At 40.2% G+C, this 576,716-nt stretch overlaps 6 protein-coding genes across 8 annotated transcripts; 2 read left to right on the top strand and 4 right to left on the bottom strand.

Annotated features, from left to right (window-relative positions):
* Nucleotides 1-120,911: 120,911 nt before the first annotated feature.
* LOC308217007 (chloride channel protein C-like) lies at nucleotides 120,912-206,574 on the bottom strand (the record flags this gene model as incomplete). Its single annotated transcript, XM_080609706.1, has 19 exons — nucleotides 120,912-121,644; nucleotides 128,971-129,053; nucleotides 129,497-129,612; nucleotides 130,836-131,046; nucleotides 133,182-133,277; nucleotides 134,276-134,372; nucleotides 147,228-147,407; nucleotides 163,574-163,740; nucleotides 181,222-181,393; nucleotides 183,205-183,376; nucleotides 183,876-183,976; nucleotides 188,293-188,375; nucleotides 192,742-192,936; nucleotides 196,282-196,525; nucleotides 199,220-199,312; nucleotides 201,391-201,566; nucleotides 202,552-202,632; nucleotides 205,290-205,419; nucleotides 206,324-206,574. 19 exons carry the CDS (start codon nucleotides 206,572-206,574, stop codon nucleotides 120,912-120,914), a joined length of 3,381 nt encoding a protein of 1,126 aa, XP_080465832.1.
* Nucleotides 206,575-216,299: 9,725 nt separating this feature from the next.
* On the bottom strand, nucleotides 216,300-242,845 carry UBE2V2 (ubiquitin conjugating enzyme E2 V2). 3 transcript variants are annotated; one of them, XM_080611524.1, is made up of 5 exons: nucleotides 242,742-242,789; nucleotides 228,774-228,836; nucleotides 227,158-227,303; nucleotides 223,859-223,984; nucleotides 216,300-217,255 (listed from the first exon to the last, which is right to left on the bottom strand). In XM_080611524.1, the coding sequence occupies exons 2-5, from the start codon at nucleotides 228,811-228,813 to the stop codon at nucleotides 217,109-217,111; spliced, it is 459 nt and encodes a 152-aa protein (XP_080467650.1). In that variant the 5' UTR covers nucleotides 228,814-228,836; nucleotides 242,742-242,789; the 3' UTR covers nucleotides 216,300-217,108. The 3 variants fall into 3 exon arrangements, with proteins under 3 accessions (XP_080467650.1, XP_080467651.1, XP_080467649.1); XM_080611525.1 differs by lacking the exon at nucleotides 228,774-228,836 and having other exon boundaries at nucleotides 242,742-242,845; XM_080611523.1 differs by lacking the exons at nucleotides 228,774-228,836; nucleotides 242,742-242,789 and having other exon boundaries at nucleotides 227,158-227,914.
* Nucleotides 242,846-261,685: 18,840 nt separating this feature from the next.
* On the bottom strand, nucleotides 261,686-274,093 carry MCM4 (minichromosome maintenance complex component 4). Its single transcript, XM_080610868.1, has 17 exons — nucleotides 274,050-274,093; nucleotides 273,800-273,903; nucleotides 273,461-273,622; nucleotides 272,578-272,741; nucleotides 272,398-272,493; nucleotides 272,145-272,240; nucleotides 271,963-272,058; nucleotides 271,367-271,505; nucleotides 270,352-270,572; nucleotides 269,728-269,848; nucleotides 268,063-268,322; nucleotides 266,309-266,674; nucleotides 265,830-265,957; nucleotides 264,279-264,486; nucleotides 263,355-263,583; nucleotides 263,117-263,250; nucleotides 261,686-262,756 (listed from the first exon to the last, which is right to left on the bottom strand). Exons 2-17 carry the CDS (start codon nucleotides 273,870-273,872, stop codon nucleotides 262,664-262,666), a joined length of 2,586 nt encoding a protein of 861 aa, XP_080466994.1. The 5' UTR covers nucleotides 273,873-273,903; nucleotides 274,050-274,093; the 3' UTR covers nucleotides 261,686-262,663.
* A 656-nt stretch (nucleotides 274,094-274,749) lies between these two features.
* On the top strand, nucleotides 274,750-354,974 carry PRKDC (protein kinase, DNA-activated, catalytic subunit; the record flags this gene model as incomplete). The annotated part of the gene is made up of 86 exons (XM_080611491.1): nucleotides 274,750-274,891; nucleotides 275,459-275,535; nucleotides 275,929-276,021; nucleotides 276,851-276,925; nucleotides 277,834-277,942; nucleotides 279,396-279,508; nucleotides 280,174-280,273; nucleotides 280,767-280,822; nucleotides 280,912-280,942; nucleotides 282,005-282,162; nucleotides 282,381-282,527; nucleotides 284,100-284,264; nucleotides 285,252-285,420; nucleotides 286,494-286,543; nucleotides 287,691-287,825; nucleotides 288,105-288,254; nucleotides 288,705-288,820; nucleotides 289,514-289,673; nucleotides 290,125-290,211; nucleotides 290,573-290,692; nucleotides 291,120-291,279; nucleotides 291,720-291,826; nucleotides 292,828-292,918; nucleotides 293,798-293,961; nucleotides 294,617-294,769; nucleotides 295,032-295,139; nucleotides 295,940-296,166; nucleotides 296,595-296,689; nucleotides 297,615-297,714; nucleotides 298,591-298,724; nucleotides 299,249-299,503; nucleotides 300,307-300,533; nucleotides 301,427-301,635; nucleotides 301,772-301,904; nucleotides 303,260-303,418; nucleotides 303,728-303,931; nucleotides 304,871-305,056; nucleotides 305,973-306,077; nucleotides 307,086-307,253; nucleotides 307,541-307,668; nucleotides 308,662-308,869; nucleotides 309,847-310,025; nucleotides 311,093-311,261; nucleotides 311,813-311,878; nucleotides 312,309-312,381; nucleotides 312,604-312,752; nucleotides 313,338-313,475; nucleotides 313,670-313,789; nucleotides 314,709-314,852; nucleotides 315,059-315,210; nucleotides 315,795-315,926; nucleotides 316,361-316,472; nucleotides 318,010-318,134; nucleotides 318,227-318,376; nucleotides 318,793-318,966; nucleotides 319,981-320,079; nucleotides 320,304-320,514; nucleotides 321,082-321,271; nucleotides 321,598-321,813; nucleotides 323,089-323,201; nucleotides 328,696-328,827; nucleotides 329,367-329,546; nucleotides 332,766-332,974; nucleotides 333,424-333,562; nucleotides 334,120-334,308; nucleotides 334,819-335,043; nucleotides 335,555-335,663; nucleotides 336,364-336,475; nucleotides 337,982-338,171; nucleotides 339,281-339,455; nucleotides 339,543-339,733; nucleotides 341,411-341,591; nucleotides 342,105-342,265; nucleotides 343,798-344,009; nucleotides 345,148-345,235; nucleotides 345,552-345,695; nucleotides 347,296-347,500; nucleotides 348,028-348,095; nucleotides 348,365-348,585; nucleotides 348,890-348,982; nucleotides 350,822-350,911; nucleotides 352,125-352,196; nucleotides 352,279-352,480; nucleotides 352,902-353,090; nucleotides 353,649-353,788; nucleotides 354,770-354,974. 86 exons carry the CDS (start codon nucleotides 274,750-274,752, stop codon nucleotides 354,972-354,974), a joined length of 12,408 nt encoding a protein of 4,135 aa, XP_080467617.1.
* Nucleotides 354,975-363,370: 8,396 nt separating this feature from the next.
* Nucleotides 363,371-364,862, top strand: CEBPD (CCAAT enhancer binding protein delta; the record flags this gene model as incomplete). Its single annotated transcript, XM_080611811.1, has 1 exon — nucleotides 363,371-364,862. One exon carries the CDS (start codon nucleotides 363,371-363,373, stop codon nucleotides 364,397-364,399), a length of 1,029 nt encoding a protein of 342 aa, XP_080467937.1. The 3' UTR covers nucleotides 364,400-364,862.
* Nucleotides 364,863-366,761: 1,899 nt separating this feature from the next.
* Nucleotides 366,762-570,253, bottom strand: SPIDR (scaffold protein involved in DNA repair; the record flags this gene model as incomplete). The annotated part of the gene is made up of 20 exons (XM_080639494.1): nucleotides 366,762-366,893; nucleotides 370,012-370,065; nucleotides 370,577-370,691; nucleotides 372,164-372,257; nucleotides 377,996-378,148; nucleotides 379,189-379,387; nucleotides 382,986-383,045; nucleotides 383,140-383,283; nucleotides 385,442-385,529; nucleotides 394,648-394,806; nucleotides 436,567-436,817; nucleotides 439,360-439,567; nucleotides 493,750-493,969; nucleotides 506,002-506,102; nucleotides 515,832-516,088; nucleotides 556,270-556,436; nucleotides 558,966-559,139; nucleotides 560,584-560,662; nucleotides 562,056-562,211; nucleotides 570,239-570,253. The coding sequence occupies 20 exons, from the start codon at nucleotides 570,251-570,253 to the stop codon at nucleotides 366,762-366,764; spliced, it is 2,826 nt and encodes a 941-aa protein (XP_080495620.1).
* Between the last annotated feature and the right edge of the window lie 6,463 nt (nucleotides 570,254-576,716).

Raw genomic sequence — 576,716 nt, 5'->3', positions numbered from 1 at the left:
TTTGAGAATTTCACAGAGTTGGAGCCACGCTAAAATTTAGGTTTGAGATGAGCCACCTAATCGATCTGTGACCTTGAACAAGGCACTTAATCTGCTGGTGCTTCAATTAGTCATGTCATAAAATGGGGTAAAAAGCAGCACTCCAAAGAAATGCATGTGCTTCTTTAAAAGTAAGGCTATCATCCATAAAAAACACACATAGAGGCATACACACAAAAGGGTCTCACACTTTCTTACCTTGTTTTGGTAGCTGCTTTGCTGAAATGCTGCACCATTTCACATCTGTCCTACTAGTATCAGAATATTAAATTTACACACAAAGGCATATCTGATTCAAAGCTGAAAAGCAGCCCTGATAAAGTTCATCTTTATGCAAAGTGCCACTATAAGCCTTACTGAGCACTCAGCATAAGCCATTGCAAGCAGGACTTAAAGTAGCAGGAAGCCTGAACTTAAGAAATGGCAGTTCTGTAATTGCTCCTTGTTTTAAAATTGATAGGTTTGACCTTTTATATTTATCATCTTCTGTGGTCATTAATCAGTTGTGAGGTGAAAGCTGAAGTTGCAACATGCTATGTCATTTCACTATTCATTTTTACTTAAAATTCTAATCTTGCACTTTGTTTGATATTCCACACTGAGAGTGGGTGAAATGGTCCCCAGGAGCTTGATAATCCATGCATAGCAAACCAAGTGCCAGGCATTCATTGTTAAATTAATTAACAAAAGTGCACACCAAATTATATTGTCTTTTAAGGCTGTAAAGGGATTTCACTCCTACCTACCAGCTACCTCCAGAAAAAGCTTTAGGATTTATGAACACTATTACAGCCACTGTATTCCCTGCAAAATTTCAGACAGAAAACCTCAAAATCCATCTTCATAAATTCTTGAATCATAGACTCTTTGATCAATGTCAACTGTACCATTCAAGGATTTTTGTAAATCCTGAGTGCCTTGGGAAATGCAATGTACATGTAGCCAAAAGGCTACCTCATGGCCATATGGAATGTAGTTTACTTTTGCCCACTTACAAGTAACATAGAAATGCCTGTATGAAATACCTCGGGGGGCCTGGTGCTAGACAGATGAAAATTCAGGAAATGGGCAGAGAAGGGAACAGAGGAGCAGCTTTGAATGTTGAACTGCCATTCGTATCAGCAGGATGTTGAGTCAAAAATGAGGACAGAAATGGATTATCACCTTTCAAAAAGAGCAAAGCTTCTGACATGATTTAAGAGTTGCATCATAGGTACAATCATACCTAAGGTGATGCGTGCCGCTCTATCTGCAGGGCTGCACACGTTAAAAAACTAAGCAAACTTTAGGAACCATAATATTATACAAAGCCCCAATGCATGAGCTTTGTATTTATTTTTGAACCAAAAGCTATCTGAAAGAATGAACTTGAAAAAAGTTTGTTGTTGATTGACCAAATCTGACTGTAATTAAGTTTATGAATAGAGAGAAAAATGCAAAATTTTATTAACTAACTGTGGAAGGGATGTCAGGTCCTTAACTGCCCAGCAAGTTCATGAAGACAAAGGAGATCAGTTTACAAGGGTTAAGTAAACATAATATTTTATATTACAGTTCAAGTGAATCCAATTTCAGCAAGACTGTGTAAGAGTCTAAAAATTGGTTTACCAGATTGAACATTTTTATGAACATTAAAACCCATTACATTGCTCTGAAGTACAGCTACCGAACAGCCAGAACCACATAAAGAAATCATTTGTTTCTAAGCCTGATGAGTGAATTGCTTCTAGCCTCCTTGCTATTCATGTCTGGTGGGTTCCCTGTATTTATTTTTACACGCCTACATGTTGTGTCTTTTGTATTCCTTTAAGTTTCCAAGGCCATATAAAAACAAAATGCATTCCTGAGTGGGTCAGCATAGGAATAGCCACACCAGACATTAACGTAATAACTTGATGCTTACTGCAAATCTGAGAAAAGTAACCAGCTGTTGTGAAACACAAATTTCTGGTAAAGGAAGGAGGCAGTACATGAACACAGTGCTCTGAAAAGTGCTGGTTTAGCAGTAGTTGACCTTAAGGTCCTTTATTTATCTATCGAATAGACACGCATTTATAGCCTCCTCATTCTATTTAACTAACCACTAGCTCTGATGAGGCTGCAAACAAAGCTGCCAATTAGAACTAATTATGATAGCAATATTTCATTCAGATTAACAAGTCTGAACCACTGAACTCCCTTAGAGAGGAAAAGTCCTTTTAAGCACTTTTCAGAAGATTCACATCATCCCAAACAACTAGACCACAGATATTATAAGTGTGTATCTAATGGTGATAGCTCACCATTTGAGGGAAAATAAGCACTAGATAATGGAGATACTGTTATACAGCGTGACACAAACAAAGCAGATCCTGTGTGCCTTCTGTAGATTGCAGTACAATTCCCCCAACAAACCACAACTACCTCTGCATAACACCACTCGTTAGGAGCCACAAAATCCAAACAGCCCTCATCTTGCAACTGATCCCTGCTTTTCTGCACAGCTGTTGCTATTGCAAGCATTATCAGTTGTCGTGGTCTTACTTGGGTCATGTCTGCATTGTGGCCAGCATAAAATAGCTGAGGCAAGCCACTCACTCTGGTGAGAGCCTACGGGCCAAAGGCTGCCCTGACGTATGCACCAGAGGCGAGCCATTGAAGACTATGTCAAGGAAAAAAATTGACCTTGGGCATTCAAAGCTGTAGATTTTTATGGCCAAATTACAGGGTAGATAAAACCTTAATGCACCTCATGAGCAAGGCACACTAGTCCAGGGCTAAGGCTAATGAGTGAAGAAAATCAAGGAAACAAAAAAGTGTGTGTTGTACTGCATGCTGAGCTACACTGGCTCAGGTTCTACTGCCCCAGCAGCAGCACCAAATGTGGCTGTCCAGGGCCATACCTTGTCTAGTACAGGGGTCTGGCACTGTGAGAGAAAATCGAAGTCACCACCAGCAGCTCTGCACACCAGGAAGGAGACGTGTTTTATTGCACCTGAAACACAATGCTTGGCTTCTCAGGATGTGTAAGTAACACATTTGTCAGGTGAGCCAAAAGGGATCCTCCCCTTAGGCACGCCAGCAGAAATGAATGTCAGGCTTGTCTGGTCCAGGACTCACTCTTGCAGCTCTTATGCTGAAAGGATACGTTGTGGGAAGTGAATTAACATACTGGCATCCATATTAGCTACATTAAAACCACCCAGATCATGGACAGGGTTGCATATACCATGTCTCCAGAAAGGGAAATGCATGGTTTTGTTTTGTGATGAGCTGTGGCTCTTCCTTGCTCTCCTCAAGGTTGGTGATGGGCAGGCTGCCTACCTGCACAGCAAGAGAAGGGTTGGGAAAGGGTCCAAAACCCAAAGAGGAGCTAGGGAGTCACCCAGTGAGTGAAGGTCTGGTTTGACCAGGAAAAGTGCAGCCTTCCCAGTAGAGACGACGATGAGTTGCAATAAGAGTGGGTGGGTAGGGTGGGGTGAGAGAAGGCTTGAGAGAATTGAGCCCAAATGACTCCCACACTCCAGAGAGCTGGAGACTGGAAGCTGTTCTTGCTGGAAAGTAGTGTGCTGGGGTGTGTGAGTAGCAGAGAAAGACATTACTCCTCATAGAGTTGGGCGGGAGCTGCACTATTTGGATTCAAGTTTTCAATACCACCAAGTACAGAACGTGTATGGCTCTGAGCATGTGGACCTAACAGGCCCATCTTATTTCGTAACAATCGTAAAGGCAACCTTTTAGCAGCATAGAACACAGAACATGATTTGGAAAGCCTGTGTTGCTGGGGGAGGCAAAAAGGCAAGCCTTAGCCTTCATGGAATAAAATCTGTCTTGGCAAGGGCAGTAATTCATGAGCCAGCGGTCATTTAAGGTGGGCATAAATATTTGCATCTCAGAAACATTTGCCACCTTCTCCACGCTCCCCTTCTCTCCATCTGTTTTTCCCCTTCTCTGCAGCCTCCTCTCTCATGCGCTCTTGTTCTCTCCCCTGCTCTCCCTGCCTGCCTGCCTATCATCTTGCTCTAATTGTTTCCAGATTTGTGTGGGAGGTCAGGGCCCGGGAGTGCTGCTTCATGCCAAGTTTATAAACAGAGCAGTGTTTCCAGATGGCCACTGGCTCCAGCCTGGCTAGCAGGTTGATTGGGACCAGAATAACAACAGGTGGAGAACAGACAATGAATTCCTTGACACTTATTTTACTCCCTCTGCTTTTCCCCCCATTCCCTCCTCCCTGCAGCCACCACGGCTACCACCAGCAGACCTTCAAGCTCTTGAATCAGGGCAGGGAGTCAGGACACGGGGGAGGAAGAGAGGAGGAGGAGGAATGATGAAAGAAAGTGCAAGTGACTTCCTTGACCGAAGAAATGGCAGGGCAGGAAAGGAGACACATGCTGCTACTTCCCTGCCAGCCAATACTGCTGCTGTTAATTAAGGTGTCCCTCAAACCTTCATGGAAGAGACCCTAGGAGAATAAACAAGATTTCTTGGACAAATAGGGAGAACAAGATTGATTTAACAATGCTCCTTAGGCAACTGCATGTTGCAGTTCTTGGCACAGCAGCCTGAGCCACCAAGCCCACTGGCAGCAACGACACATCTGCAGTCACAGGGAGCTCTGTACTCTATTTTCCCAGACAGAACTAGTTTTCCCCCAGGCTCCAGTTTGCTAGCCCCCCCCCCCCCCCCCCCCAGGCTCCTGCCTTTCCCAGTCTCCTTTGCCCCCTCCAAGCTGATGTTTTCTTCCCACTCCCCACACCAAATTCCCACTCTCCTCATCAGAAGTTGTTCATAGAAATGACAGTGGCAGGAAAAAGAGGTTCTGCAAAGTAATAGCAGAGATGCTTTTCTTTCTGTTTCCTTGCTTTTCCCAGTACTTTTGGGGAAAAGTGCATTGCTTGGATGACTGGGTTTAAAGCAGATCAAAAGGTTGCCACAGGTGACACAAATGCAGATGACTGAAGTTTGGGCTTACAGTAACATGAAGGCACACTTCAAGTGCATACACAGAGTTCAGGCAACCCCTACTATCATATTCCTACTTGAAATTCCCAAAAGGAAGGCAGATCGAAGGGGCAAATGGAAGAGCCAGGGTCAGAGGAGTAAAGATAAACTTTAAATGTCTAGGCTGCTTCAAGCTGTGGTAAAACTTCCATGAAAGTACGAATAATAACCCAGCAGGAGGAATTTGCTGCAGTGCATTTTGGTTCTGGTGGCTGTGATTGCCACCTTCTCTGTCCCAAAAGAGGACATCAGGACGCATGAGCTGGATGCGCTCCCAGCTGTATGCTGGGGTGCCAGTGCTGCTCCTTCTCCTCACTGAACGCTGCAGGGATTCATACACCTGGGAGCCCAACTTTAGAAGGAGGAGATGGGGAAAAGGGAGTGAAAGGGGTACTAATGAGAGGAAATGGGGAGAGACAGTCAGTCTTCCAGATTAATTCATTATATATTACTGAACTGCAAATGTTCCTATTTCCCTGCGTGGCCAAGTTCTGCAATCCTTAGGGTAAGACAGCAGAACCGTTAAGAAGCAAAACTGTAAATGATCAAAAACCATTATAATCTCAAGTGAATTAATGAATAATGAGACTAAATTATTAAAACTGCTGGACCTGACTCACCAGGATAGGCTCAACAAACTTGCTATACACAAGAGAAAGAAAAAAGGCTAACATTTTCTCTCCATTTCCCACTTAAGCTTACACTCTCCAGATGGCTAAATTTAAACGAGGATGACTGTCCTAGAAATAAACCCATGGAGAAGTATTAAGACTGCAAAATTAGAAGCTGCTGTCTTGAAAAAAAAAAAGAAGAAAAATTCATTAAAAATGCAATGGCTGCCTTAAACAGAATGTTATCCAAAGTTGGTAATTAACCCAAGACTCCAAAGCTAATTGTTTATTTTCTATTTGCTGCACTCCTCACACATAAATAGAGAAACTCAAAAGGCAGTGAAATGGCATACAGTCTCCTCTGTTCAAGTAAAGTGATTAGTAAACTGACTGAATTGCTCACATGGGTAAAGCAGACAGGATTTGCCACGTTCATTATTAATAGCATATTTTCTTATTTGTAACCTTAGATTCAGATTCTTAATGGTTGACATGTACTCTTGAATTGTCTATAAAAGACCCCAAAAAACATTTTTGGCACAAGTGTCAGCATGAAGGTGAACTGAAATTTAATAGCACTACAGTTTGCTGCTACTCGGAAAGCTCTTATATAAATGGTGTGTGAAAAGCAAGCATGATTTAAAAAGCATTTGCTAATATTTGCAATGCAAAAGACTTCAAATTCTTGCATATGAATACCTGGAAGCAGATTTGGAAGCATTTAGGGGTTTTCATGAATGTCAGCAAATTGTTAACAGGTTTTTATTTTCCTGGAGAAATTTCATGACTGGTCTTAACTGTCAAATTTTATACTGTATAAGTCCTACATCTACAAATAAACACAAAAACATATTAAGCCAGTTAAAAAATCTTTGCACTTCCAAAGCTTCTTATATCTCATGATCTCAAAATACTTTAAGCAAATATTGTGCCTAATCCTAAGGATTGGTTTAAACGAGGTCACTCAGCACCTCTTAAGTAGATGCTTAGGATACTTTGCCAGAGTGAACATATAAGATAGATCGTTTTATGGCAATAGGGTAAGCTCCAACAGTTTGGAGATTCTCACAATTTCAGACTGTAAATTCTCTGGGGCAAAGAATGGCTTTGAACACGTGCTTAGGCATAGAGTCCTGTTTTTCCTGGGAATCCTGAACATGGCTGAGAAGCAGGTCGATTAACAAAGAAAGAGAATAGGAAGTGCCAAAGACAAGATGCTCACTGAGGCAGGATTTGGGTTACATCAAAAATGATGACTCTTATGTTCATATGACGTTCAAAATTCTACTCGTGCACAAAACATTCAATTATTTGTGGAGCATTATTGGGAGTGTAGACCAGTCATTTTTCATGTGCCACTAACACTACTGCTTTTGCCATAGCACTATGTTTTGTATAATTCAGAAACACTAAGCTGTACCTTGCCTTGTCACTGTTCATGTGTTCTACAGAAATCTGTGTACCAGGTTTTTCAAAAAGGAATTCAGTTCGTTGCTTGGTTCATAGATGTTTCTGCTGAACAGATTTATCCAACTCTGACATATCAAATCCAGGACAAGCAAACTCAGGAGTTGACTGTGTACCAAACTCTAAATTTCTGTAGTGAAGGTATTAAACTGATGCTGAGCTAGGGATACTTATCTGCAATCCTGGTTTCTCTTTCAGCAGCTCATCATTAATTGTAATGACTAGAGTCGCTTCTCTCAACAATTCACTTCTCTCTATGGCAAATGATATTTGTATTTTAAACCAACAAAGAACAGCTTTCAATAGGTGGAAAGCTGAAGATAGGCAGGCCTCAGAATTACTAGCCTAAGTGATCCTTTTAAGGTGAAGTTTGTTTGCATAATGCTGATTTGCAGTGTTGATGTCCACATGAATACAGCAGGGTAAGTAGATGTTCTTGTTCTGGATGTGACTCCTTGCACCTTTTCACACTCTAGGCAGCACAGTGGGAAATGCCAGGGAGTCTGGCTTCAGTCACTGGCTCAGATATCAAGTTAAGCTTGAAAGGTCAAGTTCTGGGAGTCCATACTACAGGAGCTTTATATGTAAATGTAAGCAGGAGGATTCATTTCACTTCACTTCTTGAAGTTAAGCATCTGTTGGAAGATGCTTAGATTACAGGTGCTTCTTCTATAATTAGCAGAGACAGACATCTCCACAGGCATCTTCAGTGGAAGGATCTCTCACTTGTACACAGCTGGCTGTAGAAGGACTTCAGAAAACTAAGACAGCTAGACATATAACTTCTTTTAGATGCTAAAATACATTCCGCTCCAAGCATGGCAACAGCTTTTTAGACTTTGTCAAAGATTAAGCTCTTCACACAGACATAGCTTTTGAGACCTACTGGTGCAGCAGCATTTTCAAATGTGAATGTTTCTGAGCATTCCCACTGTAGATAAATGCTTCCTGAAATGTAGCTTATTTAGAAGTGAGGTGCATACCTTAGCTAATGTTCCTGCAAAAAAAATCAGCTAAGCTTCTCCTCACATAACTTTTGAAACACCTCAAACCAGAATGAAGTTATTTTTCCCTTTAAGAAGTTGGCAGGGTAGTGAAAAGACTTGTGTGGAGGAGGTGAGAAATACCATTTCCAAATGCTGAGAAACCCAAGTAAACTGTCCACAGTGACAACCCATATTCAGTGACTGTGGATCATTTATTATGCTAGTCTGAAATGCTACTCCAAACCATTGAAGATGGAAGAACACATGCATATTGTCCATAAATGCTTCCCTAAATATTTTATTAAGTGGAAACTTATGTTTTACAGTTGAAGAGTCCACTCACAAATATTCAGGTAGTTGGGTGCACTGTCCTGAGTGTTCTAAGACAGTGAATTATGGCTCTCTAAGAGGACCACTGCAAGGCCTCTGAACATTTCAACATATACAGACCCCCCATAAAAGTCTTTTTTCAGGAAGCACCTTGCAAATTCAAATAAACACACAAAGTATGAGATAACTGGACTGGGTAAGTTAGCTTCATTTGCTGGTGCCCAGTGGCTGATACTCTGAAGAGCAGGCTACAGCTTTGGGCATTAAAATACAGGATTTCTGAATTTCTGCCAGCCAGAGTCCAAATTCCCTGGGCAAAGAGGCACAGCACAGTCTCAGTGGGATACCACAGTCCATCCCAGGTGATCTGAAAGCTACTCAGTAGGTGTAGCAGGTCTCAGAGATAAGTCTAGCACATGCCCCAATTTGTATGTTTTGCAATGTGCGTAAATGCTATAAACAATTTCACTGCAAGGAATCCTGCTAATGAATACAGAAATAATTAATAACATAAGTTCTTCTGCTATGTTTTCTGTATAGGAACTGAATCAAGTCACCTCAGGCTGTTTTCCTTTGCTACCCTAAAGACAGGATGGCAAAACCAGCAAATATGCTCCACCAAAACAGAGAACATCTTAAATGAAAATCACGTAATGGCAGGAGCTGCTCCATCATAGCAAAAAGCAGGAGAGAGATTATAATTATGATCACTGAACATCGGATGCAGCAAGTACACTTAGTAAAAAAGATGGTAATGAACTTTGGATTGAAGGGAAACTAACTGGTGAAACTCAGATAAAGCTTTTGCTCCACAGGAATTTATTGATTACAAGGTCTGAGCAAAGGGAGAAAATCTGAACCTGGAAGAGTTTTCCTGCACATGTAATGATATGTTAATTGCCAGATTTAATTAAAAATATGTGTGAGGTAAAAATAAAAAAGAAAAAGTGGGGCTTTGTTCACTCTAAATTGTAATATTTATATAAATATTAAGATGACAGAATAATCTGCTCCAACACTTCCATCTGTGTAACTGTTGCAGTGGACTGTTCTTTGGCAGAAGAACACTATAATATGTCTGCAACTACTTGCACATCTCCTACTGCTAGACCTTGTAATGATACAAAACTCCAGGTCAAGGAGTAAGTTTATGGCAATACTTTGCAGTATATAATGTCATAACGGCATATATGGTATGAATACGAATAAAAAATAAAAAAGTAATACAATGAACCTCAGATGTTAATTGTAATCCCCTACTTATTTTCTGATTTAACTGCAAGTATAGTGGTCTGGAAAACGTTGACAAATGCTGACTGTATAATAACTATCACTACGCTGTTCTTGTACGTTTTGCATAGAACAATCATCAATGACATCAATGGAGCTCTACCTAAGAGCTGCTGTGATATCATGGGCTGCACAGTGAAGCCCTAAGAAGAGCCGTTAATGTCTGTAAATAATTATAATAGTAATACTTCATCTAAATCATAGTGCATAAAAGGTCTAATAGATAACACATTCATCTGTCTGCAAGAGGACTGCCCATGTTCTGAAACTTCACAACAATTCAAAGGAGAGCAAATAATAGTGATTAACAAGCAAAGAACAATTTATTACTGCGGTAGAGCTGATCTCTGAAACAAAGCAGAATTTAGCAGCTAAATAAAGAGGAAGCTATTAACTGCATCTTTATTACTATGCAAAGGCAAGTAGCAACTGTGTAATTTAAATAGGGCCATTATGTAACTTTTTTCTCATTATTCCTGATCTGCTAAACTAATCTCTATTTTTTAGGGAGTTTGAAAACGAATTAAAGGGATGAAAAATGCAGCTGAAAGCCAGGCTTATTTAAGGAATGGAGAACAATAGGAAAGCATGACAAGGAAAGATTAGCCATTTGACAATGAAGCAACATCCTGAGCCTGAAGCACAATATTATTGAGTAAGGAGCTGAGAAAATGTTTTATTTCTTCACCCAGGGTGCATTCTCTTTCCTCTTTCTCCTCCCTAGCAGTAGAGTTTGACTTGGTCTTAACCTAGAGAAGTTTAACTTGGGGTTTCCTAGACAGGAGTAAGAACTCCATTTGTTACATAGCTCTGTAATTCCTACATTTACAGTGTAAACTGGAAGTCCCAGTTTCATCCCATTTAAATATGGGCACTGAAAGGAGACAGCTACCCATGGACTGTAAGACCCCTAAATGCCCTTTACAGTCAATGGGGAAAGACACTCCAGCCGCTGACAATTCAACGAATCAAAATATGGCTCACCTTCTGGAGCTCTCTCATCCTCCACTGGTTGTAAAGGAAACTTAAAATAGATACATTCTTAACACAGGTGGCTCAAGTTAGGTGGGATGATTCCCATTCAACTTTGCACAGTCTTGTGCTTTTACAACTACTCCTCCCTACCAAAAGTGAAGGTTCAAAAAGTTCTTCTCTCTACAAAGTTTGCTGTATGGATTTCAAAAGCTGTTCCTACCATAATTTTCCAGGAAGAATGAACGAAGATATTGATCTGGTTACAATGCTAGCTTCCTCCAAAAAATGTCTTGTTACATAGTTATCAGAAAATAAATCTTTGTCTATCCAATTATCATGCTGCAATCATGCAAGCCCTAAAGTTTTTATTTTCCAAAGGCACAATGGTGCCTATCAGGATAGAAGGAATTTTCATGATATAGAAAATACATGTTGCGCTAAGATTGCAACACGTAAGAGTGGTGCAGCACTGTCAGTTCATTTAGTGCAGCATTTCAATAATGAAAGTCTGGGACTTTTGAAGATTTGGAAAATATATTGAAAGGCTATATATTTAAAACTAACACCTTTTCATTTAGGCATGTAAAACCAGTGTTACCCTTTTATCTAATTTCCTGCCCCTTTTACTAGTGATTTGGTTACAGCTCTTTTCTGTTAGAAACTAGCAGTTCAGTAGTTCAGTGGACTAAAAAGTAATGTAATATTTTGCAAGTTTTGTTGGAAAAGTAATATAGTAGTGTTGTTACTAATGAGGAGCATACTCATATTACAACTGGGCTTTACTTTAAAAAATTAATGAAAACTAGCAAGCACAGTTTTACCCATTGCTGCACACATACAATCCTTTGTGATTAGTAAGAGCTGTACTTTTCTTAGCTGGCGTACAACAAAATTAAAGATGGGTCCAGCTTGAAGCCCTAGGCAAAATGCAGGTTCAAAATACAAACCTCATCCTGAACTAGTTAGATTCTCCCTTGCAAAATCAGAGCTTCCAAGTCTCATTTCTTCCTTCAGAAAAATCTGAGAAAGAGAGAATTCTTTAGAAAATTGAATTTTTATTTGTATAATTCAATTTAGAATTTACAGAGGAAAAATTCTGGCCTGACACAATTATTAAATCAACATTTGATAATCACTGAAATCACTGGATTCTTTCTTTAACCTTTTGCACTTAAAACCCTTTTGTTGAGTTTCAGGACACCTGACTTAAATGCAATGACTGTGATCAGAATTTCACCTGTCTGGTAACAACAAATTGTGCTTTTCCAACAATTTCAGGCATAGTTTCCTTTCTCTCTTTCTTAACTTCACCTTTAAGCCTGTTTTTTTTTTTTTTTTACATCTACTATATTACTTAATGCCTGCATTTTTATTCTTGTGGCTTTTCTTTCCACTCCCCCCCCCCCTTTTTTTTTCCTCTACTTCATTCTTTTGCTGTTCTTCATTTTTGCTTAGTCTAACATTTATTGTGGTTTATTTTTAGGATACATATATATTTGGGGTGAAATTATAATCTGAACATTTATATACTGAGAATATGTTTTTGTTGGAAAAACACATAATTGATGACTGTTCTTATTCTTCTGAGAAATGCCAATAATAAATGGCAGGCTCCAGTTGAATGAATCTTTTATTGCTTTAGCAAAACAAAACACTGAAAGCAGGCAAAGGAAGTACAACAGGATAATTTTTTAAAAATACAACAGTTTATCCTGGGGTCAAAAATACTGCAAATGCCGGTGTTTGACTGTTTCATATCTGTCACAATCTTCTGCTGAAATACCATTCAAATGTCAATAATATATTCTGAAAAAAAGCCCATGGAACAGATATACTGTAAATAATCACATTGAGAGGAAATAACACACTTGAAACTGGAAATTCCTTTTTTTACTTCTAGGCAGATTTCTCAATTTATTTAGATGTTAAAGAGATCTATTGCCCTTTAAAGTACAGTATTAATAGCTGGGTTAGTTTAACTGCCCTTTTCCCACACACATATGTTTTTGCAGACTAACACCTCCTGATACAGTTTTCAAACCCTTAAATCTCCTCTGACTCCCAAAGTTCTCTTTGGTCTTTGTTTCTGGGTGATGGTCACAGAGCACAGAGCCTACTAGAATAAACACAGTTTGCGAATGCAAATTCTATAGGTTTCACTTCTGCTTCAGCATGCACGTAGGTCCTAAAGTTGCATTTACTTAAAAAAAAACAAACATTGAGTTAAGGCTTCTTTGAAATTTCATTATTATTTGCCGTAGCCAATCTCTTTTATATCTAATATAACGGGATAAGATTCAAAAGAAGTGTCAGAGAGTCAGTGACTGAGTAAGGATAGGCGTGTGCACATATTTAAATTGAGGCACCCATGTGAGCCAAAGGAACATGCTAACAAGAGAGGCAGGCTCTGATGACATTATTGGCACCACTCAGCTCTAGTAAATTTTTTACTTTTACCTGTGCTACATTAATCCACAGTACTACATATTTTTTCACAACCGGTCTTTTTTTGTTAGATGTAGAACATCTACTATGTAGTAGTAATTTCTAAAAGAGAGGATTGTGGAAGGGGGTAGCTGTTGAATTTTGGAAGGAAGATTGTTTGTGTATTTGTTTTCTTACAACTGGCAAAAGCCCAGCAGATACTCTTCAGAAATTTCACAAGAAACATTCATATGCGCAGGAAATCTACTGGCAAGAAATGGCAGATGAAAGAGTTATGTACTGCTGAATGAGAGTTTTGCACCTGCACGCTGCTTAAGTTGGAGAACATGCTATTGATATAATCATAATAGCATAACCAGTAGGATGCGTATTCATCTACCAAGAAGATTTTATTTCGAGACTTAAGGGACTTTTGGCATTAGTGCAAGACAAGGAGCTGAATCAATTTCAAATATGTGCTAAATGGAAAGGAAAAGAAAAAAAAACCAAACAAACAAAAAAGTTAAACACATACTATCAGGATGTCACATTTAAAATTAAGATAAGAACTGTGTAACTGAGCCCAGACCAGCATACTGAAGATCCAAGGACACCAAGTGGAATGCCAGGCAGGGCTGCCCAGTAAGCAGGGTCAGAGAAATCCTGCTGAAGCAGGACTCATTCACTGGATTCTGTTTTATTTCCATTTTATTTATGGAGAAACCTTTTTTTGTTTGTTTTGTTTCTCCCCTCAGGGTCATTAAACTTAGACTGTAACAGAGCTATTCACGAAACTCCTATGGAACATTTTTTGGGGTCAGGATTTGGTAACTCATTGAAATAAAAAATACATCCAATGCGTATCAAAACATATCAACAAAGTTTCAAAACAAGTGTTGTCCCAGTTTTGAAAACTGGAAGCACTGAGGACTCTAGTTCAAAGGTAGACTACTTGGTGGGCCATCCTGCAATGACAGGCCATCAATCCCCTATCCTGGCTGTCAGAGGGTTGAGCAATGATCTGCCAGCCAGTCAGGGCTCCTCCAGAGGCCTGCAGGCTTCCAGAAGAACTTAGCCAAAATCCAACCACCCCTGCAGAAGGTTTAGACTTCAGTCAGCTGCCAAGGTCTCTCTGAAGTTTGCCAAAACACTTTACTTTTTAGACTGGTTCCATCAGCTTTCCTGCTTTTTTTTTTTTTTTCCAAATCAATCATTTCACCCCAAACAAACCATTTTATCTACCTCAGTAATCACCTAGATCATGCAAAATGATGTACCAGCCCTAGATTTGTCCGAGGACCCATGATGCTGCTTCGGGTTTCAGGCACAGAAAGGTTATTACAGACCTTGGAGATGTGCAGTCTTTCCAAGCTGACCAACAACTTCTGCCATGCAATCAATCAGTCCCCTCCTTACTGAATTTCACCTCGAGTGGTTTTCAAACAGCCATAGGGAGGTGACACCTGGTGCTTCCCTGGTGAGAAGGCTGAGATCTGGCCATGGTGGTTCATGAGGAATTTTTTGGCCCTTTCCCACTGAGATCTGAATTGCCAGGAAAGTAAGAGAAAAATGCTTCTGAAGAAAACAACTAAAACAGTATTCATTAAAAACAGTTAATACAGAAGTATGCAACCTATATTGCTATCTCTTGAATAAGTATTATAGCATATAATAAGGGTCAATTGCTGAGGTGAGTAGCTCAAGAGAGGACGCCTTCAACAATGGAGTGGGGAGCAGCTCAGTGTCCAGGAGCCTCAACTCAGAGCGCCCAGAGCCACCGAGGGAGCCTCAGGTCCTCGACCGGACTTGCCCAGGAGCTGGCAGCTCAGCTGACGCGAGCAGCTGACTCACAGGGGGCGGAGCCAGGAGGGGCGGCACCAGCCCTGACTGGTTAAAAACCTGCCCCAGGGAGCTTGAGTGACTGGGGTGGGTCGAGGCAGTTTCTGCGGGCAGGCAAGCGGGATGGTGAGTACTCGCTGTATGACCAGGACCCGCTCTGGGAGCTCTGCTCTGGCTGCCCCGGCGGTGGCCAGCGTAGGCACCCAGACAGAGCCGATGAGAGGGGAGGCTGCAGTGCAGAGCTCGGAGTGCAGAGAGTGCCTGCACTGGTCTTGTGAGGGTGCCCAATGGGCAGGGCTGCACTCGGTGCTCCCTGGTGGAGGTCCTCCTGCAGCAGGTGGCTGAGCTGCGGGATGCTGTAAATAGGCTGCAAGATGTCAGGGAAGCTGAGAGGAAGCAGGAATGCTTGCTCCAGGCCCAAACTGTGCACGGGCCTCAAGCATTCCCTGCAGCTCATGGAGGAGTGGAGGAGGCTGTCAGCCCAGGAAGCTGGGAAATAGTAACAACAAAAAACAACAAAAAAAAGAGGAAGAAGACAATTAAAAGCGAGGGGCTTCCTCCTAAAGCTGTTGTCCCCACCCAGAACCACTTTGCTGTCCTCCAGGGGTCTAAGAAGGAAGGGCACTTGCACCAGAAACAACCGGCTGGTGCACTGCTAAAGAAGATCACTACTGGTGCTGCCAGGAAAAAGCGGCAGGTCATAGTAGTAGGGGACTCCACTTTGAAAGGGACAGAGGCACTCATCTGTCGGCCTGACCCGGTCTCAAGGGAGGTGTGTTGCCTACCAGGGGCAAGGATCAGGAATGTTGCAGAGAGGCTGCCTGCTCTAGTGAGACCCACAGACTATTACCCACTTCTAGTGATCCATGTGGGTCCTAGCAATGTTGATAGAAGTAGCCTGGAGAACATAAAGAAGGACTACAGAGCCTGGGAGAGGTGGTTAGGGGCTCTGGAGCTCAGACTGTCTTTTCGTCAATTCCCCAGGATACAAAGGAGGACCTTAAAAAAGCTAGGAGGATTGGCCAAGTTAATAAATGGTTAAAAGGGTGGTGCCATAGTCAGGGGTTTGGGTGTTTTGAATACGGGACCCAAGTTTGTAGGCCAGGTCTACCGGGGGCTGGTGGAGCTGGTCTGATAAAGAAGAGGAAGAGAGGTTTTGGTAGGAGGCTTGCCAGGCTGGTCAAGGTTTCTTTAAACTAGATGTGTTGGGGGAGGGGGGCATCGTTCCATCCCATCACATCCAGTCAGTTGCCAGCATCTACAATAAATGCTCAGAGTGATGCAGAGATATTGCAGCCGCTCCAGCCAATGAGCCGGCTTCATTTGGAACTTGGCTCAGATGCCTCTATACAAATGCCCGTAGCATGGGAAACAAACAAGAGGAATTAGAGATGTGTGCACAACTACGGGAGTATGATATAGTAGGCATCACAGAAACATGGTGGGATGGCTCCTACGACTGGAGTGTTGGAATGGGAGGTTACAGGCTCTTTAGAAATGACAGGCCTGGCAGGCGGGGAGGGGGAGCTGCTATTTATGTTAGGGATAGGCTGGAGAGTATGGAAATCTGGGAACAGGTGAGCAGTCGACAGAGAGTTTGTGGGTCAGGGTTAAAGAGAGAACAGCGATGGGGGACATTACTGTGGGGATCTGTTACAGACCGCCTGATCAAGAGGAATCTGAATGAAGTGCTCTATAGGCAGATAGGAACAGCCTCACGCTCACAGGCCCTTGTTCTCATGGGAGACTTCAACCACCCTGACATCTCTTGGAGTGAAGGTACGGCCCAGCACAAACAATCCAGGAGGTTCCTCCATTGTGTGGAAGACAACTTCCTTGTGCAAGTAATAGAGGAGCCAACAAGGAGAGGTGCCGTGATTGACCTCGTGCTCACCAACAGGGAAGGGCTGGTTGGAAATGTGACGTTCCAGGGCAGCCTTGGTTGCAGTGACCACGAGATGGTCGAATTCGAGATCCTCGGGACAGTGAGAAGAGCGTGCAGCAAGCTCAGTGCCCTGGACTTCGAGAGAGCAGACTTTGGCCTCTTTAGGAACCTGCTTAGTAAGGTTCCATGGGATACAGCCCTAGAGGGCAGGGGGGCCCAAGACTCTTGGTTGTTATTCAAGGATCACCTGCTACAAGCTCAGGAATGTTGCATCCCAACTAGAAGGAAGTGCAGCAGGAGGGCCAGGAGACCTCCTTGGATGGATAAGGAGCTGCTCAGGAAAATTCAAAGGAAAAAAGAGGCTTCTAGAAGGTGGAAGCAAGGACAGGCGGCCTGGGAAGAATACAGGGATGTTGTCTGGGAAGCTAGGGACCAGGTGAGGAAGGCTAAGGCCCAGTTAGGATTGAACTTGGCTAGGGATGTTAAGGATAACGGGAAGGGATTCTATAGGTACGTAGCGAGTAGAAGACAGGCTTGGGACAACATAGGCCCCCTCCGGAAGATATCTGGAGAACTGGCTACCCAGGATTTGGAGAAGGCTGAGGTTCTTAATGACTTCTTTGTCTCGGTCTTCACTGGCAAAGGCTCTGACCACACCACCGAGTCTTGGAAGAAGAACGCAGGGACTGTGAGAATGAAGACCCTAGGCCCACTGTAGGAGAGGATCTGGTTCGAGACCACCTTAAAAACTTAAACGTACACAAGTCCATGGGACCTGACAAAATCCATCCGCAGGTCCTGAAGGAGCTGGAGAATGAAGTTGCTAAGCCACTGGCCATCATATTTGAAAAATCATGGCAGTCAGGTGAAGCTGCCGATGACTGGAAAAAGGGAAATATAACCCCCATTTTCAGGAAGGGGAAAATGGATGACCCGGGGAATTACAGACCAGTCAGTCTCACCATTGTGCCTGGCAAAATCTTGGAGCAGATTCTCCTGGAAGGCATGCTAAGGCACATGAAAAACAACAAGGTGGTTGGTGACAGCCAGCATGGCTTCACTAAGGGGAAATCCTGCCTGACCAATTTGGTGGCCTTCTATGATGGGGCTACGGAAGTGATGGACAGGGGCAGAGCAGTTGATGTCACCTACCTGGACTTGTGCAAAGCGTTCGACACTGTCTCACACGACATCCTTGTCTCTAAATTGGAGAGACATCAATTTGATGGGTGGACCACTCGGTGGATAAAGAACTGGCTGGATGGCCACATGCAAAGAGCTGTGGTCAATGGCTCAATGTCTGGCTGGAGACCGGTAACGAGTGGTGTCCCTCAGGGATCGGTGTTGGGAACGGTCTTGTTCAACATCTTTGTCGGTGACATGGACAGTGGGATTGAGTGTGCCCTCAGCAAGTTTGCCGATGACACCAAGCTGTGTGGTTTGGTTGATACGCTGGAGGGAAGGGATGCCATCCAGAGGGACCTGGACACGCTTGTGAGGTGGGCTGATGCCAACCTGATGAAGTTTAACCATGCCAAGTGCAAGGTCCTACACCTGGGTCGGAGCAATCCCAGGCACGGCTACAGGTTGGGCAAAGAAGAGATTCAGAGCAGCCCTGCAGAGAAGGACTTGGGGCTGTTGGTTGATGAGAAAATGAACATGAGTCGGCTTCAGTGTGCGCTCGCAGCCCAGAAAGCCAAACATATCCTGGGCTGCATCAAGAGGAGCATGACCAAAATGGTCAAAGGAGGTGATCCTGCCCCTCTACTCTGCTCTCGTGAGACCTCACTTGGAGTATTGTGTGCAGTTCTGGTGTCCTCAACATAAAAAGGACATGGGACTGTTGGAACAAGTCCAGAGGAGGGCCACGAGGATGATCAGGGGACTGGAGCACCTCCCCTATGAAGATAGGCTGAGAAAGTTGGGGCTGTTCAGCCTGGAGAAGAGAAGGCTGTGTGGAGACCTCCTAGCAGCCTTCCAGTATCTGAAGGGGGCCTACAAGGATGCTGGGGAGGGACTATTCATCAGGGACTGTAGTGACAGGACAAGGGGTAACGGCTTCAAATTTAAACAGGGGAAGTTTAGATGTTTAGATTGGATATAAGGAAGAAATTCTTTACTGTGAGGGTGGTTAGGAACTGGAATGGATTGCCCAGGGAGGTTGTGAATGCTCCATCCTCGGCAGTGTTCAAGGCCAGGTTGGATGAGGATTTGGGTGACATGGTTTAGTGTGAGGTGTCCCTGCCCATGGCAGGGGGGTTGAAACTAGATGATTTTAAGGTCCTTTCCAACCCTAACTATTCTATGATTCTATATCATTTCCGAATATACAACAGCAATCACAAGAGGTCCATGGGGGGATGCACTGCTGAAACTTTGCACTACCATGCTACAAGAGCTGCTGCCCAGCCACACTTGCAGCTCAGGCCAAATTCTTTGTAAGTGATAAATATGCCAGTCTCCATCAAGAGTCATGGGAGAAACCTACTCATCTGGAAGGTCACCGTTTAATCCACCAAACTTGTGAGCTGAGGGGAGACAATGAACCAACATCCCTAGAAATCCATACAGTGATCAAAGATTTTCTAATCCTATAAACAAAAATGTTTTGGGGGCTGACCCACAGTGGTTTATTCATGGAATTACTGAGCAAGATTGATCAACAGTCTCCATACTGGGTAAACCACTGCTTTCATCTGAACGTGAATTTCACCACAGACTTTAAAGACAGCTAAATCAACATAGCAATGCATCAGTATGTTATCAGCAGCAGTGTCTTCTGAGATTTGAGATGTTTTCTCTCCTTTATTCACTGTAAAATCTATTGAGTTACAAGGAGTACTGAGAGGGAAAAGCTATTTTAAATTGCATGTTTATAATTTTAATGTCATTTGAACAACTAAACTATAAACTTTGTCATTTTGCTTTTAGAAAGAAGAAATAAAAGCTATATAAAGCTTGTAAAAAATTGCAGAGTACTCATCCAGATTACTGACAGTCAGTAAATGCCTCAACAATCTCTCCCACTTCTTTACAGAGACTCAAATTCAGCAGTCCAGTGAACTGGGCTATAAAATCAGCATATCTGCCCCAAAAGGACCATGCTTTTTCTTTGCAGTAACACAGCCACAATGCATTTGCGGGACAGCAAACTGGCTCTGGACTGTGAAAGGTATTCGCCATTTTGTAAAACAAAGCAGCCATCCATAATCTTTTTCATTTCCAGATAATAAAAGGAAAGTCTCATTTTGCAACTACAACAAAAACTTAAAGCAGTACAGCTGTAAGCAGAAATCCAGTCCATTTGTGGTTTAAAGAGCTCCACGCCTACTGTATATAAAATAATAGGCTGATATCATTAGCATAGACAACAGCTTGTTTTCAATTTGGCTGTAGATAATGAAATTATCCCCCAAATTAACATAAAGTGGAACAAATAAACACAAAAGCAAACTTTTTCTTTTTTTTCCCCCTTCAGCAGCGCTGGCTTTCAGCTATTTAGAATAAAAGCAAAGCTTCTGTTTTTCCAGAGCTCCAGTTTGACCTCAAGCAGATAAAGAACATGAAATGACAAACACGCAGCAAAGAGTTACTGTGTCCTTCCCCCCTGGCCTCTGTTTATATTAGGAAATGTACCCGGGGAGGAGGGAAGGGGAGGCAGGAGGGCTGCCTTTCAGCGCCGTGCTCAGCTCTGCTGGCTCCGGCTGGAGCTGGCCCCTGTTTCTGAGTAAGCTTACTCCACTCCAGATGTGCCTCGGCTCCAGCGTGGCTGCCATGTACAGTAAATCGGCATCTGAGGGCTCGTCAATCTGTGGGGTAGAGCAATTGCGGTCTCGCCAGGCCGCCCCACTGGCACAAACAGAAATCTGCGCTGCTGAACTGGAAAAGGAGAAGAAGGAGGAGGAGGAGGGAACGGGGCGACAGGGAGGGATGGAGGCAAATAACAGGAGAGCAGTGTGTGAAAGGTGATGGGCTGAAAGGTGTCCACTCCCAGGAGGAGAAGGGGAAGAAATAAACACTAACAGCCAACGGGGGAAATGTTCTTAATGCATTTGTAAATTTACTTGTAAATGTTTTACACTTAGAGAGAAAGGGGAATGCTGCGTATCATTTGGCAATGCTGGCTGTCTATAGGTCCCCATGGATATACTGGCTTAGTACGGCTTGTAACGAGGGCAAGAGAAACATAAAATAGCTGGGAAAACACAGCCAATTAGTCATTACATGTAGATTGTAAAAACAAGTGAGAGAGACAGAGACAGAGAAATAAATACCCTTAGCAAATCGAGCCCCTCTTGTTTATGTCCCTGCAACATGAGTACAGAAAAAGCAGCGGCAATGACGCCTTCTAATCAAAGTGCAACTTGCAAACCAGTCAGTGCTCCCATTCAAAATCCTCCAGGATTTCCTGATGCTCACAAGATTTACCTATTTGCTGTCATTGTAAAATACAAATTGTTTCGCTAATCAGGCAGTTTGCTTTGGATCCCACCCCAGTTGTACAAACTCCAAGTTGGATGCTCATTTCTGATCTCCTGCCGCCTACACAGCCGTTGCTAACTGAGTTTTAATAGGATGAGAAAACAATCTTTTCTTTTATAGTGGGTTCAAATGAGCTACCCAGCTTCAAGCTGACTATAGCTGTGTTTTCCTAATCACCATTTTTTTATAGCAATTCTGAGGATGAAAATGCCTGCTTCCCCCTCCCTTCTCTTCCAGCAGCACCAAGTCTAAGAATGAAAATAAGTGTTAAATTGAAACACAGAACAAAAATTGGTTAGATTCAGTGTAATTGAGTCACAGTTAAATTTAGGCTGCTTTTATTTGCAAATATGCACTTTAACAGCAGCTCTATATAGCATCTCTGTGTAGAATGAGATGCCTCATTTATTTATTATTTTTATTGTGGTTGTGCCTGAAATTCTTAGCAAAGGCTCCCAGTCCCTTTGTGCCGTGCACTGTAAAAGATGAGCAATGCATTTTAAAGAGTCTCCTTTGCCAGAGAGACTATCCTCTGGGTGCCATCTGGGTAAGACGGCAGCACCTTAAGTGGACAGAAATATTGCCAGCTGTTCCAAATCTTTAAAAATTGTGAGTCAAAGCTGAAAAAAGTCATAAGGCTGCAGGAAAAAAAAGTCGTAAGATTTTCCAAAGGGTATATGTAACATCCTTTCTTGTCTCCTAATTTGTGAGCCTTCTAACTTTCCCAATACGTTGTGAGAGTATAAAAGCTACCTTTTTAAAAGAAACGCTCAGATTCCTGCAGTATGCCTTGATTTAAGGAATGAAGGCTTAAAAACATCAAATATCATTACGATCTGAAGTAAAGCCATAAGACTTGGCAATAGAACAAACAGTTGTATATGAGACTTGATTTTCCTTAGCACTCCATTGGCTGAACAGGGTAGTAAGCTCTCTTTCCCCTAGGTTAAATCAATCCTGCAAGGTACAAGGTGCTCTGATTCTGAATACGAAAAACATATGCAATTGCATATGAGTAAACAATTAAAGAAAATGTGATTATTCTTATGCATAAATTTCATACTGGGTTTTCAAACACTGGAAGCACTGGGACCACTACCTTAGATGAAGGGCAATAGAGTAGATCAACAAGCCCCCAGCAAGCAATCAGGCATGCATCCGCCAAAGTGAACAAGGCCATGCACAAGAATATGTGTCGCATTACGAACTCCTCGGCATCATCCAGAAGGAGGCATGCTGCCTCCCACTTCTTCCTCTCACCTCAGCATCCAGCCATGCCCCAGCTAGCCCCAGAAGAGGGTTCTCGCCATTGCTTATGCCTTGCACAGTCATACACAGTAGGATAAAATGTACATAAAACAAGTGTATTGAACCAAGGTGGCAAGATTAGGATAAAAATAACCTCAAGAGCTGTTTAAAATTAGACTGGCCCAAGCACTGGTAAATGTACAATTGGGATTTCCCTTACACTGACAGACATATGAACTGGATGATCAAACAGGTGCTTTCAACGGCCAGCATTTCCATGCAGAAAGGCAACACAGACTGGTCTCATTAGACAGTAGCTGAGTTTAATGAGGAATGTGACTTTTCCCACCCCATGTTGAATGACTGGCCCAGGGGAAACGCGATACTTAGAGGACACCAAGAGCGGCACAGTTCTTAGCTCATCCACCACAATAATGGCACTAATTTGAGAACAAGTGAGCGTAAAGCTGATAATAGTTGTCTGTAAAGAAGCATGTATGATGGTAAGATGATATGAGACAATGCTAAGTGACCGTGGAGGAATGTATCTAGAAGCCAGGACACAAAATGAGTGAAGCATGAAGAGGGTGTTGAAAATGAATCAGTGAGAGAGATTGAACAGCAGAGCAAATAGTGCAGCCCCCCTTCAGAGAAGCCCCTCTCAGTATTATGCTCCTAACTCACAGCAATGCTGTACATCCACTTTAATCTTAGCCATATTTTTACAATGTAAAATCAAGTCCTTGTTTACACGTGTATCATAAGTGCAGCCACTTAACCTCAGATTTATTGTGCATATGGTCAGAAAGGACAATTTCCCTGAAAAAAAGTTAAAAAAAAAAAAACAAAAACAAAATTAATTGATAATCTCAATAAAGTATTAAAACATTTTGTTTCTTTAATGGCTCACCTAACATAATGTTCCATCTTGCAAGAAAGCAGGTACTAACTAAAGAAACTAATTAACTCAAGAAAGATTGCCTGAAAATAAATCATGTTTCCTATTTCCAACTATAACTGCCTTTTAATTGTGCATTAGAATCTTGGATCTACTATTTTCTTTGGGTTTTCCTCTATACACATTCCAATGCACCTGACAACTGAAGGAAGGACAGTACTGTCCAGCCATTGTGTGGGCAGATGTTGTGTAAATTTCCACAAAAAATTCTGCCAAGCCTCCCTTTTACACAGACCTCTGACACCTGCATTATTTGGAAGGATTACTTTCTGTATCAGTGAATGTCCCTCAGGGACTGAGACAAGATGAGCAACTGAGAACATGGCTGCAGAGCAGTCCTGCAGTGTCAATAGGAATGTAATTATCCTTCCCTACTTAAGGACAATGCAGCAGCCCCAGGTTCCATGCTCTCTCCACACATCTCCTAAAAAAAGTGGAGATGAACAAAAGTTAGTTAAGTATCCAGTCTACAGTCATTTTAAAGTAAAATAAAACCTAAAAGGACTGCAAAAATTGGCTGTGTTGTCATTTCATTTGTCTACACATGCACAGACTGCAAACTTGGCATTTCTGTTCATAAAAGAACTATCAGTAAGTCCATCAGGCTTATATTTACCAAATGTTTAACGTCCCAGTAGCATGGTCTTTATGATGCCTTTGACACCTGCACAGAAATTACATCAAATCTGTAGCAGCAGCATTAGGTAGTGCACCAGAGTTCAATGTTCAAAACATCCTGTTCTTTACATAGCCTCTTGTCTTACACAAAAGCAGTTAAAAATAATAGAGCTTGTTCAAGCGCCAGATTTATGAGCTTGTGTTCATAGACTTTGTGAGGGTCATCTTGCAAGGTTGTTTTGTTATACCTGTGGGCTGGGAAAGGGCAGGCAGGAGAAGGCACGAAAGGGAAGAAAGTTTTGTGAATCGATGGCTTCAAGCCTTCAGGAAAAAAATAAATAAATTAATGAAAAAAAAAAAAATCAAATAATGCTTTCATGACAATCAATTTACTTTTCTGAAAAGTAAAATTAGTAAGAAGTGAAATTTATAAGAAGTGAGTAACAGAATAAGTATCCTGTTGCTGGACTGGAGATAGATTAAAGTGATGGAATATTTATATTTGTAGTTTGAGATGTGGAGGCTTGGATCAGCTAATTAGTAAGACAGATGCCATTTGCAAGACTTGGATGTTGATCCTGATGCAAATTTTGAGCTCATCAATCTTTTGGAATGTTTAGAGGAGAGAAAGCTTGGCTCTCCTCTCAAATTTCACACTAGAAGGCTCTGGCTGGCTTCAGTGATGAAAGAAGAAGAAATGTAAGCTTCTACAGCCTTGCTATGTTACATGTACATTGTAATTACCTCAGTGTCGTTGTTACAAAACTATGTGAGTAACAGGCCCTCTTCTCACTGGGATCTGGGGTTCCTGTTGTTGATGAGGGAAATCTGAGCAGAACAATGCCATCCAATGTTCTTGTCACATTCATGAGTCCTATGACTAATCTCTTCGCAATCAGACCCAAAGCTATAATTAATTCCTTTATTCTTATTTTCACAAGACATTAAAAGCCTTGCTAATATTCACTTTGTTTATGAAATGCTCATTTTCACTGGGAAGCCGTGTTGGACTAGGAATAAAGGCACGAGGTTCAGCACATCAGTGAAGTCTGCTACCAACTCCTGGCCTTAGAAACATTTCTTAGGCACAGATTGTATTTACAGTTATCAAGTCTAAAACCTGTAAAGGCTTTCATTACTGCTTAATAAGGTGTTTTGAGATCACAGATGAATTGCAGCAGGAAAAAATACCAGTAATTTGTACAAGTGCTGCAGACTTGAAGCACCAAGCACAAAGCAGCTGAATTTCACATTTCCATTGAAGAGTCTTCAGTTTATACCAGACCAGATTTAAGCCCAGCTATTTTGTCCAAACACCTACATACAGTCTATTTGCAATGTATCCCTCATAAAGCTCTTCCTCTTACTTCCACTGAGTAGGAATATTGCAAAACTGCAGAAAGGAAGTGGAAGTTTAAAAGCTTTGCAGAGACCAGATGGAAAATGTGATAGGAAACTGAAAAACAAACATTTTGTGTTTTCATATATATTAATTACACATAACAAAGGTTAACTTCCACTCATATCTTTCCCTCATTTTTTTTCAGCCAGAACTTTTCATTCTTGTACTAACAGTTATACACTGCAAGGGCTCCTACCAATAACAATAATAAGAGTCTGGTAAATGTTTTGTTATCAAAGGCAGCAAAAAGTCTTATTTTATGTAGAGGAAATAAGCCAGAATCAATAAAGATATAACCTGTTGCTTTTATTAAATCACTAGAACAAGGCCTCTCAATTAATTTTTACCAACATGCTGTTCCCTTTACTGGGATTCTCTGGGTGATTTTTACCAAGTTTTCTCTGCAGGAAATAGTGGACAAACTCCAGATCTCTGAAAGAATGACAAAACGGTATGAAATACAGGGTCTCTCACAATAATCGTAGGGACTTCATCTCTCATGGACCTGGGAAAGACCAAACAAAATTACACATGGCCCAAATCCAGACTCAGGTCTGGCATTTGAATAATCCTGGAGTATTTTCAATCCATCTCAATCTATCTTCTCACTGGTTTAGTTCTAAAAGCAGGTTAATCTCAGAAGAGCTTACTTAGGGCACTGTTATATCAGCTGATTCTCAAATTCTTAGCATCCACCAGCACACCTGAAGATCAGAGTAAGTACTTTGTGTTGTAAAATGTGAAATAAATATTTGAATATTTTAAGCCAATCAACTTATTCTGAATATTTTATCATTTGTAGTTACTGGCCACTAAAGATTGATGTTGCCCTGTAACTCCTTGCTGATGAACACATTCCTCTGGATGCCTAATTTGTGAGAGATTTACACTGTGCAAACATTATTTACAGAGAGCACTCAATTCTCTCTAAATCAATTAGATATGCCTTTTCAAGCACATTTTCCGTTGAAGGCTACCAGAAGAGGGTTTTCTTTTTTACCTGCAATGAGGATTCCAAAACCATATCACCTCTGAGAAGCCACAGAGTGGCTTGGAAATAGAATGGTCCTGCCCATGCAGCCTCCTGTAAAATTGAAATGCAATTTAAGAGATCTTCAGGGGGATTTCTCCAGCTCTGGAGGAGGCCAATCAGCAGTCTGACCTCCAATAAAGACAAGAGAAGGAAGCTCCCTTTGAAAGGTAGTAAGGAAGCCTTCTTCTTTGAAAAGCATTCTTAGGTGCCGTCTGCTGATACAGTGCAGATTTATTTCCTGTAGTCCAGATAAGTCTGTGTTACTGATTATGCCAATATACTTCATGTGGCTCTTACTGCCCTTATCTAAGAATGGGAAAAGTCAAGGAGAGCAAATGAAAAACAAAAGAGAACCCTACCTAACAGAGAGGTTTATCATCAGTTTTCTAAATGCACCCAGAGAAATCTCCCTGCATATATATGAAGTTTAGGAATTTTACCATTTTATTGCTCTCTGGAAACAATGAGGCTGTCAACAAAAAAACCCTAGCAAAATATGCTTATAAACCTGGTGGATACATGTACAAGCAGGTAATTGTATTTGCAATTATGCATCATGTATAGAAAATGAGCATATGTACCTAAAGTTATACATGAGTTCATGATGGTCCACAGAGGCAAATACTAAGTCCTGCATCTGGGATAGTCTAAAGGCCAATTGATTAGAAAGCAGCTTTGCAAAAAGAGCCTGAGACTCCTAGAGGACAATCTGAGCATGAATCAGCAGTGACTTTCCAGCATTAAAAGCCAACCTCATACTGGGCTGTTTTATTAACAAAATAACCAGCAAGTCAAGGAAGTGATTATTCCCCTCTGTTCAGCACTTGTGAGATCACATCTGGAGTACTGCATCCAATTCTGGGACACTGACAAACCAGAGCAAGTAAAGCTGAGGGCCACCAGGGCAGACAAAGGCCTGGAGTATGTGACTTGAGAGGACAGCTGAGTGAGCTGGGTTGGTTTGGCCTGGAAAAGGGAGAACTGAAGGAGAGGGTCTCACCACCACTGTCACAACCTATATTGTTCATTAAGTTTATATTAGTACACAAAAGTTCATCTGTTATGGCTAACCTGTCTTCCATCTCACATCAGAAACTGAGTGAGTTTACAATTTGTGGAACAGTGACCCACTGCTGGGGCAGAGTGAGACTAAAGTCCTAGAGTCAAGCCAATCAGCATGCCTCAAGCAAGCCAGAGCACTGCAATAAACTAACCAAATCCATCCAAACTACAGCAAAAATTCCCATGACTCAGCCGTCTCCATAGCCTGTCAGCTCTACCTCCCACCTCCACAGCCCTATCTAACACTAGAGACCAAGCTGCCAGATACTTCAATCCAAACATTGTGGTTATACAGACCCCCTCCAAGCCTAAGGCCCAGATCCATGAATCCGGCTTTAATCCACTCTTGAGAATGTGTGTATTCTTTGGTCAGAATTTCGGCTGTCTGTATTTGGAAAGTCTCACCCACAGCCTTTAGCTGACTAAAGGAAGCCAAAGAAAATGCAAGAAGTAGTGGTTACCAAAAATGAAATCCTCCCTCAATATGACTGTTAGTTATGTATTTATGCACTGTATATGTGTCTACCAAACCTCTAGGAACTCAGTCTGCTCCTTATTTTGTTTATAAGGAAGGGATGAGAAAGAGTCCGTTTCTACAGAATTCCCCAGATGAAATCTACTGGAGAGTACCTCATTAATAAAGGATTTTTCTATTTATTTGTTTCACCCTGAGCAGCTGGCCACTCATATCTCTCTGGGGCATGTCAACTAATACATATTATTTCATAAGTTGAACATTTCTGAATAATACTGTCTTGTCCCTTCCATTTGTATTACATTACATGGAGCAAGGAAGTATGTTTGCATTGCACTGTAGAAATTTAAGGTGAAAATATATTTCTGAAACACTAGAAAAGGACTGAGCAGAACTGATGATTATTAAATGCTGATAAACCTTTGTTTAAGAGGTTATGTTTCACGAGGAAGCTGAGAATAAATCTGAATCATGCTCATGTGAGGTAGAACTAGTGAATGACAACCAAGGAAAATGTATTAAAAGCAACAATTAGCTTTTTTCCCCAACAGATCTCAAATCACTGAAGTGCCACTGAACTCAATGTGAATCTATTATAGATTTCAGTGAGAAAACCTGGCCCACTAGCCTCATTTTCACAGTTGGAGAAACTGAGACACAAAAATGTTAAATGAGTTGCAGGATATTACCCAGCAAATGGCAGAGCTGGGAATAGTACTCAGCTCCCCTGGAGGCCAGTCCGTGCGTCATCCACTGCACCACTTCCTTATACTAGAAGGCAGCAAAAGAGCACAAATTTCAGGGATTTTGTTTAATGAGAATGGGAGATGGAGAGATCTGGAAGCTCACCTCTAAAGTATAGGAATGCCAGGATTGTCTGACTGTTACATCCAATACACTACTGCTGACACTAAAATATGAAAATGTCTTTGCTCATATGCAGACAATTAAGGAAAAAGAGAATCAGGAATGATCACACAGAGAAAAAGAAATAATTCAATTGATTTTAAAAACAAACACATAGCAAGGCAGATTCTGTATACACAGAGTCAGGAGGCAAGTTTGCAAATCTTAATCAAAAGTGATTTAAACACTGTTCCTGCTAAAGCAGTTGAATCGACTAGTTGACTGATAAAAAAGGAACACAAGAAAGGGATCTTACTTTACACCAGATGCCCACCATCCTGTTTTTTACAGGTTACTTCTCTTCAGCTTGAAACATATCAGGTGCCTGAATAGGAGACATGACTTGTAGCATTATTATTTATGTCTCACCACTGTATGGGTGGCTTATCACTTTACTCCTGAGACAGATGCGCTGACTTTGCAGCTTATTCCTACAAGGATATTTTAATAATTTGAAATGATAAATATGAATCCATTTTCATGGCAAATACTGTTCAACAATCTCCTCTCCCTGTGGTCACTTATGTACATGATTAGCCTCCCATTCCAGGAGGTTCTTCATCCTCTGAAGAATGCACGGGATGGGACATGACTAAAAGGCACCAATTTCTCATTGTCTTGCTGAATGGTTTCACCCATGGACCCAGAATATTTCAGGCTGCCAAAATGCTCATAGTTGAGAAATTGCTCAAACACATGCCAGCCCCAGGTAGGGGTCCCCTTCCTTTAGCCAGCAGCTCATGCCCCTGGTAGGAGTACCCTGATACTGGGAGAAGAGCAGTGGCTGCTGACACTGCTTTGGAGCAGACCCACTGGCTTTAGTGTGGCTTCCTTTTCTGGAAGGTTCCAAATCACTCTACCAAGCTGACTGCTATGCACTATCGTTGCGACAGTTTTGTGCGAAGCACGGTATAAGATATGGCCAAGACTATCTGAGATGGCTGCTAATTTCAAGTGATGTAAATTGAAAGACATTGTACATATTTAACATGCTACCTTAAATGAAGGCAATGTGTGAATGGCTGATCAGCAAAAAGATCACAGGATTCATATCTTACAGTTCAGCAGCCTTTCAGATGGACCATGCCATGACCGAGGAACAGAAAATCCTTGCTCTTCAATTCACTTTTGGCCTTCTGACTTTATTGCCTTAATAGAAACCAGCTACATAATTTAGCTTCATGACTGCTAGTGGGAAATAAATTTTACTGAAGCTTCATTCTTTGAACATTTCAAACTTTTCCTCTGATTTCAGTCATTGAAATCTTGTAAATAAACTTGTAACTTTGACATTACAGTCCTTCAGCAAACACTTTCTTCCTAATGACATTTTACCCATTACACTGTTCCCACCTACAAGGAGCTTCACTTTTGGACTGGGTTTGGCTTTTATTGTTTTGGTTTTTTAAAAAAAATTAAAAAACTACTAGTATGCAGCTGTGTAATGTATGACAATAGGGGGTGATAAATACTACACAGCTGAAGCTGAAAACGAGTTAACAGAATGAAGTGAAGGTGATGACACTTTTTTTTTAACACAGAAAGTCATGAGATATTTTAAACAATACATTTTACACAAATGCAGAAAGAAATCCTCATTTTTCCCTGAAGAGTCTCTGGTGCAAAATTCATTCCCATTGGAGAACACCCACCAAAAAATATAAATCCTAACCTGTATTTAATGACTTCATGAACTCACACAAAGTGAGATAACATTCATGCTTCTAAAATCCAGTTGAAGTGGCAGTCCTCTATTCTGCTGCTAAAATCCTCTTGTTGCTGATGACTGCTAGAAATTAAAGAGTTAAAATGGAGACCACTGAAAAAGAGTAAAGCATATGTTATAAGCAGCATGTTACTTGCTCATTGGACTTCCCATGGGCCAGTGAAGGTTGGGAACCACTTCTGTAAAGGAAATGTACATGGTGTCAAGTTATAGACAGTCCTGTGTGTTAGCTCCATCTCTGCAACTGATTAGCTCCAGAATGACTTTGGCTTCACATAGTTTCTTACAAACATTATATAGTCAGCCTTCAAAACTTAAGTAGCCAACAGTGTTATTCCCCGTTTACAGATGAGTTATAAGTGCAAGGGTTAACAGCTACTGCAAGGGGGCCATTAAATGAGCATCAGAAGCTGGAATAAAATTGTTTCCAACCTTTGCCCACTTAACCATAATGTCCATGGTCAAAAAAAAAAAAAAAAAAGAAAGAAATTAAGCTCCTTCACTGAAACCATGTCCCCTGAAGCCATTTCTGATGCCTAAGTAAGCATTGTAATTTTTAGAACTACTTTGCACCTGCAGCTTCCAAATAGTTTCCAAAGATCACCTACCTATCCTAATTTTTACAAGTCTCAGCTTCTTAAGTCTTTCAAAACATGGAAAGAATAGCTATCTGTCTCACAGTCTTCCTGCCCACTGAGGTCAATGAGAGATTTTTCTTTGACTTCAGTGGCTGTAAGACTTCCCTCCCATAGTCTTTTCCTTCAGTTTGGGAAAGCAATTGTCCCAGGGTGGGTAAATGCTTCAAGAGAAACTGTTGTGTTGAGAATCATTACCACCCATGCACCACACAATACAAACAGTAAAAATGATGAGCAAATGAAACAGCATAAAAATAAAGAATCAGAAAGCAGCATAACCATCCGAACAGCAATGGCTGGAAATTCATCTTGGAACGCTTAACTGTTCCTGTGACACTGAAGCTAGGAGTGATTGTTCTGTGCTGCCACGGCATTGCCCAATAACCCATTCTGTCTAAACTAACAGAGCTGGCTAAATTATCCTGCCCTGTGTTCTCTTTTAATTGATTGTTTAGTTAAACAGGGGATAAAAAGTCTGGCTGGGATCCAGACTCAACTGCCTGCTGCTATGAGAGAAAAAAGTACTGATCAGAATATTTCTCTGCAGAATGAAATGTGTATCTCCCGGGCTTTTAGCAATAGCAGAATAAGTTTACATTTCTGTCTTTAATAAGATTCTTTCCTCTAAGTCATAAACAGCTCATTGATCCCTTCTCTTATTCCTGCCCCCTTAATCTTATTTATTGAAACTTGTAATATAAACAGTATTTCTTCACCTACTGTCTTTTTGAATTGTTGATTGTCTGGAAAATGGCACTAGCACAAGGTTTCAGGGCATTTTCTCTCCGTAGCAGTAGTGTTTCAGTCACATGTGGGTACTGTCAGACACTCGCTGTCATTTAGGGCCATCAGGGGCAACTCAGGGAGCAAGATAGTGGGCCAGCGTAAACAAGCACAGCACAATGTGACCTCAGGAGTATCGGGCAGATTCGCACAAGGCTGAGGATCTGGCCATGTGACTGTTTCCAGCTAAAATCACATTTTTCCCTCACCACACGCTGGAAAATTAGAGACTGCAGATCTTCTAAACATGTTTGTGGATGTAGAAAACCCTTTCATAAGGCAGGAGGGCTGTAGGGGGGAGAGGTTTCTTCTGAAAGGCAGCACAGGACAGGATTGGAAGTGCCACCATTTTTGCCCCCTCATTGTCACATTCCTTTCCCAGGCCCAACCAATGAGGCGGTCTGTGAGCCGCTCTGGCTGGGAAGGATTGCACTGCTGAACGGGGATGGAAAACGGAATGTGGTTTCCTGAAAGGTTTCCAGCAAGTACATGGGAATGGAGCTCTTGAAAGAGACATGGAGCTGAAAGCACTTCCCTTCTGAGAAACACTTCCAATCCACTCCCTGGGCCAAATGTAATAACAGCTCTGACATTATTATTGCAAAGGGGTAAAAAAGTCATTCTTCCAGCTCACTGCTGTGACTTCTCCATTTTGAAGCCACACCTTCTTTGAGACCTGTAAGTCATGTGGTTTAACATGCAAGCCTGCTCACAAGGGATGCTTCTTGGGCACTTCCCTACCAGTACTTATCACAAAGTCTTTTGGAAGTGCCAGGAATGCTTCTGGCAATGAAAAAAACCCCCAAAACTTAGAGATGTGTTTTTGTACTTGGGTCCCTCATTATATCTCTTGAGTTACTTGGAGTATATAGCCACAAATTGCCTGCAATATGCAACAAGGTTTTTCCTACTGTCAGTCATGAGCCAATATCTAGATATGAGGGAAAAGTCTCTCTGTAAACCATTTGTTGTAGCAAATTTTAAGTTTCATGGGATCCTTCTATAGCTGCAAATTCTCTCCCTTTACCCATTTAATACACTACACTGCACAACAAATGAACATAAATTACTTGAAATGTCTCTCTAAACAGCCCATTGGAGATTATACTGACTGGTCCTTACGACTGAACACTAACAGAGTCATGCCAAAAATTCAGACTGTCACTAGAAGAGTTAGGAAATAACGTATGAAGGAAGAAATGAAGAAGCAAAAGCAAGGGACCCAGTTTCTGGTTTACCGTCCAGGAATATGCTGGAATGCACATTTTGTAACAGAAGAGTTACAAAACAAGTGCTGTTGACAGTACAAAGGGGAAAATAAAGCCATTAGAAACAGTATAAATTGTACTGGCATGAATAATGTTTCTCCCCAGACTTCATCTAGAGAAAAGGGGGGTGGCATTAATTCAGTAACCTACGTTTCTAAATAGGTTCAGTTAAATTGGTACAATTTTTGTTTAGATAAGGCCTCAGACTCACTGACTCTCTGGAACCCCTTCTTAGTCTTACCTCTAACCACTTTTTCCAGCCCATGGCAGGGAAAAATGTACCACAGGAGGCAGAGCCAGACACCAGTTATATCGTAAGAGTCTCAACCAAGAGTGTCTCAGCAAACGGAGGGCCAGAATCCGCCCTTGCTCACACTGAGCAATTCATTTGATTGGGAATACTTAGGGAGGCAACTTTTAAGCTGCCAGTTAACTGGCACCTGACAGCCATCAGCCTGCAGTGCCTAAGCTGCTATAAAACATGAGTCAGTCAATGAATTACATGGTTTTCGGAAAATAAGAATCATTTAGAACATTCTATTCACATTTCTGTGTACAGATCATTTGACCTCGTGGGTGTTTTGTTATTCTTTTTTTATGTTAACTAAACATATAAAAGGAATAAAAACACAAAAGTTCTTACTAATATCAGGAAAAAGTAAAAGACCATTTTTTCACAGGGTTATAGCATATTCTAAAGAGCAGGAAGTTCTTTGGACTTTGGAGAAAATACAACCTTAACTATACAACCCAAAACCAACAGCAAACTTTTCTTAAAACTCAAAATACAGGATCTTAAACAGTCGATGGCTCATTTTAGCTGATGTTAGAAGTTCACGTAACAATTGAGAGAGCTGTTTCTGCAGTATTTCTGTGTTTGTACCTAACTCAAATATTCATACACTTCACAGCCTCATTTCTATGGAAATTTTTTTATGAAATAAATATACTATACTTTGGATGAGTGTTTTTTCTTTCAGTTTGATTCTTTCAGTCAAATAGAAACAGCCAAGAGATCAAAGATTCATAATGGGATGTACAAAATACCATTGAAAATATCAAGTTGCAACAAAAGTGTCACCAGATGAAAGAACTCATAAATTGCAATAAGTTCATGCAAAAGGCTGTACAAATATGTCTGAGGACACAGGTTCTTGCAATCAGAGGTAGGTAGATACGAAACACCTAAATCCAAAATGGTGATAAAAACCCCTGCCTAAACTTGATGGCTAAAATCACTGGAACCCTTCTTACTTGACACAGTACCAGGTTGTAGATTGCTTCTGCAAAAGTGCAAGACTGCCAGAATCTGGGTTCATAAAGTCTTTTTCTCCTGAGTACAGTCAGGATTTAGAAACAAAGTGTTTCTCAGTTTGCGTCCTCCAAGAAAACAAATTCAGTGGGTGCTTTCAGGCCAGGCTCAGCATACACTGATAAACTGAGGTCTCCACAAAAAGCCAGTTGTGGATACTGTGTTTCAATGGAAGGAAGACGAATTTGTGCCATTGACATCTTTGCACTTCTCATTCAACACCAGGTTAATAATATACAGACATGGGCCTGGGCGCAGGATTCCTCCCTCCCAACAGAGCGCCCTAGGCACCAAGCAACAGTCACACCACTTTTTGCTCACTCTGGTTCAATGAATCCCAAGGTCCTTGAAAGCAGCTGACAGTGGCACAAACAATAAACTACTCCAGGTCATCTTGTTTCAAACCTGGTAGGACAAATTTTTAGGGGGATATCTTAAGAAGAGGATTTGATTCCTCCTTCCCCCTCCTTACAGGCTAAGGAGAAAACAGAGCCCACATCTACTCCATCCAGACAAGCACTTTAACCTGCAAGTTTGCCCTCTTGTTTCACTGTGAGATAGCAGTTGCCTGCTTGCTTTTGCACACTTCAAAAAGAATGTTAGGATCTGGATCACAGCTAGATAGAGGAATCTTCCTGCAAACCCTGCTGAGGCTTGGCTATGGCTATGACTTCAGGCACATCCTAGCTAAAGTTCAGTGCTCCCTCCTGGCTCGCTCTAGACAGCTGGCTATTCAGTGTGAGGGTTTTCCGACTCATCCTTATGAATCACCACATTTTGGTGTACAGTCTAGTGCACTTAGACTGATGGTTTCCCATCTGGTGAGAAGATTGCTGAGCTCATCAGACACAGCATTAATTAACAACGTGACAGTTACAGCCAAACAAGCACCCCTTCACATTTGCCTTGCTTTCCGACTCTTCTGCTGATGAAAAGGCACTGGAACAGCACGCTATTACCATCCTCTGTTTTATTAGTATGACGGTCCTCATGTACGTCAACAAGAGATTTACATGGCAGGCCAGCATGACACTGACATTCTGAATCGCCAGCAACCCCATCTGGTTTTTGCAGGGTCTCATAAAACCAGCATGTGTGCCCATAAACTCAGAAATGCCATCAGCACCATGGAGGAAGTTGCCACTCAGGCAGGGTTACCTTCATGTGATCTTCAAGGTTGCAGAGCTGAATGTAATTTTCAACAGACCAGGCTCAAAAAATTCTGACAGTGCATCCTGTGCACAAACCAGAGGAAGGGAACCTAGAGGGCGAGCCATCAATAATTATAAAATCCAAGATTAAGTGACCAAGCAGCAACTAATTCAACCAAGTTTAGGAAATTAAGGTCACCCACTTTGATCTTGTATTTGAATATTTCTAGCATACTCTATAGTTCTGCTTCAGCTCTCGTCACGCTTTTCAGCAAATACTCCATAGAGACCTCGCTGTTCTCCATCCCTGAGCTTGACACTGTGCTCCATGGTGAATTAATGTGGTGTCCCTGCTGGGTGTGCTGGGCCTGCCGCTCCAATTAAGAAAAAAGAAGATGAGGGAATGCAGTCACCAGACCTAGCAGAAATGTGGCTGAAATTATTCTGAAATGATCCTACTGTCTACAATGCTCCCTGCCAAATCTCCCCACCCTCTGCTGTCATTTTCTCCTCTCTTTTATAAGAGGAAATGGATCCTAAATCAGCAAGTTAGGCTTGCTCCTTAACATAACAATTGCTAACAACACACCTTTTCCCCTCTGTTATAAATGACTTTAGTGTGTAATTCAGCCAAATGAGAAGACAGGCAACACTTATACACACTGTCTTCATCCTTTTGTGTAGGCCCAGTACTAGCTGCGTTCACCAGCCTATAGATAAGCAAAACAACAGCTTTTTCCTTGCACTCTGACAACATCCACAGCTCTCCTGCTACTACCTCCCTCCATCCCCAGGAAGCCAGGATCCCAGGAAATGAACTGTTGCAGGCAGAGAAGGATGGGAGTTCAGTCATTCAAGATACTGAAGACTAGAGCTTTACCTTCAGTTATTGCACAGATTTATATTTTTTTCCTGTCAGGTTGGCCAAAAAAACCTATTTAGCACTACCTCCTACTTAAACATCAAGCTCTATTTGAGTTACAAGTATAAATGCTTTTGGAGACTGTCCTTGGTTTCTTCAGCTGTACAAAACATGCCCTGCTAGGTCACTGTAGCAACAATGGAGTGTATCATTGCACAAACACCAACAGCACCCTTAGGCATGGCATCAGTCCCACAAAACCTGGTGGCATTCCCCAACAACCTCTTTCTAGGGCTTTGCACGATAGCCATCACATCTGCACCATGCCTACCTCACAACCCTGACATATGGCACTGACTCACATTGCTATTCGATAGCTCTTTAGCACAGGGAGACGAAAGAGGCATGAATTAAAAATGTGAGCCAAGGGAAAGTGTGGGTCAACCACCTTCCAGACTCCCACCCCAACTTAACGATATCCCTAGCAGGCAGTTCACATAGGAGAGAAGAGGCAATATCTGCCTCCATAGGCTTCATGTGCCTTGATGTCTCATGGGAAACAGCTGTCCTGTCCCAAAGACTGTGTATGGGTTACACTGCCTTATAGGTATTTACCTTGTTTCCTTATTGTATTCTCAAAGGCTCTAGGGAGCCTACAGAGCTAGATGGAATCAGGACGACTCACCAACACCCATGCACATGGCAAAGCCCAGATGGAGAGGAAGAGCAATGGAGAACTGCCCCAGTGTATTATGTGCACAGGGGATTGGGAATGAAGACCTTGCCTCTGGAAGTCACACAAAGCACTAGGCAAAGGAAACAGCCTTCCAGCCCACGCCAACCTGCTTTGCAGCCAGGCAGCTTGCAGGGAGTTTAGCTTATGCTACCAAAACCCTGATATGTCAGCTTTGCAAAAGATAGGAAACATCAAGAGAAGTCTCTTTGGCCATAGCTCTGCACAGATATCTTGTCAAATCTCTGTGCCAACAGCATTTGGCTCCAATTCTTGCACAATCCACTCAAGGACACATGTTCTCCATACCTGCTGGGCAACCTCCAAATCAAAAGCAAGGAGTGACCATGCAGACTCTTAGACACATGACCTCTAGGTAATAGTGCAGATGTCCTAAAACCCACCCTCTGATAGAAGAGGAAGAAAAAAAGCATGCCCTACTCTGCCCTGCCTTGTGGGCACTCATTTGTTCCAACACCTTGCACAGAGGAGCCAGGCGGTGACTATGGTGCTGCCTGCAGGACACAGAAGAAACTGCAAAAGGGAATTTGCCCCAAGGCTTGACGCCCATCTCCATCTCCCGCCAGCCCTCTCAGCTGTTTAACTCCAAATCTGATTGTTCAAAACTTGTGGACAGGCTGAAGAGGTGAATTTCACACAGCCTAGGGATACCAAGCGATGCGGATGTGCCAGTACGTGCACAGTTTGCGCCCTGACTGACTCCATGCTAATTACCTATAAGAGCTGAATAACTATCTGTACAAACTAGGAACAGTTGGAGCATAATTACCCACTTGGAATAGAGCGTGAAAACGTGGCTTTCTAAGGACCCAACTCAGGTGAATGTACATACTGAGGACACTGGTGTGTCTCTGGTTTGTTCAGATTTCAGGTCCCATGTTTCCAATTCATTTCAGAATTTAGTCAAATTTAAAGGCAATTGTTATTTCCAGTTCATTTGAGAGAGCAAGCCCGAGGTTCACAGATGTCTGTATTTTCTTTACATGCATACTGCGTAATTTTCACTCCCTGTTGACTTGCTCTGTTGAAGATACTAGTATAAAAAATGTTCATTATTAAGTGATTTATTATCATATTAAACATTAAAGGCCAATTCCACAACTGAAGCGATCAGTGTAGCTGCTCTGAAGTCCATGAATGATCACTAATTTACACGAGTGGGTAGTCTTGTACTTACAGTATCAAGATTAAAAAAAAACCTTTATTTTATTTTATTTTAATTTCTGTCCAGCTGAATTGATGTGGGGAGGGAGCAGTGTCAATGCTCTTCAATAAGACTCTCTCAGCTTCTTATCTGTTCCCACGAAGCTTACACTCAAGTTTTGCAAACTCAGACATTTAGTTACCATGGTTTCAATACAGATCTCAGCCTATAAATGCTCAGCTGAAGAAACCACCAATTCCAATCCTCTGGTAGCTCACCTATCATCACCAGTGTAAACAACCAGCCTTTCCTCCAGCAGCAGCCTAAATTCCTCAAAAAACTGTTTCCAGTCTGCCTGTACAGACACCTGTTACATCTTATCAGATAGCGCAACACCTGTAATTCTGCCTCAGACTCATCCTTCAACTTTGTGAGTCCAACTGCATCTTTCATGTACTCAGTGAACTAAAGCAAACAAACAAGAACTATTTGTATTCCTCTTATTTATGCGGGGGCTTATAATAAGCCCCTTTGGAAACACTTCCGAACAGGTAGCAGCCGGCACACAGGTTTTGCCAAGGTTTTAAACTAGTCTTTACCTGTTGCAGCTGTTGGGAAATTTCTAGCTGTTGCTAGAAGCGTACTTGTACCTGCATGCTGGGATTGGGAGTGTGAGCAGGTGTTTGCAAACCACAGTTATACTGGTAACCATGCTTATTGTCTCAAGACTCATTACACATCATACTAGCAATGTCTGCTACCTGCAGTATCTTGCTACAAAGACTCTCATTCAATTTGTTTTACAACAGTGATCAGACCCGCTGTAAGCTATAAAAGCCTTTCCAGCTAATTTCTGTGTGCAGTGTGATGCTCCTTACCCTGGAGGCCCTTTAAGATTTGACCCCTTTCACTGTTTTCGCTGCTGTCAGCCAGGACAGCAAAAGAAGAGGTGGTATGCAGGCTGAAAAGCCAAGCAGCCTTCAATCAGCCCTTTGTCTTTCATGACCAGCTTTTTATCCAGGGGCAACAGTCTTTTTCCATTACCAGTAAAAATGAACCCCCCAGTAGGGGTGATGAAGAAACAATAAAACTAATCATTAAGCAGGCCTGCTGAGAAGTGAATTCCAGTCCCAGGTCAGATCTAATTGCATTCTGACACTGAAGCAATGGCATGGTCATTTATATTAGTTACATCATGTTTCTTTTTATTTATTTGTCTCCATTCTGCTCTCTGTCCCCATAAAGAAAGAAATATAAACGTGTGGATCGATGAAAAGCTGTATGTAGAGATCAAAATATACATACTACGCTGTGGTGTACTTTGCAAGTTTTTAGAATACTCTATTCTTAGCCAAGATCAATTGTGTAAAACCTTAAAACAAATATAGCATTTTGGAAAATGATGAGCAACTATAAAACGGAGATTTAGTAAAAATTATGGTAGTGTTATGGCCTATTACCAAGTAAAACCATGTACACAGGGAAGGAAAGACAAACTTAATCATGCATATAAGCACACTATATGGAGATGTGATTTTTGAAACTAAGAAGTTTTTAGATACCTGCCTTTGAGTAATTACAACAGAAATACTCTTTTGAGTTCATGTGCAGCTCATGCAGGCACATGGCCTATGCATACATCATGAATATATTCCTGAAAATATAACTATCTTTAGGTCCCTTTCCTCCCTTGCCACCTTCCTTTTACTGCTTTCATCATTAATGATGTTTTGCCCTGGTTTGCATCCTCAGCTTCCTCCCCCACTTTTTTTTGCCCAAACTCCCGACCAGCCTCCCAGCCTGAAACTCTTCCTTCAAGAATCTAAACAAGACGCCTTTGCATCTGACTGAACACAATAGGACTCTCTTCAAAGCCAAGCAACATTTTTCCTATCATTGTTTGCAGGGGAAGAGCCACTGCACTCGCTCAGATATTACGGTCACACAAGCCTTAGTAGCTAACGGGTGGATTTGCTGTCATAAGAGGGTTTGTACAACTAACAAGATTGCTTAATCCTTTCCTAGGTCCCTCAGCATTTGTAACAAGTTTTGTAATTGCTTTTTAAATAAAATGCTCTGACCTTGGAAAATCACTTGCAAGTCAGCTCAGTCCTCTGGCTTTTTTCCCTTCGTGCAGCTTTTATGACCTCTCCTATCTTGATATCAAGCCCTTTCTCAGAATTACCTTAGTCCAATTCTCTTGATGCTATCCAGAGCTAAGAGCCCTCAGCATGTGCTTTGGAACCATTCCCTACCTGGCTGCTGTGCTCAGAGGGGCGTTGATCAAATCTGGTAACAGCAAATCAGGGCCCAGAAAAATGTATTTTTAGAACCTGGAGTTGTTCCACGTAATTGCAAGCAGGCTTTCACAACTCATTTACTGAAGGAAACTTACTTATCAGGTGAGGATGTGAGTAACTTCCACCCAGATTTCATGTTGCGGTTCTTATCAAAAACACTTGGAAAGATTTTTCCTTTATCCATGGAATCTGCTTTCAAAACTTGTTTTATCAAAAGCCCCAACATGGCACGGCGACAGTTTTTCCTAGTATTTGCCATGCACTTCAGGTTCTAGGGCTAGCTGAGCTACACCTGGTGGCACAGGAGCGAAGCAGGCTTGCACAGGTATTCCGCAGTTAGCATAGATATGCCACAGTTAGCTTTTCGTATTAAGCTCCATGTCCCTATGAATACTGCACTACCAGTATCCAAGATAGCTAGTTTGACAACTCCTTTATTCCCAATAGTTGCCAACCCTGTGAACATTAATCATGGTCAGGGCACACACACATTGTCTGTTGCATTTGTGCGCACACACTGTCTTTTTCTAGTTACCTGTGGTGAATCTCTCAAAAGTTACCCATGGATGCCAGGCTGATAACCTCTGTGATGCTGTAGCACGCTCCAGCCCTCTCTGTGCAGACAGGCCATCAGAGACAGGCAGTAACGCCTGGGTTCTGCTTCTGACACTGAACTGCGGGACAAATTTGAATAACTCACGTAACTTGTGCCTACATCTGATCAGCCTTTCATCTAATGTATACAGGGAAGATCTCTACTTCTCTAAGGTATCCTGTAACACTTAGAGGGTGGGCCCAATCAATGTGTAACAAGGTGGAAAGGACTTGGATTTTAATCAAGAACTATTAACCTACCAAGGATCTAAATCACATTAAAAGCTACAGGCATTTCATTCCCAAGAAGGTAAACATCTAAGATGTACCCAAAACATTACAGACATTACTGAAATGTAATTAAATACTAAATGTTATTATAGTAATAACTTAGCACTTCGCTTTCCAAGACTGAAAAAACATTCTGGTAAACTCTAATTAAGACTCAAATCATGAAACACAACCTCTCTGCAGTGGGTAGCAATATATGCGTAATGGTGTGCAGCAACATGACTCAACAGATGAGAGCAGGAAAGCAAGGAGAATACCACATCCAGCCTGCAAGTTCAGAGGGAATTAGGTAAACATAAGGGTCCTGGGATTAGGACAACACGAAGTAAATGAACTCTACTGCAGAGAAACGATTGCAGAACACTTAAGACCAGTAATTGTGAAGAAGCTTTTTAATATCTTTTCTGAAAAACACTACCTACATCAGCAGTGTTCCCTACATCCTATTGAGACATGGGTACTGACTCAAGTGAGGACATGCCACCTACGCAGGAACTGTTGCTCACTGCAGCGTTTGAGGCCTGCACCTACCCCAGTCCCACTCAGACTTCAGAATGGTGCTAGGCAGCGAAAGCCTCTTGCACAAGGCACTTCATAGGATCCTCTCTTTTCTCAGTATCAAGCTGCCTAGGACCTTTTTCTCCCATAGTCCCGCATATCTCAAAACATGAGCAGAGGAATTTAATTGCAAACAGGCTCCATTCCTCTTATATCCACAACTATAAGCTACTAATATATATACCTTGCATAAGTAAACTGTATTCATTTTCACCAATTATTTTCCCTTAAGCTCTATGACTTTCCCTAATCTTGATAAAAAGATTTGAAATTTTAAACCCATTTAATTTTCCAGTATTTGTCGTTAATGCAATGTATTTACTGTTGTTCCTAAAACTGCAAGCTGTACCTTAAACTCCTTTTTCTTCATACTTTTTTATTTTTCTAAAAATAAAAAGTTGTGCAAAAAAAAAAAAATTATTTTATCTAAAAATAAAAATAAAGTTGTGCACCAGAAAATACCTGGTTTAATGCAAAACACACCAGTTAAAACCGTCATGTATTATATATCAGAAATAAATCAAAATTTGCCATTTCATTATTTTTATTAATTACATAACACATCACATATAAATATATGTATGTATGCATGCATGCATGTATGTATGCATATGCAAATGTGCCCAGTACAAAAATTTCAAACACCTCCAAACTCAAGACTACTTTGACACTTCAAGCTAAGTCTGTGAGGTCTTGATTCAAAGCTCCTTGAACCCAGAGAAACTCAATTCATCGACTTTTATTGGGTTCGTTAAACAATCTTGAAAGTAGCATGAGAATATTTGGAGATAGAGCTGAATTTTTAAACCCAGGTAACCTCCAAAGTCTGGGAAAGCCTGAGCTTGGGAATAACAAACCAAAAATTATTAACAGAAATGGTCCCATGTGGACAGAGAAAGCTATCAAATCTTTACATTCTTTCTCCAGATCATCTTACCCCAAAGAAAAATCCATTGGAAAGAGTTTCCATGTGCCATATAAAATCTGTTTCATTCTGGGGACATCTCACAGCATCTCCCATATAGACAGATGTGTCTATATATGCATAGCATATTTTGCCAGTAGCTTTCAGGAAAAAAACTAATTTAGTAATCCCACTGAACAAATGACAAGTCTGATGGTCTCTGGGAGAGGAGTGCAGAAACAAAGAAACCTTGTCACACCATATTTTTAAGGTTGATGTTGTACAACCCCCACACCCTTGACAGCAATTCCTTGTGACTCACGCTCCTCTGAAATGCTGTTATCAATCTTATATTGAGACAATGAAATTTTATTTACTTGGTGGCTGCTTCTGCTCAGTTAGCTTTCACAGAAACTAAAAAACAGTATCTAGATGCATTTATAAATACTGGAATGTAGTAAGAAGATTTGGGGAGAACTTATTATGGATAAATATGATGAATAAACTGAGGACAAAAGTTACTGAGGAACTGAGGTTTCTTCCCATTCTACCTCTTCTGAGGAAACAGCAGAGAAAGAGACTTTTCAGCCTTAGTCAGAGAAAACTCCAGTTTTAGTCTCAGTTACCCCTTAGGATCCACTAGCTCATGTTCCCTAGAATACCAAATGCTCCATCCCCAGCAGCTATGTATTACTCCACTGGGAATACAAACATGGAAAAGCCACAGCCTGTTTTACTCTCCTTACACAAGCTAAGTACTCCAGATGACTTGAAAACCAGCCACTGCAGGTCTACAACCAGAACGGTCAATTTCATAACATGATCTTGCTTGTACTGAAGGCAACAGTAATCTGATTTTGGTGTGAAGGCCATTTGGGAATCACCCTTGCTGAAAGAAAAGCCAGAGGGTAAATGTCACCAGAAGCATATTCCAAAACTGACTTCGAAAGGGATGATGAATAATGAAAAAGTGAGGTCTTTAAGCCTAGGTGCTCTACCAAGATTTACTGGGAAGCAGACAATCTGCTGAAGCATCCCTGTACTCCTTGCCCAGCTCCAAGCTTTCAGCCCTGCTTTGAAAGAGCCAAGTTCCCTCAAGCTCTTTCCACTGCCAGAGGGAGTTCCTGAAAACTCACTGGAGCTTGCTTCCTCTTCTGCAGCACCAGGTTATTAAAGGGCCTGTATTCCTCTGCCTGCCCCCACAAACATAAATCCTCATTTTACATTGCCTTTCCTTTAACACTGAACATAAAAGAATGTACTTTTTATTGGAGTTTTATCTTTGCCTGGGCTTCTAGCAAGCCATACCGAACACTCTGTTATTAAGGCCCCTTCTGGATTTAAACGCATATAAGCTGTTTGTGCTTGGCTGCATACACTGGTATTTTTATGTTCTTACATATCTTTATCTGCGCAGTATCTCTGAATGCACTTACAACTGTTTCAAAAAACCTAAGCCTTCGTTCAAATAAAACTGCAGAGAAGCGATTTGTTACATGCGTATTTCCTCACCACTTGAACTTTCACGTTCAGCAAGGGCTGGAGTGTTTAATTTAGGCCGTTTGTTTTAATTTGGCCATTACAGTTAAAAAGCCATGCCCTAGATTTGGCCCTGTGAAGAGGTGGTTTGCTCCAGTTTAAATGGGTATGAAGCATACCATTTACACATCATAGAAATACTTCTCTCGTCTTTTTTTTTTTTTTCTTTTTCCTAATGCAAATTTTGCAATACTAATTCCCTTCGTAAGAGATGTATGGATAAGTGTGGGTTTACAGTTCGACCTTCCCCGGTACCCATAAATATTTATTGTTTCTTGCCCTTTTTCAAGGCACAGATGAAATTCATCTTCGGGGGGGGGGGGAGAGCAGGAAGGGATGTGGAGGGGCGAACATCATCTTTAAAGTATAAATGTGAAGAAAACGAAAACAGATGCGTGGAGAGGAAAAGAGACGCTGGTGGGAACACGGCAGGACTGGAGCGCATTTTCCCTGGGAGACGGCCGCGCTCTGCTCTTCCTCGGGACTCCCCGCGGGCGGATAGTCCCCGTGAGGACAGCTTCCTGGGAGGAGGGTGGGCGGCCTGAGGGGGGAAAGGCAGAGTGGGAAGCGGCCCCGCTCAGCAGCCAGGCTCCTGGCGACATGAGCGGCGTGTCATGAGCGGCGTGTCCCGTCTGCAGTTCAACCTCAGTTCCTTCCATCCAGGGAGGAAAATGTCTCCCGGGTGGAAAGCAAGATGCCCCCGAGCTGTTCGCTCGCCCAGGGCTCTGCAGCGGTGCGATGTCAGCCTGCCCTAGCAGGCACCACAGCGCGAGGATAACACTTTGCGGGCACCCAGCAACGGGGAGGAAAAGGGGGAGGAGGTGCCGGGAGGGAGACCGGGAAACTGTAACTCATTGTGAATGGGCTGGACTGGCCGGGGTGGCGAGCGCTCGCAGGCCAGCACATCCATCAACCTGCCGAGCGGCCCGACAGGCTGGAGCCGCGGCTGCTCCATCTCTCCTCGTGTCAGCTGTGATCCAGCCCAACTGCGACGAGGCGGCGCGGCACGGATAGGCGAGCTCTGGTCAGCGTGGGCCATCGGCCCAGCAAGCTCTGCCACGGCCAGCTGTGCACCCCGGGTTCCCTGCATGGCCTAAGTGATCAGGAGTCTAATCCCCTCTAAATCCAGACTGATTTAACCCTGTCATGTCCACTCGCATTAAAAGCCCTGTTTGGTCTCACATCACCTTTAAATTGGCCTAACACCACCGGCAGCAGCAACCTGTGTGTGTGCGAAGGAAGGGCCAGGCCCTTGGGCTTCCCCCAGTACTTCAAATGGCGCAAACCAAGTGCGCTGTTTTCTTCCATTTTATGAGGCAATTTGGGTTAAGTTCTCGTATTTATTTTTGCAGTCCTGCTGTAATGATGTTGCTCTCTAGCACAGGACTGTTAAATGCTTTCAGCTCTCTATCAATGACTTGCTTGGCAGGAGTGCTGCAGCCTGCCCCAGGAGCCATGGGGTAGCATACAGCACTCCCGCAGCCGCAGCCTGCACCTCTGCTCTGGGGCACTGGCCTTTCTGATTGCTGCTGAGGCCATCGCCTTATGAGCCATAGAAAGCCAAAATGCTTGGAGACAAGGATGAATCCCCATTTACAGGTTGCCCCCTACCCAGCTAATGAGATGCTGGCGCAGGAATGAAGGCACTGGCTTTGCTGTGGTGCCTGATATGCATCAACTGCAACACCTCCTTGTGTCACAGGGCCTTAGCTCACAGCTCGCACTCTAAACTTCCTGCACTTTGTCTGCTTAAAGCAGAGCCAGAACACTGCTTTATTGATGGGGGTGGTGAGAATGATTTGTCCAATTTCAAAGCTTTTGCTAGAAGGATTTCAGGACTAAGCTGTTTCTTTTTTTAAGAGGCTGATTTAAATAAGCATTTTGAAAATGCATGTAACAGCACTTCCTAAATGTATGCGATTTTCCCAACATGGCAAACCAGATATATATGTTACAAACCCACCTCTGATATGTTTTCCACATAATTTCCAAATTTTCATTGATCTTTTTGTTTTGTTGGAGCTCACATGTCCTAACATGCCCACATAAATTAATGGATTTGTGTATTATTATTAGTTATTATTCAGTACTGCAGCTGTGATTCTAAAGGAGAAGATACAATGGAACATGAACAACAGTTCTTTCATCTCTAAGAATCCTAATGCATTTTGTGAGCTTAGGTCCTGCACTAGAAACACATCAATGCTGAGGAAATCAGTTAACATATTTCAGCTTTAGATATGTCCTGAAGTCAAAGGTACTTAAGCACACAATCAAAATAGGGAAGAGGAGCTTTTCTAAGAATAAACATCAAAATACCAAAAGTGCTTTCCTGCAACCACTGTTCAAAAGGGATTTCTGTCTTAGAATTATTCCACCATCACCAAAATGTAATGTTGGGGTTTTTTTCTGTATTGGGACATGAAGTATATAGTGTATCAGGGGAGAAAGTTAAATGGGATTGTGTTTTCAAATGAAATGACAGGAGGGATTTTAGATGGGCAAATACAATTATTTGAAGACAAGTTTTACCAAGAAAAAAGGAGTAATATCCCTAAAGTTAAAGAAATACACAGTCAAGACCTCAGTACAATATTCACCCAGAATACAGACACTCTAATGATACCATTTTTAGTTCTGCATCCATGCAATGCCAGCTCAGGAGGGCTGGTACAGACATGATGATGAATTCATTTTGATGTATATGTCTTGATATAGCATGACAGTAATAAATATTACCAGGATAGGAGAAAAGGAGGAAGTACAGGAAATATGATAAATTCACCTCTCAAACCTGAGAGATTTGTACTGAAAGCACTTCCTGAAATATTTTAAGTGTTTTCCAGTAAACCTCAGCCTCTAATACCAAGCCAGTCCTGTCTTGTTTGGTGTACTAGATCTCACAGTATAATATAACAGAATGATTCCTATTGCCTCCAATATGAAATACAATATGCGCAATGCAAGAGCTGGCTCTCATGTTTATGAATGAGCATACCTCTGCAGAGTCAGGCTCACCTCCCACACTGATGTTTCTACACTATCAGCCTAGCATTTTTCTGAATGATCCCTCTGTATTCTAAGGACTGGAATTTCTATTCTTATCATTCATACAAGTGGAGAAGCTACAGCTATTAGTATCCAATTAAAAAGTGATCTTCATTGAAGTCAGCAAAGGCAACTATTTCTGCAGCAAAGCAGGTGGAAAACCAATGGCAAAATGAGATTTCAAGTGGTGGTGTTCCAGTTTGTAGTGTAGCTGCTGCATTCTTAAGAAATAACATCAGGCTTTTGCTGGTGTCTGGAAAACATCATCTGCTGTTCAGGTACTCTCTCTGTCAGCTGTTGCAGGACAAAGGACAATAGTGAAAGATTACATATGATGTGTCACGATGAAATACATATGATGTGTCACGATGAAAGACTACTGTTGCATCAAATTTTTACACTTCCAGCACTACGTAATGTCAGAAAACACACTGAAAAAAAGGACACAAAAAACAGCTCGAAAATGTGAAAGCGTAAAGCTATACTCTCATCAATGCAGCATTCTCACCAATGCAGCAAATCTGCTAAAGTTTATAGAAAGACTGAAGAAATATACACCAGATAAATTAATCCTGCTTTACCTCTCAGAGGTGACAATACATGTGACAACTTTGTTAAATCATTTGTTGGTGATAAAAAGAAAGTCAAAAGCCTATTAGAAGAGAAGCACATTTTTCTCAGAAAACCTCTTCATTAACTTGTGAAATTGCTGGCTTAAAGTGAACCTATTAAAGGATGAGTATAGGCAAGTCTTGAAAAATATGTAGGGATTAAAAATGCTTTCCCAAAATGCCAACAGTCACACAGCAGTATTTATGCTAGGTGGCTGCCCTGTATTAAATGATACAGATTAAAAAGGCTTCTGCTAGTCAGATAAAGTCCAAATTGCAATTGAAACCAAGCCAGACTCCTAGATCCAGATACACACTAGCTTAGATATATATGGAAACCAAATCCAAATGTAACATGGTTTCATAGCTAACAAAAGAATAACAAGTAGCTGTTGCTAGTTACTGGACCTGTCATAAATTATTGATTGTGAAGCAGCCTTGCCAACTCTCATGGTTGTCCTGTGCTAGGCTCTTACAGTAATCAGTATTTTCATTGAAGTATTAGTTCCTGAAGCCCTATGAATATATACACATCTCACCTTTTTCTCTTTATTATTTTAGCATGTCCTTATGAATTCTAACAATAATGTACCATATATTTGCTATACAGAAGAGGAAGCTCAGGGCCGTGTCTTACTTCCTTTAAATTCTACAGAGAAACTTCAGGTTTATTTCCATTAAACTTCTGGGACAATACCTGGGCCTGCAATGCAGTGTGTCTTATGTAAGGGTGCACAACCCAAATTGACTGAGATACTGCATCCTGATAAGCTGTTATCTATGGAATAAGTGGTGGTAGCTGGCTGGGGGAATGCTCCTACCATGTCCGAACTGTGAAGTACTTTTGATTTAAAAAGCCTGTTCTGCAGCTCCCCAACCCAGGGACTAGAGGAGATCATAAGCACCACCAGAATTAACAGCAGACTCTGAATCCAACCTGAATTGACACTTTTTAATCTTTAGTAGATAAGTGCTCCTTCGTATAACTGAAGTACACAATAAAGTACACCTGGCTTCTGGCCACATAGAAAAAACCTACAAACATTGGTCCACTGCTTCCACGTCCATTTAGTAAAGCAGAAATGAGCCCATTGTAGCAGGAGATTGCCATAGGATCCATATCTCCAGCTTTGCAAATGAACATGCCTTGATGTTTAATTTTCTGTGAGTTCCACTGCATTTAGGTACCAGCAGGAGACCATTATACTGTGACAGCACTCAGTTCTGATAACATTATCTTAAACTTTTCCCACTTGTCTGTCCTCACCCCTGTTGTGCTGCCATCATCTATTAACATTCCACTGACAACAATGAAAGATGTTGGAGCAGAGCATGTTAATGCAGTAGCCAAGCTAGTGTGCTTTCACCTGGATGTACACAAGCGTTTGGCTGTAGCCACGTAGTTAATTAGCTGGATGACATTGTGCCAGTTCCTCACAAGGCTCCTCTGAAGTGTTTTGCGCTTCTAATTCTTGGATTCATAGATTTTTATGGCCAGAAGAAATCATTAGATCTTCAGGCTTCCCCTTCTCTACTATAAAGGCCATACAATTGCATTCACTTACTCCTGTTGTTAACCCAATTACTTGTGTTTCACTGTCTTCCAAAAAAGACATCCAAAGACTTAAAAGGATGGCAAACCTGCTTCTCCCTTGGAAGTTTATCCCAACAGCTAATCACTCTAAGTATTGCACAACTAATATAGGCTTGGGACTAATAAAGCTTAGTTCCCTATGGATTCGTGTTTCATGGTTGATTGACTTCGATGCCTAACAAGCTGTGAGCTCTGATTAAAGTTTCTTCCCATATACGGAGCATTTTTAAGGTCTTTCCCCAACTCCTTGTGGATCTTCTGTGTCTTACTGATGTGACAACTCACATTATAGCCCTGACAGTACCTCAGATTATTATAGATCTCTGTCAGGACTTTTCTGTGAGAGGTTTCACCTATTTTTGACCACATACTTTCATGAAACCTGCAGAAACATAACTGCTTTTCAGACCTCCCCCCCAGCCAAGAGTGGCTGTAGAGAAACAACTTCAAAAGTTATTGGAGGCACCTGTACATGTACATGCATGCACACATATACACAGCATGGTTACTTGCATCTTTTTTTTTTTTTTCTAACTAATTATGCCTTATTTCCTGTTTATTTGCATTTGTTTCTCTTTTCCTCACTATGTCTTTCTTTTCTTCCTCAGTATGACTTTCATCTCCAAATAGGAGTGCCTCTTAGCACACAGAATTTGCTGCGTACTGGAGACATTAACATACTTAGTATTGGTTTTAATATGATGAACAATTTGAATTACTTCTCTTTCTTACCCTACTGTATTTTTTCTCCAGGTTGGAATAATTTTTATTTCTCTTTTCTGTAGTATTGCCAATTTTTCCTAATGCAGACATCACGACGTGAAGTATGACCAACTGTTTTTCCATATTTTTTCCAAGTACATTATCTGATCCAATTAAAAAAATGCATGCCTTCCTACAAAATCTTCTTGTATCCTTAGACCACCATAGTTACAACAACATTGCTAAGAGACAGGAACAGTATGCAGTATTTTCAGTGTTAATCTCCCCAGTGTCAGATAGAGGCAAAAACACCTCCTTATGCTACTCACAACTCCCCTTCTTATATATCAAAGGACCACATCAGTCTTTTCCCAGAACATCTCACTGGGAACTCATGTTGAGTGACTTGTCTTCTTTGACCTCTAAATCCTTTCCAGAGCTTTCTAAGGCACAGTCTTTCTATTGTTCAGAGAGAAACTGCCAATGTTCCCAAAAATACTATACATATTACACTAGAAGAAAGGTTTGTTGCAAACTATTATTTTGGATGGAAAAAGAGTCTGTAGCCATGTTTCCCAAAAGCAATGTAAGAAATACCCACCAGAAAAAAAATTAAAAATAAGGAGACTGAACATACTATACTAATCTTAATACGTTAAAATTCTGCTTTGATTTTGTTGGAGAGATGGAAAAAGTAGAAATGAGAATTCGCATGCCAACTCTAATGATTTATTTTTTGGAGCGAGGGACAGAAAAAATATGTTGCAAAGTTCTGTAATTTCCCCTCTTATTTCCCATATTTTAGACACGTTTTTTTCAGTAGTGCTGATAATCAAGCTGTATGTGTCTGAAGCTAGTGAACCAAAATTGTGTGAACTGGAAATTAGAGGCCATTTTGGAAACAGCAGTCTTGTCTTGCCTGTACCTTGACTTTGTTTTCGGTAATCATGTTAGTAAAAATGAATTTGCATCTTGTGGAGATGTTGAAAGACAGTCAGATTAGCAGCTTTGACAGTCTTGGAGAAAAGCAGGTCTATAACCACTGAAAACATGTTTAAATACCTTTTTTATTGTTTTGTATATTGCTCTTCACTAAATTATCTATTCCAGAGATCTTTTTGTTAATCAGTTCTGTCCTACCTAATCACTGTCAGTTTTGCTAATTAAGAAATAAAAGTCGTCTGTTTGACGCTATACTCTTTCACATCTATAATGAAATCCAATAAAGACTGAGGAGAAAACTAGTAATTTTCCTGTGGGAACGCAACACTAAGTTTCACTGGGTCATTTAACAAGAAAATAAAACTAAGCAATGCTCATTTTGGTGATCACATACCAGTTCCTGAGACAACTATTCTGCTTGTGGACCAGCTTCTTGAAGGGCTCTCTGTCTCCAGGAAACAACTGAGAATGCTCAGCTCTCCTCAGGTAAGAAGGGACTTGCTATGCCAAATCCTAACTCTGAGGAAACTTTTCAGGGAGAAACTTCTGAGCAGGCATATACATTTAGATGGCTTTTAGAGACAGTCCTGTCTCTTGTACCATACCATTTATCAAAGATGTAGCTAGGTAAAAAGCCAAAATAATAAGATAACAGGTAAGAAAAGTTGTAGAAAGGGGGTGTTGATCAAATAGCCTTTGACTGAAGCTTGCAGATGAGAATAATTTTTAAATTTAATTTTTATTACAGTAGTAGTAATACAGCAGTAGTACTATGCACTAAAGATTTGATTTTCCTTTATACCTTGTCTAAGAATATACAAATGACCATAAAAGAAAATGAGAAGCAAGCCTTTTAATTGAGAGAAATTAATGGGTGCTCTCTGTCCTGATGGTTCTAGCTCAGTTTAATGGCTGTAGAGATCTGACTCTGCAGACACTAATGCATAGAAATTGCTTACGTGCATCAAGTTATTTTCATGATCAGAACCCAATAATGGCTCATTTGTACAGCTGTTAATATTAAACAACAAATCCAATAAAAAATGTTGGAAAAAGCCTTAGCTGAACCTAAGGCAGTACATAAATCTGCTGAGACTTCAAAACCAGCACTCACTGCATCCATGGAGGAAGAAAGCCAACGGAGGCAAACTAGGCTTCTAACTGTGGAAGTTAATTAGCCCTATTTTTAGCTAGAAGGGGATCTCTTTTTCTTTGTAATATTCACCCAGGTTTTAGGTTGCAATGATTTAAAATTACAGACAAAATAAAAATTATGTACTGGAATATTTGGTTTGAGGCCTTAAAGTAAAAAAAAAAAAAGAACAAAAAAGAGTAGATAAAATACTAAGGCAGCCTTAAAGATGCACCCATATGCCCCTTCCAGCCATACTTCAAAAAATATTTCTCATGAGATTATAAACAAAGATGGATTAATTAGTAAGAGATAATTTCTCATGCATTGCACAATGCATTCATCTCCCTCAGCTCAGCACATTTTATTGAATGATAATGTCAACAGCATAGGTTCTTACTGGTCAAAATTACATATGCATGATGCCTCTCAATTTTAAGACTATAATCTTAAGGGGTTTGAATCTGTATCAGGGCATAGGAGACATGATACTTCTAACATAATTTCTAACATGGGTTCATTCCTGATCTGAACACTTTTTAGTTCAAACTATTGATAATGAACATGAGAGGATTTGCTTTTGATTTTTTCAGCTTTGGGCACAAGCCTGTTGGAAATGTCATCACTGAAAGCTGCAGGTGCATATCTGCTCTGAGGACGATAACCTAGAAGAAAAGCTATGACCCGTCTGAAGTCAATATGATGTGAGAATTATAGGAAGGCTTCTTAGCATTAAAGAAGGAAAGTTCTGGTACAATCTTCTGATGGGAAAAGCAAAAATTTTAACATATATTTTAGCTAGATTGGTTCATGAAAATGCTCTGTGGTGTGGTTGTATATGACAGCAGTGGACTGTTGCCCTAGAGCTCTCTTCCAGCCTTATATTCTTGTATTCATTGGAAAACACCTGTTTACGTCATTGTACCTGAGAGCTCTTCATGTGTTCTGAACTTGACTGGAAATCTAGCTCTGCAGATACTGAGGTAACATTTGAAAATACAGCTTCTAACTCTTGTGCTTCTTTAGTCATTAAATAGGTACACCAATTATGTACTACACTAGGTGATAGATTTATATGTACTACACTAGGTGATAGATTTATATGTACATTTGCAAAAAAATCAGTGATATGGATAGAAAAATGCCATCTCACTTAGCAGTGCCTAGACACAGTGACATTTGAACACAAAATAACAGCAAAGGAGGTTTGAGAGGAGACAGTCGTAGCATTGAATAGAAATCACTGGCAATCTTTAGCTGTTATTGTCAGCTCTAAGGAAATCAATGATAAGTATCTTTATCATTAAGCAATAAAGCTTTAAGGCAGAAGAATATGCTTGTGAATACCATCTCTCTAACCATCTCTGATAAATTGTCTTTTCCCACTCCTGTTCTCCACCCGTCCTTTACTTTTTTTAAGTGACTACACCCTTTCACCTGCTTCACCCTCACCTCTTGCCAGCTTCAGTGCTTAGAGCAATTCAGAGAGCCCTGGCAGCAAACCTCCAGCTCTGCTCCACCTCCCATCTGCTGCTCCACGGCCTGTCTGAAGAGACAGGGATTGGCAGGGGGGCAGGTGAAACACTCTGAGAAGACAGAGTGAAGCAGCAGGTTCCCAGCTGGCAACAGACAGAATGGGACTTAACTTTTATCCCACGAGACCTGAGTAACCTATAGCTAGATGGAGTTGCCCTCCAGTCACTATTCATTTCCAGAGAACATCAAAGGTCTAGCATGCTACATTATGCACTGCTTCTTCAAAAAAGTGAGATGCTATTGAAATATCTGGTAAATACACAGCATTTTCATGATATAATTGCCAATGAGGTAGCATTCAATAATAATAACAATAATAATAATATTAATAATAATAATAAAAGAGCTCTGAGGCATTCTGAGAAAAATGTGACTAAGAATCCTTTTGTAATATAATGCAAACCCCTCACTCAATAATATGTTAATGGAATTTATTTAATTAATTAATAGAAGTTAATGAACGTTTAAACATACTGTGCCTTTGGCTACCAAAGGGAAATATTCTGGTCAATGAATGCAATCAAATTACTTAAGAAACTGAAAAGAATTTTTTTAAAGCAAGCATGAAAACTTATTTACAAAAAAAATAATGCCTCAGATATGAAAAATAAGTATCTTGCATGTGTGCTGTTTGTGTCTGAGGTCACCTTCATTTAGAAGCTCACTAGTTCATTGTATTTACAAATGAACATCTTTTCATTAGCACTCATACTTGTGGATGTAAATAATTGCATTGTATAGCTAGAGAGAATTCTGGATCCAGATCAAAACAGGGTACATACAAGACGTCCCTGAGGTGATAGCAACTAAGTACAACACTATACACAACATACAAGATGATAGCAACAACCTTACACAAGATTTCACAGAAAGTCACATTCACCTAAATTTGCTAGTGCACTAAAACACAGCAAGAATTTTTCCCATGATCTTGAATTAGAAATTCACAGATATTTTTTCAGGTTTTATTTTCCAATCAAATTATTAGAAAACAACAACAAGAAGTGACTGTATGTGAAGGAAACCATAGTGACTATGGGTCTCATCGGAAAAGTCTATCAACGGCATCAGTTTTGTTAGAAATTTAAGATAGGGCAAACCTCCTAGCCTTTTGCTTGGAGCAACTAGTCATCCCAGCCAAAATCATAAAACTTTCTGGAATGCCAAGTTACATGAAGAAAAATAAGATAGGAATCATGTTCATTTAACTTTTATTTAAAGATAGCAATAACTTCTTTGCTCTCTTTGGCAGCCTAGGGCTGCTTACAAGTTACACCTGTAACTTCCATTAGGTTAATAAGATTATACCTACTCATTAACCCCCAGCGTATTAACAGCTAATTATGTGTTTTAGTTTTTAAAAGTGGATGTCCCCATGCAGGTTGTGGGGGCTATGGGAGGAGAAGGGATGACCCAATTAGGGAGAAAAAGTTTAAGTGTGTGAAATGAAAAGGTAAGGCTGTATCTACAAAGGGTTCTTGGAGGTTAAATATTTCAGGTTAGGAGGATATTCATTCTAGTGTATTCAGATTAAATGAATGTGCAGGTGGAATAAAGACAAAGCGCTGATATTGTAACATGCAGCAGCCATTCACTTCAAAGATGCTTCTGATACCACAGTGAATTTCTTTAGTGGCTGTTTACTCTTTCCTCTAGAGCACTCATAAGTGCCCTATAGCATATAAAAGCACAAAATAAACAAAAAATGTATTTCCAACTTGCCCTTTAAGACAATATTAAATCCAGGTCATTAGAACAGGAGCTAGGCAAAGTTTGCAGCTACAGCCCATTTTCAGAATGTAAAAATATGCCATATAGTGTGTAGTCATTTTACCCAGTTATTTTGTGTTGGTGATCTTTAAGGTCCCTTCTAACCCTAACCATTCTATGAAAATAAGGATATTTAAAACATTTTACATACCAATGCTATTTAACAATTTAAACATCTTAGCACTGTTTCAGTGTGAAGCATTTTGAAGTATTAAAGAAAACTTTATTTTGAAATTCTCTTGAAGTTATGTTTCAAATAGTAAAAAAAATTCATCAAAAATCTTCTCTGACCCCTTTTTATTTGTGTTTTTGAAACTGCTAGCAAGCCAAATAACCCATCCTTCACAAAGTCCTTTCTCTTAAACACAGAACTTCTCAGACAAGGCTTAGCCTGCTGAACCCCATGTAATCACTACCACCAAAATACAGTTATGGTGTCATGCAAAAGATAATGTCACTGAGTCTCTAGGTATGAGAAAGATGATTTGTTTGACTTGATTTTTTTCCTCATAGCACTGAGAAATCCCTTCAGGCAAAATCTTTTTTTTTTTTTTTCCCTTTTGTTTTAATTTTTCCTTAAGCAAAAAGGAGTGGGACCCATCTGTTAGGCGTGTGAGACTTTGCAGGTCTGGTTTTACAATACACCATTTAGTCTTTGGTGAGGCTTGTTAAACCCTGAAAGGAAAGTCATGCATTGACTGAGTGACGCCACCCTGAGGTTGATTCCCAAGGGAAAATAAAGACTTAGTCCTGCCTTTGAATCGTTAGGGTGACCAAGAACCCCTTCTAGCAAGTGATAGCATACCAAACCTTGGCAAGCTGCATAATAACATTAAACCCAGTGATCTAATTATTCACCTCTAACGTAAAGGGCAGGGTTCCATGGGAAATCAAGAGCAGTGCTGAGAAATACATCGAGTAAATACATTTCACAATACAAATGGAAGCAGTTTGTCAAGACTCTAACCTGGGAAAATTAACTTCTGAAGCTGTCCTATGCATCCACTGTGCCCAACTCAGAATAATTTCACATTTATGCAGGGAGAATCTTTAAAGCTTTAGACACCTTGTTTGAAACACCACTTTAATTTGTTGTGGTTCAGAGGCCTTTAACTTTTTATTAATCATGGAGATACATAATATAAATATACAAATAAATACAGCATAGGAATTTAAACTAAATCCTACTGATCTGTGAACATAAGAGAAAGTCAAAGGTCGAAAAGTAATATCTTATATATGCCAATGAGAAAGTCAGCAGCACTCAAGATGGTATATAAGACCTTTCTCCAAAGTTATACTTCATTTTCATGATTGCTTTTCATTTTTATCCTGTATAACCTAGTGTGTTGCCATGAACTAAATTTTTGCTATGTAAATGTACAAATTTCCAAACATATCCCTAAATATACACTGAAAATATCTGCATGCTCATTCATTTGTACACCTAAAACCTTGGAATTTTTTTGCAAAGTAATAGCTACACATGCCAAAGAAGTGACTGTTTTATACGCTCTGTACACAGAAAAATAGATTTTTCTGCAAGTATATTTCAAACTGTGGAATGTTTGAATTGCAGCCCAAGTAATTACCTGAACAGTCTACTGGGAATGTACATATTAGAACAAGTTGTAAAATAATCTCTTCCAAATAGCTATTAAAAACAAAATTACAGATCCTGGGCCAGATCCTCAGCTGCTACAAATTGGTGGCTCTTGCAAGTGTCTTTGACTTCATGTGTGCAAAGTTTGAGCTCCAAGAGAAATTTTATAGTAAAAGGACAAATTACTTAAAAATGAGGTTCAGAGTAGAAACACAGGTGGTATTCACACCATTTCCTTCAAGTTCCTTTAGGCATTTAGCTTGGCTTCTCTGAATCACGCCTGCCTTCTCTTCATTGGCAGTATGAGGAATCTGGGTTCCTCCAAACCCTACCTCTACAGATGACTGAAGTAGTATCAGCCAGACAATGTAAATGCCCTGAATACTACCAAAAAAAAAAAAAAAATCATATCTTCTGTCAGTATAAGTGAATTGCTAGAGAGACTCTGCAAAAAGTATCAAGCCATTTCATTGCATAAGTTGTAGCTATATGCAAAGGCAAATCAATTGTTGCACCAATTTTCTCCATCACTTTTGAATTTCTCTGGGATTCTCTTAATTAAAAGGTGTTTTGAATGATGCCTTGCTGCCTATAAGAAAGATTTTTATTTTCTTCTAATGATGGCCTAAATGTCGTGTAGTAGCCAACTGACTAACACAGGGAAATCCCAATCTTTCAGCTCCATTGTATAATTTATACAATATGTTCAACACTTTCCCACATAATAAACGTGGGAATCCCTTACAACCAGTCCAAGGTCTGAGGTTTTTTGTATGAATCATGTTCGCTGCATCCTGGCTTTACCACACCCCCAGCTACTTCTGCCGGGAGCCAAAGAGTTACTGCAATCACCACTGCTAGGAGATACCATGTGCAAAGGCATTATCTACAGTGGTGTGCAATGAAGATGAGAGCCAGAGTCTGATAACTTTATCTCAGGGTTACCTGGGAAAGAGTCCTCTAGGTGTATTTAAAAGAGTAACTTTAAATAATGAATATATTAAGAGATATTATCATTCAAATATTACTTCTTGCTATGACAAATCTTTAATGTAACCCTTAGCCAGGTTCTGTTTATTTAAGGTGATGCTCATTTGAATAGTTTGGGAAAGAAGTGCTTTCACTGTACCTGTTATTCAATTTGACAGCTCTTTGCAACACAGTAGAGTCATGTTTGAACTTGTACAGAGAAATGTCATTGTCTTGTCTTTAGAAAAGATATTCAAGATACTTCACATAATGTTCACATGCATTTAGCCTTCCTGACTGGCAAATTTACTGTCTGGCAGAAAGTTTTATGTAGAGCAGGGGCAGATGACAACAGGTTGCCCCACTATTAATGCAAAACTGATAATTTTAATCAGCCCTCAAAAACTAGTGTACTTTTTGAATTATGCTCAGTGCAAGGAATTGAACCAGAAAGTTGCCTGGAACATAGATGTCTCCACTATGTATTTATTCCTGCTGCTTAGAGCCCTCATAGATGGTAAAGCATATCATAGGGATAAACTTACTTTTCTCTGTCATATGTGTTTCACTTCTTCTATTTTGTATTGTCAGGTGAATCCCAGCTCCACTTATTGCAGTCAGGAATCAAGAATTTGTCAAGGTTTGAGGCACTCAGTCATCTCAAATCTGAGCACCTGACTTAGACTTCTGCTCTGAATCATCCTCTAGATACACACCTGTCTGTTGACTCCAGAGGGAACCAAATCAAAAGACTCAGCAGGTTAACCTAGCCACAGAAGTCAGAATCCAGATTCTGAATGTCAAATAAAGCCACACACTGTTATGGATAAATAAAAACATAACAACAAAAAAAAAAAAAATCTAAGAGCACAAAAGGATCTGTGCTACATTTTTAACAGCAAGGTTTTACAGCATTTCCATCTCATTAAAGCTAATTTTTGAAGGGGTAGGAGGAATTCATAAAAGAAATTGCTTTTACACTATTATGCAAAGTTGCAGTAGCCACAATCCAGAGCCACTTGTTCTGTTGAGTACTGGGAGTTTGCACTGGCTGCATTTATTGTAAGAAGCAAGGGGCTCAGAAATACAGATCCTGAGTTTGGTTCTTTTCTGCATCACTGATTCAGTTTGTGATCTTAAGCAAGTCATGTAAGTGGTGTCAGCCAGGCATCCCAGATTTTCCCACATCACAGAAATGCTCTTTGGCTGAATTAATTTATGCTTATGAAGCACTTAAACTTTTTGTAAGAAGTCAGTGTAGTAGTATGAAAAGGAGTTTCTCTCGGGTTCCAGTGGAGCTGGGATCCATAACACTGTGGCAATCAATCAGCGGTATTACAGAGTGAGAGCACTGTGCCTCCCTGAAAGACAAGCATACACAAAAGTTAAGAAATTGTTTATTGCAGCCGTAACAGGAAACTTTTGTATATAATTTCCCTTCTTACTCAGAGGCCCTCTAACATCTGTCAGGCCAGGCCTAGCACTTAGCATACAGATCTGAGGAGAGAAACACATGCCCCATTTCCTGATAGCAGCTCACCCGCCACTGCTGCCAGACTCAGTGACCACGCATGAGACACCAAGCTCAGTTCCACCAGTGTACACTTTGGATCAAATCCAAATCTGCACAGGTGTAAATGTGAGCTACACAATCTGTTCAATGCCTTTAATGAAATTTTAGCTCTGCTTGCATGGCACTCTCTTCATTTTAACCATTCAAGAGGCCATAAGGACTGAAGCCAAAAGCTGGTCACCTTCCATTCTTTGCTTCTTTGAGGCAAACAGTATTTTGATCAGTGGCTCTGAACATCATTCCTCCCCCCTGGCCATTCAGACAGTGCCAGTAAGGTCAAACAGCAGTGACTGCAATATTGAGGATTGTTCAGAGGAAAGGTAATTAAGGGGATCAACACTTTTCTTACAGATTACTGATTTGAGTCAAAATCTGTGCAAGCTCTGCAATAGAAAAACTACTGCATTATCCCCAACACCAACAAACCACTCTTCTTTCTTGTATTTATTCATAGTTCCTGTTCACTGAGTTGTTCTCCTCTCCTGGGTTTATACACCTGTGCTCTTCTCCACTCTTATCCATTAACTCATAACCTTTGGGCATCTGGTAAGTCTAATGCTGCCAAGTTTTCCTGTGAGAGCAAGCAAGCTCAGAATGCAACAGTGACAGTAATCACTGTAACAGACAATTTCAAATATTGTAACTCCCTTTTACACAACAGGGACGCTTTTCCCAGCCTAAAAAATAAAAAAAAATAAAAAATAAAAATAGAACTGAAAAATCTTAGAACTATCTAAAAATATGTATTTTAAGCCAATCAGGAAGGCTATTCAATGTTTTTAGTTTTTATTCTTTACATCTACAGACATCTACTCATGTTCACACATCTATACTTCAGAATGTTTTATCACCTCAGTGATAACTTACAATTTTTAAAGACATGCAATGCAAGATATTGCAACTGATTGCAGTCTATTTCTATCACCCAAAGACTTTGGAAACATAAGCAATGTGGTGTTCCTTATCTGCTGTATTTCCTTCTCTTTCTGTATTACAATACATTTTGCACCCTGACAGAGGATTAATCACCTGATGGGAATACCACAGACTGCAGAGATCTGCTGGGAAATATATTTCTGAATGACTTCACACTAGTCAGAAGTTCATGATGTCTATGATTTATTGTCTCTGGTGAATTTCTCATTGCTGTTGAGAATTTAAACTAGTTCAGCTGCTTCTAGTGATGAGGCACAGAATGCAAATACAAGGCCACAGTAATGTCTGTGAAGCTCAGATTTGGAAAGCAGCTTTTCCAAAATACGCAGGGAAATGATGAATTTAGACCTGAGGAGAAGAGCAGCTTACTTTTCAGCTGTTTCCACATTCCTTTTTGGCTGTGCTGTAGAGCCTTATACATAGCAAAAGGATAGAAGAATTGTGGCCAAAACCTGAAGTCCTCCTTCAATTTTCATCACATTTTTACATTGCAAAATACCTCTCAGCATATTTCCATGTAATAAGATACACACATGGAAGAGCAAAAAAAAAAAGAAAAAAAAAGCAAACCAAGATGTCAGGACTGCGCTTTGGCATATTCAGGAGGTACCAACTGGAACCTGAAAAAGAGAGCAGCTCAGGTGACTGACAGATGGGGTTATTTATACCCAGGAGGGTAGAAAGGCTCAGTTGGATCAGTCAAAAGCAAAGGCAGATGGCAACATGATACAAGTTCTACCTTGAATAAGGATTTCAAAGCCATGATCAGCAGGAGTGAATGTAGTTTGCTGACATCATTCAATGTTTCAACTCATTTTTAAAGCAATTTCTGTTTCTTAATATCTTCCTCATTGTTCAGGTTTGATGTTCAGTGCTATGCTTTTTGGCCTTGTACGTGGTTAATAATTTGTTTGGGATCATGAATCGTTAAAAGCAGTGTTTATTCATACAAAATAAGCACTTAACATTTTGCAATCTCTGTACTTCAGTGAATATACAACATGAGGGGCAAACAGACTTTAAAGGCTGTCTTCACTCAACGATGTTGTAAAAAGACTAAAAATATCCAAGATTCTTGCAGTGTTTTAAGCATTAAAAAGTAAAACACATCTGATCATGCAAATGAGCAAAGGTCTGACTCCTGACTCATTTGCCTTTGTATAAAGGGGCATAAATCCCTAGTACTCTGATGTGAACAATTGCAGATGGCAATGCTAAGCAGAAGTACTGGAAAACTAACGTTATAAGCCAGTCAACCAAGCTAGTGAGTGAAGCAGCCATTTCTTCATAGTCATATTTATACAAATGTGGGAGACTGATAAATCTGAGGGCACAACAAAAGCAAAGAATCAACCTAACACTTGACCTAAGAGAAAAGAAACAAGAAAGGAGAGCACACTGGGAGATTGATAGGATAGGCATTCTCTCCTTTGTCATTCCCTTACAGTCTGGATTTGCCTATCCTCCATTTTGAGAATTTATGTTTTCCTCTGCAATGAAGTAAGGTTTTGTCTCCTTTCAGCTATCACATTCACCTCTTTAAGAAGGCTTGCTTTGCCCACATTCTTTGACAAGGAGTGAGTGAAATCGCAACCCTACTGAAGTCAGTGGGAAATTTGCCATTCACTATAATGGAGCCAGGATTTCACACAAAGTTTATATCTGTAGAAGACCAGACTGAATCTAGTCCAGTGTTTGTGAAGTGCTTTGAAGTAGAGAGTGTTGCAGCTCTGGAAGTATCGCTATTATTGTTATTGCTATTGAGTGCATGACAGAGAAGAAAGGTAGAAACCTCAGAGTGAACTGGAAGGAAATACTGATTCTGCAGATCTTTCTCAGAGGTCAGTATATGGCATTTTTCTAAACAGTTTCCTTTAAAAGTGTCTAGTAAAATTCACTTTCAACCTAAGTACTTTCTTGGCATGTTAATCAGAAGCAGATCTTCCTACCATGTACAGCCATACTGACTGAAAACGTCCTATCTTTTTCTCCTCATACCTTTCCTAGAGTTTTATTATTGCTCTCTAAGGATTAACTGAAATACTCTACAGAGAGCTTAAAATGTTTTCAGAAACACCACAAAAGCTCAAGTGGGAAGGGAGAAACCATGGTTTCCTTTGAGCCTGTCTATTCTTCCTCTGAACTACAGTGTGGCCTTTGCACTTCACTGGCTCATGGAAACAAGAGCCTGGGATTCAGCAAATGTTGGCAAAGATGAGCTTGTGGCTGTCGTGTATGTGTTACCACCAGACAAGACAACAGTTGATCATCAAGGAAAAAAAGCCCTCTCCCATGATCTCATTAACTGGTTTATTCTGCCACAGACTCATTCAAAATTCTTTTCAAGTTACATGGACAACACAGCAGTCAGGAAATGTGTTAGCTGCTACCAAAGGAACTAGCATTAGGGCCTTGGCTGTCATCTCACTCCAGTATCCTCAGATCACAGCCCTTGCAATTCCCCTGAACATCTTGCTCATTAGAAAAGAACGCTCCCCATAGGGTTCAGACACCCAGGGACAGATCTTCAACTGGTGCAAATTGTCAGTGCTCCGTTAACCTCAGGCAACCCAAGTTTTTAGGCTGCAGAGGATTTATCAGCAACTCGGCAGCTGTGAGAAGAGCACAGCGTTAGGTCAGAGAGTGAACAGGCCAGCATCTGTGATTCAGCCATTGGCACACTCAGCTCAGCTGAGAATTCTCAACCACAGCCTACAAAAGGGAGTTGTTACATCTTGATTAATTTCAAATTACACTGTCTTCTTTTAGTCTCTACCTTTTTTGGTTATCTCAGTGCACAGCAATTGTCCCAGTGGTTGAGATCTGCACAGTTGAGTTCTTGACTCTGATCTTAATCATGTGGCCTGTGATGGAAATAGTGACAAATTACTGCTATCCATCAATTACAAATAAAGGAAAAACTTGTATAGTTTCCTAAATTTAATCTAATGTACTATAATGCAAACAAAGACAGTGACATAAAATATGCTATTAAATACTTCACTAAATATTTAGTAGGTATATTTGCCTCTAGAAATGCTATAACCTAGGAATTTTCTAAAAACAGTTTCTCCTCCTTCTGTTCCTGACTTGGGTGTCACTCACAAGCTATTTGCTTCAGTTGGAGATGTTCAGTGGGAGACATGCCAGCATTTTAATTCTCTGGACGCCACACTTAGTTCAGGACTGAGATAGATATCTTTAAATATGTGAGACAAAGCTAGATTCTCCAGTGCAGGTATCTCAATGTAGGTAGGCCTCAATGTTATATGATGACACTTTATACAAGTATTTTCATAACATTATCTCATAACTGAGATAACAAGATATCTGTGTAGGAAAAAATTATGTCTTATTAGCTTCAACTCAGCACTGTGTTGATGTACCTATACAGTTTCTGGAATGGAGTCTGGAATGGATCTGGTTTCTATACGGACAATTTTTGCAGCAGAAGAGATCACATCTATCTGCATGCAATCATGTCAACACCTCACTTGACACTGGTACAGTTATTTTTCAAGAGGTTTCTTAGTCTCTCAGTACTTTGGAAAATAAGACCACTTCTTTGTAAGTTGAAATATGGATTTAAATGCCTGACTTTATATAGATAAATTTTAAAACATTGGCAACAGTGAATAAGTATATTAACAAGAGCAAAAGCAAAAATATTGAAGTATTGCTATTAATATATATCTTTTTTCCCTATCTAAGTTTACCAGTATAAAATGCTAGGTTTGGATGTAGCATTTCAACCAGTAAACACATTCTTAAAGGAAGATATGACATGCTTTTCTACCACTCATCACAATCAAACACAACAGCTGCATGTGTTTAAGACAGTTCTTCTCGCACTTAATTCTTAGTGCTACTTTTCCTGGCATGTGACGTAAAAAAGAAGGTAACTGGGCCCACTCTCCTTTCTTAGGAAGAGACACAACACTGCACAAATCAGTAGTTCCTTCGTGCAGCACTACTCTTAAGCATACATGTGTAACTTCAAGAACACAAAGTGGTTTTTGATTCAAACAGAACAGGCAAGGGGAGAATTTAGAAAAGGAGAAAGAGAAACAGAGGCATGCATCCTTTCTGTGCCCTCAAAACCCACACAAACAGCTTGGGCTAGAGAGAGAAAAAAGGATGGGTGATTTGCAGCCAATAATCTAGTATTTTACTATTGTCTGAAATCAGCAGTAATATCCTTATGGATTTTAGTGAGGCCAGGATTTCACTCACTCTATTTTTTCCTGACAGAGAAAGTCTAATGTTTTTCTAAATTAACTTGTTAATGGGGCCACTTCTCCCTTTTCTGACATTTGGGGCAGCCAAAGACCTAATTCTGCTAACAGTCCTTTGATGTGCCAGCCCTCTACGGCTTCTAGGTCCATCCTGCCTTTGGGGGTCACACCTGTTCGTAGCCCCATGACTGAACATTACCTCTCAACACATCTTCCCTGCCTTCCCTACTGCTGGGAACACACAGGCATCCTCTAAAAATGCATCTCGCCTCCTAAGCAGCTCTGAAGGCCTGCGGTGGGTCGGCTCCAGTGATCAGCTGGAGATTTTGTTTAGAAGGCTTCTTTATGCTGTTTATGTTGCTGTCAAGTCTAGCTCACCACAGACCTAACACTGCCACCTCTTTGTTTACATACCTCCACTCCAGGACGTTATAACCCTCCTGTACTAACACTGCCCAGTGTATGAGGGTGCACACTCTTTTTTATTTTTATAAAGTTTGTTAACCACATTGCTATAAGATGTTCCTTCAAATTCCACCCAGATAGACCTCTTGCTGTCGGCATTTAATTATTCTTGCATTCCTATGTAAATAAGAGTGTTAGCCAAAATAGAGCCTATTATAGAAGATAAGGTCAGGCACATCTTTAGAAGAAAAGGAAGCTTTGGAAGGTTCTGTACTTTTGACAAGAATAACTTTCTGAACGAAGAAAAATATGTTGAAAACTGAGCATGTTCTGCTGGGGATAAATCACACTGTCTTTTTGTATCTTTCTTAGGAAGATTAAGAGGACATATTTAATATGTATACATAAAGTATGTCCTTGTGAGACTACAAAGCCTTTTCAGATTTCCGTTGAAAAATAATGTACACTTAAGATCACTCTTTTTAAAGATTCACAGCTCAGAAAAGATTTCAACCAAGGTTTTCTCCCAAGCTGGGTATCAAATTATTTGACAGTCTTCTTCTCAGTTTGATTCATGTATGTAAACACCTGGAGAAACACTATGTTCTAAGTTTAACCACAGGTTTTATATCATAAGATAAGCATACATTTTACATCCTCATTTAAATCTTAAAATACTGAGATCTCATAAATTCATATGGGTCCCCAGCCTTCCACGTATAAATGTCCATTTCCCTTTCAAATATGTTTAGAAAAATAACATAATCCTTCAAACAAAAATATTACTCTACTGAATTTAGATTGATGGGAATCATAGCAAGCCTTATAGGATTTTTTTTTTACCAAAATGAGTCTTAACTCAGTTGTCAGGTTTTCTATCACCTCCAATCTAGATTCCTGTGAAAGGTCACTCAGATCTAATGCAGTGGCCCAAGTTTTATTGTACCAGGACATTGTAGTTAACTGCAGATTCCCAGCTAGCATTCTCAGTAATCATACTGAGAGGTAGAACTGAAATCACACTGAGCAGCTACAGAGCTATTTCCATTAAAGTAGCTTCTGAAGTTGAACTTGTGCAAGCTTCTGGGTGATAAGAAACTGCATCAGCTATTTCAGCTCTTGTTTTGGTCACATTCTATTCACCTGAACAGGAATTAAGCATCAGTTAACCTGCTGCTGCTCCAAAAATCTATATATAACACAATTCAGTGTACTCAAAATGAGACTTGAAATGTTATTTTCTTGTGGCACATCTGTCTGGACAATACAATCACAATTTATCCAAAGGTTGCTATCTTTGTAGTAGTGTCAGAAGTGTCAGAATAATTTTTGCTGTAATAGTTTATATGGATCACCTCTGTAATAGTTTATATTGGTCACTCAAGTTCTTCTTTCTGAGACAACAGTAGAAAATCAGAGCAGAATTTGCTCACTGTTTTTTACTTGTAGACCTCTGGATACTCTAAAAATGTTTCACAATGAAGATAATAATGAAGCATATGCAATTAACTCATTTTATTGCTGAGTACCGCCCAAGTACTGCAATGTAATTCACGTGCGCTGTTTGACCTAAAGGTAACTTTGGCAGTTGAAGCTGAGATGTATTCTCACAGATCTGCCCTGTTATCTAACATTGCCTACTGCTGCATTAGAGAAGTGTAAAAGTGATTTACATGTAAATATAAAATCAATTTTATACAAAGCAGTTTGAACAAATGTCTTCCACTATATGCTTTAAAAAAAGAGAGAATTTATTTGGCTGGAAATACTTTGATAAACAACAGGTCTCATTGACTGCAACACAGAAATACTCTAATGAATTTTTAATATCTTTAGCTGTTTAACTGGATCTTATTACAAAGAAGCTGATGACACAGAAGCATGATGTTTCCTCCACTGGCACATTTAAGAAATCAGCAGAGGCATGCCAAGAAAATGTTCTGCTTTCAAAACAAGGCTCCAAGACTGAACTCCAGGGAAAAAATAAAAAGTGTTTTGTCATGGTTTCTACAATTAAACTGCTGCTGTTGATTGGAAATCTATATTACCATTTCCTCGAACCGACTGCACTTTGTTCTGTGCTTTACCTCACTGGTGGTACTATCTGTGACTGGCTGGCAGGTGACACAAACTGATCACATTTGAAAACAAATTAAAGGTCAGAGATCTTTGATTGCACAAACAGTAAAAGGGAAATTTTATTATAATACATGTGCCATTTTCCCATGAAGTTAAAACATGATGTTCAAGATGATGCTGTGCTTCACTCATCACTATCATTGCACAAGCCTACCGACTGCAGAGATCCTTCTGTTCAACAACCCCAAACTGATTAACAAGATTGAATTGAGAAAGTTCACCTTGAAAATCTTCCTCACGTCCTTCATTCATTACCAACATCCCCACGTCTTCTGCAGGTTTTAAATCTCATCCTTACTGCAGTCCTGAGCAATAGAAACCAAGGAACATTAAGACAATAAATCATTACAGACTCCTCAAGCGTTCTACTGTTTGTCTGGCAACCAACCCACTGTGCTTTGAGAAGCCTCCCAGCTTGCCTGGAGGCTTTCTTTGCTGGAAAAACCTATGTATTATCATCACCAGCAAAACAATGGAGTTGGCTGCAGGCACAGTGGTAACACAGTGCACAAGCAGAGGGAATAGCCCCATGCAGAGCTCTCAGAGCAGTGATCGTGAGGAGTGTAATACAATGAGGCCTGCAGAGCGCTAATGCACATTGGGGTTTCTGTGCCAGTGATCCACTCAACAGGCTGCATCTCCTGGCAAAGTGACAGGATAGTATTAGTGCTGGTCAGAAAGCCAAGCTACTTGCTCAGTTTCCTCATCTCAGAAGGAGAGGAGTAATACAGCAGGGATAGGAAGAGCTTCAAAGCACGCAAAGACATGAGAATTGTTTCCGCACTAAAAAAAACAGAGCTGCTCCTTCCTGCAAGGCTTTTTCTGAGCACAGTGAAGAAGGTCCCAAAGTTCACCTGCCCATAGATTTCCTTGAATGAGAAATAACATGTAGAAAGCGGGTGTCTTCTTCCCAGAATACACTCCAGAGTGTTTGAGTATGAACCTCATCCTCCCCCACATTTGTTTGTTTTATCCATCTGTTATTGCCCCATATTTGATTATGAATTGAAAGCATTCTCCCAGAGCTGCACTCTGAGCTTTTTAAACTGAAGTGTTTGAATAAGGCTTGTCACTACAGGAAGGATGTAGAGGGCATCACATTCCCCAGCTGCCTCCCATCACCCTTTCCCCCTCCCTGCATCTCAGAGCCAGCAAGCAGCTCGGATGCAAACAGGGAGAGCTCTCAGCAGCTGCCACCACTTCCCTGCTTCTCCTGCTGAGAAGCTTCCATGCAGGAGATGAAGAGTGGCTCTGTTGCTTGCTTTTAAGTGAGTTGAAGGAGCCTGAGGGCAAACAGAATGGTTCATTTGGCTCTGTCTAAGCCTACAGTGGCACATTTGTGAGAGGATGGATTCCCCCATCTTACACTGCTTTTACAAGGAAAAGCAGACAAATATGTGAAAAAGGGGTCATGTAGCTCCCTGATTCTCCCTGCCCCAGTCACAATGCCTGGTTAAAGAAATTGTCCTAATTTTTCCCAGATGAGTATCCCAAGGAACTGTGCACAGTCCTACAATGTATTTCTTCTGGAAGGGTTTGCAGAAGTAGGATGTTTTGGCAATACTCTAAGGTTGGGAAGTCCCCCCTTTCAGAGGACTTTACAGGAAAGTTCAATTGGGGGTGATTTCCACTCATTCTGCACTGGCTGAAATAACCTGTTGAAGTCATGGGCTGAGAAGGACCTTCCCTGCTCCAAGTGTCCTGCAGAACAAGCTGGAACTTTTCTTGGCCTACAGCATATATCTCCACCACTACTGGAGTGTGGCAAAAGCCATCAGGCTGCATGGCAGCCAGCAAAGCTGGGAACATCCGTATGTATTGTGCACTCCTCCTGAGTGAGCAGACTATAAATCTTTTAAATGTATAGCCTATTTCTTAAGAAGCTGTTTGGTTTTTTTCCCTGAATTACTCCAATAAACCATTTGCATTTCATAATTTAACTGATACAGGGGCTATGTCAGGTAGCAAATTTGCTGCTTTGTTCTTCACAACATGAGGAAATTTCACTTTAAAAGCAGGTATTCAACTTCAAAGCTTTATAAGCTGACACAAAACACAACACGCACAAACCATCCATGCTTCACATTGTGGCTGTTTGCAGAGCCCCAGAGTGACGTGGAGCTGGCTGACAGTAAGGGGGGCTGAAGAAAGGTTTCTGTATGAGCTTCTGCTGCAGCCAGATTAGAGGAGGGAATTAGAGGTAGGGTGTGGTTCCCACCTAGAATGCCTCTCCTGCAGTTCACAGACCTTCACACTGTCTTATTAACGTGCACTTCCCTCTCTCCTTCCAAATATGCAAACTGCACCCTCTCCCAGGTCCCTCCTTAGCTTAAGGGTGCTGGCGTGTTCTTTACTGACTTTCTGGAACTCAGGGATTTTCAATTATTTCCACATCCTCCTCCTGTTTCTCTTCTGGCTGTGGTGCCTCTGGCTGCCTGCTTGACTTCCCACTCCACAGGTCTGCAAGGCAAGGGCAGAAAGGCCAAAATTAAGAGAGCAGACTGATATTTGCACAAGGCAGAAGGGAAGAGGAACAAATAGAAATTGCCTGGGGCCAGAACTGCTTATTCTCTCTATCTTGCCCTTCTTTCCAAAAAGGCAGCCTTCATGTCTCCTCAAGTTCTTGTTAAGTTTCCCAGCTGTTTCCCAGCTATCTTTTATTCAGCATCCAGCTCTGTCTGTCTCAGTTCTTAGGAAGAGGGGAGTGTCTTCTTCGCCTTTAGGCACAAAAGGTTGCATCAAGGTGAGGTACAGGCAGCATGTTGTATTAGAACATGTGGCCTAACACGCTGCAGCACTGCCAAGAAGTCTTGAACATATTGCCGCAATGTTTGAAATTCTTGTGTTGTGTGACATTGCCCCCAGATCAAAAGTTGATCCCAATCTTGATCAGCAATTACTGTAGAGCCTGCACCTCAGGTCTATGCATCTAGCAATTCCCTCACCCAGTTATCAGCTTGGCCCAACCATATAGCCCTAACTCACACCCTTGGCTTTCCAATGCTTGTTTAACTACTCTTCTATTTTGCAATGTATCAGAGATACTCCTCACTCCATACCTTCCAGACTAGAAAGCTGGTGGCTGTAGGCAGTCTCCTCCAAGCCCTTCCATAGCCAAGGCTACAAAGGACCTCCACCCTCTTGCTTGCTGCGGGCACAACTACAAACAACCCTCTTCACCCTGTTCCCAGGCCAAGTATTGCAGGGAGGGAAAGGGAAGGAAGGAAAAGGAGATAGCAAACTGACTTATTGTTCACCAGAAGGGTGGGGGAAGCATAGAGAAAAGCTGACCTGAGCTGCAAAGCTCTTTTGGTTTCCTTTTTCTCCAGTAAGGACGATTTCTACTGTTCCCCACCCCACTCCACCACTCTAATCCAACTCCTACTCCTAAAGGAAATGCCTGCCTTTTGCAGAAGTCCTGGCTTGATGCTTTTCTGTAGGAAGCCAGTCAATCAAAGCGGCACTTCCCATTGGCAAAGCTGAGAGTCTCATGAAGGGCTAGGGTCAAGATACTGATAGCACTGTAGGTCTTTATATGTCTATGTATTAGATTGCCAGAATAAGATGGGAACTAAGCCTTTATCTGGTTAATTATTCCTTTCATTTTCTACAGTATTCCCGTTTCAAAATCTGTATGTATACATTTGCAGGCCCTAATAATAGTATGTTTGTGTGATTCCAGCTGACCAAACAACAAAAGTTAGTTATAACTACAGATGACCGGACTCTGCTGTATTTTCGTTTATGTAATTTTCCTTAGATCGTTTATTGGAAAGTGGTCGTACTTTTATGTTTCTCACATGCAGAGGCCCTGTAGGTTAGCACACAGGAGATTAACCTTGGCAGTCTGCACTGCTGGACTGCCTGAAGAGGAATGCTCATTGCAGCTGTTTGAACCAACAACCCACAGAGGCCAGGGGTTAGATGGCTCTTCTCAGTGCCACACCAGGCAGCAGGTGGTTGCAGTGTCAGTACGGATGATTTTCAGATATAAAGCTTTGTAAAACTGGTACTGCTTTGTGGTTTTGGCTTTTTTCTTTCGTGAAGGCTTACTGGCACTGCAGTGGAACAGTCAGTGCCTGAGAAATTGCAAAATGAGTCAGTGGGGTATTGAGAAGTGGCATTAATTAAACAGGATAAAACATTGTAAGGTAAAGTATCTTCCTCTTGAACAGTAAACAGAGCCACAGTATGTCCATCCACGCTAACGGAGCATCATTTCCCATCCACATAAACTGCACTAAATTAAAAAGCAAGTTTAACATTTTCATGTACTTCTCTCTGACCAAGCTTAAATGGGGACAGGCATGAATTTACATGATGACATCTGGGACATCAAAGGCTACCTCTTGGAGCCATTCTTTTCATAACAACCTTTTCTCATTATATGGAAGGCTTACAGTGGATAAAGCACTTTCTGTAGACCCTTCCCTAGATGATGATGCTATCCAAGGTAAATTCACTCAAATAAGCATACTACAACCAAAACAGTCTGCAAAATCCCTTGTTTCTGCCTAGTAAGAAGGGCAATTCTCCACAAGGCTCCTACAAGAAGACTGAAGTTCAGAAGAGACAAAAGACCCAAAGGAAACTGCTATGCCCAAGGTCTCCTCTTAGGATTGTGCATCAAGATTCACAGCAGCCAGATAGAGACAGCAGAATTTTTTACAGTATATGCTGCATGAAATAGGCCTTACAACTAATCCAAGCAGACACATAACCAGCCAGGGCAGATCTACTAAATAAAGCCACAAGGTCTGTTCCTTAAAACAGAGAGTATTAAGGAATTTTGTGATTAAAAGTACACAATAAAACTCATAGCTGGCAGTAAACAGGACCGAAATGATGTCATTGAGGTTACATTCCTTTATCTTAAAGTAGCATAGGCATTCTTATTTGGTCCATCCAAACTACCAGAGAAAAATATATTCAAATATTCAAAGAAAAAGCAGGGATCTTCTTTGTGGCCTTTAAATATTAACCTCCACTGACAAGGCTGTGTCTATACAACTGAATAGTGGTGCTGTTCCCTAGAACAAAACTTTTGCCTACTTCACAAGGGGTTATCTTTTCGTTTTTATGTGCTTTTTTATTTATGGCAAATTAAAGCATTTTCTGAAGAGTTCAGAAAAGGGAAGCCAGCTGGTATTGGGAATTCTGATATCACAGCCATGGAATGCCACACACTTAATAGCCAAGTGTTTCCATCTCTCTGTATACATGAATCTTCCCTCAAGCTAACCATTTTCATAACCTTTTGCCCTTTCCATGGCATCATAGCTATTTAGTAATATTTACTTTTTTTCCCCATCTTGTAAAATGTGTGACCCCTTTGCCTTGCTAGTTCGTGGCTGATCCCCACGTAGATCAACCAAAACTCAGAGTAGTTCACAGAGTTTGTGTTCTTTGACATACTTTCTTCCAAGTGTGTTAGTCAATACCCGCTAATGCTGCCTAAGGAAAAAGACATCCAAGAGATTAGGAAGGAAGAGGAGGTACCGCAGCTTTTTAAAGCTGTTGTCTGGTGCCTTTAGTCTCAGGCACCAGTCTCACAACTGTGTTTTCTGGAAGAGCTTTTCTCTTTTGAAGCCCAGTGCCTTCTGGGCTAATGCTGAGAACATGTACTTGGCACCACATCCAACATAGGGTTGTAATTAGCGCCAGAATAGCACTTCTGTTGACCAAATAACCAGCTGAGTTTGCTGCTAAAGACCTATTTACAATATTATTATTTACTAAAACTAGACATTATTGTAACTGCTGTATGGTCTAGGCCAGGTAAAGTTCTATTCTCTTCTTCATGCCCACTCGTAAGAACCATGAACACCAGCTAAAGTGCCAATATTTGTCAACAAGCTAAAGACTTTCTTTAGAGAAGAGCAGAAAAGATCCAGCTGCAGCTTACCTCAGAAAGAAGACTGAAGATACTTTTATCCTAATCCCCAATGTAGAATGGCATGTGAATATTTTTTTCACCATATATATTAAAATGGATGACTGTCCAAAAGAGTTGAATCAATTAATCAACTTAAGTGGCTACACTTTCAGTAAGAGAAAACAATGTTACCTATTGAATGTTGAGAAATCATGTTGCAGAGAATAATGATGATTTAAAACATATAGTTTGTATTTTTTTGCATCCTGGAAAGTCTGTACTGAAAGGAAAACTGATTTGAAATATGCACACCTAATTTTTACTGAGTGCAGAACTATGTCTGTAACAGTATGTGCAATACAATGATTATTTTGCCGGGAAACTTTCATATTGCAAATCAGAAGTGTCACAGACCTGCCAAAGTTCCACATGGTGCCATCAGGGTACCTCAGAAGCTTTGTGCTTTGCATCATCTCTCCTCAGCATGGAGTTGTCTGCAATCTGCACCCTTGAGAAAGGTCCTTTGCAGCTCCTATGCTTCTAGCAAATTCATAAGGGATCTGAAATACAGAAGCATAGTGTGTGAATAGAGCAAACCAGAGTAAAGCTCCTAATATATCTCTAGTACACTGGATTTTCAAAAGTGTGAAAACTTTCTTAGAAATATTACAGACTAAAAAATGTACAGAATGAAGTGTAATACTGACCCATAGCCCTTCTTTTAACCTTGAGCAGAAAAAGTAAAGAAACAGCCTGGGAAAGCTTACAGAGAGAAATGCATTTCTAGAATGTTTCTAAACAGTCTGAACTTTGAGGAATTTCTGCAGTCCTTGGTAACCTTCTCTTGGTAATGAGAGTCTCTATTTATTTGAAGTCCTATCATGGCAAAGCAATCATTGGATATTAACTGATTATGTAGTGAAATCAATACAAATGCAATAATTTTAATGGGAATGAAAAGAAGAAAATAATAAATGAAAAAATGCTACATCTGGAAGTCTTGTGTGCACATGGAGACACTACAGAGAATATCAGCAGTAGCCAAACAGCAGCAGGAGCACAGACTAATTGTACAGAATTTAACACACACTTCCTTGCCTGTATGGGATCTCAGGTGTCGAGAATGTAATTTTCAATGAGGGCATTGGTGCTGCTGTTGGGATTTGCTTTTAAAATTCAGCCCAGCTTTCACAGACTTCTTTCCTGGAAAGCAGGAAGAGAAAAAGAGGGAAGGAAGCTGTACAGAACAGGACCTGTGTTCTCCACCAGGATGCTCACACTGTATGACACACTGCCCGCAGCATTGCTGCTAGACACATTCCTGAGAAACCTGAAGGAATGCAACAAGTGTCTACTAAAATATGCAAGGATCTCTGCAAGATTCAAGACAAGCACTGCACCTTTTGTTCCTCCATTATTGCTGCCCTTTTGTTAGCTTGCTTGATAACAACTGTTGTCATTCTTCTCTGGAGGGTCAAAGCAGCATAAAGACCATTTAGACTGCCCATCATGTATGGGAAGCCTTGAGTAGGAGGTCTGCACCAGAAGCTGGAGGGGAAACCGTACAAGACAGTGTTACAAACTGCTGAAGTATGGTTGGTCTTGTCTATCCCTCATCCACCACCAACGTTAACACTGCAGATCTGTCCAATTTGGAAATACGAGTTCAAAAGCCTTCCCACTCTCTCTGCTGATTTCCATGCAGCTGCTAATCTTGTGCTTGATATGTCTGTTTATGTTAAGGGTTTGGTGTAATGGGGGCTTATTTTGCATAGCTGTCTGAAAATGTCCCCCCCCCACACACACACACACCCTTTTCAAAAATGGGCAAAAGTCCAAATTTTTTGTGTGAAGCTTTTAAAATCCTATGGTCTACAGAAGACGTTAAACTTTCTAAATCAGAATTGAACATCTTCAGAGATTTCAAAAGCTTTCAGATAATCTGTATCACTAAACTATACTAAAGAGTAGAGAGGATAATTCTGCACAAATTCTGCAGCTTCCAAATGGTTATAGGTTCCTTTAAAGATCTGCCTAACACAGACAACATGGTGTCAATTCTTAGTAGAAGCAAAGATTAGTAACAGCATTGCACACAGCAATGAATTTGTAATGTACCTCATATTTATTTTGGTCTCACATCCATTATGAGAAGGAGCTTGTCATTTCTTGATGAAGTAATTTAGTAAATGGAGAGCAAAGAAAGTAATTTAATTATTGGTTTAAAGAATTTATGTGATGGCCATGCAGTTCTTTTATTCTCTGTTAAACAATGTGTTCTATTTTTTATGTCTAATACTTTAACACAGTGTGTCACATTGCTGAACCCAAGATGTGCGGAAAACCCAGGGTCTCTGTGACAGAGAATCAGACTGAAAATGAATTGATTCCTCTTTGCTGCTTGGAATCAGGACTGGCAGCACAGCTTTTCCCAAGTTTTTTTTCACCCTGAACTACATGAGCGTACTTGGACATTTTCTGTTGGGCAATACAGTATTGCAGCAACCCTTGCACCGGACAGTACTGAAGGACTCCAGAGATAAGGTGGGGAAAGGTTTGACTTGAGTTCACTACAGCACAATGAGAAACTTAACATGAGCCGGCTTCAGTGTGCGCTCGCAGCCCAGAAAGCCAACTGTATCCTGGGCTGCATCAAAAGGAACGTGACCAGCAGGCCGAAGGAGGTGATCCTGCCCCTCTACTCTGCTCTCCTGAGACCTCACTTGGAGTATTGTGTGCAGTTCTGGTGTCCTCAACATAAAAAGGACATGGAACTGTTGGAACAAGTCCAGAGGAGGGCCACGAGGATGATCAGAGGACTGGAGCACCTCCCGTATGGAGACAGGCTGAGAAAGTTGGGGCTGTTCAGCCTGGAGAAGAGAAGGCTGCGTGGAGACCTCCTAGCAGCCTTCCAGTATCTGAAGGGGGCCTACAAGGATGTTGGGGAGGGACTCTTCATCAGGGACTGTAGTGACAGGACAAGGGGTAACGGGTTAAAACTTAAACAAGGGAAGTTTAGATTGGATACAAGGAAGAAATTCTTTACTGAGAGGGTGGTGAGGCACTGGAATGGGTTGCCCAGGGAGGTTGTGAATGCTCCATCCTTGGCGGTGTTCAAGGCCAGGTTGGACAGAGCCTTGGGTGGCATGGTTTAGTGTGAGGTGTCCCTGCCCATGGCAGGGGGGTTGGAACTAGATTATTTTAAGGTCCTTCCCAACCCTAACTATTCTATGATTCTGTGATTAACACTGACATGCCTTTCTCTAGGTAGTTGAAAAGTCTGGTGAAGAGGGGGTCCCATGCAGAGCTCAATCAGACCACCTAAAACACTGCTAGAGCACCTTGAGAGAATGCCACAGGATAATCCAAGGCCACAGGTGTCTGGAATCTCAGTTTGAATCTACCCAATTAACATCATGAAGAATATTCATCTCCAGCATCAGTGAATCTGGCTTTGTTCAGCTCCAAGACCTGCAGACCCCTCTGCAGAAACATTTAATAGCCATTTAGAGATTTCTGGCTCATGGCTATTCTTATCCTGAAGCACAGATTGTATTCAGAAGCTCTTTTTTTTCAGGTGTTGAAAAATCACAGAAGTTTAAAACCAAGGACAATAAGAAATTACCTCTCTTCAAACACTATTTATCTTTAAGGCAGGGAAAAATGAAGCATGAGACATCAGTGAACGAAGCCCCTTTACCTCTCAGAGAAGATTACATGAGAATTTAAAAGTCCTGGTATAATTCTCAGATTCCTGAGCTCACATGAACAGCAGCAAAAGAGGAAAATTGCTCCATATCCTGTAGAGAGGAAATGAAAGGTATCAGGAAAAGAAGAATGTGCTGTGTGGTGCGAAAATGCTGTTTTGATTCCTGATGCTAAACATCTGCCATACTTTTTTTTGTGGAATCACTTGACTTAGTGAGAGAATAGCATCTTCAGGATTGTGCAAAGCCTGTTCCAGACTCGAGCTGTCTGAATTGGCAGCTGTGGGAACACCCACAGGAAGCATGGGACCCTGGAAGAAAAAGTGTAGGAGTGCATCCTGTGGGGATAGATAAAAGTCAGAGCTGGGCTATGGGAACCTCTTCAGAACAAACATGCAAATGCAGTTTCGCAAGTCGAAGTCCCAGTTGTTTGTTTAGGGATTTTTTTTGTTATTTGTTGCTTTTATTTGGCTTTCACGGAACAGAAAGAGAAAAAGAATCTCAAAAAGATAAAAGAAAAGATGAATGAAATCAAAGCTTAGATGTTTTCGTTATTGTTTGGTGTGAGTTCACGTGCTTCATAAGCAGTGCCACAGCTTGCTTCATTTGCCTTATGATAGAAGAGTGCCACAATATACCTGTTTCTGGTCCACTGAGTTTGATAGTCTGTCTCCACGCTCAAGCGATGAGAGTAGAGCTAGAGCAGAGCTGCCTGTAATTTCTGTCATTGCTTCACAGACAAATGTCTCCTCTCATCCATATGAAATCTTACAATTACCAGCTATGAAATTGTTCATGAGGAAGAGTAACAATGGGAAAGAATTTAATCCATTTATTAATTATTAAGTGCTCCCAGTCACTGAAATCAAGTAGAAATCAGTGCCATGTAAACAGATGGCTTCCCCTGAATACCAATAGTTGATCAAGAGACTCTCTGCCATAGGAACACACAATCATAGAATGGTTAGGATCAGAGGGACCTTAAAGATCATCTAATTCCAACTCCCTTGTACTCCCATCATCATGGTAATGTGTTCATCTTTCTTTATACCTCTATGGGCCCTGCTGAATAAAGCTAGATGGATTTATTTTTATCTTACCTGGATGATGTTTTTGTTTAATATTTGTGCCTGATGTTTTTCTCAGTCATTCAGCCAACTTTCTGTTATCCATACAACTGATATCCTCCAAAATCAATGCCCACAGATTTATTACACATTATGTCAATGATTATTTCCTTTTGTGTCTGAATGTTCCTAATTCCTGTATCACTGGGTAGGTTGAAAAGGAGTTGGCTTTCTGCCTACTATATATTATTTCTTGAATGACACATGCTACATGTTCTCTTGTACTTTTTACTTTCCTGAGTGAATAATCCTAATCTGTTTGATTTCTTCCTACAAGGAATATGTAGGAAATCCTGTAGTTCTATGATATTTTTACTACCTGCCTGGAGTTTGTTTCTAGTTCTGTGCCCGTCTTATTTTAGATGGGGTTATTAAAACCAAAATAAGGACACAGAATCTTAGATGCAACATGTAATGATCTCCATGTGACTGTCTACCCACTTCTAACATGCAGTCTAGTAAGTCATTTTTTTCTGTCACACCCAAACCAGACACTCACTGTGTTGTCCAGCAAGAGAAAGAGAGAGAAAGAGAGACAGAAAGAGAGGGAGAAAGAAGGAGAGGAAGAAAGAGAGAGAGAGAAAGAAAGAGAGAGAAAAAGAAAGAGAAGAGAAGAGAAGAGAAGAGAAGAGAAGAGAAGAGAAGAGAAGAGAAGAGAAGAGAAGAGAAGAGAAGAGGAAGGAAGGAAGGAAGGAAGGAAGGAAGGAAGGAAGGAAGGAAGGAAGGAAGGAAGGAAGGAAGGAAGGAAGGAAGGAAGGAAGGAAGGAAGGAAAGAAGGAAAGAAAGAAAGAAAGAAAGAAAGAAAGAAAGAAAGAAAGAAAGAAAGAAAGAAAGAAAGAAAGAAAGAAAGAAAGAAAGAAAGAAAGAAAGAAAGAAAGAAAGAAAAAGAAAAGAAAGAAAAGAAAAGAAAAGAAAAGAAAAGAAAAGAAAAGAAAAGAAAAGAAAAGAAAAGAAAAGAAAAGAAAAGAAAAGAAAAGAAAAGGAAAGGAAAGAAAAGGAAAGAAAAGAAACCACCAGCTCAATAGAGGTTTAAAGAAGTAAACATTTTACAAGTTATCATAGACTGTGGAGAATTGGTGACCATCTCTCAAAGCGCCTTTTGATTCCCCAAATGCTGATGGGAAATATTCTGGAGGCACAAATAGACTGCAGATGTTGGAGAATACATCTTAGAATTCTGCTGAACATATTACCCTACTGGGAGGCTGTTTTGAGTCTCTGGGGACATTCCTTTGAGAGCCCAGCTGATTGTCTCATATTGAAACAACATGTCCGAGATACATTCCAAGTAAAAGAAAATAGAAAAGGGGTACTCTGACCAAATATAAATCATGGGGCTAAAGGGCAGTTTATCTTCCTTCCTTCTACCATTCCTTTTCTCCCCCAGTGAATACTTCCCCCAGGGAAACAGACCACTGGGTAAATGACTGCCAAACATGATGACTCAGACATTAGGCACTGTCCCCAAGTGCTTCACAGATGGTGTCTGGATGGGAAACCCAGAGCTTTCGGCACCATAAGCCTTGCTACTTTTTTTTTGCTCCCTTTTTTTTTAAATTCACTGCAGCATTACTTCTGATCTCACATCAAGCCCTTACAGCACTGGTGCCCCCCACAATGAATGCTGCGCCTGACCTTACAGCGGCCAATGGCATTGGCACACAAAAAAAATAGGAGAGGAACTGTAGCAGACCTAGGGGAGTGGAAAAAACAAAGCTAAAATAAATACATTGCTTAAAAGATTATCTTGCGTCTAATTGGGAAAAAAATAAATTCTAGTATATATTTAAAAGGAAAAGAGTCTGCTGTAAAGACAGGCATACTGCGAAGTACAGTACATTAGGACAATTGCGTAATAGTAGGTACTGTGAAAGAAAATGTTCTCTGTAGTTTTTATTGGTCTGCTTCTTTTCATGGAATCCTGTTTGTTTCAGTAAAATCCTGTTCCTTTCAGTATGCTTTATGTTCCCCAAAGCTAGCACATCTTAGGATGCACATCTGGATATGGGCAAGCCTGAAAGTGGTGGCTTTTCCTGTCTTTCTCCAGTACTGTATGCTCACACTAGACACTGGAGAAGTCCTCTGTGAAAAAAGCCAGCTATTTTTCCTCCCATGAAGAGAAGCCCAAGAAAAGCCCTGCAAAGGCTTGCAGATTATGCACAATGAATCCAGCTATCACTACCCTAAACAAAACATATCATGGGAAATGTGAAATAGCCCTTCCTCTCTCTCTCCCTCTCTCACATACACACGCAAACACACACTCACACATAAACCCAGCTGCAAAGGATAAAAAGAGAGGAATTGCACATTGAGAAGAACCAGGTCCAGCATATATTTTTTTCTTCCTCTTCTTCCTCTCCTTTTGTTTTTAAGGTTTACCATCAGTATCATCCATAAGAAACAAAAGAAGAATGTTGTTTACTCCAACTGGAGAGGAGAAATAACTACATATTTTTGTGGGTTCCAGTATGTTTCAAAGGTTATGTAGCAATTCATTGAACTCTAGTTTACACAAATTCAGCTGAGCAGTAATTCCATTCAAATCAATGGATTTATTTGAGCATTTGTGTAAAAGAGAGAAAATTCAGACATTTTGCCTCCAGATTCAAAGTAAAAGGTCCCAGAATTAAAAGCGGCAACCCTTAGTTCAGCCAATTTCTCTATTATTTAAGAAGGAGCCTCTGACAGAACTTGATAGCACTGTGCAGAGACAATTTCCCTGAGCCCTGGGTTTTGTGAGCTGCATGAACCTTTGCAGCATTGTGCCTAGTGGACCAAGCCAAGGTCACAGGCACTGACCACTGTAGGGTTCCTCACTGCAACACAGTCACTTCAGAGTCATCACACCTGGAAATATGCGGTTCTTATCAGCCAGTTGGTGAACTGCTAAGGAACCAGTGGTGTAAATCAGCAGAAAACCAGCCAAGTCTCTAAAATGTGCCTGGCAGGCAGTTTTCAAGCCCTGCCTGGTTTTGGAAGCAACTTTGTCAAAATTGGACCTTCTCCACAAAGTACTTTGATGTTGATGAATCGGTAAATTCCAACGAAAACTTGTTTAGTCAGAATCTTCTGACCAGCTCTGCTTCCTCCTCCTGCCAAGACTATTTACTAATTCTTAAGCTTTCTGCGTGGCTCCAGGCGAAGGTTTTCTGCCAGGACCATCACAGCTACAGACCCCTGTGCTCAGGAGTCTGCAGGCACAGATGAGCACAGGCACTCGCCTGCCAGGGTCCTTCCCTTTCGTGTCCCCATGGGAGAGCAGCACTACGCAGCAGCACAGCTCACAGCCTCCCTCTCCATCCATAGCACAGCTCCATCCAGGCCTGTGTCATTCCTGTGTAACAGGAGACTTTGTCATGGTAACTATAGTACTCTTTTACAGCCAGAGAATCTGAAGTATAGAGAAACAACCAGTTAGAGAGTGTACAGCAGCATTAAAAGTAGACTTCAACTCTTGGAGTCTGGCCCTATATAGAATCATCAATAGTTTGGGTTGGAAAGGACCTTAAGATCGTCTAGTTCCAACCCCCTGCCATGGGCAGGGTCACCTCACACTAGACCAGGTTGCTCAGGGCCCCGTTCAACCTGGCTTTTTACACTGCCAGGGCTGGAGCATCCACAACTTCCTTGGGTCAAACAGTCAGTAACGTCTATTTACACATTGAAATTCACAGCTACTGCTGTGAACTTGAGTCCAGCATAGATGGGAGTGAGCCTCTGCATAAACTGGGGAGAGAGGCTGGAAGAGAATAGACCAAGATTATATTAAAACATTTCCATCCCAGGCTTCCAAAAGCAATGACTTTGTGCTGAGGTGTTATTGTCTGCTTTTAAGTGTACCCTCCCTTTCAAGTTTTTCTTTCTTAATAAAGTATCTGAGGTCATGCTATTGTCATTAGAGCTTGGCGAGTGCTCAGCAGCTGTCACCGTGGCAGCAGGAGTGTGCCTGGTGCCAGTCCCCTTTGTCACGACAGCCACAGCAATGTAAGGAGAAGGGCCTTGCAGGATGCAGGACAATACTGGGAAGGAAAAGGAGGGAATCCTCGACCTTGGGCTAGGGCCTGGTGGCAGACTATTGAACCCTGCGCATCTCGACAAACCACAAGGAGTAAAAATTCTTGGAAGCTGAAAAGGTTGCAAGTGAAAACAAAAGATTCTATCGTGTAGGAAATTGAACAAAACACAGAGAAATTTGTTTTGTTTTCAGAGATAAAACAAGCAAACAGCACTCTACGAGGGTCAGGAGCACTGTGCCCTGCATTGCAGCACTCACGGCAGGGAGAAGGGCAGGAAAGGTGGAGTGAATGTGGAAGCAGGTTGAAAAGGGCTCTGTAGCTTTCCAAATCTTGTACTGTGGGCAAGGGACCCCCTCATGTAAAAAAAGGACAGTTACACCCTACTAGAATCTAAACCATTAAATCATCTATCCAAACCCATGATGATGCAATGCAACCAAATAATTGTCTTTTGAGCCCACTGCTGAGGCAACTGATAGAAGCAAATGAATCACTGCTACAGAGCTATGCCGGTTGGGCGATCGGAAAAGCCCAGTGTGGGATAAGTAGCATCAATTTCCTTACACTGCAGGTAAAGCAGGACTAAACCCTGCACGCGTAAGTGGCTACAGGAACAGACACTGAGGATGGTGTTATTGGTCCGTGTAGATTGGTCCATGTTAATAGACCTGTCACAGCTGACACACTGGAGTGTTTTGTCCCCTTTTTGTATGTGTTACTATCAGCAACATCCAGAAGGGCGGCCTTGACTAGCAGCTGCTTAGCTGTTTCTTTCCTGCTCACTTCTCATCTGAAGATCCACTCCAGAAATACCAGCAATTGCTAACTCACATGTAGTAATCAGTGCAGCCCCTTTTACACCAGAGATCCCAATGTACTCTGTGTGAACAACTTTCATAACTTTGTGGGTGTTCCTTTAGGACAGGAACTGAAGAAATAAATCACATCCCAGTAGAATCGCCAATGGAGCTTTGGGCTGGTGGGATGCTACCCAGGCTGCAATTTGGCTGGGATGCCTGGGCCAGCACCCCTCTATTTTGAAAAATACCGTGGCATTCTGAATGACCACAAGTGCCAGAACCTCAGCTTCGTTCCTTAGCCAAAAGTAAAATACCTTTCTTGAGCAGAAAAGCCCTGCAGCTGGTGAGCAGGACTCACAGTGCCACCTGCTGAAGCACCAGGGCTGCTAATGGCAGCAGCCAATATCCCCCCCGAGAGGCTGGGGAAGGCCTGGCTCTGTGGCTGTTGCAACTAGCCTGACATTAGCACCAGCTTTTCCTACCCAATTTCCTACCCATAAAAATCTCCCCTTGGACAAAACCAAATGCACCTCAATAGATGGGAGGAGAGCACAGAGTGCTGTGGCAGTGTGGGAAGGCAGCAAGGGATCGCGTTTTGTGACGTGAGAAAGATGCTCGGCTTTCAGCAAAGCTTTGGGTCACAGCAGTCTCTGTGCCAGCAGCTGGGCTGGTTATTACCCTGAGACAATGCAACTTGTTCTTTTTCTTTCTTAGTAATTTCACAGCTTCCAGCCCCTGCTGGAGTCCTTCACTCCCCTCCTCCTAGTCTGTAGATCCATTGAAAAAAGATGCTGGTAAAGCTGCCTCTTACTTAAAAGGGGGCAGTTAATTGCAACAGGCTAAGGACACATCTTTTAGCTGGCTCTTTTTGCCTTTTTCCTGTCCTCTCCCTTGTCAGCAGGGGACTGCAAGTAGGTAAAACCTGAAAAAAAAGAGCATCTGATAGAAGGTTCCCCCCTTCCTGATAGTGTTGTGTAGTCAGTCACTGCCTCCTGGGAGCTAACATCCAGTAACAGCAGTAGGATCGACCCCTATATTCCCTGGCAGCAGGTGCATTATTCCCCTGAGACATTTTCACCATAACAGCCCTCATGTAGGCTGTCCCTATCTAGTATGATACCACTATCTGAAAAGATAGAGAGCTTCCAAAGAAGGGAAGAGTGTCCCTGGTGCATTCAATAACAGAGAGGAATGACGCCGGGATGTGAATAAACAGGGATGGTTTTGTCTATGCTCAGGTATTGGAAGCCCTTCAAGACGGCATGATAAAACCTCAAAAATGAAGCAGGAAGGCAAACATACAGTATCTTCCACATGAGGATAAGCAAATCACATGGATTATCTACAGAATAAACTGGTGCAAGGAAAGAGGGAGTCCAGTTCGTGGGCAGCAGAGACATTGCGCAGTCTGAAATGACTTGAGGAACGTGTGTGGTGTATATATTTCCAGGCACGCCTGGAGCAATGAGATTCACAAATCAGCTGTCCTCTCCCTTGTACCTTGCTTAACCTTATTCATGCTTAACATCTTTTCCACTTTGTTTGACATTACTAGTAAAAAAAAAGAAAAAGAAAATGAGAAAAATCTTCAGATTTTTCAGCTCATAAACTCTTCTACAGCCTTTCTGTGGAGAAGAAACAGAAGCGGGAAGGGACGAGCAAATGTGGCATTGGCTCTGTGACTGTGGTTTTTGTTTCCATAAACCTTAGAGCACAAGAATGCATGAGATATTTACACAAATCTTTCCACAATTCCTGTGGCCTTTGGGAGCATTGCATTTGCATGACTTCACCACTGTGGCTGGTTAGTGCTTTCTCAGCAGCATTGCCTGCAACAGGGAGCAATCCTGGCCATTCCCAGTAGTTCTTCCTCTCCCACCCTCAGATACAATCACACCAGTGCATGTTTCATACAAGCTATGTTAATGTAGGAGTTCCTGTCCTGCTTGTTGTCCAGTTTCCCAGGGATGGTGCAGGAAGTTTCCAAATTCATCTCATAAATACAAAAAAAGAGAAGAATTTTATACTCAGATAAAGGGTTGGTCATTTAGATCTTGAGAGAGAGATCAAGTGATATGAGAGAGGGAGTAGGATGCTTCTGAAAAGTTACTGAAGTGAGGTAGAAGTTGGTCAAACACATTAAAAATGCAAAACATAGCTTTTGCATCAGTAATTCTTGCTTATGCCTATTTGCCGTGCATCCTAGGATGGTGGGAAGTCAAATGCCTTGGAGACAGTGACTCCAAGTTGAACAGGCTACTGAATAAGAACTTGGCTACTGCAGCTCCATCCTCTGCTGCCCTAATCAGAGACTTCCAGCAATCGCTTTGGTCTATCCCTCATTTTCTCAAACCCTTCTAATAAAGGGATATTGCTCAACCTTTGCAAAATACTTTGAGTCAGTGAACAAAAAATGCTGTGTTAGGACCAAGGCATTTTTCTCACTGAATGGGAGTATCGGGTCACTCAACACACACACTATCAGTTGGAGAAACAAAGCCACGACATCTACAAGGCAAAGAGGTCTTGCCCATTCTCACTATTGCAGCTGTGACTATTTAGCTGTGGTAGCCCTAGCTACTCCAGCGCTAGTAGACGTCTATAAAAGGGAGATAGCATCCTAGTGAAGGAGAGCAGACATCACAACGTGTAAGTGTCAGGACTGTTGCGGTGGACTTTACAAGGCAGCCAGGTTGCTGGAAACCGTGTTCAAAGCCATGCCGCATCTCTCTTCCCCATTCTGGCTGAGCCTGCGGGAGATCCAGCCCAGAGGCAGAAGTAATAGCAGATTCATTTGCAGGAGTTTAACACTTGATATCAGAACCAGTGTGCAATGACATAAGGCAGAAGCATAACCACAGACAGCTTGTAAAAAATCAGCAATGTTCCTCACAAGTGAATCCATAATTAAAACTGCAACTATAGTCCATTGTACTTCTCCAGCAGGAGGACTCAGTCCTGCTACCACTTGAGTCAGCAAGTTTCCCTATTTACAGTAATCCATTACTTTGTCTTTCTTGCATTATTATTAAAACAATTTAAAACTCTTTCATGTCAGCCAAATGGTGTTTCAAATTATATTTTCCAGGAAAAAAAAAAGGGGGGGGGGGGAAGAAGCAACAGTTGAGTGTTCAGAAGGGAACACTTAGTTATGTTATAGTTCAGCCTGAGACACTCTGGTGACTCCTAGAAAGTGTTGAAATTACAGGTTCATGACGTACATGGTGTTGAAACACCACGTTACTGCAACACTTGGTCCAACACGAACTGGCAATTTCAACACTTCCTAGGTCTTTTGTAAAGCCCCATAGCTGACCAGAACAAATGTAAATTCCCTCAAAAGTCTAAAGCAATGTGCTGTACAACAGCACAGACTGGAAAACCCATTTAATTTCCAGCACTGCTACCCTTACATAGGATAAGCACTCTCAAAGCATGTTTAATTTGTAAAATAACTGTCATCCAGGATTAGCTACTCTTACAGCAAAATACTGGTCTCTGATCTGGCATGGAAATGGTCACCTGTATTCTTCCAACTTGTTAACTTCTTTGCTGGTGTCACAAAAAAAACAACAGGAAAGTACCTGCCTCAGCCTGAGCAAAGGATATTCATCAGTGACCTCCAAAATGTGCTGTCCTGGAGCTTAGCAGAGACCATACTAACAAAACATTAAACACAGGGATAAAACCTTCCCGACCAAAGGGAAGCTGCAATTTCAAAACACAGCAAAATTTGATATTTAAAAATACACCGTGGCATTATTTCAAAATACCGTTTGTTATACAAGCAGGAGGCAGCAGAGCAGGCAGGATCATGGCTCACACAGTGTTTGTTTTGAAGAAAAGGAGAGCACAGGATTTGTGCTCGACCTCCTCACAGGTTACACTTAGCTCATTCGGTTTCATTTACAAAGGAAAAGATTTTTCACTCAGGGGAGATGCTGAGAAATAGCTTTATGCCCCAGCTCCTGCAAGCAGCTCAGATCAGGAGACTCCTACACCTGAAGCCAGCAGAGATGCAGCCACCTGGAGCGCTTGGCAGGACAAGGACACCTGAGTTCCTGCCCCTGTGAGCAGGCAGGGGACCATCCATGTGTATCATCACTCAGGGACAGGGAAAGAGGTCGAGTAAAACAAACCCTCAGGCTGAGAGTCCACACAAAAGCCAAGTCTCAAGTGGGGGTTAAGTGGGACTGGCAGGGATGTGTGCCTGCGGGAGGACTCCCACCTAGCACATACTCCCTTCAGCACTTATGCAAAGCACCCTCTAATAATGGAGATGAAATGGAAGTTTTAACAATACATTTCCTTTTGTTTATCTGGCTCTGTTCTGAATATTTAATGCTAGTGATAGTACTTGGGCAGTTGGGAAGGGGTAAAACAGAATAAACACGTTGTGAGTACTGGGCTGTAAATGTACAGCCCCTTACATACCAGCTTGGGTTTCTCTGCATCAATCAAACTGGTATAACAGCAGAAACAGCAGTTTCGGTGTTACATACAACTACAGTTCTCATTTATTTTTAGAGAATATAATTTTTTAAGATAGCAGAGAGCTTACTTGGAAAATCATGAAAAATTATAACAGCCTCTCTTCTCCACAGGTTCTTACAGAAGCTGCTTTCCTTTGGACCACTGCAGTGTGCTGCATACTAGGAAGAAGGTACTTACGATAGGATTTACTTGTAGCTGTGAGCCAAAATACATATTGCCTTAGACAAGAGTCAGTATTATCACAAAGAGCCATGCTGGATGGGGTTTAATGAAATTGGACCGGGGTGTCAGATTTGAGCTTGGCGAAATTAGCAGCTGGGATGAATTGGACCAGAAATGTGCTGTGTAACAGGGTTTCACTGGAATCCTCGTGTACAATATAATGCTAAGGTATGTGGACTATGTCATGCTAACAGTTGACAGTGTGGCTGCAACACCAAACATTAAATAAATAAATTCCATACGTAACACAGGCACAGAAAAACTTTTCAGGAAAGCGCCTCGGAGCTGCACAGCCTCGCGTCTATAAATCTCCATTAAATCAGCTTGAGTGGGGAGAGTGTTAGAGACAGAGCTGCCAGAAATAGCTCTTTTCCTGCAAGATGTAGAAGAGATTACAGCTGAGATTGAGACGGCGCGGGGTGGGGAGGGAAAGCAGAGGAGGGGTGGGGGGAAAGACAGGCAAAGGAGTTGAGTTGGAGGAGGCGGGGGAGCCGTGAAAGGCATCTCATAAAAGTCCCATTTGTTGGAAGGCTGCAGGAAGTGGAGGCAGCTTTGGCACACGTGTCCATGGTGCTAAATTAACTGTTAACACAAATAATCAAAGTGCAAGGCCCATCAAGCCGCTGGCGCCAGCAAAATGAGGGAGCGGCCAGGTCAGCGCTGCCTCTCTAGTGAGCCGGCTAGCAGGTGGAGACCAACCAGGGCCTCGACAGGATGGAAGTGCTTACAGAACACACTGACCCACTGACAGAGGAAAACACCGCTGCACTCCTGCTTTCCAGCTATTGTGTGCGGAGCCTCGTCTGTGTGTATTTTTATTTTGCATTTATTTATTATATCTTATGTAACTTTTTTCCTATTTTACTTTATTTGTTTCTTAAAAAACTTTTTTTCTCACTGCAGTGGAGAGTTTAGACACCCCAGGGTGAGTTGTAGTACAGCTCAGCCTTTATTTGGCAGCACTGATGAAGATCTGAGCAGGACAAAAGAGGAGTTATTAGGCACAAAAGCACGAATTGCCCTCCATGCAAAGGCAATACCTTCTTCAGAAATAAATGCTGAAAAGCAATATGGGCAGGGGTTTTTCTACCTGCTTTGTTCTCTTTCCCTTTCAGAGAGTCCAGAGCCCCATTCTGTACTGCAAATATGATGCAGACACTTCGGTAGGTATCATGGCAAAGTAGCTACCCCAGCAGTGAAGCATAGAACCCCACCACAGCCCACACTGCAGTGGAGGCAGATAGCAGGGTGGTATTTGTTCCCAGTAAGTAGGATTAGACTTGTAAGGAAGCAGGACTGCTCCTACGATCAAATTTGGATATGCTGGGGTTCACTGAAAATCTCAAAGGAGCTCATTGTATTGTACTGCAGCTATCACCCTGCTCTGCTCTCCGTGAGACAGCTCAGTGGAAAGGCTGCCTGGGGAGAGGCTTTCACCACATAGAAATAGCAGGAGTCCTGTGCTGGATTCATCAGCTGCTTCACAGCTTCCTGACACAAGGCAGCTGTAAACCCACTTTAACTGCCCAGTAAAGCCAGGTTTACAATTACTTTGCATGACCAAAGCACTGAAAAGCAATCAGTGCAACAGTGAATCAGGCCCTGGAATTACCAAGATCTTTCACCTCCTTGTCCAGGTACAATACATACAGCTAGGTGCTATAATAAACCACATGTATACCATATACATGTGCTATGTGCATACATATTTACATCACACGCTTTGGTTTGGTTTGGCTTTTGTTGGATATACATGTGTTTGCTACAGATACAGATGTGGGAGCATATATTCACCAAAAAACCCCAAAAACCCCACTTGCAGTTATAAGGTGTTACAATAGAAAGCACGCATCATTGTTTAAAATAAAATATGCTCCAGAAGACAAAAGCCAGAAATGAGCACTCATCTTGAATCCAATTACTTATAACTAGAATTACTTATATAAAGAGTAATATGGTACAAAAAAGCATCATTTAAGTGAGGATACACATCTCCAGAGCATCTAAACCTTAATTATGCCTTTAATTCGTAAACAAAAGTATAAAAATCTCATGTATCTTTGAAAAAGCTCATTAAATCTCAGCCAACAGATAGCAAAATTACTAATAAAAATCTTAACATAGGGTATAGTCATTGCTTTTAGTGAAGATTTTTAGTAGAATTACTAATAACTAACATTACAGACAAAATCATCCTTCAGTGTAGCAGTAATATTCACATATCTCAGAGAAAAATGTTTTAGTGAGGTTTAAATTTATAGAAATTATATGTAATCTTCCTTGTATTCCATAGGGTCACTTTGACATCTATCAGATGCGCAGTCAGTGTAGATCCAACAACATATCATAGTTCTAAGAGTGTTTTAGCCCAGAGCCTTTAATATAGGAGATCACCTTTAGCTAACTTTGTAAACTTTAACTGAACCGTGGCCAGCTGCATGATCTGTACAAAGAACATTCAGGAACTTTAGCAGCAGCCATCTGATGTGATCCAAGGAGCAGGTATAAAGATAATTTGCTTATAAGTCAGTTAGATTTGTGCAGACTTTTACAGGACAGGAAAATGTAAGATCTCCCAGGAAAAGAACTGGGGAGAGAGACAGAGACAGAAAAACAGAGATGGAAAGAAACAAAGAGAGAGGAAATAATACTGTCATAGGCCAAAATTACTTATTATTACCCTCTGCCCTTTTCTTGATAAGGGTTAAACCAACTGCACTGGAACCTTCCATGTGTAAAAGTCAACTTAAGACAGAGAGAGATTTTCTACAAGGCGAATGGACAAAGCTACGAGCACTGAGAGCTCTGACTTACACCAGAGGTTAGGTAGCCCTTGGTGTACATGTGCCTTTCAGGGTTATCCCTATGGACACATGACAGCCCCCCTTACAGATAACCACTGTATGTGGGTGGGTGGGTGCATGAGTGTATCAGAGATAGCAAGTGCTATCACAGCTACCAAGTTAATGGAAAAGTTATAATTACTCTGAAAAATGGAAATCAAGCACTTCCTGAGTAGGCAGGAAAAGGGCAATTGCAATTTTTAAAGACCGGAGAATCTTTGTTAATTGAATAAGAAAATTAAAAGAAAAGTCCATTAAACAGAACGTGTATGATTAACAGCCCCTCTTCTGACCCTAAGCCAACTTGGAGAAAGAACGTCATTGTCAGAGTTTGATAAAAACTATTGAAGATACAAAGAAACCAAGTCAGAAAAACAAAGTTCCAGACATATAAAGATGAGATCGCTCCAAACACATCAAGATTGAGTAAGAGCTAACTTGGCTTCTGTCCTACAACCCATAAATCCAGACAAAATTTGTTATTAGAGTTTTCAGAGTATATTATAGTTAGCACTAGCTGTGTAATGTTTAGCATAGCCAGCTAAATGGCTATCCCTTTTCCAATACACCCATTTGTAAAGACCCCACAGACTTAGGTTTGATGTTCCCTGTGGCCAAACCTTGGAGCAGGGCTCTCGAAAGCACTTGTCTCTGTTCTGTGTCTCCTGCTGCTTGTGGAACCTGCTAAAGCATGCCACTGCTTCATTTTGGCCTGGGTTTCCTTCCAAAGAACATTCTGGCATGAGAAGAGCAGTCCAACAAAAATCTGGGACAACAACTGAGCCGAACACCAGTGGGAAAAGATGGGCATGGGGGCAAGGAGATTTTCCATTAAGTGATGCAACACATCTTTCTCTGACCCCAATGCTATTTACACTGGTGTGATATAAGAATGACACCCTCAACCCCCCAACATACTTGTATTTCTGTATTGTTTGTCTTTTCGTCTGTCAGGAAGGAATTTCTCCTCCCCACTGCTCAAAGCAAAGACAACAAGAACAAGACCGACTCTTCTGTGTAAGAGAGGAGGGTCAGATAAAAGGGGAAAGTGAGCCTGCGACCACTTGAAAAGCCTTAGCCTGGGGTTTAGAGGCTTTTTTATTAACTAACTTCTAAACATCAGGAACACCAACATCTGTACATGAAGATCATAAAAATTCTCATTCTCCCCAGTTTTTTCTGTTCTTAGCAACACTCAGAATATCCAGAATAGGAAATATTAATGCAGTGAGACATCCAAAGCTGTAACAAACAAGGAAGAAAGAAGCAGAAAGGGTTTACCAGAGACAAAGAAGTGGTTGGAAAGACACAAAGTATTCTGTGAAGAGGTATGCTGCTGCTACTACCGCTTGTTTGTTTAAATCATTTCTGTGTACCTTTTGCAAGTTCATTTCTTAATTCTCAAGAACCCAGAGTTGTAACTGGAGAACACACAGTGTAACGTGGCCAGTACCTTTGGGAATGACGTGTGACTTGGCCCTTATCTTACCTTATCTAGGTAAAGCATACCTAGTCTGTGCAAAAAGAGTCATCAGTCCCATATGATGCCAACATTGCGTAATGTCCATCCCTAATGAAAGCTGTTCCATATGACCGCTGGCGATCAGGTTCTTGAAGCACAGGGCTGCACAGACTGCAGAACTGGTTAGCACAATTTGGGAGGGAGGCCATCTACCACCACACTCCAGTGCAAACAAAATGCAGTGGGTTTCTGCTGCTTATTTCTGTGTTTAATCTCCTTCAGTCATTTTCCAGACAGCGTCAGTGAAACTTCTTCCTCTACAGGGTACTACAAGACCAGCGGCCTCCCAAAAAACACCTATGATAGAACTAGAAGTTCTCCGACTTATATTAAATCCTTTCACTGAACTCATCTAAACAAATGTCAGTTCAAAAACACACCATCTAACGCAAAGAGATTTCTGGATCTAGTTCCAAGCAAATTTTTGCCACACTAGGTCAAATCCCACCAAGCAGCAGTCATGTTAGTACTGTATGACACCAAAGCAAACTAGCCCTGTGTTCTTCCCCCCACCCCTTTTCAGATCCTGAGCTAGCTCACCTGATGGACGTCTATGCTGCTTTACCTTAGAGATAAGCATTTTCATATCCCTGCCTTTTCTTACAGCCTATAGATGTAAACCTCCTTGGGCACAATCAAATTGTCAGATAATAAATATAAAGAACATCAAGAGGTCTGACAGCAAGCTTCCACCTATACAACTCACATCTATGTGGTAACAGAGTAAGCATGTGTCTCATTTCAGCAAGTGAATATAAAACATCATTTCTCCAGTTTAGTTTTCTCACAGCAAAGATGAAGTGACATTGGCACATCTGTACTGGTTCAGAACGGGAGAAACAGAGCAGTTAGATCCGTCAGCTGATACAGAGGGAGGCAAAAAATAGATTGAGATACTAAAAAGGCAGCTCCTGTCCCAGCACAGAGAGGGATACACCCCAGGGTACACTCAACTAAGCTCTTATTTCCCTCAGGTCCTGCCAGGCTTTGAAATGCATTTCCTACCAAAGATTTGAAAATAGTTTGTCTTTGACCCACAACCTTTAATAAACATGCAGGGAAACATAGCAGAATGGATTTAGGGAAGAAAGCTTTCCCATTGTTCTGAAATGGGTTAACAAACACAGGCTACAGCTTTCGAAGAATTTATAATTCCCAGTTCAACCCCATATCAGTACAAACAATGAAAAGTGAACTTGATTTAACTTTGACTTCTTGTATCTCCAGCAGAAGTCCAAAGAAAAAAAGGTCACTGAGAACAGTCACTTAGACACTATTTTCTAGAGGACTGGGTAACATGGCTGTTTCTATAAGATTTCAGAGAGGCTGACTACAAAACACCATTTACTTGATTTCCATCTTCAAAACAGGCAATCCTCAAACTCCTGACAAGCAAACCCATGAACTCCCTGTTTCATAATGTAGGTGTCCACCTACACTAATCTAATATGGTTTTCTGCCTTTGGTTTCCAGGCTACATGTGATCCTAGACTCGCACAATAGGCAGTATTTAATATTGCCCAAGTGGCCTTAAATAATCCTTTCATTTTCAGTTGCCATTAATCCATGAAAGGAAAGAAGAGGCTGCCTGGACTAGCACTTTCTCAGTTTGTTCTATCATGAACTGGTTTTTCTCAATGGGATTGTGCACACAAGCAGTAAAGATAGCTATGCCAGGAGAGGAGGAGGGAGGAAAGGAAAGAGGCTTTTTACCCCTGAGGGCTTTTCCGCTTTCCTCATCATTTTCTGCATGATATAGCTCCTCTTTTCATTGCCCAGCAGGGAATCCCAGAGGCCAGAGGCAAATTTTCCCTTTGGTCTTAGAGCATTCATGATGGATTCTTGTTTTAAGAAGAGGTTATTAGTTGTTTGCTCTTGAGTATTGTATCATCACCATTACAGCAGAGCTGGTCTCATTCTAAATTTCGTTTATTCTTTGGCACACACAAGATATCTTGGGTTACACAGCTAACATCCCTTTGTGCACCAAAGTCAGTGAAACCCTTTCCATTCGCTCCAATGGTGGCAGATGAAAAGTTGCAAAGGTGCTGAAAAAATTATCTGTCTCCTTTGGGCTTAATTCTGTTTCCACTGGTAAAATTCCCTCTGACTTTGACAGGAGTTGCTTTAAGTCCTCTGATTTAAACAGCTTTTTAGAAACCATGAGACTCTTCCATTATCATACAAGCTTCTGCTTGATAAGGAATGCGCATAAACCTTGAAGTCCGTTTAGGTTGTACCTTGTTAGTAGAAGTTGTCACTTCAAAATATCTTGGCTACTGTTTATATTTTCAGAACTTATACTATAGTCCGTATAAGTTACAGTAGAAATAACAAAAGGTACAATATTTAAAAGAGGTATGTAGTTCAGAACAGTACCTAATTCCATTTTTAAAACATTATAGTGTTTGCAAGTTGCTGATAAATAATGGAATATTGCTGATCCTGATCAGAAATTTCGCCAGTGAGGGCTTGTACCTATATATTACCTTTCACAGCCATTTTCAACTCATTTTTATCTAAGTAAGTTTCACTTCACCTAACCTCATTTCAGTATTTAACTTCCCAAGGCTTATACAGCAAGCAAAAGATTCCTTTGATGCTCTTCCAGTTTTGTAATAACACTGATGTGCAGAAAAAGATCCATTATTTAGAAAGACTCTGTAGTAGCCGTATGCATGGATTAAACATTATTTTTATCATTTCTCTTTTTTTCTCTAAGTCTTTGCTTAGTAAATTAAGACACTTAATCACGCACACAGAAAATCAATCTTCCATATACGAGGGATCTGGTTAGGAGGTGCTTTCTCTTTATTTAGGTTTTTTTTTGTTATTGTCATGCCTGCAGGATTATTTTTCCCCATCCCAAAATAGTTTGTGTTATCATGTATTAACTTCAACAAGGTCAAGAAACTACAACCAGAAAACTCTCAATGTTCAAAGAAGAAAAAAGGCACCTTTTATCTTATCTGTTCCACACATACTTTTAATTCTGAGTCTGACATCATTGCTGGCAAAACCTTCATAGTTACCAGAGAACTAACAAATTCACTACGGTAATGAGCTTCAAAAAGCAAACTTATCAAATCTCTGTTTACAGATGTCAGCATAGAAGAGTTTGAAAACTCAGAGTATTACTTGATATTTCTTGGAATACCGACTTTAACTTTTCCACTCCCCATTGCTCTGTTAGCTCTGGAGATGGAGTGCAAGACCTCCAATACAAACCACCAGGTTTACTTCGAAAAGAGTTTCAGACCTGAATACAGTTCAAACCAGACTAGCTCACTTCAAATTATTTCAGGCTTGCCCTGAATACTTGATAAAATTAACTAACTCTCCCTTCAGTTCTGCTACCACCACCACCCTCTAGGACCAGAGATTCCAATAGTCCGACATTTCAATTCATAGAGCACAACAGAAATGAAATGACATGCAGGTTCTTGAAAACAATTCCATTTTACACAAACATTTCAACAGCTATTTTAAGATGTTTTACACATCTTGAGGTTTGCCACTTGCACCAGAGCAGGATCTAGCTTTGCCACTGAGCTACCTGGATAGACTGTCCATATTTATTAACCAGCTAATTTTTGCAGTGAATGTCAAGGATTGATGCCCGATATTTGGGAATAATTGTCTCCACAGAACAAGTGCCTGCAGTACCATTGAGTTTTCCTTTCAAGGTTAGCAGGATGAGGTCATTAAGGGAAATCTGTGTCCTGTTATGCATCACAGAGCACTCCCATCTGCTTTCTCTGCTTTTGCACGGTATTCCTGTTCTCACACAGGTAATGCATACTCCAGGAGCCAACAGCCAAATGTGCCTTGTGTGTTTATATCCCAAAAACTGTTTGGGCAAAATTCTCAAATGTGAGCACCTGCCACTAGACCAAGAAAATAATCATTTCTGAACACCTACTGAAGTGCTGGGATCATCAGAGGTGCCAGCAAGCAGTCACAAGGGTACATCTTACACTTACCTTTGGGCTGCGAGACAACCCGGTGCTGTCTCCTAACAGGGGGTAAGGCAAAGCAGAAGCACTCACACAAAGGCCTGCAAAGACAGAATTAACAGCAGCCTCCAGGGCAATCAGGACGGCACTGCAAGAGAGCAGCAGGTGTTCAGATTTTCCTCTGTTACCCCACCACAAAAGCTCAGTTTCTGTCTTTATTAATTTTTCTCTGGGTTAGTCGTGCTTCATCTTGAGTTTTTGTTTGTTTGTTTTGAGCAAGAACAAGGCAGCAACAACCTCATCAAGTCTTCAAAACTGCCATTGTATGCCACAAGTGGGAAGGAACTAGTTAGTCTGTTGGAAAGGGAGCCACTCAGGGAGAAGGGGAGGCGAGAGGGGCTGTGGACAGGATGGGAGAAGCAGGATGGCTGCCGCTGGGCCCCTTGAGGCCATCACACAAGTTCTTCTGCTCTCTCTAAGCACCATAACCTTCTCTGTGTATTAAATAGGGTTGTTTTGTTTTCTTCGAGCAAGATGATTCCTGCCACGTATTTGATATTAGAATCTCTCTCTAGTGGTTTGCAAATATTTGATCCCCTAGGGCTTGTGATGCTGGATCCACTAATGATTCACACAATGGCATTAATGTCATTCATGGATTAAACCACATTTCCTTACCCTACAGGGTGAGAGCGAGATGGGAAGACTGTGGCTAACATTAGGAAGGGACTGGGTGGGAAATAAAAATTGAAGTATTCAGGTCAAAAGACGGTGGGTGGCTAAATAAAAATTCGTGATTTCTGATCATCTTGGAGGTGGGTGAACAATAGAGATTTTGCCCTCAAATGCCTGAGAACCCAGCACTAAAAAATATAGACAATAAATGACCCCCCAAGTGAGCAATTTAAAACCATTCTCTTTGAAAACAGTTCTTGAAAACAAGTTGGCAGAACAGTTAAATCTCCCCACAGCAATGCATCATGAGATCACGTACAAGGAAACAGCAGAAGTATCAAAGCATGCTTTACTAGAGCATGCCCTCAGTTGTTCTGCTCTCTGAAGCTAGGCAGCCCAGACTAGTGCCTAACGGCAGAGGCTGTGTGAAGAGCTGGGTAGACATTGCCAGCTAAACAGTGGCTCAATTCCTTCTTGCCTTTGAGTGGTAACTGGGGCTTTTAATTTTTAATGGTTTAAAATAATCACAGCAGACTGAAAGTAGGAACTTACATTTAATTGCTAATGTGCATGTAAATTCTGAAGGAACATTTCACACACTCATTTCCAGGGGAGCTTCGCCAGGAAATGGTATGAGGAAGGTGAGAAATAACACAGGAATGTTGGATACAACAACTTCCAGGAGGACAGAGGGACTGAGCCAGCCAATTTAGGCTGGCATGCAGGAGCACCTTTACCCAAAACAAAACAAAGCAAAAAGGCTGAAACAAAAGCAAAAGGCAAAAACCAGAGGTCGCTGAAGCAGTGCATAAGAATTATGCTACTAGCCTGTAGGGGGATGCCGAGAGCACCAGAGCAGTCAGCTCAGAAGAACATGCCAGAGAAACTTCCAGCAGAAAGGTCTGTTCTAAGGCTGGAACAGACCTAGGTGACTCAGAGGGCCTCCCCAGCTCTGGGGTGGAAGAAATGGAACAGATTTCAAGTTCCCTGCAAGAAGAAGAACAACACTTGAATGAGATACAGCCTAATAATCAAGGTGCACTTGTAATCTGAAAACATCCATACTGAGAAAATACACATTGTTCCCTCATTAACAAAACACAATAACTGGGGCTTGCATCTTGATTTGCAGATCTGGTTTATACACAGGAGAGCCTCAGGTCCAGCTTCAGTTTTGTGGGTGCCAATCCTACCATTTAGAGGTTTGATGTCGGAGACAGCTACTCCTCTGAGCCACGCCACTGACGTAATTTCCCGGTGCAGTCCCTTTACACCCACAAATCAGGTGCTGAAATCCCATTGTGGGGTAGTAAAAATGCTGGCACAACCGGCTGCCAATGTAAAATTATTCCTGAAAATGACAGGAACAGGTCGAAGCCCCTTTAAAGAAAACAAGTCTTGGTGGCTATGCAGAAAAGGATTAGGTTATGCTTAGCTAGTGTGTGGGTGTAGAGAACAAGGGACAGAGACAGTCTTCCTCAGTTCACCCTTCCCGCAGCCCCTTGTGAGGCAGAATATATAGGCAGCATTTCAACCTCAAATCCACAAACAGATTGGGGTACGCTGGAGGAGAAAGAGGCAGATTTCTCATTTTTTAATAAAAGGTAGGATTAGGAAAGACGTAGGTGGGGAAGGTGTAAAACAAGCAGGCAGGCAGTCCTTATTCAGCTTCCCTCCTACATTCACTGCTCTGAAAAGTGGACAAGCCTTAGGAAGAAATAAGACACATGGCTGTGGGTAAAGGGGGGGAGGAATTAGAAACTGTAATTCAATCTAATATTTGAGGCTTGGCAAATGCACCTATGGGATTTCATGAAAACCCCCGAATCTTTTTCATTTCGGAGCAATTAACCAGATCCCAGCATCGCTGGCTCCAGTGAGCCGCTTAGCTCTCTGTTTTATTACCCATTTCCTTTCCCCCTCGCCAGCACTAGCTCCCATCCTCGCACTTGGGAAAAAAAAAGGGGGGGGGGGGGGGGGGAGGAGAAAACCCCCACACTGTTACAATGCCACAAAGGGGCCACCACAAACAAGTGCCAGCCAGTGCATTTCAGAGCAAACACAGAACACACATAAATGAGGCTCACATTTGGATTAAAACACTCTTGTGTTCAGGCATTTATGTGTGGCATAATTAAAAACATCCAGCCGTAATTTAATAGTTCCCACCAAGCACAGACATAAAGTCTAGCAATTTTTTCCCTCTGCATATTTAACCCTTAGAGACAGAAGGAAGAGGAGGCGGGGGGCAAGGGGAGGGAGCAGGAAGCCGGGGAGGGACAGAGGTCCTTTGAACACATTTTTTTCTCCCTTCCTTTGTGTTACTCCAGTTTGCTTTTTACCTTCTCTGATCTTTTGCTCCTACAAAGAGAAAGCAAGTATCCTCTGTAGTTCAACAGCAGTATGGCTTTGTACGGTATCCTCAATTTGCAGAGGATAACATCTGTAGTTGGATGCACTGATTCACAATTTGTGAAGATGCCAGATTTTTCAGGCTTAAAAATCAGCTACTAAAAAGACAGACTAATTTCACCACCATTTCTCACCCTGAGTACAGTCTTTCTATTCAGAGCTGCCCTTCTAAATCAAAGGCAGCAGTGACAGGACTAAGTACAGTGTTAGGACAGGAAGGATAATCCAGCATTTGCAGCACTGGCTAAGCATCCGGGACACCAGGGTGGGTTCAAGTCCCTGCTCTGCCATGTCACTAGTTTTCAGAAAGACTTCCCTAAGGGCATGTTTAAAAATGCCTAGCTACTAGCTATGACAGTGAGTCACCTGAGTAAATTCCCATCTGTACCACTGGAAACCGGCATGGTGTCAAGTTTTTCACCTCCCTCTATGTCAGTTCCCTATAGCAGATTTGGGAAGATAACATTTTCCTCCATCCCAAATTATGTTATAAAGAGAAATGTATTAAAAACTGGGATGTGCTCAAATCCCACAGCAAGGAAGAAAGTTAATAAAGAATAGAAAATCTGCTTGGCCCTATATTTTTAAATGCTGCAGTCTTCATTCAGGCCATAGCCCATTACCTTGACTCATCTGCATAGCAGGACTTTGCTTGAGCAAGGAACACAGATTCCCAGCCTTATTCTGGAAGAGTGAAAACTAAAGGAAAAGCTCTGCATAAATTCCTAATCGTGGTCACCTGTGCCTCAATTTTCCATCAGCTGTGTATATAACAATTAGCCTAGGGCATTAAATCTATTAGTCTCCAGAGAGAGAAGACTACCTATGCATATAAAAACCATATAGTATTTCTATTGCTAGCTGTTTAGCTCTACCCTTTAAACGTGTTCCAACCAACAGAAGATATGTGCAAAAATACAGACAGAAGAAAGGAAAAGGACTTCTTGAGTAGTAATGTAAACCAAGAAACTGGAAAACAAGCTTCTTCTGTGTGAATAGCTTTGAATTTTAAGATCACTCTGTCCTCTCTTCAGCCTTTCTTTGTGACATCCAGGTCAGTATCTACTGGCCCAAAAGCCTGCAAAAAGTATATGTCAATCTTGCCATCCTGAGGAAGAAGAGGAAGCATTCAACCTGTCCACTTGGGATTACAAAAGCTAGCAATGCTGTAAACCTGCTCCAGCCAGGTCAGGAACAAGACCTTGAAAGTTCTGGTACCTAATTGTAAGTCAAGAAGCCTGGTGATTTTCACAGAATGGTTCATAGCCTACATATAGAGAAAAGACCTGTGGAAGGCAGCTTTCTAAAATACCTAAAATAATGCATGTGAGAAAGGTATGATAACCAGCTCATATATATCTTGCTTTTATTATATGTCTGCCAATAAAAGATAATACGTCAACTTTGTCCTGAACCATTTGCTCAGCTGTACCACCAGGAAAGAAACACTGCTGTCGGTGTCAGCTACTGTCGAGGCAGCCAACTAACCACAGCTGTGGGTGAAGGGAAGGGTGGCCCAGTGGCTGCAGCAACAGCTCCGGACTCGTGAAATGTAGTATCACAGGATCATACCTTCATTCAGGTTGGAAAGGACCTCAAGAGGTACATTCAGTTCCTGTGAGGTAAGTCACTCAGGCATATCTACTTCATAATTCAGAGCACCCAAACACTGACAGCTCTGATCCCCCTGGGCACCAGTTTTCTGCACTGCGGGACAGTGTGGTGCAGAGACATGGAGAAGTTCTCATTCAGATATGGTGGCAGGACAGTGCCCTAGCCCCAGCACATCCCTGGCAAATATGGAGTTCTTATTAGGAGGGCCAGTTAATCTGGTATAATGTGGCACTGATGCAAATTTATTGCTCCTGGCTTCAAAGTCATTACTCCTATGCCTGTATGCACATATACCCTTACCCCTCCACACTTCTCCTTCCCAACAATAAACCCTTCCAGGCTGCTGTGAGAAAAAACTAAATTTAAGACTCTGACAGCCTGTAGTACTCCAAAGAGGAGACGCGTGGAGGTGCCTAAGACAGATAGATGTGTGGGAGGGGGTTAGGTAAATAAGTTCCAAATGAAATCCCACAGACTGCAGCTCAGGACTACTGAAGCGTTGTTTTTGATTGCCACTTTATTACTGCCTTTATTGCCTCTCAAATAGATTGCAGAGAGCATGGCATGCCAAGAGAGAATGAGCCCCCCTGTCCTAGTAAAATCATGGGTTTCTTCCAACTAGAAATCCTAACCCTGATCTCTTTTTATATAAATAAAAGTCAGAGCAGGTCTTGCACTGTAGCAATTTCTTACAATGTCATTTTAAAAGTGCTCTGCTGCAAACCTCTCTGCAAATGAAAACAATCCATCTTCCCAAGGCATCTTGTGGAGCGTGTAACTTTTCAGGCAAGGCGGGAGCGGGTGATGTTGAAATGAAGATGGAACAGGGTGACACAGTACACCAGCACTTCATGAGATCTGTTTTCCGCATAGTGACTCTTACTAACGAGAAAAAAGCTCCGCCGTGCCTTAAACATCATGAAATCGCAGACAAGAACAACTAGCTAATGATGTCCGCCAACAGTGCTTCTTTTCTTTCTCTGCCCTCCACACTAAGCAGCGAGTGCTATGCTTCCACAAGTAACATGGTCTAATGACATGAAGGCACACAACTAGGCTAGGAGCAAATCTGCCAACCTGCTGCTTTTGGTGTTCCACTACAGTGATAAAGTCCCAAGCACACGGTGTTTTATGTTGCAAGATGCTACTGTCATAAAGTTTCCCAAGTAAAAAATGCTTGAAAGGCACCAAAAGTGGGGAAGGTCACAGGATGAACAGTTCTTATGCTTGACTGAGGTGGAACTGATGCTGAGGTTCCAGCCAGTCCTAGCAAAAAAAAATCTTTTGTTTTAGTTTTAATAATATGGGCAAACTGGAAAGCTGCCACCTTTCCCATATAGCCATTCTGTTTTACCTTCAACACACTTTCACCATCCACCATCATTTTCATTCAACAGACTGAACCTACATATAGGACTATAAAGGTGCCAAAAATGTTACAAATAAAAAGAAAAAGCAATCTTATCTATGTGTCTTATGTCACTGCAGCACCAAGACATCACTGTGGTGAGAAGCACTTCTATCACACAAGCTGAACCAGCGGGCCCAGCTTACTTATTGATGTCAGTAATGAGGCTTCACTATATAATTCACTTGCTGCTCCAGAGATCTGCATCACCACTAAAACTCAGCCACCTCTGGACTGGAAGTCATCAAGTGACTCACGTCTTGCTGCACAACGGTTGCTGTGGACCATAATTATAGTCAAGAACTCTGCAACAAACCACTACTCTTAGGAAAAAGCATAGCGGTGTCTTTAATGTCCTCACAGAGCAGACAGGGACTGGGAGTCCGGCCCTGCAAGCCTGACTAAGCATATTGGTAAGGCTGTGAGCCACACCATGAAGCTTCCTGGCACGGTGCGGGCAGAAAGTATGACAGTGAGTTGTGAGGAGCTGAATTCACACTTAGAGCATGGCCCGTTGGCACTGTGGGGCCATAGCTACAACTGTAATTCACACACACTTCGAAGGCTCTTTCCCTTTGCCAGACTGGTAACAGGATAAACAGGACTCAGGATCCAGGGCTTGAAAGAATGAACCATTGTTTTTCTTAAGACCATGTTTTAAAAAAAATAATAATAATCCCCCTATGTTTTTCTCCTGTGCTTTGCATGCTAGTCAGAATGCACTTTCCTGGGAAATGCATTACAAAAACAGGCAATGTTTAGCATCACATTTGAAGTGAGCACATCCCAGTGATTAAAATCCAGGCAACAGAAATAAACACATCAGCAGGACATGCTGCACAGTACTGAACTGGGACTTCTTGGGTTTATGACTTTCTTGAACGTTAAATACTGTGTGAGAAAAACATTGCTCAAACTTAACCATCTGTATTTGGTTTCGAGTGCATTACAATCACCAGTAATCAATTTAAGCCTAAAATCAGAAAACCTGCTTGCACTTGTGGGAGACTAATTGCGGCAGTAAAAGGTGGCTTATGTAGCAATAGAATTGTTTTATTCATTTTTCTAAGTGAACTTATTAGAAACTTGTTTTTAAATGGGGCTACTCCATGTTAAAGTGGCACAGTTCATTATGTTAAGCTAAGAGAAACAGTTTCCCTGTAAACAGTTTTCTAGATATCAGTATTGTTTTCCACACTTCAAAGTGGGAGGAAAGGTTTAAATTATTAACATTTTCAAAGCTAAAGACCTAGAACAAAGAAAAAGAAAAAAGAAAAAAGGAAATTGAGTTCAAGGCCAACATTTGGCTTTGACAATTTCAAAACATCTCTTTTCAATGCGACTTCTTAATATGCTAAGTTTAATTTTCAAAACAAAAAGTAAATTTGAATGAGAATGCTATTCTGACAGTTCCAAACCTTTATTTCCATAATAGTTTTCAACTCAAGATATTTGTGAACGCCAACCCTTTCCCACAAACAGTCTCAGTTTCTGTGAATCAGCATGTTCTGTCTTTGAGCACTTTATTACCAGCCCGACACAAAGGGGACCACCTCACAAGACCTCTTCTCCAAGAGCCTGTTGCTCTCGCACTCTCCTGGGAGCTGCCACTGCAGCGAGGGTGCTGGGTTTGGCTTCTGCTCCTCACTGAGCAATGACATCCTGCTGCCACCTGTGGTTCTCAGCAGAAGTCTTCTATCTGTCTCTCCAGCCGAATGCCAGAAGAAAACAGAGGGGAAGAGCACAGACAGGTAACAGAAATGCTGCACCTGCAAGCATCACCTCGTAACTACATCTGGGGTAAAGCTTCAGACCCCTAGAAAGTTCACATGGAGAAGATCAGCATGAAGAAGAAGAAGCTGGCCATGCCATCCACAGCTCCTTGAGATCTCACCACCCCCTGTATGGGAGTGCAGCAGTAGCTATCAAGACACCTGGTGGTGCCACAATTATATTTTAATTGTCCACACTGAAAAGCACTGAAATAGTCTCACTTATCATTCATCTCACCTCACCAATCCATGTAACTCTGGCTTCCAGCTCATTCTCTGGCCATCTCAGGCCAAGTCCATAGTCACAGGGTATCTGTGACCCCAGATATGTCACCTCATGGATCCCCAGCCTTAGCCGCAGCACAGACCCCTCAGCAGTCCTGCTTACAGCATCCCAGGGATCCTCTCATTCTCCCAGTTCCTTATTCCCCATACCAGAGTTAGCAGCTGCTCTCATTGGTCTTGAGCTCTACTCATGGATATCCCATCCCAACCACAGAGGCTGCAAAAAACTGCCTTAATCCAGGGTTAAACTTCCTGCTCCACACATTAGATCTACTTGGGTGCTGATCAAGTGACTAGCTGGTTGGACATGCAAGTGTCATTCTGCAGTTTTAGCAGGTTAACCAGTTGAGGCCATACAAAGCAAAAGGCAAGCAGGAGATAAGACACCTGTGTACCCAAACAGGATAAAATCAAAACTTAGTTTCTAAACTGCATGCAGAAAGACTGCCCACACCATCCCTTCTCTTCCTTTCTCTAGCACTGTCGGCATTATGGGTTTTCTGTGTGACTTGGGTGATGAAAGCCATCCAACCTTTGGCCTTATGCCTTAGAACTCCACCCAAGGCATGTTGTAATTCCCTAGAAATGCACTGTTTGTCCTGTTTTTATTGTTTAATTACACTCTGGCTTTACTTGGATACGTGTCTGTTTCTTGACTAGCTACATGTGAGTTTTTATGCCCCTGAAGGAAAGACTGGAGCACAGATGCCCTGCAGCCATTGCCGTTACCAGAATTGCGGTGCTCAGCACCTGTCCTCTTCTATTTGACAGCTTTGCTAAGGAGAAGGCTAAGGTCCTACCACTAAGGAGAAGCAAGTCCCTACCAATTTGCCAGAGCAAAGTCTACTTTGTTCATACCTCAGACTGGACAACATTAGCACATCACATTGTACAACCCCAGAGTCCCAAGTATGAGTTATTCTTTACAACACCTTGATAATTGCTTAAACAAAAAGAAGTGAACAACGGAAGCAACTGAGCACTTCTTGGAAATGCTATCCTTTTGATGCAAGCAGGGAGTATTTTTCTTCATAGATATTTATTCTAAGAAGTGACATCAGCAGACACCAAAATGAATGAACACATCTAAGATGTTAATCAGAAAAAAAAGGGGAAAAAAAAGACAAAAAAAGATGACTGATTTGGTCAGTCATTCCAGGTCTAGACCTCACTTGGAGTATTGTGTGCAGTTCTGGTGTCCTCAACATAAAAAGGACATGGAACTGTTGGAACAAGTCCAGAGGAGGGCCACGAGGATGATCAGGGGAGTGAGCACCTCCCGTATGGAGACAGGCTGAGAAAGTTGGGGCTGTTCAGCCTGGAGAAGAGAAGGCTGCGTGGAGACCTCATAGCAGCCTTCCAGTATCTGAAGGGGGCCTATAAGGATGCTGGAGAGGGACTCTTCATGAGGGGCTCTTCATTAGGGACTGTTGTGCTAGGACAAGGGGTAACGGGTTCAAACTTAAACAGGGGAAGTTTAGATTGGATATAAGGAAGAAATTCTTTACTGAGAGGGTGGTGAGGCACTGGAATGGGTTGCCCAGGGAAGCTGTGAATGCTCCATCCCTGGTGGTGTTCAAGGCCAGGTTGGATGAGGCCTTGGGTGGCATGGTTTAGTGTGGGGTGTCCCTGCCCATGGGAGGGGTGTTGGAACAAGATGATCTTAAGGTCCTTTCCAACCCTAACTATTCTGTGATTCTATGAAGTTTGCGCTTTACAGTCCTTAGGACAGAGTAAAAGCAGAGCAGCCTCATGTCTCAAGGCTTGGCCTAGCTGAGCACACACAGAAATCTGTGGTGATACCAGACAAGGCTGACAAGGTAGGATCCAGTAGGAGGATAATTATTTCCATATCAAGAATTCCAAGGTCATTATTCATATAAATTTCCGTGGAGATTAGTTGAGCAAAAGTTTGAAGAATTCCCCCCAAAATACGAAAGCATCATAAGGGTATTTACAGTAAATTGCAAAATATAATCAAAGCTGCATGGTATGTTCTAGAATCACCTTCATTCTTACGAGCCATGCTGATCTAATTTTTCTTTGCTCTAGTTTGATCAGTTGCAAGAAATATAAGTCTTACCTAGCTGAGAAATCCTTTCAAATAGGAAACCGCACTTTCAGAAGTGCATAAGGAAGGAGGAATAACAGCAGGCTCTCTCTGCAATCATCCTTTACTTCCTTCTATTTTGCCCTTTCAGAGAAGGGAATTTGCCATTTGGAGCCAGCAAAGTCTTTTTGTTGCCTGATTCTGGGTCCCAGTTGATCAGTATTTCCCAAAACACAGCCCTGCTGTTTGAGAGTTGCATGTTAGGCATCTAGACATTCAACAATAACAGAATTCTGTTTTGGCAGAGCTTGTCTCAGTTTGGAAACTTTCAGCCCGAGTTTGATGTCACTTACAGCAGTCAATGTGCCCATCCAAGAAAAATAATGCTAAGTCAATAGAGTTACTTCAATTTCTGCTAAGGCAACAGACAGGGCTATGTGTTCCCAAAACTTCTGGTAGTCCATGGGTAACAAGCAAGTGATACAGATTTCATTATATCTATCTGCATATATAGATATAATGTACATGCTTATTTAGTTTAACTGATGGCTTCTATTGAGGATTAAATTTGTGTAACAGTCAGATCTCAAGTACTAGGAAGGCCAATTGTCTCATTTCTGCCAGAAGCCTATAGAATCCCTGCTGACATTAAGGAAATAATAATAATAACCTAGTGCTTTTGACTAACAGAAATCCTTCTGAGTGTTAAAATGCCAAACATGAACCAGAATACTTTTGTGAGTGTCCAGAAGGAGAAGCTGAAACAATAACTGCCAGGGTGTCCCTCCTATGTTAATTGTTAACTCAAAGGACTGCCCTAGGACATTGAAAATGCCCGTGCTATTAACTGTTTATTGCACAGGAAGGAGGGGGAGACATGACCTCCTCAGATCCCAGAAAGCATGGATTGCAAAAAGGAAGCTAAGGTAACTCTTAATAAAATCCTGGCTAATACACATGACATTTGCATGACTCTACCCCCCTCACAAGAAAAATGACCAGTTTTTCACCTTGCATCTTCTTTCTCTTTGATCTCTAATAAAAATTAACATTGAAACAGCCTGTCCTTAAATTAATGATTTGCACATGAAGTGTCACTTGCTAGAAATTGATTTTTAGGGTTAGTCTGTAACCTCTAATAGAAAACATTATTAAAAATCACCCCATATCATTGCATGTCAAAAAAACTAAGGATGTTTGCCCATTCAATGATCGCAACTTTGCATGCTAAGAGATATTGAAGTGTCTCCATAAGTACTGCAGGCTGCTCACAAGGCTGTTTTCCTAACAGCCTGTCTTTCTTGCAAGTTCGGTATGACACATCAATCATGACACTTTTAAGTATAGCCAGCTTACGGAATCTGTGAATCCCACAGCTGCAAGGGCTTGGAGAAGCAATTTGCAAAGTCATTTCAAAAAACTTGGGGGGAAAAGTTTCATTTGGACATTTTGATGCTTTTATCACCCTTTGAGCCTGCTTTTTTTAAATTGGATTAGCTTCCTATGAAATCAATCAATATGATTTGTATGTAAATGAACATCTACTTACTTACAAATGGTTACGAACAACAGGAATACTATCCTGTATTTAAACAAAGTCAAGGGTGGTTTCTGTTTAGTTGTCTGTCACCTTCCTATTCATTCCTGAAATTATTTATCTCTTTGACTGGTTGTGAGCCAAAGTTTGCCTAGACCTGCCTGCAGTTATTTCAAGGTCTCTTCCCTGAACAGTAACAGCTAATGAGGAGTCTAGCATTGAACAACATGCAGAGGCAGCTGGTTTTCCTCCCTAAATAGATTATTCTGGGTTTATTAACATAGAATTCCATCTGCCACTTCATCTTTCAGTCATTAAGTGTTATGACCTTTTTCTACTGCCCTGCAAAGGACTTTCCTGCTTGAATAAGCCTACCTTGCCCTTCATCTTCTCATAAATACACCAATATAGGCCCATGTACACAGGCTAGCCTGGTAAGGCTTTAGTGGAAAAATCCTCTTATTCTGCAAACTTAACTTTTTACTTCTCATATCCTTCTCAGAAGGAAACCTTCCCACTTACTGAACAATATCATAATTTTATAAGAGAAGTGGTGATGGCAGTGGGTCATGTTTCTTGGACAGACAGCACACAGTATCCAAACACCCTACGTTGACTTCTTCAGAAAAATCAGTAGAATAGTGGAGGAGGGCTACAAAACCACAGTGGCAATTTTTCATGATCCATATCCCTCTGCCTCCTCCCCTCATCTTCATTATCATAGACTAGAATCATAGAATAGTTAGGGTTGGAAAGGACCTTAAGATTATCTTGTTCCAACCTCCCTGCCATGGGCAGGGACACCTCACATTGACCATGCCACCCAAGGCTCTGTCCAACCTGGCCTTGAACACCACCAGGGATGGAGCACTCACAACTTCCCTGGGCAACCCATTCCAGTGCCTCACCACCCTCTCAGTAAAGAATTCCTTCCTTATATCCAATCTAAACTTCCCCTGTTTAAGTTTGAACCCCTTACCCCTTGTCCTAGCAGAACAGTCTCTAGTGAAAAGTCCCTTTCCAGCATCCTTGTAGTCCCCCTTCAGATACTGGAAGGCTGCTATGAGGTCTCCACGCAGCCTTCTCTTCTCCAGGCTGAACAGCCCCAACTTTCTCAGCCTGTCTTCATACGGGAGGTGCTCCAGTCCCCTGATCATCCTCGTGGCCCTCCTCTGGACTTGTTCCAACAGTTTCATGTCCTTTTTATGTTGAGGACACCAGAACTGCACACAATACTCCAAGTGAGGTCTCACGAGAGCAGAGTAGAGGGGCAGGATCACCTCCTTCGACCTGCTGGTCACGCTCCTCTTGATGCAGCCCAGGATACGGTTGGCTTTCTGGGCCGCGAGCGCACACTGAACCCGGCTCATGTTCATTTTCTCATCAACCAAAACCCCTAAGTCCTTCTCTGCAGGGCTGCTCTGAATCTCTTCTCATTACTTAGCTTCTAACAGCCTGGCTGCCACAAAGTCAAAATCTAGGCTGGCAATACAAACAGCCACTTTGGTTAACAATTTGGCAATTTCTTATTTGTGTCATTTAAATTCATAGGTAAGCAGAATTTGTCCTCAGAATTCCACAAAAATTGTGTAATACTCAGCCTACAACTATTCTGCTTCAATTTTAATGTATTTCCTTGCCCCACCTCCTGCAAAAAAAAAAAAAAATGTTGTAGTAGCTCTACTCTCCTCCGTACGGAATATCAGTTTAATGCTATAACATTTCTTCCATATAACATTTCTTCCATCTTCTAATGTGCTTGAAATAGAAGAGGTAATTTATTTGCTTTTATGTCTTTTGCAATTTTCTTCAAAATCTTTTTGGCGTACCTTACTATGGTTTGACATGCATCTTGTGAAAATGTGCTCTCTTTTGTATATTCCGTGTTTGGAATGACTTCCACATACTAAGGCATGTCTTTTTATTTCTTTTATTCTCTCCTAGTCTGTTTAGAAATTAATTTTCACAGAGAAAATGCACACTACCTATCAAAAAGACCCTAATACCACCTCATATACTTCATGGCACTTTAAGAAATTCAGCATTTTGGTGGGTTTAATTTTCTTTGAAAGGGGCTTCCTCAGTTTTATCTAACAGCTCTATGGCTCTTTCACTACCACAAGAATGCTGAGCTTCAGTATATGGCTATTGCTACTGTAGAGTCTCTTTGATAGTTCTTTTTTAGGCCATGCCTGCAGCAGTAACTTGGACCTAAATCACAAGATGTTGCTCCTCTTATTTGTTCTTTGGCCATGTACTCTAAAATTTTATTCATGGTGTCAAAAAAGAAAAAAGAAAAAAAAAAAAATACCCCACTACACTGTCTGTAAGAAACAAAGTTTTTCATTATTATTGTGATTTTTCACTCTTAGCATATCACATTTATTGTTATTTGCCCAGACACCAAGTGATCAATATTGTAATCACATTATAATATTCCTTCTAATTGGAACCCACAGGTATAGTAGGACACAATTTATTTAGCTTGTTTGAACCTGATTTTTAATGTATCATGCCACTTCTCCACCAGCAAAGCTATTCTGTTATTCCTGTATGTTTTCTAGACTAGTATTATAGCTGCTTTAATTCCTTCTACCTATTGGCATACTTACATTTATATGATTTCTAAGCATGCCCAGAATGAACAGAATGCTTCCAGAGTGCTGAATAAATTTAGGGTACTTCTTCATGGCTGATGAGGGGTGGTGTGCCAGCTCTGCCTACATTCCATAAAACTGAGAGAAGCCAGGTCTAGTCCTGCAGCCATCAGAGCAGCACCAGCTAGGATGATGCCACATCCTTCCCATCTGGAAAGGAACACAATTTCACAAGCAAAATCCCATGCTATCATCACTGATGTCATTCAGCAGATCCATTCCTGCTGCTTCCTGAACTGACAGTGTGAGAGGAGAAAGGATGAAGTCATTGTATTTTGCACAGCACGGCATGCCCCAAATCTGAGGTCAGGACCTGGATGGTTTAGAATCACAGAATTATAGAATCATAGAATAGTTAGGGTTGGAAAGGACCTTAAGATCATCTAGTTCCAACCCCCCTGCTATGGGCAGGGACACATCACACTAAACCATGCCACCCAAGGCCTCATCCAACCTGGCCTTGAACACCGCCAAGGATGGAGCATTCACAACCTCCCTGGGCAACCCATTCCAGTGCCTCACCACTCTCAGTAAAGAATTTCTTCCTTATATCCAATCTAAACTTCCCCTGTTTAAGTTTGAACCCGTTACCCCTTGTCCTGTCACTACAGTCCCTGATGAATAGTCCATCTCAGCATCCTTGTAGTCCCCCTTCAGATACTGGAAGGCTGCTATGAGGTCTCCACGCAGCCTTCTCTTCTCCAGGCTGAACAGCCCCAACTTTCTCAGCCTGTCTTCATACGGGAGGTGCTCCAGTCCCCTCATCATCCTCGTGGCCCTCCTCTGGACTTGTTCCAACAGTTCCATGTCCTTTTTATGTTGAGGACACCAGAACTGCACACAATACTCCAAGTGAGGTCTCACGAGAGCAGAGTAGAGGGGCAGGATCACCTCCTTCGACCTGCTGGTCACACTCCTCTTGATGCAGCCCAGGATACGGTTGGCTTTCTGGGCCGCGAGCGCACACTGAAGCCGGCTCATGTTCATTTTCTCATCAACCAACAGCCCCAAGTCCTTCTCTGCAGGGCTGCTCTGAATCTCTTCTCTGCCCAACCTGTAGCCGTGCCTGGGATTGCTCCGACCCAGGTGTAGGACCTTGCACTTGTCATGGTTAAACTTCATAAGGTTGGCATCAGCCCACCTCACAAGCGTGTCGAGGTCCCTCTGGATGGCATCCCTTCCCTCCAGCGTATCAACCGAACCACACAGCTTGGTGTCATCGGCAAACTTGCTGAGGGCGCACTCAATCCCACTGTCCATGTCACCGACAAAGATGTTGAACAAGACCGGTCCCAACACTGATCCCTGAGGGACACCACTTGTTACCGGTCTCCAACCGGACATCGAGCCATTCACCACAACTCTTTGCGTGTGGCCATCCAGCCAGTTCTTTATCCACCGAGTGGTCCACCCATCAAATTGATGTCTCTCCAATTTAGAGATAAGGATGTCATGTGGGACAGTGTCGAACGCTTTGCACAAGTCCAGGTAGGTGACATCAACTGCTCTGCCCCTGTCCATCAGTTTCGTAGCCCCATCATAGAAGGCCACCAAATTGGTCAGGCAGGATTTCCCCTTAGTGAAGCCATGCTGGCTGTCACCAACCACCTCCTTGTTTTTCATGTGCCTTAGCATGCCTTCCAGGAGAATCTGCTCTGAGATTTTGCCAGGCACAGAGGTGAGACTGACCTCTGTGAAACTGACCTCTGTGAGACTGACCTGTTTAAAGAAAAGAGAGAGAGCTTTCCTCTCCTACCCTACAACCTAAGAAAAACCTCTCAATAGTGCAAACCACCTTATTTTAATAAATAAATAAAACCATGGCTGGTTTTCCTGAAGAGAGCCTACCTTTTCTCTTAAGAGTGAAATACAGTAAAAACCCCATAGAATTTAACATTTATTATTCTTGTGAAGATACAAACCATTTTTAGTAAGACCTACTTGACATGAAAGCCAAGAGCTACTGGTAAATTTAAAAGGAGATCAAGTCCCTTCTTCATTAGTGCGTTTCTGTGGTACAACCCAGAAATTCAACAGAAACCACCACTTCCATTTGGACCAGCCTCCTGATCACACAGGCTGTAACTTCTGGTTGATTTACAGTGCCTATCTTTTAGAAAGATACCCATATTTAAAGACTTCCTTATGGACAGTCCACTATTATACCTTAGCAATTTTCCAGTAATTACCTTCTCTTAACTTATTTTCCATTTGTTCCCAGGTTAAATTCGATTAGCTTTGAATGTCCCATGTTTAGATTTTGTAAACCCTCTTTAAGAAACTTAAGAACCCTTAAGTATCACCTGCTTCTGCTCCCATACGTACTTAAAAAATGAAGATCAAACCATCTCTAGTCTTTTTTTTTTTTTTTTTCTGCACAGATCAAGTTATGATCCTCTCCTGCTGTTGCACTGAGCAAAAGAAGTGAGAAGCTAAAAGAACCAGAGCACAATCAAAGTGGGAATGAAGATGAACAGTGATGACGCCAGAGTTGATTTTCTCTTGCTTCCCTGAGGCAAGTACTGTCCCAGTGTCCTGTGATGCTGTGAGATGTGGAACACAACCAAACCCTCCAGCCACTTCAGTAAGTCCTTCAGGTATTAAAGCCAAAAACAACTCATGGGTGTGTCAACTTTATTAGCAATGATTCAAACGATCACACAATAGAAGCGTTTTGCATGTCTCAGCAAAAGATTATTCGAAGACTTAAATCCAAATCAAAGACATTAACATCTTTGTTTTACTATTAACTGTTTGGCTATTAATAATTGCTTATACGATTCCACAAGTGAATGAAGCACAAATAAAATAAAATAAAATAAAATAAAATAAAATAAAATAAAATAAAATAAAAACAATAGAATAAAATTAAATTAAATTAAATTAAATAGGATAAGATCCATTCTTTAAATTGAAGCATTGTTTTAGCAAAACACCTGCAAAGCAGACATGCTTCTGCATTCAAGTAAACTAGTAAGGAACCAGGCAACTTCACAGAGCAGATTCTGGATATAAAAAAATCCCACAGGATCTCATTTCCCCCAGTCCTACAGCACTTTCACAGGTGAACAGGACACCTCCATTCCACAGTCCCTCTTTTGAATAAAGAAGGCATCTTTCAGCTGCTGAAGCCACACACAAGCCAAGTCAATAGTAGACTTTTTTGAACCTGTCTGTCAAGACATTCAAAAATACAGTCCCATACCTCTTTCTTTTGGCTTTGAAAGGAGAGTAGTGACTTTGCAGTCTCCCCCTGCTGCTCTGATCATTATACAAGTAGCTTGATGAGAATTCATTAATAAAGCAAATTCAAAAGCATATCTGGAAGGCCTGACTGGTGATTTTGGCTTACAATTTCAGATTGTAACTGGACAAACAAGCACAGCGATTTCACCTGCGTTTCTCTAACAGACATCATACATTCAATAGAGCATAACCAGATTCCAAGAGACCATCTGCCGATGTCACTAGGACTTTTCTCAGAAGGACTAGATAGGAACACAAGACTGACCCAAGGAGCAGAAGCTGCATATGAATTTAAACAAAGTAGGAATTGATGACTATAAAATATGTAGACTTGGGGAAAGACAAAAAAAAAAAGGAAAAAAAGAAAGTGGTAGAATATGTTTGGAAGCATAAGCCAAATGACAGAAATGTACCACAATAAATGAAAGCAGCTTAAGCCTGTTCCCAGTAGCAAAATAGAAAGTGTACTTTCTTTTCTATCAATCATGCTATAGCAACCAATAAATCAAAGCAGATAAAATGTCATATAAGATCTGCACTGATTTATTTCTTTGATTTGTTATTTTTTAGAAAATAGCCATCCACAAATAAACCCAAATCAAGTCTGCTATTGCTCTTCATCAGCAGGAGGGCGGAATGTAAGATTGGGAGGTTTTCAGATGTTATTTCCCTGCAATGCCGGTGGTCTTAGGTTCCCGCCCTTTTTAAACTCTTTGCGCAAGCCAGACCAGCATAACAGAGACTGGGAAGAATTAACACCATTACAATAGTAAGAGTCCAGAGCATTATTGGCTACACCTAAAGAAATGGATCATATTTCCAAGTTATATTGAATAATAAGAATATTTCATGGTAATGTGTAGAATCAGTTTAAACAAAAACCACCAGTCACCATAAAGTTGTCTTCAAAAACTACAGACTAGATGAAAATGTAACACATAAGAACATGAAATTTAGCTAAGCAAAAAAGCATAACCAGGGCTTTTGAAAGCCCTCTTTAAGACCAACATTTAATTTACAGAGCACAGAGATACTGCATTTATCTGTTAATTATTTGCTTATGAAAGCTTAATTCTGCTTGACTTCAGCATATGCAATTCCCACCAACAACAATGCAGAGCTGTGAGCATACACTGGAAGAACAGGCAGTATTGTAAATAAAATATTGATAGAAATGTTCAGCTTTCTAATAATTTTCCCCCTCAAGATACTAAGTTTTATGAAATTCTTTAATTGCCTATATTCATTCTTGGATCTATGGCAGGTTTAAGGACTGTAAAAATATAAAACGAAGGAAATCAAACTCTTGAGCATAAACCATGCGTGCCAAGGTTGTAAGAATGATATAAAAGATAACCACTGCGTACCAGTGCCTTACAGTATCACCATAACTTTGGGGCTGTCGCTTGCTTTCTGAGTATGTACTTCTTTCTAACAGCACATGCAAGTTATGCTGAAGCAGCACTGCTTGTTATGTGCACTATGTGACTCTAAAACTGTCATTTTATCCTGATTAAAATGCAACATCAGAAAAATTTGTTTTCACACTCAGCATTCCTAGACCTAAAATGATGTGCACTGAAATATGGACGTGCCTTATTACTGCTGCATGCACTGATGTCTTGGAACAAAGATGAAAGAATATTGAAATTATGTTTCAAGTTCCTGGTATCCTAAACTGTAACTTCCTTCGCCACATTGTACAGGTTTACGTTTTAGGCAGATGGGATTCTGGCTTTTCTATTTCAATTCATGCAAACTGCATATTTTCACAAGATTTATCTTAAGGTATTTGACAAGATTTGATAAAACATCAGTAATTTCATCTCATTAATTATTCGTAAGTATTTTAACGACATCTCATTTAGGTGATTATTGATAGAAACTCATTACCTGACACTTCATTTTAGCAGTAGTACAAAATTAAGCACCAAATCATTAATAATTAATTAATAAAACTTACATCATGCTTATGTTTTCAAAGGCTATTTAGAGGACATTCATATGGCCCCAAAAGATATGTTTGGTTTACTCCCTTTGTTCAGAGAGCATCAGTAATTGACCCAGGTTTGGGGTTAGGCCACTCAGAAATGTACTGGCAAGCCTTCTCAGAAGTTTTCTTCTATCCTTATCTTACACAAACATCCTAATCATGTTATATTACCACTAAAAGCTAGACTATACTGAATTATTTTCTGCCCAACAAGCAAAAATAGGTGACAGACTACTTGTCAGGACGTTCTTAAGTCCTCTCTAAATGTATGCCTGTTCTAAACAGATTTCCATAGTCAAACTGCTGATCATTTTTTATGCCTGTGGAAAGCTTCTGTCAATCCAGTGCATGGAGAGTCCAGACAACCAACATAAAACAGAAAACAGTGAACTCCACTGTGGAAGCTGGGAGAATAAAAATTGCATAAAGCCATATTGAATTGCTATCAGCCTAAAAACATTGCCAAATCTGGACTTGTATGCTACTTGCTCCAAATAAGGTAGTTTCTTCAAAAGGAAGGTTAAGCAGCAAATGCAGAAAGTTGACACAGGAATCCTCTGGTCTTACCACTACATCAGCAGTGCCAGAGAAATGGTTTCACAACTGTCATGTCAGGAATATGAATGAATAATGTCTGTGTAGTCAGTAGAAGTGAGGCAAACCACAAAAGTGCCACATAAGAAGACAGATTCAGTGGAAAGCTTTATTTTCATCATTTTCACCAAAATATTTGGGCTCTTTGGAAGTTTCTTGGGTTTTGTTTCTTTTAAACACATAAAAAATGTGCATGTCTTAGAACTGCCTCTTCCTCTGATAATAAGAAACCTCAGACAACTTCAAATACACTATTCTAGTGATCACCTGCATCTAAGCAGGTATTACAACCTACTAATTAAATAAATATATATATATATACACATATGCATATACATATACATAATGTAATTCTTACCATGTCCTCCCATCACCTTGTCTTCCCCACTGCCTGGTCTCATTATTTCTTGGTCAGATGACTAATACTAGACTCCAGTCCCACAGGGGATGGGACCACCTTTAAGCTTTTCATTTTGTCAGTGTTTACAACACACAAAATGCACTAGAAATAATAGTAACATTTCATTAAAATCATCTTCTATACTCCTAGACCACCCTGAGGGGAAAAATACTACAAATATTGAAATTCAGCATCAGACAAATGACATGTTTGCTTGTTCACATGCAAAGGTTCACTGGCTGTCTAAAGAAACTGCATCTGACAGAGGTCCTAAGCATCAGCAGAATCACCACAAACACACCAGTTTGCCAAAGTCCTCGTAGAAGACAGGGAAGTGAAAAGCTCCCTGTTCTGCTTTCACAGTCTTTCTCCTCCCTGCTCTTCTTGACACCTCAGGCTTGTTTTTTTCTGGATTAGACTTTGTGAGGCACAGCAGATCTTGCTGAGCTGCCCTGCTCATTGCAGCCTCATGATTCCTTGGGGGGCTCTTAAGAGACCTCACCCTGGGTTCGAGGTCTCCCGGGCAGCTCACTCCTGCCAGTTCTCCAGACAGGCTGCTAGGGCAAGGAGGGCAGCCCACACAGGCTGCTGTGAGCACTGCCACAGCAAATGTCGCCACTCTTGGCAGCACACTGGATTCCCACGCCTGGAGAGTTGCTGGTCCCTTTTCATCCTTAGACCCTACCTCTGCTAAAACATTTGTACATAAAGAAGCGCACGCTTAACACACACTGCTATGCTGCGAAACAACACGTTAAAGACTTTTTCAGTCAGAGACTTACTTGAAAGCAGGTTAAAGTTTCAAGCTTTTAAAATTTTTTTGTGGAAAGATTAAAACTCAGAAAACAGAGAAAACATCACAAGGAGAAAAAAAAATCCATAAAAATACACACAAAGACCCATCTCATCCAACCAGAGTATTGCAGTAATTATTTCAATACTGATTTAAATACTTCACTGGACATTGGGAACTGGTGTGAGTAGACAGTTGGTCCAGTAAGCTTGTCCACCTAAATTAAGCTTTAATTGGGAAAAATTTGGCCATTCAGATGCATACCCTAAAAAGCCCTGGTTATACTGCAGGCTCAAAATAAATTAGTTTTAATCTGTCCCAAGTACTCCTTGAACACCTTGGGTGAGCTGAAGGCAAGACTCTTATTTGGTTTTTACTCCTGGCATTTATAAGAGGAGACAAAAATCAAAATACTGATGTTACTTAACAATTTATGGTTTTACTTATCAAAGACTTAAAAGTATCTTATATTTGCTATATGAGGCCTTTCATTCTTATGTATTTGTCTTATCATACACCACACATCATTTCACAGCTACAACAGCACATGGAATCCACAAATATCATAAACCATTTCTCTTTGTCTGCAAACTGGTGTGTGCCAACTACAGTGTATAAGATAATGAAACACTTCACATATTATTGGCAAAGAATATGAGCTGTTAAGTATGGGACCTCACAGTCTTACAGCCAAACACCTGGCAAAGTTCAAATGAATTCCACGGGTTTGGTAAAAGTTCATTTTGCGTCACTTATTCCGTGTCTACTCAAAGACATTTCGGTTGTATAAAAGTCAAATATTTATAGTTCAGTGCCTGGGGAGGAGCATCTTTCCCATCAGCCTCCCCAAATGAAAAGCAACCCGAAAAGCAACGTGTAACATTCTGCCAAAGTAAGCCTTCCTTGGACTCCAAAAAGATTTGGCAAGAACAGCATTCCACCATCAGCATTTTCTCTCCTGTTTTTGCCCATTCACTGAACTTAACCTGGATCAGCAGATTATTGAAAAGGCCTTTCTAAACACCTTCTGTTCAAAGCAAAACAGGAAGCTTTAAGTGAACCTGCTCATCTCTTCCCCTCTTCAGCCTGAGGAGTTCAGGAGACATCCTGGATGGGTCTCAGAGAACTTAAAGATGATGACTTCTGGAATATTCGTCCAAACAAAACCCAAATTTCGAAAGTGTTGAAGCCTAAGCACCTGTATGAGCATTTCTTCAATGAAGCTTTTTCTCTAACTTCAGAATGAATGTTACGAGGCTCCTTCATATAAATGGACAGCCTGCTTTGCAGGAGCAAGTGGTTTGAAATACCCATTTGACTTAAGTCTGGTAAGTGCTCAACACAGGTTTTGTTTGCCAAATGCATACTAACCCTATGTGAAAAGCATTCATTTTCAAACCAAACATTTCCAAGTCCGTGGTATATTTTGCTGCACAGGTATGTTCACTCACAGCCTGCTGTCACCTTGAAAGCAGCACGCATACCCATGCTGACAGGAAAAAATTCTGAGACATCTCAGCTCATCTGCCATTACAGTAGCTTGTAATGCTGTCCTGGGAATCCGCTTTTCATAGTTTTATGATTTTAAGACATAACCTTGTACAGCATAACGCACCCTGTCAATGCTAATATCACAAAATCTCTTAGAGATGGGACACTAATGGTAGGAGATGCACAGAAGAACTGAATGGATCCATAGCGATCCAATGAACTCAATGTTCCTGTCTAATCTACTTGAGCTCTGTAAGAGGATAATATCCAGGACACTCCTGGGGGTTACTTAAAAGCCTAGTGAGAGACTGAAAACATATAGCTGAGAAGGATCCAGTCCAAAACCAGGGAAGTCAAGCAAGAGTAAAAGCATCCAGAACCTCCTGCATCTAGGACATTGGAAAAGACATGTGATAACCAAAGTTATTGCCATCTGACAGCTGTTCGGTAGCCTACACAAAATGAAACAGTGGTTTCAGTGCAGTTGGTAGACAGATGTTTACATTATAGATGGAACTCCGTGGCAAGCTCAGCAGAGAAGCCAAGCCGTTTTGCTAGGCTAACACACAAGCGATAACAGAAGACAGCATCCGATACTGCTCACCCCCACTTGCTGTTCATGGGGTCAGTCCAGGTCGCAGCCAAGAAGCGGTGCAGGAAGTGCTTACACTTCTGCTATCTGCTCTGTTGGCAAATACAGGAGTCCAGACAACACAGTATTTCACAGACACTAAATTAGCAATTGTAAGCAATTTTTAAGTAATACAACCCTCTTTAAAAAAGAAAAAGAAAAAAAAGATCAAACCAAGAAAACAGCTACACATGACAACTGCTTTAGCCCCCCAACAATTTTATATTGCAATCTGGCTTTGAAACATGAACAATCCCAACATCTCAGCGGCCTTGGCCCCCTTAAGAGCCAGTCTTGAAGTGCGGACTGTTCCTGACTTTTCAATGGATGAATGCACACAGACAGCCGGCTGCTACAGCATGGGGCTGTGTTCTTCGGGTGATTTTGTTCCCAAAACCCATGCATGCATCCAGTGCATCCATTCTTTTAAGAAGAATACCCTATGAGGGAAAACTGAAACACGAAAGGTTCAAAAGCGCAACACAGTCAACAACTGCTATTGAAATTCAACATCCAAACCACTTGGCCTAATCCATTTGATGGCCGCTTGCTGTCGATTTGTCTTAAAGAAGGATCATCCGAGAACCTCTCCAAGAAACAGAGCACTTGATATCAGCCACCAGCACCTACCCCTCCATCACCCTAGTGCTGGTAGCTCCGCACTCCCTGAGGAACCTGGTTGAATCCTGGCCAGTGCCAGGTCCCCAGGTCTTTGAATTCAGTAGCCTTGACCAGCCTCACCAGGGGACACTCCCAACCCTACCCATGGCCTTGGAGCCTCATGTCATCACAGCTTGAGCCCCTCAGTATCTGCCACAGCCTCCAGCTCCACCAGTCCGTGGGGCTGGTGGCCCAGCCTCGCCCTCCCGGACCTGTGCCCGACCCCGGTCCCCACCCGCAGGCCCACTCCAGAAGAGGAGTGAAACGTGGCGAGCTGCCCGCCCCGGAGAACAACTCGAGGCCGTTCCCGAGGGGCAGAAACGCGACAAGGCGGGAGACAGCCTCGGCACTAGGGCCGGGGAGGACGCCCGCACAAGGGCTGAGCGGGCTGCCACGGCTTCGCTGAGCCGCCTCCGCCGCCAAGGCGTTGGGCAGGGCGGCATCTAGCGGCCTCTGCCGGCGCCGCCGCTCCCGCAGGCAGGAGGGGGCCCGCCCGGCGCCGCGGCGGGAGGCCCGGCGGCAGCTCCGTGCCGCTGCGGGGGCCGGGGCCGAGGCGCCGGGAGGCGGCGGGCGGGCTGCCGGGATGGAGCAGGTGGCGCCGTCCTGCCCCGTCAGGCAGGAGTCGCTCGGTGGTCTCCCGCCCGGCCCCGGGTGCGGTCCGTCTCCTTTCGGGTCGTAATTCACCGCGAAGCGTGACTTCGTCCTTCTAATGGCAAGAGACACAGGCACGGATGCGGCACTCTGTAAGGTGCCGTCTCCAAGCTGTGGCCTGAATGGCGGCCTGAGGCTTGGGCTGCCGCCCCGATCCCACGAACCCTTCTCATAGGCACCCCTGCAGACACCCGATAACACTATTAACCCCAAAACAAATACCTTTCCTTTTCAAATATTATAGAAAATGACGTGTGTATAACAGGAAATTGCAGCTATTTAGCAACCATGTGGGAAAATTCTGGGTCAACAGCTAGGCAGTGGCCTCATCACAGAGCCTGCAGCACGGGGATGTAAAGCTAAGTACATCCCCACGCGCTGCAGAGAGGGGCAGTTGCAAAACACAGGCAGCCACGCTGGAGACCAGACCAGATGCAGGATCTGAAATCCATGCTGTCAAGCAGAAACGGCACGTAACGCTTAACGACATCAAATGGTCATGACCCAAGTTTGAAACCTCTTCTGAAGGCACAGCATCTCTACTAATCCAGTTCCCACTCTGAGCACACCAGGGCAGTGTTTCAAGGATGACTCGGAGGGAAGGCTGCCATTTCCTGACTCACCATCCCCACTTCCTGTAGCCCAGCCTTTCAAGTCTCCGTCCCGTTACCAGCTCCTGAGGTGAACCCTCTTATCGTGTGAAGTGCGATGAAGTCACAGGCCCCCACAGACTGTGTCTATACATACTCGCCCTCCTCCATGTTTTTGTCTGGAAATTTGTTGCTCATACTGTTCATCTGAACATTTTTCTCACTAAGATCCAAGTAAAATTATTCACAAAATGAATCAGGTTTGCCAGTAACTCTGTGAGAGTTGGTTATTTTGTACCTATGGATGCTCTGGTGCCGTGAAAAGGCTTCCTATTAGGTTTTATTCACAAAAAGCTGAAAACTCACCTGATAGTGCTCCTCCTGTCAAAAATGCAAGTAGAATGAAAGCTGAAGTATTTAGTAAGAAAACCTCCCATTAACAACAGCAGATTTGAGATAGGGATGCTACTCCCAAATGATAAAAAAGTATTCCTCACTATCTCGGTGATACGGTGCATGCTTTATCTACCTCCTCTAAGAAGACCTAAACAAGAACATATACTGAGACATTTCACAGTAAGAGGTCATGGCCTTTAAACTATAATCTTCACCAATTAGCCATGTCTGGTTTAGTCTGTTCAGGCAAACCTAATTAACCACTTCAAAGGGCATTTCGCAAAATGCTAGCCCTAATCTTAAAATGTATAAATCACTAGGGAAAACTGCACATAGCCCCCAGTCTGCTATGTTTATTTCTGCAGAGACCAAGTTCACTCAAATGCACAAAACTCCAGTGGAATAGGTGAAATTCACCTAGGTGACATCTCCCCCCAAGTGGGGCTGTGAGCTTGCCTTGGGTAGCCTTAAGGAGATGTATTCTGAGCTCAGCTGGGCTGTACCTGCACAGTAATTAGCAAACAAATGGGCAGAGAAGGCAGCCATTCTGACCATACGTGCAGTGCCAGGCAATGCAAAGCCAGAACCCTCTGTTTTAAAAGCGAAAACAGGAGCACTCAAGGCCTGGCACAAGTCTGGAAAATTGCTTTGTAACAGGGGAAAACACAGAGAGATCAAAAGTGATTCACTGTCTATGCCAATATCCAGGCTCCAAAGCAAAGCAAGCAAATTTCTGGAATTTCTGCAAATAAAAGGATTCTCGTGCGAATCAATGAGGAAGAGGCACTCAGTAGCAAATACAAGGAAATAATGCAGGAAAGGGAAAGGAAGGGAAGAGGAAGAGGAGGGGGAGGGGAAGAGGAAGAGAAAAGGGAAGGGGAGGGAAGTGAAAGAAAGGGAAAGGAAGGGAAGGGAAAGGAAAGGAAGGGAAGGCAAGGGAAGGGACAGGAAGGCAAGGGAAGGGTAAAGAGAAAAGAAGACACAAGGGGAAAACGGAGAAAGGGAAAATGAATGAAGGAAATGAGGAAGGAGAAAAGGGAAGGAGAAATATCTAGAGAAAATAACACAGTGTGGAAAAGTGCCATTAATGCAACTGCATTGCAAGCAATACAAAACTAATAGGAAATAAAAAGATGCTGCATGAGAAACAGCAGATACCCATAATATCAAAGAGAAAGTGGCCACAAATGAACTATGAATGGATGAGGCATTAAGACGTCTGGCCTGCAGTACCCAAGCATAGTTTTACCTCCCTAGTGTCCATGCATCTATCTTAACAATATTCCAAGTCCATACCACAGGAAACCTTAGTGAGCACCAACTCTACACACAATTTGGTCTCGCAGGAAGGAAATGCAGGCACAGAGGCCAAAAGGAGCCTACAGAGCCCTTCCACCTGGCCTCCATCTACACAGGTAGCTTGCTTTTCAGGGAAAGTGCCTTATTGTATGCAGATGCAGCCATAGGTCTGCTTCTTCTTGAGGAGGTCTCTAAGATTTCTTCTGGCTCTCATGGCTGAGGTCACCCTACTGGAGATCTCCCCACTGCTGCTTGCAGCCTTATTTTCCACCCTACATGCGGGAAGGACCCCATTTTCAACGTTTACTGTGGATATCTTCTTTATTTTCTTTGGTGTCCAGTGCCACCAACATGCAGACAATTTAAGGAGAATTCTTTCTGGCTGAGGGAAACAACATAACGAAGCAGGGAACGATAGATACAAAATGAGTGTGGCTGAGAAGGGTTCCATGTTTGGCATAGAAACAATGGCAAACAAATACAAAATCAATTAACCCATACCAGAGAAACTACCAAGGACTACATGAGAAACAAAATGCAGAGGTACAAAGCTTAGCCTGTCCTGAGAAAAAGGCTGTTGACAAGTAAGTTCATCATTGTGTCCTGCCAGCCTCCTGTAACAGCATCCAACAACCATCAGCCCACCCAAGTCCTACTGTCAAAAGAGCTGTATGTTCTCACTGACAAATATAAAGAGTTGTGGAAAAATATGTTCAAACTCCAAAGCCTCATACAGAGCACCTTACATTTTTGACTGTTATAAAACCACCCTGAGTAATTTCCAAAATCATGGCCAGACTCCAGTGAATAATTTTTTCAAAACAATGTTGTGGCTGTTTCTGTTAACATGTTGAGTGCATGATTTTAATTTCTTCATTTGGAGTTACTCTGTGCTAATAAGCATTATGTTCCTTTCAAGAGACAGCAGAGAACAATGCGGCTGCACTCACTCAGGGGGCATCTTCTGGAAGGAGGAGGAAATGTGCTTTTCCAAGAGCAGTTGAGCAACTTTTGGGGGGAAAGGTTTCTGGAGTGCAGAACAAGTCAAAGTGAAGAAACGCACAAGGAGGAGCCTTGCACAAATTGAGGCAGGAGAGCTCTGAGAGAGGCAGAGGAGACATATACAACCAAGGGCCTGAGCTGATGCAAATACTTCTCCCAGGTTGCTAAGAGGGGATTGAGAAGACTTCCTTACAGTGCAGGAAGCCACTGAAAACTGTGGGCTGAGAAAAAGACCAGAACATAAGCACACATTGCGTAATGGGGGAGAAGGCAGAAATGGGTTAAAAACTTTTCATTTCCATTGTCTCCAGGTTTCTTCTTTTTAAAAAAACATTGTTTAGCATATCTTCTAGTGAAATCATGTTCTCTTTGGCAGCATATATACTGAAGTTTGAATGAGATAGAGAAGATTAGCATAGTACCTGCACCGGTTGGTTTAGGGGTAGTGAGAAGGCTCCACAGTACAGGAAAAATACTGACATACTGAAGCAAGTCCAGCAGCAGGCCACCAGACTAGTCAGGGGTCTGGAGCACTGACCCATAAGAAGAAGCTTAGAGAGATGAGTCCATTCAGCTTGGAGAAGAGGAGGCTCAGGGGAGACTTGACTACTGAAACTATCTGACCTCAAAGTTTAGAGAAGACAGAGCTAGACTCTTCTTGCAGGTGCACAACGATTGGCAATGGACACAAGCTGAAGCATGAGAAGTTCTAATTAAATATGAGAAAAATATTTTACCCTGCAGGTGGTGAAATATTGGAATAGAAGATGTGGGCTCTCCATCTTCAGAGACATCAAGGGCTTGACTGGGCATGGCCCTGAGCTACCTGATCTCGTTAGACCCCCTCTTAGCAGGGTGTTGGACTAGATGACCTCCAGAGGCCCCTTCCAACCTAAATTCTTCTGTGATTCTGTGAAACTTAGCTTTCTAGGTTCAAAGAGCTGATGTTTTTAGATGTACTTCACCTTAAAGACAAGGTGCAAGAAGGATCTCTGTCAGAGATCCAACCCACCCAAGCTGATTAAAGAAATGTCATGGCATTTTTGTGAATAAAGTCTGTGTGTTGTTGGCATTTCAATTACTCCTTATTTATATATCCTGCAAGACACTGCTATCTTGGGCACCTGATTCGGCAATCTATCTTAAATACCTTGTGTCTGTTTTACCTCTGTGCCCTGTTCTCAACCTGTTAATTTGCATCAACACTAATCCCTATCCAATTGCTTACTCCCTGAAGATTCAAAAGGTTTCTATAGGTAATAGTCTATCTGATTGTAGGGTAATGTAGCTCAAGAGATACATAATTTGTTCCCCCTTTCCCATTTTTTTCCCCTCTAAAAGACAATGTACATCCTCATCTAGTGCTTAGCTTGTCTTCTAAATTACAAATGGTAGCTACAAAACTATTAGGTTCCTTACCTGCATATGCACACACACACACACACATACCAGACATATCCAATTGTGGGCATTTATTGTCTCAGCAGGCATTTATTGTCTCAGTTGTGGTCATTTATCCATCTCATGCTTTCACAGAAACTCATGCCTTCTGCACTTGCAATGCAGTGATTCAGCAGTGGTCCCTTCCTTTGCTGTGCTAACCAGCTGTACCCAATGTATATCAGGGAGGCTTTCAAGCTTCATTCTCATTGAGAGCACTTACACAGGACTACAGTGCCTCCTGCCCTGTTGCATGGGTGGCTTTGTTCTGTATGCAGGGGATGGCCTTATCACACTAGAAACACTTCTCTCCTGCATACCAAAGCTGACAAAATGTGAGCAGACATATGAGTCACACAAGTTTCCATACCATCCCTCAGTGCTAGCTTTTGTATCTACTTTACAAGTAAGAGATTACTCTTAAGCAGAAGTCAGGAGTCTGAAGTTCTGGTTTTCGATTTGCCACAGATTCACTTTACAATACTCAGTAGGCTACTCCATATCCACATCTCAGCTCCACCATATACAGGATGGGTCATATAGTAACATCACAGCAGAAGCTGTGGAACTTCACATCTACAGAGCTCTTTGCAAATATAACCTGCACAAACATACAAATTAATTTCTGTAACTCCTTAAAAATAAAATGCGCAGAAACTGGTAATTCCTTTCAGTTTCTCTGCTGGCATGCAGTAAGGAGTGGCCTCGGTGGCAGAATGCCAAGTCTTTGCACACAATCTGTGATCTTAGACAAGCAAGATTCACCAGTTTAATGAGATACTCCAAGTAAGTCAACCATTTCATTGCTTTGGCCACTCAGAAGTGTGCTAGGCATTGATTACTATCACATAGTGTAAGTTATTCTGGTTTGTTCAGTACCTCAAGTAAGCAGCAGTAACTCCTCATGTGTTTGAGCTCTGATACTGGCATTCCCATGCTGTACTGTGTTAAGACATTCAGACAACTGTGCTGATCACATATTTCCTCTTACTTTAATGGGCCCTTCAGGAATGAACAAGCATTCCCTTGTATACCGTGGTTCCCATCACTTGATGGTCACACTTAATTAACCACTAGTTTAGTAGAGAGCTGGTTACACTTCATTTCATTAAGTGATTTCATGATCACCAGAGGTACACTGACAGCTCTGTGAACTGAAGCTGTGTGAAAAGGGACAACAGAGACAACGGTAACATTTTGCAGCACTTCCTCATCAGTGATTTTCCAGGCAGATTTTTTTGCAGAGTACACCTAGTTACATTTCCATTCAGCTTTAGCATTTTGGCTCAAGGCTATCTCAGCTTTGAGGTAAGGTAGATCCTCTTTTTTTACTAGTACCTTTAGCAGTGTTGCTCCCTGCATCCTTAAAGTCATAATTTTTATATAAAGTAGATACTAAGAATTTCTTCATCTGTCTTCCCTCCTTTAGGCTCTTCTGTTCGTGGTCAGGAAACAAATGCGATTATAAGACAACATCCTGTTGTTTCCAGAATCAGCTGGAAAACAAGAAAATGTTAGAAGTTTCCACAGGGTGATAAACCAGGCAGTTTCAAAACACTAGGCAATTAATTCCAAAGTATGCAAGTGTCACATGACAGGAAAAACACCACTAATGTTACATACATTAGTATAAACACATAGACATTACAGGGTACCATACATTAAAGCTGCATACCACAAAAGCCTTCTCACAATAGTTTATGCACATTCACAACAATATGTAACGCACAGATGGCTGAGTGTTTCTAATGTGAAAGCATTTTTTCTAATTGACAGGGGGAATTTTGTGTGGCTGTACTTCAAACCTAGATCTAAAATTCAGTCTGCCTAAGTTTTATGCATATTTCAGTTTAAGAGATAAAGAAGTGTTTGGAAAACACCATCATAAAGGAGGATGGAAGAGGTGCAGATGCAAAGCATAAACCAGAACTAATGCCAGTGACTTGAATTTTGTTGTGAAGTCCTTTGTCACAGAGCTTTGCATTCAGAAGTTGTGAAAATTCATAAGCAAACTGTATACCAAATAAAAATAGCAACTTTGCTCTATCCAGTCTTCAGTTCAAATCATACAAAGAAATAGCAGAACATTTACCATTCACTATAAGCAGACAAGAAGAAAAACAAAAGTATCTTGTGCCAAAGAGTCAAATGATATGACTCCTTTTTTACTGCCATTCCTTGGAGACCTCTTCTACATAAGGATCATGAGAATCACAGATAAATGAAAAGCTTCCTACAAATTTCATCTGGTTTCGCTTTCCTAGACGTATTATGCCATTATGATTTGTGATGAGATGGATTTGTCACTGGATTCCAGAATATAAGGGAGCCACTTGTTTCAGAAAGTCCTGGGAGGAATTCTCTTTTGTGTGTCTTCCCAAACACACAGATATTACAAAACAAACAGAGAACCAACCGACAAGAAAAAACCCCTCATCTAGCAATGGAACTACATAACAATGTATGGAAAAATGCAGCTTGCCTTCCCCCACCCAACTCACAACACGCTTATGAAAAGTTCCATGAAAATTGTGTGAACTTTTCCTTAGAAATTACACTTGTTACTGACAGGGGGCAGGGGAAACCAATCCCACACTGCTTTTTACAACTGGCCTGCACAAAACGTTACGATAAATAGTTTATCTTCCCATAATATCTTTCACATATATACTCTTCACAGTAACTATGGTGGATCCATATCACTGTTCCAACTTTAAAGGTGGAGTAAATGATAATGCCAAGCATTTAAGTGACCTGTTCAAAGTTGTGTAACAAGTTACAGATTTCCTGGCTGTCTCCAGCCCTCGTACTCTGCGAAGTACTCCGCAACTACAGTTTGTAGGGAGTCATTTAGCCACAGATACTGTAAGCAAAAAGAAATTACATTACTCAGGTCTTAGAAGGGTGATACTTTGTGTACTCAATAAATTAAGGAAAAGGAAATCAGCAACGGGCTTTGAACCAAAAATGCAAATTCATGGCAAGGCTATTCAGATTTGGTTATCAAGAGAAGAGATTCGCACTGCCTTAAGGGGAAATCACGTGGGGTTTCTAAATTAGATCTCTTGTTCTTCTAGCACACAAACCGTAATTGCTTCAAGAAAAGCTTCACCTCTTTCAGGTAGGTGAGGCATAGATCAACAGTGGCAATCTTACTAGTGTACTAATGAACAAAAGATTACTAACTCTAACAGGATCTAAATAAACATCCACCTCCGTGTCTCTTGGATGCATGATTTGCAAAGTGTTTCTCACCCTGCATATGACATATTTTAACTGACCATTTAAAGAGCCTTTCTTATGTACCTTCATTAAGATTTTGGCCTGCCACCTTTTTGCATTGACTAGACACATAAGTTTTAAAGTGCTGTGCATTCTCTGTGGTGCTACAAAAGCAGCATTATCGATAATAAAGACAAGATCTAGCAGAGAGAGGAGAAAATCCAACAAATCTTTGATTCACAGAGGACTCAAAGCTGCATGATTTCAAATACCAGAAATTCACTTCCAGGAATTTTGGCAAGTTTTTATAACCAGTATATTATTACTTGTTTTCCTTGGTATTCATTAGAACAACATTAGTGGTGGATTCCTTCATATACATTTGATTTTAATATCCAAATCTGTGGGAATCCCTCTGGCATTTAACAGAACAAAATTAAACATCAATTACAAAATCATAAAAGGGAGTTTAGAAGCTTCTTTATCCAAAAGATTTTTCACATTATTATCAAACACTTTCCAAGGTTTCAAACATTGACTCCAAAATAATGAAGAATTATTTCATTTGTGCTCAGTTTGGAAATATGCTGCTATATAAACAAAAACTACTCCCACAATTTATCATGTTGCTTCTCCATTATTACAATCTCTCCATACTTCACTGCACATGAACTTAACTTAAAATGTTATTGTATCAGGTGGAGGGAGAGAAAGAGAGCGTATTCTAGGAGCTGCAGAAATTGAAAGAAATGTAGGCAACAGAAAACCATGTTAAGTCTCTGTCAATGAGAAGTGTGATGGGAACTTGGCAAGAGCCCCACAGTCAATACCTTTCTCTTATACACAATTCTCTCTTTCAATTTCTAATACAGATAGGCCAATAAGAACAGCAAATCCCTTGTTCCTTTCAGTTGCCAACCCCTGTCGAGGTAGTACTTCCTCTCTCTCAGTTAAACACACATATTTCAACATAAAAAAGCTGATATGTAAAGATTTTCCTTTTAAACAAGCAGATACTCAAAGGTTGAAGATTTAGTTTGCACTAAAAGGCTTTGCCAGTGTAACTGCTGCTAATGATTATGACATTTTTTCATTGGTAGGTACAGACACAGTGTGACAAAATCGTTCTTAACATCCACCCTTCACATCTGATTGTATGTACATCTTTGATAAACATATAAATTCTTATTTTGTGTCACAAGCATTTAAATTAATGAATTTTGCAGTCACCAAACAGCTGAAGAGACATAGCTCTGGGCTAAAATCCTGAATGTCTAGATACAAAAGCCTTTAAGCATCTCTTCTCCAGAAGGGATCAAGTAGAAAAGCTCTGATTATATTTTCCTGTAGAAGAACATGGGCTCAAAAGGAAGTGACAAAGCCTAAGAATACATCCATGGCCTTGAATCCAGGGGCTGCTCACCCGCATCAGGGCTCTGTGGTGCCAGCTGGAGCCTGAGCCTCTCCTCTAGTGGGTAAGGCATCAGGTCCTTCCTCGTGATTACCCCAACCACTTGGTTCTGCGGATCAACAACAGTGAGGTGGCGCAGCCCCAGGGTGCGAAAGATGATGTAGGTGCGTTGCAGCGAGAAATGAGCTTGGACTGACATTGCAGATCTGTTTATGTATGGCTCCTGTAAGGCAAAGAGAGAAGACACAGGGAGAACACAAAAGCATGGGTGCATCCCTGCCACAGGGGTGGGAAGGAGATGCAGAGGAAGGAGGCCAGAGAGAGTGGTTGCATGCTTGAAGGACAGTAAGAACATTAGTTCTTCTCTCCTTGTTCTCCATCCCCAATTATACCTAAACCATCAGGAAATACCATAGTAAAAAAAAATTTCTGAACCATCAGGTTCACTCTAAATGAACTATTGCAACTGGAATGTACCCAAATCTCACAGGCTAGACAAGCAAAGTTGAGTTCCATTGATATGGTCTGAGTTTTTACTTGGAAAATAGTCAGTGACTCCAATGTTTATTAAGTCTAAAGATATTTTATAGCTGCTATCTCATTACACAACCATTTATGACATCCTGTAATATTTTGCAATAAATGCTTATTAAAGTCAATTCACATAGAAACATAGACTGAGAGGAAGAGGACAAAAAAAAACAATCATATGGCTTCTGAGAAGAAGAGTGCCTGCAAGTGCTAAACACTGGTCACTGAAAACTATGAGGGCTATAACTGTTTCTTGAGACAAACAGAGCTAAAGACCATTTTATTGTTAACCAGGCTGGTCTTTATAGCCTATGTAGGTGTTCACTTAGTTTTTACTTTTCACATAATTCCCCAGTACCCTTCTTACATCTTGGTCAGTTCTGTCAAAGAAGGTGTATTATGCTTCCCAAGTATATCCTTCCCCAGACAGAGGAAGAAGGAAACAATGACATGATAAAATAATATAAGTAAGTGCACAGTATAGAGGGACACATCTCTTTTCCCTCTTTCATTTACATGACTGATGAAACATTCAAAGACATAAAAGGGGAAAAACAATAAAGGTAAAAAGGTTTTCTCTTTCTGTACCACATATTATTCTGCTGCAGAGCTCACTGCCACAGGAAATCACTACACCCAAGAACTTCGCAATGGCTCTTTCTGTGTATATCAGAATCAGAGCTTTTATGAGTCATAATAACAAGCTGTTGGAAGGGATGCTAAACTTTTGTACTTCAGGATTCACATCAGGTACTAAAAAGTTAGGTATCAATGTGAAACTTAGTTGAGTGCAATAGGTTTCCCATCACAAAAAAGCTGTGTGGCCCAGTGGCACGAGAACTAGACTGGGTCTCAGCTGAGGGCTTCTACTCCCATATATGACTTCTTGAACTTTGGAAAGCCATGTGTCCTCTCTCCACCTCTGTTTCCCCATCTATTAAAAGGAAACTTTCAAACCACACCAGATAATGGATATCAGGAGCATTGTGGGGTTTATAACTTTTCTCTCCTTCTAGCTATATTCTGGCTATATAAAGCAAAGAATTCAGGCTAGATGGATCTCAAATGCAGTCCCATCTTATTTACACGTAAATAAACAGAGCAAATTTTATATCTTTTTAAATAAAATCCATCTGAATTAAGCTCACTGGCCTGGATTTCCTAGTGTCCCCCTACATCAGTTTCAATGCTGTAGACTGAAAATTCACTGAGGCAGAAACTACATTTATTTTGTTTATAACATATTTATTTTAGGCCCTATTCAGTATACCAAACACATTATTGCTTTTGGACCCAGTATGTTAGTAAAGTATTTAGGAAATAAATGTGGCAATGTCATAGCAGGGATTAAAGGGAAAAAAAAACAAAAAAGGAGGAAAGGGGAAAGAAGTATAGCTTTATTTATAAGTTGATGTATAGGCACTGTACCATAATGGAGCCTAAAATCTCAAAAGTGTTGCTTTATATTTGCTTTATAGGACTATAAGAGCCAAATAATGACATTTAAATGATCTATTCCATTAACATTGTATCATTTTGTCAATCTGGAATGTATTTTAATCAAAAAGCCTCATTGAAATGGTCTCCTTTGTTGTATTTTCTTTTTGGCTCATTTTATCAACATCTGTTATGTTTATACAATATGAATTAAAACTTGGGAATGCTGTTTGTACTCAGCTACTTTTGTTGAGAATGTAACATCCCAGGATTGGCAGTGTTTATGTAAATCAGTGCGGCTGACACAGCCATCATAAACAAATGAGAAAATATAACAAACACATTGTTCATGGAGGAAATGTTTGTTTTTAGAGTTGGCTTCAGTCTTACCAGATTGATGAAGAGTTGCTGATACTGGGGATCTGTAGCATAGCGATTCAGCAGCGTGGTTAAGCGCGACACATTGAGCAGCTTCTCTACTGTTATCTGGAATAGGCAACAATCCATTTCTCTTTCCTTCTGTGCTGCACGTTAGAATGCAAGGTTCAAAAGCTTCCCGGTTTGATTCCTAAGAGAAAGTTTTCTAGCACAGCTACACTGGCACAGCTTGTACAAACTTTATACATTCTTTTACCAATGAGGCTTAAATTAGCAATCTAAAATAAAATACTCTTTACTTACAAAAAGATTTTTTCCCCCTTAGTGTGATTGTATCTCTATTAAGACAATGTAAATTATATTGGCTTAGGGATGAGGTTCTTCACGCTGTGAAGATTCACATGCTAAGTGGTAATTACATGATAACATAGTGCAGAAAAATGCAACAAAACTGGTATCAGCCATCAGCTTGAGCTTCAGCCCTCTTTCATAGCGGTACCTATTTCTGTCCTGGCACCTCATCCCATACATAGTTGCCATCAACATTGTTTTGTCAGCCAGATTCCCATGTGCAGACAAAGCTTCAGTAATATATGATGACTTTCCAGTTGTGCCTATATAAATTGCTCAAAACTACACATTACCAGTCTTGCCTTGGTAACACACGATTTTCTTCTACCACGCTTAATGTTTACTATTCCTAAAAATCATTTAGTCATCTATCAAAGAAAAAAATGCTACATGCTTTTCAAGTTTGAAAGCTTTTATAAACACTCATCATTCAGAGAGGTGCCATGCCATACAGAATTAAATATTATAATGATTCTGCTATCCATAGAGAAGTTGAGAGAGAGAAGATTGGAACAGCCTATCTGAACAAGGGGAACTCTTTGCTTGCAGAACTTCCAGATTCTGAGTGGCATTACAGTTTATGACAGCTGCCCCTGAGAGGTTTCTGGTCATCCTGTATGTAATTTAAAGTGTACCTGACCACTTCTTTATCTCATTCACATATATTATGTTTCTTCATTCATGGAGAATTGATCCTAAATCACCCAATATACATGTTGATTAAACAAGGAAAGAACTGAAAGAAAAAAGGTTACCTTCTCATAGGAGAGAAGATGAGAGGAGGAGAAAGACTCGTCATTTGTCTCTGGTTCAAAGATGTGCTCATTCTCCAGCAACATGCACAGCTCAAACCTAAGGTTAGAGAAGAGGACTACAGTCATTATAAGGGACAAATTTTAAAAAAGCAAGCACAGAATGCTTTAGCATCAGATATATGATGAGACCTCAAGTACTGTGGGCAGTTTTGGGCACCTCAGTATAAGAAGGACATCAAACTATTAGAGTATGACCAGAGAGTGACCAAGATGGTGGAAGAACTCAAGGGCAATACTTATGGGGAGCAGCTGAAGTCACTGGGTTTGTCCAGCTTGGAGAAGAAAAGGCCAAGGGGTGACCTCACTGCAATCTACAACTTCCCAAGGTGGGGAGCAGAGGGGGAGGTGTTGATCTTCTTTCTCTGGTGACCAGCAATAGAAATGAAGCTGCATGAGGGGAAGCTCGGATTGGACACTGGGAAAAACTTCTTCACTGACAAGGCAGTCAGTCACTGGAACAGGCTTCCCAGGAAAAATGGTCATGGCATCAAGCCTGTCAGAGTTCAAGGAGCATCTGGATGGTGCTTTTAGTCATATGGTTTAGTTTTAGATAGTCCTTTGAGGAACAGGGAAATGGACTCTGTGATCTTTATGGTTTCCTTCCAACTTGAGGTGTTCCGTGATTCTAGAGTATTAGTGGGCTGATCACATATCTTACCTTCCTAAATTTCCATCAGCAACAGCAGCATCACACTGTTGTTTTCTGCTTTAAGTTTAGCTAATTAGATTAATGGATATCATCTATCCTACAGGTTGTTCTTGATCTCACTCAACCTGCTTGGAAGTACCAGCTCATGCACTGTCTGGTTTGCACCCAACAAGTTATTAATAATGAGCAAATACAATTATCTGAATATAAGTATATAGCCTGTTGTTCCTTCCCACATCCTTCTTAAGTAACATCTACATTAAAACATAAGATCTGCAAAAAATTCATGTCGTATTTTAAATCATCAGTGAAACCTTCTCTTACAGTACTGCACTCTAGAGTTAAGACAATAAATATCCTTGCTTAGTCATGTGAAAATTGATATTTTAATCAATTATTATATTATTTCAAACCTTTCCTTAGAGTTCTCCCCTTCTACCCTGTACAAAAAGCCTTGACAAGCAATATATTTAAAATTATCATTTATAGCTTAGTGTTTCCTTGATAAATACACACGCACTTCATCCACACTATCCACTCCAACCTTTTAATTTACATTTAGATAACAAACACCTTGGAGACCACCACAAAGCTTTTTGTTTTGCAACATACTTAACATTGTGTTAGCTCTGGTCTGTGATCACAACTAGGAGCTACTACAGTAGTACAAAGATAAGCAACACACTGCTAAATTATGTGCTTGACGGACCCAGAGAAGAGCAGTCACACAATCTTCATTAGGGCATCAGAGAAATACACCTGAGGTACAAAGTGGCCTTTGTGACTGGAACACGAAGTATAAGCTGGGTATTTTTCAAATAAATATTTCTGTATCTGAAAATATTGATTTGTTCAAACCAAAACTTGTTATAGGAATTTACTAGTTTTAACATAATGTTTCCTGAGAAAGATGAGTCTGCTTCAAGGTGGGATTAACACTCCACAGCAGAGAACTTACGCTAAGACAACATGCCTGCCAGATCCAAAAGCTGGTGGTTAGTGCCCTCCCTAGGGACAGGATATGGAAGAACCAGGTTCAAGCCCTTTCTCTACACTCTCCTTCATAACAAGCACATTAGTGGCTACGTATGGCATGACTTAATTTCTCCTGTGGAGGGGTTCCATGCTGAATAAACACAGACCTGTACACCCAGCTCCCTATATTCCCATTTGCTGGCCTAACCAGCAGGCTATTTGCTGTTCTATTGTTTTCTTTCCAAACAGTCTCCCTTTCACTATTCTATACTTCTTTGTCCTGCATTTGATGAAGCTGAGTCAAAACTGTAAAGAGTGCAAAAAAAACAGTAAGCTTATTATGAAATACCATTAAGCCCTCATACACAAAGAGGTAATATTAAACTAGTTTCCAAAGTATTACATTAAACTACAGTTTCACATGTTTGGGGTCTTTTATATAGTCCAACTTTTCTCCAGCTTAGAACCAAGATGCTCTGGGAGCATCAACCTCCACATCTGAGTTCAGATCTGGAACACACAATTGAAGGAAACTATCCTATCACTTCCACCTCTTGTTGGTTAGCATTGTAGAGCAGTCTCCTTTCTCCTGAAACAGTCTTGAAATCTGCATTTTGTTAATGCTGACATGGCTTTGGTCTCCCACCTAAAGTTCTCAAGAGGATTTATAAGTATGCCTTTGGCTGGGATATAGGTATCATCCTTTTACAGGTGAAGACCTGAGCATGAATGTAACTTCAGGGAAAACATCAGTTCTGAAAACAATCAGTGGCACAGCCAGGAATACTAGGAGACTGCCACCTGCTCCCACCTTTAAAGCACATCCCATTCATAAGACAAACAAGGAATTCAGTATCATTCATAACTATTGTCCCAATTTAATTTCTGACAGGCTTCGGTTCTCATAAAATCTCTTTCAGATTACTAAGGAAAGCAAAACACAGCAGCAGAGCTAATGGCTGAGAGAACTCCACTGAGTAAATACTTTGCCCTGGGCTCACATCTTCCCTCCTGGGAAAGTCACTGTCTCACTAAGGCTCACTAAGCCTCTTGCCATGTGCATGCCAGCAGAAGGACACATTGCATAGCCAATTAATGGACTTGGGTTGGAGGACAATGATGAGAACACACCAAGAACAGTATAGCCATGCTACAACATGCAAGATCTATTCTCCTCAGGCTACATCTGGAGGAATGAAAGGGAATAAAACACAATATACTCATAATGTATTCACTGCAGCAGAGGACATAGTGAAGAAATAAATCCAGTCATGCTCTGTGAATTACCTTTGGTGCATTACACACTTTGTTCTGCAGAGCTCTCCAAAAGTTCACATTTTATGGTCCTTTGCAAACAGGTCTGCAATTGTTTTAAGTGAGATATAAATACACAGATCTAAATTCAGCTCCTAGATCATCATGTACAGCTCCAAGAAGTCGACTTCAAGGATGATCACTGGGCCAAGAATACTCTCAAGACTTTAATCCTAACGTGAATATATAGACATCAAGTGTGAAAGTTATAATCCACCCTGATCCTTTGCCAGACTCTGTATTCAGATCCAAAACACTGTACAGCTTGTCCATAGTCCAGACTTAACTATTTTCCACTTGAACATCATGGGCTGGAATTAAAAAGCCAGCAACATTCACCAGGAGCTGAAAGAGCAGAAACATTTGCTCATCACCAATGGTTTGGTGGCCCGTTTTGTCAGCTTGCAATTTGCTCAGCACCACTCTTAACTAAACCCAGCAAGGAGTCACTTAACAGGGCTTTGGGAAGTGTGAGAGAAATTTGGCTGGTCAAAAAAACAAAGCACACACAAACACAATGAAAGAAATCATTGGAACATTTCTGATAAGAATCCAAGCCTATTAAAAACTGCCATATTCAGGAGAAAAATGAATATACATTATTTCACTTGGACTTCCAGAAGTCATGCTTCAGAGGTATAACAACATCACTCTTTGATGTTACATACAACATCCTTCCTATCACATCATCAAGCCTTAGAAAGCAGACGAAACATGTTTCTTGCACTATTTTGTGAGTTTTAACAGGAAGTGCTAGGATTCAGACTTGGACTCTGCAATTGTTCGTTTACTCTTTATTTATTTAAGAAGGAAGAAAACCCTTAAGTAGGGAATATCATTTCAAAGATACCCTGGCAAGGCATTGCAGAAGTTTCATATGCTCTATCTGTTATAAAGCATGCATCATGAAGATACACCTAATTAAGATAACACATTATTATCCCAATATCCACATGTCAGATTTGGCATGGGAGTCAGGAATGAAAAGTATCTGACAGCTGATTGTGTCACTCGTGTTGTCAAGATGGCCAATTATCTGAAGAAACTGCAAATTCTAAATACTGGAGGAGTGACATAAAAGGAACTGCAGCTCCAAAGTAGCTGCAAATGAACAGAAGGAAGATTAAAAGGTGATGTCACTGGCAAAAGCATTCAGGGCAGGACTCTTCCAAACTGAATGGATAAAACAGCTATACAGTGGGCAAGGAAAGGAAGCAGGATTAGAGAACCTGAAGCATCCGCTTTAGCTTGCTTCAGAAAGCTTTAGGCCTATTTCTCCTTCATTAATCCACCAAAAGTACCTGCATTGTTTTTATTCTTGAGCTGATTATATCTGAAATTTTTGCCAAAATCCAACTCAGTCATTTTTCCTGACTTCAAATAGTGCTGTGCCTTTTTTAACTGTAAAAAAGTGTATTCTGCATTTGGTGAGCTAGACAGTAGATAAGGACTAGATCATCACATACCAGGAACTATTTTTTAAAATCCACCAAATCTTCATCTTACACAACAAAACCTCAGGGTTACAGGGTTGCTTCAGGTTAGGCATTACTGTTTGCTTATCACACCAAGAAGAATAAAATTTGCATGAATTTGTGGAATTTTACCTACAAGATGATAAAAAGGTCAGTATGGGACTTTCCCAGAGAAAACATCAAATCCTGTCCATGCCACAGCTTTTCAAAATATGTTGAATAAATATTCAATCTCTAGATCTCCATTTTCAGATTTACAAACCAGGGATTTCTTCTACCTCAGGGCTGTGTTTTGAGGTTGATTCATTACTTAAGTAGCCAGCTGTTTGGCTTCACCATCACTGGGGTGAATGAGCAGACAGTAAGACCACAGACTCAACATGAAAATGCAAAGGCAGCTGCTAATAAATTGTAAATGCAAACTTAGTATTTCAAACCTACACAAAGGCTAGATTTTAGAGAAGGATGAAGTCTTAGGATCAGATTTGTGCTTCCCTACAAGCTGGCTTGTTACCAAGCAGATTTTCAATTTCAGAGGAGCCTACCACACATTTAAACGACAGGACAAGGATGTGATCAGTCTTTCCATTCACACACCAGTTTTTCCCATGCCTATATTTGATTTCAACATTTAACAACACTCTGCACTTGCCTGAAAGCCACCCACATGCGAGGCTGCATACGTTTTTAATTTGGCTTTTTGAGTTAGCACACAGCCTCTGCAACACTCCAGTTTTCCCTCCAAAGGGCTCTGTCACAAAGTCCTACAGCACCTGCACAATTATTTGTGTGGCCAAACAGACGTAATAATTTTAAAAGTATCATACAATGTTGTTCTTTGGAAGGAAGTTTTTGCGCTCTGGATGCAAAATAAAACCACTGCCATGGACTCTATAAACCTTCCTCTGTCTGTGTTATTCATGAGCTGCAGTGCCCCAGAACCCTGACAATACATGGGAGGATCATAACGTCAAGAGCTTTTGTTGAAAGTGCTGGATTCCATTTATTTTAATAGGCAAGATTACTGTATAGTGTATCATTGAAATTAACTGGATCGGCTTTTCAAAAGCAGGAGTCTGGACAGTAAAAACAAACAATGTGCTGACAGATTCTACTCTCTAACATGAAAACCAAGTAATCACAAAAGCACTTTGATATTGCCATCAGCTCCCTGGCCTCCACACCTAAAAATAGTTTTCAAGTCCCTAACGTGCTCTCCCTCCCCATTTTTCTTCTTTGCTGGCTGAATTCAGATGCAGCCTTCAAAACACTGCCAAAGGTATTTCTAGCTTTGATCAGACCTGGTAGAATCACCATTGCGCAGAGCTTAGAGCAAAGCCACAGGGAGGAGGAAGGGGAAAAGCTGCCCGTGATCCTCTAGTAAGAAACAAAACCTCATTTTTATCTCCATTTATTGCACGGACTTTGCAGACTTCTGTGTTTGATTGAGTAACTTTGCATTCCTGTGATCTAAACTCAGCAACCTCTCCACAACAGTGCCATAAGGAACAGGCTCTCCAAGAAGCTTCAAATCTCTGTCAATAATTTCAAGAGTGCCAGCAGCAAGGCTGTCGCAATGTTAAGGTAGATATAGCTAAGCTTGGTAATTAATTTATAAATTAAATGTTCCAGGTCTCAATTCATCTTTAACTTTCCATTTGTCCCTAAGCTGTTGCACTGTATTGCTTACCGAAGGCAAATACTTCTCCTCTTACTAAGAAAAACAAAGGTATTGCCTTATTAAACAAGTGTGTGCGGACTCTGTGCACACGTGCACATGCACACGTCTTGAGAACAGTGTTTCATTAGTCCCAACTGGGAGGGCAGATTAAAGAAAAATCCCAGAAACCATACCTACAGCCTGACATATCTGTGATATGTTGCAATGCTACATCTCCTTTCCCACAGCACATATCAATATGGTATGCTCAGCTTTACTGAAATGCTTGGCAGGAAGCATTCCTTACTCACAACAGTTTCTGTTCACTGGACTGGCCAGAGGCGAGTCATACCTAGCAAAAACTGCGATAAAATACACATACATACACCACTTTGGATCAATAATTTCTCTGCTAAAGGATGTTACTGTGTAATACAGCTTCAAGTTTTCAACTTTGTCATATTTTCTAAACTCTGATCTCTTCAATTTACTTTCAGTTATGTGACATTCCCCTTTAGCAGAGTGAAAGCATGCATTAGCTAAACAATGTGGTTTGGATTTAGTGTTCCCATGCATCATCATGAAAATGTTTGTCTCAGCAATAGTGTCATTATTGTTACTGGGAACAGCTGCTCTACCATGTCTTCTGATTGTGGAAAGCAGAGTATCTTCCTTCCCATACCAGTTTACAAGCAGGGACCATCAAGTAGGAGGTTTATGGGTACACACTGTTCTGTACCTGGCTTCCTACCACAGAGGAAGCAGAAAGTGCAGTACAGCAAGAACAGCAGCAAAATAAATACTGCAAATAGGAATGTAGTTTGGCTCCCTCCACTGGCAGTTCTTCTGACTCTGGATGGGGGACTAACCTGAGGCAGAAAACCTCTCAGGTGCAGTTCTTTGGCAGTTCAGCTCCATTAGACATGACATCCTTTGAGTGAGAGTTTGCTGCTGATGAAGCGGATGTTTAATATGTCTCCTGAGTTTCTGAAGTGGAAAGATGTAACCCTCTGTGTTCTCGCCAGCGCTCCCAGCCTCGCTGAAATGAGTTTGCACATCCAGCTCTGTGTGAGTGACGGAGCCCCACTGTGTTCGCCAGGAGCGTCAGGGCAGCAATGCTGTGCTCTGCAGGCCCATGCAGCATGGCTCTGGCCAGCTGGACAATTTTAAGGAAAGCTCACACAACTTAGAGCTGTTTGCATGATTACACAGGGGAGCAGGCTCTGACTGACCTTTCAGAACAGGATCTTCAGAAGCAATTAGCCTTTATTTTAGGATGCATAAAATCTGTTTTCCAAAATATCAGACCTTTGGAACGTCTGCAGATGGGAAGCCATGCTGTTGGTCACTAGTATTTCTGAAAGCTTGAACTTCAGTAACTTTTCAACTACATGAAGACCACAGCTTTTGAATAGGTTTCTTTTCTGATTTAGAGAACAAAGTTCTATTTTTTGAAAGGATCTTAGATTTCTAGCTTTCTTCCCAAAACAGGGATTTGGCACTCTGAACACTTCACTTGTAGCAAACAAACTTAGTTTGCATAAAGCAATTACAGAGTCAATACACTCCTATGTAGCATATCAAAATGTGTAATAAAACAGTTCGAACAAACATGGCAAACTAAAAGGGGTTTTTGACAACTTTACCTACAATATTTTTATTGAAATTTCTTTTTGGCCCAAAAAAACCAATTTCCATCAACCACAAATGCTGAGGTTTCAGTAAACTTGATGGGTGGGAAGAGACGGGGTTTCCTAGGTGAAAAAAAACCACACAAAAATGCAGGCACGATGCCAGAAGTGTCACTTCCCGTACAGAAGTAGCAGAAAACCAAGTTTTGCCCATTTCTGCTTAGACAGATCTATTTTGCACAGTCTGCTTACACAAGTCAAAGATATTGTGGTTTCTGCATAATTACTTTCTCCCAATCAAATTAAATCAAGTGAAAAAAAAAAAAAAACACCTTCAGCTAAAAGATAGACAAACAAAATGCACAGTAATGTCTAACAGCTGTGTAGGTAAGAGTGCAAAGGCAAAAACACGGAACCCAGCTTTCAGCCTTACAACAGGAGAGCTAAGTATGGTACAGATCTGAGAGGTTCAGGCATGAGCAAGATGGCTTATTTGTTATGGTAAAATTCCCAAACAGGCTGTTCAGTTGTATTCGTCAGCCCAGTAGTTTCTCCAGGAAAATTGTCTCATAGATGTGTTCAAGGAAGAAATTAAGATTGCCGGGCAGCACTCCAGCTCTCTGCACCGCTTCTCCTCAAAGGAAAAGGAGGGGACAGATCCTGGCCTAACAAGACACTAGCATCCACCTGCTTTTCTTCAGTGAATACTGGAGGATTTAACTGCACTACAGAAACCCAGCTCCTTCATTTTCCTTGGCAAAAGTGAAGTAAAGGCAAGAAAAGCCACCAACACCCAGAACAGTTCCTGGGAGGAACATGGTATTCATCAGTCATGAATATACAGGAAACCTACATATAATAAGGGATAAAGAGTATCTCAGAAAAAAGCACACTCTAATCCATTTTGGTGGAAGAAATCAGAGGGTACATGAGCGTCACAACACATGTGGAAGGAAGTGATCACTTGTGGAAGGATGTAGAGTGTGGCAGTAAAGACATTGCTGATGACCATAAGATATCATCGCCCTCCATGTTATATGCCAGGGAGAAGGAATTCATTACCTACAGCTTTTCTCCTCAAATTCTCCATGTCTCCGTTTTTACTGTGGTTTACATTATAAAGTAACCTCTGGCAAAGAAGATGGAGCAGCAAAACACAGGTGATGATGTGTCTAATCTCTTCATCATGTCAAAGAACCAATTCATTGCCCCACAATGGCCCTACACCAGTACATTGTAACACATGTAGAAGTGAAAAATAGATCTTTTTTCAGTTTTGTTCTCACAGAAATTAGGCAGAAGCATAACTCTATCTTTTCCCAATGGAGGAAGATCTGGAGCCACAGGCTGGAGCAGACAAGGCAAGAAAGAGCCAAGGGACCTCCCAACAACTCCTCAATATGCGTTTACAGCCTCCTGCAGTGTCTCTGGCAGAAACCTCCCTGGAAGGCAGGCAGTGGTGCTATCCTGAGGTCTCTCTGAAGAATGAATTCCACCTGGCCAGGAGGGCATGACATTTACGCCATGACATTTACAGCTCTCAGCAGACTCTGGGCTAACACATTAATAGCAACCCAGCTCCCTTTCTGCAGTCCCTGGGGGGAAACAGGGGAGGCATTTCAGCTGCAGTGCAAAATAATAGCTTGTTTTATTTTGATGTGCAAGTATCATCATTACTGTGAGAGAAATGAAGTCCCTCAACTCTCTGCACTGTACACAGTCAGTCAATCTTCCCCATCAATGCCATGCATCAAGTTCACCAGCCACACGTTCCTCAAACTGAACTCTGCGAGGGTTTCCCAGGCATGCACAGAGCTCTGCCTATGGCAAAGTGTCAAATGTATTACTCTAAGGAGATCTTTGTTTTGGAAACTTGCTTCTCAGCTACAATTTGCTTCCTCTTTAACAATTTTAAAGCCAAGGAGTTTCTCTTTAGTAGTTGCTTTTTGGTTTAGACTCTACTGCTTACTTAACTGGGGAAGATAACAGCTTCAGATTTAAGTCACCCATGTAAAAATGTATTTGGTGATCTCATCTTGATCCCTAATGGGTAACCATACACATCACAAAGAATAGAAGAAAAACCTGGCTCCACTAAGCAGATCTGGAAGATGGGAGAGGGAGGAAGGGTTTTGTTGGGGGTTTATGTAATAAAATTGGAATATGTAGGTGTTTGCTACAAGCCAGTACTGAGGTGCATTTGTAGGCCCATGCAAGCTCCAGCCAACATTGCTTGGCCACAATTCTTGCTTTTGTAAGAACTGACACTGACCTTTTTCAAAAGGTCAGAATCATTCGTGTATATTACAAAACATAACAACACTTTGTCCTTGTACAGCAACTCTCATCACTAAAGTTTCCAAGTGTGGGCAGGTACTGAATAGCTTTTACATTTGGTCCAAATTTACAGTGTTTCATCCATGCTTATTTCATGAGAAGAAATGGTGCAGAAAAACACATAAATGAGAAACAGTATGAAAAAATTATGAGCTGCTGCTGCCTTCATGCAAACTTAGCATATTGTTTCTTTCCCTTCATTAGCTTGCTCCCCCCTTCTTTTTAATCTAATAACAACATTTTTTTACAAAAAACGAAAACCAAAAAAGCAAATCCCAACACTTTTGAGAATCAATAATAAATCATGCCCAAGGCAACTCTCAAGAAAAACATCATGGCAATTATTTTTTGCATCTTCCCCAAGCCACCTTCTTTAAAATATGCCAGGCAAGCCATATTTTCTCCACTTTAACATTACTGATGTACAAGAAGGAAAAGTAATTTATCATTTTTCTGCCTGTGGTCATGTCACCTCCATATGGGATTACATTGGATCTCATAGGGTAGGAGGTTGAATAGGACCCTTCTCCTTTAAGGAATTTGCAGTATTTCCCATCTTGGTCTGAAGCTACATGCTGCAAGAGCTGTAATTTTATGAGTAAGATGGAAAACTCAAATCCTAACTGCTTATGGTCATGAATACCCTAATTCCATGACACATCACATTTTTGGAGGCTTGTTTCAGAGGATGGCTGCAGAGCATTCCCTTCCTGGTGGTCGTGAGAACAGCAGAACAGCTAAGTCACCCATGGTTTCCACTGGGGACAAGGCGCTCAGAACTCATCACACAAATACTCAGGCCACTGGGCACACTCTGGGGCAAGAAGGGGTGTTATCAGAGCACTTCAGAATGCAATTCTTGCTCCCAGACAATGTCTCTGTATGGGTTTCACTGGAGCGAGCAACTGAGTAGCCAAAAAAGCCATTTGCCACTTCTTTGTCAACCACTGAAAACATTATCTTGGTTTTACTCAAAGCAGCCTAACCACAGCTCATTTATGCTGAAAGCAACAGGGAAACAAACTCTTTCATTCATCCCTTTTAAAAGGCTCTAACAGAATGTATCCTAAAAGGGCTCTGGGGATTAAGCAAACCACAAGCCTACCAGAATTGTCAGGTACCATCAGCTTTTCTCTAAAGGCGCCTGCCTTTGGAATGTGCTAATGATCAGCCTTCTGTCCCTACTTTTTGCTTGCTCCCACACCACTTTGCTCTGCATTACAAGAACCAGTGGTATTTCTATAAACTCAGCATACTCCTCAACAGCCTGGGACACTCACTGCAAGGAGATTTGATGAATTAATAAGGAAACGATGAGCTTCTAAACTGAATTTAAAAGGAACTTTGGCTCTATCAGTTGTTAGTGTGCTTTCTTGTTTCATTGCCATGGACAGCTGAGACCTAAAAAAATCACACTAGTTTATGCCATACAATACCTTCAGATTGGTGCACGCTGCAGGTTAACAGTCAATTTTATGCTTTACTGCCTTAGCACAATTCTTATTAATATTGGTTATGATAGCATCACCATGAGGGAACAAGTATATGTATCATCTACAAGTACATGATACTGCACTTAGTGATGTCATTACTCATGCTGGCAACTGTGACCCAAACAATTTCCACTGTACAATTGTCACTGCAAGCAGATATTTCTCTTCCTAAAAGGCTCAAACTGTTTCACTTGTCAGTGAAGCAAGTTCATAGTTTTTATTAAATATTCACTCCCTTCCCATCTTCATGCTCAGAAGGGCAGCTGACCACGCTGCTATGGGTTAGCTTCATGTGATCCAGCTGCCCGTAGGTCACCCTTGAAAATTTGTTATAAATCAGGCAAGCAGAGAAGTCCTAACCAAATTTCCACTGATGATGCACGGATAGCATTTTTCCTCATCCAGATCAACAGAAGAAAATACTTTTATCCTTGTTTGCTCACAGATAGCTCCCAACCGCTGCGCAGTTAAACCAGAAGTGGATAAAGAAACCTCTACAAGAAAAGATGCAGAATACCACAGTCATTCAGGACAAAAGACACCATGCAAATGATGAAAGATTATGATACTACAGCACAAGACTGGCCATATGCTTTTATTACAGTTATTAGAAGCATAATTCATAGGGCTTTGCTGTGCGAACTCCTATGCAGTAGGAGTTCAGTATGCATCTTCTCCTTTCCTCTGAGATATTCAAGGTGGAAATTAAGTCACTGCCTCTCCCACTCATGACCCACCACTTGAAGGACAGTGTTAATATCCCTTCCTGAAAGGGTGAATTGATTCTTGTAGTCATATGAAATGCAGTACCATAAATACTTCATTTATCAGGAGATTTTATATGCCTTGGGAGAATCTCCCGTATGGCAACGATTCCTTTAGTCTAATTCTTGTTTACCCTAGCAAGTTACTTCCAGTGACTTTGTTGCTTATCTTGTCTGTGATATTATTTATGTTAACTCATTTCCTATGAAAGCATACACTAATAAAATGAAAAAACTGGGAAGAAAGAATGGGAAAGCTCTGAACTGGCATGGAACATTTCCTGAGTAACTATATTCAAATCCTTTTAAATTACCGTTTCAGTGAACCTTTAAGGCTTTGAAGAGCAATTTCCCTTTTTTTCTACAGTTCACGTAAGATCATTTTTTTGGTGCTGTTTCAATAAATCCCTGATGGAATAACCTTATACTAGAAAGAACCTAGGTCCTTTCTTTAAAGGACACCTGCTTTGTACTAAAGAAAGTAGGGACGAATTTCACATCAATCCCAAATAATCTTCACAAACAGATGCTTAAAATAAAAAACTCATAAATGGCCAGAAACATCACATGACATCAATTTGATAGCTTTTTTACCTTTTAATAGTTCCCTGGAACACCTCTGGATGTTCTGGTTTCGGCCTGCAAACCACTGGGAATCCGCCATGGCTTGTACTTGCAAGAAGCCGAGCCAAGGAGGCAACATTTTCCTTCAGGTGAAGGACTTTGACTCCAGGCTCCATCACATCCCTGGCAGAGAACAATTCCAGGTTCAACCTGAAAGACACAAAGCAGACAGCCAAAGGATTATTTAGTAAACAGGAAATGAGGCATACTGCACCACGTTCGCATTTGACGAGTTTATAATGTGTTAGTAAATTACTTCAAGATGGAAATCAATCTGCTTTATTTGCAAATATAAAAAAAAAATATGTAATTACCCAATAAAAGTGCTTATCAAGCATTGCCTTTCCTTGTGTGAGATACATGATAAATTCAACCATATGCAGGACATGGTCATCCTAGACAGGATGTCATAAGACTCATTTATCTGCATGACTTTTCACATTAAAAAAAAGACTGCTAATCTGAGCTGAAATCCTCTGGAATTTTGGCTGATATCAAATAGTTTCAAGTTGAGCACTCTGGAAAAATTTAGGCTTATGCTTATCATTGCAATAGGGTTTTTTTTTGCAGCAGTAGCAGCTAGAAAGATAGGCCCCTCAAAGACAGCTTATAAATCATATATGGATTTTTTTTCTAAAATTTTCTAACACTTTTCGGGTTCTAGGCGAAGTTTCAGGAAAAAAAGAGTGACGCTTCATCAGGGACTGTAGTGACAGGACAAGGGGTAACGGGTTCAAACTTAAACAGGGGAAGTTTAGATTGGATATAAGGAAGAAATTCTTTACTGAGAGGGTGGTGAGGCACTGGAATGGGTTGCCCAGGGAGGTTGTGAATGCTCCATCCTTGGCAGTGTTCAAGGCCAGGTTGGATGAGGCCTTGGGTGGCATGGTTTAGTGTGGGGTGTCCCTGCCCATGGCAGGGGGGTTGGAACAAGATGATCTTAAGGTCCTTTCCAACCCTAACTATTCTGTGATTCTATGATTCTATAAATATGAACATACAAATCGAAAAATGTGTACTCATTCTTTCTGACGGTAAGGTGAAATGAGAAATAAAGATACTTTCTGCAAAATTCAGAGGTAATTTCCAGTGCAGTTACAGTAGATCAGATTCTTACAACTGAAGTCAATGAAGTGCTCTAGTTTCAAGCTTGTTTTATATTTTCTATTTTCAAAAAAATACATTAACTATTCTGACTGTCATCTGGACACACCATAAACCAGGATCTCCTGTTCAGACACAAGCTGACACAAACCACAGACAGAGACAACTGGAGCATAAATTTGCCCACATCCTGTTTTACCAATGTACCTTTCATCCCTGTGGTAAAAGCAACTCTTTCCATATGCTATTAATTATTGTCGTCCCTCCTGAGAGATACAAGATTGTTTTTTCAAGCCAGTTACTCTGATGGCTTGTGATGTGACCACCAGCCTGAAAGTAACTGAACTAAGAAGACAATGCACTTCATATGTGGCACCTACACAGCTGTGAAACAAGTTTCTTCTTCTAAACTAGGACGGATTTAAACAAATCCTGGAAAAGAACAGTCTTATATGCGTCAAATCATGTCATACCCATCCCCAGTGATATGAAACAGACTGCAGGCAATGAAAATTTGGAACACCATCTCATTATAGATCCACATTTCAAGGGACCAGAACATCAACTTGTGGAAAAATTAACCTCTCTGAATCACATTTTGCTTCTGAGTTAAAATGAGCAGCAGTTTACCTTGCACAACAAAATGGCTTAGTATCAACTAGTGAAAAAAACCCACACCTAAAAATCCCCAAAAAGATGGATGTTTTCATTCTTAATCTCACTGAGTGCTACCAGTTGATGCAGTACAAGAGATGGGACACAGTGGGAACCACAGATGCTGCTCAGGGTGAGTTGCTGTCAGAACTATGCCACCATTGCTGTTTGTTGCATAAAACACTCTACCAGAGGAGAATTTTAGTTTTCCTACATGAGTAGATTCCTGCTCAGCCCCTGCCTCTTTTCTAGCTCCATAGACCAGGTAAAAATCTGTATTTGCCAGCCTTAAGTTTGTCTAGTAATACTATACACTGTATTTATATTAAAAGCACTGTACCTAGCACAGTGGACACAACGCAAAAACATGATTAATGATAATAGCTACTTCCTGAATTACATTAAATATGTGCAAATCCCAAATAACTTTAAATAAGAGCAATGTGAATACTGTTACATTCCAGCAGTTTCGAGAGCATGTTTCTTAATGGTACATAGGTTTTCCATCTTCACAACTTTACAGTTTTGCTCTGTTGCGCAGAAAGCGTTTCCCATTATTGCTGAAGTCCATGAAACATCCTTAGGTTTTGTCAAATCAGTCATTTCTATGAAAGCCAGGGATAGCTCCTTACACGGTTCTGTGATCTTGGCTTTGTCTGGGATTATAAAGTGTCTGTATTGTCTGCATGAACTATACACCTTTCATTCTCATCAGGCAACTTCTTCAGATGTAAGAACACACTAAGTACTCGGGCTGATTTGCTGCTCGCTGTCACTGACATTTCTTTCAATGAAACTTCTATTGCTGTAAATTATAACCTTGCTTTTGTGGTGGTTGAGACAAGCAGGCAAAAGAGTTGTTTTATGAAAGACTGTTATAAGGCCAAGGCATCTTTAAATAGAATTGGCTAAAGAAAGCTTTTACCAATATATTGCTTCTCAGAAAAACAAGTTACTTCATCATCCAGTTGTTCAGCCTCTAAACTGTAACATCCTATCTTGGATACAAAAACATGATGCAAGATAGTGTCAAAAGCCTTGCTAAAGTCAAGGTAAATGACATCCACTGCTCCCCCCCCATCCACAAACCCACTAATTTCTGCATAGAAGGCAATTGGGTCATTCAGGCATTGTTTACCTTTGGTCAATCCATACTGACTGTTCCTGATAACCACCTTCTCCTTCATGTGCCCAGAAATCTGTTCCAAGATGACTCACTTCATGATTTTCCCAAGGGCTGAAGTGGACCTATGGCTGCTGGCACTAAATCATGTTTCCTCCTCCATCTGCTTCCAGAGCACTAAACCTATTTTCCCATTTACAGACCCGAAAATGGAGAAAGAAATGTTTTCTTACTGCCAGAAGTCACAGGTCTACCCTATCATGGCAGTCTACAACCTACCATGGTCTCCTGGCACCCCTCCTTTAGTGCAGCTGGGGGCTCAGGCTGTTATTAAATGGGTGCTTAACACACCTTTACCAGGATCGGCTTTCCCAGCAGCAGCCAAGGTCTAAAGATGGCAAAGAAAACCAACCCCAGGCACCTATATGTGCACTAGCCCATGAATGCTGGTGCCAGCCACCCAGACTGTTCTCACAGCCCTCCAAGTAGTAGTGCTACCCATGGGCTTGTTAGGCAGCAATTGTACACCGTGCCCACGCATCACCTCTGCAGGCAGGGTCTCCACCATTGATGCATCCCTTCTCCTGCACAACTAGGAGCCTGCCCAAATGCCTCCCAAGGAAGCTTTGCTTTAACTGTTAGGTGCCACTCCTGCTGCAACACTTTTTATGCAACAAAGCCTTCGGTTTCACAATGCAATTTCAAGCAAGGACATTCCATTTACCATACTGGAAATGCCTTTTTGTAATGGATTCTATCAAGTAGATCTTTCTTACATGATTAGAATTACCTCAAGGAGAGGCACTGAGCTGCAGCTACACTAGTAAAATAGATCTAGCATGAATTTTTGTTTTATAGGACATGTGAGAACATTTTCTCCCAAAGTGTAATTCACTGTAGTAATGTAATGCGTTAAAGCATTAAAGCTATTTCACCAAAGTTATAATAGCCAAGTTTCAGGGTCCTATAGAGAGAATATAGAGACTAGATACAACATGGAACGAAGACAATCTGCCTTATGACCTAAATAGGACAGCCATTTGGTAGGAAGCCAGTATCCCTGAATAAGAAACTGTCTTGAAATGATTCATGGAAATGTAGTTCAGGCCTTGTTGCTATTAAATTCAATGGAAGTTTTCCCACTGAAATAAATTGTTAAGGATCTAACCATAACAGATCTAATCATAACATGGAGGTTTCCTCAGACAACATGCAGCACAAGAGAACCTTTCTTCAAGTAACAGGTTTTACTCTATATTTTATGCAAGTTTCAAATAATTAAAAGGACTTAAAGGGCAGTGTGAGAGAAGCATAATCCCAACTCAAACACACTCCAAGGACTAAGGTGCACAAGAACATAGGCAGTGCTTCTTGCTTGGATTTATTCACAGATTTTCCCTTGTCTGTTTCAGCTCTTGCTCCCATCCTCTTTCAGCACTGAGAATGTTTACCCATTGACTCAACACAGGCTGGCCTGCCCAAGACAGCCCTATGTTTTATTTGGGCTTCTTGTAAACCATTGTTCTATTGCCCTGGCTGGCCATCGCATCTCATATAAATAGTTCTCAGAAGGTTGGTTTGGGGTTTGCTTGATGCTTTTTTAGTCTGAGCATAGTCAGGATTCACCATCAGGTCAGAGGTCATTAAAATTACTTACCTGTGTTATAAACACCTGCAAGTACTGGAGCTATTCAGTTCTAGTTTCTTCTATTCATGCATTTGCTGAGACTAGGTCGTTCTTTCTTTTTTTCTTCTTAAATACACTTCATTCAGCCAGAAAAACTGAACAAATTGATTTCATAATTTCCATTCTAATACAGAAGCAGCCACACTACTATGGAGACCTGGAGCTGCTACTACATTATAAATACAGTTTATTTACATCATCTTTCTTTCACTCCGTTGTCTTTAAAGAAGCCTCATTGTGAATAAACTCACAGCATTGCAGGAAATTGCTTACATTTAAATACAAACTTCTTTTTTTTCTTAAAAAGTTATAAAAAAAGATCTCTATATACTAGTCACAGGCCCACCAATTTTCTTTTCAACTTTTGGTAGAAGTGCACTATGAAAAGGCTTATCCAAAAATTACATGCCAATATTGATCTCACTATATAACAGAACAGCATAGATGTACTACAGAAATGTTAATCGTGCAGATGACTGAAATCAGTAGTTTTGCAAGTGCATTCTGTGAAAATATAGTTCTTTAAGTATGCTCACAGAATGCAACTGAAATCAATAAAGCAAAACAGAAAGCTCTATAAAACCTCCTTACACTGGAAAAGGACACCACTTAAATTAATTTTAAAATTGATTTGCCTCAGTCAGTGCTAACCGCTGAAATAAAGACATTTAAACTGTTTTAAAGTTAAATTAAACCAATAAAATCACTGTGTGCATTGATATAAGTGCATGCATGCTAATGATGTGCTTTTGTTAAATTAGATCTATTTAAAATCAGTTTTCAGAGGAACTTTGCACAGGAGACAAGGTCTACAACTCCTTGCTCTCCCTGTTTTAGCTGAGCATTAAACTGAGTGAGGAATTGTTCTAGTTAAATCAGCAGCCAGAAGTTTGGCAGAGTTCAGTCTCCGTTCAGTGTATCCACAAATATTTACATTGACTACAAGATGACAAGCTTCCCAGCATTCCCTGGTCCTGGCTCCCTCAATATCCTCAACTGAAGGGACATTTAGCTACTCAGTCTAAAGGCCTTTTGATAGTACAGCGCTTATTGTGAAATGTGTTGTTTGGGTTAGCAGAATGTCTCTGTCACTTATTTCCCAGAGAGGATTTGAAAGCTATATATGTTTAGCAACTACTGTAGGTTAAAGACAAATGGATTTCCACAAGGTCTCATAATCTGCTGGGAAACTGTCTCTCGCTAATGCTTGAAAAATTGCAGAACAAGAAGGAAAGAAAGAAAACTGATAAGAAAGCCTTTGTGTTTTGGAAAAGAGATGGACTGGGGAGGGGGGGGGGGGGGGAAATGCTGAATGTTTTGTGGGGCGACCTGCCAAAAGTTGCTGCTTTTCTGCTCCTTTATCCCTAATGAAGTTTTTCCCACCGGCACTGTCAGTATAAAATACTATTACAAAAATAGCAGCTCCTATCCACTTTGCATAGATATAGCTGCTTATGCAAGGGCATTTAACTTTAAAAAATTAATTAGGTTGTGCAGGAGACCTTGGGATAGGCAGGAAAAGGATTATGTGGATGGATCCACACATCCTGGAATTACTCAAACAGCAGCTTAAACACAGTGCCCTCAGCTCACAATATGCAAGACCATAGGTAAAAAATTAAAGGTCATTGTTCTTGACTTAGTTTTCACAGTGCGAGTCCAAAAATAAGTTTACAAATTGTAAGTAGCAGCCTACTTTAGCCATGTCAGTATTAAGGGGAGTACAGGCACCCAAATATTCAGAGCTATTGACAGTGCCTGCTCGTTACTTTCACTCAAACCTTAAGGCATCTAAACTCATTTGATGTTTCTGTTCAGAACTGTGTGTTTCCCCACATGATTAGCAGCATGTGTGGAAATGTCTCAGTCCAAACAAGCAACAGCCTGGCATGCACCTTCTCTCAGCCCTTACAGGCATTCCAGCAGCACTGTAGGTCCAACACAAGGCACTGCACCATGGCCATTGAAGAGTGGCATCCAACAGACATGACCTGTAGAAGGCTACATTTGGTGGCAACAGCAGAGATCCAGAATGGGTTCTCATCTCAACTGTGAAGAATCTGAGCCCTCACGTGAGGACTCCAAGACACAGGGGATGCTGTAGCACCCATTACGACAGTCCCTGCTCAATCAAGAGGATGTCACCACCACCATATACACAAGGTGTACTGCCAATCAGACTGCAGCTGTGACACCTCTCCTTACACCTACACAAAAGTTTCAAGTAACTGTCCTTGCACCATGATTAGCAAAAACAAAACTTCTGAAAGGAAGGGGAAATGTCAGACAGTGCCAAGAAATAAAAACACAAGGAAGGAGAAGGTAGGATGAAGTTTTCTTGAGATTTCTCCTCCTTCCCTATAACCCAAGATATCATCCATACCACCTTAACTTGTCACAGCCTATCCCTTAATCTGAGTCCTTGCTTTAGAGATCAGTTTGTCCCCGACAGCTTCAATGCTGATCAGGGCAGTAAGACAGAATACACGTGTGAGGCTGCTGTGCCATACTCTATAGAAAGAAAGGTTTTGCAAAAGAAGCAACTGTGTTCAAAGAAAAACATAAAATCTGTTTGAAAGACAAGCTCAATGCAATAGCTGAGGTACAAGTGTCACTTATGAGAGTAAGTACTACTCTTCCTACAAGATTTGCTGCTGCAGTCATTCACAATGTATACTGCAAGAATGTGAGACTTACCCAATTTATCAGCTGTCCTTGCCTTTTCCAAAATATCTGAGCCTGCAGAAATCTTTTTTGTTTTTTCAGAAAGAGTTGAGCTTGTGTTAAATCCACCTGCCCTGCCATTATAACCAAGGAGAGGCAAAGAAAGCAATTTCTCAAAATGACATGAGTACAAGCTATTTAAATTCAAAGAAACATTTCAAACAAACTTCCACAGGAATAAAGCAAGAGAAGCAAGTAAATTGAGAGCTAAATAAATACCTCATGACCTCGCTTATAACCAAACAAACATGGAAATGCATATTCTTTGGATAGATCACTGATGAGCAATTTCCAAGGGAAATTCACAAAATACTAAGTTGGCTGTTGCAGTTTGAATGCAATGATACGATGAGTTTCTTGCAAACATATGCCAAAGAAACTAATCCAAACTGGAAAGAAGAGAGGAAAGCTCCTATGAGACAGTTTTCATAAAGGCTCCATTCAGGGCCTCCACCCTCATGTACTGTACCAGCTACCTTAGCTTTTCCACTCTGCCTGCTCCAAGAAAGCACCAACTAGTATATTAAAAATGCAGGCTTTAAAATGCTTGGGAATGGACAGTGACAGCAGTGTATGTTTTAATAATCAGACACAGATTGTCAGATGACCTCTTAGTCAAAATGAGGTAGAGATTTAGGTCTAACAGACTACAAAAAGAGTAAACTAAAGTAATAAGGATGGGAGAAGAATATGAAAAAGATTTTAAATTGTTCAGTCCCTCCAAGAATCAGGCACTTTCTGGAATAGTGTAGTCAGGTCATTAAAACACAGCGTTGGATATCTGGAGATACAGAATGTAGCTTGTTCCCAGTGCAGTAAATATGAGTTTTGACACTTATAACCCGGATTTCAAGCAAAAGCAGTTCTCCTTCCAGTTTTACAGTCGGCAGGGAAAGGCATTTAACCCCTCAAAATTCAGCATTCCCATTACTTACATCCCAGTTGAAAATAAGATCACAAATGCTGGTATTATTTATCTGCTTTTCCAGAAAATGAGTGGTGATCTCTCTGAACCTAACAGTGTACTTATACTGGTCGATGTATGTACCCAAAATTCTGGGAAGAGATTTTGTGCGTCTGACTTGCTTTCTCTTTCTCCTTCCTTATCCCAAACACCAGGACTCAAGCTTCCTCCGGCTTTTTCCATCTGCTGTCACTTTCATCTCCCACTCACCTACTGTCACAACTCCATGTATTGAATGGCAGCAGCTAATAAAACTATATTCATGGCTTTATGGCTTTTCATAAAACTACTCCATTCTATGCCTCTTTTTTTTTTGCCTTACTTCTGGTGTGGCTCTGTGTACACTCAGTGTACTGAAGAATTCCCTTGTGATTGTGTGAAATAGCAGTTAAAGGCTTTGCAAAACTGGTAAAAAAAAAAAAAAGTGTATTTCATTTCTCAAACATGCTGAAATTCATTAAAGTATTTTGTGCCATCTGTTTCCTCTTTGTAAATAAACAACTCTTTCCATCATGGCAACCACTGTGAGAAGCTGCTAATATTTATGAAGATGTAGCAATGCTCACAGAACAGAAAAAGTGACACATGTGAACAGCAAAGAGAATCCATTTCTGCTTAAGGTGACCTTAGAAGCAGCCCTCAGCACCAGAATAAAGATGATATCCCTATGTGTAACTTGGAAACACTGAGGTATGACTCTTATATAAATGGATGTCTGTGTTCCCATTTGCAGCAAACACCCATATCCAGCAAAGACAGGGGATTTCAGACCCACCATTCCTTGAATAAGTTCAAGCAGTTGTTCATGTCACCTTCATGAGATCAGCTGCCCTGCCGGCACAGCTGGCCTTCCGGTGATGTTGGCTGGCTTTAAGGGGAAACTGTCAGTATCTGCCAAGTGGTGGCCAGACACCAGAGCAGACTTTCCAATTAGTGGGATACCCCATCCAATGGCTTGATTTGATTTCTGTGTGTGTATGTGCACACTCCACCTGCGTGCTACCACATCTGAAGGCTGCGGTGGTACCCATACAGGCAGCTTGTCCTCCCAGGTGAGCCAAAAGGGAGTCAGCCTCCTTCTTGCCAGGCCAGCAGAAGCTGTTTCAAGTTTCCCCACAGCTAAAAGTCACTGTGTGCGTGTTTTACCTAAGGGCTTGTAGGAGCCAGTGCGGCTCGCTCACTGCCCACCAGTGAGCTGTGAAACACAGGTGATTAGTTCCAGATGCTGCTTCAGCGCCTTCCCTTCTGCGGAAAGTGTGCAGAAGTCACTTCTTTCAGTTTCACGGGACTCCCCAGAAATGGAAAACACACAAAAGTCAGTGCAGATTTGTTATCCCTCCCTCAACATCAGGCAGGCTGCAGCAGTAACTAAAACATCTGTGGAAAGACTTCTCCATGAGCCGAAGGGATCTGCGTTACACTTGCTATGGATCTTGCAGTGATTCATGATGGACCTTACAGCAAGAACCAGAACCTTATAATAAGTTCCCATCTGTTGTCTTGGCATGCCCAATCCTTGCAGCTGGTTTGCCAATCCCATGACAGTCCTATTCACACTCTAACAGGGACCTTGCTTGTAACATAAACCACAGGAACAGGATAGCTGCCTCAAAATTTACTATATTTGATCTGCCTATTCATGATGCCAAACTTTGTTCCTAAGGTTTTGACCAACTCACCAGACCAGTCTTTCAAACTTCTTATAAGTTTGTTTCTCTTAAAAATCTCAGTACAGGAAAGTAATCTTTCTCACCACTTCTGAACTATAATAAAAGCAGATCATTTAGCGGCATCTATCTGATAATTTACAGCATAACAGTCACTTTTAAGTTCAAAATGTTTTCTTCTTAGCACACTGTGACCACAATCAGTATATAATCTTGGCAGAACTTGCCATTTACACTTTGCATATTCAGGGGGCAAGGGAGAATCCGGATTTAATTGTTCTTTAGAAAAGGAGAGCGATAGAGAAGCTTAGCCTGCAGTTTTCAGACATATCAGAAAATACAATTTCTTAGTGCCTGAAAACATTCCAGTGTAAAACATTTTGGGCTCATGGAAAGGCAATTGTGCAAATATACAAGCCCTGTGTAAACATAAAAGTATTTACAAGGTCCTCCAAGGATTTCCATCAGACAGATTGTTGGCTCGTCTTCACTATCCTTGTCATTATATTTTTCAGTATTCGTGCTTCTATTGTATATACTTGGTTATGAGGGCTGCAGTAACCACCAATACACTTTCAAGTGCAGTAGGTCAGCAATGAGCTCAGTCTCCAGCCCTTTCTATCAAAGGAGGTTTGCTGCTGGCCAGACCTCCTCAAGCCCTCCTCTAAGTCTCCTCTATTGCTCTGTGTAAGCCTGCAGCTCCTAACCTTGAAGGCACAGTGCCAGCTCCTATCCTGGACATTTTAGGAAAGAGAACAGGCAAGGGTGGGAAAGGTTTATTTTAGGTTGAAGGAAGGGTTGTGTCTGCTGGTATTTATTGTAGCGTGGGAAGAGTAATTTGTTTTATTTGTTCAGACTCCGCTCTAAAAATAAACAGTAATGCAACAGAATCTTGGGCATCTTTATATGGCTTTACCAATCTCAATAAAGTCATTTTGAGTCATGTAGTACCTTTAGGTAGTAGCTTAATTAAATAGTCAAAATCAGAGGAGATCAAAAATCGTCCCCTAGAGTTCACGAGTTTTGCCTTTACATAAGGCCCTTTGTTTAAGAACTTGACAATACTTGGCAAAGACAACAGATGCTGAAAGCCACATGAGGTATATAGGCACCATTTTCCCTTCTGTAACTGAGAATGGAAAAATAAATCAGTTTGGCTAAAGCAATATTAGGAAATGGGACACAATCCCAAACAGTCACTCCCCCTCAGCCTCCTGCTTCCCTCCACATAGCCTTTCTCTTCCTGTCTCAAATGAATATTCATATTAATACAACTACACTGTTTGCATGTGATTTTTTTCCCTAAGAGAAAAAAACTATTCAGCTTTGGACACTGAAATCAGTTCATGCTAAATTTGAAATTTTAGGTGAAATTTAATGGTAAAAAAAAATCTGAGAAATGTGGTCTCTGATCACCAAAGACTAAGGCTGAAAAGTCCCAATAGGTCATTTTTGTAGGTCAGTCAGTGTCACTGAGTCTTGTTTTCTACCAAAATCCTATAGAGAGATAGTCAGATCTCCTGAAAACTACAAAGCTAAGTGCCTTGTTTATCACCACCTGTCACAGAGCAAAAAAATGCATCAATAACGGAAGTATTGGTGTTAATGTACAGCAGTAACTCTGCTCAGCTGGATGTTCACCTTCCATTCCAGTTCAGATTAAGACAACCTTCTTCACACAGAGGCATGTGTACTAAGCCTTCACCTTTTTTTTTGTAGGAGCAGTTCTGGATAATTTGGAGCAAGTGAAGCAAGCTAGTATCAGCCTTTTGCCAGGTTAAAAGGATTGCAAAGGCAGACAGGCTGGACTTTCCCACAGTGATCTGCAGGGAGCTGGTGCAGAGGCAGGAGGAAGCCATAAGTCCTTTCACCCATCCCACATTTGCACCACCAACCCCATGTTGACACCAAGGCAAGGCTGCGCTGCTGTTCTTCCACGCACATAGAGTGACCTCTGGCTCTGACATAGTATTTTTGTCAAGGGGTCAATACTGCTATTTATGGCTTGTACAGTTGCTTCTTAAGTAATGGGATCACACTAAACTCAAAAACCAACACAGCATAGGCAAAAAAAAGGGACTAAAAATGGTTCTTTGCCATGTTTGCTTAAGCCTGACATAGAGGCAACTTAAAGCCCAAATGCAATTTTAATAAATCTCACCCACATCTCAACACCTTCCCTCCATCTTTTCTGTAGCAGCCAGGGTTCTCCCCAGACAAAGTGTGGCCTTGTTACAACAGCTCCCTTTTTCCTTTGTGCAGCCAGAACAGGATCCAGCTTTCACCACAAACACTCTACAAAAGATGGGCTGGATGCCCTCTAATGCAAAAACATTGCCAAGTCCACCCCCTTATGATGTCTCTCAGGATGAAAGTGCCAAACAGCCATGAAACACACTGGCTTCTCAAAGAGGCAGGATGGGATGCACCACATGCGTCTGGGTGAGTTGTCTTTGAAGGAACTCTTGTGTCAGGAAGATGAGTAGGGAATCCTTTAGTGTAGTAGTTGCTAGTCTAGGCTCAACCAACAGTACCTCCCTTTCTCCCCAATGTCCTGTGATTTTCAAAATCCAAAGCCTCATCTAAAAAGTTTGCTAATTACCCCAAATTTTATAACAGGCCAAACCAGCACCTTGGATCCCAAATAACCCTCAACCTTGGGTTGGCTTAAATTCTGGATCCAGTGTCTGCAGTGTGGGCTTAGGCAAATGTAGAAGGGAGAAACACAAAAAAAAGGTAAAAACTCAGCCTTGCTCCATGGATCTTTAAGATAGGGCCACCTCTGATACACTTAAAAAAAAAAATATAATGAGACCACTATAATATATATTCCAGCCAAAATTCTTGGCTCCCCAAAACAGCTTTATACGGTATGCAATACAGAAACACCCAGGAGACGCTGTAAGAACTTCGACAAGGCTAATATTAAGCTAGAACAAAACAGAACTACTGGCACCAGCTCCACTCAGCTCTTAAGTAAACTTGTCCCATTAAAAAGTAGCCTCTAAGATATTTTCTCTCTGAAGTGTATAGTAGCTTATAAAAAGCAGGAAGGGTTGCCAAGTCATAGATGTGTTCAAGTACTCCTTACCCTCATTAAAGAACATTCCCTGGCAGCCAGCAGCTTTGACTGTTCCAGTGAAACAGATTTTATAAGAGGGGTGTTTACAGTGGTGTGCGATGTAGCTGGAAATCACTGTGCACCGTAGCAGCCCCGTACGAGATAGAGCTCTGTTTGGAGCCTTATCACCCAGGCAAAGGAATACAGTAGGCAGAGTGATCAATGAGGTTCCAAAAAAATAATGAATATTAAGAAAACAAATTTTAAGCTCTGCTCCACAGGAAAAAAAGCATCCAGAGATGCCAGTGCCTAAATAAAAATTAGGTAGTGAAATACCACTTAAGGTCTAGGTCTCGCTTCCACCAGTTTCGTGTGTCTTCATAGTAAGCATGTACCTAAATTAGCCTCTTTCTTATTGTACCCACTGATTTCCACATCAGCTAGGAGTTAAACTGTTTTGTGGATTTGGACCTTAATGCCACCCCTCACGCTGTTCATGTAAAGGCTATTTTCTCTTCTCAGTTCAGTGTCTAACACATCTTCTGCCTGGGAATGTTATCCATCCCTGTGAAAGGAATCAACAAATGATGAAATACAGAAGGTCTTCTCATCCTGATGAAGATGAAGAACTAGGGAAGAAAAGATCTGCACTTTCTCTCTAACAATATGAGTACTGAGGACATAAAAACATGCATTCTCTTGTGCTTCTCCTTTTTCCTCCCTGCTACCAACCAGGCACTGTTTTCCAAAGGCTTTTCAAGTTTCAGTTGAAGAAGGATTCCAATTTACATGGCATTTCTATGGTGTTTAAGCAAGCTGTTAGTTATCCAAATCTTTCACTCTGCATACACAAATACAATTTATCACCTGTTTATAAACACATGCTAGCTACCAGTTCTGACACAGCTGACCCCTGTCCCTGTTATGATTTGGGGAATCCAACAATGCACAGTTTATATATTTTGTGATCTCACAGAATAATTAATATTGAGCAAAGAGGATGTAGAACCTGCCACACACGTAACCATGTCAGCTGCGGTTTCCCAGAGCAGCAACGTGGTTGCAAACCTTCAACCAAGCTGACACAACCAAAGAGGTTAGCTTATGCAAAATGATATCTGGGTGTAAGCACTTGAAGATAAAAATACTCCAGAAGTGTAGAAATAAGTGGAACTTAAAAAGAGCAGAGCCTCGCATACTCTGGGTGGTCACTCCGAGATAAAAAAAGACTACAGAAGCAGATAGGCAGGCTCCCACAGCATCTTGGTAGCTGCAGGACCAGTCAGAGATAAAACAAATGAGAAATCTTGGTCCGCAGGGAAAATACATGGAAAGAAAAGTCATGGCCAGGCACCCTGTTGCAGAATTCTGACTCAAGTTTCAAGGATGCTCAGAAATGATGAGGAAACAGAGATAAGGAAACATGTACAGAGACTACTTGTTTGGGGTTTTTTAACTGTCTTGTCTCAAACTGTGTATTTTCATGCTAGGTAAATTAATAAGATCTTTGGGTTTGGAATTCTTACAAAGACTGCACGTTAGGCTGAAGCCTTCCAAATGCCTCAACATAGCTTCCAGCGCAATCTGTTCCATGATCTTTCTGGCACAAAGGTGAGGGTCACTGGGTGGTAGTTCCTGGGGTCCTTCTTTTCATCCTGTTTATAAATTGGTGTGAAGTTTCCCTTTATCCAGTCACTGAGGAATTCATCAGACTGCCAAGACTTTTCAGATATGATGGAGAGTGTCTTAGCAACTACATCAGCCAGTTCAGATGTGTATCAGCCTATTCAGACTAGGTCTAAGAGGATTTAGACTAAATTTTGGCAGCCTGTAAATTGTCTAGCTATAAAAATCTTTACCAAGTTGTGACACCATGTATTTTGCTTTAGAGTATCAGTATATTTGATGACCAAGTTATCCAGGAACTTTCCTTAATGTTACTGGAGAGGAAAGAGAAAGGAGTGGGAGGGAAATGATATTTTATATATATATCAATATATATATAATTGCCCTTCAAGTGAATAGGACCTCATTTTGAGCTAGGAAGGCAGCTATAATTCTTTTCCTGGACTTGTCATCTAATTGGAATACCATGGGAAACTTTATGGCTTCTTCCCCTCTGTTTTATCTGCCATGGTACATATAGAAGCCATCCATAATGTCACAGATTGTTTTTATTTCCTCCTACCACATTGCTGGCTCATTTTCCTCTCATGTCAAATACAGTTAGATTATACCCAGCATTCAATATGCCTGCTAAAAACTTTCAGATATGGCTACGTTTGGAGAAAGTTATAAAGTGTGGACAGAATGGGTTACCAATATTTTATTCATCTAAAGGGTCACTTGAAAGTAAGAGGTTGCCCAGTAGACCTCAATACTGGGAGAAATGACAGCTAAACTGTCCTGCAAGCAGCTTTGGCTGTGGGTATCTACCACCCAAATATGCCTTGAGGAAAACAATAAGTCTTTCTATGATAAATAACTGAATTAATTTTTCCTTCTATTTCTTCACCACACTACCTAGCTCATTCCCAGAGAATACCATTACGAATCAGCATTTTTGCTAATTATTCTGTAGAAGACATTAGTACAGAGTTTTCATTACCTACAGATAAATGTAGACCCAACACCTACATTTAAGAGAGGAAATGGTTCTTATTACTGGTTATGAATGCCCATGAACAGACTCAGGTTTTGGATACACACTAGAAGATACACAGGACAGGTTGGATTAGTATAAGTTAAAAAAATAAAAACTGTATTTTTTTTCCCAAGCTGTTCATTTAGTTTATAGTCAGTGGAGCTACTTCCAGAAGACACCCTATGTGCCTTAGATTGCTACCATTGGATGGTAGCAATAGCTGTCTGAAAATGTACATCTTACAATACTAAACACACAGGAAACCCAGACTAGTCATCCAGAAGTTGAGTAAGGCAAACTTCACCATCAGGGACTCTAGGCACTCTGCTGTTGTTACTGTGTTTCTTGTGAGCAGATGCAATATTGCTGACTCGTAACTGTGAAAACGTCTACTAGATTCTCCATTGGACCAACTGTGCTTCTAATAAACAGCATCCAACTGAGCATTACAGAGCACTTACTGCTCTCAAGGCTCTGGTAACGTTGGTAATTCAGATCCTACCGTAATCTTGAAGAGAAAGGGAGTCTCTTTTGTTCTATTTGTACAGCTCATCACACTGTGGGGACATTGTTCAGGATCAGGGTCTGCTTCCTCCAGCCCTCCAAACTCCAGGTCTCAGAGAAACCACAGTCTCTGTGCAGAACATGACACAGGAAACTTACAGATCAGCAACATAAGAAACCTCACCATTTTCTCCTGTGATGAACAAAAGGTTCCACATCCAAGTAGGGAATGCACTTCAGCTTTAGGAGAGAGCTGTACAGAGATGCGTTGAACAAATCACCAACCATCTTGGCCACCATGACAGCCAGCATTATCAGTAGCAAGGACTGGACATCATTTGTGATCTCTACCTAAGGAGAAAACAGAACAAAGGACTTTCCATTTTTCATATACCTAGAGATGATAATAACGGTTGCACAGGACTACCTACTTCTTTCAAGACGGAATGGGAAGCGATTCACTCTGCTAAAAGCGGAAGGGCACTCCCCCTCCTTTCCCAGGGGTAAAGTAAGCAATCAACACTTCCACTAGAGGGGCTTGGCTGATGCAGTGACAGCTCCCCCTCCCGTTCCTATCAGCCTGAAGCACTGCACTTACATTAAAACTCACATCTGATTCCCATATTTCAGGTGGCCTGTGATAATTTTGAAGTATCAGAGGAGGGTAAGTAGAGATGGAGTAGCCAGATTGCTTAAAATAGCTTGGCATTGTGACAAATATTAAAAAATGCAAACAGATCCAAATATTTTTTTCTTTCTTGCTGAGCTCAGGAGATACAAAATTGCTTTCCCATACTGCTGCTTCCTGACAGAACAAGCTCTTTGTACAAACATTGTCTTGAAGGATGCCAGAAAAGGGAACAAGAAGCTTTCAGCAGAAGTCCAGCTCTAGAGATCAAGCAGCAGGAACATCACACAGCTACCATGCTGAACAACATTCAGCAGTAATGCAAGGCATGGTGCAGGCATTCCTGTCTGCATGATCACAAATCTATGAATGTGGCCTTGCAATGCTGGTTGTAGAGAAACGTGTGCACAAATTATAGTATCTCACCTAAACCATCTTTCCTAAGTACACTTGCACTTTATCCCCATGTAGTGAGGGTACAGTCAGGCAAGCGGCAAAGAATGTAGCATGTTTTAATACTTTATCCCCCTTTAGCTGTTTGGTTTTGCCTCCGTGGTTGAGCACAGCCACCATAACAGTACTATCAGCTCAATGCTGCACAAAGGCAGACTGAGTTCACATGACTTACTACTACAAATGTCTAATGACTGTGGCAGCAGCGACTTACTTAACAAAGCACATCAATACAACTGCCCTTGAATAAAGGATTCAGAGCGAATCCTGTACACAAAGGAGTAATGTGAATGCACTTAATACTGTTTATGCTCAACTCACAATAATGTCAAATATTTTTCAAAGTGAAAATGAATGCATGGAAATACTCTCTTCATGCTACCTTAACAAGAAGTTTTAGTAAAAACTGCTACCGCCTTTCAATCCCCACTATTTTCCCTACCATTACATCCTATTAAAAAGGGATATTATCCTGAGATTAAATAAGCAAACTTTCTTCATAACACTAAGAGGCTTTTGCCCAGAAACTTCTCTCCAATTCAAAGTGAATTGCAGCACATTGCCATTTAATAGACGTCATTAGCTAGGGATTGTTAAGTACTCCAAGAATCTACATTCAAAAAATGTCAATAAACACATTTCTGTCTGATAAGCTGTAGCAAATTTATCTGGCTCATACTTTCACCCTCCTCCTGTCTGTGTTCTGGGTTTGGAGAGATAACATCCAGGATGATTTACATATATCCCAACAAGGGATTCAGATGGCACGGTAAGCCATGTATGACAGAGTCATGCAACTGTCCTTTCTGCCTGGACATAGCCATGGATTTTTAATAACACCACAGCATTCTTTGAATGTCCCTTTAAACCTAGGAGTCAACTGTTTTATTTTAAAACACCAGGAACATGTCAGTTGAAAGGAAAAGAGTAACTGTGGGATTTTAAGAATTGCTTCATCATATCTGCTGCAACTCATTCACACAGATGGAGACTCCTTTATTGTGGATTCCTTTTAGGGTTTTTTTAAAGTATCTGGCTATGAGGAACTCTTCTGGAATACAATCAGCATTAAAAATTAATATTAAAACACTCTAAAAAGCTATAAAAGCATGCTAAATTTAAAAACTCTTGAGACTCAAACTCTGAAAAACACTCTCAAGTGGTTGCTTTAACCTATACAGAATATCTCCAGAACAGCAAAAACCAAAGCCCAGCTTTCCAGGCTCCCATCCTTGGTTTTCATCCCATTTTATCCCTTCCTCCTACCCTCTTGTCCTCTAATGGGAACAGTCAAGCTGGCCTGGCCCAGGCTCTCATCCTTTATTGTGGCAAACATTCAGCAGCATTTTACATCTCCTGCTGAGAAACTGCGAGGTTTGTGCTGATTTTCTCCAGCCCTGCAGCACTTCTGAGTGCTGGGATCTTGTGGGGGGTGGGATTGCTCCTTTTTACAGCAGCACACTGAAAACTTGGAGCAAGTGTCTCTGGGTTCACATTGGACTTCACTACCTCCAAGAGTTAACTCCTGCCGAGCAGAAATGCTGTTTATCTTTGGCAGGCTGCTATGGCTGAGGTCATTAAGGAATGACATGTTAAAAGCATTTTGAGCAATATCTTTTGTATGTAAGTGAATTTAAACTTTGGCTGAAATAGAGCTGATAGAGCTGTCCTGAACTCTCACTGCAGATGGAAACAGGAGAAGCAATTTTTGTGATATGAAATTTTTCCTGGAAACAGGCAATACTAGAGCAAAAACAAAGAAAATCTGCAGATGACTTAGAAAGCAATGATATATTTGAAGCATGAGCATGAAAATCAGATAAAATAATTTATAATTTTATAAATTATATTTTTAGATATTAAAAAATATATACATATTTTTATATCAAGAACACTTCACATAATATTTAACCCATTATGTGGCCTCCAGGTGTAGCTGCCCCATCCCTGGCAGTATTCAAGGCCAGGTAGAATAGGCCTTTGAGCAACCTGGCTTAGTGGAAGGTGCCCTGCCCATGGCAAGGCAGGTGGAACTAGATTATCTTTAAGGTCCCTTCCACTGCAAACCATTCTATGATTCTGTGATTCCAAGACAGGGTGAACCTGTACACTAATTACAGATCAAGCTATTTCTGAAGCCCAGGCTAAAGCAAAAGTTTTATTTAAAAACTGTCTTTAATTCACATCCAAGTGTTTGGAAAACAAGAGAAAAACTTATTTCCTTCTTATTGGGGGTTCTCAAGTTTTGGAAGAATATTTATTAGCTATAAAAGCATATGAAATACAAGAAGAAACTCCAGAGATCAAATAAGAAATGCTGGGAAAGGCAATCTCAGCAAAGAGAGATTCAAACACAAAGATGCAGTCACTCATGTAAGAAAATGTATGTCACTCTTGCTGCCAAAGAAAAAGGAAGAATTAATCAAAACCTGTTGCTAAAACCCAAGTCCATTAATGAGAAGGATGATGGCAAAGCAGCAGCAAAGTTCTCATTAGGATATCTTGATAAAAACCTAGGAAGCACAACTTAATCCAGGAACTGTGACATATTCAAGTCATCTTATGCAAACATACGGACACACACAAACCGACACACAAGTATATGTGCTCTTCATCAGGCTATATTAGTATTCCCTGTTTAGAGAAGGGCCATCTGCTCCCTATTGAGAGAGACAAAGTGCAGAGCCTGGGGACTCAGCTGTACAAGGAAGTTAGTGCTCGGTGAGCTTGGGTGTGAATTCACTGCATATTAGCTACTTTGCACTAACTGCCTGCTTGGGTACCTTTGGTGCTTGAGAAGTGAAAAACAACATACTCCACCTTCAAAAAGGAGCCCACCTAACTCACAAGAAAGCACTCTTAAAGCTAACCTGTACAAAAGCACTCTTAGTAGGTACTAGAAGCATCCACCCAGGGAATTAGTGCCAAGTAACTAGCAGGCTGTAAATTCACGCTGGAGCTCCCCGCATACTAATTCTCTCAGCAGACAGGCCCTCATAAGCCCAGAACAGCAGCCAAGCAAGCACAGTCACAGCTCAGCACCATTAGGATACCCATGTGGTCCAGGCTGGAAGGTTATGCAGCCTCTCCTTTAAAAACACCCATCTGTACAAACCAGTTCCTAAAGAATCCAAGAAAGGAACAAATTATACACAGTATTGCAGAGGGAGAGATAAAATAAAGGTGACAAAAACAGAGAAAGGAAGAGAGGAAGCTGGGGGCAGCCACCAAATGCCTGCAACTCTTCAGCCATTAAATGTGATGTTTCATTTATTGATATTCATTCCAAGCCTACATTTTAGGGGCTGCTCTTTAGGATGCAATTTACTTTCTGTGCATATTGCCAGATTATTTTTTTTTTTCCCTTTTGATCCTATGGGCACAGCAGGCTGTGCCAAAAATGTCTTTGCCTAGGGCACCCGTCTATGCAAAGCCAGCAGCGCTAATAGGCGCTGGAAGCACTCGGCGCTGACACTTCATACATCAGCAGCCTAGTAAATTGCACCTATATTTTTTTTCAATATTCTCTCTATATACAGAATCTTGAAAAATGTTTACACACACAGAAACCACAATTAATTTATTAGCACAGTTATTCAAACCTCTTTAAATATCTTCTTTGTCACCGGAGGCACTTTTCAACAACCCCCATCGTCCTGAGTTTCTCAGGCCTCCACATCATTATAATCTATTAGGCACCTTCATGTTAGCCCTGTTTTATTATATAACACATAATTATGCATTTCGTTAACAGCATCACCAGGCACAGTACATCAAAGGGAGAAAGGCAGCTGCCCAGGAAATTCAAAAACATGCAGTTTACTTAAAGCTCACTGTTAAAAACCCTCCCCCACTTTTCAATCAAACTGTGGCTAACATGTTTCAAAGGTTTTACTCCAGCTCAGAGAACAGAGTACAAACGGCCTCATTAGACGCAAGGCTGCTGATACAGCGAATGTTCCCTGAACCCTTGATATTGCCAATAATGTAAAAGAAGACATCATCAGCCAGCTACATAGTGCAAATTGGTTTTCTATATTCCACTGAAAACCCAGTTAGCAAGAGAGCACTCTTGCTCTTGCAGCCCCCAGTGACACATGCAGAAGAGAGGGCCCACCGAAAAGAAAAATAAAAATATTTATTTATTTTGTAGTCTAATTCATCTTTCAAAATTTGTTCAAACAGAAGAGCTGCCTGGCAAACTGAACAAACAAAAGACAAAATTTCCTTCCTTCCCGTGATTTAAAGATCATCCTCCTTGGTAGAAGCAAACTTTGGGAAAACATTTGGGAAAAAACAAGCAGCTGATGAACAAAGTTACAAGACAATATATCTGAGAGTTTAAAAAGGGAATGGGTGGGAAGGAACATGAAGTTTTGGTACTACCAGCCAAATCCAATAGTTCTTGGAGTTGAGGCTGCAGCTGGCACAAAACACCAGCTCTGGGCAGTTTCCTAGTCTCCACGCCACCAGATCTTGTGGAAGAGTACACAGTCCCCAAGGAAAACACCTTTCATTTCTCTCACAAGCAGAACATCTCTCATTGGAAATTTTTTTACTATTGATTAAAGACACCAAGAAAAAACAACTTGTTCACAATCAACAGAACATTTCCAAAGGGTGGGGGGCTTGCGGCCAGCAGAAAGCTTTTGATCATTTTTTTCTTGGAGCAAATGCCAACAAGGTTGCAAGCTGATTGCTTGATGTAAAGAAGGGAAAAAGAGAACAATTCCCTATTCACAGCAGTAAGAGAGCTGTTTATACAGCTTTCTTGAGGATAGAAGTTTGTAGAAATAATGTTTCCAGGATTTAGTGATTCGTATTGTCACAGCCATTTCATAAACAATGCAGATCTGCTTTTCCATTATCTTAATCTCTGGATTATGATCTGCTGGCCCTTATCAACCTGTGCATTGAACACTTGAGTCACTTTACTTCCCACTTGATAATGTCCTGACAAACTATGAAGTGAAATGCCTTTATCATGGTCCACTATTTTCATCTGGGATCATGCCAAAAGAGGCACCTTCTTCACGTATCGATCCAGCTGAACACTCCCCCTCTGAACTTCCATTAATCTCTCTCTTTAAAACTAAGTAAAACATATTCCTTTCCTGTGCACTTCACCTTTAAAGAAATCCTTTATTGCCCTAGGACTACATCCATTAACTAAACTCCCTTTACTGTATCTCCTTATCACTCATCACCATCACTGCTGGAAATTTTTGGAGAAGTGGGATGCTGCAATACAGTAAACATAAATCTCCTAAAAAGACACAATTGTAATGCTGGCCCTGAAAAAATATGCATTCAAGTTCCCTCACACTGCTGAAAGTGATTATTTCTTGCAGCCTCAGGCACACGAAGCTGTGCATCACACTCTACAAAGGGAGGCACACCCAGCGTAGGTTCACTGTGAGGACGTCCTGCCAAACCCCAGTGCCAGGAGGATTGCACAATTAGTGGGATTCTTCCTCTTCCAGAGCTCAACCCCATTAACTATTCCAGGCCATTACAAGGAGTAGGCAGCCTCTAACACCCTAAAGTTTAATTACTGCCAAGACAGAGCATGAAAAAATATCTCAGCACTGGGTGTGTACTTATTCTCTTTAAGCAAAGAAGTTCTAATTAATCACACGCACACACTGATTCTTCATTTACCCTAATTCATAATGTTCAGTGAAATCTCGTCCCAGTTTTCTCTGATGTGGATTTAAATATTCGTGCCAGTTTCTCTGAAGCCAACTAGCATTTTGTTGACAATTTCCTTGTTAATAGAGAGAACAATTTTTTCTAATTCCAAGATGTAGTACAGCAGCAGCAGATTGCTAAAGAGAACATGGAAATACCCAGCACAGCTAAGTAACCCCTGGAAACATATCAAAATACTTTGAGCCTCAGCCCTTGGGAACTTGGATGGAAGATGTTATGTAAATGCTTGATTGCTTGTTTCAGTCCCTCCAGGCCTATAAATACACCTGTTTTGACAGGTTAAGGCAATGGATGCAAGTGATATCGGAAACGGTATGGGTGATAGCAGCGACTCTCGCCAAGATCCCCTGGAAAGATATCTATCAGTGATTTTCTGGTAATCCATCTCTTTATCTCACAAGCATAGTAGACACAAAACCCCAAAAGGAGGTTTCAAAGCCATCTAAATCTGTGTCTCAGGATAATAACACTGGCGCATATTGTGTCAAGTGATCCTTCTATTAACAAAAGTAGCAGCAGCATCTAAGTGCACTGCTGAATATGCCTAAACATTCAGCAGGCTCACGTATTAAATCTTTCCAAAACAAATACTGTACTGTATAATAACCCAGCTAAGCAACCTTGCACTTTTTTAAGCCACGCTTTTGCAGAATTCTCTAAGTAATTATTCATGAGTATTTTTTAAATAAGATAGACAACTGCAATGACTCTCTGTCATATTTAAGCAGTGCTAAAACCAGTGCATTTATAGAATGCTATTACTCTCACAGCCCCAGCTCCTGAGGTCTAGAAAAGGCTGGAGAAGAAAGAGCCCCATAACTACAGACAACTTCAGACTGGACAGTGGGTTTATGGAGGCTATTTGATAAATGCTCTATGCCACGGGATGCAAACCTCATTTCACCTTTAACTTCAGTAGGAGGTTAGACCTCAAATTTCAGAACAGAAAACTTACAAAAGCTTGTTGTTCTCAAAAAGAGCATAGGTTTGCTTGTTCTTTCACTGAGCTTCCAGATTCTTAAAGAAGTGTATTACAAAACCTGAGGCTCTGAAACTGCTCACCAACCCCTTTCTCCACGAGAGTAGAATTTCACTTATTTCATTTTCCAGACATGCTATTGCCAAAAAACACAGGGTGCTCTTCCCCTAGTTGGAACAAATTCAACAGAAAATAGCAGGACTTCATCTATTTAAAGTTTACTAATTATGCATTGTTACAATTACTGATTATGCATTGTCACAATTACTGATTACGCATTGTTACTCCAATTATTTTGGGATTTATTTGAGTAAAACTAGGGTCAGTACAACACTACTCAGCATCTACCCTTCCTTGTAAAAAGGTGACAATCCTTGCAATCAGGTTCTGAAATAATGTTAGATATACCATTAAACACAAAGGGCTCCTCCTTACAGGCCATGTAAGCAGAGTGAAGGCTTACCCTGTTAGTAATAACTGTAGGCTTGGAGATTTTGGGAAACTGTTTTGACTAATGTTTAAACTCTTCATTCGAAAAAAATGAGGCAGCTTAGTAATAGAAAATTAGGCCCTGTCAAAACAATTTCTGTTAACCATCTCAGGTGTAATCACAAACATTAAGTGAGCCCTGAAGTACTTACACGTGACGGGCTGATGTACTGAACAGCCTAGCACTGGAAAGAAGCTGCTAAATGAGTTTCCAAATAATTAAGTGTTTCCTCTGCCCTCTTTCAAGGAAACATGATGTGAAAATTCTTGAATACTACATATTCGCCACAGCTTCTGCAAAAGAGTTTCCTTTCCCCACCAAAATCACGTGGAAAATCAGCCATGTGGCATTCGCTCCTGTGGAGTTAAAATGAAGACTGTGGCCATGCGGAGAATCCTTACCAAAGCTAGGTTCAGTATATTGAGCAACCCTGATGGAGTAACTGTACTGAACTGGTTTTAAGCATTTAAGGAAAAAGGAACTTAAACCTGACTGTTGAGTGGGCACATACACCTTGCTGCCTCTCTAGTCAGGCCTCCATAGTACATGCCTTATTAACCAGCAGCACAAAAAAGTGCTCCCTCATCCAGAACACATACATGTGTACTCATTCTAAAGCAAGGGTCAAAATCATCTCTCAAAACTTTCTCTCAAAACCTTCTCTACAGCAGCGCAGCACGACAGATGCTGATATGACCTGTCATGAGCTGTATTATTTTCTTACGTAGGAATGCCTCTCCCAGCAGGCAGCTGTGTGCTCCTTACAATTTTCTCTCCAGAGCACCAGGCTATGTTTCCTCTATGAGCCCAATGTCCCTTTCACACACTTCCATCTTGAACAAGTAAGAGGAAGGCACAATCACAGATCTCCCAAGGCCTGTGCTGCAAAAGTGCACTGTGAAGATGTATTGAATTTTACAGTCCATCTTTGCCTGTTCCCTCCCAAGCACTGCACACACTCTGCTAAACACAGAGGAGAAAGGGAAAAGCACAACTTGAGCCTTCCAAATAAATTTCTTTTCTTTGAACAAGGGTCAGGCTGAGGAACAGTGTGAGACGGGAGCAGTATAACCAGAGTAACCCGAGGCCAGTCTTCATGCTGTATGATCCAAAGCACCAGACAACTCCACTCCAGCTATCTCAATAGCTGTGCAACTTTGTCTTTTCTAAAGCCAGGCACTGCTGCTTCACAAGGTGTACCAGCAACTGCAAAGTCACCAACTGCTGCACAACTCACCATGGACAAGCACCTGTGCATCACTGCCAGTTTGGGGTGTTGTGTTTAGGGTGTTTCCTTTAGAGATGCAGGAAAGCAGCTCAGGTCTGGCTCTGCAAGCTTGCTGAGACACAGCCACCAGGCACCAAAGAGATTTTTCCATCATTGCTCTCGTGAGACCTCACTTGGAGTATTGTGTGCAGTTCTGGTGTCCTCAACATAAAAAGGACATGGAACTGTTGGAACAAGTCCAGAGGAGGGCCACGAGGATGATCAGGGGACTGGAGCACCTCCCGTATGAAGATAGACTGAGAAAGTTAGGGCTGTTCAGCCTGAAGAAGAGAAGGCTGCGTGGAGACCTCATAGCAGCCTTCCAGTATCTGAAGGGGAGCTATAGGGATGCTGGGGAGGGACTCTTCATCAGGAACTGTAGTGATAGGACAAGGGGTAATGGGTTAAAACTTAAACAGGGGAAGTTTAGATTGGATATCAGGAGGAAGTTCTTTCCTGTGAGGGTGGTGAGGCACTGGAATGGGTTGCCCAGGGAAGCTGTGAATGCTCCAACCCTGGTGGTGCTCAAGGCCAGATTGGACAGAGCCTTGGGTGGCATGGTTTAGTGTGAGGTGTCCCTGCCCATGGCAGGGGGGTTGGAACAAGATGATCTTAAGGTCCTTTCCAACCCTGACTATTCTATGATTCTATTACTCTTTCATATTTCAAAATGAGGCAAGAGCCAGCATTAGGACAGGACTTACCGGCTACCATTTATGCTCCTCCTTTCTGCAATGCTAATATTTTCCACATGCTTTCATGGCTTTCCTTCCGCGCCCATCTCCATTCAGTCTTGCTCACAACAGCACAACACCTTTCACCAGCATTCCCACCACCACCATGTGCATCCTGGACCCAGTCTTATTCTTTTTCAAGAGAACCAGGGAAAACATTGAAACTGCAATAACAAAACACGTTGTTCTGCTCATCCTGAGCAGAGGGGAGGTTGTGCTCCTTCTCAGGGATTTGCCTCTCTCAGGACCTACAGAAGGAGCTTCCTTCCCACCAACAGCCCATGTCCAGCCCAGCAGCTGCTGGGTTGTGTAACCACTTGCTCCTGTTTCAGCTGGGTCCTATAATCAAACAGGGATTCCTGGCCCTGAGCCCCCATTCATTAGAGCACCCGGTTACATGGGGCTTTTAATTCAAGATGATAATAAACCCCTCAGGCTGGAGACAAAAGAGATAGGCCTATTGTGGTAGCTATTGTCCCGGAGATAAATCATGTTCTAAAATTTTTGGGAGGGGAAAAAAAAATGCTTTTGGCAACATTGTGAAGGATTTAAAGTTAAAAATATAACACAACTTAATGGTTTCTGATGCTTTTCATGACAATGTAACCGAAAAATGTTTCTAATTTGGAGACAAATTAAATTTGGCAAAGAATTAGTACATAAGACAGCCCAATTGCATTCTGTAATTAAAAAAAATTAAAACCAGATAAGATACTGTGAACTAAAAATAACTTCTTCACATTAAATTCTCATGAACTTTCATTAAGGTTTGTATTACACGTCCCAAATGTACAATAGCATGCTGTAATACACTAGATGGCTTTACTTACAAAGTACCTTTAAAGCTACTGAAAGCTAGAGCCAGAAAAATGACTATATAAAAATGTTATCTTCTCACATTACAACTTCATTTCCAATGTGTGTATTTAAAACAGAGATGCAGTCTCAATTGCAATATTTCAGATGCACAACTGAACTTTCTGAAAGTTCAATGCCAATTGAATCCATGTACAATTCAGTCATGTCTGTTTGTTTTACAGATAAAACCCTGATGCCAAAGCTGAAACAGCTATATTGGAGATAAAGCTGGATTCTCTTCTAATTTGTGAATTACCTACAGACTAACCAACTGTCCCATAGTTGCAGCTCTTCTTTACAGATGATGAATGAATGAATCAGAGGAGACTTGCTCTGACTTTCTTGGGCTGGGTTCACAAGGCTACCGTCCAGAAGGAAAAAGGGATTTATTTTGGTTTTCCCTACAAGCATGTATTTTTTATGGAATGTCTCAGTTGACTTGACAAATTGTTTATCATCCCTGTACACCAGTATTTTTTTTAGGTTAAGACCCAGAAAGCTTCCATTTGGAATGCTATTTTGACATCTCTAGAGAATTTTAAGCTTGGATTCAGTTTGGTCTGTCAGATTAAACTACGTCTCCCACGATGCACCATGTATTGCCCTCTCCCTCCTCAAACATACAAAGAAAGTCTCTGGTGTTTCATGAGAAATATTTCACTCCTTACAGAAAAATGCTAACATGAAACAACAAAGCTTATAGCAAGACATTTTAAATGTTTTTTGCTTTATTTCAGTTTTTCAGATGTTCAGGTTTTCAATGAAATGTCCAAGGATATTGTAAAACCAAATCTGGAGGCCTCATTTTCAGTCAAAAATAGAGCAGAAGGGAACTTTTTGAAACCATTCTAACTAAGGTGGTGCTGAAAAAAACAAGCTACTCCAGATTTCCATGCTTTTGTCACTCCCACCACAAAGCTAGGCACTGCAGGACATTTTGCTGTATTGACCATAAGATCATACTGATCTTATTTGACCATAAGATTGTTTATGTAAACAGAAATTTGTGTATTTCAAATTAGCCTGTTCTCCTGCTTGCTGGTACACCAAAAGCATACTCAGCACTCAGAGACATTTTCCCCTCACAAGTCAGCAAACTATGATCGTCATCCAGGAAAGGATCACACTTTGGATGTCATTACGAGTTTGGAAGGAAACTTCCTTCTTTTCAAATAATCAGATGTTGCACCACATTTTATGTGCCAAAAAACAAGACTGGTTTCTTTTAAGACCAGAAGGACTGATTAAATCATTTAGTTTGAGTCTTGCAAAGTACCCTGCTTCCTTATGCTGTAAGAGCTGCCCTGAATAGCTGTCATGAACCAAAATCCAGTAGCCTCCATGTTCTTCAGCACACAGCAGAAGAGTGCCGCAGCTCTTGAGCCTTGTTGCTTTGCGGTCAGCTGCTCTTCCATTCAGGAAGAACAGAAGGGCACCAGTACAAAAGCCCAGTTTTGTGCAAGTGCTCATTTTGTCCATGTAGTAACCTACCAAAAAAAGTAAAGCAACCTAGGTGTAAACTATGCCTTACAGAAAGGCACCTGCACTTCAGTTGTGTTCTAAAGTCAGCTGTTTAAAGGGTATTTTTATTGTTGCCTTCTCTTACTAGAGCAAGATCTAAGAAGACTGCAAGTACACAAACAAGTCCCACACAGGGCACAGGCTGCACTGAAGACCCTTTGCACTTCTAAGTCCTGTCAGCTCTGCAGGAGCACCTCCTTCAATAACACCCTTATTTTGCAGACTGTCCTCCCTGCCTAAGTAACAGTCCTGGGCACTCATAAAACAGAGGGAGACAGCCCTTAGAGAATGGCCAAGCACCACAACCATTTCATACCATGAGCTGCTTATGTCCTTATGGTCCTGCTCAAGGAGCAAAAGGGAAGAGGGAAAAGCAAAAAAGTCCACCCACTGGAGGTGAAGGCTGCCCAAGGCAAATGGACACTGCTGTTTCACAGGAGGGGAAGCACATGCACCACCAGAGCCATCCTTCCTCCCTTCTCAGGGACACCTTGCCTTGCAAGCAGCCAAATGAAACAGTGACAGGTAACAGGAGGCAGCAGGCAGGCTGGAACTGAAAACTGAGCAAAGGTTATTCATGTTCTGACAGATGTGCAAACATCACAGGAAAAGCAGTTCAATGGCAACTGAGCATTTCTACTAAAACACTCTCTGCTTCTTAACTTTAAAGATCTCGGGAAAAAAAAAAAAAAAAGAAATAAAAAGCAGCATGGAAGTTAATTATATGCCCCCCCCAAATCACTCAAAAGAGTACAATACTAATATTTTGCAGAGGTGAGCATGGAAATTCACAGAAATGCTTGAAGCTATAACTGGGTATCCACCAAGACCCAAATATGTCTCCTGGCCTCCAGTCCATGGCTTTCCAACACCACAGCAGAGGAAGCTGAAGTGGAAAATAACACTATTCAGCTACACCCAGCATGTTGAAAGGCACAGCTGTACAGACTTACTTGCATCCATTAAACAAAAAGAAATCATAGAAGTTACACCCATTAACATTTACATTTAATCCATGCCCAGTGAATAACAAATTGTTGTCCAGTTAATGTGGTTTATCCAACTTTGCCTGTAGAACAGAACTGCCACCCATTAGATCAAGCCTCACTCAGGAGAAATTTGATTTAAATCTATGAGAATTCCTGGCCCCCTGATGGTCTCTTCAGCTGCAACACAGACAAGCAATGCCATGAGCAGCCAGGATCGTTTCCGCTGTTTGGCCTTCAAGCACCAGCTATGCAATATTATCTGACACCTCCACTCAACAAGGAAAGTTTCAGAATTTATATTTGATTTTCAAAATCACTCTTCCTGCTTGCATCATCATTACTGCAAATGGTTTGGAAATGCAGCATCTTGCATCCTACAACCACTGAGCAACACAGCTCTCTTGTGGAAAACTTGCACTGGACACCCAGCAGATTTTACATGCATTCTAGAAGTCTTGAGCTTATTTTCCTAACTTCATATGTCACCATTCTGCTGTTTTTATAACTTCTCTCTAGTTAGTCAGATTGGATTGTTGCCTGTGCTGTATTCTCACATAATGTCTGTAAAACAAGATGTCTGCCATGCCTACAGTAAGCGCCCACAGCCAATACTCTACTTAAGCTTCATATGAATGAGGAAGTGAGAAGGGCAGCCACACAATTTGCAGCAATACATCCTGCCTGTAATTTAAGGTAAGCACATTTTGTCTTTTTAGACATTTAGAAGTACTGATTTAGACAATTAGAAGTACTGAAGAAATACAGAAAGAGGAGAGAGGTTGGGGTTTCACTGTTACTACCTGCCAATACAGTTATTTTATTGCATTTATTCAGATGATCTCCAACTCTGCTGTGAAGCGTGTCAGAAGCATACATTACAACTGAGATGTCCAAACTATGCAAAAAATAAATGTTCATTTTCATTTCTTAAAGCAATGTGTATAACAGATACACCAAATTCCCTAACAGTAGGACAGTGGTCACGTAGAGCAGTGTAGTTGATTACATACAGTGCTCTGACAGTGTGCCTGTCTTGTTGTAGGCATCAGAGAGCAGAACGCACAATCCTGCTCCCTGAGCCTTCAATACTGCCTTATGAACCAGATGATTTTACATACAGCTTGTTATTTCTGCTGCATTGCAGACTTGGACAGACATCAACAAGCAACTTTTCATAACGCTCTGAACCACCATCATATGGTCATTTTCTTTCAGTACCAACATCATGCCCATTAGCACAAGCCACTCACTCACAGCAGCCACACCCGCCATTAGCAAGAGACTGAAGGACAGACCTTAGGCTATTTAGCCCTCTACAGACATTTCCATTTGGTTTATATAATGACATTGCATTTCCCCTTCCAAATCCTGAGGAATATTCTGTTTTCTCCTTCAGTCTGCATCTGTCAAAAGCCTGATGTTTCAGTGTTTCACACTCAGAGGAGGGTTTTGAGTCTTAACCTTTTTAGAATTAATTGCATTCCCCATATCCATCAGAGGAGATTTCTTGGAGAAATTAATTAGGCCAATAAACTGCTTTAATTCTGTTTGAACAGAGCAAGCAAGAAAGGGGGGAAACTCACGGCTATTTTCTGTCACATGTACAAGAAAGACAGACAACTCCAGGGACAAATGATCCAAATAAGTATATATCAAGTTTCTTTCAGCTTGCACACAGAGGCATCACCAATACTGGACAAGAACACTAATCCTAGGCTAGCCCAGTGCCACCTTTCCTCTTTAACCCTTGCAAGGCAGTGTTATTGAGAGGTAAAAATACAAAAGGAACTATAAAAATACAGACAGACCCAGAGACAACACACACTGTAGAAGATGCTATTCCTCTTCCCACATCTAGAGCACCCTGAGGCCAGCAAGCTCAGGACACATGACACGGGAAGGCAAGTCATAAGGCTGGTCCTTGTACTTGCCAAGGAAAATATCCCCACATCTACTGTTTGCCACAAAGAGCTGAGGATGAAGGTCGAGTGTCAGCATGGGGGGTAGAAAGAGGCAGCCAAAACAGAAAAGGTGGGCAGATGCCTGTGGGGTCTGCCATGAGAAAAAAAGGAAAGCATCTTACAAACCTGTTCACTACAAGTCCCACATTCATAACTGCTTCCAAATGGAAGGCTGTGTGAAAAGCCAAAGCAAACATTCTCAATTCTTTTTTGAACCCATCAGACAATATAGGAAAAATATGTGCATTTTATGGTTTGAGGGCACAACCTTTTAATTATGTGTTTGTATTGTCATGTCCAAGACCTTTTTTCTCCTCAAAAATTAATATTTCCTCAAGCAATGCAGCTATTTATTTTGGAGGAACATGAATTAAAACACAGGCTGCCTCTGCAGAAAGAGGCACAGAAGAGTAATAACATGACACCTAGGGGAATTCAGAACACATTGCAATGCAATCCTCATCATTTTTCTAGGGCTTTTCAACTGAGTTTCTTACAGCTCTCTTAACAGTTTCCAGCTATTGTTTTGTGTATGCTGTACATGCATGCTCACAGAGGCACTTGAAAGAAAAGGACAAGCGCAGGTAAGGGGGAAGGTAGAGAGAAACTGAAGCAGATAAAATGTAGGCTTTTTCTCTCTCCTTGAAGGCGAATGAAACATAACTCTGTCATCCAAGACCAGCAAGTGTTCTGGCACATAATCACCTCTCACTTCCCTGCAACGAAGGACAGCCTCATGAGCGCAAAGCTAAGGAAGATGTCAATCATCTGCTTTTGCCACTAAGGACTTTTTGTCCACAGCAAGACCATAAAGTAATGGTTTACAAATGATACTTAAAATGTATTGAGCCACTGCAAGAAAATTCAGGCTTACTTTGGAAAAGGACATTACATTTTAGTGGTAATTGGGGCTCTCAAAAAACTTATACCTAGTGTTCAGGCACCAACTTTCCCCCCTTCCAGTCTTACAGACTTAGTAGCTGGCCAACAAAGCATACAGTAACTTCCAAAAGATGCATAACCAATAATAGAAGCAAAAATATGAGTGCACTTGTACTTAATAGATGAGCAAGTCCTAAAGTTCAAAAAGGAAACTGAAAGAGGAGTGTTCCCATAATCAATCTTATTGTTACTTCACAATAGAGAAGTTTTCCTATACATCAAGTTAAAACATCAGAAAAATGCTTCTTACCCAATTTACACAATGTATTACTAAAACTCAATTCAGGGCAAGTGCCTCTAAACAGCTACTTATCAAACACTGTGCAACAGCCTAATAGGAGGGAAAATCCTGGCTTGGTCACTCCAGCTGAATTCTGACATCTGCAAAGATTCTAACGAGGTTCTTTCGGGCAAAACCAGATGGACAGCCAAGACTGGGTTTAGTCATGGGTGAAATGTCCACACACAGTAACACTCACTGGTCTTGAATGTCCTGCCATGGAAGGGTGAAAGCTTCCTCCTTGTGACCTCAACATCACTTCTCTGTTGACTAAGCTGAATTCCAACTGCGCCTTACAATTCACTGTTCCCAGGTGTTGCAACTGGGGAGAGCAAAGAACATCCTGTCTAATTATGAGTATTATTTGCAAATCCTTTAGCTTTCAGAGGTTTGCCTGGAAAGCATTGTAGTGCTGACTCAAAAAGTTCTGTTATAAAAGGGGAGGGGAGGAGGGGGGCAGGAAACAGAAATATGAAATGTGTTCCAAGTAAATCTGTAAATCTCAAAATTTTGAAGTCTATAAGGCACAAATTTACCAGAGAAACCTGGGAGGCTTCCCATTGCATTGCTTGCCTATACTGCTGGAAATCCTTCACTTACTCCATCCAGAAGGCCATATTCAGCCCCAACATAAAAAAGGTGCCTTGCACCACGCTCTCAGCCACCACAGAAGTCAATTCACGTTTTTTGTAATCCAAGAAATGAAAGATAGTATATTCTGTTTTCTTGTTTGTAAATCACTGATGCCATTACCATTTCTGTAACCCCCAAAATTAAAAAAAATAAAATAGGAAAACAAATAGTTACATTTCTTCAAGTGTTATTTCCAAACTTACACTTCCCAAATAAAAGATCCCAGAAAAAAAAAAACAAGCCTCATCAGACAAGCTAGAAATAGCCAGGCCAATAATTTATTCCTTTGTGGGTCAACATGCATGGGACACCTGTGGTTCATTCAGCTGCAGCAGCAAAAGCTAAATTCAACCTTGGCCACAAAAATACCTGAGAACATACTCACCATTATCACAGTGAGGGAGATGGTTAGTCGTGACACACCACTGAAAAAGGAGGCAGCTCCAATGGCAGCAAAGAGACCTGGATCAATCCATGCTCCATATTCATTCGTTTGAACACCAAAAATGGAAACAAGGATCAAACCTATTATCCTTCCATATAAAGCTCCTGTGTACCTGTAGCAAGAAGAAATAGAGCAGTCTTATTGCCAGCAATAGTGTTTTCTAAAAATGTTTCTAATATTCTGTTGATCCCAGATTTTGTTATTTTCTGTAGTGACTCCTTTCCCAAAGAAAGTTCTAGCATCCTCCGTTTGTATGAGCATTTACTTATTGCCAGTCAGTAGCATTAAACTGCCAGATTTACCATACCTTGAAGAAAAAGGACTACCAGCGTGTTTTTAATGCCCTTCAAAGCCAAATGAGAATGAATTTTACAGGAATACAGTCAAACGTGTAGGTCACAGATACACACATTTGGATATTTCAGATAAAAAGCCTTCTAGAGCTCCAGCCTTATATAATTTCTTAAAATGAAGTCTAACTGTGCCCCGTAAACCTGGCAAGTAAAATATTACAACCACATAACAAATGGGCAAATGGAGTAATAGGTATCAATGACCTGCCCAAAGCTAACCAGGAATGAAGCTGTGAAGAGAACCCAGGCATCTTCAAACCAGCCATATAGAATCATAGAATAGTTAGGGTTGGAAAGGACCTTAAGACCATCTAGTTCCAACCCCCCTGGTATGGACAGGGACACCTCACACTAAACCATGCCACCCAAGACTCCATCCAACCTGGCCCTGAACACTGCTGGCGATGGAGCATTCACAGCTTCCTTGGGCAACCCATTTGCCTCACCACCCTCACAGTAAGGAACTTCTTCCTTGTATCTAGCATGAACTTCCCCTGTTTAAGTTTGAAACCATATGCTACACTGAAAAGCAAACCCAAAATTTAGGCATGTAATTGCTGGCATTGTACATAGCATTTTATTCCATATGAAAGGAACTAAATGTACAGATTCAAGTGTCAGCCAGTGAACTGTATTTGTACAGACATTCACCTTCCAGAAATGGTGATTCATTATTATTTATACAATAGCCAATATATGGTATACATAATCTGATTTGAGGAGCATCATCTTGCACCATTACACAACTTTTTTCCCATTTATTCATGCAATTGGTTAATTTTATTGACAGATGGAGTTCTAGTAATTCTAGAATGGTTATAAAAAATGAGGTTATCTGGTCAGAAACGTGGGTTCTGGCTGACAAACTTGCCTATCAGCCAAGTATGCCATGTTTCAGCAAACAATGAATATTACAAACTGATTTAGACAACAGTCTGGGTAGGGCAGAGGTGAGTACTCAGGGATAGGGCAAAGGCAGAAGGTTGCACATACAACTATTTATTTTACGATTTTTTTCTTGTATTTGAATGGCATTAAACTGGATACCCACTCTCCAGCCACAACTCCTTGCTTGCTGAACATTAAACCTCTCAGCATTACTGTAAGGACTTTGCCCCAGTCTACCACAGCTTTCTAAAAGGTACAACAAAAGATCTAACTGCAGTTTTCTCCAAAGTCTAGGGTGTTGATGTCCAAGATTAAGATTCAGGCTATTATGTGTGTAAGAAACAGATAAAAGTCTGGATCTGAACCTGTTTTTTTACAGTCACAGATGGAGCCAGCAGCCGAGACTCTCTCTGGGTCCTCAAAGGATTCAAATGACCTGTGTTTGGAAGGCTCACAGTTTTGGCTATCATCCTTCCACAGCTACTCTCACATGATTTTTCTTCATTCTCTTCCATAATTTTAACATCTCTTTCCAAGCAAACCATCCTGTTCCACCTATATAACCTCCTCCAAGCAATTACAGTTTTGATATTGCCAAGCTTTCAGATTTACAATTCAGGTTGCTGCTACTCAACACAGACATTGCATAAAGAAAGCTCAAACGAAGACGGATGAAGCTTACAGCATAGGAATAACCACGCCACTGGCAACAGCAGAACCTGCAGTCCAACAGCTGAGGATGAAATAAAATGCCAAAGCACTGCAGAGGGATGAGTATCCAAATTCTTCATGAGTCCCACGTTTAAAAAGATACGTGATCCCTTGCTTCCCATTTTCAACTAGAAGCGCAGCAGCTGTAACATAGAGGAAGAGATGTGGAGAGATACAAAACGTTAAAAGGATCCCTTACAAAAATACAGTTTGTGGTAGTTGTCATTGGCCTAAACCTGACAAAAACATCAGCAAAGTACATAGAGCAGCTAACTGGAGTTTACATGACAGCTTCAGCACCTGGGGCACTTTCAGGAAAAGAAGGAACATTTGTTCTTTCCAGTCTGGTCTGTGTGATGTTAATGTTGATCTAAACAAGGAGAAATGGCAGCCATTTAAGACAAAGAAATACAACCATACTACATCAGCAGGGCTTCTTCCCCATTCCTTTCAGAGATAACAACTTAGCAACTTCCCAGCATATTTTGCTCAAATAAAGAATTTAGTTCTGATATATCCCTCAGAACAGAGCACAACGTTACTTCGAAGGAAACCTACATTATGAGTAAACATACTTGGAGATCACCTCAAGTTGCACAAATTCCATTTGTTCCCAGGTATCAATCACTTAGCTCCCCTTACCTTGATTGAACGTTTGATTAGAATATCTGATTCCATCTGGACCAATCCATGTGCTTGATGAACACCTATATTCTGAAATTTCCCTCTTGAACTGATTTATGCTTAAATATTAAAAACAAAACAAAAAATATTAAATGCATGAATATGACTTACCATAATGCCTGTACAGAATGTGTCTATTAGACATAAATTTTACATAAAAAGCCTACTCTTCCTTACATCTCCCAATTAAGTGGCTTTATTAACTAATAAATCTAGTTTACTAGATCAGTTTATTAATTATTCTCCAAACTAATAAATCTGGTTTATTAATGCTCATATTTTTTAACATCTGTTTAACATCTTTGCTGGTGACATGGACAGAGGGATCGCGTGTGCCCTCAGCAAGTTCACCAACACCACCAAGCTGTGTGGTGTGGTTGACACGCTGGAGGGAAGAGGTGCCATCCAGAGGGACCTTGACAGGTTTGAAAGGTGGGTCAGTGCAAACCTTGTGAAGTGGTCTGGCTTTCTGATAGTCTGTGCCAGCACTTTCTGAGAGTAAGTCTCTTGTAAAGGCTTTATTTTGGCCACCCAAAATAATTCTTAACACTTAAATGTTTGAGAAGTTTGGCCCTACAGGTTTGATGAACAACACGGAGTGTCAACATTTTGTGTTTTGCATTATAGGCCTGGGAATGGAAAAGTTACATAAATCAACTCTCCTTTCTTGCTTCAGCTCTACCTTGTAAAAAGCTTCTACTGTGATATTCGAAAACCAGAACAATTCACTTGTTCCCCTCATGGTGCTTAGCAAACAAAAGGTTTGAGAGGTGGGCCCATGTGAACCTTGTGAAGTTCAACAAGGCAAAGTGCAAGGTCCTGCTCATGGGTTGGGGCAATCCCCAGCACAAATAAAGATTCAGTGAAGAATGGATAGAGAGCATTCCTGAGGAGAAGGACATGGGGATGTTGTTGACGAAAAGCTTAACAGGACTCAGCAATATGCACTCACAGCCCAGAAAGCCAACTGTGTTCTGGGCTGCATCAAAAGTAGCATGGCTAGCAGGTCAAGGAAGATGATTCTCCTCACTGCTCTCATAAGACCCCACCTGCAGTACTGCATCCAGTTCTGGGGTCTCAACACAAGAGGGATTGTGGATATGTTGGAGTGAGTCCAGAGGAGGGCCACGAAGATGAGCAGAGGGCTGGAGCACCTCTCCTATGAATAGAGGCTGGGAGGGCTGGGCTTGCTCGGCCTGGAGAAGAGAAGGCTCCAGGGAGACCTCAGAGCAGCTTCCAGTGCCTAAAGGGGGCCTACAAGAGATCTAGAAAGGGGCTTCTCACAAGGACAGGTAGTGACAGAACAAAGAGAAATGGCTTCAAACTGAAAGAAAGTAGAGTTAAAGGAAGAGATTTTTTACTGTGAGAGTACTGTCTCACTTTACTGTGAGACATTGGAACAGGCCATTCAGAGAAGCTGTGGCTGCTCCATCCCAAGTGGGAGCAACCTGAGCTGAAAAGACTTAAAGACTGAAAGATTTCCTCTTCCACAGCAACACAGGCTATATCCAAACGACACCTAAAAAAATGTTTGTCCAACACATTCTTAAAGCTCTCTTTCGGCAAATACTGTCACCAGCTATTTCAACATCTTGCGGCTTAGCGCACCGGTTATCATACTGACCATGACCAGCCTTTCTGTATAGCACCACTATTCCTGGACACTTTCTCAATCTCTGTAGCAATTGCACTCTCCAAACAGCAGAACTGACTTCCTTCTTCCAGTCTGGAAAGCATCCAGAATAGTCTGGATGTCACCACAACCTAAACTGTAACAATATGAACGCTGTTTCTGGAACAAAGAGCAGGAGCTCTGTGGTATTTGACCCACCTGATCCCCACTCAGAACTACAAGGAAAATTAAAATGCAGCCAACATCTAGTGCAAGAAAATTTCTTCCAGACCCCCAATTGGCAACCAAAGGAACACAAGATACTTCCTAATCTTGTATTTGCTTTTTACATTAATCCAACCACTCAAACAGGAATATATTCCAAATTCATAATGGTCAATAAAAATTAAAAAACTTACTTGCTCCATCCTGCTATAGAAGTCATATGAGTGTGTAACCCACTTAGAGCAAAGCTTCAAGTTCTATACAAATGTCTTTACTACCAGTAAAAGTGTGCACACACAAAAAAATAGCACATCTGAGAGGCAATTTGAAGCTTGCAGCAATGCCAAAATAGCAGAGAGAGAAACAACAAAGGAAAGGCGGTTTTTACAATTAAAAGGCATGGTTGAGCAAGAAGAACAAAGCAGAGAATGGAGATGTAGGACTTGTTTGCATACAGGGTTTTGTACCACTAACTTTCTGTTTGAAATCAGTTTATTTGAGACAGATTTCTCCTTGGTGCCAATGGAAGGACCGCACTGCCTCACTCCATGATGCAGGAACACATGTACTGTAATGAGACCTGCTAATGGAAGAAACCCATCTCTTCTGTACCTCCTTCTCCTGCCTCCCCATGATCTCCTATTCCTCCTTTTTCTAGGACTATCAAGGCCTGCTGGAAATGCTACAAAACACTACTGAAAGCACTGTTCCAACGCAAATTTAAGAGGATAAGCTATGCTAGAAGGAAGCACTGTCACACTGTTACAGCCACATACAGCCCCACCCGGAGCTGCAGCCCTGCTACTGTCAGGGTTTAAAAGAAGAAACGTACACTTCACCAAGCTGGATCAGTGCAAAAGCCAAAATTAAAACATCTTGAAATTTTTTTGTAATGTAATTCTTACTGGATATTTGAAAGTAATGATGCACCTATTACTAACCTGCTGAATCTCCAGAGGTTAATGATATATACCTGCCTCTGGAGCAATGAGCAAGAATCTCAGATTACTCTGAAATGAACCAAATCTAAATGATCTTAACTAAAATCTTACAACTGCAATCATAGTTCCCTTTCAAATTTCTAAGAACAGGAGAACAGTGAACAAGCTTCTTTTCCACATTTATTCTTGTATATTATTACAAGCTTACTAAAGACGCAATCACCACCTTCAACATCTGCATAGCCTTGCAAAGTCCAGGACAATTTGGTGCTTAATTCTCTTCAGATCTCTTTAGATCTATTTTCAACAGGATGTACTCTTTATGACTTGTAGCCACACCAAATAAAAAATTGGCACTAAGGCCATTTAGCCTCTAGGCTGGATCAGACTGACTATTTTTGATTCATACGCAGACAAAAAAAGCCATGAAATTATCATGGGTTCAGATGTTTTTCCTTTAAAGCAAAAATAGTTTTGTTTTGAAAAATAACATTTTGCAATAATTTAGTCCCTAAAATGAAAAAGGATGTCAGGATGAGGAAAAAGGATTTTTCTGTGGCAATCCAAATGGCCATAGTTTGGATTGGTACTAAGTGACAAAGTTTGCTTTTATAAAGAATATTGCAAATACATATTATAGGAAACAATACTGAAGCAGGTATTGCATTTTGAATGACAGTCCGGAACTGGTGACAAGAATGGGAAAGTGTGTCTGATTTCCAAGTACTTAAATAAGCTGTTCAGAGTCCAGTCACCAATGGCAAGTTACTCAGTATTTACAGCTCATATTATGCAATATATATGACACTGCTCACTTGGAAGGAGGAATTCATACACTATACAAATTTGTGAATTAGTAAATCTAAGAGTTGGTAGCAACCGTTTGCAATTCTGTTTTGATTCCTCATAGATGTTTCTTGAGAAAGATATTTGGACTGCAAACCCCATATCAAATTCAAGGAACATTTCCACTGTGTCACCCATAATAACCCCAGACACTCGGACACGTATTCCTTTCCTGCTTATTAACCCAAAATTTGTCAGTTTAAGTACCTGGATTATAGTTTGTGCTGTAGTGACATAGTGTGTTACTTAATTGGTGTTCTGATATAAAGGACTGATCAAAGCATGTACTTCAGACAACAGTAGCTGACTGAAGCTGAGAATAACAGGTTTTTCATCACTTTCCCGTTCCAGTTTCTAGTTAAAGCACAGTCTGTCTCTAGGTTTATATACATATCTACAGGCCTACACACATTTTAAAACAAAATTAGGATTTTAAGCTGAAAAAGTGTTTGTGTGATACATACAGCCATGTTTCGGGCTCTCTTCATTTTTTAACTCCCTTTAGATTCTTACTTTTCCCTTTTATTTTCTTTAACTTGACATGATGGCAAATGCCTCTCACTGGAAAAGCTTAATTGAATTTCATTGATTAAAAGATTGTGATTCTTGTCTCTACATGAATTCATTTTAAACATTCAGCTCTGATGCACCTTTGAATATTTCCATCCTAAAGCCTTGTAGCAACTAACTGTGAGAAATGGTTAATAACTGTATTTACATAGACATGCTTTTGATGACTCTCCCCACTTACATTTCAGAGTTGTTTCTCATGCTTGTGACTGGAGTGCATGGAAAGAAATACGGTAAGTATACTGTAACAGTTGTCGTACATACCTGCAGGCATTAAAATAGGTAAACAGACTACTGTGAGATGTAGAAACAAACAAAAACAGAAAGAAAAGTGCCTAAAAACACTAGTGCCAGCAGTTACCACAAGGAAATTGTCCTTCTGTCTTGCCCACGTTTCCCAGGAGATCAGCATTTGCTCATAAGCAATGAATAAGGCTCAGATTCATCCCATTTAACTTCAGGGATTTGACTGTTGCAACTAGATAACTGGCCTCCAACTTACGGAGGATGTTATGAAAGGACTAGCATGCAGTTAATCAACAGAAAGAAGTTCCTAGGCATCCCAGCCATACTAGACAGCTATAATGCCTAAAGCAGATTACATGCCATACAGTAGAGACACAAATACTGCAAACCAAATGGATGAAGATATTTTGTCAGGTCCTTCTACTAGTTTTCCATATACCCATTTTGAAGTAAATATTGATAAAATCAAAACTGTTGCATGTAGAGCAAAGCAGAAGGTGTTTTCACTGGCTGCTTTGCATTCACCAAAAGCAAAGTAAGTTTTTACATGAGATGACTATATTTCAATTATGCATCTTTTTCAACATAACATAGTTAAATATAACAGTTATATTTCATTCAAAACTAATGTTATTTAGCTTAATTGAGATCAACTTATATTTCTAAACAAATGAAGATACACTTAAAAAAAAGGTTTAGAAAGGATTTCAGGAGGCATCTGGAGAAAAATTACTGGAACACACAACTATAATCATAATACATTTTCCAAGCAGAAGGTTTCATGCACTCTGTGGATTGTTATAAAACAGCTCAGATAGCACATTTATAGAAACCCTCAAGCTGAGATTGAGCTGTGTGCAGTTGTGACGATTTGTCAGACAATTGTATCTTAAGCCTTTGTTTCCCTGCTTGTCAAAGATTATAAGCTTATGGGCAGAGCAAGAGACAGATGAAACTGGGAGTAGTTCAGTCTTCACAGAGCTTAGGTCAGATTTTGTTTCTGAAAACTTCACTTTGGGACAGTTCAAACCCAGGTTGAGTTTTTGCCAGAGGCCCAAAGTCCATGGGGAGCTGGAAGGACAGCTAGCCTGGAGCCAGTGGCTACACATTTAAAGCAGTAGCCTATCTTCAGGGGAAAAAAAACCCTCTCAAGCAACCTTCTAAAGTTTTGACAGCTCAATACACAAGTATATACCCTTAAATTGTCCACCCTCCCCATTGAAACACTGAGCTGTTGGAACAGAAGCATTAGTCAGTGTGATTAAAAACATAGAAAAAGAAAGATAGCTCTGCCAGATTCTTGGCAAAACATTATCTACATTGTGATTTCGTCACAGAGAGAAAGGTGATGAATTGAAGAGAAGCAAACGCAGGCCAAGGGGCAGGAGGGCACTTACGAAGACGGCTTCACCTGATCTATGGATTGAAGATTAGATACTCAATTCCAGCCAAAGGAATGGTACTCCGGGTTATGTTGTGGGTGTGGAAGATACAGAGATGGGTTCCTTCCAAATTTAAATGCAAACTGGTTCATACAAGATTATTTTTGGTTAAAGTCACTGTGACACAGTTTCTTTCAGTTGCCTGATTATGTGAGTTTATATAACAAATAAAACAAAAACCACAAAGAATTGTATGGGTTTCTGTCAGATCAAACAGTTTCTTTCCTGCTGCCTGTTTGCCAAGTTATAATAAAATAAGGACTATGACCTGAGCAGGATCTTCCAGAGCTAATAAAAAGGAAAAAGAGCCTGAATACGAGTTCATGCTACAAAGCTAATGCAAAAACACAGGTTGGTTTTTTTAAAAATTACAGGATTAGGGCAAAAATATATCAACATAAAAGTTCTTGTAAGCACCACAGCCCTATAAAACACATGCTGTTCTCCTAGTTTCAGGTATGATCTGGCAAGGTGTTAACCGCGCCATGAACTTGTGGAGTCAGTAAGGCACCACTCCTAAACAGCATAAAATAACTCTAAGGAGGCCATTTTCTTTATGTCTGACACTAAATCTTTGCTAGCTGTTCTTAAATTTAATCCTATGCATCTCCTAACATACTGGGTCTTGCTGACTGATGTTGTGGCTTGTTTGGGGAAGGGGGGGGGTGTTGGCATTCTGAAAAGTCATAAGGAACTGTTTGGGGTTTATGTGTTTAAGTAGTTTTTGTAATGCACTAAGAGAAAGACAAGCCTTTCCCAATAGCAGGGGAAGCGGCTATCAAACACACAGCACAGGCTCCAAATTGTTAGAGCAATAATTGTTACAAAGCTGACCTCTCACAAACAGAGGTCCTTTGGAAAGCATGGAGTTTACACAGGACACACGTGGGGCTCTACTCCTCATCCTGCTGGTCTGAAGACCGGATTTTTGCTAGGATGTCTCATTGCAGCGCTCATTAGCCCAAAGACCTGAATCCATTGCAAGACCTTGAAGCAAACTTTTAGCACAACAAAAGAAGGCTGGGCAGCAGCAAGACACTCCCTAGATCTAAGAAAACCTGCTTTCTCTACCTAACCGTACCCACTTCTTCAAACGCGGCAGCAGAAAGCTGCAAGTGAGCCTCCTCATGGTGTCTCTTCCCTCAGCAAGCTGCTGAACAGGCACGGCTGCAAGCTGAAAAGCCAACATCCTGCCGCTAAGAGGAGCCCAAATGCAGTTGTCATCGATGGCATGGACCAGCTCCAGCACAACCCCTTCAACGTGGATCCCTCCTCCTTCTCCTGCCCTTTTTTCTCCACCCGGAGGTCAGATTTCACCTCTGATGTGCCAGCAGAGAACCCAACAAGCAGATTGCTGCTCCAAGCAATGAGCAGGACTAGGCAGAGGAGGAGCTGGACTGCCACAGCATACATAGCTTTCAAGGACCAAATGAAATGCACTCCTTCTGATCCTATGGAGAGGAAAATAGTGCAACCTATGGGAAACATACACATATCTGGACCAATTTGTGGAGAGTTTGCAGAGACTTGACCATGTCCCTCGACCTATGGCTATTCACACTTTCAGCTCCAAAAGTTTCCCTTGTCATATTTAAAATACTAATTGTTTTCCACCTAGTATCATTCAGGTCACTGATGCAAACCCTGACTCTTTTTCCTGAAGCTTATGTATTTCTGATGGCTCAGAGTAGAGGATGCTGAAGGCATGTCTGGGCTGATGGGCAGTGAGCATCTACATGGCCACCCAGTGGTCTACAACTGAGTAACCCTCTCTCCAGGGGGGAGGGAAGAGAAAGCAAACAATAGTATATATAAAAAACATATATGGCATACAGAAAACATACTGGCAAGCCTGCCTAAAAGAGGGCAGAAGAAAGGGGCTTCAGCACATAACAATTTCCCTAAAGAAAGGTCATCTCAACACTTAAAATGTCTGACGGAACCCAGAAACACTTCCTCAAAAATGGTGAGAAAAAAAGGAAAATTATGATAAGCAGGTATTCACCAGAGAAACTTTCAGAGAAACCAAAATTTGCAGTAGAAAAGCTTTGAAGGTTTATTTTTCCACATTTAACAACATACTTAAGTTATAACCAAAGCATAATATTGAAAATTGTGAAAATGTGCAAAATACAAGAGCCTTTTGTGTATACCCTTCATTCCAATGGCATGACTCTTCCCAAAGTCATACAATGCCAAATGGAGACTCCAAAGCCATTATGTCTTATCCTATCAGGACATCTGAGGCTCCAGGCTGACCTCCATCAGTAACAGTTAGGGATAACTGACTCCAGAAAGTTTTCTGTACCTATCCTTAACTTTTAAACCCTATATAACACTTATTCTTTATGCATCTGTTCTTCTTAAAACAAAGATATCCTGTGTGGTCTTCAGGCAAAAATGCATATAGTTATGGTAATGGTTTCCTAATTGTTCTTTCCAATGTAACTGCTGAAACAGTGCCCAGGTACAGAGGTATCTGCCTGGTTCTGCTACATGAGCAAGCTGCATGGGGTGATAAGAGGATCAGTCACTAGCCAGGATGAGTGAAACAGGAGAAAAATGGATGAAATCTACATGTGACAGCCCTCCATAGACTGCAAGTAAATGAAAAAGCACACCAATGTAACTGCTACATGTCACTAAGCTGATGTAATATCATCAGAGTAGAGCAGCAGTCGGAGAGCACCTCTACAAATAAAATACTTCAAGCATTAAAACACAAAACAAAACACGAAACCAAAACATGTCTTCCCATTCTTTTATACTCACCAACATTGAATACCTATATGTACTTTGGAAATTCATATGTTTGCTGTAATCTGTTGCACGTTATCAAGTACCAGCAGGTCAGATTCACTTTTCTATCCAGTCAATTTATGACCTGCCTTCATTAGCCACTGTAAGTGCTATATAATCAAGAGAAACATAGTTTTACTTACAAGGATGAGCACAGTTTCCAACAGCTTGCTTGTTTTTCTAAGGGATAATTTTGGAATTGAATTAAAGAACTGCATACGTAATTTATTAATCTTTATATTCAGGGAAACAAAGAGGGCTCCCAGAAGACCTCCAAGCATTCCAAGGAGGATGGTCGGAATGAAGGCCAAGACATTCAAGTCCAGCAAGTTCTTAACCTGAGTCAAAGAAATGAGAAAAAATGTTCTGAGCATCCTGCCAGACATGAAACATCGCACCCTCTCTTACAAAACCTGATACCACAAAGTAATTCCCATACAGGAAATAAATCTTTTCTTGTGGTTTAGGGAGCTCAGCTAATTAATTTAAAGCTGATCTCATGATGGTGTATTCTTCTCACACACCTCACAGGAGTGGAACCTGCAGGTAGACACTAGTGTTGGCACACATACAGAAGCATTTATGATGCACTGTGTTACCACTAGCACTCAGCTCTTCAGATTACATGCAAATAACTTGACATAATGGCCTTAATGAACACTGAAAAAAACTGCTGAACCAGAGCTTTGCTCACCCTTCATTTATTAAGTGTCAACCTGCATCCATGTGCGTTTAGATCATTTATAAGTAAATTTACTTAAGTAAAACTGTGAAAATTGATGCTGATCTGGAACAACTCGCACCAACAAATCACAAATGCAGAATATAACCTGGCAGCTGGAATAGTAATTGAATTTTCTGCTTGATTCCTTAACAGGCAGCGAGGATGAGAGCAATATCATGTTTTAATTTTATCTTCCAGCCAACATGAAAGGGTCAACAGATTGGTGGCACTCTATTAAAAGCTGTGAGAATATTATTTCCTTAGCCCAGGATTAAGAAATACACAGCTTTTTGACAAGATTAGGATCTGGACAGAGTAAGAGATCACAAAATGCTCAAAAAGCTATCTGGCAAGAACATGTAAAGGGTTGCCTGCAAAAAAAACTGGTATAATCTTGGGCATAGTGGATAGGAGAAACTGTTAGCCTTCCTTACATTGTCTGAGCAAGTGTACAGGCCTTCTTATTGTTTGCACTCTTTTTTCTTCCTCCTCATCTTCTTCTTAACCCTAAATTTTATTCTTGTTCTTGCTACAGCTAGCCTAGACTTTAACAAATCCACCAGGTGGCTGTACTAAACACTCATGGTATTTCCTGAGATGAGGAATGCCAGGGTCAAAAGCCAGACAGGCTTGAAAAGTTGGTCCATAGGGTGCTGCAGACTGATAAACCAGGTCTGGAAGAGGAAGAATCCTAGAAGCTATTCCCAGGCACAAAAAGCCCAACACCTGCAGGGTACACTCACAGGAAGTAGGTAGAGAATTAAGGTGTATCATGCCTTACAATTAGGACTACAACCATCACATATGTAGGTACTCAAAGTATTAAACAAAACTTTAATAATGCTATTTTTACCAACAGCTGCAACAAAATTCATCTTTTTCCAAAGGCTTTAGACAGATCCAATGTTTAGGAAGTTGAAATTCATAGAGAAGTAGCTTAATTTGAAGTAGTAAAAGTCTATTCAAGGCAAGACTCAAATATCTTGCATTATATTCTACTTAATTCCAATCCATTAAAACTAAAAAGGGATATACATGGGTTTATTGTTTTCTCTCCCTAACTCCACTTTTCCTAAGGGAAAGATATACTGAGATGTTTGTTTTAAATTGACACACGCACATGGCACTGCATGTGTGTGGCAATGGAGGTAAAGTTGAGTGAGGGCTCTACATGGTGGAAATGAAAGGTGGCACAGTGTACTGTTTGGCTTTGTGGTAGTATCAACCACAGGGTTTGGCCAGCCATCAAGAAAAATCTGTTACGTACAGAGCAAGTTTCACCTTTACAATTAATCCAATGGTCTATGTATGAATAAAGTGAACCTTCCTGAAAACCTCATGCTCTGGAGTATCATAAATTCCCCTTGTAACATTATGCCAGGTAGAAGGAAACTAAAGAAAACAAATAGTTTTCTTAAGAAATATAACCCACAAGCTTTCAGCTCAGAGTTGAAAGTAAACTGTATTGGTTTACACCACAAAAAAATCAAAGCAAAATTTCCCCTGAGAAAAACGTTCAGTGAAATGGAAATGTTTCTAGTTATCTGTACCACATTGAGAGCCAAAAAACTATTGAACCCTGCCAGAAGTCATGTTGATAATAATTTTAGCTAGTTTTCCCCTCTAACGACACTAAGAGAAGATAGAACGAAACAGAATACACTGCTGTTTTCAGAAAACATCCTGAAAGGAGTGTTAAAAGAGCAACGCTTATTGTAATACAACAATTGACGTGAATCCACTCTCCCCTGTGCATGCAGCTGTGCATTACACAATACTTTGGCTTCAGCAACAAATCTAGCTTCAGAAGGCCTGAACTCTTCCCTGTCCATTCAGTCTCACCTTTCTGCCACAAAATTTTATCTTCTTGGTTGTCTCACTGCAGCTTTGGGGGACTGGACTAAACTATCAGTTGGTCCACAAAAAGGTTTTGTGTTGAAAAGCAATGACTTCCCCACCTGCCCCAGCTAAACTCATAGTAAAGCAAATATACCCCAAATACTTTCGCATAGGGTATGCAAAATCATTTTATCAGCATGCACACACACACACACACGAAAGTTATCTATTTTCCCAACCAAGGTATGCCTACATGTGAAAAATTCCATAATCTCTGGTTTCTGCATTGCTAGAGAGATACAAGCCAGAAGAAATGCAGAGATCAGTGACAGTGATCAGGGAATTACCTTAGGAAAAATTTACTTAGTTGCAAAAAGTAGAATGGAATTCAGAAGATCAGAGGTTTTTTTCTAGCTCTTTAATTGATCTTCAAGTCAAATATCAAGAAGGATATTTAAGCAAGAAGTGAACATCATGATGCTTGCAAATCACTAGTGAATCATCTTGCAATAAAAATGAGTGAAAGACACTCAAGTGTAAGAGCAAGTACTTGTAGTGGACGCACGATAAAAATCCAAAGATCAAGGTTGCACTGTGCTGGAAGGAATAAAGGTAGCTGAGGCTGAAGGTCACCTCTGTTGTGCAACCAGGAACAAACAGTGATTATACATTTTTGAATGTTTAATCTGTAAGCACCAAGGACCAGGGGGACAGCACAGCACAGCACAGCAATGCCTGCAGCAGCACAGAGCTCAAGCCAGCTACAGAAGGAGAGGACACCTATTTAAAAGCTCTTTGGCTTTTTCTTTACTTTGAAGGATCCCTCCCCTACCCAGCACCAATACAGAAAGTTAACTTTGTAACTTATATGACTAGCTAACAAGCAAACAGTAGATGTTATGTCTACTTGTTATTTAGGACAAAACAACTTCATGTTGTATCTAAGTGACTACCACATGTAAAGTGTGAAGGCTTCCATATCCACTGATTTGACAATTGTACAAATACCACCCCTTCTCCTTCTCAGTCCCCCTTCCCTGCTACTCTCCCAGCTATAATGAGGAGAGAAACACGCCTAAAACCCTGCATTTACTTCCTCCCACATCCACACAGTACATACCCAAAATATAATTCTTTTCTCTGCTTCAAAAAATCCAAAGTGACCTCTGTAAATGAACCCATAGAGAGAAGAGGACAGTAAATCTGTGGTGAAGGTAGCCATCAAGCAGCAGAAGAAGGTTTGCCAGGCCAGCCTGATGTCCCAGAACGAAGACACTTCTTCAAATGTGAACAAGAGCCCACCGATGGGGGCACGAAATACCGAAGCTATGCCTGCTCCTGCACCAGCCGTAATGAAACTGCGCCTGCAACAGGCAGAAGAATCAATGTTTAGGTAATGGGGGGGGAAAATCAGAAATGAAAACCTCCATAAGCATTGTTTCCTATTAAAGCTGGGTTCATGGGACTGAATTTAAAGACATGCTGGTTTATTTGGGGGTTATTATAGTGCCTTGCATCTCTAGATTTTGAGTTCAGACCTGTCCATCCTGACATCTGGCCTTGACAAAACTTTCCATCCTGTAACATCACGGGGTGTCCCTGCCCATGGCAGGGGGGTTGGAACTAGATGATCTTAAGGTCCTTTCCAACCCTAACTATTCTATGATTCTGTGATTCTATGGGGACCACCACTCCATGCCAGCAAGCAGCTGATCCAGCACTGACCAGCCTAATGCCAGGCAAACATGACACTTCACACCCTGGAAGCAGTGCAGTCATGGACGAAATACTGCAGGTGAATAAAGGTAATGAATTTTGGGATCCACTAAAGAATGAGAGTACTGCCCTGGAGCCTGTAGGCTCAACTTGCTGCCTCAGTCTGCAAATGTCTGAGAAATCCACAGGGAACATATGTGCCTTTTCTCCATCCCTATAAGAGCCAACATACACCTCAAAGGGCAACAGAATTCTGTAGCTGCAAACTGCACTAGTCGCTCAAATGGCAGAGATCTGCACCGTTAGACAGTTCTAGTAAAGAGGAAAAGAAAAAAAGAAGGAAAAAAATAATTATAATGTGGTAAAGAAAGGCATGAATGGACAGTCTTCCTTTATGCATTTATTATTAGTCCTTTTCTCACACATAACATAATTCCTTTTCTAAAGCACCCATTTTATTATATGAAAACAACATCTTGCATCAAACAAATGTTACATTTGTTCCTTTTTAAGGAAGGCCACAGTATGCAAAGCAGAAGGGAGGATATCGGAAAAGGAAATAAATTATGCTGGAATTCTGCCTTGGAAAATTAGATTCAAGTCCAACCTCTGCTGGACTGGGGCACACAAGGGTGATGCTGATACATATAATGCACTAATCACTAGTGCTCACCAGCTTACAAAACTTATATCCTCTGGGTATGCTACCTGAGACCTCAGAGATAATTTGCAGAAATGCTGAGTATTCAGTAGTAGCTAAAGTCAAGAAGTGTACGAAATATTAGTATTTTTAATATTAAGGAATGCCAAGTTCAAAGATAGGTGGCAGTGAGAATAATGGACGGAAAATAAAAGATTAGAGTGTTTATGTGTCAAAGCCCTTAACAAAGCCCTCTATACAAGGCAGCTTTATGTCTGGTATTTCCCAACTCACAACTGCTGAGCTAGACACTCTTGTGGATGGATTTTTGCTTACACATTGTACCTTCACAGGGAACTGTGTATCAGTTGCATCTGCAGCAGGGAACTCAAAAGGTGCTGCACCCCACAGTAAAAGCTGGGCAAGCTCTGCTTGGACATCTCCAACTGCTTGCTCCAGTCAGTTGTACATGTCCCACCAGTAGTATCAACAATGAAACTGGACCAGTCCTATGCCTCCATTACAGTGATGGGGGGATGCCTTAAGATCCCTCAGCATTCCAACACTTGCTGAGTTACTGCTCTGCTTGTGACTGTACTTGAAGAGGGTACATCTCCTGAGCCTACCTAACTCCAAAAGATACTGGGAAGCAGGAGTCTTTCATCCTGGTCTTTGTAGAGAAGCAAGGTCTTGCTTAGACTGAAATTTATCTCTGTTATTCCCCAACAACCCTCTCTTGTGAAGGGTAGTTCCACTCAATCCGTCTCTGCCAGGATGGCTCCTGACTGCAAGCTAACACTTCTTTCTAATTATACTATAGCTGGATCCTGCAGAGAAAAACAAGAGTTCTCACTGCTTCACTTACCACAATCACTGATTTCTTCCATGACTTCCATTTTGCTTAACCAGCATGCCTCAGATTTATTTAAATAACTGATCTTAAAAGGCTAAAGGCAAAAGAGATCCCGTATCTTCCCTTCAGTGCTTTTTAATTTTCTTTCAAGCTACAAATAGCTCACAGTGGCTGTTTGTTTGAATTCTCTGTATTTATTTAGGAAATTAACACATGGGAATCATTATTTTTTTTCCTTGTTTTGGAAAAACAAAAGGTACTGTATAGGGTTTGGTATGTCAACATGACAATAGATACCATCCAGAAGACATAAACTGGCTTTTTGATTTCTTTTTCCTGGAAACTTAATGTCATTAATTTCAGCAGAACTGTTCACGAGAGGGAGCTTACCAGAGTTATCTCACAGACACGCATGAGCAGAGAAGAGCCAGATTTACAAAGTGTCACAAACAAGTTGTGCAATCCCCATTGTCTCTTTTTTCCCGGGCCAGCAACATTAATTGGAGGACAAAGCTCATGTGTAAAAATCCTTCATTTTTCTCCTCCTTATACAACCCAGAAAGCAATGGGAACAGGTCTTCAGCATTAATGCATTATTCCACAGGCATTCAATAAAACAACCTGCAAACTTTCTTTTAATTAAAGAACTTTAAAGCTGTTTAATTAAACGACTTTCTTTTAATTAGAGTGGGTGGCTTTATCCCCATACCAAAGTGACGAACAGCAGGAAGGCTGAAAGACTGCTGGAGCAGCATCTTCGTTTCCCTTCCAGATGCAACAGGCTCACCAGCAGCTTTCTGGACACCCGCAGGGTCCCCTCAGAGCCCCACAACTCTGACCATCACTTACTTATCAGCTGAATTCCGAAACCTGGTGAAGATCGGGAGGTACACGCCAAGGGTGTCTGACTGCAGCTGGCTCAGGCCACAACCCAGGAGAGCACTAAAAGTGATGTTGTATAATTGAGAGCACTCTTCAGTGAATTATTTATAAGTCAGCCATAGCTAAAGGCAGGGGAGGACAGAGCCTTAGCTGGCATGCAACAGCAAAGCTAGATTGACTTCAACAGATTTAAACATGGAAAATGTTGAACACAGCTTTTAAATATGCAAAGTCCTGTTGACATAAAGAAGGAGGCTACTAAAGACTTTCAGATTCTTGATTCGGAGACTTAAATGTCTCTTTTGCAAGGACGTGTTGTGATGATAGGCCATGAAACGCCTTTTGAAGAACTGCATGTTAACATCTGCCCAAGTGTGCTGACACATCAGACTATATAGCCCATCATTTCAAGCACGTGTTCCCAGGTTAATGACCATGGCAGCCAGAACAGCCCTACTTCTAACAGAGGATGTGTAATGATTTAAATTATTACAGTGTGTTCCCAGGCAGCACTTCAAACTACATTTAAATGGGGGAAAAAATTATCCAAACCCTTAGAGAAATGAAAAATCTATTCATTGTATAATCTTGGAAGATTTTTCTACAAGACTTAAATTAGGAGCCTTAACGAATCTCTCAGAGGCTTTTAGCAACTTCCGTGTGTTTATGTTTAATAAAAATGGTGGAGGGTTCCAGCTAAATTAAATTAAGCTAGCTCTTAATTCCCATGTTTTGAAAAGGCATCATGTTAATACCGTGCTGACTTTCTTCATGGAAATACGATTCAATCCTTTGGCTCTCACATAGCTGTTACCAACACAGCACAAAGGGAGAAAAGAAAATATCACAGCTGCAGTCTCTGAGCTCCTGGAGACAAATGTCTGAAAGCAAACAAAAGAAACCTAAAGGGAGAGCTAAAGCTTGGCAATCGCTGTCTAGAAGGTTTGTGACTGCCTCCAACCATGCACTCCCATGGTTAGAGTCATCCATGAATCATCCCCTAGGGTGCTGCACCTCTGTGTAAATAAATAAATAAAAAGATAGATAAAGATAAACCCACAGAGTAACAGAAAACGTGAAAGGGTGCTGGGGAGGAGGATCCGTCTGGTCAGGGCCGTGAAGAGGAGAGAACAAAACTGAAGGATACATACTTTCCAAACCCAAGAAGGATCAGAAACAAAGCAGCAAACCAGCCAAATGATCACTATCGTATTAGCAGAGACCTGTTTTACCATCTCTACTCAAGATACAGTGCAATAACGGTCATAAAGCAGGATTCTCCTCTAAACAGTGGGAAAAGGAAATTATGTGACTTAACAAAATAGGAAAGCCCAAAATCTGGCCTGCAGTTGCAAAATCTGGCTGTATTGCAACATAGTAAATTTTAAGAACAGCTCTGACCCATAAAGTAGGACCAGGCAACCCTCCTCTCTTTCTCACAGGGCCTCAAGACCACCATAGGATGATGGGGATTCTCTTTCTTTGTATACAGCAGGGGGGTATAAAACATTATCCTTCCATAAAGTCAAGCTTTCCCTACCAGAAACATAGTATTCCACTACTGCACGAACAACAAGCGGCTCTAACCTGACTCGCAATCCACTATCTGCAGAGCTTGCAAAACAGAGCCTGGTTTCTGTGGTCACCCTTAGCTGGCACCATGCTTGTAACCTGGAAACATGGACCCCAAGGTCCCAGCTGTTCACCACCGTGTGCCTTGTACCACCATGTACAACACGTCTGCAGGTGGATGCAAAATTGCTGCCCCTTTTGTGCACAGCCACCTGAGACTGGCTTTATTTCTATACAGACTTTGCACAGGTAAAAGCAGATATGAGACGCAAAGCAGCCCCAAAGAGACAACCGCAGGATAAGCTGCATTTCAGAAACAAGTTGTCCAGCTAACTGCTTGCTGAGCCTCACAATGAATTGTACTAGGGAACCAATCCAGTACTTAAAACATGCAGCATAAAAATGTTTTTCTTCAGGAATAGTTGTGCTAATGCAAAGGAGGGGACAGCACAGGCAAAAAGAGCTCCCAGCGCAGGGTTTTTTAAAACCAGCACTGCCACAAATACAGACATTCCAAGCCCACACTCTCAGTCTGATAGCTTTAACTTTTGCCTGCTATTTCTTACCCCAAATGGATCATGGGACCTTCTGGTCCACAGAAGAGCCCAGAGGCTACAGCCAGCACACATGAGACAAATGTTCCTAAAAAGGTCTTAATGTTAAAAAGATGTTGAATAGAAGTGCCGTTCAAATACCCAATGATTTCTGGCAAGCCAAATGGTGAACCTGCTGGGCAAAAGAACTGCAAAGGAAAAAAAAAAAAAAAAAAAGAAAAAGAAGTGAAATAGAGTCAATAATCATCAGACTTTGATGTGTTAGATGCATCTTATGGACACAGTTTTTAACTCCAGCCATCACCTTGCTCTGTTCACGAGCAAACATTCTCAGAAGTAACAGATGACATAGATACACATAGAACTTCTGGCTACACACAAGAATTCAAGCTGTTGCTTGAATGTTGCTGCATGGGTTACCATATGCCTACTGGGGGTAATGAGAGAAGAAAATGACTGAGGGGGACCCTGTCCCATCCCCCAGCTGCACTGCCATCCCCCCAGTACCTGAAGCCCACCAGCCTCTGGCCTTTGCACAGGCTGTCTGTGGGGCAGGTCATACTTGTGAACCTGCATAATCTGTCCTGTCAGTTTTGACTTAAAATGGTTTAAAACTGGTTGGTTATTACCTGTATAACAGCAAGCTCCCTCTTCCTACTATTGCTGGATTTTGGGGTAAGTTCAGTAAAACACTCACTTTTTCTCTCACCTATGTTGTTAATTGCCTGTCTATACTTAAATTGAGCACAGCAGGACAGTAAACGACAGAAAGGCTCAATGGTTGAGCACTGCTGCCTCGTAGAAGCACTGATATGGGCCACAAGTGATACCCACATAGCACAGCTAAATGATGAATCTAAAACCAGCAGTAACTTTTATGTGGACTGATAGTCTTTGGCTTAGGCCCCTTCCAAACACCAAGTTTTCATAAGTTACACCAGCTGCCACTTGTATTTATTTTATAAACACCACATGCTAAGTGTAAATTGCATGGCCACCACCACTGATTTTACCCCAGACACTTTTATACAAGTTACGGGTGGTGGAATCCAACTTCAGGCTGGAGGCCAAGAAAGACCTCTCCAATTGGGTTGTATAATAGACGGGGTTGGGGGAAGAGATGTGGTTTATCACAGCTTTATAGGCTTGTTGCACAGGAGGTGTAATACTTACCAGCACTGAGCCTGAAGAAAAAACCACCATGGCCAGCCCAGACGCGAGCACACACAGCCAGGTCATGTGGATGTTGCCATCCTGTCCGGTTGACAAATAGATTACTACATCAGCACCCACAGACCAGGTCCTGCTTTTCAATGATCCCACAGATTTCTGCAGGCAGAAGGCGTACCATAGGGAAAAACCAAAACAAGCAGTGCAGGCTCTATAGGAGGACAGGGGTTGAGTAGCAGTAAGGTCAACAATGACTCTCAGAGTCAAGTAATGCATGTTTTCCAGGACTTGTTGCCAATCTCTAAAAATACTATAAAGGATATGTTCTTACTCATCAAGGCCCTTTTCACGTCAGAAGCAGAGTTAAAAGACCATAAGAATATGCACAAGAAAGCACTAAACGAAAAACAAAACACAAGAACACACTAAAACTTCAGGAGACATTTTGCTTAAGTGAAGGCTTCAGTCTTACACCAGTGACCACCTTTATGAATTTGCAGCCATTTTTAGTAGACAGAATATATGTGAGCAAGCTCTTTCCTGCTTCATTTTAACCAAAAGGACATCTCTCAGACCAGGGCTTCTCACATTTGAAAAATACATTTCAGCCTCTCTTGTTTTGGGGTTGGTTTGTGCTTGGGCTGACTGCAGCCATGCTGTCTCCAGAACTTCTCAGCTCCCACACCCTCTGCCACCTTCTGCAGTGCTCAGCTGTGACTCATTGTGTATGCAGGTCAAACACATCTCTCTTGCATTTGAGGTCAGGGCATTACAGCTGGCCACCACAGCCTTCCTGGCAGCATGTCCCGTCAAGACTTTTGTAAGTGCGTTATGCAGTGCAGCCAAACAGCAAAGCAAAGTGCATGAAAATGAGTTTTGCTCATCTGCAGCTGAAGGAGGTATTTAGATGGGAAGGCATTCCAAGGCAGGAATTACATGTTTGCACTGATATCAGAGCCTGTGAACTTACCTCCTGTTCCTCTGTATTAGTTTATTACAACGGAGCAAATTTTGTAATACAACAGGACCAACAATGTGTAATGGCTGCTGCGATATCCGGGAGTCAAACTGTGGCTCCTTTCTAGATATTTTTTTATTTATACTTTGCTGTGTGTATATATACTTACATGCATGTATATACATACAAATCATATATACAAGTATGCATGTATATTCCACCACTGTTTATCTATTTTATAAACATACGCATAGTTCACATATAAGAAACCTCAGAGAAATAATATTGCAAGAGCATTATATATGTTTTCCTCATGGAAAACCTAAACTTGTTCTTGGATATTCCCTTTGATATAGTCAGCTTCCATCTGTTCCACAGAATAAGTATTCCCTTACATTTCTGTGAAGTGATTGAGATCTGTCCTTCAGCAGCTGGCAGCATTTATTCCATTATCTTGATTTTACAGCATAGTGAGGACACATCCATGTCTCTCTTGTACTAGAAAGCCCAGAAATGGACTGCATACTCCAGATGTGGCCTCACCAGTGCTGAACACAGAGGAAGGATCACCTCCCTCGACCTGCTGACAACACTTCTCTTAAGACAGCCCTGCTGGCACCAGTCATCTGGTCTATCAAGCTCAGATTCCTTCCAGTTCTGCTTTTGTCTGCAAGTTTACTGAGGGTGCGCTCTGTCCCATCATTACATCCACATCATTACTGAAGTTATCCAACAGAGTCTGACCCCAGTATTGACCCCTGGAGTATACCTGTGGTGACCAACCTCCAGCTGGACTTTGTGCCACTGATCATAATGCTTTTAGCCCAGTACTTCTGCCAGCTTAAAATCCATCTCACTGTCCACTTCTGAAACCCATTCCTCATCAGTTTGTCTATGAAGATGTTACAGGAGACGGTGATGAAAGCCTTGCTAAAGTTGAAATAAAGAACACCCACTGCTTCAGTCATCTCACTGGAGAAGATTGTTAGCCACTATAAATACATGCTGACTACTCTCAATCACTTTTTTGTCTTTCATACAGTTAGAAATGGTTTCTAGAATTACTGGCTCTATCACCTTTTATTAGCCTGTCAGGATGCCCAGCCTTCCCTGATCAGGATTCAGCTGGAACAAAAGCTCAAAACCCCATTCTCACAAGCTCCTCTTCAATACTCATACTATCTACCATAGACATCACAAACCAGGTGTAACTTTCACCACCTGCTTCTCTCTACAGGTGAGAAAAGCAAGCAGTCAGGGTCAGAAATACCTTAGCATTTACACTGGTTTTAGCCATTCGGTGATTTTTACCAAAACCATCCCAATTATCAGAGATCATGATACCCATCAAGGACAAATTAATAATTCCATAATAAACTATTATAGCATTAGCAAAAGATAGCTACCCCAGAAACAGAAAGAGCTAACTTATCTGACATCAGGTCCACATTCCCTAAGTACCCTAAAAGAAACTTAATCCTTTTCCTTGAACATCAACAATACCTAAAGCAGCACATGCCCTTTATGTACAAGGCGGAAGAGGAAGACCACGATATTTTAAAGACTGCCTTCATCAATCTCATGATATGAACACCATCAGATATTATACTATACTGTAAGCTAAGTTGTAGCAAAGGACAGCAAAGCATGCCTACACAAAGCACCACAGGATATCTGATTTCCACTCACACTGAGACAGGTAGCACCTCTAGTCAGTTCAAACTTTACAGGATTTCCTAATAAACAAACATGGAAGAGAGCTCCCTGACTTTCTCTTGCTCACCTGCAGGTATTTTTCCACCAGGTCCCATTTCAGTTTGATGAGATAGTCAATTATCTGATGAACCAAAAACCCCAGCATCCCAACTGCTGTACCAATTAGGCCCATCAGCAGCCATCGATCCCACTCTTTTCTAGAAATAGGAAAACACAGTTATTTCTCAGCCTATAGCACAGGACTATTTGCCATGCTTCCTCTCACAAACATGCATGTTCCATTTTTAGAGCACTTTGATTATTAACTGTGACTGCATGAGCAAGAGGCTGGTTTTGCCAACATCTCTTTAGAAACATGCACTCAACAAAACTCTACCTTCAGATGAACGCCATTTCCATTAGGGTAATAAACATGGTTGAATTTTTGGGGGTTGTTTTTGGATTTGTTTTTTTAATCTATATGTAGCAGTGCAACCTGCTTTCAGATGCTGGATTGTTTGATGCCATCTCAAAATTCAATTATGTGACTCAGTTATTAAGCATTCAGTAGAGCACTCAGAACTCGTTTCTAAGTAATTCCTATTTTCTTCTACTGCAACTAATGCACTGAGCACCTCTCATATAAATGTGCAAGTCCTCACCTCTAGTTTCTGTCTTTCTAAAATTTGTAGTAATTATGCACCAACAATAATTACTGACTTATTTCTAGTGTCATCTAGGACTAGAGCACCCCTCTTCTGAGATGTAAACACAACATTTCCTGCATATTACACTAAGAGGCAATGAATTTCAAGAGAAGCCTCAGTAAGAGAACATTCCCCCAAACAAAATCTCTTAAGTTGCATACATTGAGTAGTTAATAAATTTCTTTTTGCATATTCAATACTTTGTCAAGAGCAAGTGCATAAGCATGTTCAAAAAATGTTTGTAACCAAAGTTCCTTGCTGCCTGCTCACCTTCTACATCCTATTGAAGTATTTTCCTATCTACAGAAACAATAAATAACGTTTTCTTAATTCCTTCTGGTAGCAGGCGTCTCACTGGATTGTCCATATTACCCACAGCTTAAAGGTAATTTAACAGCATTTAAGGTAAGTTTACCTGTATGTTTTCTCTTGCAGCCACTTCTTATAAACTTTACTGTGTGAAGGCAAATAATCCAAACTCTCGTGGTCTATCATATGTTCTCTCTCCTGCTCCTCACAGTGATAATATGCTGAACTGCTTCTGCTGATGCTGCACTGTCTCCTAAGATCCTGAGAATTAATCAAATCAGGCCCACAGTCTTCTGCCATTAACATTGCCTCTTCAGCATTTCCCATGTTCGTCCTATGGGAAAAAAGTGATGACATTACAGCGACCCCCAAGAACCTTTGGGGTGCCAACAAGAACAACCTGAGCCCAAGATCAGTCTCCTTGAGGCTAAAAGAGGGAGGAGTGAAAAAAAAAAACCATGAGGACAGAGCAGCTGGAGATTGGCTGGTTTGTGTTTGGCCTTGGTTTGTGATGGCTGCATGGACCCAGGACAGTCAAAGCAACAAAAACTTGTCTTAGCCAGAGCTGTCTGGTGAAGAAGTCACTCCAAGAACAGACCAACTGTTGCAGCAAGATTGTCGCACCAGCTTCCTGCTGACTGTTCAGAGGACAGGGATGTTTAAGCCGTAGGGGCTTTGCCTGTTTTGAAGTGATGATCACTTAGCCCAAAGCACAGCAAGTTTAACTATTCTATGATTCTATGATTCTGTCTGATGACCTTGATCCACTAATCTAATTACACAATTTAATTAAATAAAACAAAATCCACGTTGCAGTGACATTCAGTTAAGCCCTGAATTCTCAGCATTATATAGGCACCCTAAAAAAGCATATTCTCCAACACAATTTTCTTAGATAAAAACCATATGCTAGATTACTACCTTCAGTACAGCCTGGATACTTTACCCAAAGTAGTTTGCAAGTTGGCAGTCCAGTCAAAGCAGAAAGAGACTTGATGCATGTCAAATATTTACTGTAAAGAGAAATCAGTTACATGCTGTGTTTCCTACCTCCAAGGTGTATTGGTTTTGGTTACCAAAAACAGAGGAGAGAAAGATTCTGCTGCTTTCCACTTACCAGCATGTGAACCAATTTGGAAAGGTCTCATCTCAAATAATGAGAAAACAATAAATAGCTCCTGGTTGACAGTTAGTGAGTACTAAATGGCAAGAGAGGAAAAACAATTATCTTTACACAAGCCACTTGCAAATTATATGACACCAAACCTTTCAGACCTATGGCTTTGCACTTGTGGACCACTACTCACACTTCTCAAAGGTAATTAAACACATTGTCAAGGCCATGGTGCCCAGGGCAGTGGGCCACCTTCAGATCAGCATATAGCAACAGCCTAAATCCAATTTCTTATACCATGACTGTTTTTTTGCCAGCTCAATCTGGCACTTCATTCCAGAGACATCAAAAGTTCTATGCAAATTCCAGACCTGGCAACAATCTGAGGAAAAAAATAAAGGAAAAAAAAAACAAAAAAAGGAATTAAAGAAGAGAAATAGAAAAAAAAAACTTTAGAAAATAATTGTTGCTAGAAACTGTGTGGACGGCTACAAGCAACAGTAAATGCATTAGAAAAGTTAATGCTACTTTCCTTACTGATGTAGGGAAATAAAATTATCTTTGCCACTAATATATCCATAGAGAAGTTATTTCACTGTAAACACGTGTGATCATTTAAATCACTCCAGTCAAGGGTGAATTGAGGATTGACCAGGTTCTGACTCTGATTTTGACTTTCCTTGTCTAAAAAGCAGTAAGTGCTTTATCACTTAAAACTTAACAGGAACTATTTATGTTTTCTCATTATTTGAGATGAGACCTTTCCAAATTGGTCCACACGCTGGTAAGTGGAAATCACTTAAACACAATAGCTCAGACCTTAACTCTGAGTTTAAGCACAAAAATGTTTCAAGATTAGGCTTTCAATTTCTGCTTGTACAAAAGCTGGGTTTAACTAGTCCTATTCCAAGTTCAAATGAGCAAGGGAGAGCACAGCCCAGACAAGAAAAGCTGATTAGAGCTCATGGCTGGGAATCTGCTGCTGCTTTGTGCAAAGATGCTCAGCCTGGCTACTGCAAGGGCTCCATTTGGATCATTTCTATACTTCTCGAACATGGGAATTTGTATGATGCCAATTTCTACTTGTGCTAGATCAAAGAGGTATAGGTGAATAGATCTGGGTATTACAGAGATTGCAGCACAAACAGAAATACAAAATCCACTGAACAATACAAAAATAGTACACACACACAAAAAAAAAAAAAGGAACTAAAGCTACCTTTCTAGGGGAAAGGGATGAGGCTAAGTAACACTGCTCACAGACAACACAGACATACCTCATTCCACATCACGATGCCTTGTTATGCAAACAGGATGACTGTTTTTCCTCAAACAGGAATACCATTACCATCCACCAGAGCATACCTGAGCATTTGCCTTTGCTGTCCCTAATTGACCAAAGCCAACAACTCCTCTTCCACCAGACATGAATCCAGAACAGTCTCTGTGGCAGCAGCTCAGCTGTACTGCAAATTCTCACAGGCACCCACTCACGCATTCGAATTTAAAATAACAAAATGAGTAAGAGTGGGTTTTCAATCTCCGGCCCCTAATTATTGTTATTCCACAGATTCCACTATAGTTAACTTAAACCCACCAGTATGCTTCCTCATCTGAAATACATTTCACGAACCTCTAAGAAGCATTGAGCAAATGGCCAGGTTTCAACAGGCAAAAAGTTGAAAGATATTTGAGATCACAGGGGGGCACAGCTGCTTCCCGGAGATGCAGGAGTTGGACAAGTTCAGAGCAGACAGACAAGGCCTTACAAAGTATGTACACACACAGGATGTTCGTTCACTATTTCACAATGAAACCTGAAGACAGTTTCCCTCCTTAACAGAAAAAGTTATTCCCAGCATACTTAGACGAAGGTGGCACATGCACACTAGGGTTGTTAAAGCACTCTGTAGCAGAAATTCCTCTGCTAGAAATACATATTGCTTAATTCAGGTACCAGAATTTGACCTAAACCTATGCATTTTGGCTCTCATCATTAAATATGTTCCCATACACACACCTCCCAGTGCTGATCATGAGTTTTCATTTCTAATCTACGAAGCATTTTGGAGGATGAATTATCACTACTGTAAAGCCTGTATAAGGATTGTCCTGCTTTCTGCAGCAAGTTTCATCTCCAAACATCATACAAGGATATCTGTTTATCCGAGAGCTTCCATAACTCAATTTGGCCATGAATAAAGACAACCAGAGGCAATGATCAAAGAATACCCTGTTCCCAGGTTTTCCACTTATTTCTGACTTTGATACCTGCTTCTGCAAGGCTTTCAAACTTACTTATAACTGTTCTTACCTTGGAGGGATCACAGCCTAATTGGGAATTGCTGCTTTGGAGACAAGGAGAGAAAAGAGAAGCCTATATTCAGTGTTCATCAGCAGAGAAAGCTAGTAGCTACATACTGCTTTGAGTAAATGCTTTAGGATTCAAGAGACAAATTGCACTTTACTCATTCGGGGGAGAGTTACAAAATACCAATGTGGGGGAAAGCATGTGCTCAAGCTGCCAAGACCCTGTTAGGGAGCCACAAAGCTCCTTGATCCATTTCCAAGCAGCTTCCATGCAAACTACGGGACTCCTTGCATCTGGGTCAGCAGACACTGGGACAGTGCTCTCCTCCACAGTAAGCATAAACAAGCTGAGCTAGGCTGCCTCCAGTTAGTAACTGGAAATTAAAAATATCAGCAAAGGACTGGACCACTACTTGGTGATCTGGGTTACAGGTGAAGTGTGGTGAACAGAAGAAATGCACCTACCAGGATTGTCTGTAGCTGGCCATTTCAACGCAAAGTTTTGAGCTACAGCATCTAATTCCTCTCCCATATAAGTGGGGAGAGTGAGCAACACAATTCTGTTTGCCTAAGTGTGAGAGTATGGGCATGCATGCACATGCATGTGTTCTGTATCCGTCAGAAGACCTGGGTGGAATAATCACTACCAATACTGTGAAAATACAGAAGTATTGCTAACTTACAACCCACAGCAAATAATAACCACTCACCAAACAGCATTGGTGACGCAGCATGAATTTAATACCAAAACATTTTGCCACTTCTATCTGAATACTACAGACATAAATCAGATTCCAGCTATTACACATAAAACCACCTACAACACAATTCTAATTCTTGCTATGGTCCTACTAAACCACTCCTATGTGGGCACAAATTAACTGTCACCTGTATATCTAGGTGGCTATATAGTGTAGTTTCAGCTGCGCATTAGCAGGCATGTAAAACCCAAGCAAATACTTATATGGCACCTCCATTTTATGTACACAGAGAACAACATATTTTTTAATAATATCAGCAATTGTATACACTTAAATTATATTAATTCTTTCCCTCTCTGCTGCCCCCTTGTCTTCAGCTACAGGCTTTTTAGTGCAGCATATGAGATTTGTGCATCTGTCAAGTAAAGTAGCACCCTATTTTTGCTGGCTTCTGTTTTAATGCTAATTATCATACAGATAGTATAGAATCATAAAAATCACAAAAATAGAGTAAAGCATCAGATTGAGAGTTAGGAGTTGTTACACTGAATAACATGGCAATTCCAAACAAATCTGAAGGTAAAAGTGAAGAGTATTTTAAATGCAAGGAAAAATGGTTACTACTCTAAGGAACATGAGCAACTCGGGATATTTTTTAACTGCGCAGAGTAGTAGAATGAAGAGCTTCCAAGGACAGCATCCCACTCTGAAGATCACAAGCATTATACTAGAGGCAACACTCAAAAGATTTTAAATAATGAGTGTTTCATACGCAAACTGAGTAACATTTCAAGAAAGCAAATAATTATCATAGTGATTGAAAAGTGATATAAAAATTTTCATTTCACATTATTTCATTATTTCAAAGTTACAGTGGAAGTATAGTACTAACTCGGCAAAATTTTACTATAAATGCAGTGACTTGTACATTTGATGGTGACTGCAAGGACATAGATGTTTGAAACATTTTCTGATAAGGCTGTACAAATCTAACATAACATTAGAGGTTAGTAGTACCATATGAGATCATAAATTTAATCTGTGAATCTTCATACAGAAAAAAATACGTACATATGACAGGAAATGGTTTTCAGAAAACACAAACCAAGATGACTATGACTGTCTCCACAGATCCTGAAACTGCGATGTTGTGGCAAGGAGTTATTTTAGAGATGTCTCAGAAGCAGACGGTCCTGTAGTTCAAAGTTCAGCACTCAGAGATGAGAAATAATGCTCTTTCCTGAAACTGCAGTCCAGCAAAGAACAAGCAGTGGAAAAATGTTAGCCAGAAAAGGCAGGGATCAGGGCTGCTGGCAATTCGCCAGATACCATCAAAAAGCATTTAGCATAGATTTTTTTCCTCATTAGTAGTATTGAGTTTATTAACTACATACACATATCTAAACTTCAAATCACCATCACTTAGATTAACCTGAGAACTAAAGAGCTAGCTGTCAGCATCCCACACTTCCATGCTTTTGGTTTACACAGCTCCTCATGGTGGCAAGTTTTGCATAGCAAAACCTAAAAGAAATGGAGTTATCTCAGCCTGCTGTACTTCACCATAATGTTTAATGAATAAGGAATATTCTCTCCAAAAAAAAGTGAGAGATTTATACAACTGAGTTAAGTGCTGTCAGGCTAAATTTAAGGAGCTCCAAGTGCTAGTTCATCTCTAAAAGTCATGCTGTGAGGCTCAACCCTCTCTCCCATATGAACCTAACTTCCACAACACTGCAAAGATCTTTTAGAAACACTCTCCCTCATATCTTTATGATAACTTCACAGCTTTACTGTTGAGCTGCTCTCATCTTAATTGTAACAGCTTTTATTCCTGTGACAACTGGAAAAAATAGCCAATTTTTCATTACCTATTCTCAAGTCAGGAACAGATGTGTTTACCTCTACCGGATTTCTTCTTGATAATTTTTCATCAGTAGAAATAGTAAACAGAAATCAAACCCTTCCCCCCCTTTCTCATTCCTGTATGCTTAAAATTATAATAGCAATATAACAATTAAAAATGAAAACATCTGATGTGTTAAAAATGAGCATACCTACACGACTATAATAGTCACCAGGGAGCAGATTGTGCACAACGCAGCTGATGAAAATCTTCCCTGTTCACTTCTGCATAGCCATCCCTTCAGTATTTCCAAGTTAAGAAATATACAGTTTGTTGGGTTTTTTTAAACCCAAACTGCATAGTTTACACATTATAAACCCATGTTTACATTTTATCCATATTGCATATATTAAAAGCAGAAGGTTGGGATGCTTCCATCAAGAAATGGTGGAAAGTCATAAATGAGTACAGAAAACACACATGACATCAAGAGATCCCAAGCACTAGTTATTTGTGCAATATCCCAACATCATCCATTAAGTTATCCATTTAAATTGTTTGGCACTAGTATAAATGATAAAAGGCCATTTATATTTACCGCTATTTTAAAATGGTAAGGACTGAAAAACTTCATGGAATGCTTTGAATATGAGAATGCTACTTGAGAGCTAGTATATAACATGTATTTTATAGAATGAAATTCACTGTACGTTCACTTACAACTTTATCAATTCACCTCAAGATACACATCCATTTAAAAAAAAAGTTACAAACCACATTAACACTAAGGCAATGTAAAAAGCTGATATTTTAACCACTGAATGGAATACTTATTCCTATGGAATTTGAGATCAGCTAGTGAAATGTGTCCTTTTGGGTTTTGGGGTATTTTTTTTTAAGCATCATAAGTAAGCTACTTTCGTACTTCCAGCATTACAGGGAATAAATACATCCTTCATATTATTCTAGCCCATGATCAGTTGGGTCTGCAACAGAAAATGTGTAATACACCATTTTAGGAAATAACACAATCGTCAGAACAGGAAAGAAGAAACCCCTTTCCCACAGTTGTTCCATTATGTAGAGTTCACACAGATGCATTAAAATTTTTAAATTATTATTTTATTATTATTGAAGAAAACAGGCATTCAACACGCTCCTCCAACACCTTTCCAACTCAGAAATCTTCATAGGCATCACAAGAGTTCTGAACACATCACTTAAAGTTTGAGAAATATATTTTGTCCCACTGTTCCACTTCTACCTGGAATTTCATAGGAAACCACTAGTAGTTTTAAGTCACCTTTTTTTGCTACAGTAATACATATTCAGACTTGCTTAATACCAGTTTATTCCTCCTCATCTAGCAGCTGAGATTTGCCACACCAGGGGCAACCAGGCTGTTTTCAAAAACTAGAGATCAGACTAAAAACAGTAGTAGTCAGACATCCTGCCTTTCTCATATGATTACCAGGTGTAACAGAGAAGCCTTCTGCATCAAAAAGGAGTGTAAGAGAAGTGTAATAAATATCTCTAAGCCCAGGATTGTTGTCCTGAAAGCTAGTGAATAGGAAATAAATTTCTACAAATTCACCATGTGCACAAGCACGTAAAACACAAACACTTGCCTAAACTACACAGTTTAATACTATTATTATTAGTGTTGATCAATTGTCACTAAAATTTTAATTCAGTATCCCCTATACAGTAAAAACCATTTAGGAGGGATGTGCATTATGGATTTATTTTGTAGTAGTTGAGGGATTGATTCCTGACTGTCTTGCTGCATGTGAAGTATTCTCAACTTGCTTTCAGGCGATGAGCACCATCAAGGCAGGTGGTAGGTGCACACCTTGCAACATTTTATGGACTTTATTATCAATGAGTAAGGCACAGTTTTGGTAACATGGGTATTTCCACAGGCATGCTCATTCTATCTTAAGGTGTACAAAGCATGAATCATACCATCTTTGGGGTTGGTTTTTTTCATTGCTTCATCCCTCAACCAACTAAAACACAAGAACTTTGGCAATGCTTCAGAGCACAGTTAGTTTAAATCCCAGTTGATGTCCCCCAACACGATACAAATTTTCAAATGCAATTTGATAAAAACATTATATTTAGAACTTTTGCACTTTGCCCCTCACACAACCAGCTTAAAATGGTGCTTTACTTTGCAAGATGTACAAATGCAGTTTTGAGAAGAAAACCCCCCATATTTGCTAACAATAGCAAATCCAAATCTTGCAGAAAGAACATAACATAAACTAAATACTCTTAAGAGGAAAATTAAAATTCTGGCATCTAAGTAGGTTACCTAAGAGAAACCACAAGAACATGAGAAAACAAATTACTAAGTAAACACGGATCAGCCATGGACACCTGTAAAACAATGTAAGCTTTCTGGAGGAGAGCAAGCTGCAGTGCTTTAAAAACTTCTTCAGGTAATGAGAGAGTTTTCGAAGAGGCTCTCGACTTTATGCAGTAGTCATTTTAAAATTTCGAAATTAATTACACTTAGTCTTGTTCCAGCATGAGCAAAATGTGAAAGCAATTAATATTTAAAATCACTGCAGGAATATTTTTATAGTTATCCTTTCTATTACATGCCCTGGTGTCAAAACATCAGGTCAGCTCCCTTCACCACCTTTTTCCCCCCCTCCTACAAAAGGATATGTAGATTTTCTTACAGCTGGATATGCAGATTTTCACAAGATACAAATGGTGAAAGAATGGACAAGGAGAAATAACTATTGTGGGCTCAACTTGCACCACATACAACCAAGTGAACAACCAGCCCTTTTTCATGCTCTGTGAATAAGTCAGTTTCTTACATTATGTTACCAACCACTTAATAGTCTATGAGTTATTTCTCATTCTCTCAGTAGTTAATGCTGAAATGTTCCCAAAAATTCACATCTCAGAACTGCACAGTTCCATTATTTTAATTGATTAAATATATTTGCAGTATTAGTGTAAGAAAAAAAATTTAATGGCATCAAAATCCTTCAAATTAAATGAAGTAAGAAAATGCTGCTATGCACTTCAGCCAAACCATCACAAATGATATGTTATATAAATACAGACACGAGGTAGCTGGCAGCTACAAATCCACCAATTCTGGAAGTGTCAAATCTGTCTAAAAACCATAAACTGACAAATACTAATTAAACCTTTCCATTCAAAAAAAAGAACACCTAGTTTATTGCTTTCAAAGATTTGTTCCTTACATCAGACATAGGCAAAGGCATATCAATGAAAGTTACCTGGCTGTTGATGGCTTTTGATTATATTCACTTTTCCAAAAGAAACACTAAATAAAAATTTGAATTCAAATATTTGACTCGCTCCCCATGTTACATGTTCTCACCAAAATGAACAAAGGCTTGTATTTTCCAAGGGGGAAAGAAGGACAGGAAAAGGTATCATTTCCAAATGGATAGTATTAACTACTTTCTTATGAGAAATCAGTAAGAGAACTAAAATCACTGTTTGCACCAGACAGACCACATTGAGAAAAACAGACCAACCATTGCAGGAGAGAGAGAAAGCATTCTAGCCACAAAGACAGTAGTGTTATGGCATATAATACATGGAATACAGATGGACATATGACGATCTGTACCACAGGTGTAATTTTTACTAAAGCTTCCTGAATTTTTTTACGGGTTTCAGAAAATGCAAAAGTGGAACAGACAAGGAAGGAAAATAAAGACAAGAAACATAAAAGAGGAAAAGATGCAAGAAAGCAAGAATCAAGGCAGTAACTGCAAAAACAAGACAGAGGGCTAAGAAGACAGACTTTAACAATGTGGTCTGAAAACTGCCCAGAGGTCAAGTATGCAAAATGAAAGTTATGTTCATTTCTCAAAAGAATCTGGAGGGGATGTGGATAGGCAAGGGTTTCCTGGTTTTATTTTGGGGTCGTTGGTTTGGTTTTTTTTCAAATATATATATATATATATATGTACACACACATAGAGTGCGAGCTTGTCTAAAGAAGTGATACTATAGATGAAAGAACTTACTCCCTGCAACAAATAGAATACCTTGACCTCTCAAGTAAACTAAGCATACAAAAGTGGTAAAAATAAAAGGTGCATGTAAAACCAGCAGCAATATTATGTTTGGCTTTCCACTACTTCTGCAAGTTACTGTACATATATTACATCACTATTATAGAAATGGCACAGCCTCAGACACTTTCCACATTTTATTTACATTTTAAGACTAACTTTAATCTCAATCACATATCCATACATTTCCTTTGTTTCACTAAAACTTAAATGCATGGTTTATTAGAACAAAGACTGTAAACAAATATTTACCATGTCCGATACATGTAACACACAGGAGCTGCTTAACAGAAATTAATCCCCCCCATTTTATAAATACAGGTATCAAAACAATCCTGAACATACTTTGTGACACTACTAGTAGTCGGCACCCACACCCTTGCAAAATTAAACCGGATGAGCATCGGTATTCACTGTACCTGCTACTTTAAAACAAATTTAACTGCAGCTCTTTTACTAAGCAAGATGGATAAAGCATGCCATTTATATTTTGCCTTCTCAAGAGATTATTTTCAGAAACATGTATTATTCCACAGCAACCTGACACTTTCTGCCATGCTTTCATCTTGTAAAACCTGAATTCCAATTTTAGGCTACTTCAGGCTTATGCTTAAATGCAGTGCCTCAGTAAGAGAAAAAAATAATTGTGCTGCCGCCTTCTCCCATAGTGCCTGAAAACATATTGGGCATACATATATTATATATATTCTTACAAATGTCCAGGTCATGTATACCAGCTGAAATTCTTTTAATGTGTGGGTGTTTGCATTGTGAGATTTAATCAAGACATTAACATGAGTAGAAGGTTGTTGTTTTAAGACAGAAGTTTCAGAATCAGCTAAAATTAATTGTTGTAAGTTTGTCCCTCTGGAGGTTGTGGAAGCTTCATATTTTCTTTGGACATCATTAGACGTCTTAGCTCTTGAAGTACAACTTTAATGCTATAAGAATTTTGCCATTTTGCTAACACTGGTATGCTCCGTGCATCCACCTGGAAAAAGAAGAGAGAGTTGTAAGTTATGATGAAATGAAACATCTCTACATAAATAACTGCTATTGAGTTAATTGTTCTAAGAAAGGGTCTAAGTATTCCCTGACACTTTTTCTGTGGCACAAAGTCCCTGTGTTCATAATACAGTTTAAGGAAAACAATCATATACTTACACACAGATATAGATTCTGTAATAAAATCCATGCAGGTGGACCCTTCCATCTGTGCTGATACTAATATTAGTGAGAAGGAAAGGGGTGGGGGAAGAGGAAGAGATCAGCCAACTTTTCACCGCAAAACTGGAGCCGTATCTTGTAAAATACATTAATTTGTTTCAAATTGTCCCCCAAAAAAGAAAAAAGTAATCACCTTCATTATGCCAATACATACACTTGGGTTTTCCTCAGTTCTTTAAAAGAACCTATCACACAGGAGTCCATAGAATACCTTTCTAAAGGAAAACTTCCCTTGTTTTTCCTTTGCTATAAGTACCATCAGTGATTTATTTCACATCAATATTACATAATGCTTCTGATACATTAAGAGTGACTACATACACTAAGAAATGGCTTGAAATACTGGGATAACTGATTCATAATGTTTGGACATTTCTTAGTTCTTTGCATCCTTCTTACAGTAAGTCATCTTACGGAGCTGTGAAGATTACTGTACATCACTTACCAATTTGAATATGAACTGAAAGGAAAGGACATGGGCCTTCTCCTATGCGTTTATAAAACCTGTGGGACAATTTACATAATTATATTATAACAGGGAGTTTTCCATAGAAAAATTAGCAATTGAAAGTCAGCTTGGGAATTGTTTTTGGCAGCAGGTAACTCCTGGCCACCCAGCCCCTGCAAGGAGGAACTTAAAAAGACAAAGGGGGCTACGGCTGTACAACTGCAAAGAAGGCCCATGGGCAGGAACAGGCCTATTGCACGCTACTAAACTCACTGGCAGAGTAGCACAAGCAGCCCACACGGCTATAAAAGTGCTGGAAACCACTGCTTTATGATTTAGTCAGCACAAAACATGAAGAAGTTTCTTATCCCATCTTATTTAGGGCAAACAAAGAAAAAACAACACTGGAACCAGAAACAAGAACGTTAACACAGATGGTTTATTTCTAGATTGTTTGAAGTGAGGCTGTCTATTTTCAGAACAACAAATGAGACTAAACCTTTTTGTAGGAGGAAACAGGCCAAGGTTTAACAACATGCTGGCTTGGGCAGCAATACTAACCCAAGAGACTTCTGCTCTCTCTCACTAGGCACTTGTTCCTTTAACAGCCCTACTGCTTATCAGCTCAGGTGAACCATGAAATCTATGTGGAGCTACTTCCTGACCTGAACTGATAGAACTCACCAAGTTTAAAACCCAAAACCAGAAACAAGAACACCTCAGAAAGAAGTCCCTAAGCAGGATCCTTCATCCAATTCACAGCTCAGCACTTAAGCATTTCTCTTAAACAAATAACGTTCTGCTCAGAGTTGGGAGCCCCTTAAAGTCAGTAGAGCTGCCAAAGACTGCATAACATCAAAGCACAGTACAAAAGGCAGTCAGATTATTTAATAATTACTGCAAACATTAATAAATTAGGAAGAAAAAAAGCATCAGAAAGAAAGTTCCATTATGAAGCAAGATTGTGGCAGTTTAAAATATGTATGAGTGTATGAGCCAATACAGAAAGGTTTTGAAAGTAACACTAATCAGACCATCACGCTAATTCTTGCACTGCTACTGCTATTTTAGAGGTATTTGGTTTAATGTGGTAGATAAGAGGTAATGTCAGAGAAGACAAATTTTTGCAACTGGAAAACAGGTTCTCTTCTTAAAAAGCAGACTATTAGATAAAACCACCAGTGAGTAAAAGGTAAATTCTGATAAAAGATCACCCATGTTATCAAGTAGCAGCTTCAGTAATGCATCATTTAGCCTGAATCTTTGTTCTGAGGTACCAAGCTCTTAAAGAACTCTTCCTCTCCAATCCTTCTAGATAAGGTTAAAGAACACTCCAGCATTTCTATCCAACAAACCGGACCTAGCAAACTAAGGAAAACATTAATCCTTTTCATAAGTTACAATAGTAAATATCACAGTACTCAGAATTGTCTTCCACATAGAAAATGCCAAGAGACATGTAGAGACAACCATTTTCCCTCATGGGATTCCACAGAAAGAAGAAAAACTTCATGGTGGTTAAGTATCATGATAACAGAAGATACAAGGGTTCAGTTCTTATGTTCACTTAGCACAGAGCTGCAGATGTTTAAGAGCTTATTTTCTCCCCTCTCACACAGAGAAACACTTATTAACATTTGTTACTACTTCTCTGCAGCTAACCTGACATCCTCTTCAATTTGGCAAAATGGAACAAAATGTGAGAGTACTCCCTGAATGCTTTGGTAAATGTTCTTTGGCAGACCAACAGTTTAGAAAATTTCCATGTTAATCAATCACAATACTTTCTGCTAAAGTAGCTGAGGAGAGATCACACCATGTGTCACTGACCTGCCTAAACAAAACAAAAAAATCAATAGTCTCCCTGAAAAAAACAGGGGGGAAAGAAGCCACAGTAAACGACTATGAAGGACAGAAGATTCCCAGCCAGGAAAGATGTGCACTTGGGGGTGGAAGCCTACATGATAATAAACTGGTTTAGAAGACCACTGGTAAGCCAACATGGGTAAGAAGAAAAAAGTAGTTTTAGACTTCAGTAGGTTTGAGAAAGAAAACTAACAGTTATCTGTTCAGACAAAGGCTGCGTTAGTAAAAATCATCTGGAAAGGCAGTTGCTCTGGGACTCTTCCTTCTCCTCAACTTTGCCTTTGCAGGCTCTCTTAAGTTTGTAGATCTACCTCATTTACAGCACATAGCAGTCAGTCACAAGTGCTGTTCAAACAATGCAATTCTACATATACCAGCTGTACTGGGATGTGAGACCTGATCACTTAAAAGTAAGCTCCTCCAGCTTTTCTTTCTTAGCTGGGAATTTTTAGCAAATGCACAGACTGTAAACTCTGCTTTAAGTGTTACGAATGTTTTCTGAATACAGACTGCTGCAACATGACATTTTCGTTGCTGTTTATCTCAAGTCTCTTTTCTGCAAGTCACCGACTTTTTTCATGACATCTTGCAGCAGCAAAGATTTTGGCTCAGGTTCTGTTTTGCGTGCAGAATTTATTTCCAAGTTAGTGCACAATAAATTCACTTTCTGCAGAACAACGACAAAATATTTGGAAGAATGACACAAACTATTTTCAAATCAAAAGCATCTGGTAAGATTAAAGTACACATTCTGGAACAATGGGAGAAATTTCAAGGCCATATAAAACCTAATTAAGCTGAAAACTGCAACCTGTAGACTATTTTATTCTGGGGGTGCACCACTGTAAATCCTTAAAAATAGCAAGAGAAGCAACAGGTATAATTGCTATTTTTTTCTAAACAATTGAAATTATTTAATTTTACACAATGATGAAAAGTATTAAGTGTTCATAACATTCCCAATATCTTCACTTCAAGAAGTAGCAAACTGCTTAGTCTACGATAAGCATACTCAAGGCAATAACTGAACAACAGTATACAGGTTTATAGCTGACAGACTCAAGTGAGTTAAAGGAAACAAGTATTTTTCCAGCTGTAAATGGTACCTAAATGTACAGAAGTGATTGCAAATCCTGAAAGACAGACTACAGAAGAGCCCGCAAATGCAAAAATCAGACATGCTCAAAAGACCACAGGAAAATAAACAGCGTGTCAGAATGCAACCTGTGTTTTATCAATACAGGATACACAAGCCTCCAAAAGGAAAGACCTCGCAGCACTAAGAATGATACACTTTCACAACACCAGTCCCATTAGCACATAAAGGCATTTTGTCCCACACTGTGTAAGTGCTTGGACTGGAGGTACTCTAATTCTGTATACACATTAACTCCATAGGCAAATTGAAGAGCAGAAAACCACAAAAACTGACTTGCAGATAAGAAAAGGAAGACAATTTAACAGGGTGACTCAGAGCACCTAAGTAGTCTTTTGAGATAAAAAACTGCTGAAGTAGCCCTCTCCTTTCCTGCACTAAATTTATCGAACAGTGATCTCTGGAATCCCTGACACATGCTGCTGATGGAAATGTTACTTACAAGCAAAACTGCGCTCTCAGAATAATCAAAGAGTCAATCAACTTACAAGCATGAGTATCAATAAATTCATTGCACATGTGCAATTTCCATGCAAAGCATAAAGGGACTTGTAAGTCAAGAAGACTGAGAACCACTGCCAACAGGACAGTGTAAGACCAGCTTCCTCAGGACCCCTTGTAACTCTAGCATATATCCATCTCCCCCCTCCACTATTTATAATCCAACTCAACAGAAATTATCACCCCCTAAACTAACACACATCTCCTGTAAAGTGTACCTTAACAATGTTACAGATGTTTTGAGCAGTATAATAATATTGCTATGACATATGATTTTGGCTGCTGTTTATCTCAGGACTCTCTTCTGCAAGCCACCAACCTTCTCATGACATCTATAATCAACGTAATCAAAAGCTGGCCATATGTCAAAAAACAAGGTTCATGCAGAAGCATGGGTAGTAAAGCTTGCCTGAGAATTAAACATTATCATTCATTCAAAGAATGCAGCAAACCACTTGTGATCTATTAAATGAAAGGTGAACAGAGAATGGGAGAGCAACTTGGAAGAAATAAGAAGGAATTAAAACAGGAAGCAGCAACATGAACTATTCCAAAATGCTGAACGTGTCCCCAGTTCATCTGACAGATTCTAGTGAGCACAATAGTGCTCACTAAATAAGCTAAAATGCAAGACACCGGGACAATGGGCACACTAAAAATTGCATAATAAGTGTGTTTAAAATTCAATAGTTATGAAAACTGCTTTCATTAAATATATTATCTAGTCCTATTTAAACCCATTTACAAAATAAGCTATGCCTTTGCATAGAAAATCCTTCACAAAACATTAGTTTATAGAACTGTTGGGGAAAAATTGAATGAAGGTTTTGCATGAGCTTATAATCTTTTTAAAATCAAATCTTCCTGTAGCAATGATTGGATTTTAACACTGCTTTTAAAAACACCAGGTCGATTTCCTGTCACAGTATTCACCCTGTTCCTCAGCAAACTGAGGGAGTGTACACTTCTCCAAACAGAGATAAAGCCAACTGGCTTGGTAAACATGAGCCTACAAGGCTCTGAGGTTCTGCTTCTGGAAGCCAAAACCTATGCTCTCAGACATGCATAGATGAAGCAACAAGAGCATACTTCTTTACTGATTCAGGATCATCTGACTCACCTCTAAGTATTACCTTAATTCAATTACTTTGCGTTCAGTAAAGACAAACGTACATTCAGACAAGTGTAATATATTGCTGTATTTCCTGCTAGTATACACATATAGCACTGTAAATGCAAAACAGCTCATGCCTCTTCACTGAGCCATTTAGTACCTCAGACTTACTCACAGGATTTGCACCTCTCCTATGAGAACAGGCTGAGAGTCAGGGCTGTTCAGCCTGAAGAAGAGAAGGCTCTGGAGAGACCTTAGAGCAGCTTCCAGTGCCTAAAGGGGGACTGACAATAAATAAGAGAGGGACTTCTTGCAAAAGCATGTAGGGATAGGACAAGTGGGAATGACTTTAAGCTGAAAGAGGGGAGAATTAGATTAGATATTAGGAAGAATTTCTTTACTGTGAGGGTAGTGAGACACTGGAACAGGCTGCCCAGAGATGCTGTGGCTCCTCCATCCCTGGCAGTGTTCAAGGCCAGATTGGATAGGGCTTTGAACAGATCTACTGGAACTTGTCCCTGCTCATGGCAGGGGTGATAGAACTAGATGAGCTTTAAGGTCCCTTCCAACCCAAACCATTCTATGATTCCATGATTAAAGTACCTAGTGAATAATGGCATAACAAACTTGCTTGAGCTGCTGCCATTGCTCATGTATGTGAACTCATCACACCGTAAGTGTGGAATCAATGAAAGTAACTTAGTGCAAATTGATATTTAAAATAAAAGTGATTACCATCTGTATCAAAAGATTTTAATGTTGAAGGTCAGAGTCACCTTGGATTTGAATAAACCCAGTACAAAGAAAATAAGAGTTTAAATCCATTGGTTCATTACAGATAAATTACTACATCCTGAGTGAGACTCATTATAAATAACCTCCATTTTGAACTAACAGAAACATCAGATAAAGTCTGTAATAATCCCATTACAGTATGAACCTAATCCCCTTTTATGAGTGTATTACAAGGGAAATACCTACACACAACTTAAACCATTTTTTTTTCCTGTTCAAAACTAAAATTTTCAGCTTCATTTAAAAGAAACTGGTTTAATGCTATAAATAATGTTTGTCCCACTCATAAGCCACTAAGGACCACTAATATACTGTAAATAAAGATGTGAAGTAGTAGGCAACCCATTTTTTTTAATCGATGCCAGTACTTATACTGTAAAATTTAAATATGAAAGCTCTGTCCAACAAGCATATTCCTCATTTGGGTTTTTCACAGAAATATATAACACAGATTAATAACATGGTTGATCTTACCATTTCAACTTACCATTCCATTGGAATTATTTATTCCATTCATATTAATTTTAGTTACAAATCTAACTGTAGGAGGTGCTTCTGGATATTTAGGTCCACACTCTACTTTCAGACTGTATATTCTGTTTTCATAGTTTGTCTAGAAAGCAAAAAGACAGACTAATGCATCTTACTATTAGATATTAGATAAATTACATATTAGCTGAATAAATATTAAAAAACCCATAAACAAATTAAAGACAAGAGGAATAAAGATTAAGAAATATGAAATAATTATAAATCTGTTAATATTATGTACCAATTGATGGTCTTGGATTACTGATCGATATTCCACTGGTTTGGTTATATTGATTACTTGATGAGCATGTATAAGCTACATTACTTATTGACTATACCATATGAAAGTTTGAGTATAATACAATTCTTTTTTCCATTCACATTAACTCTTACCCTTTCCAGCCACCTGCATTCCCAAAACAACTTTGGGACAGCAGGGAGCCGAAAGAAATTCAATAATCTTTAGGAAAATTACTGCCTTACCCTGTAAAAAAAAAATACGTAACACTGCAAAGAATTGGAAATGGAGAAACACAAGGATGCTAATAACCCAAAAGTTAAGACACAACCAAGAACAAGAGGAAAATGGCATTTGCAAAAAACATGTTCTAGAAGCAGTTAACACTCCAGAAGGCATCGAAGACTTCCATAGCTGAGGATTGCTTGGTTTATTAAAGGATTTATGAACTTTGGACAGTGAAGTGATAACTAGTTTGCCCAGAGTGACCATGGAAGAGATCATTCTAAGTATAAATACATTTTGAGAAAGTCTAATTAGAAATGAATACAGTTCTATCTTCTTTTAATCTTTTCAAGCAGGCCATCCACAACAAAAAGTATCAATGGCTTTGCTGGTCATTGCCTCTCCATTCCAAAAAGAAGATAAACCCAGTTTCTACACCTGTCTTTCAACTGGCACAACAGATACAGCTAATGCGAACCAACAGTAGTAATATGCCTGTAACTTTCCAGAAGCACTATTTCTAAGCTGTTCTGCATCAGCCAGCTGTCATTTCTCCAAGCAGAAGTATCAATCATACAGTCAAGTTATCAAATGACAGTCCACTCTGTGGTCAATTTAAAAGGCGGAGTGGAAATCAGACTACTGAAGCATTCTGTGTCCTACAATTTCAAGAACCCACACAGACTGAGCAGCAAGTGGGTCAGAAAGAAACAAGGCAACGCAGGACATCCTTTGTTAGAAAAATGGTTTTCTATTATTCTTTCCCATTAAAAGCTGAAGGCCCAGTATAAGTAATCTTGTCCTGCTACAGGTAACATAGCTGCTACTACAACAAGAAAACACAATAACAAAAATTCTCGTTATTCACTCAGATAAAACCATTTACTTGCACACAGAGGGATGCTGTCAGTTACAATGGAAATAGGCCAAAATGCATATACACTGCTCACAACTTTGAAAAATCCTAAAGAACAGCACTCCTTCTCACCCCCTCATTTCCTACCCGGGTGTCTTCTCAATTTTGCTCAGTTTTTCAAGTCACTGTTTTACTGCCAGCCAACCCTCCCAGGCCAATTCCCCCAAAAACCCACTTCTGGGGTACAAGGAAGAGGGTGGGTATGAAAGATTTTTCCTTTAATCCAAAACAGGTCTTCCCTTCCTCCCTCCACACTGGTTCACCTTTCAATGAAGCAAGAGAAAAAAACTGATAGGGAACTTTCAGACAGCTCTAAAGAAGCCATGTATGCAAAGAACTTCATGCTGTGGACAGTATTAGCGATTTTCCCTGTGTTCCGCCTAGCTGCACGCCGCCTACATAACTCAGCCAATTCCAAAACCACACATCTTCTACAAACCCTGAAACTGGATATGCAATTCTTCTCAAGGTGCCATTACTGGCTTTGGAGCAGGTGGCCTTAACTTTATACAATGACCACATATTGCAACACATTTTATTAGCAAGACTGCAAGTCTCTGAAATGACCCCAAATACTATTTGCATGCACTCTTTCATATAAAGCTAATAAAACGACAGCAATATAAATACGCTAGAATTAAAAGTATCCCAGGTTGGTTGAGGTTTTCTAAAAATGTATGGGATGCTACATGATGATCACACCCTTCAAAGACATATTAGGCATCTAACTTAGGCTGAACCGAAAACCAGTCACAGGCAGTTCTAAAGGCTTTTTGGAGAGTCAAGGAGACACTACCTGGGTCACATTTGAAAATCCTTTTCAAACCCCATAAGACCACAAAGCATTATGCTTACATTTGAAATTGGTTCTCTCTCAAATGCACCCAAATTTTAGGAGCTCAGCACAGTTATGCAGATGTTCAAAACAATCTGCTGCCAGCTGCAACTAACTCTGACTTCCACAAGGAGCTTGAATTACACTGAACCTAGAACTCCCTTATTCTGAAAGACATTATCTGATGCTAAGGTCTGATCTCGGTTCTTGTCTTGGATAGTTCTTTAAATATGCCTTGCAGCACTGAAGGACACACAGGACAGAAACCTCACATCAGCAGTGAAAGACATAAGCTAATTTAGAGCTACTTAAAGCATATTCATTTAAAGTTCTCACTTAAAGAGTGATCTTTTGTATCACATATTGTAACTCATGACAAAGTGTACACAAAAGTTAAGTGTACATTCATCTCTGATGAGGCTGATACTCAAGACACAAGAGATGATCACTTCTCTTGCAGGTTTTATCAGTCTAGGTAACATCCTACAGAACTTAAAAGGTCAGAAGGGTATGAACTTTCTGTGCATATTTCATCTCATTAGAGGCAATTAAAAACTGCTTGGTCTTTAGGCATGATTCAACTGAAATATGAAAACTGCTAGACTGAAAGACTATTTGATAAAACTTGTGAAAGTTGAAAATATATTGCCAGTTTACTACAGAACTGAAATTACTAGGCACATATGATAAACTGGAAAGACAGTTACCCTGTTTACTGTACTATCATTGTACACTTACGTTAAATAATGGTAAGAACACAGACTGAATATATTCTTAACTCAGTTAAGAAGTCTCAAATCACAACTGGTTCATACATACAGCTGCAGAAATGTGCTACTGAAGGCTAGACTGAAAACACTAACACGCCAGGAAACGATGAATTCTAACATGAATATACAGTGTTTCTACAACTTCATAAATTGAATTTTAACCGATTTCTTTACACTGTATAAAAAGTGACTTCTTTTTTTTTTTTTTTTTTTTTTTTTTGGATTTTGTATTTCCTACAAACTTAAACATAGTTTGATTCACGACACTCACCCTTGGTGGCCCAATAATCATTCCTGTCCATCTGGTGAGTGTCATATCTTCATCATCTTCAAGGCCCCAGCTTACTGTACCATCACCTACTCCTTTCTGCCCTTCTTCAAGTTCTTCCAACAAGCGAAAATTACGAGGTACTTTAACTATAGAAAAGGGAAGAATGTAATTAATACTGCTCACATTAAGGAAAAATAAAGCCATTTCAATGCTTTTATATGTTATGCACTAGCAAACGTTAAAAATACTTTCAAAGCTAAACAAATACTTCCTGCTAATTTATGTAGCACTCAAATTGTTTTGAGGCAACTAACCACTCCACCAGAAGCTAGTTACTACCAAGTGATAGCAATACAAACTATAAAAGAGAAAACAAGAAAGCCCTCCTTAGTTTGAGATAGCTTAATTCAGATTCTCTTTCCCAAGCTCAGTGCTGTTTAAAGTCAGTACATTTCAAAGTCAATACGCTGTCTGTCTAGTTCTCCTCAACTAAAATCCACATAAAATTGATATAGCAAATTGCCTCCAAAAGTGAGGAATGCAACATTTAGCACAAATTATCTTAATAAATGTAAACTGTAAGAGAAAGATTGAAAAATTTTCACTTGATTTCACTTGATTTAAAAAAAAAAACAACCTTTAATATATGAAAACAAATTAAAAATCAAGTCTTTTTAAACTAGCGATTATTATTCCCACTAAACAGAGAAAAAAAATAGGCACAGAAACACTGATTAAGTTGTAAAAAGAGATAACGACATTCACAACAGGATGCGAAGATGCACTGCCTCTAATGAGAGCCAAGTAATATTCACTTACTGAACTTTAATTACTGGATTTTGATTATTATACATGAAAACAGGCAGATATTGACAGGTACTAAACAAGTGGATGTTAACTGCTTTGTAGCACAGAAGCTAAAATGGTATTTCAGCACTGATGGGGGGAACAAAGCTAATAAACGCTTCTACATGCCATCATGGCATGTGTTTATTTTCAAATAAAATACGCACAATGATGTAGTAACAATATCACAATACAATAAAACTTCCACCTTCTTACAGCTGCTGAGAGCTATAGTGTTTTCCATTATTTTTACTAGAGATTCTTTCTCATACAGGTAGTCTAGAAAACTAAAACTCTAAGACTGGGTACATACAAAGTTGTTAGCAAGGAATATACACTATGCAAGTTTAAAATGATATGGGGTTAGGGTGTCAAAGAAAAACATTTTTCTTAACAGTTACTTAGTCACTGGGATTTCATTCATAGTCACTTGGGTACTACATTAACCCTAGTCTGCATTCCAAGCTGTCTCTATGCAAAAAAATTAAGTCCAATATTATACAATATGATTATTTAGTGAATAGATATGCATATAGACCAGCATAAACATACCCTTCAGCAACTACTCAAATAGCCTATCTTGCATAACTACGGTTTCTCTGTGCTCAAAACTATTAATTTATTTTTTTTTAAATAACACAGACTAGGGAGAGGCTTCTAAAAACTGCAGAAGCAAATGTCCCCAAGTTCTCCATATTCCCAGAGAAAAGCATTAAGAGTATAGAATTAGGACAGCACAAGGAAATTAAATCAGTCATTTATGGTCTCACCTTCCTTCTGGCTTTGGTGCTGCAACTCATCTGAGCCCATAATGAGCTATTTCAGGTTGCTAACTGAGCAGAAAATTATACATTTTAGTTAGTCTCCTGACAGCTTAACAAACTAGCCCAGCTCACAGGGAAATCTGACAAGTACTAGCATGAAAGTGCAACCATGGCAGCAAAAATTCAGACAACTTCAATGTAAAAATACAATGTTTTTGTGGAGTTAAACTACTCAGGAAGCTTATTTTCACAGGTAAGAGTTCACATACGACTGATTGAAAGTACTAGCACAGTACAAAAATGAGCAGGTAACTTCTCAATACTTCAGCATAGATCCTTCTGAAAAATTTCATTGAAATTCATTTGCTCATTCTTCTGGTCCCATCCTGACTTATTATTAACATTGTATCTGTACATTTACGTATCTATGTATACCAGGAAAAGGGTAATGCTAATCTTTAAAACAAACAAAAATTTAAACCAGCAGGATAAACTTCTACTAAATGTTGTTTAGCATTATATGACTGATTGGTACCTGGAGCCTTAAACAAAATAAATCCACAAGCAACTCCCACCCCCAAAATCCCATGTACTTTAGCATCCAAATATTATGTTAAGACTTTTCCAGTGGCCTAAAGCCACAGCTGCTCACCACCTACCAACTGATACCCAGCCCAACCTGAGCAGTGATCTGGGCCTTCCGGGTAACTCCTCCCAGTTTATATACTGGGCATGATGTGCTGTGGTATGTAATATCCTTTCGGCTAGTTTTGGTCAGGTGTCCTGTCTCTGCTCCCTCCCAGCTTCTCATGCCCCTCCTCACTGGCAGAGCATGAGACTGAAAAGCCCTTGATCAGAATAAGCAGTGCTCAGTAACAACTAAAACATGCGTGTATTATCAGCACTGCCCGCAGACTAAAGCCAAAGCACAGCACTGCACCAGCTACTAGGAAGAAAATTAACTCTATCCCAGCTGAAACCAGGACAAAACCAAACCCAATCAAACCAAAAAAAACCCTTATCTTTATAATTTGAGTCTTAGAAGCTATCAGCAAAATGAACTGGAATTAAATGCTAATGCTGTCCTGAATGCCCACTTGGGCACATTACTGCACTCCACATGTTTGCTTTGGTCATGCCATAACCTTTACATAATACCTATCTAACTAGCTTGAAGAATAGAATACAGTACAACATTGCACCTTCTTTCCAGTAAAACAACAGCAAGCACTTCTATGTAGAAGATCTGATAACGGTCGTCTCGCTCTTCTGGAAATTAAGTCTGCTTCTAGTATAAGGTAAAGAACTCTTGATCTTCTCACTATTCCACATATTCCAGAAGGCACCGTCTAAATTGTGTGTTACTGGTGTGTATACACAACTTGCAGTTTTGTCTTTAATCCAGGCAACAAAATTCATCAAATATTTGCTAAAAACTCAGAAATATTCCTCAACAGAATCTGAGAAAGAATTAGTATTTCATTCGCAGTATTTGGACAATGAAACAACATCCTTCTGTTTTAGTTTGCAGCTCATAAGCAACAGGAGATAACAGAAACCACCACCACTCTTCAGCTGACTACCAGATCTCAGGTGTACCTTCTGGAACATGTAGTGGCAATTGAAGAGAGAAAAGCCTCTAGAATTTCACCACCACGGCCTGACAAATATTGTTCTACCCAGTTCCACTTGATGATGAGACCACTAACCAGCTTCAGACAGGTGCAGAGAGGTTGCTTTTACTGCTTGTAGCAGGCACCCCCCAGCTAATACCTCTCTTTCAAGTGAACGGGATTAAAGCAGTCATTTGACTTTATCATTGGCAGAGCCATAGGAGTGGCAAGCTCCATGCAACAGGCTGCGATTAACAGCTAGGTACAACACTGCATTCACCACAGCTATTCGCAACAATGGACTAAGGCTCTCCATGTGAAAATATAGCTGGGTTGATCTAGATTTTAAAACAAACAAACAAACAAACAAAAAAAAAAACACCCCAACAACCCACAACAAACCACAAAACAAACAAACAACAAAACCACAAAAATATGCAACCTCCGCCAAAACCTCTTTTTAATTTATCTGCAAAGCTTACTTCACTATGGATTTTACTGACAAATACCTCCTGATCCTCCAAAACCATACACAGGAACTGTCAAACAGCATTTACTGATTTTTCACAAAAAGCTGAAGTAAACATATTTGACTTAAACAAACAGCACTCACTCATGCTAACATATAGTAGTAGTTTCTAATTTAGAAGTTTAATTATTAAACTGGACTACAGAAGCTGGTACCTATTAGAAATATGCAAAATTAACAGTGAACTTAATACCTTATTGGAACAATAAGAATAAAAGCAGAATCAGTAAAGACTTAAATTAAGCAGGAGGGTTTACTTTCATACACATGGAGCTACTTCAGACATCACATTCTAAACCACTGAATTAATAGAAACAAGCAGTACACTGTCCCACAGGACACATTAGAAGTTACGGTTATGCTTTTATCCAGAATCTGCGTTAACTTGAAAAAACATTAGAGAAAGAAAAGGAATCTTCAGTATCCTTTAGCAGGCCCAACAACTTTCACTGAAGCAATAAAGGGGAATTGCCTGGATGGACCTGCTCTTGCTAGTACATCAAGACACAGTTCCACAGTTGGCAATGCCAGATCACTCACTAGCACAGAGATTCCATCAGCATCAAGACACACCTACACTTATGTCAAATTTAACAGAGCACACTGACTATACTAAATCACATTTTTAAACAATTCACATGGACACAATCCTTCAAATACAGTTGAGAGTCCAAGCTTCCCACACATGAAACAATTATTTGCAATCTAATAGGAGTGGGATAACCTACCCTCTTCTCCCTGCCAATTATAAAAGGCAGCCATAACTCTAATTTGTCATAGATTGGCTCAGACCCTGAAGTGTGAGGCTGTTATATTATAAAAAATAGTTTTAGACAACTGTCTATTACAATATCCATACCAACATTCAGTCTCTTAAAATCTTTCTTAGCTCTTGGCTTGAATCATTCCTGCAAGTTACATCCATACAAGAAGCCCCATACTGCCAGCACAAACCCCAACACAGCTATAAAACCAAATTTTACTATGGACCCAAGAACAAATTATATCAGCAAATTATACATTAACACGGCTAAGATACTGTCAGGGATGCTATTCTTCTTGATTAAGATAGCTATGTCACGAAAAGTCTGCAGTATAAACTATTGGGAATGTATGATTTACCTTTTGCCCACTGACTTCCAGCTAACAGAAACAACAGCTTGGTGTGGTGGTTTATTCCCAGTCAGCACTAAAAACTTAACCCTATCCCAGCCAAAACCACTACACTTGGTAACAAAATGAAAAGCTCTCAAACCAAATTTAACAGCTTCAGGCTAGCAGAAGTGTTTTTAATTACAAGGAAGGGGGAAAGGATGTCAGCTTTGCAAATTCTAAGCCATAATACAATTTCTTCTGGGCCAAGGAGGGAAAGAAATAAATCCAAAGAGAAACACATAGAAAATAACAGGTGCCTTTCCACCTACAATTCAGAAATTACCTTGCTCTGAACAAAATAAAGCGAAAAATTGAAGTAGCGTACTAATAACGCCACCACACACCCACAAAACGCATGAACCAACCAAAGCCTTGAATAGGCCTTGAAATGGGCAATACACAAAAAAAGAGGAAAGAGGACTGCAGCATGTGAAATTATTCTATTCTGGCTGAAAAAAAAAAAAAAAAAAATTCCTGTGGGATTAAATTTGTGGAAGACACTCTTCCCTGGGGAAAAAAAAGAAACAAAACAAACCCTAATGTTTAAAAAAACCCATGGTCTATATTTTTGTTTCCCAGTTACTCTGCTCACATCACATACTCTTTTGCCTAGTAAAATACTCTGTGAATACACACAAAAACAGTGGCTGGCTTACTACCTAGAACCTAGTATCAAGATGTATTGCTAGGTTCACTGCAATTACATTTAATTATCTGAGGTTGATCACAGTAACCTGGCTCAAAAAAACCCAGAAGTATTTCTAGTATCTTGGCTATTAATGAAACTGGACATTGGAGTTTTGACTACAAAAGAACTCCATTGCTATCAGTAATAGTGGGATGCAGCAATTCAATAGTGAACTTTTTTGTTTGTTTTAAATCAAAAATGTTATTACACATATAGTAAAACCACCGTTTCCAACAACAAAGAGAACAACATGATTCTTGTTTAAAGCAAGTAGACATTTTGCATGAAAAACAATCTAATATTTCCAGTAACTACAAAAGCAGCCAGTTGTTGCTGCGGAACTCTATCAGTCAGCCTGCACTGAGAAAGCTGTACCTTCATTAAATGGGTTTAATACCTATTCCTGTTAATTGAAACTTCTGCTTTCTCAGAATTACAGGTACATTCCACTACTTTGAACTGCCTTCCAACAGCATTTTAATATACTTCAGAAAAATTCAAATTTACAGTTCTGTATACCAGTAGTATTCATACACCTACATTTACGCTATTTTTCTCTACTTTTCTTCAGCCAGTATGTGCCAAAACAATGAAATCCAGGCAATAGAATATTTTCCTTTAACAGTTTTGAGTTTAAATTGGGAAAGTACTATGTAATCTTCAATGGCGAAATTAAGCTATTTAGCAGCAGTATGTGGCCTGTACACATTGATCAGGATGGTGAACAGGTACTAAGCAATTCTAGCATGTAGGAAGCAAACATCCATATAATGCAAGTATAGTATTTTCCACAGGAACATTCCCATCATCACTGATTTTTTCACATAACACCAAAGAGATGCATTTCTATAAATGGTAACAGAATACAAAAGAACATTATTAAAACCACTTGGTACAGAGAGATAACATAAAAAGACAACAGACAGAGACCCCAGAGCACTCTGTGCTTCCAAAATTAACCATGGGGAACTCCTCAAAACCAACAGTGATCTTGAATGCTTTCCTCTCCACTTTTCTAGTGCCTGAAGTATGCATTGTGTCAGACCAATTAAACAGTGCCTTGACATTACTGTCCACAACTGGCAAAGATGCAGGCAACAGCAGTTTAGATCTGCAGACTCATGAAGACTTAACCTAACTAAGCTAATCTGCAGAAAATTTCTAGGAACAGAAGTTCAAGACGAAAACAAGTCTGACATAATCAGGTAAAAATACATTTCCACATGACATTGCTCAACTCATAAGAAAGAAACAAATCACCAAGATTACTTTTTGAATTAATAAGAAAAGAGCAGAAAGTAAGTTTTTATAGCTCAAGCAAATAGACGTATACCAATGAACAGATACAGAACAGCCATTTATTCAATGTGTTCAATGTTTATCATAATTTAGAGCCAGTTTTGATATAATCCTAAACATTAGAAAGCTGCCATCTTGCAAGAATTAAAGAAATCACCCCTACTCAACAAAACTGGTAAGAACGGAATTTATTGGCAGGACTATAAATATACATACACATACATACATATATACTGATATATTTGACTATGTAGGAATTCTGTAACTGGTTAATTTCATTTCCCTTTTACAGTATTAAAAAAATTGAAAGCACACAGGTTGGAAGACTTCAAGGAGAAGGTGCAATTCTAGGAACTACACTGAAGTTAAAGTATTTGGTTTTTTGAAGATATGTCACTTGCCAAGGAACATTTCCCAGCAGGAGCCAAAAAACAGTCAAAGCAATGTGAAATTTAAACACCTCCATGTTAAAACCTGCTTTTTGGTTAAAGTTAACTAAAGTAATATTCCTTTTCAGAATTACACTGGTAATAATTTCTATTTATTTCACTTACGTGAAAGTAAAGTTTGTTGGTTTCTTAATAGATGCAGTTCAGAACTAAAGTTAGGCTGCATGAGAACAACTTCCATAGGAGTTTCCTTTATATTCAAGTCTAGTGACGACCATAAACGTTCTATATATAGCTTATATTAAGAAGGCAGCTAATGAGAAACTATGGTAATACAGCAGAAGCCACAGACATTTATTGCAACCCGGCATGCACATTTTGACTGAAGGGAAATGGTCAGGATGGGTGTAGGAATATAAGTATTTTTAAGGGCACAAATACTAGTATTTAAGAAAAACCCAGTAATTTCATTGAAGACAGAACATTGATTTACAGAAGCAGATGTTTCCCCCCCTTACTTGCAATTTCATCATGCATATTCAAAACATTAAGATAGTTATTTACTTGCAATAATAAATGAAAATTATAAATTCTAAACAGAATGATACTTGCATATCAACCTGTTGTTTCAGTAGTAGTTCTAGCTGCATTGTGTTAAAATATGCATTTAATACAACTTAAGCTGCTCCATCTCACACTTTGAGTTCAGCTGCCAAATGAAGTATAACAGGTCTTCAAAGAAAACCAGAACTTTATACTTGCATACTGAGAGGCAGGCAGACTTCTAACTCTGAAAGGCAAGGCCATAAGCGGAAGAACAGCCCACTACCTGTCAGCTCCCACTTTCAAGGCTTATCCCACCTCAGAAGAATTTGGTGGTATCCAACTCTCTCATTTACCTTTCACATCCACCTTACCAGCTGCACTTACAAAACAGAGAACATAGTATACAGTGATGGACAGCCTCACAAGGAAGGAGAGGTGGTAATACCAGTTTGCCTTACAAGACCCAAGCTTACATTTAATTTGAAAAAAAAAAAAAAAAAATTTAGACATAATGAAACTTTAAATTTATGAACAATATTAAAGTTTATTTAGTTTGGGGAGGTGGGAAGGGAGATTTCTACAGATCTAGGCATTAGTAGTTGGGATGTCATGAATGCGTATCTGACTTACACATTAAAATGGCTTAAACCACATGATGCTGGAGTAACAGACCTCAGCATATCAAAACTGCAAAAGCAGTATCAGTTTACTCAACGTGTTTCAGTTGCTGTTTCACACTAAGAATAAAGACACCCCAAACCTGACTGCTCCAGCAGATGATCAACCATTCCAAACGTGTAACTTCATAGGCAAGTCTGTGCAATTTTAGTTGTTATTAATTACATTTTTAAGTGTGAGAAATTACTACCAGAACAAACGGCTTCATTATCAAGGCATCTTAACCCAAGTCCTCCTTTTATTACTTTCTCAATTTTGTACAAAACAATGTAACACAGGAAGCCAGTACAGAGGGTTTAGAAAAGATATCTGTCACTTCAAAAAACACCAGCAATATTAACCGTGATTTATAAGTCTAAGGAATCAAGATTTCATCAGATGAAGAAATCTTTCCAGTTTCTCTCAGAACCTAAAATAAATAAATAAATAAATAAATAACTTAAAAGAAAAAAAAACAAACCGCAAAATAAAATGAAACCTCAAACATCCGAACTTGTTCAGTTAAATTAACTCCACTACTAAAATAACAAAGCTACATAAAGGCAAAAAAGGCTAAAGGAAAGATATAATGGCAGAAGACAGGATCAATTTTTGAAAATTTCATTATAAACCTGATACTGTTTGACAGAGAGGAAAAAGGATTTCAAATACATATTTCTTAAGCTCTCTTTTAAAGTATGATCATACAAAGAAACTTGGTTTAGATGAAGTGACAGAGGAGTGGGAGAACAGAGGAACTCAGCAGAAGCTAGTATCTCCTGTCATGAAATGGCTTTCACAGGGATCACTTTAAAAGTAAGAACGTGTGACCCAGATAAGAGTAGCATCAAGGATTTAGTTTAGCAAAGCTGTAAAGCTGTCTAAACGGGTTACAAGTCATTGATTACCAAATAGTTGTTCTAAGATTTGCATGAAGGTCCTTTCCAACATGACTCAGCACACACCCACAGTCCAAAGAATCAAGATCCTTTATCTATGCAAAACAACTAATGTGATCCGTTGTTGTTCTTTCAGTTATACACATAAGCAAACGGATTTAACCAATGAAGGTACTAGTCACCAAGTATTTAATAACAAGAACTGCCATTATTTTCCTACATTATTTTTGTGATGGTCATATTTCAGCCTGCCACATTCTATATGCCATGGCACTCAAAAGTCCAAATTATTTAATATTTACATGATTACATAGTCCATTTCAGTGAGAAGAAAGCAAGCTTAGAATTTCTTGTATGAAACAAAAGTTCCAAGTTATAGGAATATAGCGGGACAGTTTACTGAATCTATATTGCTATCCTAAGTAAAGAACACGACTTTTACATGTATTGGGAAAATGGTTTTGATTTACTCAAGCAAATTGCAAACGCACTTAACCAGATATGAACAGTCACAAATTAAATGAAAGAATGTGATTTTTTTTAATTTGTGCAGTTTAACTATGTACAATGAATGGAACATTTTTTACAAGAGGTATACTGAGTCTATCTAGATGCTAGATGTCATTTTCCTAACAAACGTTCTTTTAACTCTAGTTGAAGCATCTCATCTTTCTGAAAAAAGAATTAGAGCTCTGAAGTTCTAAGTGTTGAAGGTTCCATTTGTTCCAAAATGCTAACTAGAAATGATTTAGAGTCACATACTTGAAGCACCACACATTTTTCAAAAGGCTGTAGAACAGAAGCTCATGTTATTCAGAACCAGTCTGGCAGCTTCACAGTCATAAGTTTTTGCACTGATCTCATTCAAAATATTGTTTGAATTGTTTCTCATTAGTGTCTTCCAAATGACAAATACAAAGAAAAACAATGCTTTGGGCAGGATAGCATACAGCAAAACCCTTCAGACTACAGCTTAAATCAGGACTATTTTGAATGCTTTCCCTATAGCACCTTCTTGTCTTTCCACAATCTATGCTGAGGCTCACACAGACTGAGTAGCTGAAGATCATTTAGTACATTACATAAAGTTTTGGTTAGGATGAAGTACAAGCTATAGCCTAGGAAAAAAGAAAAGATGTGTAAGAGTAGCAAGAGAAAGGTGGAAGGGTCTGTCCACAAAATGAGGCTGGACAGTTTCAGAGCATGTACTCAACACTGTCTTTGGAAAAATCTTCCATAAGGCAAAACACACTAACAAGATATGTACGTAATTCAGCTCCATCACCTACTCATAAGACTTGGAAATCTAATTCTCACACATGAGAAGCCTTCTCATCTGTGCTTAGATTTATATTATGGGCCATCTTCCTTCAACTGCTGAAAGATGCATCTTCCTGAAACTGTGTGTTATGCTATCTTCAGGCTAAAATTTTCCAGGTCTGTACAGAACAGTTTAGATGATGGGCTGTAATAATATGCCTGGCAACATCCTTGCATCTGAAACAAATTCTTAAACAAATAGAATATTACAAAGTAGGCCACTTTTGCATCTCAGAAGGTGTTTAACCCTGCAAGCAAAATCTTATGTAGCTATTGTGGCAGAAAGACTTAAGTTGGGGCTTGTATTTAGAGACAGTTGTAAAATACCACCAACAAAACAGTGTGGGCAAAACTCTGCGAAGAAATAAGAGTATCTTGCCTATATATGCCACAAAGTTAGAAAGAATTGATGGTCTATATATAGTCTAAAAGTCATCTGCAAGCTAGATTGTTCTCAACCCAGCTGAAGCACCTCTAAATTATTTGTGGCTTGCCAAGATGTTTTTAAGCAAGTAGAACAATCATGGTTGCAATTCCTTGTGCATAGGACAGGAAGGAAAAATGACCCATACAGAGTGCTCACTGCCTCACAGAATACAGTATTTTACTTCTTTTGTTTTGGCTGATTACTTGCAGTGAGAAGTCTGTGCTTAGAGAGCTAACATTAAATACACAAACTAAACTGAACTAAAACTGAAAGGACTGTAACATTCTAAACAGCTTTTAAACTGACTTCTTGTACAGGCTCTGGATGACTGAACAAGATGATGGAGACATAACAGAGAAAAGTAGGGGAAGTAACAAATTCTTGAAGGTAAAACATACTATTTAAGAAATAGATAACTGTTTCCTCTACAAGGGTAAAATGAGGGAGGAAACAGACATCCAACAGGTCAGAGGAAAAGGGAAGCCTACCTGTGCAGAGTTTAACATTCAAGATTTCTAGATACAAAGCTTAAATTATGCCATCTCCTATATGGAAAAAAATAAGTCTTCAGAACATTACTTCTACATCCCACTTATGAATAAACTCCTTTATTACTCCTCTAAATGGCTCTTAATATCTAAGAGTCTCCACACAGGGTATAGTGATCCATCAATTCCTGTCCCATCAAGCACAGGCTGGACATTGGCTTGATTTGAAATGGAGAAGAGTTCAAAGGCTTTAAGGGAAAGGATTATAAAACCCCATCTCAAATCAGAAAATCTTTTTCAATTTAGTATTTTGGAGGTGTAAAGCTTTGAAAACAAAACCAAACCCCCAATCACTGGGAAAGTTATGATCAGTCCTTGCTTCACAGCTCAAGGAGTTAGGCTGAATGCACTCAAGGCCACTTACAGACCTTCATTTTTAATATCAGCTTCCTTACAGCTGCAGTCACACACACTTAGAACTGCTTTCACCACCACTGTTTGCAAAGAGAAGTAAAAAAAACAAAATTAAGAAAACAAGGCACTGACATTGAGCATTTCGCCACTTCTCTAACAAAAAATCAATCATATATAAGTTTAAAGGGAAAGATATTTTTGCATAGGAAACGTAAGTCACACAAAGAAGCCAATTCATCCTAAAAATTAGAATATCTGCAAATGAGAAGTATGGATTTTACAGGGGAAAAAAATACTTCTTTTGGATCCAGCTGTGCTCCTTCAAAGATATGAAGCACACTTTCATAAAAGGTTGCTTGTGATTACATACTAGAAGTAAATCAGAAATCTCACACGTAATTACTGACTGTAGATTGATGTTTTTTCCCCAAGTGCAGAGTCAAAACAAGGGGAATTTTCATTAACTTAGCCCTATTCACCCTCTCCCAAGCCACTGAAGCCCTCAGTTGAAGAAACAGGAGACAAAAGCTTTAGCAGCCTGTAGTTAGAGAACAGTATTAGATACTGCTACCATCTTTTCACACGTAAGTTCTAACCACTGAGTGACATGATCCCTGCTTTTAGGCAGATATATCTATACCCTATACATAGAAGGTAATTTTAAGTAAAATCCAAATTATGGAAATGCTGAAATTAACTCCTGAATTAATTCATTTTAATCTGTTTCTTTTTCTTGTTACACAGGATATTTTAAATTATATGCTTTGGTAAATTATTTCTTTTAACCCAAAACTATGTTCAATTACATCTTCTGCTCTGTATTTTCTAAGAGATCAACAGAATGAAAGTCCACCTAACCAATAAGACATTGGCTGATTATATCAACAGCAGCCCTTCTCTTCTTTAAAAAATTTACTTCTTTTTCCCCAGACCCTCAGCAGTATCCACATAAACAACCTAGGTCCAGCTTCAAGGAGTTGCAATATCACAAGGTCAATCCAACTGCAGCTTACAAATGTTCATTTCTTGGACATGCAATATCTACATGTAAAATAAGTCAATATAGGTGATTTTAGAAAGCAGGTAAGACACTCTACAGCAATGTAATGTTGACAGTTTCTTTAGCACACATTAGAGAACAGCTATTTTCAAACTAAATTATCTGTTGTTAAAGGCAAGTATTTTCTTACATGATTGTTCAAAGAACTAGTGAGCCTAGGAAAGCAATTTCTGGTATAAAACTAAGACAGTTGATCTTAGTAAGAGTTTTGCTTAGACTTCCTTGGGGCTAAAATTTAATTCTTGAACCTTATGCAACCAAAACATTCATTTCATTCATTTTTTCTGAAATAAATAAAGATCAAGTTAAACTTCATAGCAAGAGCAGATTAAATTTGCAGAGTTTGGTAGAGTTAAATCTTATGTCTATAGCAAATCATTCCCTTCCCTCCTCCACAAATGAGTATAACACAGCTTCCTGGCAAGAGCAATTCTTCTGGGTGAAGTCCTAGAAAGCAAATTCCTGTGTACTATGTGGAAAGAACAAACATACTACCCCCACCCCCAATCTATGCATATATACTAATAGAAGGCCAACAGTACTTTCTCCACAGGAATTAAGTCTTTTGCTTTAGAAGCTCTGAGTAATTTTCCCAGCAATGCTGCTGATGATTCTAACTGCTCATTCCATTTTACTGGAACAATCTTATTCCTTGAACAATGTATGCATGCAGTATTAGCACTTTACACTTTCTGGAGCAGATACATGTATAGTTTTCTACGTCTCTCACTTTTTTCGAACTTTAAGCATGGCTATATTTCTGATACAAAAACCACTACACCGGGTAAGTGTATACATGAGATTTTAAAACATGACATGAAAAACTGATAAAAGCATTTATATGAGTAAAACTAAGTAAGTTTAGTAAAAATATATTTCTTCTTATAGAGCTGAATGCTCTGTAAAAAGGAAATAGCTTTTTTTTGCTACACAAATTTTTAGTAACTGATATTCTACACTAGCCGGACTGAATGAACTGTGATGCCAAACAACAATATTCAGTACACATGACCTAAACTAACTGTACTTCCTGTATTACGCAAAAACCCTGGCTGGAGCCAGATAAAAGCTGAAGTCTTTGCAAATTACTTAATAATAAAACTACTAGGAAATGAGAAACAAATTTTAACAAAATACACAGCTGAGCAAATACTTCAGTGTATCAATTCTAGCTCAGTTTATCATCAGCAATAACATATATTTTTGGATTGCTCTTTCACAGAGTTGCAAGAGGTGCTCTATACCCCAATTTGTTGTAACCTTATCAATTCCACTCTGCAAATCCCGCATCCCCAAAGTCACATTACCAAGTGTGGAAAGGACTCTCCTACCCCAAAAAAATCTGCACAAGCTCTCCTCACAGAATCAACACTAAGGTATCAAGATAAGTTTCAATACACAGACATTTGTTCTGTTTTGTTATAGTCTCAATCCCTCAATGATCCAGTGGATTAGAAGCAGAAATAAACTAGTGGTCAATGCTCACCCTAGACTGACCACTGAGGTCAATTCATTCCTCTGTCCCGAGCTCTCTCAATCCCACTTAGAAAGTCTCAGACATAAGAGATGACATGAGGCCCTGAAGACTTCAGATTTTTGTACTGGGGAATGGTCTTCTTATGTATCAAGCTGCTTATGAAACAAAACTGAGTATAGCTGTGCTTCTTAAATTTCTGTATTTATTAGATGAAGCAATATTCTTGTCTCTTTGCCACCAACTTCCACAGTATCTGCCATACAAATGCTCAACACATGCTCTACTGGTTACTGATATGGGATTCCCAGGATGACTTGCAAACCTTTGCCCTTCATTTGCCTATAAGAGAGACCCTTTGGTTCCAACGGCTGTCTAAGAGAGCAAGACGCTTCACTCCTCCTCCCCGCCATGCGGCAGTCACCACCAAGCTGAAGTACGTTTGCCTGAAAACACAACGCAGGCCTGACCCCTTGTCCCCTGAATCAAGAGAGGAAAGGGACAATTTTTTAATTCAGATACTGCTATAGCACGACTTCTACACTCACCAAATAGTACAAATCTTTAATACAAATATTTCTTCTCCAACATTTTCACCAGGCTAGTGACATCTCCTCCCATCCCTATATACACACACATCTCCACATTCCTGCCTCTCAGTAGATAAACTCCTGTTCCCCAGCTCCCCTCTATGTTCACTGCAGACACCGGGGACCTTTCAGCCACCACTCCTCCTTTAGACCAGGCTCTCACGGGGATGGAGGGGGGCAGGAGGGTCTCTGCTTTACAGACGGGAGGTATTGTGCCCGGACCATAACTTGGCCGGGCGCTCCTGTTCTTCCCTTTTCCCCTGTCAGAAGGTAACTCCTCCCCACTCCGGTCACTCCCGTCAGGGGCAGATCACCCTCCCCCAAAAGCAGACTCCTCCGGCCCTTGCGGAGGGGCCCTCCCCAGCCCAAGCCCGACGCCCACCTCCCCGCACCGGCCGCAGGCCCACCGAGCCCCCCCTCACAGACCTGTGGATCCAGCCATCTTGTCCAGACCCCCCCCCACCGGCCAGGGCCTGCAAGCTATGCGCGTCACTTCCCCATGACGCAGCGCGTCACTTCCCACAGGGAAAACGCGGCTCTACAGCGCGGGAAAGACACGGGGCGGAGAAGCGCGCCAGCGTCGGGGGCGGGGCCAGGGCCGGAGGTGCCGGGCACTTTCCCGGGAGCCGCCGCAGAGTGGGGTTGCGGGTGTCGTGCTGCTGCGTCCCGCGAAGCCTGGAGCGCTGCAGTAGAAGGTGTCTGCTGCCGGAAGCGCCTTATGCCTCCTACACGGGAACCACAACGGCAGGCTGGCATTGGGCCTAGTGGCAGATCGGAAAAGGCGGATTTCTCCCTTGCAGGCAGCGGGCTCGGCAACAAGGGGCTCGGCAGGAGCGGCATCCGCTTGGTACCCGTCACCGTTCACACGAATGCGAAGCAGACGGTCACCAACGGTGCCAGAAGACATAGGGGTCTATGGAGCTTTCTGTTGCCACAAGTTGACTGAGCCCAGAAAGGGCTCCTGAGAACTGTAACACTTTTCTCTCAGGCTTCATTTTAACAAGCATTTAGCAGCCTTAGAGCCACCACGCCTCCTTGTCTTCAGTACATGGAGAATACAAGATAATACAAGAGAAACTAGCAAATTAAATTTGAGTCCCATCCTTCCAGAAGTTAACTCCTTTCATGTCATGCCGTGGAAGGATCTCCAAGCTCCCTGACTTTCTCCACAGGCACTACCTGCACATCCATGCAGCACAGTATCTCCTAATCCCTTAACTTGAAATCCAACTCGCAATTTTTGTTTCCCGGTTTTCTATTTGCTTTAGTGTGTACTCCCAAGATCCTGACTGCACAACTTCACTGTATATACAGGAAGTACATTTTGCTCGTTTCCTCATGCTATTTCAACCTGGAAGTATAAGCAGTTAGATACCTGAATCAGCAAGTGAGAAAATCCAATCAGAAAAAAAAAATAAATATATATATATCTTCTGAAGACTTAAAATGTGCAAGTACAGATTTACAGAGAACATTTCCATGATACTTCACAGATGTGAAAATTCAGGGGCAAAGGACACAATCTTGCTATCAAGAGTAACAGAATTATACAAAATTCCAGGCCCATTTCCAATAGCCTACAAAACCCAACTTGGAACAAAAATAATTATTATTGCTCACAGCAGAAATACAAAATTCTGTTCATTATACACTAAGCTGTAATATCAAGTATAAATTTAACAACTGAATGAAAGCATAAAACAAAGATTTAAGGGCACATTAAGAGAAATAATTCGGTTTTCTCTATAAATTTATTCATGTCTGTTATATTAAAATGTCAGTAAGTTTTGTTATTTCATGCAAAGATTTTTTTTTTCTTCTGTATACAAAATAACATAACTTTGAAAAGGAAAAAATATTTAAAACAATGTGTTAGGGGTTTTCATATTAAAATTCTTTCCCATTTCTTTATACCGACATAAGAAAACATTAAGCGTAAATAGCAAATATTCTCAAATGCTGCTGTTTCGTTTGTAACAATGCATGTGAAAACGAACACTGGAGAATGCGGGCATCGATCCCGCTACCTCTCGCATGCTAAGCGAGCGCTCTACCATTTGAGCTAATTCCCCACCTGGAAAAAAAAAACTCTGAAACTTAGAGTTACTCACTTTAGACCTACTGAAAACTGCAACACCACTCTATTTGGTGATAAATTCATTGTTTGTTGCCGAGTCACTCTTTCCACACACCGGCAACCGACTGCAACTCACAGCTGGAATCATGTGATATATGTTTCAGCATATACACTACCGGAATCATCTTATTCATCTCTTTTATAACACAAGTACTTGTTATTTAGCTGTTCTCATACAAGAAGCTTTCCAAAAGATTTAGTTATTTACAAGATATTAAATGTTATTTAAAAAAAAACAAACACCAAAACCACAACAAGCAAAAAAACCTAAACAAACCCCAAATCCACAACTTCAATTGAACAAGGAAACCCATGTTCTCTCTAATTTTCAAGGTATATACATGAAAAACCTGATTAAGGAAATGCTTAATGAGTGAAAAAATATATGCTTGGTTGAAACAGTTTTACAGTCAAATGATTTAACCCAAAATGCAGCTCTAGAGCGCTAGCTATTACTCCTACTGGCGCAACCGGTATACTTGGAAAAAGCTTCTGATTGCACAAGTCCTCTTTCCGGTATCTGTCGGAAAGCTGGAAGAACTGCACCAGCTCAACCACCGCGCCAACCTATCGCGCCACACAGACTGTCACAGCCGGCTTGGGCAGTCACCTGGCGCATGCGCAGCGCTCTCGCACCAGCCAGCGGCTATGCCCCGCTTCCCTCGGGCGTCGGGTTTCGCCGCGGTCTTCGGCAGTCCCTGCGGCAGCCGTGCTTCCACCGGGGAACCTGTCTAGGGCCTCGCCTCCTGCCGCTTTGCGCCTACATTTGCTTCCCCGGTTCCTTCGAACAGCCCTCTCCCCTTCCACAAAGCCTGGTCCTGGGATTACTGACGCACCTGCCACCCGCCCCCTCACTGCCAACTCTTTTCCTGAAGCCAGCAGGCAACCTGAATGGATTACAGGAGGGGTGCGATCAGAGTTCAGGAGAGGGATTGGAAAACTCTTCTCAAACAGCCTCAAACTTGAGCTCAACCATGATGTGAAGAAGCACGCATCAACTTGCACATAGACATAGTGGATCAATCCGGATTTCTTCAGCTCAACCAAACCCAGGCTGAGTTCCACTTTGTATCTTCCCCCAACATATTTACAACAGAAGCCTCTTGGGTATCTCTCCAAAACATAAGCTTGCTACCATGCACAAAGTGACATACCCAGCAAGAGAATCAGGACTCTGGGTCTCTGGAAAGTGAGCAGTTTTACAAACTGCCTGATCTGACATGGCCCTGTGCACTTGGGCTTTTCTCCATAAACTCTGTACAGTGTTCCACATACAGCCAAACCATATAGCCCATAATCTACCCCATGGACATTTCAACTGTTGCTTTAACATTTTCATTTACAGAGTTGTCCTGGGTTCAGCAGCAACAGTCAGTTTTCTCCTTCTTAGTAGCTGGTGCAGTGCTGTGGTTTTGACTTTTGGCCTGGGAATAATACTGATAAAGCTGATGTTTTCAGTTGCTGGTCAGAATGTTTACCCTGACCAAGGACTTTGTGAGTCTCATGCTCTGCCAGCGGAGGAGGAAAAGCCGGCAGGAAGCAGGGACAGGACACCTGACCCAAATTAACCAAAGAGGTATTCCATACCAGAGCGCGTCATGCCCAGGATGTAGAACAGAGAGTCCCCGGAAGGGCTGGATCACTGCGGGGTGGGGGGCGAGGTACCGGTCAGTGAGCGGTTGTATTCTCTTCACTTGTTATTTCCTTTATCATTATTATTGGTGGTAGCAGTAGTGGTTTGTGTTATACCTTAGTTATTAAACTGTTCTTATCTCAACCCGTGGGAGTTGCATTCTCTTGATTCTCCTCCCCATCCCTCCAGGAGTGGAGGGAAGAAAGGGGGGGGGGGAAGTAGACTGCGTGGTTCTGATTTATGGCCTGGGCTTAAACCACGACAAGAGTAGATTGTTCTTGTGCTGCGTCGGCACTACATCAGATACTGACTCTTTGCAAAGGTAAGCCATATTCCTCACTCCACAGAAGAACAGATGTTACTCATCACATTCAAATCAGATTAAGGGGAAGTCAAACCAGAGCAGGTGAGGAGGTAAGATTATGACCTGACTGGTTTCTAACCAGCCTGGCTTGTTCTTCATGTCATCTCACTGGCTTCTGGTGACACAAGATCTATTAGCCTTGATGTGATGGATTGCTTTGAGCTACAGTACATACAGACTGAGTCGTTCCCAGAGCTAGAGTCTTTGGCAAGTGATATCACAAAGCAGGAATAACTACAAGTAACCCACTGTCTCTACTCTGCATGGCAGTATTTACCCAGCGCTTGACAAGCTTCAGCATTGGTTTGCTACAGATTTTCTGATGGTGCCAACCACAAAAAAATAGGAAGGGGAAGAAAGAGTGGTATTTGGTAAAAAAAAACCCATAGTTGTCAGCTCCAAGAGCATGAATTGTGCAAGCAGAAGTAAATATCAGAAATAAAGCTGCTGTGGATTTATGTCCATCTGTAAGTTTAAGCCATGTTAGTGCCTTTTTTTTTAACACCAAAGCTAGTCTTCCCAGAGCTAAAAAAACAAGGAATATTTTGGGTGGAGTGAATGAACGTGTATAGTCTTTCAGTGTTTGTAGAATGTTCCAAAGATTAAAACCAGCATGAAATTGATGTATTTATAACACTGGTGATATCTTTGGCATATAAATAATTCAGTTTTCTATGGCAGCTGCTAGAACATGCACAGATGCTTCAGCCTGTTCTCTGTGTTGAAAACACTAGGTGGAAATCATTATAGCTTTCTGGGTCTCAAAAGCTCCCTGTTCTTTCAGACAGTTAATTAAAACAATTGATCAACTACTGGAAACAAAGCTTAAGGAGACCCTTGAAAGGCATTGTCAGCTGCACAGATCTGTCTCCAGACTTAAAAAATTCAACCCAGAAGTGAAGTCTTTGAATAATTAATGCAGAAAGCTACAAATGCTGCAACTGTATTACTCACTTGGGATAGATTTCTTACCACAATCATTTTGTTTGTAGAAGAAACTATAATATAAAATCCAGCTGAAGTAAGGAACATTTTTCATGTGATGTTATTTGTAGATCATCAACCACACCATCAGACTCTCCTCTGTGCATGATGCACCTGGTTCATCTGTGGGAGTTTACAGTGAGGTAGCTAACCAACACTAATTATCTCATGGTAAAAGCCAATGGTTTGGGTTGGAAGTGACCTTAAAGCTCATCCGGTTCCATCCCTCCTGGCATGGGCAGGGACACCTTCCACTAGACCAGGCTGCCCCAAGCCCCATCCAACCTGGCCTTGAACACTGCCGGGGATGGGGCAGCCACAACTTCTTTGGACAACCTATGCCAGTGTCTCATCACCCTTGCAATGAAGTGCTTCTTCCTAGTATCTGATTTAAATCTTCAGTAACTTCTTGGTTTGATATTGTCACTCTAAAATTAAAGGGGTTAATAAAAAAAAAACCCAAAACCAAACAAACAACCCCCCCCCACCCCCAAACCTAAGAAACAACCCACAGCTTATTTTTAATTTCAGAAAAGGTTAACATTTCCTCAAAGTTTTTCAGAGACGGCAGCTATCTATTCAAACGCTGCTATAATCTTAAAGTACTGGTAAACAATTCAAAGTCCCCACTGATCTTACTCCAGGTTGTCTCATACCATTAACCTTTTTTTAATATCCTTTTATTCATTTCAGAACTGTTGAAGTACCTGTAATTTCTCTGACAATATTTAGCAAAAGGGGCACTCATGAGCTACAGAAAGGCTTTTGCCATCAGAAAATTAGCTCAGCTGTTACTGTAATGGATTTCTGAATACACGTTTTTCCTTCTCTTACTTTTTTTTTTTTTTTCCAGGAAAAATATCTATAATACACAAAGATAACAAGGTTACAAATGGATAGGAGATGTGTTATTGCCAAAACTTCAGAGACTCCAAGGAACCAAGAAGGAAGGGTGCAAGTTGGAGGAGCCTAACCTACATTATAACTTCACCAAGCCTGCTAGCAGGATAAATCAAAGGTGAGTTTTCCCGTCTTCTAATAAAAAAGCCTTTTCTTGCCAGCAGTTAACCTGATCCAAAGGTTCAGAAGCCAGGATTTTTTTGTAAGACAGGGGAAGCTTTTACAGCTGCACACAAGCCTGAAGTTTTAAAGCCTTTTTTGTATAAGAAGTAACAGAGAAAGATACATTACATAGTCAAGTCATTTAAAAGCCAGGCTCTCAAGTGCTAGAAACTTGAGAAACCTTAAGCACAGATCAACATACGGTTTTTTTAACTAGTTTTTTCCAGCCTCCACCCTCAGAGTAATGCCTAGGAAATGCATGAGCATAAGCCTAATTACAGAACTCAATTATGGATTTGCATTCTGGAAAAAAACAAAAGTTTATTTAAAGGCACACATACTCAGCTATTATTTGTGCAGTTTATGGCCATCATATCTGGGATATGTGAGACGAAATCTGTTCTTTCCAACGTTACTTTCTCCCTCTGCAATGGTACAGAAGGTAACTTTAGCATAGGGCAGCTCAGGAGGGACCCCCAGAGCCGGCCACCAGGCAGCTCAACACATGGGTAACAGTTTTCTTTTGAAGGCTTACCTGCCATCCGTACCACGGCTAAAGGACTAGGAGGAGACCCAACTACAGCATGACAAGCCTCCAGCACGGTCTGATCACCACGCCATCTACATTTAAGGACGGAAAGTTGGAGCAGGGAGCCGATCTAGTACAGCTGCCCATGAGGAAAGCGGTGGACAGGGCGTGTGTGAGCACACCCTGTCACAGAAGGCTCTCGCACCGGGCAGGCGGGGTGGCCCTGAGGCAGAAGGCGGGAAGAGGCATGGGAACGGTGGGGATGGTGTTGTCAGGCTGGGTGAGTGCTCGCTGAGGACGTCGAAAGACAAAGCTGGAGGAGGAGGTTGGTTTAGCAGTCTCTTATTAAGGGTTTTTCTGGTCGTGAAGCAGTTTCCAATATTGATTCTTTGATTAATTTACAGAATTTTCCATTTCCCAGATGGACTGCCCCAATATTACCTTCCTCAAACAAGGTAATAGTAGTGGCAAATACTACTAAATGTAGCAAATGTTTCTAGTTTGGTGTTTGGTTTTTTAGGGTTTTTTTGGATTATTTTTTTGTTTGGTTGGTTTTGGGGAGGGGGGGTTAGTTGGGTTTTTTGTTTGGGTTTTTTTTGGTGGTTGAGGTCTTTTTAGCATGTTTTTGTCTTGTGGGTTGGGTACAAAATGATGAAAAATAGTAAAATGGAGGCAAAAATTGTGAGCAAACAATAAAATCTTCATCAACAAATCAAGTTTTATTGTGGTCATGAAAAGCAGAAATAGACCTGGAATTCTGAGAGGAGGCTGCTTCTAGCTCGTGACATGTCTGCTGTATGGCTTTTTATGTGATTTATGCTATGTTTGGGGTGGGGCAGGGAAGCCGTTGTTTTTTTTTCTTGGGGTGTCTTTAGCTGCCTTTTTTTACTCCAAAGGATGGTGTTGATTTTATTGTGTTTTGATACTGCTTCTCAGTAAAAGTATTTCTGAGATTCAGAGCACATTTCCTTCAATGTTTTGAATAGAGATTTGGGTACAGAACTGGAGGCATATTTATTTAATGCTAAATCTATAAACTTGATAATTAAGCTATTTCAAAGAATGAATTGAACCTACTGTAGCTGTCCTTAGGTTATTTTGCACTGCTTAATTCATATAGTTAGTTCTGGGGGTTGTGTAAGTAATTTTTCCCCTACTTGCTGTGTTAAAGCCTTAAGAGTACTAGTGCTACATAGCAAATTGAAGTTTCATAGGCAGCAAAACTTGCCTGTTTGTATGCAGCTGTTAGCCTGCTTGGGGCTTCCCTTAATTAAGCATGTAGGTGTGTTTTACCAGTCAAAACCTGGCGTGATGAAACCCTCTTCCTGCCTGTGCTGTGTTCATACAAACCTAATACAAATACTATCAGAAGGGTTCTGTTTGTTTCTTTGTTTTGCAACATAGGTGGTTTTAAGACTTTATGTGGAAGGAATACCAAAAAAATAGAAAACCACCCAAACACAAATGAAAATCTGCAAGGGTTACAGTTGTTGAGGTTTGGTTTGGTTTGTTTGGGTTTTGTGTTTTGTTTGTTTGTTTATTAATTGTTTTTGATTACTTTGAAACAGTTACTGCAAAGGTTAGAATTGCTTATTTCTGTTTGGAGGAAAATCATGGTTTTAGTGAGTGAATTTAGGTCACCTATTTTTTTCAGTCATACACAGAGCAGAAGGCATTATAACTAAAACAAGGTAAAATATTAAAGTGGAATTTTTAGTAATCAAGCCAACTCGTTTAGCTAGTAGCTAGGTTGTTTTTTGTAGTGTACCAAAATGATAGTGCCATAACTGACATAACTCTGGGTCACTTATGAAAATAGGATTTAGTCACTCTGCTGCTCTGGAATGTTTTTATTATAACTGAGTGCTGTGTTTCTAGTTACAGTATGACTAAGCAAAGGAACTTCTGGGTATTTCAGAACTCTGGGTGTAAAAATCCAACTGGTCATGTGGAAACATCCCAGAGTAGGAGCAACAAACTTGCTTACTTTGCCATAGTGACTAATGGGGTTTTACAGTCAGGCAGTTGCTTAAATATCTGTGGTATCTGCAGAATAATTCCAGCCATAAGAACTTAATTATTGTCTACAGATTAATTTCAGATGCTTCTTTCCACACTGATTAGGTTTTAATAAGAGAGGAAGAACCATTTTTTCCCAAAGCCGGCTCTTTCAATGGGAATAAGGGAGCAGGTAACAGGATACTGGAGCTTAACAGGAGAGTGTGTACAGGACTTCTGGTACTGGGATTTGGCGTTAGACCAGTGGTCCTCATAATTTAGTGAGGGAATTGGCATCTTGGATGCTGCAGCAGCATTTGACAGTTTCAGAATTAGCATTAGTGATATATAACTAATGGGAGTGCTAGCTTGGGAATTCTCTATCTTCTTTCTCTGGTCAGTGGTACTTAGTGTTTTGCTTGTCCTTCACCTCTTTGATTCTCCTGCCTTTTCTAGAAGATTCTGTTTTCTATTATTTTTGTTATGATAATTGGTTTACTATTCCTACAATAATAATGTTCCCAGAGTACCTTTGGATAAAAGAAGTGCTGGATTTGTCTTAAACTGCTGCTGCTGTTGTATTTTTAAAGTAAACTTGCAACTGCAGGCCTGTTTGGGCTTTGCTTAGTTAAGCTGTTTAGAGGTTTTCTGTGGTGACTTTTGAAGTACTGCATATTTTGAGCCACATTGTGCTGTGAGGTTCCTAAAATCTGTTGTCAGCCTTTAGGAATTCCGTGCACTTGGTGTTCAGAAATTATAGATACCATGGTGGACAAAGGAAAAAGAAGAAAAGGACTTGTATTACTAAAGGATAATGTAGGCTGCTCAGACAAGAAAAGATCTAAGTTGGAAGAGCATAATGGCAAGGAGCTTGATTTGCAAGGTTGAACAGGTGAGGAAGTCTGGAGGCAATGCCATATGAATAGTTTTTTTCTGTGTTAAAGTTAGGGTGGTCAAATATTTTTAAAGAATGATTACATAGAGGTTGACTTTGAGAGATTTGATGCTGTTTCATAAACCTCCACTATCTTTGAATATGTAACTTTTGATTACAGCTAAATGCTGAGGTTTTGACTACAGAGAACTTGACTGTTGAACACAGGCATGATTCTTGAGTTATATATGGCATGGCAAGAGCTGTATATGCAGAGGATGACTTAGGATATATTCTTTAAATACTTGGTTTAGCAAAAATCTCTAAAATTTGATACTTTGGTTTATTTCATGGACACATATAGAATCCCAGTTATAAAACCCCCTCAAATATGTATTATTTGGGTATTAACCTGAATGTCCTGCAAAGACTGGACTTTGGTTATTATACTTTCTGAAATCACTGAGTCCTTACAGAGGAGCACATTGAAAGATCTTTATATGTTAGTACGATTCATGTGTCTTAAGGGACCTTAGGCAAATCAAGAAATAAACTGTAAGAGAGTTGTTTCTAGAGTTAATTATGAAATGTAATTTCCTTTTTTTTTTTTTTTTCCCTTTTCCTGGAAAGTCAGAGATGTACTACATTTGCAATATTAAATAAAAGTTCACAATTCTCTCTTGCCTTTTTTTTTTTTTTTCTTAGAGTCAAAGCAAAAGAATGTCCCATACTATTAGGAGACTTCTGAAGGGCTCGCTCAAATCCCCCTTCCTCTTTTTACGGGAAAAAGAAACATGATTCCCAAAAGTTCCTTATCTTAGGGTTTTAATAAAGTCAGTTGTGTGTCTTTCCATTACAGCCTGTTATTTCTTCATTTTATGCATTTCAGTGTTATTTTCTGACTAATCAGCAATTAGTTTGATTAATAGTGTACACAAATTACAGTTGTTTCCAGCAGTCTGAATCAGCAGCTATTTGTGCAAATCTAAATATGCTAGGTATGGCTTCAATCCTCCCAAGTTCGATGACAATATATAGAGGTTGAGGAAGTAAGCTGAAACGTATGAAGTGTGTGTTAATGTGGTTGCCATGAGGTCAGTCACATTATGTCAACAAATCTACATGTTTCAGTTCTAGCAAAGTAGATCTATTTTGCTTGCTTTATTTCTATTTTGTGATAGAGTGAAATCATCAACAGTTGCTGCTTTTTGTGTGTGTCCCCCTCTAAATGCCATTTTCAAAGGGTGAAGACTCTAGTATATTAACAGGAAACATTGGAGACCTTAACTTCCTTTGTATTTTCTGACTGATCTTGCAGTGCTGAAACCAAGCCACTGAACAGAATTTTCACTCCTGTTTTATTATAGCCATGATTTTTTTAACATTTTAATTATGCATTCTTGATTTTTATATGTATGTGTGAGTGTGCATGTCTGTCTGGTGATACAGCCATACCTTAAAAATACCTGACAGATTGTCAGGTATTATTCAATAATGTGAACTATTACTTTGTTTCCCAGTATTCCATTTGCCTTGGTGCTGCCTTTTTTTCCTCTTTTTAAAACTTTGTCCCAGATTCCATTGCTAGAAGAACAACTAGTAGAACTCTACCTATTCAGTCACATCTATTACATTGTAAAATGTGGAAATGGGTAAAGTCATTGAGCTGATTCTTTTCTACCTAGGGATTACAAAAAGGAAAAATCTATTAAAAAAATACAATCTTTAAATATATCCAGATTTCTCTTGACAGTCATAATTGTTTGGTGTGAACGTCCATCTGCAATTGCTTGGAAGCATAGACCTTCTGTTATCCAGATGTAGCTCAACTGAATAAAATGCATCCTGTTAGATCAAGGAATCCAGATTTCATGTTAGGTCAAATTCCCACTGAGGCTGTCAAAAGTAGTGTGCTTTAAGGCAGACCTAGTTGTTTCTTCATTTCAGTGGGAAGTTGTGTTTTGTTACTGCTTACCAGTAACTTCGGTAGGAGATTAGAACTGGAGCAGTGGGCGCTGACTGCTCAGCTACTGTGATTTTCGGGAGAAAGTTTTGTTTGTGTTTGAGACAGCAGATCAAGTTTCAGCGTAGCCTGAAGGAAGTTAGTCGGTCACTGAAACAGATGGAAGTGGGAAGCGACAGAAAGGAGGGCGTGGTTGTAGCGCGGGGAATTAGCTCAAATGGTAGAGCGCTCGCTTAGCATGCGAGAGGTAGCGGGATCGATGCCCGCATTCTCCAGTGTTCTTTTGAGACACATACTGAGAAGATATGTGTCGCTTAGAAGCGTTGTTACTTTTTATAGCTACTGTGAACAATACTTATTTTTTTCAGTTACCAGTTGTATTTTTTTCTGCTGGTTTTCGGGGGAAAAAAAAAGGCGGCAAACCACAAACAAACAAAAACTTTTCTTTTTTTTTTTTTTTTTTTTTTTTTTTTTGTAAAATGAGTGTAACTACCTGTGCAAAAAAATAGTGAATACCTGCTAATGGGTTTTAAAGAGTGAAACAAAACCAGACAGCTACCACTGTTTCTTCTGGTTTTTGTTGGTGATACAATTTTAGTTCCCTGTTTATACTACCTTGTATTGTGGGGCTACTTTAAATTTAGATGCATCTGTAGCAGTTTTGTAAGGATTAAAAGTATTCAATTTTAAGAAGCATATGCACACCGTGAATGATTTAATTTGTAAATGTTGATCAAAGATGAGCATTAATTTTTAAAGTGCATATTATTTTCTTATAATGGGTTAAGGAAGAAATTCAGTAAAATTGGAGAGATCGTAAATCACTCAAAACTCAGGATAGGAACAAGTGTGTCAAGCCCATCCTAGCTACAACAGGTAGCAGCAGCAAGGTAGCTGGAGAGGCAATAATTCTGTGGTGAGCTGATTATTATATAGATAACTATATACTTTTAAAACAATTAAAGACTAACTTTTCATATAATAAAAATACTCATATTAAAAGCCTTTGTAAGGGACAAGTGAATTTTATTTACTGTACTACAGAATATGAACATTAGTATTAAATGCTTTTGTGAAGAAATTATCAGTTCACAAGTGTAGTCTGCTGATTGAGCCTTCTGTTTTATTTGCTGTATGAAATTGTATATTTGTATACAAATTGTATATTTGCTATATGAAATGGTATATATTACTAGCTATTTATTTTCTTTCACAAACTTGACCAATTTATGGAAGAAAATCTTTTCTGTAGATATGTATTCAGTGTCTCAAAACACTGGAGAATGCGGGCATCGATCCCGCTACCTCTCGCATGCTAAGCGAGCGCTCTACCATTTGAGCTAATTCCCCTTGCTTTTGGGGTGTACGGGTGGAGTTACTTGTGCTGAATCACAGCTTGGCTGCTTCAGCTATATTACTTTGTTGAGGCAGTCTGTTGAGTTGAGCCATGTCTGTTTCATAACACTGAATCATCATTCTGTTTATTTGAAAATCCTGATATTCTAGAAGTCAGAATACTCAACATACAAGAAGCATGCTGATCCATTTTCTGCTGTGTTACGTTGATAAAACAATACTTACTTTCATAAACAAAGCCTCCTCTAGTGTTTATTCAGGAAGGAGAGAACTATTTTTGTTTTAATCTCTGTTACTATGCAGATCTTAAAAGACTTGCAGATCTAGGAACTATACTATTAGAAGTCACTGAAGGGCAAAGAGATTTTCCTTCTTGATTTTCAGTTATTTTTGTTTTCTTTTCCAGCTTTATTTTTAATTAGCTGTATGCAAATGATAAATACAGTGATTTCAAAGTTCATGTTTATCACCATTTGTGGAGAGAAAATATTCATTTATATCTTCCTAAGTTAAACTCTAGGTATGTCTACCTTTTTGTGTTGATTCACTTAAAATAGTATTGTGTCTTAATTATATGGGGTTACTAAAAACATTTCACAAATTCAAAAATTCAAGTATAGTCACACTGACTGACTTTGCAGTAAGAAGCACATTGGCAAAGCTCTATTCCCAGATTATTAAATCAAGGAATGTTTTCTGGATTCAAAGAATGAAAATACGGTTTACAGTGGGAATGGTTACACTGAAAATTATAAAATGAAAGATTTCTCACTTTCTGTTTCAATACAGAAGAGAACATTCTGCCAGTAAAGGAGAATGTGTGCAGTAATACAGTAATACATGTTTTGGTGTTTAATGGATTTAACTTGCTGGATGACAGCATCCAGCCAAAAGAATATAAATTACAAAATTAAGCATCAGATACTTACGACTAAGGTAGTACTTCAAATTCATTACAATCCAGATCAAGACCAAGATGTGGAACTAAAAGCACAGTATCACTGTGAACATTCTCTTAGAATTTAAATATTCTCCTCAGTCTCTACACAACAGTAAATAAAAATTTGTTCTTACAATTTCATGCACAATATTGTAACTGACTTTACCTCACTGAAGTTAACTTGAGAGAGAAAACAAGTATACGAAAGTGGTTTCAGTCCTGCTCACAGGCAGACATCATAGGCTCTTAATGGCCCGCTGCATGTCTGCAGCTGGGATCTTTTTCCATATCATATTTCACAAGGTTCAGCTCTATGTAAAGTTTTCTTTATCTAGCCTAGGCAGTCAGTCACTATCAAAACAGCTGATAACCTCTCCCTGTTTTTCACCCTGAAGTCTCACTTTGCTGCACTGAGAAGGCCTAAAGCTTGGATAATTCAACTCGCAGACAAACAATTAATTTGACATTAAAGTCAGATAAGGGTGAGGAAAGACCTCTGCAATAGTTCTATTTTCAGTAATTAAAATGTGTATTTCATAAAATTGACAGCTCATTGTTTTGTGCCCTTGAATTTGTTGCAAGTTTTCATGTAAGATGACGAGTATAACTTTTTAATTTCCCCACCTGGTTGTGAAAATTTCCTTATCTACATGGCTGAAAATAATTCTGAATTCCAGGTTTTCGCTTCTCTTGGGTTTTTCAGCTGTGAACAGTTTGTGTCCACATACTTTCATTTAACACACATCACTTCGATGCGTCTCATTGGTAACATCAATATGAACTGATGTATGGTAATTTAATCAGGTTTGATTTTTGCTTTCTTAGGGTATGTCAGAGCAAAGGTGAGTTCTGTATTCTCTTCATGCTGCTCCACTGCATTGCCTGTGATGTGATTTCCCTCAATGTAGAAGAAGCGACAGTCCTCTTCAGAGAAGGATAAATCTAGTATGAGTTGCATGGCACTAAAAGGCTTCAGATGGTGAGTTTATCGTGCAAGTTAGCATGAAGTGCCTTATCGTGTTACTTGGCAGTTTGTCCTCTTGGACACGTAATAGACAAACTCAAGGTCAAATGGTACTAAGTGCTTTGAATGACTGCCCTGGGGCTACTGACTGTGATAAAGAAGCAGGCAGTAAAACGGAGGTAGTTTTTATTTGTGGTTGTCACAATCTATAGTTACAGGCCAAAGAGGGTTCCTGAGGGGGGGAATTAGCTCAAATGGTAGAGCGCTCGCTTAGCATGCGAGAGGTAGCGGGATCGATGCCCGCATTCTCCACCGTCATGTTTTTCTAGTGGTGGGATTAAAAACAGGTTACTATAAAAGATGTTTGTGTGTATTAAACTGGAATTCTGGAGTAAAATAAGCTTATTTCTTATATACATGATATATTTCTTAAATGCTGCCATATATTTGACTAAAATAAAATAACTCATATTAAAAAACCAAAACTGACTTTGGGCAGGTTGTTTTTTTTGAAAAAACAAATGCTGGAACATATTCCCTCTCATGAATTGCAAGTAATAAAGTTTTACACTATTTATTTTATTCACCTGGAAAACATGTCTTTTCTGGTTTGTCTTGTTTCTTACTACGTAATTTGGAAATGTTAAATAAAATACTACGAATTCATTATTTAACACCTGTTTTGGAATAGAGTTGAATGTACTGTCATTTCTGAATAGACAAGAGCAAGAGAAAAAAATTTATGTGTGGAACTGTGTATGTGTGGAACTGTGTATGTGTGGAACTGCAGAGTTCTGTGATCCCTGCTGAGAAAAAGGGGAGGGGAATTAGCTCAAATGGTAGAGCGCTCGCTTAGCATGCGAGAGGTAGCGGGATCGATGCCCGCATTCTCCAGTGTTTTGTTAAACAGGAGTTGTTACACCTAGAAGTATTTCTTCTAAACAGGAATTCCTAAGCAGGAATTGTTACACCTAGAAGTAGAAAACAAAATATGTAACTTTTTCGGTAAAATGTTGGTTTTGCTTATATGAGAGTAAAACTGATTTTGTCCTTTTCTTCCTCAGTGTGTTTTACTACCAAAACCAGGATTTTGTAACTGTGTATGTTAATCCTCTGTCACAACTGTTGGCTCTTCGTGGCCTGTTTAAGGCAATATAATTAGTAGGGCTTCTGCTCAGATTTTATCAACTACTGTTTTTCATGGTAGCAAATACAGTGCTCTTGTTTCCCTATCAATTTGGAGTCCAAAGATGCCAGTCACAAGGGGAGTCTGGTTGTGCTTATTGCATAGACAAGCTGCACTTCTGAAACCTTACAGCCCACAATTAACTAACTTTTTTATCTTTTCAAGCATTAAATTATTCAAGCTGGTGCCAGGCTGTCTGTAAACTTTATTGTAAGGTGGCCATGCAAACTGAGAACTGGATGACAGCCTCCATATTGACTGTCAGTTTACTTCAGATGATGAAACCCATGCATTTTAAGTAAACTACACATGTATTTTTACAGAAGTACATGTGGTCTTGTAGATGTCAGAAAAAATGCAAAATGCTTACTTTCTGCAGCCCATATTGCTGCATCCAGACAGCAAGTTACATAGCAGCTCTAATTATGAAGTCAGATACAGTGCAAAAGTGGGACTGAATCACTTCCCTGACAAGCTATTTGACATGCAGTCTTCAGCGCACTTTCTTCTTTTCCTGAGATAATCCTGAAGACCTACGGCCTTCAAGGAAGATAAAATTGCAATTCCATAGTGACTGCCAAAAATAAAGACTGAAGTTTGATGAGGCCAACTGGAACTTCTCAAGGAGTGTATGATCTCAGTTATGGTAGGCATAGGATTATCTTGATAGGTGTTTCTTAGAAGTTTACATCTGTTCCTACTGAAGCACCTAACAAAACTGGGGATGACTAGATTGAGTCACTTCTCAGTCAAATCTCTGCTTGCAGAGAAATGAAGTACCAGCTGTGAAACGAGTAACGGTAGCAAATGACATTTTTTGGTCTGTCTTGTACTGATTCCCCCACCCACCCTGAGCAGCCAGTGATTCTATTTTGTGCTAGGAAAACACAAGAGTACCATTCTATTTCACTTCACCAGCAGATTCTCTTTAAAACAAGATAGCAGATAATTTCAACTATGGTCTCTCTCAAAGTGACTTACTACAAATAGTTTTGCCAGTAGGCCTGTAACTTCTTTGTATGCCTTTTGTCAAATATGTAGAAGACTTTAATGCTGCTTTTCTATGTTGCTTCTGATGTCAAGAATATGAAGTTTCTGGCAGGAGTGCTTTCCCCTGGTTGCATATCCCAGTCTTTGACTTGAGTTTTTTTTAAATGAGCTCTTATAAATGGTAACAATATAGTGTAAATACAGCAGTAAATTATGATACAGAGTTTGAGACTATTGCACAGGGTAAGGAAAATATTCCTCGTTTATTACTTCAATCTTTTCCTTTGTGTACAGTTCAGATTAGTGTATGGATGGTGAAGATCTTTTACTCTGCTTTTTTTAACAAAAATACTGTTTATAAGCATTTCCATTCTATCTACCTAATGATATAGTGGCACTTGCAGTTGTTTCTTATAAAAAACGAAAGATCACTATCAACTACTACATACAGGCGTTAAGAGCCACCTAGTGGTGTTATTCTGCATATAACCCTGTAATCACTAAACACAGTAATAAGCATTTCCATTTTACTTTAAAAACCAATCAAAGAACTAGAAGATACAAAGAATCATCTTAAATTGAAAGGGAACTGAAACCCATTTTACACACAAAAACTTTCTTCTATTTCCTAGAACACTTGATTTTTGTGGCTGCATGATTCAATAGGCACTTGAATTTGCAAGTAGATGAACAGCCCAATTTGTTTAACAGTAATAGTTTCCATACCGACAGGCAATTTTAATTTGAGGAATTTTGCTGATGTAGCCAGATAGATCACTTTCCCCCCTCCCCCCCAATAAATCAAATTTCAAACACATATGTAAGTAACTTTCTTGGTGCTATTTTGTCTGACAAGAGGAGGTACCAAGCAGTTAGGAAGGATAGTCTTCTTGTAGCTGCGAGAGTGGAAAAACAGGGGAGAAAAACGTTTATGAACTGAGGTAGTGCTTCAGATACCAAGCAGTATGAATTAAAGTATGTAAGTGATACTTTTCAAGAAGCAAAAAGTAACTGAAATAAAGATATGTTACATTTGGGGAGGAAAGAGGAGGAAGTCATGAGATGGTTGTTTTCTAAGCAAAATACATAACTAATAATATGGCAGCAAGAAAAATGAGATTGTATAAGACAAGAGCCATAGAGAATCTATGATTCTGCTATTTAAGGGAGTTTAGAATTTTATTTTAAAGGTGTTTTAAGAGAGGCATCAAGCTTCCAGGATCTTAGCTTACCGACTTACCTATATCTAACTTTTAAGCCTTGAGTAAGGGACCCTAGACTTCTATAGAGAAGCATGAAATGAACTACATCCAGTCCATGAAAGCCAAGAAGATGAGGTAATAGTGACTTGTTTAGTAATCAACAAGACTGGGGAGAGAGGGTTGTATCTTAACCTCATCCTTCTGATATATGCTGTATTTTTAACTCCAGGATAGACTGAGTTCCTTCCTTGTACTAAGAAGCAAATCACTGAAATTTCAACTACAAGCAAACAGTATCTTGCTCATACAATGAGCCAGTAGTAAGAAAAATTAGGTTTTAAGGCGCTCCCCTTTCACATGGAGGAGATTTTGTTCCCTTCTGTTGGAGGCAGTGGCACAGAAGTATTTACTTCAGCTTAAAAGGGCTAAGTGAGCTATCTATACCTCTGAGTGGGACGCCTCTCAGAGCTGGTGAACTCTCGAGTTTGTGAACTGTGGAGGACTGTCACTGAAAAACTGACAACAGGGCCTGGGCTGAAGATTGCGCATTCCTCAAGGCTCAACCTTTGCTTGTTAAAAAATTCTGAGATGTTTGAAGTGAGTATTTCACTGAACTCCAGGGAAATTTTTAACAGGTATACTTTTATACATATGTGTCTTTTTGTGCATGTGTGTAGATTAATTTAGATACCCTGTAACAAGTATAGCATGAATGTGCTCACCTCAGACTTGTAATTAAGTCTCTGCTGCTAGGTCTTGTGATCCACCTTAAAACTGCAAATAACCTTAGTCAGCTGTTAAATATCAGCTTCAAACTGCACAATGCTGGTAGGTCACAAGCCATATAAAAATCCCATCTGTGGTAAATTGGTACTTCTACAACATCATCACTTTTTGCTGATATCTTGGGATAGCGATTCTTTAGGCAATCCTAATTGATTACACATGTAACCCTTAGGACATAAGCCATTGTCCTAGTCTGAGGCTAGGACTGGACCACCTAGTTAGTTGCACCTAAGCTCCATAAGGCATTCAGAAAGCAATGGGAGTCCACTGTGAACCTTGTGACTCAACAGGAGGGTCTCCCTTACCCTTTTGCATCTTCAGTCTATGTACATCATTCTAAAATTGATTCTAACTTTATTTTCCTTTGTATGTTTAACCCATGTAGTACCTTGCCCTTGCACTTTGCAAAGTTGCACTTTATCAAATCCATATTAAAACTACTTTTGCTGGTATCTTTGGTGATTCTTTAAGTGAGCCAAAACCACTTATTTGCGACACTGTATCAAAGTGAATTAGGGAACTGTTCTGCTAGCTTGGCTGTAAGAACAATAGCAGCCATTGACATGCAATGCCCAAGAACATCTACCCCAGCTAGAATGTGGGAAGATTCTCCAGTCATGCGCTACTGGACCTTGTTCTTTCAAGACAAATTATATGACATTATACCCATGACGGCTATCTCAATTTATCCTATTATGCTTAAAATTGCTGTAAGAAAACCTGGTTTCAAGTAGAATCTATCTGCATTTTTCACATTGAAGATACTACTCAAGTCAGACAATGAACAAAAAAAAAAAAAAAAGCCAAGCTCCTTTCACCCTCCCACAAAGAACTTCCTAGAAATCACAGAATTCTAGATGTAAAAGTGCTCATTTTCACTTTAAAAGGCTCTTTAGCATTCATTTCAAGGACAACAACTTTATTTCAGATTACAGCAATACTAATAGTGAAATTGCATTTACTAAAAAGTTATTTAAGACGAATTTTTACAATTCAACTTGAAATATAATCTTGTTCGCATGTTCTACAAAACCTCATAAAAACACATAGCACTCGACACATGTAGTAATTACATGTAGCTAAAATGTAAACAGCATTATTCATCTGAGGGCTTTTTAGGTCTTCCTTATGCTAGGTATCTTGTGCTGACAGAAGTGTCCCATAATCATTGTTGCACATGTCATAGCAAGTGATAGCCCTAAATCTTAAAAATCTTGCAGACTGGCAATATTGTAAGGCAAAGTAAAGCCATGACAGCTGGCTGGCAAGGAAAAGCTGTGCTTGTCATAGCAAATGATAGTCCCACATCTCAAAGATCTTACAGACTGACACCATCTTAAGCAAAAGCTGTGACAAGTCAGCGCACAAGGAAAAGCTAACTTAAAGCAGTCTAACAGTCTTCCCAGTCACAGTCAAGAAGTCATCATCAGCCAAGGCACGAAGTGCTTCTTCAAACATCTCCTTCGTGACAGCCTTAAAGAAAAGTAAATCAAGTAAAGATGGGATCTAGGCAGGGGAGGAAACACTTCAAAGACAAATAGAAATGCCTTAATTCCTACCAATTTTCTTATCATTGTTTTTAAGGTTTAGCTTCTTTTTGCAATTTGAAATCTGGCTAGGAATCCTGAAGCTGATTTTGCAATTTCAGAAGCCAGAATAAACTACGATACAGCAAAGATTCAACTCATTTATCTGCAGTAGAACTGGCTTTCTCATAATGTCAGCTGAAAAACTTAATGTCTCTCTCCCTCCATAGTGTGGTTTTAAGACAAAAATACTGATTTGGAAGAACACCATGCTTTTAGAAATTAATGTAAAAATGAAGAAACTTACTGTTTCAGACTGTGCTCGGAGATCATCAAAAAGCTGTTGGTACTTCAAAGCTGGTGTTTTACCCTTTGACTGGATAAGCTTCCTTAAGGCTTGAGCCAACTCCTCTCTCCGCTTACGAGCTGTTGCGCTCATTCCTGAGAAAAGGAAAGAAAATACCTTTCAGAAAACAACTTAGGAGGACAGGTTAAGTTACAAATGCCCAAGAGCACCCCAGATTTAACACTATGACATCACAAACCTGTAGTGAGAATGGATATGTCCACAATTCCGGTCCTTGGATCAGTAGCAGATTGTTTCAGTGCTTCCCGATGGAGCCGTTTTGCTTCTTCTACATCAACTGTTTCAACTTTCTCAGAAAAGCGCACTTTAGCATGCGCTTCTGCCAGTCGGATCAGAGACTCAAGTTGTCGAGGATATGCAGAAACCATTCCCCTGCCACTCCCAATCTTCCTCATGTCCACATATGCCTGAAGAGGAGTCATTAAATATTTCAGGAAATCCAGTTATAGTCATTATTTTCAGACTCCCCTTCATCCCCCACCTCTGATTTCAGAATATAAGCAGTTCCAGCTAGCCATTCTAGATATTGTATCTTGCTCAAATACCGTCACAAGTCATAGAATCATAGAATAAAATCAAAGAATAGTTAGGGTTGGAAAGGACCTTAAGATAATCAGGTTCCAACCCCCCTGCCCAAGGGCAGGGACACCTCACACTAAACCATGTCACCCAAGGCTCTTGTCCAACCTGGCCTTGAACACCGCCAGGGATGAAGCATTCACAAAGGATGGATGACTGTATCACATATACTACTTTCCATTATAAAGCAATTAAGCCATGATGAATCATCAAGTTTTGAATCATTTTAAAAATGTAGGACTTGTCATTACAGACACATGTGAGACGTACGTATTTTGTTCAGTAGAACTTTGTTTTTTATGTGATGGAACCAAACCAACATATTGGAAAGCTAAAGGTTAGAGTGCAGAATGACTTGTATACCAATCCCTCTATTCTTTTAAATGCTGGCAATTTTTAGAGATTTTTTTGAAGGATCTTACAGGAAAGTTGTATGTAGACAGAAAGTGTACATACTAGGGGATTTTGCCATTTTTGACAACTTGGGAAAGACTGTGAACATTCTTAAGAGCAGTTCCTTTACCTCAATAAGGGTTTGGCCTGCTTCTTCACTTAACCTGGGATTTACATAGCTACGAGCATATGCAATGTAATCCCTCAATACTGCCATATCCATGTATTCCTCCTCTATCTTTTCTTCAGTTTGGTAGTACAGTGAAATCAAATGGCGAGCAAGACGTCTGTCATAAGCTTCATCACGTGGATCCAACATCAAAAAGATCAAGTCAAATCTGAACAGGATAGGAATCCAGTATTAGTGTGTCTACTTCCTTGCCATTGAAAATAGTTTGTCTGGGGGGTCTTGACTTAACTACAGGTAGGAGTTACTTGACTATTAATTCCTACTCTCAAGTAGGAGTTGCTCTATTAAACTGAAAGGATATTTTTTCTAGAACTCTGAAAGTGCAGAATACCACAGCGGATTTGCTTTCATCCTATGGACTTGAAACATTGAAAGCGAGATGTTCTGCAAAATTCAGATCCCGTGTTCAAGGCTGACAGCTTTTGTTAAAAAAAAAGAAAAAAAATCAACAAAAACCAACCAACCACACACACACACACACAGAAAACCCACACAAAAACCCCTACACACATATCAAATACAGAGAACAAACTTGCTGCTAAAGCAACTACCCTGAAAGGTAGCAACAGCAGACAGGGCACATACCTATACAGTTATTTCATTGATCTAAAAACCAAAAGTAAATAAAAGCATAAATAAAAAAAATACTTCCTGAAGTGGTTCTTCCAAAATCCTGAAGAAAATGGTTTATAACTTTACAAACAACATGCTCAACTATAGTGAACTATAGGCAGGCACAAATAATAGATTTTTAGCCAGTCAATCACGTATTTTCATAAGCTTAAATCCAATAAATGGTAGAATCCAGATGCTAACTAAGCCTAGCTTCATTCAGTACACCTGCACCAAAGTACTGTTTGTCACTAGGTAGCTAAATTAAGAAGCTCTTCATTGAGGTCTAAGCTGCAAGTAGAGTATTCAGTATACCACTGTACTTCAGATTTCCAGTTAGTGTGGGAATTCTTCTCAAAATGTAACTGCAGCACATCATTTAATCTTCTATCACCAGGCACTAAATGTTGCTCTAACAGCTATTGCCTGCCACCTCCCCAACTGAATTTAACAGAGCATAAAGCAGACACAGATCTTCAAATTCTATCACCTCTGCTGCAAATTCCCCACTGTCAGTGTTTCACTTCAAAAGCTCCATGGAGCCAAGGAAAACATCCTGAGTTTTTTTGAAGTTAACAGTACTGTAAGTTTCAGAACAACTCTTCTAGGAGATTATTAGGAATCAACAGAAAACCAATACCACAGAAATAAACAGAGATCCTATAGATCTCATCATAGCTTTTCTTCAATGTGTAAATACCAAAAGGCAGTTCTCTGCTTACACAGAAACTGTATGAAAAGCATTTAAAGTAAGTGCTATAGAAGATTTCCGCTACACTACAAAGAACACAATTGTTCTGTTCTATTATACTTAATAATTTTCAGAAGAGGACGTATAACATCTCATAAAAATGGGACATGCAAGCAGGAGCTCAGTACCTTGACAGCAGTGTATGAGGAAGCTGAATGTTTTCAATAGTAGTCTTTTTTGGATTCCACTGTGATTCTATAGGGTTAGCTGCTGCTAGGATAGATGTACGAGCATTCAGTTGGCAAATAATTCCAGCCTGTCAAAACGAAAAACATTTCTGAAACCAGCTGCAACTGTGTGCCACCAAAACATTTCCCCCTCCAATTTCTTAAGATCGCCAATATTATTAAATGGGTTTTGTAGTAAAAAAACTGCATTGCAAAAGCCTTTTCGAGTAAAGCAAGGACAAAAACATCTGGAAATACTACAGTTTGCTATGAAAGCTGTACTCTTTTGTAAATGAGTTTTTACATAATCTAAGACTGATCCACTGACAGCAACAGACAAGTATAATCCTTTGTTCTTCCGGTAACTTTTCAGTTTCAGCTGCATAGCATGTACCACACACTACATGCTTTGTAGAAAGAGCATGGAATTAAACACTTACCTTTGCAATGGAGAGAGTCTGTTGTTCCATTACTTCATGCAGTACTGATCTTGTGCTTTCATTCATTTTATCAAACTCATCAATGCAGCAAATGCCATTGTCACTGAGTACTAGAGCCCCTGTCTGAAGAACCAGTTGCCGTGTTTCTGGATCCTTCATCACGTATGCAGTAAGACCAACAGCGCTTGAGCCTCTGCCAGATGTATACTGACCTCGAGGAACCAGGTTATACACATACTGGAGCAGCTGTGATTTGCTAGTACCAGGATCACCACAGAGAAGAATGTTGATCTCTGCACGAAAATTGCCTCTTCCTGTTTGAGTGAAATCCTTTCTTGATCCCCCAAAAAGCTGAAGAAGAATGCCCTATAAAAATACTCTCTTTAAAAATCAGAACATCACCTCTTGTATAGCTAACAGAGCAAATCCAACTGTGAACCAGAACATCTAATCAACTGGAACACTGGGAAAATTAACACAACTCAAACATGAAAGAAAACACTTGAAACTGTAGAAGTCTTTAAAAGGGTTTGTTCTTTATACATATATCTTCGTTTCCAGTTAATTACAAACATACAGTTAAACTGCTATGTCCTACAAACTCAGCTTTTAATTAAAGTTTGAAATCAGATTCCTTCCAAATCTATTCCAAAAGTTCTATAATCAGAATAGACTTGCTTTTCCTAAGGCTATATTAATCTAGGACCAAAGTACTATTACCTCTTTTTTACCATTAGGTGCCATTTTTATCAGCTTCTTAGCCAAGGCTAATTAAGTATAATTTTCTTTTCAGAAGAACTGTTTTGCTGCATTCACAATGTTATTTAAATAAAAGTTCCTTACTTGCCCATAAACAGGAAGCTTAAGGTGTTTTATTTCATTGAAGTTTACTAACACTTCCTTCTTTATATTTCCTAAAGAAAGTATATGCTTGCAATGTTAGTAAAGACATAAAAGTACTAACTTGCAGTATTTTGAAAGTACTGGAATTATTACTGTAAACATATGCTTGTAATTTTATCAGCCAGAGTTATCAGGGAGGATTTTTTTCCCCCCTTTTCAAATTCACTGCATTAAAAAATCATTATTTCCCAGTATTTCCATTTCAGCAGGAAATCATTGTATGGTTTTGAATTCAATTACTAGCCATTTTAGAAACCTGTGAAGCAGGATAATGTATAAATCTATAAAGAAAAAACAAAGGAATATACTTGAAGAGGATTGTTTGGTGTCTGACATAACCTTGAGACTGACCACAGAATGTAGTTTTTGCAATGACAGAGTTGTAGTACCTCAGTTGAACATATTGAAACAGTCCCTTCTTGGATATATCTAAATAATTGTTTTACCATTCTGGAAGTTGGGGTCAACCAAATGTCATTTTAAAGCTATTGTTCTCTTGTGGATGCCTTTTTTCAGCAGTCACTTACTATGTGCTTATTATAGTACTTATTCTTTGATCACCACCAATCTGAACATTCAAGAAACATCCAAGATGCATCCTGCAACTAAGTTTTCCCAGTTCTGCTGCTTTCCTACCTTTTTGTTACCTTCCCTCTAATTAACACTTCTTAATACTGTGAAAAAAGTTATGATACACTTATAACTCCATCCTGACACGACCATGCCATTTTAAGACTGCTCAAGATAGTTTTCTGAATTTTGAAGGCTCAAGTCATTTTTATAACAAGTAGTAATTACAAATGTACTTGCATATACATACAAATCTTACAAGAGAAATACAGAATTTTCACCTTTTTGATATCTTCATGCTCGTAGATACTTGGAGCCAGTGCTGAAGAAAGTCTGTCATATATGTCTATTTTTTTAGAAAGCTCTTTTAGCATTGCCACACGTTCCTCTGTAAATATTTTTTGCTCTGCTTCCTCATCAACACCATGCAGGCGTTTTGAATCCGTTTTGCGATAGTGTATGACATCAATGTGTGTCTTATAGACAGATTTTACGCTGCTGACCCTTGGATTAACTCGAATTGGGACTGCCCTGTAGATACCTAAATTCAAATTTTAATCACAGCATTAGATATGAAGATCACGGTAATTCCAAAATCTGAGAATTTTACATGTTCCCTTGAGAAGTAAAGCTTTTCAAAATAGCCTAAATACTTTATTTATTGTATTTATTTTATAATTTATTTCCCAGTACAAATAAGTCATGTAGAAACCAATGGAACATATTTAAGTCATCTAGGCGCTATTTTTGCAGGTACATGCAACACTCTTATCACAAGTATTCTCAACAAGGAAAATTCTTAAGCATTTTTGAAAAAAATTAAGGCTTGATGCTTTTGAAAGTCCTGCTCTGATATTTAAAGACAGCATTCCCCCAATTCTAAGTGCCAAGTTTAATAATAGTTTTCTAATGCATCTCTAATAGCTAGTAGTACAGCAGCTGTTTAAAACCAAAATGGTTTATAAAACATGGTTGTAGTATCACTAGACTTACTCTGTTACCACTTTTCTGACAGCAGACACCATTTCAGATACTGCCTCTTCCTCACCTACATTCTCAGAATGACTGAAGCATCAAGGTCAGACAATTCACTCCAGTATGTTCATGTCTCCCTTGTACCAAAGGAGCCCAGAACTGGACTGCATACTCCAGATGTGGCCTCACCAGTGCTGAACACAGAGGAAGGATCACCTCCCTCGACCTGCTGACAACACATCTCTTAAGACAGCCCAGGAAGCTGCTGGCACCAGTCATCTGGTCTATCAAGCTCAGATTCCTTCCAGTTCTGCTTTTGTCTGCAAGTTTACTGAGGGTGCGCTCTGTCCCATCATTACATCCACATCATTACTGAAGTTATCCAACAGAGTCTGACCCCAGTATTGACACCTGGAGTATACCTGTGGTGACCAACCTCCAGCTGGACTTTGTGCCACTGATCATAATGCTTTTAGCCCAGTACTTCTGCCAGCTTAAAATCCATCTCACTGTCCACTTCTGAAACCCATTCCTCATCAGTTTGTCTATGAAGATGTTACAGGAGATGGTGATGGAAGCCTTGCTAAAGTTGAAATAAAGAACACCCAGTGCTTCAGTCATCTCACTGGAGAAGATTGTTAGCCACTGTAAATACATGCTGACTACTCCCAATCACTTTTTTGTCCTTCATGCAGTTAGAAGCGGTTTCTAGGATTATTGGCTCTATCACCTTCCTGAGGTCAAGATCAGGTTGACTGGTCTGTAGCTCCCCAGGTCTCCTCCTTGCTATAGGAGTGACACCGGCTGTCTTCCAGTATCTTAGCCAGTTACCATGACTTCAAAGATAACTGAGTGGCATTACAAAGACAGTGGCCAGCTCCCTCAGCACTTGCAGGTGCATCCTATCAAATCCCTTTACAGACAAGTTAAGATCAGAGAAAGAGGATGGAAATACTCAAACCAAACTTTACCTGTGACATTAACTCTGTCACCTGGCTGAACTTTATCAACCAGGTCATTGTGAGCGAATAGGACAACTGTATGTGGGGTCTGTCCTGCTGGCATATCTTCAGGGGACTCCTGCAGTTTGACCTAGCAAAAAACACCATTTAAGTTTCAAGAAATAAAAGCTTTTCCACAAAGCATGCAACAGAATCTTGTTTAGCACAGTCCCCAGAATAATTCTGAATCTGGAACATCACTCAAGAACAAAATACCCCCATCCAAACAGCAAAACTGATTACTAATGAAAAGATATGATGAAAATGAGAATTCTGCTAATTGCTACTGGTATGGCTAAAATGCTGTTACAGACAATGCTTATTAGTCCAGGTACAAGTGAACATACTATATATAAAGGGGCTTCCATATGGAAACATCCAGATGTTCATGTCATTGTTTTAGGGCATTTCTTCTCCAGAGTATACTGATATTTCCACTAAGCTGTTTCAACCATTTTCATGTTCCAAATCACTCTTCCCATTTCAAAACATTCAGTCTTAAAGATACGTATGTTAATGCTATTGATGATACAGAGGGGTGGGGGAGCAAAAACCAGAAACTTTCTTTTTAGTCACTACCTAAGCACAACATACCATCTGTTTGTCAGAGAACATGGATCGATTGTGGATGAGCGCCATACTGTGCACTGTGTTACAGTTCTTGCATACTGATGGTTCAGCAATTCTGCCACGATCGATTTCTACTCTGGTGGTGAAAGCGCAAACCTGGCATTTAAAGAATGCTTCCTGCATCTCAGGAATTAACTGGGAGCTTCTGATGACCATACCACTGATGGTGATAAGCTGATCGATATCTACAAAACATTGAGACTTGTGTCATGACTTCATACCTTTAAAATTTAAAGTAACTTTCAAAATTATATGTTGCATTAACTTTAGGTGGCAGGTAGACATTCAGTTAGGTACTAGTATTTTGTCTAAGACAAAGCAAAAAGAATTATAAATGGGTAGTACATATATTTTAATTTACAGGAATATTTATACAAACGAAAGAATCCTTCACACTCACAGAACTAAGAACATGAGTAGAAGGCTCCGGGGATACCTTATAGCAGCTTCCTAGTACATAAAGAAGCCTACAAGAAATCTGGGGAGGAACTTTTTACAAGGGCATGGAGTAACAGGATAAGGGGCAATGGCTTTAAACTGGAAGAGGTAGACTTAGATTAGATATTAGGAAGAAATTCTTCAGTATGAGAGTGGTGAGACACTGGAACAGGTTACCCAGAGTTGTGGATGCCCCATCCCTGGCAGTGTTCAAGGCCAGGTTGGATGGGCCTTTAAGCAACCTGTTCTAGTGGAAAGTGTCCCTGCCTATGGCAGGGGGGTTGCAACTGGATGATCTTTAAGGTCCTTTCCAACCCAAACCATTCTATGATGCCAGGAAAGATTTCCTTTACAGATTGATTATTCTGTGTGTGGGCTCTAAAACATTTGTTTCTGAAACAGACTTACATAAACACAAGACGCTGGTCTGGATGGACTACAAGTACAGTTTTATACAGTCTTCATGTAATTCTCTGTTAACACTCAATAAGTCTATACAAACCCTTAAGATTATTTTCTAATACAGTAATTAAGAGTTTACCTTCAGGGTTTAGATTTCTCATATTCGTAGTCTTCAGTGCATTATATGGCCTTACTTGAATCTGATGTTCTAATATTGAATCGGGGTAACGATCAAAAAAGATCTCATTGGCAGCCATGTCAAATGTTGGGATAACTTCCTGTGTGAAATGGTTAGAAACAGGTAAGCTTAACAAATTTTTAAAAAGTAAATAAATCATAGAATTAAATAATTTGCATAAGGTACTTTACATGCTGATGATCAGCCCGGAATGACTAAAAGTTATCCCCGCTGAGCATCTTCCTATGTAACAAAAGACTTGCTGTTTAGATCGGGTTTATTTATTTGAGTATTGCAAAGAGAGGAAAAAAAATAAAAGACAAGACTCTGAACATTGTAGCACTGTAGTTTACCAGCTAATTTTGCATGCATGAGGTGCCTACTACAGTATCTATGATCAACCATTAGGAAACAAGACATTTTACATTAAGTAAAATGAAGAAGCTACAGAGATAACACTGAACACACAAAGTACACACTGCATCCAAACAAACAGATCACAAGCCAGAAATACAAAAAGGCCACTTAAAAGCCAGAAAACAAGCATGCTGCTTCACCTGAGGGTAGCGGATGAGTTGCCTGTAAAGGTTTTCATCAAACGATCTTAGATGGTCACAATTTACATTCAGGAATGGTTCCCCAATCATATTAATCTGAAAGATAGTTGAAAAGAAATCTTTAGCTCAATGGTACACAAGACTAAAAAATGAAAAGTTAGATTTCACTGTGTTACAAATACCTCTTCAAGTCGTTGCATATAACGGGGCTCATTGAGATCCAAGCCAATGTCTTCATCATCTTTACCTACTGGATCGATGAAGCGCTGAAGAAATCTCTGAACGTCAGAGGTAATAAGGAGACAGATAGGGAACATGAGCAGAATTTAGTAATATGAACACTGACTTTGCATCAGATTCAACTAATATTTGCTGAAGTCAAACTAGCTTATCATTTAAAAAGAGGAAAAAAAAACCCCAGAGTTGTTAACCTACCTGGAATTTTTCTTTGCATGAGGCTACATTAACATCTGTTCCCCAAATGACAAGCTTTTGTCCAAGAGATTGGTCGGTTGCTATATCCTCAGCCGGCTGCGTGGAAACAAAATAAGCATACACAACTGTAGTTGTTTATAAAGAAATTGTCAGATACAAAATCCTAAGACATTTACTTACCCCATCTGAGTGTAAATCGACTTGTCTGGCTTTACGGACAGACCCGAGATCTGGCCTCTGCCTAACCGGAGTTCCTCGGACACCACTTCGTGGAGTACCCTCCACCCTGGAGCTGGGTGTGCCATATGTCAGAGGTGAACTGATATCAAAGTCAAGTGGAATAGCTATTAGAAAAAGAAAAAAGTGTGATTATCAAGACATTTTGCATTTAGAGCAGACAAAAATTCAGCCTCTGCATTTGTCTCATCATTCTTTTAACTCTACTGTCATAAAACAAGTAGCATCAATCGATTCCAGAGTCTTGTTAAAGCAGAAACAGTAAAAATGTTGCAAGTCTACCTAGAACTTTTCTTTGCATTAACATCTCTTCTGAGACACCCCAAGCTCGAGGAAAGCTTTGCTACAGAACTTTAAAGTGGTGCAGCATTTTACAACTACACTGGTGTTCAAGCATAAGAAGTGAAACTGCAGCATTTTAGATGAAATGCATTCTTCAGTATTTTGGGGCTGCAAAACAAATGTCGTAACAGTTACCAGCTACTGCAACGAAAACCAATCCTGTTTATAGAAACAAGAAAGGCATTTTAAGGCAACCAGTCAAATTATTTCTGCATTCATAATTTGACTGATTTATTGTATTCTAGAAACACATGAAAACATAAGGCATAACCCCTGATACATGCTCCCCAAGATGGCTGGAAGCTGCAGCAGCAGATCTGCACCCCTACGTTCCTGTTATGTTCGCTATGGCAAATTCAAATTGAAAACTTGAGACAAAACTATTTTTCCCACTCCCTCCCTCTTCCACCCGACTATTTTTCGTTCTCCGCACCGGCTCGCTAGGCATAAGCAGCGGAGCTGCCGGAGCCCCGGCGTACCGTACCGGAGTGCTGGAACCGCGGAGGGCTGGAAAAGAGCGCATCGGGGCCGCCGGGGCTTTGCAGGTCGGCGGGCGGGGAGGTGGGCATGGGCTGCAGCTCTCCGGTGGAGGTGGAGTCGTCGGTCCTGCGCTTCTGCGAAGGAGGAGACCGAGCATCCTGCGCTGCTAGACACAAAGCAGAAACGGAGCCGTCGTTTAGATGGTCGCGCTGCCGCAGAAGGCGGACCGAAGAACGGGCGCGGCGGTGGACGAAAACGCCCTGCAGCCAGCACCCACCCGCTCCCCCGGGCCCGGCCGCCTTACCCCCGCCCCGAGCCGACCCCTTCCCCTTGAAGCACTTACGAGTCGAGGGATTGCTGCCCCGGCCGCGCTTGCTGCCTCGGCGGCGGCTGGGGGTGGAGGCGGGCGACGACATGGCGCTGCTCCGGCTCCCGCGGCGATCCTACCTGTGGGGGTCCGACAAGAGGAACACGGCTGCTGGCGCTCTGCTCACCGACCGAGCCCCGACCAGCGGATTCTCCTCCCTACCCCTTCACGCACAGCGGACGGACGGACGGACAGACAGACGTCTAGGGACACAACCCAACCACACCTGGACAAACCCAGCGACCCTGGCAAACTCCGCGCCAACCGACTCGCGTGCGCGCGCGCTCCCGGGCTTTCTGGCCAATGGCTAGGCGCGATCGCAACGGGAGCGCCCAACAGAGACAGGAAAGGGGGGATGCGGAACGGGGAAGGAAAGGAGGAAGGAGATAAACTTTCCGGCCCCCCGAGGTGAGGGTCGCGCCGTTCTCAACCTGCTACAGTAAGGACAAAAGTATACTTACAGTGTACTCCCTGTGCTACAAGACGGAGGCTGTCCTCAGCAATGGCACTTCACACACCCCCTCCCAGCCCTAAATAGAACCTCCCGCGCCGGAATGGGTTTCGCGGCAAAACTAGGCCCACAGCCGGGCAGGGAGGCGTGGGCATATCGGAGCAACCCATTCTCAGCAGAGGGGAGATGTCTACTAGTGTGTTGCCTGTATTGGGCCGATCGTGCGACGAGACACATAAAGATGTCGCCTGCCACTGCCACTTAGACGATCGTGCTGCCTTTCTCCGCTCGGAATGGTGTGGCTGAGGTCTACCCACTCTTCTCCTTCCTCGGAGTTTACCAGTCATAACGCCACAGCGCGTCGCTCCCCCCCCCGCCCCCGCCAGCTGGCTGTGTTGGATCCGGCAGGGGGCGACCGCTTGGCTCCCGCTTCCGCCTGTTCTTGTTGGGCAGCCCGCGGTCAGGCTGGGGCAGGATGGCGGGTGTGCAGGAGTACCTGCTCCAGCTACACCGCTGCCTGCAGCCCGGCGATACCGCCAGCGCCGCCCTGCACGGATACACCCTGCTCCGCAGCCTGGGCGAGACCTGCCTCACCAGCCTGGCGAGTGGCGCGCAGGGTGCGCTCTCGGGCTCGGGGACGGGCGAGGGGGCAGGGGTGCCTCCGGGGCTTTGAGGGGGGCCCGGGGTGGCCGTACGCTCGGTGTTGGCTTCGAAACAACTGCTCATCTTGGAGAGGGATCGCTAATGGGCGGGGGGGGTACACAATGCATCAGACCCATGGTACTGGGAGATGGCCCTGCCGTCCCTCAGTTCTTCACTCAACATGATATTTGAGGGCTCCTGGCCTGATGTAAAATGGTTCATTTAGGGGGAAGAACAGTGTCTTACCCCAGGTAACCACTTACCTTGGTTCAAAACACTTTAGTGTATGCCCACCTGCCCCCAGGTTGGCTTTCCCCCAGCCCTGGTGTGAGGTCAGAGGCACAGAACCTATACTTACGTCCATGTGGGGTTCAGAAATACCCACGTCCAGATGTGTTTTTTCTGGTCATAAGCATCAGCCCAGTCCAAGGCGTTAAGGCATCCTTCTGCACAAAGTGATGGGCTGAGTGTTGTCGAGCCCTCCAGCTCTGCCTGCCCTAGAAAGGAAACCAACTGCCCATGGTTTGTTTACTTCCCTGCAGCCCTGCACCTGTCCCTGGTGTTTTCTCAAGAGTATGGCTTACTCGTCTTTATATACAGGTCCCTCGGCACCGAGGAGGTAAGTTGGTAAACTTTAATTCATGCAATAAAAAAATCATAGAATCATTCCAAACCATGGTTTGGTTTGGTTTGGAAGGGACCTTAAAGCTAATCTAGTTTCAAGCCACCTGCCATGGGCAGGGACACTTTCCACTAGACCAGATTGCTCCAAGCCCTGTCCAACCTGGTCTTGAACACTGGCAGGGATGGGGCAGCCACACTTCTCGGGGCAGCCTGTGCCAGTGCCTCACCACCCTCACAGTAAAGAATTTCTTCCTAATGTTTAATCTAAATCTACCCTCTTTCAGTTTAAAGCCATTAATTTTTAAAGAAATGTTGAGATAGTGCTTGATGAACAGCAAATTATGTTGTACATATTAGGACTAGATGTTTTTTTTCTTTTAACTTTCAGTTTCGAGATTGCAGGGAAGAAGCACTGAAGTTTCTTTGTGTCTTTATGGAAAAAGTTGGTGACAAGGTTCATCCTTATGCCTGTCATATTAAGGTGGGTAAAAGAAAATTGTTTACTAAAGGTCTTTGCCAAATGGTTGGAACAATTTGATCTCATACTGTAACAGATTCATAACTATCCTTCTCCCCTCCCTGTCTGCTTTATTCATGTCCAGTGTGCTTGCTAGAGCTGGAATAACTTGATGAACATAAAGTATAATTCATACAGTAAAGAAATGTGGAATTGTTTCTTCAACTATAGACTTAATTAACTTCTTTTTATAGAATGTAGTGGGTATTGATTTTGAAAATAAATTCTTTATATTGAAAATAATAGTTATAACTTAATTTATACAAACCAAGCACACTAATTAAAATGTCACGTCTTAATATTTCTATAGGTGATGGTTAATTTTAGATATTGTTTTAAAAAAAATTCCTCTGTAAAGTTGTTACTTTTGCAATATATACAGAAATTGGTGGAAAATACAGTACTTCCAAAACCAACATTCTTTGACTTCAGGTTGCTGAACAATATTGCTCTGTATAGACTTGCTCAGCTGTACCAATGTACTTTATGTTCTCAAGTCAGTAGCTATGTATTGTAAGGAATGATAGTACAGAAGTGGAAAATTTGCTATGTGTGTCTATTATTTCAGAAATTGCACTTTCTTTGCTTGAGCTGGGATTTGCTTTTATGTCAGACAGTGCTGCAGTGTTGTCAGTGAAGCTACTTTTGGGACTGGACATTTTTGTTGTTTTAGTCTTTTTAAAAACCTTAAGCTTGTTAGGAACAGATACTTTAAAGAAGTAGATTAATACACTGTTATCTTTGAATTCTGTTCCCTACTTGTATTATAATCTCTATTTTCTTTGCCGTCTAGCAAACTTGTATTAGTGCTTATACAAAAGAGAGAGCAGCAAAATGTAAAATCCCAGCTCTGGAACTCCTGATTAAGGTAAAGGCATTTTATAAATATCTCTTGCTTCTAGAAAAAAGTAGAAAACCTGTAGTATCAATATAGTTACGCCACATCATGCAGAAAATCTGTAGTCTGGAGTAGGAAGAGAATAGTGGTAGTGTAATATTTAGATGTTAATAAGAGATACGTCTTTACAACAGATTGTCTTCAATATTCCTCCAGTTGGTTGCTTACATCTGAGCATGTCATTCCTTAATCTACTAGAGCAAGACACAGTTATTTTTGGGGCACTTTCAGATCTTCTCTTTCCCAGTTTATTATGTTTAAGAAGAAATTTTGCAGTTCAGTTTTCTTCTTGCTTAAAAATGTAAGTATGTGTATGGTGTGGAGGAGGAGAAGGGCTTTTTTCGGAAGACTTATTACTGTTGCGAGACAGTAATTTCGGAATGTTCTTCCTTAGAATGCATTAGACCATTGTTTTGCAAATGCTTTTGTACCTACTTAGTTTTGTTTATGAAAACCAAAACTCCCTTCTGAGTTATTCTGTGTCAGTTCTTCTGTGACTTGGATTTGCTTTATAGCAGCAGGGAGAGAAATACAATATGATAAAGGCTACTGTAGACTTGCTAAGCCTGTGCTTTCATGGGGTTTTTGTATATAAATATAAAAATCTACTGTCTGTAATTCTCATGTAGATGATCTATATATAATATGTATAATATAATTTAAAACCTATAAAATTAATACATATGTAGGAAGGTAGTTTGTTGTTAAAATAGATTTCATGCCAGTACTCTTTCCTGGACCAGTCACCTTAAATCTGTTTTATTGAATAGCATACTTAGGCTGAAGTTACACATACGAACTGTGGTTTTATTTAGATCAAGTAGGATTGTAGTAGCAATATTAATGATTTTCCTAAATTTTTTTTTCTTTTACCATAGTTACTTCGAAGTTTACAGCATTCCTGTCTGATGGAAGAAATGAAAATTGGGGAGATATTTAATAAATTTTATGGGGAACTTGCCATAAAATATAAAATTTCTGATACAGGTAGGCTTTACTTTTGTACCACTGACCTTTGTTTTATTTGCACTCAGATTTTGTTGCATTATACCCCAGGAAAATGTATAAATGCTATTCCCATGGCAAGTATGCTTAAAAATAGTAGCTGTTGGTTTTCTGGAGCTAATAAAATTCATTAAAGTCTTCTGATCATGATCATGCAGTTAGCTGCTGCTTCGCAGCCCTGTATATATGCGTGAGAAATCTTATAATTGCATTTAGTTGTGGCAGTTCATACTGAATTTAAGCCTAGGTCTGGTTTAGGATTCTTGACATAAGAGAGTATCTGCCACACCATGAATACTTGGTTCAGTTTTGAGCCTCTCGCTACAACAGAGACACTACGGTGCTGGAGTGCATCCAGAGAAAGGCAACAAAGCTGGTGAAGAGCCTGGAGCACAAGTCTGATGAGGAGCAGCTGAGGAAACTGGGGATGTTTTGCCTGGAGAAAAGGAGGCTCAGGGGAGACCCTGTTGCTCTCTGCAGTAGTGAGGTGGGGGTCGGTCTCTTCTTCCAACAAGCCGTGGGACAAGAGGTAACAGCCTCAGGCTGTGCCAAGGAAGGTTTAGATTGGCTATTAGGAAAATTTTCTTCACAGAAAGGGTTGTCAAGCATTGTTAACAGGCTGCCTAGGGCAGTGGTGGAGTCACCATCCCTGGTAGTATTTAGAAGACCCATAGATATGGCCTTAGGGACATGGTTTAGTGGTGGACTTGGCAGTGTTAGGTTGACTGTTGGACTCAATGATCTTAAAGGTCTTTTCCAACCTGAATGATTCAGTGATTCTAAAGCTCTTTGTAATATTATTCCATGCCTGGCCAGTCATGTCCTCAGAGCTGCAGTTTTACTGAGAGGGCTCCTGCATCAGTCGCCCCGAATGTGAGCTCATCAGTTCCTCCCTTGCCTAATCATATTATTTATGATGTTAAGCATACTAATACGAGCTCTAGTTTGATCTTCTTGGCTAGTTGCAGCTGAAATCTTGGCTTGACAGGTTGCAAAACTTGCTGTGCCTGCGTAGAACCCTTTAGTCTGAACTCAAGCCTAAGTTTCTGCCAGCTATTGGCCTTAACTGTGATGGTACTTAAAAGACTCAGCATAACCTTAAGGCCAGGAGCTGGTTTAGTGGTATATGCTTCCTCAGTGGATATGACCTTTAATCAGATTTCTAAGCCTTGTTTGAAAGAAGTACATGTGTTTTAATGTGAGAGGAGAATGCATCTCGCATCATAGGATGTAGATATATATGTATATGTAGATATGTATGTATATATCTGTGTACATCATAAAGAACTGTCTTTCTGCTGTGCTAATCACCAATTAAAATTAAACCAACAGGGATGGTTTTTTCATGGTTGCAAGTTACATAGAAAATGCAATGGAAATGTCAAAGTAATGACTTCAGTAATTAATATTTAATAATATTAAATTACTTTTTTAGTACTGGAGAAGATTTATGAGCTTTTGGGAGTTTTGGGAGAGGTCCAGCCTAGTGAAATGATTAACAACTCTGAAAAACTATTCAGAGCTTATTTGGGAGAGCTTAAAACACAGGTATGATTGGAATTTCTTTTTAGACTCTTGCATTGCTTTGGTTTTTTTTCCTTTGATGTGTGTAGCACTGTATATTGGAATACTATTGTAACTAATACGATTTGTAGGGATCTAACTGAACAGTCATAAATGCTTCTGTTGAAGTTTGTTCTCTGGTTCTGAGAAGCTTTCAAAGTAAAAATTCAAGGCCATCAGTGACAGCAAATTAACCAATTTATTTGGAGAAAAGATGGCACGTGATGTTCATTGTGGTAGTGCCTAAGAAAAGTCATATTGCCATGCACTAGTAGTTCTGATTTGGTTTCTACTAGCTACAGAATATTTGCACTTCAGGGAAATATCACAGTTCTGCTGAACTTTACTGTATTCTGCACTTTTAAGACATTAGTGTGTGCTATCTAAAATTTCCTATGGTTGATCTTGATGGAACATGTTTCATGCTTTACAAAGGATTTCTCATGTGTCTGTAGTTAATCTCTTTCCCAAATGATATGAAACTGAGTAGGAGATATTTCTGTGGACTTGTGTTCATAAAGTTAGGTGTTGACATCACTTTATTAAATTGTAATATGTTATTTTATCTACACTTCTAGGAACTGGGAAGCCTTGGTGTAAATTCATTTTAGCTTCAGAATAATATTTTTTTCAATTCCCTATTTTTTTAGATGACATCAACTACAAGGGGACCCAAGCTACCTGTTGTAGCAGGATGTCTGAGGGGACTGGTTTCACTCATGTACAATTTTACCAAATCTGTGGACGAAGGTATGGTCTTACTCTGTGTGAAAGACAGTTACACAATTTGATATATTTTAGTCATTATACTGCCAGCAAGCAGTGCTGTTTCATTCTGTGAACTCAGAATAAAGATTTCCCTACTGGCAGATCATTTATGCAAAAGCAAGGCCTATCGAGCTACATGGTTCTTGTAGTCTGTGTTAGTGTGGAGTGGCTTCATCAGTGCGTTTCTGTACTTAAATGTTGAAGTGCTGTTTTCTAATCAGAGATTGGGCAGCTGATCTGGAATGTGTTAGAAATCCGTGTCTGTTAAAACATGCATATTGAGAAGAATCAGTGCATATACAAATACAATGCAAATTTAAAGTATTCCATAAAAAAGCATCTCTGCCTCTTAGAATGATACATGTAAAGCTTTCCTATATTGCTTCTGCATGCCAAGCTTTGGATAAAAATATCTGTCTTCACTCTACCTCTTGTGTCTCAATAGTGAAATACTCATTATTGGATTGTTTCACAGATCCTCAGACTGCAAAGGAGATTTTTGATTTTGCAGTGAAGGCAATCAACCCACAGGTAAATCTGCCACATGCAAATTGTTCCACATAAATGGATCAGCCCTGATGAAGAATAAATCACATGACAAACCTTTTCTGGTATTACAGGTTGATCAGAAGCGATATGCAGTACATCTGGGTAAGACTGCAAATTAATTCAGTTCATGTTGAGGTGGATACCATATATACAATGGTGTCTTCTGTCGTTTATTCTCTACTGGCTGTCTTCAGGTGGCTCTATTCTTCAATTTTCTAAACTCATCAGGGGGCAAAGCTGGTGTATCTTAAGTTGGAGTCTCAAGAGTTAAACATGTATTTGGTTAAACTAGGCAAGGTCTAGTGAGCCAATGAACTTTATGAAAGTGAGCATTTGTGAACAATGTGAACAATGAAAGTGAGCATTACACTTGATGCCATTTTCCCTTCTGGAGTAGTACAAAATCTTCATATGAGAGGAATCATCGTAGGAGTAGAAATAAGACGGCTATCATACAGCAAATTAGGAGAAAAGAAAAAGATGGGGTTAAAGGAAAAAATAGGAATAGAAGGGTAACTTCACTGAATGGCAAAGGAAATTAGGAGCAAATGAAGCTCATGAAGAAAATGAGAAATTGGCCTGTGAAATGTGAGTGGCTTATGCAGAAATTGCAAAAATGCAACATTTGGATGCTAAGCTCATGGTAACTGTGAAGGCTAAAACCCTCTTTAAAAATGCTCTGCTCTTCCCCAACTAATTAATGAAGGATCTTGAAATTTCATTTATGCTTATATTTGGGGTTGTGAAATGACCTTTATTCTGAATTCTTTATTTGTCTGTATCACAGTTTGGTGGAGGAGGGGACCTGAGCATAATCCTGACCACAAAACCAAATCTTTGTAAATTGTGTGATTATTATTATTTGTAACCAGCAGAATCGCTCCCTTTCTTTTTCACTGTTAATGTAAATTACTTGAGAACACAGCTGTGCTTTCCATAATGGTGTACATTAAAAGCAAGTAGGATTTTGGGGGGTTGTTCTAATGCTCAAGTTTTTAATGTTTGGATACTGATACCATAATGGCTAGAAGAATACATTTTGTACCCTCCAGTCATTGTAGGTATACCTACCTAAAATCCTAAAGTGGACTTTGATAGTCTGGTCTGGTTTTGGAAAGTGGAATATAAGCCTGAGTTTTAATGAGAATTGTTACTAAATTGCAGCTGGTTTACAGTTGTTCAGCTGGCATGCTGCTCAGTTTGGTGCCTTGCTCCTGGACAATTATGTCACCCTCTTTGAAGCAATGTGTAAATGGTGTGGCCATGCAAATCAAGACCTGAAGAAAGCCAGTCATTCCGCACTAGATTCATTCCTCAAGCAGGTACTGTAACTTCACTGGGATCTCTGAGACTAAAGCGAAGTCGAATTTCTTGAAATAGTGGGAATACTTGGTGCTTAGAAGTTCGGTGAATCTGATTAATAAATAATTGTTTGAAGTGCTTCATGTGATGAGCTAGGTATCTTTTAAAACTCACTGTAATTTTTGGTGGCTTTTTTCATGTTTCTGGAAATGCTGAATTTTTTGCTTCTGCTTTACAGATTTCTTTAATAGTAGCTAAGGATGCAGAGCTACACAAGAGCAAGTTGCAGTTCTTCATGGAGCAGTTCTATGCAATCATCAGAAGAATGGATTCAAGCAACAAAGAGTTGTCCATTGCCATTCGCGGATATGGGCTTTTTGCAGCAGTATGTGCAGGAAACTTGTTCTGATAAAGGACCATATTGAATGGATTTAAAGCTAGGATTCATATACCATTCCTTTTACAATCCTACACAGCTTGTTACATAGGGAATGCTTCTGTTTCTGTATTAAGTGTTGAACTTAGTGACACTGTAAAATACATTGTGGTTGAAAATTATTGAAATGCACACTGACTTTAGTGGGAGCACTATTAATGTGTAATAAGGTTATTTAGAGTAGGTTAGGAAATGTGATAATCTAGCTGGTTACTAGCTGAATCTTTTCATTTTGCTGCCTTTAGAGCAGAGTACGTTTGCTTTGTAGAATTCTCAACATGTTTTGCTGAAACCTAGCCGATGTCTTCTATGACATGAGCTAGAAAGGAATTGAGTTAAAGGTATTGTTTCCAGAAAAAAATGAAGTATATCAAATTACTGAATTGAAAAAAACGTGTTAAAAATATCTCATTACAAAACAAAAGAAGTTAATTAAAATTGCATAATATAAATACAGACAATAATACTGCAAATTTTAACAGGAAAAAGTGATCCTTAGGCTCCAATACTTATAAATCTTTAGTATGTTAAGACACACTAATAGTTACTGGCATGTTTAGACCAAATCTTGGCCAAGCATCAGATGCTACGTTGTGAGGCAATGGAGTCTTCCTGCTGCTGCAAGTAGTGGCCTTAAACTAAACACAAGTTCAGTGATTGATACAGTTTCATGACAGAACATTTCTTTTACTTTCTCATCACGGAAATAATTTTAAATTAATACTTACAGTTCTACAAATGATAAATGTATAGTCTTAATTTTGTCAGCATGTTTTTAGACAGGCTAGGTTCAACCTTTAGCCTAACTCTTGTATTCTGTAATTACCTAAATGAATCCATTCTTTTTCCATGGGCATTTCCCTACACTATAGTTCTTGCCTGTGACCCGGTTCCTGGTTTCTTTTCACAAAGATCATTTTTTGTCCTACTTCATGCTAAATACTGTGATTTACAAATCATTCTATAGAAATCTGGAAGCATTATTACATACCCTTTAGTACTGTGTGTGGTGCTTTACACCAGTTCGTTAGTTTAAGAGTAGTCTGTATCATCTATACAGATCCCAGCACAATGAAAGTTCAGAACTTGTGCTGCTGGGTTAAATGTTAAATAGTAGTGGATGATAATTGGTTAATCCACATTAAGATAAGCCACTTTGTACTTTTATTCAGCTAGGTCAAAATATAAGTGAATATTATTATCCATAGTGCCATACATAAGATATTTGCAGCCAAGTTACATGCATTTCAGACTGGATTTGAATCATGAGACTGGAATTTCAAGTACTCTTACAGTAAACTGCACTTCATCAGTCAACTGTTAGTTCATTGCAGGTACCATGTTTCTTATACATGTAGAAAGTAGAATACCTAATTTATTTGGATATATTGAGTTCCTGGAAAAAAATAGATTATTCTTATTATGATTCAGTGAAGACTTGGCTAGGGTTTAGTGCTACAGCATATGTTTGCTTGACTGTACAGAGTTGTGAAATCAGTATTTTATTTTCTCTCCTTTAAGCCCTGTAAAGCTATACATTCTAAGGATGTTGACGATATGTATGTTGAGCTCCTTCAGCGCTGTAAGCAAATGTACCTCACAGAAGCAGAAACAATAGATGACCATCTGTATCAGCTACCAAGTTTCCTTCAATCCATTGCAAGTGTGATATTCCATATAGATACAGTAAGTGGAGTATTTAAAGTACCAGTCATTTTTTCATACAGGTAGAGATGTGTAATGAGGTAGTACCTGTGAACTTACCAGTGACAGAAGGTGATTTTTTTTATCTGAAATACGATGACATTTAGCTGCTAGGGGATGGGAAGCATTATTAGGAGAATGCTTTGTTGGATTTTATTTGAATAAACAAAATGCACAGAATATACTAAATAAAATACTACAGTGCATTGTAATGAAACCCAATTCTGTAATGATAGCCAAATATGAGCAGTTTTCTATTTATTTTGGGTGAAGCTATTTATTTGGACCTAGCCTTACCCTTCTTTTTGTGTCTTTATTCCACAATGTTGCCGCTTTTTCTTTTGGTACTGATACTTAGCGTGTTCTAAGAGGCTGTTACTTTGATTTTCTTCTCATGTAATGCTGTCTGTGTTCTAATGAGGGCTTTCTGGATCCTAGCTGGAGCTGGGAAGCAAGGTTGGGGCAGAGAAGAGACTTTCACTTATATGCTGTATTCAGATTGTTAAGGATTAGCAGATTATACAGCTGTGTTATTGTTGTTTAAGTAAATTGGTGCTTTTCTAAAGAAGCTTAAAACTGGTTCCACTGAATCACTAATCTATCCAGGAGCTACTTTCCATAGTGTGTTCCAGGAAACCTTATTATTCTGTTTGTTTGGTTTGTTGGGGTTGGTTTTTTTTTGTTGTTGTTGTTGTTGGCTGGGATTTTTTGTTGGTTTTGTTTTGTTGGGGTTTTTGGTTGGTTGGTTTGGTTTTGGTTGGTGGTGGTTGGGTTTTTTTTTACATCTAAGATGAATTCACTTGCTAAGTGTTTTATTGTTCTCAGGTCACGATGTAAACTCTTGTAACAAAGAATTGTAGTAAATTTGAAATGGATAAATATGAAATAATATAGCATAATTCTTCATACTGATACTGAATTATAACCATTGGCTTTGCATGATGGGTGTGTTGTTTTTATTTCTTCTAGATTCCTGAAGTATACACTCCAGTTCTTGAACATCTAGTTGTGCTGCAGATCAACAGCTTTCCACAGTACAGTGAAAAAATGCAGGTAGTCTGTTGCAGATCTATAATAAAGATATTTCTCGCCCTCTCAGGAAAAGGTCCAGTTCTCTGGAGTTTTGTTAGCACTGTGGGTGAGTCTGTCACGTTAACTTTGTTGTGGTTTTTGGTGGGGTCGTGGAGTCTTTTTTGTTTGGTTCTTTTTTTTTCTCCTAAAATGTTTAGCTGATTGTAAGGGAGATATGTGGAATAGCCATTTGGGGTCAAAGATGAATCTCTTCCCATCTTCTAATAATGGAGGTTTAGGGTTCTCACGGTTTTTTCCAATATCCATTGTTAAATCACTTAAGTACGATGTTGAACAACTGTTTTGGATGGTGCAGTGGCTGTCACCAGGGGCAACAGAGTATATTTTTGTGGAAATCTGTTTAAACATAAAGACTTATGTTCCTGCTCTGAAGGATCATGGAGAGAAGGGGATTTCACAGAAAAATGTACAAAGCTCTGTTCAATACCATTTCACTTACCCCTACAAAATATCACAGAAATGAGGGTGAGCATTATCTGTGTTAGAAATGCAATCTTTCTGTGCTCTGGAACTTGTACATAGAAAAAGAAAATTCCAAGTGTGTACTTAATGAGATAAAGTCTTGCAAATGTACTAATGTCAACACCCGGGACCTGACAATTCCAGTAGCCTCGAGCATGCTGACATTTTATTATAATGATTTTCAGAAGTTATTTTAATTTTATTTCAATTATTTACTGTGCCTTTTCTCTGTTGTTGTGGCATTTTCATTGTTTTCTATGTTCTTGGTTAGGGATGCAGTGCACTCAACCACCATGCCAGAACAGAGATCCTAAGTCCATGCCTGTGAAAGTTACTGGGAGTTGTTGCCTTTTTGAATATGGGCATTAGGGGCAATGCCTTGGTCATCACTGCTTTCAGAGTCAGGAGAAAATCAAAGCAGTATTGAGAAAAGTAGTAAGAAGCAAGTTCAAAACTGGTTCCCTGTGAAACATCCTAGAATTATGCCTCTGGTTTTGGCTATATTTGTCCTTAAAGGAAAAGTTGTGTCCTTTTTCCTCTCTCTCAGGATATAGGAAACAGAAAACTGCTTTAATTCATTGCTAACATAATGAGTGATACGGATGCTGTGCCATTTTAAGTCTGCTCAGGAAATGTATTTTTGTTTGTTTGTTTTAGTGCATCAGGGATTAATCAGAATCTTCTCCAAGCCAATCACATTTTCAAAGGTAAAATAGCTGTTTAAACATATTTATTTAATCTAATTCCTAGAGAACACATTCCAGTACTTAATGATCTAGCCCAGTAAAAAGGGGAAGGCCCAAAGAAGCAAAAATAGTGCTGTCCAGTTTGAATTGTGGCTCAGTTGTTATTAGTCTCTGGTCCCTACATGTGATCCACATAATGAGGATGTGGCTCTTGTACTGAATGAAAAAAGACAGGAAATAGACTTTTGTTCTCTGCAGTTCTTGTTTGATTGGGTTGTCTGTAACAAAGTAGGTTGTAATTAAGGTCATCCAACTTTCTTACAGGTTAGCAAATTTTGGACAGTTAAAAGTTGTACTGAACGTTAAGGGAGGATGTTAAAGCTTCTTAATCCTAGGCAGCTGGATAACTACAGAGCTTCTCAAATAACCACTAGAAGTAGAAGAGCTTTAGAGATTTTTGAAAGGAGCTAGTTTGTTTGTGTTCTTGTCAGATTGGCTAAATGAGAAAGCTAAACATTTTGTGTTTCTATTGGCAGAAGTAATTTTACATTCTGTTCTAGCTTGGATCAGGTACACACAGAGTCGTATTGGGATTTGGCTGAGATGGAGTTAGTTTTCCCCATAGCAGCCATTATAGTGCTGTGCTTGTATTTGTAGCTGGAAAGGTATTCATAACACACCAGTGTTTTGGCCACTGCTGAACAGTGCTTGCAGAGCATCAAGGCTGCCCTCTCCAACATACCCCCCCCCCCCAACTTGTATCTTGGAAGAGGACGTAGGCAGGACCCAGAACTGACCAAAGGGATACTCCATACCATATGAGGTCTGCTTAGCAATAAAAAGATGGGGGAAAAGAGGAGGAGGAGGGAAGTGGAATCCACTAGTATTGTATTTGTCTTCTGGGGCAACCACTACTATTGAAGCCCTGCTTCCCAGCAGTGGCTGGACATCGCTGATGGGAAGCAGAGAAAAGTCTTTTGTTCTCCCTTGCTTCCGTGCATGGACTTTGCTTTATTAAACTGCATTTATCTCAGCCCACAAGTTCTTTCTATCTTATTTTCAACCCGCATATCCTGCTGAGGAGGGGAGTGATAGGGCGACTTCATGGGCACCTGGCATCCAGACGTGGTCAACCACCACAATTCTTTAAAGAACTCTGTTCTTTCAGGGTTCTTTTGGAAAAGAAACTGGATCAGAAGAATCCCGTGAAGATGGGGAGGTTGGGACAGGGAGATGGAAAGTACCAATGTCTAAGGACTATTTATATCTCTTCAGAAATCTACTGAACTGTGACGCAATGAAGGTAAAAGCATAGTTAACGTGAAAATACTAAAGAAAACATAGTCCTGAGGCTTACCACTGCTTTTCTAACCCTGGATTTTTTCCAAATGTCATGCTGTAGAAGAACTCTTTTCTGGGTTTAGTTGAATTCTGTGGCTGATAAATGAATTAAACAGAGATAAATTTAGGCTTCCATAGCTGAGAAAGCTGGATTCTCTAGATCAATCAAATCTTGGTTTATAAGTACAAGAAATAATTGTCAATGGAGTTTTGAAACATGAACTTTTTTCCTCCTGCAAAGGATTGTGGTTTTGAAGATGAAAACTTTCTTACTGCAAATTCATCACTGCAGTCCCTGAATCGCTTGCTATATGATGAATTTATAAAATCTGTTTTGAAGATTATTGAGAAATTGGACCTGACTGTTCAGAAACTGGATGTTAATGAGCAGGTGAGACCTGAAGGCTTGTCCATTAATTCCTGCTGCTGTAGGGGAACCAAAATCACATTCCCTGTTTTCTTTTCATTATGCTTAGATAGCAACTTGTAGTGTCCTTGAAGTAATATTTGTACTAGACAAGATGTTTTGAGTCATATTCCTGAATGTTTCATTGCAGTGTTAGGAGATGGAAACGTCAGACTTAGTACAAGTTCACAGAATCTATTATTTTAGACTCCCTGCTCTGGCATCTAGTGGTTTTCATCTTTGTACTTGCTTTTTCTTTAGAAACCAGGATCTCTTATGATGTTTTTGAATCATTGATGTGTCATTGTCCTATGTGTCAGACAGCTAGTAGCAGCTAGAAAAAGAAAAGACAGATTGTTTATCTGGGAAAAAAGTGTAAGTGCTTTCTGTGTTGTCACAGATCCAGTGTTCTCATTTCAATATATTTATTTTCAGGATGAAAATGAAAATGGCAGTGCTTTGATTGGGCCTACTTCTGACCCTGCTTCAAACCTTCAGCCAACAAAGCTGACAGACTTTATTGCCTTTATAAATCTAGTGGAATTCTGCAGGTATTAATATGTTTTTATGTAACTTAGAAGTTACAAAATAAACGGAAGAAATTTGAAGTGAGATTTATTTAAGATGCCTGCTTCTGATTTGGGATGTTATTCCGTATTTCAGAATGCACAAGGTGATTAGCAGGGAGACAGTGCTTCAGATACCTGGGTCATAGGTAAAAACATAATAGCTCATCAGCTCAGATTTTTTTGTTTTAGGAGTACAGGAGACAAGTAATTCCCTTTCTTTATTCAAGGGCAGTTGTCTTTCAGTGTGTGTTACATGTTTTGATATCATACTGAGCATATATCCTAAATACGTCAGAAACCAGAAGTATAGTCTCATAAAGTAGTATTTAGGTGTGAAGTGAAAAGTACAGCATTGTTTGCCTGTGGAGGTCCAGTTGATTTCTCCTCACAATACTGCAGTAATGAAGTGTGATATGAGAGTTTATGTGTTTGTATAAATTCAGTAATAAGATACAATGAGGCAGAAATGGCTTTGCACTGTAAAGCAGAAAAAGATATTCTTCTTGTGCTTGCTTTAGAAGGCAGCATGTAATCATTCCCTCACCGTCTCTGGAGCTGTTCTGTTACAGCAATACTTCTCTTTCTTCTACTGATGTGAAAGCTTGAAAAAAAAAATGAAACAGATGTTTTATTGAGTTTCTTCACACTCCACCCCCGGTATGTTTTCCGTTTTAGAGAGATACTTCCAGAGAAGCATGTTGAATACTTTAACCCTTGGGTATATTCCTTTGGTTATGAGCTTATTACACATTCAACGAGACTACCTCTTATTAGTGGATTCTACAAGCTGCTTTCTGTTACAATGAAAATTGCCAAGAAAATAAAATATTTTGAGGTGAGATCTCTTTTCCCTGATGGAGGGGTAGTGTTGTATTGATGATGGTACATTTCTTTATATATGCTCTCTTACTCACTATGGAAAATAACAGCTTTTACCCAGTTGTTTCAAATGTTTATAGCATCCTATGCCTCTAGTTACGAGCACCTAAAAAATAAAAATTTAGACTAGAAGCTCAGTTTCTGAAGAGACAAAATCCGTGTCATATTTTCAGTCATACATGTCTTACTTGAGTAATATTAAGTGTATTCCAAAAAGCGGATCCTCAGTGCACTGTATTAATGTTAGTTTCTAAGTTCTGAGAAAACAGACATACATTTCAAGTTTTCATTGAAGCTAGTGTCATACTGGACAGTGAGGTATGTATTCTGACTTGAACTTGTGCTGCATGTTTGTACTGTGTACTACGGTTTTTTAATGCTCTTGACTTGTGGTTTCTGTTTGGTAGAGTGTCAGTCCAAGGAGTCTCAAAACATGTCCTGAAGACCCAGAAAAGAGGTCTTGCTTTGCACTGTTTGTAAAGTTTGGAAAAGAGGTAAGTTATTTTGCTAGCAAACTTTCTTAGTCAGAATATAAACATACATAATCAAAATTTTGTCTTCTGAGAAATCTTGCATCTATGATAGAAGTATTTCAGCTCCTTGAATTATGCAACATAGTGTGGGTTTAAGATCTTTTTCTGTCTGTTAATGTCAAAGAGGTGTATTGATCACCTATTTATGTACAATTGAGAAATAATTGTATAATTATACATTAAATACTGTCTGGTAACTGTCTGCAGGTGAATGAGATTCCAGTATTGGTTTTGAGTTGTTTATTTTGCATGAATATTTATATAGCTAAATCAAGATCTTAAGTGTTTGTGACAATTCTTGATTTATTTATCTGAATTGTAGGTTGCAGCAAAAATGAAACAGTATAAGGATGAGTTGTTGGCATCCTGTCTGAATTTTCTACTCTCTTTACCACATGAGATCATCATGCTTGATATCAAAGCATATATTCCTGCACTGCAGGTAGGTCAAAGTGATGTACTGCTAATAAACTTTTTTCTAGAACACATACAAAAATTCTGGAGCAAGCTTAGTATCCTGTTGAGCAATTAAAATAAGTATTAAGCTTTGTATGTTTTCCATGAGATAGAATACAAATGATGTTTTTAATAAACAATTAGATTGTCAGAATTTGCTTGTGCACTAAGCTGACTCTGTTAGTGCCTGTGTTGCAATGTAATGTGTATCTCCTGTGCTGATCTTGAGTGAAATGTTAAGTAGACAAAAGTTAATAAGAAAGAAGATTTATGCTGAATGCTTTCAAATATGTGGGTCTTTTTACCTTTAAATAATAGTAATAAAAATGAAAGTAATAAAAGTCTGAAAGTAATAGTAGTAAAAGTAATAGTAATGAAAATGAAAGACTGATTGTTTTACATTTGACACATAGAATGCATTTAAACTGGGCCTTAGCTGTATCCCAATGGCTGATCTGGGACTGGATGCTTTGGAAGACTGGTCAGCTCATATCCCCAGGCATATAATGCAGCCTTACTACAAGGATGTTCTGCCTCTTCTTGACGGTTATTTGAAAAACTCTACATCTACAGGTACAAACAGGCAAAAAGTTGTTAGTCTTAAGGGAGAGGAAAATATTTTTTTTTTTTCATAGTTATGCCCAAAGATATGGACGTGGCATACTTTTTGTCTGTATTGTGGGCTTACTGTGGTTGGAACAATATAACTTCTCTTACACCCCAAAATTTACCTTTGTTTTAAACTAGGATTCATTTGCTGCTGCTGAACAATCATTAATTATAGCCATTTTTATATGCCACTTCTCTGTGATTTGTTCTTTATATCCTTAAGTTAGCTTAGTTTTTGCTAATAGAAACTTATTTTCCTCAATAAAGATTTTAAATGAAAGAATAATTGTCACATCTTAAAACCAAAACCAGGCAAAATCAGGGTGGGTCTTTTCTTAAAGAAACTGAGTAGGTGCATGAGGTGCTGGTACAATAAACTAATATGCGGGTTTTTTGTTCATCAGTTGAATCCCAGAACAACTGGGAAGTGAGGAAACTTTCCCGAGCAGCCCAGAAGGGATTTAATAAGGTTGTGATACAGCGTTTAAGAAAAGCAAAGACTTTTTCATTGGTAAGGTCACTGTTTCTTTTTAGAGTTAAATGTGTGTTAATCACTTCCCACTGTTCCTTTTCTTTCATTGCATGCATACTCTTTTTTTCTGAGGGTTATTTCTACCTTAGATCAGTTCAGTGAATCCTATTCTACAGTGTGGCTTTAAAAGCTGTTGCATCAGCACAGCTGGAAAGATGTCATATTTGAGGGTGAGAATGGAAATGAAGCAGGGAAAGGGACCTGAAGAAATCCTGCAAGTCAGCATCAGTGCTAGACTGATATAATATAGAAACAAAAAATTTAACTTCTACACCTAAAATGAGGTCCAAGCTTAACAGTGGTGCAGTGTGCAAATACCGTTTGTGAATGTGTAACTTTACTTTTTGATGGTTTGGGGTTTTTCTTATTATCTTGAGGATAGGTTTATAGTCTTAGACGTCAAGCATGCATATAATTTTGACCAGTGGCTTCTCAAGTAGCTCAAGAATAAGTGTAGTTTTATATTTCTCAGTGCACAAACTTTGAACAAACCTTCTTTAGGCGTGAAACTAAGTTACTCCTATATATATGTAACTCTTTCCAACCTAATGGTCTTTAAAATGAGTAAATTTTACATCCCATACAGGCTGCTTATGAAAATCAATTGGCTGCTTGCATACAGATGCAGGATCTAAACTTTAAGTTCTGGGATTAAAGCAAGTGAAGAGAGTAATTTTTACTTCAGATTTCTTTCAGTTTTTTAGGCTATTATGTAATTCTGTGGTATGTGTTATCTGCAACGGTAAAATTTTAACCTTTACTTGAGAAATGGCAGTTGAAAGCCCACAAAATGTGATAAAACTGCCTTCCAGTCTTTCCTTCTTTTGCTTATTGAACAAAAACTGTTCTTGTTTGATGCAGTTCTCCTCACATATTCTTCATTTTACCTTTTTCATCCATATGTTAACAAGAGCCATGGAACTTTCATTCAGCATGTAAGTCGAGTTCCTTCATTAATATAAGTGTGTTGAATTATTTAGGATGATAGTCCTTCCTTGGAAGCAGTAAGGATTAGAGTAGCATGCCTTCTTGGATCTTTGGGAGGGCAGATCAACCACAACTTAATTACAGGTGAGTGTGTCAGTGTAAATAAAAATACTTACATGCTCTTCTCTGTTCAGTCTTTGAATAAACATTATAATTTAATTATAAAATATATGAATCTGATTTAAAAAAATGGACAAGTATAGTGAAATTACCTGACCATGAGATTTAAGGGATAAATACGCACAAAATTTAGTCTGTCTGAAAACTGACGCATTTGTATAGAAGTTTTGTTCCTTTCTTTTCATGCCTATATTGTTTTTTTCTGCCTTTACAATCAATTTTGTTTCTGCCAAGTACTTCTCTGTTGCCTATTTAGAAATACTATGGGAAAGTAGCATTTTTCCCTGGAAATCAAATACAAAGTGTGATTGGACTTTCTTAACCAAATTAACAACTGTAGGAATATAGGGAGAAAGGAGAATTGGTACAGCAGTTTTCCTTGGAGGACATAGCCATAAATGTAGTCATTTTCTGTGCAACTGCAGAAGCCTGTGTGTTAGAACTGATCTTCTGTTATAAAAAATTCTTGAAGACAAAAGTAGTATATTGGGTGTCTTAAAGCAGTATTTTAAATCAAGTGTGAATCAGTGTCTTCTGGGTTTATAATTGTCTCCAAACTTACCTGTATTGAAACTGGAGGCTGCCTTGAATGTATGCTGAAGTGTTGGCTGCAATTATTTTTTCCATTTGGTGGCTAAACATCTGTTTGGATCTTCAAATAAAACCAGCCTTCTAACATACTTCTGGTACATGTAACATCCAGTAATTTATAAAACATTAATGTTGTATGGCAATCTAGCTGAAGCTGGAAAATTACCTAATTTTTTTTGCCTGAGCTACAGAAATACTCTATGTGTTACGTAAAGCTCATTTTTTTGTTTTGATCTTCTTCAAATGCATTAGCTACCTCTGCGGAAGAGATGATGAAGAAGTGTGTGTCCTGGGACACGGAGAAGCGTCTGAGCTTTGCTGTACCATTTGCAGATATGAAGCCTGTCATCTACTTGGATTTATTCTTGCCTCGTGTGACTGAACTAGCTCTTTCTGCAAGTGACAGACAAACAAAAGTATTGATATTTTTTATGCATATTTTTCATGCTAGCTGATAAACACTGCACAAAATAATGTCTTCCTTGTTATGAAAAACTTGTTTTAATTAGTTCAAAGGTAGTAGCAATTGTTTCTTTGATGCCCTTTCATGGTGACATTATTCTGAGTGTTTAAAAACTGAAGGGCACAAGTTGCTATGGGACAGCAGTGTGTTTTGAGAATTAGACCTAACATAAAAATGAAAATTTTAAACTAATTAATCTTCAATGTTGTTTGGCCACCTCCTCCTCATGCCTAGCCTATGCACTTGTGGACCCATTCCAGCAGAACACTTAAACAAATATTTTGCTGCTTTGCTGGATTGGGATGTTGATATCCAAAGAGTCCAGAACAGAGCTATCCTTGAAAGTACAATGATGGGTGACTTATCCAGTGATGAATTTTCTCCAGCTAAAAAGTGACTGCCCATGATAGAGACTAAAACACTAGAAGAAAGGCCAGTAAGAATGTGCATAAATGATTTCCATGGACGTGATCTGTTCCCAGAATGGTGATTTAGCATAGATTGGAGTGATTTCTCAAGTATTCTTGTGACTCATTCTCTCCTGCCCATGATTTTGTCTTCTCTGTGAAAGTAATGGATGCAAAAGCAACAGGATTTTTAAATTTCAGGTTGCTGCATGTGAACTGCTACATAGCATAGTCACATACATGTTGGGAAAAGCCTCTCAGATGCCAGAAGGATGTCAGGGTCCCCCACCCATGTATCAGCTACATAAGCGAATATTTCCGGTACTGCTTCGTCTTGCTTGTGACGTAGACCAGGTAAACAGATTCATTCGTAAGCATTTTAGCTTGTTTAAAATACGTTTTTATGTGAGAATTAATTTATAATGGTTCTTCCCTTCATGTTATAGTATGACAGTATTCAGTCAGGTTGGCTTGCAGGTAAAATTGTTGAAATCCAGGAAGTTAGCATAATATATTTTTAAAGAAGCACTGCTTTTTATTCTTACATATTTTGAATAGCAAAATAGCATGGAAATATATTAGTGCTAGAAATATAGTTAATGTTTACTCTTTTCAGGTAACAAGACAGTTGTATGAGCCTTTAGTCATGCAACTCATTCACTGGTTTACCAACAACAAAAAATTTGAGAGTCAAGATACAGTGGCATTCCTGGAAGCTATCTTGGTAGGTCATAAGTCTTTCTCCTCTTTTTCTCTGTTCCATGTGACTTTATTTTTAACTAGCATTTTACTACTGAAAGAACCGGGAACCCATGAACAGATATAATGTCTCCTTACTTGTCTGAAAGAAGGAAAAAAGTTTAACAACTTACTTTTTATGACCATTTAATATTTCTTTACTGAGATGTTGATGATGGATTTCTCTATTTCTTTGGCATTCTTAAAATGTAGGTGTGGCATCTTTAGACTCTTTATAGGATTAATGAAACACTTTTTATCATCAGTGTATAGAAGGAACTACAGAAATACTTTCACACCCCCCCACACTCCCCCAAATGAAAGTTGTTTTGATGTGTACTTAATTTTTCTCTTAAGTTTCTTTAAAGCTTTTGCACCTGGTGAAAGCAAATTTAAAACTGGCTTTGACCTGAAGTGGTTGGAGGCAAGGTAGGTCAGGAGGTTTTGCAGTACTTTTTGTAAATTAAAGTCAGTGTTTTCGCTTCTAAAGCGGAGGAGATTGGCTCGTCAGGAAATGAAGTGACTTAGACAAGATTCCTAAACTGGTAGCTGAGACAGGAATAGAAATCCAGGTGTTTGAGGCCTAATCCAACCCTGTGAAAGCTAGAAGTACTGCCATTCCCTTGGATAATAGTAACTTTGAAGCTTCATTATTTCTAGGACCCTTTGAGTTTTTCAAGTTACAAATAATACTGTCTAAATAAGCTGTCTAATAGTGCACTGAGACAATGGCAGGTTTTGGGGGGATTTTCATTGTTGTAATGAAATACTTTTGTGTGATTGCAGAGTGGCATAGTGGATCCAGTTGACAGCACTTTGAGAGATTTCTGTGGTCAGTGCATACGAGAATTTTTGAAATGGTCTATTAAGCAGACAACACCAAGGCAGCAGGAGAAAAGCCCAGCAAATACTAAGTCTCTTTTTAAACGTTTGTATAGTCTTGCTCTTCATCCCAGTGCCTTCAAGAGACTGGGTGCAGCACTTGCTTTTAACAGCATCTACAGAGAATTTAGGTGAGCAAACAGAGCTTGAAACACTAACTAACTTGGACTAAAGGTTCAAGGAGATAAAACGAATTAAATGTAAAACTCAAATAGTCATCCACTGACACTCATACTATTGACATATATGATAGCTGTAAAATTGAGTTACTCGGCTTATTTACTTTTAATTATAATTTTGTAGTTTGGACTTTCAGGAAGTAGGGAGCATATAAATTTAAATTTCTATTAAGTTTATGGGAAGTAATTTATTCCTTTTAAATATGGTCAGCAAATTTCATTGCTATTTTTTAGAGTGGTTTACATGTATTTGTGCAGACATCTTGTGCAGTTTATTTCTATAGTATTTTAGTTTATTTACATATTTATTAAATTAGAATGTCACACTTAGTGCTTCTTCTGCTCAAGTTTCTTATCAAATTTATTCCTGATTTTTAAAGGGAAGAAAATTCTCTGGTGGAGCAGTTTGTGTTTGAAGCATTGGTTGTATTTCTGGAAAGTCTGGCCTTAACCCATACCGATGAGAAATCGTTAGGTGAGCTGTAATTAATTGACTATGGAATTAAAAAAAAAAAAAAGTAATCCTCTTGAATCTTGGATTAGAAAAGAAAAACTGCTACAACTGCAGGAAAAGTAAATGTGCTTACTTCTGCAACAAAGGAAGGATCACGTTTCATTACTCATAGAGAGGTCATTTGGTACCTAGTTAGGAACTCTTTGAATCAACTTCTTGCAACATAAAAAGGTGGAAGATTCAATGACTCACAGTTTTATAGTAACACTAAAAATGCTAGTGGTGCTTCTGATTTGAGTCCTGGATTAGCAGTTACACAGTGTAAAAATATAAAGTATATTCTTTTATAACAACCAAAATGCTCCAAAAATTGACATTTGTGTATATTCTGTGGAAGATTTCCACTGTTTTGTAATAACCTTTCCTGGCCGACTTGTCATTCTTCTCTACAACAGTTTGTAGCTGTGTGAAGAGTCCATGACCTCTTCCAGTGTACTAATGATTCTTCAGTAAACCTGCTCTTTTATCTCCTTTCTTTTGCCCCCCATGTTCTGACTTTCATCCATTAATGGCAATTAGAACACACACACAAAAAAAAGATGTTACAAAGCTTTATTTCTTTCCAAGAAAACAGTTCAGGATATGATAAAGTGTCCCCAGAAGAAATAGTAAAATGGGAAAATTTTGCAGTTTCTCTGTGCATGATTACAGAAAGCAGAATACACAGTTTTACAGCAGATGTCTGATGTTTGGCTAAGGCCATATTGGCCTGACTGCTATTTTGTAATTTTATTCTGTGGCCTTGAAAAATTGATTGTAGAAACATGGAGCTGATAAACACTATCCTGTAAGTCTCTTGCATCATTTCTGTAGTGCTAATACCTCAATTTGTCTAACCAAGTTACTAGCATTTATTTAATACATGTCAATTCTCTCTTTCTAACAGGTACCACTCAACAATGTTGTGATGCAATTAATCACCTGAAGCGCATAATCAAGCATAAAGCACCTTCTCTGAACAAGGAAGGGAAACGGCGAGTACCACAGTCAGTAATTTTTGGGGGGTTTGTTTGTTTGGGGTTTTTTTAATACTGCATTTTAATTAATGAGGTTTATAGTTCCATTCAACTCTTGGGATTCTGAATGCGGAATTTATCCTGTGGCTGTTCCTGATGCAGATCTCCTGATACGTCTATTGAACCACTGATGGGAAATGCTGGACATGATTTTACAAGACCATGATGGTCGCTTTTTATTCCAGCATTGTGAACTTGCTTTAGTTTGGCAAGGACAGGTGGAAAAGAAAAGCAGATTTCCCTCACAGCAGTGTTCATAATAACATTAGCACTGGTGCTACAAAGCACTTGGAGGAAGCTCCTTTGCAGTCTTTCTTATTGCTTTTAAGTGTTAGCACAAGTAGGACAAACGGCAATAGAGTGTTGGTCAGCAATTAAAGAGGGCTAGTGAAAAAGGTGGAAGAAGCAAGAATAGATTCAGTATCAGGCTGGATGAAGCTGAGTCACCTGGTCTGATCATATAGCTGACCGCTAACCCTGCTTTGAGCAAGAGGTTGGACTAGTGACCTTCTCAGGTCCCTTTTTACCTGAATTATCATGTGATCCTAAAGAAACAGACAAGTGAAGTTTGAGAACAAGCTCAGTGGTATGACATTTAGTAAGTTAGCAGAGTGGATAATTAGGAATGGGGAGAGAAACTGTGGGGGCTTATTTAAGCTTTAATCTTCATTTTTGTTTCTTTGTTAACAAAAAGAAGGGAAGGGACCTGATTCTGATTTTAAAATTGTTGCTACAAAGGCTGTGATCTGAGGATGCAAAGTAGACTAGGAGAAGGGAAAGCACTGGAAGACACTGTTTTTTTGGCAGATACCAAGAGGGTTGTTAATCCCTAATATTTTTGTGCAGAGGATTTCCAGCTACTAAGTCAGTGTGCCTTTTGGACATTGTCATGTGGCTGTTAAAGCAGTGTGGACGACCTCAGACAGAGTGCCGACATAAAGCCATGGAGCTGTTCTATGAATTTGTTCCTTTATTACCAGGTATTTTAAATTATATGCACCATTATCTTTGCTTTCTAAACACTGTGCAGAACTTCCCTCTATGTTTTCTTGTGAAGTATTAATTACAAGAAAAAATATTTTTTAAATAAATGTCTGTTCCCTCAGTGCTATTAAGCAGAAACTGAATAGTTGCTCATATTGGAAATCAAATACTGTGAGAACCTCAGGGTTTGTGGGGTGTTTGTGGGCATAGATGAGAGTTTTATTGTGAACTTACTTCTAGCCAAAAAAGACCTTAGAGGCCCAGAGCTGCTGTTGTATCCAGCTATGAAGGCAGTGTTTGCTGATTGGGAACCAGTAGGAGTGTCTCAAAAATTGGCCGCTTCTTTGTGGGTAATTTAAGTAGTATGACCAAGGCTACACTGGAACCAACACCTTCTGTGCTAGAAGATCCAGTTGAAAACACAAAGTTTGGGCATGTCCATCCATTTGCTCTAATTCCTTCCTAGTTTGAAATGTGTTTTTTCCTAGAGAATTTATATTTCTGTTTTTATTTCTACCAGGAAATAAGTCTCCGTCTTTTTGGCTGGCTGATGTTCTAAAAAACCAAGATGTTTCTTTCCTCATTAACAAATTTGAAGGAGGTGGCAGCGATGCTAAAAGTCCATCTGGGATCCTTTCTCAGCCAACTCTCCGTGGTATGCAGGAGCCCTTCAGTTTACAGACTGTAATGCGGTGGATGGATATGTTCTTAGCAGCACTGGATTGCTACAATACATTCTTTGAGCTGCGAATGATCAAACCTCATGAAATACTGGGTGAGTGAATAACTGTTGCATTAGGTTCTTTCATGTCTGTTACACAAAGCCCATCCAAGATGAGTTCCTAACTAGGACTTTAAGCTTTATTCTTAATGCAGAATTGATGAATTTGACTAACTCTCCCAAAGGCTTCAGTGACAGTTGTTGTACTGGGATGTTTTTTGATGAAGAAGTGCTTTGTTAATAGTGCATCTTAAAATGTTTCCTTTTAGTCTTAGAAATACACCTTTGCATTTCAGTCTGTCAGCATCTACTCACCAGCAACTTCTTTTACTCTCCCATCTTCAAAAATTATTTTGTACAGCTAATTTCCCTTTGGTGAGGAGAGCAGCAGATTATGTATGAATGTGTTTGTTTGTTTATTTCTCCTCTATCCTTCCAAAGCTGTTTACCTACTCTTTATTAATGTCTGGAGAATAAAGTCACCTTTTCACTTCAAGCCCTGTACATTTTCCCTTTCTTCAGTTCCTGATACTTCACCTGCATCAGGTCCAAACTCCTTGTATTTGAATTTTGATTGGGTGCATAGTCATACCTTGTATAGCCATAGGGTCTCTCAAAGAGGTTTTTTTTTAATTATTTGTGCCAGTCTAAACAAAATGCCTTTTCTTTTCTGTTTGTCACTGATAATACACTTGGATAATTATTTTAATGCGAAGTCTTGTACAAGTTCCAAGTCGTCTGTCTGTCAGTGTTGTTTCTTGGTTTAGAACCATACTGTAAGGTCATTGTTAGAGGCAGTTAGCATCCAGTTAGTTGAGAGCTGCTGTATCATTTCAACTTGGTCTGATTCTTCTTAGGTATAAATGCAAGATCCTCATTCTTGGAAGCTGTGCAGTTCTTCCTGGAAACTATTGCTTTGCATGATATCAATGCAGCAGAGCAGTGCTTTGACTGCAGATCAAAAGGCAGCATGTTCAGTCCACAAGAGAGAGACATGTATAATTACAGCAAGTGTACCATTGTAGTCCGAATCATGGAGTTTGTCACCATGATCCTGGAAACGTGCCAGCAGGATTTCTGGAAGGTAGGCACTGACATCTGTAGTGGATAAAGGGTACAAATTTTATGTGTAGTTCAAGATTTGTGTCTTCATTGTGAGATTAGTTCACCGGAGAACATCATCTTTTGTGGTGCTTAGTTGAAATTGATGTGTTGCAAACTGTTATGGTCTTAGCATGTAAGTGGAAAGAATTGTATTGCACAGCTGAATTTCAGGGGGTGATGTAGTTTTGGTTAGAGGATGTAATGTTTCCTGTATATTCCAGTTGTATATTGACTTATCGATTCCTGTATGTTGACTATGAGATTGCTGTTTAGTATGGAGTACTTGCAGCGAATATTTCCTCTATGACTCCTGATGGCCTTAAATGTGTGGAGGTGATAGCTGCTTAAAAGTCAGAAAGGCAGACTGTGGCAATTCTTTCTTGAATTCAATATAGATACTAGGTCTCTCAGTTTGCATAGCTTTGATGTAATATAAACTCTACCTAACTATATATAGTACATATAAGTCTCTTATGAAATTTACACTGCCAAGTTTAGTTCTGAGACTGTGACTGTAGTTTTCAGTAAATCTCTAATAGGGTGCAGAGGTGTACGTCTGGATTTCAAGATGATTACAGGTGTAAAATCAAGACTGAAACAGGCCTATGTGGACTTAGAAGATCTTATGTGCAGTTTGATGAGAGAGCATATATGCTATGTATATTTTTATAGATACTTAATTTCTGTGGATTAGCACAATTGTTTGAAAGTCAGACATTTCATAGAGTAAGAGAATGCCACTAGTGAGAATAGTTACTGTTCCATGTTTGGTTTCATTTTAGGTAGAAGAACTAATGATAAGTTAAGAATATAATAGGGAAATCTAAACTAATTTTTAAATAAAGCTTTTATTAAATGTTTTATTCTTTTTAGCTACTTGAGAAGGAACTGCTAAATGCAAATTTTATAGAGCTTCTCGTGATGACACTGTGTGATCCGTCACATGTGGGCTTTAACACAGCTGATGTACAAGTCATGAAAAATCTCCCAGATATCTCAGTAAGACTTATGAAAGCTTTGATGAAATCTCCCTATAAGGAATCTTTGGAACTGTGCATAAAAAAGAGAATCACACTGCAGAGGTAAGTGAGGATTTTCTGGTAAGCATGAATCAAGAACAAATGCCACCCACCATGAAAAATGGAAAATATATCATGTGTGTGGTTGCACATGGAGCTCCCCACCAACGTAATGTTATTGCTTCTCTTCTCTCATTAGCCTTGAGGACCTTTGTTCTGTTGATCTGTTTAATTCAGAGGCACGTTTTGATCAAGTTAGATTTAGTGCTGTCCTTTCCGCCTGCAAGCAACTCCAAAAATCTGGGCTGCTTCATTCTGTTCTTCACAATCAGGTAACTGTTTATCCAGAAAATGAAGGTGAATATTTTTATACGGTAAAGGGCTTTTCTTGTGTAGGGTGCCAGTATGACAACAGAGAACAGATCAGATGAAGAAGTTAAGTAAATTGAGATCAACAGTGAAGAGCTGGACTTGAATGGGACCAGAAGTAAATGTTTTATGTTTATTCTACAAATCTGAGTAGCACAATACTTGAGGTTTGGAAGATCCACCAGGGACTGTAGTGACAGGACAAGGGGTAACTGGTTAAAACTTAAACAGGGGAAGTTTAGATTGGATATAAGGAAGAAGTTCTTTACTGTTAGGGTGGTGAGGCACTGGAATGGGTTGCCCAGGGAGGTTGTGAGTGCTCCATCCTTGGCGGTGTTCAAGGCCAGGTTGGATGAGGCCTTGGGTGGCATGGTTTAGTGTGAGGTGTCCCTGCCCATGGCAGGGGGGTTGGAACTAGATGATCTTAAGGTCATTTCCAACCCTAACTATTCTATGATTCTATGATTCTATCTTTGTAGTTACGTCTTTCTCCAATTTTGAAGATCTGGAGGCAACCAGAATCTACCTAAAACTTCCTTTTAGTGAGCTTCACAAGACTGAAAGATCGAAAAATCAGGATTCACTGTCCTATAAAGGAGACATTTTTCAATGATTTTTAAACAGAGAACATTCAAAGTGATAAGAGAGATTAGAAAATTAATGCCTTCTGGCTGATCAGAAGCAATATAGTGAGTCTGAGTTGCAGGAAAACAGGATAGAGAGCGGTTGAGGGATGGGGATCTAGGCTATAGTTCTCAAATTCTACTAAGTTTCTGTTTGTAGTAAATCTCTTTTATTTCAGGCTATACAACAGCCACAGATAGAGAATTTCTATATTGGTGAGCAAGGCTGTATGTAACAATTAACAAAATATTTAATTTCTGTGGGGGTGTTTGTCATCCATCCTTTATGTCTAAGCAAAAGTTAGCGCTGTGGTTGTAGGATGGTGATATTGAAGGATCTTCATGGTTTCCCTTTTGTGGCCCATCCGGTTTCACTAAACTATTCATTTTACTTCTGTAGTAATAGCGTTACCTGGAAAAAAAAAAAAGTCTGGGGAAGGATCAGAATCTTTTGAAGATTTTCCAGTTACTGTTAGCTTGTTCTAAACTTTGTACACAACAAGGTTGTCTCATTAAAAGTCTTGTTCCTCAGTTAGAAAGGTGCCTCGTCATGGTATATTTGCATCACTTTATAAGAAGATGACCTGGAGTTCAAGTGATTTCCTTAGCTGTACAAATGGATTGGAAGGCCCTTTTGTTATTTTTTTTTTTCAGCGTATATTAATTATCACTTGTTTGTTTGTTTATTTCCATAGGATGGAGGGCCTCCTTTCTCACTTGGCTCTAAACTTCTTTCAGTTATTTATAAAGGCATTGCACCTGGAGGTGAAAGGGTATCTCTTCCACTGTTAGACATCAGCAATAAGAAACTAGCCGATAGACTTCTGCAGCTAGCATTTGATATTGATGACCAGGTAAGATACAATTCCCTAGTTTAAATACTCAATCATCATTTAGTATTTATCATCAATAGTCTTCTACCCATGTTCTGTGTAGCAGAGACTGATGTTTTATTTAGTATATTGCAGAGGAGCTATAACAATTCTCTGGCTTAATTGAGTGACAGTTGTAGATAACAAGAATTTCAGTTTTCTGTTTATACTTTATTTTTGTGCTTTCTGGTAACATAAAAGAGTTTGGGATGGGAGCTTTAAAAAACTCATGTGAATGAGTGGAATTTAATATGCTTGAGGATAACTGTCTCTCTACCTTAATTTTCCCAGTGTGAGGAGCTAGTAAGTCTGCTCTTGAACACAGTAGTGTTATCTGTGCCGCTATCAGGAACATCCCAGAAGAACCTGCTCAATTTCTGTCATGGACAGTATTTCTACAGCCTGTTCTCAGAAACCATTAATCAACAGCTGCTGAAAAACCTGGATGTGATCATTGTCCAGCTTATGAAATCATCTGTCAGCAACCCCCAAATGGTATTGAACTCCGTCTTTAAAAGGGGAATATTAGAATATTAGGAGTAACACTTTGTTGTTGTTACAGGTAGATGTAACTGAGTGTGTTGTGAGGTATTTGGTTGTACTTTGGACAGCATTGCATTGATAGATTTTTAGATTTGCGTTTTCTTTATCACGGCCTGGTGGCATTATCTTCGTGATCTCTGGCAACCTGACATAGGCTGTCTCATGTCAAACTGAGTGGAAAGTGCTTACGTATTACCTAGTCTGAAATTTTTGAATTTCAGGGTTTCTTTGTATAGGACTTGATATCGAGAATGTCCATTCAAAACAAGTCTGGTAGTCCCCCTTTACTGTGCTTTGATTTTCATTACAGAGTGGTCCCAGAGCATGTAGACTGGATTTGTTTTGGATAAAACTAAACTGGAAAATTAACTTCAACCGATAATGGGCATTTAGTCCATAGGACAAGAGCAGAGCTAGTATTAAAAAAGTATTAAAAAGAGAGATACACATAGACACCTGAAATAAATGCAGGGTAGTTGTCATGTACTCATTCTCAGCACCAGCTGTTTTTCTCAACAGACTTTCTCCTATTGATCTACACTACTTACTCAGTAGTGTAACATATACAGCTCATCTTCAGATCCACAAAGGAGACGTGTTATAATGGAGAAGCCTGCTTTCAGTGCTTCTGGCAAACAGAAGGCTCAGAAAGAAAGATCAAAAGTTAACTTTCCCTTTTGCTTAAAAAGATGCTAAAGAAAGTGGAGAATCCTTTTAAAAATAATTACATCTTTTTTAATCCAAGATATTATGCTTAAAGGTGTTACTTCCAAGGAACATGTTAAAAGACTGGGAGCATACTTTTTTGTAATACCAGGAATTATTTAATTTCATCATAGAGTTGTGTATATGTTTGAAAGGGAATTTCTTGTGATTTGCTTTTCCTTCCAGGTTGGTAGCATTTTGAATGGCATGTTAGATCAGAGTTTTAGGGAGCGTACTGTACGCAAGCAGCAAGGAGTGAAACTGGTCACAGCTGTACTAAGAAACTGGGAGAAACTGGACAGTTGGTGGGCCAAAGGTTCAACTCCTGAGAGCAAAATGGCAGTCTTGACCCTTCTGGCAAAAGTTCTGCAGGTATGCATTGCTTTACAAACTCCAGGTAACTTTTCTGATGCTGTAGGAATTGTGTCTTGTTTTCAAGAAATGCTATTACATACTAATGATTTATATTGGAAAAAAAAAAGTTGGAGAATACCAGAATCTGATTATTTTATTTGCAAACTACAGAAAAATATTTAGACAGGCAGAAATTTCTAGATTTTTCACTACCCATTTCCCCACCCCCTTTTCTTTTTTTATGATTCCTGCTATGTTTTAGCTGCCTCTTTTCCTTTTGGAGAATTGCTTCAAGTGCAGGGACTAAACTTTGAAACTGAGCAGCCTCTGATAATCTTTGTCATGTTGGCATCCAGAAAGTCAGAATGGAGGAGTTCTACCCATATCAGCAGACTGCAGAAAGATCTTCAAAAACCTTTGCTTTCTGTTAAATTGGTGGTTTGGTCTTTTTTTCTTTCTCTATTGTGAAAATGTAATGTATCTACTTATCCTACGGGGGTTTTTAGAAACTTGCAAAAGTAGCTGTATGCAAGTATACACAAAGATCACTTACTGAGGATTGTTTTTTTTATATAATTACTTCTTTTAAACTTGAATTGTTTTAAAGGCATCTGTTAGGACACAGCATGTGAGCTATATTGCTGTATTAGCTGGCAGTGAAGTGACAAGTTGGAAATCTGGCTTTGGGAGGGAGCTTAATGTTTTCTTGATCTGGAAAATACCCAACATTATGATTTTGTTTGTAGTGTTTAGGTGCTTTTAAAATTCTTCTTGGTTTTAAAACCAAAATAATTCTATGTGTGCTTTTCGTCAGGTCAGTGTATTTTTGGAAATAATCCTATAGCTCATGGGGGTTTTATTGTTCATTAATACAATGATCTCTTTGACTAGTGAAAAAAAAAACCTAATTTTCTTGTTTCTTATGTCATTCCAGATAGACTCTTCAGTTTCTTTCAATACCAGTCATGAAGCATTTACAGCTGTTTTTAATACCTATACCAGTCTACTGATTGATCAGAATTTAGGCTTAAATCTTAAGGTAAATTGCTCACTTGAGTGGCTTCCCTGCCCTCCCCAGACTAGAATGTTAGTTCATGAAATTCTCTGTTATTTGGCTTTAATTTTACCTTAGTTTGCACAGTAACATGGACACCGCTTCTTTCTTTTTTTTTTTTTCTTAATGCTCTGTTGAACATCCTAAAATTGTAAATTATCCTTTTCATTCTTCAGACAGAGGGCAGTATCACAGATGTCATGCCTTGGGTTTAGGTGCTCTTTTGTATTCCCGCCCAAATGAAAAGACATGTAATTTTTAGGAAAAACAAAAGTACTGTCAGTTGCAAATTGGTTAGAACTCTATAGTGTTCATTTGAGAAATGACAGCTTAATAAGATTTTAGCAAGGAGCGGCATTTCCTACACATCAAATTACAAATTTGCATGATTTCAATGTCCATGTCTGCAAGTGTGAGACCAGTACTAATGGATTAACTGCTGTATGTGGCTTGGTCAGGAGAGGGAGATAAAGTGCTGCATATTGAATGTGGAAGTTATGAAGGACTGTGGAGCAAAAGGTTGGGACTAGAAGATTAAAAATTTTGTACTCCTGGAACAGCTTTGCATATTTGCTGCTGTGCCAGCCTGACTGTAGCTAGACAGGGTTTTGTACTTTACAATGTATTCAAAATAATAAAGTTGAGGATCTTGGTTTAGCTGCTGTGTAGCACATTAAATCAGTGACTTGTGTGAGAATGGATGCTTGCTTAAAAGAACAATGGGGTCTTATTCATAGCCATGTCAGCCATGAGATATTAATTAGCTTTTAACTCATACTCAGTAGTGACCAAAGCTGTTTTCTGAACTGGCACCTGAAAGGTGAGCAGCTATGTAACGTCTCTTTACCAGTACACCGAACCATTGAATCGGTAACCACAGACACTGCTGCTATATTGTGGTCCTATTTAAATTGCTTCATAGTAAGAGAATAATACAGGTTTTTAGTTTGAAATTACTTGTTTGGTTTTTTTTGGTTTTGTTTTTTTCTTCAGGGCCAAGCAGTGATTATTCTCCCTTTCTTCACTAATTTGACTGGAGAAAAACTTCATGACCTTAAGAATGCTCTTGATCAACTTGTGGCTTTCAATTTTCCTATGAGATCTGATGAGTTTCCCAAAGGAACCTTAAAGCACAATAACTATGTAGACTGCACTAAGAAGGTCAGTATTTCTAACAATTATGTAATTAAAAGTCTAAGTGAACTGTGTCTAGAAACAGTGTTTAACAGGATCTGAAATTATGAGTGGGACTCTCAGTTCACAGAAGAAAATTAGCTTTTTAGTTTCTGAGTTATATCTATCCGGAAGTTTAAGATACAGATGGACATTAAACAAACATATCCTTCTGTGTATCTGCTTCTGCTTAGTATTGAAAGATGATGACATGATTTCATTGAATTTATTTGATCCAGTGTGGCTTCTTTTGTTATTCATTACTTCTTTTTCAGTTTTTAGATGCATTAGAATTGTCTCAGAGCCCAATGTTGTTGCAGTTGATGACAGAAGTCCTCTGTAGGGACCACAAACATTTCATGGAGGACTTATTTCAAGCCAGCTTCAAAAGAATTTCCAGAAGGTCGGTCTATTGGATTGCTCTAGTTCTCACTGAATTTTTGCAGAAGCAGATGTGCTTCCCATATTGTGTTGTTCTTGCAATAGTGACAATTTACAGCAAAATGTTTTACATACTAGTTTTAATTCAGATTTTGCTTTTGTCTTCACATTTCCAAAATATTTCTGAAGTATGAACAAGTAGCACCAATTTCCAAGTGACACTTCCAAAGCCTGGACAAATTTTGTAAAGCTTTCTGTAAATTAGCTTTTCTGGCAGATTTCAGTTGAAGATAGTAATTGTTTGTGATACCTATATTTGCTATCCCTAGAAGTTGGTAGCACTTAAAGTGACAGTGAATTACTTTGTTCAACCCCTTTGAAAATACAATAGCACATTTATTTAATTGAATATTTCCAGGGTGGTAGATTGTAGGCACAGATGTGCTCTGTCCCCGGAAGAGGTCTTCAGTCTGTTCCAAACCAAACGTTTCCAATTCATAATGGGCTAGTAAGTAGTGATTGTTTTGGAGCATGTAGTTTCCTGAATCGGTTCGCTTATCTTATGCCCAAATCTCATGTTTGAAATTTTAGCTTTTATAAAACTATTCATAACAACAACAATTTATCTAGTAGTGTTAGGCTTGATAGGCCATAGCAGTAAAGTCTCCTTGGTTTTTTCCTTCTTGTTTGCTCCATCCTTCATATGCACCAGGTAAACTTACAGGGGTTTTAGGTTGTTCAGTGAAAGGAACTGAGAAAGCTAATGCTTACTTTTGAATTGAACTAACAAAAGATACATAAAAAAGTTTACCATCTGTTGCAGAGTACGAAGCTGACGTTTTCTTTGGAGAGCTCCACAGTAAGTGGTGATTCAGCCTGATCTTTCATGTCTTGTAGGATGATAACCCAAGAGGGTATGAATGCAGGCAATAAAAATTGTAAATGTTGCAGGAGTTTGAGACATAAATGGAGCCTGGTAAAAGAGTTTTAAATTTGAGATTTTCATCTTGTTTAGGAGCACCACTGACAAACAAGTGTTATTGTTGGACACTATTCACAAAATGTTCCAGAGTGAAGAACTACTTTCAAATACTACTCGTCAAGCATTTGTGGATCGTTCTCTCCTCACTCTCTTATGGCACTGCAGCTTGGATGCACTGAAAGAATTCCTTGTCAAAATTATAGTACAGGCTATGGATACACTTAATTCCAGGTTTACAAAGGTATTAATTCTTTCTTTTTTTTTTTTTAGGGTTGGGGCAGGTCTAATAAAATGTTGGTGTTGGTATGTACATTTCACTTAGCTTTGAGTGAAATGTTAATTGCAAGTGTTTGATTTCTAGTTTTCTGTATCTTGGAGCAGAATTTTTGTGCCAGTTACATAGTTCGATCATTATTGAGAAGCTTTTCTTTATTCCTCAACACTTTTCTTTCGAAGTTCATGTATGTTTGCATTATCTACTGTGTATAAAAATTGAAGGTGAAATTATAGACATATATAAATAAAGGGGTCTGAAGTTCTGTCAAAAGCAAAACCCTATTCTGACTTTGAAATATGAAAGCTTTATAGAATTATAACCAGTTATTACATTTTAGGAGAGAGATATTCATCCTCCATAATGAAAGCTCTTAAATTAGGTGCCTCACTTCTAGAGAAATAAATGCACCTTCTCGTCATTGCAAAGATCCTTCAGCAAGGATTTAGGAGCACAGATTTCCTTTCTGTATTTACAGCCTATCCTCCAATTTAGAGTATAGTTAATGCAATGAATTTGTTGTCAGTGGAGGTCTCTGCTCTTGCTGTAGTCCCACCATGTTTCTGTTGCTGTAATTATTGGCACCAAAGGGAGGTGCATAAAGAAACTTATGATACCCAGTATGGTAACAGATATGTATGTTTTGTTTACAGGTGTAATGAGTCTGAGCTGTTACTTGTTCTGCTTATTTTACTCCAATATCACTGTAATGATTTAGGCCAGTTGTAGTTAAGACAGCTCATCTAATAAGGAACAGGTCAACATAGTTTTAATACCTGTATTACACAGAATCTGTCAGTTTTTTATCATCAGCAGCTCTTTTCTCTGTTTTGGAAGGTAAAAGTAAGAAGAAGGCTGTTTAATAGAAACTAAAATAACTGTGGAGTTGCTTAGGAAGGGCACGATCCAGAAGTCTTTCTGAGGGTTTGCTTATTTGTTTCCAGTCTAATGAACATGCTTTTGACACACAAGTCACCAAGAAAATGGGCTATTACAAGCTGCTGGAAGTGACATATGTGCGTCTTTCAAAAGAGGATGTTTACTCCAAGGACTCTAAAATTAACCAAGCTTACCGTGGCTCCATGAATGTAGAAGGAAATGAACTTACCAAGATGCTAGTAAAGTAAGACTATTATTTATTTTATTTCCTTTTGATTTCTAATTAGGTTTTAGGCAGATAGGTTTTTAAGTATGCTGTATAAAGCAGAGGATTGATTTGTGCAGGAGTAAATGTAATCTGTCATGTAGCTTTTGATTTTTAATGGAATACACAGTATTGAATTTGCATTGACAAAATGATCTCTAGCGTAGACTACAATCCTGTGTCAGGATAACTTTTGCCTCCTGCTTTTGCCTTTTTTTTTTTTCTGTTTGTTATGCTTGTGCTTTTATTTTTGCTTTTCAGTATGATTCTTGGCCTTCAATTTGTATTTTTATGATTTTGGTTTCAGTGTACTTCTACTTTTATGTAGAGTATGGTTCTGTGTTGTAAACCGGGTATTATATTGATGAGAAGATGGGATGGGGTTTCATTTACATTTCATAATACAGTGGCACACCCAGTAGGTGTAATTTGGTTTAATCACCACTGCAGAGGAGGACAAAAGATTAATGCTTGAATATATATGCTAATTAATATTGCTTAGTTTGTTTAATAGTCTGGAAAAAAAAGGTCTGAATTGCTGCTCACTTTTTTTTTTGCTTTGGTTTAGTTTTATTTTACAATACTATGTCCTATGAGGACTTTAAAGACTTTCTTGGCTGTGATTTGCAGATCTATGAATGGCTATGGGCAAAAGACCTATAGAAATTGCTTCCAAACTGGTTTTCTCTGGCTAATCTATAGCATAGGTTAGCATGCCTATCCATTCATAATTTCTTGGGAAATTACCATGAGAGAGATTTATGTATATGTTGAAACATATCTGTGTCTTATCTGAAAGTGGCCTATCTTCATATTCCTGACATTAAGGATTTGCTGTGTAAATACTTTGGGAAGCTGTCTTTGCCATTTTGAATGGTTCCATTTTAGCACCATATACCTGTGGAAAACCTGGTTTAATCTGATACTGTTATAATAACAAAGATTTCTTGAAATTCTGTTGATTCACTGGTCTCTGACTGGGGCCTTTCTTGTGCTGCTCAGAAAAAGACTTCTCATGGTGTTTTCTTGCCTGTTTGTATTTTAAGGTCATGCTATGATGCATTTACAGAAAACATGGCAGGAGAGAGTCAGCTGTTGGAGAAGAGGAGACAGTATCACTGTGCAGCATATAATTGTGCTATTGCTGTTATTAGTTGTGTCTTCACTGAAAGTAAATTTTACCAAGGATTTCTTTTTACAGAAAAATCAGAAAAGGTGAGAAGCTGTTATTGCTGTAGAAGGCTTCCAGAACATAAGACACAAAGTGACATTACCTGATTACAATAAATCAAAGAAATGAACCTGTATTATATGCAGTTATATTAACAAACTACCCAGTGAGGCAGTGAAAGGAGTCATAGCTGACTTCTTTGCATTCTTCCTGCAATTTGAATTGATGAGGAAGGTTTTAATGTCTGCTTAGAAATGCGTGAAGTAGTAATACATTTACCCTGTTTTCCCTCCACTCTCAGTTTTCTAAAATATGAGAAAAAAACCTATTGTTTTAAGTTATCCGGTGCTTGGAATATATTTGAATATTTACAGAGGAATATTTACAGAGCACATTGTGCTGTGTATTCTTGAGTAGTTTAATAGCAAAATTTTCTTTAGGGTATTGATCTGGAAGTGAAAACATGCCATATTTTCTATATTGTGTATTGATCTGTTTTGGGGTTTTTAAAAGAAGAGATAAAATACTTTCAGAGCAGTTGCTTTTGTGTGCAAAATTATAATTTTGTTACTTCCAAACATGCTTTGGTTTGCAGAACCTGCTGATTTTTGAAAATTTGATAGACCTGAAGCGTCAGTATACCTTTCCTATAGAAATTGAGGTGAGTGGAATTGCTGGGCTTTAGTGTTCCTAAGTAAAAAATAAGTATGGTTTCAACAGAGTAGTCACTGTAGGCCAGGTCAGTTCTCACATACAGAGGAAGAGGGTTCTGTAGTGAATAAAAAATTAAGTACTCCTCTGATGTTTTAAAATACATTTTTCTGAGAGAAATCCAGACTTGAAATTTAGAACACACCTGCAGTGTAGTTAACTTTAGTATCCAATTTAGCACACTTACTGTTGCGGTGAATGGCTGTAGGAATAAGTAATTTTGCTCTTGATCTGTAGCATTAATTATAACCATGTACAACGTGGGATTTCTCTTTGTATTAAATAGTTCTGATTATTTTTGGCAGTTCTGTAAATAATTGTAAATAAACTGTAAATTAAAAAGCAATAATAATTTTCAAACTTTATTTCTTGCTGTTTAGGTGCCTCTGGAAAGGAAGAAGCGGTACATTGCTATTAGAAAGGAGGCCAGGGATGCAGGGAATAGCGGTCAGGGTATGAAAGTCACTTACGACTATGAAAAAATACCTTCTTACCCTTTCATGCAATGTTCATTGATGTGTTACTAATTGGCTTCTATAGTAGAAGGAACAAATAGAAGCATTCAGTGTGCTTAATCTAAAAACCAATTCCCACCCACCCTCAAGTTTTAATAGTAAATAAAGGCTTGCTTCTTGTAATTGCGTTGATTAATGGTCTATTCTTTTTTCTATTTAGATGAACCCAAGTATTTAGCTTCTGCGTCATACATGATGGATAGCAGTTTGAGTGAGGAAATGAGTCAGTTTGACTTTTCTACTGGAGTCCAAGGTTTTTCTTATAGCTCCCAAGATGCTACAGCTAGCAGTGCTCGTTTCAGGAGAAAGGTAATTTTTTAGTGACTTATGTGCTGTGAGGAAGAAAAGTTTTATAAAAAGTTTTATTTTGTAATAATTACATACATTTGTTGGGGTTAAGAAAGAGAAATTTCTAGTCTTCTGTATTTGTTCTACTTGACTAAGAATGCATCCCTCCAGAAGATGAGGGAGAGGACTTGGAGCTGTGTTGTGTCAGTCATTTTCTTCTTCCCTTCTCTCTGGAGAAAAGCAGTGCCCTGCCTGGGTTTCTGAAGTTGAGTAATGTGAGTGAAGTCCAGCCGGAGTTGTAAAAAGGTACCTGTAAACAGTATACTATGATGGTTGTCTCCTCCCTCTTTCTGGCAGGTAGTAAAGTCAGAGTTAACATGAGCTTGACATCTGTTGGCACGGAAAGTAAGAAGATGTGCACAGCTGGTGCATATCTGTGGGAGGTGCCTGTTTGAACAACACATCTAATGTATTCCTTGTTGCACACACTGAGCATACAGTCGAATCTGGAAACACAGATAAGATCAGAATGACTCATAGCATTATCAGGATTTAAAAAAAAAAATATTGTTACTAATCATAGTAGCACTTTTTTTTTTTTTTCAGGAGCCCACAGAATACATGGTTTTAAATGATGAGATGGAACTCGAAATGGATGAATTCAACCAACATGAATGTATGGCTTCTATGACCACTCTGATTAAACATATGCAGAGGAACCATATCACACCCGTAGTGGAGGAGGCCAGTATTAACCCAGATATTGGCAATTTTTCACTAACTATACCAAGAAAAGGGAATCATGATTGAATCCATTTATTTATTTTCTTAACTGTATTATAATGAGACTTGTGTGCTTGAGCTGGTGGCTTTTTGCCTGGTAATTCTGTTTGATCCATAAAGTGAGATTATTTTTCCTCATTTCTTTTAAATTTCAGGGTACGATTCCAGTAGATCTTCCTCTATGGATGAAATTTCTGCATGGCAAATTAGGAAACCCATCAGTACCACTAAATATTCGCCTCTTCATAGCAAAACTTATTGTTAACACAGAGGATGTGAGTAATTTTTTTGTCATATGTTTTTCTGTTAACAGGTTGTATTATAATATCAACTGTGTAACTCTTGTGGGGTAAAATATTTCAACAGCTGAGACTTTCGAGTCGTTCAGCTTGACTAGTTCAACATTAAAAAAGGGAGTGCTTTCATAGCCCAAAATTCTGGATAGTGCCGGTATTTTGAATGTAATATAGATGCTTTTTCTCCCAAATTCTACTTCTCTAAGTAGAAGGTGTCCACAGTATGTGTCTTGTGTAAACTATAAGTAGTGATTCTTTGGTGCTGAGCAAGGGCTGCTTATATTTGTCATCTTTGCAGGTTTTTTTAATGGTCACAGGTAAGTCTTATGGGAACCCTTTGAGCTAAATGATATTCTTGTTGCGTAAACATACTAAGATAGCATAAGACATCTTTGCTTGAAAAGAAACATTTCCTAACTCTCATTGCGTAAAACATTCTCGTCCTATTTCATACAATGATTTTAAAGTATTATGTTTCTGTCTGGAATATTCCAAATCCGAAAAGACTGAATTTCAGAGTTAATTCAAACAGCTTTATACCCATTTAACACTACTTTTGTAGTAAAGGTATCTGAAGTGGAAGGATAGATAAATAGCATACTCTTGAAAATCCTTCAGGGACAGGTTTTCTGAGTGAGAGCCATATTAAGTGAGCCCTAGTGAAATAATTAACTATATGTGGATACTTGGTACAGGTTTATAAGCAGAAGTGTGGAATGTAGTTATGAATACTTTTTAGTTTAAAGTTATTTTAAAATTTTTGTGATTGTTGCTTCAGAGCTTAAGTGAAGTGATAAGAGGTTGATTTAGCAGTCTTACCTGTAATGATTATTGAGTAACAGGTTAATGAATAGTTGGATAATTTGTGTTTGTACACCTATTCTCCTGTTTTCCATAGGTTTTCCGACCTTATGCAAAGCAGTGGCTTGGTCCATTGCTGCAGCTTGTTGTTTCTGGAAATAATGGAGGCGAAGGGATTCATTATATGGTAGTGGAAATAGTAGTTACTATCCTTTCCTGGAGAAGTGTAGCCACTCCCAAAGTAAGGAAATACGAGATTCATTTTTATTATTGTTGTGACTATTTGGTGAGGAATGAGTGAGTTTGTTATGATGCACTTAGAATAATTTTCTACATCAGTTCACAGTTAACTTCAAGTATAGCTTTATTTACTTGCTTGTTTTCATGAAAGAATAGCTGTCTTCATGTTGGAGTTACTATGTTTATTTTTGCTACTGTTCATTGCAGGGGAGTATTAAGGATGAGATTTTAGCTAACAGATTGCTCGAATTCTTGATGAAAAATGCCTTTCACCCAAAGAGAGCTGTGTTCAGACACAATCTGGAAATCATAAAGACAGTTATAGAGTGTTGGAAGAACTGCCTCTCCATACCTTACAGGTAAGCATTTGGAAAATTGCATTCTTTTATCAGTATTCCAAGAATGTAAGTGAACATTAGCAAATGAGATGAAAAGATAAAATCAGCTGCAATAGTAAACCTTTTGTCCCTAGATTTGACAGTGGAACTTCAGAACTGAACTAGCCAAAGGTTGTCACTTAATTTGCAAAACAATAGGGAGAGGGACAGGGAAAACAGGTAGAGGATTACAACAGCACTAACAGAAACAGAAGTAATCTCTGCAAAGGCTTAAGTTTTATTTGAAATTTTGGGTATTATCACTGAATATTGGTACACTCTTCCTAAGACTTGTGTGATCTACTCCTGAAGTTGTTGCAGAGAATTTGTGTGTGTTTACAATCTCTTTTTTTCTGCGAAGACTTCTTCATTGAAGCCAAATACTTCTTTCTGACTGTATGCTTTCTGCTGGTTTTGGTGGGAATGGATATGCATATATGCATACTTTCTGCTACTTTTGGTGGGGTTGTATATATATGTATTTATATACACAGAATGAGTGATTTTTGGTGTGTATATTTGGGTTTTTTCATGTATATCGTTATCTTTGTGTTTTTATCCAACAGTTTAATATTTGAGAAGTTTTCTAGTAGAGACCCTGATACAAAGGACAATTCAGTGGGAATTCAGCTGCTGGGAATTGTTCTTGCTAACAATTTACCTCCTTTTGACCCAAAATGTGAAATAGATCGTGTCAGGTGAGAAATGCACCATTTGGTGAATGATTTTGATAAAAGCTTAAGGTAAAGAGAGCAAATCTAACTTCTCAGCATGAAGTCTGGGAGCTGGATTGCTTGTTCAGTGGAATTCCATCATCCCTTTACTGTTGTCTGTCAGATGTAGTGCTTTTCTAGCTGCAAACTGCAGACCATATTTATTTTGGAAAAATATCTAGAAGGATGAAAACTTTTGTACAGTGGGTGCCTGGGTTGCAGTTTTGCGGGAATTGGGAGAGTCAGGAATTGTCAAAGCAGGGATTTGAGACACTGCAAGTGGAAAATCCGTGTTATGCTGTATTAAACTCTTCAAAAAGAAGTCACTGTTCCCCTAGGCAGCTCAGGCAGGTTTTTTGTTTCAGTTTAAAACTGAATGCTGGAGTAGTGGCTTACAGTACGTCTACCTTTTGTGTTAGGTATTTTCAGGCTTTGACCAGCAACATGGGCATATTAAAGTATAAAGAAGTGTATGCAGCTGCAGCAGAAGTGTTGGGTCTTGCTCTTCAATACATTGCTGAGAGAGAAAATGTAAGTGAACTGTATTGTGCGTTTGAGCATTCCTGTCTTAATTTTATGTACATCTTTGATATGACTACTCAATTCATCTCCAAAAATGAATGTATTTAAAATTCTGCAGTGTTTTTCCAACAGTTCAAATTAAAAGTTTAAACTATTAAGAGGAAAAGAATTTGAGAGCAGACTAAATGTAGGGGTTTTGCCCTGCTGTTTTGGAGTTACAGTGAATGGCTTTGTTCAGCTTTTGCAGATCAGCAACTCTGATTTGCAAAACCAATCACTGGCATGGTACATTTGAAGTTTGGTTTGTGTTTTTTTTTAATTAAAAATAAAATAAAATTGCAAGTTGGGAGGTTTGGGACTACCTTTAGAATATCTGTATCTGAGGATGTTTAATAATTTGCAAGTTTTGATGTAAAATTAAAAATAATAATAATACAGGTATTGTACTTAATTTTGAATCCAGTTATTTTCTAGGTAGTGAATAAGGTGAATGCAAAACTGTTACTCAGCAAAACTTTCAGTAGTAGAACTAGGGGGTACTGCTTGATGATCTCAGAAGTCAGCTTGGAACAGATGCTAGAAGTACTTCTTTACACTGCAGTTAGTGAACTACTGGAATTTGTTGCCAGAAAGGGTTCTAGGGGTAAGTAGAAGCAGCAGGTTCAAAGAGAAATTAGGCACATTCATGCTCAAAAAAAAAAACCCAAGCCATTAACAGGTTCTAAAAACAGTAGACAATAATGTACACTCTAAGATCCTTAATTTGATGACAGATGCACATTGAGTTGTATGAGATAAAAGGAGGACAAAATGCAGCCAGGCTCATGTGCTCCCCATAAATATCATTCTGCAGCTACTTTTGGACACAAAAATATCAAGATATTGGCTAGGTAGATTATTAGCCTAATCTTTTAGGTTATTCTTACTTCTCTCCTTGCCATTCTTACTTCTTTCCTACTATTTACTTAACTGCATTCTGGTTCTTTCACACTTTGTAGAGCATATTTCATAAGTTGAATTCCTGCAGTCTTCTCTTTTAAAGTCTTCCAAGTTCCATTAAGAGCAGTATTTTGAATAAATGAGCAAAGATGGTGCAAATATCTTTATCCTACAAAAGGTGATATTAAATGAAGGTTACTGAATATTTTCCACCTTTTCACTAAAAATATCTATTTTTTTTACATTCATTAATTGGAAATCTGCCAAACCTAATTAGAAGCCACTTAGGTTTTATTATATATATTTATATATATTATATGTTTTATAATATGTTTTATATAAGCATACTAAACACCTTGTATTTCAAAATAAAGGTGTTGATTTCAAACTGATCAAAGGGACCTCACAAAAGTATTGTTTAAACAGGCAATCGTGTTTCAGCCAGGCACAGCTGTACAGCAGCCATGAAGCACCATAAATGCCAATGTGAGGTAGATGGGTCTTACCTAGCAAAATGTGGTAGAATCGAACAGTGCAGCAGCAGAGCTATGTGTCATTAAGGTGGTTATCATGGCTGTCATTGTCTTACTGTCTTTCTCATTTTCAGGTACTTGAAGATCCAGTTTATGATTGTGTCATAAAACAATTAAAACATCATCAGAACACCCAACAGGATAAGTTTATTCAGTGCCTGAATAAAATTGTTAAGAATTTTCCACCTCTTGCTGACAGGTATGTCATGATTGACATGGTATGTTCATTGTAGATCTAAAGGCATAATAGAAAGTAACTTGATTTTCTTTGTGGGTTCTGGTTATGTTAAGGTTTATGAATGCAGTATTCTTTTTGATACCCAAACTTCATGGTGTGATGAAAACCTACTGTCTGGAAGTAATAATGTGCCGGGCAGAAGAAGTACCTGATCTCCACTTGCAGTTAAAGGGTAAAGACTTTATCCAGATCATGAATCATAGGTGAGTGGTCTTGTGATTACAAATGTGGATGCATAGTCTGAATTTCTTGGTAACACTTTCTGTGCTGGCCACATTTTTAAATACAGAAGCGTTTATAATTCATGTTCACTTTTTTTTCACTGCTCTCCTAATTTGAGCTAGTGGAATCTGGGAGTTAAGTATTAGAATAGTTAGTTCGCTGTGAACGACAAAAAACCCTAAACAGCATTATGGTGAAACAACACTGGGATGAGAATTTCTGTAGTGTGTATTAGTTTAGTTATATTCTTACTCTTATGTTGAACTCAAAAGTACTTACCTAGAGCTGTTTATGCAAAACTAAATATTATTACTAGAATCTAAATGGATCTTCTGCTTCTGTGTGTAGCTGTGAAAAGTGATATAACTATTATTTTTTTCCCCCACTCTCTTTTTAGGGATGATGAAAGACAAAGGGTTTGTTTGGATATAGTGTACAAGATGCTGTCTAAACTGAAACCACTAGAACTTAAAGAACTTCTTCCTGGAGTGACAGGGTTCATTTCCCACCCTTCTGTAATATGTCGACAGCGCATGTATGATATCCTGATGTGGATTTATGATAATTACAGGTGTGTATTCACTGCAGATGTTGTCTTTCAGGCAGAGTGAAAGTGTTTGAAACACTGTCTTCCAACAGCTTTTCCCTGGGGTTCTTCCAGTTCTCAGAAGGATAGAGCCTATGGTTTGCTGAAGTGGCTCTGGCCTTTTGTAGTAATTCTGTCCCTTGCACTAAGGGACAAAGACTTAGACCTGAACTTTAGCCCAGAACTAGGATGTTGCATCACCACAGCATGATGACATAAGAGGTCTTAGCTCTGATGCTCCCACTCTTTTTCTTCTTGCATGAATTTATAACTAGTAAGAACTGTACACTAAAGAAATCTGTTTATAGGTAGAAGGTATATCATAGAATGGTTTGGGTTGGAAGGGACCTTAAAGGTGTTCTACTTCCAACCACCCTGCCATGGGCAGGAACACCTTCCACTAGACCAGGCTGCTCAAAGACCCATCCAGCCTGGCCTTGGAACACTTCCAGGGCTGGAGCATCCAGAAGGCACTTCAGTAAAATCTGAGTCCCTTCAATCTGACTGTATAAAGATGTTCTTTCTGTTTAACCCCTAAGAGTACAAAACAGGCATGTTCTCAGTTTCACAAGCTGGTTGCTGTTAAATCATCTTGGTTGTATTCTGTTACATGTTTTTTCCCAGAGATAACTGTTTGAATGTATAATTATTGTGATGAAAAAGTACAGGCAATTTTAACTCCAGCATCACGTGGGATAAGTTAATTCTCTGCCTTTCAGCTCTAACCTTGTGAACTCAGAATTATTTCTGTTTGGCCTTTGTAACATGTATTACTTAGCTTTCTGATTTTTTCTTTTCTATTTAGCCAAGACACAAGAAATTTTTGGCAATTAAGATCTCATGTTATTAAAACCAAAATAAAATGCACTGTTGTCATGCCAAATTGAGGTTTTTGTAAGAAGGGCATGTTCCTGCTTTTCTGCTGCCATCCTCATCCTTGTATTTTATTATGGATTGTTTGAGAGAAGTCATTAAGAGACATTTTTCTCCTACCATTAGTGATCCAGAAAGCCAAGCAGATGGTGATTCTCAGGAAATACTCAAACTGGCAAAAGAAATGCTGCTTCAAGGACTAATTGATGAGAATGCTGACCTGCAGTGAGTAAGCAGTGGTAAACGGTGTTGTGATGACTGTCTGAAGTCATGAATCCCTAAAGTGCATGCTTTGTTTATGACAGAAGAGTTGGTCCTTAGAGGTTTTACAAGTATTTTAGTGTAAGAGTTAACAGCGAGATAACGTTATTTCCTTTTCTTCCAATAAGTTAATTTATAAAATTGTGTCTGCACATAACTAAGAATAACTTTATTCCTTGCCTTTACAGATTAATTGTTAGGAATTTTTGGAGTAATGAGACAAGGTTACCCACAAATATTCTTGATCGTATGCTGTCATTGCTAGATTCTTTATATTCCGCCAAGATTGAAACACAGTACTTGAGTCTAATCACAAATTTTCTGCTTGAAATGACTAGCAAGAGCCCAGATTATTCCAGAAAAATATTTGAGCATCCGCTGTCTGAATGCAAATTTCAGGTGAGTTGCAATGTGTTACCCTGTGTGCAGCCATATGACAAATTCTATTCCTAATGTAGTTACCACTTGGATAGGAATGGTGTAGTGAAGGAGATTTTTGCAAGTACATTTTGTTCTCCGTAACTTAACAGCTGCAACAGTCATGGGTTATTAATATTATCAGAAGTTTGCTGATTTTGGGGGGATAATAATTTTGCTTTGTTTTAAAAAAAGAAAGAATTAAGGTAATTATATATATATACACACACACATACACCAAGTATGATTTGTAGAGTACTGAAATACCTAAAAAGAGGGTAGTGGAGAGAAACATCATAAGGAGAAAAATTGTGAATGGGGATACTGGTACAAGAGCTGTAAATCAGTCCTCAACTGACAAGTCCAAATTAGTGAGCATTTTTGCTGAGCCTATGGAGGAGTTTAATGTGTTTGGGATTTTTTTAATAGTCAAGTTCTGACCCTGGGATGATGTTTTAAATTCTGTAATTTCTGTTATCCTGTCCCAAGGAAGGAAGGCAAAAAGGCTGCGTTCTTACTGTTCTTATTAAAACGTTTTTGTGTTCATAGGACTTTGTAATTGATTCCAGTTGGCGTTACCGAAGTACTGTGCTCACACCTATGTTTGTGGATACTCAAGCTTCTCATAGTATCCACAGGAATTTATCACAAGAAAGATCCCTTTCTTCTTCTGGGTCAGTCGGTGGTCGTGTGAGGGCTACCCAGCGACAATATGAATTTACACCTACACAGCATACCAGTGAGTCCAGACCAGTGTCTTCTGAAATCTTCTTGTTTGCCGTAGGAATGATTTAATTCCTGTTGTATATGAATTTTTAACTGTAAAAGTGAGAACATCTCTAATATTTTGTTTTCAAGGAGTTTTTTCCTGTTACGAGAAAAAACATCCAGCCACATTTTTGTCTTGTGTATTTTATGTTCTGCCTAAATGTAAAAGAAGTTTGTTTCTTAACTGCTTCAAATCTGTTCTACCCATAAACATATTTCAAGGGGAGAAAAATAGGTCTTTTCACTTGATTTATAAATGTGGATATGTTACAGGTTTTTTTACAATTTTTTTTACAGGTGGTAGAAGTTCTTTTAATTGGCTAACTGGAAGTAGCATTGACACGTTGGCAGAATATACAGTTCCTTCATCCTTTGAATCCATGTCTTCATCCATGCTTTTTGTTAACAAACGGAGTGAAAAATTTAAACAAGCAACATTTAAACCAGTGGGGCCAGATTTTGGGAAAAAAAGCTTGGGTTTGCCTGGAGATGAGGTGGATGGCAAAACTAAAGGTTTGTAAACCTTATGATGCAATTTCTGTACAAATATTACATTTTTATAGACTGTCTTTGTCAGTTTTGGCTGGCGGTCCATTCTAATTGAGGCTCAGTTTGAGAGATTTTGTTTCCAGGCATGTGTGGTAGTACATAACATGTGGCAAAACGTTAGAATTGTGCTAGGAACTACAAAACTATGTTGCTAGATGAAATAACTTGCTGGATAAGAAACTGGCCAGTGTGATGTTTGCATTCCTACCTCTCCCTAAGATAATTGTAACACAAGTATCTGAAAGTTCTGTTCCTTCTGTTTTAAATTTAACTGCTTATCTCTTTAAAGAAGAGATCCCTTTAAACATGTTTTTTCCAAACTATGTCAGCTGTGCTGACACGATCTACAACATATTGCAGTCTGTCATTAGAATTACCTGCTATTTTCTAAGAATGCTGCTTCGTCCACCCAGTCGATAACTGAAAAACATCAATATTGTCCTGGAATGTGTTCTGGAATGGCTTAGGCTCCTTCTCTCCGTTCTTTCCCATTTCACCTTTGCCTACCTTGTCATTAAAATTTTGACTGGAAGGGTGAGAGTAGGAGTAGAGGCAGAGAGCTATAGACTGACCTTTTCAATACCTGAGAGGTGTTCCAGGGTAGTTTTGAATGGACTGTGCTGAACTAGAGAAACAGAGAGGTCAGTCTCTAGGCTTTTACCAGGAAAGTACCAGCTGTAGTGTTTTGGTTTTGTTAGCTCACTTTTCTTTCCTATGAAATGGACTGAAGTGAACAGTCTGTAAAGTGGCCTTTCTCCATAACTGTCCTGATCAAGAATTGATCCAGTGACAGTTCTGTAATAGTAACTTTAAAAATACAGTACTATATTATTATTATTACTCAATCTTTGAATGTATTTAGCACCTCTTTCATGTAGGGAGCTGTATACTTTATGAAATATGGTGGAAATGCCATGCTTGTCTTTGAGCACTTAAAATGAATGTGTCATAGGAGGCAAAGTTGTTCATGATTTTTAGTGCTTTTCCCAGTACAATAGTTTGACCCTTATACCTCATCCACGTGCTAAAATTTTTTCTATAAATGCTTATTACTTCTTGTCCTAAGAACAACTTAATTTGTTTTAATTGAGTTGTTTGATATGAAACTTTGGAGACTAGCTGGTAAGTCACTAGCTGGTGGTCACAAAGGTGACGTTTGTTATTGTATGATTCTCCTGCCTTAAATGTGAAGTTTGCTTGAGAAAAGAAAAGCTGTGGACATGGTTGTGTGTTCCCTAGGTATAGAAGAACGAGCAGAAATTCTAAGACTGCGAAGACGTTTCTTGAAGGACCAAGAGAAACTCAGTTTGATTTATGCTAGAAAAGGTGTGGCTGAGCAGAAAAGAGAAAAGGTGTGTCAATCCAAATAAGTTAAAACCTTAAGTCCCAATGCCATTTGCAGTCTTGTATTTCATCTGTAGAAATAACTTTTTGAAGAAAGGGCAGGTATAAGATACTGCTTGCTGCTTTAGGAGCTTTAGAAGGTTTTATTTGGAAATCATGCTATTTATGGGCTTAAAGCTAAATGATGTTACTTATCATGAGTGAAGAAAGAGCAGGATGGTAAAACTTCCAGTCTGCCACTTAATGTGTATGAAGTAGTTTTATGTGATGGAGTCTCTAACACCTATAGGAAGGTTTTTGCAGTTGTCCTACTGGAAACTAGGAGCCTTGAAACTACAGTATGCTGCTGAAATAGTTGGCGAACATTATCCAGTATCTGAAGTCGAACTCAAAAATGTGGTACAGCTGATGGACTAACCAAAACAGTTGCATAGTTTTAACTTGAAGGACTGCCAGTAATAATCATTTGCTGAGTGTTTTATCAAGACCAGAAACTTGGTCCTACATGGGATTCCTGATCATGTTATGTAACAAGAAGTTTGTGGGTTTAAGCTCTGTAAGCTTTTCATAGGTTAACGTTACTAAAAATAATGTATAATATCATACAAAAATGATAGCAGTTAGACCAAGAGCTCCCAGTTTGAGACAATTATAATTCTTTGCAGCTGCAGACGACTGTGAAAACAGAACTTATGTCTGGAAGAACCACACAAACACCTATTTTAGCCAATTTATATTTACTTGCAGGTTAAAGCTACCGTTTCCTAGAATCACAGAATAGTTAGGGTTGGAAAGGACCTAAAGATCATCTTGTTCCACCCCCCCTGCCATGGACAGGGACACCTCCCACTAAACCATGTTACCCAAGGCTCTGTTCAACCGTGAACACTGCCAGGGATGGAGCATTCACAACTTCCCTGGGCAACCCATTCCAGTGCCTCACCACCCTTACAGTAAAGACCTCCCTCCTTATGTCCAATCTAAATTTCCCCTGGTTTAAGTTACCCCTTGTTCTGTCACTACAGTCCCTAACAAAAAATCCCTCCCCAGCATCCTTGTAGGCCCCCTTCAGATACTGGAAGGCTGCTATGAGGTCTCCATGCAGCCTTCTCTTCTCCAGGCTGAACAGCCCCAACTCCCTCAGCCGATCTTCATACGGGAGGTGCTCCAGTCCCCTGATCATCCTCATGGCCCTCCTCTGGACTTGTTCCAACAGTTCCATGTCCCTTTTATGTTGAGGACACCAGAACTGCACACAATACTCCAAGTGAGGTCTCCCGAGAGCAGAACAGAGGGGCAGGATCACCTCCTTTGACCTGCTGGTCACGCTCCTCTTGATGCAGCCCAGGATACGGTTGGCTTTCTGGGCTGCGAGCACACACTGAAGCCAGCTCATGTTCATTTTCTCATCAACGAACACCCCCAAGTCCTTCTCTGCAGGGCTGCTCTGAATCTCTTCTCTGCCCAACCTGTAGCTGTGCCTGGGATTCCTTTGACCCAGGTGTAGGCCCTTGCACTTGGCATGGTTAAACTTCATCAGGTTGGCATCAGCCCACCTCAGAAGCGGGTCAAGGTCCCTCTGGATGGCATCCCTTCCCTCTGGCGTATCAACCAAACCACACAGCTTGGTGTCATCAGCAAACCTGCTGAGGGTGCACTCAATCCGACTGTCCATGTCACCGACAAAGATGTTGAACAAAACCAGTCCCAACACCGATCCCTGAGGGACACCACTCCTTACTGGTCTCCAGTCGGACATCGAGCCATTGACCACAACTCTTTGCGTGCGGCCATGCAGCCAGTTCTTTATCCACCGAGTGGTCCACCCATCAAATTGATGTCTCTCCAATTTAGAGACAAGGATGTTGTGTGGGACAGTGTCAAACGCTTTGCACAAGTCCAGGTAGATGACGTCAACTGCTCTGCCCCTGTCCATCACTTCCGTAGCCCCATCATAGAAGGCCACCAAATTGGTCAGGCAAGATTTCCCCTTAGTGAAGCCATGCTGGCTGTCACCAACCACCTTGCTGGTTTTCATGTGCCTTAGCATGCCTTCCAGGAGAATCTGCTCCAAGAGTTTGCCAGGCACAGAGGTGAGACTGACTGGTCTGTCATTCCCCGGGTCATCCATTTTCCCCTTCTTGAAAATGGGGGTTATATTTCCCTTTTTCCAGTTGTCGGGAACTTCACCTGACTGCCATGATTTTTCAAATATTGATGGCCAGTGGCTTAGCAACTTCATTCGCCAGCTCCTTCAGGACCCGCGGATGGATTTCATCAGGTCCCATGGACTTGTGCACATTCAGGTTTTTAAGATGGTCTCGAATCAGATCCTCTCCTACAGTGGGCCTAGGGTCTTCATTCTCACAGTCCCTGCTTCCGCCTTCCAAGACTTGGGTGGTGCAGTCAGAGCCTTTGCCAGTGAAGACCGAGGCAAAGAAGTCATTAAGAACCTCAGCCTTCTCCAAATCCTGGGTAGCCAGTTCTCCCGATATCTTCTGAAGGGGGCCTACGTTGTCCCTAGTCTGTTTTTTATTCACAATGTACCTATAGAATCCCTTCCTGTTACCTTTCACATCCCTAGCCAAGTTTAATTCTAACTGGGCCTTATCCTTCCTCACCTGGTCCCTAGCTTCCCGGACAACATCCCTGTATTCTTCCCAGGCCACCTGTCCCTGCTTCCACCTTCTATAAGCCTCTTTTTTCCCTCAAAGTTTCCTGAGCAGCTCCTTATCCATCCAAGGAGGTCTCCTGGCCCTCCTGCTGCACTTCCTTCTAGTTGGGATGCAACACTCCTGAGCTTGGAGCAGGTGATCCTTAAATAACAACCAACAGTCTTGGGCCCCCCTGCCCTCTAGGGCTGTATCCCATGGAACCTTACTAAGCAGGCTCCTGAAGAGGCCAAAGTCTGCTCTCTTGAAGTCCAGGGCACTGAGCTTGCTGCACGCTCTTCTCACTGTCCCGAGGATCTCGAATTTGACCGTCTCGTGGTCACTGCAACCAAGGCTGCCCTGGAGCATCACATTTCCAACCAGCCCTTCCCTGCTGGTGAGCACGAGGTCAATCACGGCACCTCTCCATGTCGGCTCCTCTATTACTTGCAGAAGGAAGTTGTCTTCCACACAATGGAGGAACCTCCTGGATTGCTTGTGCCGGGCCGTACCTTCACTCCAACAGATGTCAGGGTGGCTGAAGTCCCCCATGAGAACAAGGGCCTGTGAGCATGAGGCTGTTCCTATCTGCCTATAGAGCGCTTCATCCACAGATTCCTCTTGATCAGGTGGTCTGTAACAGATCCCCACAGTAATGTCCCCCATCGCTGTTCTCCTTTTAACCCTGACCCACAATCTCTCTGTCGACTGCTAATGAGGAAACACACTCGCACCATGAACAACCGGCTGATGCACAGCTAAGGAAGATCACTACTGATGCTGACAGGAAAAAGCGGCGAGTCATAGTAGCGGAGACTCTACTGTGAAAGGCACAGAGGCACCCATCTGTCAGCCTGACCCAGTCTCAAGGCAGGTGTGTTGCCTACCAGGGGCTTAGATCAGGGATGTTGCAGAGAGGCTGCCTGCTCTAGTAAGTCCCACTGACTATTACCCAATTGTAGTTGTCCATGTGGGTGCTAGCGATACAGACAGCAGTAGCCCGGAGAACATTAAGGACTACAGAGCCCTGGGAGAGGTGATTAGGGGCTCTGAAGCTCAGACTGTCTTTTTGTCAATTCTCCAGGATAAAGGGGAGGACCTTAAAAAGGCTAGGAGGATTGGCCAGGTTAATAAATGGTTAAAAGGGTGGTGCCATAGTCAGGGGCTTGGGTATTTAAAACATGCGAGTCAATTTGGGAGGCCAGGTCTACTGGAAGCTGGTGGAGCTGGTCTGACAACGCAGAGGAAGAGCGGTTTTGGTAGGAGGCTTGCCAGACTGGCAAGCTTTAAAGAAAGCTTTAAACTAGATGTGTTGAGGGAGGGGGGCATCATTCCATCCCATCACACCCAGTCAGTTGCCAGCACCTATAATAAATGCTCAGAGCAATGTAGAGATATTCCAGCCCCTTCCCACCCTGGAAGTGGTTCTGGGTGGGAACATCATATTTAGGAGAAAGCCCCATGCTTTTAATTGTCCTCGTTCTCCTTTTTTTGTGTTTTTTTTTTTTTTTTTTACTAGTTCCCAGCTTTCTGGGTTAATGGTCTTCTTCTTTCCTGCGTGAGCTACGATGGATGCTTGAGGCCTCTGCACAGTTTGGGCCTGGAGCAAGCATTTCTACTTCCTCTCAACTTCCCTGACATCTTTTAGCCTATTGACACTATTTCCTCCCACCCTGCAAGAAAAAACCTGTAAATACATTCTTTATGGCAGTCCAAGATACAACCAAGAAACCCCTCTGTAATATTCCACAATAAAAGACCATAGGAGACTCTGAATTCTCTCAGGACCCCTTAAACTTTTCAAGAGATTTGTCGAACATAAACGCACACAGAACTCAGTGGCTTGCCTTAATACTGTACCTGGTGGGGCAAAACAGGAAAAAGTAGGTCCTAAGCAAGAAAGTATTTGGAAACAACTTTAATAAAGTCTTAATTTCTCCCAGCATTTTTCTCTTGCAAGCTTTTTGAAAATTATTCTTTTGAGGTTATGTAGAAGAAAAATGGGCTTAAACAGCAAAATCACAAAGGGTTTACAGAAGAGGAAGAAATCTTCAAGCTTTCTTCTGTTTCCCTATTTTACCAATCTATATATATATATACACACCCACTGTCTTCTGGATTACTCGCTAATAACAGTAGTTAAAAATAAAATCCCAGCATCTAAACTTGACTGTTGATTTCCTTATAGCATATAAGTGCTATGAGAAGGAAGAAAGGCCAGAGACAGGTTTTTTCTATATCTGGTAGTAGCTCTTGTTTAATTTCAATGTATTTCTGCAAGCCTCAGCAAAAGGCAGGGCAGCTATTTAACAACTGCCATTTACATCAGTTTTACTACGGTTTGGTTGAAGTTCAAGGCATCAGTTCTACCAGGTTCATCCTTCTTCCTTCTCTTCCCCATCCCACTGCGTGAAATAAAACACACTAGCTTTAGGGACCTCATTTTACTTTGCATCAGGGCCAGGCTGAGAACCATCATATGATGGACTGCTGTGGTTCATCTGGCAGGCAGTAACTTATTAAACCAGAGTAGCTCACTAGCTGTCAGTCATAATCATTCTCTTTAAAAGTGACTTAAATACTACCTGTATGGAAGCAGGAACTACAAGGTATTAATATTAAATGTTAATGGCTGAAATAAGTCTATGAACAAGACACTGGAGTTCTTAGTTGCCTAAGTTAATCTGGGTTTAACCATATTACGGCTCTATAGAAAATATATTTGTTTAATTAGCATGGCAAAACTTATAAAACATTTCAGAAATACCTGTACCTATTTTGTCCTATCTAGATACAGGTCTCTCTAAGTAAGGCAATTGTTACTTTTATTAACATGAGCAATGTGTTTCAGGAGATGAAATCTGAGCTGAAGATGAAATATGATGCTCAGGTTACCTTGTACAGAAGTTACCGAGTAGGAGACCTTCCTGACATCCAGATTGAATACTACAGTCTCATTGCCCCTCTGCAGGGCCTTGCCCAGGTCTGTTTGCTTTTCGGAGGTCACCGGTCAAGTTTTCTGTTCTTGTGAGGAAAATGACATTGAAAAAAAAGCCTTTAAATATCAGATGGAACCATCTGTCTGCACAGACAGTCTCATCTCTCTGTGTTAGATGCTTCAGTGTAAGGCCCTCGTCCCCTTGCACTTTGATGTTTTCTGTTTTTTCTTGAAACCCTCTTCACTGGCAGTGGTGTCCCTAAGATGGTATCGGGTGTCTGGTTCCTGTAGTAGAAAATGTGGATATGTGAAAATTGTAGATTTCCTCCTCTTCACCAACACTCTGACCTGAAACCTACATTGTCTTGGAGGTTGTTTATGTAGAAGAATTAAGATGGGGTTTGAATGGGTAGTACAGTAATTTCCAGCATAGGTGGGATGCATGCCAGACTAATTATTCCACTCCCAAAGACTGTCTACATAGGGATTAGGTACAGGGTGGGTCGTATCTCTTAGTTTTATTTATTAGTTTATTGTGTCACAGGAAAATTCAGTGGCCTTATTGCTTTCGTTGTAATTTGCAGAAAGATCCAACATTTGCCAAGCAGCTCTTCAGCAGTTTGTTTTGTGGAATTTTTCATGAGGTAGAAAAATCTAAAACTCCTTCTGAGAAAAAAGCCATCATCCAGAAGCTGCTGAACAACTTCAATAATTTCCTGAGTATGAGCCTGTCTTACTTTCCACCATTCATTGCATGCATCCAGGTAAATCCTGCTATATGGCATGAAAGTAACTGAGTATAATGTCTTTGTCTGAATGTGTGATAAACCCAGTGGTAGTGAAGGTTAAATACTGTTACTGGAATTTAGACAGAGATGGAAAGAGAATTGTTAATCAAATTAATATTTCAAGTGATTCTTGTGAAGGTGAACAAGGTAATGCATGCCTCTGAACTGATTTTTCAAGGCTTCTACAATTTCTGATTTGTAGAGTTTGAGTCACCTTTTAATGTTTTAATTGCATCAGCAACAAGAAGAGACTTGATTTGAAATGAAAGCCACAAGAACAATTGAAAGGGATATGTGGGTGTGGTGCTTATCTCCCTGTTTCTGGGAGGTGCTTACTGATGGAATACTTTGATGTCTTGAGGATATCAGTAGCTGTCAGACTGTTTGCTGTTAGCCTCTTACTTATTTTTGAAACTTAGGCCCCTGAAGTACTTGTCTGCCGGTTTTCAGTAAGGAGGGAAGGATTCACTCCCACCAAAGGGTGAGCGGGTGCACCACAGCCATTTCACTGGAAAGAAAACACAAGCCTTTCTGCTATGGGAACATACTGTGCTAATGAAACAGATTGTGAACTTCATGTTTTACCCCAGTTTTCAGGGTGCTTGTCCAAGCACCTGTTAACATACCCATTTTCACTATGTTTAATGTTTCGCATCAGCCGTGTTGATCTTAATGTTGCACCTGATTTGTAGCTCTCAAAATAATCTTTCTTTGAGTGGCAGGTGATGTCTTTTTTCTGTTACAGAAACCTAAATAGTTTGTGACAGTAGATGTCATTTGTAATACAGGAGGAGTGTCTGGTTTGGACTAGCTTTTTAAACAGTGACTTTGCTTCTTAGTACTTGTATTTACACATCTGAGAAAATATAATTTCTTGTTTACTTTTTTTCTGTGCAGCTGCATGAAAGGTCAAATGCAATGGGGACTTTTCTGGCCTATCTTGGTATTTTTTGAGCCAGCATCTCACAATAGCTATCTGTTAATATTCCCTCTAGACATTCCGTTTGTTGGTTCTCTGTCTTGGTAATGTTATTTGTGTTGAATTATGCTGTCTGTTAAGAGTCTATTAATAACACTGTTGTGTTAGCTACTTTTTTTTTTTCTGGATAAATGTAAAAAAAAAAGACTCAAAAAATAGGTAAGTTACAATTAGTCAGACATGTCATTAGTCAAGAGTGATAAGAGCAACTCATTACCATCCCCATTCAATAACAAAAGAACAGCAGCAAAAAGGCAAGCCTCAGCCTGTGTATTTGAGCATCCTGCATAACAGTGAGAGGAAGTCTTTTCCCCAACAGGGATTAGAGTTTGTGTTGATCAAGGGAGAGGCTGAGGCTTGGCACACAATGCCAAGGCTGTCATTCAGCTCACTAAGGCTGTCCTAATATCTTGGCCATTGGAAATACAGCTTCTGTTTCCTATATACCAACAATATGAGAAATATGGGCTTGTTTCAGAAACACTTCCTGCTTCTGGTTCCTTGGCAGGTTAAAGTCCCATCAGGGAGTAACTTGGTGATAAAAAGAGCTGGTTTTGCCTACAGGTATAATCTTAAAATTTAATATGGGGCTCTGGTATTGGCTTTCAGGACAGATTGAAAACCAGCTGAAATACTGAGAAAGAAGTTACCTCCATCACAGAAGTTTACATAGACTCCATAGAGATACATGGCCTCTGGAAAACATACATTGCCTTATAAATATCATAGCCAGTTTGGATGCCATTCATCCTAATCTTTAAACACATGGTGCAAATAAAGTGCATACAGAGCACGAAACAATCCCTCTGCTTTCAAAAGATAAGTTAATGGTCGCAAAAATGCACTGAATAGGTATCTCCTTTGATGTGGGATGATGTCTGTAAATTGTGAGGGGTTTTTGTGAGTGGACATTCCACTACGTTTGCACAATGCTCACACTTTTTCCTAGGCATCCCTGAGAAAGGGCTTATGATCTTACCTTAGCCAAGCTGTTCTTATGGTTTTAGATTGTGCAATTGGCACTGTGTCCCTGATGTAACTCCTAAAAGTTTGCAGTCAAGGAATGTGTGCCTGTACATAGAAGTGTCTGGTGGACGTGTGCAGTTTCAACTGCTAGTTGAAATTGCTGGAATAGCAGGTGAATCATGTGCTTAACCCTTCATTGGGAACCACCTGCTCTGTAGCTCCGGAAGCTACAAGAAGCTGTTCTTTTTTTTCTTGAGTACAAATTTATTGGTGTGAGAGTCTCAACTATACAGATTGTGTAATGAGTTTGCTTATGCCAGATACCTATTCTGCAGGTTTTGTGGTGGTTGCCATTTATCAAAGAAGTGTAGCTTGGTTATTCTCACAGTCTCTTGTTGCAATTTCCAAATAGCAGGGTTTTTTTCCCCACTTAGTATTTTTGAACATACCATGTTGCAAGAATCAAACTTTAATTTTTATCCTAAAACCTGGTGATGTTTTTTATAATGAAAAAATTTTTACAATATTAGATTTCTATAATGTTAAAAATTTTCTTTTTTTCCTCTCTGTTTGGTTAAGCTATTATTGCAGCTTTCCTTTTGGTTCTTAAGTGGAAAAAAAATCGGCTTTAATAAACTCATCTCCTGCTTTCTTGATATATTTACCTGTATTTTGGATAATTCAACTACTTAAAAGAACCTTCAGGTGAAGAAGAATGTTTATCCCTGAAAATGAGGTTATTCTGTATTTGGACTAATGTTAAATATGGTAAAGATCTGCTAGGAATATTGCCATGCCTTTAAATCAGGCAGAACTAGATGAGCACAATACTAAATGAATCTAAAAGGAAGCAGTGGTATACTAAAACTGGGAAAGTGTGTGGAAAGAAAGCCTCCAGCTCAGAGTAGACATTGTGATTAATCTTGCCTTTTAGCTTATGGCAGAAACGCACCACTCAGTATGTTAAGTGAAATGCGCTCTCCCCCACTGCCCATGTGTTTCTGTTGAGAGAGTTGTCCTGTGCCCTGGGGACAGATGAAGTAGAGGAGTTATTCTCTACTGTTCTCTGTCCAAACAGCAACAGTACAGAAGTAAATTATCCCAGTTTTCCTAGAGTTGGGGACTTCTGGAGATTTAATGGCTTATTTCCAAAGTTTGCACTGTAAGAAAAAGGATACCAAATACATGATCTCTAAAAGTTAACTGTCAGCAAGTAGATGCTTGTTGGTTTGTTTTGTTTTATTTTATAGGAAATAAGTTACCAGCACAGAGAGCTATTAGAACTGGATTCAGCTAACGTGAGCACGAGCTGCCTTGCAAGTTTACAGCAGCCAGTGGGCATCCTTCTTCTGGAGCACGCCCTGATGGCTCTGTCTCCTGTGGAGGAGCCCCCACCCAAGCGGATGCGCGGGAGGACAGAGCTTCCCCCAGATGTGATCAGATGGATTGAACTTGCCAAGTAAATTCTTGTTTGAGACAATTTACTCCCATTTAGGTTTGCTTTGTGAAGACCTGTGCCTTTATGGCTCATGGGATTTCTTTTTTAATCTTTCCCTCTTTGAGAGTTAGGTATGCTTTTAATTTCTTGTCAGCTAATTGCTAGCTGTCAGTTAGAGCAGTTAGACTTAACAGCTGTGCACCCTGATGATGCTATCAGACTACTGAAAAACATCTTGTTCATAGCTTTTCAACTGCAGAAGTTTCCACAGTTCAGGTATTTCCCTACAAGGTGAAGTTTCTCTATTTAAATATATATTTATGATCTTTAATATAAGAGAGATAATTTTTTGTAATTGTAAGCGAGTAGTATTACTGTTTAATGGATTATTATTTCTTTAAATGGCTTATGTATGCATTGATACACTTCTGTTCAACCAATTAAAACATTTCCTTTTTCAATCTTGCTAGGCTTTACCGATCTCTTGGAGATTATGATGTCCTTCGTGGCATTTTCAGTGGTAAGATTGGGACTAAGGAAATCACACAGAAGGCATTGTTGGCAGAAGCAAGGAGTGATTATGCTGAAGCAGCTAAATACTATGATGAGGTAAAAAGACAGCAAGATTGTGTTGTTTCATAAATCTCTCATGACTTAAAACTAGTAAGTCAAAATTAAACATTTTGGGAGCAACATGTTGTTTAGAATGTCCTTGTGTTTTGTTTGATTGGTGGTTCAGTCTTCAAAGGCATGGGAACAGATAAGCAGTCACAACAGAGCAGCAAGCATGATACTACTTACTGTTTGTTACAAATCTTCACATGTGCAATCACCTAGGCAGACAAGTAAAACACCGTGTGCACACTGCCACCCCAAAAGAACAACTGCCATTGTTCATGGCAAAGGAAATCTGAGATACAGTGGGTAAAAATGAAGAAGGATCTCTTTAACCTTCTTTTAAAGTCTTTGCTCTTTAAAAATACAGGTTTAATAAAGATGGCTGTGTGAAATGAATTTCTGTGTAAATACTGATAAGCTTGGATTTTCTGCATTTAATGTTGTTGTCACATTCTGGTAAGTGGGTAGATATTTTTATGAGACTTAGAATTGAAACTAGTGTCAGATTCCAGCTGAGAACCTTCCTCCCCCTCAAATTCATTCCCTAGGCACTCTTTGAAGAAGACTGGCAAGATGGAGAGCCAACAGAAGCGGAAAAGGACTTCTGGGAACTTGCATCTCTGGAATGCTATGACCACCTCACAGACTGGAAGTCTCTGGAGTATTGTGCTACCTTTAATATCGATAGTGGAAAACCCCCAGACCTGAGCAAAACGTGGGATGATCCATTTTTTCAGGTTTTTAGAAATCACTTTGTTGATACGACACTATTTTTATCTCTGCAAGGATGTCCTACAGTAATGTAACTGTGGGTGGAAATCAGTTGGTATTTGGATTACTTTACTGTGGAAACTACTAGACTCTGATATATAAAAATAATTGGTGCAGTAACTTCTGCTGTTTTTACAATGTTTAGTTGTTACCTTGAGTCTATGGCTGATTGTATAGGACCAGCTTTTGTTCTTGCAGTGTTTTTGTTGGTTTTATCACTTCTATTTGTTTCATGTTTTAAGAGTTACCAAACCCCTGGATTTGAAACTGGTAGAATTTGCTAACAACTTCTGGAGCCTATGGGGCAAGGCTGCTGTGATTTGTTGATAAATTGAAATATGTCTAAAGGAACACATTTAAGAAAACTATTCAAATACTTTAATACTTACCTGATCTGTCCCTGATAACATAAAAAAAAAAATTGACTGTCTTAATACTCAATTCCTATAAGTAAAGACAATATTTCTACATTTTAGGAGACGTATCTGCCTTATATAATACGCAGTAAGTTGAAGTTACTGCTCAGTGGGGAAAATGACCAGACTTTGTTAACTTTTATTGATGAGGCAATGAAGACAGAACAGAAGAAAGCCATTATAGAAATGCATTACAGCCAAGAGCTTAGTCTCCTTTACATCCTGCAAGATGATTTTGACAGAGCCAAATATTACATTAGCAATGGCATGCAGATCTTCATGCAGGTAACAGTCTCTGCTATCTCTGATACGATTTTTTTGTATAAACTTCAATTCACTGCTTGCAATGATGAGAGGTGAGCCAGCCAGTGGAGTGTGTCATCCCATTCTACTTTGCTTTATTTTGATGATTTCATCTATTAGACATTTTTCAGAGTAATTGTGCAGATTAGTAGCAGTTTTATTTCATTCCTCTTTTCAGAAGCCTCCTGGCCCCAAGAACGAACTTGAAAAGAGAATATTAAATTCAGAGGTTACAAGTTCCATCCATTACTAAGTTTTTATTAGACTATAGGACTGCCCTAAAACCTAGGATAGGAATTGGAGGTAGAATATACCTCTATGCTTGTCCAAGGCAGAGTTGCTCTCAGATTACAGACTATTAAATTACTTGTAAAAGATTTGGTTGTAGGGCATAATACAGAGCACCATCACATAAATAGCATGTAGAGCACTGAATAGAACCATGCTGTAAATTCTGTATGTGAAATCTTCCATTCTCTCCCTTTCTTTTCAGAGCTATTCCAGTATAGATACTTTGTTATACCAGAGTCGGATGACCAAACTGCAGTCTGTACAAGCTTTGACAGAAATACAGGATTTCATCAATTTTATGACCAGGAGAAGTAAAGATTTGTTTAATTTTTCACCCCTTAATCAACTTTCCTTTTACTGTGTTAAGTAATCATGGTTTCCTGAACTTTGAATGGCTGTTGCCCCACTTGGACTACCAAACTCCTGTTCGAAGGAGCATCAGTCTGGAATTACTTCTTATTGTCTTATTGACAGTAAGAACTACTGCAGTTCTGCAGGCTTAAAGATACTTCTGTGTCCTATTGCAAAGTTTTATTAGCCAAGCTATTATGATAAGAATTAAGTATCTCATTTAAAAGTATAAGTAATAGTTTTAAACTAAGATTTTTTTGTTGATGTCACTTTTGTAGCAAATAGTAGCTAGCAGAGATAAAAGATGGGTGTGGTATATATTTTATAGCTCCTGAGGTAGGCATGAAATACAAACTTATGAGCGTAAACTGAATTATATATTGGATTCAGTTTATATTTCCACTGTATTCCAACATATTCCCATATGGAAAGATACCTACACAGTGGTGATTCCCAGTAACAGTTGACACTGATGTCCTTATTGAATCTCCTGTGCTTCAGCAATAAACAAAAGGCATATGATTACCAAGTAGTGTATTAAATGCAAGTGGGTTGTTTTATTGCAGTTTTCTGATTTGAGTATTAGACTATGTTTGGTTTAGTCATTCTTCACGCTGTTTGGATTTAAATGCATTTAAAGTATTCTTGATTGATTTCTAGGTAACTTAGCTTCACAGGCTTCCCTTAAGAGACTTCTCAGAATTTGGACAAGCAGATATCCAGATGCTAAAATGGACCCTATGAACATCTGGGATGATATCATTACAAATCGGTAAAACTACATTCTTGGGTTAGCTTTAGTTCTGTCTGCCTGTTTTGTTCTGAAAGATGTTTTTTGTAATGCTGCTGCTGTTAATCTAATGTATGACTTTTTTTAACCATTGTAGTAGCTTTATCAGCGTATCTGGTTTTTATATGACTAACTTGTGGTGAGAAGCAAAAGGAGGTTGGGAAGTGGCCAGAGAATAAATCATATTTTGATAGGAAAACATAAATGTTAGTTCAGGGTTTTTCTTATATCAGTGTAGCATCAGTGCACATGCACTGTGCAAGTTAGCCCACTTCAGCAGCTCTTGAAAACACCCACTTGTAATTGAGTACATTAGCCACAGCTCAATGAAACACCACCTAAAAAGGGCAGTGTGTTATGAATAAAGATACTAACCTATTTTGTAGGCAGTTTCAAAGCTGGGGAGTGTACAAAATAAGCCCAGCCCTGTCACTATCAGTGCTTCACGTGTTTATAGGAAAGTTAATGACCAGTGCTGTAATTAGAGATGTCTGCTGTGTGACTGTTGCTAGAAAGAACAAAGGTTCTCCAGAAATTAGCTCCTAAGAAGCTGGAATGCTTTTTTGAATGTGAAGTTTTCTGTCCACCCCATGGTATCTATCATAATCCAAATCCATTCCTAAAATGCAATTCTCCTTTCCTGGGGGACAGCTTCTTCAACAGCTTTGCTGATACTCAGCATACTCTGTAATTTATTTTATTATCTCTTAGTATCAGGGAAGCATGACTACAGAAGAACTTACTGCAATTAAATATTAGGCAAAATACATAGTACGGCTTTCTCCTTTACAAAGTCTCAAAACATTTATGAGTTAAAGGGTTGTCAGTGTCTTAAACACTTATATGTTTTTAGAAAACCTATATCTCATCTTAAATTGTTGCCAAATGATGTTCCAGACCCCACTCCAGATTACAGTGCTATCCTCTGCATTGAATAACAGTCTATGTAATGAAAATGCTATTAAATTAAATAGGACTAATTGTAGAATGAAAAGGATGTAGTATTGGTTCATGGCAATTCCCTTTCAAAAGTTGAGTATAGTCGCTGGTCTTTTCTGCAACACAAATGTCAATGTTTACATGTGTTGGTGTGATACACATTTAAATTGCAGGTTGGCATAAAATACAGCCTGCCACACTATGTAGCTGAGACTCCTGTTTGCACTTCTGACAAGTTATGGCTTGGTGAACTGAGAGGTTGTAGCTATGATTTTAACAGAACTACCTAAGAAAAAATTCCACTCTATTATGGACATTTTCTAATACTTAATCATGCCAATTCAAGATCCTAGGATGCTCTTGGGGTCAACCTGGCTCTGTTATGACTTTCCAGACTCTGAGGACCATGTTTAGCTTTTGCTAAAGGTGATTGCTATAGCTTCCCATTTTTTCTTAGCTTTGTTTACTGTCAGGTAGATCAATTCTTTTGAATGTTCATTCCCTTGGATGCGTACCAGGGTGATTTGTACCCTTGTTGTCATTGTGCAGGTGTTTCTTTCTTGACAAACTGCAGGAGAAACTTCTCTGTGATCAGGCCAATGATAGTATGGAGGTGGATGAAGAATATGGTGCTGGGGAGCAAATGGAAGTGGATCAACAGGGTGAAGATATTTACTCAATGATGAAGAGCTGCAAATTTAACATGAAAATGAAGATGATAGAAAGTGCCAGAAAACAGGTGATTGTACTGTCTGGAAGCTTCCCGTTTTTTGAGAAAATATGTAGAAACTATAGCTGGAAAAGCCTCTTAGGTGGTGTTGGGCACCTTTTTGCCAGAGCAGACCTTGTCTCTCTTTCACCATGCTGCCCAGGACATTTTGAAAACTGAAGAAAGTCAGTTCCACGGTGAAAGGAAAGAAATGGATAAATGTTAGTTACAAACTTGGCAATAATTTGTCATTATGGGAAATATGCCTGAAGACCCCTTTGATCCACAGATGGTTTCGGGCACTCTAAAGGCCAGATAAATAAAGTATTTTAAATGCTTCAGTCTTAATGGAAGGGATGCTTTCAACCAAACATTACACTTGTCATTTACAAATAATCTTTTCTGTACAAGAAAACAAATTCAGATTGAATCAATATAATTTAGTTAGCAATGATGAAGAATTTTATGATAGTATTTTTATATTTTTTATTAATGCTGTTAGTTTAACACATACCTAAAGAACTCAAGCTGAGTGACTTAGGTTTGGATTTGGCTGTTAAAATGACTGAAACATAGCCTTCTTTGATGGTGGGCCTTTGGTGTTTCAAGCTTGAGACAAGATGAATAATATTGAAGTCAAGGTTTCCCTCATCTGAGATGCTGCAGAAATCTGCAGTCATTGACAAGAGTTCATTTTAAGCACTGTAATAACCAAATATAATATTATTGCTGTGTTGACTATACACTCTTAAAGGAGTAAATGAAAAATAAGATTTCCTTTAACGTTACTTACATGAAACTTTTCATCAAAACACAAAGTGATTTGCTTAATGGTATTATAAACCAAGTTACATTCCCAGTATGTGTTTGTACTGCAGAACAGCTAATGCCTGTTTAGTCATGCAGATAGAATTATTTTAATTTCCTCAGTTTGTCCCTCTGTTCTTTTCATTTTCTTCTCAAATTGCTCCATTAGCACAGATCTGATTTTGAATGAGACTCAGCAAGCAGTGGACCTCTCTTCATCTTCTAGCTTTGCTTGTCTCACCTAAATCTTCTCATCCTTGATTTTGTTGCAGAAAGGTTTTATTTCCTCTTCAGGTACATTATGTGAAAATTTTGTCTTAATCTGAATACAGAACAGCTTCTCGGTTGCCAAGAAGCTTCTGAAAGACCTACACAAAGAAGCCAAAACAAGGGAAGACTGGCTGGTGAGGTGGAATTATGCCTTTTGCCGCTTTACACATAGTTGCAGCCGGAACCAGAGTTGTCCTGAACGCGTGCTCTCAGTGTTAAAAACCATCTCCCTGCTTGGTAATGACTTTCTCTTTGCTTCACATTGTTTATTATACAAAGCTAATTCGTTGTCAAATTACCAGCTTTGTTTTTGAATTCCAACAGAAGATACCAAATCGGACTATCTTTGCAAGAACGTAATGGCCTTCCGAAACCAGAATCTTCTTCTGGGTACTACATACCACGTCATGGCAAATGCTCTTAGTCAGGACCCAAGATGCCTGGAGCAAATTGAGAAAGAAAAGGCTGGAAAAATATCAGCCCTGTCAGGGGAAAGTCTTGAGAGTCCTGAAAAGGTAAGTGAGAAGGAAAAAACTTATTAGGTATTTGAGTATTGTAATCACTACTTCAGTAGGTACTGATAGATATGGATAGATACATACTGCTATTAGCAGTGATTTATCCAGGAACACCAGCTAGGGAAAGGGGAGGGGGGGTAACCTGTAATTGCTATTTTGTTTGGATTTTACTCTACTGAAGTTCTGCACCACTGTAGCTTTTTTTTAATTGGTAGACTTCTGTGTTTCTCTGTTCTGCAGTTTGTATGGAGGGGAAAAACCTAGTCATAGCACCTGCATGCAGAGTGGCAAGACAAGGCTTGGCAAGATGATCCTCAAAAAATGCCTTTATTTCAGTTGGGCATTTCTGAGCTTTTTCATGCTGTCAGACTCTTACTAAGATCTTTATAATACTGATAATGATACTGATAAACTAATTTTACCTAAGCAATTTTAGTGATAGAGAGAGATTTTTAAGACAGAGCATATGCAGGTCATCTTTGCCTGTTTTGGGGAGGTGCACATTTGAAGAACACAATGACAGTCTGTGCTGCATCTGAAATCATACATGTTGTGAGTTGTCCCAGCTGTGGCACTGACTTCTTGTCTCTCAAATTAGTTGAGTAAGAATTTGAAATACCACTGCTGACTTATTAATTGCTAAAGCCACAATGAAGACCCTTAGATACAAACCATATGAGTATAAAACGGGAAAAAGTTGTTCTTAATTTGTGTTTTTGTGGTTGTTAAAGAAAAGCAGATGAAGAAGAGGTTCCTGCAAGAAAGATTTTAGGTTTCCAGGTGTAAAGAAACTCAAACAAAAGCTTAAACTTCATTTATTAGCAAATTATTAACAACATTCTTCTTAAGGAAATCTAAAAGATGAGCATAAAAGCTCTTCTGGATCAGATTGGGATACCAGATATTTCTGTAAGATTAAAGACCTTAGCCTTATTTTAGCTTAGTATTAAGCAGTACTCTGACCCTGGTAGTTTCCTTCCTCCTACCTGAAATTCAAACTATTTAATTTTATTTACAGCAGTTTGCAGTTGTTCCAACTTGTTCTGCAGCAATTTTATATATTGTTTAATAACTACAATATCTACAATGTCTGAAGTTGGTAATCTTGTTGGCAATATGAGAACGTATGTACTTGATTTATGAACATTCAGTTGTAAAGGATCTTGTCAAGTCCTTCATTGCATCAGCTGCATTAGAAACATACCATCAGTATGACAATGTTTGCAGTAGGGAAAAAGACATCAGATTTTAAATAGGTTGATGCATGCTTTTTTTTTTTTTAACACAAATCCTAAATATAACTGTTAATGCAGGTGTTGTAGATATAATGTCTTAATAGGAAAAAAATAGCATTTTTTATTATGTTTTCTGTTAACTGTTTGCAAAACCTCTAGTAACTTTTTTTTCAGTTATAAAAATTTCACAAAGCATGTCCAAAGTCTAATGTAAGTTAAAAGTGTGTTTTGTATTTTCCCATTGAAAAGTCTGGAAATCACTGCTTGAAGTAATGTCCTTTTTCTCTTTTTTTCATTTGTATCAGCTGCTCAAAACATTTAATACAATTAAAAGTTTTACCCACTCATGATTTGCAAGCAGGCTCTGGTTTCAGAAAGAATTGTTGAATGCTACTTGCTAACATGTCTTTTTTCTTTCCCTGTTATGGTTGAATTTCAGGTATTGGCAGGCCTGAACAGAAAGGCTTTTCAGTGTTTCAGCAGTGCTGCAAGGAAATCTGAAGAGGAGGTGCAGTCCCACTCCATGGAACATGTAGATGTGATGGGAGTTATTGATGCTTATATGACCTTGGTTGGTTTCTGTGACCAGCATCTGCGTAGGGAAGAAGAAAACTCACTTGGTGAGTCAGGATTTCCCCTAAGCATGTGAGGTGGATTTATCTGTGATACGTGACTTTTTGTGATAGCCAGGAGATGTCCCTGAGCCACACATCTTGAATTTAAATGGAACAGTTTGTCCTCCAGTTCATCAGTATTTATATTCCCTTCCCCCCCCCCCGCCACTATAGCTTTGGTACTAGTGAATCACTTGTAGTCTCCCTCTCACTTGTAAGAAATATATCATATTCCAGCAGATGCTTCCCTTATTCCTTCCCAGACCACAGCAGTGCTGTATTTAAAGCCAGCGAGATCCCAGGAGTGATGCAGCTTCCTGATAAAGATAATCCTTACAGTTCCTAAGTACATGTGTTGCAGATGTGTGCAGTTTAAACAGATGGGAAGGAGAACAAAGTAAAAATACAAAATACACTGAAAAGAAAATTCTGAATTGTAAAGATTAACGTTCCAGATGATCAAAGACATGGAACAAGTGATGGTGTTTCTGATAATTCTTGTTTAATGTCTCTTGGCAGAAATTAACGCTGCAGATCTACAGCTATTCCCAGCTATTGTGGTGGACAAAATGATAAAAGCTTTAAAACTGAACTCCAGGGAAGCCAGGCTGAGATTTCCTAGACTGCTGCAAATAATTGAAAGATATCCAGCAGAGACATTAGGTCTAGTGACACGAGAGGTTAGTTGCTTCCATTTTTCTGGCAGCAAATATTGCTATAAATCAGATTTAAAAGGTGGGGGTGGAGGTTGGATGGATAGAGAGGTTAGACTGGTAAGTTTTGCTTCAGGTGAATCAGATAAATTTTATCCCATCCTTGTTCCTTGTGTTTTCTCTAACTTGCTGAGTCTAATTCATATGGACAGGAACTTTTTTCTTACAAGTTTAACTTTTTATCATTATTCCAATTCCAAACGTTAGTTTGAGAACTGCTGGAGAAAAACTGTGTTGTGCATTTGTTGGGTTTTTTTCCTTCAGAACAGCCTAAGTGGGCTGATAAAGGTGGTTCATGTTAGGGTGTGGAACGTAATCTTATTTCCGTAGGCTGTTTCCTGTATCTAGGAAGGCAGCAGCGTTTCCAGACTTATTTTCCACATCTCCCACCTCTCACTTCAGAAGTCAGTGCAGCTTCTTCCTCCTTTGTATTTCCCACTTCGTGCCTTCCACTGCCCGTTCCTGCCTTGCCATTTGACTGCAGGATACTGTGAGCCATGCTTACCTTACCTGCTGTCATAGGACAGATAAGGTGTGATGTCTGTGACTCATGCCTGTATCTGCCTTAGCCTGCCTGCCTTTTCAAGCCCGTGTCATTGTACTGGTGTTCACAGAGTGCCAGGCACTGTCAGAGGAAGAACACAAGTTATCCCCAGAAACTGAGGAAATAGCAAAAATGGCTGAAGTGCACATGGCGTGGCCACAGTGAAACTCTCATGGTTCAAACACAACCTGACACCTGGTCCAGCTGACAGATCTCACCCCGAAAAAGAGTTCAGCAGGCAGTTCTTTGTCCTCTCCTTCGTCTTTCTGTGAGATAAATACTCACAATCTGATCTTAAACTCTATTAGAAAGGTAGGAAGGGGTAAGACAGGAGGAAACAATTTGTGAGTCTGGCCTCTGGCTATCACAAGAAAATATATTGTAATAGTCCTTTCAAAAGTGATACAGTTTTTGAAGGGGAGTGAGCATGAAATATACTGGGAGGTGTGCTTTACTGAAATTAGTATCTGTCAGCAAACCCAAACCTTTTTAAAGTTGAAGGAAGGACAAAACTGTGGTAGAAATTCCAGTGTTCCCCTGCCTGCCTTTTTTTACTCAAACCAAGACTTCAACCCAATGGTGTTTGAACTATCCCTTCTGATTTTTGAGTTGTTTGTATATGGTGATCAAAAATTGCTATATTGCACCCAGACAGAAAAGCCACAAATTTGAGTGTAAAGCCTCATCTTGAAGAACAAGCTACAAATCTTTATAATGGAAAACCTATTCAGCAGCAGCAGCAGCAGTGAATGGTGATAGTGGTAGTAGTAGTAGTAGTCATAATGAAATCTCTGCTTCACTGGGGGCTGGTTTGTGCAGCTTAGTTGACATTCTCTGTTTCCTTTTCATGTGTTTCTGTCTGACGGGCTAGGCCACAGAGCAATTTTGTTTGCTTGCTATGTTTTGTATTTTCCAGGAGGATCACAGTTGAAAGCAGTGTCTGTTGTTTTTGCAGCTTTCTTCGGTTCCCTGTTGGCAGTTTATTGGTTGGATTAGCCAGATGATGGCACTACTTGACAAAGATGAAGCAGTAGCAGTGCAACATACTGTTGAAGAGATTGCAGATACCTATCCCCAGGCAATCATCTACCCTTTCATGATCAGCAGTGAAAGTTACTGTTTCAAAGATACTGCAACTGGTTGTAAGAACAAGGAATTTGTAGAAAGGTGAATTTGCAATCAGAGGAGCTCTTTTGTATGTTTCTTATTCAGGAGTGAAGAGATTGATTTATTTTTCCTAAACAAACTTTTCTCTAGGGTGGGCATGTGGAACATTAGAGGGTAGTCCCATGCACACTGTGTTTTCATTTAAAGGCTCAGGGAAAAACAATACATAAGTCTTAGTATTAGACATACTCAGGCTGGTGGCCTTAAATACATGCTGAAGTACTGAGTACGTACAGTCCACAGGCTGTGGGAAGTTTTTCCAAGATAAAACAAAAAGACCACAAAGAAGCAGCCCCTTTCTCCTTGTAATTCTGTGGTGGTCAAAGTTTCTTCTTTTTTCTCCTGCTCTGCTGAGGTAGAAGGGAAATCTAATCATGCTTAGGCTCTTTCTGTAGCAGACTTCACAGCAGCGTGAGTCAGTATCCATCAGAGGTGAAGATTAAGCTTGCTTAGGCATTTACGATCTTTCTAATACCAAAAGAAAGCAGAAATGTTTAAATAAGGTGGATGCTCCTACTAAAGAGAGGGCCAGTGAAATGGATGCATGTTACCGTGACTGACAGCTCTTTTGTGTTCTTCTCTGCTTATTCAGTGTGTAGCATGCACCTTCCTCTACAAGCCCTCCCTTGCTCTTTTTGCCATGCGATAAAACCTGAGTTAATCCCAGGCAAAAGTTAACTTTTACCACACAGTGCTGTAGAACCACTAATACAATTTTAGTGGTCTTTCTGCCCTTTTTTTTTTTAAATCTCTCCTACGTTTGCTGAATTTCTTTGCTTCAGATAAGAAGATAAAGTCTTGTGCTTCGCAAAGTATCGCCCTTGAATAACTGCTGTGACAGGATGTATAGTCTAGTTAATGCCGATTTATGTTGCAAGGACACTTTCCACTTCACCACCAAGCTCCAGTTTTCATAGTTGAGCACTTAATTAAGAAATTGGGAGCTGCATGGTAAGGACAGTCAATATATTAACAATCATGCAGTCCCAGAGAGAATTCTTAGGGAGTCCTGGCTACCTATCCCTCAATTATTTTACCAGATTCTTGAATATGGCAGACAATCTGAATCGTTGCTTATCTGCATGCTAAGTGGTGATGGTAGCTCTGTTGCATTGTGATGCGCTTTTTTCTTTTAAAGAATCAGGAATAAATTGGACAGAGGAGGAATAGTTCAAGATTTTGTTTGCTCCCTGGAACAGCTGTCTAATCCCATAATGATTTTTAAGGTAAAGTGTATTTGGCTTTTCCCCCCTCCTTCCCTTCACCTTCATTACCCTTTGGCAGGGTGCTGTCAGCAGCTTTCACTGGTGTAGTCTCCCTCCCTTGTGCCAGCTGGCTATTCTGTGCTAGCCCTTTTCAGCTTTTGCCTTCCAGGGTGAAGGGAAGTATTTCCATAGCCTTTTGATTGCTCTTCTGATTATCAAGACACATTAATTAGCTATTTGTAGATAAGGAAATACAAATACAATCTGAGCAGGTTAACAAAGAGCAAGGGTCAGCAAACTTTTTTCTCAGTACTCATCTGTTTCTTTCTGTTTGCAGGATTGGGTTGAGGATGTCAAAAACGAGTTGGTAAAAGCTCAGAGAAATAAAAATAAGCTTAAGGAAATGTACGAAGGAATGTACAGGAGTTTGGGAAATTTAGTTACTCCTGGCCTTGGATTGCTGAGGAAAAGGTTTATTCAGGTATGTGTGATTACTGAGTCATGTTGGCATCATGTGCTTTTCTAGAAGGCACCTGAAAGTCAAAAGAGGAAGCCAGATTACAGCTTTTACAAGTGCTGCAGGACTTTATGAGACAAGAGATCAAGTGGTTAGTACTGGACTGGGATTTCTTTGCTAGAAGCTATGGACTTACTATAGTTCAACCTCTGACTGCCCTTCAGGACTAAATGTTCCCTCTTAACGCAGCTTCTGCCTTCCCTTTCCTGCACACTGCCAGGTTGTCAGGGCCTAGGCCTCTCTGACCATCCAGAAACATGCACAGGAATCTGGCCCTGGGTTTTTGTTTTCCCTGCTGCCAAGGATATATGAGCATCTTAGGGTGTTTTACTATATTATGCTACTCAATTTTGCTATTTATACTAAGTTATTTAGGGTAAGTTATTCAGAAGAGTTACAACTATAAAGAATTACAGAAAGGACTTTTCAAAATTGAGGTCTAAAATTGTGGAAGTCAGTGTAGAAAAATACGGAAAGCAACCCTAGTTTCGTATATAAATTCTTTGGGTTTGAGCGGACTATTGCAACTCAAGAACAAAATCTTGATTTGTGATAGGTCTGTGAATACTCAAAAGCGGTCAAGAAAAGTGGCTGTTAGTCATCGTTAAGAACAGAGAACAAAACATGGATTTATACATTGACATAGAAGTGTTCTCTGATTCTTTCTTCTTGAACACTGTAGTCCTTGTCCACAGTTCTCAATATAGGTACAATGAAACTGGATGAGGTTCAGAATGGCAAGAATAATTAGAGGTACTGGGTAACCTCTGCACAAAAAGCAACTTTAGCATTCCTCCATTTGGAAAAGACACAATAAGGCCAGGTACAGCTCTTAACATCAGGAGTGCCAAGCATAAAGTCAATATTCTATGGAAGTGGAAGGTTCAAAATAAACAGTGAGAAGTGTTTCCTCGTTCAGTACACATGTGCTGAACTCCTGCTGCAGGTTATTATGGATGCTTTCATGGATTTGATTAGCAAGTAGAAGATAGCACGGAGCTCGGGGAAATGCTTTGGGAGTTTTTACATAGAAATGCACACTTCTGGGTCCAGAAATCTCTGAGCTGCAAATCGCTGGAGGCCAGGAGAGTGATACTCCTGTAGAATGGGGGCTGTATGCTTGTATAGTACGTGCATAGGCCATGACCAGGGCTAGGTGGATCCAAGTCTCTCCCATATGGCCATTCTTATGTCACATTAGCATTAGATAAACTTACCAAGTGTCACTAGGGAGATTCTTTTTCCATGAGCAGGGAAGTTGGAGGATGAGAGTAAGGTGGAGTTGAAAGGAGGTGAGGTGATGGAGCTGCAGAAAGGGCAATTAGAAGTTTAGGGGCATACTAGCTCCTTGAATATGTTGCTGCAAGATAAGCTGGGTCTCTGATGATAATGACTTTACGCTTAAGAGTATGGGAATAAGAATTGGCAGGATGTGCCCCTGTTGGGTGAGGGCAGAAGGAAGGGGAGCAGCTGTAGGTTGAGCCATACAGCAAGGACCTGGCAGGCATGAGAACAAAGGCAGTCTGTGGTGTTAATGCGATTCCTTTCTATAAATGAACCTCAGGCTTTTGCAAAGGACTTTGACCATCATTTTGGAAAAGGTGGCTCAGTACTGTTGGATATGAAGATTAGTGACTTTGATGCAATTACAACATCTCTCCTCTCAAAAATGAGCAAAAACCATAAAGAACCTGGAAACCTGAAAGAATGTTCACCGTGGATGAGTGAATTCAAAGCTGAGTTCTTGAGGAATGAACTGGAAGTTCCTGGTAAGTTCCTCTTCAGTGTCAATGGTGAATTGTCCTTTACAAGAAAGTTGCTACTCGTGAACTCTACTCCATATGTTGGTCATATTGTCCTTCTTTCTGGCCTTACGCAGAGGAAGATTTCACCTGAAATAACTGTTCATTCATCATCTCTTAATTCTGTTCTTAAGCTGTAGTCCTGATTTTTAGAATTGTTTCTAAAATTAATTTCTTGCCTAAGTAGTTTTTAAAGGCCTGACTCAAGGAAAGCTGATATATAAATCTAATGTATGTTTAAATCTGTTTCAGAAAGGATGTGTCCTTTGAAACCATTAACTATGCAATTCTAGCAGTTTCACAAGGAAAGAATATTAGATTAAATCATATGATGTGTATGATGGACTTTTATGCATTTTAAAATATTTTCTTCATAACTATATATCCTACCGATTTGACAAAATATTTGAAAGTGTGTTCTGTTCTTAAACACACTTAAAAAAAGTAAGTCTATATAACCTTTTTTCTTTTACTTTTTTCTACTACCACTTCAGGTCAGTATGATGGAAAAGGGAAGCCAATGCCAGAGTACCATGCAAAAATCTCTGGATTTGATGAAAGGGTATGATTTTGTTTGACTCAAAATCCTTTATGGTATAAATTTGTGTCCATATTCCGTGTGAAGAATTTGACAGTAGCAAGGCTGCTGCTTGTGTACGCATCTTGCAGCACATAAGGGAAGGTCTGCAAGTGTGCGTTTGTTTTTGTAGTAATAACTGAGCAACTTGATTATGCCATCCGGAAGTGACAGATATGCTTAATGTCAGTGATGATCCTGTAAGGCTGAGTCTTCTGTCACAAATATTTTGCTTTTTCCTGTCTTTTTCCAAGATAAGTGTAATGGAATCCTTGAGGAAGCCAAAACGCATAACAATCCGAGGTAGTGATGAGCAGGAGTATCCTTTTCTTGTCAAAGGTGGTGAAGACCTGCGACAAGATCAACGTATTGAGCAGCTGTTTGATGTAATGAACATTATCCTTTCCCAAGATGCTACATGTAGCCAAAGGAATATGCAGTTGAAAACTTACCAGGTCATCCCCATGACAACAAGGTAGGCATTTCTTTTTGAAGGGCCAGAAGTCCTTGTGTTAACTTCTGTTACTTTTGGGATGTTAGAAAGTGGGATTTCTGTGTGCCAGATTCTGGTTCTGGTGTTTTGTGTCTTGGCTTTTTTATTGTTATTTATTTTCCTTTTAAACAACATTGAAGTTGCTTTTTCTGGAAACTTTCAGAGTATATTTTAAGATCAACCTTCTTTTTAGCAGGCAGTAGAATGTGTTACTTCCTATTTGTGGTGTTCCTCTGAAGTTCAACTCTGAGTTACTTGTTCACATCTCTGAATAAATTTTTTCCAGACTGGGGCTCATCAAGTGGCTGGAAAATACTTGTACTTTAAAAGAATTTCTTAAGAATAGCATGTCTGAAGAGGAAAGCATCAACTATAACAGGTAATGCTTGTTTAGCTGTCTTCTCTATTAGAGTCCACTACTAATGGGCTTTTGATACTGACAATCTTGTGGCAGCATTTTATTTTTTAATAAGAATGAAATAAAGCACCTGTAAGCGAGGAGGCAGTTTGTACTTCCTGACCCAAATTAGTAATTAGCAACTGTTTGTTTAATGAGTACCATTGTACCTGGAATATCCTCCACCCAGGTTGTTTAAACAAGAGGCTTATAATTATAATCACACGTGACGTCACTAACATCACAATTTCCTTATCAGCACATTGATTTTACAAGCAAGGGATTTTGATCTCTTGATTTGATCAGGCAGGAAATGGACGTAGGTCAATGAGGTGGGGAGCGGAGCAGAGGGAAGAGGAGTAGAGCAGAGACAGAGCTATTCATGTCCTGCATTCAGCAGTGAGTCAGTGACAGGGGAAATTGTCAGCAGATGCACAAAACACAACTGTAAAAGAGCAGTCTGACTTTATAAAAATGCTGGGTTTGAATAAGTTAGCTTTCTCTTGATTGTAATTGAAGGACTAATAGATATAAAATTGATTTAATTCTATCACTTCAGTCTCTTTCTATGCTGGAATTTAGACATGTAGTTTTATTTACCAATGTTGTTCTTGGTGCATAATCTCTGTTTGGATTTGTTGGAGTGTTGCTGTCGCCATTTATTTTTACGAGTCCTCTTGTTTATGGGGCCGGTTGGAGTAGCCTCCAGCATGGAGGTTCAACTACAGAGAGTCTTTATTTCTATAATTACTGAATTTGTGAACAGTTCAGGAACTGTTACAGTTCCTGCATTCCTGCATCTGCTTCACTTTTGTGAAGAGCAGCGGTATTATGTTAGTCTCAATTCATTGACTGGGAAAGTGGAGGACTCCTCACAGGGAACCACCTCATGAAGGGAGAAAACTTCTAATATACTAAATATAGAAGATGAGCGTCTTTCTAAAAACAGTTGATTATTTACTCCCCTCCAAAATAGCTTTATTTTATTGTTGTATATAGGCTTTAAATACTTACCCATATGTTCTTCAACCAAGTCAATTAAGACACTTTATCTTCAGCTAGGGTTGAATGATAGCACTCACAAAGGAAAATTCTGATTAAATCCTTGCTGGCAGTATTTTTGTAGGGGTGGGGGGCATACCTTCCTGAAGTTTTGACATCCTTTTCTTCATCCCAAAGTGATGGTCTGTGCAGTCTATAAATGATAAATACTTCTTACATGGAAAGGATCTCTGTATCTCAGAACATGCTTTGGAAGAGAGAAGGCAAGTTGCTTTCTCTCTGGAAAAGAAGTTTAATGTCTAGTATATTTAGTTAAGATGGGGAAAAAATGATCAAATTCTTCAACAAGCCCCCATTCCTCCCCTCTAGTATACACTGAGAAGATAACGGACTGCCTTCCTGCATTCCCATGGACAAACAGCAGCATTTGTTACATACCTACTACTGTGGTAGGCTGCATAATGCCTCTCAGATGGGTGCAAGACTGTTGAAAATATCTTTCCCTCCCTGGAGAAATTATTCTGGGTCTTTGTTGTCAACATAGTATCTAATTTTCACAGTGCCTATTGACAAGTTAACACCTTCGAGGATTCTAATCTTCTGACAAACATGACTGAAGTGCTTTCAAAGCTAGGGGGAATGAGATGGATGGATCAGCATATGCACTGATTGCATAAACTTCATTTCCAGAGCAAGGCTAAGATTGATGTAGGCTGCAGATACCTGACTCTTCCTGTGCAGCACACAGCCTGCAGGTGTTCAAGTACAGAGTGGTAGGGTAATATAGGGAAATCATCAGCTTTTCTTTTTTGTCCCTAGCAAAAAGGGACCTCATGCTACCTATTCTGAGTGGCTGTCCAAGATGGGTGGGAAAGCGCAAGGCATCTCTCGATACCAGGTTATGTACAGGTAAGTGTTGAGAACTGCATGTAAAATATAGAAACTAGAGTGTGCACACCTAGAGTTGTAGAAATTCCAGGAAAAATATGATCTGCATTATAATTTGCAGGCTAGATCTGATTTTTGCTCATTTTACCCCTTTGTCTTACCGGAGATGCTCTGCAGGAGGAGTTTAGTACTGCCAAAATCCCCCCGGAGCACGGGAATGCTTCCAGAAGCTTGCTCACTTCTTTAAGAAAGTGCCTAGTTGAAGAAGAGCATCTGCTTCTTTATTTTGTAGGTGTCTTGTTCCTTCCTGCTTACGCAGTTAGGTAGGCTGCCTCAGAGCCAGAGCACCTGATGAAGCTGGACAGAGAAAATCAGTGTGATTCACTGAGAATTTAAGAATATTTGATGGTTTGGGTCCCAACTTGAGTATCCTCTCGTAGGAATTTCCACACCTGCCTAGATCTAGCACTGAAGAGGGGGGAAAAGTGGAGTTTGCAGTGGAGCATGATGAGCTCATAACCTGCTTAAGCAAGCGTCTTGCTTTTTAAAGGAAAACTTTGACTCCTTTGAATTAGTGCATCTGCATTAATACTTGTATTCAGATCCAGAATGTGCTTTGGAATTCCCAGTCACCCCCACTCATCTCATGCTGGCCTCCATTGCAGAGCTGTACCCTAGTACACAGTTTGGCTCCTGGTTTAAAATGCAATTCTCTATATTCACAGAATGGAGAACCTTTAAGGTTCATCTTGGATACTAGCTTGGTAAAGGGTGGGTTTTGTGGAGTGTATTTTATTGCTTCTTTAACTTACCCAAAGCTATAAAAGATTATAAGAGATGCAAAGGTAGAAAGACTATTCAGACGTTCATATTCTGGCCTAGTTCTTAAATCCAGCTGCACCAAGACACTCTTGGAGTCAATATTTCATGAAGAAACTGGTGTCTGGGATCTTGTCTCTTTGGTCCATACTAATATTCGACAGTTCAGTGGTACTGCCCAGTGAAGCTGTGGCTGCCCCATCCCTGGCAGTGTTCAAGGCCAGGCTGGATGGGGCTTTGAACAACCTGGTCTAGTGGAAGGTGTCCCTGCCCATAGCAAGGGGGATAGAACTAAATGATCTTGAGTTTCGCTTCTGACACAAACCTTTCTATGATTTTAAGTACACATCTGAACTTCTAACACCCAGTGGGCTGTTATTTCAATAGCTAACATTATTCCTTCTTTAATTTGCAGAAACGCTAACCGTACAGAAACAGTTAAGTCTTTCAGAAGCAGGGAAAGCAGTGTTCCAGAAGACCTGCTGCGGTAAGTGCACTGTTAATGGCTGCAGGTTGTGAAACAAATATTGATGGTTTATCTGGATGCAACAAGAGATTTCTGTTTTAAGGCGAGCCTTCGTGAAAATGAGTACATCTCCTCAAGCCTTCCTGTCCCTGCGGTCCCATTTTGCCAGCTCTCATGCCCTGATGTGCATCAGCCACTGGATACTTGGTATTGGAGATAGACATCTGTCCAACTTCATGATTAACAAGGAGACAGGTGGCATGGTGGGAATAGACTTTGGATATGCGTTTGGCTCAGCTACACAGGTATTTGCTTTTCTAATTAATTTTTTACAGCTTTTATGTGCGATGACATGTCTGGTCTCAGTGCTAAATTTAATGCTCCTTATTTGCCACTATTCTGATGGAAAATAATGTTTACAAGTTATTTCTAGTTAATAGAAGAAAATCTGTGTTTCCATACATTCTCAGACAAACAAAGAGCAGTAGAGTTTCATGGAGTCTGTGTGGTGTGGTGGTATATAGTTCAGCCATGCTTTTAACCACTATCACTAAATATTCATGACTAGAGCTTTGATGGGCCTGTTCAGCCATGTCACACATTATTTTCAGTTAGGGGACAGAGAGGGTTTCAAAGCTTGAAAAGAAAAAAATATTTATTTCTAATACTTCTGTTCCAAGGCTTCTTAATTCTTGTTTTCTTTTGACTGTCCTTCCCTTCGGCTAGTTTTTGCCAGTGCCAGAGTTGATGCCTTTTCGTCTGACCCGCCAGTTTATTAATCTGATGATGCCAGTGAAAGAGTGGGGTCTCATTTACAGTGTGATGGTACATGCCCTAAGAGCTTATCGTGAGGATCCAGATCTCCTCATCAGCACCATGGATGTATTTGTAAAAGAGCCTTCTTTGGACTGGAAGGTGGGATTTTTCCTCTTTCCTTTTTTTTCATGTGAAAATTCTTGGAACTGTAGTAAGGATAAAACTGATCAGAAAGGGAAGTATTTCCTGATGCTCACTCAGTGTTCCTCTTATCTTTCTTTGTTTTTCTGAGTTCTCAAAGAAACTGAACTTAAAGGATTTTAAATGATCAATGGACAAAGAACAGTAGCATATGTCTGTGTTATCGTTGTACTGTTCTTTATCTGCATGATAATCCTAAAAATGTGGTATCTCTTGATCATGTTAATGTCCTTTACATCACAGCATATATATTTTCATCTTTTTGTATTCAGACTCTTAAATTTATGTAACACTATATGGTTCAAACTAATAATTACAGAGAAAAAATCTGAAACTAGTTGCACTTCAGTAACTCCAGTTGTAAATTAAATTTTGAGTCACTGCCTAGACAGATATCATCACTACTTTGCCCTCTATTGCATTTGCACTTGAGCTTGACTTGCTATGATCGGGCAGCTTAAAGGGCTTTTAAGTATATGATTTATGATAAATAAGGCAGATTTGTTTTCTGTTTAGAACTCTGAACAAAGACAGCTGAAAAAAGGAGGTACATGGATTAAGGAAGTAAACACATCTGAAGTAAACTGGTACCCTTTGCAAAGAGTCAGCTATGTGAAACGAAAGCTTACAGGTGCCAATCCAGCAACGATCACTTGGTAAGATGCTCTCCTTCTGCTTTCATCTGCTTCAAGAGCTTTGGCAGTCTCCTGTGTCAGATTCCACTCCCTTCAGATAGAATGGCAGCTAAGAAAAGAGAAGAAACAGGCCTCCTGTCAGAATCATTTGGTCCACATACAAGCCCTCTGGATCGCCCTGTCAGCCAAACACCAGATAACTCCCCATTAATGTTCCTGCTGCAGCTTATGCCTCTTGAGCAGTTTTACTGTTCCTGGCAGCACACACAACCCCACCCCATAAGCCTGCTTAACTTCTCACTCCTCAGACTGCTGTTCTTTATGTCCGTCTTCACAGCTTCTAGTCTGGGGGTGGTATTTAAATCAATATGCTTCTGCTGGACAGTTGCTTGAAATGGAACCTGAACCAGCTGTATGGGAGGCATGGAGGTATAGCTGTTTCCCAAAACCACCAAATTCAAATCTGATGGCATTCCCAGGTTATTTATGTCAGTCTAGTCAAGTCTGGTTAAAGGCAGAATGTCTTTAAAGTTCAGTTAAAGTACAATTAATCCCTTCCATCCTCTTTTAAAAAGACATTTTGAATTAATCAAGAGGGGGGTTGAAAAGCAAAGAAAAGCCTGTTTTAAAACCATGCAAACACTGAAAAGTGCAGGACTTGGGAGGAGTCCCTTTTGTGGTCAAGGCTGTACTGGAAAAGGCAGCAAAATATTCCTTGCAGACACGAATCAGTAGGGCAGGTAGGGAGATAACAGCTCAGATGTGAACTGCTGCTGTCTTTCATTTAGACATCTTCGAGATTGAAATATTCATGGTAAATATTTATTATAAAGGACACCTGAAATCACCAGTCACCTTCCACAGCTATTGAATGGTCTCCACGTCTTGAAAAATAAAGCTGCAGGACTTGTGTTCAACTAGTGTTTGGTGTTTAAAAATCCATCATAGATGTTTTTGCTTGTTTCTTTTAGTGAGGTCTTATTTTTGTGTTCTCAATTTTAGTGATGAACTGCGCCTTGGCCACGAGAAGTCGCCTTCTTATAATGATCTTGCAGCTGTGGCTCGTGGTAATGCTGATAACAACATCAGAGCCAAGGAGCCAGAGGATGGCCTTTCAGAAGAGACACAAGTGAGATGCCTGATCGATCAAGCGACAGATCCCAACATTCTTGGCAGAGTCTGGGAAGGATGGGAAGCCTGGATGTGAGGGGCTGCTCTCTAAAGCCCAGGCTGCCAGGGGACGTGTACCATAACGCACAGCTGCAGCCAGATCAGAATTTTAAGGCCAAAAAGGAAAACAGCCCAAGCTCTTAAACAATGATGATAAACATGGTTAACTTGGCTAATATAGAAAATAGTATTTTTTGTATTAAAGCTGTATTCAAAAAGTGACCTTTTTTTTTTAACCTTTTCTTGTATGTGGTTCTGTAACAAAGCAGCTTTATTGTCTGTGCTGAAGTCAATGTAGAAAGAACTGGAGGGGCTGTAGTGATTTAAAGACTTACTTGAAAGGCACTGAGATCACTCAGAGGAAAGCACAAATTCATACTCTGTGAACTTGCAGGCATCCTTGTAGTCTGTGCTTTTATCTTTTACAGAGACCTTGGTGACAATCAAATGAAACCACTCTGCAGACATACGTTATTTATAATTGAAACTAGGAGATTGTCATATCAATAGTAACAGTGAAGCACACAGTAAAATTAAACAGAAAATGGCTTTTGGCTCTAGATAACACCTTAAAGTATCTGAATGGTTGTTTCCTTACTGGAGAATGAGATAATAATGATGAGACCATTCCAGCAGATTGTTTTTTAACAATTGGAGGTCATACTGTTGTCTCTGTCCTTCAGAAGTCTACACTCCTCATGTTGTGTTAATTCCAAATTACTTGTTTAGCCAAAGCCAAAAGTAGCCACTGCTGACAGAGCAGAGCACTGTAAGCTTCTTGCCATAACCGTAGCACAGGAATGGCTACTGCACTGTGGTGCTTCTTTATACCAAAGTGCGGAAGTTGTGCCAGATGGCAGCTCTTTCTCTTGGGCAGACAGTTTTCAGTTGTGCGGGTTTTGGCTGGGATAGTGTTAATTTTCTTCTTAGTAGCTGGTATGGGCTATGGTTTGGATTTGTGCTGGAAAGAGTATTGATAACACAGGGATGTTTTTGTTATTGCTGAGCAGTGCTCACACAGAATCAAGGCCTTTTCTGCCCCTCGCACCACCCCATCAGTGAGCAGGCTGGGGTGCACAAGAAGTTGAGAGGGGACACAGCCAGGACAGCTGATCCCAACTGACCACAGGGATATTCCATACCATCTGGTGTCATGCTCAGCATATAAAGCTGGGGGAAGAAGAAGGAAGGGGAGGATGTTTGGAGTGATGGCGTTTGTCTTCCCAAGTAACTGCTGCATGTGATGAACCCCTGCTTTCCTGGAGATGACTGAACACCTGCCTGACCATGGGAAGTGGTGAATGAATTCCTTGTTTTGCTTTGATTGCATGCACAGATTTTGCTTTACATATTAAGCTGCCTTTATCTCAACCCACAAGTTTTCTCACTTTTATCATTCTGATTCTCTGTGTTGGCAGGGATAGAGCCACAACATCAAGTAACCTTGATGGCAAGTGCAGTGCAGCACAGATGGCAAAGGGGAAAAGAGTTCTCTCAAATATTACAGTTGTTTATTACCCAGAGTTCATTGTAGAAGATAGTTTCCATTGGGGCTTTTAATAATTATCATAAAAGGTGCAATAAAAATGAGTCCTTGCCCTTTCACTGCCTACAATCTTTTCCTCCTGCCTCCGTGGTGATGGGGCAGGCCCAGTCTCACTGAGGTCCTCGGGTGATACCGGCACCAGGCATGAATGAATCTCACCTGGAGAGCTGGGAATCTGCCTCCTGGATAGAAGGCCATGAAAAACTCAGGGTGGAGAAGATTTGCTCACTTGGGTCTAATGGATAGCGAGGGAGCTCTTCTGTTTCAAATACTTCCAGCAACAATTACTATTTGTTACTTTCCTGTTAAACAACTGAGCATATTTATTATGTCAACAGTGTTACAAATCAAGACATTCAGAATCTTTTTATCAGATTTTATTAATTTGAAATATTGTTCAGCTGTATTTTTGTACAGGAAATGTCTGTTGACACTTTCAGATGGATACCTCATTTCAAAAGTTAACTTAGGGCTTTGTAATCACAGAACACACCCACACCCACTTATAGAGATGGTAGCTAATGGACGGTGGTTATTTTTTTCATAAGCATGTGTGATACAGTCTATCTACACTTGTATAAGGTGTCTTGGTGCATTTCATTCTCTTAATCGCTGGTATCAGACAAGACAGCAGCAGAATGACTGGTCTTGGTTAGGTGAGGCACCCTGGCTTTCACCTTGCCACTCTACAAGTAAATACAAGACAGTTTAAAGCACAATAAAAAGCTACATGAAAAGGTAAAGGGGACATTTGGAAATCAAGTGGCCAGTTGTAGGACGTGTTAATTTCACTTTTGGCACGTATCTCAGATACTCACTGGGTACTTTGACCTGTGCTGGGGAGGACAAAGTTTGGGTTTATAGTTTAACGAGGCTCTTCTGGAGGCCTTGTGATACCTTCAGCAACAATAGATGTTTGTGTGCAGCAAGACTCCATCCTTGGCCTTTGGGAAAGGAGCTGGAGTGAACCCTGGCCCATGCCCTATTCTCTGTAGCAAAAAGCCATCAGCCCAGGGGTGAAAGAAAGACTTTTGGACAGGCGAAAGTAACCTTGGTGGTGCAAAAGAGCTTAGAGCATGCCCATGACACTTAAAATAGTGAAAAACTCCACTTTGGCACAAAAATAAATGCTGTATGTGGAAGCCTCGACTACATCAGTGCTACTAGGGATGTATTTGTTGAGCTCAAGGGCCAGCTGAGGAGCAAAACACAGAGCTGCTGGGTTTTCACGAGCAGAAACGCACCCTATGCAAAGCAAGTGGAATTGCCCTAATGGAGCTTTCCCCGTGCAGCTGAATGAGCCTGGAACCAACCTTCAACATATGTGAATCACAGCTGCTGTCCCTAATCCTGGCTGAAGGGCGCTGCTCTCAGTAAAACACGGCAGTTGAAAGGAAAGGGCTGAAGCCAGCCTGTGAAGCAGCAAGAAAAGTTCTGATGCAAAGCAAACCTCAAGTCAGTGGGCTCGGTGCTCGATGGGGCGGGCTTGTTTGGCTTCCGGAAAAGAGGAAAATTATCAGGGTTAGAGACTGCTTCAGGTCTGCTGGTGCAAAACAAAACTGAGTAACTCTTCACAAGTACAGCAGACTATTTTCTTCTCAGATTAAACAGCGCGCTGTGCACGTTATCTGAAATTCCCTGGTTGCAGCTAAAAAGCTATGCAAAGAATTAGCATGGGTTCTCAGGAGGTTCTTCTTAGTGTATAGGGTAAATTAATGTTTAAGATAGTGCTTACCACCCCTGTCAGTCTTACAGGTCCCCCCTAACTCAAAGTTACAACCCTGCTGAACACAGAGGAAAGCTCTGCTGCCTGCAGTCTCCTGTCCCAGCTGATAAAGAGGTTCCTGCATGGGGCTTGTCGTAGCATTTTCCCTTAGTCCCCACCGCTGCCCCCCAGTTTAAATGTTATCTCGAGGTGTCTGTGGTTGAGATGTGGCACAGCACCAGCACATCTCTGGGCTCAGGAAGCAGACTATGAGCTCTCCACAAGAACAATTAATGAGGCTTGTCTTCAGCCACGGAATAAGGAGTTCCCTGCAGCTCTCCTGGCTTCATGCTGAAGGGTTTGGCCAGCCACTTCCTCAAGTCAGGTAGGTCAGTGCCTACATTTAGAGACGCTCCTCCCCAAACTTCACGTTGTTCAAAATCAAGGACTTAAAATAAGCATTTATTGCAGTTACTTTAAACCACTTTATCTTTTCCCCTCCCAAGCACTGAGGTTGAGGGTCTGCGGAGTCACTCCGTTACCACCATGCACCTCAGCTGGAAATGACCTGGGGTTTAAAAACGTCATTTTGAAGCTCTGCTGCTTGTGAGAAACAGCACCTGTGCAGAAAGGCCCTGCCTCGTCAGCCACCCACAGCACCGAACAGTGCCTCTGGTCTTGTAGAAGAGCTACCAAAGAGCTACCCGTTACATTAAACCAACAGTGCCCAGAATCCAAGGGGTTTAGGGGTTTTCTTGTTGCAAACAGTTTGGGCAGGAGTGGCCCGAAAGGATGGGAACAGGCTGGGTTACAGTTTCCACTCTGTTTACAGGGGTTTGGTTTCCTTTCTGGCGGGACAGGAGAGGGGAACCCTCGCTCCACCTGTCCGTTAAACCCACCATAAATGACGCTGTGCAAGACTTCACTTAGGCAGAAGATGTAGCTGTGAATTTGAGCTCATGAATCTCATCCCTAATGGAAACTCATGCAAAACCCCTTGATAGGAAAGGTTCAGCGCATCCACCACAGAGCATGAGGAAACAAGGAGCGCAGGGTCTGAGGCATTTCACTGCAGCCTTTCGGGAGCACAGGGTGGAAGATTTAACTCAGCAGCTACAGGTGCCGCTGAACAACCTGCCGGCAGTCAGAGCACAGGTATTAAAAGAGCTAAAAAGAAGAATCCTTCCACTTACCAGCAAGTTCTTCGTTCACTTGGAGCAGCGTGGCCACAGGCTGGATCAGCAGTGCGCTGACCCGAGTGAGTACAAGTGTTGTGATGGGCAAAATACTGTGGCAGAGACTGGAGACAAGGCAAAGGCAGGAGCCTCGGCAGGGCTGGGATGAGGGATAGGGAGGGTCTGTCCAGCAGTCACTGTGCTGGCTAATGAGAGCCGACGCCAGCCTCAAGGAGGTACAGTCCCTCCCTTGGAGCGCGTTGGCAGCTTTTTGACTCTCCCCGCACAATTTGCACCTCCTCATCTGCATGTCCCGTTCCCGGGTCAGCCCCCGAGTGCCGGTCCTGGCTTCCACCTGTTGAATTCAACGAGCATCGCACTCCTGCTTCTCTGCGGGGGGAGGAGAAAACCGGGCAAACCGCCTCTGCACCTTTTCCCCCCATTGTCAGCGTCCTGCCAGCCTTTCCCTGTGAAACCCGGTGCTGGGATTTGGGTAAGGTGTCCCTCCTGCCGCTGCCTTGCCCGAGGCTATGAATCCCCCAGGAGCTAGCTCCCCTCGGCCCTGTAGCACCCCAGGAGCAGTGGAGGGCTCTTTAGGCTCTGCAGGACCAGCCCAGCCTCGACAGGCTCCCAGCCCTGCTGTTCCAAAAAGTCCTGCACGTCTGGCCAGAGGTGAGCATGCAGGAAGGAGGACGGCGGGGATTAAAGCCAGGCTGAAGCGTTGCCCTGATTACTCCCTATCCCTGAGTGGCCTGTCACTTGTTTGGGAGGAAAAAGTAGTCAGAAGTACAGTGTGATTTAATTCCCGTACCTGAAGGACTCGCTCGGGGTCCTGGTGCTGCTCTGGGTTCACTGCCAGCTCTCCAAGTAATGTAAGGTTCTGTCCTTTCTATGCGAAGGTTTCTTTCTAGAGGAAGGGTTCCTGTCCTTTCTTGCCCAGGTTTAGACGCTCCTCTTGACTTCACTTGGAGCAGGAGCCTCAAACAGGTTTTAAAGAAATCATTCTGAAATTCAGATGCTCAGAATGTTTCTCACGCTGTGCGAGCTTACAGGATCCCGGAGGTAAGCCAGAATTCAGTGGGTCCGGTACTCACCAGCATTGGTGAGGGAATCAAGGGCTTGTCTCTGCTTCTCTGCTCATGAAATTACTTGTGCAGATGGGAACAGGTTCAGGTGCTGAAATGCCAGAGAAATCCACCCAGGAAACAGCAAAGCTTGGATATCGTCCTGTCTTCAGCCCAGTGCTTTGGTGAGTGACAAGTATCACCTACTCGCGCACTCCTGGGTGCCTTGCTGCAGGTGTTACACCACCCCAGGGCCTCACACCCTGCGTGGCACGTGGGGAGCCCCTCAAAATGTGCTCCTGAAATCACACATCTCCAGCCCAGCAGCAAACACAACCAACTTCAGCCTTCCAGGGGACAGTCCCACCGCTTGGTTTCGGGGCAGGGATCAGCAGGTCTGACCACGAGCTCTGAACACCCCTCCAGGTGCTGAAGACACTGGAAGCAAAGCTGCACCCACCGAGATAGGCTCAGGTGTGACAGGGGTGGCAGATACCGAGGCTTATGCAGGGTGTCCGTGCCCAGCAGTCGCCGTTCACTGAAGGGTTTTGGGAATCTGGTTGCCGTGCGGCCGGGTGCCCAGCGGGGCCGGGTGACCTGGCTGGGAATTGAGTCTCCTCTGCGGAGTAACACATGATGAGCATTAAACGAGGCTGCCCAGGCTGGCACAGTTGCACGCCAACACTGATGAGCAGCTGCCCTTTGGGGAGAAGGACTTCAGGGAGCTGAAAGCACAACACAGTTCCACATAAACAGCAAAACGAGACGCTGTCCAAGACAAACCATCATTGCATGGCTACAGCAGGTGAGGTGATATCGGACCCTGTCACAGAGCAGGGAGGGAGTCTGCGTGTCAGATTGCCTTCCCTTTCTGAACTACCTTCCCATGCTTTTCCCACCCGCCCTCCTACACTTCATGCAGAGGAAAAAGGTTCAGGAGCACTATGTTCCCTGCAGACAGCCAGGCCAGGAGCAGGTGGCACAGAGTCATGCGACGTGAATATACCCCAGTGCTGAAGGGCAGAAAACAACATGCAAAGCTGGGCTTGGGGGAATGTTATTTATTGAAGATGTGGAAGAGGAAAATTGTTTCCACTTCTTGCATCACTGTCAGTGCTTAATGCTGATGTGGAATGAGGCTGCAGGGTCAAACCCCTGATGAGCAAAGCAAATCAAGTCTGTTTATTTAACAGTGTAATGTCTCTGCGGGGTTACTGCAGCACTAGAGCTCAGAACAAAGCCAAGCCCCTCCACATGAAGCCTTACCTGCCAGATGCGAAACCTCACCTGGCAGGCAGAGAACACTTACCCAGATCCCACAGGCTTCCCACAAGGAGTTCAGAGCCAAAGGGAGGGCGCAGATCAGCCCTGTCCCAGCTATTCCTGTTAAAATACATACCCCTTAGAGAAACAGCTGCGCCGCTGCAACAGCTGCGGGACCGCCGGATGGAGCCCTGCCCAGGGAGATGCCATGAGCCCAGCACGTACCCAGGCTCCCCAGAGAGCCACCACCGAGTGGCACGGCAGAGCTTCATGCTTCAATCTGAGCTCTAGGCTGGGAAGTCAGTGGCTGCACTGGACATAGAAACATGGAATGGTTTGGGTTGGAAGGGGCACTCAAGATCATCTAGTTCCAAACCCCTGGCCATGGGCAGTGGCACCCTCCACTAGATCAGGCTGCTCAAAGCTCCATCCAGGTTGCTCAGGGTCCTGCTGGTGTCACAAAGCTAGCCAGGTCTTCTGGGCAAAAAAAAAAAAATAATAAATTTTAAAATAGAATATTTTAAGGGTTTTTTATGTGTTTTGTTTGCAATTCAGGCAGTGCAGCACCTGCGGGTGATGCCAAGGGGTTGTAAACTGTTAAGTAATTAGAAAACTTAGGTATTTTACACACTTGAACTTAAAATAGTTCCATTTCTCTGATACTTGCCAATTTAATGGTAGTTGTTAACCGGATGAAAGGGAGGGGGTTTATAATTACTAACCATACGTTTTTTAAGAGGTTTAACTTCACGCAGGCACCCTGAAGTAGCTGAAGTTGCCTTAACACCCCTTTTCCCACGGGAGCATCCTGCAAGATGAAGTGCGAGCAGCCACCCTGTCACTGGAGTGGGGTGTTACAGCGCTCTCCTCCAGCGGGAGGAGCGGAGCCTCGGGAGGGCGCTCGGGCGATGCACAGGGACACGCGTGGGGCCGGCAGCATCCTTCCCGGAGCGCTTCATCCAAGCCGCCTCTGGGGAAACGTGTGCGGAGTGGGTGCAGCGTGTGCGGGGGAGCGGTGAAATGAGACTTTTCCGCTGCCCCGTGTGGAAGTAAGACAGGAAAAGGGTAAACTAACGCTCGACCGGAGCGCTGGAAGGGGAATGGGGGGACGGAGTGGTCCGGGGAGGGGGCAGGCGCTCGACGGAGGAAAGGTCCCCGGGAGGAAAAGCCTACCCTTGACCCCCCCCGGAGGGAAGGTCACCCCCTGCCCGCGGCCATCCTCCACCGGGAGGCGGCAGCTCTCCGCGGCGGGAGCCCTGCCTCCGCGGCCGCGCACCCCACCCGCTCCCGCCCCCGGTCCCCGGGGGTGCCGGGAACACTCGAGGTTCCCCGTCATTGGGGCAGGAGGCGGGGCCGGCGCCGTATAAGAAGGGACCGAGCGGGCGTTTCACTCCTAGGTCCAGAGACGCCTTGTCCCATCCCCGCTTCCTATCGCAGAGCGCGGCGTGACCCCAGCCCGGATCGATCCCCGCGGGGAGGAGAGGCGGCGGCGGGACTGCAGCAGGAGCACCGGTACCACCACCGCCAGTACAAGCAGCGACAGCAGCAGCACCAGCAGCAGCCCCGCTCCCCACCTGCCCGTGGCGGAGACTGGAGCTGCGATCACCGCGGAGCGGAGGTTGGTGCCCGCGGTCCGGAGCCCCTCTGCCGCGACCGTGCGGCGCCGCGTCCCGCTGGCCGATGAGCGCCGCCACTCTCTACAGCCTGGACTCCCCGGCATGCTATAAGAGCTGGTGCCTGGAGCCCGCCAACTTCTACGACGCCAAGGTGGGCAGCGGTGGCGGGCCCGGTCCCGCCTGCAAGCCGGGGGGCCGCGGCGGCTGCGGGATGAGCGGCGAGGAGGCAGGGGGCGGCCTGGGGGGCAGCGGCACCAACCTGGCGGAGCTGAGCGCCGCCGCCCCGGCCATGTATGAGGACGAGAGCGCTATCGACTTCAGCTCCTACATTGACTCCATGTCGGCCGTGCCCAACCTGGAGCTCTGCAACGACGAGCTCTTCGCCGACCTCTTCAACAGCAACCACAAGCCCGAGCGGGGCGGGGACTACGGCGAGTACTTGCCGCCGGGCGGCGGCGCCGGCCGCGACCCCGCCAAGGACCTCGGCGCTGCCATGACCACCCTGCTGGGCGCCGAGCCCCGCACCGCCTCCTCGTCCTCCTCCTCTTCCTCCTCCTCCTCCTCTTCCTCCTCCCGCGGCGCGCTGAAGCAGGAGCCGGAGTGGAGCGACAGCGACCTGTCCTCCTCGCTGCTGCCGTCGCAGATCGCCACCTGCGCGCAGACCATCATGAACCTGAGCGGGCAGCCCACGCCGCCCACCTCCCCCGAGCCGCCGGGCAGCAGCTCCCCGTCCAGCTGCAGCACCCGCTCGCCGGGCCCCGCAGCGCCGCTGCCCGGCGCGGGGCAGGGCGTCCCTGCCCCGCCGGCCCCCGGCGGGAAGGAGCGGGGCGGCAAGAAGTGCGTGGACAGGTTTAGCCCCGAGTACCGGCAGCGCCGGGAGCGCAACAACATCGCCGTGCGCAAGAGCCGCGACAAGGCGAAGCGGCGCAACCAGGAGATGCAGCAGAAGCTGCTGGAGTTGTCGGCCGAGAACGAGAAGCTGCACAAGAAGATCGAGCAGCTCACCCGGGACTTGACCAGCCTCCGGCACTTCTTCAAGCAGCTGCCCAGCGCCTCGTTCCTGCAGCCCGGCTCGGGCACCGACTGCCGGTAACCGGGGCGGGGAGCGGGACGGAGAGACGGACTCCGGGAGACTGTGGATGATAAATAAATACCTCAGCGGCCGCGCTGGCCCGAGCGGAACCCGTGCGGAGCCGGGCCGCGGCGTCCCGGGCCGGGCCGGCTCGAGGCAGGAGGCGCGAAGCCGCGGTGAGAGCCGCCGGCCGCTTGCGGAGCGTCGGAGCGACGCGGGGCCGGGCCCGGGTCTTGCACCACGAAACTTGCAAAAAAAAAAAAAAAAAAAAAAGGAAAAGAGGAAAAAAGCTAAATATATATATATATATATTTTCTTCTGTCCCCTTAAATTATTTTTGTAATGGTAGTTTTCATCTTTTCTACATTTTACTCATACCGATGCAGCTATGGTACATCTGTTAAAATGATTCAACCCCCCATGTATTTTAGGCAGTAGGATGAAAACCCAGAAAGACTGAGCATGCTCGACCTTTTATATCAATTTTTACAGCATTTCTAAGAATAAAAGAACAAAAAGCATTTTAAAACAACCCTGCTCTCGTTTGCTCTGTGTGGCGAAGGCAGCGGGGGGGGGAGCGAAGGAAGCGCTCGGGAGGGGCTCCCGCAGGCGAAGCGGGATGGTGAGGACAAGCGGGCGGGCTCGTTTGGTTCTACAGCAGCCTCGGGGAGGTGCAGTGGCTGGCGGGAGCCGCTGAGGCTCTCGCGGGTGGTGGGCACAAAAGTCTGTTTGTCCCGGGAGCTGCGTGTCTGGGTCGAACTGCTGAGTCAGCTGCTGGCGCTGAGCTGCCGGGGCCGAGTAGCGGTGGCACATGGCACAGACCATGCTATGGGGGCTGCCCTGGCGCCGGGACTCCTTCAGAAACAGAGCATTAATAATAACAAAAAGCCTACCTGCACATAGAACACTGTTAGTTGACATTCCTGTTAAGAAACCTCGAGGCGTTTTTCCAAAGCTGCACCTCCACTAATGCGCCTAAACATTACCACTAAGCTTGAACCAGATGTGGGCTCAAGGGAGGTGGTGTTGGGTCCATGCACTTCAGCCCACTATGGGCTACTGGGAGCTGGCCACTTTCACCGATTCCTGCTAGTGAAAGCGAGAGCGGGCAACAACACCGAGTAACTGTTGCAAAGGGTTAGGCAACTTGTCTGAGTTTTATTAGCGCATGCACAAAAGTGACAGCATCTGCAGGGCACTGGCACAAACATGGCCTGGTGGGACCGGCACCCCCACAGCCAGCACTTTCTGAGAGCGGAACCTTCCTGGTTTCCGGGGGGCGACCCTGGTCTTGGACAAGACAGTGTCCTCTATGCGGGAATGGGCTGACATCCCTTTTTCCTTATGGGGAGGTAGGTAAAAGACTGAAACACTCAGACAAGAGGGGAAAAAGTGGGATTCAAAAGCTGGGCAATCATGACTTATGTAAAACTTTCCACTATCAGCCACAGCCGTAGGAATGATCAGTGCAGCAACAGGCTTGCTGTTCCTTTTCTGCTGGGTGATCACATATAGGACCTGTGCAAAACCATGCAAAACCATTCTTTCTTCCTCCTCTGACCTGTAAGGGGGTTTTAAATACTGTGGAAGGGGAAGGGGGGAAAACCTAATCTCTGACTGGACTGTCGCATCTCCAACAATGCACACGTAGGAAGATTTTAGTACTATTTATCTGATCTGTAATCCCTGTCTTTGTACAGTCTGGATGAGGATATATATGTAGCCTATAAAACAGTTTGCTTGTTACTCATAAGAGAAACTATAATGAAACACCCGCTCTGTGGGAAGCTACAGATAACACGGTACTTCTATGCTCAGAGACCAATTAGCTGTAAAACATTAACTTTATATGTGCTCGACACTTCAAAACATAAGCTTCGTTCAAATCTCCATCTTTATAATGTTTACTGCAAGGTGATAACAAACGTTACAACTCAAAACTGGTGCAGCTGGCAGTACATCTGAAATCCACTGATAAAACTCAGACCAATGTTCACTGCCTATAGCAAGGTATTTGTTTCAAAAATATCAGTAAAATATATTCCCTCTACACCTAATAAATACAGTATTATAAAAAGAAAAAATATTCACAACCATTCAAAACTTCCAAATGAGTTGGTTTATACACATCAACAGCAAACACACCAAAGAACTGTATTCTTTAATGCTGAACCGATCCGAAAAAGCAGAGTTCAGAAAGTTGAACAGATTTCTTTTGTATAGGTATTTCTCCACGATTCGCACAATCTGCTTTGTAAATCACAGTTTTAGTAAACTATCTGAATACTTATCGTGCTTGCTTTATATATTATCTGTGGCACTAGTTAACAGATAACCACATTACAAAGTCCACAGATACTATAAGAGCTGACTAGAGTTCAACTCAGTGTCTTGCTGCTGCTTCCAGAAGAACAATTTCCTCCAGTGCAATGCAGTTGGGGTGGCTGGTTACGGAGCGGACGTAGCAGTTCAATAACCCCACCTCCTTTCCCAGCACGCTCTGCACCTCATAACTCTGCAGTGATAAAAGCATGTTGATTAAAACAAACAGTCCTGGACATTCTGTTCCAAGCAGCATTCGGCTGGGAAGATGCAGGGTGTTAAGGTCCTCTTCCAACAGACAATTTTTTTAAGGACTCAGAAAGAAAGGTGCATTAGAACTGACAGAAAGGATTTAATCCATTAGATTCCCAGCAACTAGATCTCCTGCTTCACGTGCTGCTTCCCTACCAGGCTTTTAAACATGAGCTGGTTAAATATAATAATAAAGAAAGCTACTGTGAGTTTGAACTCAGGTTTGTTGAAGCATAACCTACATGTGCTCCCTTTAACCTAGCTTTCTGACACTCACAGAAACGTGCTAGCAATGTGTATGTACAAACTAGGTATCAATTACCTCAGGTAACAGAGCCACTAAAGAAAAAAATATTTTGTAACTCGTTTTACGCACCCCTACACTCACACTTTGTCCTGTACAATCACCAGCACCTACATGGTCCCTGCTGTTTAATGATCTGACTGGCAGTTTACCCACATGAGTAGTGCCTAAGCGGATCTGTAGAGACTGTACTCTGTCTTGGAGGTGAGGGATGGGGTGATTCATCTAAAAGGAGAGAGCATGTTAACAGAAGCACTTGTAACAATGACAGCTGATGCTCGGCTTGAGAGGGTTTCTTAGATTGCAGGTTACATCCATATAAGCCAATCCTGCGCAGGGCTGCATCAAAAGGAGCGTGGCCAGCAGGCTGAAGGAGGTGATTCTCTCCCTCTACTCTCATGACACCCCACCTGTAGTACTGCATCCAGCTCTAGGGCCACCAACAAGAGGGATGTTGGAGCGAGTCCAGAGAAAAGCCATGAAGATGATCGGGGGGCTGGAGTGCCTCTCCTATAGGACAGGCTGAGAGAATTTGGCTTGCTCAGCCTGGAAAAGAGAAGGCTTTGGGGCAACCTTAAGAGCAGCCTTCCAGTACCTAAAGGAGACTACAAATAATCTGGAGAGGGACATTTTACAAGGGCCTGTAGTGACAGGACAAGGAGGAATGGCTTTAAACTGAAAGGGGGGAGATTTAAATTAGATATTAGAAAGAAGTTCTTCACTATGAGGGTGATGAGGCACCAGCACAGGTTGCCCAGACAAGCTGTGGCTGCCCCATCCCTGGCAGTGTTCAAGGTTGGACAGAGCTCTGAGCAACCTGGTGGAAGGCATTCCTGCCCATGGCAGGGGGGTTGGAACCGGATGATCTTTAAGGTCCCTTCCAACCCAAACCATTTTATGATTCTGTGATTTCTTTCCTCAATGGTACTTGCCTAAAACTGGCCTCTCCCCATGCCTCTGCTTTCATCAGGGCTGTGAATTTGTACAGGTATGGGATACCCATGCCTGTTGCCTGGTTCAAGGTATAAACATACCTTTTTTTTCCCCCCAGTTTATTTTTGCCCCAGACTGGTTCTGCAGTTCAATTCACTACACAGCTGCACGAACAGCTATACTGGTGTAACAGATGGGCTGCCACAAGGTAAGGAACAAGTGGCTAGGGCCAGTGACAGCTAAAACCAATCTCCTGCCCAAAAGAAGTGATTACAAAGCTACATCCTTAGAAACTTCAGCAGAAAAATGCCACCTCAAGTGGTATTTCTTGTGATTCATCTTTGTTGAGATGTGCTGCTTTTAAAATGCAGTGGTGATGGAAATGCTTGTGAAAATAAAAAAAAAGGGAAAAAAAATTATTCCTGCATTTCAGCTAGGGGAAAAAATGTTTCCAAGTTGCCAACTTCCAAATGCTAGCATTATAAAAACTGAAACATGAAACAGAGGTTGGTTGAATTCTAATAACTCAAAAAATAACTGTGTTTTGTCAGTCTGTAGCCAAACCAGACATATCCCATACAACTTAACTGCTTATTAAAAGAGCAAGCATAGTTTGGGAATTTCTTGTATACCTTTTCTTAAATGAAATGCACACCCTCCAGCATAAGAAAAATAATTCATGATTTCAGAGCAACGTTCCACTTTAGATATTACCATTATATCCATTAAAAGCACAGAGCATGTAATAGCAGCATGCTAGAAGACTGTGTAAGATGGAAAGCAAAATGACCCCAATGCGTCATCTAACTGAAGACATTTAACTGGGGTGGTTAAACATGACGAGCTGCCCTTTGCTCCCTTCCACATGCAATGGAGAGGGGGGAATCTCAGCATCCTAATTGGACTTAATCACCCTCTGAAGGTGCCACTCCTTCGCTGCTGACCATCCGGCAGCCAATGCCAGCCATGCACCTACCCAGTGCCTCCCTCACCAGTGATAAATCTGGGTCACTGTGCCAAATGTCAGGGTTCTTCTGATATCTCAGATTAAAAGAATGACTACTTAGCGGTTACATAAACTGTACTTTAGCCCACAGATCCCCTGTGGTTTACGTGTTTCATTCATACAGTTATAAAGTATTTTCTTGCATGCATTTTGCAAATTTCTCCACTATTGCACCTGCTAGTAATTGTGCTATTAGACAGTAGTTGTTATACAGAGTTTGGAAGACTAGCCCCAAAAGGTGGGATGCTTGGACTGTATCTTCATTGTCTTTGGATCCTTAGCCAGAAAATGAAGTAGAGCCCAGCACTGCCCACTGCAGCTCTGAATGTCTGGCCATACTGCTGCTTGCAGCATGTATCTGCATCTGCAGATCTTCAGCTGAGCTAAAGTTGTCTACACGGCCCATCTGCAGCATCCCTCTTCTAAAGAGGAGGGTGTCATGTGATAGCAGGTGGGAGGTGGCATTGTCAAAGGGCCCAGGCGGCTCCAATCCCAGCCTGGACGTGAAAAAAATAATTCATTGTTCCTAGAGAAACCTCTTGCCACTCCTACTGCAGTCCTGAAACAAGCTGCCTGCAAAGGCAGAACCTCCGTTCCTGGAGGTTTTCAAGACCCTACCAGCCAAAGTCACAACTGACCAGTGTACACATTGGCAATAGCCCAGTGTGAGTGCTAGGTCAGACAATGACCTCCAGGAATCCCTTTCATTTCTGTGATTACAGTATCTTTCCACCCGGTTCATGCCTCCTGCACTCTGCCTCTACAGTAAGTTATGATGTAGTTTAACTTTCTTTCATCAACATTCATTATACCTACCCCATTCTCACTGGCAGAGGACATCAGGAGGGAAGAGATTGTCTTTTGTAACAGCTGGAATGAGAAAATGAACAGGTTTTGGTCATGAGAAAAAAAAATCTTACATATGCAGAGACATGCTGTTCACAGGTTAAAACAGTCACATTGAACAAAGATTTATCATTTTAATATAGAATGGTTTTGCTTCTCTGGCCAAAAAGGAAAGCAGAGGAGAGGTGACACAGAAGATGTTTAGAATGGGAGTCTAAAAATACACATTCCTGTAGGCTGTGGAGATTGGCCCAACCCAACAAAGCCCTTCAGCTGGACCATAAACCAGTTTGCAAACCTCAGGGTGAACTCAATGACTTTATTATTTGAGTAAGAGCTGGGAACTGGGTTCTTAGTCCAAGGGAACACAAGTTTATTATCAGATTAAATTATGGGATATTCTTACATCTTTTAATTTTTCTTCTGACAGAGCTGTTTAGAGAACTGTGGCTTAAAGTACCTACGTATGTGGCTTTAAGGTCTATGTATCCAGTCTCACCATACTCAATACACCGAAGCTCATTTCATGCCATACCTTCACTTTTACTGTACTTTGAGGTCGGGATGAACAACTCAAGAAGACTTCCAGCTGCATTTTCAAAACTGGTGAAATGACAACTTCAGAGCACTGGCTGCAATACAGCGATCCTCTGAAATACACCAGTGATGACAGAAAAACAGAAATGGAAAAGCTATCAGCTGTAAATCAAAACACACAAAACCCCAGCTAGCTTATTCTCTAAAATACTTTGCTGGTAGACTGCTGGTAGGAAAGTCCTGGTAGAAATGCAGCTGGTAACAGCAAATAGGGCTCTCTGTTGGCAGAGCTACGTAACTGTCTTGGAGAGAGACCTAAACATCTTCTAGCAAAAGGATCTCCCTTTTATATGTTTTGGCAACACGGTGGGAGGTTGCTATTTATAGTCACCTCGCTTAAGCAAATATTAATCCCATAACCTTCTAGAAGTTATGGCAAGAGAGAATGTGTAGTATAGATTTGGCTCAAGTGACTTATTGATTTAGGCTCTTGTTCAGCAAACGTTCAACATTTTCAGCACATGCTTAAGTCATATGCATAAAATAAAGCTCAGCTCTAAGTAGTGCTTGTTGGAATAACTTCTTAAGCAAATATTGATGGTACATTGTTCTCCAAATGAAGCGGAGAGTCCTTCACAGTACAGATACTTTTTTGTTAAACTACACTACTATGTAAACATACATCCTTATTTTTTGCATGATAGTATAATATAGGACAACCTTAGTTTTCAGCCTTTATCCCCCCCACAGGCTATATGTAACAAAGCATAAGAGGTGAAGCTTCTCATATTTAGGAAAATATTATCTATTTCAGTGGAATCAAACACACCAAACTTCTCCTTAGGCTTTTTGTGGGCTTTTCCAGTAGAAAGAACCCCCCTTTCTTACTTTTTACTCTCTCTAATCCTCTCATGCTTTTACTCTGTCAGGTATCTCAGATTCTGCAAGAGCAAGACAGCTAAGCAGCTGAAGGGGAGGCTTTCCAAGAGCATGCAAGTGTGATGGAGGTTTAGCATTTTGGGTGGTAACAGGTCCTCTAGGATCAGTCTTCACATCTGGGACAGTTGTACTCCCAGACCCATCTGACATCCTTTTTAGAAAGGTTATAAATTTAATAGGTCTGAAACACAACACTTTCACACTTCTGTAAATTACAGCAAAGCTCACAGCTCAATATCAAAGTGAGGTGAACCGGTGGTACACAGGGGAACAAGCTACGGTACACAAACACAAATGCGACTTTTAAATGAGCTTAAAATCAGACCTGCCATTTATGGGGATGTTTATTAAAACTAATATTGTAATGCAGTGCGCTATGAAATCTTTATGAGTGATACTTTCAGATTAGTTTGAAAAAAATGTGATAACTGCAAATTCAAACTATTTCATATCTACTTGTATCTTTCTTAATAAATTAATCTAACCTTGCAGGCTTTATCAGTTCATCAGCAATAAAAATACTATGTCTTAGCTCTAGGAAGGAACAAAGTGCAGCCTGTGCCTGCAGGAATCATTGCATCACCTATTGCTCTTATGGCTACATCTGCAAAACACCTGGAGTGCTCTGGAGCATGCTGACTCTCACCTGTCCTGGGGACACAGTTCCAACTTTCCATTGCCACATCTGTTGCAGGTAGGCCAGGAGAAAGCAGTGCTCTCATTAACTCCAACAACAGTACCTGCAGAACATGAAATTCTTACAAAATACTAGGGTTAAGCTAGCAAACACAGTCACTCCTGGCTTCACAGCAGGTTTGATCTTTTCTGACACTCAGCTTAAGACTTGTTGGAGCAAGCATGAGCTCTTCCAACAGTCTCACTCTTTCTCCTTCGTCCCTCCAACAAGGGCTGACAGGACTGAAGAGCGTGTTACATTCGAAAAGTACCAGAAGGCAGATAATTGATAATTAACTTTCCAAACAGGTTCAGCTCTTTTGGTTTGGGCTTTATTGCTTTTCTGATCTGTTTCTGTTTGTTTGTTTTCTTTCTGGTTCTCTGATGTTTCTTTGGCAATAAATAGCTATAAAAAACATCAGGTCAGATAGCTTGATATTGATACTTAGGAAACACAAGCCAGTGAGAAACCCAATCCCTTTCAAAAACAATGATGCAGGTTAAATTCCATTAACAGTGGAGTTACTCTTCATTTTTACTGATTTAAGAGAGATCAGATCTGGCTTACAGACTCAAGTGTGTGCCTAAGCAGGGAATGCCAAAGATACTTTTGACTAATATAAAGGGCCTTGCTAGTTTTGGCAAGACAAAATACATTCAGAGTTTTATGAGAAGCCAATAAAGAGTGTATTATGTTTTATGGTAATGATACGCTGAAATTATGAATATTATTTATGGAGAAAATATTTTCAAATATTTTGAAGCATACAAAGTGAACCACCTGTAAGAATGAAATTAAATTAAATAAACCCTCATTGGTACAACAGAAGGACAGACTAAAAATTCCAGCTCCTATTGAGCAAGAATCTCACAGTTTCATACCACATTCAATAAAATAAACCCCTGGAGACTAAGCAAGCATTTACACAGTCTGGTCTGTAAGACAGGGTATTAATCCCTTGCTTTCCTGGTTCTCTTGGGGCAAGGACTGACAGAAAGAAGGGAGCTACACATAAACAATGAAACTGTAATTTTCTTTGGAAATTCAAAGGACAGCAAGTCTGAATATCATGAAAGGTACTTCTCAAATACAACATTTATGACCCGATTTCTATGCATGCAATGAAACAATGTGGATTTTACTGATGGAATAAGCAATTCTGTCATAAAAGTTACAAGAATAATTTTGATTCTTCAGGTTTTGTGATAATTGGGAGTTTCCACCAGTAGTTGCTGCTAAAAGGTAGGATGCTTTATGCCACAGCATAGGCATGCTTCTCTTTGAATTGAGTGAATGACGAATGGAGTTAAATCCGACTGGCGGCCAGTCACAAGTGGTGTTCCCCTGGGCTCAGTAGTGGGGGTAGTTCTGTTTAATATTTTTATCAACAATGTGGATGAGGGAATCGAACGTACTCTCAGTATATCTGCAGACACCAGGTTGGTGGGAATGTCGATCTGTCTGAGGGTAAAAAGGCTCTACAGAAAGATCTGTAAAAGGTTCAGCAAGGCTCAGGGCCGGGTCCTGCACTTGTGTCACAACAACCCCATGCAATGCTACAGGCTTGGAGAAGAGTGGCTGGAAAGCTGCCTGATGGAAAAGAACCTGGAGATGTTGGTCGACAGCCAGAGGAACGTGAGCCAGCTTGTGCCCAGGCGGCCAAGAAGGCCAATATTATTCTAGCCTGTATCAGAAATAGTGTGGCCAGCAGGACCAGGGAAGTGATCGTCCCCCTGCACTTGGCACTGGTGAGGCTGCAGCTCAAATACTGTGTTCAGTTCTGGGCCCCTCACTACAAGAGAGACACTGAGGTGATGAAGCATATTCAAAGAAGGGCAGCAAAGCTGGTGAAGAGCCTGGAGCACAAGTCTGATGAGGAGCAGCTGAGGGAACTGGGGTTGTTTAGTCTGGAGAAAAGGAGGCTCAGGGGGGACATAATCGCTCTCTACAACTGCCTGAAAGGAGGATGGAGCGAAGTGGGTACTGGTCTTTTCTCCCAGGTAACAAGCAATAGGACAAGAGGTAACAGCCTCAAGTTGTGCCAGGGGAGGTTTAGATTTGATGTTAGGGAAAATTTCTTCACAGACAGGGTTGTCAAGCATTGGAACAGGCTGCCCAGGGCAGTGGTTGAGTCACCATCCCAGGAGGTACTTAAAGGGTGTGTAGATGTGGCACTTAGGGACATGGTTTAGTGATGGACTTGATGATCTTAAAGGTCTTTCCCAACCTAAATGATTCTGATTCTTGCTCATGGAAAAGCTACGAATTAGTTCGCTGAATGTATTTCCTTCTTCATTAAAAATTCATTTTATAAACAAAACAAAATCTCCTTTTCTGACAGATCTGTTTCTTTTTAAGCCTTTTCATTTCCCCCCACTTGTGTGCAACTGCAGGATGCCATTGCACAGGTAATATAAGTACATCTGAAGAAAATTAATCAGGATCATATTGATGAGATTATGTCTAGTGGTTTATTTTGACGACAATGTTCAGTTCCCTTGAGAAAACCAACAGAGATCACTGAAGTCAGAACAACTCAAAGCAGCAACAAGTCTAGTAATCTAGCTTGTCTTGCACACAGTAATCTTGTGTGTCCTGCAAAGGGATTTCTCAAATTTAAGCCGCTGAACTGCTGCATATCTTTGTCAAGACTGTAGATTTTGCTTGGCATTTACAAACTTTTTGGTATGTTCCCAAGATTCTTCTTTTAAATGGAAATGCATGTAGCCAAAATTCAGTTTTACCTCTAGCCCATTTTTATGGGTTATAGCTGACATCATTAAGAGGAGACTGATAATAGAACAACACCTGGAAAAGCAGGCCTGTGCTGAGGAATGCAAAGAAGGGCTGAGGAATAAAAGTAACACTTTTTCAGCACAATGGTTAAAACATTCAACTTTTTCCTTTTTCTTTTTTCCCCCCATCGGTAACCCTGATTAATGGACAGGAAGGGGAAAAGTTAAATCAAAAAGAGAAACCCAGGTAAGCTGATTGACCCCATTTTGTTCACTCTGTTAAGAGGGAAACTGAAAAAAAAACCCCACATCCCTGAATAAGGGCTTAAATATGAAAATATCCAATGTCAAAATTCAACCACTGGTGGTGAGTCATATACTAGGCAAATATCGTTAATCAAGTAATATTCCCACATAACGTGGTATGGACTAACTAGAATTTCCTCTTAAGCATAGTTAAGAGGAAAAACAGTTCTGTGCAGTATGAACTGCACATACATATGCCAACAGTATGTCAAAATTAAGGCATCCTGTCTGCTGCTATATAGCAAAAAGAGTTACACATTATTCTGCAATGCATAGTGAGAAGAAAATAATCTATTAAGCCTGAGCTCACAGGTGAGAACCACAGACTCATCTTTTAAAGAAGTATAAACCTTCCCATAGAAAGCAACCACAGGTTTTCAATCATCTGTTGAAGAGCAACACACTCTATCCCAGGGCTGATATGACTGGACTTCCCTGAAACAAGGATTCCTGACAAACTCAGTGGATCTGCCTGGACTGCAACATTGCCCTTCTTGATGCGGAAGGAACTTCTGAAGTTCACCCAGTTCAAACACCTGCTCAGATCTGGGTCCACTATGGAGTTGTACCAGGTTGCTCAGAGCCCAGCTGGGGGGTTCCTTACAAGCTTACTTATCCCATTTATACTCCTTCCCAAAAATGACTGATCTATCTAAATCTGGGCAGGCAGCATGGTAGTCCTGGCACTCCTGGAGGCTCTGACACTGTGTCCAATAGCTGTATCTGAGGATGGGGATTTGAATGACTACCTGCAGTTTTCACTGGTTAAAAGTAAGATTTTCTAGGGAAGGCTCAGCCTGTCAAATCCCTGGGAGCCAGGAGGAGCAGTCATGACTGCAAAGGAGCAGGAAGGAGCACTACTCCCAAAAGGGGCAGAGTAAAGCCTTTGTAATCTCTTTAAGTGTTAGGTGAAAGGCTGCCCAAGTACAGCATACATAGGTGTCCAAAACTACAGGAATGGAAGGGAGGAACAAAGAAAATAAATGAGGTGAAACTGCTTCTCATTGAAAACCAATTAACATCTCTCTGAGTTAAGAGACAGATGCAATGAGCAAATTTTAGAGATCGTAAACTTTTCTTTATGGATTACTCCATCAAATACGTATTCTCCCACCAGTAAAGTAGCGTTAATGCTATTAGTTTCACTTCTTCAGTAGAAAGGTGTAGACACTAAGTGAAATGGTGGATATATATCTTAAATGCTATTAAATAATTTTATTTACACATAAAAGAGAGAGTTATCATTTGTATATAGCATTAGCATAGGTTTAAAGAAGACACATTATATTCTATGCTGGTACCAAGGTGTGGGAACAAACTGGTAACAGCTACCCTGGACAAACTTCAGATTAAGCAAGACAAACTTGTAGGATTAATTTCTCCTTTTGTCATTCTTCCATCTGTAATACAGAACAGGGAAAGCATGACACCTCCCATGCGGATAAAGTAAGTACTTGTTTACACAGTAGATCACAAACATGTATTTTCTTTTCAAAGGTGGAAAAAGAAAGGACAGAGAAATGTTTGATTTATCCTACTATGTACACTGTCAATAGGACAAAAGCACTTCCCATACTTAGTTACAAAATTAACAGCAGAGAAGTGATTAATAATAGCATAACTATTGGAGAAGTTAAAAAAAAAAAGGCAAGAAAGGATTTCACACCCAGTGACAGAAATATTGTTAAAGTAACTCACAAAATCAATGTGAGATGTACATAACAACCACGGCTTTGAGTGAAGTGCCTCTAGTTTTGCTTGGTTTTCATTATGCAGTGTTAGAGCTTCAGATTTGTCACTGCAAGGTGCTCATTTATTATCACAGAGGCATTGCCAACCTGTGGCTCTACCACAAGAGAAAGTATTTTTAGTAACAACTTCGCGTGGTTTCAGACTAGCTTTGCAGTACATCATGCTACAGCTGGAAGGATTCATTTATAACATTTACTTGCTATTACTTTAAAGCTCATTTCAAATGCTCCAGTGAATACTTGAGAGTGTAAATGTCAAATAGTATCAAGAATTTTCTACAATGGCTACTGGAATCATTAAATTAAAAAAGGAAATTCTCTTTAAAAGCCAAGAATTACTGGGTTTTTAAGGACTTTTCCCTATAGGCACTCTACAACTGGGAGGTTTAAGAAGCTGACTGGACAAAGTATTAGAAAATACACAGCAGGAAATATTTCTGCGCGATTGGGAAATGATAGAAAATACATTGTAAGAAATGTTTCTGCATGGTTAGTGGTAGAACTGAAATGTTAGAAGCTATGATCCAAAGTGGCCAGTGAGCAAAGAGTGGCCAAGTTATGCTTGATGACTATGATGAAATATTAAATTGCCCCACTGCAGCAAAGCTCCAGGGAAATCAGTAACTAACCCACATCATCCAGGATCTGGCTAACTTATCTTATCCATCTGCCTAAAAAATACTGGTATACCTTATTGTTGCCAACATCAACAAGGCTGGTTTGAACAGAAGGCTCCTGAAAGAAGACAGCAAAGGAAGGACTATAATATAACAGATGATGCATTAAACATTTATTTTGGGGTATGAATGAGTGGGAGCAAAGCTTGGCCAGCAAAAGGCAAACAGAGCCCACAAAGAAGTATAAAAACTTAAATACCCTAATGACCCTCAGCAACACCGTGCTTTTTTATCCCTCTGCACTGTTCGTACAAGAAATCAATACAAAGACATGAAAGATTAAAGTGAGCACAAATAATTAACTACATTCATTTCAGGAAAGGCCATACGAACCTCTTACAGCACAAATGGAGTTGGCCTGTGTTGTAGAATCCAGCTCATCGAGTCTGACAGGGCCAGTCAGCTCACTGAGGTCAGCACCGGCAGCCGAGTACAAAAGAGGCTTTTGTAATAAGAGAACAGTACGTTCAACACAAATAATTCTACCTGCCAACAAAGACATTTCAACTCAGTACAGTAACAAGGAAAAAGGTGACCATGATAACTACCATGGCCAATAATGACAATGATATCTGCCAGCTACTAAACAGATGGATAGACTTCATCAGGTTTTCCCAGTGACAAAACATTTTGCTTTCAGTGATACATGCATCATGCTCTCGGTACACTTTGCAACTTCCAGGGCAAAAAAGAGTATGATTTCACCTGCACTGCATCCCACCATACTCCCTGCAAACACAACGTTACCATCTCTTCCCTGGTAATAAGCTTGTGCACCCCTCCAGGTGGTCTTAGTTTGTTTCAAAGATGACAAAGAATAGGTGCATGCAATGTTTTATTCACCAAAGCAGAGAATTTTGCTTCAGGACACACAGCTTGGTACTTCAGTTACTCCATCAAATATTCACTTCCACATTTTGGAAGTGACTGAAGGCATGAGATGTGAACTACCCATGCAGGCGTCATACAGAACCATACCTGAACCTCAAAAAAGAGTGACTAAAAATGAATGTAAAGTGAACTACCATCATTACATGATTTATATGGTGGTAAAGGCTCACAGCTAAGATTGTATATGAGAGTTTATAACATCTGTATCTAGGGATGTGCAAGTCTCTTCTACTTTTAGAAGCAGTTAAGGTCAATAAAACAAGTTTCTGCAAGAATATCAAAACAAATAAAACCAAGTTTCTTAGTATTTTTGAGTCTTCTGTCAGCTAGAAAATTTATGTGACACTGGTCATTAGATTCACCAGTCATCAGGGAAGACTGACAGTAATGCTGGTGGACATAATGGCAAGATCACAGAATTTCTCATTTACTTTGCAGAGCAACCCAAAAACACACACAAAAAAATCTTACTGAAAGCTCTAATTAGTTACAACCCCTTTCAAATTTCTTATGCCAAACTTGTCTCGTCTTCATCTGAGAACAAAAGTCTCTGTAGGTCACGTATTGCAGTGGCAGAGATTAGGAAGCTATTTCAGTTTAATTACAATTGCTTCAAGACCACATGGAAAACTTACCATTTCCCCACAGTGCATCCTTGAAGAAGATGAGCTGTGAGGTAACACTGAGGGCTTCTGTGATTTCTGTACTGAGAACACACGAGGCAGCGACTGACACGGCAACAACTTTTGGAATCATATGAACCACGTTTTGCAATGTCAAGTCAGTCACAAACAAACAAATTTCTCTTTGATTTATAGGAATGCTCTGCTTTGTCTACAATTTCCAAAAAAGAAAAAGAGATACAAAATTGGAATGCAGTTGTTAATTTTCGGTAGAAGGAAAGACTAAAACAACACCCTCATATTTAAATAACTAATAAAACTGGTAGAAACTATTACATTTAGGGCGTGTACAGGATAATGAATCAAAGCTTTATTGGAATTTGACGTTAGTCCTTACTGCAGATACAAACATCTCTACCTTAAATTAACTTTCCGAGGCTGACTGTCTGGAATCTTGGCTTTACCTTTACCAGTTATCACACTTCATTATAACTCATTTGGACTGTATAAGGGATTTGAAAATATATTTTATTTTAAAAATGTATACAGTATCTATACACTATATATTTTACATTTATATTGCATATATGGTATTTATATCATATATATGGTATATATATATAAAAAGTTAATTGTCTGGTTTTATGAGAATAGACTTCCATAATTTTTGCCTTAAAAAAGAAAAAGAAAGGCTATTACTACTACCATTATTATTCCCATGCGAGTGAATTTTCCATGTACTGTTGTCTGCTTCCAATAGGAGCAGTCTTTGGCTAATAGCCACTTCAAATTACAAAGCTGGAGGGTTTTTTTCAGTTGAACAAACATCTCTAAATATTTGAGTGATGCATAGAAATATGGAAATAGATAACTCATAATTAAGAGAGAGAGGAATCCGCAATGACAGTGTCAGTTTTCTGCCTAAGACAGGTATAAAAATATCATGGTGTGACATAAACTAGGGTACATCACAACTACTGATGTCATAACCAAAACATTTTGTCTCAACCTCGAAATCTGAAAATAATGATCAGAAAATCAGCAGTGTTTTTTAGAATTTTCACACTGGGTTGATGAACAAGACAGACTAAACAGAGACTGCACACACATCAGTGCTTATTCCAGGGTCCCTACCAAAATCAGATGGGTTACAGTTTGACCGTTCATGCTCTTCTCTCTCTTGATTTTTTGTTTGTTTGGTTTATTTTTAAACACAGCTTTTATAATATCTGTGTGTGTATGTGAATCTTCCCATGCTTTAGAAAAAATGGGTTTAATAACAAAGCATATTTCACATTCAGCAGTTCAAGCAACTTGTAAATTTTAAGATTCTAATATTTAAAAACATTTAAGTAAGATTAAATTACTTTCTTAATTTAAAAAGATTTTGTTACTATTTTTAATTAGACTGCCAATTAAAAAATCCTACTTGAAACATTTAAATGAAAATGAAATACTACAATGACTGGAGAGACATGTATCATATTAAGTATTTTCTTCTAGAAGATGCATGTCTCTAGCATCAGGTAATGCAATGAGAATCCCAACTTTTTGTCTTCAGTTGAATTCAAACCTTGAAACCATTAATCACACTAAAATCAGCTTTTTGTTCATGCTAGCAGCTCATAGAGCAAATGCAGTAATTGTAAATAATGACTAGGAAAATTCATAACTCAGATATTACGGTTATGCCTTAACACAATATGTGCTGCCCGTAGCATTGACGTTGTTTCATTGCCTAGTAACTACATACCTTTAAGTACCTCCTTTGTGCAGATAGGATTAGGACAGCTTCAAAGAAAGAATTTTTACAGCTGTCCCACGAGAATTACTAACAACATTAAAAGCTGGCTTTCAGAAGAATCATCCAAAAAGTAAATAATAACAGCAAAAATCACAAGTTAGTATAAAATCATCATCATCTTGCTATGTGTGACAATTTGTTCTGAACAGAGAGGACACAACAAATAGCAGCAGGATTGAGTTATAAGGACAGCTCCTTAACCACAGATGGAATATATTTCCTCATATTCCTTCTGTACCACAGTACAGATTCTGAGTAATAATAAAAGCGTATTTCCATTCCTCCTTCACACAAATGAACTATCTCAGAATACTGTGGCTACATGGAATAAATACTATTTTTGAAGTACATTTGAATTAGCTCACATAATGGATTATCTAACAATAATAGATCAGCAAAATAAACCAAATCATAGTCCCTTCCTCACTTATTATGACTGCATGACTTTTCATGCGAAGGATATGTCTTCTTGGCAAAGGCAGCTGCAGTAAGCAAGCTGCTGTTAGTGTCCTTCTGGGAGGAATAGGCAAGCACTACAATAACTGCAGGTAAATACCCTTAGATTCCTACAGCAGTTATCCAGAAGTTAAGCAGAAGAATAGTATCTGCTATTGCTTTTCCAACATTACTCTGAAAAAAAATATGAACACTCATGTTGTTCACTTATGAAAATTCAACGCCTACAGTTCAGCAGTGAATAGCCACTAAAAACCCCAGCTAATAAACCTCCTAGTAGCAAGAAGAAATCATAGACCTTTTTTTTCTGCTAGATAAGTTTCCATTAAAATCACATCTGCTTCTGCATGCTTCATCTTTCCTCCAATTTCATGAATGAAATTCACAAGAATATTGATGACCCACAGCATCTCAGATGTAGACATTCCTGAATACAAAAATGCTTGGTTGGGTTACCACTAGTCTATAATTTTAGTTTATTTTTGAATAGGGCAGGTTTCTTGGAAATAGAAGTTCATGCATGTATGTGTCCATCTTTCTGTTAGCACCCTAAAGATCCCATCAAGCTAGCCCTAATTTCACATTTGCAAATGTTCTGTTAAATTCTCACTTAGCATGGAGAAAACACAAGAGATACCCCCCATCTCGGGAGTTAAAAGTACTCCCTGCCTAAAAATCAAATAATAACTCACTGGCTTTTGAAGCAAAAGGGCAAGACCTAAATTAAATTTATGTCTCACACTGGTGGGAAGCATCTCCTGCTATTTTGCTGGCCATTTGGGAATTTCTTTGTCTTTAGTTCATATACTTTGAATCACACTTTGGTCTTTGTGGAGCTGATGGACAATTGCAAATGATTTTCCACCAGAATTCAGTGCTGGCTATACTGAGGATGCAGTCGCCAGGAAAATATAAATAAAACAGCAACAAAAAATTCCTTTAACTACTGAGAGAGTTAGCAACATTTTGAAAGAGAATTGTAGCATCATTCAGAAACAAATAAATAAACATGATTATAAGCTTTCCCACATGGTATGGATGGCAGATGTATTTACCTAAGAGTTCCTACTTTTTGCTAACTGGACCATAAAAGCCAAATTTGCCTGAGGGGCTTCTATTGAACTCAACAAAAATAGTCCACACACTTGCACGCAAAGAGCAAAACTGTGTTTTTATATAACCACCATTTGTTACATTCTATCCCAAGACACTCAACTGAGAGCTTTCTGCTGTGTATGTAAGGATAGCATTTAGCTATAAATTGAGTCTCAACTAACTTCCTGCAAGCTGTCTTACAAGGGTGCAGTGTTATCTCTGGTTAGATAGCAATTTACTCAGAAACAATTCACTTTCTAGACTGGATGGTACTGCAACTGGAGATTTTGCCCATCCACAAGCATTTTAAATCTGGTGCTAATTCTGTTCAGACAACTCTTGAAGATAATCCAGGAAGGGTTTTGGTTTTCCTGTAAACAAGATAAATGCTGGCTTCTTTATGTAAGCGTTATATAGATTTTATGTTGAATTTATTGCTAAGTGAAAAGATTACCTGCAGCCTTAGATATAGCACTTGTGCCCAAAAGCTACAACGTTCATTACAACCGTCCATCTGAAAATAGCACAAAAACAGGCAATGAGACGAACATGATACCAGAAATCCAGTGGTACAAAGTATTTGTTATCTGACTTGTAAAGCAGATTACCCGAAGAATTTCCTTTAAACCATGAACAGCTGGTGGCTGGTACAAATTAGAAATCTGTTCTTCCTCATCCACTTCCACATGTACATCACCAGACTGAACAGTAAGAATATAACAGAAGCTGGGAGGAGCAAGATTAGTTGTCATCTATGAAAAAGCAAGAAAAAGAAATGTGACCTTAAAAACGGCATTTTAATTTGGCCAGTCAGGTTTTATAACAATAACCAGAACAAACCACACAATTTACATTTTAAGAGGGATGGGGAAACAAAATTATATGGTTAATAACAACGACTTTCCGAAGAAGAGATTGAGTTAATAAACCGACATTCACAAGTTGTAAGTGAAATCAGCTTGAGTGTATCATTCTTTCCATAATCTGACATCGATCCTCATCACAAAAACAGCTCATCATCTGGCACACTTGGCAAACACAGCGACTATTTCAAGGTGCTGCTTGTGGTTTTCGCATTTTTTTTTATTACATGGTAGAGATTGCCCTAATTATTACTATTTTTTTTTTAATATCCATAACTTTCCTGATATTTGGGGACTTTTGCATGTGGGTGGGTTTTTGTGATAGTGAACAGCTGCCAGACTTTTAAAGCTGCCAAATTAAATCCAGGACAGCACAAGGAGATAATGAAGAACAGGAACACAACAGCTACAAGAACTGCTCCCTTTGCGTTATGCCAGATTTTAGTTTGCCGCTTAAAAGGTACCATGATTTGACAACTTTATTAATCACCACTCAGAGAGGTCTCAGGCTAGAAAGGCTTCTTAGGAAAAAAGGGATGATGTTAGAAAATAGTTTTTATTGTGGATATGGTACAATATTATTCTAGCCATGTTTGTTATTAACAAAGCATTTATATTTAACAAAATATATATGAATATCTACTAAAGACAGCTGCTCACCCATTTAAAAAATAGGGAAAAAAAAAAAAGGCAAAAGAAGCTGATACCCAAATCTTGTATCAAGAAAAATCTATCTCAACTGAAAAAACTCCACTCGGTCAAAAATCTGCAGCAGCAAAATGCAAGTTGTGATCCTCCGTGGGATGAATTAGCGTTTCAAACCCATGACAGAAGTGTAAATTGCATGATTAGTGAAAATTCCTCCATTTTTGGTTGCTAATAAAAATAGGGAGAATGAAGAACAAATGAAAGTCAGAACAATGCTAAACAACATTTAAGAGCTTTGCTCCATCCATGGATATCCTTATTCTGTTGTCCACAATATTTTAATGCATTCTTCTGAAACTTCCAAAACGTCTAGATGAAAAGGAGAGTCAAGAACACAGCCATTTCACTCGGTTTCAGTTTTGGTTTTATATATAACCAAGGTCTGAACTTTTACTCTTCAATGTAAACCCCTGCACAATGCAAAGAATGCTATATTTCAGGGAAAAGATTCTTAGACTTTAGAAATAACCAGTAATATCCACCTTTAATGTCCTCTGGTTTTGAAACTTATATATTTCCAGCTTTTCCTTCTTTCATAGAACTTGTGTTCTGATTGACTCCCCTAGGCTCGAACATCAGCTTTTAATACCACAGACAACTTCCCCAAAGAACAGTGTATACAAGAACAGCAAGACAGCGCAAACACTTGGCTACCCAGAAGCTTCTCAATGACCTCGTGTTATCAAAATGACACTTGATATGACAAAATACAAATACAAAAGCTAATTAAAGGAAAATTAAAGATACAATTTTAGATTTGCAAATGTGTAAATAAGTACCTTAAATCCACTTAAGTAGCCCCCCATGCCCTAAAATCACAGAAACATTAATTACTTTTTAGTAGACTATTTTTGTGTTCAGCCTTCAATTGATCTTAATAGAAGAAAGTATCAGTCAAATTCATCCTAACGAGTAAGAGACCTGATTCCAGCAGTCAGTCTGTCTTCATAGAAGTTAATCTTTGAAAAGTGCTTTCGAGTCTAAGGCTGAAAAGTGCTTCAAAAGAATGAATTAATATCCTTGTATATAGATTTCTTAGCTGGCTCCATGCTATCTAACATATCTTTCCTCTTGCAAGGAAAGGAACAATTTGTCTGTACATTCTACCATTCTAGTTCTAGAAGACTAATAAGGGGCTAAGTGCATAATTTTTGAAAGATTCTGCTGATCCAGAGGGCTTCAGATTAGCCTAGGAGGTTGCCAGAACCAGTAAAACAAAACTCTGTAGCAGAAGAGAGGGAGAGAATGTGATTCTCAAAGTAAACGTGAATACAATACCAACAAAAATAATAGCTGTAAGTGGAAAAAAAAAAAGAATTTCCATAATAAGAAGACCTACCGTTTCAGAGTCTTGACTTTGTCCAGGAACTTTTACAGGCACTACCGGAGGCCACAGACTCTCTATCAGACTAAAAAGTCCTAATGCCCTTCAAAAAGACCAATAACATCAGGTTTAAAATGTTTTCCAGTGTTACATATTATATGAAAAAGATTCATTAAGAAAGATAATTGAAACCATTGCATAATTATGAAAACAATTTTCAATCATATTTGTTTTTTGGGAGCTGGTTTTGATTTGCTCTAATTAAAACTCCATCATTTCTGCTGCAGGGTGGAGAGGCAGGCAAGACATGTATCCCATTCAGTGACAAGCAAGTCGTATTTACTCCTTTGTCTCTAACAGCATGCTACCTGATACAATTCAGGGGAACTGGGGTAAATGTCACCTTGGGAAGGACTCAGATAGCATTACAACTTCTTTAAAAATATAGCTTTTAACTATTTTAACTGATAGATTAAAACCCCATGTTTTGCTTCTAACATTTATGATTCTTGTTTTCCTCTTAACAGTTGACTGTAACTGCTTTCAGGAAAACTAGAAATTCTCAGACACATAGAAACAGGCAAGATTTTGTTATCTTACGTATGTGTGCAGAGAACAGTCTCCTGCCTAGAGAAATGCTCATTTAGTTATGATTTGTACTTATTTGTTTTCCAAGTTTCCTACTTTTACTTTGGAAACAAAACAAACAGTTCAGCATATTAAGGTAAAATGCTGCAGACTCTATAAGAAGCAAAGCTATAATTTGCAGCAGTTCAGTGGCTGCCTTGTCAGTGGATATGGCACCCTTGCTGGACGGACAGGCAGGAACATCTGAGGGAGAGGCCAAGAAAACAGCTGAGGGAGAGGAAATAGCTACAGATAACCAACTTGAAGAGGCATGCATTTTTGCGTTAAAGCTCCCAGTCATCTTGTCCTTGTTCTCAGTTCAACGTAGTCGAAACACAGAGATGTGGATTTTAACTCCACACTGCCTCTATGAACAAGTTGTCTGTTCCTCCAATTAAGAAAGCCACTGTTTCCAAAACAGCTCTAAAAAATCAAGTCCTAAACTTGCTAAAAGTAATACTAACTTCTAAACTCAACTGTTTAGAAGGAAACGGCATACATAAGGAAACATATACTCTGGTATAGGGATGCTTCTCTTCAAGGGGTCATGGAAACTTTCCGTTTTAAGTTCTGCTTTTAGCTCACTTCTGCTTAAGCTTGTTTAATTCTGTATTTCCCTAGTCTTTCTCTGGATCCTTAAATGCTTTGACTTCGGGTGTCTATAGGCTGTGAACCTCTTCCCATGTTTTTCATAAAGTGCCAGGTATCATCTATGATTCAGTGTCAGTAGTGATGATGCCTTTGGATCAGCACCATAAGAAGTTTTATGGATATAAATCTCAGAGTGTATTTTGTAGCTTAAAGCTTGTGGTTCACAATTCAGCTAACAAGCAGGGAGATTACAAAGATGATGTTGCTGCCTCTAGCTGTGTTCTCCACACTAATAAAAAGACCAGAAACACAAACAAGCTGCTTTTTCAACAGAAATTAACTTCCTGACTTGTATGGCATCATTGCTGAGTCTGCAAAGGAGAACACTTAGCTCAGAGGCTGGTGTTTCAGGGTTCTTTTTTGTTTTAGGGTTGGTTTTTTTTTGTTTTAACAGAGAGAACATTACAACATAGAAGGCAACTTTTCTTAGGTATTAAAGAGACTTAACAGCAAATTGACCACTGCTTGAATTCTTGATCGGGGCAAGATTTTTTTGCTTGGATCACATTGAACAATATCCTCGCAGGAGGGCTAATGCCCAAAGGAACAAACTAGTCTTGCTAACTGGGACATGAAAAAGGAGAGTTACAAAGAGAGAGCATAGCCTCCTGTACAATTCCGGCAGTTACAGAAGTGACCTTCCTCATATGACACACAGTATGAGGGCGAGGGCAAGGGCAGAACACTGATATGAATGTACCACAGACTCTGTGTGTGTGGGTACAGAGATTGCACTTTTATCAGCTTAGAGCAACTAAGCTATATTGTTGCAGTGCAGATACAATCACAGCTCCACACCAAACTTACATTGATCCCACATCTGTACTTTTCAAGTTTCCACAAGAGACATGAAGTTGTCCCTTCTGCTTTAACTCTCTTCCAGCTTGCTACCCCATATCAGAGTATCTAAGACATACAGTGCATTTTCTCCTATTACTCCTGACCTTTGGAGAAGGTCATTTACTGCTTGAACTAGGAGCACTTAATTATTAGTAAATGACAGCATTTGTTTAGAAATAGCAGAGGAGCAGCTTTGTGTGGAGTGTCTCCTGAACATCTTGGCCCCATCCTTTTCTTTGACAGCCACCTGAAGGATTTGCAAGTTCCGAATCACATCCTGGCAGGATACTTGTCTACCAAAGGGGATGGATGTTCCCTCCTGGAGCTGTCACTGTTATCAGTCAGTATCTCTGGTGAGGAGCTTCCCTCTTGCTGCACTCATTTATACGCCTCCAGGAAAGTTAAGTCTCTCTTTACATTTAGGGTCTTTGACTTAGCAGAAGGGGAAATGAGGTGGGGGCAATGACAGTAGAGAAATGACAAGACATTGTGCCCTCTGTAGAAAATCACTATCCTCATAGAAAGAATAAAATTAATTTTCTTTATTGGCTGAAAAAAAAATATATATATATACACACACACACCCCACTTCAATCTGACTTGAACAATGGGTGTATTTTATCCAGAATGTGTACTCTTCTTCAGCTATAGAGTCAGGACAAGAGATGAACAGCTGGCTTTGTGCCACAGCAAAGGGACATGGTTAGCTCCCATGTGCACAGAGAGCATCTCTGGCTACAGAAGACAAAGTAAGAACTCTGAAATTTTGCTCTGTGAGTGTAATTACCAGTCGTTTAAGAAAAACTAATCACAAAAGGACTTCCAACAAAAAAGTAGAGTAAGAAGTGAGATGAAACAGGCTCAAGGATAAAAAAGGAAACAACCAACATGTAAAGTATTTTGAATAACATTTTTTATATATTTTTTACTTCTGAGACAAGGACTCTACTGTAATATTCCATAACCTTTCTTTAAAAATAGAAAAGAATCAATTGTTGGAGAAGGACAGAAATCACCTATTGGATTCTAAATGACAGACTCAATCCCCTACTTGTCATGCCAGACTGAAATCTATGTTTGGTAAAAACCTTTTTGTCCCATACTAAGCATCTAGATGTCTACTGTTTATCACCAACACAGTAAGACCACCAGTAACTCCAATGGAGTGTTACAACATAGAATTCTGTAGAAGCAGGGACTTGCAACAGGCAGTCCTTTACATACAGGCCCTCTGAAAGTCTAAGGTGGAGGTTCTGCTGACCTTCTTCCTGAAATCTTTAATCTTTAAGGGATCTTAATATTTAAGGTCCCCTCCAACCCAAACCATTCTCTGATTCTATGATTCTGCTTCTAATCTTTCTGGGTTGTTTTATCCTTCACTGCACAGTCAAATAGCATACATTCGTATGTGTACACATGCATATACATGTTAGCTCTACAATTTCTGATAAAACCAGCAAATAGAGAGAAAAGTCATTGTAATTATATTTAAGCATCCAGTAAAGTGATAAAGCAGTATCTACAGTATCAGGACATCTACTCTGATCCTGTGGAAATGTCATTCATTTCATACTACAAGCTATGTGACAAAAATCAAACAACTTCTAATTTTGGTTTTTCGAAACTGTGCTTCACTGACTCTGATCTGACAACTTATTTTGTAACTTAGTAAGATGGCTTTGTTTCTTTCTCTCAGAAGCATGAATGAGAGAAATCTACAGTTCTGGTCTATGAACTTTGTGTGTGACCTGCCTGATTCAACTTTTAATGTTACTACTTATAGTTTGGGGACTTTTCAATTTTATTAACCATACCACAGGTTCAGGGGAATATTACTACAGTGAGAAAATATTACAAATATCAAGAAAAACAGAAGGAAAACAATGCCCATGACTAGGAAAAGAAGAAAGTCTAGGTTTACAGTAGGGGGACAGAAAAAAGATGATAGGATTCTCCTCCAAGGTCTTCCATGGCTTTGCTCTGGGGACTCCAAGACTTCTCTGTTTACTCCTCTCCTACTTTCTTATTTTTAGTCTAAACCAAAACAGTTTTCCTCAGGCAGTATCAGTTTCAATTATTAAGAACTCAAAAATAAAGCAATTTATAGCCCTCAGTGCAATATCTCCTTACTCGCAACTAATAAGAAATTTAGTAATAATCACCTAGACTGCATAAGCTTCAAGTATCAAAAGACAAGCAATCCAAATATAAAGCTAATACAGTAGGCTACCTCTCCTTTTAACTGACCTGTTAAGATCTTGCAGTGCACAACCTGTGCAACACCGTATTTTCTCAGACTCAACAATAAAAGCAACAAAATCATAAAGTAAAAATCTAAGCCTACTAAACCAGCATCTCAGTCAAAATCCAAACAGAAGTTACACATACTATATTAAACCACAGAAATTATAATATAAAAGTACTTTTGATTCAACATGGATAATCCTATGTTATTCTTCAAGGCTGGTAACTAAACAGATTCATGACAGAAGCACTGAAGATACAAGCAGCAGTCCATGCTTGCTAAAGAGAAGAAAACTCATGAAAAATGTTAATTTCTGATCAGCAGTCATCAAAAATCATAAAAAAGTAATGCAAATATTCAAAACTTCAATGTGATTACTGAATATATGCTTTAAATGGAACTCAATTTTAACCACAGCAATTACCAAAGTGTTTCAGGACCTCAAAACCTCAGAGATACGGGTGGCTTTTTCAGATGGCAGTTTTTTTGGAGGAGGGAAAACCAAAGCAAGGAAGTTATGACTTCCTTGCTCTTTGAAGAGTTCTCACTATTATATTCCCTGTGAACGTCTAGCACTTGAAACACTTGTATAGCAGTTAGCAGTCCTCTCTTCTGAGTGTAAAGCAAAAAGAAGAGAAAGTATATGGTGAAGAGCAGAGGAAAAAGGAGAGAGATAAAGGCCAGAGAATATGGGACTTAAAAGAAACAAAAGAAAGAAAGAAAACCTCAGACACAGCAAGTGACCAACACTACAGGCAAATACAGGCAATTTCACATTTCAGTGCCTAAGATTTGAAAGTTTAAAATGACAACAGCAGCCAACTTTATCTGAAAATGCAGAAATTTCTCAGAGAATCACTGGTTGATGAACTCAATATTCAGAGTCTTCTTACTGTAGAGGAAAATACAACAGATAGTACAGTCTGCCATGGATTAAAGATTAGGTCAAGCGCCAAAGCTTATGAGTTGCTGTACTCTTCAAAGTGTTCTACCCTATCCAACGTATGTGTGGATATTAGCACTATCCATGCAACAGTTGCATCTCCCTCTGAAGCTTGTTAAGCATTTTTTCAATTTAGGGACAAAATTCATACTGACACCCTGCATTAGTTATGTATTAACTTAAACCATTTCTTCCTCCCCCCTCCATTTTTAAATTGGTGTCATCCTTCTGTTCTGCTGAGTAGAAGCTCTTCATATTTTTACCATATAAGAAAGCATAAAGAGAAGAAGCAGACAGGTCTGCTATACTGGGCAGGAAAACAACTCAGTCCTTGGCAAATCAGGCGAAAAGACACAAATTGTCAAAATTCAAATTATTATTCTATGTGGAACTCCAGACACAGGTAAAAACATAGACACTGGGGTTTTTTCAGTACAGACAGGTACCTAACTACAAATTTTATCCCAGCTCATTGAAAGTGATTTCTGATAGGAAGCAGCAGGCTATGACAATTTATAGGTTATTTACTCCCGAGGCATTTCAGCGAACGCTGAGTCCCTGCATTTAATTGCATCCATTTAGTTACTGGTTATACCAGACATACCTGAAATATGCCTGGGATCTATTAAAAAAGGGGGATTGCATGTTAGTTGTACTGCATACAGATCCTTAACCAGAATTCCTGCCTCTAGCATTATACCACAAAAACCTCACTTCTTTCTCAAGGGGCTGAATTAATAAGGCTGACATATGAGCAGTGGGAGGACAAGAGAGAGAACATACACCTCTAAGGAGTCAACATCACCAGTGGCAGACCAATGAACATTTTTCAGTCTTCTCTCTTTAAACCACCATATCTTTCTTTTTGGCTGATACTAAGTATGCAGTTCAGGGAACAGTTGTAGAAAGGCTAAGAGACAATTATGAATGACAAAGTGAAGAGAAAAGGTGTCAAGAAACAGATAGTGAATATGGTGTTAATTCTGCTGCTACAATACTGGTTCCTACCTTATTCAACAGCCTCATGAACAGACTAGAAGAACTGCTAGAAATAAAGACACTGAACAAACCATGAAAACTTTGACGTGAGTCAGCCATGCCCATCTATCTTATAGGACTGACAGAAACGGGACAGCAAAGGGAAACACCACTTCCTCTGCTGGACTACAAAGGGAAGAATTTCTTGCAGAGATGGTTTTGGGGAGTATGTTTCATGTGGAGTATGGGACTTCTTCTGAAACCCACCTTCAAATGACCTAGTACAAGACCCTGGTACTTGTTAAAAGATATTGATATTGAAAAGCAATATTCAACATTAACAGTGTTTCCCTCAATGTAAGACTACCAAAAATGTAATCTTCACAGGGTTGATCATGGTCAAGACAGGACTTGTTATGTAAGTTCTTATCCCACTTTTGGGTTTTTTTGGAACTCAGTGTATTCTTACCAGGAGAAGAAAAGGGTTTAGTTTCTTTAGCACATCCTACAGTACAGGTTCATTCCAAAGATCAAGTCAGATTTATAACCAAGTTTTCATCTGGATGTAAAATACCTTTTCTTACAGGTTTTTAGTCCTTGAAAAGTAATTTCAGCTCATAACAGTGATTTATAAATGCGTTTACTGGAATGATGTTAAAAAGTACTTTACATTAAGTACTTGATAATGAGGATGGATGATGGACTGGAAATTTTGTTGAATAACAGGGGTCCACTGATGCAAAAAGCTTGAGAACCTCTAGTATCTGTTAAATGCAAATCTCCTCTGTCTCATGGAGGGACTGAGGAAGCACTTCGTTGGTATAAAAAGAGGTTACAATCCAAGTGACTGTGGGACAACATGCATATAGGAGATTAGGAGATCTTATTAGCCATTCCTGGCTTTCTCCAGATCATGTACTTCAAAGGCAAAAATAAAACAACAAGTCATTACTTTTCCCTCATACTTCCTAATATTTTATTCCCTTTTATCCTTTTTAAAAGCCACTGTCAGACTCCAGAAAACAGTTTCAAAGCCGTCTCCTTCCAAAAAGTAACTGGCATTCTCAAAAGAGAAAAAAAAGGCTGCTGTCTTTCTTGCAAGGCAGACCACATAGTTCTTATTTGCTCATGTGCTGCAAGCCAAGGTTGGGCACTCACAGGCATATCCCATCATGTGCTCAGATATACCACTGGCTCTGGAAACCCATTTACCCAGTGGCAATGAGCTCTACAGTCTAATTATGCTCTGTTGGAATAAGTACTCCCTTATATTAATTTCAGCTATGGCTTTATTGTGGTTTCCATCACACCTAGAATGACACAAAATGCACCCCAACACTTAATAAGAAGTTATAAAGCAGAACTTGCACTTAAACAATTGAGAAAAAAATGAATCCCTGAACAACTCCCCCACCCACCCATCTTATACAATGAAATCACGTTTTAACCACTACACTATCCTTGAAGCTACACTAGCCTTTTTCTTTTAGTGTTTCCTAGCAGGGTTACCACCAGCACAGCTCCAGCTGAGCCACAGGCATTTTCAGCAGTGTGTCTTCTAATCGTCCTCAGAATAGCCAGAAGTAAGTTACTGCTGCTTTGAAACAGAATTTACACTAGAAAAAGTCTATCTCTTATTAGCTAGGCAGAGTACTGGAAACACCAGCAGCCAGTTGTAAAACTTCATTTGTATCCAGAATTCCAAAACCATTATTTAATTTGTTTGGAAAAAATGTAACTTGGAAAAAAACCCAACAAAATAATTAAATAAGAAGACGTGTTTGTTATTAAAGATCCATAAAAATGCAAATAGGCTTGAAATCCAAAGGATCTGAAAATTAACACTGCAAGTACATAAAAAGAAAAGCATACTGAATAGAGCTGGCTGGAAAACAGCAATTCCATTTTGCTAAACATTTCAAAGCTTTGAAATTTGTTTTTGTTCCAACATGAAACAAAAATGAGACTTTCTGAAAGTTTTCATGAAATGAGAACGAGAGAGAGAAAATTCACTCCTTCTGGACCTGAAAAAAATCTTCCCAACAAAATTGTCTCCAAAATAGATAATGTTTCCAAGAAACATTCTGGTTTTGATGAAACAGCATTTTTCACCAGGAAAAAAAAGTGTCAGCAGAAATATTATAGCCATTCTAATAGCAAAGGCTTATCTAGATCGGATGCTTTTACGAGAAAATTATGTTGAGAATAGAGCCAATCTAATTATATTGATATAGGTCCCTATGTGAACAACGTGTCACTTTCCTTAGAAAGACACTCTGTAAGATACATGATCTATTTGATTTTTTCCTTGATTGAAGATATTTTATTTTATTCAAAGAATGTAAAAGGAATCACAGAATAAGCAAAATGCGAGATATACCATAAGTCAATTTGTTACTTATCTGGGTGGATTTTCTATAAACCTGTGGACATTCTTATTCCAAAATAAGAATGACTTTAGGATTTACAAGATTTTTTTTTTAAGAAGCTTAAACTGTGCTTCCAAACCCATATAGAATTAACTGAATTAAGCTCTCGAACACTAAGGGAAAGTCTGTGCTTGAAACTTCAACCCATACTGGGTAGGACTGTAGAAAATCTTACTGTAGCAAACGTTCTGCAATGAAAGAGAGGTAAACTAGTGTTTTTAAGTATTTGAATCTACTGAAGAGGAAGAAAACATTCACATTTTATGAAATATTGCATATGGTCATTCTTCACTATTCCTTTCTCTGCTAAGTGTGTATTTGTGTGCTAGCTTATTTACGCTCACTTTGGAGTAGGATTGGCTCAAGTACTATTGATGCCCCCCAAATGGCAATGAGGACTTTTAATCGAACAAAGCCAGATTCAGTTGTTCCAAAGAATATTGATCACAGAAATAAATAAAAAGGCAGATCACAGCATGCAGTATGTTCTCCCATGAATTGTTCTCACCTTCCTCTTGTAGTTCTTTGCAAAACTTTCATTCCAGCTAAGCAGCAGAATTTTCCTTCCCATCTCCTGCAATACTGCTCAACATCATCCACAGAATTCAGGGGCTGCAACTGCACTTCACTGAACATACCATAGGCATCCTGGACAAGGAGGCACAACCTGCAAAACATTCCTCTGTTACTCACTGTCAGCAGATTTCTGAGAATTATATTACAAGCTTCGGGCCAGGGCTTATCCTCCACAATATCTGGACTGGAGAATTCCTACCAAGTAACATATCAATAAACAAATCCAGCATCATTAAAGGTTTTCTCATGTATATTTTCAGGAGGTAACAGGCTCATGAAATAGAGAAGCATGACTGAAAAAAAGCCTAAAGAGCTTGCACTGGGGACTACATAAATTAACTGCTATGCACTATGTGGTTTGTGTAGTTGCAAAGAAAGAAGGTTGAGTTTTCGCCTTACTTGAGGTGAATTCTGCAATGCAGAAGGAGCAATGATGCAAACATCTATTTGTGTGTATAAATATAAGAATTCTGCTTAGAAGTAAACAAAGAAGAGTCTTTCACAATAATCACCAACACTGAAACTGGTAAAGCAAGCATTACATTTTCCATAACCTGTTTAAGAGAGTCCTGAGAATGCAAAAAAAAGAAAGAGTGAAATGTCATTTCTTCTTGAGAAAAAAATCCCAAACAAACAACATGAAACTGCAGATTAGCGTATTCAATATTGGGCATGAAGAAGCCCAGAGGAACTATTTTAAGGTGGTAATTAAAAAACTTGCTAAACAAATAATTTGATTTAAGTAATCTATGGAAGTAGGAGCTGTAGGGCTGGGAAGTATTGCTTAACCAACTTGCTGGCATTTTGAGAAGATATTACTGTCACAGCAGATAAGGCAAAATCAGTGCATGTCATACATTTAGATAGTCAAAAATGCATTTCACAAGATTCTGCACCTCAGATGAGCAGCCACGATAGCATGAGTCACGCAGAAGAAGGAGGCTGCTGTCTACGAGATTGATTTAATTGCCCCAGAAAGAGACAGTTAAGCATGGAAACTTTTCAAAGGGAGACAAAAATTACCTTAGAGGGTAGCACATGCATCTTTACTTCTAAATAAAACTCAGAGGAGCACTAGGCAGCAGAATTCAGTTCACTGAAAACTACCTTTCCCAGAGCAACATGATTGTTCTTAGCAAGCCAACTCCAACTGCTTTTGGAGCACATCATGTAACATATATGCATCCTGAAAGCATTCAACAGTTGACATTTTAAATGAAATGAGCTCCTACATTTCTCTGGAAGAACATGTACTTTCTTTGCAGGATGCTTAGGTACATGGAAGACCATTAATCACAGTTTCCTTGTTCACTATGAACTGTCTAACTCTGGCTTACACCCTTAAGAGGGCTGTATTCAACATAGGATATAACCCCAAAGGCTTTTGGACATCAGCTGCTGTGCAAGCACCAGCTTACAGTCTTCATTTTCAGATTCTGGTGCCGTTTTAAGGAGCTGGGAGTGGTAGGACTGAACACGAAGGCTCTCTGTATCTCTAGCTACAAGGATCCCGCACAGAGCCTTCACCAGGCAAAAAAAGCCCAGGCACAATTCCTCTGCAGCCTGCCAAGGTTAAGAAGTCCTTCAGAGCCATGAAACACTGCTTCTATCCTGAGCAATGACAAATAAGAGGAATCCAAACACTATTGTGATATGTAGGCTGGAAGGATACATACCCTCATCTTTGGGATGAGTGGTATTCCCAGCCTAGGAAGCGTGACTATCCTAACAATACAAACCCATGTCTTCAACAGCTCTATAACTCTTCCTTTTCTGTGTAAAACAACCTGTGTGATGCCTTCTGGATTCATACCACAATATCATCTCCAACTCAACAGATGAAAGACTGATGTGCTATAAAAAAAGACAGCCTAGAAGCAGATGGTTGCCTGCCACTTTCCATGTTAGGACCTTGCAATTAGTCTCTTAGGACCTAACTCTTTCCAAGTTAGGACCTTGCCATTAAGAACTCTCCCAAGTTTTAACTTATGTGACTGAAACTAAACTCATGCTTTTGCTTTGTTTGGAAAAACAGAGCTAATGTGCTCTGGATATTTCTGCAAATCAGATCGAGGGGACCAGGAAAAGCAAAGCAAACAGTTTTGCCTATGTTAACAAAACATTCAGTGACTGTGATTTGTGAAAAATTAGGCCTTCGTATCTTGCAGCAAGCAAGGGCCAACTAAGTTAGTGTTTCAGATCTGATCAGCTCAGTAGTCTCTTAACTAACTGATCACTGGCATTTCTCATATCTTTAGTGAGACATAACTGAACACAAGTAAGTCTCAGACTAGTTGGCACCAGGCTCATATTAAGTCCTCTGGGACATGTTAGTTGCCCAAATAAAATTAGCTTGGTTGGTGCTGAAGACATCAGTCACTAAAAGGGCATGTTCCCAGTCCTTTTAAGTCAAGCAAATAGCTGTCTGCTGTCAGACACAGGAGTTTCAACTCCCCACATCCCTGGCTGCATAGTTCCATCTCTTTGTGGTGGCAGCATAAATGGCTAGGACAGGAAACTGATCTGACCAAAAAAATACTGTAGCCAAATAATTATCATCATCAGGATCAGATCCTTAAAAATTAACACTGTAGAAGTAAACTCTGTTTGCATGGAATACTACTTCTAGACAAAGATGTATTTTCCAGGCAGGATTAGGAGCCTGAAGCTCCCAATCCAGCTGTCCTGTGTATGTAACACAACATCCCAGGTCACACGATGAGAGAGTGGTCATCTTGTGACCAAGCTTGATAACCAGAAGTAAAGGAAGAACGTGGGTCTTACATCGCTAATGTTCCCATTCACACTAGTAGTGCATTTGCCATCATGAAGAAATGCACAGCAGCAGAACCTGTTGCATCAGACTCCAAGTACTTCTGCTGTTACGAGCACACACCTGACATCCCCTGTACCATGCTTCTTCTAACGGTACCCAAAAGGTAGTCACGATTTCTGAGCAACGTGAATTTAAAATGAAATACATATATATTCACCTACTTGGAAGACAGAATTTCACTAATAACCTTTGGATGCCCAATTTCAAATGTCCCAAACTAAACCTATGAAGAGAACTTCGAACATATGTTCCCTGCTTTAGCACACTTTTAAAACAGTATGAATGAATGACGACAAAACCTTACTCAGCTGAATCCCACAACAAACTCAGCGATGTGTTAGAAAACTGTTCTCATGTTCTCTGAAACCAGTTCTGTTCCTATGGATTTTGCACACACTGTTAGCATCACTAACAGTAGCAGCTCAGCTGCTTTCAGAGACTGTTGATTCATGGCCTTAACTTCCTTCCCAGCACTGGATTTTTCCTTGATTTCACTCTATTCCCAGAAAAGTGTATTTGTATTATTTTCCCATGTTACAGTGTTGCTCTCATATTTCAGTAAATGTTCTCGCAAATAAAGTTTTAGCGGCAAGTCTAACTGTGATTAAAGCAACAGCTTGTCCCATGATTTTTCCCTGCTTTGAAGCTCACTACCAGGATGAAAACCCAAATCTAAATTACGAGACAAGCTGCAAATCTACAATGAGCATCTGCCCCCAGGAATTCAGCATTTATGTTTTGTGCACATCTATCACAAGTACTTTTTTTCTTGTTCCATAAAATGTGGTACTTGTACTGAATCAGTTCATCAGCTTAAACATACCTTGTCAGTATGCATAGTAATGAACTGCTGGGAAAAGAAAAAGGGCAACATCTCCATTTTTTATCAGTGGTGCTTGTGCAGGGAGGAAATAAAGGCCATCTTTACTCTTGGGACAACAGGATATAACCTTGTGTAAGACCTGAATTTAAAATATGGGTTTGGAAAACGAAATTTCTCATGCAAAGGAGCAGAGAATTCACTGCAGGAGCGAGGGGTGGCAGGAAAGCCCGTAGAGGAGCGCATGTGGGAGAAGCAGACTAAGGGAAAGGTGAAGTATGACTCACTGGTAATAACAAAGGGGGCGAAGCTAGGGAATGATAAGAAGTGAGGCAGAGATTAGCCTTTTTTTTTTCCTTCTTTAAATAATGACACAGTAAGTCTCAGGCAGAAGCTTGGGAAGATTTTGTTAATTTGCTAATAGCCAGGAGCAAGGATGGGGGCTGGGGGAAGATGAGACTGATTACTCTGCATTATTTGTATGACTGTGCTGATCTTTAGGACAAAATGTCTCCCAGTAGAAATCTGGAGAGGATTACAGGATTACTCTGCCATGCCCTTCTCCTACTTAGTCACTCCTCATGGGTAAAGGGTAAAGCCTTCTTTTACTATTACTTTTTTACGCATGAAAAATCATCTCTCTCCATACTGCTGGCTCATAGCTGGCAGCTGACATTCTGGAGAGGTAAGGATGACAAAAATCTCCTTCAGTTTTGGTCACTTCCAGCCTCCCCTGTGGCAAGCTGAAAAGAATAAGAAGTTCTGCCTGCAGAGACGAGAGCGTACAAGGCCAGAACCGGCTGATGACACAGGGATTACCTTTACTGAGTCTTGTGAAAACAAGCAGCAGAAATTTGTCATTAACAGATCTTCATTAACAAATAATTGTTTTACCCTTGGGTAGGTAGAAGGACAACCATGTGTCCCACAGCAGCTCTTTTGCATGAGGAGGTAAGCTGTGCAGTACAGCATGAGAAGCCAGAGAGCCAGGCAAATGCCACTACCCTCACAGTGCTTGGCAGGGACTTCATTAGTTACTCTTTCTTTGGGAGGGAGGGAAAGGGGAGAATGGGGAAATGCCTTAAAACTAATTGAATTGTATTAGCGCTGCTATTGGCTCATTCTCTATCTTAACCATTCAAGAGACAGCTGGTGCTGCTTTGTTTGTCAGAAGGACGTCTTATCTCTTTGAGGTGCGGTCCTAGCAGAGGCATAATGCACATGTACATAAACACACGTAAACAAAAACCCCCTCTCCCTTAATCACCAGAGGCACAACACTACCTACACAACTCTAATTCAGCAACTTGTCTGGTCAAGTCTCAAGGTGGAGCTGATTAACTCCTGCTAATATGGCTCAGATTCAAATTGTAACCTGCAGGACACCACCCTACTGGGATTTAATTTATCCCTACCTTATGCACTCCTTGCATTCACCATACCCATATTATCTCTGAAAAATCAAAGCTCAGGGCACAGGCCTAAACACACAGGGCTAACCATCCATCTCTCCCACCCCCTCATAACACTAGCAGTATTTTCCTATTAAAAGCACTGTATCCACCACATCATGCAGTGCTTCAAGTTCCCTTTTGAAAAGTAGGTACCTGCTGTAGCGTTCTTTAGCGAGCAAGATTCAGAGCCACCTGCTTGACATCCACAGTATTTGCTGCCACTAAATAGTGAGTGAAGCTCTACAGAGTATAACTATGGACTGAATAATATAAGTAAAAAATAATGATGATGATGATAACTAGCCCCTTCTAAGCATAGGTTGCAGAGGTACGCAGGTACAGAGGAAAACACAAGCACAGCTGCTTCCAGTTTATAAAGGGAATGCCAAGCTCAAAGAAGAGTTCTGGTCATAACTCCCTCCAAGTATGGATATTTCTAGGACCCTGTCTGGTGCTCTGGTTTGAAGCACTGAGACGACCAAAATAGCAATCATTTGCGTTGAAAACTGGAGGTTAAAAATCACTGAAAGGCTGAGTTTGTGATCATACATGTTTTCATTCTGCAATTGTGGAAGGACCTAGAAGGAAAGAAGAAGGCAGTTCTGGAGTGCTGGACATGGCACGCATGGAAACAGTGCGCACAGTTAACACCAGACACTTCAGTTCCATCCAGCGAAAGACAGGCTGTCCTTGCAGAAGTATTGGTGGAAACCGCATGTGACAGGAGTATCACCAGGGGAATGAGCAGTCTTATTTCGGCATCTTAAGCAGAAAATGTGTAGCAGAGGCCTCCCCAGTCTCAGGAAAGGAATCCTTTTTTTTGCAGGCACTTGTTAGTATGTGTGTAACAAATTATGTAACATACTTTGCAAATAACTCACTACAGTAACTATACCAAACCCACCATTTTTATATATATGTTAAAAAAAAAGTGATTAAGAGGACAGAGGTCATAAAATAACTGCTGCTTATTTTTATTCACTTCCTCGAATAAACACTTACTTCAATACAAACTAGAAAATCAAATACAACTGCCACAAAGTCTTTCATGAATCCCCACCTGCTGATCGCTTTTTCCGTTTCTTCATTCAGGTTAATCCTCCCACCTACTATTTTCTGCCTGTGAGCTGAAAAAGCAGCACTCCTGTGGGAAACGGCTTTTATGTGTAGGAGGAGACCTGTATGAGCCAAACATATCAGCAGGGCTGCCTTTTTTTAATGCAGAACATGCATGTAGAGAATGGAGCTCCACAGCACTGTAAATGTTCCCACCCAAAACACAGACCACCACCTGCCTGGTGGGAACCCCATACAACTCCTCAGGAATGGGAGTAGCACAAAGCCCAGAGAGCTTTTCGTACTTGCCATAACAACCATGGTTTCATGCATGACAATTTTTTCAGCATAGACCATTTCTTCTATGAAGTTTTCATGGCCCACCAAATAAACTTTTTTAACTCTCCATCTGACGCTGTCTCTAAGTGCGCTTTCAAATTAAACTGCTGATGGGTGTGTTTGATTTGAATTTTACTCAAAAGTAAACAAAGCATTTAAACCCATAAAAAGACATTCCTGACATCCACTCAAACACAGTGTGGAGCTATAATTTCAAGCAGTTAGAGTTGCATTTGAGAAATATTTTCAGTACCATCCAATAGCTTCACTTATCTCAGATTCATAAATGAATATCGAAGTTGCTCTATATTGATAGTTTAAATCCAAAGTAATTATGCCATGTAAATAAAAATCTATCGTGATGACTTGCAAGACACAGAAAGTTAAGAAAGAAATAATTTCCTAAGTGCTGCCTAGAAGTTTGTATAAAGGTTGAGCAGCAGAAGAAGACCAGAAAGGCCTTCCTCCCTCCAAGATCCCCCAGACAAACCTCCACACTAAACTGCACGTAATCTATGGTCCTTCTTGCTAAGATCCATTCCACACAGCTTGTTACATAAATAAAAACAGTTTTGGGTGGTAACAAAAAAGCAAGCACATCAGATCATCCCAGCCTGTTTTGGACTCGCTATGCTGTTAATTGTAGTTGGTAAAAAAAGTAATGATGCACACGCTCCTCAGGTTCTCAGTGTACCATTACTTCAGCATAGAATTCCATTACAATCCCTTGGTTATTTCAGTATACTATTCACAGAAAATACTATTTTCGTCTATGTCATGATTTACTAATCCAGAGTAAAAATCTACATTTAAGAAACTTACAGTCTCAGCTGAAAACTGCAAGTTTTTCTAATGGATGATCTCCAACAGAAAATTCATGTTCCAAACATAAGGTGTAATTACCACCCAGCCATTTACAGTACTTATCTATGAATCTGAGGAGGGGTTTTTTGTTTATTTTTTTAATCTCAAGACTTGTAATTATTGTTTTGGCATTCAAGAATTCCAACAGTCGGCAAAGTGCTGCCAAATGATCTTCTCTTGCAAGGTGTTCAGCATCCTCCTTTCCAAGGAAAACAGCATTTGGTTGCTATTTCTGGCAGCATTTCATATCATCTTTGCTGCGCTATCTTTTCTCCACACCTCAGTTCCTTGTATGTAAAAATCAGAATAAAAGTCCTGTCTTCACAGGGTGATCTGAAAGCAACAACTGAATAATATGATTGCATCTAGAAGGGCAAGTCCATAAAGTCTATTCTTCGTGTTAGATCTATGAGATCTTGAGTTGGAGGAGGAGGCTATATATATGTATGCATACATACACATATATAGAGAGGGCTTCCTTGCAGCATCAACCCATTTCTTCCATGCTACAAGGCTTAGAGAATTCTCAACTGCCCTTGCAAAACCCACAGCAAGGGCTTTGCAGCATCTGGAATGAAGCAAGAACACAGTAGCAGCAGTACTGGGGTCCCTTATCTTTCAAGACCATATTATTTGTGGATTCTCCAGATTTACTTCTGAACCACACAGACCGTGAATGGTTTACTAGAAGGTTTTACTTAAAACAACACGAATTCAGTATTAAAAAGAAGAATAACTGCTCATTTCAGCAGGCACAGAACATCCTAAAACGCATTCTTGGTAGCGTAGCATTGCACATATGCTTCCCCAGTGCATGTGAAAGGTAAATGAAATATAATAACACTGCGGTATTTCTTACAGCACTGTGTCTGTATTCAATAAGACATTCCGCTGTTTCAATGCCACATCACCCCACTGAACTAATACAAAAATATAATATTCATCAAAATAAAGGGCAGAACAAAGAGCAAAGCAGAAAAGCAGACATGAAATCTTGCTGGGGCTCCTTCCCCAGCAGAAAGGCAATTTGCCACTCTTTCTCACAGGATCTGCTGCTGTTTCTGTTTTCCACTCACGCTAGTTTTCTTTACTCTGCTTTGGTGGCTGCCTTTCTTCCCTAGGTGTGTTTCTAAATGAGGGAGAGGGAGCGTGTTTGTGTGTGCACGTTGTGTGTTTACAAGAGTTATGGTAGCAGTTCTCAGCAGTCCACTGAGAGTTCTAGGAAACGGCCCCTGTTATTTTATTCTGGGTCAATGTCAGCTCATGTCAGGCAGTAAAGATCACACAGGACAGCTCGCTCCATCGCGCAGTCCTGGCCGGAGGCCTCAATGGGAGAGGGAAAGGGAGCGAGCTGCGAGTGGGCGGAGAGCCTTCCCAGCACTCTACCAACCACCGCAGGAGGAATTATGATAAACACCACTCTGGAAACCAGATACAACAGTACATTGTGTTCTTCTTCAGAAAAACAACCAGACTTCGGCTCACTTAAAGTAAACAGTTAATCCTGTTTATCTTTTTCTACTTTTTTTCCCTTTCTTGATGAGTTGTTAACAGAACAATCTCTTCTGCAAAGCAAATAAAAGATCCTCCCCTTAAAACTCCGGCTCATTTTCTCTTCCTTCAAGAAAAAAAAAGATCAATTCGATATGTAAACTTTCTACTATCGGCAAACAGTGTGGAATAACAATCTTTCTTGGCTTAAACTGACTTAACAAAGTGATGCCAAAACTGAATGAAACCTTTCCCTCACTTACATATTTCATTTTGGAAAACTGAAGTCCCAAACAGAGTGTTCTATTCATCCCTTTTAACTATTCCTTTTCTGACAAGAACAACCGAAACTGGTTAAAACAAACAAAATCAGGATGTGTGGTGTCCTTGCAGGTGCCTGGGGAGCACAGATTAGCTACTGAGCAAGGGGGGGTGGCTATTCCCAGGTTTTCTCTGGGAGGTGGGAAGAGAGGAGTCAGGGTGATTGCAACTGAAGTAACAAACTGTTACCCTCCTTTGCAAAATAAATGCTTACTGTGCAAATTCTTGATGTCCCCAACTTTCAATATTAAGGGTGATTAATTAGAAAAGCAGATGGAATTGATTATCTTGTTTTGCTGGAGTCACCAGCCTACCTATTAACTGCTTCTTACTGGGGACTCCAAGCCAGCCCACTGAAAGCTATGAGTTTTTCCAAAGGGAATTATAATTTTTAGCACTTGGGAGTTGAAATAGTTCCAAAAGTCAATAACAAAAGTGTGCTTAATATCCCCAGTCAGTAAAAGTTTGTTGATTTAGCTATTTATAATCATAAAAATACATGATCTGCAAAACTGAAAGAGGGGAAGGAAAATATTTCCCTCTTTTATTTTTACTCGTTTTGGAACCCCCAAGATTCCGGGTTTTCTATGCAATCGATGTCATCAAGTGCAAAAATATAAACTCAAGTCTGCAAGTGAATGTCTGATTTGCAGATATTTTAAAAAAAATACTTGACATGTAAAACTTTCCTGGTTTTCCTGTTTCGTTTTCCCTTGAGATTTTGATTTATTTTGCATTTGTTTTAAAATCTTTTGCTGCAGTTGCTGAATTTACATTGCTCTGATGAGCTCTGCTGTGACAGAGCAGGACAAAGCAGTGCTATTTCCCATTGCAGAAGCCAGGCTGGGGACGCAGTTATCAGTGGGCCAGAACCCCAGAGGAGCAGCCTCAGGACTATTGCCCCCCTGTCCACCACTTAGCCCACCGTGGCCTCCAGCCAAGACTGGAATAGCCAGTATTGGTAGGGCAGGACTGCTTCGTTGAACACTTCAGTCTTGCTCCAAGTGCACCTTGTCATTTAACCCCCTCCCTTCCAGTGCTGCAATTGCACAAAACCCGCATGGTTCCTCTCTTATGACTGTGAGTTTGGCCTGCTAAATTTGTCTCCAAATTGATGGACAGTCCACAGCATTATCTGCGAAGGACCTGACTTACGCTGAGGTGCTGCAGCTCTGAGCAGGGAGGTTATGAGCTGTAGTAATGCAAGGAAGAAGCAACATTTTTTGGTAAAACCTCTGTCCTGGGAAGCCAGAGGAGAATGTGGCAGTCCTACGGTCTCTGCTTGTTGGAGGAACTCCTGAGTATAGGAGAAGAAAGAAATAAACTTAAATGCTTAGGGTGTAGTTATAATCCATGTACAAAAGAGGACTCCCTTTGGCTCCCCAAGTTTTGACCCTATGGTGGCTAGCCACTATCACACCCTACTTCAGGAGGAAATGTGTCAGCCAAGAGGAATGCAGACAAGAGGTGAATTAATGGGAGATCATTAGGAGATGAGGCAACAGCAGGTGGAAAAAGTGGAAGGTGAAGGAAACAAAGATCAGGAGAAAATGTTCATTGATATTACCTCTTTTCCACTTCCTTTCTTACACCTTGCTGTTCTCCATGTCTGGTAGTCACAGATTAGAGGGGGAAATGCTGGTCTGTGGCAACACTAGTATAATCCCAAGGATGATCTACAAGCATTCCAGACACTTTCAGATTTTTTACATCAGAAATTATGGACACAATCAGTGCTGCTGAAAGGCTGGGGCAGATGGCAGTAGCTTTCCAATTTGAAAATAAAAAATTAAGTTTTGCTACCATTTTAAGCTTCCATTTGAACTTTTCAAAATGAGAAATCCCATTTTCCATTACAGGTCAAGCAAAGCTTTATAAATTACATTTAAATAAGCAGTAGGTTTTGGCCATTATCCAAACCTCACTCAAAGGAACATCTTTGCATTGATTTCAGTGAGCTTCATGTCACACCATATAGCAGGCAGAGACAATACCTGGGCAGTAACATTCCTCCACCTTGATTTCATTCAATCATAAATACAAATTCCATGTTCCTCTTTTAAAACTACCTAAACTGATCACCATCAAGGATCAAACACTGAAGTAATTTTATAAACATCACACAATTTTCTGTCATTTCAAGGAATCACTTTTAGCACTTGGAACACATAAAAAAGAATCTTAAATCTGCCATATTTTGGTGTTTTGTTTTGTTTTCCTTTTTTTTTGCATTTAATTGGGTAACCTTAAAAAATGCATAGAGAAGCTCTTACTTCTTTCATCACTTTATTTATCTTTGGATGCATATGTATGCTAGTGGGAAAGTGTCCTAAAAGAAACAGTCTCTACTACAGCATGGTAATCACAATTACCCCACACAGATTACAGTCTTTATTTTGTATCTCATGCATGTGGAATACTATTTTATTGTAATGACATAATCAGTCATTACACTGGATTTCATATAATAACCCATGTCAAATACTGAGAAACTCTGTATGTGATATACTTGGTTCTGATTTTCCTTTCCCCTGTAAAAAGAAAACAGTCCTGAAAGTAAGAATCTGTTCAAATATCAGTACAGCGTAGTTTGTTCTCATTATTTATATTCTGAGAAGAAAAAGGAGGACCCAATTAATCAAAAATACAGGAAGAGTTTAGAGAGACAAAAGATAATCATGTAAATTAGAACTGGATTAGGGCCCTTAGTAAACCTATCTATTCATGCCAAAAGCGGTGATTTAATATTCTGTGGTTAAGATTCTGGTTTTGTGTCTTATCCAAAAGAGCATCAACAATAGCACATTGTTCTCCTACCACCATGCTGGTGTTACAGCCTCTGATATGATTCAGCACAGATTTGAAGAGAGAGGCACTGCTAAAGTTTGGATTTTCCTGAGCACTGCAGGCCAGCAGGAGATGTAACATCACAGCCAAGATAACAAGACACCTTTTGTCTTTAAAACACGCAGTTTCCTGTTGATAGTATTCTGTACTGTCACACTTGTCTCATCCTCTTTTTCCTGACGGACCTTCCTTAATCGAGACTTCACCACACCGTACTGAGGGAACATTAGGACAGGGGTGACTTCTACATGCCTGTAGAGCAACTAAGACGGTACAATCCCTGATCCTAACTGGAGCATCAGTGTCATAAAATCACATCAAAGCTTTGGCATGGCTGTTTAAACATCATTTGCTGCTGCTTATTCTTCTTAACCACAGGCAATAGGGCTACTACTTGTATTTTCAGAGTACTGTCTGCATCTTAGCAGTTGCATTTTTCCCTCTGAGGCTCTCCACTACGTAAGATCTCTCTGCATTGAAGGTTTCAAGCCAGATTGCTAGGCTGATCCGCCAGCCTGGCTTCATCCTCATCCCCAGAAAAAAGCACTCAGGAACCGTCAGCAGGAGGCTTGCACATAGCGCTTCAAGGCAGTCCTACTGGACATGTGATACAAGATGCAGAAAACCACCAGCATGTAAAAATGATGACATTTTGTACCAATATGGGCCTCATTCTTATGCTTGTGACACACTGTGATGTTATCTTCACTGCCAGGTAATGTCAGACATCCCTGATCTTAGATCATGTGACACTATGCAACTCACATGCTCCTAAGGTGAAGCATAAAAAAAGCTTAAATTTAAAACATGGGAATACACTAAAACAAAATGGACAAAGCCTCCAAATTATATTTACAAGGATACAAAATGTCAACATTTTTAATAAATGTGCTTTCTGACCAGTCATTTTTCAAACATGTTTCCCAACTTCCATCACTGCAAGAAGTGAAAATATCAACAAGACAAAATTGCAGTCAATGAAAACACGGTAAGTGAATCCCATCTAGATCAACCTAAACATTTTGGTTTACTAATTTAAAAAAACCTTAACTTAAAAAAATCAGAACCGAAATGGACTTTCTAAGGCAGTGGTTTCAGAGTAGGAAAATGGCATAGCTTCAAATCACAGCTTTTCAGCAATTTCACAATTTTTCAATTGCTTGTACAAGCTTTTCATAGGAAGGTCTCTTCTTTTTTTTTTTTTTTTTTTTACAAGAGGATCTGACAGAAAATTATTTCTTAGAAAAATTCCCAACCATTTTTCCTAGAAATATTTTTCAGAACTGTCATACAGTAACTCATCATTAATTTTCAAGGCTTTGTTTTGACAAAACATAATTATGCAGCATACTGAAGAATAATTATCCAGTATGCCTGAAAGTGGAAGCAGTGCTGAACAGTGAGAGGTGGAAATGCAGTACACGGATTTCCCACCTGCCTCCTTCTCTCACAATAGCTGTGGAAACACATTTGAACGTAAGTGCAGGTTTTGGCTAGGATAGATTTCATTTTCTTCTCTATTAAGAAGAGGTAGCTGGTATGGGCTATGTTCTGAATTTGTGCTGGAAAGAGTGTCTATAATTCAGGAATGTTTTTGTTATTGCTGATCAGTGCTTACACGGAGTCAAGGCCTTTTCTGCCCCTCGCACCACCCCATCAGTGAGCAGGCAAGGGGTGCGCAAGAAGTTGAGAGGGCACACAGCCAGGACGGCTGATCCCAACTGACCACAGGGATATTCCATACCATCTGGTGTCATGCTCAGCATATAAAGCTGGGGGAAGAAGAAGGAAGGGGAGGATGTTTGGAGTTATGGTATTTTTTTTTCACATATAACTGTTACTTATGATGGAGCCTTGCTTTCCTGGAGATGGCTGAACACCTGCCTGACCATGGGAAGTGGTGAATGGATTCCTTGCTTTGCTTTGTGTGCACAGATTTTGCTTTACCTATTAAACTGTCTATTTCAACCCACGGATTTTCTCACTTTTACCCTTATGATTCACTCCCCCATCCCACTTGGGGGGCATGAGTGAGCAGCTGAGTGGGGCTTAGTTGCCAGCTGGGGTTATACCATGACAGTCCTTTCTGGCCTCAAAGTGGGGCTCAAAGGGCTTAAGATAACGACAGGTTTGACTGGAATCTGCTATTGCTGTTTAGCTATTGACAGGCTGCTCTGCTTGCCATGGGGCTTGCTTGCCTCACTGTATTTTAGACTCCAGTGCTTGTTAGTGGCCACTTTCTGCTTTTAGTGCTTTGCTGCACTGCTGTACTGCTTATTATCTTACTCTGCTGTGCCAGGGAACATTTGGTAACAGCAGTGGTGACATGCCTGGGCTGGCAGGTGGCCAGGGCGTTGCTGCTGTTTCTGTGCTGCTGTACTGGACAGGCTGGAACTCCAGAGTGAACTCGAGTCAAGAGGGTCTGTGAACTGCGATGAGTCCACACAGGAGCAGGTACATCTCAAAGCGTCTGTGGCCATGATGATGTCTGTGCTGCAGCAGGTATACCTCCAAAGGGATTGTGGCCAAAGGATAAGTCTGCGCTGCAGCAGGTAAACCTTGAAGCATCTGTGGCTATGGATAAGTTCGTGCTGCAGCAGGTACAACTTGAAGCACCAGTGTCTGTGCATGAGGTCATGCTGGAGTATCTCAAAGCATGTGGCCATGGGTAAACCCATGACAGAGCAGGTATGCCCCTGAAGGGACTGCAGGCATGGGTTAGGCCATGTTGGAGCAGGTTTACTTCTGAAGGGACTGTGGCTGTGGGTAAGGCCAAGCTGGAGCAGGTATATCTCTGAAGGCATTGTGGCCCATGGATAAGGCCACACTGGAATGGGTGCACCTCAAAGGGACTATGGCTGTGGATAAATTAATGCCACAGCAGGGAAAACTACAAGAAAACCTCTCTTGTGTGCAGATTTTCAGTTACAGAACTTTTGTTTAGAAAGGCTAATGCTTTCCCAGTTGCCAGCCAGATCAATGCTGCAGATCACACACCGCATATTAAATTGTTATACTCCATTAACTACAGACAAAATTTGTATTCTTGTAAACAAATGTAACAGCTGATTTGGTGTCCTGGGTTCAGCAGGTAAACCACAGCATTTGGGATGAGCCACCAAGAGAACATTTAATTTCATCCTACAGTTGTTTAATTTAGAATCGTAGAATCATAGAATAGTTAGGGTTGGAAAGGACCTTAAGATCATCTTGTTCCAACCTCCCTGGCATGGGCAGGGACACCTCACACTAAACCATGCCACCCAAGGCTCTGTCCAACCTGGCCTTGAACACCGCCAGGGATGGAGCATTCACAACCTCCCTGGGCAACCCATTCCAGTGCCTCACCACCCTCACAGGAAAGAATTTCTTCCTTATATCCAATCTAAACTTCCCCTGTTTAACTTTGAACCCATTACCCCTTGTCCTGTCACTACAGTCCCTGATGAATAGTCCCTCCCCAGCATCCTTGTAGGCCCCCTTCAGATACTGGAAGGCTGCTATGAGGTCTCCACACAGCCTTCTCTTCTCCAGGCTGAACAGCCCCAACTTTCTCAGCCTGTCTTCATACGGGAGGTGCTCCAGTCCCCTGATCATCCTCGTGGCCCTCCTCTGGACTTGTTCCAACAGTTCCATGTCCTTTTTATGTTGAGGACACCAGAACTGCACACAGTACTCCAAGTGAGGTCTCACGAGAGCAGAGTAGAGGGGCAGGATCACCTCCTTTGACCTGCTGGTCACGCTCCTCTTGATGCAGCCCAGGGTATGGCTGGCTTTCTGGGCTGCGAGCGTACACTGAAGCCAGCTCATGTTAAGTTTCTCATTGAATTTGAATTTATAACTCCGTCTTTCCCCATCTATTTCCTTTTTCTTCCCAATCTTCCACGCTACATATGTTTTTCACTGCTGCATGTACTGACCTTTGTATACAAACTAGCCCCAAATTTCAATATTAGCTATCAATGAAGGATTCCCAGTATTCCTCATTTTTTCATTCCACACTGCGGACACATTAGGATTAGTTTTAATTCTAATGCTGGGATGTTAATGCATTACAGCTTTTATATAAACAGTATGTTCTTTGTATATTTTATATTACAATTTCTAATTATTAAGTTGTTATAAAGTGGTAGGTGCTGGGTCAAATCTATTATGTAAATACAGCTATAAGAGCAACATTCAATTGATGAAGTGGCAAGATGTTTTGCAGAAGTCAGTTAGTATTTCCCCAGTGGACAATGTTGTTTTCTAGCTAAAATACCACTTAACAAAAGATTATTTGGTGAGCAGGGTAGGAAAAGAACTCAAAAGTGAACAGAAATTATTTCTTGTTTACATGCACAAGTCAGCAACAGAGGAACAGAAATCTTAAAGCATCAACACAGATCTGTCCTGGGACTCTGGTTAACTTCTCCAGCATCAGTGCTTATAAACCTTGGTTAGAAAGCAAGCGGCAAACACTGTCACAGTTATTCCAAAAGGAGGTTGTAGGAGCAGCTTATCACTTCTGAACTTTAACATCTAGGCAGACGGTGCTGATGCTGGCCTGGAAGGACATACACTTGGGGAAAGCACTGTCCTCACCACCTGTATTTTGCCTGCCTGAAGAGCAACAAAGACAATTCATCTACCTCAACAATGCTTATAAGGTGATACTTATTCGGGTTTAGAAGCACACAAATGGAAACTACTGTTATAAATGTTAAATTATGACAATTACCACACTGATCTTGCTCTGCTGACTCAGCTTATTGAAGCTGCCAGAGAAGATTGCCTAACCCTGACCACTGCGTTAAGAGTTATGAAGTGGTTTAAACTTTGGGTATTTGCAGTTGTGGAATAGGTTGCATGATTTCAGTATCACAGTGGGTGAAATGAAATATGGGGGAAAGGAACCTCTGAATTTTATATTCTTTCTAGTTTCCTTACCTGCAGGTTAACTTGACTAACATTGCATAACAAACAATTTAATTTGTCCTGTCCACTGTGCAAAAAGGGACCAGGCAGCACAATTTGGGAGGAATAATTAGTATTAAAATACACTCCAGAATTCATCACACCAAACTTCATGCTTTCTTTACTTTGTATGTTGGTATACAGGTAAAGAGGTTGTTCCACTATAGAAACCTCCTCAAACTCTCATGTAACTTACATCATGTAAATGGAGATTTCAGAACAATTTATCTGAAGCCTACACTGGGCAGAGATACAAGTACCATATATTAACACATAACACAAAAATGACCTAGAATCTTATCAAAGCTGCTTACAAAGTGACTCTCCCAGAAAGTAAGAATATTATCTTTCAGCACTGCAGCAGCATTTTAGTGTGCAGTAAGAAACTTCCACACAGCTTTTTTGTACTTCAACAGGTTTTAGTCAGAAGTTTTCCCGAGATACAACCATGCCAGGAGGAGAAGGCAAGGAATGCCTTCCCATTGTCTTTCTAAGTCCTTTCCAAAACCTCTATAATCAGATCAAAATACAATGATCTGTGACAAAGCCCAGTTTGCAGTTTGTGGGTAAGACACAGAAGAACGCCATGTGAAAAAAAAATAAGGACATCAACTGCCTCTGATGACATAAGGCTGTATTAATCTAAGTAAAACTCAAAGAAAGCAGAAATCAGAATTTGCAATGCTCAGAGTCAGAATACTTGGTCTGCCTAGAAACAGACAAGATTACTTTCCATGTTCAACTTGCTTTGTGTAAGATTTGTGACATTAAAAGTGGTTTTGGACTGAAATTTACCATAGGCAATTTCAGGACACAGCAAACTTTTTACATTGTTTTCAAATTCTAGTTGAGTAATAAAAGAAGTATTAACATCTCCACCTACACTTCCCCACAAACTAAACTTTTTAATGACCAGATTCTGCTAGGAAAATGTCCAGCTTCTCAAGACATGCATTAGAGTGCTCTAGATTTCAAGATAATTTTTGTTTTCTGTAGCATATCTTCGTAACTATGACTTGAAATCATGTCCACTGAAGGATTTTTGTCAAATCATAAAATTCTGCATGTTTTGTTCTCTCCAAGAGCAGCAAAATTTTAAACTAAACATTTTTTCCATATGTAAATATATATATATACACATATACACACATATATATATCCATATCAAGTCTGCAGACTGAAAATACTGTGTCAGGCAGTATCAACATTTAGCATCCACAAACTAAAACCCACTTTCATGTCTGGAAATACTTGGTGGAGATACCAAAGGAATGTGTATCAGCCCGATGCAATCAATTCCCCACTCCTAAGCCGTAGCACACTGCCCCCCCCCTCCCCCCCAATAACTGATGGCAAAACAGGTTGAGGCAGCATGAGAAATCAGATCAGGGAACTGACTGGGCTTTAACAAACAAACCTCAGATATAAAAATAATGTTATTTACTTGGAGTACTACATCCAGCTCTGGAGTCCTCCCTACAGGAAAGACATGGACCTGTTGGAGCAGGTCAAGAGGAGAGTCACAAAAATGATCAGAGGGCTGGAGCACCTCTCCTATAAAGAAAGGCTGAGAGAGCTGGGATTGTTCAAACTGGAGAAGAGAAGGCTCCAGGGAGACCTTATCACAGCCTTTCAATACTTAAAGGGGGTTTATGAGAAAGATGGGGACATACTTTTTAAAAGGGTGATAGGACGGGGGGTAATGGTTTTATACTAGAAGTGGGGAGATTCAGACAAATATAAGGAAGAATTTTTTTTATTATGAAGGTGGTGAAACACTGGCACAGATTGCCCAGAGAGGCGGTAGATGCCCCATCCCCAGAAACATTCAAGGCCAGGTTGGGCAGGGCTCCGAGCAACCTGATCTAGTTGAAGATGTTCCTGCTCATTGCAGGGAGGTTGGACTAGATGACCTTCAAAGGTCCCTTCCAACCCAAACCATTCTGTGATTCTATTTTTCTTTTGCATCTGTTTGCTGACTTAGCATCACAAACAGCTGTTCCAGCTCAACTGAACGGACACCCTGGCATGTAGTTGTGACAAGACAGCTCACCCGGGTGAGGAGACGTGGGGAGATGGATGTGGAGTCAGACTAATTTTAAGCCACTTCAGAGGGATAGAGAATAATTTATCACAGGCTTCCTTGAAGAGAGATCACAGCTTTGGTCACACTCGAGATGAAGCAGAAAAACAAATGGGCCTTTTGCCCCTGGTGGAAGGTCCATCACTACCCTCCTGCCTGAAGTGTTTGTTCGTGGGCTTGGTTTTGATGGAAACATTGGTCTGAATCCCCTACCTTGCAAGAATGACTCTCTTGTAAGAATAATTTTTACACAAAATATTTACATAAACGATAGCATACAATGTTAACATCAGAAACAATATCACATTTTACTTTCATAGCTGCAGAAGAGACAGACCAATTTAAAAATGTAAACTACCTAATAGGAACAGCAGGAACACTTCAAAACCAATGAAAGCCAGTGTAATGGAAAACATGTTTAAAACCCTACAAAAAGTTTACCTTTATACATTTTTATACAAAAAGTTTACCTTTTTGCATATTTGAAACTTCATTTAGTCTTTTCAGTGTGCCAGTGTGTATTTACAGCTATACCCTACAAAACCACACAAACATATCACCTAGTTTCCCCTAAAAGAATTAGTTCACTAACAATCAATATTTAAAACACAGTCTTCAAACTGAAATCCAGGCTTTCAATCCAAATGCTAGCCACTATCTCATATTTCTTCTGAAGTATCTTCTGTATAGCTCACTGAATTTGTTCAACTTACCTGCAACTTCAAATGGGGATGCTGTGCAATGGTCTGCTTGACTTACTTTCTGTTCTATTTATTGAAAAATATTAAAAATTTGTTTAAAAATATCCTCTAGTGATATCTGCAATTATTGAAATACACTAGAGTGAAAAACTGTGTTTAAATTAAGATACTAACTTTAGCATTTCCTTTTCTCAGGCTGAGGCAGATCAGCTGGTAAACGAGACTGCTGCAAACACCATTTCTCTTAGTTTATCACTTTGTACTTGCAAGAATTACGGACAGTTACATTTTTATTATATTTTTTCATAATAAGCAAAATGAACATTTTACAATCAGGAGGCAGTGACAAAACCAGCAATATCTTTCTCGCTGATGTAAAGTGGGGGGGGGGGAAATGAAAGAAACCATGTTTGCACTTTTTAAAGAACTAAATGGATATAAATTGTCAGGCTCTGGGTCATCACTAAGCATAGGCCAGATCATTGGCACGAATGACTGTGTTGTGAAGCCTACAAGCTTTATTTGGTTTTTAGTTCACATTCCTGTAGAGTGAGACATTCTTAATTCGGGAGAGCTACGGGTAAACATTTATGGGAAAAAATTATTAAATATTTCCGTTCACAAAGGTAGCAGGCAAAATAAAAACATAAACACCTCCTGCACACAATACTAAAGGTGCTTTTTAAGGTAAAATCCATCAAGGCAAATGAGGTATCCATGCTCCTTTCTGACAGGCACTTGGAGCTTTTATTATTGGGAGACTACTCTTCTCTCCACCATTTATCCTTCATGAACTCACACTATGTTTATTTTCAGATAGCTACAACATTATCCATATGTGAATATGCATATCAAATGGGCTGCTCCATCATTTGGAGATAATAGTAATTATTTGGGTCCTACGTACACTTGCACTTAAATTTAGCATTACAGAGGAAGTGATAATACTTACAAGGGTAATGATACTTGTTACAACACCTGATGTAATACATAACTACTGGTCACTTCCCAAACTTCTCGCTGAACTCCAGTAGCCTTTGAGAGCTGTTTATTGCAATTCAGTTTATGACACAACGCTTAAATGTTCTTACTTCAAAAGGCTCTTGAAAGATGAAGCCCATCTGAAGATTTTCTCTCTAAATATGAAACATATTCTGCTTGCAGGATGTTTCAGAATTTTAAACAAATAAAAAACACAGTTTATTCACCACGGTGAAAGAAGTCATTCTGTAGATGGGTCTGAAGCTTGAGAAGACAATATGCATACTTGTAACGAAAAGCAGAATACAGGTTTTTCTCCTGGCTTTAGCCCTCAGCACTACAGCTCATTCTTCTACGTTTAAGAAATCTACAGGAACACCTAAGAACATATATCAGATGTGTTTTGATCCATGTGCACAGAAAGCAGAATCTAACTCTACAAGCATGAACATGTTGGCCTGACTGTATGTGGGACGTTAAAGCTCTCTTCCTCATCTGGCCAAAGTAAGGTACAAACTTTCCCTGCAGAAAATTCAAACATACCCACACCACCCCTGCTGCACTTGAAAAAGTATGTGATTTTTAGCTATTAAAAAAAATCAGAAGCTAACATCCTTCTCTTCCTTATAGCTACAAAACATGCATGCCAAATGGCTCCTGAGCTAGGAGACTGAATGCCATGTCCCACTTTGCTGGGCAGGCAGATGGATTCCATTATGACTAAATTAATGGCTTTCACATTATTATTCCAGGATTAAACCTGCACCATTTACACTTCTTGACTTCAACAACTGCAGGGTAAGACTGCCATGAAACGAACGGACCTATTCCAAACACACAGTTAACCCAGGAGCAGTTCCTGAATGTAGAGCACATGGTATACCACAGAGCATATTGCTTTCCCCAGCAAGTAATTTCCAAAGCTGCTCTTCCCTGGCTCCTTAGGAAGAGTGCTCCTCTCCTGATCCCTTTCTGCCTGTCAAGACTAAAGTCAAAAGGGTTTGCACTAAATGGGCAAATCTCCAAGAGCAACCTGGCAGCTTCTTCCAGTCAGGCTGTAAAGACAAGGCAGCTTTTCCAAATTTCATCATGATCATGGTACTATTAGGGTTTATTAGTTTTATTAGTACTTCTAGTACTTCTAGTACTAATAAATACTAATAAATCCAGTACTTCCAGTATTTTATTAGTATTTCCAGTATTTGATACAACTGCCCGCAAACTGCCCAGTGTAGCTCAGAAAGAATTCTGGGGCATTCTGCAGGATAGCAAACCCAGGGCATATGTTTTCCTGAAATGTCAGGTAAACATCTACAAGGTTTTCCTTTGTGGTACCATCTGGTACCACAATGGTGTCACACCTGAAAAGTCAGTAACAATAAAGCAAATTTTGCTCCTCAGATGTCCAATGGCACAATATTCCAAAGATTTAACCTTCCCAAACTATACAAAAGAAATATATGGCAGTATTAGTTTCACAGCACTCTGTGCCACCACAGCTATGCATGAAAATGTCATACAGCTTGGCCTTTGAGAAGAACACAAAATAATTCAAAACCAGAACTGACAGGAGGAAAATAAACTCCTTTTCCTGGGAACTGAGCTATGCTACATAACTGATCCTTCTCAAAAAGCCACAAGTACCATACTTATTTGACTGTTTCCCTAGACAAACTCCTGCCTGTTTCTCAGGGGAACCAGGAGTTTTTATTAGCTGGTATTATTAGTCATATGTGTTCAAACATCAACCATATCTGTTAAAAATGTTGGTGCAATAATTGCAGCTTCTTACTGATGAATGATAAAATGCTGCATTCTACTTCAGCTTACTGGAGATTTCAGAACTCAGGTAACTGTTGCCTAACATAGCTAAAATATAGCCAAAATGAAGGGTTTTTTTGTTTTGTTTTGTTTTAAGGGAAAAACTTCTTTGTATGTGGCTTCCTATATTTCTTCTAGGAAACAATAAAATGGAAAAATGCTCTAACAAAACATCAAGCTATTATGACACAGAGAAACATTATCCTACCTGATTGCCACACCTTTTAAAATTATGTATAAGGAGCCCTTTGTTCCCTGGTTTTTGGAATGTCAAGCAACTTATAAATGATAATCTGGACCTAAATAAATGTATGCTGGTTGAAAATTCCTTATTTATTTAAAGCATGAAGTGACTCACTACTTCAAGTATCCGAAGAGCAACATCTTTCCCCAGTTTCTTACCTAACTTCTTTTCTAAACAGCCAACCTATGACTATACCAACACACTAATGACAAGATGAATTTTTCTTAACTTGTTTAAAACATTCACTAGGCTGTTTTAAATATAATCAGAAATGCTTAATATTACTATCATGATGCTACTTTAAAGCAAGAAGGTAGCTTTAAGTCTTCATGGTGGGAAAAACTGAATTATAAGGATTTAGCTTTTTTAGTATTCCCTTAATACAGTTACCTCAGTTCTTGTATTTTGTCACTCAGTAACATCAAGAATAGCTAGGAGAATGACAAGAAGTGGAAAAATGAAGAAAGGAGAACGACTCTGACAATCTCGTCAAGACTTAAAAAGCCCAGCATGATGAAATTTGTTGGTTGGTTGTTTTTTAATGAGAGGAAAGTATCCTCACATCAGGGTCACTTCACCTTTCCTTCCTCTTTTCTCATAGCACAGCTGTATAAGCTTACAAACATTATTTGATTCAAAAGACGGTTTCTTCAGTTACTCATAAAGAATTACTCACTCTTGGCCAGTGGTTTGTATCAACTTAAGAAAGTAACACAGAGAGATGTGTTTTTAAAGTGGGGAAATCCCAGCAACCCGCAGACATGAGCAATGAAGATGCACACAACTTCTCAGAGAGTAGATGAAGGGACAAAAAGGAAGGAAGGTCAAATCTCAGGTCAATCCACCACAAAAAATGTCTAAATTGGGGTTTGAAGAATTCCTTGACAAACAAATCAAAACTGCAATGTCCAGTAGCCCCCTCCCTCCAGCCCCTCTGAGTAATAGGTTGTTGCTCTTAACCAAAACTACGCTTGTTTAAACACAGTTTCACCTACCTCCCCTCATTATCTGGTCAGAATTAATGATTATCTGATTAATAAATTATTACTCAATTACCACTTAATCCAATCCCCATCCTCCTCGCACACCTTTCAAACCACAGTAAAAATAATGAATGTTCATCTCATCATCTTTTCCCACATCTGCTTCCCCTCCTCTCCTTCTCACTGTCCCCGGATTAACACATTCTGGGATTTATTTTCCTGTATCAGGTCCAAGAACTAGAGTGTCCTCCATACCTTTTTGATACAGGGTGAATAGGAGATGCTGGACCTTAAGCCTACCCTCTGCACAGCGTATTCTGCTCTCAGCTTCTGAAGAGTGTCAGACTGCTGCAGTATTTCCAGTTCCAGCAGAACTCCTCAAACAGTGGCCCCACATTGCCTAACATCCCTCAATCCTCCTTACTCCTCCAATGCTACTTTTTGGGGTTCTTTTTAATCTCACTTCCTTTCAGAGAAGCAGCTCCATAGCCCAGCTCAGTTCATTTGTTTAGAGAAAACTTTCGTGCATCCTGAGTAAACCAACTGCTTTAAAGCAGATCACAAGAAATACAAACTCCTGAACAAAATTCTGATCACTGTACTGCCCTATTCCACATGCTCTGTAAGCGGCATATATTGTGTGCCATATGCCAAAAGTGATTTGTATATTGTCTTGACATTCTTTACGTTCCCTACCCTGTTTGGAATGCCACACTACACAGGGTGCAAGAAGATCATTTATGTAAGCAAAATATGACCTAACAAGCGTGTAAATCCCTTGTTTGCATATGCAAGAGAAAGAGCTGTGAGCACTAATACTATTTGTATGTGCAATTCTATGCTTTACATGCCACATCTGTTCTGCAAACAAACAGTAACTATTTAGCAATACTCACCTCTTTCTATTGTATAACAGTGAACTGGGGAGAGAAAGAGAAAGGCACGACTTTAATGTCCATTGATAAATAGCATACTGACTGCAAACTAAATAGTGTAGAAATCTCAGGCTTGTGCTGTAAGAACAGTAATCCATGGCTGACAAAACAGCAGAAAACGGAAAGAGCAGCCTGATCAAAAAATCAGAACTGCAAGCGGCTGTGCTGTTCTGGGAGAAAACATGGGTCTAGAAAGAATAAACACATAGGTTTCTATGTACCCTTCACACATATAAATGTACACATAAACCCCATACATTCTAAGTTGTTTGGTGGGGTTTTTAATCCATGAAGCAAATATAAATAAAACTTACTAAACCTTCCTGTGTTTGAATCTGAAGGTGGTAAGGTTAAGTACTCTGAAATCAACAGATGACACATTAAGTCTTTAGTTTCTATATTCTGCACTCTAGGATATCTGGTACTACATCTTTTTTGAGTATTTTGCACCTGAGCTTCTCAACATATGGTTAAAGAATATCTACTTGTATTAGCATGATCTGCAGCTTGAACAGTCTTAACATTTGAATTAGGGGACATCAGAGTCCCAGTGCTGCGTGACAGGAAAGCTGTCAGCCCTGGCACTTGGGTACATGCCACCTAAACTGCTGCTTCGCACTTATGGGAAGAGTCATGAGATGCCCCGACAGAGGTAGCTGGACCAGTGTCATCTATGCCCTAATTGTCAGGATGGTTTGGGGACAGCTTTACTTCGGCTGTCTCTCATCTTGAAATATTTCCTGCCTCTGGTGGCATGAACCTCTTGGGCTGGAGGAGGAAAGTCTACCTCTTATCTCTTTCCCCCTTCTCTCTTTCCAACCCCAAATGTTTCCATGGTAGAGACAGCTATAGCTGCTGCCAAAGAAAACAAGGCATTTTCCCACCTTGAGGGCATTCCCCTTTGAACATCAAAAGTCTATAGCAAACAATGGAGTTGAAACAGCTTTGCAAATAAAAGGTCACAAGAATTTTTCATAATGGAAAATATCAGACTACCTACGGGCAGGGGTTGCTTCCAGCTCACAAACACTACACATGCTTGCAAATACACTTCATTTTCGGCTGAACTAGTCTTTGCTGAGATATTACATGGCCCAGCGATGTAACTTGAATTCATTCTCCCTCTAGCTATTTTGTAATCACCTTAATTGTCAGGTCTTAAAAATAGAAGATTTTTAGTTCTTTAGGAAGAGAATGACTTACATACGGTAAGAAGCTAAGCAAACTGTGGGGTGTTCTGAAACAGCAGTTCACAAATTAAGCAGTGCAGAAAGTAGGGGAAAGGAGAAAGGGCATGTGCTACTGGAGGGCTTCAGAAGGAGAACAGAGCATGTGACAAGATGCTGATGGAGCTGTGCTTTGCAAGCTCTAGCCAAAGGACAAATGAGCAATGCAAAGAGCCTGTGGCTGCCAGGAGCTACTGAACCCATACTAGAGGCCTCCATGGAGACTTGGCAGGATGGGATTCAGCAACAGCAGGAGCCATATGCGTTCTGGGCTTTTGCTCTCTGCTTGTGCATACGCCCAGCCCTGCAAGCACAGCAGACTCCTATGGGGTCGTGTTCTCCCATGGCCATCCTGGCCTCTGCCACTCAAACATCCCGTCCATTCCACTCTCCTATGTCATCAGCATCTCCTGCCTCCTCCATAAGCACACTCCAGTGGTCTTCCCTCTTTCCTGCCTCTCAGAAGTGGAGAGGTTAGCAGGAAATCTGTGATACCCAGTTTAAGTGCTGCTGCTATGAAGATGAACAGAGAACACCTAGTCCCTAGACCAAGAGCAGAAGACAGAAGGTGACTCAAGAAGCATTTAGTGTGAAGAATACTCGACAAGCTATAGCTGAATGACTTTCTGGCACGAACCCTTATCTAGACTAAATTCCTTCAGATGTGCATAACAAAATAATTTTACTGGGGGACATTAACAGGGTTTACATGTACACCTCAGATATTTGGCATGCATCTCCCTGTGAATTCTGCATATAGGTAAGCCTGCAGCAAAAAGGGAAACTATGATTATCTGCATTTTTTTTGCAGTGCTGGGGCAGTAGAGGAAGGGAGTAGGGGGCACAGGTTGAAGGCTCTGAATTTTTAAGGCAACTCATTAGGCTGAAACCCAAAATTATCATAATTTCATAATAAAAAGAGCTTGCTTTGGATTTGTTTTTCATTATCCCACTCTCCCATAAGCCAAAAGAGCTGGTGACTGGAAGCATAGTTGAGCACTTGCTCATTAAAAGAATTAACCTTACTACGTGTTTCACATATCACCATCCTGCCAACTCCCATGGTAAGACTCTCAACAAGACCATCACTCTCACATCCTGCAGCTTCTCCCAAGATTTCAACACCTTTCTGTACATTCATCCTTGACCTAAAGTGCCCAGTACGGAAACACCCCTCCAATCTTACCTTCCCTTCTCCTTGCCCACTTAGAAAAGCGTGGTCGGCCAATGCTTTCTTCACAACAGAATAAAGAAAACCTGTGGGTTTGACTAATTACAAGAACACACCCAAATACATTAGAAGAGGTACTACTGAGAACAAAACATCTGAGTTTTTAGATTTTTAGTGTGGGGAATTGAGAAAATAGGACTTGACTGGTAGAGGAAACTGGTACTTAAAGGTCACTGATAACTGGGGGAAGAAAGGAGTAATTAAGATATTGTCAAAGTCACTGGTATATAAAGACTGTTTCCATTTGATAGTTTTCATTGCTCCACATGAAGTGCCAACTGGTTTATAGACTCTATAACTTACATTTTCGCAGAGATCGTCAATTTAGATTAGTCTGGAAGCTTAATTCAGTTCAGGGCTTCCAAATAGAAAGAGAAATGAAAAGCTGTTATTGGTAAATGGCACCATATGTGTAATAGTACAGATTCTTCTTTTTTCTTTCACTCTTCTGCACCAAGGTACACGTGCCAATCATCATAGACTGTCTAGAAACCTTAATCAGGTTCATGCCCCATCAGACTAGGCACATGAGACGAAGCAGTTTGTTTAGACTGCTCACACGCTTTAGCAGATTTTAATAGAAGGACAAAACAAATGTGTTTGTGTGTGCAGAACAACAGGCCACATAAATAATCTACAGAAATCAGTGCTATTTTTTAGTGTTGTCTCTTATCTTTATCAACGTTGCAATGTGTATGGATGGCCTTGCCAACCACATCAACAAGGTCTCCAATTCCAGTATCTCCTTAAAGCTCCCTCTTATTCAGCATTCATTCCTTTTGTACATCTGTACCCCAAGACAAATGTCTCCCTTTTTTTTTTGTTTAAGCAGGCAACATGCCTATTTCTGAGATCAGAAATATATTAAGATAATACATATATATACAGAGAGAGAAAGAATGCATTAAGCAATTTTGGAAAGGGGCCAAAAGAAGGGAGTTTTCTGGCAATTATACAGTGTAAAGAGTGAGGTATATGGTGAACAGATTAGATAAAATTAGTAGTTGTCATCCCATACTGCCTGATGACAGAAATTGCAGCTTTATCTCTCTCCTATCCATGCCTCCCACATATCATGTGCCTCATTAAGATGCTATGGACAGAACACACAAGAAAAAGACCATCCTCAAGCAATCACAAAAAGACATCAAAAATATCTGGGAAAACTCCTGCCAGATTTGGTCAAAAAGATTTCACTTGTTTGCAGGGTTTAGTTATGTACTACCTTTTCTCTATCACAGCATTTGAGGAATGGGAAAATCCACGCTGTAACCAGCTGTCCTGCCAGGGTCAAAAATGCCTCTTTAACAGAGAACACATGTTCTTTGTGTGTTGGAAAAACTTGCAAGACCCATAGATCAAATAAAATAGACAACTGACTCAGAGAAAGGATCGGTCGGTCAAGATCTGGCTATGTTAAATTTGTCTGCATTAAAATTAGATGTTACGGAAGTACAGACTGTGAGAAAACACTAAAAAACACCTTTGCCAAATATTGGAAGAGAAAGACATTGTGTTTTAGGCTACATGGTCCTGTAATACAGTATCTGATACACTGATCTATGTCCACAATATCCAAAGCTAGCAGCACAATGCTGATTCTCCCAGCCATAATTGTGGGAAAATTCTGTTAGATGAAACTGTTTTTCCCAATTCTCCACATTCCTTCAGCTAAGTTCTTGCACAGAGGTTTTAGTTTCAGTCACCAGGGCATGAGGAACAAATGAGAAAAGACCCTGAATAGCAGAACAGTCAATTCAAAACAAGCCCAAGGGCCAGCATGTGATGACACTGCATAGGTCATTTCCATAACAAAAACCACTTATGAAGCACTTAGGAGAGTAGTAAATATGAACAAAAATGTTTTCTATCAGATCACAACGAACAAGTTTCCAGCAGATTTACCGAATCATTGTACAAAACATTCCAGCACAATTTTGCTGGTTTGCATTAAAAGGAAAAATGTGAGCACATCAAAGCTTGACTTTGCCTAAGAAATTATTCTTCTAGCCCTCAAAAGACTAGCTGACTTCGAAATTGGAATGAACTTAGCCTTGACTCACATTTGTAAAGGTAATACAGAGCCAAATCACAGAACATGCTCTGCAGGGAAGCCTAGATACTGTTGATATAAGGTTTTCCACCTGTATTTGGAGGGTACAGCTGTAAGCACTGTAAGTTAGGCACTGCTTCCAGTGTCTCACAGGGCTTTCAAGAGCTTGTCACATTCTTTTCAAGTGGATCATTAAGGGTGGTGTACCTAAATGGATGGGTGGAGGAAATGTATCTGAACAGAAGATTAGAAGTGATTCAATTTTGGGAGATAACCCGACTCTTTGTCTTGGTAAGACTATAGTTCAACCATGTGAGTTGACATTGGCAACTGGGGCTACTCAGCAGTTTCACATACAGATACTTTTGTGCAGATGAAAAAGAATAGCATTATAAAGCTTCTCTTTGTGAACCTAAAGGCATAATTCTGACATGATGATGGCTGATTTAATCAACGTTTTCATGAGGAGGCTACGCTTAACAAGGCAAACTAAAGCTCTTTACAATGAACTTCTTGAATTCCCCTCTACTTGAAGAGTTCAGCACTGACAACTGGGACAAAGATAAGAGAAATGGAAATCCATTCTAAAACTGGTTTACAATGGCTCAGAAATCTTCTCTAGTCTCTGTCAAGCACACTGCAAGTAGAGATAGAAGACCTGGGAAGAAGAGAAATAGCAATGATGGTCTTCAGTGCAATCTACCTTCCTCAGGAGAAGGAAACTTGAGAGAGAAGCCAGTCCTGAAACTTCCCATTCCAAAGCTTTAACTATTAAAATGACTAAATTAGCTGTGAGAAAGCAATAAGCTCATTCCACACCTCCTACAGAAATGCAAAGCAGAGGACAGACAAAATTTCCTACTTCTTCTTTTTAGTTGCCTCTATTGTTGCCTGGATGAGTGGAGCTGCCAGAATTGCCTGGGGAACACTGACTGACCAGGAAAGGAAAGTGTCATATTGACGCAAATTCCAGAGACCATGGTGCCTGTTACACTGGAGCTCTGAAAACAGCACTCCTTGTGCCTTCCTCATTCTCTGTTTTGCAGTTGCTTTTGTTATTTATTTTTAAATACCCTTCTGACTAACTATCTTCCAGAAGAGGGAAAAAAAAAGAAAAAGCAAGAACTGGGAGAAACCAGAGAAGGATAGCTGAGCCATCAATTCCTATGGGCCAAACCCTTAGGTCCAATTCATCCTGTGCTACTGCCAGCCACTTACATCACTCATAGCAAAAAAAATGCGCAGTCTAAACTGGCGTGTTCAAGCCTTGCAGGAAGACTGCTTATTCCCGACTCATCCTAAAAGCTAAACAAAACCCACTTTTTGTACCTGCTTAGCTGCAAAGCATTATTTTGAAAGAATAGCTCTTAAACAAGCAATACGCCATTTAAAGATGCAAATCTCATTATTTGCTCCACTGACAGATTTTACACAAAATCCTCTTGAATTCCGGAGAATTAGTTCATTAAAAAGGTGCATGCTGTTCTAATATATATCCTATGTCAGCACAAACAGCCTTCATGTAAACACACAGCCATGAGTACCATGAGTAACAACTCTGTTTCCATCAGAAGCCCTTTATCCTGCGTAAGAGGTCTGCACGCTAATAGATGTCCTAGGCTAATGCTAACTAGCTACAGCTGGCTCACTGCTATAAAAAGCATTAATGAAAACATAAATACTAACTTCTCCGCTTCCCTCAGCCCTACGTCAAGGCTGCGCAAAGGCATCACTTTCCAAGTGGTCTGTGTGAATGAACTGGCTGCTCTGAACCAGCTTGCTCTGGTTCTCCACAGTTTGTTTACTGAACAGCGTGTGCAGAGACACACTGAGCATGGGGGACGCAGGGGGAGCGACAAACCACGTGCCTGCCTCGCTCGCCCAGCGAATCCTCCCGCAACCCGGAGCCCTGTGCTTCTCCCGACGGCTCGCAGAAAGGAAGGAAATATCTATTAACCAAGGGGCTGACCTATGGGCATAAAAATGTCAGTCCACCCCGAAGCTGACAGAACACAGCCCAGCTCTTACTACTGTGTTTTGCTGTAATGTTATTTTGCTTTGCTCTAGTACTGTTACAAATTCGGTTGTAATAAATAATACACGCAGCGACATACCCAGAGCAGAGAAATGACACTTTATGCTTCAGAGTTCTGTGCGCTCTCAAAACTTACTACAGAGTTTATACTTTTATTGCGCCAAATAGAAAACAAAATTGCAGAAAAATGAAAGAGGCTCAGATTTATCCAGTGCATACTCAGAAAAGGGAAAAACAGCTATTTCTGCTCAGTGGAAAAAAGGATACATGCGACTCTAGGGTTGCAAATTCAGACCAAAACATCAGGAAACTGAAGTGCTAAGACTCTATGATTTTTATTCAACCATGCTGTGTGCACATACATTCTTCACTACTTTTTGATTATTGGACTGTTTCTCTGCTATTATAAAAGAGTTGTGTTTATCCTAAAAGGTGATTTCAGACAGAGACAAACCCTTCAGGTCTTTGCTGGGAGGCCAGACACATGCTCTGTTACACTCATCCCAACTCCTTCCAGTCCTGTTTGCTGCTTCCTAAGAACTGTCACAATCCAACACTGTATGAACATTAGCCCACCTTAAAGGAAAAAGGGGAGCCTTCCTTTAGAAGCACACAAAGCATGTAACAGTGCTGCCTGTTTTCAGATGTATTTTCCATCTCAAAGTTCTGAATGTGTACTTTAAAACCTCAGCTGCTGAAGTCCAACCAATAAGTAAGAATCATACCTAGCTTTCTGCCTTTTTTTTTTTTATAACGGAAATCCATTTACACAGGAGGCTGAACAGGAAATTTTGGGTTCTTCACCCAAAAAGCTTAGAAACACTCAAAAATATGGTGGGTTTTTTTTTTTTTTTTAATATCTTATTTATAACTATCACGAGTCTTCATTCTGATGATTTTGCTCAATGCATGACTTATAAAATTTCCTCCGATTTGTATTTCCCAAACAGCAACTCAACCTGGTGGGTCACCCCCAAATCCAGCTTCTATATATTTAATGGGGGTGAAACGAAGGTTTCATCCCAGAATAGAATCTATTGTATTTCATCTAGAATAGAATCTACTTGTCTATGCAGGAGTTTCCTAATTCTAACATACAGATGTTACCAAACACGGTGCAACCCTCTGCAAGCATTTAAAAATAAATTATCCATTTGCAGTTTGTTGGTTTACTGAAGTTCCAACCTCTAAATCAGACATGGCACCTCCTATTGCTTTGACTTATCCCCCTTCTGCTCCGTGTGTATAACCTGAGTTCCAACTCAATTCTTACAAATCCATGACCTCAGCAGAGTCCCTTCTCACTTACACCGCTGAAATGCAAACAGTCTGAGAGCCACTGATTTTCCTGACTGTCAAGTCACTCACTTCAAATACCTGTTTTCTCAGGATGTTATTGCTACAATGCTCCCCTAAACCCTAGCAGTCTAAATATAGATGATGACCCAGATAAACAGAAGCACCAAGGTATAGATGAGCTCCTATCATAGCTGTTTTTAAGCATGACTAAACAGCTGAAGAAAGTTTTGGCAGTTTTCAGCTCCTTTGCAAAGGAAGTAGGCACTTACAATTAAATAGAAATAAAAAATTAAAAACATTTTTGCAAAGATTAAGCACTGAATGTTTTTGCTGACAAGCTGTTCCACTTCCCATTTACATTATATATATGGTCGGTTATAGCTCTGTATTGAAGATACGACATGACTTGTTCCAATCCAAGTAATTTCCTTTCCCATTTTTTCTCATGTCAAATAGAATTTACAAATTTTGGCATTTGTTCAGAGGCAGGGGAAAATGCATAATCCCATCGTGATAGGACAAAGACAAGAGCATCTGTAGCTCTCATAACTAGTTCATATTTGAATTCAATAGTGGGGAAAGCTGCTGCCTCAGGGAAGAAACGCATAGCAGGAACTTCATAGGCTCAAGGGAAATAAATGGGCAGACAGAAAAATAACTCACACAAAATGGTATTTTAATACCCTACGATGACTTTCATATTCCTCATATGAGGACCTCAGCTCCACTCGTTACTTCCTTCTTCCATGACCAACACACTCCCACGCCTGGGACTCTCCTTCCATAATCTTAACTACACTTGCCACTTCTGTGAAGCTGGGACTCTAGTGTAATCTGTTATCCCACACCACTAATGGTGTGCTCTTTGTACTTTCCCTGTTCACTTGCTCAGAAAGAGAAGCGCACATCTCCTTTCCAGTGGAGTTTCTGCAGCATGTGCTGAAATGGGACCACAACTGCACAGCTGTGGAAGGGACTGTACCCCCCCTGCCAAGCAGGCACTCCTAAGTATGTGGCTGCCCTTGGTCTAGAATAGTTGAGGAGCTACTGAGAAATATGCAATAATTTTATATTTTTATAATATAAAAATATATAGCTTCCTTAAAGCCGTTTTCCTAGGTAAGGATAATGATGCTGTACAGCGGAAAACAAGAAAGGACCATGCAGTGACAGCACAAGTTCCAAGTGTCATATGGCAGCACAAACGCACAGGGAGTAGAAACAGGGTAGAGACTTCACTGCACCCTACATGAAACTTTGCTCCTATCTGCTATCTACATTCGTGTGTATGTAGAAGACAGCGGACAACAATGTCCTGGGCAGAGTATCCTGCACAAAGAGAAGCTACCTTCTGCCTTCACTTCCATCTTTGCATTCTTCTTTCCACTGCTGCAGACACAAGAAAGGCAACTGGGGGCAACCAATACCTTCACCCCACTCTCAGGTGGCCATATGAAGTCAGCTTTCAGATGTAGCCCTTGCACATCTAGTTGCACAGATCAGCAAGTGCCTCTGAGCTGGAAGAACAGCTGCACAAAGGCATTTATGGTTGGGTGGTGGTAACTGCCTGATGGCTCAGATTAGCACCTCCAACAGGGCAGGACCTGGAGCTGCTTCTGCAAGATCTACCTCAATGACTGGCATACCACCAAAAGTAAGAGTGCCAGAGTTGGGAAACCACATGTATATAAAATCCTGTTATCTTCTGATATTGAATAAAATACAGCCCACAACACAAACGTGTCAAGTACACTCTGCAACTTCGTGACATCATTCTTGGTCCATTTAAACATGCAACCTCTCTGAAATACATTTTTCATTCAGTCCTAGCCTTAAGCACTTATAAAGCAGGTTGTCCAGAGGAGCCCACACTGCAATCAAACACAGTTTTCAAATCAAGTATCAAGATTCAGTGAGTTACAAAACCATTTTGAACATATATCAGGCAGTATGTATTAGGTGAATAACCTCAATTTTCTTACTATAGAGCTAAAATTACAAAAATAATCAAGTGTCTCTTAACTACCATTCCACTTGAGTCCTTACACTGTGAAGTGTAATACATGGTAAGTTTATCCCAGGCTTTTGATCATCACTTTTCTCACTTGAGGAGTATGCTCTTCTCCAAACCCTGTGAAGCCCCCTTTAGCCAGATAAAGGGTTAAGGCATTAACCAAAATGAGTTTGAGGATTTCAGCACAGCCTGTAGCAGATCCCTCATCAGTATGTTGTTGCTGACTGCCTTTGGCTGTGAGAAATGGAACAAAACCAGGAGTCACTGCAGCCAGTCAGGACTGGCACGTGAGCATAAGATAACTTTAAGTGCAATCGTAAGTTACATACCAATTTTAAACCACAATGCTTACTGAAAGAACTAATCATGACTGTCTTCTCTGAGGAACTTTATATTTTATTCATATTGTTTGCTGTATCTTAAACTTTTGTATTCTATAAAAGAAAGTATATAAAAGCTTAAGATACAGGTATACAGGCCAATATCCCAGCAATATGGTCCCTTCCACAGTCTTGTCTTGGCCTAACTACTGGAGTGTGCCCATCGTTTTAAAACCCGATAGGACAATGTATTCTTGACTCTGTACTCTTTGGGACAAAATACCTCCTTCTTCCCAAAAGAGTAGGTTCGTAACACCTTTCCAAGGAGTATTGATGTGTTACATCTAAACAGAACCTTTTACAAAGCTGATGACAAAAAGTTACTTTGAAGAATCTTCCTTTTTGGAAACTTGCCTTTGTACTAAATCGGTGCTGATGTTTCTTTGCATGTTCACTGACCTATGCAGATACTTGAGACTATGTGTACAAAGACTGTTTACCTGCCCAAGGTGCCCAGAAATTACGTGCAATACTTGGGTGGTTAGATTTCTCTCCTAGCTGCTAGCTCAGCCTGTGTCCATCCAGGCATTTATAATACTTATCACTGCTCACAGTCCTTGCCTTCTGTCCCATGATACCAGGAAAACAAATTCCAGAGACAAAATCTGGCTTTTATAAAAATTTTGGAGAGCTTTAGCACAACTTGTAACAATTCCTCCAGGTCAGGACTGAAGTCGTGTAGACAGTGAAGGGTAGAGGAGTAAAATATACATGAAGGATTCCTGCTCTTATACAAAAACTCAAGGGAAAAAAAGGTCAAAACCAAGGTAAAGATTCCATAACTTTTACATAGGCCGTCTTAGGATAATTCTCGACAAATAACAGGTGCTGGAAAATTACTATTCCTGGTTTAAAACAATGTACAACAGCACATACCTTGATTGTGGGTCTAGGGCTGGAAAATTACCTTTTCAGATTGCTTTCTACTGCCTAGTCTGGTCTCCACTATAGGATAACATACAGGGGACCACTTTGCTCTTCCATTCCCCTCATTTACACATTCTCTTGAAAGTAACCAGTTGGGTGCATACAGCCTTAAAACAGACAGCAGTGGGAAACAAGGTGTTCAGGTGCAATAAACCTTCCCCAGATTTCTAAAGCCACATCATCAAATGTGGGAGGTGTGAAAATGTTACAAGGTAAGTGGTGGTGAATACACAACTACATCATGATGTTTCCAAACCATTTATGTCTCTGTTATTTATGTATCTCTGCAATTTCTCTATCATAGGGTAGAGCTATTGGTAAGTAGAGCTATTCCTCCTTCTTGACCAATAAAAGGCTTGGGGGTGTGTGACTATCTTCTGTGAACATATGGGCACCTTACTGATCAGTTTAAGCACTTGAATACGGAGGAAACATGAGCTAGCAATCAGTGTCTTGTCTTTGGTGAACGCACACACAGTGTTAGTGTTGGCCATCTGATGGCTGGTTTCTGTTCCTGCCCACTTGCTTTCCAAAAAGACTGAATCTCTGCCACACTTGTGGTCTATGCTGGCTGCTGTCTTCTGGAGACTCTTTTCTGTATCAGCAGCTTTTACCACTGCCCTGACATTTTAGAACAATGGCAAATTGTTTAATTGCCTATTCCCAGTGCAGGCCCAAAACCTGGTGCTGTTATGTTGAGGGGTCCTTTTTCTCCTTCGTACAGAGTATATCAGATAACAGTGCTTTCACCTTGCCCTTGGACAGAATAAGATTATGTAAATATTTAGCACTGAAAAATAAACGGCAACGTCAAATTAACAAATTGTTGTACTACAGTGGCACTGGAAGAAGCCCAAGTTCCATCTATCCGTCTGCACCACTGGCAGCAGGGAAAACAGACTTTCAGGGCTATCTGGGCAACAGCATGGGGAAACTACAGTGTTAAATATATAATACACTTTATAGTCTCAGCCAGACAACATGATACCAAAGCAATTTTTCCAACAGCCTTTTGTCCTTATTCTCTGTTTTGGTGGCTCCAGTTTGAGAATTAAAAATAGAGCAGGGTGGAGGCAAAAGGGAATAACCCAAGTGTCAGAGAGTCTTAACTGTGAAGAAAAAAAAAGGAAAAGAAAAAAGCAGAGAGACTTCAAAGCAGAAACAGGTTACTAGACCTTGAACCACAGCTGTTAGGAGAACTATTACAGGTCTGCCAAGGAGCAATTAGACTACTTTGCAAGAATATCAAAAGCACGTATCTTCTCTTCTGAGAGGGATCTGAAAAGGGGAAATCAGAGAAGCTTATGCAGTATTCTCTACTGCACTTCAGTTACCTATTTCCTGTTTATTTCCCACTTGAAAAATCACATCCCAGAAACATAATGTAATTTTAAAAAACTTGCATTTATGACCATTCCATTTAAAATGTTTTGTTGAACAAAAACACAAAAAACAAATGGAATGCTGTAAACAGATTTAAGTCAGCCACAAAAAACATTCTGACAGATGTTAGCATCTGTGAACATGGATCTTTCACGACACTCCTTTCCAATCTGGGCTCTTTTCAGATAAGAAGACCTCCAGATTTTTTTTTTTTGTTGTTGTTTATTTCAGTATGCTTTATAAAATGTAAGCTAAGTTTTCCGTACCAGAAGGGTGACTTTTCGTTATATGAGTCCACCTACTTGGAATGTTAGTTGCAGCACCTGACATTCAACTTTTAGTTCTGCATGCTGCCAGACAGGTTAACCCATTGACTAGATTTGTTTTAAGATAAACAGCAAAGATCATTAGACAAAGAAAAAGAGGGAAAACGGAAATCCAACTTTGAAATTAATTAACTTTACAGAATTACTATTTGCAAAAAACCTGTTTTATACAGAATTACATATGAGCAGACTACTCAGAAACTTGCAACAACTTGCTAGAGCATAATGAATCCCAGCAGCTATCATGTTTCTGAGGGCCTGCTCAGAAAGAGAAATGTGACTTTCCCCAAACTTCTATTTCTTCCAGCCACTCAAACAAATCCTTGGCTTTTCTAAATATTTTGCTCCCCAAGGGTCCTGCTTGCATGGCAGCAGGCCTTTCCACTGCTCTGAGATCTGGCAACTGGCAAACAAAATAAAGAGCAAAACCAAAAGAACTATTGATGACTACTGCATAGAGGCTGAGAACATTATGTTTTAAAGTAAATGTACTGCCTTTCCTTTGTTCTTGGAATAGATACTTACAGCAGGCTAGAGTGCTAACTTTCAGGTAGGAAGTAGGACAAATCATATGCCAAGAGAAGCAACTGGAAAATTTCTCTAGTCACTCACAAAGATTTTAAAATGTGGATTCATAGCTATAGCTAGCATTGTTTTATATTAGCAGTGGTTAGCTTTTCCTTCTTAATAGACAACACCCTTTTCTCTCCAGCCTCCTCACCTAAATCTCTGACTGGTTTAACTGCCTAGTCCTAAAAATGCATCTATTTTAGTTTCACAAACAACCAGCCATGTTCTTTAGGGCATAAAACTGACCAGCTCTATTTTTTACTGAACTCACGTGGCCCACTCAAAACAAACAGATACTGGCAAGAGCACAATCCAAATTATACACTGCTTTATCCCAGGAACACAAAGTACAAGGCCGACGCAGTGAGTCAGACACCTCAGCACCAGTGAGCTCCTCAGGTTGACAGGAGTCTCTTTGGGATCTCTGTACATGTGAGCCAGGCCTTTTTTAAAAAGAGTCAAAATAATCAGGTTTACACAAACATGTCATTAGCAAAAGTATCTCTCTCATCAGAGGGGAAAAGGCAGTAAAAAGTATGGTAGGAATGCTGGAAATGAGCAGACAGTCACGGCGAGTCATATTTTCTTCTCTCCCCCCCTCTCCATGAAACTTCTTCAGCATGAAAAGTCCATTTGCAAGAGCAGTTAATTATGGGGGGAAAGGCAAATAATTCAACAATAATTCAGGGAACGTGGGACCAATTTCTGTACAACAGAAGCCAGAGAACTTCTCAGTCTCTGTAATGATTTCTCAGTGTCCTCAGAAAATGCTTTAAATACTTCAGCTAAACAGACTTAAACCCATCAGACATATCCATTTGTCTATCAGTAAAAGGCCATAGTCTACATATGTGTATTTATGAACAATAAAAGCTAGATGCATATAGGCATTTCTGTGATTTTTATCTTTTACCAATTTTTATGTTTTTAACCAATTAAATGAATCCATTTCCTTACAATGAAAATAGCAGTTTCTCCCACTATCTGCCATTCTCTTCCTAGAAACTGGATGTCTTGCACAAAATGCATCACTTCTCATCTTCCACATTTAATTTCATGCCTTTTTTCAGCTTACTGTGTTTTTTATGCCTCCCTGTGTCAGCAACATCTAGGTTATTGTGGAGTGCTACAAAAGAAGATACACAATAAAACAGCCTGTCCAAAATACAAACCAAGTGACTATTCATCTACCTTGATATCTAATTACAAACTTCTGTTCATGAAAGAATGTATTAGCTAACTCATCTTGCCTCATAAAATACAAACCTTCGTGGCAGTTTTACTTCACAAAAAGAAGTTCACAAAGGAAAAAAAAAAGTTTGTTTTTTTTTTTTTTTTTAAACACAAAAGAATGAGCCATCAGTTGGTTCAAAGGACTGCCAGAAGGCATTGGACCCTTTTGCTCGCTATCAGGTGACAGACACAAGCATTTTTGATAGAGAAGAAAAGTCTCATGTGGATGCTATCAGCTATGGAAATAGCAGCTGATAAAGCAGTACGAGGTGTTTTCCATTTCTCAGTCTTAGAAGGGTTTGTTCTCTTCTTTGCAGAAGAGAAAGTGGGTTGTTTTTGCTCTTCAGGATCCAAGAGACAGTCTGATAGCTGCAAACAATGACAACCAAGCTCTTTTCTGGGCTGGGATATCTATAAAATGTGAGGAACTCGGAAGAGGCCAGTTTAACAACTGCACGTGAGAATACCCAGCTACAGTATGTACTCAGAAGCAATGGACTCATTTTTTATTTTATTTCATTTCTATTTCAAGTTTGACATAAGGACTGCAATCTGATATTTCTGTTTTCTTTCACCCCATTCCTGTGAAGGGCGTGGGCTCAGGCAGGTTAACTACCTCAAATGGTGTGACTGCAAGTTAGGTATACTTTTGGTTAAAAGTTGGAAAGGAAATACAGAGACAGTATTGTCATTTGAACTCTGCTAGAACTGATGCTGCTAAAAATCAGATTGAATAATAGACTGCCAGCTGCCTTGACTTGATCAAATGTAGCCCTCTGGAAGAAAAATCTAGACAGAGGAATGCTCACCTCAAAAATCACATATTGATGTGAGGCTGGAAAAATACTTTTCCTCTCACTTTAAAAAATGATAAATATTACAGCAAGAACAAATTAAATATAAAGCAATGAGTTCACACGACAAGATGTACCAATTGCTTTTAAAAAAATTACGCAAGTTGAGGTTAATATAACTATTATATGTAAAGGAGCTTCTTAAAAAATACCGGGGACACAGCTGTTGATAATTACTTTCCTGTGAGGGATGATCGAGCTTGCATTTTAGGAAAGAACAATCTTCCTGAATTCTTCCTGGAAGAATTTCATTTATCAACGAGTGCTGTAAATTATCCAGTCGCTTATAAGGTAGTGAGAATTGGGAGAATTCCAGTATTTCAAAAGCTCAGGAAGAAGGACCTGTGAGCATGCTACTATACACCAGTAGGGTAGCTTATTGGAACTCAAATTCTTCAAACCTTGAAGAATCCCTTCAAAGCCTATTGCAAATTACATCTGGAGAGCTCTCAATGGGACCTTTTAAACTAATTGCACATTACTTTCAGGTCCTAAACTCTGCGGGAAGAGAGATCTTCTAATGTCCTGACAGGCTGAACTTAGAAGTTTTATACAATCTCTGCCACTGTAGCTTTCCTTAATGAGCTTCCTGAGTGAAAACAAAATTGAGTGTATCTTACATTTCAGATTTTTAAGCCATCATGAACCAAACGTTAGTGCAAAACCAAAGGAAGGAAAATCAGTAATAGACACAGTGATCTCAGATCGAGAATTGCTGAGAAAGACTCTGAAATCATTATTTGGTCTGAAACCTTGGGGATCATAACAGGAGAAGGAAAGGATTCAGCAGTTCAGTACTGATCAGAAGGGAAAACTGTGTTTTGCATAGCTTTTGTACTTAAGAAAACGAGGTCCCATTCTTGATTCCCTACACAGGAAACAGATCATTATCAGGATGCAAACACTAAACCAGAAGAGGCTAAAACCACTGGTCTGAAGCTGTATGCTCCACAGGTTTTGCCTATAACATTTCTTCGTTATTGTTAATGTTTTGACACCAGATCACTTCTTACTGTAGAGAAGCTGAACTGCTGTGACCTCCAGTTTTCCAGAACGCAACAGGAGCCTTTTCCAGTGGCTTCACAATGGAGGTTTGCACGTCTATGCCTATGTTTCTGTAATGGAATCTAAGCAAAATCCCCATTTTTCAACTCTATCTCTCTACATATTTCTCTTTTGCTTCAAAAGACCACTCTATGAGCATAACTTGCTAGCAGAGCATACTGGAGACTGAAATAGGTAAATGGTAAATAACAGTTATTTTGTTAAATGCAACGAACAGTATAAGATGTTGAAGATCATCATGGGTTTTAAATTAAATTCCCATTAATTTGTTTTCAATCTTCCTGTCATCTGGTGATGACACGAACTATAGACAAATCCTTCCCTCCTTTGGGCAGGACTACTTCTGTGTCACACCATACCAACTAAATAACTACACCACTTCCATCAAGAGCTCCACACTTTGCTGAGCATGCTTATTCCCTGCAAGCTGGCGATTAAGAATGACATTTCCAAACTCCCTCCTCTTTAGCTTCTCCTATATCACAGCCTCAACAGAAAAATTCCCATGCATCTTACTACTCACCTAACATTTGGTGGATCTGAATTTATGATAGGTGTCGCACAAAGAGGCTTGTTTCCTTGAATGTGGCTTCCATAACCTTCTCTTGCAGGCAAACAGTACACCCTTTGGATAACGACTCGTACATGTGCTTCTCTCCAACCCACTGCTCCCTGGCTTTCCACCATTTCAAGCAGAGAATCATTAACAGCACTCTGTGCTAAGGGATGCTTTTTCGAATCACAGTTGTTATGGATTTGCGGAGCACAAGCAACCTGGTGAAGGAAAACCCATTAATAGAAACATTTCAGGGGACCTTGAAACTATGCAGTGCTAGAGAGTAAAACTTCAGCATGAAAAATCACTGAAAAAAGCGCAAAATCAGTTTCAAAATACTTACTGCACCTAAACTAACTTACAGACTAGTGGCCAGTATTTATTATTGATTTTTAATAAACTCTCAAGAGAGCTGAGCACACTGTGCTCCTCTGTATTTAACTCATGCTCTGCACTGAGCTAACTTGGTCCATGAGAGATGAGGGTGACACCAGCAGGAAAACAGAATTGATATCAGTATTTATGATTCTTCCCTTTGAACTGAGTTTCATTTTTAGTTTGTTGATGTTTCGTTCCTTCCTCTTCTAAAATGGGTCAACTCCAACTTGAATGCTTCTGGACTTTAAGTTGAAAATGAACAGGTGTCTATTTTTAGAGAACAGTAAGCTAGTCCTAAGACTTGCACATTTCAATGTAAAATGTTTCAATGTAAAAGAATTAGATGATTACTGAAAAGTATAGAACTTTAAAATTCCAATCCTACTTCCAAAAGTAGGTTCCAAAGCACTTCGTTAATACTAAAACATATTTTATAAATAAAATCTTCTGAACTTTCAAAATAAATTATATGAATAAAATTCTGCTACACTGTGCCTTAATCTAAATGAGTAATTTCATTAATTTTAAAATAAATCAGTAAAAATTGTAGGCAAGTATAGACTAACATGGTCGATATATATAGGCTCCTTCCCAGCATGAGCGAGATTTCACAATGAGACTTGCTTTTATAAAAAAACAGGTGCCAAGAAAGGTTTTCAGAGTGTTACAGACCGTGCCATAAGTATTATCCACAAGTAGAGAAGGAGAATTTGGAGCATTTAAAAGAAAACAACACCACCCTTTGTCTACAAAGGGGTTGCAATAAAACCTGTCTTCTGAGTTTTAAATGAAGTGGCTTTAGAATCACAGAACAGTTTGGGTTGGGAAGGACCTTAAAGGTCATTTAATTCCATCCCCCTGCCATGGGCAGGGACATCTTCCACTAGACCAGGCTACTCCAAGCCCCATCCAACATGGCCTTGGACACTGTCAGGGATGGGGCAGCCACAGCTTCTCTGTGCAACCTCTGCCAGTGTCTCACCACCCTCACATAAAAAACTTCTTCCTAATATCTAACTTAAATCTGCCTTTCAGTTAAACCTGTTCCCCCTTGTCCTATCCCTACAGGCCCCTGGAAAAAGTCCCTCTGCAGCTTTCTTGAAGGCCTCCCTTTAGGCACTGGAAGCTGCTCCAAGTTCTCCCTGGAGCCTTCTCTTCTCCAGGCTGAACAAGCCCAACTCTCAGCCTGTCTTCACAGGGAGGTGATCCAGCCGTCTGGTCATCTTTGTGGCCTCCTCTGGACCCTCTCCAACAGGTCTCTCTTTCCTGTACTGAGGACTCCAGACTGGACACAGTACTGCAGGTGGGGTCTCATGAAAATGGAGGAGAGGGGGAGAATCACCCCCTCGACCTGCTGGCCATGCTCCTTTTGATGCAGCCCAGGACATGGTTGGTTTCTGAGCTGCAAGCACACACTGCTGGGTCCTGCTGAGCTTCTTGTCAACCAATACCCCCAAGTCCTTCTCCTCAGGAATGCTCTCTATCCATTCTTCACTGAATCTTTATTTGTGCTGGGGATTGCCCCAACCCATGAGGAGGACCTTGCACTTTGCCTTGTTGAACTTCACAAGGTTCACATGGGCCCACCTCTCAAACCTTTTGTTTGCTAAGCACCATGAGGGGAACAAGTGAATTGTTCTGGTTTTTGAATATCACAGTAGAAGCTTTTTACAAGGTAGAGCTGAAGCAAGAAAGGAGAGTTGATTTATGTAACTTTTCCATTCCAAGGCCTATAATGGGAATTACATATAAAGCAAACACAAAATGTTGACACTAAGTGTTGTTCATCAAACCTGTAGGGCCAAACTTCTTAAATACTAACTATTAAGAATTATTTTGGGTGGCCAAAATAAAGCCTTTACAAGAGAAAGTGCTAGCACGGACTATCAGAAAACCAGATCTCTTAGAATACCTCAGCTTGTAGAACCACAGGTGCAGGAAAGGGTGGTGGTGTTATTACCAATTGGTGCTTTAAAGAAAGAATAGGATTGCTTAGGAAATGAGTTAAGAAATAGTGTGAAAAAGGAATGTTTATTTAAAATAATATCTTTAGTGAGTGAGCAGAAAACTGACTTTATTTCAAATAAAGCTTAGCTATTCAACCATAAGGAATAAGGGAGAAATGAATGAAAACTCAAGCTACTATTACTATTTAGCGCAGTAGTGAGACTTCAGCAGAATAACCTCACAGCAGTTCAGCATTTGGATGGGCCAAAAGCCTCTGCTAAGAAAATATTATTAAAATAAACACTGCATATTATTCAGCCTTGGCTCAATGCAAGGGGAAACTAAATAGGTCAGTAATTTAGAATTTTGGTTTTGTTATGATTTCCAACACCAACCTCTTACCAGGTACTGAACTGTGACCCAAATGAACCTTACCTGATTATCTGAAGTTTGCTGGTGTAACCCATCATCGTCATCTAGCCTGAACGTCTCTGCCAAAGATATAATATTCTTCTTAATGAGCATCTTTGTAAGACCGTACGTCTTCTTTCTTGTTTCTGAATGTTCACTGGGTAGCACCTTCTCACTAAAATATGTATTCATGATAACAGGAACATCTGCATTTCTGAGAATCAGTTTTTGCCTGGAAAAAAAAAATAATTTCAGTGGCATCAAATCCATTACAAGTTAAACTACCAATAAGCACTATTTTAAAATGTGTTTTGTGTTGTATTTCTCTCCCTCTTCTTCTATAGTTACTACTAAAACACTCCAAGGTGTGTTATCCAAATTGCAAATAACCCACCCCATAGATATATTCAGCACGACTAGCTCAGACATAGTCCTGGGTGAGTGGAGCTCCACTGCACTCAGGGACAACTTACAGCTGGAAGCCATCTGAACTGACAAGACCCGTGAACCACATCTGGCTTCACACAAACCCTACTTGGTGTCTCCGCATTGTCACTGCAGAACCAAGAACACCAGGAACCCTGGCATACAATTACTGAGGTAAAAGCCATGAATGAAAGATTATTAATGCTGCTCTGTGTTAATTCAGAGCACTGGCTCTGCTGGACCTAGCCCGGCCCTTGTAGACCAGGACATCCCTCTCTGGTGAGTGCTTCCCACTGACTCACATTCATTCTCACTGCAGCCAGCAGCAAGCTGTTCCCTCTGCTCTTTCTCCTCTCTTTTTCTAAGAGCAAAATCTTATGCCTTTCCTATTATTGCAATATATTATTTTGCCTGTGTGTTTGCTGCTGTCATGAATGTGCTCTCCGAGACCCAGTTTTGGTTTCTAGTGCCAATGTAAATTTCCAAACAGTTTCACATGCAGCAATTTCTTGCCTAGTAGGTTAAGGTAATGGTTGCAGAATCTCTAAACACACAATAATTTAATGCCAGAGCACATCTCGATAGTGGATTTTTTCATATGCTAGTACTGCAATCACACATTTAGAAATACTCTTTCTATATTCACAGGATACAAACCTAATGAAGTCAGCTAACAAAAACAATCAGCAATCTCATTTTCTAGAGACCATCAAAACAGAAACAAGACTCACTGAGTGACTTTATTGCAGGCTGTGTTTTTCTACTGTTAGATTTTTATTGCTTGGTAGTAAAACAAGGCCTCCTGCCTTGGCAGCAAAGTTGAGCTGACCTGAGTTCAGAAGTAACCTCAGGACTTCAGTCTTTAGACTGCTCAACAGTCTTATTATGAAGATGAAGCAAGTTTTCACATCTATGACACTGCTTGTGAAAATACAACCATACAAAGCCAAAAGGCAAACGAAAATGAAACAAAAAATCCCACTCAAAAATACTTATTTCTGATCTCAGTCCATAAAAGATTTTGACCATGGGCTGTTTTATAACAGATTCTTTCACCCACTTGAGTGTGGATATGTAAATGGAAGTGAATGCTTTTGTATTTTCAAAGGCATAGAAAGAGTTGCATCAAGTTATTAAATATAATCCCCATTTTTTTCATAATTAGGAAAATAATGCAAGAGGAAGATGACCTCTGCTTTTTAGAAAAAAAATATACATTTAAAACTAAGCTTTCAACTTGAAACTATGAATCATACACATAAGTTATAAAAAAGATGTATTGCTTCTATCTGTGAACACCCACAGAAATTATGATTTGAAACAGAAAATTCATGAAGAGTTACAGCATGAAACTAAGTACTGAGCTTCACCATGATGCCTTATTGCCATTTGTGGGCTCTTCAGATCTAAATGAGCCATGGTTCATCCCTAAAGGACACCGAGTCCCTTGATTCCAGGTGAATTTGCTAGCAAAGGTCCCAGTTAAGAGCATGACAGTAGCTCACGTGACTGCCAAACTAACACTGCCAGATAATTTTCTGCATTACAGGATTAAAACTGAGGAATTAGCTTGGTCAGCAAACCAAGAAACCTCTGATTTTCTGATTTTTGAAACCTGAGATTTTTCAGCTGTCACTACCCCCTTTCTTCTAAAGAACAAAAATGTATATAAAGTTTGCTACAGATGTCAGAACAGTTTGGGCTGTCTTTATATGCAGATGTGGAATGAAAATTTTAGCACCTACTTTCTTGAGACGTCTGTGCTGAGACCCAAAGTAAACAGGAAATCTCTCTGAACACAAGACTGTTACATCACTAATGTCAGAAGAATGTTTGCTTGATCTAAATCATCTCATTCTCTAAAAAAATACTGACGTTAGTAGCAAATCATTCGCAGGAACTCTGAGGTTTATGGGTTTATTTTTATTTTCCTGTGCAGATATGTGAACAGCTTTTTTTCTTCTTTTTTTTTTTTTTTTAAGGCAGGTAGGTTTTACTGATACCCAAATTACATGTACCACGGTTTTGCTATGCCTACGCCTTCCATGCCTCGAGTACTTTTACAACCACCTAGAGCTTTCTCAGGTCAGTGTTCACATCTTTACATGAGTAATGCATAAATCAATGGCTACTTAGCATTTCCACAAAGCAAAAAGTAAACATATATAACTTTCAGGAAAAGACCCCCATTTCTTTACTGCAGTCACTGTCCTTGAGGAATTATTTGGTTTAGGCCTGCACAAGCATCCACAGACTTTGCAGTACCTCTTCAGCTAGGTCAGACGAATAATCACAGTAGTCTACCTATATCTTCCCTATTTCTCAAAGGACAGACTCTTCCCAATAGGAAAGGAAAAGGATCAACAATATATAGTAATAATAACCAACTGAAATGAAAGAAATAAAAGTTTGCAATAAACTCACTATTTTGTGTATAGGTGGATAGCTAAATTGAAATATTTTATGTTTATATATACATATAAATATAGATAATACCTTTAAAATAATTTATATTAAATATAATAAAGATGTATAATATATAACATTATATTGTATCATATCATACGTATTATTCTCAAGTTATGTGTGTATATAATTTCTTCAATATGAAGAGCAGAATTATTTATATAATATGAATTAATGGAATGAAAATTCTGTCCTTTTCCAGAAGTTCTTCCTAGTATTGCTTAGCTCAAGCAAGCTCTATAGGATGGGAATTTTTTTTCATCATCATGGCAGAAAACTCTCCATTGCCACTATGTATTGTTCAAACTCTTTGCAACAAAAGCAACCATGTTAGAAACACACACACACACATGCCTTAATTCTTTTTTTTCTGGTTGAAAGGCACAGACTAGGGCAAAGAAAGCCTGCCGAGCTGCAACAGTTGGGAAAATAAACAGAAAATCAGTTCCCCAAGCAACCCCTGGGGTCCTGAGCTGTATGCATTGTCCCTGTGCCTGAGACACCATACTGCACCTCAGCCTTCTGCATCTGTATCTGAAGATCCTCTATGGCCAGAAGTAGCCCTACTCTGCAGGATACACTCTGCAGCATTCTCTTAACAGATAAGGTGTTAAATGGTCATTTCAGGCCTTCTGTGACCTCTCTTACATTTCTTCTTTTCTATCTGCTTCATTATATTTAAAAGGTTGTTTTCAAAGAATGAGAGACATCATCTCATTTAGCAAATCACACAGACAATGGAAAGAAAAGAAAGCACACTGCAGGCTTAAAAAAAAGAACAACCCTTTCTTATACTCTATGATTTTCTTCTTGTTCAGCAAAGCATATTTAAATGTTGGATTAGTTGTGGACTTCCTTAATAACTGCCTTTAGAGGAAAGGTCATTTGTAATGACCTGAAGTAGAGACTGTGAACTTTTTATACTACAGGGCATTTTTTTTCCTGGTATGTAGACAATCAGCAGTTGCCGTAACTGGTCACATGCTGAAGGAACATGAGGCAATAATGTTATTTTTTATCTTTTCCAGCAGCATCGTGCTTCTCTGTCCAGGACGTAGCTTGCTTTTTCTCTTCCTCCCTCCTGTGATGAAATGCCTATCTGGCAGAGTAGAAGCAAGAGATGTCCTTGCCTACTTCTGCGTTAATTGTGGTCTATCACCATTTGAGACATGGAACACTACAGAAACTTACAGCACGACACACTGTAAAGCAGCTGAAGTTTGAACCTGAGGCTGGGCCTTAATCCTGTAGTGGAACAGTTGTCAGGTTTGCACTGTGATCTGCCCTGCACAGCCCATCCCCAGGCTCAGCCAGCACGAAGCCGTGACTCTACAGCAGCAGCTAGCTCACAAACCACACGCTTCCGCTCAGTTCTGCTGACATCAAACGGCAGTGCTGGTTCATGAACTCCAGAAGACTCTGGATCACTTTAAACTACAGAACATATTTTTCTGTTCACTCTCCGTGGGTATTTTATTGGGCTTTTTTTCTTTCACCAAGTGTAAAATGCCTCAGGCATTTCTCTTTCTTTAAGAGTACATTGCATTAACTGAACACTTTTAACATTTCAGTGACCTACAACATGCACTGTAGTTATGAAACAGGCTAATTTCAAGCCTCAGAACAATGATTTCTGCGTAAAGGAGGTTTAACACCCACCAAGCAGAACAGTAGTAGTACGTGCAGGATCAGAGCATGCCAGAGCCTTACACTGCTGCCCAGAAGCATGAGGAATCACCCCCCACAGGAACACTGTACAGGGCCCATCCCTAACTTCTAGGAATTGCTTCATATTTTGCCCAATATGGAGGAAGTTGCTCATGCTGCCTCTCACTTGGGTTTGAGTGCCATTTGAAATGCTGCACCTGTGAAAAATTGTAACAGGTCCAAGAAGTCCCTGAGCACTGAAATAATGATAATGATTTAAACCCCCCAAATTTCCCAAGTCTAAGCAGATCTCTGCCCACCTTCCACTCAAGGATGGTAGCTATCTTCCCAATATGCAACCCAAATTCAAAAGTCATGTGGAACAGACCACAGAATTTTTATATACGAGACAGAAACCTCACCGCTCACGTGTGAGCCTGCATCAGCATCATTTACCATTGCTTGAATGATCTGTATGTGTTTGCGAGCTCACACTTTCACCATGCAAAACTTCTTCCCCTGTCCCAACCTCAAAGACAGAAAGCAAAAATCAGCTGGTAATCTTTCCTTGAAATTACCTTATTTAAAGCAACAGATTCTTGTGGAACAACTTTGCAAGCTCAATTCTTTTCCCCATGACAAAACAGTGTTAACCAATGTCCAGAGTCATAGATGTTGAATACATAATTCTCAACTGTGTCAGGTTTCCAAAGAAATGTCGCTTTAGCACCCCAGAATAGCAGCTCTGCAGAGGACGGAACAATTAAAACCTACTCAAGCTGTGTCTAAAATGTCCACTTTTAGAGGATGATACATTTTATTTGTGAATAGCTAGATATTTGTTTTGTTCCCCTACTGGAAAAATATTTTGCGTGAGGACTCATTCCATGAATACAACACACAAAGTAAAGAATACATAGCTATTAAATTTATATATTGCTATAATCCAATCTGTTTCCATTTGTTACTCTACCTTAAGTAAAAAACAAACTCCAAGGAAATTTGTAAAACAATACAGGTAATGAAAAAAAAAAGGAATCTTCTCTATTGCAGCATAAGCTCTTTCTGCAAAATAATATTCTACTTTTCAACAAAATTACTTGCAAACCTAAGAAATCACTCCAGAAAGAAATGACCGTATTCAAAGCCAACATTTTTATCTCTGTATCATTCTGCTAATTTCAAAGTAATCATATAAACTAACCACCGGTTTGCCATAGTACTGCCTTTTGAAATGTGACACCCTGTAGCACAAAAATAAGTTGTATGGAAATTTTCACACTTAAGAGCTCTGCTATAAAAAGCTTGTGGTTAACATTATGCACCACTGTAACACACACCCAGTGCTCTCAGCTCTGCGGGGAGGCGTACCGTGTGCTAACTGAAGAAGACGTACAGGTCTTCTGATGTAGGAAAGCACAGATGGATATCAAAGCAAATCTCATCTACCTCCAGGAAATTACTGTCAGATCAGGTTTTACCAAGACTGGAAAGCAGGGAAGTTTCTCAGAGCTCTTCAGCCACTTGCTTCAGCTATGAAGAAATCACCTGAGATTTCTAGCATTCTGGACCATAATTTATCACGACGCTGCTTAACCTTTGTGTTTAGCACTACCAAACACAAAATTCCACTCACGGGCTATGCTTATGTATAAACTGGCACAAAAACAGTCTCTTGAGCTCATGGGGTTTATACTTTTGAGAGAATTTGCTAAAAATCTACACCAACTGTGATGCTGAGATTTTTCTCAATACCTAACACGTAAGTCAGGTACAAAGCAACTTTTAAAAGATGTAAACTTTATTATTAAAAAGCCTGCATGCAGTAAAGCATTAAATGAGAAAGTCTGCTTTAAAACCAAACCAAAACAAAAACACTCCCCCACACACAGTATGAGTGGGTTACAAGTAACTAGGGAGATATAAATATCATGGTTATCTTTTCATAATCAAGATGTTATGAAAGAATTCCAATCTGTGTGTTTACCCCATATATCAACTTGTGTCTGAGTAGCCACGAGCTCATTATTCAGACAACTTCTCTCTGCTCTCAGTGCTAAACTGCACGTAGGGTTTGAGGCAGCTGAGGGGAGATGGCTGGAGCCACCAGAAAGTCCAGGGATATGTCAGAGGGATTCTGAAAGGGGGAAAAAGGGAAGTAAGGAAACTGCAATGCGACATTGTATTAAAACTTGTCGTGAATGTTAGAGACAACAAAAATTGCTGTACTGATGTGAGATCAGAGGCCCATCTACCCCATACTCCAGCTTACAGCAGGAAACAGCAAATGTTTGAGAAAGACTATGAAAATGAAAGCAAGCACCTAGTGAAAGTTCTCCAGAACACTCTCTAATAACTTCTAAAAACTTTCATCTTAGGGACTTCCTAAGGCAGAAGTAATACCTTTGTAGTAGGCTTTTCTTCCAAGAACTTATGTGCCTACTTTCTGACCATTTGTACATTTACAGCATCCACAACATCCTGCAGCATCCACAGTGCTCTACAGTCTACCTTACACACATGTGAGAAACCACTTCCTTCTGTTTGTTTTGATCTGTCACCTAGTGGTTACACTGCTGCCCTCCACTTCTTGCTTTCAAGAGGCAGTGAACAATCATTCTTCTCCATGCACTTCCTAATACAGACCTTTATCACATCCTCTCCCTGCCACCGCTTTTTCAAGGTGAAGAGCCCTAGTGATCTTAGTCATTTCTCATTTCCATATCTCTCTCCTTGTCACTCTTCTCTGACAATTTTCCACTTCTGCTACGTACTTTTTGATTTGGGAGACCGAGATTCCAACCTAAAAACGTGCCATGAATTTCTACAGTGACATCATGATGTTTCTGATTCCATTTCTAGTAAGTCTTACCATTCTATGCATTTTTCTGCTCATTAGAGAAAAACTAAGTTGGCATTTTAATGAAGCTATCAGAACACTAAAAACACATTCCTGGATACTAATAATCCAGAGGCCATGATTTTATATATGCACTTTTTGCATTTACCTACAATTTCCTAGTAAGAGAGGTCAAATCCTTCCTCCAGCACTAGTTCTAGAGCACTCTATAGGAGGATGAATATATTCCCTTGTCCATAGGTTTGTGAGGAGTGTGCCATTGAAGAAGAAGGAAACCTGTGTAGTATTGTGTTGTACAGAAGATGTCTTCTAATTCTTTTATTTCCTCCGTAGGCACCGTGACACAATGGAGATTTGAGGCAACAGGTTACACCAGCAACTCCTCTTCCTGTGGTAGAAAGGTAAGAGGTGTGCCCACTCTGCCACTGTTACACATCATTACCACCCCTGAGGTAAGAGAAGCTGCTTCTCAGACTGGAAGAGCTCTGCAGTATCCACTCAAGCAGCCAAGGGCTATTAGTGAAGAACCTGAGCTCAGAATTTCTGACCAGGGTATGGGGAGCCAAGGTACTTGGCTGGTTGGCTCAAGTTTGGAGGATTACTGGAGAAACTTTAACAAATAAATTCAATTTTAAACCACATTGTTCAATGTTCTGTTCACAATGTTCACAGATTATTAAGAACATTAGCCTTTTCTCCCATAAAGGTTTGGCATTTGCTATTGGCAAAGACTGTTTACGAGTCCATGCTTGCATACATGCTCACAAGTGCTTTCACATGCACAGTAGGTAGAACAAATACCTATCCCTGAGTAAACTCTAGTATTCAGAAAGACAGCTCAATATATCCATATGCTTGATTTTATTTAAGTATTTTATTATTCAATCTGATATCAAAAAAAACAAAACAAAAAACCCCACAACACAACTACAAAACAACCAAAAACTCCCATCAGACTTGTTCGTGTACTCCTGTTCTGGTACTCATTTCTGTGCATTTCCTATTGTTTCTTGGCCAGAACACGGAGCAAGACTGAATTCTGGTCTGGTCTGTGAAGTCATGTCTTATACAGGCAAATCCCGCGCTATCAGCATGTTCGTAGAGAGAGAGTAGCTAAAAGTAGCAGTAGTTCTGGGAACACAAAGGTGGTCACAAAAGGTAGCGAGAGCTTGTTCAGTGCCACAGAGCACAACAGCAAAGCAGAAGAATCCCTCTAAGGTGGTCAAACTGCTTCAGCAAGAAACAGTGCTTTTAGATCTCCAGGCAGGGTCTACAGGAAGAGTGCCAGGCAAAGGGAACTAGCTGGACCCAGGCCACAGACAGCTGTCATGCAGAGCTCCAGAGGCCCTTAGGGAGGTTGTAGACCAAGTTTACCTGCACTGGGGTCCACTTCAGCTTCACTGAGCTGAGAAAAATCAATTTTTTTTACTTTATTTGGTGCTACCATTGATAAATGTGTAACAAAGGTAAAGGCCATGTGGCAAATCAGGTACCACAGAAATCTGTTTCAGGCAAAGTCCTGTCTGCAGTAATCCACCCACCACAGTTACCAGTGAAAGACAGCAACGTTAGAGGCCAGACTGGGAACTTCCTTTACTGAAACATCCTGCTGTAGACGCAGCCTGAGTGAAACTTCCCGTGCAAGGGAAGCCCAGCGGCTCCGCTGGCCAGACTGCTCTTCTGTGATAAACAAAACACCTTTCTTCTTTTCAGGGTGGAAAACAGCCCTTAACAGTGAATGTACTTTAAATTATTCACAGCAATTACTTTCAGAGCTTCATTTTGCTTCTATGTGATAGTATATATCTTCTCCATTAAACTGCAAGAGATGGATTCTGAGGCATTGTTCTTCCACAGTGGAAACAAGGAAAATTCCTTTGACAAGTAACATTTAAAATCAACATTTTCTTTAATGTTGTCTTTTTTTTTTTCCTTTTTTGAATCTCAATATTCCTGCATTACTTCAAAGATATAATTGTACAGAACAAGCAAATACAGAATCATAGAATCACAGAATAGTTAGGGTTGGAAAGGACCTTAAGATCATCTAGTTCCAACCCCCCTGCCATGGGCAGGGACACCTCACACTAAACCATGCCACCCAAGGCCTCATCCAACCTGGCCTTGAACACCAACAAGGATGGAGCATTCACAACCTCCCTGGGCAACCCATTCCAGTGCCTCACCACCCTCACAGGAAAGAATTTCTTCCTTAGATCCAATCTAAACTTCCCTGTTTAAGTTTGAACCCGTTACCCCTTGTCCTGTCACTACAGTCCCTGATGAATAGTCCATCCCCAGCATCCTTGTAGGCCCCCTTCAGATACTGGAAGGCTGCTATGAGGTCTCCACGCAGCCTTCTCTTCTCCAGGCTGAACAGCCCCAACTCCCTCAGCCTATCTTCATACGGGAGGTGCTCCTCTCTAATACTGAAATCTTATACTGATGGTCTTCATGTCATTGCTTAACAATGACAATCAGCCACCAGATCATGTCTGGGAGAATTTTCATACTGTATCACACTACACTTACATAAGTTACTTCAATATCTACCAACCCAAGGTGCCAAGTTTATCTACCACAATTCTGTGTTGCACACTCGTGCTAATACAGCTTCTTGAAACTAATTAGAAGCCAAGTTAAAAGAAGGGGGAAAATACCAGACAAAACCTAAGAACAGCTTTTTCAGAACAATAATAAGATCTGTATTTTCCTAGAGGACCTAAGAAAACAGAATTGCAACCTCAGTCACTGCTTGAAGCATAAACATAGTAAAACTTCCACAAGCTTAATAACCTTTGAAAACTAGGAAGAGTCTTGGCAGAAATGAGGTTGTAACATATGGTCACGCATGAAGGGCTGGTTCTTGGACAACTCACTTCAGCTACACAACTCTGCAGAAGAAACACACTTCCAAAGGAAAGGAGTGCTTTGGAGTATGGGCATCTCTATTGCATCCAGCCTTTCTCTGCCAAAGAGCAGAAACAAAGCCTCTGAAGTTGTGGGAAAACACCTGTGAAAACATACAGATTTTGGAGAAAAATGGTGAGAGAGGCAGAAGGAAGGTGTGCCATCATGGAAATCCTGGCCCTAGCAAAGCAAAAACCCCTGAAGTTTATAGTGCGAATGATAAGAACAAAAGCAAAATTAGCCAGTACAAATAAATGTTTATACAATAAAGGGTGAAACAACTCCCCTACACACACATTTCCCAAGCAAACAATTGTAAGTTAATCAGGGGCTTAAATATATCCCATACGGTTTAACGAAGGATAGCATCTCTATTCTCAGGCCTGAAGGTGCATACCAAGTTTCAGAAGTGGGGATTTTGCAGCCAAATTTGAAACCCTGAGGAATATGAACCTAAAGAAGAACTGCTGGCTGACTGCTGATAAAGGAATCAGCATGCATTTTGTTTTTCTTCTTTATACTTTTCATTCTGTAAATGCCTTCACTAAAATAACAGCAAGTACAGTATCACTGTACAATATGCCAAGCTTTACACTACATACACAAGATCAAACTAGTCCCTGCTTTTGGGCCAAGTCATGTGCTATCACAGGCAAAACCAAGAGAAAAAAATCTTTGACAAAAGGATCAGGCTGCAGCAAAACTACCTGCCTTTCATGCTGACTAGTCCCACTACAACTGAAGTACCATTGCTAAGAAACTACTTTCTACCTTCAACAGAAATATGTTTGTGCCAGCTGATACTCACCCCTATGTAAGCTGAAATTCTTAGTGTTTTCCCACTCTGGTGGCAAGAACCCCCCCTTTTTCTTATTTATTTATCTTTTATTTAAAAGACTGTCCTATTCTTGTTCAGCTAGGCCAAGGCTGCCTTCTCTTAGATTCCCTTCCCAAGGAGCACACCTTGGTCTGCAGCCACCCTGGTAGACCTTTCTCATGCTGCTCCTCCTGGTGCTGCTGCTCTGCAAAGGAGGAGAGAGCTTCATGCTCATGTTCACGTGCAGATCAAGATGGACCTAAATACAACTTATTCTCTTAGTCAACCACATCACTAAACAGGATGTGGAAAAACATAAATGCAAGAGAACTACTGCATTCTTGCTTTAAGTTGTGCCAGCAAATATATTTAGGATACTGCATTTTAACACATATTTATACATCTATTTTAAAGCAAAGTTACTTGTGTGCCATGTTTTCCTCTTCATCAGTGGCTTAAATAAAGCATACCTGAAGCCAGAGCAAAACTGTCTAGTACAAATACTGTTCAAAGAGGAGTCTTTGGGTTGATTTCCTGTATGTAAATGTGCTCAGCAGAAAAAATGTCCGGGGCACGATTCCCAGACTACGATACAGGAAAAAAGAGGAGTTCCCTGGCTTAGTTAACATCAGAGGGAAGACACAGGGGACTCATCAAGGGAAAAGAGGCCATTCTGTGACTGTAGCATGTGCGTGCAGATACACACAAAACTGCATGCACGTGTGTGTGCTCCCTTCCCTTCCTTGCCCCTGCCCGGGTGGGGTGGGTGAGCTGGCGCAGCATCCACCCAAGGGAAGAGCTCTTCCAAGATCTGATACAGTGTTTTTACACTCAACCGACTGCATACAGCATTCCTTTAAAAAAAAATGTTATCTGTTTGCTTGCTTAGAGCGTCACAAAGATAATATTCACGTCTGTGACCCTGACTGTCTCTGGTCAAGAGGCAAAGAGACTGTGCAGACTGCGCTGCTTTCCAGCACCCCTGGGATGCCCGCCAGAAAACAGAGCTGCTGTCTCAGAGGGGAGGGTCAGATCCTTTGGCCTTCGGCTAATGCTGTTAGCAGTCCTTCTGGCTAACTCCTGAGAAGGTGAATGGCATGCACAAGAGACTTGCCTTCCACAGCCTTACACCTGTGATAGAGATGTACGCAGTAAAAACACACAGGGGTTTTTTTCTTCTAAATGTGGGGAGAGAATATTATTTTTTTCTTTAGATAACCTTATCCCCAGATCACTTGTCTCCCCATTTCTTCTTTATCATTGCTATCCGTCAAATTCCTACACCACCACCCTCTTTAAGTATCTACCAAAACATTCGTATCTGTTCTCTACATTGTGGTTAAATGCATACATAGGCTGAAAATCTTATAAAGAATCTTATTTCAACACGGCTTCACTGTTCACATATTGCTTGAACAACTAGCTATACACGGCCAAACAGCATCACCGAATCTCATTTCAAGGCCTGATTCAACTACAGGAGCACTCATTTTAAAGTGAATCTAACTTACTGTCCTTCCCATAAACACTTGCCTAAGTGCATTTTTAAGAGAAATGTTGCCAAGTGCAGAAATGCAACCTCTGCCCTTGGAAGTCCTTGAACTAAAGTTTGCTGAAGGCTGGCAGGTTAATCCAGGGAAAAATCCGTTTGTGTTTGCCCAGTCCTTCTCTTCTCCCACCACTCCTGGAGATAGGGTACCCAGACAGGCAGAACTACTATCTCATCTGATAGGGCTGGTCTGTTCATCACACCACGTTTCACCTCCATGCCAATAAATCATAGCCTAACAGAAAAGCAGAACATGAAAAGCAGTTAAGCATTATGTGCATTTTTAGTATGTCTCAAGCTCATTCTGTCATGACAGCGTCCAGTATAATACCTTCAGCTGCCACAGACCATGACCACAACCAATGATGTAATGACAGTAATGTACATATGTTTGCATGGCTATGTAGAGTATACAAATCCCTCATTTCATTAACTTTGCACAGAATGCATGAAAAGCTTGAGATGCAAGCAGATTTCACTCTATTTTATTCTAAGGTTTTTCTGGGACTGCCTTTTTTAATATAAGTTTAGTCTGTAGAGGTTAAAATTAATTAATTTTTAAAGAATTCACGGCCCTAATAAACAAACCCACGAGTGCCTGTCCACAACAGCTCTCTGTAAGTGTAAACCCTCCCAAACCAAATCCTCCCCCTTTCACTTCAGAAAGCAGGTGGCCTTTACAGGATGCCCTGAATGCTTGGCTATGACTGATCAGGAGAGCACACCTTAGCTCAGAAAGCCTCTTGAATTCACCAGAAAGTTTCCCTTCCATGCTGTCAGAGGGTACCTGGCTTAAGGACACACACTAAACACAAGTGTAGCAGCTTAGCAGTCATTTGTGCAGACTTTTCCATGCTACCTTTTTTTATGTTCTTAAATCACCAAAACCCAGGCCTAACAGCTTTCAAACAATTTTTAAAATGAGGTAAAATCACACGTCCATTACAAAATATATGCTTATGTGCAAGGTCAGCTTACTTCTGCTTAGATAATACAGCTGCATAGAGATTGCTGTAGCATTTCAGTAACACTGCAAAGGTTACAAGGTCCACATGAAGGGCAAAACCAGTTGCAACTTTTTGAGTAGGCACAGACAGAGAAAAAGGCTGTGCTAGACCAGAAAACATAGCAAAAGAATACTGAAAATCAGCAATTCATGCAGCAGAATGAATGGCTGGTAAAAATTTAAGCAAACACTTTGCCTCTGTGCTCACTTGTATCACCTTCTCTGAGGTTCAGCCTTTACCACGCTTCCATCCTACCTAAGCTTGAACTTTATCAAGTGTGCTGCACTTTCTGAAAGGCTAGTATCATCTTTTCTTCACCATAATAGATTCAGGCACACAAAGAACACTGCAGGTGTGGAGATAAAAAAAAAAATACATCTAAACACAAACTCCATATTCAATGCTATTGAATGCTTCTTATCTTGTTCTTGCTTTTACTCTTTCTTCCCAGAAAGATTCTTGCCAGCTGTTTTGCAGCATCTCAGTATTCCAACAAGGAGCAAATATCACACTGTGGTGCCAGATCTCAAAGGCAAAGTTATGACCAACAGCTTTATGACTAAGCACCAGCTGAACAGGCACAGCCACAAATCCAGACTCTGTGGCTGAGAGCTCAGGGTCGCACTCAGGATGCCCATGAAGTGCTGAAATCTTCATACTCTTCCTCTCTGAGCCAGGGAAAGGGGTGGCACTTCCAGAGACAACAGAATGCATAGTCACCCTTGGGTGACAAAAAGGGTTTTGACATTGAGACAGACCTATGAGCACTGACCAGTTCCTCAGCAAAGGACACAACTCAGCTCTACCCTGACACATGCACAGAGAACCTGGGTATGGGAAATGCAGGTCAGATGGAGAGTTGCAGAACAAGCACCACAGGTATGCATAGCCATGGTATCTCATCCTGAATACAGAAAATATTCCAGAGGCTGGCACATTCTTCCAAATGTATTTTGAAGTAATTATTACCATAAAGATAATTTACCATAAGTAAATAAATAAATTCCCTTGCTATGTCCCTTAACCTCTCTTACTTACTCTGAGAATCAGTTCAGTTAGTTTTACTTTCACTGCTCCTTGCTGCCAAATTAAGTTTGCTACGGGGCACACATTATTTGATAAAAGCAATTTTATCTACTTGTGTATACACACGTGTTTGGTTTATGCCATCGAAATATCTCTATGCTTTTCACAGAAACCAGGTTATAAAAGTTACGCATGGAAAAAACAGTAACTGTGGATGCCTTTCTCCCAAACTGTAAACATAGCCAGAGACTTCTAATGTTTGTTTGAAAACACTTGCCCTAAGTGATAATCCTGATGGAAAAAAAGAAGTAATTTTGCTTACTCTATGCCTTCAGGTGGCTCATTAAAACACAAAAGAAGAGGATATGAGTCTCTCCTGAGAACTTTTTGCTTAGGCTAACCATCTTTGAGGAAGGATCCTGGCAGCAAGAGAGTCTAAACTCAATTTCTTAGTTTAATTTAGAATTTAATTTGTCAGCAAAACCAAAGTTCATAAAGAAGGCAAATTTTGACAAATTGCAACTGCCATGAGCTCTGCTAAGAGCAGGATGTAACATGAATGTAATTCTTCAAGAGAACAAATTATAATCATTGCATCCAAACAAAAAATGCTTACGTTAATAAGTTTATTCTACAGTTTGCCAACTCTTCAGGCTGGGTGCTAAGGAGAATTTGCCAACCTTCCTTTCACATGATAAAGTGATCTGCAGCACATCTACTGCATGTCAGCAGTACAAGGTGACAGTTGTCCTATCGGGTTTTTGTATTACAGTTAGCCATTTCTTTCTGTATACTATAGTGCCCTAACTCTGGGCACATCCGCAAACAGAAGGAGGTAATATAAACAGAGCAGCAGAGTCTTTGCAAATGCAGTCTTAGAAGCCTTGCTCACCCAAGTAATTGGTGCCAAGAAAGAAAACGATTGCATATAAAAATAGTAATTTATTTGTATATCTAAAATAAAATATAGCACGAGTTTGCTGCTTGTTACAGTATACTCATAAGATGAAACAATTAAAATACACTATGTCCCATGGATGGGTAGAGTGGCACAGTCTGCAGGGAAATGTGAAATATTACATTAGACGCTAAGATACCAGTAAATAACTGGTGACATTCCAAGCCTAAAATGTTTATTTGACTTTTAAGAGTAGGGTTCATCTAGCTAACTTTATCAATCCATCCCCTAGACTCTCTTTACAGCTGATGAGCAGAAATGAACAACCTCATAATGAGGTTCATCTGATGTCCTTAGGAGGAGGGGAGATAAACTCCAGAAATGCCAGTTTCTTTCTCCCTGTTTCCTAGAGAAGGATTAGGAAGGATACTCACACAGCCATATGTGCCTTGAGTTGTGTGCTGCCTGCCATGCTGCTCAGGCAGGGCCGGCACAGCATAGAGGCAATCTGTAACCTGGCAATCTCCTTGCCAAAGCATCAGAGGTCTACAGAGGTTCTCATCGCATGAGCTGCTCTCAGCATTGCAAGCTCCATCATGGCATCATGGGAGGCTTCAATGGGTTGAGAAAAATCATAATGAAACCTTACTCCAAACTGCTCCCTGCCTCCTGTAATTAAATGTACCTCTTGCCCAAGAGGGAGATTTTCTGCATCTCTCTTCTTGATGCTGGGAAGAGGGAGGTCTTCTCATCACCTACTTTTGTAGATAGAGAGATACAGCTAGGAGAAGAGATCTCCATTCTTACTTCTGCTTTCTTTTACTTTTCAACCATGAGAACACTGTAGTAGAATTGCACGACAATTGAACTAATCACAGAGAAACCACACAGGTTTGTTTATTTTCATGTCCCTGAAAGCCAAATCAGGTGTCACAGAACAAGGAAAACACCCACTGAAAAACCAGCATGGTGTATCACACAGACGAATTACACTCCACGCTCTCCTACATATCACCAAACTGTAGAAGCTAAACTGACAAGCGGTTGCACAAATGGGAATAACACTGGTGCTCAACACAGCTCCACACAGAAAAAGCACAAGTAACTCTGAACAAGTGAACAGCACAGCAGATATAGTGAGATTATAGTCATTGCCACACAGCCAAGAACTGTGATACATCCATGAGCTCACAGCGTGCTGTAACCAGTTCATTCTCGTCTAGATCTAGCTGCAGTGGTTGAACAGGATACATGCCTCTCACAGCTGTTCAGGACCAAGTACCACCGGGGCTTCCCATTCCTATTGCAGAGCTCTAATCCTTTCAGTGCACAGCCAGCCAGATTAGCAGGAACTGGTTTAAATCACCAGTTTCCACGCAGCTCTCAGCTTCACACTAATCTACACAAAGGACTTTCACACATTCACCTCCACTATCTGCTGGCATGGGGCACTGATCTGCATCAAGACAGGAGGCATGAGCAGGCATCTGCTACCCAAGAGTAAGCAGCTGTGCGCGATGATCCACACCACAGACAGTCTTGCTGAAGCTGAAATTGGTCTCCTTGCTTCTTTCCTGTCTCTCTGCTAATGTAGGATATGCTTGATCCTGCTGAGCCAGTTTAATGCAGTAGAACAATAAAAAGTCATAATCTCCCCCCCATCCTATTTTAAATTTATTTTCTGATTAGTTTCCTCCAGGTTTAGTGATGTGCATCACACGCACACAAGCCTTGCAAGACGATGCAATGCTGCAAGCATATGTAATGGCTAAACTTTACGCTGTATAAATACTTTGCATAAGTCATAGAGATGTAAATTATGCTGGAAAGGGATAAAAAAAGATTATTGTGCATTTGCTCAGGATGAGAAATTCATTTTTTCCACTGTCAATCCACATCAGAGTGGCAACTTTATATGCAGCTCGCAGCATGTTCTGAACACTTTGAGCAGACACGATTCCTATTGTGCTTCTGAGTTATGGCTTATTATCTTGGTTTTTTTCTGCTTGATGCAGTTATTTCTTTGACAGGGCAAAACAGAGTGAATGGGGATAAACCAGAGAAATAAACAGGAGCCCAAACCCCTCACCATCTATAACAAAAACACGTCACTAGCAACCACAAAGGATATTAAAATCAACAGATAAACGTCAGATAAAGCACGAGATAAGGCAGTGCGCACATTAATATCTCAAAGATGCTATTACAAGGTTAATCAGTTATGCTGGCAAGATTTAGGTTTGAGTTACCTGGTGCCTAAGAAACAAAATTAAAATAATTTATTTCTACTTTATAAACAAAATGTAAATCAGCCACAAAATTGCTACTTTAACGAACACAATTAATATAATGCAATAAAATCTAAGTCTTAGAGGCATGCTTCCCCTAGGATTTTTACATTACTATGGCTATACACAGCATAAGTAAGGTTGCTTTGCCTTAATTCAGCCTTAGGCTCCATCACTGCATTGCCTTTTTTACAACCACAGAAGTCAAACAGGGAGGTTACACCGGAGTTTAGCTGCTCCAATGCAAAAAAGAAACCCAAATTTTCAACACACATACGCCCCATTCTGGCTGATGGCAAGCAGAAGACTGCTTGGTTTATTAGATTTTTGCCATCATTTAGTTACCTAGAATAGGGTCTTTCTTTGTCTGCTTTTGGGATGGCTACCGAATACTGTGAACTAGAGATTTCTTCTTCATCTAACAAAAATCAGAAGTTCAGGACTTGTATGTTGACTGTTTCTGCAATTTCTTTTCAATTGTGATCCTACTATATTTGTATGACTGAAACATAAAGTCGTGAAGAAAATTAACAGCTGCCTGTTTCACCTAGGAGTTGGCTCCACATCTCACTGACTGGCACAGTGACAGTCACACACAAGGGTAGTTGATTCTTGAACTGAGGGGGGATTATTTAGGTTCATGTGGACAGGCTGGAAAAGGCTCAGAGAAGGGCCACAAAGATGATCAGAGGACTGTGAAGCCTGCTGTATGAGGAAAGGCTGAGAGAATTGGGTCTGTTCAGCCTTGAGAAAAGAAGGCTCAGGGGAGACCTTATCACCATGTTCCAGCATTTAAAGGGTGGCTACAAAGAAGGTGGAGACTCTTTTTACAAGAAGTCACATGGAAAAGATACAGGGTGATGGGCCCAAGTTAGTCATGGGGAGATTCCAACTGGACACAAGAGGAATGTTTTTCACAATGAGGACAATCAGCCATCGGAATAATCTCTCCAGGGAAGTGGTGGATTCCCCAACACTGGACACTTGTAAAATTCAGCTGGATCGGGTGCTGGGACATCTAGTCTTGGTTGTGCTTTGCCAAGAAAGGTTGGATCAGATGATTCTTGAGGTTCCTTCCAACCTCGTATGCTATGATTCTGTGATTCAGTATTCATTCATACAATCTTATTTTTGAAATAGCAGCTTTCACAGAAGCGTTGAGAAAGATATGCAGGCACCAACCAAACCACAATGCTTTTCCCATGGCCTGCCTGTGCTCTTGGCAGTGTTTGCTCTTCAGTCTGCTCAACTCAGTGAGGAGATAAGTCATAAAGACGGGGTTAAGTCTAAATCAAACGGCAAGTTACCATAAGTCATCTTTTAACATCTAAGAGCCCAGTATACAGCTTAAGGAGAATTTTAACTCCACCTTTATCAAAATATTACCTCTGCCACACAACACTCATACAGCAAGAGTCTCAATCAACCAGACACTGTGCCAACTCTTCTCCTCATTGAAACCAACCACATATTTAAAATGCCAATTCTCAACATAACTCTACTGAAACACACACTGGAGATATTAGTTACCAAATGTTATGCATAATGTTTCCCATTTCACTAATTACATATTTATACGGCTCTATGAGGCTGTTAGTATTGGTGTGCTTTAGCAATGTTGATGGCTTCCTTCCCAGCCGTCAAGAGAAACACCTTCCTCAGTTCATCGTTTGGTTGGTTGGCTGCAGACATGCGTGAGTGTATCGGCTTCTATCAGACAAAGAAAGTGCATAAGGAAACTGAGGTAAAGCTAAAGTGAAATACTTTCACATTTAGGGCTGAAAACACTTATTAATCCCAACACTTTCACTTAACTTGCTGTAATAAAAAAATGCTGCAGGGCAGCTAAGGAACTGCATTTCCGAAGTGCAATAATCTTGTATTGCAGCCTAGCACTTTGCAGCTATGTTTTAAGAAGGTCATGGATAGTTTAACTCCAAAATACTTGTATCACATGCTATTAAACAATATTTTTTTTTGTTCACTGGGGAACAAAAACATATATATCAGCTATATATGTAGCTGATACAGAACAGAAAATCAGAGAACAAGGGGTTGTTTTAAGCTAGTCCTGAAGATTTTAAGAGGGCAATCATGCTTAGTGTAGATTCAAAACAGAGAGAACATCATCAGTGACTTCTCTGAACCTCTGCTAAACAAACAGATTTGTTGAACCATGAATGTTTTTCTAAGGATGTAGGTTCAGTCCTCAGAACAAGAATGAGCTACTGGCACAATGACTGGAAACCCAGCATGGGTAGCTCTGTGTCTAAGAGCGCAGGAGAGGCTCCTCTACTGAAAATGGCATTTTATAAAATTAAAATTGTTACTGCATCAACTTCTAAAGATGCAGGTGCTAAGTCAGCTGCAATAACACGTAGTTCTTTCACAGTACCTTTTCCCTGAAGATTTATAGAAATGCACAAAAATTAAAAAGCTTATGCAACAGTTTTAATATACACGTGTCTTGTAATACCTGCTTTAATTAAAGTATTTCTCCCTTTACTTTATGAAATGAGAAATGAAGAGAGAGAGGTGCTAGCTTGTCTAAAGCATCTGAGAAAAGAAAGCTCTGGCTTCACAATACCTTCACACTGTGGTCCTCCCCCCCCCCCATTTAGTATGACATGCCTTGGGTTATGCTGCAAACCAGATCAAGAATTCATCCAACCTGAAAAACAATGTGAATGAAAACTCTTGCCTCCAAAAAAAGAAAATCTTATAGCTGGAGCAGTCCCCTTGGTCAGATCTTGGTCACAGCAGAGCCCCATAATTGTTCCACTGGCAGAAAACAAGGTGTGCTATAGTGCAGGAGCAGGAACAAGCAGGAACAATTAGAGGAGGCCAGAACAGCCGAAGCAAAGGTATACCATTGGTCTTGGCCTCAGGTGTCAGAGCACCAGGCTCATAGTGAAATCCTCTGACATATCATCCTCTACCTCATACTCTTTAGTGCCTTAACAACTGCCCCCCCCTCCCCAACACATTCAAAAGCCAACTTCCAAAGGAAACATGCTCTTCAATGCTTATGCTAATTGTGACTTGCTCCTTTGCAGTTGTGGTGGACACAGGTTGTGTGTGCGATAGCTGCTTCCATCATTATTCTTGTACTGTGACCTAGTTCCCTTCAAAACTGAAGCATCAAACAGTCCCAATCCTAAGATAGAAAAAGTCAATTAGAAGTAAGGTAGCACAAATACTAAAACTGCAATCTAAATACTTTTCCCTAACTGTTCCGCCTAATCTCATGTCAATACAATTCATTCACAATTTATGCAGATGTATTTTCAGTCTTCTTACAGCAAGGATTTACACTCACTCTTCTTTAAAACACAGTTAGCTATAAGGAAGTTCATCGTTACACCCAGCAGTACTCCGAACCTTCCAGCAACTCCTTTCAAGTGCACTGTGACTGACAGAGAAGCTGTAGGTATTTATTCTATGGTAAAATGTGAGCAATCATGGCAAGAGCTCAACGGCAGATCATGTTGAGGGTCTTTGATTTAAAACAAAAAAGGGTGGGAGGGGTAACAGAAACCTCTGCCACAAAATTGGCATAATTTCTGATATGGTGTTTTGACACCAGCCTAGCACACGTAAGCAAATCACTACTATTTGATCTAATCATCACAACTTCTTGCAAGTAGCTACCGCAGAATTAGCCAGTTACAGACCTGTGAGGTATAATATAAATAACCGGTCCCAATCACAATATGGAGCATAGACCACAAACACAGAGGAAGAAAGAAGAAAAATAATGTACATCAAACCACAAAAGAATAAAGTAGGTGAAATGTTCCACTGCTAATGAGTTATAAAAGTGTAAGGGGATGGTGCTGTCCAGAGAAATGCTTCCCGACTCCTCTTCCATATGAGATGCAGGCAAAACTGCTCACAAGAAATCTAGAAACAGAGATGCTAAATTTGAAATAGTAAACTAGTATAAAATTGAAACTGGCAGGACTTGCACAGAAATGTACTTTTCATTGAGATGTTCCTTTAAATCACCTACAGAACAGACTACACACACATGCACAAAGTTTGTTACCTCAATGGCTAACAGAATCCCATTTACTCTTTTGTTTTAAAAATTATTCTTTTACTTTAATTTGTGAAACAAAAAAAAAAAAAAAAAACCAAACCCAAATGCAAGGATACCAGCTGAGCTTATAGACAGGAAATTACCTTCCCCTCTTCCCCAAACAGCTTTTATGATGGTCCTTTACCCAGAACTACCTCTACTACAGATCTGCTAAGGGTAGAGATAGAAGAAAAATGGGTGCTAAGGCTTTTAAACATTTTTTTTTCTGAATAAAAGCTGAATCCTCTTCCTATTATATCCTTTACTACTGCTAATGCAAAAAGAGCTGAATTACCAGTTAATGGTAAATCCTAAATTGTCCAAGTAGAGATGAAACATCCTTTCATTATGGGAAGCGAGAAATGGTTAGAAATTAGTGTGGACTGACAATGTGTATTATCTGGATCACAAGGGCATGAAGTTCTTCATATCAACTAAAACCTAAGCATTGTGGGGGATACTTATCTTTGGCATACACATCTCTGAGTCAGCAAATTGCCTTCATTTGATTTTCAAAAAACCTGTCAGGGTTTATCTGCTGAAGAATTCCCTTTATTATTTAACACAAGGAATTAAGAAGTAATTACATTATGTTTACACATTAATAAACGAGGGGTTGCCTTTTGTTAAGGGTACTGGATCCCTTAATCCTTCCTCAATCTAATCAAACAAGTCAGCAATAAATAAAGCACAAAGGGATGTGGCAGCCCAAAGGAGAAGTTGAAAGGAAAACAAAGCAAGCTTCAGATTGCTCCTCAAACATACAATCAGGCCAAAGGCAATCCATCACTCAGCTCCAGTGGAAACAGAGGAGTAAAGGGCGCAAGACAAATACTGACACTTTATATTCAAAGTTGCAATAATATAACTTACATTGTCGTCATGAAGTCTATATATAGTGATCACTGTATATTTGAGGATAGATATATACATATTTCCACTAGTTACCCCACATACAAGTATGGTCATTTATCCTTCTAAGCTTTCAGTCACAGGTTTAACATGATAATTCATGATAACACAATGACTCAAGATCCAGTATCTGGCAGTGAGACACCTACAAAATATTTGCATTTAAAAATACCTTACTTTTGGGGTTTTTTTAAAGGTCTGAGAGCACATAGTTATCACTAGAACCAATCTTACGCCTCTAGTAGCATTTGGTGTCCTTTTGGATCAGGGGTAAAAACCAAATCCCTCCCTCACTAATATGAGAAAAAAAGACAGAACATTGAAATCATTCAAGTAGCTTCATATTGCAAATGTTTCAGTTTAGGCTATTGACAGTTCATTACACAAAACTTTTCATCAGCTTCCTAGCAGAAGAATTTACTAACTGTAAAGATGCTTTAAGCCTTGGAGAAAAGATACATGGACAGCTTTTTCTCAAGCAGTCTTTGAGGTGGAAGAACAAATGAAGCATTGCACACGTCACAAGCAACACAGCATGCCTCTATTACAGAGTCCAGGTTTTCAAGGGAGAGTAGGAAAGTGTTTGTTGCAAGAGGGGTTTCTGTTCTGGAAATGAAGAGCCTGGCTTCCCAAAACTGTCTGCCAGAAGCATCAGGCCTGGGCAAACCCCCACCTATCTCTGAGCAAGCACTCTTGACGCTGCTGAGGTTGGCACATACTAGCCCTGGATTAGGGATTGCTAAAGCTGGTGAAGCTTTCAGTTTCTTTTTTTCCCCTCACCAGAAAGCTTATTTGCCGTGCCAAAACCACACATAGCCAAAGCGAGCTTTGACAGCTGTTGTTTCTGACCTTTTTTACGTAAAAGCAAGCTGAGCATTTACTTCACATCTTATTTTTTTCAGACAAAACTCCTCAGAGAGCAGACCAAGCTATAATGCAACACTTTGTAAATCAGAAAGGTTTATCTTTACTTGGAATTGGGTCAACTACAATAGTTTAAAGCTATTTCTTCATTTCACTGTCATCCAGCCACCAGCTTTGAACTTCTTAGTTGAAAACAAAGATCTTAAGGAAAGGAGCTCCTTTGACAGTAATGGTGAAAAATCCAGCAAGAACAAAAATTGCTAGGCATGTGCTTGGTTGGTAGCAGGCAACAGGGACTTCAATCATATAACAGATAAGCAATCACTTTTAAAAATTTCAATGAAAAACTAATATAAACATGGTCTCAGTGTTATAATCCTTGATCATGCAAGATTCCCAGAAATGTGAGGATGTTTTGCTTTAATGGTAACCATAAAACAAACAAAAATTCCAAGATTCTGTGATCAGCCTACACAGACCCTTTTTTTTTAAAACTCTATTTTACTATTTTGTGATTAAACCTTTCCCTCTAAGTCTTGATCTTAGCAATATGCTTTTACTTCTACTTAAACTCAGATACCATTTCCCAAACAAGATAAAAATTCAGCTTTCCAACAACCAGAAACAAAATCAATCGGTTGGAATACAATCTCCTAAATCACTTATTTAGAAGTATACGGCCACAAGGAAAAACAAGCGGTGACTAAATTCCTTTCTTCTTTACTTAGTTGTTGCAAAGTGGAGAAATTTATAATTCCTTCACTGAAATTTTAACACTTTGGCAGAAAACAAGCAATTCCTTGTGCAAAAGGAACACACCGCTTCTAAATTAAGAAATGGTGGTGAAAATTATTTACAGTCCCCATTTTACCTAGACTGTAGTAACTACAGTGCTGAGTCATAAATTAAACTGGTGCCCTGCCCTTTAAGAAACACTGACATCATAAAAAACACATCTCATATTTTCAGTTGAGTCCAAGGAGAGAGAAGTCTCACAGCTCTTTGAAAAGTCCCAGGAGATACATGTGTAAAATCAATCAGCCTTCAAGGTAACTAAAAACATGTGAAGAAGAGAATAGACTTCATTTACTTTGAATTTTCACTCCTTCTGCCTCTTACGTATGCTCCAAATTGGAAAAGAACTGATACTGAAAATTAACTGTGCATATAGAGAACCCCCAAAAACACGTGAACAAACAGAGAGTAGAGTACACCAGACAGTAAAATGGTTATATGCAGCCATGCAAGTCCTGGATATTAATTTTTGTTCAGGAAGCTAGCAAGAATTCTTACCCAGAAACAATCACTTCATTGATGTATGTCCCCTGAAGGTATCCTTCAACATAAAAAATTATGAGGACAGAAAAGTTAGGAACTACCTCACTTCACCACACTTGCTTATGGAAACGTTTTCCCATCATGTGTCATACTGCTGCTTTTCCCCCCTCAGCTCCATCGTCCATCAACCCAAACAAAACTCATGTCTTTCTCCTGAAGTGCCTCAAACCCACTATGGACTTTCTGAGATCTGAGTGCATGAACAAGTGCTAGACTGTATTGAGGTTCAATATACCTGTATAACAGCCTGTATTCATGCATGACTTTCAATCAGTCAACATGAACTTGCACTTCTTTGCCTTTACCAGTTCAGTTACCAATGTTGTATTTAACTATACAGACAGTTATATCGATTTTCTTACGGTGTACTACAAGTCTTCATATGTCTACTATACTACTAAACAACGTATTTTATAACAAGGCCTTCTTTTTTGGCTGGGGCGATGTTAAGCCAGGTTAAGATGCTAGTCCTCCGCCTACTGTGTGTCACCAAGTTGTAAAAGGTTACAGTCAACTTTCAGTCAAAAGCACGTAAGTAAATTTAGAAAAGAAGATACAAATGTTTTCTTGAACCCCTTCTGCACCCAGAAAAAACTTCTAAGTGTAGACAAAAGCATAAAGCTAGATGATTCAACGAACCGTATCTAAGGGCTGGTTAACCCTAAAAAGCAGAGCAAGGGCCCAGACTTGTTTCCCACTTGTGAGCTGGTTCAGTTCACCAACCCAGGAAAACACTGGTGCAAAGCTGGTGAGTGGAAACTGCTCCCAGAAGGGTGTGATGTGTGCTGAAGACAACACAGGCAAAATGGCAAGAACACATATCCCACCTCCTGGCAGCAGCCAGGGCTCTTGCTCAGGAATGGAGTTAAACAGGACCATAAGAGAATCCAGTTTCAAAGGGAAAAAAAAGTGTCTAGGCAGATGTCATAGCACAAAATGAACATCAATGCGGATCATTTTAGGTGTTTCTCATTGCCAATTCCATGCAGCTAAGACATCAAATAGACTGTAAGACATTTAAGAAAGGAACGGTAGCAAGTATCAAATACTTCAAGCATTAATAGTAATAACAAGAACAGGAACAAAACAATAGGCATCAAATACTGTCATAGCTCTCTCTTTAACACAAAACGTTATAATTTATGTTATGTAATTAAGTTACAAGGCACTTTCACTCTTCCTTGTGAATAAGAACTTGCAATCTTGGATCTCTGCAGTTCAAAATGCCTCTCAATGGCTTTACAAGTTCACCAAAAAGGTTCCCTGTTGCATCACGTGTTGAACCATGTGCTGGCCCTAGCACCGTATGTAAATGAACTCACTCACCTCCTTGGGTTTTCCCCTTTCTTTTCCCTGATCTTTAATAAGGATATCGAGCTCACAGGGAGTAGCAGGCAGGAGTTTGCTCTGTACTTTCACAGTGGGAAAGAAGCCAAGATACAGACACAATGACTGGATTCAGCTTTTTGAGGCAAACACAGCTGAACAGCATACATCCTCCTCCGGGAAGAACATTTTCCACCACCACTTTAACAGGAAACCTAGCTCAAAACCAAGGGTTGGCTATCCCCTTATTCACTTTTCACACCTGGCTATTAAAACTATTCTCCCACAAGAGAAGTTTTCTTGATAGAGAAGGTTCAAAAATTGCTTAAGTGCTATTTGTTTTGGTTTGGTTTATGATGACTTTATGTGCTAATATTCTGAATATTACATGGTCTTAAATATTTGGCTTTTACGTTGAAGACTTCGCTAAAAACATGGTTAATGGTACATACTCAGAAAATAATAAAGAAAATGAATGCAGCATTAGACAGGAAAACATATATTTATACATGAAAATGTCTCAAAGTTCACAATGTATTCATTTTCTGCTTTAAAATGTACCCCATTTGACACAGACCGTACATACTACATTTCAAATTTCTGGATGTTCCACCTGCTCTTCCCTTAATTACTCTTTCTTTAGCTGCTTACAACACAGACAAATTACTTGGTCTGAGCAGAAGTTCTCCTCTTTCCTCTCAAATTCAAAGTGAATTTCTCTGGCTAATTGTCAGTAAATAATTTTAGGTACATTTATAATACATCTAATAATATTTACATATTGTCACATTCCATATGAACAAATACATCCTAAAGGCGAGTGTGCACATGCCTCTAAAGAGAAGCACAAGATTCAGAGCTCATAAAGAGGTAGCCAGGCAGCATCTTTAAGTCTCTCTTAATGCATTGCTGCTCCTGGGAACTACAGCAGCCAATGGCATCACTCATCCAAACTCCCTAAGAAAAGGGAGTCCCTCTCCCTCTTCACTTTTCTGGCCCTCTCTCAAACCCAGTAGGCCAGCATTTCAGTAACACTAACTTTATTTACCAATAATGCAGTGAAACTGAGAAGCACTGTTATTTTCATTTTTTATATGTGAAATCAAGGCTCACAAAAAATAACTTGCTGGAGGTTTTAAGAGAAGCCTGTGGCATAAGCCAAATGAAATCTGGAATGTAAAGAGTATTTTGAATTCACAGTCTGGTTTTCCTTATCTAGTATTCTTTGATTATGCTCCTTCCTTGTACTACAAGACATTCAAGTGTGTGTCAGGTCAAGAGCCAGCAGAGAAGGGGATGAAATTCTGACCATGTGACTGGCATATGTCCAGCTGTATGACACAGACTACCATGACAAGGTGACAGCATTTGATCACGGCATATGATCCTCCTCTGTCCCTGGACAAACTGTGAGCTCGGGAGGGCTTTGGCACAGTTGAGGTTACATGCACTCTCTTAAATTTAGGTTTGCTTTAGGAGAAAACTCTAACCCCGTGCTGGCACAGTTAGGTTTCCAGCCTAACTGGCATCCTCTTTCTTGACTTCAAAATCGGGTTTACAGTATCTTAAAGATTTTTGCATATATTTGCTGAACCATGGAATTGCCCATTTGCAATGTTATGTTGTCAAGAAATTTGAGATTATTGCCCCAAACCTTTGCTCCAGGCCACTTTCTTATCTGTTCAGATAGGTTACAGAACAAGTGCATCAATTCAGACAGCAATTCCTTCCAAGCAGATTAAGACAACACAAAACAAGCATGTTTAAGACAAAAGGGACATTCTTCCTCACAGAAACTAGTAGACCTTAGCTGGAAAACAATAAACTTGCCTTTTATTACTTTTCCTCAAAAACAGGGAGAGGGAAAGAGGAGATGTACAACAGAGAGAGGATTAATCAAGATAATAATTGCTGATGTTTATATTCTGAAACAAAGGGAATAAAAAAAAAGGAAAAGATATGACTATCTAAAAGATCATGACTAAGATAGCAAGTAACTTGCTACACTGCAGAATTACTGGAGCCACATCCCAGCTGTAAGAGACATAGATACAAACACAGAGATGATTTCAGATAAGGTCACTAGCGTTTCACTGCTAGGGAAACAGGGGAAGCTAAGAAGGAAGGAAAACTAAAAACATTGTTTGTTTTGAAGACACTGTATTTTGACCAGTCTTAGTGAATGCTGTCAAAAGAGGAAAGTTGTATATCCTGACTATAATTGACTCCATGAATATCCCTGGCGGATGAGCAGATGCTGATCATGTTTGCTTTTATATGAGGCAAAAACTAATTTGCTGCTCCTATTGCCCTAGTTTGAAGTTGCTTCTATAAAAACAAATATGACACAATGAAAAACTGCTAAAAGATTCACCGAGCTACGGAATGTCCTTCCTGCTCACCCTGGCTCACTTTTCACTTCGAAACGTAAAAGGAATGTCACGCATTTCTAAACTATGTCTGGGAGCAAAGCCTCAAGTATCATGAATAAAGATACTCAAGTTCTTCACTATACCAATAAAAATGCTACGTGACTTGTATTCAAGCGCAAGCTCAGATGTTTCTAAATACAGATGGTATCCATCACATGAAGGAAGAACATTAATTACTGTATTTGACATCTTTCTCGGGAACTGCACCCCTCCTCACTGAGCAGAACAAAGTCTCTGGCACAGTAGAAGTTGCCAGGATTTTCTGTTTCTCTGTCCTCAATGCAATGCGTATTCTCTGTGGAAAGAGGAAAACAGGAAAAGGAAAAATTCATAAAGCAACTATCCCTTCCGTATGGTACACCGACTGTTTTCTCAGTTTTTTCCCAGTTTTTATTACCAGCGCTTACTGCAATCCTGTCTCCAGGCAATTATATATTGACGTACATATTGGCTGCTCAGTTTTTCACTTCTATGCAATAAATGTTATAAAAACCTGCTACTGCAAGTTCACCATTTGCAGCTTCTATTCGGAAGAGCAAGTTGTAACAGTGTGCTAAGCTGTTAAAAGATGCCCAAAACTGACTGGGTCTGAGAGACCCATTGCTCTGGAGGGCTTATACTTCCCACTTCTAACCTACTCTGTAGAGAAACAAAGCAGAAGTCCACATGAGTCTGCTTACCTCTGCCGGAAGGAAACCTCAGCAACTGAGCTGAATGATGGGGAGATCAACAGTCTGCAATTGCTGTGGTGTGTGCACATTATTCTAGCTAGGTGATATCTCTATTCTATCACTTTTAACAAAATTAAGCCTGGAAGAATCAGAAATTCTTTATTTACATTAACAGTGTAAAGGACTACCATCTTACATTCTTTAGCTAACATACACAAGTTTCTTATAGGTGTCCATGTTGTGCTAAGCTCTGAACTTGTTCCTTCGTAAGAAGTTCAGTATTTAAGACTGGTTTCCCCAATTTCAAGTATCTGTTTGCTGTACTATCAAGTATGTGCTGCAGCACATGTTGTCAAAGATTTCCAAGGTAACCACGAGAATGAAAACTTAACTCTTTTCAAGTTAATACATACCAGCTACAAAAGAACAATATTAGTATCTTAGCACAGTTTTAGAGACTCCAAGAGAGAAAGGATGCACTGGGACAAGTGCCAGAAATTTTTCAGTTGCAACGATGGCTTACACAGCCACCATCACACGACTGAACAACACCCAGGTATTAAAAGCAGAACATAATTTTTTTTCTTTTCCTTTGCCCTTCTTCTTCTTAGTGTTAAAATATCAGCTTGTTGTCTGGGTTTTATCTGTTTACAACTAAGCATCTGTGTATATGTATGACAATAGGAATTCTCAGAGCAAGCCAAAGCGAGAAAGATGGATTGGTCTGATGTCTGGTCATTCCTGGGTGTGTCCACATCAGTCCTGCAGTTCAGATCAGTGGTGTGCTTCTGAATCTTCCCTGTGCTTCAGTTTGGACTGTGGGACCGCCTTCTGAGCTCACAAAATGGATTCTTTCTGGATGGAACTAAATCTGAAGATGCACTCCAACTGTTACAAGGCATTTAGCCCACCATGACCAACCAGCAGCCTGTTTCGAGTAAAACTTCACAATGCATATAGCAGGACCAAATCTCCCGCATCAACTTTTACTTCACAGAGCTGCTCCTACCACATCACATCACTTGCTAGTACAGACATGTCTGTGTCAAAACCACATTCGTGTTCCTTGGCAAGTTTGTCTTCTATACACACGATCCCACCTGCATCCTTTGACAGCTTCATTATTTCAGAAGGATGTATTACTGTGGAAGACAGAAAGACAAATTTTCCCTGCTATAGGGCAGCACAGGCATTTTGAAATACACTCTGGAGTCAATGGCACAAGAAGGAAATCACCAAACTATGATGTTAACAGTACCCAGTAGTGCCAGGCACGCGGATGATCAGATTTTGGTATGCACTGAAGACTCCATGGTCCACAAGATTCTCAGTGTGAATATGTGTTAATAATGAATGCTTACCAGTCTACGATCAGCAATGTTAGCACGAGTCTTCTCAACAGCTGTAAATGTATTCATTTTTTGACATACTGATTACTGGGGCCACAACAGATACATGGGAATCCTGAAGAAGACTGACATCACGTTCGACTCAGAAGAGGCAAACCTTGATTTAGTTTAAGTTTTAAATGATAGTTGGTGATCCAGCTTCTAACCTTTATGACACCATGGAATCATGAAGGTAATCAAAAGAAAATTAAGGAAAAAGATTAAAACTGAAAGGGAAGACTTAAAAACGAGGGAACTGAAAAGATGACTGAAGAGGCTTACTAGAATTGAGATAAGGCTGAGAGACCCTCATAAAATAATGGTAAGCTACTTTTTTCCTTAATCACCTGTTCCATCTTTTTATCTTAGTCTCTCTGGATTATTTATTGGTTTAAACAAAATGTGACTTATTTCTATTCATGGCTTCAAACTGTTTATAAGTATCAGCCTACATTCTTGAAATTTATCATTCATATATCCAGTCACACACATACATGTGCCTACTGTGCATAATCTTTAAAATTGCTCACAAAAGATTCCTCTAACCTTTACTAAACAATTGGATTGGCTTAACTGCACTACTTAGGATACTCAAATTCTGACTACTAATTTTTAAAATGTCTTATTTTTTTACCACCATAATCTCATCTTTACATAGAAATCAATGTATGATCCCCTATTCCCAGCAGAGCATGAAGTAATAGGCAATGCAGTTTTTCAACTGAGTTGTTTTGAAAACCAGCAAGACTGCTATGGACAAACAGAGCAATAGACAATTAATGATAACACTATCATGTAAGTGATGATAATGATAAAGCAGCTGACGACTCAGTTTACCATTAATTACCATTAAAGGTTTTCCATTAATCTGGATTTATTGTTCTTTTTGGGTACAAAGAAATAGGCTGTCATGATGACCTTAAGCGAAAGTACAAGAAGGGTGTGGGAAATTCCTCAAAATCAAAAGTAAAAATTATTTAAGACAATGACACGATAACAGAAAGTAGTATGACAACTGAAGCATCAACATGAACTGCTGAGATTTCACACAGCTACCAAGACTGTAGTGCAGCTAGCAACAAAGCATATTAAATAGTGGAGAGATCAGAAAGCTATGCAAGAACAGATAGCACGAGGAGACCAAGATATCTGAGAAGGCACAAGCTTATACTAGCACAAGCAGAAAGCTCTTTGCAGGGTATGTCTGTATTAAACACAGGAACCAGACTGTGAAGTATGATATTACTAGAAAGGACTGCTGGATCCTACTAGGGCAGATTCAATTACAAAAAAGCTGACCGTAAAATGAGTAGATGTTCTGACTACACTGATACATGTCGTACCAACATGTTTCCTGGAAAGCTGGACAACATTCATGCATGATTTTATTTCTTTTCAGAAGCTGGGGACAGAATCTTCGCAAAAAAAGTATGTTCTGTGCCTCATCCAAACTAGAAAAGGGTCAAGCAGCAGCGGATTGCAGAAGGGATTATCCGGAGTCAGGCAGTCCAGTTGAGGCATGTCCACCCAGGTCGGATGACACATCTATCTAAAGGTGACATTAGTTCATGGCTCTTGTCCTGAATTTACTGACAGGTGGCTAGAAATAATGTAAGGCCTAAATAACTTTTCCTGGTATAGTTTTGGGTGCCAGGACACAACCAAAGAAAAGATGCTTATGCAACTCTTAAAAGACATTATGCAGCTGCTGTAAAATCTTGGAGGGAACTGACAGATACGGGTAGAACAGCTTTCTCTTGGAGATGAATAGCTGGCAAGGTTCGAGTCATTAGTAAAAGCAGATTTGATGGGGAAATTGTGATAGACATGCGGCCCACAATTATTTCTGCCTGCAAAAATCAGCAGCAGCAGCTCACATGCAAGGACTATATTCCTTCAAATAACTAAGACTGGGACTTCTTCACAGGGGTGAACTAATAAATGAGCTCACTGCACATCATGGAAACACGCTCCTGCACTTCCTGCACAGAATTATCGTTTTTCTCTTTCCTGTTGTCGAATGAGGACCCTGCTGGACATTAACATCAACTCAGTCCCAAGGCAAAAACTGAGGAGAGCAGTTAAACATGATCCACCAACAAGAGGGAAACGTACTTTGTCAGGGAAGCTGCGCACCAGTTATTCTCAAGCCAGATGCTGCAGGGTTGCTATAACAGGTGTGAGTTTTGGGTTTGATTGTTGTTTTGCTTTGGTGGTGGTGGTGGGGTTGTATGCAAAATGTGCTAGTTTATGCTACAGGTTAAAAAAATAATGGCATTTTGTGGTTAGTAGTCTGCAGATCATTCATTGTTACACTGTCCACCAGTAAGATGTCAAAAAGGGCTTCAAACAGCTCTATATACAGAGATACAGAGCTGTGAATGAAGAAGAGCTGATGGCAAATTTTAGAACTTAGAAGTAAAAGAGTTTTTACAAATTTGTGTTCCATTTATGATACCCTGTGGGACAGCGCATACTTGGGAGGGCAGCCTCAAATACTCAGTGCTTGTTGAACAGAAGAAAACCCACAGACATACATGGCTACATTAAAAAAAATGTACTGAATGTAAAGCAAAGCAACAAAAAAAACCCTTTGCCCTTACAACCTGATCACCGAAACTATATTTTGAGAGGTGGCATAGCTTGAAATGACTCCTTCCTCCCTCTAGTTTCTGGCTAACACTAGCAGAAAACACCATAGAGCATTTCCTGTTCAGAAAGAAAAATGCACAGCCAATTACTCGAGAAGTGACTGCTAAAAACAAGGGAGGATGAAACCCAAGCACCCAGCTTTTACAATGATCTCGTAATAGCAGCTATCAAATACCTGGCTACATTTCAGCTCCAACAATTGCAGCTGCAGTCCCACCTCAGCAGAACTGAGAAATACCGCGCAAGTAGGTGCCAACTGAGTTTCAATCTCAAATACTTTAGCATCTCCTCCCCTGAAGGACATTTTGACCTGCAGGGGCGGTAAAAGCCTTCCTGCATGAACTCCTTAAGGCTCCTTTACAACAACCCATTTAGTGGGGAAACAGAGAAGCGTCTGTATTTTAGCAAAACAACCTGTTTTCCAAGTTCTAAAAATAGAAAAGGAAAGAAAAAACCCTTAAAAGTGCCTGTCATTTTGAAACCACTCGCAAGCTACTCACCCTGAGCAACACAGCCTCCCCCTGCTAAAAATAAAACAGTACATTACAGCAACATTTTTTGCTGGCTTCAGCCAAGGACGTGAAAACCTCCCCTCAGCCCAGACAGGCCGTAAGCTGTGAGTCAGCACTTCTCAGCATTTCTGGAAATTCCTCAGCAAAGCATCCACCCTGTAGCAGGAAGCCGCCTGTCCACTTCAGCCGGTACCCGGAAACAGGCGGGTGGTCACAGGCCTCACCTGAGCTGGGGACACTGCTCAAGAGAACAGCACCCAAACTGCCCAGTGCTCCCTGTCTGCCAGCTTCCATAGAACACTGCCCAGGGAACAGGCTCAGCTAACCCCAAGTGCCTGCAGTGACAATCAATAGGAACATGTAAGATTAATTTAATTGAATTAAAAAAAAAATCAAACCAAACAACACACTGGGCTAGGCACCGGTGAGTCTCTATGGCACAGTTTAAATCATACAGGCTGTCGCAGCCCAAATCAAGAGAGAGCTCTGCTCCATCAGCTCCTGGCAGGACCTGTGCCCTGCCTGAAGATACCTGAACCCACCAGGTAAGGAGAGGATACAAAGAAAGTGATTGCTTTCCCCTCTGAAGTTCATGAAGAAGCTACGGGTTTAAGGCATCACCATGCCTGGGAGTGGAAGGGAGATGTGATGCCAGTTCCCTCTCTCCCTCCAGCAGTCCTTGCTTTACACAGAAAATCTTACAACCTGCAAACCACAGAGCCTAGTGGTCGGAGAAGGACACAAAGATGTCTTGAAGATGCCCCAAATCTGCCTGCATCTGTACAGGTTATGGTGCTGTCAGGTATCTCATCCCCACTGAGGCACAAACCTTCATGGAAGTTCTCAATGCTTGAGACTCCCAAATGTGTACAAGCACCAAAGTGGACAAACTGCTTTGGAAACTGAGGTATAACATGCACTCGGGTCTGTTTCTAGATATAAAACAGTTATTGCACAGATCGTGCCTGTGGTGAATGCAGTTGCTACATCACTCACCTCAGACTCAGCATCTACTCTTGGTTTGCTTTAAACACACACTTTGACAGGGCATTAAGGAGAGAGAGTAAGGGAATAGGAAGTACTTTGCGAACAAGAGTAATTGCATGTTCTGACCTCTTTGGCTTACATCACATGCATTATCCAACAACCACAAATCAAGAAGGAAACTGAATATAAAGACATTAATTTTCAGCATAAAACATATGTTAAAACTAAAAGAACAAGACCAATGTTAACTGTTTCCCTGCTTGTTTCTTGCTCTTGTATATGTGGCTCTTCCCCCCGAAAAATATTCCTTCCTTTTTTCTCACTTTTTAATTAACATTCATATAAAGGAAGCTGCCTAAAGTCGGGCACAAAGAAAAAAAAACCTATGTTTTTCTCAACTGTTTTTAAATACGGAGCACTGAGATTAAAGCGAGGCAGATAGCCAAATACCTCAGCCATCACAGTCATTAATAAACGCATTTAACATTCGTGCAGCTTTCGAATGCAGAACATCTGGTTCCAATTCCCAATCTGGCTTTTAATAAAAGTGCCTCCCCCACAATACTTTTATTATAAAGTGTTCTTTTCCGCCCCGCGCCCCCCCCCCCTTTTTTTTTTTTCTCTCATTTTAGGGTTTTTTTCCATTTGGAAGCGGCTGTTCCTTCCTTCTTGCTGGAAGCCACCTGACCACTGCCAGGAAGAGGAATGCAAAACATTCCCAGGAGCAGCTCCTGACGTCAGGGAGGCAGCATTCCTCCTCCTCCTCCCCGCCACGGCCCACCGCCACCGCCCCGGCACACAGAGTCCAGGCCCTGGCCCAGCGGCGCGGTGCCGCCGGCAGCTGCCGCCTGCCGCCTGCCCTGAGTCACCCTGCGAGCTCCTCACCATTTAAAGCTAGAGACGGCAACAGCAGCCATCAAGGTCTTGGTCCTGCAGAAATGGTGTTTATCTAAGAGATTGTCTATCGCTCCTACTGTTTACTTGCTTTCCCCACGCATACAGAGCTTAAATAAACTTAGGAACCGGCGATGGTGCCCCAGCCAGGCATTGTTACGTGGGCTCAAGCCACTCCATGCTCCCCTTCTTCTTGCCCTTAAATAGGAGTTTCTGCTTTGGATAAACTTCAGGTCCCTGGTAGGTTTAAGTCAGCTTAGACACTGACTTTCATGATTCGTTCATTTTACTTCTCGTTTATTCACTTGAAGGCTCACGGCCAAAGGGTGCCAAGGAAAACAGTGACGCGCTGTTGTGGGGTGGTTTGCTTTTTCACTTTTAAGACATTCCCAAGAGATCATGACGTGATAAGGATACCTAGGCAGGCAGCCTTCGTCAAACACAGCACTGGAACGGCGATCTCAGGGCTTTTCATACAGTATCTACCTTCTAATGCATAACAAGATGAAACAGGGTGGGATCTCAACTCTGAACATGTCTCTAATTTCATTTATCAGAACACATTAACAATACATGGCATCATTTCATTCTAAACTAGCTGTTAGTTAAAATTATGAGAGTTTCCTGGTTGAGTTTCAGTCGGTGAGTTTACTCCTTTCAATATATCTAGTCTGGTTTGATATTTTGGGGACATAAAGTTTTAAAATTCTATAAAATATTCTGCCCAGGAAGAAAAAAAAAAACCAACCCAGACCTCTGCATATTTTAATAAACAACTGTATCAAAGACAGTGAAGAGTAAAAAGAAGCAGTAGTTATTACCAGAACTGTGATGAAGCTAAAGAAGAGTTCCCCATTTCTACCACACGAAGGGAGCAGGAAGGTAGGTTAGGGAAAAGGAAAACAAATATAATATGGAAAACTCTCAATTTCTAGAGGATGTGAAAACAGAGCTCTTCAAGAAACACTTTTCCATTTCATGTGTCTCTAATCATATAACAAGAAGTTTGAAATATATAATTTCATCACTCCAAAACCAACAAAACCCTAACATATGAATGTTAGTTTAATCATTGTTTCCCAGGGAATACAAAGGAAGCCAAAACTCATCCTGAATAGCTAGAGAGTCTGACTGGTGGTAGTAGAGTGTTCACATATATCACTTTTCCCCAAAATATTGACATAATAAATGTAAATTTCTTAATGTTGACTGACCACACTTTAAAAACCAAAGCGAGACAGTACATCATTTTCAGTATTAATCGTAATTAATCAGCTATGTGCTGTTAAGTTTACACTATTTGTTCAGCTGCAGTCCTACGCATCAAGATCCAGATGGCTCCAAAACCTGCAGGACGTCTGTTGGACCCAGTTTGCTAGCTTCTCACTCCATTCGTGGCAATTTAAGAAATAAAAAATGCTGGGGTTTTCTCCTAATGCAAGGACTTGTTACTAACAGGTCAAACAAATGTCTGCTCTCTGACCAACCTCATGCCACCCACAACTTTTTTAAGGAAACCAGCTCTCTGAAGAACCGCATGGCAAGCAAACACATTGCTTTCCTGGTGAGAAGCCTGCAAACGCTGGTTACACCAGCTGCCCACATCTGACCAGCCAGAAAACCCCAAACCACCTTTTTTGCCTTCTTCTCTAGAGGTCACTAATATTCAAATGATGTTCCCTATAAAGAAATTGGCATTGCTGGACAACGTGACAAAAAGAAGACTCAAAAATTTTATTTTGTAGAAGTTGATGGGGAGCTGGAAAAACACTTGTAGCTTCCTGCAGACACTGCAGCCAGTGGCTACTGGAAAAAAACACCAACCGGCTGATCTCGGCTTTTATGTATACTTACATAAACTTAACTGAAGTTCATTGATGTTAACAGACAGCCATCAGTATACATGACTGTTAAAAATAGTAATTTTTTTTTTTTTAGGTTTTGCAACAAAATGAGAGAAAATGAAACTGCATGAAGTTTCTATCACTGAAAAACAGAAGAAATATAAGAAAAATATTCTATTACCTAAATAGAATAAAAGTAGTAGCTCAGTAGAACTGGTTGATTTTCTAAACTAAAAACAAAGAAAGTGAAATATGTCCTCAGTAATTTCTAAAATTATGCACAAGCTCAGGTAGCCTGCAGTCACTGAAGAATAGAATCACAGAATGGTTTGGGTTGGAAAGGACCTTAAGATCATCTAGTTCCACCCCCCTGCCACGGGCCGGGACACCTCACACTAGACCATGTCACCCAAGGCTCTGTCCAACCCAGCCTTCAACACTGCCAGGGATGGAGCATTTACCACTTCTTTGGACTACCCGTTCCAGTGCCTCACCACCCTCACAGGAAAGAACTTCTTCCTTATACCTAATCTGAACTTCCCCTGTTTAAGTTTAAGCCCATTACCCCTTGTCCTATCACTACACTACTGTGCACTTTTTTGTTCTTGACATTTTTCTGCCATTTTCTATCTTTTATACTACATTCAGAGATAGATATACACAGGCTTTTTTCAACTGTATATTAGGGATTTAAAATTTCTCCCTTTTTTCTTCAGAAATTATTTTTCTTTTAAAATAAACTTGAAACTTACCAACATGTAAACATATGCAAATCAAAACAGATCATTTCTGAAAAGCTGACTTTAGAAGTTCTGAATGATGAACATTTAAAAATGTTTGACTATTTAATCCCTAGTATTGAAGTCTGGATGGGGATTAGAATAGGCACAGCATACAGAAGTGATGAGAAGTGGGGTGTGTTCTCAGCTTTTCCAAAGCTTAAATTCATGCTTCTCTCCTGTGTTTTAGCTGCTTATTCATTCTATTATTTTTCATCACCAGGAATAACGTTTGGATGCCAAAAGCATGAATGAAGTCACAGTGAGTACTTCCTTCTATGTGTGGTACACAGAATTAAGCTTCAGGTGTGTTTCAGGAGGCCGCCTCGAGAACCTGTGACTCATGAGCTTTGTATCAAGCACGCACTGCCATTCAGTCATGGACAACTTTCTCCTGGCAAAACTTGGCAAGTGATGAGATCTCCATCAATTGATCGCCACAGATGAAGTGGACACTAGATTGGAAATTCAGCCTCAGAAGACTACAAATACTTTAATGAAATTATTCTTTTTCACCAAAAGAGTAACACACAGTGCTACATATTTGTTACCAATTGGCAGAGCCACAGCAGTTTACTTGACTTCTAGAGGGAAAAGCATCTTTCTTTTCTTGAACTTACAGAAAAGGGACTTAAACATAGAATCACAGAATAGTTAGGGTTGGAAAGGACCTTGAGATCATCTAGTCCCAACCCCCCTGCCATGGGCAGGGACACCCCACACTAAACCATGTCACCCAAGGCCTCATCCAACCTGGCCTTGAACACCGCCAAGGATGGAGCATTCACAACCTCCCGGGGCAACCCATTCCAGTGCCTCACCACCCTCTCAGTAAAGAATTTCTTCCTTATATCCAATGAGTAACAGTTTAGAAAACAATGGGTGTAGAGAAAAAGAGATCACAAAATTGAGTAATACCCAGAAATCAGTAAGAAAAATATGCTGATTTTTCCATACCTTTCTTGCTTACACTGCCATTTGAGTGGGTAACTCTTCTCTTCCAAGACTAAAAGTTCAGTTGATAATAGTGTGCCCTGTAACACCTGAAATACTTTTAACTGCAAAGGATCAGAAGCAGGGGAAAAAAAACCTAGAGCAACAAAGAGCTTAATCTCATATGTTCACTATTACATCTGGTAACCAAAACAGCCCAGACACCAGCTGCTAATGTTGCACAGACCTCTGTTCACACGAGGCTAAAAGCAAAGCCCCCTGAGAACCAAACACCCCCTGAGGTTTTGGAAGGCTGTACTGGGAGGAAGTGGCAATTCCTTCACAGCTCCTCACCTTCACACATAACCTACACAAACTCTGTTTTGAAGCATGCCCGTACTTTTTCTGAAGCATGCTCTCTCCTCTTTCTTTTCCATGCATCTCTGTTTTCTGTTGCTGGCTGGATCTGGCAGTGGAAGTGCTGAACAAGAGGAGTGGGTCCAGCCCTGTTGCTGACTCAGATTTGAGAGCCTGGGCTCATCAGATTTCACCGCTGCATGCTAGATTTTGGTACCCAAAAAAATTCAGATAGTTATCTAAACCGAACTTCCTGAGGGTGAACTATCCCTAGCACTAGACACTTTGAGGGCTGATACACCAGGCTTGAGCAAGAGCCCATCAGCATACAGAAGACAGCATGCCAACTGTGCTTAAAGCAGTAGCTACTGAAAGAAGTTCAACTCCATCACTGGGTAAATTACCGAGTTAATTGCCTTGGTATTCATACATACATGCAAAAAAACCAGCAGATCTGAGGACAAATTATTACACTGTTCCTTTAAAACCTTTGTTTTAGGCAAATGGACTTCAGAAAACTTCTTCTGTAATGTAAAATGGAACCATCTGTACATAAATTTTGGGAGTTATTTTGATGTTAGGTTTATTGATATAATTATGTTGTTACTAAGCTGTTTACTGTTCCAGGCTCCTAATAGCTACGAGGGCTTGTTAACAATACTCTGAAATCACAGGGAAGCCTTTTCTTTCCCTTTGGTTTGGAAAGAGAAAACAAAAATTCTAAACGTGTTTATTTCCACATTTTATACTTGCACATAGCATCTACTTCCTTTAATGTGAAAATTTTATGATCACAAAGCTTTCGCCTCAATTTGTTTAGCTTTACTGCTTGGGCAGCCATATTATTATTATCACAACAATATGAGACTGCATTACTTAGCTTGCTTTAAAGAAAGAGAAGTCCCAAGGTGAAGTATTTCTTCATACTCACTTTAGTCTTAATGCAATAAGAAGACTGACACTGCAATTACTGTGAAAAGAAATAGTTACAAAAATTATGGACGTAATAACCACCGTACCTTAAATTGTTTCCTCTTTGGAGCTGGGGATTATTGGTTTTCCAGTTCCAATTTTGAAAAGGAAAAGTCTCCCACATAGCTCAGCAAAACAGATTTTTCAAAAGAAAGCTTTCACTGGCTTGTTGTTTGATTTGGAGAGACAGGATACAGCAGGTTCTGTAAGACAGACTGCTCAAACCTCCAGCTGGCTTCTGAAAGTCTATCTTTAACTTTTTTGTAATACTGAGGAGCCATCATCCAGGGTTCCAGGAGACAACTGCTGGACCATTTGCACAATAGAGTGAAAAGCCATCTTGTTAAACAATCTTTGTCTAACAGAGACCAAAGCAGTAATAGAAGCTTTCGGTGTATATTTGATGCAGTGAGTAGGATTCTCGAGAAATAGACTGGTCAAGAAGAGGACACACACACAACTTTACAGATTGATTATTTAAACTTCTAGAAATTGTACCGCATTAGGCACCTAAACTCTGTTTTTCCTCCATATGAAAAACTACAAGTAACTAGGTAAGAAGTCCAACAAAAATTGTCATCTGTGTTGCAAATGAAGTCAAGTAGGAAGGTGGAGGATTACAACATCATCCTATTTGCTCTCTGCTTACTGTAAAGTACATCAAGAATTTGTATTTTTTTGCCCCACTCGACCTCCTGAATGGATGAAATCCATTACATCTTGTCAGAGAGGCTTGGTAAGGAACACGGAGCGAGAGGTGAATCAAGTAATTAAATATTTTGAAAGGTTCCATGACAATTTAAAATCAATGATGGATTTACCACAGCAGAATCAATAGATGAGAAAGGAATGGAAGCCAAGAGCTTGTGTACTTTCCCTAGAGGGTGGAGAACAGTGTTAGACAGAACAAAATGTTAAAAAATCACAAGACACAGAAGTTTTAGAGAGGATCATTTGAAGTAGTTAAAAAGATTCAAGGAGTTTCCTAAATTATGAAAAGGAGAACATCCCCACCAAACCCAGGAATAGGTCTGTTAGGCTTTCAACAGGTTAAAAGCCTGTCATAGCCAGGAGGTAGCTCTTAACAAAACTCATGGCATGCAAGGAAGTTCTTAGTTTTTCCCCTGGCAAGCTCACTTCAAAGCAAAGTTTGTAAACATCTTGGGGAGACAAGGGGGGCAGAAAATTACAGTGGGTTTCAGAAACATTTACAAGTGTTTTGCAGAAATGAAACTTCAGTTAAGGAGATCAGTTTCACTCTCTGAGGAGGAATGGTTTGTCTGTAAGCAAAGGTCAACAACAACCAGTACAGTGAAGTCTTTAAAAGCATTAAACGAAAAGGCACACGGCCTCCTTCAGCGTTATGGAAAAGAATATTGTGTATACAGTGTGGTGACTGTCTCATGCAGACCCCTCCATTCAGAACAGATAATGTACTGAGTTACTAAAAGCTGTGCATAAGTAATGGACAAAACCCTAAACAAATCCCCCTTTTGCAGACTGTTAAGTTCACAGACACAAAACTGAAGCCAGAAGGCTTTCTGGACAAATAAGCGCTGAGGCTATCTGAGAGACATCAGTCGCCCAGGACCAGTTTTACCTGGGTTTCTGCTGACAACACTGCTGCCTCCTGCAGTCAGCGGCAAGGGCAGGGGCCTACCTCCAGGAGGGCTCAGCCAGCCTCCCACCACCCCTGGGAGTTACTCTGCAAACGCTAGCTGGAAAAGGGGTTCCCACCACTGCACTGTGTAAAATGATTCCTGTTGGCAGAGATTTCTCTTCCCTGCCTGTTTTTATATAATGCTCACAGTGCTACCAGAAACGCTCTCAACCCTGCGAAGCTCAGCCCTGGCCCATGCCCAGCCTCCTGCCAGTTCAGCTGGGTCTTTGGTGCTACCACAAGACCACACTGTAAACCATGCTGCTCAACAAACCTAACTTAAAATCTGCTAAAGCAAATTATTTAATTGATTTGATGTACAGCACAGTCCCAGCAACAACTGGTCTGGTACAACTGAGGGACAGCAAGCACGGCACGCCAAAGGAAAATACAATAAAAGGAAAATCGTTCTTCACCACATAGTACAATTAAAATAGTACTGAATGCATCATCAATGTGACTGCTTGTAAAGTAGCTTAGGAAGCTAAGGAAAAACACAGTAGGAGTTAAGGGGAGGAGAGTACCATGCTCTCGATGCCCAGACTTGAGAGCCTCTCATTCCAGACTCCAGCCCTAATGCATTTGATTATGATCATGCCCAGTTTCGGTCAAGAGCAATAACAAACCACGTGTGCTACCCAGGCTTCCATGTTTTCATAATGTAGGATTTACACACGTTAATATATACATTTTATGCAAGTTTTAACATCTGATGAGGTTATACAGTAAAGGCTGTGTCATGGTTTTGTCTTGCTAGCTTAACAGGGAGTATTTTCCTCTGAATTGTGCACAATATATGTATACTTAATAAAGCAGTAGCAAGTTGATAGCAGTTAAATAAACAAACTACAACTAGTAATAAATTTAATATGTATAGACTATATATATTTAGTCCACATTCTGGATGGAGAATGGCTTTACCTAGACATAGCTGAAGCACATTAACACCGCTGATAATGTGGGATAGAAAATTACTTTTCAAGAAAAGCTTAAAAGAAAAAAAATCAACACTGCAACCAGGTAATACCTATATTAAGTTAGAAAATGGGTGTTGAGAATTTAATCTAAATAGACATAGGGGGGCTTTACATGTAAGATTATATACAATATACAATATTTATATATATACAATATACATATGTATATATATTAATATATATAATAGTATATATAATTATATATATTTATATATATAAATATATATATTTATATATATAATATATATATTATATTTATATATATATAATTAATATATATATAATAGTATTATATAATAATACATATTGTATATACAATATATACAATATACAATATACATATGTCCAAATACCAGACCTCTTCCATAAAGGCAAACTTCACTGTGTAGGTTTTGCCTAAGAACAAGATTTGTGATCATAGGTAAGAATCCTGACCAATTAACAACTGCAAGACACAGGAAGAGAATGCTTTTACATGTAGTCCAATCTAAAAAATAAACAGATCTAAAAGTTGCTTTATCCTCCCCTCCCCCCAAAGGTGTCATTTAAGTTTAAGTTGTGGAAATAATTCCCCCCCACCCTTGTTTTCTCCTCTAAGATGAGCTGGTGCTAAGGGCAAATTCAGGGTAACCAGTAAACCTAATGGGATTCCATTCCTTCCTGAGCAGCAGTCCTCAAAAATCAGGAAATTACAGCTATATCTGAAGTGACCAGCAACCCAAGGCAATTCTCAAGGCTTACATGGACTGTTTCAGAAGTTGATAATGTGGTATGTTGATGTTTGTTTTTAAAATGGGTTTGGTTTTGAGTATAGCTACCAGATGGCTTCCTGCTATAGAGCATGATTGAAAGCTGAACACCTAGAGTCAAATATTTCCCAGCAAAATTAAACAATCACTTCATGCAGAACTCCTCAAACTGCAAGTCATGAGTGCCAGCCAAAGGAGGCTGCAAAAAGACAAAGAAAATACTGGACAGCTTATTTATTTTTGTGAGAGAATGGAAGGTAAGAAATATTTCAAAAGATAATAAAGAACTATCCTGTTCTATATAAGAAGTTTTCAAATAATCTGAAGAAAACTATGATGTACATATACTGTAAAACTGGACTCCTTTAAGCCTACAAGCCCTGTAAGTTCCAGCATCAGCCCATATCAATAAAAATTATCTCTTCCTCAATCTGTACATTCACAATGCATAAAATAGTACCAACCCTATTAAATTAATATTTATGACAAGCTCAAGGAACCATTAGACAAGCAGTACTTGCTAAGGCACAAATGCAACGTACAAGTCTCACATAGTTGCCTTGCCCATGTTTCTCAAAAATGAACCTCAACTCAGAGGAGTGATTTGTTTCTGAAAACACAAAGGGCAGACAAGCTGTGCCATGGTGGGAAGACAAATGAAAACACAAATATAAACAATGCAGTTTATAGCTTTATACTGAATCCAAACTGTTCTCAAGTTTAGGGCTTTCAGTGCGTTGTAGCATGCAGCATTCTAGTAAATATTCTCCCAGGGTTTTTCAGAGTAGTTATGATCTATGTTGTCTGTCCCAACAATACCTCAGAGATGGCAAAAGGGAGTATTTTAAATTATGAGGTATTAGTTGAAGATGCTGACAGACTTGGGTTTGCACTAACAGATGTGCTGCGAACAGCAGCAGCAACTTCAAGGTGGACATGCAGTCCTCTCTTTTATGCCAGCCAAAGATGATGAAGACTGACTATGGATAATGATTCTAGAGAAGACTGTGCAAAGCCCATCATCATGATCTGCTCTAGAACAAATATGCACCACTTATTAAAAACATAAGAATCCTATACTTAAGAAAGTGGGAGATAACCCTGAAAATCAGAAACATCCACAGAAATATTCATTATGGTTTTAGACTTTGATCAAGGAGAAAGACAACATATACCATTTCAGGAATCCAAAGAGGTTAAAGAGAGGGAAAACAAAACAAAACAAAACACATACACACGCAAAATCCTTCCCACATACTGCCAAATATTTTTTTGGAGCCACGTCAGTGATTTGGCTTTCAAAATACACAGTGAATCTCAAAGGTAAAATTAAAGCTTGTGCACCACTTCTAACATCATGAATACTGTTCTGATACTTCTGCTGTGAGAAACCTGGTCTGCCAGACAGCCATCCCAGGACAGTAACAAGAGAAATACTTTTTCAAGACATCTCAGGAAGTTGTCAAAGGAGCCTGCTACTCAGGGAGAAGTAATACATTGCAATCTGCATGGTTAATGTTGACTTGGAAGACTGGTAGGAAGAGAAACTTCATCAAACACACAAAAGGCTGCACTGAATATTTCACAGCTGAACTGCTTTATATACCAAAGTATGTTATTGCTGCCAAAAATATGTAAAACCACGGGCATTTCTTCCATGAGCTTTTACAGAAGCGACACAATCTGCCTTGTAGAAGTAACAGCAAAATTTGTTCTCCTCCTTGCCTCTGTGTCCCTGCCCACTAGGATAGCAGAGATGTTTTAAATACTGCACTTGGTAGCAACGTTCCAAATTTTTCAAATATTTGAAAGCAACATTCCCCTTTTGAAATACTTGGGGTTTTAATAACTATTTCTGCTAAGAGCATAGCAATTAACTTTTGCTTACCTACACTTAAATATGACATTCAGGAGGAGGAGTCTGAGAAAGCATACCTTCATGTTGAAGGGAATTGCCAGAAGTGACAATTTTATAAACTCACACTTCATCCCCCTCGTTGCCCATCCAAAATTGCACGAGGACACCAGCATGCTTAGCGTGAAACCCACTGTGGTCTAAAACATCCATCATATTCAAAGCCCAATGCAACTGCATATAGGACCGCATATAAAATATCTTACTGTAACCACACACCTACAATTACAGTATCAAATCACACCTGCCTAAGAGAATGACACTTGACTTAAAAATTGTTTCTCCATGATGAGCTCTGGAATACGCTGTATTTCCCAAAGTGAAATGCTGACCAGCAACCCAGCAAGAAGAAATCATCATTTTTCAAAATGTAAGTTGAAAGAAAAAACAAAAAAAGATTAGCTGATTACTGATAATCTTAAACATTTAAACAAACCCATTCAACACAGTCAAAACTTGCTCCTTAGTGGTTAAACTACTGCAGGAATTTTGGCACATAGTCTTTTTACAAATTAAGTATTGTTTTACACGTCCCAAATGTGTTAGTCATAAACATTAGCAGAGGAATACAAATCACAACTTTTTAATAACCGTGCAGTAATTCTGAACTTGTTCATCTGATCTTATTTAGCTTGTTTTTCCTTCATGACTGGATAAAGCAGACTGCAGGATTTTGTGCAGTGCCAGGTCTTGGCTCCATCAGTTGCTCATTAAACAAGATCTGGAATTTAGCATTGGATTGAATGCACATGGGAACTCATGTGAAGCTGCTCGTATATCATTGATAGCCCCGTTGCTAACACAGAGAGTTTATCCAAGACGGTACATTTTTCGTTGACTTGAACAAAGCTGTTCGCCATCCTCTGTTTTTGACGTCAGTGGACAACTACCCACTAACAGTATCTGTCACTACAAAATGCTTGGAATTTCCTCACTTATAAAATCTGGAAAGTTTCAAGTACAGACCTTTCATTAAAAAAAAAGTACACATGATTAGATTTTCAGGATGAGAATATTTTGTGACTATTAGGATAGGACATTTTCATTCTCACTGAATATTTTTTCCAGTGACTTAAGAATTCAGACATAAACAGCATCACTGTAAGGACTGGATGTTTAAAAATATAATTTTCCCCTTTTGTTCCTAAAACCCATGGACTCAAATGCACGCTAATTCCTCAGCATGTAAGCATCACAGTGATTGAAACCTTTCCCACTAACTGGACACTACAACCATTCCAGTAGGATCCATGTAGGACTCTATCTAGTGTTTAGAAAAATGTAGAAAACCACCCCCCAGCATAAACCAGGCTATTTACATTCACTGCCTCTTTTCTACGCTTCCTTTGTTCTTACATGTGAAATGGCCTGTATCAAAGAAAGTCATCCTGGTGGAGGCTCCCTCCAGAGCCCAGAATTACCTCCTGAGAACACCACACAATGTTGCTTCTAGGCAAGCTCTGGGTAGCCCTTGTTGCTTGTGTGAGCCAGGAGCGTAACAACTGATTACATGTACCTAATTCAGACATCCATCTGGACTGAGAGACATTCTATCCCTCCTGGAGGTTTCTGCGCTGACAACAATGAATTTCAACCTTGATGTAAAAACCATGCTGCTGCTTCACAAACACACCACTCACTTCTGGCCCCTCTATTTGGCTCAAAGCAAACAAACGTATCAACAAAACCCAGCATTTCACTGGCACAATAGAGTGGAAATTCCCCTTTTTCAGCATGTCAAGATACCATCAGCTATTAGTTCAGAGACAGTCAGACATGTTTTAAAATTCAGTTTTAATCTTCTACAGAACTCTGGACCTACTATCTTGAGGCTCCCATCTTCCCCAAATGTGTTTCCATTCTTTTCCCCATGGGAAACCCCTTTCATAGAGAGCAGTTCTTTCATCTTTGTTTTTCAGGGTACTAAAATTTATGTATGACATTCAGATAATACATCTATTTATGCCACAGTTATAAAAATAAACAAGTCTATCTCACAGTAAAAGTGGCATCATGTTCCTATGTTTATTAGACATAACCCACATCCGAAATACCAGGTATCTGTTGGCGTCGGTTGTGACAAATCAGAGAAGTGGCATGAATGACTTGTTCTCCTCTCAGAATCAAAACTTTATAATTTTTCCAATTATGTCATCCACCTATGAAGGAACAGAATTATTCATTGATCTGATTACTAAAAGATCAGGTTGTTTTGATTTTCTACATGCAAGGTGAACAAATATACTAACGGCTTGATCTCTTTAGTTCTAGAGATATAAAACAGAATATAACTGAGCAGCTCTACTGATAAAACTTTCTCCCTTACATGACATGATGGACAAAACCCCAAATTTATTAATAAATAAAAAGGAAAATCCTATGGACTACGCTGTCAAAATGGATAAAACAACATAAGTATTTAAGAAATTATATTAAAAGCTTGTCAGAGGCAACTTCCAGTTCACAAAAAGTATACGCATTCCTATTCTCAAAAGACAACTCATGTTTTTTGAGTTGAGTACGAAAGGTATAACCTAACAAAAGAACCCACATAAATACTTGCAAGAAATACACAGCTGTTCCTTTTCTTCTGAAAGGAACTTCAGTTTTCACAACTGCATGATGTCTGAGAAGCAATTCCAAACAGATGATATGATCTGATCTTTGGCTCCAAGGCCATTCCTATATGTACTTTAGAAATAGTGCCCACACTGGCTTTACAGCTCTTAAGTTTTGTAGAATTTTATCTTCTGAGTGAGCCCCATCCCTCTTATCAGGGTTCTCCCACTCTGCTATTATAACATCTTCAAAGAAAGAATGCAAAGGCAGAGCTAACATCTTTCCAATGGGAGGGATCTGACTGGTGATCTTTTTTCCCCCCTTTCTCATCTGTCTGAATATCTGTATCTGTATACCTTCCTTCAAAGGAAGATGGTGAACACAGATAAGTTTTGTCCAACTGATCAATCAAGCACTCAAAGAAACTGCCTCTCTGTGGAGTAAGGAAAGAAACTGAATTTATGCGAAGGAGGTTCCATACCTTGTCTTTAATTTGTATTTGTATTTTACCTTTATGGAATGAGAAAATTTAAAGGTTATAGATACTTTCCTTCTTACAGAGCAGCAGTAGGCCATTTCTGCATTTTATTAGTATATGAAGCCCAAGATCGTATTTTCACATGATCTTTATTGTGATAGGCTGGTATTGTGTAACAATGTTCTTAAGTGCTTCCCTTGATCAGTCAGTGAGAGCAACCGTGACAAAAAGTCTCTATCTTCACCAAATGGAAGGCAAACCCTCTTTAACACCAGTCACATTAGTTCCAAACACCTATTTCATGTTAGCTCCCTGTGTTGGCACTCGTATTTCTCACCAAGGTTATGTAAAACCATGCAATGTAAGGCTATGTATTAAGTAAGACAATGCAAAAATCACACTAAATATCCATTTATCTTAAGTCCTGTTGTTGAGTCAACAAAACAGCCTACGGCATATCCAGGATAATTCTAAAGTAGAAGAATACTTAAGTCCACAAAGCTAGATTGCTTCCCGTATATAAACTTGTTCAGAGCTTGCTTGCGTGTTTCTACAGCAACTTTCATCATTGGTCCCACCTTAAAGGACTTAACATACAAGGTTTCATCATTGTACATCAGCTGATCTGCAGCAGTGTTTTGTATGAGCAATTCTTGGCAGCAAATAATTCAAACTCTTCTAAATCTCTTACACTGGGGAGAGAACAAATCTAGTGTAATGCGAGCAGAAGTTAGAAGTCCACATTAAACACTTTCACCAGGCACTGGAACACTTTAAAAGCTGAGTAATTATGGTTCCCTGTGGTTTCATAGGTTAAGAGAAACCAAAGAACAACTTTGAAGTTGCTTGTTGATGTCACAGAATTAAGTGTTTTATATACTTACCATACTGAGTTCCTAAAATAAACTCTCTCTTCTTTTTTGTTGTTGTTGTTAAGCACAGAGAAGTTGCACAGGGAATAGCAGCTCTCCAGCCAAGGATCTTGTCCTCTGCAGTGCTTGATAGCCAAAGTTTACAGGCTACGTAAGAACAAAATGCAGTCTCCTTCCCATCATCCCAGTCCTCCAGTTATCAGCAGTATGTGAACCTTCTGAACTAGACAGAGGTTTCATACCAGACCATCACATTCAAGAGGTATGGATCAATCTTTGACCCTATCCAAATTGAACATGATCTGTAGTTTATAGCGATATTGCCAACAACTGTACTGATATCAACATGCTTCTAGCAGTTTAATTTCAGAAATACATGAAAAACATTGCAAAGTTGTTAAATTTAAGGAAAAGCATTCTAATCTGGACCATTTTCTTCAGGTTAATTTATCCTGAATGCTCAACAGTAGGCATATCTATGAGCAGGAGGCAGAAGTATCTGAAGGAGACTGTCTATCCTCAAGCCCTGCTGTCAGCAGAAAAATGAGTCCTGAAGTCTCTAAAAATACCAACTCATCACTTTCTGTTAGGTATGGTAAATGACTTCTATCATTTTTACAGTTAAACAAGCAAAACCCCTCAGGTAAGTTGAAGCCATAAAAACACTACCAGTAGAACCAGGAAGCTTTTGTTCCCATTCTCTCACATGTTTGCAGTATCAAGCAGTCTTCGCTTTTTGTCAGGTATGTATTTCTGTGAAGTGAATAACAACTTAGTAATCAATTTAATTACACTCAGTAATAAGCTTTTCCTTTTCCAGCTGTTAAAAAACACTTAATGATTCAGATTCAATTTGCAAAAAATTATGAGTGTTCACTTAAATTTTAATCTAAGAAATTGTTCAGGTACTGCAAAGACAACCAAAGGCAAGCCTTTACAGGCAGGGGCAGGCAGGACTGAGTTCTTTTGCCTGTTGTGTTCCCAACTGGCCAGACACAAACCAGCTCCAGCCCAAAACATGCAGTTGCTGTCATGCGATGTGTCCAAATTAATAGGCATTATTTAGATAAAACACTGCAGTAATACTTCTATATAGCCTCAAGATCAGAGTACCCTCCCATCAGATGGCTCAGAGACCAAGCAGCTGAGCTCTATCCTCCACCAGACACTGGTTTGAAAACGTTAATGAGCCTATTGGGGTTGCTTTCCCTATAGTAAGTGACAATTCTCACATGAAGTCCCCTTCATCCAAGACTGTAAATATGTACCTTAAGACACTAGACCCAAAGAACCCCATATCCAGTTTTAAATAAATCAGGGCTCAGTCCTGCAAATTTTCACTCTGACACAAAGCTCTTCTGAAAGTCAGTGGGACCACTCTCATGAGTAATTGTCCGGGTTGGTAAGAGTCTTATAACCAGCCTTCTGTCAGTATTTTATTTTTTAAATTAAATTGCTTGTGTTCTAGTGCTGAAGTATCATGGGATTCTGCATGCAAACAAATACCAACAAATATATCAACAAATCTCTAAACACTGCTTCCCAAGTATTTATGCAAGTCTACTGCCAGAGACATTTCACATACTGAGCTGTGCACTCAGTTCATAACACATACAAACAGTTACAAAAGCAAAGCCTAATTTTACAAAGGCTCTGAAATGAGGCATTCAGATTTTGCTCACAAATAATTATATACAGAAGCCAGCAACCTGCACGTCTGCATCTTACCTACTCACTCAGCTGCCTCATCAGAAAGCAAAAGGTAACGTCAGAACATAATTCTAGGGTGTTATGTTAAAGATATCAGGAAATTCTACTTTCAGGATGTTATTTTAAAGCACGCCACTTATAAATCACCCCATCTCATCCCATTCTGCCTTACCATGCAAGTATCTGAAAATACAGGATGACAATGCACAGTGTGCTGTGTGTCCCAGCTACACAGAGGTCCTTAAAGGACTGCTCCCCTTACTCTTGCTTCTTTTTTTTTGTTCCCTTTTGCTTCTAATTGGTGATATCAATAAGATACCTAAATATGCTTATTTCCTCATGTCAGGATTAGATTTAGGTGATTTGATTTTACACTACTTACATATTTGAACCATCAAAAAAGCATTTTAACACAAACAGTATCTGTTTTTAATGTCAGAAGTGCAAATTCAATGCAGAGCAACAGAAACTACATTTCAGCACTCAAGAGCTCTCAATTAAGAGTTGGAAATGTGATAGAGGAAACTTCCATTAAGTGTACAAGTCCAATTTCCAAATAATGTAAACTAAAAGTGCCAAATAATAATCTAAAACAAAAACATGCCTCATCCTCCCCCCTTCCTGCCTCCAGTACATTTAGTTTAACAGTATCCAGCCCAACTTCTTTTGACTTCTGGTTGAGTAAACAAAAAGACAACTGACATTAATTCCAAACTGATTGAAAATAGGACTAGAGATGAGATATAATGCAGTTTTGCCACTACTGACTAATGTCTTTATGTAGCGCCTTGAGATGCACATGGGTAGGGAAAGCAATCCTGTCAAAGCAGACATATCCCCTGCCCAAACATTCTATTTTACAAAATAACTGCTTGATTACATGAAAAGTGCATCCTGCAAAAAATAAATTTGCAAAAGCAAATAAAATGTGGTATTTCAGGGAAGACAGCTCTGAAGTTTTCTCAAAAAATCTCAAAAAATCCTATATTATATGTAATATAGGAATTAGTTTTGTCCAGAACATCATAGCATTTAAACAAATGAGAAGAATACACTACTGCAGTTACAGACACTTGTAGTCTGGAAAGGATCGTAGCAGTGCAGAGTTACATCTTCCCAGAGCAGCCATAGAACAAGCTGGAGCAGAATGGGACTTACACATGCTAAGCATTGTTACTGGCAGTTACCATTCAAGAAAAGAAAAAAAAGAAGGAAAAAATAAAGAAAGTTGAATCATACCCTGACTAAAACAGTTCTGTTGGTACAAATATCCTTGTGTAGGTTAAGGTCTCTACAGAAAAATACAGCACCATAAATGCAGTGGCTCACATTTTAAAAACAGAGTAAAAGTGAAGATAAAAAAGGAACTAAGAAGTTTGTAGGACAAAGAAGAAGAAAATAGGGAAACAAAAATGTAAAGCATGAAAAGAAGCTTGTTGAAGGAAAAAGGTAAATGAGAACCACCATTAGTATCTTAGGGATGAGAGGAAATGAAAAACCAGTGATGTATGTCATATCAACCAGGACTTAATATTCAACTATATTTCCCTTAGCTACCAATCTATTTACATCTAAATTATCAATAGCTGCATCTGTAGCTATAATAAACCTCAGATTAAGTATCTTCCCTTAATTTTTGAGTTGCCTCCAAAAACAGTTAAACAACATTTTAGTAGTGAAAGATTACAAACTGGGGAACCCCAAGATTTTCAGCTATCAATGAAGATAAAAACCAGATATGGACCTTTGCCAAACAGGAAGAAGTATTTTGCAAAAGGATAAGATCAAACACTAGAGGCAGGATTCTGCTGCAGCTGGATGCTAAAACTCAGACAATGAATGCTGAAATACAGAATAAATATATTTCCTCTTTTATAATTTGGGTGGAGAAGAGTGAAAATAGGAGTAGTACTGCCACTTCAAAGTTTTCTTCAATCTTTATGAAGAGTTGGACCTTCCAACCTACAGCCACCAACAACCAGCTGCTTTACTAGAAATCTCATCACTTTATGCTACCCCTTAAAAAGTAATCCAATTCAGAAAAAACCCACAAATGCAGACCAAACATTTTGAAGAACTCCAGAAAGGGTTGTGCTGAAGAGGGATTTGAGGAACTGAAGACAGTGAGAGCAGCAGCAACAATATGGAACTACCAAAATGGTGTCTACCGATTCCTTAAGAGTAGAGTGAATCCAATTTTTCTGTTGTATCCCCATAATTTTTTAGCTGCATGTTGTTTTTGCTGAATAATATACAGTTAATACAGACTTTTCCACTGAAATATTATACCCATACTCACAGCAACAGCTGAGCATTCCTAAACTACTTTGCTACCAGAAAGTATGCACTTTATTGGCCTCACTATTGATAAGACATTGCTCAGGCCTTTCTACTGCTTTAAACATGAAAATATTAAGTAAAAACAAAACCAAAGCCCTGAGCAACACTAGAGGCATTATGATACACATTTAGTTGTTATCTGAGCTGTCTTTAAGGTATCTGTCATGTCTCTCCAGTTGCCAGAGACAGATGACCACAAAGAGAGCCCTGCTTACCTCTCACCCCCGAGGTCTTTCTCACAACAGTGCAGCCAGGATTCTTCCAACCCTGCTTTGTTCTGCAGTGCTACAGCAAGCATGGCCAGTTCTCCCTACTCACCACGGAGGGTAAATGTGGATGATATCCTGTGGCCTGCTCTTCAGGTGAGCTGCTGTTTCTCTCGCAAAGAGGACTTTGAGTATTGGTTCTCCTGCATTGATGGCAGCATCCTTGGATGAAACGGTAGCAGGAGACTGTTCCAGCTGCTGGCAGATGGCAACTTGTATTGTACACTCCTCAAACATTTCTAATATCTTCACGATTAAGACACCAGATTTATCTGGAAAGTAAATTAAAAAGAAAAATAAAAATGTAAAGTCTGGATGAGGAAAAAGAAATTGCACTCTGAAGATGTGCATCCCTCTGCTCTCTGCAGAGCTGACAATGAAAAATACACATATGAGTAAAAAAATACACATTGCCCCACCGAAAGACTTATGTTAAGGTTTTGTGGTTTTCTTTTCTTTATAGATGCTATTAATAAAAGCCTACCTGAACTTCTCCCAAACACCAAAGAATCATAGAATCACAGAATAGTTAGGGTTGGAAAGAACCTTAAGATCATCTAGTTCCAACCCCCCTGCCATGGGCAGGGAAATCACAAACTTTACAAGAAGCCCTCTCCCACCATATTTGAACTTTTTAATCTTGCACCTCACTCACTTTGTTCAGGTTTTTTTTATTAGATACTGCAAAAAGTAGATTTATTTGGAAACTGAATAATCACATTGTGTTAAAAGTGAAGCTGTGTTCGTCCTCCTTGACCTTTTTCAAAGCAACAGCTATCAAGGACCAAGTTAGAATAGTACCTGCTAGGTAGAAAGTTTCTAAAAGCTGATAATTCACATTTAGAGATGAATGTGGAGAAACAGGAAGTAAGATAGATGCACTGCCTAAAAATTGTCACAAAACTGATCTTTTTATCAGTAAACAATCAGGATATAAAAGGCTTTATTGTTTTAAAGCATGAACAGATACCAGTATTCCCAGTTTGATTCTAAGCATTTTCATCTCCGCTGAGCAAGAAAGAACTTTGAGATGAAATGAAATTACTTCTAGCTCCTCTGCAGTCTGCACAGGGCAGGGGCTCCTCAGACAATCATGGGTCTATACTGTAAGATTACATAAGAGTGATTCTCCTCCTCACTTAGTCCTGCTCAGATTTACACTCTGGTCACAGAGGGGAGGACTGTTATCTACCTGTGAAATGCTATGAAGAGTTAGCAGGAAAAGACAGAGTGCCAGAGGACAGGGACAGCAAAGCCCCAATTCTACCCACTTTGATCTACATATTGTGCTGGGAAAAGCACAGCATCCCAAGAAAAACAGCTGATATAAATTATTGTCTTCCCACAGCAAAGAAGAAACAGGGGAGGAACTGTGAACGTGATACTGGAACTTAATGGCAGAGCTGTACTAGTTATTTGTTTGTTTATTTTAAGGCCAATTTCACAATTGTGAATGCCTTTCCTTTGGAAAATAAATAAAAATATGTGAGTTTTAGTTTATGAGAAATGTGGAGGAAAAAAAAAAGAAGTAACAACCCAACCCTTAAGAAACCCAAACCAAAGAAACTGGGCCCCAAAACCTTTCAGGTTGGTTTAATAAAGTTGAATTCTAAAAAGAGTAAAGAAAAAAACAACAGAAAGAAATATATATATTAAAAAGAAGAAACTATTTTGTCCCTATTTTGTATTCCCCAGTCTTTATTACATTTTATACTGAAACTGAAATAAAGCAATTTTGAAATACAAACCTGAAATGTTCTTGAAACCATTTTTATGTGAACCAAATTTTCATCACATGCAACATGCTTCTTTAAAGCATTCTGTTTCCCATGAACCAGTATTTTCCAGCAGGATAAAGGGTTCCAACCGAAAGTCCCCCATGTGATGTACATCAGCCATTTCTGTCCAAGCCATTAAAGTTGGACCTCCTTTTCCAGATCTGAGAAGCAAGAGCAGAAGTGGTCCTTTCTGCCACGTTTTTTGAGACTGGGTGATGACGAGAGATGGTTACCACTGCTGTTACTCCTCACCCCATCACCGTCTCACGGAAAGCTGTAACACTGCAGTGCTACTCCAAATGCTGCACTGCATTAAGGTCTGCTTATGTGCAAACTTAGCAGAAGCACTTCTGCTAAGTGTGAGCGTGGGCTAGTTTTCTATGCCTAAAGGCAAGGACTTAGAATATTCACACTTGAATTCTGTTTTGCCTGACTAGCTGCAGTTGTGGTCCTCTGTCAACCCCAAGTCATCTGGCATGCATAAACAAATTCTCCCAACCACAAAAATTCTCAGCCTTCAAAGTAACTGAGCAGTTACCTCTCCCCTCTAGACATACTGCACAATGTGCATTTCCATTCGCTTTAAAAACAAAGCCACAAAAAAAAAAAAAACTTCAATTTTGAAACACATCAACATTTATTAAAAAAAAAAAAAAAAGTATTAAGACAGCTCGTGAGAGACTGTTCATAACTTCCAAACTATGCTTTTTGTATGTGCAGAAGTTGATGACAATTCTTACTGGTCAGCAGTGTATGTGTTACTCAGCTGATAAAGCAGATTGAAGACAATGAATGACAACCTAGTGACATTTTTCTTTTAAATACCTCTGACTATAAACCAATTTAAAATACTGGGTAAATTAAAAACTGTACCTTTATTAAAGCTTCTAAAAGACATTGGAGGAAAAAACCCTATCAAGGTACCAGAGTTTCTTGCAAGCCAGTCTTAAAAGTTGTTTCAAACACTTGGACCTGATACTAGATGAAGATGAATGCTTCTACATTAAAAGCAGCTCAATTTCAACAACTAGCCAATTCTCACACTTGGCACACATGCACATTCTACAGAACCACAATCTATTTGTTTATTTAGATGCACAGAGATAGTTTAATTTAATTACTTCAAAATTATTATTACTGCTGATGATAGAATCCTCTCTCAAACAACATGGCAAAGCACTCTGGATTCCTGGCACATGATGAAACACCAAAGTTCAGAATGTAGCTTCATTTTTAATTCATTTGGCTCTTGTATTGTTATGTCAATCAAAAATAAATCAAACATATGTGGCGGCACATTGAAGGGAGAATTTGTGGGTGAGGAGATGGGCTGGATCACTGCAATTTCTGGTTTCCAGAAAAGTTTACTTGTTTGTTCATCCATGTGAAAAGCTCACTTTAAGCTGTCGCAGTGTTCTCTTTCACCTTGGATAATTCACAGAAGTTCTCACTTGCTAAAGTCCTCATGCATTTAATTTTACTTGCAAAGCAGAATCACAGCCCAAGAAATTCAAGCCTGCAGAGGTGCAGGTTTCATGGCAAGACCTAGTAATTTTAAACAAGGAAGAATACAATATGTATTAAAAAAGGTGCAAGCAATAACTGTGCTGCAATCCTGCCCATTCCTACACTGCATATTCTTTTATTTCCTATTCTGCTGTCTAGATGACTCATTAATTTCTTTCTTCTGGGTTTGTTTTTAACAAAATCCATTAGCTAATCCAGCTAACTGTAAGGCCACCAAAGCACATGAGCAGATACTAGGGAGAAGAAGGAAGAAGTGATGGAAAGAGGGGAGGTAGGGCAGGAAGTGACTGAGGGAAGATGGTTCTTTTCAGTGACAGCCCAACCAGGCTGGATTAAGCCAGTTTCAAACACTATCCAGTTACTTCTTTTCTTCTACCATGCTCAGGCTGGACTGTCCTTTGAAGCTCCTTCAGCATGCAGGAAGGACACGCAAGATGAAGTCACTGAACAGATACCGGCTGTTCAAGATGCATGGTCCACAGGCACATTTGATACCATCGATGTACATGTTTTACAACTCTTGGCCAGATTCTTTCATCTTTTTTGATCTTCAGTGTCCATAATGGATAAACACCACACAACAGTAATGAAAACATGAGTCACAGCATACCTAGTGTTATCTTTCAACCACTGTCTCTAGGCACAATGCAATACAGTGCAGGGACCCTGAGAAAGAGTATGAAATGCAGTTACCTATGGAATGCTCATTTTAAAAAACCTTCAGTTTACTTACTTGAAGATAATCTTTCTTCTCCCACTGAAAGACAAGTCCACATGCACACTCACAGTAGGCATACAGCTGCCTGGATGTGTTCAGCAATATTCCACTCAAACAGCAATTTGAGGACTACTCTTCTTTGGTGCCAGATGCCTTTGCAGCAGTGCTTGAGAGAGAGAAAGATGGAAATCCAGATAGCTGCCTGGTGAGTGTCAGACATAGGTGCATTTCTCAGCAAAGCCTGGGCACTCTGAGCTTCTGGTGACAGAAGGGCTCTGTGGTCCTGGAACACAACCTAGCATGGACAGCTGCCCCTTCCAGCACCTTCACACAGAGTCAGCTGGGAAGTTAAGAGAAAACATCCACTGACACAGGCACAAGGACCATTTGAAAGATCTGGCCTCATGAACACAGAGAGCTTATTCAACCCAGGGGCATCAATCCCTGATGCATGAGGCTCGAAGTGCCACAGAGAGAGACAGAAAGGCTCTGATAAATATGGTCGAGTATGAATTTTGAAGACATACTTGGGATGTACAACATGCCTCCTCTAAAGTGCACCATTTAAAAGAAGGGGAAATTAGCCACCAGGGCCTGTTATGCTCCCTCACTTCTAACAGAATTTTATGTAAGAAGAAAAAGCCTTCACACAGCAACATGCTGGCTACTAGCGATTCAAAATATCGATTACAGAAGAGATGAAGTACAAGAAAAATCACATACCCGTGATGAGCTGGGTTAGTTTCCACCCATAAAAGGTCACATTAACCCTTTGCAGAACACTGCTGTGGTAAATGCCACCCCCTGGAAGGCATCAGACAGAAATCATTGCTAGGTGGACTGTGATCAAAGAAATTAGTTCCTCCAGAACTCACAAGCAGTCCAGAATGAGGGAAAGAAGGAGGGAATACTGACTGGTGGGAAGAACAAGCCATTTAAGCAGGAAAGTATCTCTGGTGAAGCCTCTTTATGATTGACAAGAAACAAACTCTGTCAAAAGCCATCCACAGCAGCCCTGCCATAAGGAGGCTAGACAGGCAGATTCAGCATCACCCCACCAGCATACACAGAAGCCGTATCTTCAGGCTTCTGAGAGGTAGAGGAAGAAATCCTGATTCAAACCTAGGCAAATGAGACATCATCCTCTCACTGCTACTTTTAGCAGAAACTTTGAAAGCACAGGGAAAGGTCTGTTTGGCAGTGGCAGTAATGGAACAAACCTGGCAAAGACCTTGGGCATAATTTCCAAAAAAGCCTGATGCTTTATAATTGTGAGATCAAAACAGTTCTATAGGGTATGGGTTCAGTAAAACAACCAGTAAGTAGAAGGAAAAAAATTATTCAGAAGTTCTACGAACACAGACACTAGTTCTGGTTCAGAAAGTCCCTGAGTCAGGGACAGTCAGGAGAGTTTGGAGAATATTTTAGTGAAATATCATCAAGTGTTAACACTGCTAGAATTTTTCCTAGGCACTTTGGTAGCTTTTGCTGCTTCCAGAAACAGGATTCTACGCTAGAGGAAACTTTGGGTTGACCACCTAAGTAGATCTGCTCTTACATCACAGTTGACTATTTACTTCCAGGTGACCTCTGGGCTGTCGGTCTCTCACTCCAGTTTGCAACCCGGACATGAAGTAGCTCAATTAAGCTACAAGATATTTCAAGCACACAGGAGATGAACAAACAAATATCACACTGAATGCATTTTCCTGGTTAGTTCCTTTCATTTCTGCTTATTATTTCAGTACATAGGGTGATGCTGGCCTTCAGTCATACACCATTTTGTACACCATGACATCAAAACATGCTTTGACGCAGTACTTTGCAGATGTTCTGCATTACTTTGAACTCCAGGAGAGTTAAAAATTAAAAGAAAAGAAAACCAAAGGAGTTCCCCATTCCTTTGGAGGTCATGGATCCTGAGATCTTGAACCTACAGTCTCTGGCAGAGTGACGGCTCTTAATCTTCAGAGCAAACAAAGCAGCTTCACAACAGATGCATATATTTAAGCCACATCAACACTGAATGTACACGGTCACAGATGACGCACTGGCCATGCCAAGGACATCTCTAGAGGGAAGCTAAGAAGAAAGCCAGTCTGCTTTGACTCTTAACAAGCAAAAAGCAGCCAGGAGAGAAGAAAAGGAAAAACATTGAGGGGCACAATTTAAAAAAACAAATGTTCAGACATTCTGGCTTCAGTGCCTGAAATACAACTTTAAAGTTTGTTTTAATAACTTCATAACTACCAATAAGGAAGACAAATGAGGAGAAAAATATAGAAATTATGATCTCTTGGGGACTGCATATTTTATGTTTCTCTTGCTACATAGTGACAGGAAGCTGAACACACTGGAAGGAGAGGGTCCATGGAACTTATGTATGGAAAAGCATCAGATGTCGACATCAGTAAGACTACATGCAGTTTCACCTCACTCAAGTGAATTTTGTTAAAATGTTACTGCTCAAGTGTTCCAGAAACGCTGTAGCCTTGAACAGAAATATCTCAAATGAAGCAAACTCTCTTTAGAGTCAGATAATGGAACTCCAGCAGTCAGTCCCTATGAGGCCTACAGGAGGAAGAAAGGTGCTTCAGGACAGCAAACTTGTGTACATGACTCCCAGATTGTGAACAGGTAGCCAGGGCAGAGGGTAATTTTACCACGCTGTGCATGATCTGAATGTGTTAGCTGGGGTAGCCAGTGCACCTCCATGCAGATCAGCTCAGCAGATCTGCATGCTCAAGTAGACCCTTGCAATCCACTGTCAATCCCCAGGTAGAGATTCCAAATTTTTCACAGCCTGTACGAACACATCTGGTTGCTATTCTGATCTATACATGTCATTATTCTTCCTGAGCTGGTAACTTCTGAAGACATTCAAAAAGATTTTTTTCCTCAAAACCACACCAAGTCTCGCAAGCATGATGGCTTTTTTGCCACATCTATATTCATGTTAAAAAGGCTGCTGAATTTGGCTGTGCTTTAAACATTACACATTCTTTATAGGAACATATGTAAGCTACTTGAAGTGTGCATGCCATTATTGTTTCTTTTAAGAAAACAAGAACAATACAAAGAATTCTTGTTTTAAAAAGACAAGTTTACATTTGTTTTTTTTCTTTCTTTCCCAATGCTGCAACAAGTTCAGACAGTTGGCTAGCAAAAAAAAAAAAACCCCAAAAATACAGATTTGTTGACTTGCCATCTCTCTAATTTACAGCATTAACTTTAAAGCAATAAACTATCAAGAGTAAGAAAATAAGCAACAACTGGCACGGCTCAGGTTTTTGTGTTTTTAGAAGAATTTTGCATGGTAAAATGAAACCCTGTGAAGGACTACCCTTGTTTTCTTCATCCACAGAGATAATTCTTTGTGCAAGTCTCATGGCATTGAAGCTGCTAAAATCCTTTCTTCCCATCACCTCAACTAGTCACTGAAACTGGAAGTGAGGGAAGTCACTATTTATGTCCTCTTCTGTAAGCCTTTCAGCCTTCCTAAAAATGTGGTGTTGCGTGTGAAGCCCTGCGCTCATCTCCAGGGCTTCACCCTCCTCCCCTCGTGTGTGTTCCACTTGCCTCAGCAAACTGAAGAACTATTCCCTCTTGAAGGTCACTTTCCCCTAAGAGGAAGGAGTATTTTGGAAGGAAACATCAATGGTTTGGGTTTATTATCAGTTTATCACTCAAATTCACTTGCAATCCAATCTCAAATCTTAATCTCAGGTCAACAAATCTCGAATATTCTTGTATAACATTACAAATCCTACAGAATAATATGCTTCTGCATTTTAGGTAAAGAACTGCAAGGAAAAGATAAACAATGGAAGAGGTATTGAAAGCAAAATTTCAGAAGTTACAGAGGGAATCCATATGAACTTGCTTCAAATACTGTTAGTGTCCTCTCGTATCGACAGGAAAGTTGCCTGAATGGAACTCAGAAAAGCACTATTTTTCACACAATCCTCATACAACCAGCAGATGTTGATAGGAAAAGGTTTGGGTTTTCATTTTTCCCCCCCACCCTTCTCTCTCTCTCTCAACTATCCAGATCTCCTCTTTGCCCAAACAGGAAACTTCACGGGGAAGCTGCAGCACTACATATGGAAAAAAAGCTTGCAAATGGCCTAAAAGCCCTTGCATATAGTAGTTTCACATCATCAGCTTGACTGACTGGAGACTTGCTGTTATGGTGCCTGCACACCTCTCAGCCTCCTTTTTACATCTTGTGAAGAAAAGAAAAAATTCTCGATTTGTGGCAAAGAGCCCGACATCCATCTCCATTAGAACTAAGTCACAGCAACCAACACTGTGTAGCATGCACAAGCTTTGGTCTTCTCTCTTTTCAGGCCCATTTGATATGTTTAGCTTGATTACAGAAGTGGAATTACCCATCACCTTGCAAAAACACACATCCTTACTGACTGCCTATCCCAACACAGGGTCAGGCTGCCAACAGGAATTTTAACTCAAAATTGTCAAGATGGACAAAGCACAAAGCTCTCTTCTACCCTGTGGAGTAAATCAGCCAAAAGTGAGACCCCCATGCACTGTATAAACTCCAGAAAGTGCGTGCTGAAAGGAGGTGCTCTTTTCTGGGGTAGTGATTCATCCCAGGGACCAAGAGGCAGCCAAACCACAATGGTTACTTACAGAAAGGGGTCACAGGAGCAATCAGAGAGGAATTTTTAAAAAACAAAGCCAAAGCAAGGGGGTTTTGGATAACATGGCTGTTGAGACAACAAAAAGTAAACAACAGCACAACAAAGGCATAAAATTCTGTAACACAAAATGCCTAAAGGGGCAACAACCCACATTTCTGCCAACATTTTCTCTTAAATCTCAAATGGAAGAAGGACTTCAAACTGATCTTATTTGAAATTGCTCCCCTTTGCTGTGGCAATGAACTTATGGTCTGCACGTCTACAGGATATCCACAATGGTGTGACAGCTCTCCCGGCAACTAAGTTACTTCAATGTTCCACATCAATCTTCAGGCTCCTTTGATAATTCGTTTAAGTTTGTCATTTGAGAAGTTCTTTCCTTTACTTCTTTTGCCCAATCAGAAACAGACCTGGAAACAATATGGTTAGAAATTTTACTGGGCAAAGCAGAGGGGAAACAAAATCCAAGAAGAATCTCAGATTAGTGGGACACCCTTAGGATGGATCTAACAAGATAAAAGCTGGAAGTGGTATGTATTTGCTGTGCTGACGCTTCAAATTTCAGACTAGAAGCAATAAGAAGGTTATTTCAACCATTCTGTCACTTTCCAAACCAAACACCAATTTTATTTTGGTGACATGAAAGAGTATGGCCATTCTAAGAACAATAGTATCAAAAATAAATTTTACCCTAGGGGAAAAAATATCTGCCAAATATTATCACAATTACTTTAATAATTATTTTATCATCTTCACGTTTTGGAATAAGGCTTGGGAATTGGAAGTGAAATTTAGGCTGTGAAGTTGAAGTGTATTCCTAAATTATGGCATGTTCAGCATCTTTCAGATATTTCAGCAAATGCTCACAGGGTAAATGAAACAGTAGTTTGTGTTAAAAGACTTCTGACTTGCTCAAGTTCTTGTAGATTTTCACCCTGATGACAAAAGGCATATCCCAGAAATGGTTCATCTTCTGCCAAAACTAAATCATCTTGAAGAGACTCATCAGAATTTTTTAAATGTATTTTGGAATAGAGCAAGGTATTTTCCCATAGCCTTTTTTCTCATAAAATGCTAACGAATTCTGACTCATTTTCTGAAAGAAGAATAATCAAAGGAAGGAATTCAGCCAGGGGCAGATGTTTAGCATGGAATATTTCAGCCTAGGAGTTTAAGTCTAACAAAATGGTGAGTAGCCAAGCACAAGGTGTTGTAATGACACGTGTGGCTAAGACAGAAAGAATATTAGCGTATTAGCAATGTTGCAGGTCCACTACTATAGAAAATACTAAAAATTTTCATTTTGTTAAAAAGACTGACCTATTCAGCATCAATTCGTGTTCCGTATTTCAGAAGAAGCAAGAGGATGCTCTCATACCACGTAAGAATGATAAAGTACCCTCGTAATCGTTAGTAACTCAGGTGGAGGATAAGCAGCATACAGAAGGCTTGACTGGTTTTAAGTCAGCATTCCTGTATAATTTACAACATAGCGGTTCTGAAAAGACTTGGCTAAAGACATTTCTGGTTCCCTGATGTTACTTTCTAGTAAGTCTTCAAGTACTGGCAAAATTCCAGAAGACTAAAAGGATGATGATATACTGCTACTATTCAGGAAGGGCAAGCAAGTGACCTACAATAACTGAAGAACATCTAGCTTGACATCAGATCTAGGCAAAGTGACTGGAAAAATAAGTAAGGAATTAAGGTCAGAAATATAATGTGCTGTTCCACATGGGTGGCATTTTGAATATGTAAGCACGCAAGTGGCCACAGGATGTAAGCCCTCTAAAGCTCCAGTGAGAGACTGTGAGACTAGCTTTAGCCACAGTTTGGATGTGACTTAAAATCATACAACCTTCTTATGAAAATACAACCATCTTCACTATCAGTAACAAACCCTTTCAAGCAGAATGCAAAAAGAAATTATGTATTTTATTTTCAGAGAACTTTGTGAATTACAGTTAGAGCCTTTTACCAGTGGACAATCATAACTGAGCGAGAGCAGTTCCAGCAGGATTTAAAAGTAAACACTCATGTTATTAAATGGTTTCATCAATGACATAAAAACCAAGTTAAAAACACAATAAGAAACTGTGTGGATACCACAGTTTCAAGCAAATCTGTGACTAAAGGAGGACAGGCTTGACATACACGATGATCTGAACTGCATGGTTAGCTGGGCATACTCAAATGAAGCATATCTGGATATAGCACAAATACTTCCTTGTGTTTAGGTACAAGAAACACAAAGAGTAGCTGCAGAGTGGAAACTGGATCTCAGAAAACAACAGCGACAGAAGTTATGAAATCATATTGGACAATCAATTCAATGTGAAGTCCCAGCATAGCACTGTGACTAAAGCACAACCAGACTCAAACACTTATTAGAGGTCTTGAGCATACAGGAGGCAGAATAGTGAACTGGACCTGGCCAATGGTTTTGATGAGACTAAAACCAGAATACATACAGAGTAACCATTCTTGTTCTTATGCCCATGCTGAAAAGTTTGAGAGGGTGCAGTAAAAAGCCATGCAGATCACTCAAAGACTGGTAAAAATGCTTTAGAGAGCATTAAAGAGCTCAGGCTGTTTAGTTTATGAAAGTTGTGAGGCAGCATGATTTTGCTATGCAAGTGCCAGAGAAGGAAAATGCCACATACTGAAGATCTCTTTAATGTAATGGAGAAAGGCTATACAAGAAACAAAAGAGGGGAACTGAAGCCAGACAAACTCAGATTTGGAAGAAAGCCCACTTTTAAAAATTTGGGAGTGGAATTAAGGACACTCTCAAGGCAAGTGATAGATTCCCTCATCCGCATGTTTTCAAATTAATACCAGAGGACTTTCTGAAAAATAAATGGAAGTTAGTATGTGCTCAGAAACAAGTAGTTGGCTTAATGCAGAATAAATGCCTGAAATTGTGTAGCCTACAGTTACACATACATAAATTGATAAAAAACCCTAACTGTTTCTTTACACTTTAAATCCATGAATCCATTATCTCTCAAGAAATACTACTGAAAGTGACTGGTGCTATCAGTCACTTGTAACTACTTCACAAAACTCCCACCATTTCTTTTTTAGTGAGGTGTCTACTGTAGTTATGCTTCACACTCATTTCATGGATGTGTTCTATTTGTCCCTGTTTGCTGTCATTCACAATTTCAGCACTTATCCATGGATATGGCTGACTTCAAAGATAACAAGGAAAGAGGAAAAAGGTGGTTATAAAGAAAAAGGTTAACAAGTTAGCAAGAACAAAAAAACCATCTGCACACCCATAAATTAAACCTTGAATTGCCTTACAATCTGCTGAAAACACCATTTCCTTAGGTGATGCTAGAAATCGAGGAGTTGTGAAGAATCTGCATGGAAGATACTTAAACCAAGTTCTTTGACATTTACATTCAAACACTTTGATAACTGAGACATTATAAACCACCATATTTAGCCAAAATGTAATACTGGCTTAGAAGACAAACAACAGATTATTAAACTCAGGTCAGAGAAACCCCACAAAGAATACAAGCTTCAGTTGTGCCCCTATGCAGGCCATGTATACATCCATGTTAGTATATACTTTCACACAGAAGTATATGTATAATGCTTCTTACCTGAGGGGATTTTAGCATCTGAAATACACTGATGCCTCCAAAAGCTAATGGCAGATCTTTCTCTGTTCTGCAGTCGACATAACCTCTCAGCTAGCCCGCCCCTACAAAGAATAAAGGAATACTCAGTTTTGCCAGGAATCAGTATTCAGTTTTGCCAAGTGACAAGCTGTAGGACAGATGGAATATGTATGCTTTGACTCTTAGAGACAGAAACATGCAGTAAAACTACATTTTGCAGATTAGTTCTCCTACTTTTGATTTTCCAATGGATATATTCCCAATAAAACACACTTAGCATCAATACACACATTAAAACATTTTCACTATCTTGGTGTTCAAAATCTTCACATTCTCAGTCCTGTCTACAGCACAAGGACTGTAATGAAAGGTTCCCAACTTTTCCTTGCACTTATGCATGTATCCTAATAGATCCTACAGTCAATTGTGAATTCAGAACAAACCAGTGTAACCACCAGTTATAACAGGTTGGGTTTTTTTCCCTCCCAGATTTGTTTGCCTGTTGGCAAGGAGTGATCACAAAAATATTCTTTTACCCATACTTGACCCTATGATTCATTTCACAAGCTGGGTCAAGTGTGCAGTTTCAGTGGTCTGAACACTCTCCAAGATGAAATTAATTTAGCATTCCCAAGGTGAGGAACAGAGGAGTGGCATCTAGCACAAATACATTTAAGGTAACACTAAAGCAATTCCTATCCCTGGAATCAAAGCCAGAAGACATAATTTCTCACTTGAAGAACAAAAAGACTAATGTGTTGGAAGTTGTCTCTGAGCTACTACAAAATTGCTCTGGACTACGATAGGAGTATTTGAACATTTCAGTTTGTCTTCAAAGAAGTTATTTGCATAAAAGCCTACTTCATTCTTTCCTTATAGTGCAAGTTTTTCCACAACAAGTACTATCCAGTGTATCAATAAATATTTCTATGAAGGTGAAATGTGTCCTTGGGTTAAACCAGTTTAGGAGTCAACAGAGATAACATACAGCCACCTTATGGAAATTTGTGCACATTCTTAGAAAGTTTTGATTTTTTAAAAAAGCCAAAAAAAGCCAAAGAGCTCGGTAAAGCTCATAGTGCAAACATGGAACTGGAAGGATTCACACCTGTGGAAACCAAGAAGGAGCTAAGGAGGCTAAGCAGCATTTCAGGTAGGCTACATAAAAATCTCTTCTTGGTTAACAGACCTGCACACAAGCCAACAGGTTGTATGAAAAATAGCTAGCAGTCTCAGCTGAATTTCTAATGAACAGCTATATATTTGGCAAAATCATAACTATCGCAAGAATTATTAGATGGCATGGCTAAACATCTTAGGAGTAAAGATCACTGAATAAGCACTCTGAAATACAAGAGTCACATTTGACACAGAATGATCCATATAAGTTTTGTAGTTTACATTACTGCATCTCTTCCATGGCTAGTGAGGTTCAGGCAGGGAAAAGAGAAACTCCGACTCTTTCAGAAGAGGAAAAAAATCACTAACCGCCCCCAAGAAAGAGCCCACACTTAAGCTACAAAATCTGCTATATCATGGAGAAAACAAAAAATATTTACGAAACCTTGGGCTCCAGTGAACCTCCAGGTAAGCTTAAGAATCTTGCTTAAACCTGCTTTTAATATGGACTTTAAGACATGGGGCAACTAATACAGGTTAAGTGCAATGGAAGCTTTGGTACCAAGAGCAGCACAGTCAAGCACTGAACTTCATACAGGACAGCTTACTGTGCTGGTAACACTCTGCCCAGCCACATTTTCCCCAAAACTTAAGCACTCAAGCATTACTGCATTGCAACACTTGGGAGCAAGACAGTTCTATAAACTCTAGCAAACTGCCCACCCAGTTTCTCTGCTTGCCAGGGAACCATTCCCAGATGCACTCATAATTCAGCTTGGCTGCATGGTCTACATGTGCCATGCTGGGACAGGTAGATGCCAGTTCAGCTAGGCTTAGAAATGCAGCAGTTAAGCCCATTTTAAGTCTTGCCTGCATGAGTCTGCCATTGAACTGTGTGGTTGGACTACAGCAATACATAGTACAGCTAGTAGCTCAAAAATTTGATCTGGTGAAAGAAAACTGTTCAGCAGAAGTGTTCTAAAACCCTACTACATTCCTTCCACAGACAACAGTTAAAGAAACGTACGCTTTTGTCCAAATAATGCTAGAAAGCCTTAAGGTACCTGCACAAGACAGCACCTATTACTGGCTCACAGCCGAATTTCTTCCCCCTTTCCCTGAAACAGGGCTACAGTTGTGCCCAGTCAATCAGCTTCTACTCTTCTGTAAGCCCACTACTGTTGCACCTATGGCAGGATCACCCTGTAGCACAAAGGAAAGCAAGTTCCTGGTTTCGTGGCTATTGCACGCAACAGTAATACACTATTCTTGCTTCAGGTCTGATATGCCTACCAGGTAGGGTCTCACTGACACTTACAGCTTCATTACAAATTTGCTAACCATGCTTGTATTAGGATAACAGTTACTACAAAGGTCCATGAAAAGTAAAACTGCCTTTCGTTAGCAGCCGTTTGTGCTAATAAAATTCATTTATGTTTGTTAATAACAATTCTTCCATTCACTTTCCAAATGCAGTTAAAAATAGTTTACACTGAAAACAACATAAAGCATTTTGCACTTCTTGACTGCAGAATATAAAATTTGAACAAAATGCACTTATGAGCAGTTCTTAGCTGCTTATTGGAAATGTGGTTTTTTAATAATGTCTGTTTGATACATTGTGAAATTGCAAAATACAATTCAAGAACATGCCATGCACAAAAGGAATTTGATGGCAAGAGAGCTGGCAGTTTATGGTTTGCTTCTTTTGAAAGGTAGAAACAAAGAAATGTAAATAGCACTCCAAACCCAGTAGCCTCAAACACGTAAAACAAAGAAAAGGGTGCTTTCTGTTACATATGCTAACAGGTTGATGATAATGGCATTTGAAAACTACTAGTTCCTCATACAGTACAGGTGCCCACACTGTTGCAAACACTTTTGTATGTGCTGTGAGACACTAAACTCACAGTCAGAAGCTTTCCCGGCTGTGCAGATTAAAGATAAGACAGTTACACAGAGCTTATGCAAAGCTTAAGCAGGTGCCAGCTTCAGTGTAAGAATGAACTCCATGTTTTGGTAAAAAGCAAATGGTTAAAATTACTATTATTTTATTCCAAATTGCATGTCTGTGGATTGTTCAATACCTAATGCGCTTTCAGCTTTGGTAGCTAGCTGGGTTTACTGGGACAAAAAGTCATTTTTTGGCATAGATTCTAGCACATGGAAGTAACTTATTTCGGCAATACAAGGTGAATAGAAGGAGATGAATAATATTCACTTTTCACTGCACATACATTGTCTCTCTGAAATATCCCCTACCTTTCCTAGCTTTTCAGCTATTCAGGCTGCAGAAACTGTTTGGGTTAATTTTGTCAGATCTAAGACCTTTGTTGCCATCAAGGGTGGAGGCTGGATTCTACAGTACCAACTCTTGGTTAATCTGCAGTCTGTATTTATTTGTACATCTAGCTGCTTCAAGGAGTTTAAGAAAAGTTATTCAGTTCCCACATCTAGCCCTTATGATATATTTAATTGTCTTCCATGACAAACCCAACATCCAGTGTGTGCTTGTATATGTGTGTTTATATATAGCAAATATATTGTGATTACTAATGGACAATTTCTGTAATCAAGGGAGCTGACAAACTGTATTTAAGTAACAAAAACTGTAATTTGAGATGCATATTTTACTGACCTGCACTTCAAACTTGCCCTCAGAATATTTTAATATGAGCAAATTGAACACATTTGGCAAATTGCTAATGCAAAGGCTGTTTAGTGAAGCCAAACTGCTCAGATACAATCTCCACTGCCCACAACCTTTTTATTTTTAATCACAAAACTTTCAGCACAACTATTTTGTTCCTTTAAATCCCTGAAGGGGGACAGATTTAACAAGCAGAAATCCATATCCTATTTCTGTACTAAATCTGAGCTTGTTGAAATACTGTATTTAAACCAACATGTTGCCATTGCTGTCGATGTCCAACAGTATCCACATGAAAGACAGCTTTGATGACTGTAAGAAAGCTCAGCACCTAGTACAAAAGCTCTGTTTCTGGTGGCTGCCTCTTTCCACAAATTTCAACAGCAAGACTGAAGAATTTTGTGCCACTATGTGACAAGTATCACCAAAAGGTAACACTGAGCCTGATCAGTGACTCTGAGGCTGGTGGTCCCTACTTTCCAACTCCAAAGAGGCTAACAGAAAAAAAAACAACAACAACAAAAGCGCATTAGTGAGTAGGTTGTGTTTTGAAAAGCCATTTTCAATCTTTCTGAAGTGCTGGAGATCTGTGTTTATTTATTATTAAGGTTTTCATTCAGCAAGGCACTTACCAAAAATAACCCTACGTTCATCCAAGCCTACTCCTTTCCAGACTTCATCTGAATCTAAAAACAGTGACCGCTTAAGCATCTCATTATCGAGTCATCTCTTCATATACACTATACTTCAGGACTCCTTGTATTTCAAAACACTATAGGTTACACAAATATATAATCCCATCTCAGGAGTGGGCAATAACCCTCCCTCTTTTCAAAGCAAGGACAGAACTCCTCTCATATTTCCAAGTTAATTGGTGAAGTAACTGGCTTCTGCAACACTCACCTGACCATTTTGACTCCATGAGGAGCTTGCTAAAGAAGAATAAAGGGCCCCTAAGCCTGCTGGCACTTGATTTGTGAACACTGCAAACTCATCAGCTATTATCAACTAGCTTACAATGCTCTCTGATCTATTGTACCCATCCAGAGAGGGTTTGTTTACACTAGCCAAATCAAAAAGGTAGACATACTGAAAGCCTCTTCTAGAGTCCTAAAGATTCAAGGATTTGGAGCTTCTCTAAAGAGTTCAATAAGCCAGAAGTCTTTCTGAGTCCATGTAGTCACTCACCATCTTTTTTCAATTGTTCCACAAAAGAGGTCACCTCTACAAAACGTATGTGGAACAAAGACACCATTTTTCGTGACTCCTTGTAGCCCAGTGAAAGCAAGCAACTGCATCAGCCAGAAGTGACCATCTAGAGAATTTACAATGTCTTCACCTGTAAATTCCCAATTGTAAAATATTCTAGAGACATCCTCAATACCACCTTTAACAATTAGACTGTAGCAAGTAGTACATGGACACTATAACGAATTACTCCTGCAAATCAAGAATAGTTCTTTGCCAGAGAAACCAAAGCTTTATCATTTCTGTGTAGTGAGATTTATTTTCCAGGTAATAGCTGCCTCTGACAGTGTGGAGGAAGAGATGTAAGGAGGATTACAGTTCTAACTGCCAAGAACAGGGTGAGTGACCACTTTCTACATCCCTTATGGCCTCCCATGAGAGATTTTCAGTGAAACTTTCTAGGCGGTTGATTTTCCCATGCCTCTACTTAGCCAAATGCTCTCACAGAAACTATCTGAAATAATTTAGGAACATCTTTGGAAATAGGAAAGCTTTTGGCACCCGCTCCTGTCACAGTTTTCAAAACATTGATCGCTCCCCTTCTTATGAGCCACTGAAAAATAGCCCAAAACCACAGCTGAAAAGTTGACTATAGTTCTCTGGCTCTTCAGAATCCCTACCAAAAAAAGTTACTCCATATTGTCTTACAGAAGAGGCCTTCAGCTGAACCAAGACAATTCAATAAGGAGAGGCTTCCCAGAAATCAGTTATCCCTTTTCTGGCTGGTATTAACAAAAGTAAGTAAATAAAAATCAAATGCCAGATTCACATGCACTTTTTCTTACAGAAGAGAGTAATGAAGTCAAAAGGAAGACTCTGCAGGAACCCATGAGGTAAAGGAACAGCCTTCCCTTCAGTTCTGAAGGTTCTGGCTTGCCTGAGCAGAGATCTTGCATAGAAAAGCAAGCTCCATGGTTAAACAAACCAAAGGCATCAAAATTACTTATTTCTGATGGGGAACAACTGTACCCTGCTAAACCATTCCAATCGGTAATGTACATTACACATTAAATTGGAGAATTCTGTTATTTTAAGGAAAAAGGTGGGGTTTTTTTCCTGTTAATACCAAACATCTGGCCCCGTGAAACCATCCACACTTTATAAAAAAGAAAGATGCTTTAACTTTCAGTAAGTGCAAAATAACTTGCACATGTACATTGCCAGTGATTACTAGTGCAGCCATTATATGCTTCAGTTATAATCTCCTACTCCAACAAGAAATTCACTAGCAAGGAAAACTTAATTCAATAGTTCAAATCAGCATAAGAACAGGAGGGTCAAAAGGGCTAGTGTGTTGCTGTTACACCCTCATGCTACTAGTGGACATGTGTAAGAAAGAACAGACCCTATTTTAGAGTAAAAGCCTGCTTTATTTGTGCCAGCTCCTTCCTCCCTTGGCAATTTCCTTTATTTTCAGGACCTCAGTTGGTCTCATGTGACAACCGGGTTTCATTTTACTGCACACAGTACCAGGACATTCTGTAATTTTCTCCCCTTTTGATATCAGAGGTTAATTTTAGCAGATCAGATCTCTATGTGGTCTGCATACAAGTACATATACGATAATTAAACAGAATTTCCCAAGATTTTATTTTACTATCAAACTAAAAATGGCCACTCAAACATTAAAACCAACAAACAAAAAGCAGCTGTTCTTCACAACTACAAGCTCTTGCAACATGACAGATTTAGAACTAGGGATAACATTATATAACTTAAGATATCTGTTTCCTGCACTGAAACTTGGACTGGTTTGTTTTATTTTTTTTCCCTGATGGAAATAGAATCTTAGTAGAAAAAGCAAACAATCTAAAACACCTTTAAGGAAGGTTTACTTGTAGACAAGAAGAGCTGGATGCATCCATGCATTTTGAGTTTTCTTCTTTCTTCTTTATAAATAAAGAACTCAGTTACTTGTTTAACCTCTGTAACAAACATTGAGACTCTCACTACTCTTCATTACTCCCTTCTTTCACAAGGGAGCTTTGAAAGACTTGGAAATAGTGCAGTTTAGACATTTCACTCTGTAGCATTTACATGAATTACAAATCTAAAAAGAAGTTCCTGAAAACTTCTATTTGCAGTGTATACGCTCTCTCATCAGGTGTGCAAATCACTTCCATTATTTTCCCATGCAGTGTTGACTCAAGCTGAGAAACTGAATCTTTATGGTGGAATAAAAGGAATATCCAAACCAAACAGCTGTTGACCTGATCACCAAGGCAACTCACCTCAGGACTAAATACCACTTCTTTATCAACTCTCTTAGTAGCTCATGGGTGTAGTAAAATGCCATTTATCTGTCAGCATACCTGAAAAACTATGCCACTCCTACTCCATCCGTCACCAATTTTGCTTAAATAAGGGTGGTGAGACAAGATGGCATGTAAAACCAATGTTTAAGGTGAAGATGTCCAGAATCAGAGATATGGCTGTGAATCCAAGAGATGATACTTCCTGACTACATGACAAACTGGCACCTCCTGCAGCACTGCCCTGCAGGTTACTTCAGAACCTGCCTGGGATGACCAACAGCCCTGAAGGACAAACACCCCCATACAGACTACCTGCTCTCCCCTGTGGACTGTGGCAGAAAGAACAATCTTTACTTACAACAACTTTGGGACCAAATACTAACATTACAGGGGATACACGAACACAGACAAGAGTTTGGCAAATGCGCACAGAACAGTTCAGTCCATAGGCATGGTGGGGGAGCAATTGCTTCTGTCATGACTTTCTTGTCTGCAAATGCTAATCACTTTCCAAAACTCCACTTAACTCCTAAAGAAGAAGACTGCAACATGCACCTTCAAATTTCACTCATCATCAGCAACACTGTATATTGTGCATGTTCTTTTGGGGACCTAGATAGGTTTCTCATTTTCTTTCCATTCAAAGTTGTTGAATTTACACTAGATTTTCTAACACTAGGACCAGCAGAATTTATTTTAACCATCCACAACCAGCTTACTTCCGAAGTTTTCTCTTGGCTCGGTTACATCTTGATTTTTGTAGTGTATGACAAACCTTTCCCCAAACTGGTCTTCAATCCACAGCACTGAAAACCTGAGCTTTCCTATTCACTGTTAGCAGATCAATGAAAATGTTCTCCATCAACAGTAAAAGGAAAGATGGCAGAGACACGCACAAAATTAATGCCCTGAACAGGAAAAGTGAAAAGATGACTATTACCTGGACAAACAAAATAACTAGATAAACAAAACCCATAACTGAGGAATTTCCTGCCTGCTTCCCTGTTCCCAACGGAACCGAAGGTGGAACCACAGGATGGAAGAGTGAAAAATCCTGCAAGCTCTGCTCCTCTGGCCACTCCCAACAGATTACATTCTGTATCATTGTGGTTGGCTTGGGTTGGTTGGTTTGGTTTTAGAGCTATTTCTCCTCTTACACACTTGTTTCATAGTATCTTTCCTGTAAAAGATATTTTTGCACTAACATTGTTGATAGTACAGGTCATCAAGTGAAGCTGGTAGCTGCAGATACAAATCATGTGTAAGATACAGAACTCCTAACTAACCCTGAAATGTTACTGCAGCGGCCGAACGTTTTTATGGCCTCAGAAGACTACTGGGCAAACTCATGAAAAGACAAACCCACTGAGTGTAGCAAACAGCTCTTAAGCAGTAACCTGCTGAAAGCTGGAAGTGCATCTGGGCAAAATACTGCTATACACTTGTCCTGTTCTTATTCCTTTCACACATACTTGCTTTGGCCACTAACAGGCATTTCTGGAGGTTACAGCTTTGGTCTGACATAGTACAGTAGTGTCATTATATTTCTAAAGTAACAACAAATAAAGCTTGAATGCACAAGCAAAACACTTCTGAGCATAGAGATCCTCAGTAATCAGGACCTTCAAATCTGTTCCCTCAGGCAGCATTTTGAAATAACCACAAACATTTTTAGAGAAAAATATGGTCTGGCTATTTCACCAAAGGGAAGATTCATTTTTAAGGAACTGATTGCTTGATTACTGTACATAGAATCACCTGTGAAAAAAGTAAGAAGGAATCACAGTGTTGAAAATATTTGTAGTTGTAGTCTCCACTACAGGATACAGGCATACCTTCATATACACCATTTATGTTCAAGCAACTTTCATTAACTCAATATAGGAAGTGATCACTTCTGTACTGCGATTAGCTAGAGAAATAGTGAATTATGAATATCAAACTTCCACTGCTCAGGCTGTTTTCTTTGAGCAGTTAGATACCATTATTATTTAATGCATGTATTTCACGTATTTAACATTTTTAATTTAGTCATAGAGATTTAAATTTCAGATTAATAAATACATCCCACCTTTGCTTAAATATCACTTTGTCCTGCACTATTCAGATACTGCTCATCCACTCCTTTCCTACAGGATTTTGGATACTATTGCCCTGACAAATCTGGAGAGGACCAAAAAAAGAAAAAATCAGAGGTACAGCAATTTTGCAGACTATCTGGAGAGGCACAAAGCAAGCAAACTAAAACAGTAGTGTGTCCACTCACACATGTGTAAGGCACCGTAAAGCATTATTAGAAGTGCAAAACCCATATGGATTTGTACACAGGAGTTCAAAAGCTTTCACCACAGATTTAAAATCTGAACTGAGTTCTTTCTTGCCCTGTTTGCTTGTTTACAGATAAATGTCATTCGTTCAGTTTTTGGAATTTGCATCTCTAAAATGTTAACCCTGTAAATGCATTCCTACTGTTCTGTAAGTATTCTTTTATTTACAATTAAGAAAAAATAAGAATGCCTTAAGGCAGACAGTGCATTTACCTCAGCAGCTTCCTCTTCTTCACGGACTCAGCAAGGGCTTGGGAGGCTTTGCCCACCTGCTTCCCAGGGGTGCTGAGAAGGGCCTCTGCAGACCTCAGCCACTCGCTGGCTGGCCGTGCTGTAACATCCCCGGTGTCCGCTCCTGCCCTCGACTGTAAGCTCTTAGTGGATCCTGGGGTAGTGGTCGCCAGGCCCGTCCCTCCTTCTCCCACGCTGTCATTATCAGATGAATACTCAGAAATTTCTGTCAAAGCTGTCTAAACAAATAAAAATATAAAGCTATTTAAACAGAATGCTAATGAGACAGTACACGCTTTTGTAGGCAGTTATTTATGTTCTTTACCAATTCATAAATTGAAGGCAAATTTATTAATATAGCTTGGACAACTTCATTGTAAATGCACATTAATCTTTCATAAGTCAACATGAACTCCTGAATAATGACTATCTCTTGGGGGACAACTGGACAAACAACAGAATTTATCAAAACAGTAAGCCAATGCTTATCTCTATCAGAAGTTTCCAGGCAAGTGTTAGGATTAAAGCAAGTTTTCAGGAAAGCAGAAAGAGGCTAATGAGCGACTGGCAGGAAAGCTGAGAGAAAGGGAGCTTTCACATCAGGATTCAAGTAGGAAGGCTGCCTTCATAGTCAGAATGCAGGGAACACATGCCTCTCTTGAGAGCTCGTAGCTGGCAGAAAGTATGTGATCTTTGGTTAAAACAAGATTTTGACCACTAAAGCTGGCCTTCATTTCTGTCCAATAGGCCTATAGATTCCCAGGAAGGTTTCAGAAGTTGAGCATAAGCTATCAGGCTGCATCCAGGTAGCTCCAGGGAGGATTGATCACTGGTCAGCAGCCAGGGCTGGAGTTCAGACTCATAAAACCTCGGTGGAGCTCTTTCTCCTATATACTCAAAGGACACACTGAACTCATCCCACTGAAGGAGGCATGAGAGCAGAGGATGCGAAGGCCCCAAGTGTGCAAAGAGACATGGAAGGCTGAGGGGAGGGCTGGTAACAAAAATTCACTGGTTCTGGCTCAGCTTGTTCTACTGCTCCTACCTGGCTCCTGCACAGCAAGGGCAAGGCAGCTGCGTTGGCACTCTAAGGTGAGCTCTGCACAGTTGTTATGTACATTATGCCCTCTTGACATAGTATTTCTTAAAGTACCAAGTATTAAGCAAAAACACTTGGAAAGCAGCGTTTTGCCTAGTACAGAACAAAATGATCTAAAACTCTGAAATAGCCAGAAGACTAAGAAACATGAGCTGGGCTCAGTCCTGCTGGAGCTAGCTGAGGAAAAAACCAAACCAAAACAACAAACCACACTCTCTGCAAGTTCTGGTGGGGTAAGCATAGTACTAGTCCCATCACTGGGACCACCAGCACTAACCCAGCTCAGGGAGGTTTGCACAAAACTGTTCTGTAGAAAAGTTAAATAATTCAGCCTGATCCTTATAAGAACCAAAACCCAGAGCAAAACATTAGCTTCACATTACCAATGGGGAAATGGAAAAACCCAAAGACTGCTGCTCCAGTCCTGAAAAAAGAATTAGTCTATTCCTCTGGTCTAATGTAGTAAGCAGCTCCTCACACAGGTTATCTAACAACTAGCTCAGATAAAGACTTTAAAGATAAAAGAGGAAAGGGAAGGAAATCACTGCATTCAATAACGCTGTTGTATGTTCTTAATTAGTGTAATAATCTGAACCCAACATTTCTCTGCTGTGCACAAAAATGAGTTCAGCTCTCACCAGTTCTTTAATACATTCTTCACATAAATGACGAGGCACTGTGCTCATGTTCTGAGAGCTTACCTAAGTATTCTGGAAATTGGAAGGACCTTTTAAAGTTATCCAGAGAAGGAGAATAGCTAAAAGAATGTAATTAATATCAGCCTTTTTTAAACACAACACAGTCAACATTCATCCCTTGGCAACAATATTTCTCTGAAAACAAACTCCTTCCACATTGGAAAAGAGCCAGGAATAAAAGGTTTCAAACAGCATGAAAGCAGTAAGCAAGCACTTAATTCTTAAAACACCATTCCGATGCGCTCTTGTGCTTTAGGAATGCTTTAATTTTGCTTGAATTGCCACGATACCTACTGCACCTAAAAAAAGGATACAAACCTAAGTTCTCTGAGCAAGTAAAAAGCACATGCCAAACCCTGGGGATGTGCTGCGAGCTAAACGCATGTTTTAATCCTACTGGCTGTTGTAAGAGTTAAGAAGCTAAGTAAAGATTGTCTAATAAATCATTTAATTCTTCTGCTAATAGTTATTACTGTATACTTGTTTAGACTTAACTTCCCCAAGGTAACCGTACTTGGGGAGTTTTGGTTTTGGGTTGTTTGCTTGTGAGGGATTTTTTTTTTGGGGGGGGGGGGGGTTGCCAGCTTTTTTACTTTGTGCTTTTTTTTTCTTAATGGGTCAGTTGGAAACTTGTCTTAAAAGAGGAAGCTATAAAAACGGAGAAGAAAAACAAAGAACAAAACCTCAAACTTCCAAGTCTGTGCATTATTTAACTGGAGCCACCATCAAGAATACAGTCTTAAGAGAAAAATATTTTCAAAACATACACACATGATTTTTCAAGTACCCAGTCAATGCACTGGTGTGTCTGCCATTATGGTGGTGGACAGCTGGCAAACAATCATTTAATTTCTTAGGTTCACTTCAAACCAATCATCGATAAATAGTGAAGAAATTGTTTAACAATTATCAGTATCATGAAGCTGAACTTTCCAGAGGTCATTTGGCTTTTTTAAATACCATCTCAAGTAACATCACTAAGAGGCTCTGAAAAGCATCACTGCTAAGCACAGAGAAGTGTCAAATTAAAAGCAGTTGACTACTTATTATTTTTAAAAAAATAGTAAATTTAGGTTATGGTGGTTGAAGGTACAATGTTCCCCACTACACACAGGTTCAGTTTCCCCACCCCAATCCCTTCCTCCAGCACCTGAGCCCAATTTAATTATCCTCATCCCAGGGTTTACCATGTCTGTCTCCCATATATCCCAATCACTCCAAATAGTTGGTAGTAGACTGTTCACTAAGATTTACCTATCATTTCCAATGGTGGCCTTGCCACAACGCTTCTGTATCATGCTGTATCACTTTTCCACATCCAAAGGCTGAGTGGAAAAAAAAAATGCATGAGCTGACCTCAATCACTCTCTCACTAGAACAGTAAACATGGCTCACTTTGTTAACTTTCAGAATAAATCAATTTGCTCTGTGAAAAGTTTAATTTGAAGGATTCTAAATGCTCTCCTTTTATGGCTCTTTCTTTTAAGGGAAAATGACCTGAATATAAATGCACAGAATACTGCTACTGTTTCTGATAAGCTTTGGCTACAGGAAAACAAAGTCAGTGAGTACTGTAGCTGAGCATCCAGGACCTTGTATTTTAAAAACAAGCACATTTAAATCAAAATGCTTCAAAAGACAGTTCTTAAGATTAATTAATTTATAATGTGGTTTTGACAGCATTCACCAGTACTAGCTAATGTAGAGGATGGTACAAACGTAAAAATAGAAACTAGACTGAGAAGCAGTGAATATTCTCCGCCCCTCCTCCACCTCCCCCCGCTAAACAATTAAGATTGCTAAAGAATATATGATTACTTGTGTCAATGTAAAAGAAAAAAAATCACCCAAAAAAATTATCACAGAAATGGTAAAATCCTGGCCCAAATAGTTCAAAGACAAAACTCTTGACTTCAGTGAAATGATGATAGCATTCATAAGCATGCAGATTTTGCATGCAGGCAGCACACAAGACACCTTTCTGTTACTTCTGCAACCAAGTACTCCTTCACGCTCGGGAGATTTGCTTCAGCTGCCTGTTGCTTTGCCTTGAACACTCTGGGAATTCTTTGGGAGTACCTTTGCAATCTGCACAGCATTTACCTCTAAAAGGTCTGAAAAAAATTACCTTTTCACTTCAATAATGATGGAAGCAAGAAATATCTGTATTTGATCACTTTAATAATATTGACATTTCTTATCAGTAAATTAGCAGTAAGTTAATGAGAAGTGTTAAATTCCCATTTGAAGTTTCCAGCTTCAGCACAGAAAGCAGGACTATACAGCACTTCCTGTACAAAAAGGAAGCTAATATATCAATTCTATTGAATAATAAATCTGTATTTTTAAGAAAAGGCTTTCTCATACAGTGAGTGCTAATGAGAGGCAAGGAGATGAGCAGCTGGGAGTTTCGCATCCCCCTTGGCTCTCCTCCCAAGTTACATCACACAGTGTAACCCTTCTTTCTCGGAAATATGTCAGTATATATACACCCTACTTTTGTCCTGGTTAAACATTTTCACTTGTTCAGTCATCGTACATTCAGAAAATGTTGTAAATCTTTCCCAGTTGGTATGAAGACACTTCGCAGATATGATGCTCAAAAAGGCTCACAGATATTCTGAACAAGTTCATCAGCTGAAACTAAGATGCTCCAGCATGCTGCAGTATGGCCAAATCTCCTCTTACTGTCAAAAAATGGCTATGAAGTTCTACATAGACACTGAAAAAACACTTTGCAGATGGAGGTCACTTAGTTTGTCATTTCCTTCCCTAAACCCACTGATTTTTGTCCCTCCTATTACCTTACAATAGCTTAGCTCAAATAGCAGAAGAACTAATCGTGTCTCTCAGATGGCACCCTCAGGGAACCAGGATTTCTCAAGGTCACAAAGCCAACTAATGTCAGAAATGGAAATAACGTTAAGAATTTCAGACTTTGATCAATGTACATACAGAGGAAAGTTAATCTTACGGTATTTTCATTCCTATTTGTTCTTTCATGTATCTTTGCCCCTAACTCCATAACTGTTTTCTGTTATCTCCTGCCTGTTGTCTCATGGACTCTGTTTTTCTCATTTTGGATTCCCTTCCTTTTTTCAGAATTAATCTGCATTTCTCCTAACTGGCTTCTCATGACAGCTGTCAAGATGGGTGGGAGCTGGCTGGCATTAACAAACACACAGAATCAATTTAATGTGACCATCCTACCACCCCTCCTTTTACACAGTCTTCCTCTCTGATAAGCAATGTTACATCTGCACTGTTGTGCACGCAAAGGGATTCAAACGCAACACAGTTCTACCCCAGAGAGTTAGTTACAGGCTACAAGGAGATTTTGATTTCTTGCATGGTACTTTCAAAAAAAACTGAGCAAGCAGAAAAGCCGCTGGATTTGCTACAATGAATATTCACAAGCATAAATCACCAGTGCAGTATGTCAAAGGCCCAGGCTATGCTTATGAATGCTTGAAGCTAACTCCAGCAGAAGCTGGCTTGCAGGATTAAAAGGAGTAGAGTAAAGGTAAAAGAAAAGAGGGTTCCCCTTAATTAATCGACACAAAATTAATTCAAGCATTGTGCACACAGTACAGGATATTATTCAGCTCTATGAAGATAATTAAAGATATAAAGCATCTGAAGCTCACAGCTCTCTTCAAAGCTCTGTGTTTTCTGAAGCTTTAACTGAAACACTGAAGCCTATGCCAAACATTTTCCCTAGTATCTTGAGAAACGGTTTGGTCCTTGGTAAGCTAGCTACTTTCACTCTAGGGCGACAAAATTCAGATTACCTCCACACAAGAAGCTCAACGTTAAGTGCAGAGCTAGGCATGTGCCGCTCTGTGGGTGACACCAAACTTTCTTCTCACGGAATAACCACAGGAACAGCACGCAAATCGCACAAGATTAGGTAGCGCTGCGTGGGCAGAGATAACCGTATGACAAACAAGAACAACAATGAAAGACGTAAATCACCAACAAGGTATTTTTGGACTTGCAAGCCCAAACTGACACAGCAGATTAACTGAAATTTTGTATCTGGAACAACCAGCCAGCCTTATTACAGAGACAGCATGTATTTAACATGGATCTCAGATAATGCCTGGTTGTTTAGCTAAGTATAGCATTCCTCCAGAGAGCACATGCGCTCAGACCATCTGGTCTGTCCTAAATATTTATCAGTGACATTGGTTCAGCGCACTAGGAAACAACATGTCCTGCTCCACACACATTACGCGGCTGCCATTACAGGAAACAGAGACACATGCTCTTTGAGGGCATGAGAACAGCCAGCTCAAACATTTCTGTAGGAATCTACAACTAAGCTGACAAAGCGTTTGCTCCTTTCTCCCTGCTCGACCACCTCTAAACTTCAGCAACATCTCCCTTCACATTGATGTGGTAATGAATTTTTGCTATCTCCAAGATGCTACCGCCCCTAGGCTGGAATGCAGTAGTTATTAGCACCCAAAATCATTTATGCCAAGTAGCAAAGAAGAATGCCATATCTACTTGGAGAAGTGTAGGCAGCAACACTGTAATTATTCAAAGCAGAATTTGGTCACAGACTGCACCCTCATCTCCTCTTAATGGTGCTTTGAGACCTTTAAACAAGTGGTGAGGAATTCTCTTCCATAACTAATTAAAAAGGATTTACTGCATCCAGCAGCGCAGTACTTCCTATCTTAAAGGAAACTGATTCCTGATTATTTCTGGAGGAAGGAGGCCAGCTACTGTACCTTAGGCATCGCTGCTTACACTGCTGGACTTTCCTTTGGAGAACTCCTGCAGAAGTCTTACCCATGTCTAACCCCATTTATTCTGCAAGTTCTGTCAAAAACTACAGCTGCATTAGCTACTGTCTTAAAAGGATCCCCCAAGCATGATTCAATTCCAAGGAAAAATATAAATAACTGTCAGCAAAAGAACAGGCTGAGAAAGTTGGGGCTAGCAGCCTTCCAGCATCTGAAGAAGGCCTACACGTATGTCAGGCGACTATAGCGATAGGACAAGGGGAAATGGGTTTAAAATTAAACAGGGGAAGTTCAGGTTAGATATAAGGAAGAAGTTCTTTACTGTGAGGGTGGTGAGGCACTGGAATGGGTTGCCCAAGGAAGCTGTGAATGCTCCATCCCTGGCGGTGTTCAAGGCCAGGTTGGACAGAGCCTTGGGTGGCATGGTTTAGTGTGGGGTGTCCCTGCCCATGGCAGGGGGGTTGGAACTAGATGATCTTAAGGTCCTTTCCAACCCTAACTATTCTATGATTCTATGACAAGTAAATGGGACAGTTTCAATGATGCTTTCACAGACTGAATGAGCTCAAAAGGCTTTGATTGGATGTAACTCTGCAGAAATGAATAGAGCAATACAGCTGCTGTCAAGTCGAACTGCCACCTACCCTCTGACACTGGGCTTCCTGCATCATTTCTGAAACCAAGAAAAGGCGTGGAGGACAACATGGACAGGAATACCCGCTTGTAAACTTCAAAGAGCCAGGAAGTTGAAGTACAGTAGGCAAGCCCACAAAATGCTGTTTTAAATCACACATGAAATAACAATTAACAAAATAAGTAACTTGTATCATCATTTATCAGCTCCCATATCTTCTGTAGATGACACTGCCTTGAAGTGGAAAATGAGCTGACGATGAGGATTACATACAGTATGTTTGGCTATGCATTCTTTTTTGTGGAGGGAGAGGTGCATGTTTTTCTTTGGTTTGAGCTCTCTCACACATAATCCTGTACTCATACACCACTGGCAGAGGGTACCCTGCACACATTAATCATTTTAAAAAACAAGGATGTAAAAAATAACGTGAAAATAAGATTTTGCACACACACACGAAAAGAAAAACTTTGGGAGAGGAGTGATCTAAATGACAACAAACCAGGCTTTTTACACACTTCATGAAAAGATAGTATTTTACCAACTTTCATTTTTTTCTTTTTTAAGCCAGGTACAGAATACACAAGTGGTAGGGAAGATGAAATCGAAGCCATAACTCATAATCCTGAAGCAGAAACCTCAGCTTCTACAGGGCAAACAGGTTTAGCAGGCTATACCTCTGGAGGTATATCCACAAGCTGTTCCAGCCTGCCTCTCCCAGAACAGGTTGTTCTAAGGCATGGATCAGCCAACCGAAACAGGTGAGGCTGTCTTCTCAGCGCAAGTGCGCTTTAATCCAATATAAGTCAGTAAAGCAACAAGCACTCTGTTTACTTCTAAGTATACTTTTATATGCAGAATTAAACAGGGATGCTGAATGAACAAAATGTGTGCTGGGCACAAGGGCAGAAAAGAACAGTTGGGGACAGTAAGCTATTAAGGTACAAAATGAGCATGAAGCAGTTTACCGAGCAGCAGTGAAGAGATACTGATTTGTACTGAAGGGAACGTATGAAAAACCCTGCTGCAATTTTCCCGCAATCTGTGGCATTTGTGCTGTGCTGCAACTTTACCTCTTAAAAGCATCATTTTAGTAGCTTAATGAAGCTTTATCCTTATGAGGTCAATCTCACACTTCCTAATACTCTGCATTAACACCTATCTTGCCATCAGTCTGTGATGGGGGTAATAGTCAGCTTCTAGGAGAGCCAGCAATACTGAAAAATATCACTACAAACAGCTTATAAATGGGGTGGTTTTTCTCTTTGTCTAAACTTTTTCCATCATACAAGAACATCTTCAGTTTCTCCCAGGAAGAAAGGCAATTGGGGCCAATTTAAACATACTGTTAACCAACACTACACTCATGTGAACTACCATAACCTTTGCTCTCCTTAAAAACTAGGAGGGGAGGGGGGAGACGCCATTTCACGTGTTGCATCTTGCAAACTATTCAGAGACAGAACCAGGTCTCCTCTCATGCAACTGCGTATTATCCCACGCAGTTGAGCTCTCATCTTGATAAGGATCCTCCAGATGAGAGAGACCCAGGTTTTCAAATATAAATGCCTGACTTTGATAGGGCATGCAGATAATTACATCATTTTGCACAGAAGCCTCAACGTTATGCACTGAAGTTGGGCACACAAGAAAACTGCAGTCAGCTTATAATACCACTCAAACAGGGTTTAGTTCTTGACACAGAAATAGTCACTTTCATGTTTCCAAGGAGCTGATGTTATCACATGGTTTGATAACCTACTTTCAGATTTTTTGTTTATAGTTGTTCACTCAGTTTCATTTATTAAAGTTAGTGGATTCAGGCCACAAAACCTCAGTTTTATTGTCTCTATTTTAGGTGATGCTATGGTAATCATCCAGGTTAAAGCTTGGATGTAACAAGAGGACTCAACTGAAAGGCATGATTAAAAGCCAAATTATTATTTATGAGCTAAATCCTAAAGCACCTAGACTAAACACCTGCAGGATTCAGTAGGAACTGTTAAGGGAGGAAATACATTTCCATCCTCAAGCAACTCTTTTGTTTTGTTCCAAGCCTTCAGAGAGAACAAATACTTGTAATGAGAGGTAATATTTTTAACTAGATAAACAGATGTAACTGTGGGAAAACAGACAAGCTTTCAGCTCTAAGCCCTTCTATAGGTCCCAGAAGTCTGTCAAGTTTTTTTTACTCCAAAGAGATCATTCAGTCTAAATAAATTCAATCTTTCCTTATAAGATTATTTCTCTCCTGTATCTTTAGCCTACACAGTTATGAATAACGATCCTACAAGTTTCTTTAAAAAAATTCTTCATGAAAAAGATCCCATGAGAAAATACCTCTACCAATAATGACACAGGGAACAATCAAAGACTTTAAAACATCTTTCATATGGCCTGTTCTCTTTCAAAAAGTAGGTGACAACTGCAAGCTGGTTATTTTTTAGATGAAAGGAAGCAATTCCAGAATAACTAAATGAGAGATTGCACTCAGATACACAGTGAAGTACAAATTATGCGCTCCGACTTCTCATCTCTGGCTGATCTGCCTGCAGTTTCCTGTGAAACCCCTTAGAAAAGCACTATCAAAAAATGCAAAGAGAGAAAAAGAGAGAGAGAGAGAGGCAACACAAGTGGCACAGTGTTGTATAACACACAAATGCAATAGAGGCATCATTTCTGCAGTAATGCTCAGCACCTAGTGGAATATTACTTTCTCTTCATATTTTCCACAGAGGTACAGAGACATCTCGAAATTCAGATCCTGCTTCCAGCTCCAGCAGTGCCGGTGTTCACAGCTACAGTGCTGGCAGCTTCAGGAGACACCAGGCTGCTGGGCAGCACAGCACATTACATTCATTTTCTTCTACTCCCACTCACTCCACATTCTTCTCACTTGACTGTTCTCCCCTTTGCCCCATTTATTGCTTTGCAGCGCCTGCAGTACTGCCCCCAAAGCCTAAAATAGTCACTTCATTTCTTCCCTCCTCTTCATTTCCAATTTCTTCTGACCCTTTCCCTCCTCTCCAGAAATCCTTCCACCTCTTACCTTTTCTAGACCATTTCTTTTTTTTTTTTCCCCACATTTTTGCACCATTAAAACCATCTTAAACTGCAAACATTTCAGGGCAGGAAATGTCTTACCACGTTTGAAATACTGTGTTAGTGATGACAGCATGAGTACGCATACAAAAGCACCACCTTCACACCTAAACTCATTTTTAACAATGATGAGGGTGCCTATATGCATCCTGAAGACACAGAAGACCCATTTAATTGCTTTTCTGAGTAAGGCAAAGAACACCAAATAAGAAAGCTAGTTAAAAAAAACCCCAAAAACAAAACACATAAAATGTACTCTGCTAAAATTAATTCTGTTTGGAGAAAGAACAAAGAAAAGGAGCCCAATACTAAGTTTACAGATTTTCTTTTAGATCATGTGCCTAAACTTTGGAGTAGCAGAAGGAAAATAAAGTAACCATCAACTGGGTAAGGCACTGTAATTGAAAATTGTAATGCTGTTATAAATACACATTTTATAGAGAGATTCAGAGGTGCTAACTGCTGCAATACTGTCTTAAGTTTGACACATTTAGTTACACTGATTGTTCACAGTACATCAGAGATTTCAAAGTGAAGACCAAGTAAAACTCCTTTGAGATCTCAATTAGAATAAAACCACGTATGTGCTGCAATATATGTGCGCTACATGACATACAGTGACACGATTGCCATGATGTGGGTATAGCATACTTTACAGGACACATGGAGACAATCACATATTTAAAACTTTTATTAGTAAATAAGCATACCACATAAACATACCAGGAAAAACACACTTGAAATGTCTCAGTAAGAGGGTAATCAAATACAGTCCTTACACAATTAAACTCAATGGACTGCAAGTCTTTAAAGAACTGGCTAGCAACTGGCACGGAGAAGTTGCAAAGGAAAGAGCCCTGAAATACAAACATCAGTAATTTGTACTAAGCAGTTCCTTATAAGGATTATAAAGCTTGCATAAAGTAGGAAGATTAAAAAGAATTAAGATAATGCTTCTCAATTACAGGCAAAGAGAAAAAGACAGCCTCGGTGTTTGTCTGCACTCTTTAACACACGTTAAAAAGCAATAGTTTATTGGTTTCCACAGCAATCACCAATACTTTTTGGCTTCATGCCTCTATTATTGCAAACAAGATCAAGAGATTGTGATGGTTCAATTTCATTTTCATTCTTATATCAATGCTTGCTTTACTTTGGAGGGGGGGGGGGGGCAGGCAGGAATCACACAGAAATTTGCCTTCCTATTAGGTTAGCACATGTCAACGTGTATTTATATGTGTCGTGGAAAAACCAATCTCTCAGTGGTGTGTGTGTCCCTGTCTAGTTTATTAAAATAGAAGAGTAGCTCAAACCTGACAAGAATATGCTAAAATAATACAAGTTTATTCAGCTTCTAGGAGGAGCATTTAAAAATAAAATGTCTTTCAAGATCTTATTAAACATTCTCTGCTTGTTTTCCTCTCCCTAAATACTCATGTGATATTTGTCCTCTGCAGCTAGCACAATTTTTAGAGTGATGCAAATCTTTTATTTCTTGAACCGTAAGTGACTTATTGACATTCTGATGAAAAAACATACATGCTGTGCATAAAGTGACTAAAAATACTGTGCAAGTTGCAATTTCCTAAAATATGTGGGGCCACAAACCTGGGCCTAAAATTTGTTATAAAAGTAAATGCAAGAAAAAAATTCCTTATTAAACAGCAGTTAACTCTCAAACAGCAGCATCTGGAGGTCTTGCTGTTGCAGCTGTGCTCACAGCACTGAGAAGCTTGGGTAGGGAGAGAGAGAAGAGCCAGTTTGAGAGAATGACAGTAACAGCAGCTTTGAAGAAAGGGCTCGGGCGGTTCTGGGCACCTGGCTACACCATTTTGAGGAAGTGTCTGATACAGGCAGCCTTATTGCCTAAATGCAGAAGTGCAAATGCTGGCATCCACTGTATTTTGTGCTCCTCTTACTGGCAACTATTTTAATCCAATTTTATTTTTTATTTTAGTGGTTAGACAGCAATGTAGCATACATTCATATTACTTCAGTGGCAATGAATGGTCCCAGAATCTATCTACCTAAAACACTGCAACATTTTCTATTCCCCACTTCAAATCACCAGAGATACTTGTGCCTACAGTAACCTAACTACTCCCTGGATGATCTGCATTCCCCAGCTTGCAATGACAGTAATTTTGTTTTGGTCAGAAGGATGGGCAAGACATTGCAGCAGAGTTGTTAAAAAAATTAAACAATTAGTCTTATAAAAATCTAAAGAGTTTCACATGCTTCAAGGGTCATTTTTCTGGGTACAATTATAGGGCAGAACTACAGTGGAGCAAGATCTTGCTTCCTACTCGCCAAAAATCCAATCAGTTTATCTATATGGCTATTCTAATAATTTAAATTCCAACTCATACAGTATTTTCTGTTCAGGATGGCAGGTACCATGGGTTTTTTTGGAGTTAGCAATTTATTAAAAGCAAACTACACGCTAATTATATCTTTAAAATAAAGCAAAAAAATTCAGTCACTTAAGAAAATTCAGATTAACAACAAATGCAGCTGTGTCATATAATGGTACAAGATGATTTAGTCCAGGCATAAAGAGGAATATAGGATTCAGCCAAGAATTTGAATATTCTTGTAAAAAAGATTGTTTTGCTCAGTTTTAAACTCCCCTGTCAAATTAATGTAAAAATACACTCAGAAGTAAACCCTGCTTTCCAAAACGCTGACTTAAGATTTCCACTGGAGCTCTTGCAATTCAGAGCATTAATATAACACATACCAAGACTTCAGGATAAAGATCCTTTTGACATGTTTATTGACATCTACTACAGCCAAATTTATACTTGGAAATCTCAGACATTTTAAATGCATTTTCGCCCCAAGTTGCCAAAAGCAAACGGATTCTGTTATGTACTAATCACTTAGGAAGGAGGAAGGGCTGAGTTTCTAAATCAAAAGCTGATCTAGAAAATTTCTCTCAATTTGCAGGAGTACCATCAAGCAAGTGATTTTTTATTTTTTTTTCTCCCACCCCCTTCCATTTTATTATTAACAAAAGTCCTGGAAAACTGCATCACTACAGCCAAACAGAAGTAGTATTATTCCTGGAATGCACTTACAGAAGGAATGCAAAGGCTACCCTATGCAAAAGAGAAAAAGAACACAATTCCATTTAGACTACCTGATGAGACAACCACTTCTTAAGGAAAAAATTCTTAAGAAATTGAAAGTTCAATTTAACAAATTATCTGCACTCTCAAACACTGCAGTGAAACACACACGTGTACACACATGCACCGCACCACATCCTAAGCACAAGCATTTACATTTATTTGCTTATATTTAAAGAAACCTGTCATTTTCCATTTAGGAAATGTCACATACTTTTCTCCCCAGTTTTAGGTTTATCTTTGTGTATTTTTATATACTTAATGTTAACTTGTTAGCTTGTCCTGTCTGAACTATGAGGACTCTAAGGTGTTCCTAAATTCACCCTGCTTTTTGCAGAATAGCAACTTCAGTTAACTTCACCAACTTCCTCTGTGTAAGGCTGTAATAATTCAACATAATTTTTACTAAACAGAAAAGGAAGAACAGTGTATGTAGAAAGCAGATGCATGCACATCCACTCCTCAGTGCCTCAAAACCGAACTCCGTATTATCCCATAACGCACTACACATACATATGCAATCTAAAAATTGGTTTCAAATATAGAAAAATATATGCAGGAGTTTCATGGCAGGTAACTTAACATTTGGACATACCACACAAAAAGAGGGAGCAAAAGCAGCAATGTTTTCTTATACTCAAAACCTCAAAACCTAAGGCCAATATCCCAAGAGGTTCTACAGTTTCAAGTGATGCCACACTGATAATCTAGGACTTTAACAACATCAATCCATTGCCTTATTCATGTCCTGAACAGCAAGTATGGAACTCCAGGAAAAAGAGGCAGATCAGAAAAGCCCTTCTGTTCCATTCAACAACTGCTTCAAAAGCACAGTGCAAGGAAAGGTCCCAGAAAGGACTGGGTTTTACAGAAAGCAACACTGCTGGATTTATGTGCCTGGGTTTTCTAGATATTTTTCTAGATATTTTCTAGATATCTAGATATTTTTCTAGATATTGCCACATATCATGGCCAAGACTGTGAAGGCTGGGTGCACAAATGTGGTCTCTCTGTTGATACAACCCTAGCAGAAGGAAGCACAGATGATGTCTAAATTAGTTTGACAGACAATATATAAAACCATGTTGGTGGAAGCAGAGGAATGCTATTAGCTCTAGATGGCAACCACCAACAAAAGAGTTTGCTCTTGACTCATGAAGTAAAAAATGGAGCCAGAAGACTTCTAGGTAGAGAGCACAATCCAGAACTTACACACACACAAAAAAGCTCTTGGGAGAAAGCTGGGGAATTCCCTGTTTCAGATACAGAAGAGGAAACCATAGCAGTAATAGAAACCCAAGGATCTACTTCAGAAAGCACATGATGGTTATGAAGTACTGCCTGAACACATGAACCTTCTCAATAAAACATGCTTAGTGGTGTAAGCACAGGACTGATTCAGAAAGCCTGACATTTAAGACTGGATCTACCATCAGCTCCTGTGGTTTGGGGACACACTGTTTAAGACAACATTTTCATAAGACGCCCACCTCTATCTGGCAACTTGACTCTCAAGCTTATTTTGCACAGGTGCTAGACACCAACTCCCACATGAAAGCTCTGTGCACCACTAAGGCTTAATGTCCAAAGGTAAGCGAAGCAGAACTGCAAGGCATCTACATTAGCATAAGCAGGCATTCAAATCTAAAAGACTCTTGAAAGTTTTAAGTCTCTTCAAAACAGGAGACTATTGAGCACTGATAACTTCAGGGAGACTTCAAAAGAGACTATGCATGTAAATACGTAAGGTTATCTTCAGTTATAAAAGCTAAGATTCAGACTCCATGGCATTTAGACATAAAAGTCCAAGAGGTCAGTCACAAAAATCTTTCGTTCTTGTCCTCAAAGCCTCCTGACAAACCCAGTTTTTCCAATATCTAGTATTTCGAGAGCTTTTTAAAGCACTTCTTCTTGACACACCTAGTTGCAATGCAACTCTGCAGGCTCACAGTTTATGTCACTTTTAAGCCTGTGAGTACAAAGTTGGTACTTTTGTACCTAAGCCTTTTCAGGGGCTTGATTCAGTAGGTGTGGGTTTATGCTCTGCAGAGATTTCCACTCACAGCAAGCTGTATGCATTGCTTGCATTGCAAAGCATATCCACAACAGTAAACACGTAAATCTTCTGTAACACTCCCGACATTTCAGCCCAAGCAGCAAGAAACCCAAATTCTTGCAAAAGAGTCTTTAGCTTAAGAGAGTTTAAATCCCTCCCTCTCAGGAAAGCGCTCAACCCACCAAACTAAGCAATGAGGAGGTAATTTCTATCCCACCCTTGAAGGCTGGGCCACTGTGGAAAAAACCCCACAAGATTCAAAGGGTCTTTAAGAGCTCCAGTCCCTGATCCACATCAAACAGGCATTAGATAAAACGCAGGAACAACAGGGAGCTTAAGCGTTCCTTGGTCAGAAAGACAGTAGCTAGGAATCCTGGTATTTAGCACTTAAGCTCTTCTGTTCATTGTATACAGAACACAGGCATCTAAATCTAAGTTTAATGGCTATTTTGCAGGCCAGGACACAGATTCCTGTAGTTCTGGCATGATGATCAGCTGCACCGCAGAGATCAGCCCCTTTCTGCATCTGCCTCCAAATATGCTGCAGCAGTTCTTGGAAATCCACACAACTCCAAAAAAGCAAATCTCCTGAAGACTATGCCGACTACAGCAAACATGTGACAATTCAGTCCCCTTTAGCTGCCTAACCAGATTTCAATTACTGCAGTTTGCAGTTTCACTATGACACTGCACGACCAAGCACAATTGGTTCACATTTTCATTGCTTAGTTAGATGAGCTCCTACCCACTTCTATACTTTTGCAGTTCAGGCAGCGCAGAAATTCAAGCCGTGAAGACACCACCGGATTTTGCAATATATTCAGGACCTCAAAAAAGAATTTCAAATACATCAAAGTGGCCAGATAAGTTCACACTCAATAGGAAGTTGTTTCTCGAAAGGAAATTGCAAATTTCAGTCAAAGAGGAAGATGGAGAGCTAGAATTAACTAACTGTTCCAAAAACTTCAGAAAGCCGGAAGGGTTTGTGACAGTTGCATGAAGAAACTGCATGCAACCCTATAAACAAGTTCAGACTGTGTAAATAGCTTAAGAATATGTCTCCAATTAAAAAAACAAAACCAAAATATCTCCCATCAAGTTGCACATATTTCTGACAGGACATAACAGATTATCTTTGCAGTTGTCACATTTGGACCTATTTAGGTCCAAATTTTAGGTCCTATTTAAATAGGTCACATTAGGACCTATTTATTTACCCGCTGGACAGCTAGATACAGACACTTAAAACTAGATAATACAAAGGCATTTATATTATGTACCTTCTCACTTATAGAATATGTAACAAACATATTTAAAACCAGAACACTTGCTACATTTTGTTGAAGTTTTCCCTATTACTCAAAGCTTCCTAGCATTCAAATATCTAGTATTCATTGAAGATCAGGGATTATTTTAATGCACATTCAGCCAGCAGCAAAGCAACTGGTATGATTTAGCCAATTAATCTGTTTCGCTTAACCTGTGTTTCTGTCCAGTGTCCAAATTGTGGGTTCCTGGCCACAAGCACAAAAGGGGCCATTGGACCGACAGATCTTTGGTCTATCCTATACAGCTATTCTTAGATCAGAAAACGTTCCTCTGCAGCTGGAGAAGAGGTACATGCTTGTAGGGTCATTTAATACAAAAGTCAGATTTAAAAAAAAGGTATTAAGGCCTTTCTCTAGTACGTGGCCAGCAAAAACATCCTACTTCACCTTTCGTGCCCCAAACACCCACTTTAAGCTGCACAGTATTGGTGTACAGTATTGGCAGAAGCCTCTCAATTAACTTTGTTACTCTACCTGAATGTAACTGGGAAGGTGTCAGTTCACAGACAGAGCTTTTGTTGTAATACCACCATAATGTGGGCTTGGCATGGTTACATCATACACATTATCTTGGCAGTCAGGCAGCAGTAGCTCCACCAACTGAGCTCAAGGCCAAGCCATCAACAGTTGTGCTGAATGCAGTTGTCTGCACATTTTTACAAAGGCTTTCCCATTTATGATGTTTGTTTTAATTTGCTGCCCTTAGTGCTGTACCAGCATCCCTATACAATGTTTGTATACCCAGTAAGTTGTAAGAAAACATGCAGTAACAGGCAACAAACTTGTTACCATCATTTAGTAAACCTGATGCTCAAAATTTTTCACTCCTGATCAAGTAAAATACACTATGCACAATTAGCCTGAAATCTGTCAGACACATCTGTCTTGGAACCACAGATCTGCTCACTTCTGAACTCTGGGCCTTTCAGTGTGAGATCAGTTTCTACAACACAACCCAACTCCCTAACCCTTTCAAACAGTATTCTAAGCCATTTTCTGTCCTACTTGCAACAACATTTAGCCTTTTAGCCCCAAACTAGCCTACGTTAGTTTTAGAGATGACAACAAAAATGAACAGTATGTGCCACTTTGTGAAATCCATGCATCTGGCTTTATTTGACAGAATTGCCATTCTGGTGTTTTCCCTTCTTCACTATGTGACATCTGCCCCTTCCTTTCCTCCTCTATTCATCCTCTTTGCACAAGATACAAAATAAACACATCAGGCAAAACATGAAACAGAGCAGAAGTAAATATTGGCAGTAAGTGCATTTCAACTAGAGCAAAAGATTTCTTTTAAAAGTAGCTGCTAGCATAATTAAGGTCTGCAAGAAACAGCACTTACTAGGCTTTATTACAATTATAGGATTAACACTGGGGGTGGAATGTGTAAATTACAAAACTGATGTTAGTTGTAGCAGTACTTTTTTCTTATTTTGGGGAATATTGAATCCCAATATGCCAGAAATTAGAGACCAGCATTTAGCTGCATAAAACAGGAGAGACAGAAGCCAAGCTGGGTCTTTCAGGAGCTGTGAGGACAAGTTCACCTAGTTTACTGTCTAGAGGAAAAGAGGCTTTCTGGAGGCCATGCCTCTGAACTGTGCATTGAACAAGTTGCTTTCAAGACCCATCAGCCTCTCAAAAGCTTCAGTGGCCCAGATGGACTAAAAGCTTCTCCTCACATCTTCAGAACCACATCGACCTTCAAACACAACACAACAGTAGAGGAAATCTATTCAATGTTGGCAAAATGATGATCAGAGATAGTTAAGAAGAGACACAATAGCGTCCTTGCAGATTTACAGGCAGAAAAAGGAATTTACATAAACGCCTCTGTCTTCTCTGCGTTCACCACCACCCCCAAAAGTAAATCATGCAGCCGTGTACACTCCTGCATAGTGGTTTTAATATGCTGAGTGATTAAAGGTGACGATGATGACTACAGGACATACTATGCATCTTTAGAGGGTTTTCAGTTCAACATTGAGGGGCCAAATGGGGCTCCTGTGTATCTAAAATATTTTACTCTGATTAAAGGTGTAATTATATAGTTAGTCATAATAGCTGCCATACTTTAAAAGAAACCCACCTCTCCTTCAGGGGAAGGGAAGGAAATTATGCTACTTTATTCATCCAAACACACTCTCAGTTAAATTCAAATACAGCATGTGGACTAGATAAATACAGTGACACACAGCCACAAACACTTAGTAATCCAAGATAGAACAAGGAGATGAATGTCTTAACCTATAATCTCTGCAAAGGGAAACTAAATCTTATGATTAAGAGTTTTGTCATATCTGTGGAGGTATCAGTGGAGGCTGTATGTTTTCTTCTCAACTGTCATAAGAAATTCATGCTAGTTTTAGGGCCTGAAAGACACTGCACACACAGAGTCTGACACAGAGCTTAAGAGATTTACTTGTTTATATGGTTAGCACATAACTTCAATGGATATCCACATATGTGTTGTAGAAAGGACAAGGCTAGGGCTAAGAGTCTTATTCAGCATAAACAAGACAAAAATCTTTTCCTTCTCACTGTATTTTCAACCCTGTACCAGATTTGCTGCATTGGTACCTTCATCAATCCAGGCCCACAGGAATACTGATTTTTGTGCAGGAAGGGTTTCCTTGCCTCAGGTCACTTTTCACAGAAAAGTAGCTGATCTCAAACAGCCACTGCTATTGATATATCAGAAAAGGTGGGGGAGGTAAATTCTGCATGTAGCTATACCTTTTAAAATAAACAATTCTGGTTACACAGGAGAGAGAGTAAAAAAGAAATGCACAACAGACAAGCTTCAGTTTTTCACCATTTTTTTTTTTTTACTGACATTCAAAGTTCATAGTTAACACCATTAAAAGCCATTTAGAGAACCTGCCCAAGAAAATGATGTCTTGACACCCTTTACAGGGTTCAATTTCCTGAGGAGACAAACTCAGACAGACCACAGACCTAGTTCACTTGAACTTGAAGGAAGGGAGGCAGGGTCTACACAACATCTTGGTTCACAGCAGTCCCAGCTCCCAAACCAAATGGCAGAAGCAAGTTGGGTAAAAGGCACATCACATTTCAAGAGAAAAAGAAAGGGAAAGGGTACGAGGTACAAGAGAAGAAAATGGTCCTACTGCCAATAGTTTCCAGTTATCTGCATGGAATTTGTATACTCTCCTTCTGGAATAAAATATTTAGAGCCCTTGGTATGCATTCAACAGCTCTGAACAAATCCATTGAGTTTTACTGCTTAACCTTCATCCTCTCCCCCCTTTTATTTTTTTAGCATTGACATTAGAATTTTGGAATATTCTATAATTCAACAACTGAATATACATTACCCATACTAATCCCTTGACATGGGAGAAGGCTGACCAGAACCCAGCTGAGGCACCACATTCCGCATAATTTCTTAAATAACAGAATTATAAATCATCGTTATACGTGCATAGTTTTTAATCCCCATCCTCTGCCCAACATAGCTCAGTGGTCAAGTCCCAAGAACAACTTTGAGTCCTGTCATCTGTGTTTTTTTCCAAGCATTTTCTCAAGTGATCCTGTAGTTCCATCACTGCAACTCCCCTAGGCTAGACTTCTGTATCATTTTACAAAGCAATCTGCTACTCTTTAAGCTTTTACACACTTGATAATAGAGGGAAGAGAACATCATTGAAAATATACAAGAAAATTTTATCTTGCATCAACAGAACTATACAATAATAACAAAAATAGAGATCAAGATACACTATAAAGCCATAAAATTACAAAACATCGCATACAGTAGTTTCATGGGAAAGAAGCATGGGAAAAAAAAAATCTTTTCCAGATTTCACACCATTTCCTTACCCCATGCACGCCCAATTTGGGTGAGGTGGGGAAGCAAAAGAGGTTTTTGTTGCTTTTAATTTTGCCCTGAAACATACTTTAAGTAATTGCAAGTGAGTGACACCTAGTGATGAACACAGATCTGATCATCCTCCACTCTCCCTCACAGAGAGGATAAGCCAGCAAGCACCAACAGGTAACTCAGGAGTGGGTGTTGAATCATGAGAACCTAACACTACTATGTTTCTCTCCCTTAAAAAGCCAACATCAAGTGAGCCAAGACCAAGAAACTTGGTGCACAGCTGAAAAGAATGAAGATGAAAACAAAATAGTTAATCTGTCCAAAGAAGAAACTGTAAAAACAGATCTAAATCATGACCTGTAAATTCACTTCTTCATTCTCTTTAATCACCTCTCTGTGGAAACATCAAGTTTTCCCAGAGATCTCATTCTCAATTAAAATATATATCCCAGAAGCAAACGGGAAGAATGGGTTTCTCATCAAATACTAAAATATCAACAGTTGTCTTAGAGACCATTTAGTGATGTCTCTGGCTATAACTGCTATCCTGTTGTAAAGGATTTTACGAGCTTGTCAAAGACTCTTATTTTGCCAGCAGTTCCAAAATTATTGCTCACAGAGCAGTTACTGGAAGTGAAGGGGAGGGGAAGGGATCTAGTGTGATTTCTGGTAGGGTTACAGGAAGGAAAAGTATGCTGCTATGCAAAGTAGGAACAACACAGTCCCCTGAAAGGGAAGCTGGAATAAAGAGACCAAGAAAACTGGTCTGATTTTTCAACACCATGACATGGGACAATCCTGTATATGGAAGCTCACCCTGAAGAAGCAAGGTCTTTACTTAATGCATTTGTATGAGCAGTCCAAAGCTCCAGGGCTAAGACAGCAAAACACAAAATCCTGTAGGAAAGGGAAGTGATTAACCTAGCACAGCCCTTGCTGCTTTCACGGGTCTGTGCCACTTCATCTGTATTTGTCACAAGAGGGATTTTTTTCACTGGAACCTCAGGAGTAGCTCCTGCTTTAAGGACACAAATCATACACCATGGTTACAAGCTATCACAAGGATAGGAGTTAAAAAAGTCAATATAATTAAAAAGTTAGAGGGCAGATAAAGGAACACACTTAAACACATGCTACAACTTGTGGACCTTGTTCTGCTCGGTAAACCCATGGCCATCTCTTTTTCTCACAGATTCATGCGATGTCGGGCTTTGTTTTTTCTTTTTAATTAATCCTTCTATAAACACTAGAGAGAATTGGAAAACCTGTGAAGTTTAAAGCCCTCAAATCCCAGGCTCTTGGGAAAACTAACGCAACAGAGCCACCTACCATGGGAAGGCAGGACTGACAGGGCTCCGGCAGTGAGAGCCGCCACTGAAACTGATTTGAATGAACTTGACCCAGGTTGGCGAGCGGCCAGCACCCTACGTCACCCCGTGACTTAACAGAACACAGTGTTCCTGGCACCCGCACAAAAATGTGTTGAAATCCACACTGAAGAGAGGGAGAAAAGAAGTCAGTGTATGTTTCAAATTAATAAAGGAAAACGATAATGAAAAGGTAATAAAGCACAAAGGCAGCATTAAATACTTTTAAATGCATCTGCTGCGTTTTCCCCCAATTTATTCTTATCATTTGGCACTCCCTCGTGTGCCAGGAGCTCGGCACACAGGCAGCTCTCCCCAGGGCGAGCCCTTCCTTGTCCAAATCCCATCCCACACGCTCTCCCTCTCACCTCCATTCGTGCCCTACCTGGAAAATTCCAATGCAGTGCTCAGCCAGGCAGCCAGCGGCTCCTGTGCCTGGGCTGCCCCTGACTCACCCCCTCACCCAACCCTTGCTCAGAGGCGACAAGGCAGGCATCTCACGCAACACTTCTATAGGGGATGATCAGTTGTACAGTTATGTCATTCACTAATGGATTATGACAACCCTCTGTCATACGATGGAAAGCAAACAAGTAGGAGAAGAACAGGCAAAATAAACTTAATGAACCATGAACTTGATGTACTTCCCCCATATACCATATGGCTATTATTTCCCTTTTCCACACTTCCTCCCTCTGGGACTCCCCCTCTTCCTCTCCAAAGGCCAGCTCAAGTCCATTTTCCTCTTGTCTGTCATATCTTCTGTCTCTGATGTCCTATCTTCCTCTTCAGTGACTGATCAAGGCATTTTACACTCTTAGGTGCAGGATCAAAACCAGTTCATAGATACCTGCTGAGAAGGCTTCCCCCAGTCACCCAGCTGGGCCATACCTGCCACCTGCAACCCCACCAGTGTCCTGGAGTGGAAGCCTCTAGCAATGCCTTCCAGCCACGTCACAACGGCAAGATGGATCCAGTTTCATCTTCATTACCTTTCACACACACAGCCTCAGCCTAGCACACAGTTCCTGCTGTTAGAGGGATATATAGGAGATGGAAAGGCAGAAGTGCTCCCTACCTGTACAGTCCACTGAAGCTGCTTCCACTATTTCAGTGCAAACCTGAAAAGCTGCATCAGTTAATAGCTGATCTAGCGTTCCACCACCCATCATCCATCAGCTGAAAATGACAACATTTTTGTCTAGTTACAGATTTTCTAATGAGACACACAACACATGCATCTAGGAGATGATCTACATCTCCAGTCAGCCCTTCTAACATCAGAAGCCTGTGTTATATGTGAAAGCTGCACTGATTATTTTTCATCTTTACTATTACACACTGCAAGTTACTATTACAACTATAGAAATAAGCTATCTGCTAAAAAGAGACAATAAAATTTGCATAGGAAACAATTCGGCCGTTTTAGTAGTCCCTGTTTTGTATCACAGAAAATCCTTTCAAAATTCCTTTTCTTCCAACTAGAACCCTGCTTATGTCTTTCAAATTAAAACATTATTAGCTCCAGTACTGTAACAGTGGGGAAAATAAGTCTGCCTTACCATCCCCAGGATGAAAAATAAAATAATGAGAAAAGTCATGTGTTTGATGTTTTGTGGATATATTTTGCTCAGAATGCCATTTTCTCAGTATATGCATCCTAAAGTAAAAGAATGTAGGGAGAGAAGAAAAATACAATTCTTATACTGTTTCTTGGTTTTCCTCACTGTGGGATACAACAAGGACACATTCATATATGGGAGAAAAAAACCCCACAACAACCACAAATGTTGATCAGGACAAAGTAGAGAATGGGACTACCTGAAGGATGAATAATTTAAAAGCTCTCTATAAACAATTAACAATCATACAATCATAGAACAGTTAGGGTTGGAAAGGACCTTCAGATCATCTAGTTCCAACCTCCCTGCCATGGGCAGGGACACCCCACAATAAACCATGCCACCCAAGGCTCTGTCCAACCTGGCCTTGAACACTGCCAGGGATGGAGCATTCACAGCCTCCCTGGGCAACCCATTCCAGTGCCTCCCCAACCTTTCAGTTAAGAATTTCTTCCTTATATCCAATCTAAACTTCCCCTATTTAAGTTTTAATCTGTTACCCCTTGTCCTATCACTACAGTCCCTAATGAATAGTCCATCCCCAGCATCCGCATAGGTCCCCTTCAGATACTGGAAGGCTGCTATGAGGTCTCCACGCAGCCTTCTCTTCTCCAGGCTGAACAGCCCCAACTTTCTCAGCCTGTCTCCATATGGGAGGTGCTCCAGTCCCCTGATCATCCTCGTGGCCCTCCTCTGGACTTGTTCCAACAGTTCCATGTCCTTTTTATGTTGAGGACACCAGAACTGCACACAATACTCCAAGTGAGGTTTCACGAGAGCAGAGCAGAATAGAGGGGCAGGATCACCTCCTTAACAACCATTTGACATAATCATGTGTAAGTGAAAACTTTCACAGAGCAAGAGAAACAACAGTGGAGACAATTTCTGATCTCATCTTTCTAGAGTCAGGCTCCAAATCAAAGAGGGCACCTAAATAAGCAGCAGAGATAACGTAAATTCAGAGTTAGTTAAGTTACAGGAAGAAAAGGCATTCAAATAAGAAATACAAAAGATGGCTAATGGCACAGATGACAGGGAATTCGTATCAGGAGACATAAAGTTCCAACAACATGCTTTGACTTGGTAGGTTAACTTTAAAAATCCCTATGGAAGAAGCAGTTCCTATTTAACCAAGATGCACTGGCATTCACACCATATGCACCTAATGTCAAAGCAGTTACCTGTCCATTCCCTTTCAAGCACAGCCAGAAACTACCCCTGCAACAGGCATGGGGGGCAAGAGTTTTCTAGAAGAGGGAAGCTATTGGGTAGTGTTATGTTTACAAAGGAGTTTACTGGGTTGTCAAGGAGGAAAAACCCACAGTGATCCCTATGCAGTATGCTTTGAATACAGACAATTAAATTTGTCACAGTATTACAGATGAGTTGTCCACCGAACTTTGAATGCCTGTCCCAGTACCCTGCCTCTCTTCTAATTGGGCTTGGCAAGGAGCACCAAGATACTGTTAAGTCTGAAAGTTTGCTTGAGAACCAGATCCACAGGTTGGAGAAGTTTTTGAGCCACTCCCAGCTGGCTAGTGGGCAAACCACAGGGAGACTGCCAGAGCCTCCAAGGAGGGCAAAGTTGAGGGCAAGATGTGACACACTTACCACAGTCATGCAAGGCTACTTGTCTTCCTAACATGCAGCATGGTTTGCAGCCTCTAAACAAATGCACAAGGCTATTAGCTCAAACAAGGTGAGATTAATTTCTTTAAAGTATGTATTCAATAAGATTATTTGTTCCTACACCCTTCAAGACTGTGAATGGGATGTTAAATAAAAAAAGAAAGAATTAGTTAGGATCTCTTACAATTAAAAGATAAGGCAATGAGCCTTCATATTTTGTAGCTGAACACAAAAGCCAGCAAGACATGCTCTATTGCCCTTCTCCTAAACCACCTTATCGCTCTGAAAGATGAAGTATTTCAGTTTATTAAGCCCCGGAATGTTTTCATTTGTGGCTTAGAAAATCTCATGTGATTGGATGCAATTAGCTGCACCAGGACCAAAACCACAGTAACGCATTCCCTGACTTTGGTACATATTGTCCATAGAACTTTCAGTTGCAGCACATTATATTTTTATTTAACGTACAAAAGAAAACCCCACCTGTCCACCAATAATTTTAATGGTAAAGCCCCACTTTCAAAGGACAGTTGAATCCTGAGCCATAAATGCATCTCTGACCATCTTCAACTATATACATATGAAAGGACCACAACAGCTTTCATATGTAAAGTGAAAGCTTTACATTTACCAGTTACATACCTGCCGGGGGGGAGTAAAATCGAGGCGAGAGGAATACTTCTATTTTCTTAAATATAACACTGTTTGTCAAGGAAGGAAGAATATACTAGATGGGTCACACTCCTTAAAAACAAGTGTAAACAAGATTCATACTGAAGAACAGCAGCAATACCCTATAGCCCCGCTAACATGTTGAGTTATTAATTTGAGAGCTGGGTCACTTGCTAATAAAGCAAAGAGCACTTACTGTCAGTGATGCTGCAAAACCTGACAGTCTAATGTGCTTGTCTACTTTCTCCTCCCTCATTTTTAAACACAGTTAAAATATCGTTTAGAGAGTCAGAGAAAAGAATCTAGGACAGATCCATAACAGGAGTGAGTCGTAAGCACAGAAGCAACATAAAAACATGACTTCAGAGGAGCAGGAAGTGTAATAGCACGTGAGTGATACAATCACATCCATAGGTGAGTAAAGCCAGGATAATGCCAGAATGAGGTTAGCGTTGCATTTCAGCTTCTGGAATATTCAAAGTCAAAGCATTTTAATTTTATTGCTGTTTTATAACACCTGATCTCTCAGTCTTCATAATGCTTTGGTCTGGAAATTACTTACTATCAGATGAAAAGCAGAGAAAATAAGTGAAGGGAAAAAAAGTTGAGCTACCGATGGGGCAGCATGACAGGATTTACGTGATCTGTGGTTACAGTAAACACAGATAGGCACAATTTGTCTGCTTCTATGCATACAAAACTCAAGACCCTACAGTTTATTAAATATAAGTTATTACTGTTTGCAGTGAAGGAGATGTTCATTGCCAGCTACATATGGGAACACATTCCTAGACACTTGCTTTTATTTTTACCAATTCCAGCTTAGGGTTTAGGGGAGTCTGTGTATGTTCTCATTTTCAAAAGCCAGTGCAGGTTGATGTATTTTTCTAAGAACAAACACACACACTTGTTCTGACCACATTTTAACCACAGTAATGATGTCATACAACCCGTCAAGTTTCAGGATTCTACAGAATTTGGCAATGTTAACACAGATTTGTACTCACACCTTAGTTAACTAAAATTCGAAGTCTGTTTCTTCAGTTTTAATTTCATTCTAATTTTTTGCCAATTCCTTTATAGCTGTAACTATCACCTTCTTCACTTTAGTTTTATGCTTCCATTTCATTATGCACTGGTTTGCCTTAGTTTGTCCTCTGTGTGGTTTTTAAGAGTTATAGCAAGTATTGGTTTTCCACAGTACCATTTCCTCTCTTTACAACACTTAAGCTCATAAAACCAAACAAAAGACTTTGGTTCTAACTTTTCCCAGCATTGTTTGTTTATATGTCTATGCACGCAATTAGTCTAGTTTTATCTAGCAAAATTTAAAACATTATTGTTTGTAGAAACTGAATATACTGAGACTAATGCTGGCCAGAGAGACTGAGGCACCAGGGTCTGAAGTTTCGGTTTCACTGAATAGAAGTAACCTATCAGATTTACTCTGCACTTTAGATGTAAACGGCAAACCAGAACTTCCTTTTGCTTTAATCCCATAAGCACTGGCATAATGCCACATAAGAGAACATGCTAACCACATTCTGAAAGTCAAGGACTTAAATGCACAATAAAGCAGTGACTTAAAAATTGTGGAGATCAAGGAAACAAAGTAAGAACAGCAAGAATAAGTCAGGGCAGAGACTTGTTGCACTCAGCATCTTATCTGGGACAGTGGCCTATGTGAGATGTATAATGCAAAGAAATACAAAGCAAGTAAATACTTCTTCCCTGACATACTCCTCCATAGTGAAGCGATTTGCAACTCCAGAACATCCTAAGGGAGAATCATTTGACTTACTACCTTAATGGATTTTTCTCCAGAAAAAACTGTCCAATTATTAAACCAAACTCTGCAGAAGCCTAGTAATATTGTACAGCTTCTTACTATTTTTAATGTCATCAATGAAAGTAACTGGAAGAGATCACAGGTCGGTCACCAGTCATAGGCTTCCAATCCAGTCATTGTGGTTTGTTATTGCTGCAACACCTAAAGCAGCTTCAGAAGAATTAGAGTGTTATGCTGAGACTTGTACCGAAAAATGCAAAAAAGAAGTGGCGACCTCTGTTCAATGACTTCGTGCCAGCTGAAGAGCCTGAGCAATGAAGTGCGTTTTATAAAAGTCATAGTGGTGGAGTTAAAAATACACTGAAAGATTCTTTTCTTGCAGTCAAACCCTGCAATACTACCAACACTTGGGAATCTCCTTTGAACATTTCACTCCAGTGAATTCCAGTTCATTCCAGTACAGGGAAGCACATAAGCTACATTATGATCTTGTTTCTTCTTTTAAAAGACAGAGCATAGTGCTGCTAACAAGCAGATGGAGAATTTTTATGATCTACTGGCTGCAAATCTCAAAAATTAAATCCATTTGCTGTTCTTCTATTTAAAATATGCATGCTAACAAAGCAACAGAAATTAGCATTCTATGGTCTCTTAAGTCATCCCTCTCTGCTCAAAATGTAAAAATAAACCACCACACATTATATCACCAGTAGTCTTACTTTTTTTGGCTCTGGGATGACGACAAGGATCATGACTGTACAAAGCTCAATGATTACTGTCTACATTATTACTTCTGACTGTTCAGAGTGTCTGGAGCATGCAAGGCAGATAGAAAACTTCCACGACCACTTTCCAAATGCTTACAAATTAATCGATGGCAATTAACTAACAGCTGTGTAGCATCAAAAACCTATGTAATACACATGCAGTGAATATAAAGTTTTGCTTCTTCACAATCAAAAGTTTTGAAGTCATGATCCACAAGCAACTGCTACATTAAACATGCAGAAATGCCAATCTGAGAATGCTCGGGGTACTTGCAAAGATACACAATGAAAAATTATGCGTAGGACTTTATAATCATATGGTACAACTCCCCCCAGTCTCCCTGTCATTCCAGTCTTCAAGAAGTGACTTGCACCATGGAAGTGTGGCATAGAAGTTACATTGCCTTCCAATACTATATAAAATTATGTTCTAATTTTCCTTTCCATCATTTCCCCAATTATTTCTTCTACTTAGCTCCCAGAATGAACTGTTATAATGTTAACTAACTTAAATATTTATACTCAGCATCCACAATATGTGCAATACTTCTCAATTGGACTCATATACAAAAGCGATCAATCAGCTCAGCATCTTCATTATCAGACAGTGATGCATTCACTTTTCTGGTAATTTTCTTCCCTAAACATTGAAGAAACCAAAATAGACATTTTCCTGAACCTACTTTTACCTCTAAGCTTATTAGATTCAAGAAGCCATCAAGTACGTATGGGAACCATTTATCTGAAATTATAAAGCTATATAAGAAAAGAATTCTCTGCCCTGTTCTGATGCCCACTTGACTAGTTTTTCCCTCCACAAGTCCTGTGGTTAGTGCTAAGCTTTTAAAAACTAAATACTCTTACAGAAAAGCTATCACAGAACCTTTAAGTTGTAAGTAATGTAAGCCACAAGTCAAAAATAATGTAAGAAACAAATCCACCTCTAATGTTTGCAGGAGGGGAAAAAATGTGGAAAATAAGACTCAAGTGCATCTAAAGGTTAACAAGTAGATGGGAATAATCACCCTCCTGGTTTTGGGGTTTTTTTTCAGACTTGTTTCTTGTAAAAACATTGACTTTGTGGTTGTTTAAACTGTTAATCTTACCTGTTGTTTGGCTCGTTGCTTTTTAAGCATATGAGAGTGGCAGTTATGCCCTTATTTCTTTGTCCTAAATTTATACCCTGTGAAAAGTCTCCATAACCTGATATTTTTCAATCTAACCTTTTCCCAACAAAGTATACAAAAGAACAATACATGTCTTTCTCTCCTTTCCTCTTTCTCCAATAACTACAGGCTGAGGCTTATGACAAAGTTTCTTAGTGCAAAGAGCTGCCCTGACACTTTCTAAACCAGTAAATAAACACCATACAAAACCTCTTACATCCTCCCAACACACCAGAACTATCTTACATTATAAGGATGATCCTGTTGAGTACTGTAAGAGATTTTAACCAAATCTCACCAATGGTGAAGTTTCCTGGTATACAGCTATATAATCTGGTTTTAAAACCAGCTCTGTAAAACTGTTACATTATTGTCTGTAATATTGTTAGTCCTTCTTTCTGTACATGTCTATAAAGAACAGCATGGAAAATAAGTAAAAATTAAAAAAATGAAAAAAGGAAATATGATGTTTTATGTACAATTGCCACACTAAAAGGTCTTTTTTCTAGTTTTGTCTTAAGCACACATTGCCTTATTAGACTGGGGTATCCATTCCCACCAAATGGCTGGAGACAATGAACTTAAATTGATTCAGAAAGGGACTGAGCTAGCTACTGAAAGATAAAATTCACACTGTCTCAGACTTAATAATCTCAATGCATCTAAACTGCAAAAGAAACCTTCCTTCTCCCACTGTGCAATGTATAAGTATAGTCTCACAGTTTTCTCCCAATACAACTCTAATTCATGACCCCACCTAGATAAACCTTCAACAATCCTGTGTCATCAGTTTATAACACATTATTTATTACTTTAGCATATGCACTAAATAAAGCCCACACCATTATACACTCATGCATTCACATACATACTCCAAAAAGGAGCTGCAATTACCCTGCTTAGCCCAGAAGAAAGTTCAATATTGTGAATTTACAGTATTTATTCTTTTTATACTGCTCGTCATACTGTACTCCCATTCCAAAAGTGAAGTGCTTCGTATCCTAGACAAACTGCTTTATTACTGGAACATACCAGATTCACAATAAAACTCAGCAGCACCACTTTTTTTTCCATTTCATGATGCTTACATGTACTTCAACAAACGCATACATTTAGAAAAAAGAAAACCACGGTGCTTTTTGAATTAGTTATAAAAATGACAGATTGCAATTAAAAAAAGGAAACCAAACAAACGCAAACTTACCTTTGCACTTCTCTCTCACCCAATCAAGTTAAAGAAGCTTAGGCTGTGAAGCCTGTCACCAGCTCACTCCAGGGAAGCTAAATGCTTCTCTAGGCAAGCCTGGCTCCAGCCATCACCCTCTACAAGCTGCCTCAAAGACTCCTCTCCATCCCTGCGTCTGTTCAGAAATCTTTATTAAAAACATGAGGTAAGCACAAACTAGACCATGTGAAAAAACACCCTGCAGAAGCCACACAGAGCAGCAGGTGGTAGAGAGCCAGACCTACAAAGGGTACCCAGAGCACTGCACCAAGTGGAGATCCATTTACAATGTCATGTTTTGGTATGTGACTTGTCAATTGCTCTCAAGGGAAAGCATCAAGGGTCACAACTGAAAGAAGACAAAATTCATACACACTGAAAAGTCCACAGCATGCAAACATGGGAATGGAATAGCTGTAGGGGAATCTACAGGGGAATCATTCTAACCCCTTAGTTTTGTCTCCAACAATGATTAATGTCAGATGTTTAGGGAAGAGTTTAAAACAGGACAAGCATGTGGCAATGCTGCCACAGAACAGTCTCCCTGATTCTAGTTTGTGGCTTCAACTGGAGGCAAGATCTTTGTATTTAATCCTTAACAGATTTGTCTTCCATGAGTTTGTCCAACTAGTTTGGAACCCATGCAATCTTTCAGCATCCATATCACCCTGTGGGAAGGAGCTCTGCAGCTGATATGATGGGATGAATAAAACTCCTTCATGTTGAATCAACCTGCTAGTTTCGCTTGATGTCTCCTAGCTCCATTCAGCACTTAGTCATTTTGGACACTTATTCCTATTATTTGTGACTCATGGGTTCCTTTCATGTCCTCTCCATAGCAGTTTCTTTTTGAAGCTGAAGGCTTCTACTCCATAGAATTTTTCTCATGTAGAAAACATGCCATATAGCTGATCACTGTTACCAACTTGCTCTGAAACTTTCCTAGTTTCACTGCATCTTGTTTATGTGAATGAGAAGACCAAAACTACTATTCAAAAGTACAGTTGATAAGCAAAATTTGTGGTTTGAATTGCAATGTTTTTAGCAGCTTTTCAGAATATTTAAGCCCCAACACAAACCTCAACCTTTCTCATCCATGACTACTTTGTGTCAGGATGAAACTGCTCTGCACATCATGTTTGCCTTCTCAAGCAGACAGTTCCAGTCTGCTTCTCTCAGCTTCAATGGTCCCTTTTCCCTGCACAGGATTATGTCAAGGTGCCTGCAGAGCATCAACAAGTCGTTTCCTCTCAGAAGCATCAAACTTCCCAGTAGTGCCACCAAGGGAGTACAGGGCTTTCTTCCACTGGTGAAACAATGAGAAAAATACACACAGAGAAACAAGAGTTGTTGTGTTGTACAGAACACCTGATATGAGGAGCTGCCACAGCCACCACCTCTAAAGAGCTGCAACTAGATGATAGTATTTGGTGGCATGGAACTAAGTAGTTTCATTAGGTAAGAGAAAACTGGTGAACTGAGACTGAGCAACGACCAGGTGAGGGTGAATGGGGACAAGTGAGTGAAACAGTGACCATGCTGAGAAGAGGAGACAGAGTGGGAGGAGAATGACAAGGACTGAGTCAAAAAGTATGCCACCATGCTGGGACTGAGCAGTGAACCAACAGCAAGGTGTAACAGCTTTGTTGCATATCCAGGAAGTGGGAATAACAAAGATGGGCTGAAGTTGTGAATAGTGCGAGTTATCATATGAAGTAACACTTTATGTTTCAGCATGTTCCCAGAGAGACCGAGGACAGACAGACAAAGCCATCAAGCAGTCAAGGCTGCTGCCCTGGTCTGAAAGCAGGTAACAATACACTAAAGAAGGGAAAAGAAAACCCAATGATCTTAAAACCCTGCTCCCATGGGAGCAGGGCTGTATGCAGCTGGCATATATATGAGCACACAGAGCAGGAAAAATCCTCTCTAACATGTTACAGTTATGGAATTACAGCCCATTGCTACAGACCATCTCCACAGAAAGGGTTAATCAGTTACCAGTCTCATTAGTCTGGAATGTGTCCCGGTAACAAAAGGACTGTAAATCTGAACTGCCATCTACAGATGATTCAGACATTTGCACAGAAGCTGTTTATCACAATGCAAGACCAACAGAAGATGACACAGACCCTGTCAAACTGGCTATGAGACATTAGGATTTTACCCCACCCCAGTCCCATCTCATTGTCCCCAAGAAAGCCAAACCCCCCCACCCAACAGAAGTTCCTATCTTCGAATTTCTTAAGTCTTATTATAAACATATTCAGTTTATTCCATTTGTTCTGCCCCCTTCTACTCCTCTCTTATCTATCCAACACACTTGCACACTGCAATGGGAGCCAGGAACAAGCGTCCTGTTCCCCATAGCATACCACCAAACTGCATTCTTTCCAAGCAAAATACACAGTGGCATGACTTAGAAAAACCCACAAACAAAACAATACCCCCACATAGCTGCCTTCTTCCATGCGATAAAAACAAGCACAGATATACAAGAGCCTAATCCATTGCAAAAAGGAAGAAACATACTGGAAAAACCTTGGGGGTTTTAATAACCCCAAGGTTAGTATAGACTAGTTTCTAAACTTTGGTTTTCCTGTGTTTTCTAAGATATTCTAAATTTATTTCCACATCTTCACAATTGAGAAGATTCTACAGAGAGCCAGTATACACTAACCCCTTACCGCAAAAGGGACAGCTCTGTTTCAGTGAAAAGTGACAAGAAACTCCTAAGAAGATGAAGCCAAAGTACAGAAATAGTTGGATGATTTCGGTACAACTCATGCTTTACTTGTTCTATCAGGAATTGGATGACCTTGGACATTCAAAGAACTTACTTTCACTTAATAGTCATTCAATAAGCACCATTACACATGCATTTTTTTCAAGATGGCTCTGTGTATCTTTCCTACATTGCTGCCGCAAACCCATAGACCAGTAAAGTTCACTTACAAAAAGATGCAACCTGCAACTGCACTAGGTACCTTAAAAGGATCAGGTCTTCTTTACCACTGGATGCAACAAACATGCCTGGTAATAAAAGAGCATTTGACTTTCCTTGATATATTCAGGCCTCCACCTGACTCAATGAACTGGCATGATGGGTGACAGAACCAGGCACTAGAAGATCATACAATTATTAAAACCAAGTGACAAACCACAAGAAAGATTGAATCAAAGGCTTTTAAAGAATTCAAGCCATTAGACAATCTACTCTGTTCAGGTCTCCTTCCAGAACCACGCTATTTAGAAAGCACATTTAACAGAACAAGAAAAAGACCATAGTATTCCACTAATACTTCTCTTCCAGCATTTCTTTGAAAAAGGATTTCAAACAAATTCAAATTAAACTTTTGTCCAATTTGGCCTGAGGAGTCCTGAAACAGTTTGGAAGACTACTTCAGACAAATCAAAACCCAGCAGCTTTTTCACTGTCCTCCTGGCTCTTTGCAGAGCACAAAATTATTAGCAAATTATCAATAATGGCAAGCAATAGAGCACCTCATCAGGGGTGGGGAAGCAATTATGACAAAAGCCTTCAACTTTCTATCAATGTTCTTTACTCCTCTAGCTTTATCCCTTCTCTCCCTTCAGAGACAAGCACTGCACTCCCAGCAGTGCATGCTCTACTCTTTCCTGTAGCCTCTTCTGCTGTAGCACCAGGCAGGCTACCAGCAGGAGACAGATGAGATCCTCTTTCACTGCTTCACCTCTTGAGATGGAGATCAGGGCCCTGACAAGGCAAACATATACCACCTTGCTTCTCCTTAGTACACCTGAAGACCCTCTGCAGTGCTATGAAGACTGCCACTTTACTGAGAGGTGCCAGACCTGAGGAAACACAGATGTCTCCTGCAGCATGCAGACACAGGGAAACTAACACAGGCCCTTTGAATCTTGTTTAAAACACCACAAAAGAAGGGAGGAGATGAGGGAAGACAGCAGAGAGGGGCGCATTTGATACATGGACACCGAGATAGCAATGCTGTCAGCTGCACTTACAGTTGTTGCTCTCCAGAGCTGTGCATGAATTAATACAGGGCTCAGCTGAAGCCTTAAGTTAAACAAAGCAGAGGGGCTGGATTAGCATGCACAAACAGCCCAGTACTTCAAACATAAAAATACAGTCTGGAAATGACAGCACAAGGCAGCAAGGTCTACAGTCTGTTTATGTCACTGTAATAGTTCCTGCAATTCATCAGATTTTGTACACCCAGAATGTGGTACACAGGAGTTTCTGCTATACTTATTTAATAACACATCCAGGAATTTCACTAGATAAGCACACAGAAGTACAGCTACCTCAGGGACACTCTGGATCACCTACGAAAGCATGCACAAACACACACATACATGCAAGCACCTGTAAGTATGAAAACAGCCAATGAAACTTCCTTCAAAATGGGCACCATGGACTTTCAAGACTTCTACACCATCAAAAAGACACTTGAGTGTCAAAGGACTCGTATGACTGACCGCATCATTCCTGAAAATAATAAGCCAGTTCAGCTACACTGAGATTTAAATTCCCATCTCTCAGAATTATAAAGAAAAGTTTTCCCCAAGGTACTCTGAACCATCAAAGCAAAACGAACATCTGAGCCAGTTAGGTATTAACTGAATTAGGATCTTCAATCCCGATTTAAAATTAATGGGGTCATTGTTTAACTGGAGGCTTACAAGAAGCTAGTTATAATGCAGATAGCCACAGCTCACCCAGAAACATGCTGTTTCCTATTCCAATAATCTGAGCAGATCATGGAAACAAAGTTGAGAGGGAAACTATTGTCTGTGACTTAGGAAAAAGCTTCAAAGCTCCATTTCTGGATCAGAAGATGCAGGGACATCCCTGCAGATGGGATGCAGCAGAAAGCAGCTGGTGCACAAGTTCTGTTTTGTCTAGCAGTTCAGGTATAAATCATTCCACCTTGCTGATATGAACACAAAAGGCATCTGTTTCTGTACCACTACTGACCTGCAATATTTTGATTAATAGGTCTCACCTCAAAAGCCCACCTGAAGAGTCCTGCTAGAAGAGACCGAATCTACCCAGAAAAGTAAGGTTCTAGTTTTTGGGAGACAGGCAGGAAAGAGGCAGGGAAGGAAGAAGGATGCTGCCCAGACTGGTTATGCTGTCTGCATCCTTAACACTACTCCAAGATCCAACTGGATAAAGCCCTAAGCAACCTTGTCTGACCTTGCACCTGAGCTTGCTTTCTGCAGGTTGAACTGGAGACATTTTTAAGTCCCGTCCAACCTGAATTACTCCATGAAGTACATATTTAGAGTAACAGTAAGCTTGTGGGGGTTCTTGTATATATTCTGTTTCCTTTGGTAATGGACTGAAAAAAATAAGTGCTTGCAATAACATGGTCATATCACCACCCTTTATCAGTGTTAAGGCATCAGTCTGACAGGATGACACAAATACCATTTGCCATAATAATGATTTCCTACCTTAAGATAACCTCTTTTAAATTCTGTTACACAATAATAGTTCCAGACTCAATTCTAATTACTGAGCCAATGATAGTCATCATTACCATTATAATGGATCAAGAGAGCAAGGACATAAAAGCAAGCCCAGAAAATATTGGCCTACTCATCTTTTAAGTGATCTCTTCAGAATTTCATTATGTTGAATCCCCCCCAATGTAATGCCACAGAAGGGAAGAGTTTGTTTTTTTAAAAAAGCAAAGTTAAGATAATATTAAATCCATGAACGAAGCAACTAAGTGAACTTTATTTAGACAAATAAGAAGGCCTCAAGTAAAAGACATACACCTACATACATTCAATGTGCATGAAGGACTTCTCAAATGTGTTCTTCACTCAGGGAAAATCCCAAAATTAACCTTTTGCACAACATTACACAAATTTTTTTGCACAAGACTCAACATCACATCAGAATGCCTGCTGTCAGGGCACACATACTGAAGCACAATAGAGCTGAGAACACAGCAGTGATCCTTTTCACACTTTAAAAACACATAAAACAAACAACTGAAAAAGAGAATTGCCCTATCACCATTCAGCAAAATTCTTTGGGGATATTGGTATTCTCTATGTATTTAAATGAAACAAACTCTTAACCATGTGGGGTTTTTTGATGAATTTTCAGCCAAATTAGAAGTTAAGATCAGCAGATAAGCTTAGTAATGTGCCCTGCAATAAAGAGGGTTTGCTATAACCAGTTAAGCTTTATTAATGCTGCAAGTGCAGAAGACTATCTAATTCCTACACATCAGCAATATAAAGGGTGAAAAATTCTACTCACAGCAGTCAGGGATAAATGTTACTTGCCTTGCCTATAAGGGAGGCATATCTGGCTACTCACTAGCAACTGGCAGGTAGATTTAACACACAGTAAAAAAAGACCAAAGTAAGATACCAAAATTATATACTCCATAAAACCACTGGCCCACTATAAGTGACTAAGTTAGTCCCTTAAGTCTCATAAGAAAGGATCTGAGTATGATGAGATGATGCCAAGCTTAGTGTACAGGGCCAGAGAAAGTAACCAGTTTAGGAGGCAGTATGGCAGAAGACATGAATTGACCTACAAGAGCACTAGATTTCATTTAATCCCTAGCATTAAAATATGTAGAAGTTGAAAATAACTCAGAGATTAAGAATTCTTATAAAATATGGAACTCCAAGCTCATGAGACAAAATCTCTGCACAAGTGTGGCAAAAAGCAGTCATTTCCAATGCATAAAAATGTTAGGTCAATTCTGAGGTGATTAAATAGTGCTCTTCTGGAAAAGAAATATGCTGAAAAAGATAACATTAATGTTTAATTGTTATTTTAGCACCACAGCCTCCAAGAAAAAGGTCAAGTAGGCATCCACCACAGGCAACTGAAAGCACAGGAATTCTCAGAATAAAACCATCTGGGATCAGGCCTTCACAGGTCGTTGTCCTGCACCATCTTAAGCAAAAATTTAACCAGTTATAGGTCAAAGGAAAGTTAACAATTAAAAAAATAACTCTCCCATCCCTAAAGATATTCAAAAGAAAGCAAAGCACGGCCATGTCATATCTTGGATGTTTTCTTCAAAACTTCTGAACTGAACCAAACCCAAAAATTAGTTAACAGCTGCTTCCCACAAGGCCAGCTTCAACCCGCCTTCCTCATTGTCCTCTGTCAAGCAGCTTTACATGTCAGAGGTGGCTAGCTGATAGGGAAGACACAGCACAGGAACTTGGAACATAAAGTAAAACAGGGCTGTAGCTTTGCACTCTACAGATAAGCAAGAGTTTTATCTTCATACGAAAACAATACACAAAGTGCTTCTACGTAGTTAATTATAACTGAATAGAAATAAATTTCAAAATAGATCTGTTGGTATATACGAGGGGAAAAAAAGCCGTAAAGTTATTAATCTTTTGACATTTCCCATTAGAAACCTAGTCCACTCCTACCATGGGCAAATACTACCATAAAGAAATTTTGGCAGCAATCCTAAACCTCCAAAACCTCTTGGTATTTGGCATATTTTGAAGTGGGGTAGAATAAACTTCATGGTCTTTTGATTACCCACACACTCCATTAGGTTGCAGAGATTCAGTAAATACCACAAAAATGATGATATATCAACATTTGGCTTTTTTTCCTTCCCCCACCATGAACTAGGCCACAAAATTAACAGGCCTTTTTAAAGAATACTCATACAGCAAATGACCTCCTAGAGTGAACACTGCTTTTCTATTCTGTCTTGGAAAGTTCTCCAATGGCCTGGCTGCAATATTTTTGCAGGAAACCAGCATATCCCAAGAAAAGCAAAACAAAGACTACAACAGGCACAGTGATCGCTGGGGATTTACCCCCCTGCATATGCCAGATTCCCAGAAGAAAGTTTACTGGTGAGGCTGACCACCCACAGAAATTCCCACAGCATGGCACTCCAACTGGGAAGAGAGAAAGGGAAATCTGCAGAGGCATCCTCAGATTCCCAGTGTACCCACATCTTTTGCAGTATCACAGCTTCTGGTTAGGGTTAAAACCTTTTTATTGCAGTATGGTTGCGTCTGAAAAAGTTCTCTCATGAGCACCATTTACTAATATGAACATGTCTCATAACATTTATCCAACTCTCCATCTATATCAGGGTAAGTCATGCTGGTATAACAAAAGCAGAACAACTTTTACTGCTTGCATAAACCCCAGTTCTGTTTTCCCAGGTTTATGCAGACCTCCTTATGTGATCTCCTCTGATGCTGCTGCCCAGCACTTGCGCTATTTAAAATCACATCTTCATGAACCTGAAAAATACCTGACTAACCCTTGCTGAACTCTGAGCTGCAGATGCTGAACTGCTACTGACACATGTGGGCAAGCCGAAAGCTTGGCCATATGTGTCACCCACCACAGCAGCTGGCATGCTGCCATGCTCTATGGCCAGACCCGCTCTTTTGACACCCTGGCCACAAAAAGGCAGCGTCCCCAGAAGGGCAGCTGGACCCTGTAATGGGGCTGATTCACTAGGAAACTGGAAACTGCTCCTCTTCTACGAGCAGGACTCACCATCATACTCCATCCACACCCTCTCACAGTGATCTTAATAGAGAATCTACACCTAAATTTAAACGCGGTTTAGTGAATCTTCAATGCACTTCGGTAGCAGCCCTCCCCGTGCCCATCTCTGCCGCCGGCAGGAGCCCGACCCGTTTCCCTCCCTCATCCGCAGGCGGTGGCACACCTCCAGCCTGCGTGCCGGGGCAAAGCAGCCGCCGCAGGGGCCCGCCCGCAGGAGGCGGCGGCCAGACCGGCAGGCGGGGACGCGCCCGGGGCCGAGACCCGGGAGGCTCTGCCCAGGCCTGCGGCGCCCTCTACCGGGGCCCTACCGGCAGCGCCGCCCGACAGAGCGGGCTCGCGGCGGCCCGGTCCGGCACGCAGGCAGGCGGCTGAGCGAGTCCTCACCGGCGCCACGGCTGGCCGGGCAATGCCGCCGGCTTCCTCCCGGCCCTCCGCCACCGCCTCGTCCAGCTCGTTCCCGCTGCCGCAAGCCCTCTCGCTGGGCTCCTCCGAGAAGGACACTGGCCCTGCTCGGCCTCCCCCAGGCCAGGCAAACCCAGTCCCTGCACCCTGACCGCGGATGCCAGCCCCAGCCGGCTGGGCCTTGCCTCGCATACTGGAGAGCATGGCAGGCACTGGAGGATGCAGCCAGCTTCCAGCGCCAGAGGTTAAATGTCACTGTGCCTAGCATACTGTCAAGTCTGGGGTCTTTTAATACAAGTCATTTCACTGTTAGATACTAAATAAGGATAAAAACTTCTGCTATTTCTTCTATGGTTGACACAGCATGCCTTCTTTATAAATAAAATAATATTTTCTCCATATATGTAACATATGTAATAATAATAAAATGCTACTAAATCTTAGCTGGCAAGATTCTTGTGTACAGAATTCCTTCTGGAAAGATAAGGTAAGCAAAATCCTCACTTTCCTCCAAATTAAATGCAATCAAATATTAATATTCTCCATAATTATAGTAGAAGATTTTTTTTTTTCTTGAAACAGTTTCTTACCTTACAAAGCACATCATTCCCAACATTCTCTTCTTTGACAGGCAAAGAATTAAGATTTGTGCAGGAGTCAGAGTCTGATATCTCCAGTGAGCTGTTGTCTTTTTCTGATCCATCACACCTATTGGTGGAATCACTATCCTGCTCCCAGTCAATGAACTCCAAGTCATCTGAAATACAATATTTGTATAAAGAGTTTTTCTTAATCACCATGTATTATTCATAACCATGAGGTCAGAGTAACACTACAGTTATCCCAAACTTGAGAAAACAAAGGCAATGTTATTTTTTTTGCATATGTTCAACTGATCTTTAACTATTTTGTAATCCTGTCTCTCATAAAATCTAAATTGTAGAAGCAGACAATCTTCCATGAAAAAGATACAAAAATTTCATACAAATAAGATTTCAAAGCACTGATGGCAAACTGCTGAGGTAGGAAGAGGATTTTTAGTTTAGTGGTTACTAGTTTTCCTAGGGTTAAGTGCTTTGTTTTGGGGTTTTTTTTTTTGCCCAGCTGCATCTGATTTACAAGTGCACCTGTTCAGAAATTAACTGCTGTAAGCAAACACCTCAGACAGTGATCTGGAATAGCTGAAAATTTAGTGTAAGTTAACATCTGCTATTAGTGGTAACCTCCTCACAGAAATGAAAAAGCTAGTTGAAATGGTCACTTCCTAAAACACCACGGCTAAATACACACGTCTGCAAATCAAGCCTCTAAGCACATCAGGGAGAGGGCTGTTTAGGATAATTCAACAGAAACAGGCACAAGGAAAGACACAGTATTTTCAAATAACCTCATACCTCTGAGGAGCTCCTGAAGGCAGTGGAAGCCTGAGCTGCTGTAGCAGCCTCGCCACCCTTCAGGTGCAAGCGCCACAAGGTACTGAGAGGAACTCATTTTGTATAAATGAGCATGTTTGGAGGAGAACAGATGAAAGCTTTTTGGGGGTTGCTTTTTTGCTTCTGTAAATGGCACATTTCTAACACCAGAAGAGTTGTGTGTAGGGGAGAGGCAGCAGAGAAAGGAAGCACCTGCAGAACGCTCCACGCATCTGTACAGACCTATGGAGCTGTGGCAGTACCTTCTGGACTTGGCAGTGCTACTATAGTCTTAAGTCACTAGTTTCTTCATGGAACTTCCAGACTCTGAAGTCACTCAGAGAAATAAACAGCTCTGGTGTTGCCTGCTTTTTCCACACACATGAATGCATTTCCCTCTCTAACTACGAGAAAACTTCATCAGAAATTTTAAACACAGACCATGGGTGACCAGGCAGAACACAGAGGTCTCTGTGGAAGCTGTGTGGCAAGCAGCATGCAACTTGTGGCAGGCCTATGAACTCCTTAATAAAATATAAGGCAATCAGTTTTATCTTGTCATGCTCACGTCCTAGCATTGTCTCTGTAGGTGAACTTCATGTGAAAAGGGCATGTCACTTCTAAAAAGGCTTTCTCAGATATTGTTGCCATACTTACAACTGTACCTCCACATGCACACACACACAGATACATGTGTACAATACTGTAAACATGTACATAGTGTATAAGATGGTTACTTGGAAAAGCATGGAAATTACAGTTCATTTACTCCCCACTGCTTATATATTCTAGGTTTTAGGAGAAAACCAGGAAATTATTTTATTTCCTCAGTACCTTCAGGCAGATACATAATGCATCAGGGTTTCTTCATCTACACAAGGAAACAAGTTTTGCTATCTTACAAGAGTAAAAACACATCTGTGTGATGGAGAGAATTAAAGATTAAAACCTGCAGGATATACTTGCAGGAGACAAGTCCAATAGAATGCTATTAATGGCAGGTTAGAAAGATTCCTGGTGAGCATTAGATTGCAGTCTAGAAAACTGTAGTCCTTCCATTTCCAAAAGAAGGAAAGAAAATTACTAGGAATTACAAAAGATGACCAATAGACAGGTCAACAACAATGTTGTATCAATGACAAAAATATGAAAGAGGAAGATTAAGAATTTTTGTTTTAAACCTAGGGAGCATGCTTACTTGAAGTCTCAACACATCAGACAAGAAGTAAATCAGTCAATTCATTTGCTCAACTCACAGTGGTGTTTGAACACTTTGCCAGACTTCCAGGATGTGAAGTCTAATTATAATACTTCAGATCTAGCTTAAGTATTACAAAACTAACCTGATTTATTTTTCACATTGAAAATACCTCCTTGCAGTTCTAATGCAAATTATACATTATCCTAATTAATGCTTAAATAACAGCACACAAGTAAAGATTTTTTCAGTCTCCAGCTGCACTTTTTAATCAATTTCTGTCCCTGCTGTCATCCAGTGCTCCATGAATTAGAATGGAAGTCCTAAGAATAAAATTCATGGTTGTCTGCCCAGCAAACCAGGTTTGTAAAACAGGTTGTGGCACAGTACCTGTACCACAGAACAGAAATGGAAACAGTACAAATAAACTGTAATATATTGAAATGAACTGACATGCTTTATTTGATGCTGTCTAACCTGCCCAACTACACTCCTTTATTCCAAGGTCCAAAATTTTTTGTACATAATTTATACTAAGAGCTTATTCTATATTTAAAATTGACAGAAAAAACCTCTAACTGATTTAACCAAATTAGGATCAGATCATGTTTCATCAGAATGACATCAGAGTCATTTCATTTCAGCACATGACAGATCTGCTTGCATTTGAACTTACCTTCACTGCTTCTGTCCTCAGGACTGCTAGGCAAATCCTCTATTTTGGAAGCATGAATTTTTTTCCTCTGCAACCTTGGAACCAATATTTTATTTCCATCATCTGAAAAATCACTGCCACTAGAGGTCCATGTTATGCCCTCAGCTTCCTTAGAGCTTTCAGCAGCAGCAGATCCTATTAAAAAGAATTGCAAACTGTTAGATTGATACAGAAATGTAATTTTGTTAAATTTAAATTCTTCAGTTACACTGGTTTTGAACTGGAAAAGATGTATCAAATCTGTCACCAGGCAGACAGCAAAAAGCATTAACTCACACATACTTCTTACACATCTATGCATTATTTTTATTTTGGTTCTCCACAATAAATGCTCACACTTCATTTCATACAATGAGGCTACCATTTTGTCCTTCACCACAGTGAAGACATACAGTGTCTGACACTCTTCTACAAACAGTCCTAAGGCTCCCACATGTGTCCTTTTAAAATGATAAGTTGATTAAATAAAGACTGTCCTTAGAACTCTGAGTTTGGGATTTCTCCTACTTTATACAAAGAACAACAAAAGACTGAAAGTACTCCGTCAGCAGAGACTGCTCTCTGGTTTTGTCCTGAGAGAAAAAGAATTTAATCTTCTCAGGAGTAACAAATAAAAGTTGCATTTTGGAGTGAGACATTTGAATTCAAAATATCTTTATTATTTTAAATAACAAGGAGAAAAGGATTGATGCATGGACCATACATAATTAGCAATCATAGGAAGGCAGAACTTTGCACTTTCTACCACTACTAAAGCTTTTAAGGTAAATGGAAAATTAGACAATTATTGGAGATTTTGAATTCGCCAGGAGGGTCCAGAAGAGAGAAACACAACCACAACTTCTTCTGCAACACACAAAGATTCTTTTCAGAAATCTAGAGAAGTACAATATTGAACCCCAAAAGGTGACCAAGGTCACCTACTTAACTCCAACAGAAGCAGCAGAGGTGCTGGAGCAAGCAGAAATAAGGATGAAGAAGCCACTGCTCCCTCTTTCCTTCTTGTCCTCAAAAAGGGAAAAACTGGAGGAAATTAATAAGTCCTTCTCTTTATTATGCCTAGAGTTCTTTTTTTTTTTTTTAATCACAATATTAACCGACTTGGGTGCCTATAGAAGACAATGAAAGCAGGAGGTTGGCAAAATTCTGATTTTCTGTCTGTTGTTGCTCCTACTTACAAAGTATCTGTTTTTCTCTCATGCCTGCTTGTCTGCCTCTAGCAGAAGAAAGAATAATTTCACCCACTGACTAGACAGCTAAGGGCTGTTTTTCATTCTCCTCTAGAAAATGTGAAGAATTTAAATATCTTGTCCCTGCTACAACACGTACAGTATACAGCATTAACAATGCTTCTTTCACCTGCTCAACAGCAACAGCTGAACTGCCTGCAGCTTTGCAGGATATATTTCTGGCACTTCAGGTGAACAGAGGAGCCCAATCACAATAGCATCACAACTGTGTCTCTTACCAAAATTAGCTTCTGATTACAATAACAGAGAAGAAAGCAAACAGTATTTTGAGCCAACTTCTATCTTGATAAAGGGCTAAACAGCACCAATATGAAATAGTCATAACATACCTGCTGCACATTCAGCAGATGTTAACAGTGCTCCAAGATGCTTCTTAATCCTGGATTTCTTATCAGTAGGTCTCAGGGACTATATTAAAAAGACACAGATTTAATCACCAAGACATTAAAGACAATTTTAACATGTAGCAATACACTCAAAACTCTTGCTATTCACCCACCACAACTTAGTAGCACAATTTCAAGTGAGTTTTTCTATCTTCTACTAGACTGCAATATAACAAATGAAGTAATAATGCATGAGAACAGTATCATAAAATCTGAATTTTCATTGTTTTGGAAAATATAAACTTCTCATGACTATGACAGGAATCACATCTGACCTTGTGAAGAACTAGAGCCAGTATTTTCAGCATTAAAATGTCAAAACTGGGCAGGAAGAGCACGCTTGATAAAGCAGGTGCCCTGATCAAGGGTTACAGAAAGAAGCACTCACTGGCCCTGTCTCTGATTTTATTAAATCCCACAAGCAGTGCAGTACTGACTGCTCAGTACCAGAGGAAGAAATGGAAAAGCACCTTGACTGAAGATGATTTTCAGCACAAAGCACTTCTTAATGCTGGCTGAACGACCATCTCTGTTCATGACCAATGAGACCAATACACACACAAAAATTAAGTATAATTTGATATATGATCCAAAACAGCATCTGCACCTAGATCTGCAGGGTCATGAAAAAGCAGGATTTTATACAGTGCATTCATTACTGCAAGCATACTCTTTAAAATTGCTGAGGAAAACTGGGGTTGTTTAGTCTGGGGAAGGCTCAAGGGGAGACCTTATTGCTCTCTACAACAACCTACAAGGACGATGGAGAGAGGAGGTGGCTGGTCTCTTCTTGCAAACAAGTGATGTGACAAGAGGAAACAGCCTCAAGCTGCACCAGTGGAGGTTTAGATTGAATATTAAGGAAAATGTCCGCCCTGAAAGGGTGGTCAGGTATTGGAATAGGCTTCCCAGGGAAATGGTGGAATAACCATTCCTGGAAGTGTTCAAAAACAAAACAGCATAGGTGAGGCCCTTAGTGACATGGTTTAGTGGTGGACTTGAAGTGGGGTAACAGTTGGACTTGATGATCTTAACGGTCTTTTCCAACCTAGTTGATTCTATCTAGCAAAAAATCTTCAGATGAGAACTAGAGTCTTTGTTCTGTATTTTGCAGGAAACGCAGCACTCCATCCAAAAAATCAAATAACTTTTGTATCCTTTAGTGTATCATTGAAATTTTCCAATTGATAAGTGTTATCTAGAATATAAAAAGTTAACCTATGTCCAGAAAACTACAATGAGTTAAGACAATGCCTTCATGCAACCTTGGTTTCCATTTTTGTCTACTTTGACATTCGTAAAAATATGCTGTTCATTGGGAAACAAAAAAGGGCAACATCTTGTAATGCAGTGCATGGAAATGGGTTTACTGTCAGTTTACATCTTTTTCTTACACCACTAAGCCAGCCTTTTACCTCCGGCACTGAAGTGCTCTGAAAACCATCCCCACACCTAAGCCACGCATTGGAAACTGAAGTAGCAGCCACTGATGTCCTGACATTTGACTTTTTCAGCTGTAGGGGTGTCTCATCTGGGAAGGATGTGCATTCCACTTTCCAAAATCGCTTCCTCTATGAGGGAAAAACAAACCCGTTAAAGCACTGTGTACATGCAATTCTTTTCAAGTTAAATTTACTTATCTAGATTGCCCCTTAGTATTTTCTGAATACTTACAAACAAATTTCAAGTTTTAATGAGCTGGGTGAAAAAAAGTCCTGAATAAGTTGGGCTGATGCCAACCTGATGAAGTTTAACCATGCCAAGTGCAAGGTCCTACAGCTGGGTCGGAGCAATCCCAGGCACAGCTACAGGTTGGGCAGAGAAGAGATTCAAAGCAGCCCTGCACAGAAGGACTTGGGGGTGTTGGTCAATGAGAAAATGAACATGAGCCGGCTTCAGCGTGCGCTCGCAGCCCAGAAAGCCAACCGTATCCTGGGCTGCATCAAAAGGAGCATGACCAGCAGGTCAAAGGAGGTGATCCTGCCCCTCTACTCTGCTCTCATGAGACCTCACTTGGAGTACTGTGTGCAGTTCTGGTGTCCTCAACATAAAAAGGACATGGAACTGTTGGAACAAGTCCACAGGAGAGCCACGAGGATGATCAGGGGACTGGAGCACCTCCCGTATGAAGATCGGCTGAGGGAGTTGGAGCTGTTCAGCCTGGAGAAGAGAAGGCTGCGTGGAGACCTCATAGCAGCCTTCCAGTATATCTGAAGGGGGCCTACAAGGATGCTGGGGATGGACTATTTATCAGGGCCTGTAGTGATAGGACAAGGGGTAACGGGTTAAAACTTAAATAGGGGAAGTTTAGATTGGATATAAGGAAGAAATTCTTTACTGTGAGGGTGGTGAGGCACTGGAATGGGTTGCCTAGGGAGGCTGTGAATGCTTCATCCTTGGCAGTGTTCAAGGCCAGGTTGGATGAGGCCTTGGGTGACATGGTTTACTGTGAAGTGTTCCTGCCCATGGCAGGGAGGTTGGAACTAGATGATCTTAAGGTCCTTTCCAACCCTAACTATTCTATGATTCTATAGTTGCAACTATTTTTATGCAACACTAAATTAGTACCACCACCACCAATGTCATGGGTAACTTTAATTTTTGGCAAGTATATTCCTTTCTGTTGCCTAAGTTACACCTGTAGTACCTACAAACTGCCCAGTGAAGCTGAAAATATTATCCTAAACAGGACCAGCTCTGCAAAACACACTTTAACTAAATAATTCCTTGAAACTTGCATTTAAACTGATTTAATTTTGTTATGCAGGAGGTAAAATCAGATATCCCTATACAGCTCTCCATTAAAAACAACCAACAAAAAAACCCACAAAAAAACAAACCCAAAACCAAAATCCAGACTCTTTCAGCTCTAAGAATAACATCTGTTTTCATAACCATTACCCAAAAAATAGTAGATTAAGTGTTGCCTACTCCTTATATGGGACACCAGGAGTCATTTGGATTATTAGGTAAGTCATGGAACAGGATGCTGCTTGGCATCAATGCTTATCTACATCATAGCATCATGCTATGCAACTCATGCAACAGATTTTAATGCTGAGAATAGCTGAGGATAAGAATTGCCTGTTATCACATTCAAAGTTATCTTTCAGATTCTACACCAGTTTCCACACATAATCTTGAGCATGATAAATATCTTAGCCCACTACACTACTGAAATTTATCTTACAAAATGTTGACTATATTCTCTGCCTGAATGTATCTTTCTTCTTCTGTTATACTTCCTCTCAACCGAGTATACTTCTTACATATATTTAAGAATTACTCCAAAGTTATATTAATCAGCACATACATTTTCAGCCAGGGTGGTCAATCAGGACTAACACATACTTTAAACTAAGAAACATGTGCAAAGAAAAAAAAAAAAAAGTCTTTGGCAACTTTTGTCCATTTTGTAACTGGCAATGCATATTTTTTTCCTCTAGATCTTTTGAAGTACTCATCAGAATGAAACAAGTACTTCTCAAAGGCATTTTACTTCGCCCTCCAGTCAGCCAGTCCTATTGTCACTGTGAGTGAAGTCAAACAAATGGGCTTTACAGTTTCCTCTGACAGTAACTGATCTTGCCAAGATCCTCTCTAAAATTGCTGTGGATGTTTACACCCCAAAGCAGCTACTACAAGAGGTCATTATCACCAAAGTCAGACTGTCCCCATAACTACTCCCACAGACCTACAAACGAGACATAGTACAATCTTGAATCTGATGTGGTATTAAATAACAAATTGAAAGCACTTTAAATAAGGACACGATGTCAAGTAAGGAATCTATGGCATTTGAAACAAGAAAGTTTAACCTTATAATACAAAGATAATCTAAACCCTGCCTTCCTCCCAGTGAAGCTGCTGGTCCAAGCCTTGATCTCCAGAGACACGAACCTGTACATTGTGCTATCCTCTTGGTAAGTACTGCTGTCTCTGCACAGAAGAAAGCATGGACAGGGCAAATATTAACAACTGAAACACATCAAGGCCCATTTTTTGTTTTTGCAGCAACATGTCACAGCAAGGCCTCACTCCAATTGGAGACATTTATTTTACCTTCATGTCCCCCAGAATGGACCACTTCTGTTAGGATCAGTTAACAGTACAGCCAGCCAGTGGTGCACCAAGGCTCAAAACCATGCCATGGCTCTAGTTTAGGGTTTGTTTGTTTGTTAACCTTATACATATAAGCAGGGCTTCCAGCACTGGCTGTTTTCGTAGCCTCTAGAAGATTTTGCAAGATACATCTTGCAGACAAAAATTCACAGCACAAAATACAGTTCACCTAAGCTTATTTCTTAAATGGCACACTCCAGTTTTGAAGAATCTGTGCCAACAACAGCACTCTGACTTGCATGTGGGTTTACAATACACTGCTTTTGATGGCAAACTAAAAGCAAAACCAGTCGCAAATAAGTGAAAGAGCCCAGAAATGCATGCACAAAGAGTTACATGAAACAGGCTTAATAATCTATTTCTATTGTTACAAAGCCTAATTAACATAGAGCTAGAGAATTACTCTTCATTAAATTTCTCATCCATGTTATTCTTTAAATCATGACACTCCCTCACCAACAGAATTCTTCTATTTCTCTCTGCTGTGCCATACTGATGGAGCAGAGAAAAAGTCAGGGGACAAACAGTAGACCACAGCAGAGATATGGCCAGTGGAGCACAACTGTCGAGATGGACAGTGGGATTGAGCGCGCCCTCAGCAAATTTGCCGATGACACCAAGCTGTGTGGTTCGGTTGATACGCCAGAGGGAAGGGATGCCATCCAGAGGGACCTTGACACACTTGTGAGGTGGGCTGATGCCAACCTGATGAAGTTTAACCATGCCAAGTGCAAGGTCCTACACCTGGGTCGGAGCAATCCCAGGCACAGCTACAGGTTGGGCAGAGAAGGACTTAGGGGTGTTGGTCGATGAGAACATGAACATGAGCCGGCACTGTGCGCTTGCCTACAAGGGCCTACAAGGATGCTGGGGATGGACTATTTGTCAGGGCCTGTACTGATAGGACAAGGGGTAACGGGTTAAAACTTAAATAGGGGAAGTTTAGATTAGATATAAGGAAGAAATTCTTTACTGTGAGGGTGGTGAGGCACTGGAATGGGTTGCCCAGGGAGGCTGTGAATGCTCCATCCTTGGCAGTGTTCAAGGCCAGGTTGGATGAGGCCTTGGGTGACATGGTTTAGTGTGAGGTGTCCCTGCCCACGGCAGGGGGGTTGGAACTAGATGATCTTAAGGTCCTTTCCAACCCTAACTATTCTATGATTCTATGTGGGAAAGAAATGCTATATGAGAGTCAGCAAGGTAAAAGCTACATGCTAACTTCCTCTCCCTTAGTAAAAAGGGTTAGGGTGCATATAGAAAGGGTATGCTTATAAAAGATGAGAAATCACCAGACTAATAAAAGTTGAACAAATAGGTGATTTTACACTTAGATGGTATAGATGGTTACGCTTATATTTAGGTCATTAAGAGTGCAATGTGAAGTGGCATTGGGAACAAATCTTAAACATCTGGAATACTCCTTTGAAAGCATTAGACAATCATGGCTGTGACAGGCAAGAAAGAGAGTTTTAACAGTTGATGACTGTTAAGGACAGAAGAGTGGTTACTCATTAGCACTTCATTAGCCTAGATAAGGGCAGGGCTGCTCAGATTTTCAGAGCAGCACTACAGCTATGTCTCAGTGCAGGTGGTCTCATTGCAAACCACAAACAACTGGAGACCCCTCTTTGCCTTCTTCCCAAGCACTTAGCACTTGCCAGACTCTGCAGACACAACGAGGAACCAAACCAGCAGAAAACTTCTTTGGGAAGAAGCACTAGTTGTCTACAGCTGGCACAGCAGTGGAAGAAAGGATACAAGGACCAGTGGGACCACTCCAGCAGCTGCTTGACACCATGTCAGTCTAATTACAACCTGAAGAACCGTTGGTACTGCTGACAGCTCTGGTTAATTACCTCTTTTTCTCACCATGTCTCCTGCTCCCCAGATAGAGGAAAATATGAGAGTTTCCACAAACACCACACAGAAATTTAGAGTCACTATAGTCACCAAGAAAAACCAAAACCAGTTCCTGAAGTCCCAGAACAAGAAAGTAAAGAAATACATCCTCTACATGAGACATTCTTCAGCTACCACAAACTTCTGGCACACAGCGTTTGGAAGGAAGAGCAAGAGAAGGGCTTACAATTGATACTGACAGCAGTGACCTACAGTGACTTACAGCTCCCTGCATTTAATGCAGATACCTTTCCACCATTTTCCTCATCCTACTCCACCTTAAAAAGAAATGGAAAAACAAACCCTAAAGTCAACTCCCCTCATCCCAAGCTCTTTGCCAGTTTAAATCTCTTCATATAAATACCTGATGTGAACCCAGGAAATTGGATCTACAGCTTCAGTCCACAGTTACTGGAGGTGTGCAGGGGAGCTTGTCATAGTAACACTGCATGCATGTGTATGGCTGCTTGTATACCAATTTCAACATGCATAAAGTAATGTTTATGTGCAGATATAAAGCATAGAAATGTATTTTTTATTAAAAAAAATCTGTGATCTGAACATTGTGTACAACAGAAAAGAGCTACAGATACATGTAGATATAAAGTTCCAAGACGTACAACTCAGAAGAAAAAATTCTCAAGGACACTAACACCACCAGAGGGTTCCCTGTGGCTGAAGACTACAGCACAATGACTAGAAGTGAAACACAGTAACTGCACTTTCCACATATAGCTCATGTCGCCACATTTCAAGTTACAAATGCACTACAGCAGCAGAGAGGCCAGCGCAACCATGGGCTTGGGAGTATTGCAAGCAAGCTGGGTGCAACCCTGTGGGGCCTCTGTTGGGCTCTTCACCCTCAGGCACGGTGGGACAGTGTCCATGCCAGGGAAGGCACAGTCACCCTTCCTCTGTGGAGCCATCGGGGCTGCTGCTCCCTGACACCCCTGGCACAAGGGCCTCTGCCACAGGAATGCATCAGCTAGCACGCAGAAATGGAAAGTCATCTTCTCCAGCCTGCTTCAAGGCAACAGAGAAACTAATGTTTTAAGAAACCTGTTTCTCAGAAATAAATATTTATAACAAAGATAATCTGAAGGCCACACTGTTCCCAAAGAAATGCAGTAACAACACTGAGTTCTCTTAATCTTGAGTCACAAGGTTAATCATAATTTTTTTCATCTGGCTTAAAAATGGGGCACATAAAGAAACCTTGTGTAATTTAGTAATGTTATGCATAAAGGGTCTAGAGACAAGAAAAGAAAAATCATCAAATCAGCCTCAAAAGAGCTACAGCATGTAGACGTGGCATACCTCATAAAAATCAAGATTTATTACAAAACTAGTCAGGCAAAGAATCTTCTGAATTGCACAGAGCATCTGAAGACAAAATATGATCTCTGAAATCTCTGGTCACAAAAGCATCGTGTTTTGTCTCTGGAGCAGTTCCTTATAAAGGAGTGAGAAAAAATTAAATTACTCCTGCTGGTGTCAGTGGAATTGAGATCAAGCCCTCCACATAAAAGGCACCACAAGCAATCTCTCCCTCATTACTCCTTTAGTTATTTCCAGTGAGATAAAGGTAAGTCAGCCTGCATGGGTGTAGATGTAAGGAAAAGTGAGACATACTGAAAATTCAATTAATGAGCATAACGATTATGCAACAGACTACTAAATGTATGGGGTTTTAAATAGGTGGTCCTACCTAGAACATCTCCACTCAACCAGTCTTTATTGTTCCTCATGCCAAATACTTGTTACCCAGAAGTACCCTATAGTGACTGGGACTGTATTTTTCAAAGACTACTTACAATACAGCCCTTTTTACCCCAGGCAATCACTTTCTTGGGGCTACTCCAAAAATCATGGAATGAACCCCCAGGAAAACATGACCTATACAAGCTTAGTTAAGCAAGAATATAAACTAATATATGCTCACATTGCAGAAAAAAAAAGAAGAAAATCACAGAATAGGAATACTATTGAAATATACTTCGTATTTATAACTGGTGCCAAGCAGTTAGAGAGAAATTTGCACTCTATCAAAATGGTTAAAACAGAATTATTTCAGAAAAACTTTCACAAGATTAAATTATTCAAACCAGTCAGAATACAATACCAGTATCATACTCTTTTCCATGTATCAGGTTGGTTTGGGTTTTTACATTGTTTAACTAATAGTCAGCAAGTAGAAAGGACTGCTGTCTTTTCACTTGACCTGTACAGTTTTCATTGACAAAGTAATGAGGAACATTATCTGTGTCTGCAAAATAAACTACTATTATGAGAAGCTGTCATCACATTACAATGAATTGATTAAACCTTGGCAGATGAAGTGGGCAGGTTTTCACAAGTCAAGAACATAAAAATTTTTGAAAGAAAATATGTAGAGAGTCTGTATTGAAAAGTAATTTTAATGTAGTAGGTTATTTGAGGCTTGACATTGACATTTTCTTCTATAAAAATTATTTTAAAATGTGGTTCTATTTAAAAAATGGTGTAGAATATTCAGAATTTTATCCATATACTAAATGGGAAATGAAATGCTTTAGAGTCCAGATCTGTCATTTGGACTCTGTATTTATATAGCAAACAACCACAGTTGTCTTTCAGCAGCACCTTAATATTAGAATAAGCACTGCAAATCAGAGATAGCATCCTAATGACCATCCTGCAGGCTCCATCAAACACAAACTACCACGATAACGAGACTGCAAAAAGCAGCACAGGGCCTTCTCCCCCTACTCCCACTCATGCCCAGAGAAGCTAAGCTGCTCAAAACAATATTAAACCTAACAATTTTGACAAGGCTTCCTCTTACAGGTTTACTTTCCCTGCTGTTTTCCCTGACTGCAACCTAATAAAGAGGCTGAATTACACTTTCCCCTCGGCACAGCTGTGCTTCTACTGTGCAAGGATGAAGAAAAGGCTCTGGAACAGGTTGCCCAAACAAGTGGTAAGTGCTCCACCCCTGGCGGTGTTCAAGGCCAAGTTGGACAGAGCCTTGGGTGACATGGTTTTTTTGGTGAGGTGTTCCTGCTCATGGCAGGTGGTTGGAAATAAATGATCTTAAGGTCCTTTCCAATCCAAGCCATTCTATGATTTTAAAACCTCAGCGTTGCGCAACCGGCAACACCACACAGGCGGCGAAGAGCCCGTTTTCCCGCCCCCCTTCCCGGCGCACCCGTCTCGCCTCGGAACGACCCGCAGCGAGATATGTCGCTCCAGCAGCCCGAGGGAGGGGCGCCGCCGGGCCGCTTCCCGGCAGCCCGCGCTCGGCGGGCCCCTGCTACCACCTGCCCGGGCAGGGCGCCGGGACCCCCCTGCCTGGGGAACCGGCTGAGTATCTTTTACACCGGGGTCAGGCGGGGAGGGAGGCGCGAGCCCGAGCTGCAGGCTCGGGTGTGGGTCTGAGAGGACAGCAGGGCTGCTCCTCCTCCGCCACACTTGCCCTCCGACCCTCACACCGGGGCTGCAGGAGGGGTTGGCCCTGAGGGTAGCGCAGCGCGAAGCGGTCCTAGCTCACCACAGCCGCCCGCCAGAGCCCCCTCCCCTCCCGAGCGCGCGCAGGTACCTTCCTACTGGGCATCGCCCCCTGACAAGGCAGCCACGTCCGCGATCACGTGGCGGGGGAACCCGGGGGGCGGGGCCTAGGGGATCCCCCCACCCCCAGCGCGCTGCCCCAGGCGAGGCGGGACAGGGGCTGTGTCCCCGCCTTTTACAGCTTTGGCGCCGAGAGAGTCGCCGCTCCTGATTGGGCAGGCGAGGCGGAGCGCGGGTGACGTTACTCCCCGGGAAGACACAGGAGCTCCTGAAGACCGGAAGGAGGCGCTGTGCACATGCGCTGCGCGCGGCCTGAGGCCATTCGATTGGTTGGCGGGAAGGGGCGGGGGTGGTATCTGTGAGGGTTGGGGGCAGTCGGTGGATGTGGCGCTTTGGCAGTTCTCGTCCTTCCACATCTTTCCCTCCATGCCTCCCTTCCTCCGGAGTGCCGAGGCGCAGGCCGGGGTGCCACACCCTCGCCCAGCACCAGGGGTGCTGGTTGACGGCCGGCTGAATATGAGCCAGCTTGCGCCCAGGCAGCCAAAAAGGCCAACGGCATCGTGGCCTGCATGAGAAATAGCGTAGTGATCATTCCCCTCTAGTCGGCCCTAAGTGAGGCTGCACCTCAAATACTGTGTGCAGTTCTAGGCCCCTCACTACAAGAGAGACACTGAGGTGCTAGAGGATATCTGGAGAACGGCAACAAAGCTGGTGAAGGATCTGGAGCACAAGTGTGATGAGAAACAGCTGAGGTTGTTTAATCTGGAGAAGAGCAGGGGGCACCTTGTTGCTCTATACAATTACATGAAAGGAGGATGGAGAGAAGTGGGAGTAGGTCTTTTTCCCTAAGTAACAGGTGATAGGATAAGAGGAAATGGCCTCAAGCTGTGCCAGGAAGGTTTAGTTTGGATATTAGGGAAAAAATTCTTCACAGAGAGGGTGATCAGGTATTGGAACAGGCTGCCCAAGGAAGTGGTGGAATCACTGTGCTTGGAAAAGCTCAAAAACCATGTAGATGAGGCCCTCGGTGACATGATTTGGTGGATTTGGCAGTCCTGGGGTAGCAATTGGACTTGATTATCTTAAAGGTCTTTTCCAACCTAGCTGATTCTATGATTCCTCAGAGTGCAGCAGTTTCAGAGGAGGTATTAATGGTCACTGCATGCACCCACCAACTGGCCCTACTGAGGCCCACAGGGTTTTCCTGTTGGGAAGTGCCATTGCTGGCACTGCATCCCTTTACCCTGCCCCCACCGAGCTGTGCCCCCCATGGTTTCCTGCGGAGCTGGGGGAGGCTGGAAACAATGAGGGGTGACAGGGCCAAGGTCACCTATTCCTTTGTCCTGAGCACTGGTGGAGTTAGCAGCCCTGATTTCTCTGGTACTGATGTGGAGAGCTGTGGCTGAACTGTGTGTTGCAGGAGTTCTCCAGCCTGTGTTTCACCTCTGCATCCTCCATGATAGCCAAGTTCAGTCAGGAGTAAACCTCAAAAGACTGGCGCTGTTTAATGCCACAAGGAAATAAAGCACTGGGATATAAACACTGGCTAGATATCTAAGGAAGTAATGTCTGAACATAAGACACTTTATGAATAATGTTTGCTGTTAAGCCATTAAGAGTTTTAACTCCCAAAACCACAAGCAAGCTGATAAATTTACGGGTAAAAAGGGTAATGTCAGTGCTAAGATGTAGGGACTTGGAATTGAAGCTGCTTGGAAGGGACCTCTTCCATTGCTACTGAAGAGGAAAAAAGGCTGATGACCTTTTAAAATGTTTTTCTTCTGATGCAAGTGGAAACACTGGCAGAAAAGAGATAGATACGTAATTTTTTCTTGCTTTTGTATATTCTTGAGAAGTTCACTTAGGCTGACAATGCTGCTGTTAAACAGAGTTAAGAATAATAAACAACCTTTGTAGAACAAAATAATTGTATCTCAGAATTTATGAAGCACATTTTGATAGAAGGCACTATATGACTTCATTTTTATTATTAAAACCCTAATTACATGTGTCTAAGTTTACAGTTTGTATTTGCTGCAAGGCACCCCGTGGCCAATATCCGTCTCACATTCCCTTTATAAAACTGCCACTAATTAAAATGGATTTTACAAAGAGAGGAGAGCCAGAAACAGCATCGTCCAAATCCCATGCTGCCTTTGATTGTTATGTTCAGAACAGAGTTAAAAGTACTGTGTTCTCATCCTTCCAAATATTTACAGTCTTTCTTTTGAAATTGCCAGGCTGACAAATTAATTCTATCATGTATAATCAAAGTGTGTTTCTTTGATTATATTTGAAAAGTATGTTATTGTACTATCCAGTTAAACAATCTGTGTTGGAGCTAAACCACAGAGAAATAGGTGGACCACGGAAGACTCGTCTGCTCTGCTTGGCAAGACTGCATTATTTTTTCCTGTACATAAACTCCTTGCAAGGTGCTTACACCTGGAAGGAACTTACTTCTATAGAATCCCAAGAAAGTGACCAAATTAATAGATTTCGTTTATGTGTTTTCAATGTTCTTCACAAGAAGCACTAAAATGACATGGAGATAAAGGAAATGGGTTGGAAAACCACCCTATATATTGGGAATTAAAATACAGCTCTGATTGTTTTTTAAAATAATGTTTCTGTGGGGAAAGAATAATAGATGCAGAACTTCTCAACAAAAGCATAATATTCAGGTCTGCTAAAAATTTCTATGTATCATGCTTTTGGAAGTCAAATTAATTGTCTATACAATTTTTGAAAAACTGGTTTTTTTTCATCTACATCTACAAGCACAAAGTTGTGGGTGCCCCATCCCTGGCAGTGTTCAAGGCCAGGTTGGATGGGGTTTTGAGCAACCTGGTCTAGTGGAAGGTGTCCCTGCCCATGGCAGGGGGCTTGGAACTGAATGATCTTTAAGGTCCCTTACAACCCAAACCATTCTATGATTCTATGATTCTATGCCTGTGTTCTCATAGGCTTAAATAGTAGTTTGAGTCTTGTTTCATCTGATATACTGATTGTGTTTGTGTTCAAGATCAAATTTGCTGCTGCTCAGGGAACATTAAGAAATTTTATACTTTATGGATTTTTGTTGCATGAAAATTCATGAAAAATACAAAATTCCTAGTAACAATAAAATTGGATTTTTTTTAGTGAAGTCCAACAAAGAAAGAGCATTTGTTTGTCAGTGGTGCTGTGGATCGCATGGATGTCTCTCAATGCATGTGTAGAAAGAGCTTCTCTTGCAAAGAAACAAAATGTATTTTATACAAGTGAGTGAAAAGATAAGGAGGCTTAAATTACTGAAGTTTGGAGAACTCGTTTATATTGATTGACTGTGCTTGTCCTTCATTCTAATATGGGTTTATGGATTCATTTCCTCTTATGGAGCATTAAGTTACACCTTTAAAAGCTTTCTAGTGTATAAAGCCAGATACCAACAATGTCAAATTCAAACGCAGAGAAAAGTTTTTGGTTTAAGTCATTTCCTTAGTGAACTTTTAAAAGTCACAAACATCCCAGCCCCTCAACTGGGATGAGATAGATGAGGAAGAACTCGTTAAGTATTTCAGAGTCTGTCTACCGGGTCAGCTGGATTTTTATGAATCTTCCAGGCAAGAGGTGATCCAAGGCTTAGGCTAGATCCCAGATAGATCCCCTGTCTAGATCCAAAATAGCATGTTTTTCTGTAGGCTGTGTTACAGTTTGATGACTCCAGCCTTTCTAAGGTTTCCTAGGAAACAACATGAAACACTTCAGATTTTTTAATGCCCATACTGCAGTGTCAATTCCACTCTAAATTAAATTGTAGCATTTCAGAGTAGGATGCATGGCTATGTGGAGGCAAACTGTAAACCTGTGGAAAAAATGAGAAAAAAATCCCAACAAAGCCCCAGGGGATGCCAGATTTTAGTGAAGCAAACGGGGTCAAGATCTTACATTCATGGAAATTACAAATTAATCGTTGATCATTTAAAAATCAAAGGCAAAAATAGGTTTTAAATTAATCAACATCCCCAGGAAGCATCTGCTTACCCGACTTTTCCCTGAGTCATAAAGCCATGAGGGGCTCAAGCTTCCAGGGCCTCCTGGCTGCCAACTGCAACAGGGTGGCTGCACACTGGGCCTAAGCCCAGTCGTCTCAGCATCCCATCACCAAGCGCTGCCTATGGCGTCTTACAGTGACTGACAGTTTTATGTCTTCTCTTGCCATTTCTTTGTGTTCAGTGCTGTAAAAGGAATATGAGTACATAACTTCCTGAGAGACAGTCACATTTGGGAAGTATATTTACCAAATGTCTGTGTAGTTTAGTGAGGTTAAGCACAAATAAAGATTTTCCAAGCTGAAACTGAACGTGTATTCTGGTTTGGCTCTAACTGGTGAGAAAAAAAAATGCAGGCACATAATCAGAGCTGGAAGAAAGTGGTGCTTTTTAAACTTCAGTCATTAGAGCAGTTTACTACCACCAAAGTTCTTCCTGTTAGTTTAGTTCAGTGAGATTTTAAAACTACTGAGGTACTGATAACACTTTATGTATCTTAGTAACTTCAGAAACTCTCTTAGGTCTAATATTAGTACTATTTGAGCATAATTGGTTTTATCATGACTATGGTGTACCTCTGTGTTAAAGACTTTACAAGGACTGTTCTTGAAAAACCGTAAGTAATGCCATGCCCAAGGAAGAAGAGTATGTTGAAAAGTGGATGGGGTCTGCTGACAGTTTACAGTCAGGAAGATATTTCCTCTTTGAAAAGCTCATCTTAAGCATCACTTAAGCCTAGAGTTTATATACTGCTGAGGGGAAAAGTGTTGATTGGCATGGATTCATGTGCATCCATGCAGTAAAGTTCTAGCTGCTCCACAGCAGCCTGAAAGGACCTGGCATGATCCAAAGCAGAGTCCAAAGCACACACATATGTGGTTGTGGACAGAGAAGTCCAGTACTCAGTAGGCTTTCCCATTAGCAAACTGGAGGGAGCCAGGGCACAGGCTTGAGTACTCTCCTCTGATTGTCCTTGCTACTGAATTGTCAGGAGGCGCTCAGGCTGGCGTATTCTGAAGCAGTGCTCCTTGGACCGTTTAGGAGCTAGCACAAGCCAGGACTTGTTTTCCACAGGCAGTATGGACAAGGCTGCCCACAGGCAAACTGAAACTGCGAATGGACAACTGGCTTTGGGACTGATATAGCAATTTTTGAGGATAGATGTGATCATTTTCTAGTATTAAATACTTTTACTAGGTTAAATAGCCCTGAGTTATAAACCAAGTTAACAGACCAAGATAAGCTTACAGAGAGCCTGGGACTTAAAATGAGCCTCTAAACTGATTCTAGTCACCGTAGAAAAGCTTTCTTTTTTTACAGCATAGAAGGCCTGAATATTAACAGATTTATGCTAACCCATGCAGTGATGGGGAGGGAAGCACTGCCTGAGTCCTACAAGTTACACATTCTAGGGGTAGATGATGTATTCCACACTCGTCCCTCTTTACCTGTTTTTCCTGATACATTAGTCTCTTCTTCAGCTGCCTTGGTAGCTGATCATTATGGGTTTGCTCTCTGCATGATTTCTTTCTGATTTTTCTCACTTCTTGAAATAGGCAGGAATGTACTATTCAATGCCTTCTAGATAAAGGCTATTGCATAGCAGGCAGCTTAAAGTTGGTGAATAAATAAGACACTGTCATAAGTTATTAAAAGCCAAAGTTGTCATACTAGGCAGTCTTTCCTATGCAGTTCCATCATGATTAATGTATTAAAATAACTTGTAGCAGAGAGAGTGCAACCTGAAAGCCAAGGATTTATTCTAAGTCATCCTGAGCTCTCATCTCTTTGCCTACCATTTTGATGGATTAAGAATACAACCTGTCTTGATGTTTACTGTCCTTTTTTTTTCTTTTCTTATTTAAATACCATTCGTATCTGTGGAACAGCTATTCTTTTTAACTTTTTCATGCAAGTACTAGTGCTACAATATGCCTGCTCTTTCAAAATAATAAATCAGTGCTTTCCTCTCAGTACAACACATAATTAATAAACAGCACTGAAGACCTAAGAATTCCCCAGCTGATTTCACTGGATTCAAATCTGACCTTGAATTATTCCCCGCTGAGCTGCAGAAAGGCATGTTTGGGTCATTTACTTAGCAATGTTTAACTGTCACAAATGTCCCAGCCACAGCTGTTAAAAAACTTAAGCTTTTTCTACAGTGAAAGTTAACTGTACTCTGATTTGGGCTTTTGTCTGTTCACACTCAAGCTCCTAAAATGGAAGCTTGTTCAGGTTATAATGCTCACATGCTGGTGCCAGTTAGAGCTCCTCTTTGCTCAGACTACAACTCATTAGTTTTCCAGAAAAGACATCAGGGAATGTGCTAAGTCTGCTTTCACTGCTCTTCACACAGTCCTGCATATAGGACAGATAGCTTGGATCACAGCTCAAACAATTGTTCGGAAAAGAATTTTAAAACATCTCAGGTTGAAAAATGTAACTACAGAATAACCTCTAAACATATACATG

The sequence above is a fragment of the Psittacula echo genome (assembly GCF_963264785.1).
Source record: "Psittacula echo genome assembly, chromosome: 2".
Taxonomy (NCBI): domain Eukaryota; kingdom Metazoa; phylum Chordata; class Aves; order Psittaciformes; family Psittacidae; genus Psittacula; species Psittacula echo.
This window is presented reverse-complemented; position numbering and strand designations above follow the sequence as displayed.

Excerpts from the sequence above, each read along its gene's own strand:
- MCM4 (XM_080610868.1), bottom strand. The coding sequence starts at position 273,872 with ATGTCGTCGCCCGCCTCCACCCCCAGCCGCCGCCGAGGCAGCAAGCGC. Across the intron at positions 272,494-272,577 it reads TCGATTTACACTCAGATGGG|CCGGCTGAGGATATAGCAAC; the intron begins GTAAGTAAATGT and ends GTTTCCACGCAG. Across the intron at positions 263,584-264,278 it reads CAGGCCAAACCCTTATTGAG|GCATATGTGGACATGAGGAA; the intron begins GTAAAGGAACTG and ends ACTCCTCTTCAG.
- UBE2V2 (XM_080611523.1), bottom strand. The coding sequence starts at position 227,361 with ATGGCTTTATTTTTCCTTAATGTGAGCAGTATTAATTACATTCTTCCC. Across the intron at positions 223,985-227,157 it reads TGATTATTGGGCCACCAAGG|ACAAACTATGAAAACAGAAT; the intron begins GTGAGTGTCGTG and ends TTTGCTTTCTAG. Across the intron at positions 217,256-223,858 it reads TAAATAATTCCAATGGAATG|GTGGATGCACGGAGCATACC; the intron begins GTAAGTTGAAAT and ends TTCTTTTTCCAG.